The following is a 576,716-nucleotide window of genomic DNA, read 5'->3' as shown; positions in this document are numbered from 1 at the left end:
ACGCGACGAGCGAAGGACTGTCCTTCGCTCGTTGTGTCTGATCAAAGGGGGCGTGCTGTCGATGTTGATTGACAGCACGCCCCCTTTGGTGAGCGTGCCGGGGGCGTGCCTGCCAGACGGAGGCGTTCCCAAGGGAACGCCTACCGTCAGAAGCCGGGCCCCACTGACATCACTAGATAGAGCCAAAATCACTCCTGACCTTGCGGTTGAGAAACTCAACCGCAGGCTTCTGCACGCAGTGGCGATGGTCGCGATGGTCAAGACCATCGCGACCATCATCCTGCACGCTCGTATAGGCTGTGAGTGGTGACCCACAGCTATACGAGCGTCCAGGAGGACGCTCCATATTTATGGAGGTGGGCCCTGATTCAGAGCGAGCGCTCTGGTCAGAGCGTCTGGCTCTGAATCAGGGCCTTGGACCTGTTTTATTCCTATAATATTAGCATTAATAACATTAATTTACGGTCATTTCCAGTCAATTTTGACCAATTTTGGCAACTGAAATTACAAGGGAGAGATTTACATGCAATCAAAAACACGCAAAATCTGTTTTTTTTTAAATCCAAGATCCAATTTGCAGGAAGACCCGAGCAAGGACTTGATTCTACTCAGAACCCAAAAAGTGATCTGAGTTGGGACTTGGGATCTCATTCAGGGTCGGTCTTTGCGGCCTCCCGGTCATAGGGGAAAGGGGCCGAATATGCAAATGAAGCGATCGTAAGTTGCGCCGCTAAGATGGGTTCGTTAGCTGAACGACCGAGGGTAAGAAGCGGTCATAAGACTAAATACACGCCCCCTTCTCGATCGCAACACACGTCATCTCCGGGGATATAAGGATTAATCGAGACCATTGGGACCCATCGGAGCTGATCGCAGAGCTAAAGGCTGACCATACCATCTCTTAAGCACTACGATCTAGTCAGTGTAATAACCACCCATGTCACGTGTGCCATGACACTACTTTGTTAATTATGCACTCCCATTAAACTCCCCTTGCATAGTCAGGCACGTCTGCGTTCGGATCTCCACACCCCCATTCACAAGCACCTTCTCTTGTTATCACCCACAAATGGCTCATTCTGTCAAGGAGAGAGCAATTTCTGATCGTAACAGCTAGTTTGCGCACGTGCATTGCGAATTTTACGCATGCGCAGTTTAGCAAACATTGGTTGCATACAACCGAGCGGCTGCAACGACCGACTCTGAATGAGGTCCTTGGTTCGACTCGGAATACCGATATTCGGGTGTGTTCGGTTTTTAGCAAACCAAACTGCTCATCTCTAACGATTATATGATTTGATTATACTACTCTGTATCTGTGGAGAAACTGCAAGAAACGGGGTCTATATGCCTGGATGAAAAGTTGGTGATGGGTGGCATTGCAAGAAACAATAGAACATGAACTACCCAGTAAAGTACAGTATCAAACACACATTCTTGGCAAAGCCCACCCTTATGTTGTATATTAAAATGGACATGCACAGTTTAAAAAACCAAACACTTCAGCAACAGGGACTGATACATTTGTAGCTGAAGTGCTTAGTTTGTTTGGGCCCCCACAAACCAAAGTAAGCCAATGGGCTTAAGGTGGCTAACAATGTTGTTACTCATCGTCACAGTTGGAAGATGTCATCATCATCATTTTCACCATCATCACTGTTGTTAATATCATCACACAATATTAGCTCATCCCCACTGGAATCCACCATAACAGAACTCTCTGTATTAGGTTTGTATTTGGTGGCAAAGGTCTTCCTCATAGAATTTCTAGTTAATTTTTATGAGCATCAGTTTTTCCACATCCACATTTTTTGGATGTACAGTAGCCTCCTACATCGATTGCTCACAAGGTTCCTGGCTGCGCTCAACACTCTTTCCAAATACACTCTGGAGGGTGGGCAGCTTAAGTAAGCCAAAGCTAGTTTGTACAAGGGGCTCCAAATTGCCTTTCTGTCCTCCCAGTATTCAAAGACCTTGTGTGAGATGCTAATTTGTACTTTGGATCGCAACTGCGTATGCAATAACGATTACGCACTTAGGGCCTGATTCAGATCCGATCGCAAGCGCTGAGCGCTCGTAACCGGGTCGATGGTGGCCCAGAGCGCATGCGCACGACGGAGCTGGCTCCGTCATGCGCATGCGCGAGACCCGGATAGCGGCGGGCAATCCGTCGCTCCGGGTCTCATACCAAAGGGGGCGTGCTGTCGATGTTGAGTGACAGCACGCCCCCTTTGGTGGGCGGGCCGGGGGAGTGGCTGCCCAAGCGGAGGCGTTCCCATGTGAACGCCTCCATTTGGGGCTGGCCCCACTGACAACACGAGTGATGGCAGTGGGAGAGGTTTCGGCTCTGTTTGAGCTGAAATCTCTTTGGGGCTTGCGGCAACGAGACCCTACCACAAGGGTCTCGTCGCAAGCCCGATGGTCGCTATGCTCTTGACCATCGCGACCATCTTCCTGGCCGCTCGCTATAGCTGTGGGTGGTCACCCACAGCTATGCGAGCGACCAGGAGGCCGTTCCAAAAAAAAAATAGCCCGGCCCTGATTCAGAGCGAGCGCTCTATCAGAGCATCCGGCTCTGAATCAGGGCCACAGTTCAACTGCGATAGTATGCTAATCCACTGAGATCGATATGCCGGCGCAGCACTACTCAAGGACGCCCACTTTACCTTACACACATCCGTAATGTTTAGCAAGACTGCAAAACCATCGGTACAATCGAGTACCATCGCAGCCTCACGCACACTTGCTTAAGCTCTGACCTTACTCAGGAATTGCTAACTTCATTGCACACTATGAGTACACAAGCTGTGTAGGGCATTGCAGTGGATAATTTATGCTCGTCCCTGTAACGGCATTCACACGCACTGGCACGCCTGCGTTTCACCAACCACCCCCTCGTCACCTACCACAAACGGCACCTTCTGTCAATCACTCTGTGATGGGTCTGCGTAGACACTGCAATCGCAATCATGATCGCAGGGGCTGGTTCGCATATGCGCACTGCGATACATATGCATGCACAGAACGCAACAATCGGCCAATTGCGTGCGTAATCGCAGTTGCGCATGGTAGTGAATCAGGCCCTTTGTCATTAAAATAATCCTCCACCATTGTATTGATGCATACTGTATCAGATACAGGGGCCTATTCATCATCACTTATTTTTCACTAAAGCACATGAATATTTACATATGTGTCAGGGCTAGTCATCGTGTTCCAAAAAAGCATTTTTTTTTGGAACTTGATGGTGTTACTTAACGCCACGTTCAGATGGCATTCAGCCCCTGATATAATCTTCAGAGGCTGCTGTTTACACGGCAGCCTATGAAGATTAACATGCCAGCTACAGCAGAGGGATCTATACAGATCCCTCCCTGCTATGGCTGCACTGCAGAGCCCTGGGCACTGCAGACATATGAGCCGGACTCACCGAGAGAACACAGGTGAGCCGGGGTGGGTAGAAGATGCAGCGGCTCCGGATTGGATACCTACCAGCGGGGGAGAGGAGAGCTCCTGATCGGACACCCGCAGGGGGAGGAGGGGGCGCATATGACACCTGTGGGGGGAGGCCACATCGGACACCAGTGGGGGGATGGGGGGGCGCTTCGGACAGACACCAGCTAGGGGGAGGTTAGGACAGGATTGGCCTGTGACAGACACGCAGCAGGGTCTGCAGGCAGGGAGAGGAGAGAAAATGAGCAGGGGCTGCGGGCAGGAAATGGGGAGGCACGGAGAAGGGGCTGCGGGCAGGGAGCTTTGAGACTGGCAGAGGCTACGGGCAGGGAGCACAGATGGCTTAGATAAATGAGAAAAGTATCACAATTCCAAAAAGCTGACACCGCAAAGAGAGCAGCTTTTCGGAAGTGATACTTTAGGCAAGGAGGCATGATGAATACCTCCGGACTATTCTTTGAACTCGCAGCGACTTCAAAACATAATTATCTCAAATGATAATTATGTAATGATGAATAGGCCCCTCAGTGATGGTAGAGGTTTCAATAACTGTGGACAATTCTTTTAAGCTTGACCAGATATCATAAGTTTTCACTCTGTTATGCTGAGTTGACTCATCACCATCACCAATGTCTCTCCTGGAAACGGTCAATTTTTTTTCCTAGCAGCAGCATTTGCAGGAGAAACTAAAGCAGGAGACGTCGTCGTGTCATGTGACACTTGAGCCAACAAATTTTTCAGGCCATAGTCTGCATATCCTGCATGCACCTATCAGTTTTAAGAAATTCGGACCCACCGAGTTTATTGTGTGCGCAAAACATGGTATATGTTCAAAAACACCCATGCTCGTGCAATGTTGCTGATGTGAATTGAAATGACAAATCCTGCGGAAGGTCATTAGAGGGGTAAGCCATTTTGCTATTACATTCCTGAGTTTTTCCAACATATTGACACCGATATGCCTCTTAGTATAGCCGGTGATACAGAAAGTAACCTGCCTGAGAATGGGCTGATGTTGAGTGTTAGATACTGCTGAAGGAAATACACTCACCCAGCGGGCTGTCACAGTCATGTAATCTTTAGTTTGACCAGTCTTTTCTATAATCTTTAGTTTGACCAGTACCGGTGCTACAGTCCACGTACCTGTTGTTAAGTAAGGATAGTCATTACAAATTACATTATCTAGACCAAGAATATTTTTTTTTTTTAACGTCCAGGCACAGGCGAGGAATTGCTGTTCTGGTAAAATGGAATCAAGATTGGATTTGACATGACCTCAACTAATTGTCTGAGAACAGAGGCATTGACGGCGGACATTAGACGCAGATCTAATGCTAACATAGCCATCATACAGTTGTTGGAGTTTGCTAAATACAAAAAAAGCCTCTGGAGCTTAGATGTACTTAGATTAAAAACATGCAAAAGTAAGTGACAATACAGCAAGTAATATAGAAGCATTTACCTATAAATAATGAATATCTTTGTTATAGCTAATAAAATGTAACTCTCTCCCCTTTCTATATATATATATAAAATATAACTGGCCGGCCATGCCTTCTTCTTTTTTTTAGATCAAGTGTATTTTATTGTTTTTTTTATTTAATAAATAAGAATACTTAGAAACATCATATACAAGAACATGACTGACATATGTACGATTAAGCAGCAGTATACACATACATATAGATATACAGTACATACATACATACACAGACATGTATATGCAAAACAAATCATTAGCAAAATATTAGTAAAGCAGTGTGGCAGCAAATAAAACAATACAAGAACAAGTGCTGGCAGCCTCCCTCCCCCAAATCAGCCAGTGTCAGATGATAAGAAGGTGCCCCCCCCCCCTTCGACCATAGACAGATGTGTACCATGTAGCGATGTGCGCCGGACCATTTTTGCTGGATTTGGATTTGGTTCTGATTCGTCGTCCGGCTTTGGATTTGGATTTGCCAAACCTGTCGTGATTGGTTTTGGATTTTTTACAAAAATTTACACAAAAAAGCTAAAATCACATAATTTTTTGTTCCTAGAGTATTATTAACCCCAATAACATTAATTTCCAGTAATTTAGAGTCAATTTAGACCACTTCACAGCTCACAATATTGTTTTCACCATTATTGGCCAAAGGCTGCAGTGAGCTGGCTGGTTACTAAAGATCAGAGCAGTGGCACAGACACTGCAGTTTAAAGCACATCTATGAAACATTGCCACTCACTACTGAGTCACAGTACTTGTGTGTTAGGGACACACAAAGGGCTAAGGCCCAAGGAGTCACAGTGCTTGTATATGCAGAGGGCTACGGCCCAAGGAGTCACGGTGCTTATACACACAGAGGGCTATTGCCCAAGAAGTCACAGTGCTTATACACACAGAGAGCTATTGCCCAAGGAGTCACAGTGCTTATTCACACAGAAGGCTATTGCCCAAGGAGTCACGGTGCTTATACACACAGAGGGCTATTGCCCAAGACATCACGGTGCTTATACACACAGAGGGCTATTGCACAAGGAGTCACAGTGCTTATACACACAGAGGGCTATTGTCCAAGGAGTCACAGTGCTTAGACACACAGAGGGCTATTGCCCAAGGAGTCACGGTGCATGTATACAGTAACAGTACACAAAAAAAATATTATATATATATATTTTACACTGGAGCAGATGGGCAGTACTTTAATCAGCAGCCTACATCAGCACAGCCAATGAAGTCTGGAGTCTGGACACAGGCTACTACAGCCACTATAATTAGCAGAGTAGTGCAGCATACATCAGTGTACAGTCTTTCCCCTACCCTACAGTCACTTAACAGCACAGCCACTGGAGTCTATGGAGTCTTTTGACAACTTTGCAGAGCTCTGCGCAGCGTGCATGCTGACTAACAAATGGCGCCAAGTCCCAGGCGCAGCGCCTTATATAGAGGCCGAACGTCATCCAAGTCTAGTGAGAATCCAACGTCGGGAGGATGACATTCGGCCTAGAAGTGGGATCCGAGTCCGACGGGAACACCCAAGCAGCGGCTCGGGTGGACTCGGATCCTTGCTGTTCGGAGCGGTTCGGATTCCACAGAATCTGAACCGCTCATCCCTATTACCATGGTGACCATATTTTGTGAAATTGGTGGAAAGATCCTCTAGCTGTATACATAACTCTCTTGTGATTAAGAGTATCATTGACCAGGGAGATCCAGCTCTGAAAAGAAGGAGGAACCACTCCCAGCCTCGCTCATGCTATAATAACCTTGGCCAGAGATAACAGTTTAAAAACATACTGATAGATTATAATATTAAACGATTCTTCAAGGTTAAAACCAAAAAGACAAATAAGTGGGTCAAGGGGTGGCAAAGCAGGTAAAGTAATATGGACACAGTCCCACATCTGGTTCCAAAAAAGGTGCACAGCCTGGCATTCCCAAAAGAGATGCCAGAAAATCGCCTCATTCACGCCACATCTACAGAATGAGGAATCTTTCTCGAAGTCCCATATTAAAGAGACTACTCAGCGTATATTATATTCTATGAAACATAAAAAAAATTATCTGCTGGTCCACTTTTCATCCGATAGGGTCCCCAAATCAGCCTCCCATCTAGGCCTCAGAGACTTCTCGAGGGCAGTAAAGGAAGAACGTGCATTTAATGTAGAGTAAAGAGCAGACACCAATCTACGGTTGCCTATGGAGAGCAATCATTTTTTAACAGAAGAATCAAGAATGGAGGGAGGGGAGTCTCCAAACTGGGCACCCAAAGGATGATGTAAGGCCATGCCTTCTTCAAACATTTGGAAACCCCCTTCCAGAAATTCTGCGTGGCCTGTTACATGAAACTAGTGTTTCTGCTTGTGTAACAGGTCCATAAGTGATCAACAATAGACCCCTGACATTGCAACCCACAATCCCCATTTTTATCAGTGAGAACTGCTGTCTGGGACAGTTTAATAAGTTCTAAAAAGCTTTGTTCTTTTAGGGCCTGATTCAGACCCGGTTTAAGGCTGCGTTCGCACGCACCCGTCAGCAGCCAAGTTATGCAAATCACGCGATCGCTAGCAAGACATTAGTACGCCCACTTTGTTTTGCCGTGCGATCGCGGTATGTAATTAGACGCCCACCAGCCTGACACAAGACGCCCACTTTCCCTTAGTAACACACGTCATCTCCAGGAAGTGCATTAAACAATTGGTAACATCGGCTGACATCGGACCCATACGCAGCACTTGTGGCTGACCATACCCTACCACAAGCACTGCGAGGGCTGCTGTGTGTAATTCAGCCACGTGACGTGTACGCTGACGATGCGTCTTAATTATGCACGCCCCTGAAATGGCATTGAGAAGCACAGATATGCCTGCGTTCGCACCACCACACCCCCGTTACCACCGACTACCCCCTGTCACCAACCATTTGCTAACACAATCTTGAGAAGGTGTTAGATGAATTTGTCTTTATGGAGGGATTATTGCTGGAGAGGGATCAGAAGGTCCCTCTTCGGCAGCCTCCGTACTCCTTCCTGGCCAGTTATGCTATTCGTGCTCCATGTATAAAGTGATAGTGAGCAGCCGTCCTGGAAAGGTTATTTGTTAAGTAGCCCCTAACTATCATTCCCTATTCACTGCAATATGCAATGATAAGGAATGACACTTTTTGGTGCACCCAAACACAAATAGGCCTCTTAGTTGCTCACTTTAGTTAGTGTAATCCATCTGCAACTCTTACAAAGTCTAGTCACTAGAAACATTAATATCTCCCCTGGTTCTGACTTCCTGAAAGTTTGCCCATCTCTTTTGGGAGGAGCCTATAAACTTTGAAAATAAAATTTGAAGAGGCAATAGACTTATCATTTAGGCCGCCTGGGCTGAATTAACCATTAAGCAAAATAAGCACATGCTTAGGGCATCAAGGGAGGATGGACACCACAGAAATTTTCCTTTGCCGGATTTACCATGGACCATATGGTGCAAAACTACAAATGGTGCAGCTTAACCAGATGCCACAAAAAGTGGCTATATAGTAATAATAATAAAATAGTAATAAATAATAGAGGTTAATGATATACATTAATCTTGGGAATGCAACAAAATTAGTATCTGGTAACTGGTAAGCTGCCACACAGGCCACGGAGACTCGTGTGATCGTTCTCGTCTTGGTCATATTGCTTCCCTGGGTTAATAGCACATTGGATCACCTGGCTCACAGCATGTGTGATGTATGAACAAGTTGCTACACTGGCATACATTAAACTTCCAATTGTGAATGGATAAGGTATATCCCTCATGTCCTCTAACTCTGTTTCACTTGTGGGTGACATGGCTTTGCTTAGTTTAGTGCTCTTGCCAATGGGAGTACACATTAGTTTCACATCTAACAGCTTATACTTCTCAAGTATTGCTTCAATATATGTTAGTGATTGTTCCTGTCTCTAAGTTTTGTAAAATTAGTATGCCTAACAGGTCATTTTCAGGTCTTACGTAATCTTAAACATCTTCTTGACACTCATCATTAGAAGCGGGCTGGGCCAGGGGGCAGGGTGCCATGTACCCCCCGGGCCGCAGCGCCATATACTGTCCCGGGCCGGGGGCAGTGTGTATCTCTGTGACAATGCTGCTGCACTGCGCGTGTAGTGCTGACTGGACAGAGTTTGGTCAGCACTACACAGTGAGTGACAAACCCACTGCCACCAGCGCCGGCAGCAGTGTGTTTGTTTTAATTAGCAGCCAATGAGAGTCTTTTAGACTCTCATAGACTGTTGCACCCACTGCCGGAGCCGGGCTGGAGCTCACTCATGAGCTCCATCTTCCGGCTCCCATAGTGGGTAATACAAGAGACATCATGATGTCTCTCCCATAATGCAGAGCGGGCGGGCCCGGGAGGACGGACGAAGGAGCGGATGGCGGTGGCGGGAGCAGGAGTGGGGATTCAGGTAAGTGTTTTTTTTATTTTTATTACATGTGTGTCTACTGGGGGGGGCACTACTGGGGGTGTACCATGACTGGGGGCACTACAAAGGGTGGACCACTACTTGGGGCACTACAAGGGGGGGACTACTACTAGAGGCACTACAAGAGGGGACTACTACTTGGGGCACTACAAGGGGGGGGACTAGTAGGGGAACTACAAGGGGGGACAACTACAAGGGGCACTGCATTGGGGAACTACTGGGGGCACTGCATGGGGGGAACCTCCACTGGGGAACTACAAGGGGGGACTACTACTAGGGGCACTACAAGGGGGGGACTACTACTAGAGGCACTACAAGTGGAGGGGACTACTACTAGGGGCACTGCATAGGGGGGGACTACCACTGGGAGCACTGCATCGGGGGACAACTACTGGGGGCTCTATATAAAGGGCAATACTGGGGGTACTGCATAGGGGGGACTACAACTAGGGACACTATTTAAAGGGCACTGCATAAGTGGTACCACTATTGGGGGCACTGCATGGGGGAACTACTACTGGGGGCACTATATAAGGGGCACTGCATAGGGGGTACCACTACTGGGGGCACTGCATAGAAGGGACTACTACTGGGGGCACTATATAAGGGGCTTACTACTGGGGGCACAGGGGGCACTGCACAGGGGGGACCACTACTGGGTGCACTGCATAGGGGGGATCACTACGGGGGGCAATACTGGTGGCCTGCATAAGGGGGACTACAACTGGGGCCACTATTTAAAGGGCACTGCATAAGGGGTACCACTATTGGGGGCACTGCATGGGGGAACTACTACTGGGGGCACTATATAAGGGGCACTGCATAGGGGGTACCACTACTGGGGGCACTGCATAGAAGGGACTACTACTGGGGGCACTATATAAGGGGCTTACTACTGAGTGCACAAGGGGCACTGCACAGGGGGGACCACTACTGGGTGCACTGCATAGGGGGGCTATACTGGAGGCCTGCATAAGAGTATTAGCAGAGGGCCTGATTCATAGTTGTACGCAATACCAAATGTTTACGGAGTGGAGTGATTATTGGTAAATCAGGGCCCCTGTCTAGTAACAGATCATCCAAATATACTACAATGATGAACAATTTATGTTCTATGTACTGTATTTGTGGTAGAGACAATGATCAGTCTTTGAACAAACAAAGTTAATTTTTATTAGTACTGCATCTAATCTTAATGTACCAACAATGGCCCTCATTCAGACCCACTCGCGAGCAGCTGTCCGCTCGCAAGTGGGTCGATGGTCTGCACTGCGCATGCGCACGACGGAGGGAGCTCCGTCGTGCGCATGCGCGAGACGTGACGAGCGAAGGACTTTCCTTCGCTCAGAGTGTCTCACCCTTTGGTGGGCATGCCGGGGGCGTGCCTGCCAGACGGAGGCGTTCCCAAGGGAACGCCTACCGTCTCAAGCCGGCCCCACTGACATCACTAGTGATGTCAGTGGGAGTGATTTTGGCTCTGATAGAGCCAAAATCACTCCTGGCCTTGCGGTTGAAAAACCCAACCGCAGGCTTTTACTCGCAGTTCCGATGGTCGCGATGGTCAAGACCATCGCGACCATCATCCTGCACGCTCGTATATGCTGTGGGTGGTGACCCACAGCTATACGAGCGTCCAGGAGGACGCACCATATTAATGGAGGTGGGCCCTGATTCAGAGCGAGTGCTCTGGTCAGAGCCTCCGGCTCTGAATCAGGGCCAATGACCACTGTTCTTTAAGCCATACAAAGCTTATTTCAGTAAACACTGCTCTTTGGTTCATCTCCTCACATTAGTGTACAGTGTATAAATTTCTTTTAGCAATTTTCCATTTAAGAAATCTTAGTCAATGTCTAATTGGTATAGCAATAAGTCATACATGACAGATATGGCAGTGACTAAACATTACATAACATACTGTACCTCACCACAGGAGACTAGGGGGCCTATTCATCATACCTAAAAATTCTCTGGAGGTAATTAGATTTAGAACTCGCATGGAGTTCTACCTAATTACCGGAGGAATTCATCATTCCTCCTCTCCATAACTGTCTATTTCAAATAGCTGCCATTTTTGCAATGACAGCTTTTCGGGAAATAGATAATTTTCCCTCTCTACACTAATTTACCGCAGCTGGAATCCGTGCTGCGCATGTGCTGTTACATCTGTAAAGCCAGCGCATATGCAGCACTGCCTACAGCTGCAATAATTTTGTGTCCCACTCACCCCCCCTACCCCCTCCGCATACCTCCCCCCCCATCCCCGCACTTACCTGCCCACTGCAGTGTCTCTGGCTCCTTCCTGCTGGTCTGACACGTGGTCTCCCAGCGGCACACTGTACAGTTTAGAATAAAAATATATATATTTTTTATTTTAAACTTTATTCTGTTCTGCTGAGAGAACAAGTCTCAGAACAGCCACTGGAGCCAGAGGAGGGACCAGAGCGCCGAAGGAAGTCACCGGGGGACCTCACCAGCTGGAAGCAGGTAAGTCTCACCTGCTATTAGCCACCTCACAGTGGCGGATAGTAACTCCATCAATTCCGAAAATACATAATTTTCAGAATTTGATGAATACCATAATTTCCATATCCCCATACTAATGTATGAGGAGTGTGGAAATTAACGCAGGGGGACTTAACCAGGAGATATCAGTGATATCTCCTGTGTTAAGTCTCTTCATGAATACTAAAATAACGTTAATTAAGGAAAATGTCCTTAAAACGTTATTTTAGTGTTGATGAATAGGCCCCTAGATCTCACCGTAATCAAAGATTTCTGTGTATATCCCTTCATGACCAGACAGGCTTTATAACGGGCAATGTTTCTTTCTGCTTCAGTTTTTTTTTTTTACAGAAGATCCATTTATCATTGACTATGGCTTGGCTTGTTGGCTACAGTTCATGTGCCGTTGTCATTTAAGGATGCCATTTCTTTGTCTATTGCTGATTTCCATTCTTCCCAATCGTTGGAGAATGTGATGTTTGCAAACTCTTCAGAATATTGCTTCAGTGGTTTCCCATTGTTGTTTCTCATATACTTTCTACTTTGTTGTTGAGTGAGGATTTCTGTACTATCAGCTTCTAGTTCAGACTCTCTTTCTGCTGCTGGCATATCCAATGTAACAAACTCGTCATTCTGCAACTCTTCATAGGCAAACCCAGGGGGGTTTCCGGTTGTCTGCAAACCCCCTTCCCCAGCCCACACCATAACCACAATAGAAATAGTGTTATAATAGAATTTTACTAGTGCTGCATATACTTGTAAGTATCACAAATGAAATAATCAGCAACCCCTGTGGAACTTTTAACATGTGTCAGCCAGTAATAAAGACATTTGTGCAGCAACTAGGAGATCTGGAAAACATGCACTGTTATGGGTGCACTGCTATAGACCATTAATAGGGTTAATTATTAATACCATATAATAATACACTAGCCAGTGCATAACGAGACCAATATGTACATATATGTCCAGGGCAGTGCTAGGTTCTTCTGTTGCTCCCACAGACTCCCGGACTTGCTCCATTACTCTGGAATGGTGCCCACATCTGAAATAAAAACATTCAGCTCAGGCAGGATGGCCCTACTGCTGCATCTAATGGCTTACTGTGATCACTGGTCCTGTATATGCTGGAATTTGACACTCAAGAGTTCAAAACACTTTGTAAGATGCATATTAAAGCTTGATAATGCTAATTATGCCCTCTTCATGGACTGGCCAGACTTGCTCTAAAATCAAACATTTGGAAACCCCCATCTAGAAATCCTACATTTGCCACTGCTCTTGGTTCAGCTTTATTTTAGGTAGTGCTGTTTCTATGGAACATAACATTTATTGACTTTATGAGCTGTTTCTTTATGGTATTCCAAAGTCTGCATCCTTTGCTTTCTTGGCAATATCCAAGCACGATACACTCCACCGATTTGGGATCCAGCTTATGTTTTTCTCTTAGGTATGTGATCATATGCTCTGCATCCAAATACACTGAGATGAACGATGCTTGGCTTAGTTCCAGACCATGATTCCATGGGCGTAACTACAACATTTGCAAGGGGTCCAGCTGCGATGTCGCCCAGAGTTGAGGGGGCCAATCTTCCTTGTCAAAGTTACATGTGCTATATACAGTTTTCACCATTGGTTGGTACATAGGGGCTCTTACAAACTTTTGCTATGGGGCTTTCAAATACCTAGTTACGCCCCTGCAGTCTCTAATGGTGTTTTGATTTGTACTGCAACTAAAATTCTTTAGACCGCTGTAGACACTACTGTAGACACTGCTTCTGCCCAAAAGCATTTCTCTATGTTGGTGTCATGCAGCATAGACCCTGCATTTTCCACAATTATCTGGTTGGCATGCTAAATTACACCTCTTGTTCTGGTATGTATGCAATTGTTAGTTGATACTCAATTCCATACTTTTTTAGAGAGGTTTTTATGCTCCTATTCTCTTATTCTCCACTATTGTCAGATCTCAAGAGTTTTATCTTCCGACCAGTTTGAGCTTCTACTGATCTTTGGTAAGCTGCAATCTTATCCATTACTTTGCTCTTTGCTTTCATGAAGTAAATGTGTGTCATTCTTGTCATTGATGAACGTCATAAAGTATCTGTAGCTATTTATTGAACCACAGATATCACTATGTACTAGTTCTAAAGTTGCTTCAGCTCTGATTGCTGATTTAGGAAAGTGATAATGGGTTTGTTTACTCACAAGAAACCTTTAAATGTCGGTTTGTGTCACTCACAGTCATTCCTGTCACCATCTCATCAATGAGCTTTTGGATGTTATCATACCTCAGGTCTCTTAACCGCCTGTGCCAGAGTTCCATAGTTTGATTTGAATTAAAGGCTATCATTGCATAACATTCTTCTTTATCTAGGATGTGTAGTTGTTGGCATTGGGTTGCTGTTGCTATTGCAGTACCTCTTTTATTCTGCACAACACATTTGCCCACCCACTGCACTCGACCTTGAAATCTTTGTGTTCTAGGCCACTTATGGCAGTGAGGTTTGTCCCCATATTTGGTACAAATAACACATCTTTAATATCATTGACTATGGCCTCACCTCTTGTCTTTAGGCGAATCATGATTGTCCCAACTTTTGTGGCTATTAGGACATTGTCCCCAATTCATCTGATCGTTATAGGGTCACACGTGGTCAGTGATGTGAACCACTCTTGGTTACAACTGAAGTGCCTCGTGAGCACTTCAGTTGGTATATAGACTCAGGAGCACTGAGTCTATATACCAACAGTCTTTTCTGTGACCATCTGTGACACAGTTTTGTCCACACAATCTCTGTTATAGCTTCGTTGTGTTAGATTCTAAAGCTGCTACTAGGAATTCAAATTCAGATGTCAGGCTCTGTAGCACAGCCATTGCGGCCTCCTCATTGTTGACTTGGACATCATTTTATCAATATAATCATTCATGTCTCTGGATTCCCTCTATTTGGTACCATACAGTGTACACCTCAATGTATCTTCCTCAAGAGACCTCTGTCATTATATGCTGTCTGCAGGGCAACCCACATGTCATATACTGATACTTTCCCATTAATTATGGAGCAAATGTGTTGCTCCACACTTAAGCCAAACTAGGTGCCAATGTGTAGTTGTGTCCAACCTCAACAAAAACAGAATACTGACCAACAGCTGCTGCTCATCTCAAAAGTAGGGTGCAGACCCCCACAAAATAAAGGCGGGAAAGAGAGATCGCTGCTGTAGGACAATGTATTTTACTACAAAATAAACATATACAACAGTAAAAAATACAATAATATGATACAAAAATGAACCCTGCTGCACGCTGATCCAAATACAGGGCTTACTGTATGCTGCACACCTGCACACACAGAATCCTTCCATATCTGTGGTGTCTGGACCCATTACCTGTTGATATGTCCTATTGGTATAGAACAATAGCCACCAGCGAAATGGGAAATGGAGTTTAGGCCACACTGTTTATCTTTAAGCAGATTGGAGATGTATTCAGGATAACGCCTGTTGTCATGTGTTACACATTATAATTATATACATATGTGATTACACACATCGATATATAGATATATATATATATATAGAAAGAGAGAGAAAGAGAGAGAATAATGTGCACCATTGGGTTTGCAACAGCCATTTTTTTTACATTCCAAAAGAATCAGTCTGCAAAGTCAACACTCATTTTCAGATGTTCGCTATTGTCACATCACATAGCCAACTGCTATTTGTGAAGAAAATTTAATGCCTAATTGTTAACAGCTTTACAATTAAAAATTTATTTAGGATAAACCCTTTATTCCAGAAGTGCAACAGTGCCATCTAGTGGCTGTAAATTTGAAAATTATAATACAGTACGTACCAGTACTTTATATTAGAGATGTGTGCCGACCCTCATGTTTTGGTTTGGATCTGGATCAACCCTGGTTTTGGATTTGGATTGGTTTGGCAAAACCTCACCTCCGTGTTTTGTTTTCGGTTTTGGTTTTGATCTGGATTTTTTCTTAAAAATTCACAAAAACAGCTAAAATCACATAAAATGGGCCTGTTTTTGTTCCTACAGAATTAACCTCAATAACATTTATTTCCAATCGTTTCCAGTTAATTTTGACCACTTCACAGCTCACTATATTGTTTTCATCCAGTTTTGGCCCAAAATTTGCACCAAGCTATCTGACTGACTAAGCTAAGCGGCAGCAGTGGGCGGCACAAACACCTGGAAGTTCAACTGTTAACATGGTACATCAGGACACAAATGTTTTTATTATTCAAGAGAGTTGGAGTATGTATGTAGTTGAAGGCAGGGCAGGGACAGGAAGGGTTGATTGGTAGTAAATGTAATTAAATTTCTTGATTCTGAAGAAAATTTATGAGGGAGAAGGGGAGGAGAGGAGGCATTTACAAAAAAAATATTTGACACATTCATATCAGTCCTTGCCCCAGAAGATTCCTTGAGGGCCATGCCTGCTGCTGCTGTTGGGAGTGGATTTTCTCATCCCAGAAGGGGACCATTAAGACTTCTAGTAATGCTTTCCACATGAAAAAGCATTTCACAACCTGTATAGAGGCATTAAAAAAACATAGTTAGTTAGTGGCCTCCAAACTGCCACTTAACCAGCACAAAGATATTAAGGGGTAAATTTAATTTTCTAAAGTGAGAGTTTTTACAAGTGCGTTTTGAAGTGATGTTGCCCATAGCAACCAATCAGATTCTACTTAACAAGTCATTTTCTAGAAGATAATAGCTAGAAACTGATTATTTTCTATGGGCAAGCAACATCACTTCTAAAACTCACTTCTAAAACCTCTTTAGAAAATTAAATTTACCCCTTAAGGTCTTACTTTGTCTTTCTTGAGAATCATGCACCAACTTCTGCTGCTAGGAGTGGATTTTCATCCCAGAAGGGGACCAGGAAGACTGCTTTCCAAAACAATTAACTGTAAAATAATCCTTTGAAAAGCTTCCACATTGAACATTTCCCAACCTGTACAGGGACATTAAAAAAAACATAGTTAGTGGCCTCAAAGTGCCACTTAATCAGCACAGATATGTGGACAGGCATAAGATCTATGATTTAAGGCAGGGGTAGCCAACCCTGGTCCTCGAGAGCTACCAACAGTGCATGTTTTCCAGGTCTCCTCATAGAATCACAACTGTAATAATTAACTCCAACTGTGGATCTTTTCAAATGTGGTGCTGAGTAATGAATACAACTGTGCACCTGCTAGGTGGTCTGGAAAACGTGAACTGTTAGTAGCTCTCGAGGACCGAGTTTGGCTACCCTTGATTTAAGGCCTTACAGTGTGTCTTTCTTGAGAATCCTACGCCTGCTTCTGCGGCTAGGAGTGGATTTTCATCCCAGAAGGGGACCAGGAAGAGTGCTTTCCAAAAACAATTGACTGTTAAATAATCCTTTGCAAACCTTCCGAAAAAGCATTTCCCAACCTGTACAGGGACAAAAAAAGCATAGTTAGTTATTGGCCTTCAGTTCAACTGCCATTGTACCCACTGTCCACTTAACTGGAGCAGATATTGTGGACAAGCGGAACAGAGTAGCAAATGCAACATTTAATATTTAAGGTTTAAGTCTTACGTTGTGTCTTGAGCACCATGCCTGCTGCTGGGAGTGGATTTTCATCCCAGAAGGGGACCAGGAAGACTGTTTTCCAAAACAATTAACTGTAAAATAATCCTTTGAAAAGCTTCCACATTGAACATTTCCCAACCTGTACAGGGACATTAAAAAAAACATAGTTAGTGGCCTCAAAGTGCCACTTAATCAGCACAGATATGTGGACAGGCATAAGATCTATGATTTCAGGCAGGGGTAGCCAACCCTGGTCCTCGAGAGCTACCAACAGTGCATGTTTTCCAGGTCTCCTCATAGAATCACAACTGTAATAATTAACTCCAACTCTGGATCTTTGCAAAGGTGTTGCTGAATAATGAATACAACTGTGTACCTGCTAGGTGGTCTGGAAAACGTGAACTGTTAGTAGCTCTCGAGGACCGAGGTTGGCTACCCTTGATTTAAGGCCTTACAGTGTGTCTTTCTTGAGAATCCTATGCCTGCTTCTGCGGCTAGGAGTGGATTTTCATCCCAGAAGGGGACCAGGAAGAGTGCTTTCCAAAAACAATTGACTGTTAAATAATCCTTTACAAACCTTCCGAAAAAGCATTTCCCAACCTGTACAGGGACAAAACAAGCATAGTTAGTTATTGGCCTTCAGCTCAACTGCCATTGTACCCACTGTCCATTTAACTGGAGCAGATATTGTGGACAAGCGGAACAGAGTAGCAAATGCAACATTTAAGATTTAAAGTTTAAGTCTTACGGTGTGTCTTGAGCACCATGCCTGCTGCTGGGAGTGGATTTTCATCCCAAAAGGGATGAAGACATTGTTTTTTCTTCCCAATGGACACAGATCTGAAGAGATGTAAATAACTACTGACAGGAAAAAGAGGCAATTTGGAGGCCCTTACACAAAACTGCCTTTGCTTTACTTGAGCTGCCCACCTTCCAGTGTGTACTCAAAGAGTTTTCAGCACAGCCGGGAACCTTGTCAGGTATCGGCCTGAGACTACTTCCCCAAAATGTGGAAAAGATGATGCCCATCAAAATGAACTACAAATTCTACAAGAAAGACCTTTGCCATCAATTACGTGCAAATATTACAGAGGCACCTGTAATGGTGGATTCCAGCCGGGACTAATTAATATTGTGTGAAGAGGATGATGTATACATCACCCCAGATTATATCATCACCCAAGCCTATATCGTCATCCCATCCTGTGTTGTGTATAAATTACAGCTGCGCTCCCTGTTAGTTTGGGGACTCATTGTCCACTTTAGTGGATCTGAGCTCAATTTTAGTCTATATCATCCCCACACCCCCTACACATCTTCTGACCTGGAGTACACGAGGAGCAGCTGCACTCTGGAATACAGTTGCATGGAGTTGCCCCTCTGACTCTCTAAAAGTCAGGTAGAGGGACCATGGGTAGGGAGTAGGAACACTATAATCAGAGAACACAGTTTTAGCTGCTTTATTCAATTTTTTAAACCATATCCTCTATTTTCACCTTTGAAAATGTTTATGCAAATCTCAGCAGAGGCGTTTGTGATGTCATGGTTAACGCGCACACACACACACACACGCAGAAAAAAAACCACATTGATTGATTGATCTAATTCATTTTTTGGGGGGCACCAGGGAGGGAGAGCACCCTCTTGATAAACGACACAGGCAGCACCGCACCCCTGCGCAGCTACGTTGCTGACAAGTGTGGCTAACACGCACAGAAATTTATATATTTTTTTTTTAAATTCACACTGGGGGTGAAGAGCACCCCTGAGAGAGGCAGCAGCCCTTTGACAGACAGCAGCACAGCACCCCTGCACACCTACATTGCTGACAAGTGTGGCTAACACGCACAGAATTTTTTTTTCTTTCACACTGGGGGTAAAGAGCACCCCTTATGGACAGAGCACCCCCTGGAAAACACAGCAGAACAGCCAGCCCCTATGAACAACAGCCAGCCAGCCCCTATGGAATACAGCCAGCCAGCCCCTATGGACAGGACAACAGCCAGCCAGCCAGGGGCATCTTAAGAGAGAAGGGGGCCTGTGTGCACTCACCGTGCGGGGCCCCCTCCTCTCTCTCTGGTGGCTGGCAGCCGACTGACGCGGCTGACCAGCCACCGGAGCCTTAGTAGATTCCGGGCACTAGAGTGTGCCCGGAGTCTACTGCGCATGCGCAGAACGCCGGAAAATACCGCGGCGGCCATTTTCCGGTGTTCTGCGCAGCGCTGACACCCAACGTGGGACCACGGACAGGTAAGTTTAAAAAAAAATGGGTGCAGTGTGTCCGGTGCGGGGCCCTCCTGGTCCCTGGGGGCCTGTGTGCCCCGCACACACTGCACCCATTATAGATACGCCACTGCAGCCATCCCCTATAAATGGACAACAGACAGCCAGCCCCTATGGATGGACAGGACAATCTCAGTCACAACAACAGCCAGCCAGCCCCTATATGGACAACAGCCAGCCCTTAAGCAACACAACTGTAGCCAGCCCCTATGCACAGCAGCACAGCACAGCTCACAGCTCCCTCCCTCTTCACTCTCCACAGTCGGAATGAAAAATGGCGCCGTTTGCGGGACCTGATGATGACGTTTTGCCTCGTTTTCAGATCCGAGTCAGGCGGGAAAACCCTAAGTTCGGGTGGGTTCGGTTCTCAGGGTACCGAACCCGCTCATCCCTACTTTATATGTGGTATACAGTAGTTACCAAAGGTCTATTTTAAACTATTTCGATTCATTTTATCAAAATTGATTAAAATAAACCTTTAATAAATATACCCTTAAGAGCCTGATGCTGAACTGTACGCAGGTTTATGGAGTGTATCTTGCCAGGGGTGTTTTAAGAGAGAGGAGGGGGCCCATGTGCAGACTCAGGGCTCAATTCAGAGCCGCTCACTAGATGCGTTCGCTCACACCCAGCGTATGCAAATCCAGCGCATGCCCAGCAAGGCAGACGCCCACTTGCGCGCGTCATCTCCTGGAAGTACTTGAAAACATTGGTACATTGGTAGATCGAGCACCATCGGATGCGATTGCAGCGCTTGAGGTTGACTATACCCTGCCGCAAGCACTGCGATCACCTCAGTGATTCTTTATTTTATGCAGACTATACCAGTAAGAATTCCTAGCAAGGTTTTGAGTCGGGTACAAGGGGCAATAATTAAATTTGTCTGGTTAGGTAAACCGCCCAGAGAGAAATTCTCTACTCTTATAAGGAGCTCCCTAGAAGGTGGATGTGGTCTCCCTGATATACGAAAATATTATTTTGCTACTCATTTAGGCCAGGCACTCACATGGTTTACACCTACAAGCAATTTACAGTGGGTACAAATTGAAACTTCTGAATCCTCATTGTGGGCCTGATTCAGAGCCGGACGCTCTGACCAGAGCGCTCGCTCTGAATCAGGGCCCTCCTACCTAAAATTGGAGCGGCCTCCTGGCCGCTCGCATAGCTGTGGGTGGCCACAAAGATGGTCGCGATGGTCAAGACCATCGCGACCATCGGGCTTGCGACGAGACCCTGCGGTAGGGTCTCGCTGCCGCAAGCCCAGGAGTGCTTTTGGCTCTATCAGAGCCAAAAGCACTCCCACTGACATCACTAGTGATGTCAGTGGGGCCGGCCCCAGATGGTAGGCGTTCCCATGGGAACGCCTCCTTCTGGGCAGCAACGCCCCCGGCACGCCCACCAAAGGGGGCGTTCTGTCACTCACCATCGACAGCACGCCCCCTTTGGTGCGAGACCCATAGCGACGGCTTGGCCGTCGCTATTCGGGTCTCGTGCTTGCGCACGACGGAGCTCCCTCCGTCGTGTGCATGCGCACTAGGGCACCATGGACCCGCTTTCGAGCGCTCGCGAGCGGGTCTGAATTAGGCCCTGTATTCACTGCCCTCCATTCTCACTCCCTCTATTCCTAAACAGAGAGCACTGGGACTTGGACTGACTACTAAACTGACTCGTTCTATATGGCTTTTATGCACTAGGTGATTTGACCTTACATCCTATCCATCCCCCCTGACTCCCATTTGGGATAACCTGGATTTTCTTCCTGGTTTATATACCAATCGGTCAAATTCGTGGCAGTGGCAGATCCAGGGGGGAAGAGCGGTCCGTTTCCCAAAAGCCACAACACAGGGTTTAGCTGGTCAGTGTGGCACAAGCGCAGTGCAAGCGGCCGTAGCGCAGCACAAGCGCAATGTGCATGTGACAGACTCTCTGCAGAGAGAATTTTTCACATGCACATTGCGCTGGTGCTGGGCTTGATGAGTTACCGGCTAGTAGTAGATAACTGCCTTCCGGCAGACACATGCTGTCCTCTGCTCCGCCCCCTTCCTTATGGTGTGTCAGCGCCAGGGTCGGCGCTACCTTTAGTTAAAGTTATACTATAACTGTATAACTGAAGGATGTCTCTGTATGAGACATCTTTCTTTTATAATGCACTGGCTGCTGCGGCTGCTGATATCAGGCTGTGTTACATACTGCCGCGGCCTCAGGACTTCCTTCACACTTGTACCTAGGGGCCCGGAGGGGGTCGCCATGGCCGCCACTCATAACGATGCACCTCTTCCAGGCGCCTGGATTCCGGCACCCTGGGGCAGATTGGGCCATCTCGAATGTGCAAAACACCACTCTGCCAGGTCCCATTTCCCCCACTGCAGGGCCGGCCGGCTCACACTGCCTGCCTGGACTGTCTGCAGCGCCGGTCAGGACCCGGAGCTTCTGCACATGACATGACTGAGGATCGTGCAGATTTTATTCTTAAATGGCTGTTTGAGGGCTGCTGCATATCCCCCAGCCGCAGCAGCAGCACCTCCTATGGGCCTTTTGATATGGGGCATGTGTCCTGACTCTGGGCAGAAGAGCCGCTGCTGCTGACCAGAGGAGATCCAGAGGGGCTTTTGCAGCAATCAGCATCATCCTCTCCCCCCGTCAGACATGGCAGGTGCGATTTGATCTCAATCGTGTGTACTAAAAAGTACAAGTACCGACAGCCCTGCCCCCTGCTGCCTGGGATGAGAGACTACATGCCAGGCCAGCCACGGGTGATTTGTTTACATACTGGGCTGGAGATGCCGTGCTGTGTGATCTGTGTGATTTATAGACACAGCGTCCAGGACCAGATCTCTCCCACATAATGTGCAACAACGTCAGCTTACAGTGCATGACCTGCAGGAGAAGTAAGGGCACTCTGGACCTCATTCAGAGTCGGTCGAAGCAGCCGCACGGTCGTACGGGAAAAGGGGCCAGATATTCAAATGATTCCCTTGCAAGTTCCGTCCCTAAGTTCGGATCGGTAGCTGGCCGACCAAGGGGAGGAAGCGGTCGGAATTCAAAAAAATACGCCCCCTTCTCGTACGCATTGTACGTCATCTCCGGGCACATAAGGATTAATCGAGACCATTGGGAACCATCGAAACTGGTCGTAGAGCTTAAGGTTGACCATACCCTCTCTTAAGCTCTACGATCATGTCAGTGTAAAAACCTCCCATGTCACATGTGCCATGACGCTACTTTGTTAATTATACACTCCCATAAACCGTATGCACTCCCATAAAACGCCATTCGCTTAATTAGCCACGCCTGCGTTTGGATCTCCACTCCCCCGTTTTCATGCACCTTCCCTTGTTACCACCCACAAACGCCTCATTCTGTCACTCAAACTACCGACCTGGCTGTGTTCAAGGAGAGAGAAATTTCTGATCGTAGCGGCTAGTTTGCGCACGCGCATTGCGAACTTTACGCATGCGCAGTATACCGAACATCGGTGGCGTACGACCGTGCGGCCGCAACAACCGACTCTGAATGAGGTCCTCTGTGTGTTTGGGGAAACAGTGAAACTGTTTTGTTAGATAGATAAACATATTTTTAGTTACTCTATCTATCCCATATCTATCTATCCCATATCTATCTATCTTTCTATCTATCTATCTATCCCATATCTATCTATCTATCTATCTATCTATCCCATATCTATCTATCTATCTAATATATCTCTATCTATCTATCTATATATCTATCTCATACCTAATCATATATCTATCTGTATCTATCTATCTTTCTGTCTATCGATCTATCTAATATATCTCTATCTGTCTCATATAGGAAGTTATCGATACATACAAGTGATGTGTGGATGGCACCCAGGCAAGTTGATTGGATCTGACTCCTGAGTGCCGGACCCCTACAAGATGGTTTTATTTATATATATATATATATATATATATATATACAAAACAATTACTTCAAGGGCGCTACAACACACTTAATAATACAGACAATTCTTATATTCTTCGTAAATAACAATCCCTTCAGGGTTTATAGGCTCCAGTTACTTCTGTTTTGTGAATGTAGATAACAACTTTCGTGCTCGCTTTTCAGAGCTGATCGGAGAGTTCATATGACAAAACTTGTTTTAACGTCCTTCTTGAGGTTCTATAAGATACCCTCATACCAGAAAAACACCCAAGATAGGCCCAAAGGCCAACATTAATACAATGTAAAACAATCTTTATTAAAAAATTTGCAAATTCAGATAGATAAATGTATAAATATGTTAATACATCAACATCTTTTATACAGATAAAAATAGATTTTCCACACCTTACAAATGAATGAAGGTTTATAACATAATGTCCACCATTAGTGTAAACCCTACGCGTTCCGTCTTACGTCGAGACTTCATCAGGGGTAGATCTATAAAATACATATTTATACGAATACATTGGGTGTTTCTGGTACAAAAAAACTAAATACACATAAAAAGTTCATATCACAGGAAACGTACCTCGAAATACATATATTTAAGGATATAGTATGACAGTGATCAGAACGGCTCTTGGAATCAATAATTAACCTATTTGGAATTAAAATATAGATTCCATCAGTTCATTATTGTAACTTAACAACATATTCATCTTTCATCAATTTTAAACTTGAATTACATACCTCACACTCGTTGTACATATTGAGATAAATCAGATCTTTAGATCATCAACATTAGGTTATACAACACCTGTAGATATTAAACGGTATAAATTCTTAATTATATGTCTCAATAACCTTAAACTTTCTCATTATTATCACTAAATAAAAATAGCCCTCTAATAATTACTTATTTTCAAACTTTACACAAATAACATCAGTTGTTTGGATACTTTGATCTATATCATACATTAATCAAAGCTCCCATAATTTAAATAATTATTACTAAGTGCAAATAAGCATAATTAAATCACATAAACTCACTTATAGGGCCTGATTCAGACCCACTCGCGAGCGGCTGTCCGCTCGCAAGTGGGTCGATGGTCTGCACTGAGCATGCGCACAACGGAGGGAGCTCCGTCGTGCGCATGCGCCAGACACGACGAGCAAAGGACTTTCCTTCGCTCGTTGTGTCCGATCAAAGGGGGCGTGCTGTCAATGTTGATTGACAGCATGCCCCCTTTGGTGGGCGTGCCGGGGGCGTGCCTCCCTGACGGGGGCGTTCCCACGGGAACGCCTCCCGTCAGAAGCCGGCCCACTGACATCACTAGTGATGTCAGTGGGAGTGATTTTGGCTCTGATAGAGCCAAAATCACTCCGGAGCTTGCGGTTGAAAACCTCAACCGCAGGCTCCGGCTCGCAATTTCGATGGTCGCGATGGTCACGACCATCGCGGCCATCAAAATGCACGCTCGTATAGCCTGTGGGTGGTGACCCACATCTATACGAGCGTCCAGGAGGACGCTCCATGAAAATGGAGCCCGGCCCTCATTCAGAGCGTGCGCTCTGCTCAGAGCGTACGGCTCTGAATGAGGGCCATAGTGTTTCTCTTACATTTATCTTAAACAATAAGGCTATATAAATTCTATCACAAAAATAAAATAAAATTCCAACCCAGAACATAACTGGAACATTCCTTTAGTTAATCAATGCACCACTTACTTTTTAGGTCCTTCTTCCTCTCAATCCCACTGCCACAATGAACAACCCTTCACTGTTCATCCTTATAAACCCTTAAAGATGTGACATCACTTCCTCCCAAATCTTATTGGAGTATGGAACATATATAGAAAACCTCTTTTAAATATGATTCTAATAAACCCAATTCCCCAAACTAAATAACAAAACATTTCTACTAGTAGAGCGCTTATCCATTTATAATCTTATTATACTAATATGGATGTAATAAAGTAATTGACAAATCAATCCCAGCTTCCCTTTCGTTTATGTAGTTCTCTCATAATTGGTTAAACAGAGCTCATGTGATCGTTCATAGCTCTATGTCCGGCTAATATCACCATAGTAACGGAAATAAACAAAGTCTCGTGTGTGTCCCAAAAATCACTACCCGGCTCGTGGCGATCGGCGTTCTTGCCTGCCTTAGGGCTATCTCACCCCAATCTATATCCCTACTCCATTGAAGTGGGGAGAACACTTACTCATTACATAGATTGTGTTTAAATCGCTTCTGCAGTGACTGAACACTTGGCGTCCGTTACCCTGGAAACCGGCGCCATTTTAAATGTCAATATGGTGTTGTATTTTGCGCATAACATCCATTACCCTAGAAACCGGTACCATTTTCAATGTTAATCACCTGTTGTTTTTGCATATAGTAACCTTAGCAACGGGATTGATCACATAACTCTTGTATAGACTAAGCTTCTTATCATATGGTATAGATCACTAACCTTATGGAACGATATAATCCTCCATATTAATGTATATTCTTACATATTTTTTCATATTTTTCTACTTATAAAAAGGAAACTATGTCCTATTTTTTTATTATTTATTCAATTATAATAGCCACTATATTTAATGATGTGTATATCATAAACTAAACTCCCGCTCACATTAACTACTATTAATGACCCCTATATATTAAGTTAAACCTTACACCTTTAGACAATCATATATAAACAATAAACAAATTACAAATATTAAGTGATTATATACCTTATTGATAAATATGTGAAACCTCTATATTATATATTATATTATATAGGGTCAATATATTTACTAGATACTAAAACACCCACCCCATGAATAATACTCCCCATATTAATATTATAACCCATTTAATTATTATTATTTTAACAATGATTTAATAACTATTATTAATATTTAATTTAATTATAATTCCACCATTTTAAATAAACCCCCATATCAAACCCTTATATCAATATTATTATAAACTTAATTATCCAAAAAAATATTCCAGTTTTACATTAAATAATCTACATACCATATAATATACATTATATAGCTTACATTAAATGATTTACATACCATACAATATACATTACATAGCTAAATCACCAAATTCATATAAATATACCTTATAGAAACCAATAACTTTATAAAAAAGAAACTATGTCGATCCCTTCATTCAAACCCTTCGGAACGAGGGTATTTAATGTATATATCCAATATGTCTCTCTTTTGGATAATTTTTATTCTCTATTACCCCCTCTTGGGTCATCCTCTATATGTTCTAAAACCGTGAAGGTTAACCCTTTTGTTTCTGATTTATGTATTTCAGAAAAATGTCTAGGCAGACTATGATTCTTAACATTATTTTTGATGTTACGTAGGTGTTCCTGTATACGTAGTTTCAAACACCTTTTAGTCTTCCCTATATATGCTAACCCGCATTCACAAGTGATTCTATAGACTACAAAATTAGTTAAGCAGGTGACTACTCCTTGCAATGTATATTTCTTCCCATTCTCACTTAAATGTGTAAAGTTAATTTTTTCCATAAATTTACAGCATATACATTTATTACAGGGGTAACATCCAGGTTTCTTGACCAGAAAATGTCCCTCACTCCTATTTAGATTACAATCAGCTATATTTTTTATGGATCTCATTCTACTAGGGGCTAATATATTCTTCATATTCGTAGCTCTCCTGAACACTACATTAGGCCTATTTGGAAGATGTGGACCCAATATAGGATCCTTAAGAAGTAAATGCCAATGCCGATCTAAGATCTTTTTTATTTTAACATTCTCATTATTATATTGAGTGATGAAAGGTCTATAATTATCATAATTCTTATTAGTCATAACTTCTTTTCTCCTAATAAGGTCTCCTCTATCTTTAACTGAAGCTTTATACATAGCCTTATCTATTAAATCAACTCCATAGCCTCTATCAATGAACATCTTTTTCAAAATTTCCGATTGTGACCAATAAATATCCAAACTGCTGCAATTTTTTCTCAATCTAAGGAACTGTGCATAGGGAACATTATTCTTCCAAGCTGTTAGATGGCAACTATTAGAAGGGATAAAACTATTAGCATCCGTTTCTTTGAAAAAAGTTGTAGTAACTATATTATCCATCTTAATTTCTAAACTAAGATCCAAATAGTCGATAGATACGGGATCAGATTTAAACGTAAACTTCAAATTGTAAGAGTTGATGTGTATTTGTGTTTTTGGTAACATTACCTTCAAAAATTTTTCCTGTTGAATCTAAGGGGAGTCATTTAGAAATTTTTTATGAATCAGTTAATGACGATTTAAAAAAAATTAAAATAAAAAATGATCAACATAGTAGTAATCTTACTCCTCTAGAAAGGCAGGCAATGAAACAATGAAAAAGTGATGATGGGCTAATTATCAAAATAGCCGATAAGGGAGGCGCTGTAGTGATACAGGATCAGAAAGCTTATTTGGACGAAGCAATTAAAATTATTGGAGATGTAGAAACTTATAAAAAATTAAGTTCTGACCCCACAGCAAAGTTTAGAGAGGATTTACATGAGTTATTGATTAAGGCCAATAGAGATGGCATTATTTGTAGGGAGGAGTTGGAATTTTTGGATGTTAAACATCCAAGAATTCCAATTCTATATCATATTCCCAAAATACATAAAAATAAAGAATGCCCTCCTGGACGGCCTATTGTTGCAGGGGTCGATTCGCTCACTGCCAACTTGTCTCACTATATTGACTTGAAATTGCAACCATTTGTCAGTAAACAAAAATCGTATCTAAAAGACTCAACATGTCTCCTAAAGGAGATTGAACTGTTTAAGTGGTCCCCCACATTCTATTGGGTTACTATTGATGTACAATCTTTGTACACCTCAATCCCCCATGATAAGGGTATAGAAGCAGTAGATCACATTTTAAAAACAGATTGTAATATCAAAGAAGATGAGAGAATTTTTTTGTTAAAAAGTATTCGTTTTATTTTAGAACATAATTATTTTGAATTTAACGATGTATTTTATCTTCAAAAAAACGGAACGGCGATGGGGACTAAATTCGCCCCATCGTACGCTAATATTTTTATGGCGAAGTGGGAGGAGGAACATATATATGGTAACGAAAATTTTAGTGACAATATTATGTTTTATCGTAGGTATATTGACGATCTTATTTTAGTGTGGGAGGGAGATTATACTAGTATAGAAACCTTTATAGCACAAATACACATCAACTCTTACAATTTGAAGTTTACGTTTAAATCTGATCCCGTATCTATCGACTATTTGGATCTTAGTTTAGAAATTAAGATGGATAATATAGTTACTACAACTTTTTTCAAAGAAACGGATGCTAATAGTTTTATCCCTTCTAATAGTTGCCATCTAACAGCTTGGAAGAATAATGTTCCCTATGCACAGTTCCTTAGATTGAGAAAAAATTGCAGCAGTTTGGATATTTATTGGTCACAATCGGAAATTTTGAAAAAGATGTTCATTGATAGAGGCTATGGAGTTGATTTAATAGGTAAGGCTATGTATAAAGCTTCAGTTAAAGATAGAGGAGAACTTATTAGGAGAAAAGAAGTTATGACTAATAAGAATTATGATAATTATAGACCTTTCATCACTCAATATAATAATGAGAATGTTAAAATAAAAAAGATCTTAGATCGGCATTGGCATTTACTTCTTAAGGATCCTATATTGGGTCCACATCTTCCAAATAGGCCTAATGTAGTGTTCAGGAGAGCTACGAATATGAAGAATATATTAGCCCCTAGTAGAATGAGATCCATAAAATATATAGCTGATTGTAATCTAAATAGGAGTGAGGGACATTTTCTGGTCAAGAAACCTGGATGTTACCCCTGTAATAAATGTATATGCTGTAAATTTATGGAAAAAATTAACTTTACACATTTAAGTGAGAATGGGAAGAAATATACATTGCAAGGAGTAGTCACCTGCTTAACTAATTTTGTAGTCTATAGAATCACTTGTGAATGCGGGTTAGCATATATAGGGAAGACTAAAAGGTGTTTGAAACTACGTATACAGGAACACCTACGTAACATCAAAAATAATGTTAAGAATCATAGTCTGCCTAGACATTTTTCTGAAATACATAAATCAGAAACAAAAGGGTTAACCTTCACGGTTTTAGAACATATCGAGGATGACCCAAGAGGGGGTAATAGAGAATTAACATTATCCAAAAGAGAGACATATTGGATATATACATTAAATACCCTCGTTCCGAAGGGTTTGAATGAAGGGATCGACATAGTTTCTTTTTTATAAAGTTATTGGTTTCTATAAGGTATATTTATATGAATCTGGTGATTTAGCTATGTAATGTATATTGTATGGTATGTAAATCATTTAATGTAAGCTATGTAATGTATATTATATGGTATGTAGATTATTTAATGTAAAACTGGAATATTTTTTTGGATAATTAAGTTTATAATAATATTGATATAAGGGTTTGATATGGGGGTTTATTTAAAATGGTGGAATTATAATTAAATTAAATATTAATAATAGTTATTAAATCATTGTTAAAATAATAATAATTAAATGGGTTATAATATTAATATGGGGAGTATTATTCATGGGGTGGGTGTTTTAGTATCTAGTAAATATATTGACCCTATATAATATAATATATAATATAGAGGTTTCACATATTTATCAATGAGGTATATAATCACTTAATATTTGTAATTTGTTTATTGTTTATATATAATTGTCTAAAGGTGTAAGGTTTAACTTAATATATAGGGGTCATTAATAGTAGTTAATGTGAGCGGGAGTTTAGTTTATGATATACACATCATTAAATATAGTGGCTATTATAATTGAATAAATAATAAAAAAATAGGACATAGTTTCCTTTTTATAAGTAGAAAAATATGAAAAAATATGTAAGAATATACATTAATATGGAGGATTATATCGTTCCATAAGGTTAGTGATCTATACCATATGATAAGAAGCTTAGTCTATACAAGAGTTATGTGATCAATCCCGTTGCTAAGGTTACTATATGCAAAAACAACAGGTGATTAACATTGAAAATGGTGCCGGTTTCTAGGGTAATGGACGTTATGCGCAAAATACAACACCATATTGACATTTAAAATGGCGCTGGTTTCCAGGGTAACGGACGCCAAGTGTTCAGTCACCGCAGAAGTGATTTAAACACAATCTATGTAATGAGTAAGTGTTCTCCCCACTTCAATGGAGTAGGGATATAGATTGGGGTGAGATAGCCCTAAGGCAGGCAAGAACGCCGATCACCACGAGCCGGGTAGTGATTTTTGGGACACACACGAGACTTTGTTTATTTCCGTTACTATGGTGATATTAGCCGGACATAGAGCTATGAACGATCACATGAGCTCTGTTTAACCAATTATGAGAGAACTACATAAACGAAGGGGAAGCTGGGATTGATTTGTCAATTACTTTATTACATCCATATTAGTACAATAAGATTATAAATGGATAAGCGCTCTACTAGTAGAAATGTTTTGTTATTTAGTTTGGGGAATTGGGTTTATTAGAATCATATTTAAAAGAGGTTTTCTATATATGTTCCATACTCCAATAAGATTTGGGAGGAAGTGATGTCACATCTTTAAGGGTTTATAAGGATGAACAGTGAAGGGTTGTTCATTGTGGCAGTGGGATTGAGAGGAAGAAGGACCTAAAAAGTAAGTGGTGCATTGATTAACTAAAGGAATGTTCCAGTTATGTTCTGGGTTGGAATTTTATTTTATTTTTGTGATAGAATTTATATAGCCTTATTGTTTAAGATAAATGTAAGACAAACACTATAAGTGAGTTTATGTGATTTAATTATGCTTATTTGCACTTAGTAATAATTATTTAAATTATGGGAGCTTTGATTAATGTATGATATAGATCAAAGTATCCAAACAACTGATGTTATTTGTGTAAAGTTTGAAAATAAGTAATTATTAGAGGGCTATTATTTATTTAGTGATAATAATGAGAAAGTATAAGGTTATTGAGACATATAATTAAGAATTTATACCGTTTAATATCTACAGGTGTTGTATAACCTAATGTTGATGATCTAAAGATCTGATTTATCTCAATATGTACAACGAGTGTGAGGTATGTAATTCAAGTTTAAAATTGATGAAAGATGAATATGTTGTTAAGTTACAATAATGAACTGATGGAATCTATATTTTAATTCCAAATAGGTTAATTATTGATTCCAAGAGCCGTTCTGATCACTGTCATACTATATCCTTAAATATATGTATTTCGAGGTACGTTTCCTGTAATATGAACTTTTTATGTGTATTTAGTTTTTTTTGTACCAGAAACATCCAATGTATTCGTATAAATATGTATTTTATAGATCTACCCCTGATGAAGTCTTGACGTAAGACGAAACGCGTAGGGTTTACACTAATGGTGGACATTATGTTATAAACCTTCATTCATTTGTAAGGTGTGGAAAATCTATTTTTATCTGTATAAAAGATGTTGATGTATTAACATATTTATACATTTATCTATCTGAATTTGCGAATTTTTTTAATAAAGATTGTTTTACATTGTATTAATGTTGGCCTTTGGGCCTATCTTAAGTGTTTTTCTGGTATGAGGGTATCTTATAGAACCTCAAGAAGGACGTTAAAACAAGTTTTGTCATATGAACTCTCCGATCAGCTCTGAAAAGTGAGCACGAAAGTTGTTATCTACATTCACAAAACAGAAATAACTGGAGCCTATAAACCCTGAAGCGATTGTTATTTACGAAGAATATAAGAATTGTCTGTATTATTAAGTGTGTTGTAGCGCCCTTGAAGTAATTGTTTTGTATTTATGTGTTGGTCCTACTAACAGAGGACTTACTGAAAGGAGCGGCTGTTTTTAATATAGCGCAGGTTGGTTTTGGTTGTATATATATATATATATATATATACACAGTCAGGTGCATAAATATTGGGGCATTGACAGAGTTTTCATATTTTGGCCTCTATTCACCACCACAATGGATTTGAAATGAAACAAACAAGATGTGCTATAACTGCAGACTTTCAGATTTAATTTGAGGGTAATTACATCCAAATCAGGTGAACGGTGTAGGAATTACATCGGTTTCTATATGTGCCTCCCACTTTTTAAGGGGCCAAAAGTAATGGGACTATCAACTCAAAAGCTATTTCATGGACAAGTGTGGGCTATTCCCTCGTTATTTCATTATCAATTAAGCAGGTAAAAGGTCTGGAGTTGATTCTAGGTGTGACATTTGCATTTGGAATCAGTTGCTGTCGACTCTCAATATGAGATCCAAAAAGCTGTCACTATCAGTGAAGCAAGCCATCATTAGGCTGCAAAATCAAAACAAACCCATCAGAGAGATAGCAAAAACATTAGGTGTGGCCAAATCAACTGTTTGGAACATTCTTAAAAAGAAAGAACGCATCGGAGAGCTCAGCAACACCAAAAGACCTGGAAGACCACGGAAAACAACTGTGGAGGATGACAGAAGAATTATTTCCCTGATGAAGAAAAACCCTTTCACAACAGTTGGCCAAATCAAGAACACTCTCCAGGAGGTAGGTTTATATGTCTCAAAGTCAACAATCAAGAGAAGACTTCACAAGAGTGAATATAGAGGGTTCACCACAAGATGTAAACCATTGGTGAGCCTCAAAAACAGGAAGACCAGATTAGAGTTTGCCAAACAACATCTAAAAAAGCCATTACAGTTCTGGAACAACATCCTATGGACAGATGAGACAAAGATCAACTTGTACCAGAGTGAAGGGAAGAGAAGAGTATGGAGAAGGAAAGGAACTGCTCATGATCCAAAACATACCACCTCATCAGTGAAGCATGGTGGTGGTAGTGTCATGGCGTGGGCATGTGTGGCTGCCAATGGAACTGGTTCCCTTGTATTTATTGATGATGTTACTGATGACAAAAGTAGCAGAATGAATTCAAAAGTATTTCGGGCAATATTATATGCTCATATTCAGTCAAATGCTTCAGAACTCATTGGACGGCGCTTCACAGTGCAGATGGACAATGACCCGAAGCATACTGCAATAGCAACCAAAGAGGTTTTTTTAAGGCTAAAAAGTGGAATGTTATGCAATGGCCAAGTCAATCCCCTGACCTGAATCCGATTGAGCATGCATTTCACTTGATGAAGACAAAACTGAAGGGAAAATGCCCCAAGAACAAGCAGGAACTGAAGACATTTGCAGTAGAGGCCTGGCAGAGCATCACCAGGGATGAAACCCAGCATCTGGTGATGTCTATGCGTTCCAGACTTCAGGCTGTAATTGCCTGCAAAGGATTTGCAACAAAGTATTAAAAAGTGAAAGTTAGATTTAGGATTGTTTAGTTTGTCCCATTACTTTTGGCCCCTTAAAAAGTGGGAGGCACATATAGAAACCGTTGTAATTCCTACACCGTTCACCTGATTTGGATGTAATTACCCTCAAATTAAATGTGAAAGTCTGCAGTTAAAGCACATCTTGTTTGTTTCATTTCAAAGCCATTGTGGTGGTGAATAGAGGCCAAAATATGAAAACTCTGTCAATGTCCAATGTTTATGCACCTGACTATATATATATATATATATATATATATATATATATATATCAGGTGTCTAGAGAGTATACTTCAGCGCAATAAAGTCCCAATATGTCCAGACAATATGATACTCTTGTATTCTTACCTTGATGTACGTGAGCTTTGTTCTTAGTAAATATTTTTTAGTAATCTTCTCACGACTGCGCTCTCCATTTCATTCTGCATATATAGATATACATATATATATATCATTCCAGCCCACCTAGTGACCACCTGCACCCCCCCCCCTCTGGGAGTGGGGGCACTGGGCTGAAGCTTTGCCTAGGGTGCCAATAGACCTTGCACAGGCCCTGGTCAGTGCAGCTGCTGCCTGCTGGGTGCCTGCGTCTCCTGTGCTTCAGTGCGTTCTGTCGTGCGTGTATGACGTCACCCGCACTGCACAGAGACAGGAGCCGGGTCGTGCACAGAGGAGGTGGTGTTGAGGTGTATGCTTGTTGTGGACAAGGTGGGTGCTGTTCCTGCCAAGGGCTTTATTGTCTTTTAATTTTGTATCTCACACGGTCAACCTGCATTCATGCTGGGAGGGGGGCGGGGAGCAGTGTTAATAACCACCTGATTCATGGGTGGTGGGGGAGAGCTTGTGGGACACACTGCCTGGGATATATGTGGGCTGCAGGATCCAGCTTGTGGAGCATATTATTATTGTGGGGTTGTCCGGAGGGGTCTGGTTCACTTTTGGGTGGGGGGAACCTGATTGTGGAGCATATTATTATTGTGGGGGGGATCTGGTGGATTTTGGTGCACATGTGGGTCAGTATTATTCTTAAACTGCCCCCCCTATAAGTAAAGTCTAGATCTGCCACTGATTCTTGTTTCATTTACCATCACGTCCTAGATTTCTGTATGATTTTATACAGGGCACTGCCTGGTATTCATTGGAGGATTTGGTACAAAAATATCAAATTTCTCACCCACTTCTCTATGAATACTTCCAAATTAGATCATTTCTTAACTCTCTCCCTATGGATTCTATTTGTAGACCATTTACGCCTTTTGAGAGGCTTTGTTACCATACACCTACGAGACAGGGTATCATTTCTATTTTATATCGCCTACTCTGTTCCTCAGTTTCCGCAAATACACTTTCCCATGAATTGGCGCGGAAATCCGAGTTGGATCCTCCTCCTAGTGAGGATTCATGGGAAATTAGATGTAATGTGGCAAAATCTTCCATTTCCACCCTGATAAAAGAAAACTCTTATAAAATCTATACAAGATGGAACTTGGGGCCTGATTCAGAGCCGCTCGTTCGCTCCGAGCGATGTTCGCACAACTGCGCATGCGTACGGCTCGTAATTAGAGATGAGCGGTTCGGATTTTGTGGAATCCGAACCGCTCCGAACATTGGGGATCCGAGTCCACCCGAACCCTGTTCGGGTGTTCACCGCCTGACTCGGATCCCCGTTCGGGGCCGAACGGCGGCCGCCTGATGTCGGATTCTCACTAGAGAATCCGACATCAGGGCTCCTATTGTGTAGGGCAGAGCGCAGTGATAGCGCTCTGCCCTACACACACACAGACACACAGCCGCCAGCGGCAGCTGTGTGTTTGTCACAGCAGCCAATGAGAGTCACACAGACTCTCATTGGCTGCTGTACGGAGGGAGCCGGCTGGAGCTCACACATGAGCTCTGTCTTCCGGCTCCCTCCGCAGTGTGTGACAGCAGAGCGGACGGCGCGGGAGCGGGGAATCAGGTAAGTTTTATTTTTTTTATTTTTTTACTTGTCAAAGGTCCGGGGGCGCTACTGGGGGGGTCTGCTACTGGGGGGGCTATACTACTGGGGGGGTCTGCTACTGGGGGTCCATACTATTGAGGGGCCTGCTACTGGGGGGGGCTATACTACTGGGGGGGCTGCTACTGGGGGGGTCTGCTACTGGGCGTCCATACTACTGAGGGGCCTGCTACTGGGGGGGCTATACTACTGGGGGGGGTTTGCTACTGAGGGGGTCTGCTACTGGGAGGGCCATACTACTGAGGGGCCTGCTACTGGGGGGGCCATACTACTGGGGGGGGCTTACTACTACTGGGGGGGCATACTACTGGGGGGGCTTACTACTACTGGGGGGGCCATACTACAGGGGGGGCCATACTACAGGGGGGGCTACTACTGGGGCAGCCTACTACTGAGGGGGGCCTGCTACTGGGGGCAGCCTACTACTGGGGGGGGCATACTACTGGGGGGGCCATACTACTGGGGGGGCCATACTACTGGGGGGCCATACTACTGGGGGGGCTGCTAATGGGGGGCATACTACTGGGGGGGCCTGCTAAAGGGGGGCATACTACTGGGTGGCATGCTAATGGGGAGCATACTACTGGGGGGGCCTGCTAATGGGGGGCATACTACTGGGGGGCATTCTACTGGGGGCACTGCATAGGTGACCCTACTACTAAGGGGACTGCATAGGGGGCACCACTGCTGGGGGCATTGTGTAAAGAACACCGCTACTGTGGGCATTGTGTAAAAGGGGCACTACTGTGGGCATTGTGTAAAAGGGTCACTACTGTGGGCATTGTGTAAAAGGGGCACTACTGTGTGTCGTAACATAAATAAGAGACACTACTTTATGGTGTAATGTGAATCAGGCCCTACGTGCGGTGTAATGTGAATAAGATTGTGCACTGTGACTCCTTGGGCCGTAGCCCACTATGTAAACAAGTACTGTGACTCTGCTGGCCGTACCCCACTGGGTGGGTGCACTACTTTTCATTTCTGCCACTGCTGTGTGGCAATGTGTCATAGATGTACTTTATACTGTGGTGTCTGTGTCGTTGTGCCGCTGCTCTGTCGCTTAGGAACCAGTCAGCTCACTGCAACCTTTGGCCAATAATGTTGAAAACAATATTATGAGCTGTTATATGGTCTAAATTGACTGGAAATTAATGTTATTGAGGTTAATAATACTCTAGGAAGAAAAAAAAGACCAATTTATGTGATTTTAGCTTTTTTTGTCAATTTTTGTAAAAAAATCCAAATCCAAATCCAAATCCAAATCCAAATCCAAAGCCAGTCACCGCAGTTTGGCAAATCCAAATCCAAAGCCGGATGACGAATTAGAACCAAATCCAAATCCAAATCCGGCAATAATGGTCCGGCGCACATCCCTACTCGTAATACGCATGCGCGAACCAGTCAGTGCGGTCGAAATTCATGTGCTCGCAAAATAGCGAGTGCCTGCTAAATTGAGTGACAGAATGAGGCGTTTGTGGGTGGTAACAGGGGAAGGTGCTTGAAAACGGGGAGTGGAGATCCGAACGCAGGCGTGCCAAACGGTCAAAACGGGCGTTTTAAGGGTGTGCATAATTAACAAAGCAGCGTCATCGACCACGTCACTTGGTTGTTTCTTAGCCTGAACTGTTCGCATGATTGCGGCAGGAAAATCCAACCACAAGCACTGCGAGCAGTTCATACGCCTTTCGATGTACTCGATTAATCAAATAAATAGCGAAGATGACGTAGGATGCGAGCGGCCAGGGGGCATTTTTTACAAAAAAACGACAGCATGTTTTGTTCGCTCGTTCAGACATAGAGGCGTCAACAGACCGCAAAGAGCGAACGGTCAATTTAAATAGCCAGCCCCTTTATCTGGACGAGCGAGTGCAAATAGCGTCCGGCTCTGAATCAGGCCGTTGGTTCCCACTAGATTGTGTAACATTTCCCATCCTCTTCTCCACTGTGCTGGCGGAATTGTGGTTAACGGGGTGATTTTATACATATTTGGTGGTCGTGCCCCAAAATTATTAATTACTGGTCAGAGATACAATCCTTAATAAACAATATACTTCATGTCTCGGTGTCTTTAGGCCCATGGACTGCCCTATTGGGGCTTCCTGTATCTGAGATGAATTCCCGCTTAAATAAACTGGTTCTTCAAATTTTACATTTACATTGCAAGGTGTACTTTGGCCAAGTCCTGGAAACAACCTTCCGCGCCTGCATTACACTTAGGGCCTGATTCAGACCCGCTTGCAAGCGCTATGGGCTCGCAAGTGGGTCGATGGCCGGGCAATGCGTACGCACGAGCCCCGGAGCGAGCGAGAAATCACTCGCTCCGGGGCTCACAGCAAAACGGGGTGGCTTTCGCTGTTGACTGACAGGGGAGGGGGGGTGGCTGGCCAAACGGAGGCGTTCCCAAAGCTTCCGGCTCTATTGCGGCTTGCGGCAGATGAGACCCTACCACAAGGGTCTCGTCGCAAGCCCGATGGTTGCGACCATCGCGACCATCACCTGGCCGCTCGCAAAAGCTGTGGGTGGTCACCCACAGCTTAGCGAGTGGCCAGGAGACCGGTTTTCAAAAAAAAAGCGGCCGCCCTGTTTCAGAGAGAGCGCTCGCTTTTTGCGAGCGGCTCTGAATCAGGGCCTTAATGCATTCCAAGATTTGGTTTATTGCTAATATGGAGAAAATCACCTTTACTCTTAGGGATCAGTCAGATAAGTTTAATAAGATATGGGATTCATGGTTTAATTACTCAGCTACTTCTGTCCCTAGGATTTGATACCTGGTCTAACTAAATACTATGGCCCTCATTCAGAGCCGTACGCTCTGAGCAGAGCGCACGCTCTGAATGAGGGCTGGCCTCCATGAAAATGGAGCGTCCTCCTGGACGCTCGTATAGCTGTGGGTCACCACCCACAGGCTATACGAGCGTGCAGTTTGATGGCCGCGATGGTCGTGACCATTGCGACCATCGAAACTGCGAGCCGGAGCCTGCGGTTGAGGTTTTCAACCGCAAGCTCCGGAGTGATTTTGGCTCTATCAGAGCCAAAATCACTCCCACTGACATCACTAGTGATGTCAGTGGGCCGGCTTCTGACGGGAGGCGTTCCCGTGGGAACGCCCCCCCGTCAGGGAGGCACGCCCCCGGCACGCCTACCAAAGGGGGCGTGCTGTCAATCAACATCGACAGCACGCCCCCTTTGATCAGACACAACAAGCGAAGGACTTTCCTTCGCTCGTCGCGTCTGGCGCATGCGCACGACGGAGCTCCCTCCGTCGTGCGCATGCTCAGTCCAGAACATCGACCCACTTGCGAGCGGACAGCCGCTCGCGAGTGGGTCTGAATCAGGCCCAATATTTTAGAAATGCTATGGTGGTTCTATATGTATAAGATGGGTTCAAATTCGATATTGTTATATGCAGCCCCCTCCCCCCCCCCCGTTTCTGTTTTTTTTTTTCACTTCTTTTTCTTTTTATCTTTTTCTTTTTATTCATTTAAAACTGATATGAAAATTCAGGGTGAATATCTATGTTGTTTAATTTGTTATGGATATGACCTCAATTTTATCGATGTTCTTTATATCTTTAACAATTTGATGTCGATGTTATTGTCCTTTTTTTTTCTGAATAAAAATTATGGTTAAATAAAAAAATACATAAACCACATTGCTCCCCACAAAAGAGTAAAACAAATGAAAGAAAACAAAACTCCACATTGCTCCCCCCAAAAAACAAATCACTCTGGCTACCACATCAAAAATAAATTTACATTTTTCTAGACCAACCCGTCCCTTGTCGGCTGCGGGTTCCCACAGCGCAGAGCTGTCAGCAGTGGCTGGATGGCTGGCACGGGCAGCTGGAAGGGAAGGACTGGCCACGGGCGGGTGGGAGAGAAGGGCTGGCTGGGTGACTGGCCGCGGGCAGAAGAGAAGGGCTGGCTGGCTGCGGGCAGGTGGGAGAGGGAGGGCTGGCTGAGTGACTGGCAGCGGGCGGGAGGGGCGAGCTTGCTGGCTAGCCACAACCGGGTGGGAGTGAAGGGCTAGCTGAATCTCTGTTGGGCTGTGCAGGGCAGGCAGGCAGGCAACGTGGCGTGCGTGACCTGTGATGTCACGCCGCCGCGTTTAGACAGGTCATGGCCAGGGCTTGCCTGAGCCTTCCAGAGGTGCTCAGCGGCAACGCTGCCCAGTTCTCTGTTCTTTAATGTGACCGACGGCTCTCGCACCACGGCACACTTCCCAACCGCTCAGCAGTTGAAAACCTCTGATATTGAGTATGTGCTGGATTTCATCATACTTGCCTAGTCTCAAGGAACATCCAGGGGACGCCCACATTTTTGTGTAGTCCTAAATCTGGGTACACACTGGAGCGATGTCGGGCCAATATGCTGTGCCGTAACGATATATCGTCTACATCGCTCAGTGTGTACGCATGTTTGCGCGCTCCCGTGGTTGCTAGCGACGATTGACAGGTTTGATGTGCTAAACATCAAACCTAGCGATATCGCTAGCAGCATGTATATTGTTAATGAATGACGTAACTGTTCATTAAAGTCGTACAGTGTGGACGCACAATCGCTGTTGACAGGCATTCGTTCCGTTGTTGGAACAAATGCCCCTCACTCCAGTGTGTACCTAGCTTAAATACTCCCAAAAGAGTAGGTCATCCTCCTGCATCCCACCCACTTAGACTAGTGAAATGGGCGTGGCAGGGTGCGATGACACAGGGATGCATAAGTCACATACAGAAGAGAACACTCTGTAGAGAAGAAAAGGTGAGGTTATAAAAAAAAAAGTACAATAGTAAAGATGAAAAAAAATAGTTATGCTAAGTTACAGCAATATGTATAATAAAATAAAGTCCTGATAAGAAAATCAGACAATATTAGCTTTCAGTGTTTGTTGAATACAAGGTGGCTCCATCTGGACCTAATAACAATAGGGCTTGTTACAAAAAACATTTGGAAACTAGAGTTTCCGCATATGTAATGGGCCCATTAAGGATGATGAACAGGCCCCTAAGTGTTTGTGCTAGAAAAGCAAGCTATATTGTGGGAGCAAGCCAGAGACGGAGAGCGAGCATGTGAGTATAATAGCAGTAATATATAAGGGGAGATATATCAAACCTAATAGAGAGATAAAGTGGCAAAGTTCCCCATAGTAACTATCATTTATCCTGCACAGTCTATAAAATGACAGAAGCTGATTGGTTGCTATGGGCAACTTTTCCACTTTATCTCTCTTGAAGGTTAATTACATTAGAGAAATACTATTGCTGCATTGAGTAGTTATATACAGGCAGAGCCGTAACTGGGCACATCAGCACCCTGTGCCAGCGCCGCCCACGAAGTGTGCGACGTTATGATGTTGCGCATGTGACATCATGACATTGCGCAAAGGGGTGTGACCGGCAGCCCCATCTGTGTCACCCCTGTCTACCCCATCTGTGCCACCCCTGTCTGTCTACTCCTCCCCTTTAGAATGTAAGCTCTCACAAGCAGGCCCGCCAAGAGCCGTGGCGGGCCCCGGTAATAGGGGTCGTGGCCTAATCGGGAAGGTGTGGCTATGCCCCCTAGCCGAGAAAAAACAACAACTTGCAGAGCCGCTTTGCGGCGCTGCGCACTGAGGAGGGGGCGCTCAGATCAGTGTGAACGATCCCCCGCACAGGGATAGGAGACTGCTGTGGCTGCTGCTCATCAGCCACGAGCAGTCTCCAACTGTGTGCTGGGCTGCTGTGAGGAGGGGAGCGGCGCCGGATCTGGGCCCCCGCTGGGCCCCTCTGGAAGCCCGGGCCCGCGTAATCTGTACCCGCTCCCCCCCCCTCTCGGCGCCCCTGCTCACAAGCAGGGCCCTCTTCCCATATGTGCTTATCCTTCCCTTACTCATACCATCGTCTACTCCTTACTCCCCACAAGGGGACCTAACATTTGGCTGCAGACCCCCTGCTGCTTTTTTAAGTGTTATGATCGCTATTGTAGCAATGTCCTGCATTGTTTTGTACTGTAGGTTTCTGTTTTCTTGTTTGCTAATTTGTTTATGTACAGTGGGCCTGATCCAGAGCCGCTCAATCTGAATCAGGGACGGGCTTTTTTTTTTTTTGGAGCGGCCTCTTGGCCGCTCGCATAGCTGTGGGTGACCACCCACAGCTATTGCGAGCGGCCAGGATGATGGTCGCGATGGTTAAGACCATCGCGACCATCGGGCTTGCCACGAGACCCTTGTGGTAGTGTCTCGCCCATCGCAAGCCCCAGAGAGCTTTCGGCTCTAACAGAGCCGGAAGCTCTCCACTGACATAACTTGTGATGTCAGTGGGGCCGCCCCCAAATGACAGGCGTTCTCATGGGAACGCCTCCGTTTGGGCAGCCACCCCCCCGGCCCGCCCACCAAATGGGACGAGCTGTCACTCAACATCGACAGCTCGCACCCTTTGGTGCGAGACCCGGAGCAACGGAGTGCCCGTCGCTAGCCGGGTCTCGCGCATGTGCACGACGGAGCCGTGATGTGAGATGTGGGCCACCATCGACCCGGTTGCAAGCGCTCAGGTCTGATTCAGGCCCAGTGTGAGGCGCTGTGGAACCCTTATGGCACCATATAAATAAAGGATAACAATAATAATAAGTGCAGCGCTGACCGGGCGTCCTCAGGACACTCCGCTCGTGCTGCAGCAGCAATCCCGGCTGCAGGGTGCCGTACTGTTGCTGGGTTAAGTTAGGGTTGATAAATTGCAGAGTTAAATATAAACGGTAAGAGACTGCAGTAAGAAACTTAGTGTTATAAAACTGTATTGTATGGTTATGTCAAAATATTTATTACAGGGCTAAATATTGTAGCCATTAATTGTTAAATTGTTGTAGATATTGCAAGATTTTTATCCAAGAAATGTTATTATGTATAATAGAAAATAAACCATTTATACAGTATATTGACACTAAGAGGTTTATTTACTAAGGATCAGGCTTATTTTGCATGTACAGTATTACTATTGGCCTTTTAAATCCAGCACTCAAAGTCGCAGAGAATTGGCAGGTTTGAAAAACTGATCTTTAGTAAATAGACCCCAAAATTAGCCTACCCCCAATCCAAACTAATTTAGTCATAGTTTAGCATTTACCAATAGTGACATATATTGATATTATAAAGTATGTCATTTGTACTAATACCATTAACCTACAACTGATACATTACAAAAAAAGAGAGACAGAGGTCATCCTATTTGTAGTGCACTCTATCAGAAATTAACTGTTAAAGCAGGAACCTCTACTCATTAAAAATTTTAATTTATTGCTGAAGGAAGCCTGAGAAATTTACATGGAGGGGGTGGATAAAATATGATCTGGTGTCAGCTAGATAATAATGGCAAAACTTTTTGAAGGCTTTGAACAAGATACAGATTGCCAGCACTTTCCCTCATCAAAGATGGCGCCATGCGCGCTACAGCACAGACCCAGAAGTCCCTGTCACTCATATAGCGGAAGTCCTGCCTTAGTTCCGGTCTCTATCGTACGGGCCGCTGGGCAAGATGGTGAGTGTCATGGCTTCTCGGCGAGCTCTATCCGGCTTCATCTGTCTCCATCCACCCATCGCGGGGTAATCAGGAGCCGGCAGCGGCGGGGGACGGATTCCGGGGTGACCCGTGCGCCGATATCGGCGGAGGGTGAATGTTATTGGGGTTTTGGTGCAAGTTAGAGTGCAGGCCTCTGATGCCGGGTGGGTGTATGAGATGTAGCTGAGTGGCTGTGGCCGGTGAGTTTCAGGGGAGCCCGTGGTGACCCTGTTCATAGTTCATACATATATGTATCTCCAGAGTTATACCCTCTATGGCAGGGGTCTTCAACCTTGGCCCCCAAGCTGCTGTGGAACTACACATCCCAGCATGCACTGCCGCTTTTATTATATAACAGCATGCTAAAACTATGACAGTGCATGCTGGGATGTGTAGTTCCACAGCAGCTGGAGGGCAAAGGACCCCTGCTCTATGGTGTTTATCCAAGATGATTGTGTATGTATATATAGATGTGTATATACAGTATGTTTTCTAGTGATAGTCTTTGCTGAAGTCACCAAAGTAATATCAGTGACAGCAGATCTTGTGTAGTGTTGTATTACCAGTATTTATAGCTCCATGGCTTGTGGTCTCTCTTATTTTCCATTCCTTTGCATTTATCAGTGATGTCCTCAATTAAATGTCTGAACATATGATAACCTGTGATTCCCACTTGTTGCTGAGATAAGTGCTGCGCTTCCAGTCGGAGCTAGGCAATGTGTGGTTCCCCCATTCTAAGACCGCCTGTCTCTCTCTTGCGTTTACTTTAGACGAAGGGAACATCGTCATTTGGAAAGCGCCGCAACAAGACGCACACTCTGTGCCGTCGCTGCGGCTCCAAGGCCTACCATCTGCAGAAGTCAACGTGCGGCAAGTGCGGGTACCCGGCAAAGCGCAAGAGAAAGTGTGAGTACTGAGTGTCTTTAAGGGGGGAAAGAGATGGTTAGGTCTGTTCTGTTTAGGACAGGCATGTCATACTGAAAATACCACCTGGACCAAATAGTTAAGTGTGTGTGGGCTGCACGAAAATAAAAAAAGTTAATTTACTTACTAAGGGGACACCATAGCAAAATTTCCTCGGGTTTATTTAGGCAGTGCCCCCTGTAGTTGTGCCCCTTCCCAGTGTAGTACAAGCCCCACACTTCATGCTGGGCACTGTTCCAGTCCAGGCCGCCAGCACTCCCATATAGATGCTGCCGCTGACTGAATCTAACTAGGTCCAGACCAGCAGACGCAGTTTCCTTTATCGCAGGTGACATCACGAAGTCACCCGCACACTGCATCACTGGGAACGCTGGCCTCTGAAGTGATCAGAGACCAGCGTTCCCAGTTTTAAATACAGTAAACACTGCAGGGGTGCGGGCCGCATCATATATGTATTAGGGCCCACACTATCAGGCCGCGTAAAATGTTTATTTGGGCCGCAAGTTTGACATTCCTGTTTTAGAATATAAGTTGCATGTTCAGCAGTCTGGTCAGGTTATTAATGACTTGCTGAGTAACTTGATGATATATCCTCTCAATTCAACAGTGCATTAGACATGGGGGAGGGGGGGGGGAAATCAGTTTAGCGCGATGGATGTGTTTTGCTGTTGTAGAGCAGCTAATTGTATCTATCTGCATCACAAATTTTGCTTTGCACCCCATAGAGTTGCGCAGGACATCCTGCATTGTAAGGGTCACCATCTGATATGTGCAGCTGCCTAACTGCACATCACCTGTTATTGAATTCAACCCATAGAATAGCTGCCACTGCCATCAGAACAATGAGTCTTTGTGGCTTTCTTTGATTTATTTATTTTTTTAGACAACTGGAGTGCTAAGGCCAAGAGACGTAACACCACTGGCACTGGCCGTATGAGACATCTGAAGGTCGTGTACCGTAGGTTCAGGTAAGACTATTAAGTTATTTATACAGTGCACACGTATTCCAGAACGCATTACATAGAATATTTATTATTATTATTATTATTATCCTTTATTTATATGGCGCCACAAGTGTTCCGCAGCGCCTTACATAGTACATAGAACTAATAAGTGAACAAGAAACAAGTAACTTACAGTACATTACAGTGCAGGACAGGGACACAACTTATATACATTGCTGAAATAGTGATTAAAGCACTCACAATAAGCTGCCGGGAGTTGGCGGTCCCGTGTTAGGTGCCCTAATGGGGAGTAGAGAGTAGAAGAAAATGTAAAGAGAAGCACATGAGGGAAGAGGTCCCTGCTCATGAGAGCTTACATTCTAAGGGGAGGGGCAGACAGACAGGCGTGACACAGAAGGGGAAGATAGGAAGGAAAGAGCATGAGGTGGGTTAGGAGGAGTGCTGGAAGGCCTTGATGAAGTAGTGGGTCTTGAGAGCCCGTTTGAAGATTTGTAGAGAGGTGGAGAGTCTGATAGGGAGAGGGAGAGCATTCCAAAGGTAGGGAGCAGCACGGGCAAAATCTCGGATGCGGGAGTGGGAGGAAGTAATCAGTTGGCAATTTGCCCATTCACATCAGTTCTTGCCATAGTGGAGCTTACAGTCTCAGCTCAATTTAATTAGTTACGAGTTGGGTCCTGCGAGTTGTTCTCACTGCGATCTTGCAGCACTAGTTGTATTTCCATTCCAAACTCTCATTGATTTTTCAGTGTAAATTTGCGGCTTTTGTGCACACCCCCTTGAGCAGATTATATTCTAAGCTAAAAATGTTGGGACATAGTACAGGACCTCTGGTACACCCCTTCCAATGAGAAATCGTGCAGCTTTCAGGTGACTTTCCCTAGAAAGCGCAAAGACTTAAATGATGGGTGGCAGGTAGGTTGAGGTGTAAATGATGGGTGGAGGATTGGTAGGTGGAGGTGTAAATGATGGGGAGGTTGACAGGTGGTGTAAATGATGGGGGGGGGGGGGACAGGTAGGTAGAGGTGTAAATGATGGGTGGGGGATTGGTAGGTGGAGGTGTAAATGATGGGGAGGGTGACAGGTGGTGTAAATGATGGGGGGGCGCCAGGTAGGTGTGTAAATGATGGGGGGTCAGGTAGGTGGAGGTGTAAATGATGGGGAGGGTGACAGGAGGTGTAAATGATGGGGAGGGTGACAGGTAGGTGGAGGTGTAAATGATGGGGGAGGTGTTCTAGAACTTGCAGATGAGCTGTAAGTGTTCCATCTTTTTTACAAACTTGTATGTAAACGCTGAAAAATCACTGTATAGAATTGGTCTGTACCCAAAAATGCTGGAAAGACTTTAATTTGCTGAAAAACGCTTGCTATAATTTTCCAACAATTAATAAGTGCAAAATTGGGCATTTGACACCTTTTTAAGAACCTACAGTACTTTCCTTCTGGCCTCTAACAATGTTCTATATGGTCCTGGTATCTCAGTTGCCACTTTTTTGGATCCAGGATGGTTTCCCTACTTTTTCGTGCATTCTCCTAGGTCGCTTCCTGTAGAAGGAACGCACAACCTCGCCGTGGGTACCACAATTTGGCATTTCTAATTGGGTCTCTCATTTCTCAGTTGCACATTCACACGATGTGAGTTTCATGAAACTATTTTGCATTTGTAAACTCACTGCTGATTAAATTGACCCCTATATTCCCTGACACCTATAATGGACATCTGTCAAAAATAAAACCCTAGTGTAACTTACTAGTGTGTTTTTTGCATTGTGGGTGAAAACCCATGGGGAGAACATAAATTTCACAGATTGGATATTGGCGGGAATTAAACCCAGGTCCTCAGTGCTGTGAGGCAGCAAGCTAATCATTTTACCCTCTTGCTACCTATAGTACAAGCACAGCTGCTACACATTTAGGGGAAAGTAAATTGTTAATTTTCGGCGCTATGTAAAGTTTGCTGAAGTCCCCCATGAGTTATACTGCATCACTGTTGCGTTTAGTCACCTGGTGTTAGTGTTCAGCAGGCAGGGCGCCGGACCTAGAGCAAGGGCACTTCTGCGTGCGCCCCCAAAAGTGGTGTGGCCAATGAAAAGGGGGCGTGTCTTTGTGTTGCATTCCCTTTTGGTCACTCTTGGGGGCTGCCCGGCGTTTACGGACATGCCGGGCAGCCCCCAAATGCTGCGGTCACTGTAAATGGCGCCCGGCATTATTCACCGGCGGTGACCGCTGCTATGCTGTTCTCCCCACCCGTGGGACACTGTGGCCCATGGGTGGAGGACAGAACCCGCAGGCTGTTTCAGCGGGGGGCCGCGCTGGAAGGCAGGGTGCTTTCTGCCCTTCAGAAGCAGCCTAGCGGGAACGCTGCAGTGTGATGGGTGTCTTCTGGCTCTGTGAAAGCTGGAACAGCGCACAATTTGGAGAAATTTCAGGCACCTTGAGTCTACTTTCTAATAATCTGGTATTAAACATTTATTCACACTATTAAATACTTCATGTTTGTGCTCGGCCACTTTGTGCCTTGAATGTGAATCATTAGTCATCTGATTGGAGCCTTTATAAAGATTGGCTGCGATGGATTACGCCGGATGAACGCTTTCATTTTTCTAGTGTCATAAAAAAATCATCCTTGTGATGCTGCAGAGTTCCTCAATTTTCATGTTCCCAATTTTAGATTGCAATGAATATACAGTTGGGGGTCAGTTTAGTTGGGTCCTACGAGCTGTTTTCCCGGCAAATTTGCAGATTAAATTACATTTACAAATTCCAAACTCATTGCATTTTCCTGTCAAACTCACTTTTTTGTGTGCACCCCCAGTGTAGGGAAAAATCTGCATTTTATAGTAAATATGTTGGGATACGGTGCAGAACTTCTGCTACACCCCCTTCCAATGAAGAATCATGTGCTTGGAGGGGTATAAGTAGTATAATTTGGCCAATTAAAGGTGTAATTTTTCTGCCTTTTCACAATATTGTATAAAATCCCTGGATAATCACGTCATGGACTTGTTTCCTGTACCCCAACACTCTCTGACTATAACTTTTCCACCATTCTTTTAAAACATTATAAAAAAAAAAAGACACCACCTTTAAAAACCTCCATTGCTTTCCTTATGGCTACGTACATCCTACTATATAGTCCTGCTATCGGTTGACACTTCTTGGCGACATTTTAATGCACTTCTTCCAGGTCGTTTTTGCAGAGAAATCATGCGACCTCGCCGCGGGTGATGTGAATCGCCATTTCTAAATTAATTTTGCGTTTCTCGGATACGTGGGTTGCTCTCAGTTTTAAAATGCTAGTTGGCCTTCGCAAACGCTCTTGTAATTGACCTATTGGTATCGCACTGATTTCAAATATTCTACTTGATATATTGATATTTTAAAACCTATGCCAGGTCAGGCATCCTAGCTAGTGATGTGTGTTGGCTGCTATGGAATGCATCTTCATGTATTTCTGTGCGGAGGTACTTGGTGAAGATGGCATTATCATCAGGAAGGGCTGTAACCTAAAATGCTTTATTTACATAGAGGTTGTCATTAGCACAGTTGGATGATGTGAGGATGTATAGGTGGGCAGAGCCATTGCGTGCATGTTGTCCGGTCACTGACCCATCAGATAGTTTTGTAAACCATAACATTATACGGTATATTAACAATTTGTAATACATTCCATTGTTGGAGGATGGCCCTGCATTGTAAGCTAGTTTCTCCATTACATTTAATGTACCATGCAATGTCTTTATATTTCAATGCATGCTCATATTACAATAAGTAATGACACTTTAATGTAGCTGAAAATAATGAAAAGGATATTTTTTCTTTAAAATTTCCACCCTCGCACTTATGCCTGTTCTCTTGCAACTTTTACCAAACACAGCAAGTGTATTCCCATAAAACCTGTACTGATGACAGTAGTTTGTTTTTTTCCTGTTAATAAGAGACAGAACTGCACTGTGGATAGTTATAACCAGTGAGCTGATTTGATATGAAAGTGAATTGTGTGTAGCTACCATGGAAAACCTGCTGACATGAGTATAGCTATTAAGCGGCAGTGCGTGTAATACCCCTTTTCCACTGGCCAAAATACCCGGGTTATTACAGTGTCAACCCGGGTAAGCGGCTCAGTGGAAAAGGCTCCTAGGAAAAAAATCCTGAGTCGGTTGACGCAGGATTTTTTCCCAGGTCTCAAGCAGAGTTTTACGCAGGTAAAACACTGGTCAGGCTCACTGGGAACGGGTAACCCGGGTCTTTCTGGACCATTCATAGACCAGCATTTTAGGTGTCTGCTATGAGCAGTTGCAAATAACTGCATTGGTGCTAAAGCGTGATTTATACCTACTGATCATGAGGCTTTAGAGACCGGTATTATCACACTCGCTACGATTTGCAGAGATTATGTTCTGGGTGCCTATGCCTGTTCTTATGGGTTTCCAGGATTAAGTACTTGCATTGTAAGGATGATGGGGGGGAAAAATAGCTTGTGTGCCATTTAGCATCGTAATAGGTCATATTTGCATAATTATATATCCTGTCCATCACTCGCATAATATATAGCCTGTCCATCACTCGCATAATATATAGCCTGTCCACGCGCATAATATATATCCTGTCCATCACTCGCATAATATATATATCCTGTCCATCACTCGCATAATATATATATCCTGTCCATCACTCGCATAATATATATATCCTGTCCATCACTCGCATAATATATATATCCTGTCCATCACTCGCATAATATATATATCCTGTCCATCACTCGCATAATATATATATCCTGTCCATCACTCGCATAATATATATATCCTGTCCGTCACTCTTGAGCTCCTTTTAACATGTGAAGCAATGTGATCTGTTGCAGCTTATCAATGATGTCAAAATATAAATGTCTGAACATATGAGTTCTCTAGTGATTTTACCTCTGTAACTGAGATAAGCTGCCACAAGTACTCTCTCTCCATTCTGTGTGGTGTCACTGCCTAATGATCCTTTTCTCTCCCTACAGAAATGGATTCCGTGAAGGCACAACGCCCAAACCCAAGAGAGCCGCGGTGGCAGCCTCCAGCTCATCTTAAGGACCGATATTTGTAAAAATAAATGTGGCTAAAAGTGTTTCTTGTATCTGTTTTGTGCAGTGTTTGTTTCCTGTGTCTAAGTTCTCGTAGCTGTGACAGAAGCTGTTTTGTTCATGAAAGGGTTAATGATTTAAAGGGAAAACTAGGCTCACAGTTGAATGCAGGCCGGATGTAACAGAATGGAGTGACAGTGGATTTATGATGTGAATGTAGGTGGACGGTTTTATTCTTGGCAAATAAAACTTTACCATTTACAGATTGGCTCCCGAGCTTAACAACTCACAATATAGATGGCCCAATGTCTGCAGACCTCGCTCTTATCCAGTATGAAGTATGCAAATAATGTACTTGGGAGGATGGAATTCTGGGTTATGGCAGTCCTATAAGTCAGTTCCTTATCCCCTAGGTTTATGGAGCAGAACTTGGGCTGGCTTTGCAGTAGCACTTTTAATTTATAATCCAATTCAGCCTAAAGGCCCCCCCATACATCAGAAATCTGAAAACCACAATTGAACAATTTGAAGATTTATTGCCCGATCTCAGAATTTCCCAATGGAGCAATCTGCGCCGATACACTACAGATCTTTTTCAGAGATTTGCAGATCGATTGCAGCAAACACATCTTCCAATCTTGAAAGGCCCATCATTTTACTACTAACGGTCTGCAAATCTGCTGATCATGTCCATACACTAGCAATCTACAGCCCCAATCCATCTGTGACATCCAACATGTTGGATAATCTGATTTAACAATTCCAATCACTTTTTGGTTGCAATCTGAGATCTGTGAAGCCCATACATTGCAGATTTTTATACATAATCGATTGCAAATTGCAGAATTGCCACAATCGATTGCTGATGTATGTGGGCCTTTATTCATGCAGGATAGGTTAGGAGTGTTATAGGAACAGCACCTTCATTGGTGCAGCTAGTAGGGGGCAATACGGTCTAAGCTCCCTGCTTACATTCATGTTGGCCTCACTCCCTGCAAAGGCCCAAGCTGTGTTTTTTTTTTTTTTTTTTTTTTTTTTTTAACAAATTGTTTAAATCAAACATTTAACAAACTTGTCTGACGGCCATTTTCATCTGTTTTCTGGCATTTAGGAGCAAATTGCTGATCATCAGTTACTCCCATACGTTACCAGATTTTCATTCCAACCAATCTACTAGTTAGATGGTTGGACAGAAATCTTTACGTGTGTGTGTGCAGCTTTAGATATAGAATCCACATTGGTCTTTTAATTCAGTTTGGACAGACAGTCTTCCTGGATTATAGTAAATAGGGCTGCTCTGTAAATTTATAATTTTATAATTAAGCAATTGGCTTGATGTCTATAAAAAGTTACTTTTCCTATAAATGAATTTAAGCTTTTTCATCTGCAGCCAGTCTATGCTGATTTTTATATAATTTTGTTTTTTTTTATAGTTGGTCAGGATTACTATTTCACAACAGTAAAGTCTATAGTTTATTTTTTACTATACATACACTGACTTTTTGCGATAACGAGCAGTCAGGGCAGAACAAGAAAAGACGTCTGGGACAGCAGAGGAGGCTGTAGCCTCACCATTCTGGTGCAATTAGACTGCAGTGGCATAAGAATGTGTGTAGGGTGCAAGCCTCATAAGTTATTACTAGCTGTTGGACATTGAGTGATTGAGATGCAAGGAAATAATATATAATGACTTGAAACAAGGTAATAGCGTCCCTGACCAAACAAGCTTGCAATCTGAGGGGTGTGGGAAACGCTGAGAGCAGAAAAGCGCCTGTAAATCAGAGATACGTGGCTGCAGTCACTACTTCTGGCTCTGCAGATGGATAACCACAGGTGCAGCACCTGTTCCCGGCAGTGATTAATTGCAGACACTTTGCTAGTTCCTGGCTCTGATGATTGGCAATTACAGGCACTGTGGGTAGTTCCTGGCTCTGATGATTGGCAATTACAGGCACTGGGGGTAGTTCCTGGCTTTGGGTAGTTGGTAATTGGAAGCACTATGCCGACGAAAGGTGACGTGATGGGGAACTTGTACAGCACATTATATTACTGTTGTCGGATTCTAGAGGGGGTTCTTTACTTTGTCCTTGTAACACCCTCTACAGAGCTGAGGGTAGAAGCATAGGAAAGTTTCCTTTTTTCTACAAAAGCATTTAAAATGGATGTGCTATATTAGTGCGGTTTACATATGCCATTGCTGAAGTGTTAAAGTAGGATGCAATTATCACAAAGCATTCAGTGCGCCATGTGTTGAAGGGCCAATGTCCCTGAGATGTATTCCAGCTACACTGTAATAAACTCCTCCACTTACCTTTCTGGCTGCAGGTTTGAGTATTCTCTGCATTGAATTTGGTATCATTAGGTGGCTGTACCTTAAAACTAGCAGCTGAAAATACAGTTGCAAACATCTTGAATCATTTTCTCAGACAGCATTAAGGGCCCCCCATACATCTGATTCCTGGTGCGACTGGAATGCTGGTTGATGGTGATCCGTTGGCAAAATTCTTCGTCTTAGAAAAAAAAAAAAAAAAAATCCCCGATTTGCTGATCGCAATCATATTTTGGTCTGGATAGGCAGATTGGGGAAATCTAACTTTGGCTTTCACCAATGCCAGAACTCTGGGGATCGGGGAATTGCACCAATCCATTGCAGATATATGGGGGCCTTAACTTCCATTGTCGGCCACATATTGCACAGAGATAGGCCTATTGCTGGTCATAAATAGACATACACTTCATTGTCTGGTGAATAGTACAAGTTATCATAACATAGAGGAGCTCCTAAATTTACAGCTAACTAGTGAATGATTACGCCAAATTATCATAAATTGCATTGAATAAACCTCTCAGTTGCCAACCGTATACTGCACAGAAGCCCCCACATAAAAAAAAAATCTAAGAAATGATGACAGTCACAACTATGAATTTGTCTAGTACAGGTTCTACAAACCAAACATTCGCAGAATGGAGCGAGGGGCCTCTGACAGTTACAGGTTTCTGAAAAGTTAATTTTATGGTGCACTTGGGACTTGAATCTTTAAAATGTGGTACAAGGATCTTCTGTAAAGCTAAATATTCCTTAAAAGCAGTATAGAAAAGAAATAGTAAATGTGATGGCATTTATTTTTTTTGGGGAAAAAAAATAAAATGTTGATTACCTCCTGTGCAGTTATAGTGAGGAAACAGACACCACTTATTTTAATTCTGCCAAATTTAAAGAAACCAGAAGAGAAGAAATGTTCCTCATCACTAAAAAAAAATATACCTGGTGTGTAAAATGAGGGTTCAGTAGAAGTTGCTGTGTTACCCAGTGTGCAAACTCCACCCGACGGTCTGGGTCATTCTCAGTCAGGTGTTGCAACAGCTGACTCTTGTGGGGTGCCATTTAGGTGTAGACAAAACTTTAAATGGCCGTACGACTAACCCCACATTCACAAGACAGGCAACGAGTGCTATGTTGTGGGCTGGATGCTAGCACAGCAGTTGTTGTTTGCTTCATCTGTAACAGTTTTTGGTCGTCCACTTTTTGTTTTATCTGCAACTGATCCGGTTTCAGTTTGCCAACGAGTCTGGCAACTGCACTGTGAGTAATGGGTGGCCTATGTGGGTGACTGATGAAATCATTTGCAGTAACACATGTGCAGCGTTCTCCGTATATCAAGACAAGCTCACCGTGTTCTGTTTGTGTCAGTGCCATTGTCATTAATGTCACTACCTGCGAAAGGAAACACTGTTAAAACTCGAGAATGAATACAGATCTGTTAAAGCAATGAACACCATTGAAATTCTGCATCTGTTTGATAAATTATGTCACATGACTACCTTCCCATTTTTAAGAAAATTAATTGCAACCAAGATGGCCACATAAAACGTTACCTCCACTCCCATATATGTGTAGAAACTAGATTAATATTTCTTACTCCTTTCCTTTTTATAAGGGTGTTTCAAAACTTATGGACTACCCTACATAATAGACTAGCAGCCCGGCTTTGTATAGGAGCAATGTGATCTCATGACCTACGCCATGTCACCACAACCTCTTGCTTCTCACTCCTGCCTATGTCGCCACATCCCCCCGGTTGCTGTCCTGCAGCTGGCTAGGTTCGGCCACTGGGAAGGGTAGGAGGATCATGGAAGAGAGATTTATATTGCAGCTACTGTAAGCATTATCAGCAAGATATCCCCATGGCTGGGGCACCTGTGCATGTTTCCGCAGCTTCCTTGCGCACCACTCCCCAGCTGTCGAACATGGCGATGAACAATGTCCTCTGCACAATGTACCCTGTATTTCCTGGGCTTCCTGTTGAGCTTCCTCGCCGTGGTGCCCCTGTCTGAGAACAGCGCCGACTTCCATGGGACATGCCGCCTGTTCACTGAGGGTGTGTGGCTGAACGGGAACATCAAGCTGGAGAGGGAGCGCTTCACCATAGAAGAGTGGTGGCTGGAAATTGGAATCCGATGGTTACTAACCATCAATGTTTTTGTTCTGAAGATAGTGCTTTTAATACTTCATGGTGGCGGTCTGATGTTTGCCACCATCAAATGGAAATCATTTAAGAAAAAAATTGGATCACCATCGAATGGAAATCCACACATGGGAGGGATCTAAAGCCCACCTCCCACCATATTTGCGTCCAGCCAAGAATCAGCCCATTATGTCAACTAAAAAGAACTCCCCTCATTTAAAAACGGTAGGCTTTCCTGGACTGCGATATTGCTACGCATGGCTAGAGTTTAAATCAAGATGGCGATACTTGAATTACCATTTTCAAGTGCATATATTTTTCTGTAAGACTAATTATCGAATCCTGACCAGTTGCAATTTTGGAACAGTGAATTAATGCCGAAGTAAGAACCAGAAAGTATTTCTTTGTGGTATATATAATAATAACTCATGTTGCCTTTTGGTTAATTTTTAATGTCAATTAAACAAAAAAAAACAAATGCTTTTTTTGGAAATGTTGGTTAAATTATATTTGATGAGTTGGAACAAGCAAAAAGACTAAATTATTTAATAAAAATACAAAGTTTCTGGGGAAAAAAAAATGCCTACTTTGTGTGTGGGTATTACACTAACAAATTTGTGCTATTTATGTTGGAATGTGATGAGCGCCTTTGCCGAAAATGACCTCAGCACAGGGATGAGAAAACCCCCAGCAGTGAAGTGGTTAAGTACGATGGCTGTTTTTAAAGTAATGAGACTCATTTTTTTATTCAGAATCAGATGACCACAGGATCTGAACATTTTTATTTTTCAAAGTAGCGTCCTTCACATTCAATATTTTTTTTGCAGCGTTTCAACAACTATTCAGTACGTGAAGTAGACTGTTTTGTGTAGCATTTTTCACTTCATCATCTATTGAGAACGGAATCGTTATGTAATGCCACCGGATGTGTTCCCGGCAGACTTAATACCGACGCCGGAAGCCCGAACAGTGGAGATCCTGTCGAAGTTGAATAATTGCATGGGACCGCAATTCAACTGTTGTCGAACTATTTAGTCATCCGCTGTCCGATTTATGTTGGTACAATCCATGACGCACCATTGCGTGCGCACGTATCCACACTTTTGCACAACACTAAATAGCAAATAATATACAACACTCACTGACACAATATTCATGCAGGGTTTAGTTAGTAATGAGAAACAGCTTCTGTATACTTGTCTGAGAAAAGTAATTAAAAAATATATACACCAGGATACTGTGAGTGTTTTACATATAAATTAAGAAGCCCCGCATACAGACAAGTATGGCTGTGGCAATTGAAATATAACCCAGACACTGATATGTACAATTGAATTTGTCTGAATGAGAGGTTAGGAACAATGGTCGGAGGTTTGCTTAAGAAGTACTGACAAGTGTATTCTAAATAGCTAATTCAAAGGTTTTCCTCTGCCTATCAGACGAAGTGGCAATGGCAATCAGCTGGGGGTCTCCACCCTGCTTGAAAGTGAACCTCACTGCTTGTAACACCTTGTACTGTAGTTTTAAAATATGTTAGAAAGGGATAAAAAAAAATATATATTAATCCATCATAAATACACTGAATTGCATAACACACACATAGACTGACATGCATAAACATCGCACAGTTGCGCTGTTTATCATAAGCACAAAACAAACGCACCACACATATTAGCGAAACTACGCAACATTCTTACACTTACACATTGTACACTTACATAAAAAGGTTCCCTAGCATTAAGGTTAATAATATTCAAGGTTTATTATTAATTATGTAATGAAGCGACTGTATTTAAGATCTCAGCTTTAGTACATGATAAGCAGACCGTGTTTGGTGCTATTCTAAACCACTGTTTATTTGCAGACTTCTGGTTCCATCAGCAAGGAGATCGCAGCAGGCATTCACAAGATATGAATTATAGGTTAGAATGTATCTCTGTATGTAGTGTCTATTGATTAGTTAAAATGGACACAAAGAAGCTGTTTGAGGCTGAACTAGTACAATACAAACTGACCTATGAACTGCAACGTAACAGGAGAACCAGGAAGAAGAACCAATGGGATTATGCCAACTTGTTCTATTGTATTGCCTAACCCTGCAAGGGTTTATATGCAAGCTCCCTGAACCTGCTAGTCAGTCATCATATTCTTTCTGTTGACGGAGGCCTTCACCTTTGATGCCGGAAATCTGGATCCAGAGCGCCTGTGTAATGTATTGACTGTACCTTGTTTATGTATAATCTTTTGCGCTAATTGTATTTAGATCACAGCGTGTAACTATCTGCTTTTTGGTGAATAATATCTTTTTGTGCTTCGGAACCACAATCCAAGTCTGGAAAGCAATTATTTCTTGTGCGGCCTATAACGCTAGTTATCGACATTTATAGGGGTATTCAATATGGGTGCGATAACATCGTTTTTTGCGTTAATATCACTGGTTTTAGTTTTACACCGTATTCAATTTGAAAGACTTATTACAGTTTTGAAAAGTCTTTGCTAAAGTTTTCACCATTGAATAGGTGTCGAAAAAAAGTGCAGAATTGGGGTTTAGGGGTGCAGGCTTAAAAAAAATAGCTTGCACCCCTGGGAATGACATTTAAAAAAGAACTGTGTCAAAAAAAGTTAAAAAAAAAAAAATCGGGACACCCCAAAAAATGAATTTAAAAATTGGGGTGAAAAAAAAAAATGGGAAAAAATTGTTTAAGAATAGGGAAATAGGTTCAGGGTTATTCTGCATGTATGCGGCAGATGTTTTCTAGAATAGAATTACAGCGGCAGGTGCACAAATGCAGAATTTAAAAAAACTTACTTTAGGGACTTAAAAATATGCTAGTACCCATTTTCATGTACCCCAAATTTGATGGGACCACTTAAAAAAACGAAAAAAATAACCTAAGTGCTCTTCTGTATCACTTCTTCAATGTCGGAAAAAAAACACCTGCTGCGGCTATTTAAAACTCCGACTTACAATTAAAGGCTAAAACAGGGGGTACCCATAGTGATCCCCCATGTTTTTACAACTTTAGGGGGGTCTTACAATTATTTTAAGGAAAAATTCGTAACTTTACGCAAATCCAACTTCGGAGTTTCCCGTTTTCGTTAATTTTATATTGAATACGGGGATAAGCGGGAGCGCGCACCATACCTTAACGCAGAAAAAAACTCCGATATGAAACATTAACTTCGACAGTGAAGTTAACGTTTCATATTGAATACCCCTCTTAGAGTGTATAGATAGGTAGGAATCAATAATCCTGACTGGGGCTGGTAAGTACCCTGCCCCTCCACCTTTTCCCCCCTAACCCTCCCTTAGTGATGACTAACCCTAACCTCCCCCCAGTGGTGCCTAATCCTATCCCACCCTTCCCCTAGCCCAGTGGTTCTCAAACTCTGTCCTCAGGACCCCACACAGGCCACGTTTTCCAGATCACCCAGCAGGTGCACAGGTGTAATCATTACTCACTGACACATTTTAAAAGATCCACAGGTGGAGCTAATTATTTCTCTTGTGATTCTGTGGGGAGACCTGGAAAACATGCAGTTTGAGGTCCTGAGGACCGAGCTTGAGAACCTCTGCCCTAGCCTAACCATCCCCAGGGGTTGCCTAACCCTGTCCCCCAGAGGTGCCTAAAACTAACCCTCTCCCCTGTGGCTAACAGCTTTCAGTCCCCGCTTACCTTCGTCCGGGATGCCGGCTGTCGGGATTTCCACATCTGGCTAAAGATTGTCATCAGGATTTAGACGCCTATCTTTAGTATAAGGTTGGACTTCCAGCATCGGGATTCCAACGGCTGGCATTCCGGGCAGCGGCAAGTTAACCGCATCCCTTGAGAACTTCGTTCCGCGCAGTTGTTTGTTCAGGGTTGTGAATGCCCAGAAATCATAGGACGCTAAGGCCGGCCTATATGGAGGGTGTACCAGTGCTGTCCCATTAATTTCAGCCACTGCTGCCAATACAACAGCAGCAAAATGTGGTCAGGCATTATCTTGCAAAAACCACTGTTTCTTCAGAAAATGTGGTCTTTTCCCCATGGCTCCATGCAAATGGGTTTTCAGCAAGTTTGCATAGTATTCACCATTAATTGTCCACGGCGAACCCAGAGCTGTAGGATCTTAGCATGCACATCAAAGAACAACAGAAGCGTGACTTTACACGCTGAAGGAATCACAGAATTTTTAGGCAGAGGCGAATTTGCGTGTTTCCATACATTGGACTGTTGTTTGGATTCTGGTTCATAATGACGAATCCACGATTTGTCACACGTCACAATCGATGTCAGCAAATGGGGCATCCTCTCCGACATTCGAGCGGTGTTCTTGCACGATTCAACTCGTCGTCCCATCTGCTTTTCTGTTAGATTACCTGGCGCACACGCGAGGCATTTTCAGTTCTTTTGTCACAATATGCTGAACCCGGTCGAATGAGCCGAAAGTTTACGTAAAGTTAATCATCTGTCATTTACCAACATCTCCGCAGCTTTGGCAATGTTCACATCTGTAAACGCGGTGGATGGTCTCCCAGAACGCGCTTTGTCAGTCACTTGCGTATTACCCCCTATCAAGTGCTTCATCACCGAAATACTGCAGCACGGCTAATTGTTTCTCCACCGTATGCTTGTCGTATCATTTCATGGGTTTTATTTCCTCGTTTTCCAAGTTTAACACAAAATTCAATCACACATCTCTGAGGTAATCTCACAGACACGTTTTCCTCATCCACCATGATGAAACGTACGAAGATCTTCCACTCGCTGTGACCAAACAAAGAAGCCTACGGCAGTCCAGCCGCAGGTTCAGACACATCGATGTCTGAGCTTCACAATAACCAGCATCGCGTTGTCACGCGTCTACCTATGGGATAGAAGAACACTGACAGTCTCTTTACATTTCAGTCAGCCCTCGTAGTTTGCCCAACTTTTAATTCATTTATCTAATTCCATTTTATTAGTTCATTCAATTTATCGCCTGTCATTATTTGACATATTTTTATACTTGTATATTCAAGAGGCGGTGAACCTCTGCACTGGTTGATAGGATGATATCAGCCTGAGGGCCTGATTCAGAGCCGCTCGTAAGTGGCCGCTCGCTCCGAGCGATGTTCGCACATCTGCGCATGCGTATGGGTCGTAATGCGCATTCGCCAACCAGTCATTGCGGTCGGAAATCATGTGCTCGCAAAACAGCGAGGGCCTGCTAATTTGAGTGACAGAATGAGGCGTTTGTGGGTGGTAACAGGGGAAGGTGCTTGAAAACGCGGAGTGGAGATCTGAATGCAAGCGTGCCAAACGGTCAAATCGGGCGTTTAATGGGTGTGCATAATTAACAAAGCAGCGTCATCGACCACGTCACTTGGTTGTCTTTTAGCCTGAACTGCTCGCAGTGATTGCGGGAAGTAAAACCTACCACAAGCATTGCGAGCAGTTCAGACGCCTTTGGATGTACTCGATTAATCTAATAAATAGCGGAGATGACGTATGATGCGAATGGCCAGGGGGCGTCTTTACAAAATAGCGAGCGCATGTTTCGTTCGCTCGCTCAGACATAGAGGCGTCAACAGACCGCAAAGAGCGAGCGCTCAATTTAAATAGCCAGCCCCTTTTTCTGACCGACCGTTCGCAAATAGTGTCTGGCTCTGAATCAGGCCCTGAATCTCATATAGATTTTGACTTAATTTTTATATATAAATTCAGGGGTGCTGCCTATGACAGCTATTGGGCGTATTAATAAAAACTGATGTAAAGAAAAAAGTTGTTTCAAAGTTGAACACTTTTTAAAACATAACTTTAATGTATATAATTCAATAAAAAATGTCTAACATTACAGAAATTGTTTATAACCAATAAACACAAATAATTGTATGGATAGTTTGCAATTAAAAATAAAAAGATGAAAAGAGACCTGCTTTACCTGTGTCAATGCTTCCTTCCTATTTATTCTGAATGTGTGCGTTTCTTGACATGTTAGTTGTTCTTGTTTGTATTAGTATAGATAAATCGTAATTAATCTGCAAGCAAATAACCTTTCAAATGGATAACAATTGTGGGAGAGAACAGGGAGTGAAATGTACAAATATGGGGAGAACATACAAACTCCACATAGATAATGTCCTGGATAGGAATCAACTCAAGACCCCAGCGCTATGAGGTAGCAAGGCTAACTGTACTACCCTATCCAAATGTGATTACAGTCTAATGCTGGGTACCCAGCATGATGTCATCTGTGGCAGGTCCCAGCATCGGCAAGTGCGTACACACCTGCCGATGCCGGGAGCGATGTCGCTGCAGCATGGCCCGCTCTGACTATATTGCCTGTCCCAATGGGCGATGAACCCATCGACGCGCGACAAAGACATAGAGGGTACACACTGCCTGATGTGGACGATATGTCGTCTGATCCGCCGGATCGGAAGACATATCGTTTAGTGTGTATGACCAAAAAGAGGTTTGGGGAAAATTTTAATTAAAAAAAGATAGAATAACATTTGTAGCTGCTAATGGGGAAAATTTTAATTAAAAAAAGATAGAATAAGATTTGTAGCTGCTAGTGGATCTTTCTAAATGATTTGGTGAGTAATGAGTACACCTATGCACCAGCTAGGTCGTCTGGAAATCGTGAGCTCTCGAAGACCAGAGTTGGCTACCCCTGATTTAAGGCCTTACATTGTGTCTTTCTTGAGAATCCTTCGCTGCTTCTGCAGCTAGGAGAGGATTTTCATCGCAGAAGGGGACCAGGAAGAGTGCTTCCAAAAACAATTGACTTAAATAATCCTTTGCAAACCTTCTGTAAAGGCATTTCCCAACCTGTACATGGACATTAAAAAAAACAGAGTTAGTTAGTGGCCTTCAAACTGCCGTTGTTCCCACTTTCCACTTAACCATATCAGATATGTGAACAAGCGGAACAGAGCATTAAATGCAACATTTCAGACTTAAGGTTTAAGTCTTACGTTGTGTCTTTCTTGGGAATTCTTTCTTGAGTGCCATGCCTGCTTGCTGGGAGTGGATTTTTTTTCATCCTAGAAGGGGACCAGGAAGCATGCTTTCCAAAAAGAAATAAACAATTGACTTAAATAATCCTTTGCAAACCTTCTGTAAAAGAATTTCCCAACCCGTACAGGGACATTAAAAAAAAACACAGTTAGTGGCCTTCAAATTGCCGTTGTTCCCACTGTCCACTTAACCATATTACTTAGATATGTGAACAAGCGGAACAGAGCATTAAATGCAACATTTCAGTTTAAGTTTTACGTTTTGTCTGAAGATCATTGAAATAGCAGAAAAAGAGTTCCACCACCAGCGACAGATGACTAAACTCACACACAAAGGTTTAATAGAAATAGATACAACACCAGATCAGATATTTAACCTGGAGGATCTGTCTGATTCATCATGGTGCCCCCAAGATTGTGCAAATTCTGCCAAAAGAGAGACTAACACCACGGCTAAACATAAGAGTTACCTTCTGTATGTGAATTGTCTCATTTGCATGGGGAAAACCCAACCCTTAGATGAGATGGATCTGAGCCAGTGGACAACATTTAAATCACCATTAAAAGTCACAATGGAAGACTACAGTGTGGAGAATCTTTCTTCACAGTCAGGAGAGGCCTCAAGGGATTTCTCCATCATGTTCTGCAGTGTGGAAAGGTTTCATGTTTTCTATAAAGTTGTTCAAAGTTACAGTCTTCAAAGTGTCTGGCTATAACACCCACCTTTGCCAGGAATTACCAAAGATTATCATAATCAAAAGATTCATCTGTCCGGAATCTGTCTGGGAATTCATGGATCGTATCTGGCCTGAATGCAGTAAGACATGCAGTGATTCTGTGTTCTGTAGCCGACTTTATTCCTACCTGAATCGCAAACTGAAATACAGAATAGTGAGCACAGACAACATGAAGACCTTTGTTATTCCGCTGCCTGCATGCCAACCAATACAGAAAGAGGAGCTAGATGTCCCCGATGACATTATCTTTTCATCTATAATAGATGATGTGGAAAAAGAAGTGCTTCAGATGTTGGAACAGGGGCTCCCATCTATTTGGCTTCCCTCCAGAGAGCAGAGCTTTTTTCCTCAGAAAGTGTCCATGCCTGAGCTGATAGGTAGAGTTTGTCTGTTGGTAAACACCCTTCAGGAGATGGCAACCCAAAATAACAACAACTATAATAATGTGTCCACTGATAACCAACCTGATCCCTTAACAGCAACATACCCCATATGGCCAACTCATAACATGACACCTAGTTTGCAGCCTCCTCTTCCTTATGACACTAATCCAGTCGCCATGGTTGATCAATCAGCCATGTGCGGTCCACCCAATTTTTGGCCTTCTACATTCTAGCATCATAATAACACACTATAACAGACTAGACTTATAATATTTGCTTTTGTTTATGTTTTTGAATAGAACAGTTTTAGAATTTAGGATGTCCACTCTATATAGGTTTGTGAATAAATATAGGCTTTAGTTTTGTAGAGCATATAACTTTATAAGCTGTTAGGATAACATTTCTGCTATGTTTAAGATTTAAAAAAAAACTTTTTGTAACCCAATTCCTTAAAAAAAAAAAAAAGTTTTCATTGCAATATTCATGTTTTTTTTTTTTTTTTAAATAGATCTTTTATTACTGGTTTTGTTTACAAAATGCAATAAAAATATTTATCAAAATAAAAAAAAGTTTTTATTTTTTCACTGATAAACACGCACACAGAAAAAAAATGTGTTTTTTTTTACACTGGGGGTGAACCCCTGAAAGAGGCAGCAGCCCTTTGAGAGACAGCAGCACAGCACCCCTGCGCAGCTACGCCGATGACATGTGTGGCTAACATGCACACAAAAAAAATTGTTTATTAATTTTTTGGGCAGCAGCCCTCAACAGACAGCAGCACAACACCCCTGCGCATATACGCCGATGACAGTGAGAGCCAGGTGTGGCTGACACGAACACAAAAAAAATTGTTTATTTATTTTTTGGCCAGCAGCCCTCGACAGACAGCAGCACAGCCCCCCTGCGCAGCTACGCCAATATGATAGTCCCGACTGTCATATCCCAGCAAGGTACTATTGATGGGTGTCGAAATCCCGACGCCTATCATTAGCATTACGCTGCGAACCTGACGCCCGGCATACCGAACGAAGTTAAGCCGGGCGGCGGCAGCGGACAGCTGCGGGGGGGAGGGTTAGATTAGGGTCTCCCTGGGGGGGACTTAGGGTTAGGCACCCCCCCAGGAGGGTTAGGCTAGGGGAAGGGGTGGTTAGGGTTAGGCACCCCTGGGGGGAGGTTAGGTTTAGGCACCCCTGTGGGGAGGTTAGGGTTAGGCACCCCTAACGGGAAAAGGTTAGAGATAGATTAGATACTTACCGTGTCGGGATCTAGTCCCGTCGAGTGTCCGGCGTCGGTATTACATCTGCCGGGCTGACGTCTGGCAGGATATCATACCGATCCCGTACAGATGCCCCCTATGCACACATTATGGACGAATTATGCCTCTATATGGGACTGGACAGCATGCAGCGAATTGTGCAGGGGGATGGATACGATCCCGCTGTCCCACCCAGCAAGCTGTGCCTTGCAGTGTGCAGTCACACATGTTTGCCTAGGTGTTCCATCCTCAGTGGCACCAATGAGGAGCAGATGGCGACCATGTGGCCAGCTGGGTAGTTAGAGATCATCATGGTGATGAGCCAAGTTTTCTGTGGAGGCCTGGGCTGTAGACCCATCCAATTGTTCTGGGCCGGTGAGAAGTCACATCATTTTTGCAGCCATTATCACTATCACCTACTTACCACCGGGAGGATGTCTTTCACCATTTACGCTATTCCAATCAGCAAGCAGCATATTCTAACAGGCGGAACCCAGTTTACTAGGAAACAAAGTTATCACTCTCTTGAGACCAGATGCTTGTGGGTTACACACAGTGGCGGATGTACACTTTTGTGGCCCTGAAGTTTGACCTATTATGGGGGCCCCATTGCAACCAGCAACAATAGGGCAACATCCAACAAGGTCCAAAGGGCATTGCAAGGACCTCGAGGCCCAAATGGCGGAGATGTAGAAACCCCCCAGAGAGTGAGAGAATGTAGATAGATAGATGTAGAAACCCCCCCAGAGAATAAGCACTGTGGATAGAGAGATGTAGAACCCCCCCCCCCCCCCCCCAGAGGGAGGGAGAGACTGGATATATAGATAGATAAATAGATAGATGTAGAAATCCCCAGAGAAAGAAAGAGATAGATATAGATAGATGTAGAAACCCCTCAGAAAGAAACACTGTAGATAAATAGATGTAGAAACCTCCCAGAGAGTGAGAGACTGTAGATAGATAGATGTAGAAACCCCCAGAGAGAGAGACTGTAGATAGATAGATAGATAGATAGATGTAGAAACCTCCCAGAGAGTGAGAGACTGTAGATAGATAATTAGATAGATGTAGAACACCCCCAGAGAGTGAGACACTGTAGATAGATAGATGTAGAAACCCCCCAGAGAGAGAGACTGTAGATAGATAGATAAATAGATAGATGTAGAAACCCCCCAGAGAGAGATGATAGATAGATAGATAGATATGATTTGGTATAAGATAGATAGATAGATGTAGAAACCCCTCAGAGAGAGAGACTGTAGATAGATTTAGAAACCCCCCAGAGAAAGAGACTGGATATATAGATAGATAAATAGATAGATGTAGAAATCCCCAGAGAAAGAAAGAGATAGATAGATGTAGAAACCCCTCAGAAAGAAATACTGTAGATAAATAGATGTAGAAACCTCCCAGAGAGTGAGAGACTGTAGATAGATAATTAGATAGATAGATGTAGAACACCCCCAGAGAGTGAGACACTGTAGATAGATAGATGTAGAAACCCCCCAGAGAGAGACGATAGATAGATAGATAGATAGATAGATAGATAGATAGATAGATAGATATGATTTGGTATAAGATAGATAGATGTAGAAACCCCTCAGAGAGAGAGACTGTAGATTTAGAAACCCCCCCAGAGAAAGAGACTGTAGATAGATCATATACAAAACCAAAACTTACTCGCTTCCTCTGTAGGATCCCAGCTATTGATCCTCCTGAGTGGGATCTCTGGAATCACTCTGAGTCATGTATCTCCCCTTGCTGCGTGCTCCCGCCTCTAAGCTGCATGCCATCCCTCAGTCAGCTCAGCTTTCAGTTTGTGGACAGTACTGCAGGGCCGACTTCTGGCAGATAGGACAGCACAAATGAAGATGGGAGCATCTAGTGGCACCTGGCAGTACTGCACCTAGCAGTGACACTGACAGATGCTCTCTATTCTGCGCCCACTGTAGATAGAGTGTCTGTTAGCCAGTACTGATTAGGGATGGGGGAGTTTCAGAGTACTCAGCACCCCCCCCCCCCTTACATGCACCACTGTAGAGCATATTCTAAGGTCATTATTAGGTACTTCAACCCATTTGCTTATGATCCTATCACTAAAATAACCTTATTTTAATAACACACACTTAAAAAAACAAAAACTAATTTTGTTGAAAAATTCACTCATTAAAAACAAAAATTGCTTCAGGGCTCCCCTACATGGTTAGAGGCCCTGATGCTTAAGCTTCATTAGTTTTGCAGCAGATACACCACTTACACACACTTTAGAGAGAGGGAATGTGACGCATTCAACAGGACTCCTGTATGCCTTGAATCAGTGGATTTAGGACATTGCAAATTGTGATTCTATTATTGCTATCTCATCTTAATAGCACTAAAACAATACAAATAACCACTATCTATCATTAACCAAATATCATGTGGGGCTCTTTAAAAATAACTCAGTGTTGCAGGTTCCCTAAACGATCAGAGAGTTTGGTATTCATATCTTGATGTGTGGTTATATATAAGTTGAATACTTTCTTACAGGATTGCTGTAGGAAGGTGTGCAGTGGGGGCCTCAGTCTGATGCATGACTAGGTGCAGAGGGGAAGGCAGCCCCCAGTGGCAGTGCAGGCCTCGGGAGCAAACGCACCCCCAGCACCCACAATACCAATGATGGGAAAAAAATTAGGTGTAAAATCAAATTAAAGATATTTATTTAATTGACATTAACATGGACACTACCTCATGGCTACTGTAGGCACTCTGAAGTAGGATTATCACTAAATGTACACTGAAGTCTCTTCTATGGCAGCCAGGAGTCAGTCTGAGCCTGGTCTGAGTATAATGTGTAGGAGGAAAAAATAGTGAACTGGGGGGGGAGGACGGAGCCACACGATGCACAGTCATTCACACAGCATGAAGTGTAGACTCTTCCTGTTCAGTGACTGTAAATGGGCGGAGCGTGCGACTCATTAGACCACCCGCCCATGGCATAGAGTGAACTCTTCAATGTGGAAAGTGAGGTTGGCAAGTTGGAAATGCATGTGTACAGGTGCGGTGGCATTTTAACCCTGCTGCCCATTTTACAGCTTCATCGGCTCTGTTGTTGCCCAGTGACACCGGATCATCCTCACATGTATGGGCTTTACATTTAATTACTGCCACCACTTTGGGCAGTTGGATTGCTTCTAAAAGATGTTTTGTGTGTCGGGAATGTGCAACTGGTGTGCCTGCTGCTGTCATAAAATTTCTCAGACGCCATAGAGCCCCAAAATCGTGCACCACCCCGAACACGTACCTCGAGTCAGTGTAAATGTTAGCAGATTTGCCTGCTGCCAGTTCACAGGCTCTAGTTAGTGCTACTATGCCACCTGGGCTGAGTGAGGAAGACCAAGAGGTTTAGCTTCTATGATGTCTGTGTCATTTACAACAGCATAACATGTACATAATTCACCTGTGTCTGTTTGTCTATGACAACTCCCATCCGTATAAAAAGTCACATCCACATTCTCTAAAGGTGTGTCATGTATGTCAGGTCTAGCAGTAAAGGTCTGATTTAGATATGCCATACAATCGTGCGTATCATTATGTCTGCTGAACTCACCTCCCACCAGAAACTCCTCTCCTTCCACCCTTTGTACATAATGTTGTACATATGGTCGATATGTTGCTGGATTCAGCGTACTGCAATGTTTAACAGTAATATTTGCAGGTGCGATTAGGGCTAGTTCCCATTTGGTGAACCTAGCCGAGGAGACGTGTCTGGTTTGAGCTGAGTTCAACAGAGCAGATACAGCATGGGGAGTGTAGACAATCATATCATGACCCAATACTACGTCCTCACTTTTACTCACCAATAGAGCGGTAGCTGCTACACTTCTCAAACAGGGGGGGAGTGATCTTGCCACAGTGTCCAATTGGGCACTGTAGTATGCTATGGGCCTACTGGTATCACCATGTTTTTGTGTAAGGACACCTGCAGCACAACCATCGGCTTCCGTACAATACAAAGCAAAAGGTTTTCATCAGGTATTACCAATGCAGGAGCTTTTGTCAGACTATCCTTAAGATTAAGGAAAGCCTGCTCTGATTCCTCTGTGTGTACGACACGATCGGGCTTTGAGGAAGAGACTAATCCCTGTAAAGGTAAGGCCAAAATAGAAAAACCTGGGATCCACATTCTACAGTATCCACACATTCCCAAAAAGGTACGAATTTGCTGTTGATTCTGCGGCAGTGTCATGTTTTGTATGGCCTGGATTCTATCCGTTGTGAGATGTCGTAAACCCTGGGTTAGGCAGTGTCCCAAATATTTTACTCTGGATTGGCACGGCTGTAGTTTGTCCTTAGCCACCTTGTGTCCTGTATGCGAGAGATGAAGTAACAAAAGTTTAGTATCATTCAAACATGACATAAACGATTCAGAACATAGCAATAAATCGTTCATATTTGAATTAGAACAGATCCATTGGCAGGTTGAAAAGATTGTAAACAGTCGTGCAATGCCTGGGAGTATATACTGGGGCTGTCTATGAAACCTTGGGGTAACCGTATCCATGTGTATTGTTAACCTCTGTATGTAAATGCGAATAGATACTGACAGTCAGGATGGAGAGGCACAGAGAAGAAAGCAGAACAGAGGTCAATGACAGTGAAATGGGTTGCATTTGGTGGGATCTGCACCAGAATGACAGCTGGATTTGGCACTACAGGGAATTGGCTCTCTACTACCTTATTAACACCACTAAGGTCTTGTACCAGCCTATAACCCCTCCCACCACTCTTCTTCACTGGAAAGATGGGACTGTTGGCTACACTAGCTGTACAAACTAAAATTCCCTGTTGCAATAATCGCTCAATTATTGGAAAAAACCCTAATTCTACCTCCTGTCTAAGTGGGTACTGGGAAATTTTTGGAGCTTGCCATTACGGGGCTTACGTTTGCCATTAATCCAGTGTCCTGTCCATCTTTAGTTCAAAGGGAATCTGGAATTAGGGACAACATTTCATTTATCTGAGATGGATTTTCATTTAAACTTGTAGAGTGATACATTATCCTTTGGGGAGTGTCCAACATATCCCGCACCTCGTGTGCAACTCTCTCTGGGATGTCTAAAAATACACCATCAGGGGTGCAATATATAACACATCCCATCTTACATAACAAGTCTCTACCCAGAAGGTTAGTAGGAGCCGCAGCAGCCAGGAGAAAAGAATGCCTAGTATGCAACGGCCCAATAGTAACCTCTGTGGACTTAGTTAAAGGATAATGTTCCACTTTACCTGTTACACCCATGGTTGGTACTGTCTCGTTGGTCACCTGTACATTGACGGGAGATTTTATCACTGACCTGGTCGCCCCTGTGTCTACAAGAAAAGGATATTCAGTAATAGCTACATCAACCATCATGACCGGTTCTTCCCTAGTAGTTCCCGTTAACCTGACTATCTGTAGACTACAGGTATGACCTGACCCCTAGCGTTGGCTACCATTCTCCAATAAAGCATTTACGGCCGCAATTGGAGCTGGTGCCTGCTGGACATTTGCTGGCCTCTGTGCATATCCCTTATGGGGATATCCAGGTCTTCCCTGATTTGGGGTTCCTACTCTTTTTACTGTACAGTTTCTACTTAAGTGTCCTGGTTGTTTACAGTTAAAACATGTTCGTGGATCGGAGAGGGTAAAGGTGGTGGATATGGGTAAGGATAGGGAGGGTAAGGGTATTGTGGGGGATAAGAGGTTGGTGGATAGCCTGGGACCTGTGGTTGTATCGGGTTGGTGGGATAGAGTTGTGTTTGTTGTTGCGTGAGGTTAGTGAGGGCACATGCTTGTTCAGATGTGAGTGTATGTGCAAGTGCAAGTGTGTCGGCTGGCTGTGATGTTACCGTCATTCCCTCCAGAGCTTGTATACTGACAGCCATTAGTTTCTCACTCTGGGCTTCTCTCTTCTTTGAGATGTTTTTATCATGTTCGATGAGGGTATCTATTTTGAGTCCCCGCCAGCCAGGCTGTGAGGTCTGAACCCGGGTTTTTAAACTCTCCTTCAGACCGTCCACGAGTATCATGACTATCATTCCCCTGTGGTGAGTGCTATCTTTAATATCCTCTATCCCAGTGTACTGGGTGATAGCCTGCAGAGCCCGATTGCAATAATCTTCTGCAGTTTCACTCTCCTTTTGCTTAATGGTGAAAATTTTATTCCAGTTAATTACTACCGGAAAATATATACCCAATTCGGAAAATATATACCCAATTGAGTTACAATGCGGGAAATGTTACCTTGGTTTACTTGGTCTGTTAAGGGAACGTCACCATCCAATACACAATCCGTGATAAATTTTGTCTCGCCGGTATTGCGTGGTAGACAGGCCCTTAACACCACACGCCAATCTTTATTAGTGGGCTCATGTGAACTACCCAAATTTCTCAAAAATCTTTGACATTTGGCTAGGTCCTTTTTGGGATCGGGGAAATCATTTATGATGGAATTTAGTTCCGCTCTTGTCCAAGGACAATGCATTACTACTTCCCTCGTGGGTACTATACCGTTCGCATTTGCATTTCCATTTGGAATGGTTATTGTCCGAATGGGATGCAGACCGGTAGCGCTGCTACCTTTGACCTGATTACCTGGCTGGGGGTTTAGTCTGCTGCTGCTACGTATGGTATGAACAACTTCCTCTACAGGTGCAGAGGGCATTAACACTTCCCTTGCTGTTATCTATGGAGATGGCGGCACCACTCGTGATTGTGGTGATGCAGCATCTATCATCTACACAGCATGGGAAATGGCAGACATTACAATAGGCTCATCATCCACATCATGAACATTTTCTTTATAGTTGCTTAAGAGAGGGTACAATTTGCTTGTTACATTTTTATGGGTATTTTTGGTAACTGTACTTGCACCTCCATCCACATAAGGTGGGGGAGGTGAGCGTGAACTGCTGACAATACTCTCCACAACGCTACCTTGCTGCACGTGCGAGCCATTTTTCTCTCGGGAGTGCATCAGACTGATGTGATCCCGGACATCTTTATCAAAACTACCAATTCTGGGAAACGGTCTAACACTCTTCTCCGTCATATTAAACCATACATCACAATACCTTATCGCATAAGTACCGTACTTAGTATGCATAATACGACGAGCCGATCCGATCGGCGCCTTCATTAGCAGCACATCATTGTCTAACATCTCTACTGTTTGCGCGGCTCCCATTCTGAGACAAAATCCTACGATTTTCAATAAAGATTTAAACTGGTGAAAGACAATCAAGATACTTTCACTTACCTGTGGACGATTTAAGTCAGCGGTGCCCACACACCTGGATAAGATTTGAAAAAGGCAACTTCCACACCCGGATAAGATTTAGTAAGGCAACTTCGACACCTATGGAAGTTTATATGTCGGCCACTTCCACGCACCTCTCTACAACAAAGACAACATGTACACCTGCTACTGTGTATAGAATGGTAAAGCTGCTTACCGTGCGACTAGCACTTAGCCCTTAAAGGTCATACGGTACCTTTAACTAGGGAACAAGTTACCCCTACTAACAAAACACTCACTGTTACACACTTTTTCCTGCGCAGAAAAATACACGTTAACTCAGATATTGGTAATAATTGAAAAATGTAACCCTCAACGGCTTTATCTAAAACACATGGCAGCACAACCAGAAGTACGTATAAGCTATTGTGCGACCAGTCGCATACACAATAATGTGACTACCACACAACCGTATGACAACCTTTAGCTGCGTACACAAAAGTGCGTCTTTGCTGTGCGCAAACCTGCGACTTAGCCACGAACTCAGTACTGCGGCACCCCTTTAAACGTTAGGTTTTATCAACAGAGGAAAACAAACTTTTTCCTCTCTTGTCCCTGGATTCTAGTCAGCTTCCTTAATTCACACGGAGACGGATAGCGATCTTTCAGCACAAAGCGGTTGCAGGAAAACCCTGCATGTGGCCACTCCACCCTTTGCTGGAATATCGATAGCCGTATGTACCGTGTGAGCAGGTAAGTGACTTCACTATGAGCCCCCACCTAACGATACTGGATCAGAACCTCTATACACACCTTCCTATACCTTTTAATATCCTGCCTATACCTTCTAATATCCTGCCTATACCTTCTAAGGATGACGCTAATTTGCGTACGCAGTCATACAGTAAATAAAGACTTAGACCTGGAATCTGTGGTTTATTATTCAAGTAAAAGTACAGTCAGTTACACGCAATTGATCCAGACACAATTTAGGCACAAAGGAATTATATAGACCCAAGTACAGTATACATACGCAGCGCTTCCGGTACCAGGTCTTAGGCATCAGCAAGAAACCCCTCGTCTATCAGCATTCAGCACGAAGACCAAAAACCCAGTGTTAGAGCACACATATTTATACCCCCCCAGGGATAGACAAAACAATAGAGAAGTTTGTTGCTGATGCTATTGGCTCCCAAGGGGGATCCATCTGTTACGGAGCATTTAACAGGCTGATTCAAATAGACTCTCCCAGCCTCTGCCCTCCCACCCCATGCAATCATCCTAACAGTTGTTCATATTATATACATTTTGTTGCTTGAAGTCTCTGCGGTCCATAAGTTGAGAATGCTTGATGCGATCTCCCCACCGATAACACCGGAATACTGTGGAAAGAGTACGCATCAGTACGAAACCAAACACGACTTCCTTAGCATGTATAAAACCTTAGTTACCAAATATCTTTATTTCAAAGCATTTATACTAACTGAACACACTTAAATCTTATACCTTAAAGCTAATGGAACCTTGCAAGTGAATATGTAATGTGTGAGTGTACGGGGTTTGATATGAAGACGCTAGTTAACTGGGGACAGATGCGTGCGCATTTAGCTACTAAACAGTGTTTTTCTTATGCATTCGCTAATATGCGACTAGTTAACAGCGCTATTATGCGTATTATTGTGTACATGAGAAATGATGGAAGATGCAATCGCATGGTGCTAATAGTAATCTCGCCATATGCACTTAATTGTGAGTTTATCTAAAATGGCGCTTGGGCGGTCATTCGCAAAATGGCGTCTTGCGATCTCATTTCCAAGATGGCGTCTTGCGGCCAGTCGCAAGATGGCATCGCCGCGATTCAATTTTAAACTGAACTTGTCTCAGCCAATTACTCAGCTTCCACAGAATGTACCTTCCAACTTCTCTAGGAATCAGGAGAAAAGTGCCTACTGGCTGGGTTGTCCCCTTAAATTGGCACTTTCTGCGAGCTCACAGTGGGTGCAGACCATTTTTGCATTTTATACCAAGGGAGAAAGTGTGTGTGCAGTGGGGGATACCTGTCACTGCGTAGGTATTTTTGGGGGCGATAAACTAAACCTTGGAGAGAGATAAAGTACCAATCAATCAGCTCCTATCATTATTTCAAATAGTCTGTAAAGTGACAGTTAGGAGCTGATTGGTTGGTACTTTATCTCTCTCCACTTTATTTCTCTCCAAGGGGTCTATTGAGCATCACTTAATTAAGATTTACACCTATTTTTGTAGAAATTAAGTGCCAGGGTATTTTATTATTATCATTATTGTAACGCAGGAGATATCACTCATACTGTATCTCCTGGTTACAATTCTCCCCCGATAATTTCCACTGTCCCCATTGTATAGTATGGGGATGTGGAAATTCTGAAATTCATCAGGTCCAAAAAAGCAATTTTCCAGAACTTGACAGTGATACTGTACGCCACCCTGATATGGCGTACAGAACCCCCAGGGGCGTTTTTAGAGAGGAGGGGGCTGGTGTGCAGTCTCCATCACGGGCCCCCTCCTTTCAGTCCGGCGGCCGGCAGCGCACTGAACTAGAGTGTGCCCAGAGTCTAAAGCGCATGCGCAGGTCACTGGGCAAATCGCTGCGGCGGCCATTTTCCAGACGTGTTTACAGCGCTGACACCGGCACCGTCGTGGGACTCTGGAGAGGTAAGTATAATCTAGGTGGAAGGTGTGCGGTGCGGACCCCCCCTGGACCCAGGGGCCGGTGTGTTCCGCACACCCTGCACCCATTATAAATGTGCCCCTGAGCATCCCATACAGCAGGTGACAGTACCTGTCACTGCGTAGGTATTTTTGGGGAAGATGAACTAAACCCTGCTGTGTCCTCTTATCTTTCAAGCACACAAGAAAAAGAATGAAATGTCATAGGTGGTGCACTAGTTATTAAAACGTAACGTTTATTGTTATAAAGTTAATACTCAATATACAAAGAAGACAAGCGAAAATTTGTTAAAAATATATAGATGTGTCACAAAGAAAAAGAAAATAGTGATTAAAAACTGATTGCGGCACATGTGTCTGTCTCTATTACGTCTCTGAAAAAAACTGATATAATATTTATATTCACACCTGTTTGGTATTATCAAAATTCAGCTAAGTAATTAGTGTGTTTATGCAACTGTATAGAAATTAATACAAACTTAAAGATCTCTGTCTGTTTGTGAGATCAGCTATTAAAGACCCTATATAGTCTTCTAAGTTTCTGCTTATCTAGCAGACCATGGGTTGACTTACAATAGATATATTTATACAGTTTCTCACAGTATATATTGATCTTTTCATATCCAGTAGTGATAATTTCTCAGGGAGTAGTATTAACAATGTGCTAAGACAATTAAGGTGAATCATATCATATCACCAAAAAGATATTTTAATGACACATGTTTTTCTTTATTTGTTTGTGGAAATATTTTGAAATGATAATTCACAATGATAATAATGCATTAGCAAATTCTCCCACAGCTTGTTAAAATGGGTGCTTCTATCATGGCATGTATGCTGGGGGATATGCAAATAAGTCACTCTATGTATGAGTGACGTTACTGTTCAGGATCAATCATACAGCAATCCAGGTACAGTGATCCCTGCCCTAAATTGGAATCCACATGCACAAACACCGCATATAGATCGAATGTATTAATAGCGACCGTTTGGGCACATAAATTTCTGCCGTAAAATGGAATGCACATGCACAAACAACACATATAAGTCGTATTTTCTATATTAGGACATGAGGTCAGATCACATGTGCCGCTACCGACGCGGCGTTTCGCTACACTGGCTTTGTCAAGGCAAGCCGAATCCCACATCGGGGTGTCCTGATATACCCGGATGTATAGTCCTCAACCTATCCGGAGATGTCCTCAATACGTGTGGCCAATCGCGCTAAACCGCGTCATAGCGGCACCGCCCACCACCATTCAACTAATGACTATGGTTAGTTATACATAGTGTGTATTCAGGATACCTTAATCGAGTCTAGAATACATGGATCTGGATAAGACTCAATCAATGGATTGCCTATCTGCGTATTTTTTATTATTCTAAAAAGTGTTGTGCTATCTATGTTTTATGGATTTTGCATTTATCGTATTGATTTTTTAAGAAAAGGAAAGGGGACAGGGGGATTGTCAAAACCGCACAGGACTAAAGTGTCAATTAATAGAAGTATTCAGTATAATAGTCAAAAACCAGCATATTATAAAGAATAAAAATAGGATGTATTTCCTTAATAGTTCTCATAGAGTTGCTGGTGGTGCACCATTGGAAAAGTACAGATAGTACTTATATAGTGGGTATTGTCATAATAGAAAATGACTCAGAAAAAAGAAATTTCCTTTTTTGATGCACTCTTGTTACCTAATAATTAGTACATTGAATATCAGTACAGTATAAAACTTAACTTTTAATTATTGGACAAACAAACACAACAAAAGACATACATACAAAAAATCTGCTCGCAATCCAAGCATATAATGCTGCAGATAACTTGCTCAGCTTATAATGCTGCAAATAATTTACTCCCTTAAGGAGTGTTAATTGTTAAACTGGCTCAAAACAATTAATATAATCCATATAGGTCTATTATTACTCCAATCAATTGTGCTATATCAGCTAGTTTACTAAATACATAATTGGTTATTTCATCAATGTTAATAGACCTTATATTGAACAAGAAAAATTATGAAAAGTGAAATATATCAGTCAAAGGACCAATTTGTATTATCGTTCCTTGAAATTTTGATAACAGTCCCGTTACAGGTATAAATTAAACATAGCAGGGTTACTCACATCCTCATAATTAACCCCTGTCAGAATATTTGCATATGGTATAAGTAAAGATATCAAAAATAAATGTACATACAGAACCAGGTAGTTGATAGTATATATCATTCCATTCATATATCTATTCTTATTTGTGTATAGCAATAATGTTTAAATCCACATGATTAACCCCTGCTCAGAAAGCCACAATCAACAATGTCCAATATTAGATCAATTAAAGAATATAATACTTGATGGCATTTGTATCCACATTAAATACACTGTAGATCGTAGTCTGGAGGTAGTTAAAAGTATAGGGTATTTGTAGATAATAATATATGGGACCAATCCAGGTAAATTATATTATGAAAAGACCCCCACCCTGTTGGGGGAAGACCACTCACCCCTGTCTCCGTTTACCCTAATGGGTATTGAACGGATCAGAGGGAGATGGAGACCTCCTGGGTGTAGGGTAAAACAATAGAACACAAAAAGAGTCGTCGGTTCCTACTTTCCCAGTTGACACCGGTATCCCCCTGTTGCAGATATTGCAGCGCAGGGCGGTATAACCGGTGACAGCGGGATGAGGGGGCCGACGATATTACCTGGTAGCCTGGTATACAAGTCTGGCAGGGGAGGGATGATCGGTAGCAGCGTCCCGCTGGGTAACCTTGCCGCCGTCGGAAGCCGGGTCACATGGGCGCCCTGTGAAGCCCGGAGTCCTGGCGCTGGCTGATGACGCGCGTTTCACATAGAGAGCTTGTTCACATCGTATTGAGGCTGATACTAGGACTTCCGTTCTCCCCTTCTTCAATTCCTTAATAAGTATCAATATAAGTTTCAGATTTATTAATACTGATCACATGATCTTCATATTATATCAAGTATATGGACTCCTTAAGGCTAGAGCAATGGCTATATGAGCCATAGATTCTAGTATAACATGCATTAAAGACTTCAATGATTCATACCATAATTACTTAAATGTTGATATAAAAAAAGAAAAGAGAGAAGTAATCCATTCTATCCATACATCAGTGTATTATCCAATTATCAGATTATTATAAGAGTTAAAAATTAAATCTTTTTCTTGTGTGCTTGAGTATTATATAGATGTCTGTGGTAGCACCCCTCAATTATATTATTTGATCCTTATGATATAGAATATGAGGGTTTACAATTTTTCTCTTTTTTAAGAGGAAATATAGTTTTTTCTTGTGCGACTGTAATTACACAATTCCTCTTATCTTTCAGCAGCTCCCTCCCGGCTTCCCGAGCTCTCCTCCTGTGAGCCAGGGCTAAGGGAGATGGCACAGCAGCGGCGGAGGGGGACCTAAAAGGCGAGGCTGCATGATCTCAGCGGAAGTAAGACTCCCGCAGCAGCTGCAGCCCTGCGGCGGCGGGGGTCAGGTGACAGTGGGGATAGCCGGGGAGGGGGGGGGGGTGAGGAGGCAAGCGGTCGGGGGAGGGGGGCTGGACTCCTCCGGCTTCCTGCCTATCTCTTCGCGGCCTGTCTTCAAGCTGTGCATGCGCGGCTTCAAGACAGGCTGCGAAGAGTGAAGGCAGCATGAAAAAAATACCCTTATTCCGAAGAGCCATCTCCGCAGAAGGGGCAGCTATTCGGAAGTGATAATGAAGTATAGAAGGCGTGATGAATGCCTCCAATACTTGAAGTGAACTTGCAGCGAGTTCAATTCTTAATTATCACTAGGGAAATTGTTCTCTTCATGAATAGGGTCCCAAATCTTAGTACATAGACTCCTAAGTAAGAAGCACAATACATATAACTAGTATTCTTCATCAGTCAATTCGCCAGGTCTTCAGCAGATAGGATATAATTTGAATTGTTAATAAAATAGGTGCTTGTTATAGAATAAATACTGTGAATAATTGAGAAGCCCGCCTATCTTGTGTCTGTCACGCTGTTGTGGCGTGCATAATACAGAATCCCAAGTTTGGCCTGGATGACGGGGAAAAGTACCCCACACTGTATGTTCATATGGTAGGTGGGTGGGAGAGCAGGTGTTGAATGTTATGGCTCAGAGAGCCCCGGGCTTTTGCGGGAGCAGGCATGCACGTCTCCCTTTAACTCTGATTCCCATGCATGCACCACTAGAGGGCATCCGCGTGTATGGCGCCCACTGCACTTGTGATAAACCAGTGGTCGCAGGGCTGTCTTAACAGCAGTGTGGGCACTGGGCAAAGCAATGCACTGGGGCCCCTACCCACCCATTCACGGGAAAAAATTTAAATGGTCAATAAAATGAAACATTTAGATTTAGTAGTACTTTTAACAAAATCAGTCAGACATTAGATAAAAAAATAGAAAGGTTTGGCTGACCCTGGCGCTCACTATGTATACTGTGTCTGGGTAATTGATAGGCTGCAGCTGCCCAAAAAATAAAAGTTGTGCAATCTTTCCAAAATGAATTATATATAGAGCATAGGTGCTGGAGCGCTCCTGGTAACCAGTGCAGTGGCAAACGCAGGATTTCTAGAGGGGGGTTTACAAATGCTTGATTTTACAGTGAGTGTGGCCAGTCCATGAAGAGGGTAGAATTAGCACTTAACCAGTTTTAATATGCGTCATACAAAGTGTATTGTGCGTATTAATTCCAGCACATACAGGACCAGTGATCACAATAAGCCATTAGATGCAGCAGTAGGTCCATCCTGCCTGAGCTGAATGGTTTTATTTTAGATGTGGGCACCATTCCAGGGAGAGCAGCAGATAACCTAGCACTGCCCTGGACATACGTATATATATATGTACATATTGGGCTGTATAGCACCACGTCCCTAACAGTGCATGTTTTCCAGATCTCCTAGTTGGTGCACAGGTTATTTATTACTGACTGATACATGTTAAAAGATCCACAGGTGGTACTAATGATTTCATTTGTGATACTGAGAAGAACATTCAGCACTAGTAAAATTCTATTACATTACTATTTCTATTGTGGGCTGGGGAGGGGGGTTTCCAGGCAGATGGAAATCCCCCCTGCGTTTGCCTATGAGAGGAGTGGAGTTGGAACTGAGAAGCCGTCCCTTGCAGTACCTGCAATTTTTTTGTCACCACAAGTATATAAATATCCCACAGCAGCACTGGAGATAGGTTGCTGTGTCTCTCACACTGCCCCGCTGGGGCTCATTGCTCAACTGCAGCGCAGCCCTTACCTTTGCAGTGCAGGTGGGTGCATGCGCATCAACAGCACACACCCTATTGCCTCTCGCTATCCAGGTCTCGCACATGCGCACTGGGCCACCATCAACCCGCTTGCAAGCGCATAGCGCTCGCGAGCGGGTGTCAATCAGGCCCTATATTCCCTACCACATGTACACACACATACACACTAGGGGTAACTTACCAGTATATTTTTGGAGTGTGGGAGGAAACCAGAGCACCCGGAGGACACCCACACAAGCACAGGGAGAATATACAAACTCCACACAGTTAGGGCCGTAGTGGGTATCGAACCCCCAACCTCAGTGCTGTGAGGCAGTCATGCTAACCATTACACCATCTGAAATCACACAGCAGCCTTGCCTATATCTTTGCTCCTCTACTGCACTTACCTTCTTGGAGTCGGTAATTAAAAGTGAAATGTGCACACTGTATTAAATTCATTCTTGTTTTCTATGAAACATTTTTTTTCATTTTCATTAAATGATCTTCATGAGCCAGATTTAAAAAAAAAGTTTTTTTAGTTACTCTTCAGGAGGTTTAATTTTTCTTGAGTAGCTCACACCCCAATTAAGGTTGGCGACCACTGTGCTAAAAGGTCACCATACACGATTATATAATAGATTTGGCAGATTTACAAAAGTCGCAACCTATGGGGCCTGCCGAAATGGTCTCCTGATTTTCAACAGAATTTTCAGTCAGAAATGTAGCAAAGTAAGGGCCGGATTCTATTAGCCGGGAAAAGCCAAGATCGGTGAAAAGCGCAATGTTTTTGCTTCATTTGAGTGTTTTGAGGCAAAGTTTTTGCCTGCTTACTCAATGCGCACAGCTGCTTTTCGCCCTATTCAATTGTGAAACAGGCAAAAACGCATATGAGCGAATGCAGCAAATAGTCAGTTTCTTTTGGTGGAAATCAGTCTGTAACCCCAATAAAGCCAAACTCACCTGGGGAATCAATATAGAAGGGTATTATTAACCATAATAACAGTAATTAGGGATCTTATTTTGAGTCAAAGTGCTGTTATATGCATATTTGCATAAATGTGGAAAAATTATATTAAGCAATGTCTTTTATGAAAAATAATTGCTGTAGTTAAATTGGGGGTACATGTAAATGGATCAGTGCTCGAAGTGTGCCGGTATACAACGGTATGGTATACCAGCACTTCAAGAACTGAACATTTTTATTTTTTTTTAAGCAGCTGAGCTGAGGGCCTGATTCAGAGCTGAACGCTCTGACCAGAGCGCTCGCTCTGAATCAGGGCCCTCCTACCTGTTTTAGGAGCGTCCTCATGGACGCTCGCATAGCTGTGGGTTACCACCCACAGCTTATGCGAGCGTCCATGATGATGGTCGCGATGGTCAAGACCATCGCGACCATCGGGTTTGCGATGGAGACCCTGCGGTAGGGTCTCGCTGCCGCAAGCCCTGGAGTGATTTTGTCTCTATCAGAGCCAAAATCACTCCCACTGACATCACTAGTGATGTCAGTGGGGCTGGCTTCAGACGCCGGGTCTCGCGCATGCGCACGACGGAGCTCCCTCCGTCGTGCGCATGCGCAGTGGGGGAACATCGACCCGCTTGCGAGCGTACTGCCGCTCACGAGCGTGTCTGAATGACCCCCTGAGTGCGGAGGCGTGGCCTCCACCTCTACCCTGACACTGTCTATGAGCCAGACGGCAGCATCATACTTCCCTCCCTTCTCCCAGAGCAGCTAAGGGCCGTCACCTCCTCCTCACTACCTTCACACACCAGAGTGAATGTGGAGGCTCCGTGGTCCCTCTCTGACAGACAGTCCGACTCCAATTGAAAGTCCAACAGGAACTTGTGTTCGGTGTGGTGGGTAGGCACCTGTTGAGACTGTTTTGTATTCTTTTCTTGCCCCAGTGACTGACAGCACGGCTTGGTGTGCATGCTGATCTCCCCTCCCTCCAAAGCTGTGCTCCTGTGGTACCCCCATAGTTATAGGGTTACCCCTTTAACTAGTTAGGAGATATAGTTAACCCACAAGCCCACAAGATCATATAGCACCATTGGCAGGGCTGCCATCAGAAATTGTGGGGCCCGGGACTGACAAAATAGGCAGGGCCCTCCCCACCACCCCATGTTTCTGCAACTCTTGCCATGCAGTGTTTTTCCAATTCCAGTGAGCCCCCCTACTGTCTCCCCAGCCTGGCCCCCTTTTGCTGTGTCTCATGCGAGTCCACCTTCTGTCTCCAGGCAGCCTCCACACTTACCTTGTTCTTGTTGCTCAGAGACCTACTCCTTATGTGACACACCCCTCCCTTTCAGAGGCACGGTGTGACGGGCAGGGATGTGGGCGGGCAGTGGGATTGCAGGATTTGTTGCAAGAGGGGGTTTACTATATATATATATATATATATATATATATATATACATATAGACATAATATATATACACATATATATATGCATATACATAAGCAATAACTTGGCAGTATGTATATATATATTATATATTATACAGTATTGGACAAACGCCGTCGCTCATGGGTACTACTTGAAGGGAATTCAAACAGTGTCTTTACCCAAAGTTTCAGTTCATCTGGACTTTTAGCAAGAATATTCTTAATAAAAGCCTGGATGGACTGAAATGGTGGCACAGACTGAGGGCCTGATTCAAACCCGGACGCTATTTGCGGACGGTCGTTCAAAAAAAGGGGCCGGCTATTTAAATTGTGCGCTCGCTCATTGCTGTTTGTTGACGCCTCTATGTCTGAGTGAGCGAACGAAAAATGCGCTCGCTATTTTGTAAAGACGCCACTTTGCCGTTCGCATCACACGTCATCTCCGGTATTTATTTGATTAATCGTGTACATCGAAAGGCATCTGAACTGCTCGCAGTGCTTGTGGTAGGTTTTTCCTACCGCAATCACTGCGAGCAGTTCAGGCTAAAAGACAACCAAGTGACGTGGTCGATGACGCTCCTTTACTAATTATGCACTCCCTTTAAACGCCCTTTTTACCGTTAGGCACGCCTGCGTTTGGATCTCCACTCCCCCGTTTTCAAGCACCTTCCCCTGTTACCACCCCTAAAACGGTACATTCTGTCAATCAAATTAGCAGGCCCTTGCTGTTTTGCGAGCGCTCGATTTCCGACCGCAATGACTGGTTTGCGCATGCGCATTATGACCCATATGCATGCGCAGTTGTGCGAACATCGCTCAGAGCGAACGAGCGGCCGCTTACGAGCGGCTCTGAATCTGGCCCTCTGTTTGTTGTGTGAAGTCTTACATGATAGTACCTGAGTGTCGCCATTTCTCTAATACTGTATTGATGGTGGTATGGTATTACCGGGAGAGATATATATATGTGTGTGTACATATACACACACACACATACTGCCCACACTGTCAGGATATTGCATATATATATATATATATATATATATATACACACACTGTGTGCATATAAATACTATATATATACATACTGCATGCAATACATACATACACATGCTGCCCACAGTGCCCAACTATTTATTCTGATGATTCCCCCCAACATGTGACAACTCACAGCCCAATCCCCCAATGTATAAAGGTGTCCCATAGGATAATATAGTGAACTTTTGCTGACCTTTCTCCCTCGGACCTTACTGAGCATGTGCAGACAGGGAGGTAGAAAGTGCCCCTTGGTCAGCAACCCATTTTTGGAGGGAAAATCCTGCCCCATTGATTGGTAGCCTAGGTGTCCAGGCAGAGATCCCTGTAGGCGGCCTGTTGCTAGATCCCCCTGTCCACTCACAGATGCCAGACTGACAGGGAGGAGAAATGGGAGAGCTTATAAAATACCATCCCCAGGGCTGTCAGTGCTGAGTCTGGGAGGAATTTCTGAAAAAAGGAGTCTGGGAGGTGTTTCTGTGGAGTGTCCCTGGATCTGTATAAATATAGGGGAGCAGTAACCCCTCTCATTTACCCTGCATTACAAATACTGCAACTGGTGCTGTCTGTAATGAGTTGCTGTGGAGTGCCCTTGGAGCTGTAAAAATAAGGATACTATAACTTTTATGTTTGCCCTGGATTACAATTACCAGACTTCACATTAACCCGGAAGGCTACCTATCTATTCTGCCAGGGAGGTGCTCTGATACTGAATGTGAGTCCCTGGAGGAAGCCTGCCTCGGGACTTGCATAGAGGACCCTGCTTGGAAGAAGCCCCCTCTGAATAAAGGACTGCCTTCCTAAGTGCCTGTTATCAGGAGTCACTGCATATGGTAGTCTGCGCATGCTGGGAGAGAAGAGGAGCTGCCTGGGAAGGAGGTCTCATCGCTCCATCATCGCAGATGAAGCCCCCGGTGAGGAAAAGGTCCCGCCAGTGACAAAAACCCTGCTGGCACCCGCACGGGCAGAAGAAGAGACAGCCCTGGAGGAAGAGTGCCTCAGGACCCCTCCTGCTGCTGTGTTTGTTTGTTTGCTGGACAGAGCCCCTGTGGAAAGGGATTTTGCACCTATTGCTCCTTGTAAAATACCTGCCGGAGGTCTGCAGCTGGGAGCTCTGGTGCGGTGCTGTGCATCCCGGAGCTGCCCTGGACATCGGAGGAGGCTGAATAGCCACTGCCAGGGGTGAGATCATACCAGAACCTCCCTATACTCTGTCCCTCCACAGCTCCTATCTTCCCTGCATTAAGGCCCTGCCCCTCTGTACACCTATCCTATCTGGGTCCCCTGGGTCTATTACATTATCCTTTACCTTGTGGCTAACCATGAGTAGGCTGGGAGACTAGGTTTTGTGTAAAAGCTGGGACCAGGGGTAAGTCTCCCACACAACTGGGTGTAGAAAGGAGTAATAGTGTCTTAAATTAGGTAAAGTGTGTGTGTAGTGATGAAATAGGGGGGAAGTAAAAGACAGGTCACCCCCTCTTTTTCCCAAGTATTGTATTGGTGGTCATTTTCTTTCCTGTGAACCTCTGGCTCATGTCCAGGAGGGGACGTCATCTATGGGTGTTGGCTCATGTCCGATGCCACTGTGGGTTGTCCAATATTTATTTTTAAACCAAATGCAATGCTATTGATGTGTATTTGCCTCTGTTTAGTGTTGACCATTTGTGTCAATTAAGTGGTTGATAGTGGACCTCCGTGGCCCTTTATCTGTTATAACACTCTGTAAAGCTGTTCACTGCTTGCTGTGTTATTATTGTCAATGCTGATTAAAATTTTGCTTGCATGAAATGTTTGAATATTTACTGGTACTGGTGTTAATGTAAATTGTCTCTTATACACTGTTTGGCCCAGTAACCATTTCAAAGTCCATTCATGCTGATGTAATATACATTACTTGTTTATTTAGCCCTGTGTAACCCTGGCTCGCAATTCTGGTGATAGTAATTTGTGGCATAGGCGTTTAGGAAAACTGCGTTACATTATAGCTGCCGGTGAACTACTGCTATCAGCATAGCCTCAGTGTTGTCCTTATTTTTCTCAAGGCCCAAAAACTGTGTTACATTATTGCTGCCGGTGAACTACTGCTATCAGCATAGCCTCAGTGTTGTCCTTATTTTTCTCAAGGCCCAAAGACTGTGTTACATTATTGCTGCCGGTAAACTACTGCTATCAGTATAGCCTCAGTGTTGTCCTTATTACTCTCAAGGCCCAAAGACTGTGTAAATTACTGCAAGTTGCCGGGAAACTACTGCTATCAGCACAGCCTGTGTTTCAAAGCTATAGGCTGCTGGTGCACTACTGATACAAGCCTAACCTACATGTGTTTTTCCCACGTTTTTCTCAGCAAAAGGAAGCGTTAACACAGACTGTATTTCAAAGCTATAGGTTGTTGGTGCACTACTGATCCAAGCCTAACCTGCATGTGTTTTCCCACATTTTTCTTAGCAAAAAGAAGCGTAGCACATACTGTATTTTAAAGATATAAGTTGTCGGTGCATTATTAATACAAGCTCAACCAGCAGGTTTCATGTTTAGGTCTCTCATTTGTTTTAGATAAATTAAAAGTTCTGTAGGAATTGTGGTTCTTGTTGGTGTCACTTGCTTGCCAGCTGGGGTCACCGGCAGAGGACGGGGAGGTAATAAATAAATACCTTGACATTGAAAAGTGTAATTTATTTAATTCAATCTGTGAATGGTAAACATTTCCTATGTTAATTGTTAATCTTTGTTTGGTTACAATAAAATTGCGTTGCACCGTTCCCTCCTGACTGGTCACTGTGTCTGCAAAAGGGGAATACAGGCTTGCCTCTCTGTCACGGTGTGTCCTATCTTAGCGAAGGGGAAATCGGCCACCGAAGCAATCCGAACACACCTGAACCTGGTGCTAGTGGTGCAGCACTGTACAAACTTTCAGAGCATCACACTCCTTCCTCTCACCGACTTGCAATCTTTACCCAGGCTTGCCTACCCTCCCGATTTGGCCGGGAGCCTCCCGATTTTCGGGTGCCGCTCCCGGCCCCCCGGAAAGGCAGGCAAGCCTCCCGGAAGTCTGACACCCTCCCCACCTCCCCCCTGAAAAAAAACAGAAATCCACGCAGCGGGGGGCCCGGTGACGCGATTCGCGCAGAATCGCGTCATCGTGGCCCCGCCCCCTGATTCACAATGCCGAAAATCACGGCATTGTGAAGAGGGGGCGGAGTCACTATGATGCGATCGTGCGGCTCCGCCCCCAGTGTGACCCAAAATGGCCACCCCCGCCCCCGGCTCCGCCCCCAATGGTTGGCCCCGCCCCCGCTATTAGCCGACAATCAGCTCCCTCCCGGAAGGCTGGAGCTGATTGTCGGCAAGTATGTCTTTACCTCCACTTCCCCCGTGTCTGCTGCCTTGCCAGGCTGAGGATCTAGCCTTGATGGAGAGGAGGTCTGCATGAGAGAGACTGGAGACTAGAAAAAGAAAACTCCAGACATATTGTAATGAATGAAAGGGGCGGGGCTAAGCGGGGAAAGGGGTGGGGCTTCACGGGGAAAGGGGGCGGGGTATTGGTCAGGAGAGGTGAGAGTAAAAACTTCCTCACTGTGCAGGCAGACCACATTCAAAGAGTAAAATTCGGCAGCACACTGCAGCAGTGCTGTGACTAGCCCCATGATGGCAACAATGCAGCTGCTAGATTGTGGTATCAACAGAATATTTCCTACAGGTCCAGGGGGGCCGCATGTGAGGAGGGGGGGCCGGGGTTACTTGCCATCCCCCCCTTAATCCGGCTTTGTCTGGACCACAGCCTACAGGTGGGGGACAGACCGGGAGCCTGCCTTAGCCATGCCACATCCCTGGGCGCATAACAGCGGAGACTATGCGGACTCCTCCCAGAGACCTCCAGGTAACTGTTCTCCCAGGCACCTCATACTCTCATTCTCCTGCTGAGGGTATAGCAGGTATATGATTATAACCTGCACTGTTTTGCATTTCTGGATCTTATTTTTCTGTAGCTCTGGGTGTACCAGTCCTCGTTAGGATACTGTAGATTGCTATAATCATACTGGTTTGGGAAAGGAGGTAGTGAGAGGTGCAAAGGGTGAGAGATGGATGCATGCCACACCCCTCATAACACATAGCCACGCCCTCGTGACATGTGGCCACGCCCTTCAGCGTGCTCACTAAATACATTTCCATACCCCTTCAAAATTCCCACTTCGACCTCTGAAATGGATACTAGTATATTTTGATATTTGTAAAGTGCTGAATAAAATTTTTTTAAAAATATACCTGCCACAGCAGGGCCGGATTATAGGGGGGCGAACGGGGCGGTCGTCCAGGGGCCCCCACACATTGGGGGCCCCACACTGCCCTAAAACATTGTCCCCTGCCCATTTCCACTGGGCAGTTGCCAGCAAAAGTGGCTTGCGGCACCAGTGGCTACTACACCACTGTGACAGGCTGCCAGCGGCTCTAAACATTATCTGCACCCGCCGGCTAAAACAACGTCAAGAGTAGCCGCTCTGTCAGTGCCGGCGGGTTTACAGCAGCTGCAGCCGCAAGATCCCATCAGCACACTTACCGCAGTGCGTAGCCACGTTGGAACAGGTCAGCTAGTAGCATCTACAGCGCTGCGCTTCTAGGTTGATTGGAAGCAGTCATCACAGCCTACGCTGCCGGTAAGGGATATAATAGTAGCGGTGACTGCAGGTGTGTGTGTGTGTGGGGGGGATTGTGGAGGGGGTTTGGGTCTGTTTTAATATTATTGGGGGGGTCAATATTATTGGTGGGGGCCCCCACAAGTCTTAATCCGGCCCTGTGCTGCAGCCTCCTGCAATCCTAAAAACACGTCCCATCCATACAGCACCCCAAAATACCTATCCCAGTACTTTAACACAATTTTCAAACACTTTGTGCATTTTCACCCCAAAAATGCCGTCTTTTTTTTTTTTTTTCGAATTAAGATAATTTTTTTTTGCCCAATTAGTCATTAGGGGGTGTCCAAAGGGTTCTGAACCAAGGCCCTGATTCATAGCCGGACGCTCTGAATCAGGGCGTTTTTTTTTTTTTTGGAGCGGCTTCCTGGCCGCACGCATAGCTGTGGGTGACCACCCACAGCTATTGCGAGTGGCCAGGATGATGGTCGCGATGGTCAAGACCATCGTGACCATCGGACTTGCGACGAGACCCTTGTGATAGTGTCTCGTGGCCGCAAGCCCCAGAGAGCTTCTGGCTCTAATAGAGCCGGAAGCTCTCCCACTGACATCACTGGTGATGTCAGTGGGGCCGCCCACAAACGGCAGGCGTTTGCTTGGGAACGCCTACGTTTGTGAAGCCACCCCCGGCCACGCCTCCAAAACCGTGCGAGCTGTCGTTCAAAATCGTCAGCCGCTCCCTTTTGTTGCGAGACCCGGAGCGACGGAGCGCCCGTCGCTAGCCGAGTCTCGCACAAGTGCACGTCGGAGCCGGCTCCGGCGTGCGCAGTGGCCAAATATAGACCCGCTGCGCTCGCGAGCGGTTTTGAATCAGGCCCCAAGTCCCAACATTTTTATCACAAAATATGGATTTTGCACTTCTTTACTCCTGTCTTTGGATGGAGAAACTTTCTCGCCTGCTTTTGCCCATACCTCCCAACTTTTCTTCTTCATGAAGAGGGACGCTGCGCGTGCTGGAAAATGGGGCGGGGCTTCACTTGAAGGGGCGTAGCCTCTTGGATGCGCACGGCATCTGTTCACCTTCTGTACACCCGCTGCTCTGCAGAGCAGCAGTATGTGCTCTCCCCAACTTCCCCCCCACCGCGGGGCACTGCGGCCCGCGGGTGGGACAGCTGGACAGTCCCAGAAAATCGGGACTGTCCCGCTGAATGCGCAACACTTGGGAGGTATGTTTTGCCTGGCGTTTTCGCGTGGGCGAAAACGTCCTGGAATTGAATAGGGCGATATTTTGGAAACAGGCGTAAACCGCTCATCGGCTAAATCTTTTTTCGCGGATTGCAGCTTTTTGCCTGTGATTGAATACCGGCCCTTATATGGGCAATGTGAATGTGATTATATACAGCTGCATGGAGGGAGGACTGGCATAGAAGTGGTATGACATAACTGAGGCCATTAGCCTCTTGCCCCAGCATCATGGTCGGTGACAGTGACAGACAGACCCCTCATCCCGCCTGCTGCATGCACTGACTCACTCGCACTGTGACCGGGATTGTTTACTTGTGTCAAGAGGACAATAGTGTAACCACGCCCACTGGGTGCCACAAGCCAATCAGCTTCTCTCCGAGGCTGATAAATGACGTGCGCGCTCCAGGACCCCGCCCGCCCGCCTCCTTCTCCTCTTGTGCGCGCTCCCGGCAGTCTGACACTCAGCGTGCGCGCCCCCTGCCTCATTAGTCGCCGCCTGTGGAGCGCGCAATGCGCAGCCTCAGTTCCTTGTTGAAGATGGCGGCTGATAAACAGAAGCATCATGACGGGAGGATGAAGATCGGCCACTACATCCTGGGGGACACGCTTGGGGTGGGCACCTTCGGCAAAGTAAAGAGTAAGTGGCGGCTCTGGACGGGGCAGTGTCGGGCCGCCCCCCTCCTGAGTGGTATGGGGGCGGCGAGCCGGGGTATGAGGATGTCACTAGTGGGTATGAGGGTGTGTGGGCACATGAGGTCACTGGTGTGTGGCGCAGTCCGGTCTGGCAGCCTTGTACTTGCAGTTCCACAATGGCTGCAGAGTTTTCTTGGGGTGAGGACCTTTAATGGGGTGTGTCGTAATGGGGCAGGGGTGCAATTATTGGTATGTATAAGGGGAGGGGGTGGGGGGGATAATGGCATGGGTAATGGCACAACGTGGGCATAGTGGGGTGTTTTATTTGGTGGTTCTGGTAGGTTTAATTGGCTCCTGGCAAATGAAAACTAGTGTGGCTGCATGTGATAGGGAATGTAGATTACAAGCTCCACTTGGGCAATGGAGCTTGCAATCTATATTTACTGAGACTGATTTATTGACTATTCTCTGTAAAGCGCTGCAGAATGTGTCTGCGCTATATAAAAACATGTGGATGGGTTTCCTTGAGATCCATCTGTAGATAAGCACCGGAAGGGTTTGGTTTATTGGGGTGTAGTGTTGTATTTAGGGGTGATTTGGATCTATAGTGTGACTTGGAGGGGTTACGTTTTTAAAGCTGTTTGAAGGAATACTGATTAGTGCCGAGTTTTCCTGATATGTTCAGGTATGGATGAGTAAACAGCAGAGCTCTTATTGCAGTTGGGTCATTTGGATGGATGCATGCCACATGCCTCATAACACATAGCCACGCCCTCATGACATGTGGCCACACCCTGTTTTAAAGTGCCTTCGTCGCGCTCACTAAATAAATTTCCATATCCCTTCAAAATTCCCACTTTGACCTCTGAAATGGATACTAGTATATTTTGATATTTGTAAAGTGCTGAATTAATTTTTTTAAAAAATATACCTGCTGCAGCAGGGCTGCATTTTAGGGGGGCGAACGGGGCGGTCATCCAGGGGCCCCCACACGGAATGGGTATGAAATACCGCCGTCCGATTCCCGTCAGCGGCAGCCCGATAGGGGCAGAGTGCGACGCAGCGGAAGCCCGACAGCGCTGGAAATCCCGATCGTGGGTAGGTAAGTATCCACTAACCTAACCCCCCTAACCCTCCTTAGGGGTGCCTAACCCTAACTTCCCCCCCAAGTGCCTAACCCTAACCACCCCCTTCCCCGCTACCTACTCCTAAGTCCCCCGGGGGGGTGCCTAAACCTAAGTCCCCCCCGGGGGTGCCTAACCCTCCCTCCCTCTAGCCAAACCCTAAGTCCCCCTCGGGAGCCCTAAACACACGCGGCTGTCCGCTCACGGCGCCCGGCATCACTACGATCGTGGCAAATGCGGGCGTCTACACCTAGACGCCCGGCATTGCACCCTTGCCGGTATATAGGCAGTCGGCTTCCCGATTGCTTCCCCCCCACACTGCCCTAAAACATTGTCCCCTGCCCATTTCCACTGGGCAGTTGCCAGCACCAGTGGCTTGCGGTACCAGTGGCTACTACACTGGCAGGCTGCCAGCGGCTCTGACCATTATCTGCACCCGCCGACTAAAACAACATCAAGAGTAGCCGCTCTGTCAGTGCCTGCGGGTTTACAGCAGCTGCAGCCGCAAGATCCCATCAGCAGCCACGTTGGAACAGGTCAGCTAGTAGCATCTACAGCGCTGCACTTCTAGGTTGATTGGAAGCAGTCATCACAGCCTACACTGCCGGTAAGGGGTATAATAGTAGCGATGATTGCAGGTGTGTGTGTGTGTGGGGGGATTGTGGAGGGGGTTTGGGTCTGTGGCAGCCTTTGGTTCTATAGTGTGACTTGGAGGGGTTAAGTTTTTAAAGCTGTTTGAAGGAATACTGATTAGTGCAGAGTTCTTCTATCTGTTGTTTTATTATTCAGGTATGAGTAAACAGCAGAACTCTATTGCAGTTGGGTCATTTTGGGTATTGGTGTCTCATTCGCCTAGTGTGATTTAAGCTAGGTACACATTGTACGTCCACACTGGGCGGCTTTAATAAACGATCATGGTACATCATTCATTAACAGTGCACTGGCCGCTAGCGATATCGCTAGGTTTGATGTGCAGCGAATCAAACCTGGTGACTGTGCCGGTGACCGCGGGAGCGTGCAAACATGCGTGCACACTGAGTGATGTAGGCGATATGTCTGTACGAAGCGGCATATCGGCCGGACATCGTTCCAGTGTGTGCCCATCTTTACAGAAATTGATTCAAATGATGTGACTCTCTGGTTTGATAGGTGACTAGTTGTGGATTGGTTGTCACATATATTGCCATGTACACCAAGAACTGAGCCTGTCACAGTAACGTAAGTACAGCGCAACACTGATGTTGGCCATCAGACCCCTGGAGCAGGATAGCGCCAGGTGGCATGTAAGAAAAGCTGAATGGAGCACCTGTTTGATCCTGGGGAGAACGCAATCGTCTGCGCTGGCTCCATTTTGTCCCCGGGGAGATTGGGGGCTCACACAAGCTTGCCACGTGCTAAATTGTTTGTTTGAAATGCTTATGTATGTTCAGTTATTTTTGGATTGCTCACTTGGGGGCTTTGAAAATATAAAACCATTACTGTACTTTAATATTTAGCCTATTCTGGGGGTATTAAGATGCTAAATAATTTTTGACCATCTGATGCGAAATCTAAGAAATGCAAAATTGCATTAATGTCACAGTATATCTCATCCAAGCCTAAAAAAGTTATCCCAATAATTGCCAGTCCACCTGCTGCTCTTTATCCCCCTGCGACTAGAGGATTTCTGCTCACCTCCTGAGGTGCAAGCAGAAAGCCGACTAAACTTGTGCCGCGATGCTAGTTGCGGGCCTACTGCGTTTCCCAACAGCCCCGTACAGTGATTACCTCCATTGCCCAGGGCGCCCCCTGCTGGCTGGCACCACCGCACTATGCAAGCTTGGCGATGTAATAAAAATCCTGGGCTCTCCCATCATGAAAACACTGCAGAGTGATTTAGGGTGAGCTACCTTCTAAAGAATGGAGAGGTTGCTTATAGCAACCAATCAGCTTTTTGCTATGATTTAATAGACTGTACTTGATAAATGCTTGCCAGAAACTAATTGGTTGCTTTGTGTATTTATTGGTTTTGATATTGGTGTACTTATTGGCTTTTATGTTGTGGTTTACATCTTGTGGCACCTAACAAATACGATAAGTAGACATGAATATTTTATACTAGCTTTCTTTTGTTGAGGTTTAAAATTGGGTTTGTACTAGAAATATTACGTGTTACATGCCAGACTTCTAAATACTATAGGTAATATTATCTTGGTAATAAACTCTTGTATGTTACATATTAACTCCAAATAATGGCCTTACGTGCCTTCAAAGCTGCAAACGCCTGTTCTACATCTAACCTGTAAGCTTAAGCTTCAAACATTTTATTCAGAATTGTGCGTCAGGAAAACCACATTTAAAGTTTGTGCTGTGCACACTGTAGCTGGTTTGCAACAATTTACACAGTTTAAAGAATAAACACTTTGTCAGCCCAAGCTCGTCATTAATCACTGCTTAGTGTAATAACATTTTATGGCAGATTCACAGTCAAACCAGTCATTAATCAGTGTGTGGTTCACCTTGAGCCCGCTCCCCTTAGAGGACACAACACACGTTACTGACAAGGTGGTTCTGAATGAATAAGTAAAGCAGTGTTCCTGTACATTTTTAAAAAAAAAAACCCATAACATTACTTTAGCTACCTCTTAAACACCTACTTGGCAACTTTTCAAACTCATAAGGGCTGCAGACATAGTGTTCCTGCTAGGCCGTTTTAGTGGGGCGCCGCACCCTGCCCAATTTCAAAAGGGCAGAATGCGCTCTGCCCATTTGGCATCGCCCAGTTAAAACAACCTGCCTTTGCCACCCGTGGGCCGCAGTGTTTCCCGAGGGTGGGATAAACAGCAGTGCAGCGATCACTCATCTATTCAGAGACAGGAGAACTTGGGGGCAGTCTGGCATGTCTGTAAGTTCCGGGGTTGCCCCCAAGAGTGATGAAAAGGGGGTGTGTCTTAAAGACACAACCCCCTTTTCTCGTGGCCATGCCACCTGGTTGTGCACAGAAGTGCCACTTTCTAGGTCCGGCGCTGGACCTAGAGTGAACACTACATTACTAAATTTTCTGTTCAGTCCTTAAATAGTCTTGATGCCTGTGATATATCTGTTGCAATAAAATTTAGATTTTAAAAATCTAACATTAATAGTACGATCTGACTATGATCTTTATTGTAGTGTTTAGCGGCCCATACACGGTGCGATAGGCACCGCTCGACGCAGCGTCCGACATATCGGGTGGTCCCCCCACACGATGAGATCGGGTGGCCGACCGCCCAATATGCCGGCTCCCCCCTCTGCACACATAGCGCTGCATGGGATCGCACATCGCATCCCCTTATCGCCTGAACCTGCAGTAAGATCTGGGGGTGCAATGTACGACACCACGGATGCGTGCTTGGTCCGACATCATGCCCATACACTGTGCGATATAGCAGCCAGATCGTACCAATCTGTCGGATCGGCTGATTTATCGCACTGTGTATGGGCCGCTTTTGACCAGGAAGGAATTGCATTCTTGGAGACGGGCGCGTTTTGACATTCTGGCATTGCAAACCGCATCCATCTACATGGAATGTTTGCCTCACCTCGTGGAGGTGTGCAGGAAAACTTGCAGTGCCATGACCATTGTAATTGTCCAATACGTTCACATCCAGGCACCGTGGCATGGCCTAAAACAGTACTTATTACCATTGTTGAAAATGCCCCAGCCTTTATTTAAATAAGATGCTGGTGTCATTTTGACTTCATTTATATTGGAGATTGGTATATTTTCTTCATGGATACATTGCTTTAAATGTGGCTGCCACGGATCAATAAAATAAGGTTTGAAATGTTGGCACTCTAGCCAGTGTACAGTAATCTTCTATCATGATAGAATTGGGTTGTGGAAGAGCACTCTTAATGGCTGGTAGGATTTTAAAAATTGATTTTTATTTTTTTTTCACACTCAACTGAGATATAGGGAATTAAAGGCTTTGGCCTTGATTCAGAGACGCTCGCTCTGAATCAGGGCGGGACGTTTTTTTTTTTTTTTCACCGGCCTCCAGGCCGCTTGCTAAGCTGTAGGTGACCACCCACAGCCTTAGCGGGCGGCCTGGCAATGGTTGCGATTATGGTGACCCTCGGGCTTGTGGTAGGGTCTTGTTCACCGCAAACCCCATTGAACTTCCTGCACAGTAGGGCCACCCACAAACGGCAGGCGTTCCTTCAGGAACGCCTCCGTTTGTCCAGCCACCCCCCAGCACGCCTACAAAACGGGGTGAGCTGTCGATCACAATCGACAGCCGCCCCGTCTTGTAGTGAGGCCCGTAGCAAGTGAAAATTCACTCGCTACGGGGCACGCGCAGTGCACACTGCCCGGCCATAGTCCCGCTTGCGAGCGCGTCTGAATCAGGCCCTTTGTCCGCTCTTGTGGACTTTTAAGAGGTTAAATCTGCATTTACCCCACTTACGTACGGCCTCTGGAGTTCTGAAAGTCTCCCTCCCAAGTGCCAAGTACTATTGCAGTTTATTGGAAACCATTTGTCTGCTATATCTCTCCCTGTGCATCCTAGAAATTGCAAGCATGAACTTTGCTGTTATTGAATAGGAATATCTAGCGTTCCCGCTAGGCTGTTTTAGCGGGGCGCGGCGCCCTGCCCTCCTTCTGGAGGGCAAAAAGCACCCTGCCCTCCAGGAGGAGGGCTAAAAGCGCCCTGCCCTCACAGCCTGCGGGAGCCGTTCTCACCCGCGGGACGCAGTGTCCCGCGGGTGGAGAAACATGCGGTGACCCAGTCACCGTCGGAGAATAGACGCCGGGCGCATGCGCCCGGCATCTATTCTCCCTGTCCGCAGGGCTTGGGGGCTGCCCAGCGTGCCCGTAAGTGCCGGGCACGCCCCCAAGAGTGACGAAAAGGGGACGCGTCTTATAGACACGCCCCCTTTTTCGATGGCCAAGCCCCCTTCTCGGAGGCACGCGCCTTCGGCGCGCGCACAGGGATGCCCTCTCTAGCTCCGGCGCCCTGCCTTCCGCCGGAGCTAGAGGGAACACTAAATATCTGAGTTGTATATTTATCTGAGCAGCAAAAGAACGTGTTCATGGTGAATTGGTTGGACAGATTAATTGTCTTATATTAAGACTAATCCAATTTGTGGGGTTACTCCACTAAGCCTAAAGATTTCACAAACTTCTGAACCTTAAAATAGAATCTTTTGATTTTATTTTGAGTGTGACGTTGAACGACAGTGGAAGTGCGTTTTACAGTCAGATTTCATGTTTAAGTTGGGTTTCCAAGTCTATAATAATCACCACTGTATAATGCATTGGTGAGGCTGGTTTGTTGGGAAAGATTGTTATTGCATAATTATATATAATATTGTATCTGCAAATATTGTTGACAGACTTTTAAAGCAATAACTTGGTCTCATTGATGTCTGTATAGTATATAACTGGGGGGGGAGGGGGGGGGATGTATGATGTGGCCTTACCAGTAACTTTGGTAACTGCGCATGTTAAGCAGTGTTCACTGTAGGTGTTAGACCTAGAGATGGGGCATTTCTGCGCACACCAAATGCCTGTGTGCCTTAAAAGGGGATGTGGCCAAGGAAAGTGGCAAGTCTTTAGGACCCCTTTTCGTCACTCTTGGGGGCGTGTTTGGCACTTACGGACATGCCAGGTAGCCTCCAAGCGCTGTGGTCACTGAATGGATGCCGGACGGCAGCCATTCACAGGCGCTGACCACTAGCTGTTTTCCCCACCCACGAGACACCGCGGTTCACGGTGAGGGGACAGAACCCGCAGGCTGTTTCAGTGGGGCGCTGTGCTGGAGGGCAGGGTGCTTTCTGCCCTTTAGAAATAGGGCAGGGCGCGGTGTCCCGCTGAAACAGCTTAAGGGGCCTATCCATTAGCAGATGAAAGATAAGATATCCCTTGAAAATTCAGGTGGCTGTGCCGAACGATATCGGTCATGTACATGACAGATATTTGGCGAACGATGAACGATATCACATGACACCTTTCAGGGAGTGGATTTTTTTTCTCTGCAGCTGCTGCTGATATCTTTTGTCGTTTACCGCATATAAACTGCACGATATTGCTAATATCGTACAGCTATATGTGATAATTGACCAACATGTTGTAGAGATGATAGATGCGATTTAACGGCCGCGGGAGTGCGCAACTGTCATCGTTCAGGGCCTATCCATTAGCAGATATAATTATCGTTTATTTATATGGCGCCACAAGTGTTCCGCAGTGCCTTACAAAGTACATAAACAGATTGATTTACAGTGACTTACAGTACAATACATTACAGGACATGGATAATATACATTGCTACATTCGCGACCATAACAGCCAGATAAGCAACAATGCAAAGCAACCAAGTGTTAGGTGCCCTGGTAGAGAGTAAGACGTAGATGAAGGTAGAGTAAGGAGAAGCACAAGAGGGTAGAGTGGCAGCCAGGGATTGTGCATACAAAAAAACTTTTTTTTTTTTTTTAACAAAGCACTGGGTGCTGTTGGGAGAAAATGACCGGCGCATTTGCAGAATGTATGTAAGTATCGGTCACATAACAGAGGTAGAGTACAATTCGCCAGACAGGTGAATTAACACACACTTTCTTTGGCAAAATAATTTTTAATACATGCAGGCAGTTTATGGATCTGCTTCACCAGGAAAATGGGTGAAGTGGGTACAGATCGTTGCCACCCCTTCATACATCTCCTCTTTTATATGTGGTTTCTGTGTTTCTTAAGTTAATGCTTGGGAGCTATATGGATAAATGTTTTGTGAGGTCGGTTTACCTATATAATAAGCGAAAAAGCGTGTCTGTCCGTCTTTTTGTCCTTTATGCGTGGCCAGAGGTTTGGACATGGCTCCGCCAAATTTGGCATGGCGGAGCCAAGGATTAGGTTTTTGCCTAGGTTTGAACTTAGTCAGGGCCACACACTGTTACATAATCACTAAAAATGGGGACACTCTTAAATGACACAGGTTCCAGGGCTGGCTCCAGTGGAAATTGACAGTTTGCCAAAGACCTGTGAAAAAACTACAAAAGGATCAGTTTAACCTCAGTCTGAACAAACTTGATGACTCATGCAAGTTCATATTAAATCCAAAACAGTGAGGTCCTTTTTATGATCAATGGAATGGGGTTATAGGTGAGGGCAATGTAAACAAATAAAGGCTGCAAGTGTACTTCGGGGTCCAGTCTTTAACCTGGGCAGCGCTGAGTATCCCAGCTAGTATGCTATAACTGACACTTCAGGCACCGGCTGCTTCAGTTTTGTGACGGCATTTGAATGCTGGCAATGTCACCCTACATCGTTCCATGTTACCACGCAGCCCCGTATAGTTGTGCAGGAAGATTTGCGTGCACGGCACATGGTCCGTACATTGTGCTGGAACATGCAACATAAGATTGCTTCTAACTGAATTAACCTAGTCTTGAGTCTTGTAAGATATTGATGCCTTTTATGCTGGGTACACACCTGAGCAACCATCAGCCAGCTCGACCTATTTGGTAAGCATAAACACCAATCTGCTTCTTGATATGTCTGACCAGACATCACAACTGGGCGGGCATTTATATTTGCCCAACATGTTGTGATGTTGGTGTCAGCGGTTCCTGCGGCCAGTGTAACAGAAATAATTTGTTGGTTGCATTTTTTTGATTCCTAAAGTTCTGAAAGTTAGGACCCTTATTTTGGACATTGATTTAGTTGACTTAAACTGTTCAGATCACTGATATCGAGTAGTGCAGAATGTGGGCATGGCTATTGACCAGCAGGTGTATCACTAGAAATACTGAGGCTCCACTAGCTCTGCCATAGGACAGCACTGTTTTTCTCTAAGATGTGCACTATAGCCCAATACTAAAATAGGTGTATTCTTCCCATAAGTATCTCGTCAGGACCATTGTGAAGCTGTGCACTCTGAACAGATTAACCAAGACTTAAAAGGCCTTCTAATCCATGGTGGCAGAAGGTTTGGAAGACGTTCTTGCTGTAGTGCCAGGCTTGCAGGATAATGCTGTTTGTTATTTTATTCCTCATTCCCGGAATCTCATTCCTCTTTACAGTGCAAATAGATTTTGTTTTCAGGACAAGTTCCCTTTTTAATTTGTCATGCTTGTGCTGCAATTGTCATCTGAGTGTAAGTTAATTACCTTGATTTGAGTTATCTGATGGATTGTATTTTTTAGATACATATTAGTTACTTATCTTTAATTACTGACTGGCAACTTAATAATTATATTGTTATAACGTATCAAATTATCACTTCTATTTGTGATGTTTTGAATGTATTTGCGGTCATTCATTGTTTTTTTTATTATGTATTGGTTTATGAATTACAGCCTTTGGGATATAATTGTGTTGATCTAAACGCAGACACAAACTAGTGTATTTGTCTGTTTTTAAGGGTGTTAGGACATCCTTTGTCAGCTGCTATCTACACAGGATAGCATACACATAAGCACACTGGAATTTTGCTTTTGTTTCATACTAGGCTACAGGAATATTTTTGGCAGGCTATGGGCCTGATTCATCATGGATCGCAAGTGCAACCGTGTACGCAGATCGACCAATGGTGCGTACTGCATATGCGTTGCAGTGTGCGTGAGTTAGCATTGCCATTGCCCTGCGATCACACGCACAGAAAGAAAGCCATCGCAGAGTGAGTGATGGGAGGTCAGCGTTTGGGGGTGGTGATGGGGGAGTGGTTGGAGAAAAGCAGGCGTGCCTTTCAGTTTGAATGCCGTTGCATGAGCGTGCATAAATTATCCACAGTGACGGCATACGCAGCTTGTGTACTCACTGTAAGGTAGACCTGCTGTAATTCTGCGTGAGGGACCAATGTTCAGAATTGCGATTGCAGTCATTGGCATATTTTCGTGGCAGACCTCTGTGCGTATTCGCAATAGCGATTTGTTGTGAATCGGGTCTTATGTACTTGTGAGCCGTCAGCACGTAAACAGTTACACTGTCGGCACTTATAATGTTGGTTATGATTAAATGTCGACATTAGGGATAGGGACATATACCCGCAACCACAGTTTTGCAGCGTTAGCCGAAGCTGCCAGATTAAGAATAGGGACATAACGCCGGAACAGCCACACCGCCAATTATTGACTTTGTTAGCATGTGGACATTTCATCGACATGCTGATTGTCAACAAAATGTACCTTACCCGCAAGATGCGTATCCACTACAAGACGGAGAAACAAGAGCACGATTACGACAAATACGATTATGGGCACGCGCATCGCTGGTCGTTTCCGACCTAAATGTGCCCAATACATGCGCGATTTTCAAGCGATTGAACGATGACGACGTTATCATACAATCGCCTGTTAAAATCGCTATGTGGATATGCACCTTTATTGGTCAGTACCTGTATTTAGTTTTACTTCAGTGTTTATGCTTTGTACTCCTGTGATTTACTTTGTGCATTGTATTGTGCTTTAATGTGTTTGCTTTTATTACCACTTCTTGTCGCGTTCATCTTGTGGCACCTACAACCCATATTAAAAATGTTTGCGTCTGAGCATCCCACCCAAATACTAGATTAAAACCTATTCTAAGCCTGCGCCGCGAAAAGGCCAAAGGTCACGAGCTGTGGCGGCGATCTGGTAGCAGTGGAGGGGGTCCCATTTACTTCCTCCTTCAACGTTTTAGATTGATACCTGCTTTTGAGAAAATTGTAATCTATATAGTTATTTATATGTATGTGATGTGTCTGTACGTGCCTTTTATCCTGCCCTAAGGAGCTGTGGCTGAAAACGTGTAAATCACATTGGGCTCGATTCAATTGCCCGCGGTGTATATAGCGCCGGGAGATAGCTCCCGGAGCTATTCAATTGTGCACGGTGTTTAGTCGGAGAATACCCGTTCTTGCGACTAAACACCCTGTTTAAGGAGCGGGAACGGGCATTCCCTGACCTAACTTCCCGGCTGCTGTTTCCCAGGCGCGATGGGCAGAACACAGCCTCGTGCCGGGACTTTTGTCGGATTTCTGCTCGGAGGGGTGTGAGAGAAACCCTTAGTCGGGGTTAGCTGCACGGTGTATTGAATAGTTCCGGGAGCTGTTTCCCGGCGCTATTCACTTTGCGCAGAATAGAATCGAGCCCTTTGATGGATAAAACGCTGATTTCCTGTATCACAATGTGTACCGATACTGTATTAATTACAGTACTTATAAGTTTCCAGCGCTACTTTAAAGGGACTGGTTTAGCAAAGACTGTGGGTTTTAAATGTAATTTTTTCATATTTTGGTCATGATGCTCCTTAGCTGAAACAACTCTGTTCTAAGTCATTGATCCTGTGTGTGTATATCTATCTCCTGTGTAGTGTTCCACTTAACACTGATTAAACAGATTAGTGTAACCAATAACTTGCTAATTAACTCTGTGGCTTATACATTGAAGACTTGTCTGATTAGCAGGGCTTATCTACAGCGTCCAAGCTAAAGGCTTATTATATCTGCACAGATTGCAGCCTGGAAATCTGTGCAATGTGCTTGCTGTCTGCTTTGTGTGATGCAGTTTGCTTTATCAGATAATGTTATGACATACATTCTTGCTGGTTTTTATCTATGTTTATATACGTTCTAGCATACGTGATCAAGTACATGCAAGCTCACATCTCATGTTCTTCCGAAGGGTTTGATTTATTTAATATAGATGTGTATATATATCTTTGTCATTTTATAGTTGGCAAGCATGAACTAACCGGGCACAAGGTTGCTGTGAAGATACTGAACAGACAGAAGATTCGAAGCCTTGATGTGGTGGGGAAGATTCGCAGGGAGATTCAGAATCTGAAACTCTTCAGACATCCTCATATAATTAAGTTGTAAGCATTTGCATATGTTTCGCCATGGGAATTGTAGTCTTTAAAGACTTTCATCGCCTAGTAAGTATCTGTATGGCTTTAGCGGATCGGGCCGACCTATCGTCCACATCCGCTAATGTGTACCCACTATGGACGACCCTGCGTGCTCCCGCAGACGTCCATCGGGGTCATTCCATTGGCCTGCATGTAGGGCCAACAGAACGACCCAGCTGCTGACGCCAGGCAAATGAATGGAGCCGGTGCCAGACAGATTGGACGACCGGGCATCGGATGGTGTAATGTGTACCGGACAGTCGTCACATTGCAGGGTACACCAGTCTGTAAGTGTGTACCCAGCTTTAGAATCTACATGAACTGTATAGACAGGCTGTGAGTAAATTCAAATGTAAAAGTAGCTTGGCTGCAAGCATTCTAAGCAGTTTGTCCCCAAATACTTTCTGGTTGATCAAAGTGACTTGATTGTCAGAATGACTATTGCTCAATATAATGGCTAATCTAGCACAAACCACTGCTGGCTATTGCTCCACAGTCTGTTGTAACAGTGATTGCAGGGGGTTTGCATCACTACCTTGTGTGATCAGTCTTCAGTCTCTGCGGGATGTTCTATAAAGCTCTATGGAAATGGCAGAAAAGCAGCGGTGCAGAAAGAGTTCATGTCAGCCTTGCAGTCTTTTACTATAACGAGCACAATGACCATGATCTGTTACGCTGGAAGGCGATGAGATTATTGGGGGGAAACGGTAATTTGACTTGAATTTTTGATAAAAATCTACAACTTGCTGCATGTTGGTTGCCGTGCATGGTCTGGGTAAATACTGTGCATGGTCTGGGTAAATACTGTGCATGGTCTGGGTAAATACTGTGCATGGTCTGGGTAAATACTGTGCATGGTCTGGGGAAATACTGTGCATGGTCTGGGTAAATACTGTGCATGGTCTGGGGAAATACTGTGCATGGTCTGGGGAAATACTGTGCATGGTCTGGGGAAATACTGTGCATGGTCTGGGGAAATACTGTGCATGGTCTGGGGAAATACTGTGCATGGTCTGGGGAAATACTGTGCATGGTCTGGGGAAATACTGTGCATGGTCTGGGGAAATACTGTGCATGGTCTGGGGAAATACTGTGCATGGTCTGGGGAAATACTGTGCATGGTCTGGGGAAATACTGTGCATGGTCTGGGGAAATACTGTGCATGGTCTGGGGAAATACTGTGCATGGTCTGGGGAAATACTGTGCATGGTCTGGGGAAATACTGTGCATGGTCTGGGGAAATACTGTGCATGGTCTGGGGAAATACTGTGCATGGTCTGGGGAAATACTGTGCATGGTCTGGGGAAATACTGTGCATGGTCTGGGGAAATGCTGTGCTTGGTCTGGGGAAATGCTGTGCTTGGTCTGGGGAAATACTGTGCTTGGTCTGGGGAAATACTGTGCTTGGTCTGGGGAAATACTGTGCTTGGTCTGGGGAAATTAAATGACTGGTCCTTAAGGTGGTGAAGCATATGCTGATTGAGAAGAGCCTACGTGCCAAACCGGAACAATGTGCCCTATGTAGGGCCGGGCACCCAGATGCGTCAGGCTCTTTTAGCTCAGTCGGATGGTGGCAACATACATAGTTGGAGTCTGTCATCATTTAACCGGATTTATTGTCTGTCTGGACTAAGGTCGGATGAATCCGTATCCAATGTTTCGGGTTTGCGCACTGTTGGGGCCTTAATACACTGAATTTAAGCTAATTGGATAAAATGGACTGATGATGATTTTACAACTGAGCTGATTATTGGAAATGATCCCTTTTTGCTTTTATAGTAAATATATTGGGTCATACGAGTCTTGGAGACTTGGGGCCAAATTCATTATCCTCTCTGAGGATTATCCACCTTGCTGTTCCTGGAGCTATTTAGTTGCAAGCTGCAATGAACGCGGGTCCCTGTTCACCGGAGGCTCGAAAAGAAATCTGAATTGCAGGGCTTTTTGCCATTATTGCAGCTGCTGTGAACAAATTAACCCATAGTTTGTTTATTACCGTTATATAGCGCACACACGTTCCGCAGCGCTTTACAGAGAATATTTGGCCATTCACATCAGTGCTCCATAACCTTCCACCACATAATCAAGTTACCAGGTCTCTGTCCGTCCCACCTCAACCATCTCTACCTTGCTTGCTTCCTGCACTATAGACACTCATGCCTCATGCCATCTGTCCGTCTCCCCTAGATTGTAAGCTCCTAGGAGCAGGGTCCAGCTCCCCAGTGCTCAAGCACTTCTATGACAGCCTTCACCTTCAGAGCTTTACTGTGTATGGACAATTGTTGCTACTTGTGTTCTGTTTATATGTTGGTTATTGTAATGTAATGTTCTGTGTGCCCTTTACTGTATGTACGGCGCTGCGGACCACTTGTGGCGCCCTATAAATAGAATTTAATAATAGTGAATTGTTCAGGGCATCTATGGGTTAATTCACATTAGTCACAGTAATTGAATAGCTGCTGGTGTAAAAACCCAAGGCTACAACCCTTTTCCTCGTGCGGTAAGAGCGTGGCTGATTAAATCCTGACCTTAACAGCAATTTTTTTTTTTAACTGTTATGTATTATTCAAGATAGAAATTAAAATTAGTGAATTTTTCACAAAACTACAGATTTTTGCTTTTAATAAAAATAAATTGCTTACACATGGAGCAGCATGAGCACAGTTATCGCATCCACTTCCTATTCTAGAAATGGTAAGGAGGGAGCCTTAGATCCATGAAATGTTATCAGCTGCTTGTATTAATAGAAATAAGGTGTACTTGTGTAGTAGTCTTACACACCTATCCTCCTCAGGTACCAGGTGATCAGCACACCCACGGACATCTTCATGGTAATGGAGCATGTCGCTGGCGGGGAACTCTTCGATTACATATGTAAAAATGGAAAGGTAAGCACTTGGCTTTACTTGGTACATTTTAGCTTTGTTGGGATACATTTCTTTTTAGGCTGCTAAAATTGACCATATCCTCTTTCCCAGGAGTAGGCATCATTTTTCTCTACGGTCACCAGACTTTCAGCATTAGAAGGCAAAATAAATTCTGGCGTACCTACCGCCATTGCAACACATACCAACCTTTACAAACGTAACTGATATGGGTACTGAGAATGGTAGTGTCTTCCCTGTCCTTTCTGGTTTTTTTTTATTAAGTTGGATTCTGTTAGATTTGTAGTCTTGAGATGAAGACCTGCTTCAGAGCTTTGTAGTGTCATTTCACACTGAGCAGGATTAACTGTGGCAGAGTTCATTCACCAGAGGCCCAGGCTTCGCTGGGTATGTAGGCCACGCTTGGTTTCTCAAGTTTGGAGAGGGTATAGAAGAGATCTCTGTGGGAAGGAAGTGGAGTAGCAGAGTGAGGAGGTATTGAGCAAGCAGGTGCCACTCTAAACATCCTCCAGTGCCAGCTTGTGGCACTAGTGCCTAATCCAGCTCTCTATCCTGTGTGTTACCATATTCTGTATATACTCTTGTACAGTGTGCAAAGCACTTATCTCTCCTTTAAGATTCTGCCATCTGTGTTGGAGGCCATTTACTTTGTACAGATTCTTCACCTAGCCCACCTGCTTTGTAATAATGCGGAAATGCTTAGGGATAGGAGTTGAAATTGTGGCACCATATGCTTTCATGTAAAACAGACTGTATGGTCCCTTTAATGTCCTAAAATAAGCTTGATCTTTGTATGGTCAAAGTACTATTCTTTAAAACAGATCAATGGTGCTGACACAAGATGAAACGTTCCACAAGTCTGTTCTGCCTTCCTAATGCTGTAGGCTTATTTCATCGTAGTGTTCTCTCCTGCAACAATCTTAAATAAGTGTTTCAGATTTTCACCATCTGGCATACGATTCTTGGTAATGTGTTGGTTTGACTGACTTCCCTCTGTCATTGTACATACTGATTTTTATTTCAGTTGGATGAAAAGGAATCCCGGCGATTATTCCAACAAATCCTTTCTGGCGTGGACTATTGCCACAGGCACATGGTGGTGCACAGAGACTTGAAACCAGAAAATGTTCTTCTTGATGCACATATGAATGCGAAGATAGCGGATTTTGGTAAGTTTGGGTTTCTGGTTCTTTTTATAGAGTTCCTAATGAGCACATGGTCTTGGAGATCGCTTTAACTAGATGTGTGAAATAATTCACTACCTCAGGAGTCCATTAGTGGATACAGTTTTGACCCCTGATCTTGTATTCGTCTCCTAAGGGAGTACTTGATGACATGATGGTGGAGGTAGAACTATAGGATATAGCAGATTCCCTCTCGCTTTACGTCTTGTGGGCAGTGACAGCCCCTCTGTCCAATACAATAAACTCAATGGCCTCTATCAGTTACACCTTTCCAGCACTGGTTAGGATCCCCCCACCTCCCTCTTTGCACACTGGAGAGCCTGAATTTTTTTGTGGCTTGAATTCAAATTACTGGAAAGGTTCCTTAGATTCTGACCCATGAGAACATATATGTTGCTGCAGATTTGTTAGGGGCACATTCATGTTGCAATCTCCTGTTCCACCACATCCTTATTGTGCTCTATTCTATTGAGGCTATTGAACTCATTGTAACGTTTGTGGAACCAGTTTGATGTGTGCTTGGTGACGCACCTTGTTCTCTTGCTGGAAGTAACCATTGGAAGATGGGTAGACTATGGCTATAAAGGGGAATGCACATGGTCAGCAACAATACGCTGGTATGCTGTGGCATTTAACTGATGGTCAGTAGGTATAAAGGGGTCTAATGTGTGCAAATAAACCATTCCATACTTATAACCAGCCTGATACGTTGACGCAAGGCAAGTTGGGAGCCATGGATTCAGGTTTACACCAAATTCTGACCCTACCAACTGCATGTTGCAGCCGATATGGACATCTAGTCAGATCAAGGGAAGGTTTCCAGGTTTGCCTGCCCAGTTTTGGTGAGCCTGTGTACATTGTAGCATCAGATTGTAATTGTGTAGCATCACCCATTGTGATTTGCTGCTGCTGTAGCCCATCCACATGAAGGTTGGTCTTGCTGTGCATTCATAGATCTTCTGCATATCACCTTCCGTCTGCTTGAGCTAGTCTGGCCAATCTACTGACCTCACTTTCATCCACAGAACTGCCGCTCACTAAATGCTTAGTTTTGCACACAATTCTCTGTACAACTTCTATACAGTTGTGTGTGAAAGTACCAAGAAATCAGCAGTTTGAGATGCTGAAACCACCACGTCTGCACCAACAATCCTTCCACTCTGTAATCTGGATCACATTCCGTACCCATTCTTGTGTTTGGTCAAAACAAATGAACTTCGCCATGTTTGAATGCTTTTATGCATTGAGTTGCTGTCTCTTGATTGGCTGATTTGTTTGCATTAGCAAGAAGGTGCTTAAACAGGCAAAGGGATTACAACCATTATAGGATTCTAATTCTGATAAACCATGTAAGTATACCTCCCTGTGCCTGGGGCTTGTCCCCTGCAAAGCTTCTGCAAGTGAAAACCCGTCTTCTACAGAAGAGCTAATGAGACCCAATGAGAAAGCTCTAAGGAGGTGGCCATGAAAACAAAGTTTTTTTTTTTTTTTTCTTCTTAAATTTGCTAATCACCATTTTAATATGAACATGAATCACTGAGACTTCTTGGTTTGGTTCTGCGTTGATTCCATTGTAGCACTTCTGTATCAGCAGGAGTATTGTGTTCTTGGACAAGTGGTTCCTAAAATTTCTTGAATCACTGCTCCCTTAGGCCAAATGTTTCTTACTGAGATATTTTGCAAGAATAAATAATTTTACCTGTTTTGCTTACCTTGGTTCCGTTATGTGGAGTTGGACTGGTTTGTGCTTCTGTTTACCACATTTTTTGCTGGGTAAAACCAGTGCTACCAATCACATTGGCCATAAATAATTTGATGTGATCTTGAACCACCAACCTATGGCACCCATGCATGTGCCCTGCGGCACCCAGTTGGGAAACCACTGTCTTGGGCAATGATAGCTTTTGAAAACCTATAATTGGATGATATTGGTGCTGACAGACCTGCTCTATTGTGCAACATTTGGATCAAACTTTCAGAAGTTTAATTTGGTTGTTTTGTTTTTCAGTGAGATGTAGTTTTGCAGCCTGAAGGAAATACACATTTGTAGTGTCTTTGTCACACCCTAATGTTGTATTGTGAGCTGCCTGTTCTCCTTTTGTAGGATCAGAAAAGGGTAATGTTTGAGCACTGTCATTTCTAACACCTTCCTTTTTCCTCCAGGTCTATCAAACATGATGGCTGACGGAGAGTTTTTACGGACGAGCTGCGGGTCTCCCAATTATGCTGCACCAGAAGTAATATCGGGACGGTACGTAAATCTGCCTTTTCCTCCTTTGGTTGATTTGCCCTCAAACTGTGTTTTTCTACACTTTACCTCCGGGTAATGTAGCAATGGATGACATTGTATGTCTTATCACAGTGTGAAAATAAACCGCCTAATGCATAGGTTCTCAAACTCTATCCTCAGGATACCAAACAGGTCACCCAGCAGGTGCACAGGTGTACTCATTACTCACTGACACATTGAAAAAGATCCACAGGTGGAGCTAATTATTTCACTTGTAAAGGCCCCCATACATCAGCAATTGATTGCAGCAATCGTGCAATTTGCAATCGATTGTGTATATATATCTTTCCCTTTCTCAATCGATTGTGGCAATTCTGCAATCGATTGTGTATAAAAATCTTTCCCTTTTTCAATCGATTGCAAATTGCACGATTGCTGCAATCAATTGCTGATATATGGGGGCCTTAATTCTGTGAGGACACCTGGAAAACATTAACTGTTTGGGGTCCTGAGGACAGTGTTTAAGAACCCATGGCCTCATGCAGAGGTTCCCGAGCTCTTTTCTCAAGGCACCCTAAAGGCCAGGTTTTAAGGATATCCATGCTTGACCACAGGTGACTTAATACTTCAGTCAATTTGATTTAACCACCTGTGCTCAACTGTGGATGTCTCTAAAACCTGAACTGTTGGGGTGTCTTTTAGGACCACGTTTGGAAACCTAAGCTCTAATGGAATAAAAAAAAAACTAAAGTATTGTAGAAACCCAGAAGTAAAACACAAATGTTAAACACTGCTAAACAAATCACTAGTATAATATTTAAATCTGTATTTTATACTGGTTCTGAAGGTGTGGTTTAATTTAGAGACCAAGGACTAGATATATGAAGTGGCAGCTTGGCACTTAATATAATGTAAGCTTTCCGGGTCAAATCTGCTGGGAAGCAGCGACATACAAAAGCCGTCGCTAAGTAAATCAAGCCCCAGTCCTGGATGGAAATAACCATAGTGGGTGGGGGACCCCAAACCTCGATGAGTGCTTTTAAAGGGTTGTGTTCCAGACTTGAAGATTTCAATATGTAATTGATCTTTAATATCCTGACCTAATCTAGCTCACTGCAATCTTTTGTCATTAGTGATTTTAGGATTAAAAATTGTCCTTGAGTAGGTTTACTGATAGGAAGTGTGTTTCACATTAAGTAACCTGTTTTAGTTGTTCCATCTGTTGTGACGTCTATTATGGAAGTTCTTGAGCAGGTCATACTATTGGCTAATCATGTAACATGCTGTAACTGTTATGAATTTAAGGCTATATGCTGGCCCAGAAGTGGACATATGGAGCAGCGGTGTGATCCTCTATGCGTTACTGTGCGGGACTCTTCCATTTGACGATGACCACGTGCCAACCCTGTTCAAGAAGATCTGTGATGGCATTTTCTACACACCTCAGTATTTGAACCCCTCTGTCATCAGCCTTCTCAAGCACATGCTGCTCGTAGACCCCATGAAGAGGGCAACCATCAAAGATATTCGGTAATGTGTCCCTGCTGGACATAAAGAAATGTACCATACGTTTTTACGTTTTGTGTTGATATGGCAATATAAATAGGACATAATGGGGTTATATTTTTAAACCATAATTCAAAGCAACCTGTGACTGCAACTACTGTCCACACTCTGGAAGACCACCCCATTACAATACATATACAATGAATCAGTGGTCCAAGAAAAGCTGTCTTTGTAGAAAGTAAATATAACTCTAATTCTGGTGCCCCTCCTGATCGACAATCATAGTTCTCAGGGAATAAGGAGAAAAACAGAAGTAGTCTATTGCAATGTACACTTTCAATCAATGCAATAGTATTCCATCCAAGAGCTCACCTAACAAAGTTAAGATGCGTTCACATAAAGGGATCTCTAGTTATTCAGCTGCACTGTTGATGGACCTCGGAGCGCTGCACACCAGAACATTTCTCTTCCCACCCCACAAAAGAAAAACTCACCTGGGAACCGCTATAGCCGTTCCTCACAAGGTATCTCACTGGTCACAACTCCAACCTTGGTATAGCCCTTCAGCAATGAATACGCATATGGAGCATCCCATAGGTCAATGTCTTCCAAAGTATTTTTCTCTTTCATTCCATAGGGGACACTTAAGACCATGGGTATAGGTGGAGCTGTCATGCAGGGGGTTGTCTTTGATGCCCAACTGAGCTGGACACATTTTTTCGTCAGCTGGATAGGTATTTATTATTTTACTTTATTTTTATTTTTTAATTGAACTGAGCTGCTGCAGCACTCACGCCAGCCTCTCCATCCCCCTGCTCCGGTGGCCGATGTACTGGCTTCTCTGTCAGTGACACTGGCCGGTCCCAGTACGCACAGCAGCAGGTACACAGCCGCCGCCGGAGCAACAGGGCAGGTAAGAGGCTACCCTGCGGGGAACACAGCGGCAATCCCCTTCTGGTGGGGGAAGCCACCGGAGGGGGTGGCAGTGGGGGCTCTGTTTTCTCCGCCCCCACCCACTAGACCACCAGGGAATCTGTTGTAACGGGACAGTTACAAATGGCGGGAAGTCCACGGGGGTCGGCCATGGAGGAGGGAGACATCCCCTGTTTATCTCCTTCCCCACCCCTTTTTGGCACGCTCCCTTCCATAGGGCAGGGCAGCTCCAGAGGGTCCCTCCACTCTTCATACAAGTAGCTACTGCCCATTCTACTAAGTAGCAGACGGCTCAATAGGACAGTGTACGTTTATTTAATGAGGTACTATAGTGTATGTGGCCACAGGTTCTGTTTGGACTTGGTTATATCTGGTTAAGTCCCAAGCTACCTGACAAGACGATTATTTCTGCTTAGTCCCGTGCCTGACAAGAGACTTAAGGCTGTTACACTCTAGACGATGTCTAGTGTGTACCGACCTCATAAGCGGCACCACCCGGCATACACACTTGCCGACGATGCGAGGGTGGGGGCTGCATGGCCTTCGCTAACTGTTACCCATCGGACCTGCATGCAGGTTTGACTGGTAATGTCGCTGACGACGCGCTGGAGCACGCATAGACTGTGACATTGAGGGTATTCACTAGATGAGCCCGAGAACTCGTCCGATATGGCCAGATCGGACAAGTTATCGTTTGGTGTGTACCCGGCATTACAGTTTTGTCAAGTCCCAGGCCAGACCATATTTTTTTATGGAGAGTACAATTCCTCCCAGGTACTATACCTCACTAATACCCCTTTCAGACATACTGAGATTCCCGGGATTTTGACCTGCCTTGGCCAAATTCCCGGGATCTCACATATGTCTGAAAGGTACCTACCCCGGAACACGTTCCCGGGTAACCGACCCTGCAATTGACCAGGGAAGTCCCGGGAAATTACCCTGCTCGTGTGGTGCTACCGGAGAATTTTCTCCCGGGTTGCACCAAGCTGCTTCTGATTGGCTGGCTGACGGTCACTCCTGTCATGACTGACAGACACTGCCTCATTGGAATTGCAGTCCGGCAGGTACTTGTGAGTCAGCAGCTCTTCTTCTTCACCGGCATCTTAGAAATGGCGAGGGGAGGCTGGAAGAGGCAGCTCCGCTGCTCCGAGTCACTGGGGAGGGGGGTTCCCGGGGTCACCGAGCTCTGCTCTAGCGCAGCGCCGTCATCTCTGCTCAAAGTGTGGGACCACTAACAGATGGTGGTACCGGCTCTAGCCTGGCTAGTCCCCCGCTGTCCCCTAGCATATTGCAAGGGCCCTCTTACCTCTATGTCTGTCTGTTATTACCCTGTTTTGTTCTATCAATGTTTCCAATTGTAAAGCGCAACGGAATATGCTGCGCTATATAAGAAACTGTTAATAAATAAAATAAATAAATCAGAGAGGAAGCGAGAGGTGAGGAAGCTGCAGGAGCAGAGGATCCTGAAACATTCACACTGCAGTCTCTGCCATCTCCCTTTCTATAAGCACCTACAACACCAGCTATTATCAGACATCCAGTGTAAAGAAAAACCCTGAAAAACCCGGCTTATGTCTGAAAGGGGTCTACCTGGGAGTTTCCCCAGTAAAAGCTGTAATGTGGAAGGGGGGTCTTGACCAAATACCCGGGATTTTGCACAGGAGAAATTCCTGGGTCTGAGGAGGAAATGTGAAAGGGGTATAACTGGTGCTTTGGTATAGTCTGTCCCCACCTCACCTGTATAGATGTTGGCTGGTTATGTGCAGTCTGAGCTTTCCCTGTAACAAAATGCAGACGGCTGCTGCTGTGTTTTATGCTAAATATTGTGGTTTCATTGTGTAAACCGCTTAGAGCTCAGGTTTCAGTGGCAAAAGGTCACAAGTTCACAATCCTGTGTCATAGAATTACATAATGTAATGTATACATTACTATGTCCTATGAATGGGACTTCCCATGGTCTCTAGTGTCCCTCATTGCATGAAAGAGAAAACAGTATTTTTGGATTTGCCTCAAATAGCCTTTTCTCTTGAATCCATGAGGGACACTGGATGCCCGCCCTTACGCTCCTGTCTGACTAGGGGTTGGTTTTGGCACACATTTAGGTCAGAGGATTGAACCTCTTTTTGTGACTGGTTCTGTGGGCCTCGTCCTTTCCTCCTACTCCATTCTGGGGCTTTGTTAGTATTGACTGGCTGCTTGTGCTTCCGCTCAAACTTATCTCTTTGATGCCTAAGCTCTTCCATCTCCACCTATACCCATGGTGTCCAGTGTCCCCCATTGACTAGGAGAAGTCACTTTCATCGAATTTGGAAGGTTTACGTGGGATGGTGTGAAAGGCAGGGTTTTCATAAATAGTCTCTGGGCTGTCGAGTTTTCTTCAGGTTTGAATGCTGGCCTTCGCTTGGCATCTTTTGAAAGTCCAGGTCTCGGCCCTGTCCATTTTCTTTCAACTTAAGTTGACCTCTCTTCCTGATATACAGACTTTATTTTTTGCGGGGGGTTCTCAGTCTTCAACCTCCCTCTGTTACCCCCTCAACCTAGTACTCCCTTTTCTTCAGTTATCTGTTTGTTTTTGAACTGTTGGAGACTGTGGATTTGAAGTATCTTTCCTGGAAGACTTGGCTAATGTTGGTCCTTGCTTTGGCTAGGAGAGTTACTTGACCCTTTATCGTGTAGCTCTCATCTGGTTTCTCATGAGGATTATGCAGAGCTTCGTATTCTCTCTGCCTTCTTGTCTAAGGTGGTTTCCGCCTTTCATATTACCCAACCTATTGTACGAGTAGTACCAGTTTTGGGGGGGGGACCAGCCGTCCTCACGTTCCTTGGATGTGGTTCGCGCCTCTTGGATCAGACTGCTCAATTGCGCAAGTCCAATTCTTAGTTCGTTCTTTAGGATGTGGTGAAACAAGGGTGGCCTGCTTCCAAACAGATTCTGGCGCGTTGGATACGTCTATTTTTCAGGCCTATTTGGCTGGGAATTGGTATGAAATACCGCCGGCCGCATGCCGCAGCGGCAGCCCGACATCAGCAGAGATCCCGGCAGCGGAAGCCCGACAGCGCTGGAAATCCCGATCGTGGATAGGTAAGTATTGTCTAACCTAACCCCCCTAACCCTCCTTAGGGGTGCCTAACCCTAACCACCCCCTTCCCCGCTGCCTAAACCTAAGTCCCCTGCAGGGGTGCCTAACCCTTAGAACATCTAGACATCTAGACGCCCGGCATGTCACCCTTGCCGGGATATGACAGTCGGGAAGCCGGCTGCCGGTATTTAGGCAGTCGGCTTCCCGATTGCATACCTTTGGCTGCATCCCGGTCTCCGCCAATATAAATTTCCGCGCATTCAACGCGCTCTGTTGGCCCATTCTGGGCAGCTGCCAGAGGGGCTTCTGTTTCCCAACTCTGCCGTGCACCCAGTTGACTCACTTTTTATAGTTTATACAGTTTTGACACCTTTTGCGGCTTCTGATTCCCAGCCGCTCTGTTACAGCTGTCAGTGTCCCCTGTGGATAAAGGAGAAACAGGATTTCTGTATTCGCCGTTAAAATCTGTTTCTCGGATTCCACAGGGGACACTGGACTCCCACCTTGCCCTGCTTTCTGGTTCTAGTTGTTGCTGTGTGACTGCCTGTTCTTGCAGATGGTTGTAGCTGTAGTACTATGTTCCTGTTTGTTCTGTTCTTTCTCCTTCTCTAGTTTTTTCCTGTCTCCTCTTGGCTCAGCTTCTATAACTGGGGAGGTGAGGGGCATAGGAGGCAGGAGCCAGTAACACTTGTACATTTCTTCGTCCTGGCTCCACTCTACACCTGTCTATACCCCACAGTCTTGATTTGTGTACTCTGTGGAATCAGATTTAACGGTGAGTACCAAAATCCTGTTTCTCTTTATTCCCTGAGAACTATGAATGTCTATCAGGAGGGACACCAGAATTAGAGAAGTGATATTTACTTTCTACAAAGACAGTGCTTTTTTTGGACCACTCATTCCTTGTATAATGGGGTTATATAACTGTGTAAATGATGCTAGTGTAGAAGCATTTACAGATGTGTCTTTATACATCTTTGCTGCAGTTGTGCTAAAAAAAAAAAAAAACTTGATGTGCCTTGTCCTGTGAGACTTCATTAGCGCCTGGCAACTCTATTTTTTTTTTGCTGAAAATGCATCTATGCAGCAATGCTATGTGACTAGGACGCACCAGCATACTGTGCTAATTAATTTGATATACGACACTGTTCTATGCATATTCCATGTACGGTGCTGTGGACACTACAATAGCTCCCTAAAAGTTACCAGCTATCCGTGTGCTTGCTGTTAGGACCAGCTACAAGCGTAGTAATAGGGTTCCCTGGAAACTTATTTGTAAAGGTGCATACAAACAACGATTTTTTTTGAACGATTATCGATAACGTTGAACAAATCGTTCACTTTCTGAGTTAAAACGATGAACGATTATCATTCATGCGCGTTCACATTTGTAGATCAGTCAGACTGACCAACTCAACGATTTTCAGTAAGGGAATATGCAAAAATCATTTGTAATTCCAAAAAATCGTTCATTACATTTAGGAAATGAACAATTTTAGTAAACTATTGTCCATTTTTCCATTGAAAAAAATGAACAAAAATCGTTTATTAAAATCGTTAATTTACTAAATCGTATGTATGCACCTTAATTACTTTATTTAATCTTTATATGTATTGTGATTGAATCTCTACTAGCTCAGTCTATATGAAGATACTAATTTCTTTGACTTTTATATGGCAATGAAACTGCTCGATGCTCAATCTTGTCATTTGCAGTAAAACGTTCTGCTTTAACGTTAATCCCAAAACATTACTTTGATCACAGCGCTCAAAGGCTGTTGTCTCCTTTCATACAGAGAACACGAGTGGTTTAAACAGGATCTCCCAAAGTACCTGTTTCCGGAAGACCCCACGTACAGTACAAACATGATAGACGATGAAGCCTTAAAAGAAGTGTGTGATAAGTGCGAGTGCACGGAGGAGGAAGTGCTGAGCTGCCTGTACAGCCGCAACCACCAGGACCCATTAGCCGTTGCCTATCATCTGATCATAGACAACCGACGAATAATGAATGAGGCTAAAGATTTTTATTTAGCCACGAGCCCCCCGGATTCCTTTGTTGACGAGCCTCACCCCGCCCGCCCGCACCCAGAGAGAGTGCCGTTTTTGGTGGCAGAGTCCCCGCGCCAGAGACACACTCTTGACGAGTTAAACCCACAAAAATCTAAGCACCAAGTCGGAGTGAGAAGAGCCAAATGGCACCTAGGAATCCGGAGTCAGAGCCGACCGAACGACATCATGGCTGAGGTCTGCCGAGCAATGAAACAGTTGGGCTATGAGTGGAAGGTAAGGACGGAGATGGTGCTGATCCCTCTACCTAAACTTTCTCCTCTTCCATATGCATCACAAGTCCTCCCTGGTATAGAACAACATGGACCTATGGATTTAATGTTCTCCATTGGACCATATTGGCGTGCCACTTTTTGTATAGATGTCTGCTTACTATTGGTAGCACTGCCCTGTTATACAGCCAACAGAAATGGGAGAAATAGATTTGCAGATACCAGTCCATCGTGCCATCAACAGGCTGTAGGTATTTAGTTTTGTGTAGGTGATGGACCCCTATAAGCCTGTTTAATCATTATACTTGGTTGCCTATAGTAGAAAAGGGACTGGCACACAGTAACCGAGCCGTGTTCTTCCATTTCTGATTTGCTTCTGTGTTTATAGGTGCAAACTTTAGTCACACTGATGGTAGCCGGGTTAATTTGGACTTACTATGTATGATTGATGCGACATTTGTTTTTGCTCAGTTATGTATCATTGTGCCTCTTTCCCCACAAATATGCAGAGATATAGTTTATTTCAGATTTTATTTTTCGTTAAATTTGTATCACGTCCTTGACCAATTTCAGTTTAAGGAACAGTTCTGGTGTTTTTATGCAATTTGACAATATTTACTGGTTTTAAATTGACTTGTATCTAGATAAATGGAATCTAGACAAATGTATACACTGATCTTAATGTGGTTGGTTAACTTGGTGTTCTAGGATTACTTATCTTAAAAATTGCTTTGGCCCAAAATGGTCACTTAGACTGTAACATCCAGTGTTTCAGGATGTGTATAATACCGGCGATGACTGCAGACCACCAGTGATTTGTCTAATTGTACAGTTAATGCCATTCTGCATTCAGAAATCACCAATCATGACTACATGTGACCCCTGTGAATTAGTTTGTGTATGTTCCAGCCTTGTTTCTTTTTGTCCTCCAGATCATATAGAGCTGTGAAATATGTTGGTGGTATGATAAACGTGTAAGGCCTGTTTTTAACATGGTTTCCTATACTTGAATCTGCAGATAGTGAATCCATACTATCTACGTGTCAGGAGAAAAAATCCAGTAACCAGTATGTACACTAAAATGAGCCTGCAGTTGTACCAAGTGGACAGCAGAACGTACCTGCTCGACTTCCGCAGTATTGATGGTAAGAAGCGCAACCATTGCACAGCGTATGCGGCAACTCTTGTAGGATCCATGGAGTGAAGTTCCACAAAAATCAGGCAAACACTAAACGTGTGTTATTTGGCACAGCTCTTCAGTGTCTGGCCCCGCAGGGCAGCTGGCATCGGCAAGTGCATACACACTTGCCGATGCTGGCAGTGACTGCGTGGCCCATGCTGTATTCGGTAGCATGGCCCTTGCTTAACTATATTCCCCATCGGACCTGCATGCAGGACCGACTGAGGATGTCGCTGGCGACACATCGGTGCGGGCATAGTCAGTGACATAGCGGGTACACACTAGATGATGAGCCCGATATATCTGTCCGATCCACCGAATCAGATAACCTATCGTCTAGTGCGTACCCAGCATAAGACTCCGGGATCTCTCTACTAGACTCATCGGTATTTGTAGTGCACCGCTTCATGTCACATGGTGCTTTGTGGAGGTAGCCAATGTGTGACTTGTATAGCAGTATCCCCTAATACAAGTTCCAGTTTATGGGAAGAAGTGAGATAGTTACTAAGCATTGTAGTACTTTAAAGCTATAGAGTTGTGTCCTCATACACCTATCCTCCTGACGCTCTTCCACGGGTAGTGATTCGTACTTTTCTAAATTTAGCACCTTATTTGAGTATTAGGCACAGCAGGTTAGTACTTTTGTAGTAATGTAATTGGAGTACGGTCACAGTTTAAACATAACTATACGTGGCAGCTCACTCGTATCAGGCCTCTGTATTTTGCCTTTTTGCAAAAGACACCCCTAAATGGCAGGCTGTAGCTTAGGAGACGCTGCGTGTGATTCGCAGTCCACCCTCCATCAGGCTTGTACGCAAGTTATCTAGTTTGCATACAAGTCTGAATCTGGCCCTGTGTCAGCTGATGAGCGTCTCTTAAATGGTAATTCAACTGATTGTAGCTCCAATACCTCGTGTCTAAAGTGCACGAGGAGCTATTAAATTGTTTGCGAGACCAGCCCCAAGCCTGCACTTATTGCCGACATCTGCTCTCACCCTCCTGAAATCCACGCCGTAGGGCTTTGGGGCTGGTCACTAGTGCCGGGTGTGCCAACTACAGCGTGCCTGGCACCTAGCCCGGGAGAAGCTGCTTAATGTGGCTGATCTCGTGCATTTTTGTGCGAGAGGGACTGGTCACACAAACAATTGAATGGCTCCCGTGCAGTTTACACGGCAGCTACTAAATCGCCCTCTAAGTGTTCCTTTAGCTTTGTGTGTAAAGTGATTATTAAATGCCATTGAAAGGTAAATATTATGAGCAATTTTTTGTGATTTCACACGTTCAGTCTACTGGTGGAGAACTCTGGACTGGAATTTTCAATCCCATAATTCCCGGCCCCCTCCCCTCTCAAAGCCATCGTTGTGTGTCTGTCTTTTAATGTGTAATGTCAGTATACAATGGCTTGTGTGGCAGGGAAAGGATATTTGTAGGGATAGTTGCTGAAATAATAATTTTTTCTAGGACGGGTATGGCTCTCTGCTGATAACATTGTCGTCCAATTTATGAGCACTATAAAAAAGGAAAAAGTTATATTATCTATTTAAATGGAAACCAAATGCGTTCTTCCACAATTTTTGTTTTTTCTTTGTGGGGCCATAATACAATACATATATTAAATGTTTGATGGGGAGCAGGCGCTAAGTGACTTACAAGGTAACTTACTGGCTGCCAAAGTGTGGGGCATGATTTCAGGAGAACAAATTCTTTAAAATATTGATCCACACAACAAAATGGCAGCCTCCGTTGTGTAGACAAGCAGTGTATATAATGCACTGGTAATGTAGGTATGTTTAATAGTACAACCTGGCTATAAGCTGCTTAGCGGTGTAGAGTTCCTTGTTCTTAAAGATACATCATTTGAAACTACTTGGGTGTTGCGCTTGTTAGCTGCCGGTCTGTGCACCTGTTCATGTGACGCTGGCTCTGACTGTGAGTAGGAGACCCATGTACTAAGAGCTGGAAGTTTCAGGAGCACATTGTACATGCTTCTGCCAGTGCTCAGTATGGTCACTCTCTGTAATACTCATGAATATTTAGAGCTGCCCAGAAGATGGCTGACTGCTTCATGTTGGCATGCTCAAAAGTTAATGTAGTGTAAAACTATACAGCTGCAATCCTGTAAATGTAGGAGGTCTAGTAATACTGCTTTATGTGGTCACCCATGCACACATACATTTGCAGTGAGAGGATGTATTTTTGCTGTTTTAAAGGGTGTTCATAAGTGACCGACTTACTGTGTTACCAATCAAATCACGTATATTAAGTAGCGTTAGCATTGGTTAAAGTTTACTAGCGTTTGATTGGTTGCGCCAAAGATTGATTACTCCAGAGAGGTCAAACCTGTTTTATTTTGATCAGTATCCGTAACAATTATTTGATGCAATTTTCTAAGCAATGTTTGGATATACAAAGTGATTTCTCACTTCTTTTTAAAACGTGAAGCTGATAGAAAGAGGAGCAGCTACAGAAGCGGAGCCCTGATTTCTGCTACGCTTCTGTGCAAAAGCAACAGTCCTCCTTCGTATCAGGAGTAATGGAGCATACACACGGTCAGAGGTTTTTTCAGATTTGAATAACGATTTAAAAAATCGTTCAATAGTTCATATCTGAAGGAAAATCTGACATATCTGTCAGATGAACGATTTGAACGATGCGCGTTCCCGATGGTCAGATAACGATTCCATTCATTTTAATGCAGTCAAAAATCGTTCAAATCGTTCATCTGACAAATCTGACCGTGTATGCTCCATAAACCTGATGTTCCTGAATGCATGTCCTCTTCGTTGTGTTGGAATGATATACGTATTGGAAGATAAATACTTTTGTATCTTTATTTTTTGTTTTTTTTAAATAGATGAAGTCACTGAAACCAAATCTGAAAGTGCCACCCCCAGACGTTCGGGTTCTCTGAGCAATTACCGGCCGCCCCAGAAAAGCGACTCTGACGCCGAAGGCCAGACCAAGTCATCTGATGGTTCTGTCCCTTCATCTCTGACCTCATCTGTAGATTCCTCCAACGCTGACTTGGTCCCCCGGCCAGGAAGCCATACTATAGAGTTCTTTGAAATGTGTGCTAATTTAATAAAGATCCTTGCGCGGTAGGCAAGGCTGTGCAGAGTTCATATTGAGCAATAAGCATGCAGTAACTTGTAGCCAAATGCTTCCAGTTTTAATCCAGTCATACTATAAGAGCTGAAAGTAACATCAGTAATGCAATTTGCACATAGATCCGGGAGACTGTTTTGTTAGCTCTAAAACCGTAAAGCTTAATGTGTGATTGTTATTTTTTAATAGATATATATATACATGTGAACAAAGGTATAAAAATTTGTATATAATTGTTTGTTTTTTTTTTTTTCTTTTTTTTTGTAAAAGTTGACAAACTTTTAATTGCACATTTTATTCGACACTGGGTTTTATCGCTTCACAATGGTTTGGGTTTTTTTTTCTTTTTACTCATGTATAATTTCACGTTCAATCTGGCTTAAACCTATATATATGTATCTAATGATGGCTGCTGAAAGATTTGTCTGGGACATATCAGTGTCTGGAAATTAAAGTATAATGAATGTGCGAAGAAAATTTGTATAAATGTAATAAACAAGTGTATTTGTTTTTTTTTTTCCTTCCTTTTTGGTTTTTAACAAAGTTGAACATTTTTGTTAAAAGGGGTTTTAAATGTGGGATATGCGAGGGCTAAATAAACACTGATTTTTATTCTTGGTAATGGCGAAAACTTCTTTCCCGCCCATAAGTGCTCCGTTGGCATTCACTTGGTAATTTTTTTTAATTGAAATTGCATTTAAAGGAATTTAAAGCATATTGGCTAATGCATGCCCGCTCCTACCCTAAAGGAGTTAGATAATTGAACATATTACAGGAAAGAAAAGTCATTCACGTAGGTTGTCCACCTGACACTGAACCATAGGTATGCCTGTTGAATGTGTATGGGGACTGTTCTGGTGTTAACCAACTGCCATACAATCGTAGGCACCTCACTTCACTTATGATCCCGGCCCTAATGTGTGCCTTGCTGGATGGTAGGTGGCACCTTAATGTTCCTCAACCCCTCTTCCCTTAGTTTGGAGACTAGTCCAAGTAATCGCTCAGTAAGACCTGGAGTTTGAAGTACAGATTGACGACCTGCTCCAAAGACAAGTAATTTCCATGAATTATTGGAGAGCCATAGTTTCACCATAGACTACCCGCAGGAAAGCCACTTCAGGTGACACTGTGCCTCTTGCTCCTTAGTGAGGTGGTTAAGCCCATAGAATTGCCGCGTCCACTGTGTAGGAGACTTACAACTCTAGCCTTTTGTTTTTTTTTGTGACATTCCTTTATATATGGACTGTAACTTGTTGACATTACTGTGCTATGGTTGCCAGGCACTCATTTATAGGAGAAATTTAGACCAATAGGAAGGTTGAGTTGAACCACACATTTTGTGTTTCTTTGGTCATGTCAGCCAGTCTGACTAGTGTCTAACACTATTATATGATCTCTGGCAGATATGACTGGCGTAGATGCCCCTCATTGGCTCTCCCAATTTGATTCTGATGTGAACGTGTGAGTGGCGGGCACTAACGTGCGCAGCAGGCCTTGGCAAACCAGTTAGACAAATGTGTTGACCTACTGTTGGGCATCTAACATTTGTTGCTCTGATCTGGATCCTTTGCAAAGATAGCGTGGTCCAAGGGCTTTTGTGAGGCCCCAGATAATTCACATTCCCCATTGTTACTTCATTTGTTCTAGAGCTAGAATGTTGCAATGGTACAATTTGTAATGGGAAACATTCCAGTCTCTCTAGTATCTGTAGTCTCTCTGCGAGTCGGATGATGAATGGTCAGGAGAGTTTGTGGAGGGTGTATGAATTTAGAAGTCTCTTCATTCCTGGAACCAGTAGTTGATATTTTAGGTAACTAGTTCCAAAGTGGTTGTGCAGTGTAACTGTGGCACTACATGTGATCTGATTTTTCTGAAAACCAGTGATTTAGTAAACTGCAATACTGGCATTAATTCCTGAAAACTAGATCTCCAATGCTTGGCTCAGAATGAAGAGACTAGCCATATACATCCTGTAAAGAATTTGCATTCCCAGGGTAACACGTTTCCCAGGAAAAAGCCAAACCAGTTAGCTGGATGATATAAAGCCATAGTTGAGGGACCCAGCAGGATGCCAGAAAGATAAAGCAATGTGTTTAGTAAAAAATGTTGAAGAACAGACACAAGTCAATACATTAATCATGTGAAAGTGGACAACACTGAAGTGGTAGGAAACTGCTAAATACTCTAGGCACTGAGTTCTTACTGTAACCGCTTCTCATCTTCTCTCTATAGGAAGGCATAATACTTTAGAGAAGTAATGCATTCCTTATTACTATAGAGCTGTGAAACTTGAATATTGCAATACACAGGTGCCTACGCCCTGTCCTTAGGAATGGTTTACATTTTAAGATGATCATGTTAAATGAGTTAGTGACCTTTAAATCAAACCTTTCCATTTAATCCATTGATGGGAAAAAGTCACAGGCTGACAACCATGGGTAGTAGCAGCATAGGCTGTAACTTATAGACCTAGTAGCATGTGTGATGAAACATAGTGCTTAGTACATAAACCTAGTATTTGTTTATATAGAGATCAGTTAAGATCACCAAATAGCTGTGACCGCAGCCTTCTCGCCAGGATTATCGCGTCCTCAGGTAGTGTCACACGACTACAAAACGTTGGCATTTTTATAGCCGTTTCTCTCCCTGGGACAAATGTAGCTTAAAGTGCTGATATTTTGGCCATTTACATGTTATCTTTAACGCAGCAATTGTTTTAAAGGCAACCGGTTTGCCTCAAACAATTGGAGGGGGTAATTCAATTGTTTCGGGTGCCTTAACTAATGGGCGCCCGATGGAACAATTAAATTTCTGCTCCGTTTGGGCAAGAGAGCCGCCAGGGCCAACATTTGTGGATGGCAAGCAGAAATGTGCCAAAAGGCAAATGTTTGGCTACCTTAACCATGACTTTAGACAGGTTTAGCCACTTTACGTGGCTAAACCCAGTACTTTTGGGCGTGATAATTCTGACCCAAAACCATTTGAATTACTGTCGGGTGCTTATCACCGACCACACAAAATTGATTTCCCACCTTGGGGCGGAATTCAATTGTTTCCAGCCCCCTTCACGCCTGACGGAGCTATTCAATTGTTGCTCCTGTCGAGCGCGATCAGCTGCCAGCGCTCCATTGCAGCTCGCAGCCCCAGGGGATTGCGAGCTGAAATGGGCAAAAAGTGACTTGTTTTCGCGATCGCGCCCAGCACTTTGGTCGGGGGAAGCCAATTTACGCGGCTAAACCTGACCACTTTGGGCGCGAAAAGCAGTAACCATTGAATAGCGCCCCGCAAACTCCCTTCACTTTAGACGGGAGATCCGGACCGCAAAAACAATTGAATACCGCCCTTGGTGTCTTAAATCTTGCGTCTAAATCGCTTTAATTTTTAGAACTGTACGCAACCTGCAGGCTTTTCATGTTTGTATCTGCAAAGTGCTGAGGTGGAGCTGAATCTATTTAGATTACAATGGAAGAGACCCTTCAGTAATTTAAGGTTAAACTTCATTAGCTATTAAATTATATTGGCTATTCATATTGGTGTTTTTTTTTTTTTTTTTATATATAGCCCTGGGTGGTGATATTCTTAGTATCACTAGTTGGTAATGAGTTCATATGCTGCAGTCTCATGAAGATCTATTAAAACCACAAAAGATTAGGCTCCACTGGGCACATTTACAGTAGCTTTTAGAAAGAACAATGAATATTGTATTGGAGGATTTCTGTTAATGGATTACATGGAAAAGTTGAAGCCATTCTTGAACCAAGGAAATAGGAATTTAATGCACAACTTTTTTTTTTTTTTTGTATTTACATTCTGTATTCTATAGTCTCTTATCCTATGTTTAGACTGATGACATTGCAAGGTGTTTGCCCTGTGCAGCTGCGGTGACTGGCAATGTAACACAATGCAGCAGGGTCTTGATGCAAAGCATTGACTGACAGGTCTGGTAACTGACAGAACAGCACGTGCTTTGCATAGGTCATGTCTGCCATTGTCGCCCACTGAATATCATTGGTTTTGTGTCATTCTGTACATACGGATGTCGGTGTGATCTGAAAGGGAAGGTTAATTATGAAAATTGAATGATTTGGTGCAATACAGCAGAGTAATTGTAGACATGGGCGATTTTCACATACTTGTCTGCATTTATGTATGAACTTTGAATAAAATATGTACTTTATCATCACATCTGCCTGAGCCTCTGATTAAGATGTGTCAATTTTAAGATTGTGCAGCCTTTGTGTTAAACTATTTAAGATTGTTTAAATATACATATAGGTCATGTCCAATTAGGTGCAAGTCTGGCTGTATGGCGCACTTATGGTACGGTCGGACTCACAGGGCTGCTAAGCAAAACTTGAGTCCTGTGAGAGATTGGGCCACCAGGGGGGCGAATTGTGGTGCAACTTGCCCCCTTCATGATTAATTGGATAAAGCCCATAGTATGTGTAAAAAAGCATTTAACCTTGTCATAGAATCTAAATTTGACGGAAATTCCTACCACTGGGTGTGGTATAAAAATCGACAATGTGAAGGACGGCAGTCAATGGGTGGACAGTGCAGAAGGTCGACAGGATCAAATGGTCGACGTGGTGTTTTTGTTTTGTTTTTTGCAATTTAATCCTAACCATCCCCTCCAGCAGCCTGACCCTTCAAGTGCCTAACCCTAACCGTCCCCTCCAGCAGCCTGACCCTTCAAGTGCCAAACCGTCCCCTCCAGCAGCCTGACCCTTCAAGTGCCTAACCCTAACCGTCCCCTCCAGCAGCCTGACCCTTCAAGTGCCTAACCCTAACCGTCCCCTCCAGCAGCCTGACCCTTCAAGTGCCAAACCGTCCCCTCCAGCAGCCTGACCCTTCAAGTGCCTAACCCTAACCGTCCCCTCCAGCAGCCTGACCCTTCAAGTGCCTAACCCTAACCGTCCCCTCCAGCAGCCTGACCCTTCAAGTGCTTAACCCTAAACATTTTGAAAAATCATTAAAAAACAAAACAAACTTGTTTTACCATTTGAGCCTTTTGCACTGTAAACCTTGTGTACCTGTTGACCTATTACATATCGTCCATTTTATGTCAACCCACTGACTGTCGACCTTTACATTTGTGTCTTTTCTATTTGGATACCCTACTACTGGTCAGCACAAAATACTGCATAATAAATGGCTTTTACCTTTTATTTGACATACACAATGCATGATAACTGGGACAAATCGGTTATCAGTTGATGAGTCTGCATCAAACCAAAGCCTTTGTCCTGCTGTATTCTAAAGCTACGTACACATGCAGTGATAATACTTAACGATATCGTTCATGTCCAAATTGTTCAGTAATTGTTTTGACACCTGCCAACCCCTGAACATTCAGCGATGCTCGGGCACGTATGGGCGACAGCGATATCGTCCATCGGCCATACATGCTGTTCAATATCGAGCAGGTGGTTACAATAAGGACCTGTGATCGCTATAGTAGTTCGGCAGTTGATGGCGCGTTGGATGATCTATATAGATCACCAAAAACACCACGCGCAGGGCGATCAGCCAACGATATCGCATCGCACTAGCTGATCGCTTCGTGTATACAGAGCATAAACCTTCTGTAATGTCAAGCGGCATACACCAATTAGCCATTACCTTGACCACTGACAGGTGAAGTGAATAACATTGATTATCTCCTTACAATGGCTTCTGTCAACAGTGGGATAATGTATATTAGGCAGCAAGTGAACAGTGGCACAGATGTGTTCGAGAGGGGATAGGACTATGAGCTGCTGACAGGCAGGTATAAGTACGGCAGTTTGTGTTCCTAGCTCTTCAATAAGGTTGAGGTGGTTACATAGATAGTGAATACCCAAGCGGGATTGTCTATTACGCATCGGAGGGACTCCACTGCCGTCCAAGGAAGACTATGCTACAGCATTAAAATCTACTACAAATATATTACTATCCAGGAAGGCATATAAATGGCTAACCACTGAGTGGAAAAAATGGTCTACCACATGTATTTAGAATATATAGAGAACAGAGTGTAAAATGGTTATTGAACCAGGCATCTAATATCACATAGCAGCCATTGCAATGGATGACCCATTCAAACGGAGTTGCTGGCCAATATTGCCACTTCTCTAGATTTAGAATTAAATGATGAATAAGAATTTGTTATAACGAAGTTTAGACAACTTATCATTCTCAGCATCTGTATATAATGTGATGCCCTGAAGCAGCCCATCCAAAGCAATCCAGGGGACCCATGCCCCAAAAATCAACCCAGTATAAACATTTTTAGGACTTGCCTAGATTGTGCCTCTTGTTAAAGTGCTGTCAAAATGCCAGATCCCCATTTCCACATATTCTATTTAGTGTGTTCTTATGCACACTTGAAGGTATGAGACGCCTTCAGCCTAGGCTAGCACCCCTTCCCACCTGTCCCTAATTGGTTTTAAGCAGGGATCTGGCATTTTGACTGCACTTTAACAAGAGGCTCAATCTAGGTAAGTCCTAAAAATGTTTATACTGTAGTGCAGCTAAGGGTTGATTTTTGGAGCGTGGGTCCCCTGGATTGCTTTGGTTGGGCTGCTTCAGGGCATTGCATTATATACACATTTTTTTTCTTTCTTTCACTTTTAGCACTTCTATTGTTTGTTTAATATATATGTATTATTTTCACATCTTTATTTCTCCCCTCCCTACATGCAGCAGCAGCTGCTCTTATCTATCCTACACCTTTTTACACTTGCCCCTAAAGGCAATCTGAGCTCTAGGGGCCTAGTGATATAATTAGTGGTGTAACTAGGGTATTTGGAGCTCAGGGCAAGATTAAAAACAGAGCCCCCTTACTATGTGCACATGCTCTGAAGTGGGCGTGGCTACTGAAGAATGGGGGTGTGTTGACATGACACCACCATTTCTCATCACTCTGGGAACATTCATATGCACCTTAATATGCAATGCCCCCTGTTGTAGTGTACATTATGCAGTGCCGCTTATGCAATGCCCCCTGCTGTAGTGACCCTTATGCAGTGCCCTCAGTAGTAGTGCCTCTTACACATAAAAAAAAACAGACAAAATTATACTTACCAGAATCCCCGCTCCTCCCATCCTGCTCCACACTATGGGAGAGACGTCCTGACGTCTCTCACTTCACCCACTGCGAGAGCCGGAAGGCAGAGATCATGAGTGAGCTCCAGCCCAGCTCCGGCCCTGGGCGCAGCAGCCAATAAGAGCAAGCCCAAAGGGTATGTAGAAGGGTACCAACCTAACCACAATTTTCCTAGGTGCTTTGCAACAGGTGTGCTTGGTGACTGTCTCACGTTTAAAAGCAAAGTTGCTGTGAGCTTTAAACCTTGATAGCCATCACATTCGTGTTAAACTCAGGGTATGCTATGTCCATGTTATAATTCTGAGCAATAGAGTAGGGACTTGCAGTAAAGTGGGGTCCAGTGATGGGGGCAGCAAGCTTAAATGCTTTGATCAATTCATGAACCAAAAGCCCACTGTTTATTATGTGTATTATTGTTAGTTATTATGGTGAGTGCAGAGCCCCTGTGATTTCTATTTAAACAATGTGGTCACATACCATGTTGCACCCCAAATCTAGGAATGATGAGTGCCGTGGATTAGTGCTTATATATATATATATATATATATATATATATAATGTCACACATACATTACACGTACACACACTTACCATGCTGCAGGTTGGTGATGGATACGGGACCAGGCACCATGTCAATAAGCCCGCCCCCTTGTGGCAAAATGCTGTGATTCGTGGTTCAATTTGGAGGGGCCAAATGATGCAATTCTAATTCTATTACATCATTTTGGCTTTGCCTCCTCCCCAATGACCCATGAATCGCGGCATTTTGCCGTGAGGAGCGGGGCTTATTAACATGGTGGTGCTTGCTCTCCCCTCTGTCAGGGGGGTTTCTGGCTACTCAGAAGCCCCCATTTCGTGCGCTACTGCAAGGGTCTCCATATCATAACTCTTTTGTACATAAGCAACAATTTTAGAAAGGGCTGGGGGATCAGTATTTCCCCAATATTGGGCAATAACCGATCTGGTCGCAATAAAGATGTGGCTTGTTATATATCTACAATGTGATTGGAGGGAGGAAGGGTAATGGTGGAGCAAAGCCATCTCAGGACGCAGCGGAAGCGTAATACCTGTAACTTTAGAAATAAGACTCAAAACTTAAATCCAAAGAACCTGAAGTTTTGGGCAAGCCCAAAAGATATGTAAAAGGGTACCAACCTCACCACGATTTCTTTAACAGAGCCGAGAGGCATTGTGCCAGAACATGCTGGAGTGAGAGACAGTATATTCTATGTATCAGCTTAACAAGCATTTCCGAATGATTAATGCATTTAGACATTTTAAACAAATTCTGGAATATCTTCTCCCACTCTTCATCTGAAAAAGAAATGTGTAGATCCTCTTCCCATTGAGATTGAACAGATAATTTGTCTTTTTCATTAGGGGTCAAAAGATATCTATACCTTGTTGAGATAGAACCTTTTAAAGAAATAGAGGAAGGGACCTGTTTGTATGTATATATATATATATATATATATATATATATAGATAGCCCCCCTATGCAGTGCCCTCAGTAATAGTCGCCTGTATGCAGTGCTCCCAGTAGTGCCCCTTATATAGTCCCCCTATGCAGTGCCCTCAGTATTAGTCCCCCGTATGCAGTGCTCCCAGTAGTAGTCCCCCTTTATATAGTCCCGGTTATATAGTGCTCCCAGTAGTAGTCCCCCCAGTAGTGGCCCTCTTATGCAGTGCCCCTTATATACCGGTAATGCCCTTAATAGTAGTCCCCCCTATGCAGTGCCCCCAGTAGTGGTCCCCCCTATGTAGTGCCCCTTTTATAGTGCCATTTGGCCATTCACGTCAGTCCCCGCCCCAGTGGAGCTTACAATCTTTTCCCTATCACATGTACACTAGCGTTGATTTTTTATTTTTTTTGTCAGAAGTCAATTACTTTGTCAATATGTTTCTGGGGTGACGGTGGAAACTGGAGCACCCATAGGAAACCCATGCAAACACAGGGAGAACATTCAAACTCCACACAGTGCCTTGGTCAGGAATTGAACCTAAGACCACAGGCCTGTGAGGTAGTAATACTAACCATGACACTAACCATGCTGCCCATGTGACTTTCTGTACTGTACTCTGATATTAAGGGTGAGATATATCAAACTTTGGAGAGAGATAAAGAGAGAGACAGGCTGTGTTTGAAAAATGACAGAAGCTGATTGGTTGGTACTTTATCGCTCTAAAATGTTTGATACATCTCCCCCCTAAGAGAGAAAGAGTGTCGGTTAGTTGCACAGATTCTATCGATACCCTCAATACAAAATGTAGCAAAAATGTGACTATTAATGGAGGGCTGCTACCAACTACAAACATATACAGAAAATCACAGAACAGGGTAATATTCAAGGTGCACTGATTGATTACACAAAGAACCAATGAAAAAAATAATATAATTTTATTGGTCACATGAAAATGATCAGAAGTGACCACAAAGTGCCTGCAGTACCAGGGACAGCCTGCAGGGAAATAGATCTTGAAGTCCCGTTGATGAAACTACAAAGTGTAATGGGAGAACTGCTAGACTGAGTGCGCATTACAGGACAGCACAGATGACCTTTGCTTGTGATGAAGGTGGGCTGAATAAATGCAGGATTTTCTTATATGCAGGTAGCCGCAGAAGTTCTTGATATAACACATGATCAGATTCAGGGGTACTTTGTTAATGCAGGTCGCTGGAGCCAGAATTAGATGACACTCTGCACCTGATGGATAAGTTGTTGGGCTGCTGCAGGGTGACTCCAGCAAAGGTCTTGCTCGCACCATCAGCGTCAGATATTAATATAACAAGTTTATATACCCCTTCAGTGGGTTCGGGATCTCCAGGTCTGATATTCCCTCTGGCAGATGTTCTGTCTGCAGCAGTTGTTTCCTTATCTGTAACATACACAGATGAGCCAGCTTGTATGGAATCCTGCTACTGGCTGGTAGGATGTAATCTCGCCAGTTGAGAACGGTGGGAACAGCAGAACGCATTATTGCCTGGACATTTATAAGAAAAAAAAATATTATTTTATATTGTATCAAGACTTATTTTATTACAGAACATTATACTCTATCACTGCATATACAAACACGGGCTTTGTCAGTATAGAAAAGTGATCAGATCATTTCTGTATTGGAGCATACACACGGTCAGACTTTTCTTCAGATCTGAACGATAACGATTTAAAAAATCATTCAATCGTTCATATCTGAAGGAAAATCTGACATGTCTGAACGATGAACGATGCGCGTTCCCGATGGTCAGATAACGATATCTGACATCTGATGTGTTTGCAGTCAGACTTGGACGATTCCATTCATTTTAATGCAGTCAAAAATCGTTCAAATCGTTCAAATCTTTGGTAAAATCGTTCATCTGACAGATCTGACCGTGTGTATGCTCCATAAGATAGAATTATTCTGGCATGGGTATAATATGTTATCTGGGCTGTGGACAAGCAAAGTGACATTGGAGGAACTGATGGAGGTACAGCATGACGGAGGAAGCTGTAATTACATTACTAGTAAAATGATCAGTAACTAGGTAATAGTAATAATTATACAAGGTATGAACAGACCTGATCTGGATCAGCGTGTGGTATGAGAGACAGCCACCTTCCGGAGCTGCCAATGAGAAATGTGGCTCCATGTACGTATGTACACTGTGCTGTGCGCCCGCCTTTACAGACTTTCATTCCTTACCTTTATTCTCATTACTTGTCTGCTAAATGCTTGTCTGAAGGACTCCCTTCTCCTCCTACCGTGTTTCCGTCTCGGCCGCCCTCGCTCTTCGTCTTCGCGGCTCGGTCGATCTCTCTCGCCCTCTGATGTGTATGTTGTGTATTATGTAATGGTTCCGTGCACAAGAGCCTGATTCAGAGGTGGTTGTTTTACTTATGCGCATGTGTCTAATACCCCTTTTACACCTAGGATTTGGAACATGGGCCCTGATTCAAAGCCGCTCGTCAAAAAGCTCGTTCTGAATCAGGGAGGCCGCTTTTTTTTTTATAAACCGGCCTCCTGGCCGCTCGCTAAGCTGTGGGTGACCACCCACATATTTTGCGAGCGGCCAGGTGATGGTCGCGATCATCGGGCTTGCGACGAGACCCTTGTGGTAGGGTCTCGTCTGCCGCGAGCCCCAGTGAGCTTCCTGCTCTAATAGAGCAGGAGGCACACTACTGACATCACGAGTGATGTGGGTAGGGCCGCCCTCCGTTTGGCCAGCCACCCCCCCTCCCCGCCTACAAAACGGGGCGAGCTGTTGATCAACTTCGACAGCCGCCGTTTGTAGTGAGCCCCGGAGCGAGTGAATTTCCCGCTCCGGGGCTCGCGCACGCGCTGTGCCCCACTATCGACCCACTTGCGAGTGCATAGCTCTTGCGAGCGGAACTGAATGAGGCCCATGGTTCCAAACTGGGTCAGACCAGGGACAAACCCCTTTCACACTATGGCACCGGCCTGGATTATTCCTGGATTGATACCGTACATACTGCACCCGTGTGCAGCGGAACTCTTCTGACCTAGGAATCCAACCCTGGCATCTTTTACACTGAGCAGCTACCAGGGTTAACCTGGCAATAACCCAGCTGCAGTGTAAAAGGGGCATTTGATGGAGATCCATGCAGTACGGGCAAGTGCTCCTGGGTGGCTTGAGTCGGATGGTGTGTTGGTGTCAGGGACTGCGCACTTCCACTGACAATGGCAGTACAATACCGCTATATATCATAGTGTTGCTAAGAAGTATGGTGCACCATTAGAACCACAGACGGTGGAGTCACAGTAGGATACCTGTTGGCTGCGGCTACTGTTTAGCGTCCAGCTCTGAATCAGGCCCAGGTTGTACCGCTGTATCTTTAATACTCATTTTCAATAAGGAGCTTACAGTAAGCTGGTTGAATGCATGAACCCCTGACATTCTATCACTATGCCCATATGGCTCTATAATCACCCAGTAACATGTAGTATAAGTAGGCTTGCCATATCATCGCTTTCATTCTAGGCACTTATAAATTACACAGATTCTGGGGCTGGCTGACTTCAAGGATCCATTTCACCTGGTATTGATCAGTCACAGAACCTGTATAATTCACGTGTCCCAAATAAAAAGGTATGATATGGAAAGCCTAAGTATAAGTTGCTGTATAGGTGTACTTACCTCTAGTTGGGAGACAGGCATAGATGGGAGCACCCTGGCACACAGCTGGAGGCAGATCTCTGCTTCATCAGACACTTGTATTACTGACCCATCTGGTCTGAGTCTGTCCATTGATGGATGGGTGAGGATCCTAGTGAGAATTCCAAGTGGATTGTTCTCCTCCTCCAGGACCCCATACTGCAGCAGTAACCTGAATGCCTCAACTTTCTTAGACAGAGCCGTAGATTGTAGAGGAGTCCCTTCTGCCCAGCTGGGTGACCCGAATTGTTCTTTAAAGGGTCTATAAATGAAACACCAGCTTATATTAATATTGATGTAACAAGTACCATGCATACAAACAGGATGATAGTTTAATACACGTCTCCCGTTCCGTCCCCAATGCCAGGTAATATCCCCGTCCGCCCCCTATGCTGCCCCATGCCCCCCAGCCATGCCGACCTGGCTGCCCCCTCCTGGAGGGGACAGCCAGAATGTCTTCAAGCATGTTTTTAGTGCCAAACCCTGAACACACAACACAGTGCCTCACATTGCTGCAGCTCAGTCTACAGTGCTGCAGCTCAGTCTACAGTGCCTCACAGTGCTGCAGCTCAGTCCACAGTGCCTCACAGTGCTGCAGCTCACAGTCCACAGTGCCTCACAGTGCTGCAGCTCACAGTCCACAGTGCCTCACAGTGCTGCAGCTCACAGTCCACAGTGCCTCACAGTGCTCCTATGACTATTGTTTTTTTAATGTCACAGTGCCCCTTAGGCTTTAGCACAGTGCTCCAGTCCTAATGGGTTTTTTTTAGTGCCTGGCCCTGAACACAGACACAACACAGTGCATCACAGTGCTGCAGCCCAAAGTCCATACCCTCTCCCTCCGATCTCCCGTGTGAAATGACGCCCAATCACGAGGAAGGGACATTAATATGCAATCCAAAACACGTGAGATCCACCGCCGGGAAGATGTTTTGCCAGGTTTTGGGATCCGAGCTTGGCCATGGCTCTGTTCAACTCGGAACCCCTAAATTTGGGTGTGTTTATTATCCATGAAAACCGAACCGCTCATCCCTATTATATATATATATATACATGTTAATTGCTCTCAGTTGATACAATACTTTAGGTATTTTTAGTGCTGCCTTATGGATGAAATGATCTTGTATAAATGCTGTTTTCAGCATAAGTGCATTCAGCAGTAGAGACCGCTGTGTACATGGAAGCAGTCACCCTCTCATACATGATACTACTATGTCCTCTGCTGACGGTAGTTATAACAACTGGCTGCCTCCACACATCTAATGTATGAGACTACTTGTGCTATTTTCCTTCATGCACAGTTCTGTAGATCTATACACAGAGCCCATAAATTCTGTATTGTGAGGTCAGAAGTAATGGCATTTGCAGGTCCCAGGCACTGTGTGCATGGCATGGTAAGCAGCATCACATTACGGTATAGGAGAAATAGAATTAGAATAATGAATTGTTGAGTTTAATCAAATAGGGGTTTTTTTGTTATTTTTTTTAGCAGGATGTTTAAGCTTCAGCCTAACTTCTGGCCAGCTTATCTATGACATGTAGTTTAGTTTGTATTGTGCTAGGGCAGTATTCAAGTATACAGTTCAAGTATTACATGTATGTGGACATTATTTACAATCTAAGGACAAATTATCACATCAGCTGCATACACATGGGGGAGGTCACCACTAAATGTGGGTGTTTATGGATCTTTCCTTCCCTCCATTCCTAACCCTATCCTCTTCCCCTGCTGAATAACCAGGTATGTTTTAAGTCAAAAGGTAACAGATGAGGTCCTGCCCATTAGGACTTGCATTTGTCCTGTGATATGTCCCCCTTATACTGTATATACTTATATTACTACTAGATGGGATTTATCAAAGCTTAGAGAAAGAGGAGATAGATACCAACCAATCAACTCCTGTCATTTTTCTAGCACAGCCTATAAAAGGACAGCTAGATGCTGATTGGTTGGTAGTTCTCTCTCCAAGCTTTGATGAATCTCCCCCTAAATCTTTTACATATGGAACCCCCCTCTTGGAAATCCTTGTGTCCGTCTGTAGGAAAAGAATAAACAGGCCCCTCCCACCTGTGTTGCATCAGTCTAGATGGCCGGGACGTTACACCTACCTGTAGGCAAAGGCCAGGGGGCTGCTTTTGTCTTTCATGTAATGCCTGGTCTTCTGCAGCAGCAATCTCACCAATTCAGGGTCATCTTTCCCCTCGAAAATCCAATAAGATATAGCATTTACACATATATCTACGAACTCCTTCTTCAACCGCTGGAAACGGGCTGATCCTGATTTCCCCACAAAGGAGATCAGGTCCGTGAGGAGGACATCCAGCTCCTCTGGGGTGATGTTGAGGAGCTTTTCCTCCAGAATCTTATTAATTCTACGCTTGAAGTGTGGTTCAGCGAAGGGTTTTACAAACTTCGTCTCCATGAAATGCATGAAGAGGTTAAATTTGTTAAAACAGCGAAACGAGCGCTTCGAACAAAAGAAGAACGCCATAGCTGCAAATGCACTATGGAGAATGGGCAGTAATGCTAGGGCACCTCTATTTATAGGGTACTGTACAGTTCTATGATGTCATCATGTCTCTTACATCAGAGTACTCTTAGTGTCAGGACAGTGGTCACTTACAGGTGGGATTTTTTTTTAATTTACAGTTAAATTGGATTCTGATTAAGATAAAATTTTCCTTGAAATTGAGCAAAATTAAATTTTTCAGCTTTTTGTTTTCTTTTCAGCAGCAGAATAAGGGACCAGATGAATACATTTGAGAGACTTTCTATATTCATTATAGATTGTAGTTATTGTATTAAGGTTGGGAACAATGTATGAAAGGCCTACTGAAAACCCTACTACCAACAGTAATAAAGGATTACCGCCAGCATCAGCAATACTATCGCATGACGGTAAACTTGGATACTTTGCGTAGGGAGCCCAAGTATTGTGCAGATAGATACATGTTGAAGTATTTTAAAAAAAAGGTTGTTTATACTTTTTGTGGGGCAGCACAGACGGTGTAATGGTTAGCATTACTGCCTCACAGCACTGAGGTTGTGGGTTCAATACCCACTACGACCCTAACTGTGTGGAGTTTGTATATTCTCCATGTGCTTGCGTGGGTTTCCTCCGAGTGCTCCGGTTTTCTCCCACATTCCAAAAATATACTGGTAGGTTAATTGGCTCCTAACAAAATTACCCCTAGGGGTAAATTTACTAAAGGTCGATTTGCAGGTCGATTTGAGGAGTGATTTAGCAAATCTCAATAATGGGAGCCGCAGGATAAACTTTAGTAACCCTGCAGTTCCCACCATTGAGTACAATGGAGGAGCCGTTCATTGGCTGAGAGGCGGGGCCTGACCTCTCTCAGCCAATGAACGCACAGACACGGGGCTTCAAAGGATGAAGCCGCGTCTGTGGGCATCATTTGGGAAGGAATAATCAGTCTGCTTAGACTGATTATTCCTTAAAGCGATGGTCGGGTTTCTCGCTTTTTTATTTTAACCCCTGGATGTCTACTGGAGAAGGTGACCACTGGAGGTAATATAGGTGAGTATTGTGTGAGTGTATGTATGTATTAAAGTTATACTTTGTAAGGTGTGTGTGTTTTATCGGACAATTCTTTACAGGTGAACTACAAGTCCCAGTGGGCCCTTAATGCCCCGCATGCTGGTACTTGTGGTTCTCCAAGTACCAGCATGCGGGGGAGGCTTGCTGGGACCTGCAGTTCTACAGGAAAGACAATGTTTATTGATATCTATTTTTACACCACACTTTCACAATCAACCCGCCACCCACCGCCGGATAGCCCCGAGCTATCAGCCCAGGCTAGGGGTACCCTGGAGAGACCCCTTTATTTGAAGGGGTCTCCAACTCCCCAGGGATCCCTGGCCTGGGCTGACTAACGGTCAGGGCTGATGCTGCGGCTGGGGGGCCTGGTGATTGGGCTCCCCTGGCTGTGGCATCAGCCCCCCATTAGAAAGGGTCCAGGGCTGGTTCTGGATTTTACAGGGTGACCCTACGCAAATTTTTCCCTGTAAATCCAGAATCAGCTCTGCTTCCCATAGCCCTGTGCTGGTTGTACTGAGCACAGGGAGACCCTACGTAATTTTTTCCCTATACTTAGTCAACCAGAACAGGGTTGCCAAAGTCCGGGCTGGTTCTGATTAAGGGGGGGACCTCACGTTTTTTTTTTTAATTTAACACTTTAAGTGCTATTCCCAGCCAGATACATGCAGGCATCTCACTGACCTGCTCATGGTCAAATCGAAAGCATGAAGCATGTCTATTGTATTGGGGATTTGAAGAGTGATTTGAAGTCCGATTTTGAGGTCGATTTCAAATCGAATGATAGTAGATAAGGGTTTTGTGCGTTAGCCTATGTAAAAGTTCCAATGTTTTTCCGATGGTCGATTTGAGTCCAAAGCCGATTTCAAGTCCGATTTTACATGCGATTTGGCCTTTAGTAAACACTCAAAACCAAAATCGAATACAAATCGAATGAAAATCGCACATCAAATCACTCAAAATGCCAAATCGACCTAAAATTACCACTAGTGTGTATGTGTGTGCGTGTACATGTGGTAGGGAATATAGGGTGTCATTCAGACCCGCTCGCGAGCACTGTACGCTCGCAAGCGGGTCGATGGTGCCCAAGTGTGCATGCGCACGACGGAGGGAGCTCCGTCGTGCGCATGCGCGAGACCCGGCGAGCGACGGGGAGGCCGTCGCTCCAGGTCTCGCACCAAAGGGGGCGTGCTGTCGATGGTGAGTGACAGCACGCCCCCTTTGGTGGGCGTGGCTGCCCAGACGGAGGCGTTCCCATGGGAACGCCTACCGTCTGGGTTCGGCCCCACTGACATCACTAGTGATGTCAGTGGGAGTGATTTTGGCTCTGATAGAGCCAAAATCACTCCAGGGCTTGCGGCAGACGAGACCCTACCGCAAGGGTCTCGTCGCAAGCCCGATGGTCGCGATGGTCTTGACAGAATTTGCAAAGGGGCAAAAGCTAGAAAAAGACAAATAAGTCTTTTTGGGGCACTCTTGAAACAAATATCGATGAAGTATTAGAAGTGTTAAAACTGTACTTTTATTAATTACCTTGGCTAAAATAGACTTCAATTCACAAAAATGAAAAAACGAGATTAAAGACAAACATATAAAACGAGTATGTAACACACAAATGCACACAATAAATAAATCGTAATCAGGATCGTATGACCTGTGGTAGCATGCACCTGAAATTAATATATCCAATTAAATTGCATACATCATTGTAATCAATCTATCACTTTGTAATTATAAATATCAGCAACATAAATAGTTTTATTAGGTACTGATAGTTATTTGATTGAAGAAAAAGATTAATGTAGGCGAACATATAACGATGTAACGGGTCCTATTAGGTTACCCACTAGATAAATTTCTGTCGGGTAAAGAGAAAAATACCACACACAGTGAATTGAAAAAAGTGACCAATATGTCAATTAATATTGTATTATTATCAAAATTTTAAGGTCACACTGATAGACATAATAGAAAAACTGTTACTCATGCAGCATAACCTGATATCATCAATTTATAATAAACAAGTATATCTGATTTGTTCTGGTCAGATGAAATACTGATTATAATGGCAAGGTAAAATGGTCTATTTACAAGTCAAAATAGAATTTCATGCAATAGTAATACCATTGTTTGTGCAGTATATATCCATGATCTTGAATTGATAAAGGTATGAGGTTACATTAATAATGCACATAATCCTGAATTCAATTTATTCATAAATTGTATCTTGGCATCATCAATAATTAATAAATCGACCTTGTATTGCAAATATAAGTCAAGTAATAAATTCCTGTAATTTGCACAGAGAACAATAATCCCCTTAATATAAATGCCAATATAAGCTCACAATGATGTTGTATCTAATCTAAAAAATGGTTGTGGATACAGCATATAACAGATTCAGGATAATATCTATTGCTGAAGATCTAACATCACATAGGAATTGTACAAATGTATATGCCAGAGGATAACACAATTCTGTTGGATCACTAATGAAGAAAGTAAGATCTGTGGTACTGGGAACGCAGACCCACTTCTGCTTTCCCTTGTCTGATTCTGACAAGGGATGAGAGAGTGGGACAGCGTGACACACAGATGAAATAAAAGTTGTGCACTTCTGCTGTTTGAGGAAGAGCTGTGTCTCTCCCCTGTTACCTAAAAGGCATTGCAGGGCGAGTCACATGCAGGGAACTCAAATGAGAGAGTGCGTTGAAAAGATAGTAAAGTACCTTGCCAGGAAATGAAAGGACCAGAGCTGCATGCGCTGTGTGCGGAAGCCCTAATGCTGATGCATCGTTCAGTACGCGCGTTTCGCCGGTATGGCTTGATCACCTGATCGTGAAGCTGTGTTCTTGCTTCCTGGTTGTTAAAGGGCGAGTGCCCAATCAGCGTTAGCTGTATTAAAGATTAACTGTTGCTACAGCCAATCATGGTATGACGGGTTCTGAGCCTATCAACGTAGTTAGGAAGGTCGATGGGTGTAGCGAATATGAGAATTAGCATAAGTAAACAGAGAAGCAATGATAGAAAAATCAAGCATCCAGAATATGGTCAGAATTGTCAGAAAAGTGATTTATGAATAAAAAGATCAAATTAAAATGTACTGATAAACGGAAAAACAAGGTAAATGGTGAAAAATAAAATATACAAATGGTAATTTTATTCTTTCACCCTTCTTCTTTCACTTTTTTATCCCAATCCCCTCACTTCGTTATTACCACCTTTTTCTCCATTCATTCTTTCCAACTATTTCTGTTTTCTTTTTTTTCTTCTTTCACCCAGCAGTCTTTTCCTAATTTTTATCACTAATTCTTTCCTTTTCTTTTTATCTTTCCTGTTTCCTCCCATTATTACACGTTCCACTTTTTCACCTTCAATATTCACTAATTAAGCTATCTATAACGGCTTTTATTCACTTATAGTACTCCTTCTATTTTATTTTATCCACTACCACGATATTGACCCTGTCCCTTTATGCATTAGTTATATAATCTACCACACTTTTCCTCTTTCTCCTTGTTTCTATTCTTTCTATTCCCATGATCCTGTTTTTTTATCCCCACTCTCTATCCCTGCCAGATTCACTCATGCTAATTATTCCATTATTACACCTTCTCTACTCACTGTTTTTTTTACTCCCCACCACTTAATATCATTTCCTTACATTAGTACATTATTTTTAATGTACCCATTCTCACATTACCTCACGGGAGTATATTCTGATCATTTCCTCTACTTATCTTTTTACCACTGCTTCATAGTTCTTGCCTTGTTTATTTATAAAATTATTACACTCTGATACCCGTCTAACGATGTTTAAAGGCTTGAACCACGCCTCATTCGATCCCTTACATGTTTTAATTACTTTCTTTTTTTCTTTTTTCTTTCAGTTTGTCACCTAATTATTTATTTTACACTTCCCCTTTAATTATTTCATACTCTTTTTTAATAAATTGTCCCACCTTCACCATATATAATCTGTCATACTTTTCTCTCACTCTAATTGTCCCTAATCCGGAGCTCTTGCTGATTCACTACCAATTTTATATCCCTGTCACTTTCACTTATATTATTTAAATCGTGTATTTGTATATTTTATTTTTCACCATTTACCTTATTTTTCCGTTTATCAGTACATTTTAATTTGATCTATTTATTCATATATCACTTTTCTGACAATTCTGACCATATTCTGGATGCTTGATTTTTCTATCATTGCTTCTCTGCTTTTTCTCTGTTTACTTATGCTAATCCTCATATTCGCTACACCCATCGACCTTCCTAACTACGTTGATAGGCTCAGAACCCGTCATACCATGATTGGCTGTAGCAACAGTCAATCTTTAATACAGCTAACGCTGATTGGGCACTCGCCCTTTAACAACCAGGAAGGAAGAACACAGCTTCACGATCAGGTGATCAAACAGTACTGGTGAAACGCGCGTACTGAACGGTGCATCAGCATTAGGGCTCCCGCACACAGCGCATGCAGCTCTGGTCCTTTCATTTTCCTGGCAAGGTACTTTACTATCTTTTCAACGCACTCTCTCATTTGAGTTCCCTGCATGTGACTCGTCCTGCAATGCCTTTTAGGTAACAGGGAAGAGACACAGCTCTTCCTCAAACAGCAGAAGTGCACAACTTTTATTTCATCTGTGTGTCACGCTGTCCCACTCTCTCATCCCTTGTCAGAATCAGACAAGGGAAAGCAGAAGTGGGTCTGCGTTCCCAGTACCACAGATCTTACTTTCTTCATTAGTGATCCAACAGAATTGTGTTATCCTCTGGCATATACATTTGTACAATTCCTATGTGATGTTAGATCTTCAGCAATAGATATTGTCCTGAATCTGTTATATGCTGTATCCACAAACATTTTTTAGATTAGATACAACATCATTGTGAGCTTATATTGGCATTTATATTAAGGGGATTATTGTTCTCTGTGCAAATTACTAGAACTTATTACTTGACTTATATTTGCAATACAAGGTCGATTTATTAATTATTGATGATGCCAAGATACAATTTATGAATAAATTGAATTCAGGATAATGTGCATTATTAATGTAACCTCATACCTTTATCAATTCAAGATCATGGATATATACTGCACAAACAATGGTATTACTATTGCATGAAATTCTATTTTGACTTGTAAAAATATGAGATATGGTAAGAACTTACCCTTGTTATCTCTATCTCTACGAAGTCCATAGGGTTCCACAGGATACCTTGGGGTATAGGTGTGACGTCAGTCACAGGGCACCAAAGAGTTAAGCTTTCAGCCTCCCAGGATGCACTAGGTCCCCCTCCTATACCCCGCCCCCGGGCCAAGGCACCTCAGTTAGTTACCAAGCCATAGGCCGGAGGAGGAGAAGGAAGAGAGAGAACAAAGATCTGGACACATACAAGAATCACATTCTCACCAGAGGGAGACGGAAAACCGGTGACCAGAGCAAAGCCCATCTGCAGCACAGGTGCAACAGGGCGGGAGTCCTGTGGAACCCTATGGACTTTGTAGAAATAGAGATAACAAGGGTAAGTTCTTACCATATCTCATATTTTCTACTTCAGGGTCCATAGGGTATCCACAGGATACCTTGGGGATGTCCCAAAGCAGTATCCTTTAAGGGTGGGGACGCTCCTGTGCAGAAAGGAGAATCCGCCGCCCGAAGGAAGCATCCTGAGAGGCGAAGGTGTCAAACCTGTAATACCTCACGAAGGTATGGACAGAAGACCACGTAGCAGCCTTGCAGATCTGAACTGCCGAGGCACCACGTCGAGCTGCCCACGAAGGACCCACAGACCTAGTGGAATGAGCCTTCAGAGAAGGAGGGACCGGTAGGCCTTCATGAAGATAAGCTTCAGAAATAGCCATACGGATCCAGGCTGCCAAAGTTTGCTTTGAAGCAGGCCAACCCTTTTTACGGAAGCCATAGAGGACAAACAAAGCGTCCGACTTCCTAAACGAAGAAGTGCGGTCAACATAAGTCCTTAAGGCCCGCACAACATCCAAAGAGGCCTCACCCACGGAAAGACCCGGTGAGTTAAAGGCCGGAACAACTATTTCCTCGTTAATATGAAACTGGGAAACAACTTTGGGAAGAAACTCGGGCCGAGTGCGGAGCACTGCCCTGTTCCCATGAAAAACCAAGAAAGGGGGTCTACAAGAAAGAGCCCCTAACTCAGAAACACGTCTGGCCGAAGCAATGGCCAGAAGGAAAACAGTCTTAGCTGTTAGCCATTTAATATCCACTGAGCCCAGTGGTTCAAACGGCGGTCCTTGGAGAGCCCTCAGGACCACAGCCAAATCCCAAGGCGCCACAGGTGGAACAAAGGGCGGCTGAATACGGAGAACACCTTGCATAAAGGTGCGCACATCCGGGATTGTAGCAATCCTACGGTGAAACTAGACAGATAGGGCCGAAACCTGTACCTTCAAAGAAGCAAGGCGAAGCTCATGATCTAGTCCCGCTTGCAGGAAGGCGAGAATCCGAGACAGACGAAACTCCCGCAGTGCATAACCTCTCGGTCGACACCACTGGAAGAACGTATGCCACACGCGATGGTATATCCTCGCGGAAGAAGGTTTCCGAGCTCGTAACATGGTACGCACCACAGAGCTGGAAAACCCCCGGGACCTCAGCATGGCCGTCTCAACAGCCACGCCGTCAAAGACAGCCGAGTCAGGTCCGGGTGAAGACAAGGACCCTGAGACAGAAGGTCCGGTCGTAGCGGCAACCGCAGAGGACTGTCCACGGACAGACCCTGAAGGTCTGAGAACCAGTGCCGTCTGGGCCACGCGGGAGCTATCAACAGGAGCGTCCCTCCTTCCTGTTTGAATTTCCGGATTACCCGTGGAAGAAGGGAGACCGGAGGGAACAGGTATGCGAACCGGAACGTCCACCGGACGGACAGAGCATCCACCAGAGACGCCCCTTCGTCTCTTGTGCGAGACCCGTACACCGGCAACTTGTTGTTGTGCCGGGACGCCATGAGGTCGATTTCTGGAAGACCCCACCTGTCCACCAGTAGTTGAAAAACGTCCGGGTGCAGGGACCATTCCCCTGGATGAACGTCCTGGCGACTTAGAAAGTCCGCCTCCCAATTTAGCACTCCCGGGATGAAGACCGCTGATATGGCCGGAAGATTGCGCTCCGCCCAAACCAGGATCCGAGAGACCTCTACGAGAGCCGCCCGACTGCGAGTTCCTCCTTGCCTGTTTATGTAGGCCACGGTGGTAGCGTTGTCCGACTGGACCTGCACCGGGTGACCCTGGAGAAACCGCTGTGCCTGCAGGAGAGCATTGAAGACCGCACGGAGTTGCAAGATATTTATTGAAAGCTCCGCTTCTGTCGGCGTCCACCTGCCCTGGAACAAGTGTGGACCCGAAACTGCTCCCCAGCCCCGAAGACTGGCGTCCGTTGTCAACAGGACCCAATTTGGAACCCAGAACGGACGTCCCTTGTTGAGGTGGGTCATCTTTAACCACCACGCAAGGGACAGGCGAACCTCCGGGGTGAGCACAATCGTCTGGAACTTCAGAGACTGAGGCAGCCCGTTCCACTTGGACAGGATCAGGTGCTGCAGAGGTCTGGAGTGAAACTGGGCGTATTCCACCATGTCGAACACCGACACCATGGAGCCCAGTAACCTCATCGCCGAGTGTAAGGACACCCGGCGGCTGTGCAGACAACTGCGCACCCTTGACTGTAAAGCAGAGATCTTGTCCTCCGTCACGAAGATCCTTTGCTGTCCCGAGTCCAATAAGGCTCCAAGATGCAGAATCCTCCGAGACGGGATTAGAGTGGACTTCTGCCAGTTGATTAGCCAGCCGTGCCGTTGCAGCAGTGCAATGGTCAGGTCCAAATGGTGGAACAGGAGCTCTGGAGACTTGTTGAGTGCTTTGAGGTTGAGAATCGGACGATATGACCCATTGGGTTTCTGTACCAAAAATAGATTTGAATAGAAACCCTGGCCCCTCTGGGAGAATGGAACAGGCACTATAACTCCAGCCTGGAGCATAGTGTGCAATACCTTCCGCAGCTCCGTAGCCTTGTTCCGGTCTGATGGTAGACCCGTGGTGAAGAATCGAGCCGGGGGTCTGTGCCGGAAGGAGAGGGCGTACCCGTGGGAGACCACCTCCAGAACCCAAGTGTCTGTCGTAGTGAACGACCAACACCGGGAGAAATGCAGCAGGCGGCCTCCCACCCTGGGATCCCCCAAGGGGAGACCCGGACCGTCAGGTCGCAGGCTTGTCATCTGGCTTGGGGGCCGGACGTCTGGTACTCCATGCCTGTTTCCGGGGCTTGACCGATTTCTTAGGGCCAGCCTGTCGAGGAAATGACTGTGGTTTGGGCCTGCCCTGGGCCCTAGATGACCGAAAGGACGATGGTCCAGAACCAGAAGGAGCAGCGGCCGACGGGAGACAAGCAGATTTGGCTGCCGCCAGCGTGGCCACAATCTTATCCAGATCCGGACCGAAGAGAACTTCTCCGGTAAACGGCAACGCTTCCAGACCTTTCTTGGAATCTGCGTCCGCCTTCCAGGATCGCAGCCACAAGGTGCGACGAGCAGCTACCGCTGCTGAAGAAATTCTAGACACCAGAGTACTAATGTCTAGAGCCGCCTCGTTGATGTAGGTGGCCGAATCACGGAGATTGCCAATCAACTCCGCCTGTTCGGCCGGACAGTCGGATTCAAAAGAAGCCTCTAATGAATCCGCCCAGCGCTCCATCGCTCTGGCAACCCAGCAAATGGCCATAGCCGGCCGTGCTGCCCCCCCTGCAAGGGAATAAGCGGACTTCAGGCAGATTTCTACCTTGCGGTCCGTAGCATCCTTAAGGGAGGACATGGATGGCATCGGCAATGTGGCACTACGGACAAGACGGGTCACGTGAGAATCCACCTGTGAAGGGGATTCCCACTTAGCAAAATAATTATCCACGAACGGATAAGCCACCGCCAGGCGTCTCTGCGGCTGGTATCTTTTGCCAGGTTGTTTCCACGCCTCCTCTAAATGGTCCACCAACTGACCCGAAAGAGGAAAGACTGTGGCATCGCCCTTCACATCTTTGAAAAAGGCATACTTAGATTTAGCCGCTGGGGGAACTTCGTCCTCAATCACCAAGGCTGTGCGGACCGCCCGAATAAGTCCAGGAATATATACTTTGGACTTAGCATCAGCGTCCTTAGTATGGAGAGGTTCCTGATCGTAAGGATCCAGAATCTCCCCATCATCAGACGTCCCTTCGTCATCCTCATAAGGAGCGGACAGAGACGCCACCGGCCTTTTATGAGGCCGCATCACAGACTCCCCTTGCAACACATCCGACAAGTGCTGTACAGAACTCGTCAGGGAGTTAACCCACGCTGGCTCCTGAGAACCCGGGAGCGGGGAAATAGGGATACTGTGGGGTACCACCAATTGTCGTGGGAACCCCTGCATGGGTGACGACACCACAGACTGCTGGGACAAACCCATCGGAGTAAACGCGGGCTGCGGAGCTAACTGGCCCACTAAAGCTGTTAACGCCTGAGCGAAACAAGCCCAGGGCGGCTCCTGTACCGGTGCTGTAACCGTAATAGGCCGCGCCATGGACAAACACTGCCGGCAAAGGCCCTCCGCGCTACCCTCCCCCTCCGCTAACGGTACTTTGCACATGGTACACTGTAGCCGGAGGGGAAAATCACTTTCAGACATGATGGCACCACGTATGTGACCTCTCTCACCAATTAAGTATTAAATAGGCGAGAGACCACCCTGCAGCACCGCACCGCAAGGGCTTTAGCAGAAAGAACAGGGACAGTAATAAAGCTGACAGTTTAGAGAAGAAAAGTTACAGGCAGCGCTAGCACAGTCACATACAATGCAGAGAAATAACAATTCCTGCACTAACAGCGCTGATCACTCAACTACACAGACACAGGGCCTGGTAGGACACAGCGCTGCATACACAGACCTGAGCCACAGCGGAGGAGAGGTATGCGGGGGGACCCAGACCACGATGCTTCCTTCCAGACTTCCAGCAGCGTTCACCATGCGTTGCAGAGAAGATGGCCGCCGAGGAGCAGAGAGAAGCTGGCCTGGGGGAGGAGCGCTGACACAGGACCAGTCAGCACAGTGCAGAGAGGGCTGTGTGCAGCGGGGGAGGCGCCGGCTGTGAGACAGGGAAGGCGCGCTCCCCTGGCATGCATTTAACCCCTGGGACGCCGCAGCGCTACCGCTCTGCTGCGGTCCGCTGTCCCAGGGGGTAGTGGAAAGCGCAGGTTCAGTACCTGGCTCCACGCTGCAGCCAGTCCCCAGGGAGCCCCCTGCCTGGGGACTTAGGACCATGTGACCAGCGGGGACCCACCGCGGGACCCCGCTGCTTACCTTTGTCCCCCTTGGATCCGGCCATGGTCCGGAACATCTGGGGTCACCGCTAGCTGTGACCCCAGATGCTCACCAGCATCCCCGGATCGGTACCGGTGTTCTGGTACCGGCGGGGGTGTAGGGAAGACAGCATGGACGTCAGGACTGACTGTCCATGCTGTACATCCAGATGTGCAGCCACAGCTGCACTGATGAAAGCTTCAGGGGCTCTTCTAGCCCCCACTCCGACAGGTGCACCCGACGCCGGCCGGGCACCAAACTAAACTGAGGTGCCTTGGCCCGGGGGCGGGGTATAGGAGGGGGACCTAGTGCATCCTGGGAGGCTGAAAGCTTAACTCTTTGGTGCCCTGCGACTGACGTCACACCTATACCCCAAGGTATCCTGTGGATACCCTATGGACCCTGAAGTAGAAAAGACCATTTTACCTTGCCATTATAATCAGTATTTCATCTGACCAGAACAAATCAGATATACTTGTTTATTATAAGTTGATGATATCAGGTTATGCTGCATGAGTAACAGTTTTTCTATTATGTCTATCAGTGTTACCTTAAAATTTTGATAATAATACAATATTAATTGACATATTGGTCACTTTTTTCAATTCACTGTGTGTGGTATTTTTCTCTTTACCCGACAGAAATTTATCTAGTGGGTAACCTAATAGGACCCGTTACATCGTTATATGTTCGCCTACTTTTTCTCTTTCTTCAATCAAATAACTATCAGTACCTAATAAAACTATTTATGTTGCTGATATTTATAATTACAAAGTGGTAGATTGATTACAATGATGTATGCAATTTAATTGGATATATTAATTTCAGGTGCATGCTACCACAGGTCATACGATCCTGATTCCGATTTATTTATTGTGTGCATTTGTGTGTTACATACTCGTTTTATGTGTTTGTCTTTAATCTCGTTTTCTCATTTTGATTAATTGAAGTCTTTTTTAGCCAAGGTAATTAATAAAAGTACAGTTTTAACACTTCTAATACATCATCGATATTTGTTTCAAGAGTGCCCCAAAAAGACTTATTTGTCTTTTTCTAGTTTTTGCCCCTTTGCAAATACTGCCTTTTTGTTATATGTGTATAGCACAAATTTTTTTGGGTGCACCACCAATAATAAGTCATCCAGAGTAAAGTTTTCTCAATATATATTATTTATATAACCTTTTGCGATAGACTTGGATTTGGTCTTCTAATTGATATACTATCAACATTGATTTATTGTAACACCAGTGCGGACTCTATTCCTTTTTTTTCGTATAGTTGCGCCACTGACAGTAGCATCAATAGGAGAAAAACCAAACACATAGGTTTCACATGAAAAAAACCAAACACATTGTTCCAACCACCATGCCCCCCCCAATTTATGCAACTTTATTCTGCTTACCTGCTTCCGTAGCACCCATGGCCTGTTCAGTGTCTCCTTCCCTGGTCTGTGGAGCTTCTGTTACTACGTGGATTGTGGCTCGGTCCCAGCAAACTGCTGGCACAGGAGAGACCCTGCATTTGGAGCAGTGCATCAACATCTCCCAGCCAAACGTCACTACATGCTACAAACTAGACATGTCCCCACCCGCGGGTACATGTGAACATCCAACCACTCCCCATCAGGGCCGCCGAGAGCTGAATGGGGCCTGGGCACTAGGAAGGGGGTGGGGCATGGCCAACCCAGGGATGTGTGGCCACGTCCCTATGTAAGAAAAAGAAAAATAGCATGCATAGCGCTGCCAAGCTGTCTGGGCCCTCCAACAAGCCCGAGCCTGGGTAAAGAGTACCTGCCCAGAGATCTGTATCTTCACCTCAAATCAGTGGTGTAACTAGGGGATTTGCACCCCAGGGCAAGATGAAATATGGAGCCCCCCTATGTGTGCGTGACAAAAAAGTGGGCATGGTCACATGCTACAAGGGGCGTGGCCACTGAAAAAATGGGGGCGTGTCAACATGACACACCACTGTTTCTCGTTACTCTGGGAACATTGCTTTCCATATGCACCTTACTGCCCCCAGTAGTAGTGCCCCTTATGCAATATCCCCAGTAGCAGTGCTCCCAGTAGTGCACCCTTATACAGTGCCCCCAGTAGTGGTTCCCCCTATGCAGTGCCCCAAGTAGTGCACCCTTATACAGTGCCCCCAGTAATGCCACTTATACAGAGCCCCCAGTAGTGGTCCCCTTTATGCAGTTATTGTAGCAAGCGCTACTATACCCAGTTTGCATTTTTTGGGCTCTCTACAGTCTAAAATAAAAACAAAAAGACTTGACAGAATTGAAGAAGCATTATTAATCATGTATCAGAGTGAAAAGAATCACGAACAAGCCAAAGTCCTTGCAGGTAGAAGTGTAGAATATTTAAGCAAACTGAAGTCAGAACACTGGTAATCTAGGTTTAGAATCCATATAACTATAGCAGTAGTATTAATAGGAAACCATAAAATGCTTATTGGCTGCTGTCTTAGAATATCACAACTGTTTTTCTCACTAAAGGGCCATTTATAGAAAACCACATACTGCAATGTGATCTGGGCATGATATTAGTGCCCATAATCGCATTGCAGTATGCAATAACAGCGCACAAATGCTCCGAGTGAAGTGACCACATCAGCGGCCCCTTCACTCATCTTTCGGGACACCTGTGCAGTCTACTGGTCACGCATGTGCTGCATCCATTGCTCCCCCGGTAATTTTTGTGACGTGTACCCTATTAGTTACAACTGCTAACGTCATCATCAGATGGTGTAAGCTGCGGGGGCATCTGTCAGCTTCGCAAACCCGCATAGAAACAGGATGTAGTCGGCATGCGGGATGCCGACGGTCTGAATACTGGCGCTGAAATCCCGACAGGGCGGGATCCCGGCACCGGTATCCCGACCGACGGCATCCTGAAGGTATCGGGATGTTAGCGGGAGGTTAGTGTTAGGTAGCAGTGGAAGGCATTAGGGGGAGGGTCAGGCACCGGGTAGGGAGTGTTAGGATTAGGGTGCGGGGAGGTTAGGTTTAGGCACCGGGGAGGGAGTGTTAGGTTTAGGGTGCGGGGAGGGGGTGGTTAGGTTTAGGCACTAGGGGGAGGTTAGGGTTAGGCACTGGGCAGGGTGGGTTAGAGTAGGGGTTAGAAAAATACTTACCGTGACTTCCTATGGGTGTCGGGATTCTGGCTATCGGGATGCCGCTGTCTGTGTTCTGACCAGCGGCATCCTGACAGCCGGGATTTCAAACCCAACCCATAGAAACCTATGGGGACTGCCGCTGCTGTAGGGACCACAGCAGATATGGTACATTTAGGGGGTACTTAATATTAGTGGACATCCTCCGAGAATGGGTGTTTTGGGGGAATATGCCGCAAATATTTAATGATAAATACGCCCCTACATGTGGTAAATTTCCTGTTTGATATCTGTTTCTGCAGCTTGGTGAGAACAACCTGTTTAATCCTTGGCAGCTCTACGTTCTCAGTAGCATTGAGTTCTCTGATTAATTCCAATCTTCTCCAGTAGACTCTGAGCACATCGGAGGTAAGTGAGGGTTGAGATCAAAATGGGTTGCCCAGGAGGCAATTGCAACAAGCAGACTTGCATTGGCTGTATTACCACACTCTTCAGTCAGTGATACAGGGGCCCATTTATTAATGATAGCATTTCCTATGTGATCTGGGCATGACATTACCGCCCACGATCGCATTGCAGGATGTGATCATAGCACCGGAATGTATAATCCGGTATCCGCAGGGACAGTGGTTCCGAAAGGAGGAGGAGGATTCTGGAGGAACACTCTCCCGGCTAATTACGCGAAGTGTTGCCGATAGGCTGCAACAGGCGCTGCAGGGGCCAATCTGAAGTTGGTTAATCTGCCAGCATTGCATCCCCCATAGAAACTTATGGGGGCTGTGGCTGCCAGCGGCAATGGAGGGATTGCAGCAGGTATCGGAGATATCTGCTGTGGTCCCTCCTTCACACATGGGGGTGATACTAAATATTTGCGGTTACCCCTGAAAACATGTGTTTTCCAGGAATTATTTAATGATAAATTGGCCCAATAAAGCAATTAACTTTTCTTTGTTATCTGAATACAGATTTCTAGTGCAACACCATCTCTGTAGCGTGGCCATAGAGAAACCTCTTACATGTATTTACTATCATCATTTATACAGTATATATCTGATATGGAACTGGATAAGTCCTAAATGATTCAGCATTACAGACTCACTGGGTGCAATGGGAGCGCTCCCAAGTCTTCTGCCCAGCCACATACTAATGTTTGTACATGTAAATATATGTATCCATATACTGCATATAATACATAATCATTTTTAATACCCCTCTGCTTGGATATCTAAACTAATATTTTGAGTCATTTTCTGAAAATGGTTTATGCACAAAATAACTAAGTAAGGGAAATTGAGTTACATTGCATGTTATTTTCCCAGTGTGGTTCCAATAAAATAAAGCTATTTTCAAACGTTACTAGAAGAAAGCTATATCACACTGGTATGCAATCGAGAAGCCGACCGCCTAGATACCGGCAGCCGGCTTCCCGATTGTCATATCCCGGCAAGGGTGAAATACCGGGCGTCTATATGTAAACGCCCGGCATTTCCCCGATGCCGGGAGACCGGCAACCGGCATCCCGATCGTAAAGATACGGGGGCCGCGAGCAGACAGTCGCGGGGGGGGAGGGTTAGGTTTAGGGCTCCCGGGGGGGGACTTAGGGTTAGGCACCCCCCCCGGGAAGGTTAGGGTTAGGCTAGCGGGAGGGAGGGTAGGGTTAGGCACCCCCGGGGGGGACTTAGGGTTAGGCACCCCCCCCGGGGGACTTAGGTTTAGGCAGTGGGGAAGGGGGTCTTTAGGGTTAGGCACTTAGAGGGGGGATTAGGGTTAGGCACTTGGGGGGGAGGTTAGGGTTAGGCACCCCTAAGGAGGGTTAGGGGGGTTAGGTTAGGTTAGTAGATACTGACCTATCCACGATCAGGATTTCCAGCGCTGTCAGGCTTCTGCTGCCGGGATCTCTGCTGAAGTCGGGCTGCCGCTGCCGGGAATCGAACCGCCGGCGGTATTTCATACCAATTCCCTCACACTCACCCGTCAACACGCAATAAGGGGACGATTAATTTGTGGGTAGCTCCTGTCTAAACCGCACAAGAGCTGATCAATTGTTTGGGCGACCAGCCCCGAGGCTGCACCTATCGCAGATATCTGCTTGCTCCCTCCTGAGGTGTAAGTGGAAAGTAAAGTAGGTCTTTGGGGCAGGTCGTGAGTGCCGGGCACTCCGTAACAGCAGTTAGTAAGGGAAAAGCAGCATAATTTGGCTAATCCCATGTTGGTTGCACTAACAACTGAATAGCTCCTATGCATTTTAGGCAGGAGCTACAAACAGTTGAGTCGCCCCTAACAGTCCAGGTTTTAAGGATATCCATGCTTGAGCACATATGGTTAAATCAAAATGACTGAGGTACTAATTAAGTTACCTGTGCTCAAGTATGGGTATCCTTAAATCCTGAACTGTTAGGGTGCACTGAGGACTGAGTTTGGTAACCAGTGCTGTAATCTGCTGCGTGGTGTACAGGTCACAGCTCATAGTATAAAGGTCAGCAGTCACCGCTCTACATGGTATACAGGTCACCAGTGACTGCTCTGCATGGTATACAGGTCATTGCACTGTATGGTAAACAGGTCACCCGTCGCTGCGCTGCATGATACCCATTGCTGCTCTGCATGGTATACAGCTCACCTGTCACTGAGCTGCATGGTATACAGCTCACCTGTCACAGGGCTGCATTGTATACAGCTCACCTATCACAGGGCTGCATGGTATTCAGGTCACCTATTACTGCTCTGCAAGGTATACAGCTCACCTGTCACAGGGCTGCATGGTATACAGGTCACCTATTACTGCTCTGCAAGGTATACAGCTCACCTGTCACAGGGCTGCATGGTATACAGGTCACCTATTACTGCTCTGCAAAGTATACAGCTCACTTGTCACAGGGCTGCATGGTATACAGGTCACCTATTACTGCTCTGCAAGGTATACAGGTCACTGAGCTGCATGGTATACAGGTCACCTATCACTGCTCTGCATGATACACAGGTCACTATGCTGCATGGTATACAGCTCACCTGTCACAGGGCTGCATGCTATACAGGTCACATCGCTGTTACATGCTATACAGGTCATCCATCGCTGCGCTGCACGGTATTCAGGTCACTCATCTCTGTTCTGCATTATATACAGGTCACCCATCGCTGCACTCCACGGTATACAGGTCACCCGTCGCTGCGCTGCATTATATACAGGTCACCCATCGCTGCACTCATTGTATACAACTGTAGAAAACAATATAATAGAGCAATTGGGAAATAGCCATTCTCTAGTCTGGGTTATCATCCCTAAACACAATAGTAGGAAGTATCATATTATAAGATGTTCTCCACACTCTGATGAAATTCCTGATGGATCAAATCACTATAACACAGGTAATGAGTGACAGAAGGACCTTTTTAAGCTGGACAGCCATGACAGAGGCAGCTGAGCTCGAGGTGCCGGAGCCTCCAACTCTATGGGGCCCAGTTATTAATAATCGCTTTTGCAATGCGATCGGGGCATGACAGTACCGCCCATGATTGCATTGCAAAATGGTATACATTATGTATACACAGAAACAAGCAGTCTAGCGCTGAAATTAATGTAAAATGAAACACACAGTTGTTTTATAAAAAGACCACAAGACTGCAAGACTGCAGCTTCAAATATCACGACAGGCTGTACTCTACCTGTCAATATGATCAACAACCAATACTAATAGAACAATGAAGCGCAATCAAATGTTTATTGATAATCATATAAAATTGTATGATAAAAATATCACAATGGGAAAAAATGCCTCCCCTAGACAAATGCTAACTTTAAATCAAAATATGGATATTGGTTAGACAAAAAAAATATATCTTTTAAAAATATAGCATTCCCGCTAGGCTGTTTTAGCGGGGCGCGGCGCCCTGCCCTCCTTCTGGAGGGCAAAAAGCACCCTGCCCTGAGGGCAGGGCAAAAAGCGCCCTGCCCTCACAGCCTGCGGGAGCCGTTCTCACCCGCGGGACGCAATGTCCCGCGGGAGGAGAAACATGCGGTGACCCGGTCACCGCCGGAGAATAGACGCCGGGCGCATACTGGGGTAAGATATTTGATAATATCTGTAGATGCGGATAATGAATAGACCAGAATATCCGAAGTATAAACACCTTGGATAGTTTGTTGCAATGAACTGTAAGATAGTGAATATCTGTGAATTGTTTCAATGTAGCTAGCTCTTATTTACGCTATCTTTGCTTCAGTCCCATAATAAGTCAATACATATATATTATAAGTATAATCCTCCAGGAAGGTAGGATACTGCACAATCAGTCCATATATAAAAAGGCAAACTGTTTACCAACACGTGGTGCACTCACGTTTGTAACGAATACCGGATTTTCCTCTTTCTGTTATCCGGAGGTATGTATACTTGTATTTTTTTGCAGCAGCAATAGCCGATGAAAGTGTCAGGTGGAATGAACCTGCATATAGTGCTGGGTCTATCTCCTCTATCCTCCGGAGGCCTGCACACCTGTAATCTCCACGGCGGCAATGTATCAGACACCTGTATGTCTGTATTCTCCGCAGCGGCAATGTGCAATACGGAAGTCAGGTTGAATGTCGGGTTGAATGAGCCGACACATCAACGGACAGTGTGATCACACGGGCAGTATGTAGCTTACTGCCGTCTATTCTTCTACGCGTTTCTCTGCCTGTATAGAGATCAGCGGCTTCATCAGGAAGTGAATGCTGTGGATTTTTCTGTTATTAAATTGTATTTTATTACACTATGTTGCATTATTAAGCTTTGTTTTACATATATGGAGAACATATGCATATAATTTGATACTTCCCATCAAGCTAAGGATGAGATCACCAGATTATGGGAAGTGCTCATTGATTTATTTTGTTTTTGTGACATAGCCCGTATTCACTTAGAAGCGAAAAGCCGAGATCCGCGAAAAAGTATCTCCGATCGCGACTTTTCGTCAGTCGGAAACTTATCTCCGTATTCAACTGCAAACACTTTTCGCGTACGCGAAAACGCAATGCAATGTAAGAGGCGAAAAAGATTTGTCTCTGAATAGGTGGAGAAAAAAAGTGCAAAATCACTATTTTGGGGTGCAGAGGTGGGGAATCCACTCAGCACCCTTGGGATAGCCCCCCAAAGGATAACTGCGTCACAAAAGTGAGAAACACCCTGAAAATACACTTTGAAAAAGGGGGCAAAAAAGTGCAAAGTGGGGGTACAAACTTGCAGACCGCCCAAAAGTCTATTTCACTACTTTCTAATGGTATGGGTGAGGTGTTTTTTTATTGCAGGTGTTTGCTTAAGGTGCGTTTTTTTAAGTTTCTTATAACTTCACTTTAGCGACTTTTAAATATGCTGCACCCATTTTCAAGTACCCCAAATTTGTCAGGACTAATTTTCACCTAAAAATACTGCTAGATGCCATTCTTCACCACTTGTGCAAAGACGCTAATTAGTGGCAATTGTACGAACTTAAGTACCCCAAACTGTTTCATTAGGGCTAATCGGGCACTACATTGATCCCCAATGTTTCCGCATCTTTTTGGTGGGTTCAGGCTGATTTCCCCGATACAGACACCACTTTTCGCTAGTTCTTACTTTGCGTGTCTCCGTTTTTGCATCTTTGTAATTGAATAGGGCTGATCGCGGATACGCGCACGATAAGTTTCCGCGGCTAAAATACATGATATAGGCGAAAACTCCGGCAGGCAAAACTTTATCGCGTACGCGAAACTAATTGAATACGGGCCATAGAGTGAATTTTTATTAGTGGGATTAGCAATAGAATTCTAGACACTATGTGGTTACTACTCCGTTATATACAGGTCATCTATCGCTGCACTGCATGGTATACAGGTCATCTATCGCTGCACTGCATGGTATACAGGTCATCTATCACTGCACTGCATGGTATACAGGTCACCTATCGCTGCACTGCATGGTATACAGGTCACCTATGGCTGCACTGCATGGTATACAGGTCATCTATCGTTACACTGCATGGTATACAGGTCACCTATCGCTGCACTGCATGGTATACAGGTCACCTATGGCTGCACTGCATGGTATACAGGTCACCTATCGCCGCACTGCATGGTATACAGGTCACCTATCGCCGCACTGCATGGTATACAGGTCATCTATCGCTGCACTGCATGGTATACAGGTCATCTATGGCTGCACTGCATGGTATACAGGTCACTATCGCTGAACTGCATGGTATACAGGTCACCTATCGCTGCACTGCATGGTATACAGGTCACCTATGGCTGCACTGCATGGTATACAGGTCACCTATCGTTGCACTGCATGGTATACAGGTCACCTATGGCTGCACTGCATGGTATACACGGCACCTATGGCTGCACTGCATGGTATACAGGTCACCTATGGCTGCACTGCATGGTATACAGGCCATCTATCGTTGCACTGCATGGTATACACGGCACCTATGGCTGCACTGCATGGTATACAGGTCACCTATCGTTGCACTGCATGGTATACAGGTCACCTATGGCTGCACTGCATGGTATACACGGCACCTATGGCTGCACTGCATGGTATACAGGTCACCTATGGCTGCACTGCATGGTATACAGGTCACCTATCGTTGCACTGCATGGTATACAGGTCACCTATGGCTGCACTGCATGGTATACACGGCACCTATGGCTGCACTGCATGGTATACAGGTCACCTATGGCTGCACTGCATGGTATACAGGCCATCTATCGTTGCACTGCATGGTATACACGGCACCTATGGCTGCACTGCATGGTATACAGGTCACCTATCGTTGCACTGCATGGTATACAGGTCACCTATCGTTGCACTGCATGGTATACAGGTCACCTATCGTTGCACTGCATGGTATACAGGTCACCTATGGCTGCACTGCATGGTATACAGGTCATCTATCGCTGCACTGCATGGTATACAGGCCATCTATCGTTGCACTGCATGGTATACAGGTCACCTATGGCTGCACTGCATGGTATACAGGTCATCTATCACTGTGCATGGTATACAGGTCACTGGCATGTGCTGCAGGCTACATTATGTACATTGGGAAGTAATACAGGCTCTGTATGTTATTTATTCTGTAATGGAGAAGTTACAATGCACAGAGCTAGAACTATACATCCCTGTGTGTACCATCTGCCGGGACCCCTGGTCTGTGTGAGGCGCCCGCTACGGTCTGACACAGATCACACAGCCGGGAACTGCGCTCACTCTGCCCGGGGAGACCTGGCTGCGGTCACCGAGTACTGAGCCCGGATAGACCCGGGACGGCTCCTGTCACCTCACCGAGCACTGAGCAGCGATTAGTACCCGGAGGAGATACACAGAGAGCAGCAGACTAGTGGCCGAGTATGAGATAACCCGGAGACAGCTGCGCACAGCACCCGCAGCGCCCGTTACTGCTACTTCTCTCTCCGCACCGCGGGTGACTTGTCTTTGTCCCCAGCCAGCAGCTCCGCCCACTCCCTGCTCTGTGCACACAGGAAGAGTCTGATCTCAGGACGCACAGCTTCTACAGGTAACATGCATGGAGTGTGTGTGCCCTATGCAAGAGGCAGGGACAGGAGAGTGTGTGCCCTATGCAAGAGGCAGGGGCAGGAGAGAGAGTGTTCCCTGTGCTCCAGGCAGGGACAGGAGTGAGTGTGCCCTGTGCTGGAGGCAGGGGGACAGGAGAGTGAGTGTGCCCTATGCAAGAGGCAGGGGCAGGAGAGTGTGTGTGCCCTGTGCAAGAGGCAGGGACAGGAGAGTGAGTGTGCCCTGTGCAAGAGGCAGGGACAGGAGAGTGAGTGTGCCCTGTACAAGAGGCAGGGACAGGAGAGTGAGTGTGCCCTGTGCAAGAGGCAGGGACAGGAGAGTGAGTGTGCCCTGTGCAAGAGGCAGGGACAGGAGAGTGAGTGTGCCCTATGGAAGAGGCAGGGACAGGAGAGTGAGTGTGCCTTATGCAAGAGGCAGGGACAGGAGAGTGAGTGTGCCCTGTGCAAGAGGCAGGGACAGGAGAGTGAGTGTGCCCTATGCAAGAGGCAGGGACAGGAGAGTGAGTGTGCCCTGTGCAAGAGGCAGGGACAGGAGAGTGAGTGTGCCCTGTGCTGGAGGCAGGGACAGGAGAGTGAGTGTGCCCTGTGCTGGAGGCAGGGACAGGAGAGTGAGTGTGCCCTGTGCTGGAGGCAGGGACAGGAGAGTGTGTGTGCCCTTTGCTGGGGGCAGGATCAGGTGAGTGTGCCCTGTGCTGGAGTCAGGGGGTGCAAGTGTGTTCTCTGCTGGAGTCAGGGGGTGCGAGTGTGTTCTCTGCTGGAGTCAGGGGGTGTGAGTATGCCCTGTGCTGGAGTCGGGGGGTGTGAGTGTGTTCTCTGCTGGAGTCAGGGGGTGCGAGTGTGCCCTCTGCTGGAGACAGGGAGTGCGAATGAGCCCTGTGCTGGAGACAGGGTTGGAGTGTGCCCTGTGCTGCAGTCAGGGGGTGGGAGTGTGCCTTGTGCTTGATTCAGGGGGTGGGGAGTGTGCCCTGTGCTGGAGTCAGGGAGTGCCAGTGTGTCCCCTGTGCTAGAGGCGAGGAGAGCCAGTGCGCCCTGTGCTAGAGGCGAGGAGTGCCAATGCGCCCTGTGCTAGAGGCGAGGAGTGCCAATGCGCCCTGTGCTAGAGGCGAGGAGTGCCAATGCGCCCTGTGCTAGGGGCGAGGAGTGCCAGTGCGCCCTGTGCTAGAGGCGAGGAGTGCCAGTGCGCCCTGTGCTAGAGGCGAGGAGTGCCAGTGCGCCCTGTGCTAGAGGCGAGGAGTGCCAGTGCGCCCTGTGCTTGTTGTAGATGTTACTGCATCACATGGATAATGTGAGATCTTGCCCACAAGCAGGGAATTAGTGTGACCTGTGTTACCTATACAGTGCCTGGAATCTGCATTTTCATGCAGAGACTGTGACAGACATTAGCTACATGGACATGACACAAGTGTTGCCTTGGCTGCCTACTGTCCATATATGACTAAGTAACATACACGCACACTGGACAGGTTGTCAAGGGGATATATATACAGATGTGTCCTCTTACATCCTTGCCGATCGCATTACAAATGTGCGCACGCATCGAGCCAATGCGATTACCCGCAGCAGTGCATGCTACGGTACGCTATGGAGCGCACTGCAGTCTAACCATGCATTCTTATGGAGTTGCAGTTGCGAACGCAGTGAGCGTATCTGCCTTGCGCCATGGTGGTACGATTTTCCGCGTACGCAGCAAAGATGTAGCAGGGCACATCTGTATTAAGGCCCCCATACATCAGTAATCAATTGTGGCAATTCTGCAACTTGCAATCTATTGTGTATAAAAATCTGCAATGTATGGACTTCACAGATCGCAGATTGGAATTGTTAAATCAGATTGTCCAACATGTTTGATTTCACAGATGGATTGGGGCCTTAGATTGCTAGTGTATGGAGAAGATCAGCAGATTTGTTGACCGTTACTAGTAAAATGATGGGCCTTTCAAAATCGGAAGATCTGTGCTTGCTGAAAATGATCTGCAAATCACTGAAACAGATCTGTAATGTATGGGTGCAGATTGCTAGATTGGGAAATCCTAACATCGGGCAATAAATCTTCAAATTGTTTACTTGTGGTTTTCAGATTGCTGATGTATCCCGGCCTTTAGATAGAAGCTGATTAGCAGCCTTGATTTCCGGACCATCTGTGAGAGGTTGATGAAGGGTGTGTCAATCTGTGTAGTGAGTTTCTAACTACCTGGGGAACAGGTCAGAGGCCTGTTGAGAGACCCTGATTATTGAATGTAAGTGCTGTGCTAAAGACTTCTCTTTTGTCAGAGGGGAGTTAGGTCCTTCCACTCTGAGAGAGGGAATCTTTTTGTTTACTTATGCTGGGCACACACTATGATGACGGACGATTGTAAGCTATACACACTTACCAATCGGCCGCTCGATATGTCTGGGCTGACAACACAACTGGGCGTAACTTTTAAATTTGCCAGACGTGCCGACATATCTTCAAGATATATTGGCATCGGCTGTGCTGCAGGGCCAACCTGATATGTCTGTGAATGACGTTGTTCACAGACAGATCGGGTTTACACACCTGCCGATCCACTAACGCTATATATATCGCTCGTCGATGGAATGAGCGATATATCATCTAGTGTGTAGCCAGCCGTATATTGGGTACACACTGACAGATACATTGGCTGATCAATTGATCGGCCAATGTATCTGCTGCCCGTCGGGCAGTGTGTACCCGCGATATTTCGGTGAACACCGGCGTTCATCGACATATCGCATTGGCTGTGCTGCACAGCCGATGGACAGATATGTCTGCAGACATATCTGTCCGTACACACACTGCGGGCAGACACAGATGATGGTTGTTCAGTGTGTACAAACAACCATCACCTGCAGATATATCTGTATAGTGTGTACCCAGCCTTAGAGTTGGACAGGCCAGGATTTACTTTTATGTTTTATTTATTTTTGTGCTGCTAATTAAATTAGCTGCGGTTACGTGTACCAAGGCCCTGGACTGGTGTACCATTACTTGGCTGCTGCATGACAAGTGCAGCCGTTTACCCTGGAGGTGGTGACCTTACCCTGATCTTGCAACACATGCTGGAGAATGCAAATATTGCACTTAAATTGCAGCCATAAACATCTATGTGGAAAATTTAAAGTGATATACTTTTTTTTGGGGGGTGGGAAAGACTGTTCTATTGTGAACTTTTTGGTGGTCTCATAATCAGATGCTTAGAGCAGTCAGACTCTGCTCCTCACCTGCACCAAGAGATAACATGGAGGACATAGTTGAGGCTTGCTACAGGCTACATTGGTGCAGCCGGAAGCCACCAGGGTCAGCAATTTACCATTGAGGAGGTTCGGAGGTAACAGCATTTGGATGTTCAGGAGATCCTGGGGCATCCGTTCACAAAGCCTTAATAGAGGTGGTGCAGTATCCAGCAGCCCTGTCTGGAAATGCTTCCACGGATGTCACAAATAGCTCCAGCGTCATACGGACTAGGCACTTTCTGCAGAAGATGACGAAGAGTGATGATGTTGAAGCCTATTTAACAATTTTCGAAAGAACAGTTGCAAGGGAAAGCCTAATATCAGTGGCAGCCCTTTTGGAACTCTTCCTGCCAAGGGAATCGCAAAAGGCATTTGTTTACTTGAGCACTACTGATGCCGAGGACTATAACAAACTAAAAACTGAAATGCTAACTCGCTTGGGTGTCACGATGTCTGTTCGAGCACAAGTTCACCTCTCCCAAATGCATGAACTTAAAAATCCATAGACTGTAGGCTTGGATCCTGGAGACTGACCAGCTGTGGCAGAAGGTTCCCGCCTCATATAAGGCTCCATTAAAATAGGAACAGATGTTTTAGGTGTGGTGGCTTGGGCCATGTTGCTGCAAATTGTCCACTTACCTCTGAACCAATGCAATGTCATACTGCTTATGTAATTTGTAGAGTATGTTGCTTTTCTCAGCAAGCCGGCACTGCAGACTGACAGGCTGACCCAGTAAAACAAATATATATATATATATATATATATATATATATATATATATATCACTGTAGAAGGCAAACGGAAAGAGGCCCAGTTAAAGTTTAGTAGCCTGGTTTCCAGAAGCCGAGTTGGTGAACCCTTCAAAACATCAAGGATAAACCTTTTGCGTAACCTGTATACACTGGGACACTCGGTATTATGTTACTGCTGAAGTGAACATAGAAATACAGTCTGATTCCACTGTAGTCAATATGGGGTGCTATATTGAGGAGAGATTGTTCCCACTTCTGGAAGCTGTGGGAAACCCACTTGGTTACAGTAAATATCCCAAAACCCATGTGATAATGTTAGTGATATAGTGGCAGTGTTCCCCGAGTCTGAAGGGTTCCCTTTTCCACGCATGATTGGAATGTCAGAGAGTGAGGAGAGCAGCAGTGGGGCGCAGTATGATGTACCCCTTACTGAAGTAGGAAATGTTGTTGAACCAGTTGACTGTCTCATCTTGAAGTGAGAAAATATATTCTTGCCTCAGAACAGTTAAAAGACCCTACTCTTGTAATGGCTAGAGAAAAAGTGAAGGTGGTTGATGGAAACAGAGTAGAGCCTCATAGCAGGTTGTCAGACCCTCACATGGCCGTATGTCAGTACTTGTGGCATCAAACGTCCAAAAAGGGACAAGTTATTGTGGAACAATTGATAGATCCTAAGGCATATTGAAGAACGGTGGACCTGGCTCATGGTCCTATAACTGTAGGTCATCTAGGGGTAGAGAGAACCTCTGAGAGAATTTTGCAGTGGTTTTTTCTGGGCAGGAGTCCATGAGTGTCAGTACCATGCTGCACGAGCACATTATAGAAGTCCCATTATTGAGCTCCCATTTGAGAGAATAGCTATGGATTTGGTTGGATCTCTAATAAAGTCTACCCAGGGTCATCAGTAAACTTTAGTGGTAATGGATTACGCTACAAGGTACCTGGAAGCGATAACATTGCGCAATATGTCGACAAAGACAATGTCTAGGGAACCAGTACATGTGTTTAGCAGAGTGGGAATACCTAAGAAAATCCTTACTGATCAGCGTACCCCATTTATGTAAAAAATCATGAGAGTTGTGCCGCCTGTTTAAGGTTACACAGCTAAGGACCTCCATGTATCACCCTCAGGGTCTCATTCAGACCCGCTCGCGAGCTCAGGACGCTCGCAAGCCGGTCGATGGTACCCAAATGCGCATGTGCACGACGGAGGGAGCTCCGCCGTGCGCATGCGCGAGACCCGGCGAGCGACGAGGAAGCCGTCGCTCGGGGTCTCGCACCAAAGGGGGTGTGCTGTTGATGGTGAGTGACAGCACGCCCCCTTTGGTGGGCGTGCCGGGGGCGTGGCTGCCAGACGGAGGCGTTCCCATGGTCCGCCCCACTGACTTCACTAATGACTGATAGAGCCAAAATCACTCCAGGGCTTGCAGCAATGAGACCCTACCGCAGGGTCTCGTCACAAGCCCGATGGTCGGGATGGTCTTGACCATCGCGACCATCATCATGGACGCTCGCATAAGCTGTGGGTGGTAACCCACAGCTATGCGAGCGTCCAAGAGGCCACTCCAAGAAAAGGTAGGAGGGCCCTGATTCAGAGCGTCCGGCTCTGAATCAGGCCCTCAGACTGATAGGTTAGTGAAGTTAAACAAAACTTTAATGAATATACTAAAGAAAGGGTAAAGATGAGAAAGATTGGGATTATTTGTTACCCTATTTATTGCTGGCCATTAGGGATGTTCCACAATCTTCGATGGGGTTCTCACCTTTTGATTTGCTGTATGGGAGACACCTAATGGGATTTTTGGATATTGCAAAAGAGACATGGGATGGGTAACCCAGTCTATAAGACGGTTGTTGAGCATGTTTCTCAGATACAGGAAAGAATAGCTGCAGTGGTGCCGAGAGTGAGAGAGCACTTGGAACAGGCCCAACAGTCACAACAGGGTGTACAATCGTAATGTTCTCCTTTACATTTGGGGACAGAGAACCTCATTCAGAGTCGGTCGTAAGCGGCCGCTCGGTTGTACGCCTAACGATCGAGAATCAGTAAAAAAAAAAAAAACAATCGCACGGCCGGGCGTTCGCAACCAAAGTGACGCCCATACATGGACAAAGCACCTCCTCTAGCTAACGAGTGATAGCAGCTAGCGATCCAGTCAGTCGTTGTCAGTCGCTGTATGTTAATTTTCTTTTGATGGTTGCGGCCGCTTGTGTTGTGTGCAAATTACACCATAAATAAACAAAAAAACGCATAGAATATGCCAACCTCATGAGATATATTTATTCTTATTATTCGCTAATGCAAATGCAACTGAATCAATTACAAGCCAATTAGCAGTGTTATTAGCAACAACAAGCGATTATTAGCTGCTTGCATTGTGTGGCACAAAATAGAAACATCAAACGTAACATCAGTCACATTCGATAGTATCGATTGTACTCTGGGGCTTGAGAGAGCACATACCCAACCTCAAGCTGTACGATCAGCCAGGCCTCTAACCTGCTCACAGAGTGACGTTTTACTACTTCCGGCCTTCTATGTCGGTCGGAGCAGGTCATTTATGTACGCCCCTAAAACGCCCTGAAAACGGTGAGGAACGCCTGCCTTTCATGTCAATCAACTCTCGGAAGCCACTTCCTGCTTGTAAGCCGTACGATCGACAGCATTCTGGATCGCAAAGCCTCGTACGCACATGCGCACAACTAACCGTACGCATGCGTGGTTTGGAAACATCGGATGCGTACGACCGAGCGGCCGCTTATGACCAGAGTGCTTATTTTGATTTCCTGGGTTAGAAAGTCAGTTTTTGGACAAGAGGCAAGGACCGTTTGAAATCGTATAAAAAGTGGGTGAGTTTAAGGTGTTCTAGTCTGGGGAATGAAAGCCAGAACAGAGCTACCATGTAAATCTTCTAAAACTTTTAAAGGCTAGCGTAGCTCTGTCAGCCACCCTGGTCCATTTGGTAACCATCGTACCTTTGGGTCAGGAAGTAACAATAGTGAAAATCCTCTTAACTTTTTAACACTATGAGGCTAAAGAATTTCTTGTAAGAAATTGAGATTTGTTTTCTGACATACCTGGTAAAGCAACATGCATTAAACATGACATAATCAGTGATCGCGCTGGGCAACCCGCCGAGGGCCCGGAATTGGGGTGATACTCGGAAGTAAGAAATGAAATACTGCACCCTACTGGTCATTAGTATTAGAACATCCCAGTTTTTACATGCTGCCGCCATATAGTAAATAAACCACAGACACTGGGAGCCATCCTTTTGCCTACTTGCCGAACCCTGCGCGGGGGACCAAAGATTTAAACATTTTAATTTTATCTGTCCAGAAGACCCTTTTCCAGTCTTCAGGAGTCCTTGACGGCGCTTCATAACCCAAAAGTCACTTTTTCATTGCTACAGAACAGATATAAGTTCTTACTTGTCTCTTCAAAAAAGGGACCTTTTTTTTTTATAACCCTGAAATGTACAAAACTTTTATTTTCTTTTTTTCTAACCTAAACTTTTCTTTTCAACCTCTAGCGGAGATGTGCAGTTTGGTTGTTGCTCGGATCTTCCCGCCATGATTGGATCTCAGAATAAGGAAGAACAAGGCAAAACATCATCTTCTAAGGGCAAAATGTCTTTTTCTTGGACATCTATGCTGAAATAACCGTGAGAGATAACGTTTTGCCTCGTTCAGAGATCTGGACTTGGCGGGAAAATCAGAGCCAAAACTGAACGTCACAAATTTTAGGTTATTCACTGGAATGGCTTCAATTTCAATAAAAACTGGAAAACTAAGGGTTGCGCTAAAACTTTTACTGTAGTGTATGCATAGAAGGAATAGACAAGGGCTGGGGCATGAGATGTAAGGGATTCAGGGTCTCATTTAGACCCGCTCGCGAGCGCAGGACGCTCGCAAGCGGGTCGATGGTACCCAAATGCGCATGACGGAGGGAGCTCCGTCGTGCGCATGCGCGAGACCTGGCGAGCGACGGGGTAGCCATCGCTCGGGGTCTCGCACCAAAGGGGGCGTGCTGTCGATGGTGAGTGACAGCACGCCCCCTTTGGTGGGCGTGCCAGGGGCGTGGCTGCCAGACGGAGGCATTCCCATGGGAATGCCTACCGTCTGGGTCCGGCCCCACTGACATCACTAGTGATGTCAGTGAGAGTGATTTTGGCTCTGACAGAGCCAAAACCACTCCAGGGCTTGCGGCAGCGAGGCCCTAACGCAGGGTCTCGTCGCAAGCCTGATGGTCGCGATGGTCTTGACCATCGCGACCATCATCATGGACGCTCGCATAAGCTGTGGGTGGTAACCCACAGCTATGCGAGCGTCCAAGAGGCCGTTCCAAGTTTAGGTAGGAGGGCCCTGATTCAGAGCGAGCGCTCTGGTCAGAGTGTCCGGCTCTGAATCAGGCCCTCCGACACATGCAGTGCACTCCGGTTATAATGATGAAAGGTGGGAAGGCAAGTACTGTAGAGGATGCTGTAGTCATTGAAAGCAGCTGCTGGCTCCTGTTTCTTTTGAGTATAAATTCACATAGTAAAGCGCAGTAACATTACCAGAAATCCTCTAGTTCAGCGATTTATGTAGCACATCTTATAGTGATGTTAGGACAAATCTAATGGGCACTTTCTCGAAGTGCGTTGGGGACTTTCTGGGAATTCCGTTAGGGCCCTGGTTCCAAATACATTGGATGTAAGACAATGAACAATATTGTGTGAGAGTTTGCCATGAGTAACTCTGTATGGGCCTGATTCAAAGATGCACTCAATTTCTGTCGCGACTGCGATTCCGTATGCAAAATATGCTATTGTTTTAGCTGACGTCTTTTACACTGAGATGCCCTCCTTTGGCATCTGACATCCGCCGCTCACGTTCAAAAGGGCAAACATCCGTCGCGCATCGAAACTCTGAGCAAGCCTGTGCTGTGTCAGACAGAACCGCTCTACGAAAATGCCGGGGCCTCTACAGCTGAGAGCTAATTCACAGAGCGTTACTGTAGCACGCCCAGAAAATGGTCCCGACTTGTTGTTTTTCTAACCACCCCTTGTTACTTCTCCCAAACACTAACTACAGAAGTGTCTACATCTGTCCTCCATGGTCTACAAGTCGCGTTACACATAACGCGTGAGTGCTGCGTGACCCGGTAGCGCTGAGAGTCGCTTCGTGCAATTTTTTTACCTTCAAGTGCATCTTGTACACACAGCGATCCAAATAGGATGCACAAGTAGCTTCTGCTGATTAAAATAGAATATACAGTAGGCAACTGAGGATATATTTTCATGCAAATTCATACGTTACAGTGTTGGGCTGTGACACTGTAATGTAGCATTTCTTCGTGGTAGGTTAATAGGATTTGGACAAAAAAGTTGAACCCTAGTGTATATGTGTGACCATGTGGTAGGGAATATAAAGTGTAAGCTCCAATGAGGCAAGGACTGATCTGGATCACTGACATATTCTCAGTAAAGCGCTGCAGAGTATGTGTGCACTGTTAATAAATAAGTAACTAGCACAGTTGCTCTATGACTTAGCTGTCTCTTGGTCCGCAAAGGAGAGTTTGAAGCCAAGCCAAGTCCTCAGGTATCTGAATTTTGTACAAATTCCAGGGATTATCGTAGAAGGGTAGAGCTAAGGGGTAGGTGATGTCGGCTTTGTCTTTTTTTGTATAAAGTATGAGTTTTTTTGCTAAGCAGATGGTATTGAACTATATTGAAGTCAACTTGTAAGTCAATACTCTGAGGCTGCATGACTTAGGTAAATCATAACTGATACTAATGTCTGTGAGCAGATCGTATTTTCACCTCATTGATGAACTTGCCTATATTGATTACTAGCTGAAGTACCCAGTGTTGCCCGGGTTTAAATCTTCAAGTTATTACGTTTTATTATGTGATGTTGTCTAAATCCATTCAGTGGAAGGCCCAGAACAGGCTTCCTAGGTCAGAGTTCTGCCCAGCATACACCAAGGTGAGGTCCGACCGGGGTCCTAACCCCCTTAAAACCTGGCCTGGATCCAACTGGACCACCTCACTTTGGTTTCATACTCCGAATGCATAGCCATACCAAACAAACAGACCAATTAATTTTATATAGAAGAAATAATTAAGCCCAAATCAGAGTGGCCCTAGGATTGGCTTCCCATGGGACTCTTCATATTACCAGATATCAGGGAGAACGTGACCTTGTGGTGCCTGTTGGAGATGTGGAGGAACTCTCTAGGCCACCGAGGCTGTGGTTGACCCTGTGAAGTGTTTTGCTTTGATATACAGATGTATTCTTATACTGTACATCTTTGCCGCAGTCGCGCTAAAAAGCCCCTCTGGGCGCGCCAGGTCCCGTGAGACCCTGCTAGCGCTGGGTGCCTTCTTTGCATCTTTTTTCGATGGAAAATGTATCTAAATAGCTATGTGATTTGATATGCGACACTTGTACTGTATATGTGAGTGCGATTGAGTCTCTGAATATGAAGTGTTACAATGTAGCAGCCGCAGCTTTTTTCATTCCAAGTTCCGTTGTGCTTCATATACAGACTGCACACAGCTATACAAGTGTCATATATCAAATGAATCAACACCGTCTGCTGGTGCGTCCTAGTTACATCACATTGCCACTTACAGTGCCTTGCAAAACTATTCATCCCCCTTTGAATTTTTCATGTTTTGTTCCTCACAACCTGGAATTAAAATGGATTGTTTGAAGGTGTGCATCATTTCATTCACAGAACATGCCTACAACTGTGAAGTTGTTTTTTTTATATTGTGAATCAAACAACATTTAGGACAACATAAAAGAAAACTTCAGCGTGCATAACTATTCACCCCCCCTAAAGTCAGCACTTTGTCGAGCCACCTTTTGCGGCAATTACAGTTGCAAGTCGCTTTGGATAAGTCTCTATGAGGTTGCCACATCTTGCCCCTGGGATTTTTGGCCATTTCTCAAGGCAAAACTGCTCCAGCTCCTTCATGTTGGATGGTTTCCGTTTGTGAACAGCAATCTTCAAGTCTGACCACAGATTCTCAATTGGATTGAGATCTGGGCTTTGACTAGGCCATTCCAACACATTTAAATGTTTCCCCTTAAACCACTCGAGTGTTGCTTTAGCAGTATGCTTCCGGTCATTGTCCTGCTGGAAGGTGAACCTCCGTCTCAGTCTCAAATCACAAGCAGACTGAAACAGGTTTTGCTCAAGAATATCCCTGTATTTAGAACCATCCATCTTTCCCTCAACCCAAATCAGTTTCCCAGTCCCTGCTGCTGAAAAACATCCCCATAGCATGATGCTGCCACCACCATGTTTCACTGTGGGAATGGTGTTCTTGGGGTGACGAGATGTGTTGGGTTTCGCCAGATATAGCGTTTTCCTTGGTGGCCGGATAGTTCAATTTTAGTCTCATGTGACCAGAGCACCTTCCTCCATACATTTTGGGAGTCGCCCACATGCCTTTTGGCAAACTCAAATCGTGTCTTCTTATTTTTATCACTAAGTAATGGTTTTTTTCTGGCCACTCTTCCATAAAGCCCAGGTCTATGGAGTGTACGGCTTATTGTGTTCACATGCACAGATACACCAGTCTCTGCTGTGGAACTCTGCAGCTCCTTCAGGGTTACCCTTGATCTCTGAGCTGCCTCTCTGGTTAATGCCCTCCTTGCCCGGTCTGTGAGTTTTGGTGGGCGGCCCTCTCTTGGCAGGTTTGTTGTGGTACCATGTTCTTTCCATTTGATGATGATGGATCTGATGGTGCTTCGGGGGATCATCAAAGATTTGGATATTTTTTTTTTAGAACCCAACCCAGAATTGTACTTCTCAACAATTTTGTCCCTAACTTGTTTGGAGAGCTCCTTGGTCTTCATGGTGTGATGTCTCTTGCTTAGTGGTGTTGCAGCCTCTGGGGCCTTTCAGAAAAGGTGTGTTTATACTGACAGATCATGTGACACTTAGATTTCACACACGTGGCCTTCATTTCACTAATTATGTGACTTCTGAAGGTAATTGGTTGCACCAGAACTTTTGAGGGGCTTCATAGCAAAGGGGGTGATTACATATGCACATGCCAATTTTCAGAATTTTATTTATAAAGATTCTTATTTTATATATATTTTTCTCATTTCACTTCATCAAATTAGACTATTTTGTGCAGATCCATCACACAAAATTCAGAAAAAAAATAAAATAAATTCCAGGTTGTAATGTAACAAAAATGGTAAAAATCCAAGGGGTGTGAATACTTTTGCAAGGTGCTGTAGATGCATTTTCGGCGAAGAAATGATGCCCGACTCTAGCAGAGTAGCACGGGACCTGGCAGCTCTCTCATGCCAGGCAAGTCGTGCTGCGTGGCATATTTAGGCTAGATGTATGAGGACACATCTGTAGAAAAACAGTGCAGACAAACCTATTGTCCTCCAGCTCCAGCTGCCAGTCGTTTGTCACCTTGGTCAATTACACTATATTCAGTTCTAAATCTAGATAATTCCCTGATGAAGGAAAACATTGATAGCTGAACTGTAGTTATGGCAAAGACATGATGGGCAAATATTTAGATGGTATAGGTCGAAGGGGAATGTACTTTATATGTCGGGATGCCGGTACTCCGAATACCTGCATCGAATCCCTACATTAGTCAGAATCCCGGCATCCTGACTGCAAGTTTTGGTGTCAGGGGGGAGGGTTAGGTTTAGGCTGCAGGGAAGGGGGGGTAGGTTTAGACTGTGAGGGGAGGCTTGGGTGGGTTAGGTTTAGGCTCCATGGAGGTAAGGTTAGGCCTAGGGGGAGGAGTAGGGTTAGGATACTTAACTGCAGGTGTCAAGGATCCAGAGCGCTGGCATCCCGTACACAACCCAATGGAAGGTATCAGCGCCAGCACTTTTATTTTGATGTAGAACCTGAAGAGGAGAGAATAAAGAGATGGCTTTCTCACTTCATTTCCATTGTCCAACCCACCCTCATTATAAGGGCTTTCAACATCCCCCTCCATAATCTGCTAATGCTATAAACCAGGGGTATTCAACATGCTGACGTGGAACTACACAGCATGGCCTGTCACAGTTTTGCTATTAGGGCATGCTAAAACTGTGGCAGGGCATGCTGGGATGTGTAGTTCCCCAGCAGCTGGAGGGCTACATGTTGAATAACCCTGCTATAAACCCTTCAAGCCTTCTTACTTCTTATGTCCATCCAAGTGGACATCATGGGCCTTATGTAGTCGCCTGCATGAAGTAGATGGGTGACAATGCCTCTCCCCACCACTCCTCCTGTCTTCTTCTTTATTCCCCTAGGGTGCCCTTGATAGATTATTTGTACGTTAATTTCTATATCTGGAAGTATCGGTCCTTGCTGTAGATAGTTGGAGAATCAGAAGAGTTCTCTTTATCTCCCCTATCCTCCATGCAAGTGGGTTGGTAGTGAGGGGATAAAGGGGCCGTTACATCCCAAAAGACGTGTAGGATCTGTGGTACATTTGTTACCTTGAGACTAAGGTCCTGGTTCAGAGTTGTACTCTACTCCGATGTGTAAGGAGTTGAGCGATTGTCAGTAAACCGCGCAGTCATCTATATCGCACTACGCATGCGTCAAGGAACATAACCGCAGTCGCTCGCAGCGACTTTGTATTCTCAGTGTGATTGGCAGGGAGCCTTTGGGGGAGGTATCGGTGAGTGGGGGCAGAGAATGCGGGCGGGTCTGGGGTGTTTTGTGCCCTTCGTCTGCGATCCTGTATGCAAGAAGTATGGCTCCGGCATCTCAATTCCCACCCCCATTCTGCAAGACCAAAGGCTCACTTAGGTCTGCAAAAGGGATGGGGTGGGGAAGGAAGGGGTATTAATACCCAGGGGCATATTAATAAATTTTCGGGTTTTAGACCTGATAATTACAATTTCTTAATTCAGCCTATTGCGGCAATAATAAACTAAGTAACACCCAAATGTATTAAAAACCATTCAGGGACAGGAGCTCTGATAGCACTGCGTCCTTGCCATGTGTTAGAAATGAAGTGAAATCAATGTGATCACTTTTCCTTGAGGACCACACATGTGCAAGAGACCATTGCCCCCTGTTTTCCGGGACTGAGGCCGGCCCCACCCTGCCCCCCAAATGGCTGCAATGCGTGCGATGGCGCAGGACCTATTCTGCCCATGCGTAGATAACCCACCATCAGCATACATCTCTGTATAATGACCCTAAAACGAGTATCTCCTATATCTGGCCGGTCCCCGTACCTACATTCAGATAGTGCTAGACCCCTAAGTCTTATTTTATTACTATGTCATTTCCTAATTCTCATATGCTACAGAAATGTATTCTCACGGGTTGTGTATGAAATACCGGCAGTCGGGATTCCAGCTGTCAAAATATCTACAGCAGTATCCCGATGCTTAATATCTCAACAGGGGTCCGGTAAAGTATGCTAACCCTCCCCCTTCTCCCCCTAATCCTCTGTTGCTGCACTAACCCTCCCCAGTAATGCCTAAACCTAACCCTCCCAGCGTAGCCTAACCCTTACCCCCCGTGGTGCATAAACCCCACCGCGGGTAACACCTAACCCGGCACCGTTATACTTACGTTCGGGCTGCCGGTATTCTGGCACCGGCATCTCAACTGGCGCCAAGGTTCTGTCCCTGGTTGGGATTCCGACACCGGGATTTCAACAGCCGGCATCCCGTGCGTCGGCATCTAAACTACATCAAATTCTCATAGGTGCTTTTTGTAATACAGTCACGGTGGGTATGTTTTAACTGGAGGGCTCCTGAGATTGTCTCAGTAGTGCCCTTCTATACTATAACTAATAATGGTTTACGTAGCAATACAAGTTGTTTATATCACAAAGAAATAAAGGTACTTTTCCTATGGGTTTCATTATTCAAATATGAAGTAGGTATCTGTGACACCAGCCAGCATCCCGACCGCTGACATCCTGATGGTAAGTAGCGGGGTTAGGGGGAGGGTTAGGATTAGGCACTAGGGGGTGGTTAGGGTTAGGCAATAGGGGGTGGTTAGGGTTAGGCACTAGGGGAAGGGTTAGGATTAGGCACTAGGGGGAGGGTTAGGATTATGCACTAGGGTAAGGATTAGGATTAGGCACTAGGGGGAGGGATAAGATTAGGCACTAGGGAGAAGGGTTAGGGAGAGGAGTAGGGGTAGGATACTTACCGGCAGGTGTCATATCCTAACCCTGTCGTGATGCCTGCATCGGGATTCTGACCGCTGGGATCCCAAGCATCGGCATCCCGTACCCAACCCCCAGCTACAAGCCCCAGTACACTCTGCTGGCTCAATGCAGCCGAGAGAGGAACACGCTATAGATAAGAGAGTACAAGGGACAGATCTCAGAGTAAGGCAGGGCAGGATTAAATGTACATGGTCAAAATAGTTGTGATGTGGATGTTATTGATGTCGAGGGCACATCTCATACGTCCCTGTGACAGTCCTTTAGCTGTTCCACTGCATTAAAACGAAAAAAGGCAAAAAGTCAGATGTACATAATTAAAAAACAAAAACATTTATTGCTTACATACATACATACTTTTACAACATTAAAATAACTAGCACGCTTGCATAATTATACAGAAACACCATCTTTTGCATCAGTAAAAACTGTTATTCCTCCTGTGAGTTAATAGGGATTTATTAGTATAATCCAATGTTATCCAGACTTAAATATCACCTTTCATGGAAAGATTAAATTACTTTTATAATCCACAATTCCCATATATCATCTGTACTGGGTCTAGCAGGCTGAAAAAAATCACCAGACTGGCAGTCTGTAAACCAGTCCGTGGGCTTGCACTCATTAATAGCCAAATCTGCTTTTAGTGGTATTATACAGCTCCCGCTTACTGAATGCAGACATATGTTACAGTCTCATGGCAATCCTATGCCGCTCTCACCTGCCAGAGGCCAATTATCTTAGTCAACACACAGGGGCGCCAAGAGAGGGGGGGCGTGTACTAATTACCCGGACCCCCTCCCTCTTAAATCACAGCAGCCCAGCACAACTCTGCTGTGGGGCCACGTCTCCCGCAATTAGGCCACGCCCCTTCACACGGGCAGGGCCAGCCTCTCTACGCCCCTGTCAACACATCCAATATATGTTACATCCAGCAGAAGCACACACTATATGCTGAGTTTGTGTTTGCCGAGTCTCCATTTTATCTGGCCGTAGCTCACTTTTGCTGTCAGACAAATTGGTGGCAGCCCGTGTAAGTGTAGTATTCACGGCTGTCACCTGCTACAAACCAGCCTTAGTGTCAGCAGGTCTCTGAGCAGTATATCTGCTGAATGGTCCAAAACTGTAGCCAGTTAGGGTGCTTAGAGGGGATATTTTCTGGAGGTCAGTAATCCAAGCAGCTCACAAGTCCTAACGCATTTTCCGAAGCTGCGCAACGGTTCATCAGAGGGAGTATGTACTGTATGTATGTAAGCAATAAATGTATTTATTTCTTAATTATGTACATCTGACTCCATCAATCTTCCAGTGGCTGGTTTGCTCTACCTGACTTTCTGTCTTTTCGTTTTATCGGTTTATGTGGCGGTGACACGGACACCTCCTGGTCAGGAGTGCTGCAAACCTACCTTTGTACATAGAGCTGATAATTATTTAGAATATTTGTTTGGGATTGGCGCTTGTGGATCTAATTTTTTTTTACTGTTCCACTACATGGATGCTTTAACGCTTGGTGGATTAAATTGGTCCGTGGGAATCAGTTTTTTTTAATTATTATTTATTTTTATTTTTTTTAGCAGAATGGCTTCATTTGGATGGAAGAGGAAGATTGGCGAGAGAGTATCCAAAGTCACCTCTAAAAACTTTGAAAAGGAATCTGCCGATGAGGCCGCTGTGATTGACGACAACGTAGATTGGCTCCATTCGGTTAAGCGGAAGAAAGAAATTCTCCTTGAAGATAATATGGCCAAAAGTAAACGGCTTAAAGAAGAAGGAGCATTGCTGGCCCTAAATGGAAGGTACGCTTTGTCTTTCCAGACTCCTCACCTTGCACAGAAGCTGGCATGAGAAATACGCTAGGCCATGCTTAATGTAGTTTAACATTTTTACTTTATAAATCCAGAAATGATGCTTGATTTCTTATCCTAGTATAGGCATTTAGTATGTCAAATTAAAATACATTAATAGGAATGTTGGTTGAATGGTAATGTTTTGTATGACAATGAGCAGAGGATGGGGTCATCCCAAAAGAGGGGGAAGGTAAGAGAGAGCAAGGTTGGTGGGTGTTGGTTTTTAAAATCAGAATCATGCATTGACCACTTTAGCCACATGGGGGAGCTAGAGATCTTCAGAATGATTTTATGATTATAATTTACGTTCATTGGAATGGACAGAGACAATCTTATAGGCTGACTGTTACTGTTTCAGTTTGTGAAAGATAAAATCTTAAAACCTGTTGTTTTTCTTTGCAACTGCTGTTCAATTTTTTGGGGATCACAAGCTTTGTACTGGTATAAACTAGAAGGCCAAAAGCTATTAGGTCAAACGTATGTTCTTGGGCTATAAGTGGTTGCAACAAGTTATTTCTTTTCTAACCGTTGTTTATTCTGTTCGCTGTTTTTGTTTCTTTTTTATAATGTTCGTGTGTGTGTTAGTGAATTAAAAGCTTTTAATTATTATTTATGATTTTTTATTTTTTTTTTACATATATTTTATCCAAAATGGTACAATTTCATTATAGCAGGAAAATATGCAATATTTATTTGTGAGTTCACATTCCCTATATGCTACTGTTTTTATGTATTACTGAGATATAGTATAAGCAGGCTGGTAGATTGCAGATCTCTACCTGACTATATGCTACTTTCATTGATATGAGCATGAGATGAGAGCAATATGGTGCTTTATGGAAAATGCTTCTAATCACGTATGACTATGACTAAGCACAATATGTTCCACAACTTGTTCGAAAGGAAGGCAGAGAAAATATGTACAATCCTCGAGTTGATGTGTCGTTAACGCTGCATAATCGCTGCAGGAATAAGGTGTAGGTATTCAGTTAGCGGCAAAAACGTTGTTTTTTGCCAAAGTGCGCAATGTCCAAAATATTTTTTTGGATCATTTATTATTAGGGAGGCTGTCCAAAGGGTTCTGAAAGAAATCCCCACATTTTTAACCAAAAATAGGGATTTTGCATTTTTTTTTGCCTGGTCTGGGATGGAGAAAACTTATCTCCAGTTTTTGGCGAAAATATCGCAGTTTTTAGGTGAAAAACGTCAGCTTTCGCTGCTAATTGAATACGGCCCGTAGCCGTAGTTTGAACAGAACAATTGAAATGGATTGTCCATTTTAATACAACCATCCCTCTTTAGTTGCTGTAACAATTTGGGGGGAGAGAGTCCCTGCCTGAGGCCACCTGTGGTACCTAATGATCGGCACCGGTCTGTTCAGGTTACAGATCTGCGGAGAGTCCTGCAGTGCCGGAACACAACTGTGTATCTCCTCCTTCACCTAGACATCTCCATCTGAAGCCTGAAATCTCTGAATCTTGAACATAACGTGTATCAGTTAATGAGGGGTACTAATGGAGGAAGTACCGATTAATTGCTACACAGGAGCAGTAGCGAAACAATTGGTGGCTGCGATTAAACATTGCACTTACAGCGTAACGTGGCGGCTGGATTACTTACAGATCGGTCATATTGACAAAGGGAAGCGTTGAAACCTATACCAGCATCATCTTCTAAACAATGTGCAATGGCAGAATATTAGCTACAGTCCTCAGGGACTGATTCATAAATGGACGTTAATGTGGTCGCAGCTGAGAAAATACGCTAATAGTTCCAAAGCTCACCCTAGCATAAGGATGCCCACCGCTGGCTTCTCAAATGTGTATGACATTGCGTAAATATCGGTAACGTCGACGCACATCAAGCTGCCATCTTGCCCGTATGGCAGGTCTGACCTGCCGCAGACTGGGCAGCTCTCCTGGCACACAGAGGGCTCTCATGCTGCGTAGTAGATCACAAGGGCTAATTTATGTACGCCCATGTAACGGCGTCTGAACGGTCAGGCACGCCTGGGTTTTTCTGACCACCCCCCTGTTACCACCCCCCAAACGGTGACAACCTGTCACTCGCTTTACGATGGATTCCTTTGTGCGTCCGTAATCACAGTGCGATTACTTCGCATGCGCAATGCGGCTATTACGCATGCGCGATGGCAAACAATCGCTCGATCTGCGTATGTACTCGCTTTTGCGTCCATCTCTGAATCAGGCCCTCAGTCTCCAGTGGTACTCGCCATATTGTCCGTGTAATGAGGATGTCTCTAGCAATTACTATCTCATTGGCATGTATTATATTCGCAGATAAGACGGTTGGTAGAAAGACTTTTCTGCGGCCCTTGTGATCTCATCTGCGTTTGTTCCCGCGCTTCACTTCTAATCAGGAGTCTGCACTCGGCATTGTGTATTATTTGAAGACTGGTTTGAGACCTGGCTTGATACAGTTGTATATAGTAAGTCCATGGCTGTCCTGCATTTACCGGCAACAATCCTTATCTAAATTCTCTGCTGCTACTCGGTCTTTTGTCTGTACAGCTTCATTTCATATCTTCCCATCTGCTTTACCCTCAGTTAGTGGAAGCCTTTCCTCGTAGGGAGAAGGGGCTGCTTTCTACTAATTACACCAGGGGTATATATCCAGTAATCTTTCAGTTTTCATTTTTTTGTACAAATCTTCTTTTGGTAACACATTATGGAGCCATAATGCTTTTCAGAAAAAGTTGTTTAATCATAATATAATAAATTATCATCAGTACTATCTATAAGTATCAACAAGCACATTCGGGAAACTTAGAAGACCTATGGCAGAGACCAGCTGCAGTTGGAAGATCTCAGGAGCAACTGTGGAGATGTAGATCCTAACAGCAGCAGGTTAGGCAGAATTGGAGGCAAGAATAGGTCAAAGCATTGTCCATTACAACTAGGGTTGAGCGGGTTCGGATTTCTGAAATCCGAACCCCCCCCGAGCCCCCCCGATCCGAGGCCGATCCGAGTCAGGCTCGACTTTTCCCGCCTGACTCGGATCTGAAATGGAGGCAAAACGTCATCATCCCGCCTTCCGGGTCTCGCGGGTTTTGGATCCTATATAAGGTACCCGCGTCGGCGCCATTTTCTCACTCGGCTGTGGACAGTGAAGAGGGAGGGTGGGAGTTGGGGCAGGCTGGGCTGTGTAGTGTAGTGTAGTGTTGTAGTGTAGTGCAGTGTAGTGTGGTGCTGTGCTGCTGTTGTCCATAGGGGCTGTGTCCACTACTTCAAAGTCCATAGGGGCTGGCTGGACTGTGTTGTGCAGTCAGTTGTCCATAGGGGCTGTGTCCACTAAAAAGTCCTGTGCAGTATCCCAGTCCTAAAGGGGTGCTGTAGTGTTGTCCAGGGGGTGCTCTGTCCGTCAGGGGTGCGCCTCCCAAGTGCTAAGAAAAAAAAAAAAATTTCTGTGTTTGTGAATTGTGTGCACTGTGGCTGCACGTGCATCAACAAAGGAGCAGCGCCAAGCGTGCGCCTGTGTCCCATAAGTAAAAGGCCGGCTGGCTTGTACGTTAAAGGGTGCTGTAATCCCCAAAGGGCACTCCAAACAAAATAAAAAAATATATTTTTTTGTGTGTTTGTGAATTGTGTGCGCAGTAGCCGCACGTGCATCAACAAAGTAGTGCCAAGCGTGCGCCTGTGTCCTATAAATAAAGGGCCGGCTGGATTGACCGCTAAAGGGTGCTGTAACCCCCAAAGGGCACTCCAAACAAAATAAAAAAAAAATGTCTGTGTTTGTGAATTGTGTGCACTGTGGCTGCACGTGCATCAACGAAGGAGCAGCGCCAAGCGTGCGCCTGTGTTCCATAAGTAAAAGGCCGGCTGGCTTGTCCGTTAAAGGGTGCTGTAACCCCCAAAGGGCACTCCAAACAAAATAAAAAAATATATTTTTTGTGTGTTTGTGAATTGTGTGCGCAGTAGCCGCACGTGCATCAACAAAGTAGTGCCAAGCGTGCGCCTGTGTCCCATAAGTAAAGGGCCGGCTGGCTCATTTCTTAAAGGGTGGTGTAACCCACAAAGTGCACTAGTCTCCAACAAAAATAAAAAATTATTTTCTGTGTTTGTGTGCGCCTTAGCCGCACGTATATATCAATATAACATAAATGGAGGACCAAACTTTCTCCGATAAAAATAAAATAGGGAAAGATCAAGAACCACTTCCTCCTAGTGCTGAAGCTTGCTGCCACTAGTCATGACATAGACGATAACATGCCATCAACATCGTCTGCCAAGGCCGATGCCCAATGTCATAGTAGAGGGCACATACAATCCCAAATGACAAAGTTCAGGAAAATGACCTTGAAAAAAACATTTAAATCATCTGAAGAGAAACGTAAACTTGCGATGCCTGACCTTCCCAGCACTGGACAGGAACAGGTGGCGCTTTCCACCATTTGAACGCCCCCTGCAAGTGCTGAAAGGAGCACCCACAGTCCACTTGCTGATATGCAAATTGAAGATGTCACTGTTGAAGTACAACAGGATGAGGATACTGGTGTAGCTGGCGCTGAGGAGGAAGTTGGCGAGGAGGATTCTGATGGTGATGTGGTTTGTTTAAATCAGGCTCCGGGGGAGACAGTTGTTGTCCGTGGGATGAAAAAGCCCATCACGGTCATGCCTGGGCAGAAGACCAAACATTCCACCTCTTTGGTCTGGCAATATTTCTATCCAAATCCGGACAACAACTGTCTTGCCATATGTACCATATGTAAAGGTGGAATAAGTAGGGGTAGGGACGTTAACCACCTAGGAACATCCTCCCTTATACGGCACCTGCAGCGCGTTCATAAAAAGTTACTGTCAAGTTCAGAAACTTTGGCTAAGACCGTAAGCAGTCCAGGGACACCTAAATCCCGTTGTCCTGTTGTATCCAAGCACCTGCAAACCACACCGTCAACTCCCTCCTCGTCAATTTCCTCCTTAGTCAGGATCGGAAGTAGTCCTGCCGGCCATGTCACTGGCATGACTGACTCTCCTATCCGGGATTCCTCCGGAGGATCCTGCATTGCTACGCCTCCTGCTGCCGCTGCTGCTGTTGCTGCTGCTGGGAGTCGTTCATCATCCCAGAGAGGAAGTAGGAACACCACTACTTTTACTAAACAATTGACCCTCCAACAGTCCTTAGCGAGGAGGATGAAGTACGACAGCAGTCATCCTGAAGCAAAACGTATAACTGAGGCCTTGACTGCTATGTTGGTGTTAGACGTGCGTCCGGTATCCGCCATTAGTGCAGTGGGATTTAGACAATTGATGGAGGTAGTGTATCCCCGGTTCCAAATCCCGTCTAGATTCCACTTCACTAGGCAGGCGATACCGAGACTGTACAGAAACGTCAGAAAAAGTGTACTCAGTGTCCTGAAAAATGCCGTTGTACCCAATGTCCACTTAACCACGGACATGTGGACAAGTGGAACAGGGCAGACTAAGGACTATATGACTGTGAAAGCCCACTGGGTAGATGTATCACCTTACGCAGCAACAGCAGCAGCGTCACCAGTAGCAGCATCTCAGAAACGCCAGCTCGTTCCAAGGCAGGCTACGCTGTGTATCACCGGTTTCAGTAAGAGGCACACCGCCGACAACCTCTTAGAGAAACTGAGGGAAATCATCGCCCAGTGGCTTACCCCACTTAGACTCTCCTGGGGATTTGTGATATCTGACAACGCCACCAATATTGTGCGGGCATTACATCTGGACAAATTCCAGCACGTCCCATGTTCTGCTCACACAATCAACTTGGTGGTGCAGAATTTTCTGAAAAGCGACAGGGGCGTGCAGGAGACGCTTTGGGTGGCCCGAAAAATTTCTGGCCACTTTCGCCATTCAGCGACTGCGTGCCGAAAACTGGAGCGCCAGCAAACACTCTTGAACCTGCCCCGCCATCACCTGAAGCAAGAGGTTGTGACGCGGTGGAACTCAACCCTCTATATGCTTCAGAGGATGGAGGAGCAGCAAAAGGCCATTCAAGCCTATACATCCACCTATGACATAGGCAAAGGAGGGGGTATGCACCTGACTCAAGCGCAGTGGAGAATGATTTCCGTGTTGTGCAAGGTTCTCCAGCCCTTCGAACTTGCCACACGTGAAGTCAGTTCAGACACTGCCAGCTTGAGTCAGGTCATTCCCCTCATCAGGCTTTTGCAGAAGCAGCTGGAGAAAGTGAAGGAGGAGCTAAGATGGAGTGATTCCGCTCGGCATGTGGGACTTGTGGATGAAGCCCTTCATTCGCTTTGCCAGGATTCCAGGGTGGTCAATCTGTTGAAATCAGACCACTACATTTTGGCCACCGTGCTCGATCCTAGGTTTAAAGCCTATGTGGTGTCTCTCTTTCCGGCCGACACAAGCCTGCAGAGGTGCAAAGACCTGCTGGTGAACACACTGTCAGCTGAAGCGGAACGTGACACGTCAACAGCTCCTTCTTCATTTTCTCCCGCAACTGGGACTGCCAGGAAAAAACTTAGGTATCCTAAGCAACCCGCTGGCGGTGATGCAGGGCAGGCAGGACCAAGTTTGGACATCTGGTCCGGACTGAAGGACCTGGCAACAATTTCTGACATGTCTACTGTCACTACATATGATACTGTCACCATTGACAGAATGGTGGAGGATTACATCGGTGACAGCATCCAAGTAGGCATGTCAGACAGTCCATACCTGTACTGGCAGGAAAAAGAGGCAATTTGGAGGCCCCTGTACAAACTGGCTCTATTTTACCTGAGTTGCCCCCCCTCCAGTGTGTACTCCGAAAGAGTGTTTAGTGCAGCCGGGAACCTTGTCAGCGAAAGGCGTAGGAGGTTGCTTCCACAAAATGTGGAGAAGATGATGTTCATAAAAATGAATTATCAGCTCTTCCAGGGAGACCAGCCTCCAGAACGTACAGAGGGACCTGTGGTGGTGGATTCCAGTGGGGACGAGTTAATACTCTGTGAGGATGAGGATGTACACAACACTGAAGAGGGTGAGGAATCGGTGAATGAGGAGGATGAGGACGACATCTTGCCTCCGTAGAGCCAGTTTGTGCAGGGACAGATTAATTGCCAGCTTGTTTTGTGGGGGCCCAAACGAACCAATCATTTCAGCCACAGTCGTGTGGCAGACCCTGGCGCTGAAATGATTGGTTTGTTAAAGTGTGCATGTCCTGTTTATACAACATAAGGGTGAGTGGGAGGGCCCAAGGACAATTCCATCTTGCACCTCTTTTTTTTCTTTGCATTATGTTCTGTTTGGGGCCTAGTTTTTCGAACTGCCATCCTGTCTGCCACTGCAGTGTCACTCCTAGATGGGCCACGTGTTTTTGCCGCCCACTCGTATCTCTTAGCATAGTCATCCAGCTACCTCGGTGCAACCTTTTGGACATAAAAACACTATTGTGAGGTGTGAAGTGTTCAGAATAGACTGGAAATGAGTGGAAATTAAGGTTATTGAGGTTAATAATAGCATAGGAGCAGAAAAACACACAAATTATGTGATTTTAGCTGTTTTTATGCTTTTTTAAAAAAAAATACAGATCCAAAACACAAAACCCAGACCCCAAAACACGGAAGGGTGGTTTTGGCAAAACACGAAGAAAAATCCAGATCCAAAACCAAAACACAAAACACGAAAAGTGGCCGGTGCACACCCCTAATATCAACACAATGAATCAGAAAGAGCCAGCGGCGTCCTGTACTCATGGCGACAATGCCACCTTGTGATGGATCCAAGACGGCTTGATCTGACACTAATAGTAAAGGCATATGCCATTATATCTTACCCACATTTGCTGCCAGTGGAAGAGACAGTTCTCCCAGCCCCAAAATTGACTGTTGGCACAAAATAACAGGAGAGGTCTCCACAAATAGGGGTATTCAATATGGGAGCGATAAGTCAGTTTTTGCGTTAATATCGGAGGTATGACGTCATTATCGCAGGTTTTAGTTTTACACCGTATTCAATTTCAGAGACTTTTCGCAGTTTTGAAAAGTCTGTGATAAAAAACGGGGATAACTTTTCACCATTGAATAGGTGTCGAAAAAAAAGTGCAGAATTGAGGTTTAGGGGTGCAGGCTTAAAAAAAATAGCCTACACCCCTGGGAATGACATTTTAAAAAGAACTGTGTCAAAAAAAGTAAAAAAAAAAAATAGAGACACCCCAAAAAATTAATTTAAAAATTGGGGTGAAAAAAAAAAATGGGAAAAAAATGATTAACAATAGAGAAATAGGTTCAGGGCTATTCTGCAAGTATGCGGCAGGTGTTTTCTAGAATAGAATTATAGCGGCAGGTGCACAAATGCAGAATTTTAAAAAACTTACTTTAGGGACTTAAAAATATGCTAGTACCCATTTTCATGTACCCCAAATTTGATGGGACCACTTAGAAAACGAAAAAAATAACCTAAGTGCTCTTCTGCATCACTTCTTCAATGTCGGGAAAAAACACCTGCTGCGGCTATTTAAATCCCCGACTTTCATTTAAAGGCTAAAACGGGGGTACCCATAGTGATCCCCCATGTTTTTACAACTTTAGGGGGGTCTTACAATTTTTTAAGGAAAAATTCGTAACTTGACGCAAATCCAACTTCGGAGGTTCCCGTTTTCGTTAATTTTATATTGAATACGGGGATAAGCGGGAGCGCGCCCGATACTTTAACGCAGGTAAAAACTCCGATATGAAACGTTAACTTCGCCAGTGAAGTTAATGTTTCATATTGAATACCCCTCTTAGTCTCTAGACAAAAATTCAACCAAGTGTTAGGTGCCCTTGTGGAAAGTGAGGAGTAGATGAAAAAAGTATAAGTAAGGAGAAGCAGGAGAGGGCGGAGGGTCCTGCTCGTGAGAGCTTACATTCTACTCATCAAAAAATTAAGTGGCGGTGGGATTTTTTTTTTTTTTTAATTGATCATATGTTATCAAAATACAGAAATATACATCAATACAAGTAAAGAAAAAAAATCATATGTCACGTTAAGTTTCATAAATGTAACATGTTAAGCTTCTACTATACTAATTTCCTAATTCGAAGTGGACACTGGACACACATCAATGTTTGTAAAAGAGTCATTGTAGCTGGCGTTAATTAACTTGCAAAAGGTTATTGAGTATCCACGAAAGGTGTCTGTGCTTGTCTAGCACACTTCAGTGCGGACACTGGGCCCGATTCAGGCTGGTTCGCAAGGCTGCGTTCGCACGCACCCCGCTCGCTGCGAAAATATGCTAATGAATGCAATCGCACAGCAGCCGCAGCTGTATACCAAGACGCCAATCACTGTATAAAGCCGCCCCCTTCCCATGGCATGCATCCGCAAGTCAGCGAAAACACCGGTAACATCGAGTGACATCGGAACCATCCGCACAGTTGTGGTTGACCATGACCTCCCGCACAAGCTGCTAAACTTCCTGTCGCCATCTAGACTTCTGCCAGCGTATCCTATCGCAGGGGCTTAGTTATTCACGCACCTGTAACGGCGTTTAAATGCCCAGGCACCCCTGCGTTTCTCTGACCACACCCCGTCACCACCCTCAAACGGTCACTTCCTGTCAATCACTGTGTGAGGACTCTGCGAGGTGACTGCGATCGCTTCCCGATCGCAGTGGCCGGTTCGTGCACACGCACTGCGTCTTATACACATGCGCAGAATGCAAACATCGGCTGGCTGCGTGCGAACGCAGCCTTGCGATCCAACCTGAATCAGGCCCACTCTTCCTACTGTAAGTGACCTTGTTACTGAAGAACGTGTCTTTGAAGCAGTCTGATCATTTGCACATGCAGGGCCGGCTCCAGGGGTCTGAGCACCCTGTGCCGGCCTGGTACTCAGCGCCCTGTAATCGCGCGTGGCGGAGCTGCGCACATCCGAAATTGGGGGAGTGACCACATTTCCATAGGCCACGCCCCCTGCGTGACATTATTTGGAGGCATGCCCACATGGCACGCCTCCAAATAACGTCAGGCTGGGAGTAACGCCCAGCCCTCTGCCGTCATTGAATGGACGCGCGGCATCCATTCACACTCCGGGGGTCCGTCACAGCTGCGGCAGTGGGGGTCCCCAATCTCCCGATTTCACCCTGCGGGCCACTTCAGCCCACGGGTGGAACAGCAGGACAGTACTGAAATCGGGTTGTTTGGGAGGGGTGCGCCCTCTGTGGGTGGCGCCCCAGCACGACCGCACTGGGTGAACACCCCTAGAGCCGGCCCTGTGCACATGTGTTCAGTGGAATCTTCCTTCTGGGCAGAGGTGGCGGTGACAGACTTATGAATTTGCTCTGCATCCAATCAGCACGTCCAACATAAACACTTTTACAAACATTGTTGTGTGTCCCTTATCCCATTTGAATATGTAATTAGAAATTGAAATTTGTGATATTTATGTGGCACATGTTTTTTCTTTTCCCCTATGAATGCATATTTGTGTATTTTGATTAGATATGATATATTAAAAAATGTTTTTTTTTTAAAAAACATCCTTGACTTTTTTTGACTGGCGTAATTATTGTCCAGAGAGCAGCGCTGTGGAAACCTTCTCCTATTACCAGTTTCAGGTCATTTGTATATACAATACTTTTATATCTAAGTCTTATTTAGCGATCACTCAAATTAAAAACATGTTTCCACAACGAAAATAACAAACTTGTACGCACAGGCTCCATTGTTCCGCCAGAGACTGTGGTTTTATCTGGCAATACATACTGTTTTTCTTCTGGCACCCCTGATGAAATGTAAAAACGAAAAAAAAAGTTTTGTTGCTTGGAAAGGATTTGCCTCGTGTACCACAAAATCCACAAGTATTAAGCTACTCGTTAAAATTGTTTAGCAAATTTGTTTGTACATATTATCCCCAATAATCTTCCAAATGTAAAGGGTGCATAGAGCCTTAATTCAGAAATGGACACAGTAGCACAGCCGTACGCAGCGACTGTGCGATAATTCTAATGCCGCAAGAGGCGTCTTGTGTCCACAGACGCCTCCTGTCGGCGTCAGTGATGCACTGCTGCGTCCGCAGCCATCGGATCCTCTGCTTGAAAATCGCCCGTCTCAGTAGCCACCGGGTTACCCGGGAAGGCAGTGAAATTCACGCAGCTGGGGCCAGTAAAGATGTGTCTGAAGACACAGACACTGCCCTTGGCACGCCTCAAACGCTCCTGTCGCCGCCCCTTCCAAACGGGGGCACCGATTGGCACCTGCTAAGTACAGATTCTGCGCATGCGCCAACCCACAACCATCGGAGTTATTTGCCTACAACTCTGAATTAGGCTCATAGGTCCTCATTCAGAGGCGGTCGGAGGATGCAAGCGGTCGCTCAGAAACTGGGCGGCTGCTTGCATCCTGACCGCCCGCCTCTGTTGCGGTCGTTAGGCTGTGGGTTAACACCCACAGCTCTAACGACCGCTCAGGTGATGGTCACGATGGTCAGAGACCATCGCGACCATCGGGGCTTACGACGAGACCCTAGGGTAGGGTCTCCCTTGTCGTAAGCCCCGGAGAGCTCTACCAGAGCCGGAAGCTCTCCACTGACATCACTAGTGATGTCAGTGGGGCCTCCCCCGAACGGCAGGCGTTCCCATGGGAACGCCTCCGTTTGGGCTGCCACCCCCCCGGCCCGCCTTCCAAAAGGGGCGAGCTGTCGATGTTGATTTGGAAAGAGACCCGCTACGACTGGTGCTGTCGGTCGTAGCAGGTCTCCCTCGTGCGCATGTGCACTGGCAAAACATCGTAGACCGTATGGCCGCCTCTGAATAAGGTCCATACTGTATTAAGTCTGCTTTCAGAAAAATAACTAATAGTTTAGATCAGTGGTTCCCAAACTTGGTGACATGGGACACTTGCAGGGGAATCACGGGTTGGAGGTCCAGGGCCAAATCAAATTATTTATGGTCCATGGTAGCAGGGGTGGATATATAATGGGTGCACACGAGCCCCTGGGTCCATGGGGGGGCCCGCACCGCACACCCTGCACCCATATTTTTACTACATACCACTCCGCCTTTGGAGTCCCACGGTATCAACACTGACAAAATCGCCTGGAAAATGCAGCGTGGACATTTTCCCAACGCTTTGCGCATGCTCAGTAGAGAAAACGCCAGGGATATGGCCACAGCTTCATTTTCCCGTTGACCGGTGGATGCGCTGTGGACTCTGGGCACATTCTAGTGCACAGAGTCTACCGGTGTGGCGCTGCGGGCTGCCGGAGAGAGAGGAGGGGTCCCCGGGCAGAGACTGCACATGGTGCCCCTCTCCTATTTAGAAACGCCCCTGGTCCATGGGATAGGCAAAACCAGGACTGGTGGCTGCCAGTCATAAAATATAGGGACAAACCATGTAACTGAACCTAAGGACAAATTTGACTTAATGTTATAATTTGTTACAGTTTGGGAGCCACTGGGTTACATTTTCTTTGGCATGGCAATCCGTTTTCTATTATTAGCTAGTTCGGGTACATGCTAAGACAGAACTGCTTTATATATAATATAGAAAGTGACATTTTTTTTTTCATTATAATATAGTATATTATTATTACGTAGCAGCTGAATGCATCACTAGCCCCCCCCTGCCTTCCTGTACGGTCCCTTTGCTCTGTCCGTGTTGGTCGCTACACTTACATGTTTGATGTCTCTATATTGTGTGACTTCTACAACCAGCATTTGTCATTGTTGTTGTTTTTTTCTCTCCTGGCCAATAAAAACCAGTTGACCACGTTAACAAAGTGTCTGCGCTGATGCTTCAAAGGGAACTTATTGTATTCAATGAAATAAAAAATCTCGGCAATAAAAAAAAAAAGTTTCTAACAGACCCTGCTAAACTGGAGGAAATTATTGAACGGCCGCACAGGCGTTACGCTCTCGGGTAATAAATCACTGCTGCAGTTATAGGAATTGCCATGAGACAACTTAGTTTTTTAATGTTACAGCATTGCGTAACATGAGGGGTGGGTTTCCAGCCCCCGCTCTGTGTGAAAGTCATTTTGGCAGATGCTTTCGGCTCACCGCGTTACTGTCCAATTTTTGTTTTGCTGATTGCAGTCTCAAGGCTTTTGTCAGTGTTTTGTCTGTTTTATGTTATTATATTGTTTTCCTTTGCCCTGTTCAGCAGCATAGTTTAGACCAGACTTGGGTATTATGTGGATCTCCAGCTGCGGAGCTGCCATATGCGCATGACTTGACCAGCCGCGCTCTAGCCGGAAATTGATCATTTTTATGTTTTGTATTACTTAGGGGGTATTTCAAGTGTGGGTGTGTACATGCATGTACTGTGGCGTAGGAGTCAGCAGCGAGGTCGTATGTTCAGAGGCGTCCCTCCCCCGGATGGCACCCAGTGTAGGCAGATGAGTAGTGCGCACAGCAAAGTCACGTGCCGGCAAAAAGGGCGTGACCTCACGAGTAGGGGACGTTACCTCGCGGCCCGAACCCCGTTTTAGTCACTCAGGGGGTGCCAGAGATGTGGACCTTCCAGGGGACCAGTCTGTTTGTAGTGCCTGCTCCCTCCTGCATGTCATGCTACAGTGCAGCACCCGGCTCCTGTCACTGAGGAGGAAGTCGGCACTTTGGTGTTACCCGTCAGCAGGTGACGCCCATGTACGGCCCGTACCCCCCTTGTGACGCCACTACGTGAGTTCATTTCCAACCAAGGCCCTATATTTGCGGAGTTTGTACACTGAAGTGCCAAAAGTCATGGGATTGCAGTACGTAAAGGTAGGTGGCGTCACCATACTGTGGGCCTGATTCAGAGATTTACGCTAAGCAATCGCAGCTGCATTCTCTCACGGATCGCAGCTGCTGAAATATGCTAATGCCTTCCAAAGCATAGCCGAGCATAGGGACGCCCACTGCTGCCTTCTCATATATGTCCGGCGACGTACAACAGCGTAAACATCGGTAACATTGATGCAGATCGGGCAGCCACGCATCCTATGCGGCAAGTCTGACCAGCTGCAAACACTGCGACTCTAATGACACGTAGAGAGCTCTCATGCTGCGAAGGAGATGGCAATGGCTAAATTATGCACGCTTATTAAATGATCAGACATGACTGCGTTTGCCTAGACACCACCCGTTACCTCCCCCCAAAAATGGTGACCACTTGTCACTCACTTTGTGATTGGATTCTTTATGTGACCGTAATTGCAAACCAATTGCTGCACGTGTGTAGTACGGCTTACATGCGCAATGGCAAACAATCGCTCGTTCTGCATACAAATCAGCATTGCATACATCTCTGAATCAGGCTCTGTGACATCTTGGAACTGCCCAGACCTGCATTAGTTGTAATCTGACATCTTGTGAGTCAGTTTGAACACCGGCTAGGCTGTTCATGGCAAGGCAAAGTGAATTATCGGAGTTCGAATGGGGCATGATAGTGAGTGCCTGACAGATGGGACGTTCCATTTACGGACATTCCTCGATCAACTTTGTCACGTGTTTACTGGGAATACCTCATGGAAGGCATTACCACCCACCGTGGACAGCGCAGTGGCCGACGACAGGTGCTTAATGATGGTTACCAGTGGAGTCTGGCCAGAATTCTCCCTGGTAAAGTGACATTGGCTCAAATCACATCCACATTCAATGTAGGAGGTACAAGGAGGTCAATGCAGCGTTCTTTAGTTTCTATGGGATATGGGAGCAGAAGACCCATCAGAGTGCCTCGCTTAACACTATGACACCAGACACCGCGTCTTACCTGGGGTCGTGACAGCACTAATTGGACCTTGGAGAACTGGGAACATGTGGCATGGTCCGATAAGTCACGGTTCCAGTTGTTTCGAGCTGATGGTAGGGTTCGGGTGTGGTGCAGACCCCATGAGGTCATAAACCCCAGTTGTCAACAAGGTACAGTGCAGGCTGGTGGTGGTTCCATAATGCTGTGGGGTGTGTTGACATGGCATTGGTTGGGTCCGCTGGTTCACCTGAACACGTCATTGACCGGTAACCACTAAGTTGAATTGCTCGATGACCATTTGCAGCCCTTCATGGACTTCATGTACCCCCATAACTATGGAATATTCCAGGTTGTCCAGACTTTGTTCGAGGAGCATTCTGGAGATTTTCAACGAATGGTCACCACGATTGTCCGACATGAACCTCATTAGGCATAGGATGTGGTGGAGAGGTCCATTCGCACCCAAAATCCAGCCACTACAAATATCAGGGAGCTGTGGGAAGCCATCCAGACGACATGGATCAACATCTTTCTAGAGGTCTTTTCTGTCCACTTGTGGAATCAATGCCACATTGAGTTTGCTGCACTTCGCCGGCCTAGAGGGGGGGTCCTCCACGATACTAGGCCTCTATCCCATGACTTTTGGCACGTCGGTGTATATTCTCAACTGTATTTGCGTGGGTTTTCCTCTGCCTTCCTCCCACACTACTGGTAGGTTAATTGGATTTATCTGACATTTTCTCTTTTAGCTTTTCTCTATCTTTTAAGCAAATAATCCAAAGCCTGCATATGTTTTGTAGCCTATATGAATTTATATTTGTGAAAATGCTGAGTTTGGGGTAGGGGCTGTGGGATATTTTTCTACACACAAGAGACATCCATAGGACACTGCAGCCTGCCAGCCACAGCATTATAGAACATTTAATACAATGACAAACTTCTCACAATATGGGTTATTTACTCTACCAGGAACATATATAGATATAACAATTAGGCTATAAGAACGTGGATAGATGTACGAAGCCTTGGAGAGAGATAAAGTGGAGAGAGAAAAGTAAAGTACCAACCAATCAGCTGCTAACTGTCACTTTTCAAACCAAGCCTGTAACGTGACAGGAGCTGATTAGTCAGTACTTTATCCCTCTCCAAGGCTTAGTACATCTACCCCGGTAACTTGAACGGAAAGGGAAGCATTGGATGTGGACAGTGGATGTAATTAATACACAGCGTTCAGTTATGCTTACTTTTATAAAACATGATTATATTTTCTAGTTCCTTCCCCATGAAATGAAAATGGTAATCTTTTAACTGACGAAAATAGTTTTGTTTTTTTAGGGGTGTTTATGATAACTTTTTGTATTTAGGAAAAAAGTTTGCATGTGAGAGCATACTGTCATTGCTACATGAATGTATGATCATTGAATTTCTGTAAAGGATGTTTTAGCCGTTCCAGTTGAATTATGATAAGTATAAGGAGAATGCACACTACACATCCGTATAATTCCATTACCTCTCCTCCAGACGTTTGTAATGATTTCATGGTCACTTTTGTTTCCTTTTGAAAATGCTAAATAGTTGCGTTCTGAAATACTGCTACTTGAATATGTCTTTACATTTGTTAGGGTACAGGACTAAATTGTCATAGCTGCAATTTTTGTTTTTAAAGTAATGTTTACGTGGAATCCATACAATCTTAGATCCACTTTAATTTAGCTGTTATAACAGGATGACGGCAATCGGGGTCCCGGCGGTCAGAATCCCAACATCCCGACAGGATTAGGATATCGACACCTGTCGGTAGTTATCCTAACCCTCCCCCTCTCCCTAACTCTAACCCTCTCTCCCCGGGAACCTAAACCTAACCTCCCCCCTAGTGCCTAAACCTAACCTCCCCCTCCCTGCACCCTAAACCTAACCCTCCCCCATTAGTACCTAACACTAACCCTTCCCTAATCTTGCTACTTACCTTTGGGATGCTTGTGGTCAGGATGCCGGCACCGGGAGTTTGGCGTCGGCATTCTGAGCACCGGAATCCCCGCGGTCGGTATTATGGACAATTGGGTGCATTATGTATTACTGGTTCTCACGTTTTGCAGTTCATAATTAACCCTTAACCCTATTCACTGCAGATGACAAGTCCCACTATTCATCTGCATGTATACTAAAACTGCGGCTGACTAGAGGGACTGATCTCCCCCCAACCTGATATCCTGTCTTGAAAGAGGGGACGATGTGTGATCACCAGACAATAATAATAATTTTCCACCGATGGGGGATCTAAAGCCTATTTCTTCCTTATATTCATATATATTTGCCTACTTTTGAAATAGCATTTTAGGGAGAGTGAAAGCAGCACCTATGGGTGCGGCGGTAAAGTGGGCGTGTACTGCTACATCTGAGAGACGTGTCATAAAATTGATTTACATGCAAATGTAAACGAGCCCCAATACAGTAAGATCTATTTGTTGATAAAAATGTATTGTGTTTACAATATTTGGGCACAGGTGACTTAATTAGTACCTCAGTCTTTTGATTTAACCATCTATGCCAGTGTTGGCTAACCTTGACACTCCAGCTGTTATGGAACTATATAACCCAGCATGCACTGCTACAATTTTGCTATTAGGGCATGCTAAAACTGTGGCAGGGCATGCTGGGATATATAGTTCCACAACAGCTGGAATGTCAAGGTTAGCCAACACTGATCTATGCTCAACCATGGATATCCTTAAAACCCGGACTGTTAGGGTGCCTTGAGGACTGAGTTTGGGCACCTCTGGTCTAGAATCTAGAATGGTAGGCCTTGTTGCGCTACCATATGCTCTCTACACGTAGGAAGTGTTTAAATTAAGACAGTGAAAATATAAAAAGAAAACAAAAAAAAAAAACCTTTTCATTGTGCAGATGTTGTTTGGGTGAAAACCTGCACATAGAATCTTGCTTTTTACTATTTTGGAAAGGTGGATTACTGGCGAAACAAGAGCCACAAAGTATTTCTTTGTGGTGTTTATAAGACCATAAAAAAAAAAAAGAAAAATAACGTTTACTTCTGGTTCCATTTCTTTAAATTGACATATAGAAAAACATTTTTGGCCATGTGGGTTAAAAATTTTTTGACGTGTTAAAAAACGAATGGTATTTTCCGAAAATACAAAGTCTTCTGAAAAAAAAAAAAAAATGTGTAATTTGTGTGGTTTACGCATTAAAAACAAATAAAAATAAAATTGATGTCGGAATGTGAAAAAAATTACCTCAGCAGAAGGGTAAGAAAACCCACAGCAGCGAAGGGGTTAATGAAAGGAAGACACAATACAGTATGTGTCTTTTTCACAATGTCTGATGAAGTAGTATTCCAGCCCCCATTAATAAAAGCAAATATCCAGAGAGACGACTCTTTCTGAAGTCTGATTTATATCCCCGTATTTAATGGAATATTAATAATTAATATCTTGGTAATGTTTTTTTTTTTAATGTTTCTACAGCAAAACAGAGTGGTCTCTCCTGTAATCCTTTGCTGTATATTCTGGCATGCGTATGAGGATGGTCAGCAAAAATGTAAATAAAAGGTTCTTTTTTATTTTTGATATCTCTGACTCGGCTGCATTTTCACCATCTTGTATCCTCCCTAGCAATGATTTGCTCCAGTCCATCTTAGTGCTACGGCCCCAGTGTTGTTAGTGCAGGCTTTCTAATTAGCCCTGCCAGTATTTGTGAAAATCCAATTCCTGCGCCCTGGTTGCACAGTCCTCAAAATGGAATGCTTGGCAGTCTTTCCACACATCTTCAATTTCTCGTCCTTGGGTCGCTAATTGGGTGAATTAGAGGAGTCTAGAAGGAAGCTAAATGTGTTTTGTCTTCTATATTTACTTAACACATGAAATAACATTTCTTAATTCTGATGCTATTACATACTAGAAAATAAAGAAATATTGTGGAGTATATTTACTACTGCCCATCGGTTTGTCAATGCTGCCGATAGTAACTGACAGATAGTAAGTAAATGTACTACCGGGAGGCGTAAATAAGATTGAATTACTGAGATGCGTTTGGCTAGAGCTTTTTGTCCTATCCAAACGGGTTGGATCTCCTACTTGTCAGGGATGTTTCCTAGTTCTGTAGGAGGGGGCGGGGACACAGTGCCTTGTAGCCAATCAGATCATTGTGGAATGTTCACAGCTTCACTGTTAGGATTTGCGGTTAGCAAATCATCTTGGTCCCAGTTCCCAGTCATAGTTGTTACTGGGATACTGCATCATGTCCTGTCCTTGTTCTGGCTTTTTGCAGGTAGCTGGAAATCCTGTGTTGTCTGTGTTTAGATCATAGCCTGTCATTCATGTCTGTCTGTGTGTTTGTATCATGTGCTCCACTAATTACTAGCTGTCTGGGTGTAGAGCTCAGGTGCACACATGCCTTTGATTAGGTAGTGCTCTCTCCAGGAATTGGTTCTGATTGGACCCTGCTTCCTTTAAGTTTCAGCCAGCCCTGCACTCCAGGCCGGTTATATTGTCTGACGTCCGGAATATGTTTGTTCTGTGCTCAGAAGTCTGAGTCCTAACCTAGTTCTGCTGTTCCAGTATCCAGTGTCTGTCTGACTTGGATTTACCTGTGTGTCATCCAGCCTGCATTCCTGCCGTGTCTGGGTGCTCCCATTTGCCATATGGTTCCTGCATCTAAGCCTGCTAGGCCACATAACAGCCTGCATATCCACTGATCATCTGCCATGTCTGTTTATGTTCACCAAATGCTAAGTTTGCAGTGTTCTCATCCACGCTGCTCCCAGTCAGTGTACTTGCCGTGTCTCACTTCAACTCCAGTGTTCCAAGCATTCACTTCTATTCCAGTGTTGAAGCATTCACTTCTACTCCAGTGTTCAAGCATTCACTTCTACTCCAGTGTTCAAGCATTCACTTCAACTCCTGTATTCAAGCATTCCGTTCATCTGTCTTCAAGTCCAGTCTCTAGTTGCACCTCAGTTCTCTAGTAATGTCTTAAGTTGCATTTCAGCCCTTTTGTCCAGTCTTGACTATCTAGTCCTTGTCAGTGTAGTCTTGTCTTGTAATCCTGCTATTAACTACAGTCCTGGTCATTTCTGCCATTAGTCTCAAGACATTATCGGGCCATAGTATCTGCCGCTGCTAACGCCATCTCTCTGCAGCAACCAGTGGTGTAACTAGGGTATTTGGAGCCCAGGGCAAATTTGAAGAGGCCCCCCCCCCCATGTGGGAAAAAAAATGGGCGTGGTCACTTAAAAATGGGGCGTGTCAACATGACACACCCCTTTATTTTCAAACTGAGCATTCCTATCCATATGCACATTAACCCCAGTAGTACCCCTTATACAGTACTCCCAGTATGCAGTTGTGGTCCCTCTTATGCAGGCCCATAATAGTGCCCCTTATATAGTATCCCCGGTAGTGGTCCCCCTTATACAGCCCCCAATTAGTTCCCCTACTCAGTACCCCCAGTAGTGGCCCCCCCAAATGCAGTGCCCCACGTAGTGTTCCCCCTTATGCAGTGTCCCCAGTAGCAGTCCCCACAATGCAGTGCGCCCAGTAGCGGTATCCCCTTATGCAGTGCCCTTTATATGGTGCCCCCAGTAGTAGTCCCCCCCCTATGCAGTGCCCTTTATATAGTGCCCCCAGCAGTAGTCCCCCCCATGCAGTTTTCCCAGTAGTGGTCCCCTTATGCAGGCACCCTGTAGTGATCCCCCCTATCCAGTGCCCCCTGTAGTGGTCCTTCCTATTATTGCCCCCAGTAGTGGTCCCCCGAGTGCAGTGCCTCTAGTAGTAGGCCCCTTTTATAATGCCCCCAGTGGTAGTTCCCCCCAAGTAGTAGTCCCCAGTAGAGTAGCCCCCCCCCGGTAGAGGTCCTCCCAATGGCGCCCCCAGTAGTAGCCATCCCTCCCCCAGTAGAGGTCCCCCCAGTAGTAGCCACCCCCCTCCCCCGTTGTGCAGATAGGTTAAAAAAAAATATATATATATATATATAAAAATATACTTACCTGAATCCCTGCTCCTGCTCCTTTCCGCGACACCGCTCCCGCCCACCAGTCCGCCCGGGCTGGCGCGCTCAGCATTATGGGACAGACGTCATGACGTCAGTCCCATTACCCACTGCAGGAGCCGGACGGAAGTCCGGCTCTTGCTGTGGGTGCTGCAGCAGTCAATGAGAGTCTATCTGACTCTCATTGGCTGCTGTTTAACACACACATCACCGCCAGCGCTGGCGGCAATGCGTGTGTTATGCACAGCCTGAGCCCGCCTCCTAGCGCTATTGGGCAAGCGCTCAGGGGGAGGCAACGGGCTCAGGTGTGAAGCACAGGACCGGCGCTGGAAGCCTAGCGCCGGTCCTGTGTAAATGTGTAGCGCTGACCGCACTCATTGCGGTCGGCGCTACACTGGCTAACTAGGGAGGGCGGGCCGGTACCGTGGCCGGCGGCGCCCCCCCGTGCCACCAGTCCAACGGCGCCCAGGGCACGCACCCCGCTCGCCCTGCCCTAGTTACGCCACTGGCAGCAACACTCCACTAGTCTTCATAGCGATCCCATAATCGTGTGGGAATCGTAACATTCACCTAGAATTGGGGGAGTGGAGTGCGCTGATTGCGGGAGACAGTGATTCGTCCATTCCTGTGATTATTACAGGATGGCATATTATATGGTCGTCACCATCAATGACGTTCAATAGGACTTTTATGACATAAATAGCGACAAAGGTAAAGCTCTTCCGGAATGTGCTAGATCATTGATTTGATGTGTCTTGTGACACATAATTACAAGCTATGGCGACACAGAAACTTGCCCCCATCACACTGGTGGGGAATCACTGACAAAAGTACTCCTATTTTACCCTCTTGCCCATGCCCTTTATATACCTATGCCATGCTGTCTTAATTAAACTCTTCTCTCTTCTCCTGTTATACAATGTCTCTGACAATCTCAGTGTCCTATATTCCTTAACAAGTGAACGGATCATTAGTATCATCTCATAATGCTACAAACTTATGTTTGAATTCATACATACGGTATAATGACACATTACATGACCCATCCTCCAGGAAACTGTCCCCTTGTTAGCGAAAGCAGAGAATTGTTGAATAGAGAGGCCTGAACCAAAATAACTCTTAAAAATAACATTTACAATGAATCATCACAAATAGCATGACATTACTTAGACATGTTACACTAACAATAGTGAGAGTTGGTAAGGTGTGAGCTAAAATGAATGTGGATTTAAGTGAAAGTACAGTACGTGTCCACTTTCAAACATGTTACTCAGTTAGACCCAAACCTATTTGGAATGCAAAATTGTATATCTGAGCCTTAGTTTACAAGTTATAGCATTAATTGCTATAGTGTAGTAATCATGTTTAGCTTGGATGTTGCCCCTTCAAAATTTAAGGGGTCAATTCAATTAGCCGCTAGAGTAACTGTTGCAACGATGTTGAATCGCTGGCAACAACACCTCAACTTCCTCTTCTCGCTGCCACGATCTCGCCCCAGACTTTTCTTTTTGTACACGAACAAAAAGCTATGAGCTCAAAGCTGACGTAAGTGCGGCATATAGCTGGGAACCCTCGTGGCTAATGCAATTGACCCCTAAGTGTTACCTTATCTAGAATTGTTTGTACTGTGCAGGTAGGATTCAAATTGTAGTTGTTGTAGCCAGATCAAGGACAGCTTGGTAATGATAGAGCATATTATTAATATACAACTACAGTAACAAAATTGTCTATTAACAGATACAGTGGTGCACACCTAGGCTGTCCTTCCCACACTATCACGTTTCTAAGTCAGAAAATTGTTACTGTAAAATGTATCACAGAGGTCACAATAATAAATCAGACACAATTCTTTGGCAAATATTTCTGTATTCTTGGGTTTTCATTGTAATTTGTTAAAATAAAAAACAGATGAACATAACAAAAGAGAAAAAAGGAGCTTCAGTAATATAGACAATTCTGTAACTTATTAAGAAATGGGAGGACTTAGGGAGAAAAGAGGATGGAAGGTTGTGATGAGGACCTCTGCTATCACACTTGCATTTCTGAACATATACATAGGAAACATGGTTTAATTATATTTATTTCTAGGAGAGACACATTATATCTACTGTATATATTCTTTTTTGGGGTTTATATTTTCTTACTTTGAGAAGTTGCAAATGTACACAAGCCTGTATTAGTGTTGACAATCAGAGTAAGGTAACAGAAAGCCGGCCTCACAGTGTCTGGTTTTTGTTTTTTTTGTTCAAGATACATTAACCCCTTATTTGCTTACACACAGAGATTCGCTGGACTTCCGACTAACTACAGATATTAGGAGGATAGATCTTGACAACATTAGCGTATTATTTTCACAATTACACTGCTAAGGCAGGACACTGTCTTTTATTAAAAGAGTGACAAGGGAACATGTTTGTGGCAGGACAGGTTCCGCAATCACCCGATAAAACACTTTCTACTTCAGGGTCCATAGGGTATCCACAGGATACCTTGGGTATAGGTGTGACGTCAGTCGCAGGGCACCAAAGAGTTAAGCTTTCAGCCTCCCAGGATGCACTAGGTCCCCCTCCTATACCCCGCCCCCGGGCCAAGGCACCTCAGTTTAGTTTGGTGCCCGGCCGGAGTCGGGTGCACCTGTTGGAGTGGGGGCTAGAAGAGCCCCTGAAGCTTTTTCTTCATGCAGCTGTGGCTGCACATCTGGATGAACAGCATGGACAGTCAGTCCTGACGTCCATGCTGTCTTCCCTACACCCCGCCGGTACCAGAACGCCGGTACTGATCCGGGGATGCTGGTGGGCGTCTGGGGTCACAGCTAGTGGTGACCCCAGATGCTCCGGACCATGGCCGGATTCAAGGGGGACAGAGGTAAGCAGCGGGGTCCCGCGGTGGGTCCCCGCTGATCACATGGTCCTAAGTCCCCAGGCAGGGGGCTCCCTGGGGACTGGCTGCAGCGTGGAGCCAGGCGACCAACCTGCGCTTCCACTACCCCCTGGGACAGCGGACCGCAGCAGAGCGGTAGCGCTGCGGCGTCCCAGGGGTTAAATGCATGCCAGGGGAGCGCGCCTTCCCTGTCTCACAGCCGGCGCCTCCCCCGCTGCACACAGCCCTCTCTGCACTGTGCTGACTGGTCCTGTGTCAGCGCTCCTCCCCCAGGCCAGCTTCTCTCTGCTCCTCGGCGGCCATCTTCTCTGCAACGCATGGTGAACGCTGCTGGAAGTCTGGAAGGAAGCATCGTGGTCTGGGTCCCCCCGCATACCTCTCCTCCGCTGTGGCTCAGGTCTGTGTATGTAGCGCTGTGTCCTACCAGGCCCTGTGTCTGTGTAGTTGAGTGATCAGCGCTGTTAGTGCAGGAATTGTTATTTCTCTGCATTGTATGTGACTGTGCTAGCGCTGCCTGTAACTTTTCTTCTCTAAACTGTCAGCTTTATTACTGTCCCTGTTCTTTCTGCTAAAGCCCTTGCGGTGCGGTGCTGCAGGGTGGTCTCTCGCCTATTTAATACTTAATTGGTGAGAGAGGTCACATACGTGGTGCCATAATGTCTGAAAGTGATTTTCCCCTCCGGCTACAGTGTACCACGTGCAAAGTACCGTTAGCGGAGGGGGAGGGTAGCGCGGAGGGCCTTTGCCGGCAGTGTTTGTCCATGGCGCGGCCTATTACGGTTACAGCACCGGTACAGGAGCCGCCCTGGGCTTGTTTCGCTCAGGCGTTAACAGCTTTAGTGGGCCAGTTAGCTCCGCAGCCCGCGTTTACTCCGATGGGTTTGTCCCAGCAGTCTGTGGTGTCGTCACCCATGCAGGGGTTCCCACGACAATTGGTGGTACCCCACAGTCTCCCTATTTCCCCGCTCCCGGGTTCTCAGGAGCCAGCGTGGGTTAACTCCCTGACGAGTTCTGTACAGCACTTGTCGGATGTGTTGCAAGGGGAGTCTGTGATGCGGCCTCATAAAAGGCCGGTGGCGTCTCTGTCCGCTCCTTATGAGGATGACGAAGGGACGTCTGATGATGGGGAGATTCTGGATCCTTACGATCAGGAACCTTTCCATACTAAGGACGCTGATGCTAAGTCCAAAGTATATATTCCTGGACTTATTCGGGCGGTCCGCACAGCCTTGGTGATTGAGGACGAAGTTCCCCCAGCGGCTAAATCTAAGTATGCCTTTTTCAAAGATGTGAAGGGCGATGCCACAGTCTTTCCTCTTTCGGGTCAGTTGGTGGACCATTTAGAGGAGGCGTGGAAACAACCTGGCAAAAGATACCAGCCGCAGAGACGCCTGGCGGTGGCTTATCCGTTCGCGGATAATTATTTTGCTAAGTGTGAATCCCCTCCACAGGTGGATTCTCACGTGACCCGTCTTGTCCGTAGTGCCACATTGCCGATGCCATCCATGTCCTCCCTTAAGGATGCTACGGACCGCAAGGTAGAAATCTGCCTGAAGTCCGCTTATTCCCTTGCAGGGGGGGCAGCACGGCCGGCTATGGCCATTTGCTGGGTTGCCAGAGCGATGGAGCGCTGGGCGGATTCATTAGAGGCTTCTTTTGAATCCGACTGTCCGGCCGAACAGGCGGAGTTGATTGGCAATCTCCGTGATTCGGCCACCTACATCAACGAGGCGGCTCTAGACATTAGTACTCTGGTGTCTAGAATTTCTTCAGCAGCGGTAGCTGCTCGTCGCACCTTGTGGCTGCGATCCTGGAAGGCGGACGCAGATCCAAGAAAGGTCTGGAAGCGTTGCCGTTTACCGGAGAAGTTCTCTTCGGTCCGGATCTGGATAAGATTGTGGCCACGCTGGCGGCAGCCAAATCTGCTTGTCTCCCGTCGGCCGCTGCTCCTTCTGGTTCTGGACCATCGTCCTTTCGGTCATCTAGGGCCCAGGGCAGGCCCAAACCACAGTCGTTTCCTCGACAGGCTGGCCCTAAGAAATCGGTCAAGCCCCGGAAACAGGCATGGAGTACCAGACGTCCGGCCCCCAAGCCAGATGACAAGCCTGCGGCCTGACGGTCCGGGTCTCCCCTTGGGGGATCCCAGGGTGGGAGGCCGCCTGCTGCAGTTCTCCCGGTGTTGGTCGTTCACTACGACAGACACTTGGGTTCTGGAGGTGGTCTCTCACGGGTACGCCCTCTCCTTCCGGCACAGACCCCCGGCTCGATTCTTCACCACGGGTCTACCATCAGACCGGAACAAGGCTACGGAGCTGCGGAAGGTATTGCACACTATGCTCCAGGCTGGAGTTATAGTGCCTGTTCCATTCTCCCAGAGGGGCCAGGGTTTCTATTCAAATCTATTTTTGGTACAGAAACCCAATGGGTCATATCGTCCGATTCTCAACCTCAAAGCACTCAACAAGTCTTTGCGGGTCCCGAAGTTTCGGATGGAGACCCTACGGTCCATCATTCTGGCGCTGGAACCTGGGGACTACATGGTGTCATTGGACATACAGGACGCTATGGCGGTCATGGCGGCTTCTCTGCGGCTGCAAGGAGTCCGCATGTTGCCGTACTTGGACGACCTGTTATTGGTGGCAGGATCTCCAGAGCTCCTGTTACACCACTTGGACCTGACCATTGCACTGCTGCAACGGCACGGCTGGCTAATCAACTGGCAGAAGTCCACTCTAATCCCATCTCGGAGGATTCTGCATCTTGGAGCCTTATTGGACTCGGGACAGCAAAGGATCTTCGTGACGGAGGACAAGATCTCTGCTTTACAGTCAAGGGTGCGCAGTTGTCTGCACAGCCGCCGGGTGTCCTTACACTCGGCGATGAGGTTACTGGGCTCCATGGTGTCGGTGTTCGACATGGTGGAATACGCCCAGTTTCACTCCAGACCTCTGCAGCACCTGATCCTGTCCAAGTGGAACGGGCTGCCTCAGTCTCTGAAGTTCCAGACGATTGTGCTCACCCCGGAGGTTCGCCTGTCCCTTGCGTGGTGGTTAAAGACGACCCACCTCAACAAGGGACGTCCGTTCTGGGTTCCAAATTGGGTCCTGTTGACAACGGACGCCAGTCTTCGGGGCTGGGGAGCAGTTTCGGGTCCACACTTGTTCCAGGGCAGGTGGACACCGACAGAAGCGGAGCTTCCAATAAATATCTTGGAACTCCGTGCGGTCTTCAATGCTCTCCTGCAGGCACAGCGGTTTCTCCAGGGTCACCCGGTGCAGGTCCAGTCGGACAATGCTACCACCGTGGCCTACATAAACAGGCAAGGAGGAACTCGCAGTCGGGCGGCTCTCGTAGAGGTCTCTCGGATCCTGGTTTGGGCGGAGCGCAATCTTCCGGCCATATCAGCGGTCTTCATCCCGGGAGTGCTAAATTGGGAGGCGGACTTTCTAAGTCGCCAGGACGTTCATCCAGGGGAATGGTCCCTGCACCCGGACGTTTTTCAACTACTGGTGGACAGGTGGGGTCTTCCAGAAATCGACCTCATGGCGTCCCGGCACAACAACAAGTTGCCGGTGTACGGGTCTCGCACAAGAGACGAAGGGGCGTCTCTGGTGGATGCTCTGTCCGTCCGGTGGACGTTCAGGTTCGCATACCTGTTCCCTCCGGTCTCCCTTCTTCCACGGGTAATCCGGAAATTCAAACAGGAAGGAGGGACGCTCCTGTTGATAGCTCCCGCGTGGCCCAGACGGCACTGGTTCTCAGACCTTCAGGGTCTGTCCGTGGACAGTCCTCTGCGGTTGCCGCTACGACCGGACCTTCTGTCTCAGGGTCCTTGTCTTCACCCGGACCTGACTCGGCTGTCTTTGGCGGCGTGGCTGTTGAGACGGCCATGCTGAGGTCCTGGGGGTTTTCCAGCTCTGTGGTGCGTACCATGTTACGAGCTCGGAAACCGTCTTCCGCGAGGATATACCATCGCGTGTGGCATACGTTATTCCAGTGGTGTCGACCGAGAGGTTATGCACCGCGGGAGTTTCGTCTGTCTCGGATTCTCGCCTTCCTGCAAGCGGGACTAGATCATGGGCTTCGCCTTGCTTCTTTGAAGGTACAGGTTTCGGCCCTATCTGTCTGGTTTCACCGTAGGATTGCTACAATCCCGGATGTGCGCACCTTTATGCAAGGTGTTCTCCGTATTCAGCCGCCCTTTGTTCCACCTGTGGCGCCTTGGGATTTGGCTGTGGTCCTGAGGGCTCTCCAAGGACCGCCGTTTGAACCACTGGGCTCAGTGGATATTAAATGGCTAACAGCTAAGACTGTTTTCCTTCTGGCCGTTGCTTCAGCCAGACGTGTTTCTGAGTTAGGGGCTCTTTCTTGTAGACCCCCTTTCTTGGTTTTTCATGGGAACAGGGCAGTGCTCCGCACTCGGCCCGAGTTTCTTCCCAAAGTTGTTTCCCAGTTTCATGTTAACGAGGAAATAGTTGTTCCGGCCTTTAACTCACCGGGTCTTTCCGTGGGTGAGGCCTCTTTGGATGTTGTGCGGGCCTTAAGGACTTATGTTGACCGCACTTCTTTGTTTAGGAAGTCGGACGCTTTGTTGTCCTCTATGGCTTCTGTAAAAAGGGTTGGCCTGCTTCAAAGCAAACTTTGGCAGCCTGGATCCGTATGGCTATTTCTGAAGCTTATCTTCATGAAGGCCTACCGGTCCCTCCTTCTCTGAAGGCTCATTCCACTAGGTCTGTGGGTCCTTCGTGGGCAGCTCGACGTGGTGCCTCGGCAGTTCAGATCTGCAAGGCTGCTACGTGGTCTTCTGTCCATACCTTCGTGAGGTATTACAGGTTTGACACCTTCGCCTCTCAGGATGCTTCCTTCGGGCGGCGGATTCTCCTTTCTGCACAGGAGCGTCCCCACCCTTAAAGGATACTGCTTTGGGACATCCCCAAGGTATCCTGTGGATACCCTATGGACCCTGAAGTAGAAAATATGAGATATGGTAAGAACTTACCCTTGTTATCTCTATTTCTACGAAGTCCATAGGGTTCCACAGGACTCCCGCCCTGTCGCACCTGTGCTGCAGATGGGCTTTGCTCTGGTCACCGGTTTTCCGTCTCCCTCTGGTGAGAATGTGATTCTTGTATGTGTCCAGATCTTTGTTCTCTCTCTTCCTTCTCCTCCTCCGGCCTATGGCTTGGTAACTAACTGAGGTGCCTTGGCCCGGGGGCGGGGTATAGGAGGGGGACCTAGTGCATCCTGGGAGGCTGAAAGCTTAACTCTTTGGTGCCCTGCGACTGACGTCACACCTATACCCAAGGTATCCTGTGGAACCCTATGGACTTCGTAGAAATAGAGATAACAAGGGTAAGTTCTTACCATATCTCATATTTTTGCTATCTTGACATAACCCATTAGCCTCACTGCAATTTTTGTGCTGTACGGAAAAAAAAAATTTACTTAGTGGCGCTACACCGGAATAACTACACAAGTAAGAAGATTTGTGTTCCTCCCACCTCCTGCATATTCTTTTCGGGAATGATGTCCTCACAGATGGTCCTGGATGCTCACGGATAAATCCAGCTCATGTGTCACTGTGTCACAATCTCATAGTTGCCCCATCGCACCGTGACTGATTGCTAGTTGTCTTTCTGATTCTTTTGAGGTCCATGTAAACATAGGACAGCTGAGTGAGATCTTAGGGAGGTTTCCATAGAATTGCGGGTTAGGTTTCTCCTTCTCTGCATAGAGGTGGATAATTGTTCAGCCAATCCAGAGTAAGTGTCAGTGGCACTGTACTTCAGGTCTCTGAACATGTAACCCAGGAGCCATAAGCTGCTCACAGTGCAGGGGACGATATCTGTTTTGAGTTTGTATGTTCTCCCGTGTTTGTCTGGGTTTTCGATTGCTCGTTTTTCCTCCCGCTATCCAAAAGCATACTGGTAGATTAATTAGCTTCTGGATTTATGGCAGAGAATTTAGGCTGCACGCTCCAGTAGGACAGGGACTGCTGTGAATGGAAACCCCCGCTTGTTTACTGCCTAATTGCGGCACTATGCAAATAAACAATGATAAATACATAAATAAAGTGAGCACAGGGTTGGACTGGCCCACAGGGGTACAGGGGAATCCCCTGGTTGGCCCCATTGTCTGAGGGCCCACCCCCTCCTTTAGGGATCAGGTTCCTGACTGTGCACTTGAATTATACATTATACATATGTTAAAATATACTGCACAGGACTATGGCGTATTTTATACAAACTATTGCTGTTATTAATCTGGTACATTATCGTGCATGCACTAGCAGTATTTACTACGGCATATACTGTATATATATTTTTAAAGGGGCCCAGACCATGCACTTTCTAATGGTTAGCCAAGCATCTGTGAAGTAGCCACACCCCTTCTGGACGCTGGCCACACCTCTAAGTATGGGCCTCTATCACTGCATTCCCCCGGTGGGCCCTTCATGCCCCAGTCCGCCACTGAGTGGGCAACTGAGAAACTAGAAACAAAAAACTGCAACCCTCTGGCATTAGATGGGTGCAAAAGTGCACTAGCAGAGGGAATGCGAGTTCGCTGTATAAGATGCCTTTATATTTATCCAAAGAGGTATATACATGTATCCATATATGTCATAGGGACAGGAACAGTCAGTAGAGGATACAGTATCCTGGGTAAGGCAATCATTTTGAGAACACTTATCCTTCCATTGCTAAGACAAATGAGTTCTAATTCCATTTGGCCAAGTCCTCTGCTCGTTCTGTCAACAAAGGAGTTTGATTTAATTTAAACAGATCTCTCAGGTTGGATGAAATGTTTACCCCTAGGTATGAGATGTGCTTCATTTGCCAACAGAATTGAAAAGTCTGTTTTACAGAGAGCGACGTCTAGTTAGAAGTGACACACTGAGAGCATCTGTCATATGAATAATTGATTTAAAATTTGGACAGGTACCCAAATGTGGTGAAAATCCCCAATCAGGTAAGGTAAGGAGATGTGAGTGTTGGAAAGAGATACTAGAACATTCTCAGGGATTAGAGAGAGTTTATTCTCACAGACGCCCTCTGTAATACTTTAGTACTGGAGCTTTGCCTGGTTACCATCGTCTTTCTTACATAGAATAAAAAGAGGGGAGAAAAAAAGGGACAGCCTTGTCTGGTGTCGCTGTTTATCTGAATCCTGAGTGCACAGAAGCAAGTCGGATTACGAAGTTTGTGATTTTGCGACCCTGTGTGCAGAAATGGAATGTTGAGGCAATGATTGACAAACGGAATGATGGGTACACACCAGACAATTTCTCGGCCGATATGGCGAATTGTACCGACATATCATCTGGATCGTTTAGTGTGTATGCACTGTGGCCCTGATTCAGATCCGAACGCCAGGATGATGGTCGCGATGGTCAAGTCCATCGTGACCATCGGGGCTTGCGACGAGACCCTTGTCTCTCCCACTCTCCCACTGACATCACTGGTGATGTCAGTGGGGGCCACCCACAAACGGCAGGCGTTCGCATGGGAAAGCCTCCGTTTGTGAAGCCACCCCCCGCCACACCTACAAAACGGGGCGAACTGTCGATCAACATTGACAGCCGCCCCTTTTGTAGTGAGCCACGGAGCGAGAGAATTTCTCTCTCGCTCCGGGGCTTGCGCACGGGCAGTGGGGCCGCTGCGCATGCGCAGATCACACCATCGACCCTCTCGCGAGCGCTCAAGCGCTTGTGAGTGGGTCTGAATCAGGCCCTGTGCACACTCCCGTGCAGCGACATCGTGGTTGTTCTGTCAGCCGTGCATGCTTGGCAGATGGAGAGACCCAGCTGACGCCAGGAGGGTGAATGGTGCAGGTGAACGATGTATCGGGCGGGCAGACACCAGATTGTGCAGTGTGTACTGACCGCCTGATATATCCTTCCCATCAGACCATCGGGTGTCGGATTGGCAGGTCGAGTAGTGTGTTCCCGGCTTACATTTAATAACCCCTCTGGTCTATGATCTTAGGACAGTGGTTCTCAACCTCAGCCCGCAAGTTTGCCCAACAGATTATGCTTTGAGGGTTTCTGTCAGTAGAAGCAGGTTGGGATAATTACTGACCCAGCAACATAGATTAACGCACCCGTGCGTGATTAAAGACATCCACAAAGCATGACCTGTTGGTGGCACTTGAGGACTGCAGTTGAGAAGCCCTGATCTAGGACGTGCACTTCACAGTAAAACAAATCACAGACACAGTTTTAATTCACAGAAGATAATTGTTTTAGCCTTAATATGCATTTGAAGTAATTCTCGCTATTACAGACCATGGCGCGACCGCTGTGATTTGCAGCAGACTAATTTCCTGACCTGGTCACAATTGCCTCAGTGACATTTTTGTAATCACGAGTTACATTAGACATCTGCTGTGCACAGAGGCAGGAGAATTACTTGCGTGGAACCAAGTTTTACTGTAGCAGGAAATAGATTTTTAAATGTTTCAAACGCATATGAGTACAACAGAGTAAAACGTGTCTATACCACCATAGGTACAAATATATAGATTATTTTACTATAGTTATGTTCATTATAGATCAGTTTTACCCCAAGTAGTCTATATTATATTAGTTTCACACTAGTTTACAGTTCATAGGGATGCACAAATTCCTAAATATATTTAGATGTATTTTTTTTCGTTCAGTGTTGAGACATCCACAGGCTGATATCCAATTCAGCTAATAAGCATTTTGGCTTCAAGCCCAGGTGATCCCTCTGTCTGGCAGCGGATATCGCTCTCCAGCCGCGATATCCGCTGCCAATATCCTGACCTCTGCCCAGCGGTGCCCACTATACCTGGCTTGTGGGGGAAGTTGTGCTGCCTCTTGCGGGAGCAGTTTGAGCCGCCTCCCATCTCTTCCTGTCCGTCCGCGTGGCTCTGCAGTGTGAGTCCTCCTGCCCTGACACGTGGCTCCGTCTCCTGCAGCGGCTTCCTTCCTGCCGCTGAGCTCCCTGGCTCTGACACTTGCAGCGTCTGCTGTTGGAGGTCCCTGCGGCCGCCGGAGCTGTCTGCGGGACACGTGCTCCCTCCTCCTGCCCTTCTGTTGCCGGGTGCTTCCTGAGATTGACGTGAGGTGGTCCTGGGTCCTGCAACCTGCCGGAGCTGGTTGTGGAGCTGCTGTGGGTGAGTGCCTGACACCCCTCTCCACATCCTTGGATCTCCTGAACAGCGGTGCTGAGCTACCCTTTACATTGCTGCACAGCACTGGTCTTCTCACTTCTCTGGGGTTGTGAGACTCTGTGCTGCTTAGTGCTGGTCTATGGGGCAGTGAAGCTGTATCCTAATTTCCTGGTAGCGGCCATTTTCCCTTCTCTGTTAACCCATTGACTCTCTGCCTGCAGTAGCTCTGTATATTATTAGTCTGTGTTGCCCTTCAGCTATGGGGAAAACAAACCACACATCTGCTGCTGCTAAACTGGAGCGCTTCTCTCGTAACCCTGTGTCTAACACTAGCGTTCCCGCTAGGCTGTTTTAGCGGGGCGCGGCGCCCTGCCCTCCTTCTGGAGGGCAAAAAGCGCCCTGCCCTCACAGCCTGCGGGAGCATGCGGTGACCCGGTCACCGCCGGAGAATAGATGCCGGGCGCATGCGCATGCGCCCGGCATCTATTCTCCCTGTCTGCAGGGCTTGGGGGCTGCCCGGCGTGTCCGTGAGTGCCGGGCACGCCCCCAAGAGTGACGAAAAGGGGACGCGTCTTATAGACACGCCCCCTTTTTCGATGACCACGCCCCCTTCTCGGTCGCGCGCGCCTCAGGCGCGCGCACGGGCATGCCCTCTCTAGCTCCGGCGCCCTGCCTCCCGCCGGAGCTAGAGGGAACACTATAATACTACACAGAAGGAAGATCCTGTGGAAACGCCCGATGAATCACCTCCTTTAACTACAGCTCCTCCTGCTACGCGGGCCCCGGAGATCACCTTACAGCAGGTGTTGGATGCTGTAACTACCAGTGAGAAGCGCTTAGCTGACCAGATTGGCTATGTACAGTCCGATCTGACTGTTATTCATCAAGATTTACCGCGTGTTCGCGAGAGGGTTGGCGAGGCTGAAACACGTATTTCCACCTTGGAAGACTCGTTCTCCCCGCTTAAAGTACCCTGGATTCTCAAATGTCGGCTGTGCAACGCAAGTTGTCAGATATGGAGGGGCGATTACGTCGCAACAATGTTCGCATCGTAGGTTTGCCAGAAAAGGAGGAGGGGAATAATCCTGAAGAATTTCTAGAAAAATGGCTCCTGGAAGTTTTTGGTCGCGATGCTTTTACTTCTCACTTTGCGGTGGAACGGGCTCATCGCGTCCCTACTACGGCACCGCCACCTGGAGCACCTGCCCGCACGTTTATAGCCAAATTCTTACACTACCAGGATCGTGACTCAGTACTCAGACTAGTTCGTGTCAAAGGTCCTATGGAAAGGAATGGCTGCCGTGTCTCAGTATTTCCTGATTTTTCTATTGATGTGCAAAAGGAGAGAGCTCAATTTATGCCAATTAAGAGACGCCTGCGTGAACTGAATCTCCCATATGCAATGTTATTCCCAACCAAGCTAAGAGTCATTGCTGACGGGGAAACAAAGTTCTTTATGTCTCCAAAAGAGGCTGCTCTATGGCTAGATCGTTATAGGCCCGGTTGCAGACAGGTGGCTGAATACTAATTCAGATGGACCATAACTTGCCTTGAACTCACGTAACTATGCTTAATTTCTGGTTACTGACTGTTGTTCTCATATAGGCTGGGCGCTTATGGCTTGCTGTGATGTTCAAGTTATTATTTATTTGTTGACAATAAGCCTGATAGCATTACGAGATCACTATATTCATATCATTACTGATTGCAAATAACGACTATTTTTTATCTGTCGGTTTATTGCATTGTACTCTGATTGCGCTATATAAGTCTATGTCACCTTTCTACTGTATGTATTATGTTTGGGTTTATGCACCTTCCCCTGCTATTGTATGTTTTTTTTGCAGGGGCACCGAGGGCATTATTGTCTGGAGAGCTCCCTCATGTCTAGGGGTCATCTAAATTCTTTGCTCCGTACTCTGTAGCGGGGTTGCTATATTGGGATAGTTGGTAGGAATTATAGTTAGGGATTTAGGTATGCCGAAGTTGGGGTTAGGCATACGGGGAGGGAATAAGGGTTGGGGTTTTCCTTTCGGTTTTTTTGTGTTTTTCAATGGATGTTCCCATAGAGATGTCATGTCAATTTTTTTTGTATCGCAATTTTTTTTTGCTTTCTTCTATGCATATACCATTGTATATTTAATTTGTCTATTTGTTTGTCTCGCACACTCTAATGCTATTTTGCAAGTTATCCGCTGTCTATTGTTGCTAGTATCTGGTACTAATCTGGGATGATGGCTTCTCCGTTGAGAATTGTATCTTGGAATGTCCGAGGGCTTAACGATAAAATTAAAAGATCCTTAGTCCTCCGGCAGCTCCGACAATATGGCTCTGACATTGCATGCCTCACTGAAACACATTTGCTGGGGGGTAGGTTACTGTCACTCAAAAAAACGTGGGTTGGGTGGGCTTATCATACCTCGCACACTTCATCATCCAGGAGTGTTTCAATCCTTATACGCAGATCGCTTGGTTTTGAGTTGGTTTCCCTGCAAAGTGACACTTGGGAACGGTATGTTTTTTTTACAATGTCGAATAAATGCTGCCCCCATTCTTTTATTGGCTATATATATCCCACCCCCGAACTCATCTGAAGTTATGAAAAAAGCAGCAGAATTTATGGCTAGATTTCCAGATACACCTGTAATCTGTGTGGGAACTTTAACAACATAATGGATCCTGTTCTTGACAGGCAGAGCAATGCCTCTGGTTCCTCTTTCTCCAGTAGTGGTCATTTCGGGGCCCTTGTGGCAGAGCTGGGCTTGGTGGATGCTTGGAAGACGAGACATCCTACGGAGAAACAATATTCCTGTTTTTCACGTAGCTATCATTCGTTTTCCAGGATTGACCTTGCCCTGATCTCCCCCAATCTGTTGCCTAAACTTCTGTCAGTTGTTTACGAAGCAAGAGGGATTTCAGATCACTCCCCATTAGTACTTGGGTTGGACCTGATTGGTCAATGCGGGCATTCCTTCTGGAAGCTCAATTCCTTTTGGTTAACTCGTATGGGAGCGGGGTCGGAACTAGAGGCTACCTGGGGTGAATTCTTCTCTAATAATCATGGCTCGGCTTTGACTACGGTAGTTTGGGATGCCTTTAAATCCTTCTTAAGGGGTACCCTGATTAGACGTGTGTCTGAATTAAAATCTTCCTACAAGCACCATGAGAAAGAGTTGGAATCCTCCTGCAGGGCTTTGGAAGCAGCGTATCTGTCTGATGGGCAGGACTCTTCCAGACTTGCCTGGCTTGCCACGCAGAAGGAGTGGAGTGACTTACTATTGGCTAAGACTCAGTATAGGCTGCTGTTTGCAGCACATTCCCACTATGCCTTGGCTGACAGGCCGGGAGGTTACCTTGCTAATCTGGCATGTGCAGAGAGGTCCCCTGTAGCTGTGGTTGAAGTTTTTGATTCTGCTGGGGTGGCTCAGATACAGACCCCAGATGTTGCTGCAGTTTTTGTACAATTTTATAAGGCTTTGTATACTTCTAGACTGACCTGCACGTTAGATGATGTACAATCCTATCTCGCAGGTATATTATTGCCCACTTTGACGGCAGAGGACAGGGATTACTTGGACTCTCCCCTGACTCGGGAGGAGGTAGATGAGGCTTTGCGTTCATTCCCTGGCGGTAAGGCACCCGGGTTAGATGGAGTTCCGATAGAGCTGTACAAGAAGCACAGTCAGTTTTATGTCCCTCGTCTCCTTGACTTGTTTAACCAGTTATATGAGGGCACTGCTCTCCCACAATCTATGCCAGAGGCTCTTATTGTGGTCTTGCCTAAGCCGGGGAAGGATCCGAGGCTTTCTGACTCTTACCGACCCATATCCCTTCTCCCTACAGATGTTAAAATTTTAGCTAAATTATTGGCCATTTGATTAGGTAGGGTGATTTTATCTGTTGTCCACCCAGACCAGACGGGGTTTATGCCCGGCAAGTCCACATCCATTAATTTACGTCGCCTTTTCAGTCATTTGCAGGTCTCTCATGGGCAAGGATCCTCCTCAGTTGTTGTCTCGCTAGATGCAGCAAAAGCTTTCGATTCTGTCGAGTGGCCCTTCCTATGGGAGACCATGCGCTGTTTTGGGATTGGCCCTGGGTTTATAAAATGGGTTCAGCTCCTATATTCGGCCCCAACAGCTAGGGTATCAGTTAATGGTTTTATATCCTCTTCCTTTCCTTTATCGCGTGGAACAAGACAGGGATGTCCTTTGTCTCCTGCCCTGTTTGCTATAGCAATTGAGCCTTTGGCTTGTCTCATTCGGGCACATAGGAGTATCAGGGGATTGGAGCTGGGGGCCAGAACAGACAAAGTGGCGTTGTACGTTGACGATATGTTGCTCTTTGTTTCTGACTATTCCAGCTCCATGCCTCATGTTCTTGATCTCATTACTCAGTTTGGTAGTTTCTCGGGACTTACAATAAATTGGGATAAATCTTGTATTCTCCCCCTTAGAGGACCATGCCCTGTAAGTTCGAGTGTTTCACTTCCGCTGAAGTGGGTCAATACCTTTAAATATCTTGGTATTTGGATATCTAATGCTCCCCGGGATTATGTGACCTTAAATGTGCTGCCCCAGGTGGACTATTTACGTGCTCGGGCACAGACATGGAGCAAACTTCCGCTCTCACTCACCGGGCGTGTCAACTTAATTAAAATGGTGCTACAACCTAAACTGTTACTCCATAACTCTCCGATCTATCTTCCCCCAAAAACTTTTCCATCAAATAAACAGTTTGGTCTCCTCTCTGGTCTGGGCGGATCGCAGAGCTCGCATAAAATTGGATGTGCTTACTAAGCCTCGTTCACAAGGGGGTCTGGCACTTCCCCACTTTCGCATGTATTATTTTGCATCTCAACTGGCGCATTTGTGGCATTGGATAAATGACACTGACCCTCAGGCCCTGCATGCTGTTATGGTCTCCCAAGTTACTCCAGGTCATACTCCTCTGCAGGCACTACTTAGTGGTAATATATTTAACACTATGTTACCTATACTTAATCAAGCTGTCAGAATATGGGACTCTGTCTCAAAACTTCTGAAGACACAGGGCTTAGATCCGGCTACTCCATTATGGTGCTCTTGAGCTTTGCCTGAACTTTTGGCTTGCAGACCAGGGGGATTTGGGGCAGGTGGGGAGTGGTCTCCTTGGGACAGCTATATACTGCAGGTGTACTTAAATCCTTTAGTCAGTTACAATTTGAATTTGGCCTCCCACAGTCACATTTCTTTAGATACCTGCAACTTAGACATGCGCTAGCTACCCAATTCCCCGATGCTCCCCCAAACATTCAAGATTCCCCTGTCCAAAAATTCTTGTCTATAGGCGGACCTCGACGTTTTGTTTCTCATGCCTACTCCTTTGTAATGCAGGCTCACCACCATGATGATCTGCCAGCTCTCAGAGCTAAATGGGAGGTTAATCTGGGTGCAATACAGGACGATTAATGGCAGGATGCATTGGGATGTCCACGATTAGCTACCACCTCAATTCGTTTCCAACAAATCCAGCTATTCCTATTGCACCGGGTTTATTTAACCCCTGATCGTCTGTTTAGGTGTGGTGGTTGTTCAGATTCAAATTGCCCTAAATGTAGTGCCCCATCGGCCAACTTTTGGCATTTGCTTTGGGATTGTCCTCAGATTGTGTCATTCTGGGAAAAAATACTCAGGGTAATCTCCTCTACAGGAGTCCCGCAGGCTGTTCTTACTCCTATTGTATGTACGCTAGGAATTATAGAAGATCATTTGCTTGATAGACACACTCGTCAGTATGTACTGAATGTTTGCATGTTGGCCAAAGTTTGCATTGCCCGCTCCTGGATGGCCTCCACAGGGCCGGAGTATTATGATTGGTTATCCTTAGTCTCTGCCACAATTGCACATGAAAAATATACCTATTTGGCTAGAAATGCTGAATCTAAATTTGAACACATATGGGCCAAATGGCATAATTCTGCTCATGCTCAGACCGCACATCACCGGCTTTCTGTCTCCAATTCTTCATTTAGTGCTGCTATGTAATAGTACCAATGGGGGAAATAATGCTACACAATCACTTATTGGTGTGTGCGAGAAGGGAAAGAATATATATATGTTTATGTATATATATGGACAATTGTTGTATATAAGTGTTATATGCTAGTCTGTTTGCTTATTGTAATGTGACATCAGTGATATGCTAGTTCTACATCCTTTCATTTTGTTTTATGTTTGTCTATTTGTTGTTGTTTTCTTTTTTGAAAATCAATAAAAAAGCACTTAATTCAAGAGTAATATACAGTACAGCTAGACAATGGGGTAGATGTATGAAGCCCAGAAGCGGTATCAGTGCTTCTTCCCGATGTATGATCGGGGGTCTGGGCGGTAAATGACAGGGGCGCTATGCGCCCCTGTCATTATCAGCGCTGTTATGTGCAAGATAGCAGCGCCGAGCGGCAAGGCCATGTATGAACGGTCATACCGCATGACCGTTCGGCTGGCTGTAGCTGATGCAATCGACAGCTACAGACTGGCGCTAGCCTATCCCCACAGCAGGGACAGTGCTGTCCCTGCTGGGGCTGCTGCCGGCTCCATGGCTACACGCGGGGATCTCGCGATACTTGCGAGATTCCGCGCATGCTCAGTGGAGCCGGCCGGGACAGAGACACAACGCATCAGCACTAGGCTGATGCGCTGCTGTCTCTAATGGGTAGCGCCGGAGCGGGGAGTTAACGCTCCCCCTCTCTCCGGCCGATGAGATGTTCTTACATCTCAGCGGTAGTGCTTCCTGCTTTGCCTCGGTAAAGAGGCGAAGCAGGAAGTGGTATAGCGGCACGTTAAGTGCCGCTATCATACATCTACCCCAATGTTCCGTGATTTGCTACAGAGCATTGGTGAAGCCCCCCATGCCCAGCTTCAGGAGAGTCCTCAGGTGTATGTAGGCAATTGGTTGTACGAGAGAGGAACACAGTAGGTCTCAGCTTGTTTTGGTGGCATTCTGTGGTAGCAGACCCTCCAACATGACCCCTTCCATCCGGTACAAAATGCTCTGCTCCTGGACTTCCTTCTTAATTGATGATTGCAGCGACCTGTGGTGAAACACCTGTCTCATCTATTACCTAGCTCAACACAGGTGTCTGCAATCATTAATTAGTTGGGAAGTCCAGGAGCAGAGCTATTTGTACCGGGGTCATGTTGGAGGGTAGGCTGTAGTAGTATTGGTACAGTGACATAGAGGGAAGGGCTACAGATCTGCCATTATTATAAGCAGAACATTACTAGATGATGCCAGGCAGTGTTTATTCTGTACTCTTTCTCTAATTGTCTTGTATGCTTTAATCCTTGGGAGCAATCACATATTGTACCTTAGTCTTCCCTGAAGAATGATACATGAATATATTGTCCCCCCAAGCTGCGTACACGCTAGGTGATCTATATTTTGACAAACCGTTCAAATCGTCAAGTGTGTACGCACTATGCTTGTTCCCGCCACATTGTCCCTCGCATCTTCAGGTTGTCCCTACAAGCAGCTCAATCTGACAATCTCTCATTAACGTTTTCCCGCAAATCGGACGACCAGGCGATATGTTACCATTATATTTAGCAATCTAACCACCAAACGATGCAAAATATATCGCTCGGTCGTTTGGAAGATTGCTCAGTGTGTATGCGCTACATCGTTTGTCCAGGAAAGCTAGGCGACCATCGCATTGTTTATAAGTCGTATAGTGTGTACCCAGCTTCACGCATGATGTATGCGGAGCTGAAGATGTATATTAGGCGGGTATGCTACCTTGGCATACAGCCTGTCCAACTAGGCTGACAATAAAATCTGAGCCGAATAGCTGCAGGCTATGTATGCTTCCCAGGTTTGCTATTCTCTGACTGATTTGGAGGCGTCTGTTCGTGACCTTAGCGTATCACCTGTCTGTAGACAGCTTGTGTGTGTGTGTGTGTGTGTGTGTGTGTGTGTGTGTGCCCTCCAATGATACCAGAATAAACTGAAATCGTAAATATAGCAGGCAGGCGGCACTCCCAGTAAAAAAACGATCAACACAGGAACGTGAACCAAATCACCACCGACGTTTCGGGGCCTTTTAATACCCCATTATCAAGGTTATACAAGACAAACATACAAGACATACATTTATACTCACAATACACCTCGTGTTGCTCGTGCTTCCACGGCGTCTGGTTCCGGGTCGCCACATGATGACGTCAATCCGTCGGGCACCACGTGGGCGCAGGTAACAACCGCGTCCACATCAAACCAGCGGACACACCCACATGTTTTGCGTTACCCAGGTAACCAGGCCGCAGCGAGTCTAATAAAAACAAGATGGCAACAATACATCAAAAAAGTTATATAGATACAAAAGTGCAAAAAACATATTCCTGAATATATTTTCCACAATAACCTTCTAAAAAGGATAAAGAGACGTATACACAATTATAGCAAATGAATAAGAAGTTGGAAAACGAACACATACATTATTGTCACACAATATGAACATATTATCAATCATAGAATATGGGTAATAATATTTTAATTAAAGAAAACAATGAAGACCCAGGTGCTCATTAAGCCCTCGGGGGGCCAAGGCATCCAAACGGAAAATCCAGTGTGCCTCACATTGTAGTAATAGTCGAGATCGATCACCCCCTCTGGGAGGTGTCGGAATATGATCAATAATCATGTAACGTAGCATAGCCAGATTATGACCAAATTTAACAAAATGGCGAGCCACTGGTTGGTGGCTGTTACCTGAAGCTAAAGCAGATCTAATGGCAGACCTGTGTACTGCCATCCTCTCTCTGAGGGTTCTATCAGTCTTACCCACATAGATAAGAGAGCAAGGACAAATGATCATATAAATAATATAATTGGTGGTGCACGTTACTCGATGACGGATGGTGAATTTACGTCCACTATAGGGGTGACTAAAAGTCTTTCCCACTATCAGTGAGCGGCAAGTCAAACAATTTAAACACTTGAAACAGCCCAACTTAGGGCGCAGAAAACATAGAGATTGTGCCCTATCAATTTACAGCTACTCAATCATTACAAATCTTTATCATGATTGGCTCAAGTTAAAACAAAAGGATTTGGATTTCCATTAGCATGGATTGACTTTAAGCAATTATTTTAAACAAAAACGCATACCGCGTGGATTTCGCATTAAGAACTGTCCTACCATTGGTCGTCACAATACCAATTTCTGTAAGAGATGGATAGCTATTCTTAATAAGTGTAGCTACGACTTGATCCTTCTCGTTATTGAAGAAGCCTCCCGTGAACTGACCATTATACGTGACAAAATTGCCACATTTGAAAAAGAATATAAATCCAAATTTGAGTCAGATACAGATACAGCATGGCTCGATAAATTGAATAGTCAGGTTACTACCTACAAACATGAACTTATTCAATTTAAGAGAAATAAGATGACAAAAGTGGCGTTGGATTATGACCAGAATAGGGTCTACCATTGGATCAATAATGGTCAGAGCGAATATTGACGGCCCACTAGGCGTGGCCTCTGTGTGATACAAGGCAATTCTGACTCATCCCAATTCAATTCAAGTGACTCTGATGCTATTGCTCCTGGGTCCAACCAACATCCTATCCCTTTAGACAGGGGCACCAACATATTAGGACCTGTAAGAGGTGGCGCAGGTGGACACGCAGAGGCAAACAATGGATTCGCCAAGGGACGGAGAAAAGTGGGCAGACCACCCCTTTATCGCAGACGACAGTAATTAATATTTCTTCCAGAATTTTGACCTCTCTGGAGGAGAAAGTCCTGAATCGTGGGCTGTCATATGTTCCGACCTCAAAATTTGACCCCATGCTATGGGAGATCGAAACATATCGACTCAACAGAGAATTGAAACTTCACGAGTTATTTAATGGTACTAAAGCCTCACCTCGACCCCCCCAGGATGATGAAATTCCATATGCCCTTAGAAAAATTACTCCTAGATCTCAGTTCGAACCTATCTCCAATAACGCGGCCATTAAAACTTTTTCCCGTATGTTGGATCATGAAGTACATCAGAGTCTTGGTGACGTGATTAATAACAGAACTTACAGTAATCTCTCTGTGGGTGAATGGAGGGCCCTTCGTGACCTGTCAGGATATGATGATGTAATTTTTCGACCCGCCGATAAAGGCGGGGCAATCGTCATACAAGACACTTCTGATTACTTATTGGAGATTGATCGTTTATTAGCTGATTCCTCTGTGTATAAATTATTGTCTGAAGATCCTACAGATAGGTTTACAAAATTACTTGCAGACAGGTTAGAACTTGCTGTGACCGAGGGTGCTATTACTAGCAAATTGAGTCAATCTTTGGTTCCTAAATTTCCCATTAAAGCATTAATATACACGCTACCCAAGATACACAAACGCCTTGATAATCCCCCTGGTCGACCTATCATTTCGGCCAGGGGTTCATTATTTCAGGCGTTGTCAGTGTATCTGTATAGCGAGATACAGCCTTGTGTTAAGGAGCATCCTAGATTTCTCTTGGATACTACTATGTTCCTGAATAAGGTACATAGCCTGCCTCCAATACCGGATGGTAGCTACTTATGTAGCATTGATATTAACAGTCTCTATACGGTGATTCCTAATTGTCAGGGATTGTCAGCGTTAAGGAAACTTCTTTTTGAAAGTTCTGTCTATAATGGACCTGATGTTGATTTGATTATTGACCTCACGGAGATGATTTTGACTAGGAATTTCTTTATGCATTGTGACAAGTTATTTCTGCAGCTCGTTGGCGTAGCGATGGGGTTGAATGTGGCCCCATCCTACGCCAACTCTTATATGTTCCAGGCTGAGCAGGACATTTTCTTCAATGACGTCTATGTGTCTGGTAGAATATTTTTTTACACCAGATATATAGACGACATATATGTCATTTGGGTTGGCTCTTAGCAGGATTTCATTGAATCACATAATCATTCTGTATCCCCTATCAAGTTTACATATAATATTGATGATTTTTCCGTTAATTATCTAGATGTTAAACTTAGTCTTATGGGAGACAAATTATCCACTGAACTGTTTAGCAAGCTCACGGATAGAAATACTATCCTGCATTTTGGGAGTTGCCACCCCAGGCCATTAAAGTACGGTTTACCGTACTCACAATTTATCCGGGCCCGCAGAATTTGTAGCGATGAGGTTGCTGCCACTAATCACATAAACATCATGTTTGATAAATTCCGAGAGAGAGGCTATCCGCATGAGGTTCTTGTGAAAGCTAAGATCAAGGCTTTGGCATTACCTAGGTCTAAACTGTTACAGTCTAGAGAATCCAGGGGTTCTTCGGTACAGAAGTTACCGTTGATTAATCATTTTCATCCATTTAGCAATCAGATTAGAACGACAGTTCGCTCATTGTGGCCTGTGGTGGGCACCGATACGGATCTCAATTTACATAATACAATGATTATGCCGTCATATACACGAGGACGCAATTTGCACAATTGGTTAGTAAAGACTGACATGAGTAAAATTGATAGGGCACAATCTCAATGTTTTCTGCGCCCTAAGTTGGGCTGTTTCAAGTGTTTAAATTGTTTGACTTGCCGCTCACTGATAGTGGGAAAGACTTTTAGTCACCCCTATAGTGGATGTAAATTCACCATCCGTCATCGAGTAACGTGCACCACCAATTATATTATTTATATGATCATTTGTCCTTGCTCTCTTATCTATGTGGGTAAGACTGATAGAACCCTCAGAGAGAGGATGGCAGTACACAGGTCTGCCATTAGATCTGCTTTAGCTTCAGGTAACAGCCACCAACCAGTGGCTCGCCATTTTGTTAAATTTGGTCATAATCTCGCTATGCTACGTTACATGATTATTGATCATATTCCGACACCTCCCAGAGGGGGTGATCGATCTCGACTATTACTACAATGTGAGGCACACTGGATTTTCCGTTTGGATGCCTTGGCCCCCCGAGGGCTTAATGAGCACCTGGGTCTTCATTGTTTTCTTTAATTAAAATATTATTACCCATATTCTATGATTGATAATATTTTCATATTGTGTGACAATAATGTATGTGTTAGTTTTCCAACTTCTTATTCATTTGCTATAATTGTGTATACGTCTCTTTATCCTTTTTAGAAGGTTATTGTGTAAAATATATTCAGGAATATGTTTTTTGCACTTTTGTATCTATATAACTTTTTTGATGTATTGTTGCCATCTTGTTTTTATTAGACTCGCTGCGGCCTGGTTACCTGGGTAACGGGGACGCAAAACATGTGGGTGTGTCCGCTGGTTTGACGTGGACGCGGTTGTTACCTGCGCCCACGTGATGCCCGACGGATTGACGTCATCATGTGGCGACCCGGAACCAGACGCCGTGGAAGCACGAGCAACACGAGGTGTATTGTGAGTATAAATGTATGTCTTGTATGTTTGTCTTGTATAACCTTGATAATGGGGTATTAAAAGGCCCCGAAACGTCGGTGGTGATATGGTTCACGTTCCTGTGTTGATCGTTTTTTTTTACTGGGAGTGCCGCCTGCCTGCTATATATATATATATATATATATATATATAAATGATGTCAGCTTTCCTGAAATCAGCCAATTGGGGAGATGTACTTCATGGCTTTCTGGTAATGGGCAGATGGTACCATTTATGCACCGTCAGCACTACCCCCTCTGATGCCCCCTAGCGGGCATCTGTCAGAATACAGTCACTCACCACTGTCAATTTTTACTTATTTCTTCAATGATTTCCAGTAGCCCGTTGCAGCACAGAGATGTTTGTTTTCTGACTGGCCAGTGGAGTTTATTCAGAATAAACAAACAGGGAAACGAATAACAGTACAAATTTATTGTTTTGATTCCCAATCACACCCATCACATGCTGCACATCAGCGGACTAGATGAAGTTGTAATATGTCCGCATTACTTTGCTGATTTCAAGAGGTCGGAAGACGATTGCTAAGAATGGAGAGTGCGTCTTGATTTGCAGAGTGGGCTTTTGAATAGTTTTAAAACTTTCTGAAATTATATATTTAAACTAGGGGTGTGCACCGGCCACTTTTCGTGTTTTGTGTTTTGGTTTTGGATCTGGATCTTTCTTCGTGTTTTGGATCTGGATTGGTTTTGCCAAAACCACCCTTCCGTGTTTTGGGTTCTGGGTTTTGTGTTTTGGATCTGTATTTTTTTTAAAAAAAAGCATAAAAACAGCTAAAATCACAGAATTTGTAGGTTTTTCTGCTCCTATGCTATTATTAACCTCAATAACCTTAATTTCCACTCATTTCCAGTCTATTCTGAACACCTCACACCTCACAATAGTGTTTTATGTCCAAAAGGTTGCACCGAGGTAGCTGGATGACTATGCTAAGCGACACGAGTGGGCGGCACAAACACGTGACCCATCTAGGCGTGAAACTGCAGTGGCAGACAGGATGGCAGTTTGAAAAACTAGGCCCCAAACTGTACATAATGCAAAGAAAAAAAAGAGGTGCAAGATGGAATTGTCCTTGGATTATCCCACCCACCCTTATGTTGTATAAACAGGACATGCACATTTTAACAAACCAATCATTTCAGCGCCAGGGTCTGCCACACAACTGTGGCTGAAATGATTGGTTCGTTTGGGCCCCCACAAAACAAGCTGGCAATTAATGTGTCCCTGCACAAACTGGCTCTATGGAGGCAAGATGTCATCTTCATCCTCCTCATCCACCGATTCCTCACCCTCTTCAGTGTGTACATCCTCATCCTCACAAAGTATTAACTCGTCCCCACTTGAATCCACCACCACAGGTCCCTCTGTACCTTCTGGAGGCTGGTCTCCCTGGAAGAGCTGATAATTCATTTTGATGAACATCATCTTCTCCACATTCTGTGGAAGCAACCTCCTACGCCTTTCGCTGACAAGGTTCCCGGCTGCACTAAACACTCTTTCGGAGTACACACTGGAGGGGGGGCAACTCAGGTAAAATAGAGCCAGTTTGTACAGGGGCCTCCAAATTGCCTCTTTTTCCTGCCAGTACAGGTATGGACTGTCTGCCATGCCTACTTGGATGCTGTCACCGATGTAATCCTCCACCATTCTGTCAATGGTGACAGTATCATATGCAGTGACAGTAGACATGTCAGAAATTGTTGCCAGGTCCTTCAGTCCGGACCAGATGTCCAAACTTAGTCCTGCCTGCCCTGCATCACCGCCAGCGGGTTGCTTAGGATACCTAAGTTTTTTCCTGGCAGCCCCAGTTGCAGGAGAAAATGAAGAAGGAGCCGTTGACGTGTCACGTTCCGCTTCAGCTGACAGTGTGTTCACCAGCAGGTCTTTGCACCTCTGCAGGCTTGTGTCGGCCGGAAAGAGAGACACCACATAGGCTTTAAACCTAGGATCGAGCACGGTGGCCAAAACGTAGTGGTCTGATTTCAACAGATTGACCACCCTGGAATCCTGGCAAAGCGAATGAAGGGCTTCATCCACAAGTCCCACATGCCGAGCGGAATCGCTCCGTCTTAGCTCCTCCTTCACTTTCTCCAGCTGCTTCTGCAAAAGCCTGATGAGGGGAATGACCTGACTCAAGCTGGCAGTGTCTGAACTGACTTCACGTGTGGCAAGTTCGAAGGGCTGGAGAACCTTGCACAACACGGAAATCATTCTCCACTGCGCTTGAGTCAGGTGCATACCCCCTCCTTTGCCTATGTCATAGGTGGATGTATAGGCTTGTATGGCCTTTTGCTGCTCCTCCATCCTCTGAAGCATATAGAGGGTTGAGTTCCACCGCGTCACAACCTCTTGCTTCAGGTGATGGCGGGGCAGGTTCAAGAGTGTTTGCTGGCGCTCCAGTCTTCGGCACGCAGTCGCTGAATGGCGAAAGTGGCCAGAAATTTTTCGGGCCACCCAAAGCGTCTCCTGCACGCCCCTGTCGCTTTTCAGAAAATTCTGCACCACCAAGTTTATTGTGTGAGCAAAACATGGGACGTGCTGGAATTTGCCCAGATGTAATGCCCGCACAATATTGGTGGCGTTGTCAGATATCACAAATCCCCAGGAGAGTCTAAGTGGGGTAAGCCACTGGGCGATGATTTCCCTCAGTTTCTCTAAGAGGTTGTCGGCGGTGTGCCTCTTACTGAAACCGGTGATACACAGCGTAGCCTGCCTTGTAACGAGCTGGCATTTCTGAGATGCTGCTACTGGTGACGCTGCTGCTGTTGCTGCGTAAGGTGATACATCTACCCAGTGGGCTGTCACAGTCATATAGTCCTTAGTCTGCCCTGTTCCACTTGTCCACATGTCCGTGGTTAAGTGGACATTGTGTACAACGGCATTTTTCAGGACACTGAGGACACTTTTTCTGACGTTTCTGTACAGTCTCGGTATCGCCTGCCTAGTGAAGTGGAATCTAGACGGGATTTGGAACCGGGGACACACTACCTCCATCAATTGTCTAAATCCCACTGCACTAATGGCGGATACCGGACGCACGTCTAACACCAACATAGCAGTCAAGGCCTCAGTTATACGTTTTGCTTCAGGATGACTGCTGTCGTACTTCATCCTCCTCGCTAAGGACTGTTGGAGGGTCAATTGTTTAGTAAAAGTAGTGGTGTTCCTACTTCCTCTCTGGGATGATGAACGACTCCCAGCAGCAGCAACAGCAGCAGCGGCAGCAGTAGGCGTAGCAATGCAGGATCCTCCAGAGGAATCCCGGATAGGAGAGTCAGTCATGCCAGTGACATGGCCTGCAGGACTACTTCCGATCCTGACTAAGGAGGAAATTGACGAGGAGGGAGTTGACGGTGTGGTTTGCAGGCGCTTGGATACAACAGGACAACGGGATTTAGGTGTCCCTGGACTGCTTACGGTCTTAGCCAAAGTTTCTGAACTTGACAGTAACTTTTTATGAACGCGCTGCAGGTGCCGTATAAGGGAGGATGTTCCTAGGTGGTTGACGTCCCTACCCCTACTTATTTCACCTTTACATATGGTACATATGGCAAGACAGTTGTTGTCCGGATTTGGATAGAAATATTGCCAGACCAAAGAGGTGGAATGTTTGGTCTTCTGCCCAGGCATGACCGTGATGGGCTTTTTCATCCCACGGACAACAACTGTCTCCCCCGGAGCCTGATTTAAACAAACCACATCACCATCAGAATCCTCCTCGCCAACTTCCTCCTCAGCGCCAGCTACACCAGTATCCTCATCCTGTTGTACTTCAACAGTGACATCTTCACTTTGCATATCAGCAAGTGGACTGTGGGTGCTCCTTTCAGCACTTGCAGGGGGCGTGCAAATGGTGGAAAGAGCCACCTCTTCCCGTCCAGTGCTGGGAAGGTCAGGCATCGCAACCACCACCACACTTGGACTCTCCTTGGGGATTTGTGATATCTTCTTAGAAAGCACAGTTCTTCGCTGTGCTTTTGCCAGCTTAACTCTTTTGATTTTTTTAGTGGGAGGAGGGCTTCCATCGTCATGTGAAGCTGAACCACTAGTCATGAACATACTAGGGATCGACCTTAGCCGTTCCTTGCCACTCCGTGTCGTAAATGGCATATTGGCAAGTTTACGTTTCTCTTCAGCTGATTTAAATGTCTTTTTCAAGGTCATTTTCCTGAACTTTGCCATTTGGGATTGTATGTCCCCTCTACTATGACATTGGGCATCGGTCTTGGCAGACGACGTTGATGGCATGTTATCGTCTATGTCATGACTAGTGGCAGCAGCTTCAGCACTAGGAGGAAGTGGTTCTTGATCTTTCTCTATTTTATTTTTATCGGAGAAAGTTTGGTCCTCCATTTATGTTATTTCGATTTGATATATACGTGCGGCTAAACACAGAAAATAATTTTTTTTTTGGTTTGGACTGGAGTGTACTTTGTGGGTTACAGCACCCTTTAACGGTCAAGCCAGCCGGCCCTTTACTTATGACACAGGCGCACGCTTGGCACTACTTTGTTGATGCACGTGCGGCTACTGCGCACACAATTCACAAACACAGAAAATAATTTTTTTTTGTTTTGGACTGGAGTGTACTTTCGGGGGTTACAGCACCCTTTAACGGTCAAGCCAGCCGGCCCTTTACTTATGACACAGGCGCACGCTTGGCACTACTTTGTTGATGCACGTGCGGCTACTGCGCACACAATTCACAAACACAGAAAATAATTTTTTTTTGGTTTGGACTGGAGTGTACTTTCGGGGGTTACAGCACCCTTAACGGTCAAGCCAGCCGGCCCTTTACTTATGACACAGGCGCACGCTTGGCACTACTTTGTTGATGCACGTGCGGCTACTGCGCACACAATTCACAAACACAGAAAATAATTTTTTTTTGGTTTGGACTGGAGTGTACTTTCGGGGGTTACAGCACCCTTTAACGGTCAAGCCAGCCGGCCCTTTACTTATGACACAGGCGCACGCTTGGCACTACTTTGTTGATGCACGTGCGGCTACTGCGCACACAATTCACAAACACAGAAAATAATTTTTTTTTGGTTTGGACTGGAGTGTACTTTCGGGGGTTATAGCACCCTTTAACGGTCAAGCCAGCCGGCCCTTTACTTATGACACAGGCGCACGCTTGGCACTACTTTGTTGATGCACGTGCGGCTACTGCGCACACAATTCACAAACACAGAAAATAATTTTTTTTTGGTTTGGACTGGAGTGTACTTTCGGGGGTTACAGCACCCTTTAACGGTCAAGCCAGCCGGCCCTTTACTTATGACACAGGCGCACGCTTGGCACTACTTTGTTGATGCACGTGCGGCTACTGCGCACACAATTCACAAACACAGAAAATAATTTTTTTTTGGTTTGGACTGGAGTGTACTTTCGGGGGTTACAGCACCCTTTAACGGTCAAGCCAGCCGGCCCTTTACTTATGACACAGGCGCACGCTTGGCACTACTTTGTTGATGCACGTGCGGCTACTGCGCACACAATTCACAAACACAGAAAAAAATTTTTTTTTTGGTTTGGACTGGAGTGTACTTTGGGGGTTACAGCACCCTTTAACGGTCAAGCCAGCCGGCCCTTTACTTATGACACAGGCGCACGCTTGGCACTACTTTGTTGATGCACGTGCGGCTACTGCGCACACAATTCACAAACACAGAAAATAATTTTTTTTTTGGTTTGGACTGGAGTGTACTTTCGGGGGTTACAGCACCCTTAACGGTCAAGCCAGCCGGCCCTTTACTTATGACACAGGTGCACGCTTGGCACTACTTTGTTGATGCACGTGCGGCTACTGCGCACACAATTCACAAACACAGAAAATAATTTTTTTTTGGTTTGGACTGGAGTGTACTTTCGGGGGTTACAGCACCCTTTAACGGTCAAGCCAGCCGGCCCTTTACTTATGACACAGGCGCACGCTTGGCACTACTTTGTTGATGCACGTGCGGCTACTGCGCACACAATTCACAAACACAGAAAATAATTTTTTTTTTGGTTTGGACTGGAGTGTACTTTGGGGGTTACAGCACCCTTTAACGGTCAAGCCAGCCGGCCCTTTACTTATGACACAGGCGCACGCTTGGCACTACTTTGTTGATGCACGTGCGGCTACTGCGCACACAATTCACAAACACAGAAAATAATTTTTTTTTTGGTTTGGACTGGAGTGTACTTTCGGGGGTTACAGCACCCTTAACGGTCAAGCCAGCCGGCCCTTTACTTATGACACAGGTGCACGCTTGGCACTACTTTGTTGATGCACGTGCGGCTACTGCGCACACAATTCACAAACACAGAAAATAATTTTTTTTTTGGTTTGGACTGGAGTGTACTTTGGGGGTTACAGCACCCTTTAACGGTCAAGCCAGCCGGCCCTTTACTTATGACACAGGCGCACGCTTGGCACTACTTTGTTGATGCACGTGCGGCTACTGTGCACACAATTCACAAACACAGAAAATAATTTTTTTTTTGGTTTGGACTGGAGTGTACTTTCGGGGGTTACAGCACCCTTAACGGTCAAGCCAGCCGGCCCTTTACTTATGACACAGGTGCACGCTTGGCACTACTTTGTTGATGCACGTGCGGCTACTGCGCACACAATTCACAAACACAGAAAATAATTTTTTTTTTGGTTTGGACTGGAGTGTACTTTCGGGGGTTACAGCACCCTTTAACGGTCAAGCCAGCCGGCCCTTTACTTATGACACAGGCGCACGCTTGGCACTACTTTGTTGATGCACGTGCGGCTACTGCGCACACAATTCACAAACACAGAAAATAATTTTTTTTTTGGTTTGGACTGGAGTGTACTTTCGGGGGTTACAGCACCCTTAACGGTCAAGCCAGCCGGCCCTTTACTTATGACACAGGCGCACGCTTGGCACTACTTTGTTGATGCACGTGCGGCTACTGCGCACACAATTCACAAACACAGAAAATATTTTTTTTTTGGTTTGGACTGGAGTGTACTTTCGGGGGTTACAGCACCCTTTAACGGTCAAGCCAGCCGGCCCTTTACTTATGACACAGGCGCACGCTTGGCACTACTTTGTTGATGCACGTGTGGCTACTGCGCACACAATTCACAAACACAGAAAATAATTTTTTTTTTGGTTTGGACTGGAGTGTACTTTGGGGGTTACAGCACCCTTTAACGGTCAAGCCAGCCGGCCCTTTACTTATGACACAGGCGCACGCTTGGCACTACTTTGTTGATGCACGTGCGGCTACTGCGCACACAATTCACAAACACAGAAAATAATTTTTTTTTTGGTTTGGACTGGAGTGTACTTTCGGGGGTTACAGCACCCTTAACGGTCAAGCCAGCCGGCCCTTTACTTATGACACAGGTGCACGCTTGGCACTACTTTGTTGATGCACGTGCGGCTACTGCGCACACAATTCACAAACACAGAAAATAATTTTTTTTTTGGTTTGGACTGGAGTGTACTTTCGGGGGTTACAGCACCCTTTAACGGTCAAGCCAGCCGGCCCTTTACTTATGACACAGGCGCACGCTTGGCACTACTTTGTTGATGCACGTGCGGCTACTGCGCACACAATTCACAAACACAGAAAATAATTTTTTTTTTGGTTTGGACTGGAGTGTACTTTCGGGGGTTACAGCACCCTTAACGGTCAAGCCAGCCGGCCCTTTACTTATGACACAGGCGCACGCTTGGCACTACTTTGTTGATGCACGTGCGGCTACTGCGCACACAATTCACAAACACAGAAAATAATTTTTTTTTGGTTTGGACTGGAGTGTACTTTCGGGGGTTACAGCACCCTTTAACGGTCAAGCCAGCCGGCCCTTTACTTATGACACAGGCGCACGCTTGGCACTACTTTGTTGATGCACGTGCGGCTACTGCGCACACAATTCACAAACACAGAAAATATATTATTTTTTTAGCACTTGGGGGGAGCACCCCTGATGGACAGAGCACCCCCTGGACAACACTACAGCACTCCTTTAGGACTGGGACACTGCACAGGACTTTGGAGTGGACACAGCCCCTATGGAGAACTGACTGCACAACACAGTCCAGCCAGCCCCTATGGACTTTGAAGTAGTGGACACAGCCCCTATTAACAACAGCAGCACAGCACAACACAGCCAGCCCCTATGGACTTTGAAGTAGTGGACAACAGCAGCACTACACTACACTACACTACACTACACAGCCCTAACTCCCACCCTCCCTCTTCACTGTCCACAGCCGAGTGAGAAAATGGCGCCGACGCGGGTACCTTATATAGGATCCAAAACCCGCGAGACTCGGAAGGCGGGATGATGACGTTTTGCCTCGATTTCAGAATCCGAGTCAGGCGGGAAAAGTCGAGCCTGACTCGGATCGGACTCGGATCGGGGGGGCTCGGGGGGGTTCGGATTTCAGAAATCCGAACCCGCTCACCCCTAATTTAAACCCATTATTGGTTCAGCATCTATGAGTGCTATTATGTTGTATACTAGCTTTTAGTTACAAAGATCAACAACGCGTTCCTTTGCTGATTGGTGCTTTGTCTTCAGGGAAGAGCTTTTTACCACCCTACGGATGAATCTTTAATTCGGACCATTGCCTACGTCGTTTTAAAGTAAGGCGCTATGTAATGTGTACAGCGTTATACTATATCTTCCAGTTAGGGTAATGTGTCATTATTATTAGTTTGTCAGGGGTGACTACACCAGCAAGAATGCACAGGAAAAACACAGCCCTGCCTAGTGAGAAAGTTCTATGTTATGTATAAATGGATTAAGATGTTCAGCTTTAATGATCTGTTTCCCAAACTGAAAGTCACCACGTCACTTTCTCTTTCATGAATATTCTCTGTAATACTTCTGATATTGATGTTTGTCATTTAAGATTAAGCACCATCACCTTATGCGTTGTGCCTATAAGTATGAACTCATCACTCAATAGACGTCATTAATGTCACAGCTATGATTTATACTTTTACTATCATTATGTCCTGTAATTTATCTGCCTTGCTGTGATATATAGGCGGTGGAGAAACAACGGAAAGATCTAGGTAAATTAAGGGCACCAAGCATATTGAGAGGAAGGAAGGGCTACCATATAATTGTGGTTCATGCGTTAATAATTTAAGTCAATAATGTTCCTAGCAAAGTTAGGTCATCAATGAAAATTCTGGATTGCCCTCGTCATTAATTATATAATTATGGCGATCGTGTCGGCAAGAGGAGAACCACTTGGTCCATCTAATCTACCATTTTTTTTTACCTTTTGGTAACCTCAGCCATTTGTGAGCCTCATTTCTTTGTAAGGATATCCTTATGTCTATCCCATGCATGTTTAAATTGCTCTACTGTCTTAGCCTCTACCACCTCCGATGGGAGGCTGTTCCACTTATCCACGACCCTTTCTGTGAAGTAATTTTTTTCTAAGATTTCCTTTGGGGGAACATTTATTCAATTTAATATAGGTGCTTCCATGTCTTATACCCTATCAGTACTAATCCAGTATATTAATGTATAAACTAAAACTCCTATTTTCATCTCTTCATAACTTTTTTTAAAAATGTAGCATTCATATTATAGACCTGCTATGAGTGCACTAGCAGAATGGGCACAACATTGTCTACTTATCACATCATGGGCTCTATGGTGCCACCAGGTTGGTGTCTCTTTGAATACTGGGCACCAGTTTAGAGTTAGCTTTGGACATTGATTACCAAACAATAGTGTTCATTTTAGCTTCTTGAATGGGCAGGGCGCTGATCAACAAAGAGGGCACAGATTCCCCCAAAAAGGGGGAGTTACCCAGCACTCAAGGAGATGTTGGGCCGCCCCCAAGCTCTCCCAGCACAGGGAACAGATGCTGCGTATGACATCTATTCACCCTCTGCTGGGGGGAGGCAGCAGGGGAAGGGAGAGTGGCAGTGACCCAGCGAGAGGTGGGGAGCCACAGGCCCTCTGGCCTTAGGCTGTGATCAGCCGGGTGCTGGAACGCCTCTATAGGGCAGGGTGCATTTTACCATTTTGAAATTGGGCAGGGCGCGGTGCCCCGCTGGAACAGCCTGGCGGGATCGCTACAGATAAGTTGTGTCTATACAGTAAGCCCCTGATAGAGTCTGCTTTGTATACTAGCTACCAGCTAGGTTAGACTTTGTATACTAGTCCTAAGATAGAGTGAAGTGAAATGTACACTGTGAAGTTTGGTAAAGTGTGCCTAAGAGTGTGGGCTCCTGGTCGTCTAGTTACCCCACTGCTTAGTCTCCTGGGTGCTCTCCATCACTAAGTAATATGTGTAAGAGGCCAGTGTCCTGGTTACCATGAGAAGCAGCATACTGTAGCGCTACATGGTGGATAATATAAAAGTATTTTCTGTTTGAAGGTATTTTGGGTCTTAGCAGTAAAGGTACCTGCTGAAGATCATCCTGTGTTCTGGAATATCATGCAGGCGGCAATCTTGTTATAGCAGTGCTGGAGGAAAACCATAAATCAGGCAGCAAATGCTCCTAAAACACACACACATATACACGCATTCACACACACACCTGACCTAATCGCAGTGGCGGATCTTACATAGGGGCTGCGAGGTTGCAGCCCCCCCCCCCAGTAAAAGTCTGTGACTGCACTGGCTTCACTGTGACTGGAGATGGCTTCCTATTGGAAGCGCCACCTGCCAGCCACGCTGAAGACAGGCAGCCAGGGGAGGTGGCTCCTCCCCCTGGGACTGCCAGTCCAGGCTGCGATCAGCAGAGAGCGACTTCCAGTGGAAGCCGGTGCTCTGCCTTTCGGGCAGCCCTACAGGACTTCTCTCGGGGCTGCGAGAAAATGCAGTCTTGAGAAGCTGGTGTTAGGCGTGCGTATGCCGGCACCACCACTGCTCATACGCATGCGCAGGTACCGACGCCTGCCAGATTCATTGAGCAGGCGCCGGGACCCAGGCCAGCAGCAGCAGCGGCAGCCCCCCGCTGGTAAGAGGGCAGGAGTCGCTGCAGGTGATAACCCCTATGCCATTGTACTGCCTTAATGAGGTCAATAGACATCTTCACTGGTTTTATAAAAAATTATGCTCACTATTCACTATGCTCACGATGCTCATTATTAGCTCCTGAGTTTTTGTCCAGGAGGAGGGAGCTGAATGTCGGCAAGTATGACTCATTAGGGGCAAAATCTCCACTTCTAAAAACTCTCACTTTAGTAAATATACCCCTCAGAGAGGGGAGCTCTAGTCGTGGTGAAACTTCCAAAACCTACAAGTGACAGGTTCTATCAATCTGCACATACATCTTATAAAAATGTTAATAAAAAACACTTAAAGCGCTAATATAAGCAAAAGTGAAAATATGTGCGAATATAAACTTTAAAAAAAACAATAGGTTAACCAAAAATGGTTGCCGTGTTGGAGACCTATAGTGTCAAAGGTAATGTAAAAGGCCTAGGTAGCGTGGCATGTGACCGGAAGTGATGCGTTTCGGCAGCACCATCTTTAAAGAGTCTATAAAGCATAAGGAGGTGGCCATTTTGGGAGAGTCTAAATTCAATAATGAATAGCTAATGCTTCTAATATCAATATATTCCAGCTAAATAAACTATTAATAATTGCAAAAGGCCTTTTTTCTTTATAAATGATCGATTGACCTACCCACTTAACACAATGTGAAAATTACCAGTGACTCTAATAGGACTACAAACAAATTGCCGATAATTATTCATCTAAAGCGCTGATGACCTACAAGTGACAGTTTTTTATCATTCTGCACATTCATTTTATGAAAAAAACAATCTTTATAATAGAGATGTGCAGGCTCGGATTAGTTCGGATTTTCCCGCCAAATTGGGATTTTTCCCACCAAAAATCAGGTCTCAGAAAGAGGCAAAACGTCATCTTTCATGGACAAACATCATCATTCCTTGACAAAAGTCCATGAAAGATAATGTTTGTCCATGAAAGATGACATTTTGCCACTTTCTGAGAACCGATTTTTGGCGTGAAAAATCCGAATTTGACGGGAAAATCCGAACTAATCCGAGCCTGCACATCCCAACTTTATACCAATATGTTCCAGCTAAATAAACTATAAACGCAAAGGTTCCTTTTTCCTTATAAGTGATCGATAGACCCACAATTACCCAGTGCCCACATTTTACAAATCTATAATGGCACAGCCATATCCCAAAACATTAAGGGAACATTAAAGTTCTTAATAACCACCGTATTGGTGATCTATAAAATCTATGAAGAGTAAGCACTAACCTAGTAAGAAAAAGACTTTCTATAAAATTAACATTTAAGACTCAATTATTCAGCGCCATTTTTTAAAACTCAAATATTCAGCGCCATTTTTTAAAAGCCCATGAGGTAGCAACCATAAGGGACCAACCCTATTAGGAAAGAAAAATAATAATAAAGGGATTGAATATGTATTTATTTTAACTTTAATCATTAGGATAATTTTCACAATACATCTATATAACATCATATAGGTAAATTATGTCATATCTTGCATATAGATAATGTTATACAGCCAATGTACATTTACAGGCAAGTAACATTCAATGACATACATACCTCATTGCACATGTCTCATGGTTGTAAATATATCATGGCATATACTGGCAAAGGTATTCATCAATACAGATATCTTAGTATTATACAGTTTACAAACAGGAGATAGTGATACAAAATAACAGTCGGCATATAGTATATATACAGTATACATTATAAGTGTTTATTAGACCAATAAACTCAAAAGTTAATATAAAAAAAAAAAAGAAAATGTTTACAGGTAACTAGGCTTTTAAGTAAAACATTTTTTTTTTACCAATAGCTAGTTGGAAAGAAAATGGTTTCTTAGCCATAAATTTGCAAACATTACAAGTACATGGTATACAACCCTTATTTATTCAATATTAACCAATCTCCCTTTTTTATAGAAGTATGTTTTTTTTATATTACTCTCTTGGGGCCTGATCCAGCAGTGCAGTTGCGATTATCGGGAATCTGCGCGAGCGCAGAACCCATTCTGCGAGTGTGCAGAATGGATCCTGCTTAGTCGCACGCAGACCCTTCTGTGTCTGATTGACAGGCAGAGGCTTTTAAGGGGCAGGACAGGGGCGGCCGGCGATCCCGGATACGGGGGCGTGTCCATTCAGTTTTCCGAGAGTGACAAGCCCAGGGACTGCGTCGACCAACGCAGTGTCCTGGGCTAGCAAGCCGACCAGCCTGAGTAAGCTGAGGCTTACTCAGCTGACTGGCGGCCCAGCGCCGTCCATCATCGCGACCATTGACCACCGCTGGTCACCATGGTGATCCCAGCCTGAGACCTCCGTTGCAGTGCTGGTAACGCAAATGCAGCAGGTGGTGTCATACACCTCCTGATGCATTTGCAAAAGAGCAAGGACGAAATTGCAAAGCTGCCTGTGTGCAACTGCAATCTTTACCGAATCACCCCCGGTGGTGGACAGCGCCAGGACGCCAGCCAGCTGAGTAAGCCTCCGCTTACTCACTATTGCTGGCCGGCTTGCGAGCCCAGGACACTGCGTCGGTCGATCTAGCTTTTCTGTAAATTATTGGAGGTTTAGAAGGGAGGTGTGGGCCTAAAATCGAATGGAAAATATTCGTATGGCGCTTGAGTATTTTTTCAATATTTTTTCAATTCAACATTATAATGAAGGGTCTGTTTTATTTTTTTCAAACTTGACCGAAGGATGATTGCTTTTTTTTCTTTTAATAAATCAGCTCTGTTCTTTGATTTAGCTCTGATTCTGGTGTCTTCCAATTTTTCTTCTCGATAACCTCTGTCTAATAAACAAATCTCTATTTAATAAAAAAGAGGGATTGACTTTCAAAAACTGGTAATCTATATGGTAAATATATACCTGCTACTCGTGCCCCCTTGTTAGATGGCTAACACGCCCTGTAGTCCTCCCATACACACTTATAATACCCACAGTTAGGAGACAAACAGCTTTACGGAAAACTTTGTAAGTATTATCTTGACTTCACCCAGCAGAAGAGGGATTAATGCGGCAACATAGCATGAGACATCCATTATTCTCCTATAGCCAGAACAGTCTCCCCCAATCACCTCCCCTCCCCCCCTGCTGCAAGGCCTGTTCGGAATTAATGTATTAACAAGTGAAAATTCGACTGTTTTCTTTCTACAATCGCTATTGCAATTTTAAATTAAATCTTTGTTAGTTGGTGATGTCACCTTTTACTGTTTACTTCCGTATTTATATAACTAAAATAACTAAAAAAACCCAGAAGTGCAGATAACCAGGCGCGAAGAACACTGTGTATTAATATGTGACTAGAGAGTAATGTTCTTTCTTCTCTATTTCCTTATTATCAGCATCCCACCTGCCATATAACACACCTTTGTGCAGTACATCCTGCCGACGTGTTATGACGACTATATGGAATAGTCCTATCTGTCTGGCCCATACAATTCAAGTAAATGTATTTTTTAAATCTCTTCCTTCTCACTGTGAATAGTCCCCTGATTGACTTTACCTTGAGATGCAAATGTGTAGGTAAAATCCTCTCATTGCATATTTGTTACCTGACTGTTATTTATTTAGCTTAGAGATTGAGCAATACTATACTATATTGCTGCAACTTTTTATTGATGTCTATAAATGACAGCCTGCAATGTGCCTTTAGTACAAAACAAAGAGGATAAAGTAAGAAATGAAACATTAATGAAGTTGTAGCACAGTTTCGCAGTGACCTCCTGCACCGTTTGTTCTCATGAGGCTATGCTCTAATTTCTGTTACGTAATCTGCTAATTAGAATTCCAATAGAAATCAATAAACAAAAGAGAAATATGGAGGCAAGAAGCACGGCACTACAGACAAGTAATATATCATATATATTGTTGGTGTTTTTATTTTGTATTTTTTTGTTATTTTTAAACCCTATTTTATTTATTTTTGTAGCTGCCTAAATCTGGGCTTTAGTTCCACTACACATGCAAGAGCCGGTAGCCCGGCTAACGCATCCACACAACTATGAAGACTGGCCAGGCATAGTGGTAAGTTGACTTACTACCCATTAAAGCTCATCTGCTTTGTCAATCTACAGTATTTTCCGATAATTGCAGGAAATAAGTGACTTTTAGTGTATAATTTGACACAACACGTCTGTCGACATTACACACTGTTTTATTATTCTGTATTGCTAGATTCTTACAGAAAGAAAGGCTTAAGTACAGGTGGTTCGACACCAAAAAAACGAAATATTTAACATGAAAAAATGTATCGTCTTTCTATGACAAAGTGTGCATTCGGTGAATCGGTTGCATCAGTTTTAGAAATTGCTAAATTACTACTTGTCTGCAGATCCTCACCATCGGTGATTCATCCTTTATGACTGCTAATACAAGTAATGTGTGAGAACTCATTCCCAGTTGGTTTGTTGGGATTGCTGCTGTACAGCTGGATCTCCTATTTCTGGACACTGTATCATCTCTGCCTGGAGAGAGGTTATGGGATAAGCCAAAGTTTAGCCAATACCCATACATAAGGGAGACAGCCATTTTGGGAACTCACACTTTCTGCCAGTGCAGATTGCCAGTTAGCTAGTAGCTAAATGACATCAACGAGGTACTGTGCCCAATTCCTAGTTCATTCATATGTTCAACTCCAAAATGTGGGTACCTCAATGATGTCACCACTTTAGACCGAATAGATATATACCTCATTTTCATGAATATTGGCTTAGCTCACAAAATGGCTGCCTCCATTGGTGGTAATTTGCAAAGCACAAGACCTCTCTATACCTTGATTTATGAAAGTGTTCCTAGATTTCCACTGAGGCGCATGGAATTACAGAGCAAAATGGCGGTGAGGCGTTTGCACAGGTTGAGGGGAGAAGTTAAGTGGAGTTAGGAATTCCATATAAAGTACAGGGTATGCGCACCTTGCAGAAACAAGTAGTTTATTTCATTGTGAGGGACAGTACTAAAGTGATTAGATGTTGTTCTGTGAATTAATGGTTACTTTTTTTAAAAATTTTTCTGCCTTTCTACTCACCAAAGTGCACCTGTAAGTTGCATGGCTGTGACCTGAGGGCAGATCTGTACCATGATATGCATTGGGCAAGTAATCAAGGCACACCGTTGGTTTGTGGTGCTCATTGGGGAAGGATGGGGGGGGCTGATGATAAGTTGCTCGCCAGCCTGAAAGTCCATTTTTCATTCCGACGTTACGATTTCACACCCTGCGCATACTCTGTATCCAAGCGTTGCATCTACTGTCGATTCCAATTCCTTCAAAAGTCTTCTTGCGACTCAATGAGCGCAACAGAGTGGTAACTGGGGGCACACACTTAGGCTAAGTGAGGGCTGACACAGGGACGAGTAGTCGGCTATGGCGAGTTGAGCGGACGCAGAGATCTGTCTGATTTTTGGATGCAAAAAGGGCCAGTGGTGATAGGCATGAAGGCCATTTCCGCTAGGTGCAGTGACATAGATGTGTACAACTCAGTATATGGGCCGATATCGCCATTTAGGTCTGTGCATTAAGCGTAAGTGCACTTGCGACCGGCTGGCGTGCAACTCTGAACCGTACCTGGGTGTGCTTCATAAATTACTTTCACCATGTGTAAGGATGGGTGCAAATATAATGTTATATCTCCATGATATCTATATGCTGGAAAGTAATACATTGGCAATTGTAAATTGTTCCTGTGCACATGCCAGCTTCTATAATTGTCCCAAATATAATTTCTTTTTTTTGTTTTTATTTATTTCGATACTAGGTTCTCCATTCCTAAGAAATACCACAAATGATAATAAATTACCAAATAGGAGCGCTACAATGGGTGAATTTCAGTTAATTGAGAGCAGCTGGAAAATAGGGATCGTTAGTCCCTTAAACAAGGAAAAAAAGTGCAAATAATACCAGCGCTCAAATATAATGACATAAAATAGTAAATCGTTATTTAATCAAAAAATAATAAAATGTACACATAAAATACAAATATAAAACCAATACACTATAGGAAATTGATAGAAGAAAAGTTGGTATGCTGAGCAATAAATGGACTAGGAGTGTGTCCACCACAAGGCTGTAAATATTCCGTAAGGTGAGTATAATTAGCAATATGATTTGCCACAATGTCTCACTGCAGCCATGTTGTTAAAGTCTGGTGCCGCAATAGTCTTGGAATAACGTGAAGTCCCAAATGTTGGTATGGTGAGAAAAGGTGTGTAGTCTCCTTAGGAGATATATTTACCAGTATCAATGTCCTCAATGAAACGGGGTCTTGATTTTTAGCAATGCTCTCAGAGCTCTCGCAGATAAATGATCCCCCTGGGCATGAATCCTGGTGCAAAATCTGGAATCTCCAATATAGGGTAATCCCACCAAAGTTGAGGGAAACGAGTGAATGTCAAGCGGTATGGGTGGACTCCTGTAGGTCAAATCCTAGTCCAAAACTGACGCGTTTCGCTGCGTAAAGCCGCAGCTTTATCAAAGGTGATGTTGCTCTAGCATGCCTCCCTTTTTATTTCAGTTAACCAAGATGTCAGCTGATTACCAGCTGATGTGTATTGGTTTCGTTCAGTATCAAATACAGCAAATCAATATAAAAATTGCTAATTATACTCACCTTACGGAATATTTACAGTGTGTGGACACACTCCTAGTCCATTTATTGCTCAGCATACCAATTTTTCTTCTATCAATTTCCTATAGTGTATTGGTTTTATATTTGTATTTTATGTGTACATTTTATTATTTTTTGATTAAATAACGATTTACTATTTTATGTCATCATATTTGAGCGCTGGTATTATTTGCACTTTTTCTCCATTCCTAAGCCTCCTTGAAGAAAACAGAGTTGTATGTTTTCTGATTCCTTTTTTAAAGCTGTGTTTATAAACTGAGATTAAGGAAAAATGGAAACTATTGTTAGAGTAATATGGTAGAAATTGGCATGGTGACCCTGCTCACTTGAAAATACATTTACTGTTGTCCTCCAGCATCAATAAGTGGTCATGGAAATTGATTTTTTTATAAACACTGCGTACTGTGTCAGTCACATTCTGTGCACGCTTGTAAAGTTAGATTTTAGTTAAAGGGGAACAGAGGCACCAGTCTGACCAATGTAGCGTGTAATATCATACCAAAAATTCTGTATTTTGGGGCATTCTCAAAGGAGACCCTTACATCCCCCCTGATTTAGGATCATTTGGACTTTGTCTTCCACCGAACATCACAATGGGCTGTTTTTTGACATGCGTTTGCATGTTTGAGCTGATCATATGTATCCTTAACATTCTGATTTGTAATGTACTGAGATTGTCTAGGGGGAGCGAGGTTCCCAAATAAACATGATGCAGCTGCTGTCCTAAGTCTTCCTAATACTGCATGTTCTTATCTAGAACTGCGGGAACAGTGTGTTACATGCAGAAAAGATATTACCTACTGTACTGTTAAAAATCTATCCACTGAGTGTCCAAATTATTAGGACCACCGTGTTAGTACCCTGCCACCTTTTGCCCTTGATATGGCTTGAATTATTCTAGGCGTGGATTCTACTGACTGTCCACACAAATCAAAGGACCCCGACACTCCCATGAAAACATGCCCCATGCGATAACATCAGCGGCGGATTGGGTCAAAAAACCAGCACGGGAAATTTCTGGAAGCAGCCCTAATGGAGGTGGAGTCTGTTGAGGGGCGGGGTCTGGCGACGGGTCAGGATGCTGTCCTCTCAGAATCAAGAGCTTTGCCAGAAAAGTAACTGATATTGTTTGCTATATGTATTACATATACTGTGTGTGTGTGTGTGTGTATGTATATATATATATATATATATATATATATATATAAGCAGTAGTAAGGTGCGGCACTCTGCTCAATTACAGGAATAGACAAACGGATATGATCAATGTTTCGGTGTTGGTAACACTATCGTCAGAATGCTGACGATAGTGTTACTACCACTTAAACGTCGGTCATATCCGTTTGTCAATTCCTGTAATTACGCCGAGTGTCGCACCTTACACTGGCCAAGGCTTCATTGAGAATTGAGGTGCCTCACCATGAACATTCATATATATATATATATATATATATATATATATATATAACACTGTACTGTATATATTAAATTATATAAAGTCAATATGTGCATATAAAGTAAATAAACATAGTTACCATATACATAAAATATATAAATATATATATGAAAACTAATATATATATATATCTATCTCATATATACCTCACATATGTATCATATATATATATATATATATATATATCAAATATATATATATATATATATATATCAAATATATATATATATATATATATATATATATATGTCACTGAACTGCTGGCTGGGCGGCCACCAGACACCAAAGGGACTGGCCCATACTACATATATAGGCTAACTCACACAATTGGCTGGTCTTGGCAGAATGGTAGCATAGCAGGTCAGCGCCGTGTCCTGTGTGTGCAGGGCAGGTGCCGGAGAGGCAGTGGGCCGCGGACAAGCTGTAGGCGGAGCCATCTGTGGTAACCGACAGGGTCCAAAAAGGCTTATGGGAGGAGCTGCTGCTGGGCATGTGCAGCAGCACCTGCGTCGCCCATTTTTTTTTGTTATACATCAGTGAGCTGCCCGACCGGAGCTGTACTCCGATTGCGGCAGCCCAGCCAGCTGTAGTAGAGTAGGTGTGAATGAAGGGTGGCAGGCCCTAAAGAGAACAACGTGGCCGGCCCAGTGGGAACCGGCCCGGCGGTCCAATCCGCCACTGGATAACATTACCGCCGCCAGCATGAATAGTCGTGATGATGCAAGAAGAATCCATGCTATCCTGCTGTTGTCTCTATAGCCTCACCCTACATTCTGCATGGTGTCATATATAGGAGATTTTTTTCAGGCCACATGACCCGTATTCTCCAATTCCTGTGTTCCTGAGCAACCTGGAGATTGCCAGATCGCAATAGCTCACGGACATGCCTCCAGCTTCTGTATCACATGCGGTGTAATGTGCGGAGTACTGTTCATTTAGAGGTCATCCGAATTGGTCCCTGATTGAGATTACCCATAGTTTGACTCCCTGTCGCCACTCTCCATTCTGCTCTAGCATCCAGTAACTGTTTACGACCACAGACCTTGCTCTCAGACCCAGTTTTTTGGCTACTGGTCCAGTCTATGTACACTGTAACAACAGCCGCCCTCGAGCAATTCACCAGTGCAGCCGTGTTGCTAATGGTTGCTCCGCTGCTGCGAGCGCCCACAATCATTCCACGTTCAAAGTTTGTCAGATCGCGTCTTATACCCATTATATTATATCATGAGTGATACACTTCATTAGTCTCTGCTTACCGTCACCTATCCGTCCTTATGCAGATTCAGAAACCGTCGGCATTATCTGCGGAATAGTCTCTGTACATAAAATAGGGTCAGAATAATTTGGCCACTCGGTATATATGAGTTTTGTCATTAATGAAGACTGAGTCTCTACAAGTTTGCAGGCTTCAGATGTAAAGCTACTTGGTTGTTTTTATTGTTTTAACAAAAGTCCTACTACAGTGGGTATAATTGCCAGGGATAGCTGCTACTGCGGTGGGCTCCACACGATTGCTAACCATGCTGCTTTGGGGCACATACCCATCAGCAGCATCTGAGGACACCGGAGACCTATATGAGCTGCCCGCTTGTGCGAGATTTGAATACACAGGTTGCCATGGAATTTGTCACAGAGTGGAAGTGGGCACTCAGCTAGTAAAGAAACAAGTGGAGGAAAGGGCTTTCCTTTGAAACTTTTGTGGGCCCCATCAAAATCTTGCTGTGGGTTCCTAGTTATGGCCTTGTGCAGGAATGCACAGTTAAAGTGTCAGCCTGCTCAGTCACTGTATATGATGGCGGTCACTCTTTCTGCTTCTCATGGCGCCTGACAGCAAACTACCAAGTGTGAGCAGGAGCTTGCAGAGGTGATACGTATGCGCAACACATTGGGGATCTGCTGAATCTCATGAGTACCAGGCCCAAAGTAAATAAAATTTAGGGAATTTAGGGAATTTTGATATTATGTAAATCCAGTTACCCTATTACCTGCTTTATAATTATCCTGGTGAGATTGCACTTCATGCACAGTGCACTTCAGAGCGATATGTGAATAATCCCCTAACATTGTGATTTTCAGATAGCAGAAACAATGATCAATGTTTACGGTATGCAGTCGGGAAGCCGGCGGACCTAATCCCGACGGCCGGCTTTCCGACTGCTTTATCCCGGCGAGGGTTAAATGACAGGTGTCTAAATCTAGACGCCTGTCATTTTACCGACGCCAGGAGACCGGCGCCCGGCATCCCGATCGAAATAATGCCGGGCGCCGCTGCAGACCGCCGCGGAGGGGGGAGGGTTAGATTTAGGGCTCCCGGGGGGGACTTAGGGTTAGGCACCCCCCGGGAGGTTAGGGTTAGGCTAGGGAAAGGGGGGGTTAGGGTTAGGCACCCCCGGGGGGGACTTAGGAGAAGGCATCCCCCTGGGGGACTTAGGTTTAGGCGGCGGGGAAGGGGGGGTTAGGTTTAGGCACTTAGAGGGGGGATTATGGTTAGGCACCCCTAAGGAGGGTTAGGGTTAGGGGGGGAGGTTAGGTTAGTAAATACTTACCTGGGGACGATTGGGATTTTCCCCCATGTTGGGCAGCCGCTGTTGGGACTTGCGTCCAGCGGTAATTCATACCGATTCCATGTTTACAAATCACCTTAATATCAAATGGGAGCTTTCAGAATGGACATTTCTTTTAAAGACATCCATCTGTATGAGGGGTTGGCAGATAATGTTTACAGAAATAAATCATGGCTCTTTTCTATTACATGATCATAGCAAGAATGTAATTTATATACATATTAAATGACATAATAAAATAATGACAATAGAAAGGAGAAAAAGACCTACTCATCTCCCATTTTATGACGTCCTGTTGTCTTTTTTTCTTTGTGATGCCATTGGAAAAAAAAGTAAAATCGCGCTTCCGCATATATACGTTTGTTTTGATTTTTTTCCCTTCAAAAAGCAAGTCACATACATTTTAAGCATGCACCTGAAAGTCCTGTTCTCTTATAAATAATTATCTTCTTTCAAAAGACTCTCTGGAGGGATAACCGATATGGTTACCATTCATACATACAGACTCTCAGCATGTCATATGATGTGAGGGGGGGAGGGGGATTTTACAGTAAACAGAGCTCAGACAGATAGTCAAAAGATTCTTTGCTCAATACAGTTTGTGCTGTATGACTGTGTTTGCACATAACACTATGGAAACTCTACAGAATTCTAAACCATTCATAGCAGCCTGAAGAAACTAATCAAGGAAAATGTGTGTCACAAAGCTATAGCCTGCCACAGTGATTTGTGTTAAAAAAAAAAAAAAAACACAAGTATTTTATTTTAGTAATGTTATTGCTTTAAAAGATTGATGTATTCAATTTTAAAAATAGGGTTATTGGAAATACAACTGGCCTCTAAGGATCACTTATGACGTTTCTGTGAACACCAGAATCTTCAAGCGTAACAACGCATGTTACAAATGAAGTTAATTGGCCACAAAGCTGTTGATCAAATCAGCAAACTCACTTTGCAATTAGACACAACAACAATTTTAACCTTTTTTCTTTGCGCTGCCTTCATAACATGACGACTGTTATATAGATATATTTTTTTCAAGTCGTTTTTTTTTATGTGTGACGCACAAGACTTTTTTATTCCTTGGATTTTTTAAAATAGTGGCTTCATTTTTAAGATTATGTTGACTACATTCCACGAAAACTGCCCAAACAAGAAACTATCATGATTGTAGCCCCAGATATTATAATGAATTTTGTATAATATACACTGTTCCCCTGTTCCTCACAATTTAAAGCCTAATTGAATTTTTTATTACCGTCTGGAGTTTTAAAAACCAGTCTGGGGCTTCTTACGCCCACTAGTTCTCATTCCTGTCATTAGCTGGGTCTCACTCATACAGGAGGAATGCCTCTGTTATATGCGGTTACATTGAACTGTGGGCCTTATTCAGCAAGCATCGCAACTGCAATTACGCACACAGTCGGACAATTGTTGCGTTCTGCACATGCGCAAACCAGCCACTGCGATCGGGAATGCACAGTCCCATCGCAGAGTGATTGACAGGAAGGGCCGATTGTGGGCGGTGATGTGGGGTGGTCGGCAAAACGCAGGCGTGCCAGTGCGTTTGAACTCTGTTGCAGGGGCGTGCATAAATTATCCACTGTGATGCCATACGCAGCTTGGCTTTTCACTGCGTGCAATGAGGTTAGCAATTTCAAAGTCTGGCCTTGTGCAAGTGTACGTGAGGCTTCGATGTTACCGATGGTTTCGCAGTCTTGCGGATTACGGTTATGTGTAAGGTAAGGTGAGCATCCTTATGTTGTGCTGTGACGGCATAGGGTTCGCAATGGATTAGCATATCATTACAGTGAAACAGCGTGCGTCATCGCTATTGCAATCGCAGTTGCGATCCTTACTGAATTAGTGTGTCCTTATTCTGCATTTCTGGTGAATCCATATTATATACAACTGCTACTGTATTATGGTCATGACTCGAGCCATTGGCCGGGCTTGGAAAGGGGTGTTTCCAGGCAACTGGAAACCCCTCCTGGGTTTTCCTCTGTAAAGAGCAGCAAAATTACAACTGTTTCTATATCTCCTACCTAGAATAGGGACTGGTGTGGGGACTCGTGTGCAGACCCCCTCCTCTCTGCAGCTCATATGCAAATCTCCGGGAAAATGGCCCCTGACTCATTTTCCCCGATATTTGTGCTCCTGCAGAGCCTGGGACTCCGGAGAGGTAAGTATTAAACAAGGGTGCAGGGAGTGCAGTGTGAGCCCCCCTGTTCCCAGGAGCCTTTGTGCACTGCACACCCTGTACCCATTATAGATACGCCAGTGATGTAGCTTAAGGGTCAGACAGAGTGACATGAACAGTCACATGGCTGTGAGTATAAAGTCCCTCAGAAGCCACCTCCTGCCCCTATACGAGAGAGCAGGGATGCTGAACAACACGCACACACGTGGAGAGTAGGAACTTACTTTGAAAGGCGCTGTAACACCCTTGTGGCACCATATAAATAAAGCATATTAATAACTTCAAAGCATCAGCAGCCGCATGAATCGGGAGCATCAGACCCGGTAAGTATCCACCGAGTTCCGGTGCTACCGTATCATTTATTATGTTAACAGCAAATAGAGATACAGTATGTTGGAGTTATTTCCATACAACAATGCTTTCTTTTCATTCTACCTATTATGCTAGCTCTATGTCAAGATTAGACCTGGAATTTTGTTTGATTCTAATCATTTAGCTCTAATCCTTAAAAACAGATAGTAATGACAGAATGTGGGAGTTTAGCAGAAAAAGATGTAAAGTGCTATACATTTCAGGAAGCCTTAGTGAAAACAAATCAAACTATTTTCCTATTAAATATTACTGAAATCTCTATGACTTGGTATACGTCTGCGGCCCATTTCCAGGCGCGTACGATATAGTACTGATGTCTACGCATCGCAGGAATTGCTGACTCAGGGGAACAAAAGCTGTAAAGAAGAAAAGAGAAATATTTATATAACATCTCCATCTGATGAAGCATACTGTGACTTGACTTAAGAAAGTTCATCCGAAATGGCCCAGCACCTCTCAGCATGTATTTGAACTTGACAAAAAAAAGCAAGAAAGCTTCTGGCTATGTTTGCTAAAGGTCTGTGTGTTGTATACAAAATCCTAGAACTGGCAATAAGTTTTTTACTCAACACCATATTATAAATCAGTTATTGTCTCACGGGGGGGAATTCAATTAGCCCCGATAATTTAACAGGGGTAGAAAAGGTGGTAGCCTTGGGCTTTAAGCACTTGCCTGTCGTTGTTGCATCAGATGCGTCCACACCAGACTGGGCACTCCCTGACATGGTCTCATCTGATGCGACCAGTCAGAAAAGCCCACAAGGAGGCTGCGGGAAGCTAATCTTCCCGCAGCTGCCTATGTCAGAGGGATATGACATAGGCTGGTGCCTCTACACCCTCTGCTCCCCCTCCTTTATGTCCTGATCACTACTGGCCACAATGATCGGCCACCCGGCTGCACCCCCCGCCCTTCCATAGAAGCAGCAGCCGCAGCTCCTGTAGCCAGCAGTGATCGGGTAGCCAGTATCTCCCCTTTACTAAAAGCAATTGCTGCGACTCCTGCTGTGTCCTCGGGCAGCCGGCAGGACGCCCTCCCGCTGCGGCTGCTGAGTAGCTGCGATCACACTAGTGACTAGAAACAGTAGCTGCAGCTTCTGATAGCTGCAGCTGCTGCTATGTATCCAGCGAGCGCGCCCACTCCTTCCGGCCTTTGTCCCCCATGTGTCTCGATCACTGCTGGCCACAGAGATCGGGCTCTCTGTTCAGTGTGACCATGTGTGTATATATAATATAGCAGCAGCATGTAGAAGGGCACTCTTTAATAAATTGATGAATGCCGGGGTGCCTTCCTATTAGGGATAATAAAAGATGCAGCAACTACCACATATATTATATATTATACAGGTTTACAGGTTTTTTTAACCACTTAACTGGCGTGGTTGAATGTGATACGACCGGAGCCAGAAGTGCTTCATCTGGCAAGGTCACATCACATGTGACCACTCCGGCCTGTTCTGTCCCCCGGCTTTAGCAGGGAAAATCCATTCTGCCCAAGTGCAGAACGGATCTCCTCTGTCTTCCCTGACCCCTGCAGTGATACGGCAGTCTGTGACCACCGACATCACTGCCAGAATCGCGCCCAGAATGCTGTGCGAACATTGCTCTGGGGGGGGGCGAATTTGCTTATAGTAAAAGTGCGAGGACATAGTTCCCCCCGGGTACCAGTCTCCTGATCTTGGGTGTGCAGAGATTAGCTGCAGCAGGGGGAATTATGATCGTCCCTCACTGCACTCTGCAAATGTGAGGTGGCGGGGCTAGATCAGGGTGGGCTGGGGGGTAGCGGGGGGTGGGTGTGGCTTCTTTTGGACCTTGGGGTGGGTTATGCAGGGCAGTAAAAAATATTTTAGCTGGGCAGGGTGGGGTTATCTAGATGTAAAATAAATATATATTTATATATATATATATATATATATATATATATATATATGGTGACACATGGGGAGGGTGGGGGGGCTAAATTGGGCACCCATTGTCCCTGAGGGTGAGGCTGTGCCACAGGTACCAATTATAACTAGGGGATGGGGGTTGTTATTGCTGGGGATATTTTGACACTGGGGGGACTATTTTTAATGGGGGTGGTAGGGCGTTAAATTACAATGGGGTCCTATGGACAGGGGAGTTGGGGGGTGGGGATGCAAAACATACTCTAATGTAAGTATTTTTTTAAATAAAATATTTAAATCTATTTAAAAAAATACTTTTTAAACTTAATTAAATAAAAAAAATGGTCTTTTTTTCTCCCACAATAAATTATCTGTTTTTGGACATTAACCATACTTGCCTACCTTTTGTGTGTTCTCCCCGGGAGAATCCTGGGGAGGACAAGAAGGTGGGCTGTAATGGGGCGGGGCCTGACGAGTCACGTCATTAATCCCCACCCCATGCACGGGGACCCACGATCCGCGTGCAAATTCTCCCCATTCTACCCACTTCACTAGGAAGTGGGCAGAATGCGGGAGAAATGCCTACCCTTCCAGGGGTGCGGGGGGTTACCTGAGAAAATCGTGAGCCTCCGGCGAAAACCGGGAGGGTAGACATGTATGGCATTAATACATAGGGGGAAATTTACTAATGGAGCATACACACGGTCAGATTTGTCAGATCTGTCAGATGAACGATCTTACCAAAGATTTGAATGATTTGAACGATTGAACGATTTTTGACTGCATTAACATGAATGGAATCGTCCAAGTCTGACTGCAAACACATCAGATGTCAGATATCGTTATCTGACCATCGGGAACGCGCATCGTTCATCGTCCATAGTTCAGGCATGTCAGATATGTCAGATTTTCCTTCAGATATGAACGATTGAACGATTTTTTAAATCGTTATCGTTCAGATCTGAAGAAAAATCTGACCGTGTGTATGCACCATAAGATGGGAGTTTTATTAAGAAGTGATGTTGCCCATAGCAACCAATCAGATTCCAGGTATTATCTTCTAGAAGGTGTTAGATAATTGAGATGTAGAATCTGCTTGCTATGGGCAACATCACTTCTTAAATTGAACTTCCATCTTAGTAAATTTATCCCATAGAATCAGTGTCTAGGGGTGTGCACCGGCCACTTTTCGTGTTTTGGATCTGGATCTTTCTTCGTGTTTTGGATCTGGATTGGTTTTGCCAAAACCACCCTTCCGTGTTTTGGGTTCTTGGTTTTGTGTTTTGGATCTGTATTTTTTTTTAAAAAAAGCATAAAAACAGCTAAAATCACAGAATTTGTGGGTTTTTCTGCTCCTATGCTATTATTAACCTCAATAACCTTAATTTCCACTCATTTCCTGTCTATTCTGAACCGGGGTAGCTGGATGACTATGCTAAGCGACACGAGTGGGCGGCACAAACACGTGGCCCATCTAGGAGTGATACTGCAGTGGCAGAAAGGATGGCAGTTTAAAAAACTAGGCCCCAAACAGTACATAATGCAAAGAAAAAAAAAGAGGTGCAAGATGGAATTGTCCTTGGGCCCTCCCACGCACCCTTATGTTGTATAAACAGGGCATGCACGCTTTAACAAACCAATCATTTCAGCGCCAGGGTCTGCCACATGACTGTGGCTGAAATGATTGGTTCATTTGGGCCCCCACAAAACAAGCTGGCAATTAATCTGTCCCTGCACAAACTGGCTCTACGGAGACAAGATGTCGTCCTCATCCATAGATTCCTCACCCTCTTCAGTGTTGTGTACATCCTCATCCTCACAGATTATTAATTTGTCCCCGCTGGAATCCACCACCACAGTTCCCTCTGTACGTTCTGGAGGCTGGTCTCCCTGGAAGAGTTGATAATTCATTTTTATGAACATCATCTTCTCCACATTTTGTGGAAGCAACCTCCTACGCCTTTGGCTGACAAGGTTCCCGGCTGCACTAAACACTCTTTCGGAGTACACACTGGAGGGGGGGCAACTCAGGTAAAATAGAGCCAGTTTGTACAGGGGCCTCCAAATTGCCTCTTTTTCCTGCCAGTACAGGTACGGACTGTCTGACATGCCTACTTGGATGCTGTCAGCGATATGATCCTCCACCATTCTGTCAATGGTGACCGTATCATATGCAGTGACAGTAGACATGTCAGAAATTGTTGCCAGGTCCTTCAGTCCGGACCAGGTGTCCAAACTTGGTCCTGCCTGCCCTGCATCACCGCCAGCGGGTTGCTTAGAATACCTATGTTTTTTCCTGGCAGCCCCAGTTACGGGAGAAAATGAAGAAGGAGCTGTTGACGTGTCACGTTCCGCTTCAGCTGACAGTGTTTTCACCAGCAGGTCTTTGCACCTCTGCAGGCTTGTGTCAGCCGGAAAGAGAGACACCACATAGGCTTTAAAAATAGGATCGAGCACGGTGGCCAAAATGTAGTGGTCTGATTTCAACAGATTGACCATCCTGGAATCCTGGCAAAGCGAATGAAGGGCTTCATCCACAAGTCCCACATGCCGAGCGGAATAGCTCCGTCTTAGCTCCTCCTTCACTTTCTCCAGCTGCTTCTGCAAAAGCCTGATGAGGGGAATGACGTGACTCAAGCTGGCAGTGTCTGAACTGAGGGCCTGATTCAGACCCGCTCGCAAGCGGGTCGATGTTGCCCAAGTGTGCATGAGCATGATGGAGGCGGCTCCGTCATGCTCGTGCGCGAGACCCGAATAACGACGGCCAAGCCGTCGTTATCGGTCTCGCACCAAAGGGGGCATGGCTTCCCAGACGGAGGCATTCCCATGGGAACGCCTACCGTCTGGGGCTGGCCCCACTGACATCACTAGTGATGTCAGTGGGAGTGCTTTTGGCTCTGATAGAGTCAAAAGCACTCCAGGGCTTGCGGCAGACGAGACCCTACCGCAGGGTCTCGTCGCAAGCCCGATGGTCGTGATGGTCTTGACCATCGCGACCGTCATTTTGGCCGCTCGCTATAGTTGTGGGTGGTCGCTCCAAAAAGGATAAGGGACGGCCCTGATTCAGAGCGAGCGCTCTGTCAGAGCGTCCGGCTCTGAATCATGGCCAGACTTCACGTGTGGCAGGTTCGAAGGGCTGGAGAACCTTGCACAACACGGAAATCATTCTCCACTGTGCTTGAGTCTGGTGCATACCCCCTCCTTTGCCTATGTCATAGGTGGATGTATAGGCTTCAATGGCCTTTTGCTGCTCCTCCATCCTCTGAAGCATATAGAGGGTTGAGTTCCACCGCGTCACAACCTCTTGCTTCAGGTGATGGTGGGCCAGGTTTAAGAGTGTTTGCTGGCACTCTCCAGTCTTCGGCACACAGTTACTGAATGGCGAAAGTGGCCTGAAATTTTTCGGGCCACCCAAAGTATCTCCTGCATGCCCCTGTTGCTTTTCAGAAAATTCTGCACCACCAAATTTATTGTGTGAGCAAAACATGGGACGTGCTGGAATTTGCCCAGATGTAATGCCCGCACAATATTGGTGGCGTTGTCAGATATCACAAATCCCCAGGAGAGTATAAGTGGGGTAAGCCACTGAGAGATGATTTCCCTCAGTTTCTCTAAGAGGTTGTCGGCGGTGTGCCTCTTACTGAAACCGGTTATACACAGCGTAGCCTGCCTTGGAACGAGCTGGCGTTTCTGAGATGCTGCTACTGGTGACGCTGCTGTTGTTGCTGCATAAGGTGATACATCTACCCAGTTGGCTGTCACAGTCATACAGTCCTTAATATGCCCTGTTCCACCTGTCCACATGTCCGTGGTTAAGTGGACATTGGGTACAACCGCATTTTTCAGGACACTGAGGACACTTTCTGACGTTTCTGTACAGTCTCGGTATCGCCTGCCTAGTGAAGTGGAATCTAGACGGGATTTGGAACCGGGGACACACTACCTCCATCAATTGTCTAAATCCCACTGCACTAATGGTGGATACCGGATGCACGTCTAACACCAACATAGCAGTCAAGGCCTCAGTTATACGTTTTGCTTCAGGATGACTGCTGTTGTACTTCATCCTCCTCGCTAAGGACTGTTGGAGGGTCAATTGTTTAGTAAAAGTAGTGGTGTTCCTACTTCCTCTCTGGGATGATGAACGACTCCCAGCAGCAGCAGCGGCAGCAGTAGGCGTAGCAATGCAGGATCCTCCGGAGGAATCCCGGATAGGAGAGTCAGTCATGCCAGTGACATGGCCTGCAGGACTACTTCCGATCCTGACTAAGGAGGAAATTGACGAGGAGGGAGTTGACGGTGTGGTTTGCAGGTGCTTGGATACAACAGGACGAAGGGATTTAGGTGTCCCTGGACTGCTTACGGTCTTAGCCAAAGTTTCTGAACTTGACAGTAACTTTTAATGAATGCGCTGCAGGTGACGTATAAGGGAGGATGTTCCTAGGTGGTTAACGTCTCTACCCCTACTTATTTCACCTTTACATATGCTACATATGGCAAGATAGTTGTTGTCCGGATTTGGAGAGAAATATTGCCAGACCAAAGAGGTGGAATGTTTGGTCTTCTGCCCAGGCATGACCGTGATGGGCTTTTTCATCCCACGGACAACAACTGTCTCCCCCCAGAGCCTGATTTAAACAAACCACATCATCATCAGAATCCTCCTCGCCAACTTCCTCCTCAGCGCCAGCTACACCAGCATCCTCATCCTGTTGTACTTCAACAGTGACATCTTCAATTTGCATATCAGCAAGTGGACTGTGGGTGCTCCTTTCAGCACTTGCAGGGGGCGTGCAAATGGTGGGAAGAGCCACCTCTTCCCGTCCAGTGCTGGGAAGGTCAGGCATCGCAACTGCCACCACACTTGGACTCTCCTTGGGGATTTGTGATATCTTCTTAGAACGCACAGTTCTTCGCTGTGCTTTTGCCAGCTTAACTCGTTTGATTGTTTTAGCGGGATGAGGGCTTCCATCGTCATGTGAAGCTGAACCACTAGTCATGAACATAGGGAAAGACCTTAGCCGTTCCTTGCCACTCCGTGTTGTAAATGGCATATTGGCAAGTTTACGTTTCTCCTCAGATGATTTAAATGTTTTTTTTAAGGTCATTTTCCTGAACTTTGTCATTTGGGATTGTATGTGCCCTCTACTATGACATTGGGCATCGGCCTTGGCAGACGACGTTGATGGCATGTTATCGTCTATGTCATGACTAGTGGAAACAGCTTCAGCACTAGGAGGAAGTGGTTCTTGATCTTTCCCTATTTTATTTTTATCGGAGAAAGTTTGGTCCTCCATTTATGTTATATTGATATATACGTGCGACTATGTCTCACACAAAGACAGAAAATATTTTTTTATTATTGTTGGAGACTAGTGCACTTTGTGGGTTACACCACCCTTTAAGAAATGAGCCTGCCAGCTCTTTACTTATGGGACACAGGCGCACGCTTGGCGCTGCTCCTTTGTTGATGCACGTGCAGCTACAATGCACACAATTCAGAAAGACAGAAAAAAAAGAATTTTTTATTTTTTGTGGAGCGCACTTTGAGGGTTACACCACCCTTTAACAGACAGACGCACGCTTGGCACTGCTGCTTTGAGGATGCACGTACAGTGCAGACAATTCACAAACACAGAAGAAATTATTTTATTTTTGTTGGAGTGCACTTTGGTGGTTACACCACCCTTTACCAGACGAGCCAGCAGGCCCTTTACTTATGACACAGGCGCACGCTTGGCGCTATTTTGTTGATGCACGTGCGGCTACTGTGCACACAATTCACAAACACAAAAAAATATACTTTTTAATTTTATTTGGAGTGCACTTTGGGGGTTACAGCACCCTTTAACGGACAAGCCAGCCGGCCCTTTACTTATTGGACACAGGCGCACGCTTGGCGCTGTTCCTTTGTTGATGCACGTGCAGCCACAGTGCACACAATTCACAAACAGAAAATAATTTTTTATTTTGTTTGGGGGGCACTTTGGGGGTTACACCACCCTTTAACAGACGAGCCAGCCGGCCCTTTACTTATGACACAGGCGCACGCTTGGCGCAACTTTGATGAACGTGCGGCCACAGTGCACGCAATTTACAAAGACAGAAAAAAAAGAAGAATTGTTTATTTTTTGTGGAGCGCACTTTGGGGGTTACACCACCCTTTAACATACAGACGCACGCTTAGCGCTGCAGCTTTGACGATGCAGGTGCGGCCACTGCGCATACATTTAACAACAGACACAGAAAAAAAGGATTATTTTATTTTTGCTGGAGCGCGCTTTCAGGGTTATACCACCCTTTAACAGACAGACGCACGCTTGGCGCTACTACTTTGAGGATGCGCATACATTGCACACAATTCACAAACACAGAAAAAAATTATATTTTTTGGAGTGCACTTTGGGGGTTACAGCACCCTTTAACGGATGAGCCAGCCAGCCCTTTACTTATAACACTGAAGCACGCTTGGCGCTGCTACTTTGTTGAAGCACGTGCGGCTACTGCGCACACAATTCACAAACACAGAAAAAATATATATTTTTTTTGCACTTGGGGGGAGCACCCCTGATGGACAGAGCACCCCCTGGACAACACTACAGCACCCCTTTAGTACTGGGACACTGCACAGAACTTTGGAGTTGGCACAGCCCCTATGGACAACTGACTGCACAACACAGCCCAGCCAGCCCCTATGGACTTTGGAGGAGTGGACACAGGCCCTGATTCAGAGCCGGACGCTCTGACCAGAGCGCTCGCACTGAATCAGGGCCGTCCTATTTAAATGTGGAGCGGCCTTTTGGATGTTCGTATAGCTGTGGGTTACCACCCACAGCTTATGCGAGCGTCCATGATGATGGTCGCTATGGTCAAGACCATCGCGACCATCGGGCTTGTGACGAGACCCTGCGGTAGGGTCTCGTGGCCGCAAGCCCTGGAGTGATTTTGGCTCTATCAGAGCCAAAATCACTCCCATTGACATCACTAGTGATGTCAGTGGGTCCGAACCCAGACGGTAGGCGTTCCCATGGGAACGCCTCCGTCTGGCAGCCACGCCCCCAGCACGCCCACCAAAGGGGGCGTGCTGTCAGTCACCATCGACAGCACGCCCCCCTTGGTGCGAGACCCGGAGCGACAGCTTGGCTGTCGCTGTCCGGGTCTCACGCATGCGCACGACGGAGCTCCCTCCGTCGTGTGCATGCGCATTGGGGTAACATCGACCCGCTTGCGAGCGTCCTGCACTCGCGAGCGGGTCTGAATGAGACCCACAGCCCCTATGGACAACAGCAGCACTGCACAACACAGCCAGCCCCTATGGACTTTGGAGGAGTGGACACAGCCCCTATGGACAACAGCAGCACAGCGCAGTACAGCACAACACTACACTACACAGCCCAGCCAGCCCTAACTCCCACCCTCCTTCTTCACTGTCCACAGCCGAGTGAGAAAATGGCGCCGACGCGGGTACCTTATATAGAATTCAAAACCCGCGAGACCCGGAAGGCGGGATGATGACGTTTTGCTTCGATTTCAAATCCGAGTCAGGCGGGAAAAGTCGAGTCTTACTCGGATCGGCCTCGGATCGGGGGGGTTAGGATTTCAGAAATCCGAACCCGCTCACCCCTAGTGTTAACCCACTGTTTGCGCCCGATAACAGGCTTATTACTGCATATATCTTGTCGGGTCTGCTCAGACCCGAAAAGAGAAATACGCATTAAGTGCAGCCTGCGGGCGCACTCCATATATCGACAACATGTATGACATCAGCCTATGATATTGCCTGTATACCTGTAATTGTTAGAACATAACATAGCTTTACAAAATACTATGAAAGCAGTTTTGAACTATAGTCTTTTTGTTAATTTAATTTTTTCACAGTGCAATATGTGAGAAATATATATGTACAATTTATTCCATTCTTGTGTGTTTTATTTATTTTACAACTCTTGCTTATACCACATTTAATGCTTTTATATATAGCGGCACCAAAACATTTGGTCTAATAGCAATTGTATTCATTATGAATGTACTGCTTTGCAAAGCTTGGAATACAGATAATGTAAATGCACTTACAGGGGGTACCCAGGTGGAAAATGATTAAGAACCACTGTGCTAGAGGAAATTAAACAGGCTATATAGTGGTCCTAAGTCGCCAGGCACTGATGGATCTACAACGGAGTGATAATAGTCCTAATTATTTGTGTGGCCATCCCCAGTCGCTGAAACTGTATGAAGCGGTTTCTGAGAGAAATTTATTGCCACCTGCAATGCAAAAAATGTAGCCAATTAATCCTCCTAAAGGATTATGCGAGTGGAAATTGGATACAAAAAAAAGAAAAATTATTCAAGTACACTGTAGTAAGAATGATGAATGTTGTCTTATTTTTTTAAACTAATTTGCTTTGTGCTGCTATATTATTCCTACACATTGTATGTGTTTAAGACAGTGAAAACTAGCAAAAACAAAATACATTATCATTTTCCAGTGTAGATTGCATTATGAAAATGTATAGAATCCCACTTTTTTGCTATTTTGGAAAGGTGGATTAATGTCAAAGCAAAAATATTTCCTTGCGTTTATATAAAATAAATAACCTCAATCACTTCTGGTTAAATTTCAGTAAAACAAAACAAAACATAGAAACCCACTTTTTGTGCCATTTTGGGTAGACTTAGATTTTTTATTTTTTTGCCATGTTAGAAGGAGCAAAAAGTGTAATTATATTTTCTGGAAATAACAAGTCTTCTAAAAAAAAAACCCAAGGTATAATTTTTGTGGTTACGGCATAAAAATATTACTGATGTTAGGAACTGAGTAGCGACAAACAGTATTAGCACAGTTGTGGTAAAACCCTCAGTGGCAAAGGGGGTTAAAAGGTACTTAACTTGCTATTTAAAGGGAAAAATAACACCACAGTATGTGGATATCAGCTATAGTCGTGTTTTTACTTATTGACCTGCCTTTCGTTTTCTGCCTGAGGCTGCCTATGTCAGGTATAGCTAGTGCATCCCCTGTTGCAGTATTATTTGGACGACACTTAGGGGTAAATTTACTAAAGTGAGAGTTTGTAGAAGTGCAGATCTCTACCTCTAAAAACTCTCACTTTAGTACATTTACCCCTTAGTTTAAAATGATGCAACAAATAATATCTGTCAGACAGAAGCTGGATAATTGCTCAGGCAGTTACAAGAGAGAATGTAAATGACAGGAATGGAATTGGGTTGAAGCAGTTAAATATTACAGTTAGGCTATAGCAGAGATATTGAATTATTATTTCATTTTATTTAATTACCAGTTATTTATATAGCGCACACATATTCCACAGCGCTTTACAGAGAATGTTTGGCCATTCACATCAGTCCCTGCCCCAGTGGAGCTTACAATCAATATTCCCTACGTACCATACATAACTATCCTTCCAGAACCCGCGGGAGGCTCCCAATTTTTCGGGTAAGCCCCCGCACCCCCGGAAGAGTAGGCACTTCTCCCACATGCCGGCCACTTCCTAGTGTAGTGGGCGGACTGGGGAGAATTTTCTCAGAGATCGGTGGTCCGCGAGTAATTACGGAGCATAATGGCGTGATGCTATAATAATGGCATCATTTGACGCCGCCCCCTATTTAAATATGATGTATTTACAGCGATTTATCGTGTGTGGACGTGGCTTAATGACCTGGGAAAAAATGGCCCCCATCACCGCCCTACTGCCTCTCTTCCTCGGGCTTCTCCCATGGAGGAAGACCAAAGAGTAGGTAAGTATGATTCTCTACCAAATGCGCGCACACATACTAGGGTTAATTTTCAGTTGGGAGCCAATTAACCTATCCGTATATATTTGGGTTGTGGGAGAAAACCAGTATACCCAGAGGAAACCCACGCAGGAGCAGGAATCGAACCCACGACCTCAGTGCTGTTAAGCAGTAATGCTAACCATTACACCATCTGTGCTGCCCTATTCAACATGCTGCCTTCCATTTGCTGTGGAACTACACATCCCAGCATGCCCTGACACTGTTTTAGCATGCCCTAATAGCAAGCTGTGGCAGGGTTTGCTGTGATGTTTAGTTCCACAGCTGCTGGAGGACTGCATTTTGAGTAGCCCTCGGCTATAATCATACATGCCTACTCTCCCTGATTGTCAGGGAGACCCCCTGAAATAGTAGCAATCTCCCAGACGAGTCCAGCAATCTCCATGATTGCCCCTTTTTATGAAGCTGTTATGCACAAAGAAAACAGAGATTTATACATTCAAATGGGATCATTAGTATAATTTCCCTGCATTGGTTATAAGGCACAACGATCCCTATGGCTACAGGCATTTTCTGTACAGTATCAGAATGTTTTCATCTACAATTCGATCTTACTAATTGCTTTGGGGCTCATTTACATTTGTATATAAATCAGATTTATGACACGCCTCTCAGATGTAGTAGTATACGCGCACTCATAGGTGTTGGTTTCACAATCTCCCTGAAATGCTTTTTCAAAGGTAGACAAGTATGGCTAATAGTATGTCAGAAAAAGTGGTCTTACATTATTCTTCTAGCCAGTATAGTGTGTAATAACCAGCGTTATATCTTTGGACTCTAGCAGAAATGTATACTTTGCCCTTTTGTTTGCCGATAAGTGGTGAATAAGGGCTTTTAGGAGTGTACATATATTAGCACTAATGGACGGTATTGTTTCAATAAAAGGGAAAATCCTCCATTCTGCCGGCTCATTTTCACATCATTTGCTTCTTGTAAACACTTTCAGATTTACTCTATTACTTTAACTATACCATCTGGAAACTTTTAAATCTCCTTACAGTGTGATTATCTCATTGGAGATGTTCTCAGCTTCTGTTTAAACCTCATTTGCTTACTTAGGTCATTATCAAGTATACTTCAACATCTTGCTGTCCGTTCCGATTTGTCCTGTGAATTTCCATATTCTGCTCTCCATGTTGGGAAGGTGGGAAAAATCATTATTAGAAGCAACATTTCATGCATCTGCCAACATAGTCACATAGTACGGCAGGGCCCACTATGGTCATAATAATGGGTATAGAGTCGAACTTTCATTCAGTTTTTAAAGATCGATATGCACCTAGCGATGCGATTCACGATCCGACGGCCGTCATATCAGACGATCACCACACACGGAGCGATCTGGTGCCCAACAGCCGGATATGCCGCCCCCTTCCCCCATAGACCTGCACGGGACCGTTCATCGCTTCTCCAGATCAATTGAACGTGCAGAAAGGTCTGGAGGAGCAACGGACGACCTCACGGGAGCGCGCAGTGGCCAATATCATGCCCACACGCGGAATGATATAGCAGCGATATCGTTCCAATCCGTCGGATCGCCCACTATATCGCTCCGTGTGTGGGAGTCTTAAGGGGGCATTTAATTTAGCTGCTATGACTGTTAGGTACCTGAGTTCTGACTGGTCTTCAGGCACCTTGTGGCCACCAAGTCTGATGATTTATCTTTGCACTCCATAGAGGCGCGCAGGAAAATGAGCGAAGATCCCTTTCCCTAATAAGTGGTAATATGTGGGGGGCGACATTGCGGAGAATGGAATTACCCCCTAACAATCTTACAAACCAGTAATTGTTGTAAATGTTGTGTACAGCTCTTAGCTCATATGATTCTTTAGATAAGTCTGTGACGCTGACCTCAAGTGATCATTCAGGAGCACATTGAGCCAAATATATATAAATATTTCATTCCTGTCCAGAGGGTGGCTAACCTCAGGCTGGCATATACAATGGTGTCAGGAAAGCTGATCAATTTCCTATTGAATCAGCATTTTATTCGTATTTGAATTCATAGTAGCAGAACTATTTGAACTTTTAGCTATACTAGGAACTTTTTTGGTTTTGCAAAGCATTACGGGTGACATAGAAAATTCCTGACATGAAACCTTCGGTTGGAGCAGCAGGAATGTCCATCATTATCTAGGTGAAAGACTTCAAATTCACCACAAGGACTGGTTCTTTTCATCTCGCACAGACGTGACTAAGGGCCTGAACGCAGTTGCTAATACGCACACAATCGGCTGGTTGTTGCGCTCTGGCCACTGCGATCTATACTACAGTGACTACGCAGACCCATCGCAGAGTGATTGACAAGAAGCGCCGTTTGTGGGTGGTGCCGGGTGGGGGGGGGGGTTGGTCGGCGAAACGCAGATGGTCCAGTGCGTTTGAACGCCGTAGCTTGGGCGTGCAGAAATTATCCACTGCGATGCTCTACGCAGCCTGAGGGCTGATAGCGTGCAATGAAGTTAGCAATTCCTGAGTAAGGTCAGACTTTGTGCAAGTGTGCATGAGGCTGCGATGGTCCTCGATGTTACCGATGGTTCGGCAGTCTTGCTAAGGATTGCTAAGGATTACTGATGTGTGTAAGGTAAAGTGGGCGTCCTTACGTTGTGCTGCGGCGGCATAGCGATCGCAATGGTTTAGCATACTATCGCAGTGAGACTGTGTGCGTAATCGCTCTTGCAACCGTAGTTGCGATCCGTACTGAATCAGGCCCTAAGAGCCTGATTCAGAGTTGTACGCAATGCCGATGTTTTAGCAAATTAAGCGATTTTTTTATTGCCACTGCGCATGCGTCAAGGCACATTACCGTAGTCACATGCAGCGAGTATTCAATTGCAGTGTGGTTGACAGGCATGGGGCGTTTATGGGTGGCAACTGGCAGTGTCGGCTAAAACCCAAGCGTCTCGACCATTTCGGGGGCACAGCCTGCGATCCAGTACACAGTAAACATGAGCATAGACTCACTCAAGGAGTCGATGTTTGCCTGATCTGCGTCCAATGCTGCATTTGTGTACCCAGTTGCGGACATGGCACCGGTGGGCGTCTCAGTACAAGTTCTGGCTGCTGTTGCATTAGCAGGTTTTTGTACATTCACAGCAACATTAATCGCAGCTGTGGTAGCAATACGGCACAACTCTCATCAGGCCACAAGTTAATGATTTCCCCAAATTGCTTAGGAAGGCTTCTGTAATACAGTTTACAGAAATGTGACAAATACTCAGCTATACTGTATGTGACTAAGGGCCGTATTCAAGTTGGAGCGAAAAGCCGTAATCGTCGAAAATGTATCGCTGTATTCAATTTGAAAGACCTTCCGCCTAGGCGGAAAGTCAATGCAATGTATTCGGCGAAAAAGTTTCGCTTATGACTAGCAGGCGGAAAAAAGTTCGGAGTTGGAGTCCAATTAAGCTGTAGGAACATCTCAAGGATGATAAGTGGAAACAGGATGCACCTAAGCTCAATTTTGAGCTTCATGGCAAAGGCTGTGAATACTTAAGTATATGTGATTTCTTAGTTGTTTTTTGTAATTAAATTTGCAAAAATCTCAAAAAATCTTATTACACGTTGTCTTTATGGGGTAGTGTGTGTAGAATTTTGTGGACAAAAATTAATTTATTCCACTTTGGAATATGGCTGTAACATAACAAAATGTGGAAAAAGTGAAGCGCTGTGAATACTTTCCGGATGCACTGTATATATACATTACACACACACACCCTTACCTGGCAGGCTAGCACCATTTAATTATTCTCCCCCCACTAGCATGAAACTGCCCTGATTCCTGGGTCAATAGGGAGTGGGTGGAGCCAAATGACACTATTCTAATGGAATATTGTCATATTGGCTCCACCTCCTCCCGATTGATCCTGCATTTTGCCATGAGGTGGCGGGGCTTAAGAGCATGATGCCTGCTCTCGAGTCTGTCAAGGGGGGTTTCTGGGTACTCCGAAACCCCCTCTGCCTGTGCTACTGAAGAGATTTATACTGTAGTTGGGAGGGGGCGTGTCCTAGCTGTATTCTAAATGTCAATGCAAAAACAAAGCCGCCCAGTATTTGTTCACTACTTGCAAAAGTTGCTACTCTTTTCTCTGCATGCAATAAATACACGCATGTGCACCCTAGGAGTATGACAATGTTCTGCAAACTATTAGTTTCCTCTCCTTGAGTAACATGGTAATGTAGAGTACAGCACTGATCAGTGTCCAGATTAGAGTTAGGAAGCGTACGTAGTGTTCATTCTAGCACCCTGCACCTGTGACAACCGTGCATTTCCTCTTTCCTGCCTGGGGTGTCGCTCTCTGCTCTGGTGCTTCTAGCACACTCAGCTGATGCAACAAACTGTTGGGATACAGACCAGAGTGTGCTTGAAGCACAAGAGCAGAGAGCAACATTCCAGGTAGGAAAGAGGAACTGCATGGGTTGTGACAGGTGCAGGGTGCTAGAATGTACAATAATATTGGGGTGGGGGGTTATGTATTTGTTATCACGAAGAGCTAGACTGAAACATGGATGATTTAATAATGTAAAACTGCTAAGAAGTTGTTTGTGAACATAAAGGATATTTTATAATGTACGTTTTATTCTATGCATACAGTAATTAGTAAAGCGCTGTCAGGTTTTAGAAGTTGATAAGTTTGCTATAATCTGTCGTCTATTCGCGGCGTTGCTCATCTAGCAATGCTGTCACTCAATATTGTCTTCTTTTTTTTCAATTATTTTAACCAAGACAGGCCTTGTACTGCAATCTAACAATAGTATTAAATGTAATAGCGGAGATTAAATATATTTAATTTGCTTCTCTAACTCTTAGAGGAAAGGCAATCGTTTCCTGCGCCGTGAAAATTAATGGACACTTTACGGAGCAATTCAATTGTTGCTCCGTTTGGACACGATTGCTGTGGATAGACACATTGCTGCTTGCACCCCCTGAGGACTTTAGACAGGTTTAGCCATTTTACGCAGGTAAACCTGGTCTACTTGGGCACAACATGCGCAATAATTAATGGACGCTCAGAACAATTGAATTGTTTTGTTGCGTGCCCATCAATTATCGTGGTGCAGAAAACAATGGAATCCCCCCCTTTGTTTGTGAAGTCCTCCCATTCTGTAACAACTCATCCATTCCCCTTCTGCCAGGACTCCAATCTCTTCTATACATCACGGTAGTAATACTTACCTACTTTCCCTGAATGTCCAGGAGACTCCCCAAACTTGGAGGTCTCTCAGACTCTCGGGAGAGTGGGCTAGACACCGCATGCTGCCAACTTCCCTGGTGAAGCGGGCAGTCCAGGGGCACGATGATGTTTTTTGCGTTGAATCATGTCTTTGTAACCCCTCCCCTGATGTACAGTTCCTCTTATAGCTCAAATAGCGGTATTGTAAAGTGAGGGGCAGTGCCGCGATGACGCAAAGGTGATGCCTTACCCACAGACCACCAACCTGGACGCCTACTCTCCTATACACTACCTAAACGCAAAGCCCTGAAGTCTGCAAGTATGCTGTAGGTCGGCATGGAAGAGTCATACAGTTTTAGATGCTCCTCTATCACCTACAGTAATGTGTAGATGCCAACGGTTATAATTTATTTCCAGGAACTCTTTATCTTCTGTCGGTAATTTAAAGCACACCACACGTACTTCTGCCTGGCCTAACCTTGGTGCGTTGCAATCCCCATCACGCCATGCTTAGTGAATTAACATACTTTATCCACTTTAAATAACACTAACTCAATATAGATATACATAATAAACGTATGGCAACATCCGACATTGAGGAAAGATATATTTTATTATGCAGTTGGTTAAGATTGAAATAGTAAAGATGTTTCTGGGGAGAAAAAATGAAAACTGTCCATGGAAATTAATGGCACCTGGCAGCTATGGTAATGTTTCTGTTCGAAATCAATGCAGAATTTTCTTTCTTTTAACATACCCCACTGGATGGTCACCACACTGACGCTAAACCCACAAAATTCTTATGGTATTGACCCAGAAAGTTATTCCTGGCATTGGGTCAAAGCTTGCTCAATGTCTCTGCTCCCCCATATAGGATCTTTAACACATGCTGACTGCTGTAAGCAAACTCAGTGTCAACGCAATCCACAGTGAACAGAGGGCCTGATTCAGAGCTGGACGCTCTTTCAGAGCGCTCGCTCTGAATCAGGGCGGCATTTTTTTTGAACTGGTGTCCTGGCCGCTCGTTAAGCTGTGGGTGACCACCCACAGCTTTTGCGAGCGGCCAGGTGGTGGTCGCGATCATCGGGCTTGTGACGAGACCCTTGTGGTAGGGTCTCGTCCATCGCAAGCCCCAGTGAGCTAATAGAGCCGGAAGCTCACTACTGAGGCCGCCCCCAAATGGCAGGCATTCCTTCGGGAACGCCTCCGTTTGGCCAGCCACCCCCCCTGCCCGCCTCCAAAACGGGGCGAGCTGTCAATCACAATCGACAGCCGCCCCGTTCTGGTGCGTGACCAGTAGCGACGGAGCGCCCGCCGCTGGCCGGGTCTCGCGCATGCGCACGTCGGAGCCAGCTCCGGCGTGCGCCTGCGCAGTGGGGGACCATCGACCAGCTTGTGAGCGCTATGCGCTCGTGAGTGGGTCTGAATCAGGCCCAGAGTTACTTGTCACACCTGCGATGGTCCGTGCTGTATTGAAAAGGGAGTTTTAAGGGAGGGGAAAGGCACAGACGTTCCAGAGCGTAGGGAGTGGTGATACCCCTGTGACGTGTGTCCACTAGCCCACACATTTGTTTGTTTTTGCGATTCCCCAACTTGTAAATTTTGGAGGTACTTTTTGTCATAGTGTTATGCAAGAGACACTATATTATTATGTTATACTAATAAGTTCCTACCCACATAAAAAGGTAAAAAAATAAACTCTTAACTGCCTCCAGTGTGACAGTATTCCATCTCCCTGTAACTGGATCCGATGGCAAAAATAATCGTTTCAGGATGCCAGTCTCTCTGTGCTGATTCGGAATTCGGCAAAAGAGATCATTATGCTTTTTCCTCCATGTCTGACATTGGGTAGAACAATCCTTATACCTACTCATCGTCGCACGAAAGCCCATAGGTTTCATACTTGATTCATTGGTCCATAAGACCTTTTTCCAGTCTTCAGTATTCCACTGGTGGTGCTTCATTGCCCGGACGGGCCTCTTTTACTTATTTTTGTCAACTTAGCAATGGCTTTCTTGCTGCCACTTGGCCTGTCAAACCTGCAGCTCAAAGTCGTCTCTTCACAGTTGAAACTGAGACCTGCTTACATTTACCACTGTTAAGCTGTTGCCTGGCAGCCGCCTATCACACAAGCTGTGGATTCTGCTGTGGCTTTGGGCCAGCCTTTCTTTGCAATTTTTTTTAAAGGAAAGATCCTCATTTTTAAGGTTTATAATGGTCTTTCTGCCTTCCTACGTTAATTTCCTTTTTATCGTCATTATGATAGCACTTTTGTCCAGGGCAATATTGTCCAAATAACACTTCAGAGGGTGTAATAACATTCTGTTCCAAAACTAAAGGCCCCCATACATCAGAAATTGATTGTGGCAATTCTACAATTTGCAGATGATTGTGTTTAAAAATCTGCAATGTATGGGCTTCACAGTTCGCAACGGAAAAGTGATTGGAATTGTTAAATCAGATTGTCCAACATGTTGGATTTCACAGATCGATTGGGGCTGTGTATGGACATGATCAGCAGTTCAGCAGACCATTACAAGTAAAAGGATGGGCCTTTCAAGATTGAAAGATCTGTGTTTGCTGCAATCGATTTGCAAATCACTGAAAAAGATCAGTAATGTACGGGCGCAGATTGCTAGATTGGGAAATCCTAACATCGGGCAATAAAACTTCAAATTGTCCAATTGTGGTTTTCAGATTGCTGATGTATGGGGGCCTATATACAGACAGTGGGTTTGTAATCAACAAAAGTCGGGTCACCTGTAGGAATTGTTTACATAAACTTTTAAGGCTTAATTTACTTCCATTGCTGCAGACCAACTGTACGTTCTACACTACGCTGTACTAGTTCCCTGAAAGAGGCTATTTATTTTATAACTGAAATGTGTGTGTGCATATATAATCATTTATTTTTGAAGAAAGAAAACATTTGTGAAAATACCTAGTTTTCTGCTATTTCCTTTTGAGAAGATTTAAAACAAAGAAAAGGGGAAACAATTAGGTTTTTTGGGCCTCACCTGACCCTTTCATATTCCTGCAAAACTGTATTACTGGAAAGTGAAATTACGCTGCGTGTGAAATGATTGTTCAATTTGTGGTCTAGTTGGACCTCTGCCTGCCTTTTACAATAAGAAAAAGAAGACAGATGTTTATTCATTTGACTTAATGGCATATCCAGCTCTCAGCTTTCCTTCTCTTCAAAATATGATTTTTTCTCCCCTGTACAAAATATATTTAAGAAGAAAATGTATTAAATGAAAAGCAATTATAAATCTGCGCTCTACCTGGGCCTCTAATGACATCGTCACCTTTAACAATATATTTGCAAAGACAAAGTACCCACCTACTGTGCCTGAATAAGTGGGGAGTTACATCCTTGTTAGCTTACGCTATGTCCTTTCCTACTGATGGAACCAGGCCCCCATTAAAAAGGAGCCAGTAAAACAGGTTCAGCTCGTATGGCGTCTCTTCAGTGACTCATTTTAACATTTGAAAGTCTCAGTACATTAACATTTTAGTAACATAAAAATGTAAGTACCGTATATACTCGAGTATAAGCCGAGTTTTTCAAAACTAAAAATGTGCTGAAAAAGTACCCCCTCGGCTTATACTCGAGTCAAGTGTAGCGCTGACCGGACGGAGTTCGGTCAGCGCTACACACTGCCAAACACATAGCCGCCGGAGCCGGCAGCTGTGTGTTTGGTGTAATCAGCAGCCGCTGAGAGTCTGTCAGACTCTCAGCGGCTGCTGCTGCTCCCACTGCGGGAGCCATCTTCTGGCTCCCGCAGTGGGGGATGGGAGACACGTCGTCATGACGACGTCTCTCCCATGCAAAGCGGCCGGAGGAGCGGACAGCAGCGGGACCAGGAGCGGGAGTTTCAGGTAAGTGATTTTTTTTTTTAATTCTTGTCACGTCTCTCTCTACTGGGGGAGGGGACTACAGGGGGCACTACCAGGGGACACTAACAGGGGGCGATTACTACAGGGGGCATTATCAGGGGGCGATTACTACAGGGGGCACTAAAAGGGGGGATTACCACTGGGGGAACTACCAGGGGAGGATTACTACAGGGGGCACTACCAGTGGGGGATTACTACAGGGGGCACTAAAAGGGGGGATTACCACTGGGGGTACTACCAGGGGGGGATTACTACTGGAGGCACTGAAAGGGGGGATTACCACTGGGGGCACTACCAGGAGGGATAACTACTGGGGGCACAACCAGGGGGAATTACTACTGGGGGCACTACCAGCTGCTGCCATTTCCCACACTAGGCTTATACTCGAGTCAATAAATTTTCCCAGTTTTTTGTGGTAAAAGTAGGTACCTCGGCTTATATTCGGGTCGGCTTATACTCGAGTATATACGGTAACTAAAAAAAGCAAGCATTTATAGTGCTAATGGCTGGTATAACAAATAGGCAACAGTGACTTAGGGGTATATTTACTAAGCAGTGTTAGGAGACAGAGTGAAAAGTGATAAGGCGCCAGCCAATCAGCTCCCAATTGCCATCTTACAGGCTGTGTTTGAAAAATGACAGTTGGGAGCTGATTGGCTAGTACCTTTATCACTTTTCACTCTATCAGCTCCCAACTGTCATTTTTCAAACACAGCCTGTGAGATGACAGTTGGGAGCTGATTGACTGGTACCTTATCACCCCTTAATAATAATGGTCGGAGAACCTATGGATTTCTTGTTCATTATATAGGAACCCTACGGGTTGCACAGTTGTCTCGTTTGGGCCCCCGCTTCCTTTATAACCTGAGCCTCTACAGCCTAATCAGGCAGAAAGTTCACCCATACTTGCCGACATTTTGACTGCCTTCCGGGAGGGAGCAGCCAGGTTGGCGATGCAGGGAGTGTAGTGCAGCTAAGTGGGCAGCATGGGGGGGGGGGCGTAATAGCACATTTGCATCATTGTGGCCCTGCCCCTGCTATACAGTGGCATGATTACCGGCATTGTGAAGCTGGGGGCAGGGCCACAATGACCATGTCATCAGTCGCCTGGTCCACCCACTTCGGCACCTGATGGGTGTCCTCTGGGTGACTTGCCCACTCTTCTGAATGTCTGGGAAAGCCACCCTGAGATTTGGGAGAGTGGATAAGTATGAGGGCACCTGAGCTTCCCAATGACATGTTCTGTACCATGCCCTATGCTGACTTGGCCCAAATGTGGGTATCACAAACTCCCGATAATCTTCATCTGTGCATGCGTCCAGGGCACAATGTGCATGCATCCTGATGGTTACCATCGGAGATTGCAGATGGGAATTGCATGGTGATCCATACTATATAATAAAACATCATACAACCAAAGTAGGTGGGAGGGGGGGGGGGCTTGAGGAGCCACGGGAAGGATCCAGTCGACTTGAAGGGAGGTTATTAGGAGTGGCAGGCCACGGTGTCAAAAGCCTTATGAGGCTCAACAACATATTCCTCATTTTAGAATTTTGAGCGGGCGCCACACTCGCCACGGACAAAACCCATATGATGGAGGGGTGAGCAAATCACAAAAATAAGTTGTAATCTATTGGTCTTGGTTTTCAGAAATATATATATTTTAAAATTGTGCTTATTTATGGGTTTTAAGATTTATACCCACAGAATAATAATGAATAAAGTAAGCAGGAGATATGTAAATGTGTAGCATTACAAGGAAGAATATAGAGCAAACCATCACTGAGACACCTGACTGACCCGGGGACTGACCCGGATACAGTGCATTCTGAAATTGGGAACCTGAGTTACTCGACCTGGGTCTAAGTGTAAAAGCTGCTGATTGGCTGTGGATGCAGAGGCCCGCCTCAAGGAAGTGATATGCAGGGAAAACACAGGTGCAGTGTGAACGGGGATGACCCAGGAATAACCCAGGTCCAATATGCAGTGTGAAAGGGGTCTGAGTAGCTGTGGCACGGGTTGAAGCCATGTTCAATAACCTGGGTCAGACCTGGGATTTTGGTCTGAAAGTGGTAATAGATACAGGAGAGTAAAAACGGAACAGATAATATGAAATCCAACAGAAACACAGTAAACGAGCAGCTCAGCTGTAGTCAGGGTCTCAGTAACCAATAGAACTGACAGGTATTGCAGCAGAAGGAGCAGTAAGGTAGAAAAAGACTGGGGTAATAAAGTGCACAAGGAAACAGAGGCAAGCGAGCAATAATACAGAAAAGCTACATACAAAAACAACCATATATAGCATTAGAATAGGGAAGCGGGTACCCGAAGGCATCAATCAGGACCACGCAACAAAAACACTAGGGGAATAGTAACAGTAAGACTCAGTGTAACACATAGAGAAGTAGCTCTGTAAAGAGAATCAGTACATTGCTCCATAATAATACATACGCAATCCACATAAGTTATACCTCAGCACCCAACACCAGACCGGGAACTCTGAGGCCAAGCCGCCTGCATGAGGCAGACATGTAGAAAACAAATATCAAAAGTATATACACTACAGTAAATAAGACTAAACAAGTACACACAAACCATAATCTCTAAAACATGGACAATAACGCATAATAATAAACAACCTCCCCCCAAGTACCCCCCAGCCTGTATACCAAACCCCCACATGGCACACCTGGATCACAGGACAACGCCGACCCCCCTCCCCATCTTACCCCCAACAGCAAAAAAATGACGGCAACTACACCCGTGGGCCCCACGGACATGGCGCGTCCAGCCATGATTAAAAGACAAAGAACAAACAGAAAAAATCAAGATAATGAGATTCAGTGTCCAGGACACCTGTGTATTGTCATTTTATTGCATGAGCGATGAGAATAAGACCCATAATTTGTGGAAAAGTCTGTGGCGAGACACATGGCGTGGCTTAGTCATAAATTCTGGTACGCCAAATGGGGCTATTTGTGCTTCTAATGCACAGAAGGTATACAGAAAGCTAAAGCAGCTTGTTTAATAATATTGGTAAGTCTGTGTCTACAAGCCAATAAATGAAATCTTCATTTACCCATAGTAATCTCATCAGGCCATTTATTAGCAAGACAGCAGAGACCAAAGTTTTGATCCAACATTGCCCACAGTCATCTTTTACATTGAGATTCTCCAGCAAATACAATTTGCAGTTAAAAGTCCACAAGTGGCCAGTTTGTACATTATTAGTTGACTCCTTCAGGCAGTTATTCCTGGACATGACAGCTGGCCAATGCTGGAGAATGTTCCTGTGACGTTCTCCAGAGCTGATTCTGATTCTTCCTAATGAGCTTCCTAATGAAATTGTGTAGATACGGTGGTCGGCAGCCTTTCTGACACGGCCAAATGTATTCACAGGCGGCCAGTGTTACGGAATGAATCAGGGTGTGTATGTATTTGCTTGTACGTGTCAGTGATTTCGCAGGCCTTGATCCTCAGAGCAATGTGCATGATGCTTCTGTCAGTAGAACTTTCTATGTGAATCTCTAGAGATGGCTTTCTCAAACTTTTCAAATATCACTTGTACTTGTTAGAGAAAGGGCTAAATTCTCCCAACACGCTTATTACTTAGACTTTAATGTCACAAACGCAGGAAGCAGAATGTGTATTATCTGTGTGTATTATGGAGCTAATTGATCAAGTGAAAAAACACAAACTCTTCCAGAGCGTCCAGGAGACTTTCTGGACATCCGACAGAGGGGCTGATGGAAAGCTGAACGCATTCCGATGATAATTGCTTGTGCATTACGTGCATGAAACGATTGCCTGTTTTCATCGTATGCAGCGATTATCTGTGAGTGAAGATTGTTTTATTTTAAAAAATAAGATAGGGGGACACTCAAACTTTTGGGGAGCCTTACGGGACTCCTGGAAGAGTAGGCCATCCGCCGGCATCCTGACAGCTTCCTAGTGTAATTCTCAGAGAATCACGTCATCATGAAGCAGCCACCTTGTCACAGACCAACAATTCGCAGCATATGCTGTAAGGGGGCAGGGCCTAATGACAAGGAGACCCCCACAGCTACCAGCTGGATCTCCCATCCAGGAACTCTCCCGGAGGGCAAGACTTCAAAGTTGGCAAGTATTAATAAGATTCATGAAAAGGGCCCTAGACTGCACACCCTGAATATATATAATGGGAGGTGCTACCTGTTGAGCCTAATGTTGCAGACACAAAAGGAAAAGTGACAAGTGCACAGCTCCAACATTACTAATGACATATAATACATTTTGAAATAACATTTGGCAATAAATAGAGGTGTTAGCATAATCATGGCCAAGGTTATGGGCCTACCCACCACGTCCAGGTAACCTCTTAGGGTAGATCCCTAACATACTGGGGTTAAAGTCCAGAGCGCAGGACACCCCCAAACCAGCCCAGCTGAGCCACCGCAGGGCATCACTCTAGTGTGAAAGGTAAAGTAAAAGAGTGTTATGGTGCATACAAATGGTCCAACCTAAAAAAAACGATAGCGATATTGTTTATATCCTTCTTTTTTTCAACCCCTCTAATGACCAAACGATGGTCGATGCACGGGCATGGATGGTCTATACCGATATCGACCATCGCTTGTGCATGCAGGCCAACCTGGTCGATATCGACCAGGTTAGCCTGTTTGTTCTAGAGACCATTGATCGCATGATATTTAAGTCGTTAGGTGGTTGGTGCATGTTGCTCGAGGAAAGCAATCGGGGAGCCGACTGCTTAAATACCGGCAGCCGGCTTCCCGACTGTCATATCCCGGCAAGGGTGAAATGCCGGGCGTCTAGATGTAGACGCCCGCATTTCCCCGACGCCGGGAGACTGGCGCCCGGCATCCCGATCGTAGTGATGCCGGGCGCCGCGAGCGGACAGCCGCCGGGGGGAGGGTTAGGTTTAGGGCTCCCGGGGGGACTTAGGGTTAGGCACCCCCCCGGGAGGGTTAGGGTTAGGCTAGGGGGAGGGAGGGTTAGGGTTAGGCACCCCCGGGGGGGACTTAGGGTTAGGCAGCGGGGAAGGGGGTGGTTAGGGTTAGGTACTTAGAGGGGGGATTAGGGTTAGGCACTTGGGGGGGGAGTTAGGGTTAGGCACCCCTAAGGAGGGTTAGAGTTAGGGGGTTTAGGTTAGTAGATACTCACCTATCCACGATCGGGATTTCCAGCGCTGTCGGGCTTCCGCTGCTCGGAACTCTGCTGATGTCGGCCTTCCGCTGACGGGAATCGAACCGCCGGCCATGCGGCCAGCGGTATTTCATACCCATTCCTTGCTGGATGTTCGATATCGAACATCCAGCACATGCAGGACGATCAGACAACGATATCTGATCGTCCTGTGTGTACGGGCCATAAGATAGATAGGAGCAGCTACTGCATATGTTGGAAGAGAGGTGAAAAATAGAGGTGTGAAAATGTTACATATATAATAAACAAACAATAAAGGTTCAAAAAAGGAAAAATGTGTTATAATGTGATGCCCTGAAGCAGCCCAACCAAAGCAATCCAGGGAACCCATGCCCCAAAAATACAAGAGTGATGCCCTGGGGTGGCTCAGCTGGGCTGGTTTGGGGGTGTCCTGCGCTCTGAACTTTTTGCCCCAGTATGTTAGGGACCTATCCTAAGAGGTTACCTGGACGTGGTGGGTAGGCACATAACCTTGGCCAAGATTATGTTAAAACCTCTATTTATTGCAAAATGTTATTGCAAATATATTATATGTAATTAGTAATGTTAGAGTTGTGTACTCATTAATATGATTAAGTTTGCAGATGTTTGATGTATATATCCCATTCAATTTGTCAGTATTTAATTTTAAATAAGTTTGATAACAACAGTTAAACATAAAAGGAAAACCCACATGTAAGAAAGCTTTGTGATACTATAGATAGATACTATAGATATCAGTGTAAATAATATTTATGCATAGTTAGCCCATTAGAAAGCAGAATTTGTGAGTCACAGCGGTGGGCCTGATTCAGTCATGTACGCTAAATCGATGGTTATCGCACATCTCCGATGTTGTCTACTCTGCGCATGTGCAGAACGGGTCCTGCGATACTGCACAGAGTTCCCCCAAGCCTCTGCCTGATTGACAGGCAGAAGCATTTGTGGGGCGGTGTGGGGACACAGACAGCCTGCGTTCCCAGAAATGGTGCAGTGTCACCCCCATTTTCCGGGTAGGGAAAGGGCCAGTCTCTGCATCGGTGGACACGGACTTCCTGGCCTCGCATGCCTCCAGGACCCGGCCAGGCTGCGGTAAGCTTCAGCTGCCATAGCCTCGCCAGATGGACAATAATCACGACCTCGGTCGCAGTGCTGGGATCACGCAGATGCAGTAAGGAGTTCTCTGTTACCTACAGACACCTCCTGCTGCATTTGCATTTGAGAGGGACGGAATTGCACAGCGGCTTGTGTGAGGCTCTGCAATTCCGTCCATCTCTGAATCACGCCCCGTGACAATAAATGTCCACATTAAACTGTATTAACAAATAAGTGATAAGCCACAGGCTCTTTGAAAACAATTTTGTGTTACCTGCTAGCCGAATAGAATTACCACATGCCCAGTAGTAAATTGTGTTAGTAACGAGACAGGTCTAGCTCAACTATCGATAAAGCCGTTCATAGTCAGGTGAAATGACGATCATTACTCTCTATGTTCTGAAAGTAACGCAGGCTGGGGAATTTCAAAGTGTGACTAAATATATACCTAGACTATGTCAGAGGACAAGGATTGACAGTGTGCAAGTCCCATAAAATTCTGGACCTGATTCAGACCCGCTCGCTTGCAAGCGACCGCTTGTTGCAGACGATGTTTCGCTAATGTGCGCATGCGTGTAGTTCGCAGTGCGCATGGGCAAACTAGTACTAGAGTTCCCACTAGGCTGTTTTAGCGGGGCGCGGCGCCCTGCCCTCCTTCTAGAGGGCAAAAAGCACCCTGCCCTCCAGGAGGAGGGCAAAAAGCGCCCTGCCCTCACAGCCTGCGGGTGCCATCCTCACCCGCGGGACACAGTGTCCCGCGGGTGGAGAAACGTGCGGTGACCCGGTCACCGCCGGAGAATAGACGCCGGGCGCATGCGCCCGGTATCTATCCTCTCTTTCTGCAGTGCTTGGGGGCTGCCAGGCGTGTCCGTAAGTGCCAGGCACGCCCCCAAGTATGACGAAAGGGGACGCGTCTTATAGACACGCCCCCTTTTCATGACCATGCCCCCTTTTCGGAGCACGCACAAGGTTGCCCTCTCTAGCTCCGGTGCCCTGCCTGCTGCCGGAGCTAGAGTGGACACTATAGTACGATTGATCGGAATGTGCTCGCTCGCCTTGCCATGACAGCCCAATGGAATGAGTGACAGGAGAGGCCGTTTGTGGGTGGTAACAGGGGTAGGGCAGAAGTAACTGGGGAGTGGAGTTGCGGACGCAGGCGTGCCAGAGTGTTTCAACTCCGTTTCTGGGGCGTGTATAATTATCAGGCAGTGTCATAGTACACGTCACCTGGTTGATTCTTACACTGAACTGCTCGCAGTGCTTGCCGTAGGGTAGGGTACAGTCAACCACAAGTGCTGCGGATTGATCCGATGGTTCCCGATGTACCGATGGTGGTTTATACTTCCTGGAGATGACGTGCGCTAGTGGGCGGCTAAAGACAGGCTGGTGGGCGTTTATAAACACAAAGTGATCACTCGCCAAGACATAGTGGGCGTGCTTATACCTTGCCGTCCCAGCGGCTGCCTTGACGTCACTTAGCTGAATTACCATACGCAGGGAGCGTGCGGCCGCATCTAGCGAGTGGGTCTGAATCAGGCCCACTGTCTCATGACCAAGTGATTTCATTGAGTTCCGTATACACGCTATAGTTTTATTAGGCACGGCAATATGTTGTGAAATACAGGAATTGCGAGTAGTCTGCGTTCTTTCTAACTTTAGACAAGAGAGGGAAAATGCCTTTGTTAATAAGGTTTGCCATAGATAGAATTGCGCCTTGCTTTGTTACTCTGATTTATCATTCTGGGTATTGTGTTTCCTGTGTGTTTTTAATGATTGCATTGTATATTTTTAATGTCTTATTATTTTGTTCATCGTGTAGTTGTCGTGTACTGTATAGCGTCAGACCTAAGGGTAGCTTCCATTAAAAATCTGACCGTGCTACTTCCACTAAAGATACTTACAAATTAAATTATGTTAAAAGCATGTATCATAGACCATAATCACCATTCCCTTACGTCCGTCTGTATTATGGTGCTTATTGATGTGTATGTAAATGGGAGTTGTTATTGTAGTGCTTATGTAATTGGTAGGAGATCTGAGCTGGGTGCTGTAGTGCACTTAGGAGTCCTTGTACTAATATTGCCCTTTTATCTTAGCTAAGAAACATCCCCCCATTGCCGCTTACCACAAATCTGCAGGATGTCATAGCACTGAGATGTATTATAAAGAGGTTGCCAGAGGAGTGTTACAGTAACTCACCCCTCTGGTGAACTCTGTCCTTTCCTGAATCGCATCAGCCTTGTGTGGCTGTGATACGGAATGGACCCGTTTGCCCGAGATCACCTCAAGATCTCATTAGAATAGAAGGTGCGTGTGCAAAGATGTCCAGCGGCTGGACTTGTAAGTAACACATAGCGTCACCCTCTAGTGGTTCTATGTGTTAGTGGGCAAACAATGAAAAGTTCAGCTCTTCGTTGCTTAGTTGGTGCCTGTAACACCCAGAAAATGTGGCGGTGTCAGTGTGATGTCACAGAAGGAGCAGCAGATACACCGTTTTCCATGCAGAGCAGGGACAAACAGCCAGTGGAATGGGAAGGACAGTCAGGGTAGAATGGGTTAATATTATGGTTAGTGTGAGGCAGGACGGTGGAGCTGATTAATGGAAAAAGTGTCAAAAACATAAGGGAAAGCTGGTTTTGAGGTTTAAAAAGTTAAAGATACTGAGAGGGGTATTCAATATGAAAGGTTAACGTTTCATATCGGAGTTTTTTTCTGCGTAAAGGTATGGTGCGCGCTTAACAATTTTTTCCCAATTTTTTTTGTGCACCCCAATTTTTAAATACATTTTTTGGGGTGTCCCTATTTTTTTTTTTTTTACTTTTTTGACACAGTTCTTTTTTAAATGTCAATCTCAGAGGTGCAGGCTATTTTTTTTTTAAGCCTGCACCCCTAAACCCCAATTCTGCACTTTTTTTCGACACCTATTCAATGGTGAAAAGTTATCACCGTTTTTTATCAAAGACTTTTCAAAACTGCGATAACTCTTTGAAATTGCATACGGTGTAAAACTAACGCAAAAAAGTTCAAAAGTGCGATATTAACGCAAAAAACGATGTTATCGCACCCATATTGAATACCCCTATGAAAGAGCTAAGTAAGTGGTGAAGACAGCACAGCAGAAGGGAGCAGTTGGGTATAATGTTATATGGATCTGCCCATAAGGAGAACGACTGTGGCTTGTTGAGGAAAGACTGCTTTATTTTGAAAATGTATATTTCCAGATATTTTCTTTAATCTAAGTAAAAAAATCTCTGAAGAATATTGTGGTGCCCGCATGTACAATGTGGCGTAGTCGGCAGAATTTAAAAGCTGCCCCTTGCCATTGTTGATGGCGTGACTATTCTGATGGAAAGAATATATTGCAGGGAGTGATTGCAGGAATAGTTTGTTCATACCACGTTCCTAGGGACTTTGATGACAGAATTGTCGCTGAATGCCCTCAAGAAATGTGTTGTGCAGAATTGCTAATCTCTGAATACAACTAGGATGACATATGTCAATTCTGCGATGTGTTGTGGTATAGATAGGACTGGGTACACTGAAACCAACATTCCACCAGCAAAACTGTAAAACACATAGTCGAATGCAGGAGGTGAATATATTTCTTAATTCTTTTTTCATATCTACCATCTATTGTATTATCTTTCTACTGACTGCAAATTCTCATCACTGTATTTTCTCTAGTCTTCCCTTTACTGTCTCGTTGTTCCAGTCATTTTATTTTCTCTACCTCTCTCTTAGTTTCCGTTTATTAAGCAATTGCTGTAATTAAAGGTGCTTACACACTTGGCGATGTGCTCACGATCTGACAATGTGTCCGATCTCCCCCTGAACTCTCCCCAGCAGCTCTCTGCAGTCGTGGGCACGATTTGGTGTTAAAAACTGTCCAATGTGACAAATGATCTATCGTGCCTCCTAACGATTCCAGTGCATCGTGTCCCTGATTGGCAAATCTGCCCTACAGCACGGCAGACCTGAAGATGCGATGTACGACCAGCGGGGTACGCACATCGGCATCGTGAGTGGAAACTCACATTTTAGCCATATTGTACACGATTCGTCGGAATCGGGCAAATCATGTAAAAAAAATCGCCAAGGGTGTAGGCACCATTAGACCGGCTGTATTGCCAACTCACACAATGCCTCAATAAGTGTGAACTGCAAAATTGTGGCTGTTCTTCTAAAGCTTCATAGTGACGTCCATGTTTACTGAAATCCAAGACTATGATGTGGCAAACTAATTATAACACAATAGGAAGAAATGTCATTGTAAGAAATAGACATATATGGATGAAATGAAGCAGATCCTTCAGCTGGGATTGAAATAAATCAGCAGCAGCCAGATTTATATGTGCTGGGAATGTTTAGCTGTCATGCTGTTAGCGCACAGCTGACGGGCACCTGCTGCAGAACGCGGATCTCATGCAGTGAGTCTCGTTATGACAAGAATGATTACATAAAGATGTGTTCATCACATTTTCGCTAATAGTTTTCCTTTTCTCAGTACTAACAGATGAATGCAGAACTAAGAACATTTGTCTAACAAAGGAGTGCATTCAGTCATTTTTGGGCGCCCTTAGCTCCCGTTTAACGTGACGGAGCTATTCAGTTGTTCATTTGTTTTTGCCACAGGCGCCCATTACTTATCCCTCCTAAGGTGCGAGCAAAAATCAGTTTAAATTAGGACTTTTAGGCACCTTACATGCTGTTTGGGTGCCTTAACTGCAGCGCGGACAATATTTTTGCATGGGGAAACCCACTTTACGTGGCTGTAGTGTTCATTCTAGCACCCTGCACCTGCCACAACCCATTCAGTTCCTCTTTCCTGCCAGGGGTGTTGCTCTCTGCTCTGGTGCTACTAGCTCACTCAGCTAATGACCATAATGTGCTAGAAGAACCAGAGCAGAGAGCAACACCCCAGGCAAGAAAGGGGGACTGCACGGGTTGTGACAGGTGCAGGGTGCCAGAATGAACACTTACGTCTAATCCCGGTGCATCTGGCCGCCAGAAAGCGGCACTACAGCCCAGCGGCACAAACCATTGAACAGCTCCCGTCACTTCAGACAGGAGCTACGGGCCCCCAGAAACAATTGAATTCCCCCAGAAAGTCCCATAGTAGTTTGTAGGACATAAGAAATGCAAACAGAGCTCAGACATTTCCATTGTACATAGCATATGCTTTTAGTTTTTCTTTTCTGAACAAGTTGTTTAAATGTCATAATTGGGATCTTGGGTTAATCACCAGCTCTTGGGGTGAAGTTGCACTTTGCTATTTGGTGCACTGAATTGCTGCAGGTATTTCTTTCTTATCTGGTTGGAGGAAGATAGAACTTGTGTTATCGGTCTCTCCAGAATAGAGAATTTGCTGTTGTGTAGCTGTGATTAAAGTATTGAGGGCCCTCAAGGCAAGCTTGTCTTTTTTTCTGGCTGAGATTGTTATTACAGTGTGGGGCTAGCAGATAGGCATTGTACATGTTTTAGTAATTTAATTTCATGATGGGATGATCTGGCATTTTTCTGCAAGTGGAAATTAAGCTTATCCTGGTACTTAACATGTCCGATCGATCCTGACCCTTCATGTCTCAAGCTTTCTGGCTAGCGTCTGTTTTACTGGGAATTCCTTTTTAATGGTTAAGCAATGCTTGTATTGTCTGTTTAGGCTACAAAGGGTTGATTTTAAGAACATGTGGATACACTTTATTTCCCATCTACTCTATTTTTGCTACAGATAAATCCAATGCAGATCTATTATGCCCCTTTTACACCGACCTAAAAATCCTGGGTTGATGCACGTCAAAGCGCATCAAGCCGGGATTTTCGTCAGTGTAAATGGATCCAACTGGGTGCAGAGACCCGGGAATTCAACTCGGGTATCTTGCAGAGTTGACCACGGTTCGTTCCCGTGTCACCCTACAGTGTAAACAGCGCGCGGGTCACGAAGACCCTGATTGTGCCGCATGCCGCCTAATTGGCCGGCTTCACTGGCGCTTGAAGATGACAATATCTCCAAGGGTCCACTGCAAGGGCCGGGCCGACCAGCATGGAGTAGCGCACCCCACCCGCCCTCCCTGCCTCTGGACTGCTGGGGAGGGAGGGGATGAAACGCTGCTCACCTGCACCTGCTGACTCGGCTCTGGTGCCCGCGCTGCGGTGTAAAACGGGGTCTGTCCTGGGTCAGATTCGGGTTGGAAACGTATTCCAAATCCCGGGTCAGACCCGGGACTTTGGTGTAAAAGAGATATTAGTAACCTCATAGTGCTTCATACTTGTCTCCTGTGGTATAGGGGTTTATGTATTAAGCAGTAAAAATCATGGAGAAGTGAACCTGTGGAGAAGTTGCCCATAGCAACCAATCAGCTCCTACTTATTATTTTATAGACTGTACTGATTGGTTGCTTTGGGCAACTTACTGGTCCCCTTTTCACCGATTGATACAAAAATCCGATAGTCTACAAGAGTGGTCCTCATGTGTGCATTTTAATGCTGTCATAGAAAACCATTTGGTAAGATTTACAGTGCAGTCCTGCTAATGTTACCTACAATCAGGAAACGAGCAGGGTGTTTTTGTGACTTGTATATAAACACTTGGCCTGCGTTCAAGGCAACATGACACAGCGCCACCTAACTGCACCACCAGGGACTAACAGACTTAAAGACCAAGTTGCAATAATGAATTTAGTTGTGATTTTTATCCCTGTGCAGATCACTAAATTAACTAGTATCTTGAGAAGCCAGGCTCTCACAAGTATCCTAAGAAGTAGGTGGCTCACCGGCAGGAGCCGCCTGCTAGTGGAACTTCTATTGGATGCCTATAAAGGACGCAGGGTCCCCAGTAGTGGACTGTTGATTTATTTGTGCCATAGTGGGCAGTGTGGTGAAGGACAGCACAAATTGGAGAAGAAAATAGCAATGCAGGCAATAAGAATTGGTGTTCTAGAACCCTTCAGTCAGCAGGAAAATTACAACATTGGACAGGGTGGGTTGGAGTCCATTTAAAATGTGCAATGGCTAATATAGGACTAAGGTAAACAGAGGACTCCAACTCCCAAACTTCCTATACTATTATCCATTTACATAGGGTCACCAGTTGGTCCAAATTTAACTCTGATAAGCTATATGTTTTGGCTGAGGAATGTTCCAGCCCTATCACGTTAGAAACCCTACCCTAGACTCAGGTTATACCATTGAATGACCATCCCACTATCACCCCTACTTTGCAAATCTGGAAGAAGTTGAGGATTCAAACCTTGATCTCTTCTGTCCCTTCTTCCTTGACCTCCCTTTTACATAACCATGAATTCCCCCCGGATATAGTGGACCTTACTTTGTCTCTGAAATTCTCTCTGGATTTTGAGGTTAGGTCACTTGGTTCACTCGGGAGGGGTTCGTTCTTTGAGGACCCAACTGGGCCTTCCTTAGTCAGAGTACTGGTCCTATATTCAACTGATGTACTATGTTAGGGAGATTAATACACGTTGAGTCTTGATTAGAGATTTGACCCCCTTTGAAATGCTATGTTCCCAAAAGGAACCTATGCACACCTCCATCTCTATCATTATAAGATGATCATAATTAATGCTTTTGTCTCTTTACCTATATTTACAAGTGCCTGGCACAATGATCTGAACATGAAGAACACCAAACAACAATGGTTTAAGGTTTTTCAATACTCTCATGTTTCATCCCAGAGTGTATCAGTTATTGAAAAACACTATAAGGTTATTACCAGATGGTATTGATGTCCTAGTCTATTAAACAAAATGTTCCCACGTGTTTCCCTTCTATGTTGGAGGTGCAATGGGAGTTTGAGCTCTCTTCTCCATATATGGTGGCTTTGCCCTTCAATGACCTCTTATTGGAAACAAGTCATCCAATTTACTAAGGATATTGTTGGAAAAGGTGTTCCTGATGAACCGGAATTCTTGATTTTGAATGTAATATTCTGGCCTATCTCCAAGTACAAAAAGTCTCTTTTCCGACATATAAATATTACCACTAAAGCAGTTATACCAGCTAAATGGAGATCAGTGTCACCCCAACTATCAAAGATTGTTTGATCCGATTAGATATGTATATAATTATGGAAGAAATGTCTCTGTCGGCAACGGATCGCCTTTGTAATTTTTCAGCCACATGTTTTTTTTGGCTAGAATTTAAAGACTGCCCAATATAAAGCCTTAATGGTCTAATCTGGTTTCTAAAGTTTGCCTCTCCGTTATATCTGTTGGAGATCTATAGTGTGCCTCGCCGCTATATCTGTTGGAGACCTATAGTGTGCCTCTCCATTATATCTGTTGGAGACCTATAGTGTGCCTCTCCGTTATATCTGTTGGAGACCTATAGTTTGCCTCTCCCTTATATCTGTTGGAGATCTATTGTGTGCCTGTCCGTTATATCTGTTGGAGACCTATAGAGTACCTCTCCGCTATCTCTGTTGGAGACCTACAGTGTGCCTCTCCGTTATATCTGTTGGAGACCTATAGTGTGCCTCTCCGCTATATTGGTTGGAGACCTATAGTGTGCCTCTCCGCTATATCTGTTGGAGACCTATAGTGTGCCTCTCCATTATTTCTGTTGGAGACCTATAGAGTACCTCTCCGCTTTCTCTGTTGGAGACCTACAGTGTGCCTCTCCGCTATCTATGTTGGAGACCTACAGTGTGCCTCTCCGTTATATCTTTTGGAGACCTGTAGTGTGCCTCTCCATTATATCTGTTGGAGACCTACAGTGTGCCTCTCCATTATATCTGTTGGAGACCTATAGTGTGCCTCTCCATTATTTCTGTTGGAGACCTATAGTGTGCCTCTCCGCTAAATCTATTGCAGACCTATAGTGTGCCTCTCTGTTATATCTGTTGGACACCTATAGAGTGCCTCTCTGCTATATCTGTTAGAGACCTATATTGTGCCTCTCCGTTATATCTGTTGGAGACCTATAGTGTGCCTCTCCGTTATATCTGTTGGAGACCTATAGTGTTCCTCTCCGTTTATCTGTTGGAGACCTATAGTGTGCCTCTCCGTTTATCTGTTGGAGATCTATCGTGTGCCTCTCCGCTATATCTGTTGGAGACCTCTATAGTGTGCCTCTCCATTATATCTGTTGGAAACCTATAGTATGCCTCTCCGCTATATCTGTTGGAGACCTATAGTGTGCCTCTCCGTTATATCTGTTGGAGACCTATAGTGTGCCTCTCCATTTATCTGTTGGAGACCTATAGTGTGCCTCTCCGTTATATCTGTTGGATACCTATAGTGTTCCTCTCCGTTTATCTATTGGAGACCTATAGTGTTCCTCTCCGTTTATCTGTTGGAGACCTCTATAGTGTGCCTCTCCGTTATATCTGTTGGAAACCTATAGTGTGCCTCTCCGTTATATCTGTTGGAGACCTATAGTGTGCCTCTCCGCTATATCTGTTGGAGACCTATAGTGTGCCTCTCCGTTATATCTGTTGGAGACCTATAGTGTGCCTCTCCGTTATATCTGTTGGAGACCTATAGTTTGCCTCTCCGTTATATCTGTTGGAGACCTATAGTGTGCCTCTCCGTTATATCTGTTGGAGACCTATAGAGTGCATCTCCGTTATATCTGTTGGAGACCTATAGTGTGCCTCTCCGTTATGTCTGTTGGAGACCTATAGTGTGCCTCTCCGTTATATCTGTTGGAGACCTAAGTGTGCCTCTCCGTTATATCTGTTGAAGGCCTATAGTGTGCCTCTCCGCTATATCTGTTGGAGACCTATAGTGTGCCTCTCCGTTATATCTGTTGGAGACCTATAGTGAGCCTCTCCGTTATATCTGTTGGAGACCTATAGTGTGCCTCTCCGTTATATCTATAGTGTGCCTCTCCGTTATATCTATAGTGTGCCTCTCCGTTATATCTATAGTGTGCCTCTCCGTTATATCTGTTGGAGACCTATAGTGTGCCTCTCTGTTATATTTGTCGGAGACCTATAGTGTGCCTCTCCGTTATATCTGTTGGAGACCTAAGTGTGCCTCTCCGTTATATCTGTTGAAGGCCTATAGTGTGCCTCTCCGCTATATCTGTTGGAGACCTATAGTGTGCCTCTCCGTTATATCTGTTGGAGACCTATAGTGAGCCTCTCCGTTATATCTGTTGGAGACCTATAGTGTGCCTCTCCGTTATATCTATAGTGTGCCTCTCCGTTATATCTATAGTGTGCCTCTCCGTTATATCTATAGTGTGCCTCTCCGTTATATCTGTTGGAGACCTATAGTGTGCCTCTCTGTTATATTTGTTGGAGACCTATAGTGTCCCTCTCTGTTATATCTGTTGGAGACCTATAGTGTGCCTCTCTGTTATATTTGTTGGAGACCTATAGTGTGCCTCTCTGTTATATCTGTTGGAGACCTATAGTGTGCCTCTCCGTTATATCTGTTGGAGACCTATAGTGAGCCTCTCCGTTATATCTGTTGGAGACCTATAGTGTGCCTCTCCGTTATATCTATAGTGTGCCTCTCCGTTATATCTATAGTGTGCCTCTCCGTTATATCTATAGTGTGCCTCTCCGTTATATCTGTTGGAGACCTATAGTGTGCCTCTCTGTTATATTTGTTGGAGACCTATAGTGTGCCTCTCCGTTATATCTGTTGGAGACCTATAGTGTGCCTCTCTGCTATATTTGTCGGAGACCTATAGTGTGCCTCTCCGTTATATCTGTTGGAGACCTAAGTGTGCCTCTCCGTTATATCTGTTGAAGGCCTATAGTGTGCCTCTCCGCTATATCTGTTGGAGACCTATAGTGTGCCTCTCCGTTATATCTGTTGGAGACCTATAGTGAGCCTCTCCGTTATATCTGTTGGAGACCTATAGTGTGCCTCTCCGTTATATCTATAGTGTGCCTCTCCGTTATATCTATAGTGTGCCTCTCCGTTATATCTATAGTGTGCCTCTCCGTTATATCTATAGTGTGCCTCTCCGTTATATCTGTTGGAGACCTATAGTGTGCCTCTCTGTTATATTTGTTGGAGACCTATAGTGTGCCTCTCCGTTATATCTGTTGGAGACCTAAGTGTGCCTCTCCGTTATATCTGTTGAAGGCCTATAGTGTGCCTCTCCGCTATATCTGTTGGAGACCTATAGTGTGCCTCTCCGTTATATCTGTTGGAGACCTATAGTGAGCCTCTCCGTTATATCTGTTGGAGACCTATAGTGTGCCTCTCCGTTATATCTATAGTGTGCCTCTCCGTTATATCTATAGTGTGCCTCTCCGTTATATCTGTTGGAGACCTATAGTGTGCCTCTCCGTTATATCTGTTGGAGACCTATAGTGTTTATCTCCGTTATATCTGTTGGAGACCTATAGTGTTTATCTCCGTTATATCTGTTGGAGACCTATAGTGTGCCTCTCCGTTATATCTGTTGGAGACCTATAGTGTGCCTCTCCGTTATATCTGTTGGAGACCTATAGTGTTTCTCTCCGTTATATCTGTTGGAGACCTATAGTGTGCTTCTCTGTTATATTTGTTGGAGACCTATATTGTGCCTTTCCGTTATATCTGTTGTATTTTGTATTGATTGGTTTATAATAATTTTAATTTTAAAACTGGATGTATTTTAGTCAAATGCCCATTGTTTATATTTGACATACTTGTGACTGTTTTTGATATGTACGTCTTTAAGTAAAAGAATATATAAAAATATGTGTAATTGCTACCTGTCCCTGTAAAGGATGGAGGGAGTGTGGCTCCCCCCATGGAGACTGCAGGCAATGTGGAGGGGAAGGCAGTAGTAGCAGGAGGAAGTATAAACCAAAGCACTGATGCACAGCAGAGAGGAATGATGGCGCCATTGCAGTAAGGGGGGGTGCACAGTTCTGATGGTAGATCCAAATGGCTGCAATGGATCAGATTGGAAGAGCCCAAGAAGGAAATGTGAAGACGACCAGTGTAAGGGGGTAAATAATTAATTTAGTGGGGGCTGCAGAGTGCTGCAATAATTAGCTTTCTGCCTCCTAGCACTGCGGTCCAGGGTTTGATTGCTACCAAAGCTAAAAATGTGTGGAGTTTATATGTCCTCTCCGTGTTTGTGTTTCCTCCGGGTACTTTGGATTGCTCCCACAATCCCCAAAAATCTGGTTAATTGCCTTCTAACAAAACAAATTAACTAGTGTTCATTCTGGCACCCTGCACCTGTCACAACCTGAGCAGTCCTCCTTTCTGCCTGAGGTGTCACTCTCTGCTCTGGTGCTTCTGGAACACTCAACTGATGTGACAAACTGCTGAGATACAGACAAGAGTGTGCTAGAAGCACCAATAATTTGTTGAATCAGCTGAGTGCGCTAGAAGCACCAGAGCAGATAGCGACACCCCAGGCAGGAATGAGGAACTGTATGGGTCGTGACAGGTGCAGGGTGCTAGAATGAACACTATTATCCCTTGTGTGTGCCTGTCTATGCGATACGGAATACAGGACCTGATTTAGAGTTGTACGCTGTTGGTATAGCTAATTGCATTTTTGGATGCAGACGTAGTAACATTTGCTAATGACACAGGAGGCGTCTTGCGTAAATAGGCGCCCCCTGCCGGGTTCTGTGATCCGCTGCTGCTTTCGAGGATGATAATAACTGTAAATGAACAGTTTTAGAAGGAAGACCTCTTTTATTACTAATTCTCAGTGGCGCATTTCTAAGGGGCCCATCCATTATTAGGGGCAGCTTAATATTCATTTAGAATCAACGCCTTCTTCTGACCTGCAGCCGTGCATATGCGTGATCTGTGGTTACGCAAGCGCACCAGGAAAAACCCAGCTGGTAAGTATCACAGCTACTGAAGTAGCAGTGTTACTGTTCATGGAGACAGCTGCACCTGAGCAATGCTGATTTCCTCCGGTAATTAATAGTATCCACCGCTGCAACTCGGCCCCCGATGATAAATTGGTCCCAGAGTGAGGAACATTCATGTGACGATGGGCCATGATCAGGGGCGTTTCTAGAGAGGAGGGGACCCATGTGTAGTCTCCATTACGGGCCCCCTCTTCTCCGTCGGGAGGCCGGCAGCGCACACTGAGCGGTGCGTGGCCAGCGGCGCACTTATAGACACTGGGCACTAGAGTTTGCCCAGAGTCTATAGCGCATGTGCAGGTCAACGGGAAAATGCCCACGGTGGCCATTTTCCCTGTACTGCGCATGCGCAAGCGATGGGAAAATGGCCGCGGCAGCCATTTTCTAGCCATTTCTTACAGCGCAGACACCGGCACTGACGTGGGACTCTGGAGAGGCATAATATGGGTGCAGGGTGTGCGGTGCGGCCCCCCTTGGACCTAGGGGCCCGTGTGCCCCGCATACCCTGCACCCATTATAAATACGCCACCCTGGCCATGATCATTTTTGGTCTATTCACAACATCCTATTACCCTTATGGAGAAAGTAAAACATTTTTCACATTATAACTATTAACCACCATCTGATATATTCCCCGTCTAGAGGCCGCTGACTAAGTGCGTTGGGAGTGGGAGCTTGGGGAAATGGGGCGTTTTATGCAAGGCTCCTACATTTTTTACATTCCTGTCCACAACTGTAGTCAGAAATTGTGCTGCCGGTCTTAGACGCAAGTCTATAATATAAGCATATAAATTTCCATCAAATTACTTTATGCTCTCATGACTTGGCCATTAAAATAATAATAATAACCAAAAACACAGTTACAGTGTGCTGCACCGGGAGCCTCTAACAGCTGCATCACAAGACGTTCCGTGACATCAGGCATCTTTATACAATGGGCAGTTTGAGTTCTCCAAGGCAGCTCTGCAATTCTGAAAGTGATTAAGCATTATTATATGTAGGGATTATGCATGAATAAAAGAAAAGATGAAGAATGAGAAGCCAGACGTTCAAAATTCCATTTCAGGTTGCTATAGTGATTCCGTATTCATTCATCTTCAAATACTGGTCTCATTTTTTAATCAGAAGTTCAGTTTTTTTTTTTTTTTTTTACCATCCACCCCCACCACTACTGTCTGCCGTTTTATGCCCTCTGAATTTTCACACCTGTAGGTTTTAATCTCCCCATAATTTGCAGGAAACCTAAAATCCCTGTCGTAAACAATTACTTTGACAACTGGAGAGCATGCACAACCACAGGGCGGTTAGGAGACTGGATGACTTTTTCCAGTAAATATAACTTTCCCAAGCATAGGCACCACCGTTGCAAGATGGTTACACTCTCCACAATGTAATGATTGACAGAAAGTGGCGAGAAGTGAAGTTTGTATACATTTGGTAAAAGCGCTAATAGTGAGAATTTTCTCTGTATGTGCATTTTGAGATAGAGAAATTGAATTACCAAGATCTTACTGGAACACAGCAATAATGGTATCAGTACAAAGATAAACAGGAAGTAATTACGCGATGTGTATAAAAGCCAGTGTATACGTATGAACTATGGTGCGTGAAATTAGAAAAAGTGTTTGTTAACTGAGTCGACCCAGCATAATATCTGTATTATACGTTATTGCAGTGAAATAGAAGGGGGCTGTTATGCAATCCTGGGGGAGGGGGGTGTGATTGGTTTGTGGTTTAGTATGCACCGAATTATACATGCTCCTCCTGTGAGAGAAAAAGTATTAACCAATCCGTTCCTAACTGTCATTTTTCAAACACAACCTATAAAATGTAAGTTAGAAGCTGATTGGTTGGTGATTTATATCTCACAATTTTATCTCTCATCAAGCTTAGATACATAGGCCCCAATGTGTTGATTAAATCAAGTCGAAACGTAAATTCTTTTTCAAGTGAGTAGAGCAAGAAGAAGAAATAGAAAATGCAAATAGTGTAATATGTTCCAATATAGTGAATAATTGGGGTAAGGTAGTTGTAGATTAATACATTAAGTCCAATAATAAAGGCTTTCAATCAACCATTTCCATCAGCATTTTCTCAATATTAAACCACACCTCCATAGCATTTTCACATAATTCATGTAGCCCCTATGCAGACAGTACAATACTGTATCATCCGATTTATTTTTACAATATTGCACACCTGTTTACGCTACTACTACACCTGCTGGTTGTATTCCCCAGTTTGGGGCATCTCTTGTGACCGCCCAGCAATAATCTGCAACAGTTCCATTTGCATATGTCCTGATGGCGCCTCCCACCATGCTCGTCATTTACTGCACCACAGTTGTTCTGTAAAAATTCCAGATAAAAGTTTTTTTTTTATAGTTGTCTGCTCTGTTATTCCCTTATTTGCTAAACAGTGGTAAGTCACAGAGGCACTACCTCAGTCATCATAAGAGTGCAGTCTGTTGATTCCCAACACTTGAGTCCTGCGTTCTCATCAGCATTGGTTCAGCTCACAAAATGGCCACCTTTATTGTGCTGAGACGACAGTTGGACAAAGCAGAACAGGAGACAATACAGAGCCATGTATACACTGTTATAAATATAATATAGGAAAACCTATTATTTTGGATGTACTGTATGTAATACATTTCCTAGTGTGCAAAACAGAATCTCCATGCCTGTTGTGTGTCAGTCTAAAGCTACCTCTTCATATTGCAGCATTACAGATTAACCGCTAATTCTGACCTTCATATTATTTTACTTCATTGCTAAACCTTGAATTACAGACCTCTTGACTTGTCATAGGAGATGCAAACCAGACATCTTTGTTCTCTTCCTACCTCCAGTACGTTCAATAACCACAACAGAAGCGGCCTTACCCAAGATTTATTGAGCGGCATGACAGACATTAATATTTTCCTTTTGTACAGGGAAGGCTAAACAAGGTTCTTGATGTTGAGGTTCAGACATGCAAAACAACTTTGCTACAGTACATCTGCTTGCAGTTTGGTAATGGATATATTACTGTAAAATAGGATTGCTCCGTGCAACTTAACAAAAGTGCTTTTCAGGAAATACTGTAGGTCTACAGAGGCATATTAATTTAATGTTACATAGAATATAGGCTCAATTACCATTAATAAATGTGTAGCTGACTTATATTTATATGTATGACTAACAGGTGGGTTAATACTGAAAAAAATAAAAAAGTTGATATTGGTATATAGTCTCTGAGAGTAGGAGCCGCTCTTCGGGAAACACATGCTAGTATTACAAACAGGAGCTATAAATACCTCCAGCAGCACTTGATGGACAGAGATCTCTGTCTTTGTGCCCGGAAATGGTCAGACACTCGGTCACTTTATATACAGTTTGTGAGCTGGGTTTCTCCTGACTTGTCAAAGCTCTAAGGGGTCTATTTACTAAGCAGTGTTAGGAGACAGAGTGAAAAGTGATAAGGTGCCAGCCAATCAGCTCCCAACTGTCATTTTTCAAACGCAGCCTGTGAGATGGCAGTTAGGAGCTGATTGGCGGGCACCTTATCACTGTTCACTCTGTCTCCTAACACTGCTTAGTAAATAGACCCCTAAATCTTGGCCTTAAAAAGTTACACTAAAGACCAGCAGCGCCTGGTCCCAGCGCCTGCGCAATAGATCTGGCAGGCTCTGGGACCGTTGCATGAGCGGCAGTGGCACCGTGCATGCACATGACACCAGCTTCTAGGGACTGCATTCACTGCAGCCCTGAGAAGCTGTGTAGGGCTGCCTGAAAGGCAGATCGGCCACTGGAAGCCGCTCTCTGCAAATCGCAGCCCGGACTGGCATTCCGAGGGGGAGGAGACACCTACCCTTGGGGCTGCCTGTCCTGTGCGTGACTTGCAGGTGGCGCCTCCAATGGGAAGCCACTACCAGTCACAGTGTAGCCAATGCAGGCACAGACTGCACTGGGTCACTGAAATGGAGGATTTTACTGGGGGCGGGGGGGGGTAGGCTGCAGCCCCCTGGTAAAATCCACCACTGCTAAAGACCATCTTGTAGGTTGCAGAGCTAAATTTTACACCTGTGATGTTTAGACGGTAGCAGAATAGACCACCCTCCCGTATCCAGCTCTCCCTGCCTGTGACGTGGATGTGGTTATGGTTTGTGCTTGATGAATCATCAATGTCATCATGGGCACCATGGGGGGGGGGGGAGCGGGTACAGTTTACCTTGCTAGAGGAGCCCAGCATCGCCCCTCCCTCCTTCACAGCAGTTCAGGCCAGCTTGTGCTGGGCTGCAGTGCGAGACTGCTCGTGGCTGCTGCAGCAGCCGGAGCAGTCTCCAATGGCTGTGGGGGGGAGCGATCACACTGATTGCGCCCCCCCCCCCGTTAGCCCCGGGCTGGGGGTCTTACAGCACCCCCCTCCCCAGCGCACGGCAAAAGTGATTTATTTAGTTGGGGCATGGCCACACCTCCCGTGATTAAACCACGCCCCCTCCCCTGCACACAGTAGCAGACTTTTTGTGTATTTGTTTTCTATTCATATCTTCTACACCAGTGGTGCCCAAACTCCCTCCTCAAGGGACACTAACATTCCAGGTTTTAATGATGTCTATGCTTGAGCACAGGTGACTTCATTAGTATCTCATTCGACCGAGAATGTCCTTAAACCCTGAGCTATTAGGGGCCTTGAGGCCTTGGAAACCACTGTTAAATATGTATATATAAAAAAGCATAGTTAATATTGTCATTAGTTCCATATTAAAGGAAATGAATGTTGTCTTTTGAAGTCTGGAATGCTACACACAAGCTTTAGGATGGAACAGGCATTGACCTGGCTTTACTGTTCTGGCTAGAGATGAAGCAGTGCGGTTTTACTTGGTGATGTTCGGATCTCAAAAACGGCATCTTATTGGCTATCCGGCCCTCGCGTATTTTGTATAGCCAATACGATAAATCTGAACTTGCGCTAATTTGGCGAAAAAGAACAAAGTGAAAAACGAACCTCTCATCTCTAATTATGGCACAATGACAAATATACTGAACCGGTTAAAATGTTGGGAGAAAAGTCACAAGTTTATAATTGGACATTTATATATTAACAGTCACTTAAAAAATTTGAAACAATTAAAATCAGAATTTGGCAAATACAGATATCTACAGTGTGTACGGCATTGAGGGCTCAGTTTAGGAATGAGGTTTCCCCAGTTAGTAATAATCTGCTAAAGAGTTTTCTTTACAGTATAGGTTCTAGCAAAGTAATTCCGCTGTTGTATGCACATCTCTTGCCATGTGTAATGCCGGATGAGTTCCTCGCTGATTGGTACCAAAGATGCTACATTTCAACAAATACCCCTGTACGTCTTGCAGAGAGATTATCTTTCTCTTCTTAGGTTATTTAATATAGGAAGAATGAAGCTGATCATCTTCCCACCCTCTTCCGCTACATCACTTCCCACAATTTCATTATCTATTGATGGCACAACTATCTCCTCTAGCCCCAAAGTGCGCTGTCTTGGAGTTATCCTAGACTCCTCCCTTTCCTTTAAACCGCACATTCAGCACCTCTCGCAGTCCTGCCGTTTTCACCTAAAAAATATCTCCAGGATTAGACCCTTCCTCACCCAGGATGCCACTAAAACCCTCATCCACTCACTGGTCATCTCCAGATTGGACTACTGTAACCTTCTCCTAGCTGGCCTCCCAGTCTCTCATCTCTCTCCACTACTATCAGTTCTCAATGCTGCTGCTCGGCTCATCTTCCTCTCCAGACAATCTACATCTGCTTCCCCTCTCCTTCAAGCCCTACACTGGCTCCCCTTCCCCTTCAGATGCCAATTCAAGGTTCTTACATTCGCCTACAAAGCCCTCACCAAATCCTCTCCCGCATACATTTCTGACCTTCTCTCCCTTCACACTCCCGCCCGCCACTTCGCTCAACTAATGCACGCCGCCTCTCTTGCCAACTGATTACTTCCTCCCACTCCCACATCCGAGATTTTGCCCATGCTGCTCCCTACCTTTGGAATGCTCTCCCTCTCCCTATCAGACTCTCCTTTCAGCACTCATCCTAACCCACCTCATGCTCTTTCCTTCCTATCTTCCCCTTCTGTGTCACGCTTGTCTGTCCGCCCCTCCCCTTAGAATGTAAGCTCTCACGAGCAGGGACTTCTTCCCTCATGTGCTTCTCTTTACATTTTCTTCTACTCTCTACTCCCCATTAGGGCACCTAACACGGGACTGCCAACTCCCGGCAATTTATTGTGAGTGCTTTAATCACTATTTCAGTATATAAGTCGTGTCCTTGTCCTGCACGGTAATGTACTGTAAGTTACTTGTTTCTTGTTCACCTATTAGTTCTGTGTACTATGTAAGGCGCTGCGGAACACTTGTGGCGCCATATAAATAAAGGATAATAATAATAATGAATTACTCTGATTTCCCGAAGTAGGATTTTTTAGGTTATTTCGGCATATGTTGTGAGACTGCTGTGGGGTGCATAGACTCTGGTTATTTGTGTGGGATCGCTTTTAGTGAATTGGAATTCATTCCCTTAATTGAATCCCAAGGTGTGTTTCCTTGGGATCTCATTGGAGGAGAGTCTGGGTTAACATTTATTTAAATATGTTGGTGGGACGACCCACAAATTTTCACAGTCGGGTGGTCCTGGTTATTGACACGGAGTCTCAAGCCGTTAACCTACATCAGTATAAAAACCATTAATAAATATTATAATATCTAGAAGCAATGGGGACGATTCAGTTAGCACCGCGGGAATGTAGCTCACGGGTTAAAAGCCTGGCCCGTAACTCGGGAGATGCACAGGGCTTAGTCGCAGTAAGATGCATCTGCCGGGTTAAATGCCAGGCACTATGCAGTTACCGCACGCTGTAAGCACAAGACTAGCCCGAGGCACTAGTTACCATGGATTTCAGCCTGCACACTCAGGAGAGTGCGAGCAGAAATCCGCATTAATGGGTAGTGACGTGTTTAGCACCAGAGTAAATGAACAGCTCCAGGCACTTAACGTGGGAGCTACATCCCTGTGGGCTGATTGAATCGATCCCATTGATTCAGGTTCAGCTACGCATTGGAATCCTGGGGTGCAGATGATCTACAATAAAGTACTTATTATTTATTAACAGTTATTTATATAGCTCACAGCGCTTTTACAGAGAATATTTCGCATTATTCCCTACTCCAGTGGCGTTTACAATCCATATTACATGGACACACACACACTAGGGTTAATTTTTTTGTTGTCAGAATCCAATTAACCTGGTGGGATCTGGACGTGATACCTCGGTGCTGTGAGCCAGTGATAAATAAATAATAAAAATGTGCCTGATTAAGAGATGTACACTAATGCCACCTAATATGCAAATCTTGCCATTGCCAGGATTTATTTAGAGGAGCCCGCAGGTGGCATCTCAAATCCAACGCAGCATCAAGATCGCAGTCACAGGCAGAACACGTCCTGAAAACAGTCGCAGCACGCCTGCATTTTAGTCGTCACCTCCCCATTGCCGCCCGCAAATTGTCCCTGCCTGTTAATCACACTGTGGGTAAAACATTGCTGCGAGTGACGATGGTAATTTACCCTGACGCATGTGCAAGTGTGACTTAGATGCATGCGCAGTTTACCAATAATCTGTATACTGCATAATTATCCGCTTTGCATACATCTCTGAATTAGGCCCAATATGCATTATTCCCATACTTGCCTACTTCCCCGAAAGTCCCGGGAGGCTCTCCGATTTTTATGGTAACCCGCCGCACCCCCGGAAGAATAGGCAGATCTCCTGCATCCTTCCCAGTGAAGTGGGCAGGATAGGGAGATGTTATGTGGAATTTGCGGGTCCGTAGGGAGGGGGCGGCCTCTACTAGCATACCAGCAAATCACGGACATTTGCCCTGAAGGCGCGAGGCTTAATTACATTTACAGTCCGTCTGCAGCATCTTCTCTTCGGTCTTGCTCTCGGAAAGGAGAATTGTAAAGTCGATTGTATTTTGAAGTACAGTATGATTATTCCTATTCATGCTTGCTCAAGGCAAAAACACATATATTGTGCTTATCTGTTCCCTCTAAGAATTCACTTTGAATCTACTTGAATTTCCCCGATTGAAAATGTTTTATATGATGGACTTTATAACAGAACAGAAAGATGGTACATGAACAAGATACAAGGACAACCGCACATCAGTGACGCGTTTCGCTTCCTCCTCTTGTGCGGTCAGGTGATCATCTAGAAAACTTGGACATCTTTGTTAAAGTTATGTTACACAATAACTAATCGTAAAACAAATGTTAAATGCCAGGTGCTAAGTGATTAAGTATTTCCCATGCTTTATGACACCAATATATTTTAATGTGCATGGTTTACCTTGGAAAGGTCAGAAGTGTATTTTTAACCCACTGAGCTACAACTCTAACTCAATTAACACGGCATGTCTGACGCACATCTCCAAAAAGTTGATTTTTCCGCATTGTTTAATTGCATTCCAGTTTTGCAATACTAATCATTTGTTAGTTCCCCTTTGTAATTGGCATACTATTTTGTATTTATACAGCCTCACAAATTACACTGGATAACAAGTGATGTGGTCTATGGGAATTGTCTCAGATAAAAAACAGATATCTTCTTGTTTGGCACAATCTCCCCAGGGAACCAGAGATACAATGTAAATGAGACCTGATATACGCCAGGCCGGTTGTGTAAAACTAGTTGTATGATTGTTGCAAAAGATGAAGACAGCACTTTAGAAATGGATTTGTTTCTTTTTTTTTTTTTTTTAACTCCCATATTCCAGTAACTTAAATCTATAGGGATTCACCAATTATGAATAAAGCTTAGCATGCACTTGTGCTGGAATCTTCGGACTTGGATTTTAAACTATTAAAAAAATATTTTTAGCACAAGAGAAAATTTAGATCGATATATCTGATTCCTCAATCTGTTTATTGTTCACTGGGAAAGGAGTACATTCATGCTTGCCTGTAATGCTGAGGAGATGCCCAAATTTTGGGGAGGGCCTGCAACAGAAATCTTGGGGCCGACGCAGTCATGTTTTTGGGGCAACTATCCCCTCCCAGTAGGTACATGCAGGTCAACTATTGGCTTATCCCCTGTGCCTCTCTCCAGCTTCATCCTTAACTGTGTCTATCAGCCTTATCCTCACATGTGTTGCACCAGCATCAACCCTTCTCTCTCCAGCCTCATCTTCACCGGTGTCGCTCCAGCACCATCCCTGTCTCCAGCCTCATCCCCCTGTGTCTCTCCAGCATAATTTCCAACTGTGTCTCTCAGCCATATCCTCACCTGTCTTGCACTAGCCTCCACCCTTGTCTCTCGAGCCTCATCCTCGACAGCCTCCAGCCTCATTCCCCTGTGCCTCTCCATCTCCAGCTATCTACTCATCCCTGTATCTCTCAGCATCATTATCCCCCCACCCGTCTCTAAGCTTCATCACCTCCCCACTCTTGTCTCTCAGCTTCATCTGGTCTACTGTGTCTCTGCTTCATTCTCCACCCTATGACTCAGCTTCATTCCCCAGGTCCCGTGTCTCAAAGCTTCAATCCCCAACCCCTGTGTCTCTCAGCTACATTCCCCAGCTCCTATGTCTCCCTAGCCCTGTGTCTTTAGCTTCAACCACCCCCCCCCCACTTAATTTGCTGGAGCCCACTGCCCGACCCATTTCTCTCTAGCTCAGGCCAGCTAACGCTTACCTGCGGTTAGTTGTTCCTCTTCCCTGGCAGCTCAGGGTCTTCCCTGGCAGCTCAGGGTCTTCCCTGGCAGCTCCCAGCTCCTCACTGATCCAGCGGTGCAATGTCATGACATCACACATGCTGTTCTGGTATGCTGGCTTCCCTCCCTCTGCTTGTATCATCGGCAGAGGCAAGGGGACACATGATCACTAGATTCCTGAGGAGCTGGGGTCCTTTAGAATCTAAGGGCCTGGTACAAGTGTCCACTTTGTACCCGCTATCACCGAGCCTGCACCCGCTCAAATCCTACTGACGTCCCTAGAAAAGTGGGCTTTGTCATAATGATTTACATTTGTTGCGAGTCGCATCAAAATGGTTCATCTTGAGTAGGAATGCAACCTCCAAAAAACGCTTCTGCATCCCGGCCTCTACCAACAACAGGTGCAAGAGGAAGTGATTATGGGGTCATTGGAGCTAAAACCATCTGCCTTTACATGTATTCAATAAGCACTAGTACCTTAACGATTTTTCATGCCAGTGGGCATGTGGATCTTAAAATTATAGTTACATTTATTAAATAATAAAGTATAAATATAAGTGTCAGTGGCGGAGATTAATGTGGTGGTGACTATTATTATGACAACCAGGACGTCCTTGGAATGTGGGAGGAAGTCAACTACCACTTTTCACTAGCTGAAGTACCTGGGTTTAAATCTTCAAGCTATTAAGTTTTATTATGTGATGTCGTCCAAATTCATTGTGGGGAAGGCTGAGAACAGGCTCCCTAGGTCAAAGTTCTGCCCGACGCACTCTGCCATGAGGTCCGACCAGGACCCCAACCACTCCATTAGGCATCCCAGAACAATTGCCACCCCTCTGCAAAGTTTTCATCCAAATCCATCCAGTGGAAGGCCCAGAACAGGCTCCCCGGGTGAAATCTCTGTCCAGTGTCCTCGGGTCAAAATTCTGCCCAGTGTACACCAACGGGAAGTCCAACCAGGACCTCAGCCCCCTAGTATGTCTTCTGAGATCCAATGTTACCACTCTGAAGTTTTTGTCCAAATCCATCCAGTGGAAGGCTGAGAACAGGCTCTCCGGGTCAAAGTTCTGCCCAGCTTACACCAACGGGAGGTCGGACCGGGACCCTAACTCTCCTAAAACCTGGCCAGGATCCAACTGGGCCACCTCGCGTTGGTTTCATCTCAGTTGGTGCAGGGGTTTCCAAATGCATAACCGGATAAACAAACAGACAGACCAATGAGTTTTATATCTAAGATTTACGGAAACATAAAGCACTTGTTGTTAGATATTTAGGGTGGTGCCATGTGTGCTGCTTTCAATCATCGGGTAAATAGCCAGGGGGGAAGGGAAGAACCCCTTCAATAGATTATTTCTTTCTTGCTGACGTAGGACCTGGTTCAGCATCTCCATTTGCTGCTAAATGGGCATAACTGAGAAGTGCTACAGGCGCCATTCGCACGTCAGCTATATTTGAATGTTGCCGGAGCTGCGGGCGAAGCAGAGTTCCAGGTACGCAGGGATTCCTCTGTTTTTCGGAGGATGTATGTGATCCTGACAGAGGGAACAATTACACTGTGTGATACATAGCACCAGATATTCGTGCATACATTGGAGTTTTCTCATTCTAAACAGACGGCATAATAACTAATACATCAGATAGAAGATGTGTATGAATTTGGACTGTCTATCTTATTAATGTTTATAGATAGACAGTCACTCTGTGCAATAACCAGTGCCGGATATGCGCACAGCTGCACTGTTATATTAAATCTTCAGGACGGAAGAAAGGCGCAGAGAAATAAATACTGCAGGGTATATACATAAACCATCTATGTGATGAATGCAGGGTATACATACGTACGATCTATCTGATAAATGCTGTTTAGAATTGAACCATCACAGAGTGTAATATTATGTGCATGATGCACGTGAACCTCTGAAGCACTATATGAATTCAGACAGATGGGGCAGACATAGAGGGGTAAATTTACTAAAGGGAGAGTTTTTAGAAGAGATGATGCCCTTAGCAACCAATCAGATTCTAAATATTTTCTAGAAGGTGCTAGTTAAATGTTAAGTAGAATCTGATTTTTTGCTATGGGCAACATCTCTTCTAAAACTCATTTATGTAAACTCTCACTTTAGTAAATTTACCCCATAGTGCAGTACGAAGTCTAGAATATATATATATATAATATATATATACCGGACTTGATCTGTGATCTTTATCAACTACACTTGGTTCATTATACCACTCTAACTAAATAATAAAGAATAAGTGCACGTTTATTCATGTCACAGTAGGCAGAACTATATAAGAGATACAATATCTATTTAAGAATTCCAAAAAGAGATACTTTGTACAATAAGGCTACATTTGGAAACATGTATCTATGATATGTGAAAGAATCAAGTGGTCTAGAGATCAATGATGAATACAGCGGGTAAAATAAGTATTGAACACATCAACATTTTTCTCAGTAAATATATTTGTAATGGGGCTATTGTAATGAAATTTTCACCAAATGTCAGCAACAACCCATGCAATCCACACATGCAAAGGAATCAAACCATAGATGTCCATAAATTAAGTTACATGTAATAGTGTGAAATGACACAGGGAAAAAGTATTGAACACGCTTACTGAAATGTATTTAATATTTCATACAAAAGCCTTTGTTGGCAATGACAGCTACAAGAAGCCTCCTGTATGGAGAAACTAGTCGCAGCATTGCTCAGGTGTGATTTTGGCCCATTCTTCCACACCAATAAATCATGAAGGTTCCGTGGCCTCTTATATGAACTCTGATCTTTAGTTCTTTGAATAGATTTTCATTTGGATTCAAGTCAGGTGATTGGCTGGGCCATTCTAGCAGCTTTATTTTCTATCTCTGAAACCAATTGATAGTGTCCTTGGCTGTGTGTTTGGGATCATTGGCTTGCTGAAATGTCCATCCTCGTTTCATGTTCAGCATCCTGGTAGATGGCAGCAGATTTTTATCAAGAATGTCTCGGTGCATTTTTCAATTAATCCTTCCTTCAACCGCATGAAGTATACCAGTACCGTATGCTGAAAACAGCCCCACACCATGATGTTCCCACCTCCAAACTTTACTGTTGGTATGGTGTTTTTGGGGTGATGTGCAGTGCCATTTCTCCTCCAAACATGGTGTGTATTATGACATCCAAAGAGTTCAATTTTGGTCTCATCTGACTATATTCTCCCAGTATTTCACAGGCTTGTCCAAGTAGTGCAGCACACTTTACACGAGCTTCAACATGCTTTTTCTTCAGCAATGGAGTCTTGCGTGGTGAGCGTGCATACAGGCCATGGCGATTGAGTGCATTACTTATTGTTTTCTTTGACACAATTGTACCTGCTAATTCCAGGTCTTTCTTATGCTCTCCACAAGTGGTCCTTGGCTCCGGGACAACTCTATTTTACCTGCTGTATATATAAAAAAGTAAGACACTAACTAGTGACAGTAAAACTTTTAAAATAAAAACGCTGGCCAGTATCAGGAGAGTTGAAACAATATTTATTGAACTCATTGATGCATAATTAAGTGAAATAGACAATATACAGTATATGAAATATGTGACCACATTCCTCTTTTATCAGTTGTATCTCTTATGCCCAGTATTGGGCTAGTGTAAGTGCACACTAGTAATAATGACGGCTTTTAAGCCATGGGGTATATTTACTAAAGTGCCCACAGCAACCAAACAGATTCTACTTTTATCTAGCACCTTCTAGAAGATATTAGTTAGGATCTGATTGGTTTCTATGGGCAACATCTTTACTTCTAAAAACCTGCACTTTAGTAAATATACCCCCAAGAGTGCGGGCAGGGCCAGGGGGGCTGCATAGATGTGTACAACTCCTCATTGCATCTAATATCTATATTTAGCTTGGTGCATGCGATTTGAATACAATTGCGGCCACCTCGCGTGCATCTCCCGCGCCCCCTCCCTCCCAGTCATTAAGGAGACAGATGAAGATTGCCGCCACCCAGTGTCATAATTAAACCTCCCTAGTGGCTGGCAGGAGATTCTGAGGGGGTGATAAATAATTTATATTGCTTTCTGTTTTAAATTAAACAAAAATTGATGTACAAACACATTTTATATACATACATACAGATTGACAGACAGGTATAGATGTATGTATGCTGGAATACAGACTGCAGGCAGGTCAAAGGATCGATCACGTGTAACAGTTGCAGGGGAATTAGCAGGCTTTGATGTGTGTATTTGTTTCAGATGTTTTCCTACTGACTATTTAAACTTTGCAGCATTCAGCTCGAGCTATCTGTTTCCCTGTCACCATCATGTATCCTGTCACGCCAGCTCTAGGGATTTGATGTGCGCTGTAATGTTAAGGAGCGCATACATCTATCCTGCATCGGGGCAATTCCCCATTCTGCTGATGCCAGGGTCGTTGGATCAGAGAAATCCAACATGATGGACAATCTCGTTTCCCCGATTCCAACCTGAAAATGGTTGGAATTGGCGAATTAGGATCTTTAACATGTTGAATTTCCCCCATGGATCGCCGATGATCAATGTTCGCCGTTCAGCATTTTTTTGTGATCGCCAATCATATCGGCGTCAGCAGAACGGGGATTCGGGCCGTCGATGTATGGGCCTCATTAGTTTTCCCTGCAGTGAGTGCATGGTAGGCTGTCCATAGCGCTACAGTAGTTGACCTTTCAACTTGACCCCTTCCACCTGGAGCAAAATCTTATTCCCCTGAACATACAACTCATTTTCCTTGCAGTTAACTTTTCTTGGTTTGTTAATTGACAATTAAAAAAAAACCCTATCATCCGTTAGGGGACTGGGTGTATCTACTATGGGTGTGGTGACACATGGGACCCTGTGCCCATCGAGTCTACTTACCCTGCAGCTTCTTCCTATGATATCACTGGGAAAATGGCGCCCGTACAAAGCACTTGTACCGTTGCATAGGCAAACACAGAGGGGGGTTTCCAGTTGCCTGAAAACCCCCCTCCCCATCCCACACTATGATGACCACAATAGAAATAGCATATAATACTAAAGCTGCATGTTTTTAAGATCCCTTCAGTCTGACAAATGAAATAATTAGCACCACCTGTTGATCTTTTAACATGGGTGAGCTAGTAATGAATACACTTGTGCACCAGCTAGGAGATCTGGAAAACATGCACTGTTAGTGCACTGATATAGACAATCTATAGAGTCAATTATTAATACTGTATAACAATACACTATCCAGTACATAAGGAGACCAATGTGTGTATATATGTCCAGGGCAGTGCAAAGTTATTTTGCTGCCCCTCCCCCCCAGATTCCCAAAATTGCTTAATTATCTGGAATGGAGCCCACATCTAAAATAAAAACATTCAGCTCAGGCAGGATGGCCCTACTGCCACATATAATTGCTTACTGTGATTGCTGGTCCTATATATGTCTGAATTCTTCCATACGCTATACTTTGCATTACGTATATATTATAACGGGATAAGTGCTAATTATGCCCCCGTGGACTGGCCGCACTTGCTTTAAAATCCAGCATTTGGAAAAAACCCCTCTAGAATTCCTGCTTTTGCCACTGTGTTGCAATCCTTTATAGCTATCATCATCCCATAATGGAGATAGCAGGGGCAGGCAGCAGAAAATTTTTATTATTTCATTAATAGTGGGGCAGAGAGGAGCATCTGCAATAAAGGGTAGAGGTCTAGTATATGCTCTGGACTGCATTAATGGGCAATGGGGGAGGGCGTGTAGGGGTAATCTTTGGGAAAAGGTTTAATAAGAAGAAGACAGGTTGAGCAATAAATGTAAACTCTTTATAAAGATAATTTCACCCAAATCTAAACCTCCAATTTGGGGACAGTGCTCCTGTTTGCACGTGGATAGCAGCGCTGTAGTCATCTCACACATATTATAGCGGTCTGGAACTGCGGGGCTACATTAGTACCATATATAATATTCCCTGCCAATGCTATATTTACATTCTGCAGGACTACAGCCTTCTTGGAGATGATTGGACTTCTCTCTTCTATCATGTGTTATGTGATGACACCATCGTACCTGTGAGAGAATATGAAATTCCCCCACTCTGCAGATGTAACAGAACTGAACCCCCAACTCCACCCCACCCACAGCAGGTGTCAGGCTGCATAGTAACATGGGGTGCATAACTGGGCCCACCACCCCCAGATCTGAGCCCTATAGCAGCTGCTCTCCCAGCTGCCATGGAAGTGCCACCTTTTTATGTACAATACAGTAAAGGGAATATATTAGTACACTAATTAAGGTGAAGTTAGTGTAAAATAAGATTATGTTAATCTATGTTTTAGCGGTGTACCAACACTTAATGATATACACTAAATAAGCATCTTCATGAGTCTTGGGGGTTACTATGGGCAACATCTCCACTTCTAAAAACCCAGACTTTAGTAAATATACCCCTTGGAGTTTGCCATTCATTTCCAGTTTCTATCGCAACCTATATATACGTGCAGTATATAGATCATTGCCACCCGGAGCTTGCTTTCAAGCAGACGAGCTCTGCCGTTGTACTACATGTAACAGAGTACATAGGTGTTGTGCAGCCTGACTCATCATCCTGTTTGCTGTATTAAATCAATCTTTTAAGACTTAAGTTAACACCATGATCCAGCCACAGTGTATGCCTCCACCTCTTCAGCTCTGATAAGAGCAAAAAGTGATGGCTGTAAATGTAACTAACCTTGACAAATTTCCGCTTGTCACAAACACACACACACTGCGCAATGTAGAAATATTGACTTGTTTGGGGAAAAAAAAAAAAGCTTCTTCCTGGGGTTATTAGTACATAAGCCCTGCACTGTGTTCCTGGCTCCGTTCTCCAGCTTGTGTGGGAGCTCAGTGATGTTCATACCTGTCACAGCCAGGTGTGTGGTTCCTGTGTATCATTAGTTAATATGTTTGTCCAGCTGCTCACAAGGAACTGTAGCAATAATCAGACTTTTACTTTTGAATAAAATGCCTCCGTAGTCTGATATGTGTGATGCAATGATATATTTGCTTGAAGAGCAGTGTACAGTCTGGTCTGAGAATAATGCTTGGGTAATAGTTATGATACCAGTCATTGGTTCTAGTTATTTTGTGCACAGTCTTAATTACAAATGTGCTTTATAGACAGTTGCAAAGAAAACGATGAGGGCGCAATGAGGCGAAGTACGCTATTTTGGCGTGCACTTTTTTTTTTAAGCAATTTAGGGTCGTTTTGTTTGCAACTCTGCAGCAATCTATTTGTGTTCCGCTGCGTCAGCGACGCCTGTTAATACAGTATGTTCATGAGCTGAATAACATGATACCAGGGCAGTCTGACACGGTGGCTGTTCTAATGCTCCTGCTGGATGTAGACTGGAGTAGACCTGGGAACTTATTGATCCTTTCAATAATTTAACAAAAGCGCAGATAAGAGAATAATCTTGTGTTAGAACTCTGTTGGTGCATGAAAAACAAAGTGTTCACGTGAAAGTCATTAAAATCAGCAAAATAAAATCATTGATTCCTTGTTGTGCAATTTTCGTCTATCTTAAGCTGCCCACACACATACCGACTTGCTCCCAATCAGCCAATGTACACGATTTCCCCTGAACTCTCCCTGAACTCTCCCCAGGCAGTCGTGGTCACGATTTGGAGTTAAAAATGTCCAATCTGACTTAAGATCTATCTTGCAGCCAGTGCTGTATCCCAGATTGGCTAATCTGCCCTACAGCACGGCAGATCTGAAGATGCGATGTACGACGAGCGGGGACGCGCATCGGCATTGTGATCAAGTGTAGAAACTCACGATTTGGCCATTTTTTACATGATCGGTCGTCACGATTCGTCGAAATCGGCCAAATTGGATGAAAAGTCGGTATGTGTGTGGGCACCTTTACAGTTCTATCTCCTTATTTTTTATTCACAGTTGCAGCAGTTTACTTGCATTAATGGTTATGTCTTAGACACACCTAACGACTACGGCCAACATCATCACACACAGGTTTCAGTAGCTGCAACTTCTGTCCCTCCAAAGAGGTGCACATGAGACTGGCCGGAATTTGCGTCAACACGACCTAACTACACTATGGACATGTCTACATGCCCCCTCTAACTCCCGTCCCAGCCCCCTTTGCGTTTTCGTCCAACTATAAAAGTGCATATTGGTCCAGCCATTTTGCAATGGGGAGAAGTACTTAGTCGGTTCTGTGTATATCCCTAAGTGTTACCAGGGCACTGAGAGGGTGTGGGACAGGAACTGATTGCCCCAAGCCTGTGTCAGCTGCTGAGGGAAACAAATGTTCCCTTTTGCAATGCGGCTGTGAGGGGACATCTATTTTGTGTGTTTTTCTTTTTTTTTTCCTCCTCCAGAGGGGGGGGGTTTGGCCACACCTCTCAGATCTGGCCCCCCACCCACCCGGGCCCCGTTCAGCTCTCTGCGGCCCTGTATGTACCTCACTAACAAGAAAGAAATGTCCATGAGGATTGGGATTTGGAAGCCTCCCTGGCTAAGAGTTGGCAAATTTTTGGATTTATGGGAAGTAATTCCTATCGCGAACACATCAACTACTTCAGAAATGCTTTTATCTTCCACATTGTGGTACGGATTAGGAATTTTGATAATAATCCTCCTATACTGGTGGTAGTGGTGATGGGTGGGGGAATTATTAGCCAGCACAGCTATTTATCTATGTACTCTGTTTATTTTTTTATTACAAATGCCTGCGTTTCATTTGATATGTCTTTTCTTTGTGACAATAATCTGTATTATTGTTGTATTATGCACTGCTACCCATACTTGTTACATTGTCTGATACGCTTCAGAATCAATAAAAACATAAATGAAAAAAAATGAACAAGAGGGCGGCTCGGGAATTTGATAGGCTGGCTTGAAGAAATGAGTTCCCAGGGCAACCTTGAAGATTAGGAGGCAGTGCCGGATTACCAAATAGGCAAAGCAGGAACCGGCCTATGGGCCTCCCAACAACGGATCAAAATAATATTGATTTGATATTAAAAGAAAATGACAATAATGCTTTCAATTGTTTCCAAAAGAGAGAAAAAAATTAATCCACTCAAAGAAACGAAAACGTTACATAGAGAAAATACTGTACAGTATTAATGATATGTACCCATTAACAATATAAAGTACATAAACCATAGACATCAGATTCACATTACAGTTTGTCTCTGAAAAGCTCATCTTCTGTCAGCTGTCAGTTTGTAAAACATTTCGGTGCACCCTAAGTGGAATCGGTATGATATCCCGGCGGCCGCATGGCCGGGATTTCGAATCCCGGCAGCGGCAGCCCGACAAAACAGCAGAGGCCGGCAGTGGAAGCCCGAGAGCGCTGGAAATCCTGATCGTCCTAAGGTAAGTATCTACTAACCTAACCCCCAAGTGCCTAACCCTAATCCCCCCTCTAAGTGCCTAACCCTAATCTCCCCTCTAAGTGCCTAACCCCCCCCTTCCCTGCTGCCTAAACCGGGGGGATGCCTAACCCTCCCTCCCCCTAGCCTAACCCTCCCGGAGGGGTACCTAACCCTAAGACCCCCCCGGGAGCCCTAAACCTAACCCTCCCCCCCCCCCCGCGGCTGTCCGCTGGCGGCGCCCGGCATCCCTTCGATCGGGATGCCGGGCGCCGGTCTCCCCGCGTCAGAAAAATGACAGGCGTCTAGATTTAGACGCCTGTCATTTAACCCTCGCCGGGATAATGCAGTTGGGATGCCGGCTGTCGGGCTTACGTCAGCCGGCTTCCCGATTGCATCCCCCCTAAGTATGTGTAGTGTACAGTAATGATGGTAAAATGAAAAACGTATTAGGAGATCATTTGCCAGGGGGGGCCATGAGATTTCGACTGTGTAGGGACTTCCACAGGGTTTAATCCTGCACTGTTTGGAGGCGTCATTCACGTTTAGCATTGTAGACTACCTTTTCTAATTACACAAACTGTAAAACTCAGTTACATTTAATTGAAAATCCAATTAATTGTATCTCATTGACTTTTTATGTAAGGTGCATATTCAGCAAATCCCTTCTAAATGACTAGGTATGTGGGTGTTAGTAGAGATAATATGGTACATTTATGAAGGCATTTAGTAATGCTTAGCAGAGTGCTGTATTATAAAGCATGGTGTGCCGAACATTTTTTTTCATGTGGCCAATTGCAAAAAGGGAATTGGTATGTAATGCCGCCGGATCTATTCCCGGCGGATGAAATACCGACGCCGGAAGGCCGAAGTATGAAGATCCCGACTGGGGCAGGTAAGCACCCTAACCCTCCCCCTCACTAACCCTTCCTTAGTGGTGCTTAACCCTAAAATTCCCAGGGTGGTGCCTAACCTCAAGACACCCTGGGGGTGCTTAAACCTAACCCCCCCTCCCCGCACCCTAAACCTAACCCTCCCGGGGAGTGCCTAACCCTAACCTCCTGCCGGTGGTGTCTAACCCTAACCCCCCTCCCCGTACCCTAACCCTCCCCGGAGGGTGCCTAACCCTGAGTCCCCCCGGGGGCGCCTATACCTACTGCGGCCGAATGGTACGATTCCCCACTTACCTTTGTTTGGGATGCCGGCCATCAGGATTTCGGGATCTGGCTAAAGATAGGCTTCAGGATTTAGACGCCTATCTTTAGTACCAGGTCGGGCTTCCAGTGTCGGGATTCCATCAGCCGGCTTTCCGGATGTCGGTAATTGAACTGCATCCCGCAAAGAGTGCTGGGCTTTAGTTAAACGAGCAGAGCTTATTGGTGGGATGACGTTACCAGGGGCGCAGGAATGAAAGGCCAAGTACTACTATAGGGCCTGGAGACCCTTTTTCTGGCGTTTGCTATCTCATTTCACAACAGTTGTAACAGTGACTGTAGATCTACAAACCCTCCCAATCCTATGTTCATTTCCATCAGTGTTTCCACCGCCCAGATTCATTGTTTATTTTACTATAAAAAATTCTTTTACATTTTTTACATTATTAAATAAATATTATTATTAATATCAACTACCAACAATAGCTGTTAGAAATATAAATTGAACAACGAGACTGCTGCTAAAGTTTTAAACCGTCCGCAGGCCGCAGTCATTCGCGCTCTCTGTTCCATTGTCGTACAATTTACAAGAACAGTCAGTGTGAAGTACAGCTATCCGGTCCCGTGTGTCTGCTTATGGTCACTGCAAATTGTGATGGCAACATGACTGGGGCTTCTAAGAAAGAAAAAAAAAAGCATCTGCAAGAAGAGAAATGTACACAGAACAAACATGACGGTAACTTTTTGATAAACAGAAACAGTTGGCAAGTTCAAGTAAAGCTATTATCGCTTCATCCCCATTTTCATTTCACTCATCCCCATTCGCTTTGTGTCGAAGTTCATGGGGAAGGGAGGGGGGCAAAACACAGTCTGTGCCCATCCAAGAGAAATCACGGGGGGTGGGCGACTCCCCCACCTGCCCCCACCCCCACCCCCCGGTTCCTACGCCCCTTGGCGTTGCAACATGTAATAAAGGTCTGTAGCACTGTGACTGTGTCTCTTCTCTGCAGAGGCTGATATTTATTGAGAACAGTGTAACATATTCTTCAGTACTCTGCAGAGAATGTTTCAACCATTCACATCTGCCCTGCCCCAGAGGAGTTAACGCTCTGAATTACTTACCACATGGACACACATACACTAGAGTTGTTATGTCCGTGGTTAAGTAACCTAAAAGTATATCTTCAAAGTGAGGGAGGGTGTAGGAGCACCCGGAGGAAACCCAAAGCAAACACATACAAACTCCACACAGAGTGCCTTGGTGCAAAATTATTATTGTGGGGTGCAAACGTGGGGAAAACACTCAGAACCCTTGGGACAGCCCCCCAAAGGACAACTGTGTAAAAAAAATCCAGGGAAAAAACTTACTTTCATTTTGGGGGCGAAAAAGTAGAAAGAGGGAGGACAAGCATAAAAACTATCAAAATAGCCTTCTTAGGGGTCTGCAAGGATGGGCCGCTGCTTTTTAGGATTGCAGGTGCATTTTTCAAGTTTTTTTTAAACTTCACTTTAGAGATTTTAAAATATGCTAGCACCCATTTTCAAGTACCGTATATACTCGAGTATAAGCCGAGTTTTTCAGCACGTTTTTTTTTTTTACATTTCTTTCTACTGGGGGGGGGGGGGTACTACCAGGGGGGGATATCGCTACTGGGGGCACTACCAGAGGGGGGGGATTAATAATGGGGGAACTACCAGGGGGGGATGTTGCTACTGGGGGCACTACCAGGGGGGATTAATACTGGGGGCACTACCAGGGGGGGATATTGCTACTGGGGGCAGTACCAGGGGGGGATATTACTACTGGGGGCAGTACCAGGGGGGGATTACTACTGGGGGCACTACCAGGGGGGGATTACTACTGGGGACAGTACCAGAGGGGGGATTACTACCAGTAGCTGCTGCATTTCCCACCCTAGGCTTATACTCGAGTCAATAAGTTTTCCCAGTTTTTTGTGGTAAAATTAGGTACCTCGGCTTATATTCGGGTCGACTTATACTCGAGTATATACGGTACCCCAAATTTGACTGGGCTACTTATTTTCACCAAAAAATACTGCTTTATGCCATTCTTCACCACTTTTACAATGACACTAATAACAAGGAATTTAAACAACTTCAGTACCCCAATTTGTTTTATTAGGGCTATTTGGACACATTTACATTGATCCCCAATGTTATTTCATCTTTTTGGGGGGTACAGACTGATTTCCCCAATTCTGACAGTACTTTTCGCCTTTTTTACAATCACGGCTTGCCGTTTTGGTCTTGTTAGTAATTGAATAGGGCGAATAGCGGGGATGCGCACGATAAGTTTTCACGTCCAAAACACGCAATGTAGGCAAAAAGTCGGGTAGGCAGAACTTTTTCGCGGAGTCACAACTAATTGAATATGGCCCTTAGTTACTTGAAAAGTGCGGAGATGTCCACAACTCCTATTCCCGTATAGACATGATCCTGCTCAGCCACGTCCTAGCCCTACAACTTGAGGATGTTCGTGTCCATCCTTTGATATGGTCTGATCACGCTCCTGTTTCAGCTGACCTCTCTTGTATCACTGAACACCCTCGTCCACTGACATGGCGCTTAAATGACACTATCCTTCATTCCCGTGATACGATCACCCGTGTCAATACCCTACTTACGGATTATTTTCAATTAAATGCTCTTCCAGACACTTCTCCCTTCACTCTCTGGTTAGCCCATAAAGCTGTTCTACGGGGACATCTGATTAGTATAGCTTCCAAAGCTAAGAAAGATTTCCAAACCCGTACCAACTCCCTCTCCATCCGCCTTCAACATCTAGAGTCACAATATAAACAGTTCCCTAGCCCTTCCCTCCATCAAGAGCTTCTTGCTGTTCGACACTCCCTCGCTCTCCTTTTTTCCCAACACACAGCTAAAAGTCTAAAATGGTTGTGCCAAACCTTTTATGAAAAAGGAGATAAGGCTGATAAGATTTTAGCATCTAGGCTCCGTATGGCACGAACCCATAAAAATATCCTTATGATTAAAAATTCCAATAATCACCCTATCCACAACCTGGCAGCTATTCGTTCTGAATTTCAGAACTTCTACAGTAATTTGTACAACCTACACTCTTCCTCACCCCCTACTTCTATCCCACCTACTGAGATGGCAATTCAAGAATTTCTTTCCACTGTCAATCTTCCTCAGCTGTCTCATGAAGCACTCCGGGGCTTGAGTGAGGAGATCTCAGAAGAGGAAATCATAATTTCCATTAAACAACAGAAGTCTGGCAAGTCCCCTGGACCTGACGGCTTTACAGCTGCATACTATAAAAAATTCATGGAGCATCTGGTTCCCCACCTGCACTCCCTTTTTAATGCTGTTTTACAGGGGGGCTCCTTCTATGGATATGTTAGAAGCCAGAATTGTCATGATACCTAAGAAGGACCCGCACAACTGTGCTAGTTATAGGCCTATCTCCCTCCTCAACCCCTCAACCTCCCTCCTCAACCTAGATGTTAAAATATATGCCAACAGGCTTAACCAGGTCCTTCCCTCCTTGGTACATTATGATCAGGTCGGCTTTGTTCCGGGGCGTCAAGCTCGGGATAATACCCGTAGGACCATAGATTTAATTCATACCATAAATTCTAGGAAGTCCCCGGCTGTTGTCCTCTCTCTCGATGCTGAAAAAGCTTTCGACAGGATCTCCTGGACCTTTATGTCCCAAACCCTACGGTCGTTTGGGATATCGGGGGACTTCCTGACTGGTGTCATGGCCCTCTATACCACTCCCTCTGCTACTGTTTCCATCAATGGAATCCCCTCCAACCGTTTCCTTATCTCAAATGACACTAGGCAGGGATGCCCTCTGTCCCCTCTGATCTTCGCCCTAGTGATAGAGACCCTGGCCTCCCTCGTCCGACTAAACCCTAACATTCACGGAGTGCAGGTTGGGAATTCATCTTCCAAAATCGCCCTCTTTGCCGACGACATTCTACTTACCCTCACTCAGCCCCGGATATCTTTACCCAACCTTTACAAATTATTAGACCATTATGGTGTCCTCTCTGGATATAAAATACATTTTTCAAAATCTGAGGCCATGCCCCTCCATATCCCCCACCAGCATGTTGAGGCCCTTAAATCCTCCTACAGTTTTAAGTGGCAACATAAAAAAATTAAATACCTTGGGGTCTTTCTGACATCCCGTTATGATCTTTTATATCAGGAACATTTTCCCCAACTTTTTACGAAATTACAAGCGGATCTGACTTCCTGAAAGAGGCTTATACTCTCGTGGCTGGGTAGGATCAACGCAGTGAAAATTAATATTCTCCCCAAATGGCTCTATCTTTTCCAAACCCTCCCAGTGGCGGTTACCCTTACCCTCCTTCAAAACCTTCAGAAATCAGTCAACCATTTTATTTGGAATGTAAAACCCCTCGGCTGTCTTCGTCCATCCTTAAAAAACCTATTTCCAAAGGGGGTAGAGGTCTCCCGGATTTTAAGCTCTACTATTTAACCTCATACTTTTCCCAAATAGTGTCCTCCTACTCCCCCCACGGAACCTCCTCCTGGCTTGATATTGAATTCCCCAGACCTATCTTCCCTATGGGGCCAACAGAAGAAACACCATCCTCCTCCCTCTAATCTTCCTCCAACACTCAAATTTCTCCTACACATATGGGTCTTATACTCACTTAAATTTAATATTACCACTCTTTTATCTCTTCTTACTCCCATATGGGGTAACCTCAACTTCCCCCCAGGTTTACATGCGGCCCGTATGAAATCGTGGAAAACAGCATCTCTCAAATTTCCTGTTGATTTTTGTTCACAAGGGCTCTGGCTCTCCCTATCAGATCTACAGCTGCAATATCCAAACCAATCCCTAAATCCCTTTGAATACTTCCAAATACAAAATTTTTTAGGCTCCCTACCACAGACCCCACTTCTCCGCGACCTCATTCCTTTTGAAAGACTCTGTAAATATTGCCCTATGTCCAAAGGGACGATCTCTCAAATATACGGCATCCTCATTGATGCTGTTCTGCCTACTAATAATCCCCATGAATCCTCGTGGGAGATAGATCTTGGCCCTCCACCTGATGAAGAGGCTTGGGACAGCATGAGACTGGCAATTGCTAAAACTTCTATCTCTACCCGCCTTAAAGAAACCTCTTACAAATTGTATTACCGTTGGTATTATACCCCAGTTCGGCTTTCCCATATGTTCCCTTCTGCTTCACCCCTCTGCTGGAGAAATTGTGGCTTCCGAGGTACCTTAACTCATATCTGGTGGACCTGCCCGACTCTTGAGCCTTTTTGGACCTCGGTTCATGCTCTTCTGAACACGGTCTTTGGAGACCCGATCCCAAAAGACACATGGACCTTCCTTTTAAGTTACCCCCCTCCTGATCTGAGCAAACACTCTGTTAAGTTGTTGTCCCACATTTTAGTTGCAGCTAGAAGTTTGATTGCCCGTAATTGGAAAAACCCTCTCCCACCGACCCTCTCTGCCCTAAATTCACAAATCCGACATATAGCGGAAATGGAAAATATTACCTACTATCTTCATGATAGAGGCCATATATATTCTCAAGTTTGGGCTCCGTGGCTCTCATACGACAACACCTCATTACCTCTGCCCCCTGCGCTCACTACCCATGTGTGATTCATGCGCGATGGTTGAGTCTGATCCCCCTAATCCGACTTCCCTATGCAAACCTCCCTAACTGACTGAATATTCTTCTCTCCTGTTCTCCAATTGGCACGTTTTTCTTTCTACCTTATAACACTTCTTGCCCAGCATATGGATTTTTCTATAATGTTCTGTTTCTCTTGATAGTCTTGTTCCCATCCTCCCCAACACCCTCCCACCCCCTCTCCTTACCCCTTTCCCCCCACATGCTTATTGCTATTTATTTTATGTTAAATAAATGGCTCATGTACACTATTCATTGTATTTGTGTTTTTCTATGTTATTTTTTTATGAGCTTTCTAAATAAAGAATTTAAAAAAAAAAAAAAAAAGTGCGGAGATATCACCTATTTCTCTGCTTTTTCATTTCTCCATTCTGATCCTGCATCCCCCATAGGTTTTAGCAGGGGCTGTGCAGGAACAATATTTATATAGATGAGAGGAACATAACGCCATCTCTAGGTTGCATTATGTTTCTTCTTATTAGCCAATTAAGTGGTCAAATAGACCCCAAAATCCGGCGCTAATAAGAACTTTGTCCTATGACAGGTCAGACCTGACGCAGAGCATTGAGTAAAGTGCTGGCTTAGAAATACTGTGTCATTGCACTTATGCCCATTTATTTCCTATTTCTCATTTTTCCAAATGTCCAACAATTTATCCTACAATGATGGGAGTACAGTCTCACTGCACCATTCGCTGCCAATGTATTTTCTGTGCTTGCGTTAGCATTGATATCAACGACCGAACACACAATAGCTCTTTTGTCACGTAATCTGTCAGTAATTCCGCTGATGTAGTCACTCAAAGAGATATCTAATTACCTGTATATCGATCTGATAATGGTCTTCCACCTCTTATATGACTGTATCACTGTTCCTCTTGCTGTTCCGCATCGATTTGTACAAGGAAGATGGAAGTTGCATCCCGCATTGTTTGCTCGCTATTCAGTGGCATCGGGAACACGCTTATTAATCCCAGGCTGACATTTAGTTAATAACTTTCCGCACTAGTAAATGCAAGCAGGGCCTTAGGGCAACGTCATTTATTTTGAGTGGAATAAGATTAGAATCTGCTAAAAAAGTTAGGTATTTTTTTTTTGTATTGCAGCAGACTTAAAGGACAATATACCGTTTTGTAACATTGACAATGATAAACATATACATAGAATGCTCATTCTGATGTGGAGGAGCAATGCAAGAGTCCCCCGCAGATTGTGACTATTCACCGCCCGCCAGCGCTGCACATGATCCCATACTTTCATTGGCTACAGCAAGTAGAGAAGTTTCTAACATAGGTGCTGTTTGCACAGGGATGAGGCTCTGGCCAGCCAGTGCCTGTATGAGAAATATAGACCGCACTTTTCAGTGTGATCACTCCCCTCCACAGGCTTGCCCTCATCCTAGCCAGGTTTGCATAACGGGGTGGCCTGGCCGGCATAGGGGGGTGCGGCCAGGGATATTACCCGGCATTGGGGGTGTGGCCACACGATCGCATAATTTTTGGCCCTGCCCCCCCCCACCGGCTACACAATGCCGTAATCCAGCGCGAATCTCGTCAACCTCCCCCCCAGCTGCGGGGGTTTGGGTTGTAATTGTAGGTGGGTACGGTGGCCAGCCGGGAGGCTTGTCTGCCTTTGGGTTGAGGGGCTGGGAGCGCCACCCGATTTTCGGGAGGCTCCTGGCCAAATAGGGAAAGTAGGCAAGTATGACTTTTCCTCACACCCCCATAGTGTTGTGGTGAAGTAGCATCACCTGGAATTAAATTACCCGCTATAAATTTGACTTTTAAATTCAAAAACAATATCTGCATGTATAGACAGAGAGTAATAAAGTTACCATTTAAATCGCTGCAAATAAATGAATATATGTATGCCTATCACACCCATTAAAATAAGTTTAGTGGTAGGCATGTCATTACTGTATGCATACTGGCTGCTGTGATGTGCATCAGAAGGGTGGAAAGTTGCCCACAGAGGGGTCTTTTCACCAAGCCTTGGAGGGAGATAAAGTGGAGAGCGATAAAGTACCAACCAATCAGTTCCTAGCTGTCATGTCACAGGCTGTGTTTGAAAAATGACAGGAGCTGATTGGTTGGTACTTACGTTCTCCACTTTATCTCTCTCCAAGGCTTAGTGAACAGACCTCAGTGTGAGAAAGTGCGCAGCAGCAGTAACGCCGGTATTTGTCTCCGGAACCACTGCTAGTAACTTTAGTAAACTGTGTATAGGGATTTTGTGCTTCACACAGATTCAGTCAGGATAGGATATAAATCTCTGCAGCTAATCTGGCTTCACAGCGTGCGCTTGGGTTAACTTTCACAATCCTGGCAGAGAAACGGAGGCTAATCCTGAGAGCGAGCTGTGTGATGCACAGAAATAGCTGTCACCTAATCATACAATTAGCCTCTTCTCCAGGCCATGAAACTGCAGCCGTCAAGATGGAGAGATTGAAAAATGTAAACAAAAGCACATTTAGTGCTATAGCAATGGCCAAGTCAATCCCCTGACCTGAATCTGATTGAGCATGCATTTCACTTGATGAAGACAAAACTGAAGGGAAAATGCCCCAAGAACAAGCAGGAACTGAAGACATTTGCAGTAGAGGCCTGGCAGATTATCACCAGGGATGAAACCCAGCGTCTGGTGATGTCTATGCGTTCCAGACTTCAGGCTGTAATTGCCTGCAAAGGATTTGCAACAAAGTATTAAAAAGTGAAAGTTAGATTTAGGATTGTTTGGTTTGTCCCATTACTTTTGGCCCCTTAAAAAGTGGGAGGCACATATAGAAACCGTTGTAATTCCTACACCGTTCACCTGATTTGGATGTAATTACCCTCAAATTAAATCTGAAAGTCTGCAGGTAAATCACATCTTGTTTGTTTCATTTCTAAGCCATTGTGGTGGTGAATAGAGGACAAAATATGAAATTCTGTCAATATCCCAATATTTATGCACCTGACTGTATAGGTCCAGTAACACAACTATAGATACTATTTCATTTTATTTGGTCACATTTTTTTTTTTTTACACCCCAAAGACATACGAGCAAAAACAATTGAGGTTCCCCTCCCGTAATTACCCACAATGGGGCTGATTTATGAGTGGAGCGGATCCCGCAGATATCTCCAAATTGTGGATGTGCTGCAGAAAGCAGTCACAGATCGCGCATCCTTCGCACCATGTGATACGCACACAGATTAAAAATTGAAAGAGTGGCCGCGCGTTCACGCAGAACTGATACTTCTCGTGGGAGAGTCATGGGCGCGTAGTCCGACATCCGTGCTTGCTTTGTGGTGTTGGAATGGAGACGCTTGTTTCTCATAGATCTCTTGCACAAGTCTCAATACCAGTGTTGACTGCCGCGGCTGAAGACGAAAAAGCAGGGCGGCGCGGCCTCCCACAAGAAGACGGATGAATACTCGACATAGAGGATGGTTAATTGCATTAGCATAAAGTAGCAAACAGGCACAATGCGCCCTAGTCAGAATGAGGTCCAGTGTCTGCAACCCGCTCTCTGCATTGTGATTCAGTAAAATTGCTGGTAGTACAGATGTGTCCTCATACTGCACAAGCAGGGCCGGATTGAGGGCCACATGGGCCTGGAGCTGAAAATGATGAAGGGCCTATTATAAGAAGTAGATGATGTATGGCCAGAGCCACATGGGCATATACACCCTCTATAATCTCAGCCCCAATGTCTCCGTAAATATGTAAAAGAAAAAAAATGCCTTATTTTTGTGAGGTAAATAGAAATACAATTTTACTACTTATGATTTATGGCTGACCGTGTGGACAGCAGATGGTCAGTCAACATCATGCTGTCATGATGATGGGCCTATTTTTATTTGGAGGCCTGGAGCTGTAGCTCCATCCACCCCATTGTTAATTTGGCCCTGAGCACAAGACACCTGGCAGGACTGAGATGCTCCTAGAGGTGCCGTGTACCATCTTTTGCTTTCAATTTTGCGTCTTATTCGTAATGCAGACGCAGCAAAACTCTACTCAGAGCGTACTACAGATGCTGGGCTGCGACCGTAACCACAAAAATGTTATATACATACACAGAGCCGTATTCAATTTGAGCGGACCCGCCAGACTTTTCGCCTGCTTCCCCTGTTTTGTAAGCGGAAAAGTATCGCACGCGTACCCATGTACCGCCGTATTCAGTTTGAAAGTACGCGAAAACGGGACCCGGCAAAACTTAAACAAGTGTAAAGTACTGTCAGATTTGGGGAAATCAGCCTGACACCTCCCATAAGATGCTCTGACATGGGGGTTCACTATGGTACCCCCTGATTTGGCTTGCTGAAGGTATTTGGTGTTTTTAAACGGGCTCAATAGCTGCTAAATAACGTTTTTGTATAAGTGGTGAAGAATAGTATTCAGGAGGTTTTTTTTGCAGAAAATTACTTATCCCAGCAAATTCGGGGTACTTGAAAATGGGGGTTAGCATATTTAAAAGTTGCTATAGTTAAGTTTAAAAAATCATGAAAAATCCACCTGCTGCAAGCACCTGCAATGAAAAAAAAACACATGGGGCATACTTGGGGACCCCCCCAGAGTCTAGTTCACTAGTTTTTAACTTTGTCCCCAAACTTTTTTTTTTTTTCGCCCCCAAATTCAAAGTGATTTTTTTGGGGTGTTCTTAAGTCTTTTTTTTTTTTAAATTGACAAAGTTTACCTTTGGGGGACTGTCTGAAGGCTGCACGGGGGTTCCTGCAACGTTGCACCCCAAGACTCCAATTCTGCACTTTTTAACGCCTGCTATTCATAGGCGAAACTTTTCCGCCTATTACGTTGCATTGACTTTCCGCCTAGGCGAAAAGCCTTCCAAAGTGAATATGGAGTAAAGTCAAAACAGCGAAAATGACATCATTGCCGAACAATTTCCACCAAAAACACGCGAAAACGGCTTTTCGTCTCCAATTGAATATGGACCACAGTCGCAGATGAAGCAGAACACATCTAGGTGTGAGTGAAAAGTCATGGCCGCTGCATCGTAGCCCTTCGTATACAGACTGAGACTCATTCACACACAGATGTACAAATGTCGCACATCACATGGATCAGTGTAATCTAGCACAGTAGTTCTGTCACTCCCAGTTGTTTTATTTATGCAAATAAGGGGCACTTTTTCAGCGACACAGACGTTCGGTGTGGCTGAAGCCATACTGTACGAGGACACGTCTGTACATACTGTAGGAATGAACTGTCCGTACTCCCATGAGCAAACCCTTTGGGCAGTCATCATTAGTACTAAGCACCTCTGGAATGTTTTACATTGAAATATGATGGTATCGCAGGGTTTCCATATGGAATAACTGGTGCGTTCGGCTCTTACCAGCAGACCTTATTTTGACCTGCTTTCCAGTTACACATACAGTATGAGCTGTCCTCCAGCATCTGTCACTTGTTTTATATATGTCTAAGATTTGGGGTTAGTTTACAGAAATAAGTTCAGCTGAGATTTGTTTTTGCTCCATAGACATGTAAACAACTGTCCATTAGATGAGACACCAGCCCTGGAAGGGGATACTTATTTGCCTTAGTCATTGCTGTTTATTTCGTGACCAATCAGAATCCTTCTATATAAACTCTCTTCCCGATGGAAATAATAGCCGAGGAAGTAGCATAAACACTTCTGCCTCTCTGGTAGGTTGTAATGGATTGTTCTATGACACTGAAATATAATGTCACAATGTAACTCCCGCTGTTTCCTTAGAACAGGATATAAATCTGTATGTGGTTATGTCTTCTTGTATCATTATATTCATATTCATCACCAAAGTCCAGATGTGTCCTCATACACTATTGCTGAGTCACGCCAAATATCCCCTCTCCGTGTGCCAGGACTCTGCTGGCGCTGAGTGACTTTTGCCATCTTTTTCACCCGAAAAAGCGTCTTAGTCGCAAAGCGATGCGACTAAAGCCATCCGACGGCCGACCTATCGGGCGGTCCTCACAAAATATGAAAATATAATATTGCAAGTACAATAAATGTTGAGAATAATTTCCACATTGTTGTGTATATAGACATCCGAATAAAGTACAGCATATTAGAAGTCTGTAAACAGCAAAAATTGCATGTAAAATGGTAGAAAACGGTTGTATTATATATAGGATAGTAGAAAATACTGCCGTACTGAAGTTGACACCTTCAACATAATAACATCATCAGAATTAGAAATACAATACAATCACAATATAGATCATGTATCATTGTATATCCATAACTACAATATATATATATAGGAGCAGTATGATTCACCGACGTTGGAAGATAGGCCGTGAAGATCCCGACAAGGTAAGCAACTTAACTATATCTAACCCTGTCCCCCCACCAACCCTCCTTTAGGGATGCCTAACCCTAACCTCCCCCCAGTGCCTAACCCTAACCTCCCCCCTGTAAGTGCCTAAACCTAACCCCTCCTCCTTGCAGCCTAAATCTAACTCTCCCAGGGTGGTGCCTAACCCTAACCTCCCCCCGGGGGGTGCCTAACCCTAACCTCCCCCCGGGGGGTGCCTAACTCTAACCTCCCCCCGGGGGGTGCCTAACTCTAACCTCCCCCCATGGGGTGCCTAACCCTAACCCCCCCCCCTTCCCCTAGCCTAACCCTCCTGGGGGGGTGCCTAACCCCCCTTCCCCTAGCCTATCCCTAACCTTCACGGGGGGCGCCTAACCCTAAGTCCCCCCTGGGAGCCCCTAACCCTCCCCCCTGCAGCTGTCCGCGCCCGCCGCCCGACATGCTTTCGTTCGGTATGCCGGGCGTCGGGCTCCCGGCGTAGAGATAATGATAGGCGTCGGGATTTTGACACTTATCGTTAGACCCCTGCCAGGATTTGACAGTCGGGAAGCCGGCGGTCGGCATTTCGACCGTCGGCTTCCTAACTACATCCCATATATACAGTATTTATACATATAAGAAGAGAATATCAATAAGCAATTTGCATGTGGTAGTTATAGTGCTGTCTATTAAGATTTTTGGTAACCTCATATTACAACTTAAATTGCATTATTAAAGTGCTACGTAGAAACTAGATCAAAGACAAAAAGAAGCAAATGAAGAAAAGAGAGAAAATAAAAAAGTGTGTGTGGGGGGAAGGGGATAAAGAATAAGTCGCGTGTGTCCGGAACGAGACTTCATTCACATCAACCAGTCAAGGTAACGGGGGATCCCGGAGTAACAATCTCATCTCATACCATAATGTTGATTTAAAGCAGAATTGTATTTGTTTTTTCAGGTCATCACTTAGGGTGTCAATAAAACTTTCCCAAACAGAGAAGAAGTCTTCCGTTTTATCAGTTTTGTAAAGAGATGATTCAACCCAGTCCATTCTAAAGACAAAAAATAACTTGTCTTTGAACATTGGCCCTGATTCAGAGCCGGAGGCTCTGACACTGCGCTCGCTCTGAATCAGGGTGTCTTATTTTCTTTTTTTTTATAGAGCGGCCTCCTGGCCGCTTGCATTGCTGTGGGTTGCCACCCACAGCTAATGCGAGCAGCCAGGATGATGGTCGCGATGGTCAAGACCATCGCGACCATCAGGCTTGTGATGAGACCCTTGTGGTAGGGTCTCGTGGCCGCAAGCCTCAGAGAGCTTTCGGCTCAAACAGAGCCGAAAGCTCTCCCACTGACATCACTTGTGATGTCAGTGGGGCCGCCCCCAAACGGAAGGCGTTCCCATGGGAACGCCTCCTTCTGGGCAGCCACCCCCCCTGATCCGCCCACCAAAGGGGGTGTGCTGTCACTCAACATCAACAGCACGCCCCCTTTGGTGCGAGACCCGGAGCGACGGATTGCCCGTCGCTATCCGGGTCTAGCGCATGCGCATGACAGAGCCGGCTCTGTCGTGCGCATGCGCTCTGGGCCACCATCGACCTGGTTGCGAGCGCTCAGCGCTTGCGACCGGGTCTGAATCAGGCCCATGGAGAGAGAGGGTGGAGTGGGCTGAATCCATTGTTGCAGTATTATGCATTTTCTAGCTACTGCAGAAAGAATCAGCAACAGCTTTTTACAGCCTACAGAGACCCTAGAATTTACTGTGAGGTGTCCCAATATTACCCATTCAGGGGTCAATGGAAGAAAATTTACTAAATTGTCCAGTGCAAATTGTTTAATCGCTATCCCAAATTGCAATCCCAAAGACAATGGAATAATGTTGCTCCAGGAAGTGAGTATTTCGGGCATATCGAAGAGCTTGTCATTTAATCATGTGACATCGGTTAGGGGAAGTGAATTGATTTTTTGAATGTTCTTAAAATATGGATGGAGGCCCCCTATTTATTTATTTATTTTATATATTAACAATTACTTGTATAGCGCAAGCATATTCCGTTGTGGTTTACAGTTGGGAACAAAAGCGTAATAAAATAAGACTGGGTAATAACATGCAAAGAGGTAAGAGGTTATGCTTACAATCAATAGGGAAATAGGCATTAATACACAAGGGTAAGTGCTACATATTGCTCCAGCCAGATTGCAGCGGTTCCTGGTGGGCTGTGTGATCCAGTCACACAGTAATGTTGCCCATGGGTCGAAAGTGAAGGAAGAGAAAATATGTAAAGTTATGTGTGGACAGTATAGTGGTGATGTAATTGGGTAGGATACCTTATGGAGGTTATGAGGTTGGCTCTGGAATTTGATAAGCTGTCTGAAGAGATGAGTTTTCAGGGAATGCTTGAAGGCTTGGAGACTAGAGGAAAGTCTTATTGGTTGCGAAGGTATTCCACAGAGTGGATGCAGCTTGATAAAAGTCCTGTAACCGTAAATGAGAACAGGTAATGAGTGTGGTTGAGAATCACAGATTTTATGCAGAGCGGAGAGGTCGAGCTGGGAGATATTTTGAGATAAGCAAAGAGATGTATATTGGTGTAGTTTGGTTAATAGCTTTATGTGTAACTAGATGTTTTTATATTGAATACTGTAAAACGCAGGTAACCAATGGAGGGACTGACAGAGCAGAGCAGCAGATGGGTGGCCATTTTCCCAGAGATATGCAAATGCGCAGTAGTGGTGTCCCCAGTACCAAGGTGTGGGTGCCATGTTGCCGGTGACCTGCGCATGTAGATTCTGGCACAATGCCAGAGTACTGCACCTCAGAGAGGAGGGGTGCGCATGGAGTAGTCTAAACACAGCCCCCTCCTCTCTTAAACCGCCCCTGATATGGATATACTTTTGTTTATATGATAAACGTGTCAACTGATAATAAATAAAAAAAATCACAATTTTTTTTTTGCAGAGTTTACGGTTTAGGAGTTAAAAGCCCGGTCTAGTTTCTGTACCAATTTTGTTGCCAAAGTTTGAATAGAATCTCAGTTTCAAAAGCAGCATTGATAAATGCATTGTGTGAGGTGCGACTTGCAAACAACTTATCACTGTGTGGGTATGAATAGTAAGATGGAATAAAGTGCTTGGAGATCATAGTTAGAATAGCAAGCATTTTCTGCTCAGTGTGCGGTGACTGTACTGTTCGGAAAGGTAGCTTTGCAATGTTTTTGGACTTGTTTTTAGAGAATTATTAACCTCTAAAATTGAATTTTTCCATATGGATAAAATCACAAAATCTATGTTGTGTAATACAGAGGCCTAGATACAGAGGTGTCCTCACACATCTAGGGATAAATTTACTAAGATGGGAGTTCTATTAAGAAGTGATGTTGCCCATATCAACCAATCAGATTCTACTTCTCATTTATCTAGCACCTTCTAGAAGATAATACCTGGAAACTGACCGGTTGCTATGGGCAACATCACTTCTTAATAGAAATCCCATCTTAGTAAATATACCCCCTAGCCTCAATACGGTATGCAGTCGGGAAGCCGGCGGACTTAACCCCGACAGCCGGCTTCCCGACTGTCATATCCGGGCAAGGGGCTAAAGACAGGCGTCGACATGCCGACACCTGTCATTAGACATACACCGGGAGCCCGACGCCCGGCATCCTGATCGAAGGGGCGCTGAGCACGGATAGCCACGGGGGGGTTAGGTTTAGGGTTCCCGGGGGGACTTAGGGTTAGGCTGTCCCCCGGGAGGTTAGGGGATTAGGGTTAGGCACTGGGGGGAAGGTTAGGCACCCGTAAGGGAGGGTTAGGGTTAGGGGGTAGAAATAGGTTAGTATATACTTACCTTTGACGATTGGGATTTCCTCCTCTGTCGGAATGCCGGTTCGGCGGTATATCATACCGATTCCCTCAATACACCAGGCAGCGCGACTAGCCTGGCGCGAGTGAGCCACCAGGTCCCGAGTTACTCTGCTAGTGTCGGGCATGTTTTTTTCACCGGAAATTTATCTAAATCGCAGTGTGATGCGACTAGGAGGCACCAGCAGACGCTGCGGATTAATTTGCTATGTGACACTTGTATATCTGTGTGCGACTGAGTCTGTATATGAGGCACAACGGAACTTGGAATGAAAAAAGCTGCGGCCGCTACAATGTAGCACTTCGTATACAGATTCAGAGACTCAGTCGCAGAGATATACAAGTGTCACATATCAAATTAATCAGCACAGACTGCTGGTGCATCCTAGCCACATCACAGTGGGACTTAGAAGCATTTTCTGCCAAAAAAGACTCCCGGCGTAAGTCTCACGGGACTTGGCGCGCCAAGAGGGGCTTTTCACCACAACTGCTGCAGAGATGTATGAAGTCACATATTTATATGTGCAGGGCCGTAACTAGGGCAGTGTGACCAGTGCCATGGCACAGGGCACCGCAGGGCAGGGTGCGCTGTTTGGGCCTGTCAATTTTCCTGTTTATTATCATTCTCACTTGTAGCTTCCTCTTCTTTTATCGCCAGCATCTCCTGACCTCCCCTATCTCAAGTCAAGTTATAGCCCTGTATATGTGTATATAGTATACGGAATAGTGCATACTTTTTTTTTTTTTAATTTGAACAGGTTAAGAGTAAACTTTCCTCTAAAACATTTCAGACGTTTTGTTAATAAGTTTGGTATATTACATATTCATGCTTATTTACATACACTTTCCATGGAAAGCTGCTGTGCAGACACATCTGTACACGTGTGGACCAATCTTTGTGGACTTTTTATTTCTCAGTATGACATGACCACTAGGCATTATTAATATACAGTTATGTTGTATCTCACATACCTCCGATACAGTACGTGTTCGCTTATAAAGCCTAAACAATAATTTAGGCTTTATATTGCGTCCTCAATGCTGTGCAGTTACAGGATGTTTGTTCGTTTACAGCCCCTGCCCCAAGCAATATTCCTGACAAGCACACAAATGCGCAGATTTAATGGTACATGGGTACATCCTCCTTTAAATAATGTTTATACACAATTGCCCCTGCTCTTTACAATCGTAGAGGTGGGGGTCTCTGCTCCAGTGACCTCCATTACCTGCAATACCCCCCTTGCTCAGCACATTGTGCTCATTTGGTGTTATGAAAGACTCTTTATCCATGGATGGAGCTCTGTAACCTGTGAAGATCATCAGGCTGTTTTCCAGGGCTACAATCAGTATTTTTTATATTATAACTGCTTTCCCGTAACACTTTTGCTGTTTGGGATGATCCCTAAATCGCCAGTTTTACCTTTGCTGAAATCTTTTGCCTTTGGGAAACTTGTGTCCTGCTTCTGACCTCATGGCTGTGGACTCTGTGGAGGGGGTGAGTGTGCTGCAGGCTGTGTGTCACTACACGGACCAGTAACAAATGGTGATAATATATTCAGTCAGGAAAATAAATGACAGGGCTATAATATATATGTGATAATCTTCTGTTCTGTGTTTATACATCAGGCACATTTCATTTGGTTCCGTGTACTACCTGTGAGATATTTACCTGTCCTGCTGCCCTTTACTTTGTTAGGGTACTGTAGATTTGTTTATTAGTCAGATGATTGAATAATTCCTTGAATAATGCCAGATACGCACATATATATATATATATATATATATGTATATAAAACAAAAACAAAAAAACATAACCCAAACCTTTATTTTTTTCATGTAATAAATCCCCCCAACCACAACTAACGGTGCCTATTCTCCTGGAATGTTTGGGAAACTCTCAAATTTTGTAGAGGTCTCCCAAGAATCCCAAAACAGAGCAGCCCAGCCTCCCGCATCGACCTATTGTAGTGAGTGGCCCAGGGACGTGATGATGTGATTTGCGGTGAAATGCGTAGTTGTGGCCGAATGCTTAATGCCGCAAATGATATCACTGAGCAGCGGGGGGCAGGGTTGTGATGATGGGATCCGCCACACCTCCCACCTGGGTCTGCTCTCTGGGAGATCTGCTAGCAGCAGATGGCAAGGTCATAATCTCTGAACTCTTAATTCTATTATAGTATAAACTAATTTAGATTACAAAAAAAAAAAATGTCTGCTGTGGGTTAGAGCACTGAGTTTGTGCTTTATGCACGGTCTTAGTAAATAAGCCTTTTAATGATAAGAATGCTCGAACCCTCTTCTTTGGAGTCACCTGCACTAACACTGAGACAAGTTTCTCCGGAACCCTGTCCTGCTTCCATCTCCGCTCTTGTGTGTAAAATCAGCTCAGTGTTGCTCATCACTGCCAATGCAATAATTGATATGCTGCATAATGTGTATTAGTGTTAAATAATTAATGTTGTGAATGTAATATAAGCAGGAGGTAATGCTTAAATAACCGCATTAGATAAGACATTTACTGGAACAGTCTGCATATTTCTGTTTTATTTGCTGTTGAAGAAGTATTACATTTAGCTATTATTTGTATAATTAACAAATTGGATGAAGGGGTCATCTGGACCCAATGGTTTGGATGTATATTTGCAGTGGTTTAAATGAGTCTCCTACAAACAAAAGCATTACATAAAATGATTAATATATAATGTTTTGCAGCCGTATTCTTTCCCAACAGTATTACTTTAGAACACAAGCCTGACTGATAAATAGGTTCTACGCCAATGTGTGCTATTCACGTATGTCACTTGCCCTAACTTCAAACCTTTTAACCTTTTCGTCCTCAGTCCGTAACTTTCCTACTCTCACACAACATCCCTGGGACTCACACATTTTTTGGGGGACCCCCATGGACTCCCAAAAGAGTAGTTCACCCTCTAATATCCCACCTACTTCGTGGTGATATGAGCAAGATGGATGCGCGATGACGTAATTTTCATTTACCAACCTGCGATTTGATGCATTATGCCTGGGCCTGTCCCCCGCAGTGTTTTGCTGCATTTCTACTTTGGGAACTCACCCAGGGGGGAACATTTTCAAATTGACAAGTCTGGTCCATCAACTCTATTTCTTCGCCCCAACTACCCAATAGTATTAGTAACCCTCTTCCTTCAATCACCATTTCCCACTTTGGTATTCTCTACCATGTCTCTCCATCACCTTCCCACCTCATCCCGTGTCCTTTGACCTCTCTGCTCCTCCCTCTTTCCCTGCAGCCTTTGTATTTGCTTTATCATGGTTCTCCACATCCCCACAAACTACTAAGCTCCTCCATTGCTTCCTCCCCTTCCCCCTCAGTCACATATTTTTCTACATCTCCAACTTTGTCAAGATATCCTTGCCTCTCCTCCCCACCTATCACCATCTGACACTTTAGCCCACAGGATTTTGCCTGTGCTGTTCCTCATCTATGAAAATCCCTGCCCGTCTGACCATAGTCTCACAACTACCAATTAAACAAGTGCTCGCCTCTTAAAACTCGAGTCGTTTGCCTACAATGCACCATCGTAACTTAACTTCATGATGGTGATAAGGGAAAATGGAGGCCAAGAGGGCACAAGTGCTTCTGTGTTTGTTGCAAATGTCTTTGTTGGGAAACTGTGGGGATGCCGAAACCGCAACGATCAGATTCACCTCACCATGATCCTGCACGTCCAACATGGCAGAGAGAGTAGGTAAGTTTGACCCATTTAACAAATTGGATGTATGAAGTTGTTTTCTTTGCATTACATTAGACCGCACCACAGGGGCGTATCTATAATGGGTGCAGGGTGTGCGGTGCACACGGGCCCCTGGGTTCAGGGGGGCCAACACCGCACATATAGTGTGCACCCATTATAGTCCTTATACTACTTAGTAGTCTGTTGTCTCCAGAGTGCTGCTCAGCAGCAAAAACCACTGGGAATATGGTGGTGGACATTTTCCTGGTGACTCGCGCATGCGCAGTACTGCTTTCCCTGGAAACACGTCGCAGTCGCCATTTTCCCAGAGACCCGTGCATGCGCAGTAGATTCTGGCACTTAGCCAGAATATACTGTACCCGCAGCCGCCGCGGCACTGCCGGAAAGAGGAGGGTGCCTGCACTTAGTCTGCACATGGACCCCCTCCTCTCTTAAAACACCCCTGCAGCACCATCTTCCTGCATCAGTGTGACGGGAGCCTAACATTACTACTGTGTGCTCCTGGGGACTCTGCTACAGATAAGTCCACATACATCTATCCTCCGTGCGCTACACTTATCGCGGGAGCTCCATGTGAACCGGTAGCGCCGAGTGTCTCTTCCTGCGACTTTTTTCCTTCAAAGCAGTTTTATTCACACAGCGATGCGAATAGGATGCACAAGCAGCTTCTGCTGCTTAAAATGATATGCGGCATGTCTATATTCTGTGAGCGACTGCGGGTGTATCTGCATGCGAAACGCTATGTTACAGTCTCACTAACTCTGTAACGTAGCATTTCACATACAGATACAGGCACAGTCACACACAGAGAACACAGGCATGCTGCATGTCATTTTAATCAGCAGAAGCTGCTTGTGGATCGTATTCACATCTCTGTGCGAATAAGATTCATTTGAAGGTAAAAAGTCGCATGAAAAGATGCTTTGCACTCCACAACATGGCGTGACTAGAAGGGCTATTTAACGCACAAGGAGGCTATATGCACTTCTTTATATGTATGAGGACACATCTGTACTCTCTGCAGCTGTGCCCTTGATAACACAATCACACAAGTGCACTGGTTGCCGCTCCCCACATCAAATTAATCGAGTGTCACTATTCCAACCATCTGATGGGCTAAGATTTAATAAAGTAACACACTCAGACCATAGTCTAATGCACCTTAGAAATTACTATTGTCTCATTACAGTACCTACAGGGCCAATGGTAGATGACTTTTATTATTATTATCCTTTATATGGCGCCACATGGGGTCCACAGCGCCTTACAATATACATAAATAGTGTGAACAAAAACAGAAAATAGAGACTTACAGTACAAAACATTGCAGAACATGGACTAAAAGGTTTATAAACAGTGCTGCATCAGCAGTCATAATGCCCAAATAAGCAACCCAAAGATTTGGTACTACTATTGTTGGCAGTGGAGGAGATGATAATATAAGTGAAGGAGGAAAAGCACATGAAAGAAGAGGGCCCTGCTCGTGAGAACTTACAGTCTAAATGGAAGTGGCAGACAAGGGTGGCACAGAGGGTATAGACAGTGAGCAAGGAGCAGGTAGCAGTGGGTTAGGATGAAAGCTAGAAGACTAATAACAAAGTGAGTATTGAGAGTCCATATGAAGCTTTGCAGGGAGGGAATGGAACTCAAGACCTCTGTGCTGTGAGGCAGTAATGCTAGCAAGTTATGCTTGTAACCACTTCTGCCGGGAGATCTGACAGGGTCCGTTAGTGATGTAGGAGTTCTCATTACATGCTGCTTGGGGCATGGACCCATAATATTGGAGGCATGGGTCTGGGATCATAGATGGCCAGAGGCCCTCTGGTTAGTACAGGCCTCAGACACAGGTACCTTCTGGATGGCAGCCCTGCTTGTAACAACCTACCTTCTAATGGTTCTGATTTCAGTGGGACACTCCTGTGTGTGCTGGGAAAAGTAAAAACGCCGAAGGAGTGATACGATGTGTTTTAGTTATCCAAAACCTGCTTGCGCCCTTGGTGACCACTCTTAGTTGTATAGTGGTAGCAACGGCTTGGTTATCATATGATAGCACATTAACGATATCGTTCAATCGTTGAAAAAATCGTTAACTTTCTGAGTTAAAACGATGAACGATTATCGTTCATGCGTGATCACGTTTGTAGTTCAGTCAGACTGACCAACTGAACGATTTTCATTAAGGGAATATGCAAAAATCGTTTGTAGTTCAAAAAAATCGTTCATTACACTTTAAAAAATCTGACAGATAATCGTTCATAAAATCGTTGGTAGCAAAATCATTGTGTGTGTATGCAGCTTTATGCTGCCCATCCACTAGGCGATTATACCTAGCGATGGAGCGATAACGACAGTCGTTATTGCTCCATCGCTTGGTAATCGCCCGCAAATCAGGCAGTAAAAGGTTAAAAACGACCAGCGATGCGCGCGCCCGCTGGTCATTTTTAAAATCAATCATCGCCCGAACATGATGGTCAACCTGAAGACCGCCGTCAGGTTGCCATGTTCGGAGATGATTGATCTGCATACACTGAACGTCTGAACGTTCAGTGTATGCAGTTCATCCCACGGGAGACGACAGCGTCGTAAATGGATGTGCAGCATTAGGCTGGAGCCTGCAGCATTAATAATAATAAAAATATTATTATTATTATTAACTTTTATTTATAAGGCGCCACAAAGTGTACGGTGCGCCGTACCAGGTATACATAGAAATATCAGTATCAATCAGCACTGGTTGATTGTTTCTGATATGGTTAGACATTAGACTTTATTCGAAACAATAAGAAAGTACAACTTTAATCGAATCATTTTTAAATGAGGACAAATTACATTTGCATTAGTCCCCTTCCAGTATAAAATCTGCTTTTTGTAAAAAAAAAAAAAAAGTACTTAAGACAAGGTTACACTGCTCCCGAAACACTCTAAGCTCCTACTCATCCGGTCTCGTTACATTCACCACCTCACAGCCCCGCGTTCCAGGTATTGTAAACTCATTATACATAATGTCTTGTTCCAGCTATCACACCGCTGTCGAGAGCTCATCTTCGTTCAGATACATGTTCTTTTTATTCATCAATTCGAACACTTGGTTACGCTGACTTTGAAGAATGATTTGCTGGGCTTACCCATGAAGACTTTTATATAGTGTAACATTAGCTCCCTGTACTGCCCGGCCTCTCAGCAGCCTGTAACCTTACAAATGACGCATGAATCATTCATAGAAGATTTATTACAGTATTACATTTTGCTCTCAATTCATCCTGGATGTCTCAGCTCTGCTTTTGAGGACAGCAATAAATAATATGAAAAACAGATTGAAGCGAACTGTGCGGGGACTTCATAGTATGACAGAGTGGGTTTTGAGGAAAGTAAGAACTGAGGGAGAGTTGCATAGAAGTCACTGACACATCTGAATTGAAGTGGTTATAACAATTCAGTCCTTCTTGTCTTGTAAATTAATATAGTAACCAAGGACCTGGCCTAGAAAGTCATTCTAAGGACGAATTCTGGGCGTGGGGTAAGAAGAGCATTATGTGTCTTACAGATGTGTCTTCATAAAGTGGCGTAATGCCTGAGGGCTATGGCAGTGTTGGCCTCTGGGTGCCAGCTGTCAGGGGGGGCGCCGAGTAGTGAGGATGGAGGGACAGCTGTATCTTTAAACAGTGCAGCCTATGTAATTGCAGCCTATGTAAATGATTGTGCTGTACAGGCAGTGCGTTTACACAGCCTGCACCGCGTCAATGTCTCTGCCCCCCTCCTGGACTTCACTTCTAAGCTCTCGGTACAGGATGACGGTGGGGTGGCGCCTCCAGATGCCCATTCGGAAGTTCTGCCGCTGTCTTCGCACACATAGCATTAATACGCAATATGGCACAAGCTGCCTGGCACGGCTGAGATGCTCTGAGAGGTGTAGCATATCGTATATATATCTCTTTAACCTTTGAGTATTATACGCATCGCAGATTCAGCAACCAGCCGCACAGAAGGCCTGATTCAGTCCCGAACGCTCTTTGTGAGCGCTCGCTCTGAATCAGGACGGCCTTTATTTTTTTTTCGGCCCGGCCTCCAGGCCGCTCGCTAAGCTGTGGGTGACCACCCACAGCTTTAGCAGGCGGCCAGGTGATGGTCGCGACCATCTGCGACGAGACCCTTGTGGTAGGGTCTCGGTCCCGCAAGCCCTTGTGAGCAGGAGCAGGAAGCTCAACTACTGACATCACGAGTGATGTCAGTAGGGCCGCCCTCAAATGACAGGCGTTCCTTCGGGAACGCCTCCATTTGGCCAGCCACCCCCCCTCCCCGCCTACAAAACAGGGCAAGCTGTCGATCAACATCGACAGCCGCCCCGTTTTGTTGCAAGCCCCGGAGCGGGTGATTTCTCGCTCGCTCCGGGGCTCGTGCACGCGGCGCATGAGCACTGCCCGGCCATCGACCCGCTTGCGAGCGGGTCTGAATCAGGCCCAGAGTGTAATAGAGACACTAGGCTGTGACTTTAACCGCACAGGAATAGGTTTTACAAAGCTGCACCACGACAGAACTCTGCGAGAGGAAGCTGCAGCTATTCTCACAGATTGAGCGGCCTCTGTACACTAGCAAAATAGTTTTGTCACTTCCAGTAGTTTTATTTTGAGCGATAAGTTGTTTGGCGCAGACGAGATGCCTGGCTATGGCGCTCCGAAAGGGACTATATGGAGCGACTAGAGCAACAGTGTATGAGGACACAGCTGTAGGTTACCAGTGTTTTTCAGTTCTAGCGACAACGTGTTTAACAGGTAGGCCAATAGAATTCTCCCCGTAACCACTAGCATTTGCAGCTGGGAGCATTTGTGTTTCTGACACTTCCTGCTCCGTTCAGTGGCACTTACCCGCAGCCCAAATGGGTAAAGGTCATAAAAGGGGTTTGAGTCTATGGTTGCCAATTCATCAAAGTGACTGGCACCCATTTGAATTACACAAGTTGTGGCTGCAGGGATTATGCCACTTGTAAATGTTACTGGCTACTTTGGAACACAGGGCAATGTTTAGTAAAGAAACCTGCAGGAGGCTCGGAGGTATATTCACTAAACAGTGGGTTTTCAAAGCTGTTGATTATCGACTTCGACCGGCAAATTTAAAACGGCAATTGTAATAGGGGCTTTTTTTTGCATTTATTGCTATTGCCATTTTAGATTCAGTGATCAGCTGGGAATCGGTGTCTCCACAAGTCTGCAACTTCTAAAAGGTTCTACCAGGAAGCAAAGCACCAAATCACAAGACAAAATACAAGATACAGTAAAGGTTAGGGCAGAGAAGCAATGACGGGTATCCCATGATCGGGGCAGATGGGCAGGGAGGGTTACATACGACCTGGAACAATAGTCAAATTAATGCTTTACAAAGGGATTAAGGGCCTGATTCAGAGCCGCTCGTAAGCGGCCGCTCGTTCGCTCCGAGTGATGTTCGCACATCTGCACATGCGTATGGGTTGTAATGCGCATGCGCCAACCAGTCAGTGCGGTCGGAAATCGTGTGCTTGCAAAATAGCGAATGCCTGCTAATTTGAGTGACAGGATGAGGCGTTTGTGGGTGGCAACAGGGGAAGGTGCTTGAAAACGGGGAGTGGAGATCCGAACGCTGGCGTGCCAAACGGTCAAAACGGGCGTTTTAAGGGTGTGCATAATTAACAAAGCAGCGTCATCGACCACGTCACTTGGTTGTCTTTTAGCCTGAACTGCTCGCATGATTGCGGTAGGAAAATGCTACCACAAGCACTGCGAGCAGTTCATACGCCTTTCGATGTACTCGATTAATCAAATAAATAGCGGAGATGACGTATGATGCGAGCGGCCAAGGGGCGTCTTTACAAAATAGCGAGCACATGTTTCGGACGCTCGCTCAGACATAGAGGCGTCAACAGACCGCAAAGAGCGAGCGCTCAATTTAAATAGCCAGCCCCTTTTTCTGAACGAGCGTCCGCAAATAGCGTCCGGCTCTGAATCAGGCCCTAAATCTATCGGGGATTTACTATTACAGTCTCTGTACTCATAATATGAAAATAATGAAATAATAGAATAGAAATGCCACATATCATAGATCAGCCAAGTGCTGAGAGCTTTGTGCTGACTCAACTAGAGGTCCCTTTTATCCACACTTAATCCTATACAAATGACTCCTATGCATGACCTCTGTGTATGGAGCTGGATATGTTTTTGTACACTGAGATTGCCGATTAACCCCTTCTGTGCTGTATAAAGTAGTGGGACTTGCAGGAACGTGAAGGAGTCTTGCGTCTTACAGCCAGGGCGACACAAGACACCTTGGATTATCGCTTCAGACATGATTTGCATTTCCCGGATACAGTGGGACATCACTGCATGCACGCTACCAGCAAATCTTTCAAGCATCTATAAAAAAAAATATAGAAATTCTCTCCCGCTTGCACTTTAAAGCCATCAGGAAACTCTGCCTTCAACTTCGGGTCATTTAAACCCGTCAAATGAGCTGAATTTTCTCACATTAATCCTTTAAGGTCCGCATAGCTCTGACCTCACACTCTGATAACCACCTGCATGAGTGAAAATGAACCATTGATAAATGCTGTGGTGCTGTTTACATGTCTCTAATTGGCCTCTTAGCAGATCAACTTATGATCAGAATCCAGTTCTGTCAAAACATTCCTTATACCAGCTGTGGTTATGAGAAGCCTAGTAGAACCTGTACAGCTGTTTACCACTTCCTAGTGATTTCATGTAGTTGGTGATGGAATAATAATTATTGTTTTGATTTTTTTTTCCTAAGGCTTTAATCTCTCGTAATGGCTGTTTCTGAGTTGCAGGCAAAGTGTCTGTAATTGCGGGCAGCCACGGAAGCCTGTATTACCACTTTATTCTAATGCCATAGGCAAACACAGGGGGGGGGGTTCCAGTTGTCTGGAAACCCCCCTCACCAGCCCACACCATGATGACCACAATGTAAGTAGCAAATAATATTAGTTGTATGTTTTTCAGATCCCCTCAGTGTCACAAATTAAATAATTAGCGCCACCTGTTGATCTTTTAAAATGTGTCAGCCAGTCATGAATACACCTGTGCACCAACTAGGAGATCTAGAAAACATGCACTGTTAGGGGTGCACTGCTATAGACCATCTATAGGGTTTATTATTAATACTGTTATCCAGTGTATAAGGAGACCAATATGTACATATATGTTCAGGGCAGTGCTAGGTTCTCTTGCTGTTCCCCCAGACTCCCAGTCTTGCCTCAATGCTCTGGAATGGTGCCCATATCTGAAATAAAACCATTCAGCTAAGGCAGGATGATCCTACTGATGCATCTAATGGCTTACTGTGATCACTGGTCCTGTATATGCTGAGATTATTGCACACACTATACTTCTTATGACGTATATATACCTGGTTAAGTGCTAATTATGCCATCTTCATGGAGTGGCCGCACTTGATTTAAAATCAAAGAAACCCCCCTCTAGAAATTCTGCGTGTGCCCCAGAATGCGGGTATCCACAGTCAACTAATATGGGGGATCATGTGTGTGCAAGTGTAAACCAGTTGGCAGGTTGCCACATCTGTCACAATTAGTATCAGAGCTTGCACCAGCCCCATGCCAGGTGCAAGAGATGCGTCAGAGACAGGGTTCCCTACCCAGTACTCTCGACTCAGAATCGCGCAGAGCTTTTGGTTTACTCCCATGACACTCACAGGGCAGAATGTTTCTGTGCGATCGATTTGCCCCCGTAGAAGTTCCAGCCCCTATACGCACTAGATCTGGCCAAGTCGCGTCCCACTCTGAATTGGACGGCCATACACAAAGATGGTTACACCTGCTTTGGCGCGTTCCCTTTATGCAAAACTTGCCATTTGTGTCCGTAAAAACGAGAGATCTGTGCAACTCACCACCATCCCCAATTTGTTTTTTTTGTTTTTTTTTTCGTTTTTATTTCAATGTCATCCTGTTTTAATGCTTTTTTTTTTAAATCTAGGATGTCCTCCTATGTAACTTAAGCCGGCCATATACTGCATTATTAGTGCAGACGACCCGGCGCGACGACCTAAAAATCGGAGCGCCTCCATACACTGCATGTTTGTATGGAGGCAAATTCCATTCACAGTGTGGAATTGGCTGAACAGTGATCGGGAGGATGGGATAGGTGTGATAATGAAGCCAAATGGTCCAGACATAGTTTTCATCTGTTTTCAAGATGTGAACCATAATTGTTCATGTCCATACCTTGATTGCTAATCGTTTCGTACAGTTGTTTCATCGGCTGATCTGAATGATCATCGTTCAGTGTATGGCCATCTTAAGTATTATCTTTTCCAAATCTCTCTTGGGGATAACTTATATGACTGTCACTAAAAGGTGTCCTAATGTGAGCTCAGGGAGGACAGAAACCTCCCGCGGAGCAACGATATCTTGACGATCTTCACGATTTGTCATATTGGAATGACAAATCATGAAATAGTTTAGTGTGTACCCACTATTGCGAATTGTGAATTCATGCTAATGCTGCAGCCGGTGGCCTTCCTTCTGAAGCGGTGCGTTGAAAGTCGCACCATCGAGTGGACATAGGCCACACCATCAGACATTAGAACTACCCTATGGTTGCTCTGAATGTCTGACGGTACGTGACCACCGGTGACAATGGAACTGCATCTTTCAACACAGTCCCAGAGACTGGCATGCCGACACGCCCCCTGATGAAAGACACACCCCACTGTCGCTGGCCAGTAATGCCTATCGAAATTGCATGGATCCTCCATGCAATTCCAATATGTTTCCGCCGGCAGTATCCATCAGGACGAAATAGAAATATCATGAAAAAATATAATTTTAATACAAATTTAAATAAATAAATACTTTATTTTAATAATAGAGCATTTTTTCTTATTTACTGGATCCACTATTGTCTTCTTGAGATGGCGATAGCATAGGAGGACAGCCGACAGTACAGGTACAGGTATTCTTGGTAAAAATGTAGTAAATAGCTTTCACACATGAGCCCCAGCAATGGCCACCACTGGCAATACTTGGTAATGGCCACCATTGGCAATACTTGGTAATAGCCACCACTGGCAATATTTGGTAATGGCCACCGCTGGAGATACTTGGTAATGGCGACCGCTGGAGATACTTGGTAGTAATTGCCACCGCTGGAGATACCTGGTAATGGTCACCACTGGAGATACTTGGTAATGGCCACCGCTGGAGATACATGGTAATGGCCACTGCTGGCAATACTTGGTAATGGCCACCGCTGGAAATACTCGGCAATGGCCACTGCTGGAGATACTCGGCAATGGCCACCACTGGCGATACCTTGTAATGGCCACCCCTGCCGATACCTGGTAATGGCCACCGCTGGCAATACCTGGTAATGGCCACCCCATGACGATACCTGGCAATGGCCACCACTGGAGATACTTGGTAATGGCCACCGCTGGAGATACATGGTAATGGCCACCGCTGGCAATACCTGGTAATGGCCACCTCATGACGATACCTGGCAATGGCCACCGCTGGCAATACTTGGTAATGGCCAGTGCTGGAGATACCTGGCAATGGCCACCGTTGGCGATACCTGGTAATGGCCACCCTTGCCGATACCTGGTAATGGCCACCGCTGGCAATACCTGGTAATGGCCACCTCTGCTGATACCTGGTAATGGCCACCCCTGCCGATACCTGGCAATGGCCACTGCTGTTGATACCTGGTCATGGCCACCGCTGGAGATACCTGGCAATGGCCACCGCTGGCGATACCTGTCAATGGCCACTGCTGGAGATACATGGTAATGGCCACCGCTGGCGATACCTGGCAATGGCCACTCCTGGCTGCAGGACTTCATAAATTGGCAGAAGCTTTAAACCCTGCAATTTAGGGCTAATTGACTTTGATAAGTAGACTCCTAGATTCAGAAAAAGAAACAATTAGTCCTTCTAGATTTTTATTAAGATATTTATTGCATTTTTGTTTACGGGACTATAATGAGTTTCTGTCTAATTGATTAATCCTTTTTTAGAATAATTTATGTTTACATTTTAAAAATTTTTTTCCATTTCAAATAATGTTTTGTCTAAATACAAAACTTCTTTATCTTACACTAATGGCATGTACATGTAGCACCCTCCCTACCCTCACTTGCCTTGTATGCCCCTGTTTTCATACGTGGGGAGAGCAAGCAGTCAGGCTTGTTCAGAGATACTGTGATGTACTACTTCATATGTCTATGTCTATGTTTGTGGTGTGGGCATTAGGCCCTACCACTTTTAGAGAGGGAATTTATTGTTTAGTTAGTGCCCAGACGGACTAGGATTTATTTTATGTTCACCATTTTAACTGCACAATAAACACTAGCTGCGGCTAGCTTGCCCGAAAACCCTGGACTGGTGTGCTGTTTCCGGGCTGCCTGGTTTGGAGGTGTCCATCTACCCCAGGAGAGGGTAGAAACTGTGTGTGTGTGTATATATATATATATATATATATATATATATATATATACATACAGTCAGGTCCATAAATATTGGGACATTGACAGAATTTTCAGATTTTGGCCTCTATTCACCCCCACAATGGTTTTGAAATTAAACAAACAAGATGTGCTTTAACTGCAGACTTTCAGATTTAATTTGAGGGTAATTACATCCAAATGGGGTGAACGGTGTAGGAATTACAACAGTTTCAATATGTGCCTCCCACTTTTTAAGGGGCCAAAAGTAATGGGACTATCAACTCAAAAGCTATTTCATGGACAGGTGTGGGCTATTCCCTCGTTATTTCACTATCAATTAAGCAGGTAAAAGGTCTGGATTTGATTCTAGGTGTGACATTTGCATTTCGAATCAGTTGCTGTCAACTCTCAATATGAGATCCAAAGAGCTGTCACTATCAGTGAAGCAAGCCATCATTAGGCTGAAAAATCAAAACAAACAGAGAGATAGCAAAAACATTAGTTGTGGCCAAATCAACTGTTTGGAACATTCTTAAAAAGAAAGAACGCATCGGAGAGCTCAGCAACACCAAAAGACCCGGAAGGCCACGGAAAACAACTGTGGTGGATGATAAAAGAATTATTTCCCTGGTGAAGAAAAACCCCTTCACAACAGTTGGCCAAATCAAGAACACTCTCCAGGTGGTAGATGTATATGTGTCAAAGTCAACAATCAAGAGAAGACTTCACAAGAGTGAATATAGAGGGTTCACCACAAGATGTAAACCATTGGTGAGCCACAAAAACAGGAAGACCAGATTAGAGTTTGCCAAACAACATCTAAAAAAGCCATTACAGTTCTGGAACAACATCCTATTGACAGTTGAGACAAAGATCAACTTGTACCAGAGTGATGGGAATAGAAGAGAAGGAAAGGAACTGCTCATGATCCAAAACATACCACCTCATCAGTGAAGCATGGTGGTGGTAGTGTCATGGCGTGGGCATGTATGGCTGCCAATGGAACTGGTTCCCTTGTATTTATTGATGATATGACTGCTGACAAAAGCAGCAGAATGAATTCTGAAGTGTTTCGGGCAATATTATATGCTCATATTCAGTCAAATGCTTCAGAACTCATTGGACAGCGCTTCACAGTGCAGATGGACAATGACCCGAAGCATACTGCAAAAGCAACCAAAGAGTTTTTTAAGGCTAAAAAGTGGAATGTTATGCAATGGCCAAGTCAATCCCCTGATCTGAATCTGATTGAGCATGCATTTCACTTGATGAAGACAAAACTGAAGGGAAAATGCCCGAAGAACAAGCAGGAACTGAAGACATTTGCAGTAGAGGCCTGGCAGAGCATCACCAGGGATGAAACCCAGCGTCTGGTGATGTCTATGCGTTCCAGACTTCAGGCTGTAATTGCCTGCAAAGGATTTGCAACAAAGTATTAAAAAGTGAAAGTTAGATTTAGGATTGTTTAGTTTGACCCATTACTTTTGGCCCCTTAAAAAGTGGGAGGCACATATAGAAACCGTTGTAATTCCTACACCGTTCACCTGATTTGGATGTAATTACCCTCAAATTAAATCTGAAAGTCTGCAGTTAAATCACATCTTGTTTGTTTTATTTCAAAGCCATTGTGGTGGTGAACAGAGGACAAAATATGAAAATTCTGTCAATGTCCCAATATTTATGGACCTGACTGTATATATATAAGTATAACAATAATTTATCCTGATGAAAAAACAAATACAAGTTCTGAAACAATAGATCTAGATATATAACATTATACTGTAAGTGGCATAATTCTATACATTGTGCAAAATGTGCATACTCTATCCACCACCGGATGTAATAGTCATGTATTTGCTTTCGCTATGCTGGCCAAGCATGGACTGATAAACATGCATAACATGTTAGTCTGTTAATGTAAGTGTCAGGTGATTGCAGTAGCTCAGACCAACATACATCATCTGTTCTTGGGCCTGTTCGGTAATGATCCAGCTAATGTTAGAAGGACATCCACTCACTAGTGTTGATTGTGGGCAGGTTTAACCCACTGTACCATGAATTACGTTTGTTTAAAGATAATATTTTAATTGGCTGTTATGGGAATTTGCTTTATTACTTTGTGTGTATGTAATTGTATTTACATAGCCAGAACACAGCTATTTACTACCTGAGAAATCATCCATCTAATTGAGTATGTTTATTTAGTGCTTATGTTTTATGGGATATTTCCATTAACAGGGGGAAACCTCTCTCCATCTGGCTGGCTATCAAAGCAGGATCATCTCCTGTAGGAAAAATGTGCATCTTGCCATTTAAAAGAGATTACTCATGGGGTGGTTGGATTGGGAGTATTGGGAATAAAATGTGCATGGTCAAACTGAAGATGTTCTACCAAACAGATAGACCTATAGCTTTGTCTGACCAGCTTTCAATGAAAAGACTAATAACATAATATAAAGAGCATTCTAATGACCCGTTATTCATTAGAAAACCCTGTGACCGTTCCTACTATAGAGACTGGGAATTATGTGGATAAACATCAGTTATACTGAAATATACATCATTCTCTCCAGCAGCTGTATTGCTTTGGCTATGGCAGTTATCTACAGATATATCGTAGTGAGTCAGACTCTTCCACCTCCTTCTGTTACAATAAAACCTTTTCACACATTCTCTCAGTAAAAGAAGCCTAAAGGGGCACATCCACTAGACCAGGGGTTCTCAAACGTTTTTGCTCTGGGACCCCGTCTAACAATAAAAATTATTACAGGACCCCAGCATGTCACTGCAGAATGACTGCCACACGTGTGGTCAGCAGACCGCTCATGCACAGTAACACTAGGGAGACACAAAACTGTAAGGTGTCCGATAATGCAATCATTACATTTTTTACACATTGCAGGGACGAGCTCTTTTCGAAGCCCCTGTCCATGCAAAACTGAGGAGACAGTGGGTTACTGGTGAGGCAAAGGGTGACGTAGGAGGAGAAGCTGTGGGTGACAGGGAGAAACAGAGGGTGACAGGGATGAGGAAGAGGGTGGCATGGAAAGGCAGAGGGTGACTGGGGAGGCAACAGGTGATGTAGGAGGCAGTGAGTAATATGGAGAAGCTGTGGGTAATGGAGAGGCAGAGGTGCCGGAAGGTGATGGAGAGGCAGGGAGTGGCAGTGGCTGGCAAGGAGCAGCATAGGGTGGCAGGGGAGACAGTGGGTGACTGGGGAGGTGGTGGGAGGCAAAGGGTGACATAGGAGGCAGTGGGTAACAGGGAGAACCAGAGGGTGACGAGGGAGGCAGATAGTGGCAGAGGGTGAAGCAGAGGGTGGCATGGAAAGGGGGTAACTGTGGAGGCAATAGGTGATGTAGGAGGCAGAGGGTAATAGGGAAGAACAGGGGGAGGCAGAGGGTGTCTGTGGGTGACAGAGAGGCAGTGGGTGGCAGGGAGAAGCAGTGGATGACAGGAAAAGGGAGTGGATTGCAGGAGGAGGCAGTGGAAGGCAGCAAGAAGAAGTGGGTGACAGGGGAGGAAGTGGTGACAGAGAGAGGCAGTGGCTAGCAAGAAGCAGCAAAGGGTGGCAGAGAGAGCCAGAGGGTGGCAGGAAAGACAGTGGGTGACTGGGGAGGCAAAGAGGGACATAGGAGGCAGTGGGTAAGAGGGTGAACCAGTGGATGGCAGGGGGTGAAAGGAAGAGACAGAGGGTGACAGGGAGGCAGGGAGAGGCAGAGGGTGACAGGGGGAGACTGTAAGTGAGAAAGACAGAGGGGGCAGTGCGTTTCAGGGGGGAGGCAGTGGGTTTTTAATAAATTAATTTATTACTGTTCCCCCCTCCAGTTCCCACACTATGTGCTCCCCTGTTTCCCCATGCGGTCTGTGCTCAGCACTCCCCTCATTCCTCATGCTCCCCTGCTGATGTTTCTTCCCCCTCCACAGTAATCATCACACATTCTGTGTCCCCCCACCCTGGCAGCAACGGTCCCCTAGGCTGCACTTACTTAAGAACATCTGCACAGACTGCAGAGAGAGTCCGGCAGATGGCTCCTCTGAGTCTGTCTGCTGCTGATGCTTGCTGCCTGTGTGTCAGTTTCTGCTGCTGGGCAGGAGGACAGAAGACACTAAGCACTGGGGTGGGGGCGGGGCTGCCTTTTGACTCCTCGGATCTCTCAGCCAGTCATCCGAGGAGTCTGAAATAACAGACAGTTCAACTGGTTTCACTCTCCTCAGATCACTGGCTGAGAGATCAGAGGAGTCATCAACCTGACCCCATGTGAGTTGCGACCCCAAGCTGGGATGGCCACGACCCACTTTGGGGTCAAGACCCACAGTTTGAGAACTGCTGCACTAGACGATCTACTCCCTGTCCAATCTCTAAACGATTTTCCCTTGATTTTTTTCCCATGAAACTTTATCTTTCAGTCTGAACGATTTGCAAACGATTTACAAACGATTTGCAAACTATCTTTAATAGATCAAGTGAAATTGACCTGCATGTTCAGTCGACTGACGAGACGATCAAACGATCAGCGCTCCCGCTGATCCCGCGCATCGTTGATCGTTAACGACCAAACACTGCACGATTTATAAATGATTTTTCAACGATTTAACGATAACGACGTCGTTATTGTTTAATCGCCTGCTAAAATCGTGTAGTGGATGCCCCCCTTAATAAGAAATAGGGCTCTGAAAAATACTTTGTAACATTTTCTTCACTTGTGTTTCACCGTACATAGAGTTCTGCAAGTGCCCAGGCTGCTTTCTATTGTGTGATACATTGTGATGTATAACCTAGACATACAGCATACATACTCTATGTTACAGAGCGGCTCCTCGGCTTGCTCTGGTGAGCGCTGAATGAGCTCAGTAAGTGCTTTCACTAGACCACAGGTTCTCAAACTCGGTCCTCGGGACCCCAAACGGTGCATGTTTTGCAGGTCTCCTCACATAATTACTAGTGGCATAATTAGCTGCACCTGTTGATCTTTTAAAACATGTCAGTGAGTAATGAATACACCTGTGCACCTTCTGGGTGACCTGGAAAAAGTGAACTGTGTGGGGTCCTGAGGACCGAGTTTGAGAACCACTGCACTAGACAATCCCTGTGTGCTGTACATTGTGGGCAGAGAATAGAACTTATACAAATGTATTAGTATGGCACCACAATAGCGGTTTCAGCATATACAGTATACTAAATCGGTCCAGGCGAACAGTAGCTTCAGACATGAAATATATTACAAAAGCAATCATTGCCCTAAAGAGCTTACAATCTAATTAACACGTTTCTATAGTCAGCTCATAATAATCATGCAATTAATAGAGATTGTCCTCTCACACAGCATTTTGGTGTCTCTGCCAGGTAATAGTGTTACATTTACTGTATATCTGCATTATGTCTCAGTTTATTGCTGTTCTCTGTTTGAATTACTCAGCCTGTCAGTATAATAGAATTACCATGTCTATACTTCCACTTTCACCCTTCACATAATGTCCAGCCAATGTGGCAGTTACTAGGACCCTGCTATCGTGCACATTACAGTTGTAATCCATGGACAAGTGTAGGTTTTTGAAGGGTTGATGGCAAATGTAAAAAATATACTAGAATGGAAACCGACCGTGGGGTGGGGGTGCAGTGTATGTATGTAGGGGGGTACATGGTCAATGGGCACCATAATGCCCTTAATTTTTGCCAAATACCAAGCTACATATTTCTTAATTTATTTAAATGTAATTAAATTTCCTCAAGAATAATCTAGGTTAGGGAGCAGTAGAGAAAATAGGGGAGGGGGGGGCAGGAAGTACAGCGCAAATAACAATGAAATGGTCATTACATTATTTAAGCCTATATTATAATTTAGTAAAGCTAAAATATATGATACCAGGCAGGTAGTGGGATTGAAAACAAGAAGACTGAATATACGATAGCTGCTTGCACCAAGGAAGTAGGGCCACCTATAAGATCCCATTCATCAGACGCCCGGAGAAGTGAATACAGTGGTAGGCCTACATGTATTGGGGTACCAGTGTTTCAGCTCAGGAGAATCACTGGGCTTGGTTAAACTGGAGTAGAATGCCATTTACCCAACAACCATTGCTGTTATCTGACTCCAGGCAGTGTGCTAAATTACTGGCCTGGAGTGACATTTTTCCTGACTGTAATAACTCGTTAAGTATAATTCAACAGCTGGCACTCTCTAAGGACGGATTATCTGCACTAAAATATCAAGATTATGTGTAGAAAAATTGGTACAGCTGATTAGTCTTTATAGTCTGTCATCATACTCCGATCAGCTATAACGTTAAAACCCCCAACCTAATATAGTGTAGGTCCACAAAACATCTCTGACCCCTGGAGGCATGAACTCTACAAGACATCTGAAGGTGGCCTGTGGTGTCTGGCACCAAAATGATAGCAACAAATCCTTTAAGTCCTGTAAGTTGCGAGGTGGGGCCTCCATGGCTCAGACTTATTTTTTTCGGCACGTCCCACAGATGCTTGATCGGATTGAGCTCTGGGGAATTTGGAGACCAAGTCAACACCTTGGTCTCTTTGTCATGTTCCTCAAACCATTCTTGAACGATGCTTGCAGTGTGGCAGGGAGCATTATCCTGCTGAAAGAGGCCATTGCCATCAGGGAATACCGTTGCCATGAAGGGGTGCACTTGGTCCGCAACAGTGTTTAGGTAGGTGGTAAGTGTCAAAGTAACGTCCACATGAATGCCAGGACCCAAGGTTTCCCAGCAAATCATTGCCCAGGGCATCACACTGCCTCTGCCAGCTTGCCTTCGTACTATAGTGCTTCCTTGTGTCATCTTTTCCCCAGGTAAATGATGCACACACACCAAAATGTCCACATGATGTAAAATAAAACGTGATTCATCAGACCAGGCCACCTTCTTCCATTGCTCCATGGTCCAGTTCTGATTGCTCACGTGCCCATTGTAGGCGCTTTCAGTGGTGGACAGGGGTCAGCATGGGCACTGTGACTTGTCTGCAGCTACGCAGCACCATACGCAGCAAGCTGTGATGTAATGTGTGTTCTGACACCTTTCTATCATATCTAGCATTAACTTTTTCAGCAATTTATGCTACAGCAGCTCTTCTGCGAGATAGGACCAGACAGGCTAGCCTTCATTCTCCACTCACCTCAATGAGCCTGTCGCTGATTCACCGAATGTCCTTCCTTGGACCACTTATGGTAGGCACTAACCACTGCATTCCGGGAACACCCCGCGAGACCTGCCGTCTTTATAGATGTTGTGACCATCAATTCGTCTAGCCATCACAACCTTGCTCAGATCCTTGCGCTTGCCCATTTTTCCTGCTTCCAGCACATCAACTTCGCTTGCTGCCTAATATATTCCACCCCTTGACAGGTACCATTGTAATGAGATAATCAATGTTTTTAGTTTCACGTGTCAGTGATTTGAATGTTTTGGCTGATGGGTGTATACTACAGAACAACACAGAAGGTAACAGTAAAGACGGTTGAGCCCAACAGCTGAACATCGATGGTGGTCCAGTAGATCCTTTGAACAACCTTGGTAGGATGACACGCCTCAGCACTACATTGCAATTACCCACTGTTTTGACAATTTAATAACTGTTATTATGTTTGTGAGAGGACGTGACACATAGGGCACAAATGCTGAAAATGGGAATGGAGTTAGTCTACACCAGTGTTTCCCAACCACGGTCCTCAAAGCACACTAACAGTCCAGGTTTTAGTGATATCCATTCTTGAGCACAGATGGTTAAATCAAAATACCAAAATATAACACAATTCTGCACGACTTTAAAAAATTATTCAGAAATGCATTTATTTAATTTTACATTTCTCATAAACAAATAAAAAATACAAATACATAAAAGCCAACTTGTGTGCAAAGGATGCTCATTCATTTACATCTAAATCAACATGTAGCAGTTATAATAGGATGCCGACATATTAAATAATAACATCAGAATTGTACGCAATCCTATATTGATAAATTGTTACTATAACAGCCTGAATTCAGTTAATGCTTTTCCTTTTTAGTGCTTAATCAGTTGCTAATGTTGTTGTAAGCAAACTCAATTGCACTCATTATGCTTGGAAATGTAAAGCTTTAATTCTGTTATATCTTTAGCTGGGCTGTTAGAAACGGGATGTAGTCAGCATCCAAGCGTGCGGGATGCCGACAGGCGAAAATACCGGCGCCAAAATCCCGACCGTTGGCATCCCAAAGGTAAGTATCGGGTGTTAGGGGGAGGGTGCGGGTTAGGCGCTAGGGGAGAGGTTTAGGGTGCGGGGAGGGCGAGGTTAGGTTTAGGCACTGTGGGGGGAGGTTAGGTTTAGGCATCGGGGAGGGAGTGTTAGATTTAGGGTGCGGGAAGGGGGAGTTTAGGGTTAGGCACTAGGGGGCGAGTTTAGGGTTAGGCATCGGGGTTAGACGTACCTTCTGTCCTTATGGGTGTCGGGATTGTGACTATCAGGATACCACTGTCTGTATTTTGACCAGCGGCATCCTGACCACCGGGATCTCATACCCAACCCGTTAGAAACAATAATTACCTCCGGTGTGTAAGCTGTTTGTTTGCCCGAAGCGCAGATGCTGAGAGTACCCAGTGTTCGATGGAGGGTCTCTATGGACATTTAGATGTCCTCATTTGAGGACCATATGCCGGTGGATTTGTATACACAGAAGTTGTGGTGTGCCTATCCGCATCACCCGGCTCAAATCTTTAATGAGCGGGTATTAGTGCAGTGTCACCACTAGGTCCGGAACATCTGGGGTTGCATAGATGTATATGGGTGAGCAACCTTTGTACACAAGTTGGCTTTTATGTTTATGTATTTGTATTTATTTGTTTATGAGATATGTATAATTAAATAAATGCATTTCTGAATGATGTTTTTGTACTCCAGCACAGAATTGTATAAAATTTTGGTATTTTTTTGTGAAGTGGGCAATACCTTTGCAGCAGGTGTGTAAGAGGTTTACCTCAGCTAAGGTGCAAAAACAGGCGCTAAGATTTTTTTGACTTTTGGTTAAATCAAAATAACTGAGGTACTAATTAAGTCACCTGTGCTCAAATATGGATATTCTTAAAACATGGACTGTTAGTTTTCCTTGAGGACCGTGTGGTTGGGAAACACTGGTCTACACTAACAAGGAGTGTGGGAGCTATAACTGAACCCAAGCAGAGGTTTTGTCCATCTTTTACAACCCCTTTTAGTAGTTGCTCTTACCTTCTCATCTTCACAGAGGGACTGGTTCTGAGTCGGATTTATCTCTGTACACATTTTTGCGCATCCCTGTTCTGAGTCGTACAGACCTGTCTAAACTAGGGATGTGCAGGCTCGGATAGGTTCGAGCTTGCACGCCGAGTTCGGATTTTCCCTCCAAAAATCTTGTCCATGAAAGGAGGACGTTTTGCCTCTTTCTGAGACCTGATTTTTGGAGGGAAAAATCCGAACTTGGCGTGCAAACTCGAACCTATCCAAGCCTGCACATTGCTCGTCTAAACATGAATTTGTGTGTTTTGGGGAGGCGACAATGCGAGTGCCCGAAACCGCCCTGTCTTGTGGGCGTGTACTGAAAGGTCTGTACGATTCTGAGTCATGCGTACGGGGGAGGGGAAGCCTGTTTCTGACGGAGCTCTTGCACCCAGCATGGGGTTGCTGCAAGTGCCGATACTGATGATGACGTTTTCGTTTTGCATTAGCCCTACAGAGTCTCGCATTAGCATAAGGTAGTAAATCCATGGAGATGGTAGGAAGAAAAAGGTTGTAGAACACTGTTAATGTGATTAACCGCTTTCTTGATACTGGATCACCTGCATTCTCAACATTAGCCAATATATTTGCTATCTACTGTAATTGTATTAATATACTGGGTGCTAGAATTATAATTTGCTATAAGTAGTCCTGCAGCAGATGATGTCACTCAGTGCTCCGGAGGGATGTCTATAGATGAATAAACAGCACAGACATGCACGCACGTAATGATACATTGCATATATTGTAAGATACTGATATCACGGCAGCACACTGCTCACTCACACTCTGGAAGGGATACGTGTCTATAATATAAGGACAGTCATCTTCCTTATGGTAAAATAGTGATTCAGAAGAATCCTCTTGGGTCAGGAAGTCATTTATTTTCCTTGTGACTAACTTTAATAAAGGGACTTATTGGATAAACAGCGTGGAGTTGGCTGCTGTCCTCCTAAACTCCTGGGCATGATAACGATTGTGCTGTCTTCTCAGTAATATTTAGCATTGAGGTCAGTGTTTTGATGAGCAATGCTGAATGGTGATAAGGGACAGGCTTCATATTTGGAAAGGGCAAGTTTTAGTGGTTCACCTGTCACCACATTATTCTTATGAGTAGTTCCAGTTGCTCAGTGACAATCATTGAATTGCAGTAGCCTTACATTTACCTTATAAGAGATTCCATAAGGAGTGTGGTACACCCAGTCTTGAGGGGCTCTTCTGTGGTGTGATGGTCAATTTAGCTTTATCCTGGTTATCAAATAACCAGCTTTCTCCCCTATAGCACGGTGTGGTAAGACCAGTGCAGTGTGATAAATACTCTCCCCTGCCATCAAGTCCAGGTGACCTCAACCAGGTTGCCGGACAGAAGTTAATTAGAGAAGCCACAACTCCGTCCCAGATTATCTGTCAGGTAATTCAGCAAAGTGCTGGGGTTCTCCTCATTTTCCAGAGTGTAACATTTCTCTTTTGATACGTTCTCCAAACCTAAACCTACAGTATATAGTTACGTATTACCCATAAACAACCTTTACACGTAAGTTTGAAACACACAGCAACCATATGAAAATGACGGCAGCTATCTCAGATGGTGGTCTACAGGCAGTTTACTCCAGGCACACATCATAGACACTTACATCTCATTTGTGCCAATGTTTTAAACCTTTTATTTTATGTGCAACAAACGTAGTCTCTATGATGCATCAAGAAGAAATCAGCATCAGCGGCGCATTCGCCAAACAGCCGATCACAGGCATTCTGCTAGTCCTGGAGACTGTATCCTCTATTGCCGCTTGCCCCTGGCACCCCCAGCAAACAATACTGTACCGTATGTCTTTCTCAGGTGCCGATGAGTCTTTTTTTTTTTTTTCCCGCTCTGCGTCTGTTTGCAAACACAAATTTAGGATTCAAATAAGCGCGGAGTCCGAGCAACCAGTTCTAGTGGCTGCCACACCATAATAGCCAGAAAAATGCTAAAGGCGGGTTCCCACCATTGAATGGAATCTGCCGCTTAGTGTATTTGGCTTATGATAGAACGCTCACACCCTATTCCACCTATACAGATGTAAGTTACAGGGTCGTGCAAATCTGCATGGGTTCATATGTGTAGGCCTACTGTTCCAGGCATGTGCAGAGCAATTCACACAAGTTACGTTACTCTAAGGGGCGTAGTACTCGTTTGGCATCAGTCCAGGGCCAGATTAACAATGGGGCAGATGGAGCCACAGCTCCAGGCCTCCACATAAAAATAGGCCCATTGTCATGACAACATGATGTTGACTGGCCATCTGCTCTCCACACGGTCAGCCATAAATCATAAGTAGTAAAATTGTATTTCTATTTACCTCACAAAATTAAGCATTTTTTTCTTTTACATATTTAGGGAAACATTGGGTATAGGGGTGTACACGCCCACATGGCACTGGCCACACCTATACAGCACTGGTCACACCTCCTCTGCTTCTCATAATAGGCCCTTGGTCATTTTCAGCTCCAGGCCCATGTGGCCCTCAATCCGGCCCTGCATCAGTCCCTCAGTGTCTGGAGTGTATGTACCGTGGTTTAAACATATTTCAGCTCTGCTAATAGGCTGAAGGCAGTGACAACTAACATCTAACTTTACCAGGCAACTACGATTATGAACGGGATGGGTACAGGATGCCGGCACTCGGGATCCCGGAGGTCAGATTCCTGATGCCGGCATCCCGCCTAAACCCTTACCCTCCCCGCTACTTACCTTCGGGATTCCGACGGTCAAGATGCAGGATTCTGACAAGTGGCATTCTGAGTGCCGGAATTCCCGCGATCGAGATATTGAACGCATCCCATTATAAACAGGACAATTAGGACCCACACGGCCAATACTTACAATGAAATAATTTATCCTATCTCGGCAACACATGCTTTCTGCTATATGTGTTATGCGTTTTTATTGTTGTAACAAACAGTGTTTTTGGTTTTAATCTGCTTTTAAACGCGTGCAGATTTCCGTCAGCCTAGAATTTCATGTACATTTTATTTTTTTTTCCAATATAAGTAACGTGATGTACTAACAGCTATATCTTATCTGCTGCTTCCATCTAATGTACAGGGTAAACCCGCAAGTTAACACATTAGTTATGGTAACATTCCATTAAAAGCAGGAAGCTTTGTCACTAATGTTTGGATATGCTGAATATGCATAGTCACAAAGAGATCCACACCACTTAAAGCGATTTTACATTTTCCATAGACGGCATTTTATGTGTAGACCGTGTCACTTGCATCTCTAATGTAGGAAAAATGACGCTCCTACCGCCCAGACAATAATTCCGTCTGTTATTGTGTGCACTTAGCTGTGGAGCTGGCTCATGACATCTCCTCTCTCTGTGTTTGATGTGCATTTGATGTACACCCACGTTTTCTGCCTCTAATTATGGTTCATGATCTTAGTGGACTGTGATGGTGATATTTAAATATTTACATACGTTACGCATGTTTGAAGTATTATAGATTTTGATGTCATACATGGAATGGTCAGTACAGTATGTACAAAAATACAAATTGATATCTTTTTACTACCAGTCTGCCATTGTATTTGTTCATGCTGTGTAGCTGTTATCAAATCAGTCTCTACTTTGAGGACATTGCCTTAAAAATAATTATAAATAACAGACCAGTAGGGTCTGATTATCAAATAGAGCAGCTTGCCCAGCCTAGAGTTATTGGACCGAGGGTATATTTACAATGCTGCAGTCTGTCAAAGCTGCCGTCCATCGACCCAGTTTTAAAATGACAATAGGTGATAACCAGGCTTGTTTATCATTAATTCCTGATTCCATTTTAAAACCGTTGGTTAAAGCTGCAGATGATCGGCAGCTTAGTAACTATGACCCTTGGGGATAAATTAACTAAAAGTCGATTTTGGTTCCATTTGAAATCGACAAAACTAGAACCAACATCCCCACAAAATCGATCACAGTGTTTCTGTTCAAAGTAGATATTTTACTTAGAGTCAATTTTGGGATCCATTCTGATTTCGTTGGTGCAGTTTCTATTTAAAGTTCTATTTGAAATTCTAAATGTGTTCTATTAACGCTCAATAGGACCCAAAATCGACCTAAAATCATACAAAAGCATTCTTATTGGCCAAAACATGTCACATGCACTGTATTACATTTATTACCCACAAACACTTTAATCCCAGTGCTAATTTGCTTTTTAAAAAGTAATTGCTATGTCTTTAAGTGCCTGATTTATACAGCCAGAGTGCCCCGCATGTTTTTTACCATCATATTGAGTTTTCAGACAATTATACATGATTTAAAATCAAATAGAGCTATTTCTCATGGTTCTATTGATAATGGCGATTTTGGGTAGATTTTCAAATCGACTGTTAGTAAATAAGCTTTTTCTACTGATGGCTATGGGGAAGTACCGTTGGTCTATTTGAAGTTCTATTTTTGTTTGTGAAGTTGAATTTTTGGAGATTTTGTGTCGGTTTTGCCTTTAGTAAATACCTTATTGTCAAAATCACCACTAATTCACCTTAAAATCACCACGGAATAGAATGGAACTGAAAATCAACCCTAAGTAAATTGACCCCTTGGGGCCGTATTCAATTAGGTGTGCGAAAAATTAGGTGCGAAAACTTTTCGCCTGCTGGACTTTTCACCGTCATCGCTGGTTTTCCATGCGGAAAAGTATCTGGCGCGTCCCTGCTTTTCGCTGTATTCAATTAGAAATCTGTGAAAACGGCACCCGGCGAATTCTCCTGGCGAAAAGTACTGTCAGAAATGGGGAAAACACCCTGTACCCCCCGAAAAGCTGCACTAACATAGGGGATCACTATAGGTGAGTCCTAGCACCCTTAATAAAACTATTCTGGGTACTTTAGTTCTCTCAATTGCTTGCTATTAACGTCTTTGCTTAAGTGGTGAAGAATGGCATTAAGCAATATTTTTTTAACAAAATAACTAGTCCCTGCCAATTTGGGGTACATGAAAATGGGTGCTAGCATATTTAAAAGTTACTAATGTGACGTTTTAAAATCCACCTGCCACAAGCACCTGCAATCCTAAAAACACCTGGGGCATACTTGGGAACCCCCCTGGAGTCTATTTCGCTAGTTTTTAAGATTTTCCCCCAACTTTGGTCTTTTTTACCCACAAAATTAAAGTGCTTTTTTGTGGTGTTCTTAAGTATTTTTTTTACCTTTGGGGGGCTGCCCCAAGGTTGCTGAGTGGTTTTCCGGACGTCTGCACCCCAAAACCCCAATTCTGCACTTTTTTTCGACTGCTATTCTTCGTCGGGTTCATTGCATTAAGTTTCGGCGAAAAGTCTCCACAATTGAATATGGGGATAAGTTTCTGCTGGCGAAATTACGTCATGGGCAAAACTTTTTTACCGCTAATTGAATTTGGCCCTTGGAGTGTAATGCAGGAGATTTCACAGAAATCTCCAGCAGAGTGCTAATTAGCACTGCAGAGCAGACCGCATTACTATCTACGATCTGACTCCTATGTACCAAACACCGAAAAGCTGTGGCCCCATCAGTTTACACTATGCTCAGATGGTGTAAACAGCTTTAAGCCTTTACTTGCAGTAGAGAGATTTTCATATCCCTCTCCTGCATCCTCCTACTCCCGGCAGTGAAAACTGACACTGTGCGCACGCCAGAGTCCGATCCCCCATGGAAGAGGAGTCTTTCACAAAGACTTCGGCAGAGGTTGTCTAGATGAATCTACAGCATATTGAATAGTAATGTTCCTGATATCCGTCTCTCGATGTTAGGACCAATAGTGGTTAAAATGAGTCTGAAGGTATATATGTATTCCAAGATATCTTCCAAAAATATGTATTTGTTTCAAAATGAAGGTATTATGAGCAGGTAACATCTCCTAGGCTTTTGTCAATTTCAGTTTCCAAAGTATTACGCTTTTCACGTGTTGCTGTCGGCTTGTTCAGATAAGGAAATGTGCTGACGCTAATAGTGACGGGGCTTGTTGTACAGTATGGCAGCCACCAGTCTTCTATTTGTTGCAGTGTAACAGCATGTGTCCTCTCCGCCCGCACTGTCCCAAGTGAGTATATAGCCAGCCTGCACCCAAGAGTTACTTCCTGTTTTACAGTCTAATGATTGTAAATCCCAGACTTGATGTCAAGTGCTTATGGAATTAAGAACCTCTGCTAGTCTGGAATGGAAATTATATCAGATATATCTCAAGCTGACATGTTTCAGAGGCACCATGTCTCCATTCATCAAGTCCATTGCAGTTTTTCTGCTCATTGGAAACTATGAGGTACTAATATTAGCAGAGTGATGGCACCAGTGACCTGGGCGCTGGGGACCTGGGCTAGATGCGCAGTAGATGTGCGAGTGGCAGTTAGTCCACACAACAAGTAACTTAACCAGGTGGAAGGTTTATTAACCAAATAGAAACAGGAGGGAATACAGTCAGGGTTCATCCCAGGTACAGGTTCCAGATAAATTGCCAGATACAGCCTGGAGCACACATGGTATGCTGGGCGTTGTAGTGCACCAGTTAGTACTAGCGTATGCCCTGGTGGTGTGTAGCGGTACACTCCCTATGGTAAGCAGTGGTGGCGCAGGATATTGAGGCACACTGTAGGGTTTTCTATGGCTCCTTGGGGTGGAAAGTCTCAGGGCTGCATCCATACAGCATGGACGCCAATGACACGAGATAAAGGCACACATCTGCAGTTACCCCTGTCGGAGGTCAGCACTTTGGGCCTGATTCAGCAAGGATCACTGATGTGATCATGGCTGCAATCGCGCACGCAGGTCTGCTGTGAAAGTATCTAATGCTTGCAATCGCAAAGAGCTCGAACGGACAACATGCAGACCCCCACTTCCCCTCCCTCACATCCGTAATACCTTTAAAAACCTCCTCAAACATCGAGTACCATCGACCCCTCGCGCAGAGTTACAGCAGTCCTGACCTTACCTCGTTGCACGCATTGAGTACTCCAGCTGCGTATTCAATCGCAGAGGCTAATTTATGCACGTCCATGCGACAGGTTTCGGAGAGGCACGCCCTGCGTTTCTCTGACCACTCCCCCTATCCCCACCCCCAAACGCTCACTGCCTGTCAATCATTCTGCGATGGCACTGCGTGGTCTCAGTGATCGCAGAGCGATCACAGTGGTGCCTTTGCGCACTGCGATGCGTACGCAACAATAATTTAATAAGTAACAATATTAGAAATGAACCTCTATATACCCCTGCCTATATCTTCTGAAAACCTTCCTATAAACCTCTAAACACAACGCTAATTGCATACGCAGTATGACCGCAAATAAAGACAGGAGTGGAATCTGTGGTTCCAACGCACAAGTATTATTCAGGTAAAAGTACAGTCAGTTACACGCAATCTATACATACATAATTTAGGCGTAAAAAGGAAATAATACAGACCCAAGTACAGTATACATACGCTTGCGCCTCCGGACCCAGAGATAGACCTCAGACTAGAGACCCCTAGTACATACAACCTTCAGCATGGACTCCTAAACCAGTATATGGGCACATGTATTTATTCCCCCCAGACTAAAGCAGGACAAAGGGGAAATTTGGTTCCCAGAGGAGAAGCATATGTTACGGCACATTTAACAGGTTGTTTCAAATAGACTTTCCCTGCCACTAACAGCCGGAGTCTTTCTGGTAACGCCTCCTGTAACATTTCATCAGCTAAACATTTTGTTGCTTGTAAGTTCTGCGATCCGTAACTTGAGTTTGCATGATGCGATCTCTCCACCGATAACACCGAGATGCTGTGAAAAGCGTATGCATCAGAACGAGACCAGACACACCTTGCTTATCATGTATAATACCTTAGTTATCAAAAACCTTTATTTCTTAGCATTTAAACTAACTTAACCAACTTGAATCATACATTTTGATGCTTATGGAACCTTATGTGTGAATCTGAAATGTGTGAGTATTCGGGGTTTGATATAAAGACATATTTAATGTGTGTGTGAGGATAAGTGCCTTGTCTCTAACATTTTAGCATGCTGGGCCAGATAGGTCTACATCTCCTGTCAGCAGGCCCTCCCACCTTTCCTGTGTCATTGCAGGAAGCTTGCTTATTTATTCTAGCCAGACCACCCTTAGTGAACAAACACTATGCAGGAAACTTATCTACCCAAGCCAGTTGTCACCTGGAAACTTGCTTCATATGATAATGGTCACAGATGCCTTCGCATGATGCTAATGGTATTATCGCCACATGTACTAAAATGTGAGTTTATCTAAAATGGCGCTTAGGCGGCCATTCGCAAAATGGCGTCTTGCGATCACATTTCTAAAATTAATCGGGAACATCGAAAGGCATCTGTACTGCTCGCAGTGCTTGTGGTAGGATTTACTTCCCACTATCACTGCGAGCAGTTCAGGCTAAAAGACAACCAAGTGACGTGGTCGATGACGCTCCTTTACTAATTATGCACTCCCATTAAACGCCGTTTTGACCGTTAGGCACGCCTGCGTTCGGATCTCCACTCCCGGTTTTCAAGCACCTTCCCCTGTTACCACCCACAAACGGTACAATTTGTCAATCAAATTAGCAGCCCCTCGTTGTTTTACGAGCGTACGATTTCCGACCGCAATGACTGGTTTGCGCATGCGCATTGCGAACCATACGCGTGTGCAGTTGTGCGAACATCGCTGAAAGCGAACGAGCGGCCGCTTACGAGCGGCTCTGAATCAGGCCCAGAGTTTATAACCTGTAAACTGCATGTATCAAGTTAGTGTCCCTTATACAGTGCCCCCTGTAGTTGTGCCCCATATGCAATGCCTCTGTACTAGTGCCCTTATGCAATGCCCCCTGTATTGGTGCCCCATATGCAATGCCCCCTGTAGTAGTGCCCATTATGCAGGGCCCCCTGTAGTTGTGCCCATTAAAGGAAGTACACCCTGTAGTTGTGCCCATATGCAGTGCCCCGTGTAGCTGTGGCCATATGCAGTGTGCCCCCTCAAGTAGTGCCCCCTGTAGTTGTGCTCCTTCAAGTAGTGCCCCCTGTAGTTGTTCCCCCTGTAGTTGTGCTCCTTCAAATAGTGCCCCCTGTCGTTGTGCCCCTTCAAGTAGTGCCCCCTGTAGTTGTGCCCCCTGTAGTTGTGCTCCTTCAAATACTGCCCCTGTAGTTGTGCCCCTTCAAGTAGTAACCCCTGTAGTTGTGGTCTCTCATGTAGTTCTGTCCCCCCCAAACCTCTCCCCCCCATCCCCCGTACTTACCTGACTCCGCACAGCTATCATCCGGGCTGTCTCTCCTGCTGCCACGCTGACTGGATCTAAATTGATCCAGCCGGCGCGGCTGCTCAGGTTCCTCATAGTGCGAGTAACGTTATGACGTCACCCGCGCACTGCATCACTGGGAACGATGGCCTCTGAAGAGTTCGGAGGCCTCTGATCACTTCAGAGGCCAGCGCTCACAGTTGCAGTGGCGAAGCTACTGCCCTCGGCACCCCCACGCCACCCGGCGCCTCCAAGCCACCGCAGGGGCAGTAGTTACGCCACTGAATATGCTGCTTATTATCATAGAGAACAATACGTTTTTCCTATTTAGCAGGGGTAGGAAACGTCTTTCCATACTTGCCGGCTTTGTAATGCTCCTCTCGGGGAGAAGCCTGGAGAGCAGAGGCAGCTGACAGCTTTGGAGCCTGGGCAGATTCTCATGTCATTAGGCCACTGATTTGTGTCATTTTAGAACCTTCCCCCTCCCCACGTACTCGCAATTCCTGGTAATTATCTCTCCATCCTGCCCACTGCACTCTTTTAGGGGTGCGGGTAGGTAGTATGCATTTCTCACTTTTGGTGCCAGACATTTAACATTACAAAAAAAGTCAGGGGCAGATTAACAATGGAGTGGATGGGGCTATAACCCACTACAAAACCTCCTCGAGTGCCACCTTGTGGCATTAGTGGCAGGAGTTGCCTTCCTCTGCTATATACTGTAACATGCTAATGTGTATATATATTTTGTGCAGATTATAATTGGGTAACATGTTACTAGGACTCAAATGGGGGTTGGGTATGGGATCCCAGCGGTCGGGATACCGCTGGTCAGAATACTGACAGCGGCTTCCCGACGGTGAGAATCCCGACAGCACTAGGTAAGGAACCTAACCCTAACCCCTAACCCTCCGTCTCTGGTGCCTAACCTCCCCGCACCCTAAACCTAACCCCCCCATTAGTGCCTAACCCTCCCCCTAACCCCCGATACTTACCTTCGGGGTGCCGGCTCCAGTATTGTGACCATCGGCATCCCGATGCTGACTACATCGCCTCAAGTGGTACCTAAGTATTGATCAGATAAAGCAATTGATAACATTTTATATTTAGGATTGCAAATACTGTGTAGCAGTTGCAGGAACCTATACCCGCTTGTCCTGTTACTTGGAGCACAGGAGTGTGAGGTATGGAGTAGAGGAAAAGGTCACTCTTCTGGTAAAATCCCAGAGAATATGGCACGTAAGCTATTCTGTACATCACTGAAGGTTGCTGCTGCAGGTGTCCATTTTTACAATATTCTATACAGTATGTTTAGGTTTAGAAACTATATAATGACTGAGAGTTCCTTAAATGTTTACATATATTACTTAGTTTTGTTCCATTGTGCTTGAACAGGCAAAACACTTGTAACTGACTTATTATAGAGAAAAGGTGAAAGGAGTTTGAACATTGTGGTTTCTTTAAAAAAAAGAACAACTTATATTTCTCTACCCCTCTGGAATATGTATCTCCTCCACAGGAGCCCCTCATTTTCATTTTTCACATTCTGATTTATGACTCTAAGAGGGTCTGTAAGCCCCTGCAGATCTGCGTCATGCATGAACCTAAAATATACATCAAACCCCTCTCCAGAAAACATATCCTATAACGTACGATAAGCGAAACACGTCAGAAGCTGCAGTCTAGACCCAAATAGCTCAATATATCATACAATTTGTTTTAATGTTCTTTACAAACTAGATTTATGTAGGCATTACTGTCTACTTTGGTAGAGCTTAACGTGAATTGTACACGTATGTGAATATACAGTATATGGAGAGCTTTTGTTACGTGACTGATAGTGTAATACTCAGCATGTTTCTGCAAGGATAAGCCACGGTAAATAGTTTGTGACATCATTTATGCTACTATGTACTGGGGTCATGGTCAGCCAGGGCCTTATCTGCGTGTATTTACTATGTTTACTGCATTTTCCTGCAGGGCAATAAAAAAGAACAAAAACAGAGTTAGGTTACTGTTATTGTGTGTTGTAAGGAATATAGATTGTAAGCTTCCCTGGGCAGGGAGTGATGAAACATTCTCTGTAAAGCACTGCGCTGTATAAGGTTATTAATAATCAATATAATAATTCTGCAAGGTCTGACATCTCCAATTTGCATGCGCAGTGGAAGCATGGGTGCACGCCCCAACGGCTCCCACTGCTAGAGAGACGGAACAGGCCCTAGCCAGGGGCGTTTTTAGAGAGGAGGGGGCCTGTGTGCAGTCTCCGACACAGGCCCCCTCCTCTCTGTCCGGCAGCCAGCAGCGCACTGAGCTGTGCGCGGCCAGCGCCGGAGTTATAGACTCTGGGCACTAGAGTGCGCCCAGAGTCTATAGAGTATGCGCAGGTCACCAGGAAAATGGCCACAGTGGCTATTTTCCCTGTACTGCGCATGCGCAAACGACGGGAACATGGCCGCGGTGACCATTTTCCAGTCGTTTTCACAGCGCAGAACCCCCGTGCCGACGTGGGACTCCGGAGAGGTAAGTGATACTATGGAGGCAGGGTGTGTGGTGCAGGGCCCATGTGCCCCGCACACCCTGCACCCATTATAGATATGCCCCTGGCCCTAGTCTAGCAGGAGGTCCTGGTCGGCTGCTGGTAACAGAGTAAGTATGAAGAGAGGGGGGCGGGGCAAGAGCGGAAAAGAGCAGCAGAGAAGTAGGCGGAGCAGTGAATATAGAGGGGGCAGGGCAGAGCCAGAGAAAGACTAAAGCTATCCATACACGGTGCAATATGCACCGTGCAACGCAACAGGGGATCCGACGTCCGACATATCGGGCGGTCCCCACACACGGAGCGACCGGGTGGCCGACCGCCCGATATGCCGGCTCCCCCCTCTCCCACCCGCATCGCACTTCGCATCCCCAGATTAACTGAACCTGCAGTAAGATCTGGGGGTGCGATGTACGACCCCACGGGTGCGCGTTCTGTCCGATATCATGCCCACACACATGATAGAGCAGCCAAATCGTACCAATACGTCGGATCGGCTGCTTTATCGCACCGTCTATGGGCACCTTTAGTTGACCCGGCATCTGCTGGGTCCATTTACTTTTAATTATAATTATAATACCATTATTACAATACATTTAGTGTTTTCGTGTTCATTTTTTTTTTTTTTTTTTTTTAATTTTTAGCAAATTGCTGTTTTGCTTCAGTTCTCTTGTGAATTGTTTTTCTTCAGCATTCTGTTGAAACTAAAATGTACTCCCCAAGAAACCCTTAATCAAATTTCATCTCACAAGAAGCAGAAATATAAATCTTTTTTGCAAATACTTTTGGAATTGGCTAGGAAGCAGGTAGTGTAGACAAAACAAAAATGGTTGGAAAATATGCGCTAGAAAATTTTTTAGGGTAGATTTCAAACTCAAAATTTCATGACATGCCAAAACTTACGTAAATATGTTTTTCTTTTTTTTATTGGATAACCAAAATGGTTAGGTTGGTAGGGTACAGTATAACTGCACTTGTGGATGAAGAGGTATTTGGTGATGGTATACCGACATTGGCATAGGAAGGAGAATAAGATGGCCGCTTACTGTGGGATAGAATGTTTGTCAGATCAGCCTGCAATGTATGTGGAGATCAGTGTATGGGAATAGTAAGTTATAAAAATGATGCTGGGGATAAAAGAAGGTTTTTATTGAAACTAGTTAAAATGTAATGGGTACAAGAGATTGTCCAGTGAGTCTTAAAAATAGTTCTATTATATTTCTGCTATTTAACCTCCCCTCCCTTGTTTTAGTAGGAGACATGTGACATATTTTATAACCCACGGGCCAGAACTGACCACTGTAGTCCCTGTACTGCCCACTATCCTAATTATAAATTGATACCCTCAGCCTTTGTCAGAGTTCTGAGATTCCGGTCCTACAGTATACCCTGCCACCTATGCTGGTCCCTGTTTATGAGGTAAATAATAAGTGCCTATTTAAGCTACTCCTATAAGTGCCTATTTAAGAGCCTCCCCTGTTATACTCCTGAGATTTGAATAAACCAAAGAAGATAATTATAACCAGTGGTGGCTCCAGAGGTGGGGCTGCAGCACAGCCCAAAATTCAAATAGGGGAGTCACACCGACTGCCAGTAAGTCATGGTCGGCAGGGGCGCCGAGAGGGAGGGGGGGCAGGTACAAATTACCTGGGCCCAGGCTTCCTGAGGGGCTCAGCGGGGGCCCGTGTCCGACGCCGCCACCCCCCTCCCTCACAGCAGCCCAGCACACAGCGTGTGCTGAGCTGCAGTTGGAGACTGCTCGTGGCTGCTGAGCAGCAGCCATGAGCAGTCTCCTATGCCTGTGGGGGGGAGCGATCACACTGATCGCGTCCCCCCTGGCTTTGCGCCGGGCTGAGGGGGCTCAGAGCGCACCCCTTCGCCAGCGCGCAGCGCTGAAATTTGTTTTTTCCCGAAGGGGCGTGGCCACGCCTCCCGCAATTAGGCCATGCCCCCTGTTACCCGGGCCCACTGCGGCTCTTCGCGGCCCTGATGGTCGGTACTGTTTGGCAACATTTAAGGTGGCAGTTGGTGTGGTTCCCCTATTTGAATTTTATACTGCGCTGTAGCCCCACCTCTGGAGCCGCCACTGATTATAGCTTGTAAACATTCTTCTGTATATTCAGACACTGCTTGCAGAGCTGGGGGCGGGGCAACACAACGGGCGGTAAGCTGCACAGAAAGAGTGCTAATAGAGGCATACCTCTGAGTATGGGGAGGCGTGTCTTGAGCACTGATGGACACCTTGGATGTGTCATGTGACCAGGAAGTGCACTACAGTGTTTAGAGATCAGAGCTCAGTCAGCAGCAGCAAGAGAAGACACAGTGATGCAGGCAGGAGAATCAATGGACACTGAAGCTTAGTGTAGTGAGGGGAGTGTTACAGTGAGTAGGGAATGAGACAGGCTCCCAGCACTCAGACCCATCTTCATGTGTGCCTCCCCAGCCATTCACCTCACCGCACGTCACTGGGACTTGTTTCAATAGTAACTGAATTTACATTACAAAGATCTTAAACTTGTTATGATTCGAGGACAATTACTAGTATGTTGCTGTTATTAAAAAAGTGAGCTTCACAAGCTGATATTCACTGCATTTCATGTTTATTTTTCAAGAAAAAAAGTTTTCAGCCTAAAGTACAGTATATGTTCCCAGCTGCTGGTGCACATGCTCTTACGTAGTCGGGATGTTCATCTTGTGTGTCATTTAGGGCATGTTTGCCTAGTTCTGTGATCTCCCATACGGGAGATCGTGGAGGGGATGTCCAAGAGGACAGTGCAGGTGGGTGGTGATGCAATTTGGCTAATCTTGACCATACCCCCCACTGAGCAATTATATGATTTGCTGCTATAATTATGCAATTTGCTGTAATTTGCATCATCGTGTACCGCGACTCCGGGAGAATTGCTCGATTTCGGGAGTCTCCTGGACATTTCAGGAGAGTAGGCAATTATGGTATGGTATAAGGGTCTTTAATTAAAGTTCGAAACTCATCCTATACTTCTAATGGGATTCATTTTGAACCCTCCACTTGCATCTCTGTTTGAGGGTGCACTTTTACAAATGTAATAAAAGCATCCAAGTAAGTCCTGATGTCCCCTCATTCTCTGTATTAATTTGAAAGACAAATGAGTACATACCGGGTAAGATTTTAGAGGAAAACCTGCCCTACAGTAAAGTTTCAGTCTGTTCTGTTATACCTGCAAACTTAGTGTAGACTTCAAGGCTGCAGATCAAGGAACGAGAAGTATGTGAGTACTTTTAAAGTGGGCTATATGCAGGATAGGAAGCATTGCAGGACCACCGTTTCTGTAGTTCGTATATGGCCCTTTTGTGTCTGATTATTAGTGTCCGCCATTCCTTTGTGTAACAGCTAAGGAGTTAGGGGTGCACTTTACCTGCATCCTTTTGTCTGTACGGCACTGCTGGCTCATGTAGTAGTTCATATATTCATATGTGCCAAATAACTTGTGTATATTATGTACTAGCGTATTGTACTCGCTTAGATTATCACTGACTTGGGAAAAAGTTTATAGTATGGAAATGGAATGCGGAGTGTTCTCACCAGGGAATACGCTTACATTGATAAGTCCACAAAAATAGTATACTGGTGTAGAATTAGGGGGAGATGAAATTGAAATTGGCAGCCAGGGGATTATAAATCGCTTGTACACACAGGAGTTGGAAGCAATGCTCGTAAAGGCCCCCATACATCAGAGATTGATTGCAGCAATCGTGCAATTTGCAATCAATTGTGTATAAAAATCTTTCCCTTTTTCAATCGATTGCAGATTGCAGAATTGCCACAATCGATTGAAAAAGGGAAAGATTTTTATACACAATCGATTGCAAATTGCACAATTGCTGCAATCAATCTCTGATGTATGGGGACCTTAACACACAGGAGATGGAAGCAATGCTCGTTACACACAGGAGTTGGAAGCAATGCTCGTTACACGCAGGAGTTGGAAGCAATGCTCGTTACACACAGGAGTTGAAAGCAATGCTCGCTACACACAGGAGTTGGAAGCAATGCTCGTTACACACAGGAGTTGGAAGCAATGCTCGTTACACACAGGAGATGGAAGAAATGCTAGTTACACACAGGAGATGGAAGAAATGCTAGTTACACACAGGAGTTGGAAGCAATGCTTGTTACACACAGGAGTTGAAAGCAATGCTCGTTACACACAGGAGTTGGAAGCAATGCTCGTTACACACAGGAGTTGGAGGCAGTGCTCGTTACACACAGGAGTTGGAAGCAATGCTCGTTACACACAGGAGTTGGAAGCAATGCTCGTTACACACAGGAGTTGGAAGCAATGCTCGTTACACACAGGAGTTGGAGGCAGTGCTCGTTACACACAGGAGTTGGAAGCAATGCTCGTTACATACAGGAGTTGGAGACAGTGCTCGTTACACACAGGAGTTGGAAGCAATGCTAGTTACACACAGGAGTTGAAAGCAATGCTAGTTACACACAGGAGTTGGAAGCAATGCTAGTTACACACAGGAGTTGAAAGCAATGCTCGTTACACACAGGAGTTGGAAGCAATGCTCGTTACACACAGGAGTTGGAAGCAATGCTCGTTACACACAGGAGTTGGAAGCAACCTAATCCCCCCCTCCCTGCAGCCTAATCCTAAATCTCCCTGGGGGGCCTAACCCTAACCTCCCCCCGTAAGTGCCTAACCCTAACACCCCCTTCCCCTAGCCTAGCCCTAATCCTCCCGGGGGGGCTGCCTAACCTAACCCTCCCCCCCCCCGGCTTACCTTCGATCGAAATGCCGGGTGCTGGGCTCCCGGTGTAGGTAAAATGACAGGCGTCGGGATTTCGACGCCTGTCATTAGACCCTTGTCGGGATTAGATTGTCGGGATGCCGACGGTCGGCATTTAGACCGTCGGCATACCGACTGCATACCACTCAGAGGTCTGCCCAGTTTCTAAGGAAATAAAACCCTGGTCATTATTCTGTGAATACTGCAATAATGATTGCAGAAGTAGGAGTGGACATGCATGGTTTGCAAACATAGATTTTTGTGGTCGATGTTCAGTGGATTATTTTTCCCCCCATTAATGTTTTCCAGCCATCAATGTTTTCTCCCACCAATATTTGCTTGTGATTGGCCCTCAGAGAACAAATTGCCTTTGTCTGTTCACATTCACAGTATACTCAGTGAACGTATGGTTGCGGTGGTGGTTGTAGTTGAGCCTGAGGTGGAACGTGTGGTCGGGAGTTTTGGAGTGTTATATTTATATATGTATTTAGACTTTCTTTTTAGTTTTGTGTTTGATCATAGATTAGTGATATTTATACTGTGGTTTTACAAAAAAATGCCACCAAAAAATAATTTATGGAAATATCTTGATGCAAGTTCAAGCAAAACAGCCACTTGCAGATTCTGTGGTAAACAATTAGAATCAAGAGGAAACACTTCAAATCTAAAGTGCCATTTTGGAAGCAAAACATCCCCATGTGATACTGACTCCTGTTCCTGGTTCAGCTGGAGGCAAAATGAAACTTGTGAGCACAGAGCGGCCTCCTGCGTTTGTCACACGGGTTGCAGAGACTGATGTTTTCATCTTAAAACATTGATGTTTTTTTAGCCAAAACCATTATTGTTTGGTAGCCGGTGTTTTTATTTATTTATTTTCATGAAATCGATGGTCAAGTGTTGATGGTAACATCGATGTTAAGCCAGTATTGTCCCATGCCTGGATTATTTTGCAACCGCAGAATCCACTGAGGATAAAATGTACAGTAGATTGAAATTAAAAAATTAATCCCATTTACTTTTTCAGTTGCTAAACTATATGCTCAGATTGACTCCTAGAGTACATGGCACTATTACCTAAAAAAAAATGTTGGTAGTTATATTTCTATACAGTATTATCAGTATATAATTTATACTTGCCAATTTCCTGGACTGGAGTGATGACTGTGAGGGTTTGGATCACGTGGTTTGCAACAATAGGTGCCGCCCCCACACAAAGTACGGGTTCATTAAGAGGGGGTGGTTCCACCGTCCCACCCATGTCACTAGGTACTTGAAGTGGGCAGGATGTAGAACAGTGAGTAGTCTGTGGAGGCTGGCCTAAATTACAGACCCCCCCTGAACATTCAGGAGGGAGTGCAGATTAGATATCATTATATCAAGTATTTCAGATTAAACAATCCAGTCAAGAAACCAGTCTGAATGTGTAATCGCCAGGAAGTGTCCCGTTTCTTGTGCATGCAGATGTTTTTCCTGGAAAGGTAAAGGCACTCTCTCTGCACACTGTAACTTGTCTCTATGATATGGCAATGGATGCCAATGCTGTTTGTTGACAAATTATACAAATCTGTGTGTCAGTGGGACATTATGGTGCCTTACATTTTTTGCTCTGGCTAGCATATGGCATTGTGATTGACTACAGCTTGTCCCGGTGTTGTTAATAACATTTGTGATGTGGCATTGTAAAAGTAGGACTTATTTTTTTTTTTAGATTGTGTTAGATCAGCGGTGTTGATTATAAAAGTGAATGACATACTCTCTTGGCGTAATTACTAATCTTTAAACGCAGTATCCCGCGGCTACTAGTACTGTTGCAAAGAATATTATGTCAGTTATTGAATTTTTATTCACTTGTGACAATAAACTGATCCTCATTAAAGTGAGCCACCACGAAGGAAGCCATTTTCTGGGTGACCATTGGTCAGATACTTACCGAGTTTTTTATGCTCCACTCAGGCAGATCCCAAAGGGAAGTCGTGGTGAGAGGTTCGGGGGAACTGTGCTATGGATCAAGTCATTGATGCAACTTGCCGCATTGTGCTCTGGAGAATAAGGCCATGGTAATGCAATCCCACGGGAAATGCATCATCAGTCCCCTGGACCACCCAATTTGCTGGGGAAGTTGAAGTGATCTGAGACAATGGCATATCTATAATGGGTACAGGGTGTGCGGTGCACACGGGCCCTTGGGTCTAGGGGGGCCCACACCCTGCACCCATATATAGTTCTACTTACCTCTCCACAGTCTTCGTAGTCCTGCGTCTTTGGCGGCCCGGAGCTACAGAGCAGCAAATATTACAGGGCAAATAGTGCAGCGCCATTTTCCTGGTGATTTGTGCATACGCACTAGAGGTGTCCCCAGGAATAAGGCACAAGCGCCATTTTCCTGTAGACCTGTGCATGCGCAGTAGACTTTGGCACCTAGCCAAAGTCTACATTGCTCCCAGAGAGGACTGGACCCACAGAGAGGCTGCACACGTGCCCTCTACTTTCTTTAACCTCCCCTGATCTGGGAGTTAGGTCTACTCTCCCAAAAGTACCGAAATTGGGTTGTTTCCTTGACATTCCGGGAAGAGTAGGTAAGTACAGTATGTAGTTCCTAGCAGATTTAGTGGACAGCAGGATTTCATATTATTTTGCAGTTGGCCTATACAAAATTGAGGGACACTCCCAGAGACAGAAGTTGCCAACAGAGCCGGCCCTAGCCAATGTGGTGCCCTAGGGCTTAGGGCAAGCAGCAGTTGAGGAACAGTTGGAGGTAAAGGCAGGGAAAAGTTGGGGGCAGAGGCGGTAAGGGCAAGCATTGCTAGGGCTAGGAAGGGGGTTAGGGGCAGGCAGAACTGGGGGTAGGGAGGGGTAAGGGTAGATAGCAGAGGAGGGGCATGTAATGCGCAGTCGGTGTAGGGACAGGAGCTGGAGGCGGGTCTTGGGATGACACAGTACAGCGCTGGTGATGAGGAAAGCCCCTGGCTGAGGGATGTAAAGCACGAAATGAGTCCATATCCCTCTGGGTTACAGCAGTGCTGTAGTGTGAGGAGCCTCTGCCAGTAATACTACCAGCTACACAACCAGAAATAGCAGTGTGAGGAGCTGCAGAGAGCAGACATACATCCATTTAGAGTCACTGCCCTTACCTGCTACACTAATAGCCTGTGGTCGCCCCCAAAGCATAGAGGAGGCTGGGATAAGGGTCGCCAGACACTGCAGGGCTCATTACAAGCAGCTGCAGGTCACACAGGCTGAGATTCCCTCACAGAGCTGAGTCCTTCACTGTCTTATTCTGTGATCACTGCTGAACCGTCATATTAAACAGATTTTATGTCAGACTTGTTTAGAGAGTCCTAGTCTTTTTCTTAGCTAATTTGGAAACAAGTTTATACAGTATATAATTTTCTTAGAACGCAGGAAGTCATATTCCCTGTAAACAATAAAAAAGTGTGTACATACTGAGGAACATGGCGATCATCATAAAGAAAGGCAGCCACGGGTCACACAGGCTGAGCTGAGATCCCCTCACAGAGCTGGCTCAATAGATAGAAGCAGCGCAGAAACAATGGCTGCTCTCATTCAATCACCAGCGATAGACTGCCCCGCGGTAATATTCAAGCGGCAGCCGCCGAGGGGTAGGAGACTGGAGGAGAGGTGTTGGGAGGGCTCGAGCAGAGATTGGACAAGGAGATTCTCCCCGCCGGTGATTGGTTGGGGAGACCTCACATCGCATCCTGTAGTTGCCGCCGCATCTTCCTCGTCTCCTCCGACCTGGCTGTCAGTGATATCACAGTCACCTGACCAGCCGGGCTGACCTCTGTGCTGCCGGATTGATCGCGGCAGCAGCGCATGGGGGTGGACGCAGAGCCGTGGAATGCCCCTAAGCATTCCAGATGCCCTAGGCATTTGGTTAGAATGCCTATGCCTAGGGCCGGCTCTGGTTGCCAAGTATGCAAGACTGAAGTTTACACGTCATTTAAAGTTATTTATTAAAAACACATTTTTTCTACTTCAGGGTCCATAGGGTATCCACAGGATACCTTGGGGTATAGGTGTGACGTCAGTCGCAGGGCACCAAAGAGTTAAGCTTTCAGCCTCCCAGGATGCACTAGGTCCCCCTCCTATACCCCGCCCCCGGGCCAAGGCACCTCAGTTTAGTTTGGTGCCCGGCCGGAGTCGGGTGCACCTGTTGGAGTGGGGGCTAGAAGAGCCCCTGAAGCTTATTCTTCATGCAGCTGTGGCTGCACATCTGGATGAACAGCAGGGACAGTCAGTCCTGACGTCCATGCTGTCTTCCCTACACCCCGCCGGTACCAGAACGCCGGTACTGATCCGGGGATGCTGGTGGGCGTCTGGGGTCACAGCTAGCGGTGACCCCAGATGCTCCGGACCATGGCCGGATTCAAGGGGGACAGAGGTAAGCAGCGGGGTCCCGCGGTGGGTCCCCGCTGATCACATGGTCCTAAGTCCCCAGGCAGGGGGCTCCCTGGGGACTGGCTGCAGCGTGGAGCCAGGCGACCAACCTGCGCTTCCACTACCCCCTGGGACAGCGGACCGCAGCAGAGCGGTAGCGCTGCGGCGTCCCAGGGGTTAAATGCATGCCAGGGGAGCGCGCCTTCCCTGTCTCACAGCCGGCGCCTCCCCCGCTGCACACAGCCCTCTCTGCATGCTGCCGACTGGTCCTGTGGCAGCGCTCCTCCCCCTGGCCAGCCTCGTCTCTGCTCCTCGGCGGCCATCTTCTCCAGAACGCATGGTGAACGCTGCTGGAAGCGCTGGACGGAAGCATCGTGGTCTGGGTCCCCCCGCATACCTCTCCTCCGCTGTGGTCAGGTCTGTGTATGCAGCGCTGTGTCCTACCAGGCCCTGTGTCTGTGTAGTTGAGTGATCAGCGCTGTTAGTGCAGGAATTGTTATTTTTCTACATTGTATGTGACTGTGCTAGCGCTGCTGCCTGTAATCTTTTCTTCTCTAAACTGTCAGCTTTATTACTGTCCCTGTTCTTTCTGCTAAAGCCCTTGCGGTGCGGTGCTGCAGGGTGGTCTCTCGCCTATTTAATACTTAATTGGTGAGAGAGGTCACATACGTGGTGCCATCATGTCTGAAAGTGATTTTCCCCTCCGGCTACAGTGTACCATGTGCAAAGTACCGTTAGCGGAGGGGGAGGGTAGCGCGGAGGGCCTTTGCCGGCAGTGTTTGTCCATGGCGCGGCCTATTACGGTTACAGCACCGGTACAGGAGCCGCCCTGGGCTTGTTTCGCTCAGGCGTTAACAGCTTTAGTGGGCCAGTTAGCTCCGCAGCCCGCGTTTACTCCGATGGGTTTGTCCCAGCAGTCTGTGGTGTCGTCACCCATGCAGGGGTTCCCACGACAATTGGTGGTACCCCACAGTCTCCCTATTTCCCCGCTCCCGGGTTCTCAGGAGCCAGCGTGGGTTAACTCCCTGACAAGTTCTGTACAGCACTTGTCGGATGTGTTGCAAGGGGAGTCTGTGATGCGGTCTCATAAAAGGCCGGTGGCGTCTCTGTCCGCTCCTTATGAGGATGACGAAGGGACGTCTGATGATGGGGAGATTCTAGATCCTTACGATCAGGAACCTCTCCATTCTAAGGACGCTGATGCTAAGTCCAAAGTATATATTCCTGGACTTATTCGGGCGGTCCGCACAGCCTTGGTGATTGAGGACGAAGTTCCCCCAGCGGCTAAATCTAAGTATGCCTTTTTCAAAGATGTGAAGGGCGATGCCACAGTCTTTCCTCTTTCGGGTCAGTTGGTGGACCATTTAGAGGAGGCGTGGAAACAACCTGGCAAAAGATACCAGCCGCAGAGACGCCTGGCGGTGGCTTATCCGTTCGCGGATAATTATTTTGCTAAGTGGGAATCCCCTCCACAGGTGGATTCTCACGTGACCCGTCTTGTCCGTAGTGCCACATTGCCGATGCCATCCATGTCCTCCCTTAAGGATGCTACGGACCGCAAGGTAGAAATCTGCCTGAAGTCCGCTTATTCCCTTGCAGGGGGGGCAGCACGGCCGGCTATGGCCATTTGCTGGGTTGCCAGAGCGATGGAGCGCTGGGCGGATTCATTAGAGGCTTCTTTTGAATCCGACTGTCCGGCCGATCAGGCGGAGTTGATTGGCAATCTCCGTGATTCGGCCACCTACATCAACGAGGCGGCTCTAGACATTAGTACTCTGGTGTCTAGAATTTCTTCAGCAGCGGTAGCTGCTCGTCGCACCTTGTGGCTGCGATCCTGGAAGGCGGACGCAGATTCCAAGAAAGGTCTGGAAGCGTTGCCGTTTACCGGAGAAGTTCTCTTCGGTCCGGATCTGGATAAGATTGTGGCCACGCTGGCGGCAGCCAAATCTGCCTGTCTCCCGTCGGCCGCTGCTCCTTCTGGTTCGGGACCATTGTCCTTTCGGTCATCTAGGGCCCAGGGCAGGCCCAAACAACAGTCGTTTCCTCGACAGGCTGGCCCTAAGAAATCGGTCAAGCCCCGGAAGCAGGCATGGAGTACCAGACGTCCGGCCCCCAAGCCAGATGACAAGCCTGCGGCCTGACGGTCCGGGCCTCCCTTTGGGGGATCCCAGGGTGGGAGGCCGCCTGCTACAGTTCGCCCAGTGTTGGTCGACCACTACGACAGACACTTGGGTTCTGGAGGTGGTTTCCCACGGATACGCCCTCTCCTTCCGGCACAGACCCCCGGCTCGCTTCTTCACCACGGGTCTCCCATCAGACCGGAACAAGGCTACGGAGCTGCGGAAGGTATTGCACACTATGCTCCAGGCTGGAGTTATAGTGGCGGTTCCATTCTCCCAGAGGGGCCAGGGTTTCTATTCAAATCTATTTTTGGTACAGAAACCCAATGGGTCATATCGTCCGATACTCAACCTCAAAGCACTCAACAAGTCTTTGCGGGTCCCGAAGTTTCGGATGGAGACCCTACGGTCCATCATTCTGGCGCTGGAACCTGGGGACTACTTGGTGTCATTGGACATACAGGACGCTTACCTGCATGTCCCTATTCTTTGGCGCCATCAACAGTTCCTCAGGTTTGCAATCAGCAGCGACCACTTCCAGTTTCGGGCGTTACCTTTTGGCCTGGCAACAGCACCACGTGTTTTCACCAAGGTGATGGCGGTCATGGCGGCTTCTCTGCGGCTGCAGGGAGTCCGCATGTTGCCGTATTTGGACGACCTGTTATTGGTGGCAGGATCTCCAGAGCTCCTGTTACGCCACTTGGACCTGACCATTGCACTGCTGCAACGGCACGGCTGGCTAATCAACTGGCAGAAGTCCACTCTAATCCCGTCTCGGAGGATTCTGCATCTTGGAGCCTTATTGGACTTGGGACAGCAAAGGATCTTCGTGACGGAGGACAAGATCTCTGCTTTACAGTCAAGGGTGCGCAGTTGTCTGCACAGCCGCCGGGTGTCCTTACACTCGGCGATGAGGTTACTGGGCTCCATGGTGTCGGTGTTCGACATGGTGGAATACGCCCAGTTTCACTCCAGACCTCTGCAGCACCTGATCCTGTCCAAGTGGAACGGGCTGACTCAGTCTCTGAAGTCCCAGACGATTGTGCTCACCCAGGAGGTTCGCCTGTCCCTTACGTGGTGGTTACAGACGACCCACCTCAACAAGGGACGTCCGTTCTGGGTTCCAAATTGGGTCCTGTTGACAACGGACGCCAGTCTTCGGGGCTGGGGAGCAGTTTCGGGTCCACACTTGTTCCAGGGCAGGTGGACGCCGACAGAAGCGGAGCTTCCAATAAATATCTTGGAACTCCGTGCGGTCTTCAATGCTCTCCAGCAGGCACAGCGGTTTCTCCAGGGTCGCCCGGTGCAGGTCCAGTCGGACAACGCTACCACCGTGGCCTACATAAACAGGCAAGGAGGAACTCGCAGTCGGGCGGCTCTCGTAGAGGTCTCTCGGATCCTGGTTTGGGCGGAGCGCAATCTTCCGGCCATATCAGCGGTCTTCATCCCGGGAGTGCTCAATTGGGAGGCGGACTTTCTAAGTCGCCAGGACGTTCATCCGGGGGAATGGTCCCTGCACCCGGACGTTTTTCAACTACTGGTGGACAGGTGGGGTCTTCCAGAAATCGACCTCATGGCGTCCCGGCACAACAACAAGTTGCCGGTGTACGGGTCTCGCACAAGAGACGAAGGGGCGTCTCTGGTGGATGCTCTGTCCGTCCGGTGGATGTTCCGGTTCGCGTACCTGTTCCCTCCGGTCTCCCTTCTTCCACGGGTAATCCGGAAATTCAAACAGGAAGGAGGGACGCTCCTGTTGATAGCTCCCGCGTGGCCCAGACGGCACTGGTTCTCAGACCTTCAGGGTCTGTCCGTGGACATTCCTCTGCGGTTGCCGCTACGACCGGACCTTCTGTCTCAGGGTCCTTGCCTTCACCCGGACCTGACTCGGCTGTCTTTGACGGCGTGGCTGTTGAGACGGCCATGCTGAGGTCCCGGGGGTTTTCCAGCTCTGTGGTGCGTACCATGTTACGAGCTCGGAAACCGTCTTCCGCGAGGATATACCATCGCGTGTGGCATACGTTCTTCCAGTGGTGTCGACCGAGAGGTTATGCACCGCGGGAGTTTCGTCTGTCTCGGATTCTCGCCTTCCTGCACGCGGGACTAGATCATGGGCTTCGCCTTGCTTCTTTGAAGGTACAGGTTTCGGCCCTATCTGTCTGGTTTCACCGTAGGATTGCTACAATCCCGGATGTGCGCACCTTTATGCAGGGTGTTCTCCGCATTCAGCCGCCCTTTGTTCCACCTGTGGCGCCTTGGGATTTGGCTGTGGTCCTGAGGGCTCTCCAAGGACCGCCGTTTGAACCACTGGGCTCAGTGGATCTTAAATGGCTAACAGCTAAGACTGTTTTCCTTCTGGCCATTGCTTCGGCCAGACGTGTTTCTGAGTTAGGGGCTCTTTCTTGTAGACCCCCTTTCTTGGTTTTTTATGGGAACAGGGCAGTGCTCCGCACTCGGCCCGAGTTTCTTCCCAAAGTTATTTCCCAGTTTCATATTAACGAGGAAATAGTTGTTCCGGCCTTTAACTCACCGGGTCTTTCCGTGGGTGAGGCCTCTTTGGATGTTGTGCGGGCCTTAAGGACTTATGTTGACCGCACTTCTTCGTTTAGGAAGTCGGACGCTTTGTTTGTCCTCTTTGGCTTCCGTAAAAAGGGTTAGCCTGCTTCAAAGCAAACTTTGGCAGCCTGGATCCGTATGGCTATTTCTGAAGCTTATCTTCATGAAGGCCTACCGGTCCCTCCTTCTCTGAAGGCTCATTCCACTAGGTCTGTGGGTCCTTCGTGGGCAGCTCGACGTGGTGCCTCGGCAGTTCAGATCTGCAAGGCTGCTACGTGGTCTTCTGTCCATACCTTCGTGAGGTATTACAGGTTTGACACCTTCGCCTCTCAGGATGCTTCCTTCGGGCGGCGGATTCTCCTTTCTGCACAGGAGCGTCCCCACCCTTAAAGGATACTGCTTTGGGACATCCCCAAGGTATCCTGTGGATACCCTATGGACCCTGAAGTAGAAAATATGAGATATGGTAAGAACTTACCCTTGTTATCTCTATTTCTACGAAGTCCATAGGGTTCCACAGGACTCCCGCCCTGTCGCACCTGTGCTGCAGATGGGCTTTGCTCTGGTCACCGGTTTTCCGTCTCCCTCTGGTGAGAATGTGATTCTTGTATGTGTCCAGATCTTTGTTCTCTCTCTTCCTTCTCCTCCTCCGGCCTATGGCTTGGTAACTAACTGAGGTGCCTTGGCCCGGGGGCGGGGTATAGGAGGGGGACCTAGTGCATCCTGGGAGGCTGAAAGCTTAACTCTTTGGTGCCCTGCGACTGACGTCACACCTATACCCCAAGGTATCCTGTGGAACCCTATGGACTTCGTAGAAATAGAGATAACAAGGGTAAGTTCTTACCATATCTCATATTATTCTTTTGATCCTTTCCCCCATTTATTTTATGTATTATATTTATATCCCCTTTTTTTTCTACTGTAGCTGGTACTTTCATTATTGTTTTGTCTTTGTCCTTTGTAAACCCACACAAAACCATCAAATATTTTTGCTTCTTCCAATTATTTCGACTTCACTGTAGTTTCTCCCTATGTGAGTCATAAACGCCCTCAGTGGGGCCTGTGCAGATACCCTGGAGTCAGTGGTGTAACTAGGGTATTTGGAGCCCAGGGCAAATTTGAAAAGGAAGCCCCCTCCCCCCAATGTACGCGCGCCTTCGGCGCGCGCGACAAAAAAATGGGCATGGTCACTTAAAAATGGAACGTGTCAACATGACACACCCCTTTATTTTCAAACTGAACATTCCTATCCATATGCACCTTAACCCCAGTAGTACCCCTTATACAGTACCCCCAGTATGCAGTTGTGGTCCCTCTCATGCAGGCCCATAGTAGTTCCCCTTATACAGTATCCCCAGTAGTGGTCCTTCTTATACAGCCCCCAATTAGTTGCCCTTACTCAGTACCCCCAGTAGTGGCCCCCCCAAATGCAGTGCCCCACGTAGTGTTCCCCCTTATGCAGTGCCCCCAGTAGCAGTCCCCACAATGCAGTGCGCCCAGTAGCGGTATCCCCTTATGCAGTGCCCTTTATATAGTGCCCCCAGTAGTAGTCCCCCCCCCCTATGCAGTGCCCTTTATATAGTGCCCCCATCAGTAGTCCCCCCCCCATGCAGTTTTCCCAGTATTGGTCCCCTTATGCAGGCACCCTGTAGTGATCCCCCCTATCTAGTGCCCCCTGTAGTGGTCCCCGCAGTGCCCCTAACAGTAAGCCCCTTATATAGTGCCCCCAGCAGTATTCCCCCCCCTGCCATGCAGTGCCCCCAGTAGTGGTCCCCCTGATGCAGTAGTGACCCCCCCTATCCAGTGCCCCCTGTAGTGGTCCTTCCTATTATAGCCCCCAGTAGTGGTCCCCCGAGTGCAGTACCTCTAGTAATAGGCCCCTTTTAGAATGCCCCCAGTGGTAGTATCCCCCCCCAAGTAGTCCCCAGTAGAGTAGCCCCCCCCAGTATAGGTCCTCCCAATGGCGCCCCCAGTAGTAGCCACATCTCCCCCAGTAGAGGTCCCCCCAGTAGTAGCCACCCCCCTCCCCCGTTGTGCAGATAGGTTAAAAAAAAATATATATATATATATAAAAATATACTTACCTGATTCCACGCTGCTCCTGCTCCTGTCCGCGATGCCGCTCCCGCCCGCCAGTCCGCCCGGGCTGGCGCGCTCAGCATTATGGGACAGACGTCATGACGTCAGTCCCATTACCCATTGCAGCAGGGTGCTGCAGCAGTCAATGAGAGTCTATCTGACTCTCATTGGCTGCTGTTTAACACACGCTGGAAGCCTAGCGCCGGTCCTGTGCAAATGTGTAGCGCTGACCGCACTCATTGCGGTCGGCGCTATACCGGCTAACTAGGGCGGGCGGGCCGGTACCATGGCCGGCTGCGCCCCCCCGCGCCGCCGGTCCAACGGCACCCAGGACACGAACCCCGCTCGCCCTGCCCTAGTTACGCCACTGCCTGGAGTTGAAGAAGGGCCCGTCCTGTTTTGTTTGTTAAAGGGAACAGAGCATAGCATTTGCTTGCCTCATATACAAGATACAGTACATAAAAGCTGTTTCTGGTAGTGCCAAGCAGGCGTTCTGCTGTTTCTCTTCATGACATGCCCACTGGGGATACTGTTTTACTGGAATGTATTAATCAGGCAGCATTTTTCTTTTAGTCATGTAATTAATATGAAAGCTTTCACTGACAATTGAAAGTTCTATAATCCCATGCAAACTTTTATATTCCTGTTTGGATGGCTGATCCCCTATGTGCTCCCGTTGATTCTTGCTGCCCCTAGACGTTCTGCCTTCTCATGTGAACCGCACTGTCTGAAGTCAGGGGCCTCTTGGGAGTTTTCTGACATCCGTTGTCCTCCCTCTCGGGACATCTACGAGATGTCAGAGACGAAAGGCATGGCTCCAGCAGTTTGCTACTTCTGTATTTATTATTGATGCCCTTTTTATGTCTAGAATTACTCACATGTGTCCTAATATTTTAAATGAGCTTTTTTTGTGTTTTCAGGCACTCGGAAGCTGTAAAGAAATGGGATGAAGGAATCCAGTTAACACCAACAGATGCCACCTTGTATGAGATGAAATCGCAGGTAACGAGATGGCAATTTTTTTATTTCCACTTTATTTTTGTTGTGGCACTTCATTATGATTAATAAATGAGTATCCTTCTCTATATATCTTATATTGCTTTCACTGCCCTCATAGAGTATAGGGCCTGATTCGGAGTTGGGAATAGAGAGAGAGATCTCTCTGAACTGATCATCTTGGTGAAACCATGCTGCACTGCAGGTGGGGCCGATTTATAATGTGCAGAGAGATTTAGATTTGGGAGGGAGGTGTCCAAACTGTCATCTAAATTGTAGAGTAATAATAAAGCTGTGCAGTATTTGTGAGCTACATGTAAAAGCAGCCAGTATTTACACCACATGCAAAAAAAATAATTATGTATTTACACCCCTTGCATTGCAACATGGTTTGTCCAGGTACACAGTTAAGTGCTATCTCTCTCTCTATTCCCAACTCTGAATCAGGCCCATAGTTTTCTACATTTTAAAAAGCATTTCATGAAGATTGTGAATGCAATAGCTATGTGCGTAGCACTTATGGGAGCATGTACCGCTCCATCAAAAAATAGACTTTCGTCCGACTTCAGAAGAGCCCCAAAGCAACTACATAGCTTGTTTGTTGTTCAGAACTTAACCACATCCAAAGCAACTTATCAGAGATTAAGGGGCATATTCAAATAGGTGCGAAAAGTCCCGTACTTTTCGCATGCCGGACTTTTTGCCGACATAGCTGGTTTTCCATGCAAAAAAGTATCACGCGCGTCCCCGCTTATCCCTGTATTCAATTAGAAATCGGTGAAAACGTCACTCGGCAAAACGCAAACAGGCGAAAAGTGCTGTCAGATTTAGGGAAATCAGCCTGACACCCCCCAAAAGATGCACTAACATTGGGGATCACTATAGATACCCCCGAATAGGCCTGCTGAAGGTATTTGGGGTGCTTAAATGGTCTCAGTAGCTGCTAATTAGCGTCTTTGCACAAATGATGAAGAATAGCATTTAGCAGGTTTTTTTGGTGAAAATAACTAGTCCCAGCAAATTTGGGGTACATGAAAATGGGTGCAAGCATGGTTAAAAATCGCAAAAGTGAGGTTTTAAAACTTGAAAAACGCACCTTCAATAAAAGAAAAACCCTCCCCCATACTTGCAGACCCCCCAAAAAAGTCTATTTCGCTAGTTTTTAAGTTTGTACCCCTACTTTGTACTTTTTTGCCCCCTTTTTCAAAGTCAAAGTTTACCTTTGGTGGCCTGTTCTAAGGGTGCAGGGTGATTTCCCCACCTTTGCACCCCAAAACCGCAATTCTGCACTTTTTTCCGACAGCTATTCATAGGCGAAATTTTTCACCGAAAACGGCTTTTCGCCGCTAATTGAATACGGCCCTAAATCTCTTTCTTCAGGACAGCAGTAACAAACATAAAGACATACCTTATATTTGTGCATCACCCATGGCGCACAATCACGCTGCCACAGCACCCCTTGTAGTCATGATGACCCACTGGAGTAGCAATGTGCAAAATATAACATTAATCAGCCAGGGAATAAGCGAAAGCATCATAGTATCAATCGTCGATGGTAAATAACAATGAATCAAGATTCAAAGTGGGAATCCTAGGGATTCAAATAAAGATGTTTGGGCAGTATACCAAGATGAGCATAACGCACAGGCATTAGAGAAAACTATCATGTAGGAGCTTTTCATTCAATTCCAGCCATTGTACGGTTTGCAAAGTATGAATCCATTTAGTTTCTCTCTGGAGGAGAGATTTGCCTCTGCCACTACCACTGTGATCAGGAAGAATCTAGCCTATCATCTTGTAGCGTAGTGACGCCAGACTGTTCTGTTTTTGCTCCCGATAATGTCTGGCGACAGGCTGTTCACTTGACTTGCTCTCAAGTGCTTGTCTTGTATGGGACCTTTGAAGGGCCATCTGTTCTTTTTTAAAAAAGACCACAGGGTCATTTGATGCAGTATTCTACGAACCATCCGGAACAGGTAAGTGGATATTTAGGGCGGGATACATGATGCATCCCCGCCACCCTTCACATGCATGCCGGCGTTAGCAACGCTGGTATGCACGACGAACACTGCAAAGGACTCTCTCTGTAAGAGCGGCCCTTTGCAATGGAGGGACTTCTGGGTCTATGCATGCGCAGAAAGACGCACGTGCCATGGGGGGGTGCTGAGAGGGATCTGATTGGATCTCCCTCCTGGGGGTGCCTAAACATAACCCCCCATCCCCGGGGAAACTGCAATACTTACCGGGCCCGGAGGTTCAGGATTCAGACGTTCGGGATGCCGGCGCCGGTATCCTGATCTCCTTCGGGAAATCAGCGTCTGCATTTTGCTGAACGGCGAGATCCCGGCGTCTGTATTTCGACGGCTGGGAGAATACTGTCTGCGTTAACTGTTGGCAACAATTTTTTAACCGATTTGATGATACTTGTTGAATTACTGATGTAATGCTTCACCCAGATGATCTCATTGGTACACTGCTTTTTTTTCACTGCCAGCTGGAGTATTTTTACTCTAGGGAGTGGCGATTTTAAGGTTTTCGGGTGGTAGCCTCGTGTAATAAATTTCATCAGCTTGATGTCTGTCTGATTGATGGCATCACGGCAGTCACTACGAATCCTGTAGATCCCGAGGAACTGCGAATATGGTAGACCACGTTTGAGGGCTGGAGCATGATGGTTGGCTGCATGGAGGAAATTGTTTCTGTCTACAGTTGTATTATGTACCGATGTCTGAATCTTGATTTGATTCAGTGTAACAGCCACCGATGCAAGGGCTGCAATGGAAAAAATCAGCGTAAGCTGAAACCTGTACATATTAGCGTAAGTGCAGATAACGGTTCTAGGTCGTCTGAAGAAACAAATACAAAGGAGGAATGGGGGGCAGAGAGCCCAAGGTGGAGGTGTAGAGTGTAGCTGGTGTGTAAGAGAAGTAGGTAATGCTAACAGGAGGGAGGAGGGCCCTGCTCATGGAGCTTACAGTCTAAATGGAAGGGGGAGACAAACGGAAGATTTAAGGAGTGGGCCAGCGTAAGGGGAACTAAGGGCAGAAATCGGGAGTGAGAGAATTGGAGTGTGCAAGAGGTAGACTACGTAGTGACATGGTTAAATGGTAGACATATATGCTTTTATGAATAGGAGGGTTTTCAGCAAATATATGTGCACGCACCCCATATTTTTGTTATGGTAAAACTGCCCTCAAATGTTATGATTTTGGGTTTGGCAATTCAGATTTGATTTTTTTATTCAAATTGATAAAAACAGCTAAAATCATGTAATTTGGACCGATTTACAAGCAATCCAAAACCCGAGATCCGGTTTTTAGATCCGAGTTCCAAACCTACCGTAAGATACGAGCCAGGACTCGAAACAGTTCGGTTTTACAGAGTATAATGCACTGATCTCTCTTTCAAAGTCTCTTTTTTTTGGTACTCGGTTGCAGAAAAAAAAAAACACATCCAGGTTTACAAATGATATGAAGGATCAGAAGCCAAAAACTGTATTGTAGAAATCTTGGTGTTAATCTCTCATTTTCAGGATCTTCATCCGTGTGAGGAAATGAAAGCGTTTTAGATGAAAGGCAGTAACAGCCGCACTATTTGCGAGCACTACATGATCAGCTGTGCCGCGCCATCTAATAATGCCAATTCCCTTCATCTCGCCTCTACTTGGTGCTTGATATTTCAATAGAAGAAATATGCACAGCGAGATTAGTGTTTGAACTTGAAGAACTGTAGTTATTCTGTCTGCTTTTGTACGCGGATGGTCCCCAGTCAGAGCATTTTCTAATATAAGCCGAGGGCAGATGCACACAGTGGTAAAAAAGTGAGTAAAGTCTCAGGTGTTATGTTAGAAAACATAATTTTACTGAAAGGGTACTAGATGCCTGAAACACGCTGGGGATAAAGCAGGGCATGGCTGAGGGAACTGAGGCAAGGGCGTATCTATAATGGGTGCAGGGTGTGCGGTGCACACCGGCCCCCGGGTTCAGGCACACCCTGCACCTATATTATGTTAAACTTACCTCTCCGATGTCCCGCGTCGGGTCTCCCAGCTCTGCTCAAACGCCGGAAAATGGACGCCGCAGCCATTTTTCCGGCATTTTGCACATGCGCTGTGAGAAAATCACCGGGAAAATGGCAGCCGCGCCATTTTTCGGGTGATCTGCGCATGCGCAGTAAACTCCGGGCACACTCTAGTGCCCAGAGTCTATTGATTCTGCAGTGGCCGGCCAGCCACCGGAGTGAGAGAAGGGGGCTCGTGACTGGTATAGCACACAGGCCCCCTCCTCTCTAAAGACGCCCCTGAATTGAGGGGTCTATTTACAAAGCCTTGGATTGAGATAAAGTGAACGGAGATAAGGTTCCAGCCAATCAGCTCCTAACTTCCATGTCACAGGCTGTGTTTTAAAAATGACAGTTAGGAGCTGATTGGCTGGTACCTTATCTCCGTCCACTTTATCTCCATCCAAGGCTAAGTAAATAGACCCGTGAGGCACTGCGTACGGAATCGCAGTAGTACGCTGATATTTGCTGCCTTGCCCCTATACAGTCCCTGAATGTCAATCACTTTGTAAAGAAATCCTCGCTGCAAAAGGCCTGGCTATGGTATCTACAACCGCGATGCATGCGCAGTCGGCCGATAACCGTTGAACTACGTAAATATCGGCATTGCGTCCAGATCTGAATCATGCCTAAGGTGTTATTAGATAAAATGCTGGGAAACGATAGACTGATTGTTTTTTTTCTGCTGCCAGTATTTTTATTGTTACTCTTTATTACAGCATTGCTGTACATCCAGCGATATGAATTTGAACATACAATATGGGGGATTCAGTGAAACAATGTGAGAGGGCCTTGCTTGCAGGAGCTTACAATCTACACACATTCGGTAATGACACTTAAGCTGAGTAAGATATATCTGCAGATGATGGTCGTTCATACACACTGAACGACCATCATCTGTCTCTTTCACAGCGGGTCCGCTGGCCAGGGACGGCCTCTGCTGCATGTGTACGGGCGGGTACACACTGGCACCCGATATTTTGGCCGATCAACCAATATATCTGCCAGTGTGTAAACAGCTTAAGACACAAACACTTATCTGTACATAAGGGTAGCCACAAGTATTCCTGTGCTTTACTAAAGTGCGGATTTTTAGAAGTGGCAACCAATCAGATTCTAGCTATTATCTTTCTATAAGGTGCTAAATAAATGTTAAGTAGATTCTGATTGGTTGCTATGGGCAACATCTCCACTTCTAAATACCCGCACATTACCTCTAATACTTTAGTAGTACTCAAATCTAGTCCTTGGGACACACTAACAGCATTGGAGTCACAAGGGGGGTGCGGATCGCACTCGGGTGTCACCCACCAAGGGGTGACACCAAAGTGGGAGGGACGCCATTAACTAACAGTGCATGTTTTCCTTATCTCCTTGCAGGAGCACCAGTGTATTCATTGCTGACTGACACATTTTAAAAGATCCACAGGTGGTTCTAATTTTACTTGTTATTCTGTCAGGAGTCCTGGAGAACATGCACTGTTAGTGAGTCCCGAGAATGGATTTGATAAGCACTGTACTAGAGCACAATAAGTGCAGCAAGGAAAACATTTGTTTTATTGCTTATTTCATTACTTAAAGAGTATCTGGCCAGGATGTACTAAGGTTGCGGTGACTGGCGGAATGGTTACTACTAACAAATGCGATTAGTATCGCAAAGGACAGCTCTTGCAATAAAAGCTGCTCTTTGCGAAGCAGCCGACGCCGGGTGACGGGGTCTCTGTGGGACCCTGCCCCCTCCGAGCCCCGGGAGCTTCCTGCTGGTCACCTGTACAGCCTCCTCCCTGCACCCGGAAGAAGGCTAGGAGGAGGATGAGGCGGAGGACCCAGGAGGAGCACGGGCCGGCGACCATATCAGTTATCATATGCATCATGCAATCATGATGCACCGATAAAAGTTCGCCCGGGGCTTAGTACATATGGAAATGCTATAAAACCCCCGAAAAACGGGTTTTTACCGCATTTTTCCTTTAGTACATCACGGCCTCTGAGTGTTATTGAGTCTCCCATATCCAAATATTCCGAAATACGGAATATTTTTAGCATGCCTGAGATAGTAAAACCTTTGTTTTTTGATGGATCAATGTACACAAACTTTGTTTAAAGCACAAAATTATTAAAAATATTGAATAAAATGACCTATAGGCCGTGTGTATAAGGTGTATATAACACACAAATGCATTCTGTGTTTAGATTTGGGTCCTATTCCCAAGATATTTCCTTATGGTATGCATATATTCCAAAATACGGAATATTCCAATTATCAAAATGCCCCTGGTCCCAAGCATTTTGGATATGGGAGACTCAACCTGTATAGTCATCGCCAGCCTCCTCCTTGTTCATTTATTGAATGTAGAGAACTAAACAATACAAGTTTGTTTCAACTAGTTTCATTTATTTGGTCCCTCGACTTGTCTCAGTGCACATAACCCATCATTTTGTAGCAGTTACCGGATCTCGCTGCTCCTCCAGTGGCACCCTCTGCGATTTCCATATATCGTTCCCCCTGACTTCACCTGTCAAATGTTATTTTCAGCTACAAGATTCTGGCCTCTTGCTTTCATGTGCCATCAAGCTTGACTTTGCATAATTCAGTCTATTGCAGAACATCATAATAATGATCATTTTTAATGCGGTTTGTATATAAGGAACTAGAAAACTAGCATTGCATTTCAGTGTAACATTAACACTAAGGGGGAATTCAATCAGCCGTGATAAAGCGATAACTTGTCGCACGTTCAGTTATCATATGCATCATGCAATCATTTTCTTATCACGTCTATGCACGCTCCTGTTTATCTAGCAATTCATTTGCAAAAATTGCATTGTAGCATTTGTGAGATCATTTTACCCCCCCCCCCCCCCCGCGATAAGTGTTAGTGAAATTGTGGAAATCTTCCTGTACCCAAAAAAAGGCAAAATTATATACTATAAGATAACAGCATAGAAGTGTATTAGTGACCCTAATGAAAGTTTTAAGGGTTCTTAAATTGTGCTAAATGACTGTTATATGCATTTTTCTAAAACAATCAATTAATTATAGAAAACAGTTTTTTTTTGTCAAAATAAATGTTCAACTTAAATTGGGGGTACGTAAAATTGCCTAAAAGTATATATTTGTGTTATTTTCAGCCACTTTTTTGAAAAAAACCTCTTCAAAATACAATGCTTAGGCCGGCACCACACTTGTACGCATGGCAATCATGCCGATGGACGGGGCGATTTCACTTCATCTCGCTCCAAAGGAGATTGCCGGTACACACTTAAAAGATTTAATGAACAATGGAACTATCACTGTTCTGTCCTTCATTAATATATACATTGCATGCGATATCGTGTGATTGGTTGTGCAGCACGGCTAGTCACACAACATCGCAGGTTACCCGCGGGAACGCGCAGTCGGGCCTACACACTGCACGATATGCCTGATTTGACGTTCTGATTTGCCCAAATCGGGCTAATAAAGTACTAGTGTTTACCTACCCTAACACCCAGCTGCAATCTTAAAAACACCTGTCCCATTCATATAGCACCCCCATTTAGCTGTTCCAAACCATTTTCCTGCACTTTGCACATTTTCACCCCAAAAATGACATATCATTATTGGCCCAAAAAAATCTTTTTGCCTAATTGGTCATCAAGGAGGGTGCCCCAGTGGTTTTGAACCAAGGGCCTGATTCAGACCCGTTCGCTAGGTTGTGTTCACACGCAGCCGTCAGCAGCCAAAGTATGCAAATCCCGCGATCGCTAGCAAGACATTAGCATGCCCAATATGTCTTGCCGTGCGATCGTGTTATGTATTTAGACGCCCACCAGCCTGACACAAGACGCCTACTTTCCCTTAGTAACATACGTCATCTCCAGGAGCATCGAGAAACATCGGACCCATACGCAGCACTTGTGGCTGACCATACCCTACCGCACGCACTGCGAGTGCTGCTGTGTGTAATTCAGCCATGTGACGTGTACGCTGACGATGCATCTTAATTATGCACGCCCCTGAAACGGTGTTCAGACACACAGACGCGCCTGCGTTCGCACCATCACACCCCCGTTGCCATTGATCACCCCCCGTCACCACACAAAACGTCACATCCTGTCACTCATGCTTGCGGTTCATCCTTGTACAGGGTGCAAATGCTTCCCGATCGCATGGACTAGTTTGCGCACGCGCACTGCATCTTGTACGCATGCGCAGATTGCAAACATCTGCAGGCTATGTGAGAACGCAGCCTAGCGAGCGGGTCTGAATCAGAACGTCCCAACATTGTTTCAATTTAAAATTGGGATTTTCCACAACTTTGCACCTGCTGGAGCGGCGATAACTAATTAACGAAACATGCTATGGAGAATTCACACCCAGTAGGATTGCGCGATAAGTATTTAGTCGCATGATAAGCCATTTTTTACAAAGAATCTGCTTATTGCAGCAAATTGAATTCCCCCCTAAGCCATAGCAAGCATTGGGACACTTGTTGTACGTGCATATCCAGTACACGACAACATTGTAATCGTACAATCGTTCATCACCCTGTGCAGTGGATAATGTGCCCACACTGAACGATATGTTGCTCAGTGCAGACACCCTCCCTCATCCTCGAACATGCACAACCTGTCGATATCGGCAGGTTGGGCAGCACGTTCAGGCGATGACAGATGCCGACAACGACCAGCGGGAGCGCGCATTGCTGGTCATTTTCAACATTTTACTGCACGATTTATGAGCGATTGAACGATAACGATATCGTAATCGTTTAATCGCTCATTTTAATTGTCTAGTGGATACGCGCCTTTACACTAGACAGATAAATGCAAATTGTTGATTGGTTGCTGTGGCTCCGTTCAAATTTTGCACCGAAATGTAATGTTAATAAATAAGCTGCAGTGTTTTCTCTTTTTAAATACAATGCCCACTAGAGGGTTACTGTAACATGGCGGGATATACATGATAGATGTGCCACTCCACCCATGGTGTGCGTATTTCAGAGTGCGACTGCACACCCAGGAGTGGTATATCTATCTTATAAAATGGCCCTTGTTGTGACAAAATAGTTCTACGTGGAGCTGATGTAGGTGAAACAGATACAGAATAGGAGATTAAAATAGTTCAGAATTGGCTGTTTCATTTGAATTATTTTTAATGCATAAACATTTAACTGGAACAGTGGAAGTGAATAAAAGACTTGAACATTCAGAATATGCTGTTTAAACAGTTGAACATTAATGACTACTAACAATTTAAGACTTGTTCATTATTTAAAGAAAACGTGTTGAACAGTGAATTGTAATGGCAGGAAGCGCTTGTCTACTCCACTGTTTGCTCTGCTGGATTCTGAAGTGTTCAATTTCTTGAATAGATCATCTTTTGTACAAGTCAATCTTTGGTGAGGATTGGTGGCAGTAATTTTAGTTTTTCTTGATTTTTTTCTGCCAGAAATGTGTATTTCAGTGAGACAGTGATTTGCTGCTAATCTATGAGCAGTGTCTCTGTGAGAGATGTTATTGTTTACACTTGTGGATTGATACAGCTGTGGCTTTGAGATGAGGTTTTGATAAAAGTGGGAAGTAGATCAGTAGATCAGGCGTTAGGTGTATGGTCGTTGGGAAATACTACATGGTCATGTGATCTAGTGTGTCCAGTTATGTTGGTGGGATCTGTCTGAATATACTACACCATTTTATAACTGGGAATAAACTATGCTATTCTGCTCCTTTGCGCTCCCAAACCACCTTTATGCTAATGATACTGAAATCTACGTCTCCTCCCTTTACCTTCCCCCCTCCACACACTCTCTCATCTCAAAATCTCTCTCTTCCATGTTTTACTAGTTAAACTCTATATGTCTGAGACTGAGCTTATTGTACCCCTTCCCCATGCTCCAGGACCCCTTTTCCGTCCTACCTCTCACTTACTGTTTCTAACACCATCCTCTCTCCTGTCCCTCAGGTCCTCAGCATGGGGGCCATTCTTGACTCCTCTCTCTCCACCATGGCAGTAACAGTCACATGATGTAGTGAGCAGAGAGGCTTTGGAATGTGCATCTGAGCTGTTTTATTGTGATTTCATCCTACTCCTCTCACACACACACACACACACACACTGCCTTCCCATGACATGCTCATACTCCCAACTGTCCCAATCTTGTTGGGATAGTCATGTTTGGGCACTGTCCTACCCGAGATCTGTAGTGTTGGGGACACTGTCAACGCTGCTCTGCATAGCTTAGCAGAGCATTGGGTTAATAGGTGCCTTGCACATGCGCTCGACATCTAAACTGTGACAGGAGAGGCTGGGTACAGCCCAGCAGTTTGTGGAGCACTGGGCTCACCCCCAGAGTGATGGATAATTGAGGGGGCGTGAGGGAAAGCCACGCCCCATGACTTGCGGTCATGCCCACTCACCACTCGCGCCCATATTTCATTTGTGTGTGTGCACCGGTCTCTACATCTGAACCCCAAATGTTGGGAGGTATGCATGGTGTGATGAGAGGTGTGTGTAAAGGTGGCCATACATCTGTGACGGATCGTCGCAATGCAGGGATGCGATCGGAAATTTCCGATTGCCCATCGGAAACTTCTGATCTCCCACCATCGATGTTCTGCGATCCGTCGCCTGATCGCAGACATTTGTCGTGTCAAATGTCGTCGATTTGACAATTGTGATTATTTTTTGATCGCGATCGTCAAATCGCCGAAATCCAACATGTTGTCAATCTCCGTAAATATCGGCATTGCGGGAATCTCGGAATCAGGCCCAACAGCTGTAATATTATATGTGTAATGTAAACTTTGTTCTGAGTTTGCTAAGGGTCTCCTTATGTAAACACCCCCAAGTGGTTGCCATAGTTGTGATCACTTATGCAACCACTATAACACATGTCGGGGATGATGTACGACAGCCTGTTCAATTCAACGTCAGGCGTGGACAGTGCTCGCTGCTTTGTATACAGAAAGCGTTGCTGCATTCTGTCACGGTGGGTGCAGGTTAAAAGCATTCCTTTGGTAATATATTGGGAACAGTTTTACTCCACACAAGGGTTAGAAGCCCAATGTGAAATTGGAGAAGTTTAACATTCTTTTTTTTTTAACGGCAAATATCAGGCTGACTGGATGGTAGAGTCAATGACAACATGACTCAGATTCCAGTAACTAATTTGTAGCTCATAACCCCCTTGTGCGGGAAAACAGACAACTGCATTTGTTTTCTGGATTTATAAAATGATGGTAAGTTATATTCATTTCAATAACGTTCCCAAAAAAAAAGTCAAGAGTTAAAAAAAATATTAAAATATGAAACTCTGGGGAATAGTATGAACCACACAGCTTGGAATACATGGTCATAATTGGTTGGGTAGAGTATCGTAAAACCCAGTTTTTGGCTCCTGCTCGCAGTGATCAGGAAACGTTTAAGGCAAAGACTTGGAGACGGCAGGGAGCCAGCACGTGGCTGTTATGAGTAAGCTGCACTGGCAGACATTTACTTTACGGTGAACTTATAGTCCAACTCTGGTGCCGTACAAGTGCTCCCCTATAATATTGTATGTGGTTGACAATAATAAAGGAACAATTGAAGACAGGATATAATAAATAAGAAACATTAATCATTGAAGCATAATAAAGTAATCTACAATCCTATCTAGTGCCATGTAAAATAAGATATGGAAAAGCAAGAAATATAGGGGCAAGGAGGGAGAAAGGAAAATGGGGAAGGAGACAAAAGGTGGTGGTGGGGGGGAACATGGTCGGTGCCATCATTGCTTAGATTGTATCCATAAACTGGTGGAACTATATGGTGGTTTGAGAGGGTTCAGCCTCAAAGTGGGCGGTCCACGGAGTCCTAAGCTTTTTGTTTTTTAAATGTAGATATTGCACCCTCAAAAATGTACCCCAAAAGCTGGGTCTGCAAGTATATCAGTACCAAATATGTTTATTATTAAACAAGGATGGACTCAGAGGTGCCATCACTATCTTTAGAACATTCTAATAGATGTATCTGATGAGCCTTTCAGGCACATACAGTGAAGACAGCCATCGTGTGTCATTGCTAGTGACCTGATAAGGTGCATTTTTATGAATAGCTTCAGCTCACAAAATGACCATCTCCTCTTTGTCTAAGGAACAGATAAACTTCAATGGCTGAAGCTGTATTGGTCTTCTTTCTACTTTGCAGAACTTAGGGATGGCAATCGACCAGGCCCGACGTCCTATGGCAGAGATGCAGCCATGTTTTTTTTTTTTATGGGAGTCAGTGACGTGCGGTGAGTTAAATGGCTGGGGAGGCACTGACTAGTATCAGAGCCAGATTTACAGATACATATATGAACCCGAGGGTTCATGTGGGCATTATACAAAGGTGTAGCAGTATAAAGTGCTGGATATGTGGTGAGTTTTGATCAGGGATGTGCAGAAAAGGTAGACAGGGGAGGCAGAGCCTCACCTGCCATACACTTTTTACTCCAGGGTTTTGACTATAAAAATGATTAGAATAATACAAAGAAGATATTTATAATATTTTCTTTACATTTTCTTATAAATTTTATAGTCAAAACTCTGGAGTATACCTAAGTATGACAGGTGAGGCTTAGCCTCACCTCACCGCACATCACTGATGAGAGTGTTGCGGGCGTTTCGGGGGAAAGTGATTGCTTAAACCGGCGCTCGACCTAAGGCACTAAGGAGGCCAAACTCGGACAGACAAACTGCATCTGCCATAGGACTGGTGAAAGTTCTGATGGTGCAGCTGATGGTGGAGTCTATGGACACAGCATTCAGTATTACTGGGTGTACGTACGCTGAAGGTGCACATTTGGGAACGGAAGAACTTTGCAGCTGCATTTGCATAAAGTCGCAGATTGGGTGACCTCCAATAGGCACAAGCACAGATGCTTCTGTGTCCACCTCTGTCTGGTAATAGAACAATGAGCAGGGAGAATTTAGATGCAATATGCAGTGCTGCAGTAGATGCTTTAGGTCATATACAATACAACACATGTGCGTGTGTGTTCTGTTAGTAGCCACCATAAGTCCTGCAAATGACCAGCCGCAGGGATCAGCAAGCATGAGAAATGCAGAAGTGTACTCCAATACGTGATCTGGTACACCACAAGTGTCACTGTGTATTATCAACAGGAAGCGATACTTCAGGTGGTCAGTTTTGTACATCTCAATGATGGAGCAAGTAGCAGAATCACAGCTTCTGAAAATGTAACACAAAACAACCTATGACATGGATGTCACTGCTTATGTGGTTAGATCCTGTACATTGTGCAAAGCAATCCAAATATCAAACTGTGAAGCTGTGACCCTACCGAGCATCGTTATAAAGTATTAATGTAGGAACTAAATAAGACAGACCTGGTTTTATGCAATGTGCTAAGTGTACTGGACAAAACAATTATTTGTGCTGAAGAATCTGAAAAGTCTCAGGAAATTAATAATGGAAGCCGTGTCGGTAAAAACGATTAGAATGCTAAATAACTGTAAATAGGATTATGGTCCATAGTCTAATTAGTGTTTTGGAGAAGTGATAAAGTCAAAAACTGTCTGCATCTCCGCTCATTAATAGTAATGTTTCCTTTTATGTTCTCCAAATGTATTTATTGCCCGTTTAGTTCTCAATCTGTGTCATGTAACTGAGGGAAATAAAACGGCATAAAAGTTTCATTTTTCATAGTTTTTTTAAGAGGAGTTTCTATATTGGCTTTGTGCATGCTTGTTTATACGGGATGTAGTCGGCATCCCGGCGTGCGGTATGCTGACAGTCTGAATACTGGCGCCAAAATCCTGACAGGTCGGGATCCCGGCACTAGTATCCCGACCAGCGGCATCCTGATGGTAAGTATCGGGGTGGTTAGGGTTAGTTAGTGGGGTTAGGTTTAGGCATTAGGGGGTGGGTTAGGCACCAGGGAGGGAGGGTTAGGATTAGGGTGCGGGGAGGGGGAGGTTAGGTTTAGGCACCAGGGAGGGAGTGTTAGGATTAGGGTGCGGGGAGGGGGAGGGTTAGGTTTAGGCACCAGGGAGGGAGTGTTAGGATTAGGGTGCGGGGAGGGGGAGGTTAGATTTAGGCACTCTTGATGTGCTCCAATTAACAGGACAAGTGGGTATAGGTTCCTGCAACTGCTCTACCATATTTGCAATCCTAAAATCTATAGATTGTAAGCTTACGAGCAGGGCCTTCCTACCTATATATCTGTGTGTTATTACCCAGTTATGTTCTATTTATGATTCCAATTGTAAAGTGCAACGGAATATGCTGCGCCATATTAGAAACTGTTAATAAATAAATAAAAAATGTGATCATTGCATTACCTTATCAATACTTAGGTACCATTTGAGGGGATATAGTCAGCATCCCGGCATGCGGGTTGCTGATGTTCACAATACCGGCGCAAGAATCCTGACAGCGCCGGGATCCGGCTTCATAATCCCAACCGCCGGCATCCTGAAGGTAAGTATCGAGGGTTAGGCACCCTGGGGGGAGGTTAGGTTTAGGCACCGAGGAGGGAGGGTAAGGGTAGGAGTTACAAAAATACTCACCGCTGTTCTCTATGGGTGTCAGGATTCTGGCTGTCGGATGCCACTGTCGGTATTCTGACCAGCGGCATCCCGACAGCCGGGATTTCATACCCACCCCTTTTATACTTCTAGATGGGGGGTTTCTTAGCTAGCGGGTTGTCATACTGCTAAGAATGGTCACTACAATACAGGGCCTGATTCTGAGTTGCACGCTGCAGCGTCCGCCTGCATGTGCGCCGCTGTTGCTGGTCTTATCTATACGACATTATGCCAATACTGCTACAAGCACCTCCTTGGTCTACAGCCGTGTGTCTGCATGTGGAAGGACAGAGACACCCAGTTTGAGCGTCTTTAGACTCTGTAATACCACCTGGTGCATCTTTACACACAGCTATCGGTCGCACCATCAAATCTGGGTGCAGAGAGTGGCCGCCAGTGTAAGCGATTAAGCCTCTGAGTTCGTATCAGTTCAGCGCCACACGCCCATAAGACAAGACCATCTTTGTGCATCTGAATAACCAGTCACCATCTGGGAACGGCCAGCACATTTCCAAGACACTTTGGACACGGTTCGTCTCAATAGCTACTGCGTCTCTCTGCGTACACACCGTGGGGCGCATGCTCTGTGTGACTTTTTAGCCTCATATACGGGCATGCGCCATTGAAAAATATAGAGCATTTCCACGAATATCAGCACTGTATCCAACCCAAAATCAGGCCCATAGCGTACGGCTAACTAATAAACTGATGGTTATAAATCAGGTTTTTATATTTTATTGTACAAATCCCCAATGTCATAGTCATTGCATTCTGTAAGGATATTATAAATCATTTGCAGTCATTAGAGCAAGTTCATTATTAAAAACGTGCTCCTGGAACAGCTAGAATGCTTCCGAAAATCGGGTGGTGCTCCCCAGCCTACCAGAACAGTGGAGAAGTCTCCTGACCGGCCGCCGCATGACCCCTGACCACCCCGCCCCCAAAAGCCAATGACGCGTTCCGTGCTGAATTGCATCATGATGGCCCCGCCCCCTGCTTCACATTGCCTGTAATCTCTGCATTGTGTAGCGGGGGCGGGGCCACAATGAAACGGTCACGCCCCTACTCTGCCCCCAATTTCGTGTCATGTCCCCCACCACGCCCCTCCCCCCGCTATTCCGATCTGGCTGCCCCCAGGCAAGTATGGGTTTACTTTGGCCACAGAAGCAGTAGCTAGTAGCAGAGCCGTAAATAGACTTTTTGGTGCCCTGTGTCAGAGAGAGCATTGGCGCACCTCCCCTATTTTTTAAATAGGGACATAAAATAGTACACCTAAGAAAGGGCCATGGCCTCATGGGGAAGGGTCAGGACAAAGATAGGGGAGGTCAGGAGATGCTGGGGATAAAAGAAGAGGAAGCTACAAGTGAGAATGATAATTAACAGGAAAATTGACAGTTCCAAACAGCGCCCCCTGCCCTGCGGTGCCCTGTGCCATGGCACTGGTCGCACTACCCTAGTTACGGCCCTGGCTAGTAGCTGCTATAGCTGCTTGGGCCGTCCTGGTAATATATGAGCGACAGCACCGGCAGAATGAACAGTGGGAGTGTAGGCATTTTTGGTGAGATGGGAATCCTCCATAGTTGTGATGAACATTTTCTGTTTTTAGTTTTTCTGTGATATTCCCAATTGTCAAGTGCAACGGAATATGCTGTGCTGTATTACAGGTTGAGTCTCCCATATCCAAAATGCTTGGGACCAGGGGTATTTTGGATATCGGAATAGTCCGTATTTTGGAATAATTGCATATCATAATGAAATATCTTGGGAATGGGACCCCAATATACACACAGAATGCATTTATGTGTTATATACACCTTATACACACAGCCTGCAGCTCATTTTATACAATATTTTCTATAATTTTGTGGCTCAAGCAAAGTTTGTGTACATACATGGAATTCATTTACGGTATGTTTCATATACACCTTATACACACAGCCTGAAGGTAATTTTATACAATATTTTCAATAATTTGTGCCTTAGACAAAGTTTGTGTACATTGAACCATCAAAAATCAAAGGTTTAATTATCTCAGTCATGCCAAAATAATTCCGTATTTCGGAATATTCCGTATTTCGGAATATTTGGATTTGGGAGACTGAACCTGTACTAACTGTTAATAATAATATATTAAAACTGACCTTGCCCATTTTTTCCATATACTGTTGCTTTATCTGGAGGTTTCCGGTGGAGAAGAACGGAAACAAATGGAGGCACTTAGAATTTGAGTCTTGGTATTAAACAATGGTGGGCTTGTCGGCTCGTACCTGCAGTTCTCCAGTGCATGTTGGGGACACTGTGAAAGGAGCATGGTGTAAGCCTATGCCATGTGTCACAGCGCCAGGGCTGGCAGATCTGTTGTGAGGAAAGGCAGATAAGTTAGGATTTGGGAAGCCGATGACACTGAGATCGCAGAAATAGAGCAAATAAAGAAGAGATCCTCGGGAACATTTTCTAAAAGAGCTGCCAAAAACCCAACATAGCCCGACATGAGGGAGTCACTGCAAAGTACAAGCACTCCCAAGGGACAGCGCAGTAAGACGATGTGAAGTGGACGAGGAGGAGGATGAAATCGCAGGAGGAAAGTACGTAAATACATTTGGAGTTCACTCTTGACTGATTAATTCACGTCTGGACATTCGCCATTTGGATGGTGAATATGTGAAAGCAACAAGGTCAGCGAAAGTCCCAGCTGTTTTTCAAACTAGTATGCAAAGTATGCAATGCCATCCTTAACTGATCCTCTGGTACATATGCGTAACGTTTATTTTCATTCACTTAAGTATTGCACCCTGTAGGAAGCCTGTGACTCCCGAGCAGTCGGACTACAATTCTCAGCATGCTTTCGGACGGTGTAGGAGCTGTAACCTGGGCTGTCAAGTGCTGATGATCCAGTTCCGACACTTTACTGAGAGTTTTTGCCTTCAGTCACCAATTGTACCATCAGTTTGTCACCAATTCTGAAGCCATAGCGGCTGAGTTACTTACAAAAGTCTTAGTGCATCTATGGCCTCCATAAAAATGGCTGCCACTTGTACAACTCATTCAGTGATAGAAAAACACTTGAATGTGGATGTTAATTCACCTGACTGGAACTGATATGCTCAAGATCTTACTTTATCTGCAGAATAAACAGACCAGGAGTTCTACTTATATGTGACAGGCAGGTACTTTACATTCCATGTGTGTCATTGGACAGTTTGAGGACACATAGGGGGTTAGAGTGGTCTTGCGGGTTTTCCTTGTACTTGACCGTACGCAGGGACGTTTTAAGAGAGGAAGGGGCCTGTGTGCAGCCTCCGTTTGGGGCCCCTACTCTCTGATGGCGACTCTGCAACACTGAGAGCTGTAGATTCTCGCTCCATGCCAGAATCTACAGAACATGCGCGGGTTTCCAGGAAAATGGCGCCCGTGCCTACTTTCCCGGGGACATCTTTTCTGCACATGCGCAGATCACTGGGAAAATGGCCGCCGCCATTTTCCCAGTGAGAGTTTGCTGCAGAGCAGCACTTCGGGAATCGTTGGAGAGGTAAGTATAATTATCTATGGGTGCATGAAGTATGGTGTGGGCACCCCTGGAACCGGGGGCCCATGTGCCCCGCACACCTTGCACCCATTATAGATACGCCCCTGACCGTACGATTTCTGATGGGTGCCAGGCTGGTAGGTCTCTAAGACCCGCACTGAATTTTTTTTTTAGATTTAATCAGTAGACTATATTTTCGGTGGTCTCTTCTCTTAATGCCATCCTTAACAGAACAGGGGTTGCATGCCAAAACAGAATTAACTATGCAAGTACTAAATATATCTATTAAGGGGCATATGTATCAAAGCTTGATGTGAGATACAATTGTGAGATATACTGTATTTCACCAACCATTCAGCTCCTAACTATCATTTTTTAAACACAGCCTGCAAAATGAAAGTTAGAAGCTGATTGGTTGGTCATATATATCGCACAAATTTATCTCACATCAAGCTTTGATACATAGGCGCCTAAATCAACAAAGTGCTGAGCTCTGCAATAACTTAGTGCTGCGGTTTAAATGACCATGCAGGAAGAGAGTGAATGGAATACATTGGCAGAAAGCAGTTTTAAGTAGGGATGTGCAGGCTCGGATAGGTTCGAGTTTGCACGTGGAGTTCGGATTTTTCCCTCCAAAAAAACGGAACTCAGAACGAGGCAAAACGTCATCTTACATGGACGAACATCATCATTCCTGGTCTTTTGTCCAGGAATGATGATGTTCGTCCATGTAAGATGACGTTTTGCCTCGTTCTGAGTTCCGTTTTTTTTGGAGGGAAAAATCCGAACTCCACGTGCAAACTCGAACCTATCCGAGCCTGCACATCCCTAGTTTTAAGGGTACAGTACAATGTGTTTTTAAACCAAAGAAACTTGTAAAACAATTGGTTAGAAACACATTAGTCTATGGTACAGGCAACACAATTTCTACAGTGCTTTGGTCTATATTTTAGCATTTTCAATGCTGTTCTTTTAAAGAGGACATTATTGCTAAAAATACAAAACCTCAATAATGCACTCTTTCCTGTACAGAACGTAATCTGCAGTCTCGTTGTTCTGTTTTACTACTCTGCAAAGTGTTTTTTTAAAATGAATTATTTTCCCTCAATGTCACTCATTCTGGTCATTTCTGGATGATAGAAATATTCTCCTGTTGTTAGGAGTTATATGCTGCTGTCACTCAGTAGGCAGGACGGCTATCCTCCCTATATGCAGAGATTCATGTGCTACCTTTGGTGTTTACATTGATTACTTATGGGATTTATATTTGCAGATTAAACCCTGAGAAAAATACAGCATTTATAGGTGCATTACGTACTGTAGAACGGTCACTGCAGGGAAGTATAATCACTGTAATGACGCTATTTTGTAAGAGTCTCAGGGACATTAACCAAGGGGTAAGTTTACCAAGAATCACGTTTGGCTTCTAAACCAAATTGCCAGCAGTTTAGAAGGATCAATTCACGGATTTACTAAGCATCGTGTTTGAGTGTCTATTGTCTTTCAATGGCGTTACCCGCTGTTTATTTTTCTGCCCCCTTTAAGATAGACACCACTGTTATATAGAAGCATGAATCCGATGTCAATGTGCGGCAAACTGAGGGCCTGATTCACTACCGTACGCAACTGCGAATGCAATAGCGATTGCGCATGTTGTTTAACTGCGATAGTATGCTAATCCATTGCGATCGCAATGTCCCTCGCAGCGTAACATAAGGACGCCCACTTTACTTACCACACATCCGTAATGTTTAGCAAGACTGCGAAGCCATTGGTGCAGTTGGGTACCATCGCAGCCTCACGCCCACTTGCACAAGCCCTGACCTTACTCAGCTAACAACCTCGCACGCTGTCAGGCCTCAGGTTGGGTAGGCCATCGCAGTGGATAATTTATGCACACCCCTGCAATGGCGATGGTACGCACCGGAACGCCTGCATACTCCCGACCCCCCCCCCCCCGTTACCACCTACAAACGCCACTTCCTGTCAATCACTCTGCGATGGGTCCGTGCAGTCATTGCGATCGCAGTTCCGATCGTAATGGGTAGTTGGCCCACTGCGATCTATACGCATGCGCAGTACACAACAAACGACCGATTGCGTGCGTAATCGGAGTTGCGTACGGTAGTGGATCAGGCCTTGAAGACATTGCACAGAGCAGTATGATCTATGTATGCTTGGTGCTTAAAGCCAACAGAGAATAGCGCCAAATCTGAATATGCATCTACGATATCAAGATTAAAACAAGGTGAAGTTTTCATTTAGATATAGACTGGTCTTTTCACTTTCTTGTGCTGTCTTTTCTGTATAGTATTACAATGTTGAGGAGTATGGCTTATGAGTAACGATTTTCCTCTTGTAGCAAATTCTACACGTGTTACATATTTAAGTTCTACCTCTTTATATGCAGCCCACGGACCAGAAATGTGTGTGCACCCTGCACTAAAGCCAATTAATTGTCAGATATTGTAATCCTTTGGAAGAAAACTTTTGACCTGGGGAGAACATACAAACTCCACAAAGATGGAACCCTGGTTGGATTTGAATCCATGACAGCTGTGCTGTACTTACCACTCCTGAAATGCCGCTAATCCTTTTAATACAAGACAGCAAGGTTCTGTGGGTGTAACATGACATTATCCGCAGTCCCATGTTGGATGGAGTACATGACAAGCAGCTGCTATAATAAGTGTATGTGTGATTTATCTAATGGTGATGAGCTATATTTACACTGGATGAATATCCCAGAGGCGCTAGAAACACAGCCTGCCTGCCATTGCTACTCATTTATCTCGTGTATCCATGACATTTTTAATACATAAACAGAAAGAAGAATGAGTGGAATGACAAGAGACTTAAGCAGCGTTTCGATCATTTATTTATGAGGCGCCACAACAGCCAGCAGCGCCATGCAAACAGCATACAGCAAAAAAGTACATTAATTGCAATATAGAACTTGAAACAATAACCAAAACTTATAAGCAGCAAAACAAGCAGCAATTAGGTACAAGACATAGCATTTCACTACGGGCGATATATCATTTATCGCAATTTAAATGTGATAATATATACGGGGCCGACTAGCTTTTTTGTCTGCCAGCAGGTAATAGGACCCTCTCGTCAGGGACAGCTGTACGATAATCAGTAGTCCTGGCGATACCTTGATTTCTCTTGATGTCCAGATTTGGAAACTGAGGTTCCGCTGTAAAGGCTTCATTATGGTTACTCCAGCCTCGCTCCTAAGCCCCCACAGCAATTTTCTTTTTCATACTCTGCTCCAGACTAGAGCCCTTTTCTTTAATCATACACAAAAGCCCCTGCACCGGCAGGGCACGTCAACTAAACTGAAGTGTTAACGGCAGGCATAGGGTTATAATAAGCAAACTTGCCGATATTCTGGCTGACTCATCCGGGAGGGGCAGCCAGGTTGGTAATGCAGGGATAGCGTGGTGCGGGCAAGTGGGTGGCGCAGGGGAGGTTTGATGAATCATTTTGAAGCAGGGACGGCCTCTTGTAGACTTGCGCACTCTTCTGGGGCGTCTTGGAGAGCCAATCAAGATTTGAGAGTCTCCCGGACATTTCGGGAGAGTAGACAAGCATGGTTGTAAGGGGAGGGATCACAGACACATGGTTAAGATTTAAAGTTTCTGAGCTCCTTGCATCGGCCATAGCCAATGTATTTCCAGTGTTCACCAATGGAGGACTACGAATACTGATATACTGTACTCCCTTCAAAATGTGCTATATCCTGGCAATGTTTCAACAGAGGAGGCGACAAAACAGGGCAGGGGGCTTGGATATGTGGAGTAAAACGGGCCGTGAGTCGAGGATTATGCCAAGACAGCGGCTTGGAAAATGCACATTCCCGTGAACTGGAGAATGCTGTTTTGTCAACCCGAGGGGCGAGAGTAGATGTCAGTGTCGGCTGTCTGTTCTCCACGGCTTCTGCACTGTACAGTGGAGTGAACTCAAACAGGTGCGAAAGGGCAGGCTGTTTGAAGGTACTTAAGGGTTCTTCACCTAACATTAAATCTCAGACGTCTTCCCATAGACGTTTCCCTCCTTAAGCTAGGTACACACTATACAATTATTGGGCGATTTGCCAATAATCGGTTGATCGGCCTGTTTTTTTTGTGTAGTGTATAGGCATGAGTGTTTAGGCCATTCGCTGATAACACTCTAAAAAAAAAAAAAGTCCACAAACGCTCTCCTTTGATTATCGAAACGGTCAGACTTACCAGGAGATATAGCACAAAAGATCCCAATATCGTGTAGTGTGTGGGCTTTCTCGATAATCTGACCATGGGCCTGATTCAGACCCACTCGCGAGCGGCTGTCCGCTCGCAAGTGGGTCGATGTTATGGACTGAGCATGCACACGACGGAGGGAGCTCCGTCGTGCGCATGCGCCAGACGCGACGAGCGAAGGAAAGTCCTTCGCTCGTTGTGTCCGATCAAAGGGGGCGTGCTGTCAATGTTGATTGACAGCACGCCCCCTTTGGTGGGCGTGCCGGGGGCGTGCCTCCCTGACAGGGGCGTTCCCACGGGAACGCCTCCCGTCAGAAGCCGGCCCACTGACATCACTAGTGATGTCAGTGGGAGTGATTTTGGCTCTGATAGAGCCAAAATCACTCCGGAGCTTGCGGTTGAAAACCTCAACCGCAGGCTCCGGCTCGCAATTTCGATGGTCGCGATGGTCTCGACCATCGCGGCCATCACAAAGCACGCTTGTATAGCCTGTGGGTGGTGACCCACAGCTATACGAGCGTCCAGGAGGACGCTCCATGAAAATGGAGCCCGGCCCTCATTCAGAGCGTGCGCTCTGCTCAGAGCGTACGGCTCTGAATGAGGGCCCATATTTCCTATGATTTTTCCAGAATCTCTTATCATCCTTGTGGGCATACATATGCAAATTCACTGTGAAATTCGCCAGGTAGTTTATTTAAATTGTATAGTATGTACCGCAGATATGGTGACCTTCCACTTGCTGAAATATTGTGTGCGATTGTCAGTTTGACCGAAGAATCACATAGGGGTCTATTTACTAAACTTTGTTAGGAGATAAAGTGAACGGTGATAAGGTACCAGCCAATCAGCTCCTACCTGCCATTTTTCAAACACAGCCTGTGACATGGCAGTTAGGAGCTGATTGGCTGGTACCTTATCACCGTTCACTTTATCTCCTAACACTGCTTTGTAAATAGACCCCATAGTGAGTAAGTTAATAAACTCCTATGCCTGTCAGCAGTGCTAATGCCTGAATACCCGTCAGGGTCGGCTCCAGGTGGAGCAGCGCCCTGTGCCAGGATTGATTGGCGGCCTTTACCCTTACACAATTGTTGTTACCTAATTTCCATAGACCACACCCCCTAGATGACGTTATGGGACTCCAACCATTTTACGTCATGCTGGGGGCGAGCCCAGCACTCAGTCAGCTGCGTGTCCCCAACGTTCCTGACTGCCCGCGGAACACTTCGGCCCCTGGGTGGAACAGCGTGACTGTGCCCGAAAAATGGGACTGTCCCACTGAAATCAGGACGGTTGGGAGGACTGCACCCTCTAGGGGGTGGGGGGGGGACCGAACTGGTCAAACTCCCCAAGAGCCAGTCATGATACCCGTTAGCAGACCTCGGATTGAACCTGATCTACCTTTGTTTCTGCCCATTAATTCTTGGATACTCATTGTAGGACAATGTATTTTATCTGACCTGCCCCTGTGTTGTCCATTATTATATGATACCTATTACCAGACCTTGCATTATATCTAACCTGCTATCTGTCTGAGAGCTCAGTGTACATCTGCTGTTTGGAACTACCCTGCATTTGCTTTGTCTGAATTGACCTTATGTTGCTGTGGACAGAAATCCTTGTGTGCAGGTGAATTACTAAAGTACAAGTTTAGTTGCTGTCTATTTGTAACTTACTATTAAACCTTTCTGCCATGCGAATCCAGTATTTGTGAATACATAATATAATCCATATGACAGTAGAGGGTTCTCGTAGTGACGCTAGGAGAAGGGAAGACGATCTCCGTTTTGCACTTGTTGAGCGTTCGGCAGAGGTGGGATTCCTGGCTGTCAGCGCACTTGTGTATAGTGTACCCGTGCGAACAAATCCTTAAGGCGAATGAGGCTTTAGATACAGTAGGACCAGGACCGGGGGGGCAAATGTCTCGGTGCTGAACACCATTTGGGGAATTTTGGAATGACATTTATGTCTGAGTGTCACACTCAATGACTAAAGTTTATTCAGTTGCGGAGGGTTAAGCATTGTTTGTCTTTGGTTATTATTGTTTTTCTTTTCTAAAGTTTTCTCAAGATATATCATTATTACATTTATGCCGGAGTTAAAGTGGTCCGGAACGGGATGGAACTGCGTTCCGTCACTTCTATTTGGAGACGGAACCAGTACCGCCTCCTCCGACCCACCACAGCCCGCCGCCGCATGGAGGATCCATTTGCTGGGCGACCACTGAGATTTTGCTATCAGCGGGCGCCCGGCTCCCTCCCCGCAGCACCAGTGGCAGCCTGGAGCTCACATCTGAGTTGCAGTGCACTATGGGAGAGGCGTCATGACGTCTCTTCCATAGTTCAGAGGAGCAGCCAGGTGGACCAGAGGCAGCGGACGCAGGAGCGGGGCTTAAGGTAAGTATTGTTTTTTTTTTGAGTAAGCGGCTTCACTATAGGGGACATTACTTCTGGGGGCAGAACTCACGGGGCACTACTACTAGGGGCATTATTACAGGGGGCATTATTACAGGGGGCACTGCGTAAGGGACACCACTCCAGGGGGAACTGCATAAGGGGCACCACTACTGAGGACACTAACATTGTGGACACTGCATAAGAGGCACTACCACTGCTGGGGGAACAGCAGAAGAGGCACCACTACTGGGGGGCACTGCATAAGGGACACTACCATTGTGGGCACTGCATAAGGGGCACTACCACTACTGGGGGCACTGCATAAGGGGCACCACTACTGGGGACACTGCATAAGAGGTACCACTACAATGGGCATTGCATAAGGGGCACTACTGCTGTGGGCATTATGTGTACTACTGGCACTACTACTGTGGGCATTGTGTAAAAGGGGCACTGCTGTGTGTCATACATGCTTAAGGGACACTACTATGCGGTGTAATGTGAATCGGGTGAATCAAGATTGTGCTACTGTGTGGCGTAATTTGATTGGGAATACTGTGTGACCACGCCCCTTTCTTTTGAGACCATGTCCCTTTTTTCGACGCGCACCTAAAAAAAGCACCGAGGGGTGTGGTGAGTTCCACCACTTCTCTAGGACCACTTTAAGCACTGCATTTATGGAAACTTCTGCACAGGTAACCATGAAAACCAAGTGATGGGACTAATAGCAACCACTCAGATGTTTTTATTCACTCTGTAGACTGTACTAGAGAGAAGGTTACCCTATGATTAAGGCGTTGGACCGAAACGCGTGTCAGGAGACACGCGGCGCATGCTACATAGCGTACCTATGCATTACTGTATTGTGCTGTAAACCACATAAGCATATTGTATATGGAGGGTGTCTGGTAGACGATCGGATCCGGCAAGCGGGCACATGTGACCCATGTATTCATTGCACAGTACTGGACACACTGTCAATATATTTGTAGCACAAAGCTGCATGATACATGCTGCTGGGCCACCTGTATAGCCTGTGAATTTACAAAGGGTGATTACCACTGTTTGGCAACTATATACAACTTGTAGCCTGTTACTAGCCATTCACATATGTTCTGATATAAGATACTAGTGATGAGTTAAGCCCCAATAGACCAACACAATAATATATCCGAGTTGGTTAATTAAAATACTCCGGACAAAGCACTGGAATTAATACAGTGCATGTAATACACAGTTCCCATGTAGCTTGCTACTGGGATCTATACACATTCCCGATATAACTGTATACTATAAACGGACCGTTATAAATGATCCACAATTATGCGATTTGGAAACATGGCATACTATAACTGTCATAGATTCAGTGAACACTATCACATATGGACATTGCCATAGTAATGTGATCTATACAATTGGGTTTGGCAACAATTCCAAAGCAGTTATGAATGTGGATATATGGAATTACTGTTATAATTGTAAAATCAACCGTATTATACACAGAAGACAGCTATATCAGTATTAGGGGCCTGTGTGGCTGAATCTTATAATATGGTGGGTGATTCCATTACTTGTGTCCTATTTGGACACTGAATGGCAACAGTTCATAGCCTCATTCATTTGTGAATAGGGGTCACAGTGGAGGTCAGACTATTAGGACTTCATTCAGAGTCGGTCGTTGCGGCCGCACGGTCGTAGGGGAAAGGGGCCGGATATGCAAATGAAGCGATCACAAGTTGCGGTCCTAAGATGAGATCGTTAGCTGAACGACCGAGGGTAAGAAGCAGTCGTAAGACTAAATCACGCCCCCTTCTCGATCACAACACACGTCATCTCCTGGGATATAAGGATTAATCGCGACCGTCGGGAACCATCGGAGCTGGTCGTAGAGCTTAAGGTTGACCATAGCCTCTCTTAAGCACTACGATCAAGTCAGTGTACAAACCACCCATGTCACGTGTGCCATGACACTACTTTGTTAATTATGCACTCCCATTAAACGCCGTTCGCATAACTAGGCACGCCTGCGTTCGGATCACTCCCCCGTTTTCAAGCACCTTCCTCTGTTACCACCCACAAACGCCTCATTCTGTCACTCAAACTAACGACCTGGCTGTGTTCAAGGAGAGAGAAATTTCTGATCGTAACAGCTAGTTTGCGCATGCGCATTGCGAACTTTACGCATGCGCAGTTCAGCGAACATCGGCTGCGTACGACCGTGCGGCCGCAACGACCGACTCTGAATGAGGTCCTTAGACCCTTGAGAAATAGAGACGATTTAGTTTTACCGTCACAAGTATGTTATGTCCCTAGTCTACTGAGACAGGTAAGTCGGGGGGGGGAAGGTGAGTGGAGGGGGTGGGGGGGGGGTCGGGGGGGGGTACAAAACTTAACGCATCTGTAGGCAGTGCTGCGCATGCGCTGGTTTTACAGATGTAACAGCGCATGCGCAGCACTGTTTCCAGATGCGATAAGGTAGTTTAGGCAGGGAAAAGTATCTATTTCCCGAAAAGCTGTCATCGCAAAAATGACAGCTTTTCGGAATAGATACTTATGGAGAGGTGGAATGATGAATTCCACCTATAATTAGCTAGAACTCCATGACAGTTCTAAAGCTAATTATCTCCATTGAATTTTTACATTTAATGAATAGGCCCCTGAATATTATGATGAAGATTGATAGACAAATATAACAAACAAGGAATTTGAAGTGGTAACACAATTTTTATTTGATTTCGTTAGGATTATTTTTTTTACTTATTTTCACATTATTGCACATTTTGCGGACATTTTTTATGCCCAAACTAATAAAGGTTATATTTTAACTTATCCAATTATTCCCCAACTCAGTTGACAACATATTGTCAAATTGTATAGGATTTGGTCCGTGAGTGCCCCATTAATGGAATACTTCTTCTTTTGGTGCTATTTATACTAGAGAAAAGGTTGGCAGGATTTGATCGGTTGCTATGGCTAGAAGCACTTAATTTGATTTTTTTGCACCAGTTTTAATACATGTTCCCCATAAAATTCTACGAGGCTATAAAGTGTTGGTGTTAGCAATGTTCTCAAACCTGGTATAACACTATACTTCATATCCCGAGAAAGATATTACACTACGGATGATCTTTTATTGCCAGTTTATAATTTCCTCTAGTGTCTTGTTACAGTGTCACGGATTCTATTTATCATTTGCATAACTCAAATTAATTTAAATAACTTCCTCTTCTTTAATTACACTGTCGTTACAATGCTTTATATAAAAAGTTAAAATTATTAGATAAGTACCGCTTGACCCAAGTAGAAGGACAGTTAATGTCATTCTCAACAAATTATTTTTAACGCTTGGAAATATAGTGAAATTATTTAGCTGCACAGATGCAAATCACTTGGAAGGAGGTAATGAAAGTCACCATTTCATCAGCGGTACAGGGAATATATGAATGCACGCTACTGACCTCAATGAAACAAGAGTTGAGGAAGCAGAGACCGACTCAAAACAAACTTTATGTTGTTAAATAATTTACAAAGGACTTGTCACATTAAATGAATCCCTGTTTGTGAAAGAAATGGAAGCTTTTCACCATAGTAATTGAGGTACCATATATCCTATTGTCAGTGGTGCTTTAAGTAAAATAGGGGCCCATGTGTAGCACCCCCCACACCTTCACCACCTTGCAGTGGACCCATCCTTATAACTGTTTGCGGCAATGGTGATATATATCCGGAAACGGGTTGGGTACGGGACCCTTACCCTAATCCTAACTCACCTTTTCTGCAGCCTAACCCCAACCCTCCCCTTCCGCAGCCTATCCCTACCAAACCCCCCCTCCCCCACAGCCTTACCCTAACCCCTTCCGCAGTCTATCCTTCCAAACCCCCCCCACAGCCTTACCCTAACACCTTCTGCAGTCTATCCTTCCAAACCCCCCCCCACAGCCTTACCCTAACACCTTCCGCAGCCTAACCCTAAATCTAACCCTTATGCTGGGTACAAAATAGGCGATATTATGAATGATTTGGCTGATTCTGACACATTGGAACGTTCCGATGCATCGGAACGACAAATCGTTCATATCGTTAAGTGTATATGCACTATGTTACTGACTGTGCGCGCTCCCGCATTTCATCAGTGACATTGTCAGTCGGACCTGCATGCAGGTACAGCGGGCGATATCATCAATGGGGGCCATGCTCCCCCCCCCATCATTCCGTCGCTACATATCCTTTTAGTGTGTACCTAGTTTACTACTCACTGTCAGGATGTCGACGGTCGGAACTCCGACTGCTGTCTGAATTCTGGCTCCGGGATTCTGACCGCCCGCATCCTGTCCTTCGGGATGCCGACTGCATGCCTTCAAATGAAGCACCCTTGGGTCCATGGGCCTGTGTGCCCCGCCTACCTAGCACTCAGTATAGATACACCAATGCTGATTGGTTAGATTTCATAGTATTTGTTGTCATTGTGCACAGTACCAGTCCTCTTGTCCTATATGCTGACTCGAAGGATGATTGGTTGTTCTTTAAGTTTAAACAATTGCATAGTATTATTTGTGTTGCTGCTGTATTTATGTATTGAGACAAACACTTTTCATATTCTGCATGCAAATATTAGTATGTTTTTTTTATGTATGTACTGAGAACTGTACAGCTCTATTTTTACATGTGATTCTTCCTTTCTGTTGATGCGTGAACGGTATTACTCAGGCACTACCATGGGGGCCAAGTTTACACCCAGAGATGTAACATTTAGTCATGGCGCCCGGAGCAAGTGCATTCTATTATGCTAATTATTTTGCAGTTTATCTGTTATGATTGTAAATTATTTCATGTTTGCACTATCTGCCTGCTTTGTTGACATACAGGTTTAAATAAGTGGTGATTAGCATATAGTAAGAATTATAGAAAAAAATTAGACAATCTCCCTAATCCTAATTGTGAATAATATATAGGGGGCCTATTCATTATCACTTAATTTTTACAAAATCAGGTGAAAATGCATATATTCACCTGCAATTGTAAAATTAAGTTTTCGGGCCATTCATCAGAAGGTAAAAAAAAGATATATGACAGATATCTCCTACTTACCTTTCTCACGCGGAATGGGCCGCTATCCCCATACACTAGTATCACAGATATCTCCTACTTATCTTACTGTGGCGGAATGGCCCGCTGTGCCCATACACTATATCACAGATATATCCTACTTACCTAACTGGCGGAATGGCCCTCTGTCCCCATACACTATATCACGGATATCTCCTACTTACCTTACTGTGGCGGAATGGCCCTCTGTCCCCATACACTAGTATCACAGATATCTCCTGCTTACCTTACTGTGGCGGAATGGCCCTCTGTCCCCATACACTAGTATCACAGATATCTCCTGCTTACCTTACTGTGGCGGAATGGCCCTCTGTCCCCATACACTAGTATCACAGATATCTCCTACTTACCTTCCTCTGCTGGAATGGCTCGCTTTCCCCATACACTAGTATCATAGATATCTCCTACTTACCTTCCTCTGCCGGAATGGCCCGCTGTCCCCATACACTAGTATCACAGATATCTCCTACTTACCTTACTGTGTCAGAATGGCCCGCTGTCCCCATACACTAGTATCACAGATATCTCCTACTTAACTTCCTCTGCCGGAATGGCCCGCTGCCACCATACACTAGTATCACAGATATCTCCTACTTACCTTACTGTGGCGGAATGGCCCTCTGTCCCCATACACTAGTATCACAGATATTTCCTACTTACCTTACTGTGGTGGAATGGCCCGCTGTCCCCATACACTATATCTCAGATATCTCATATTTACCTTACTGTGGCGGAATGGCCCACTGTCCCCATACACTAGTATCACAGATATCTCCTGCTTACCTTACTGTGGCAGAATGGCCCACTGTCCCCATACACTAGTATCACAGATATCTCCTACTTACCTTACTGTGGTGGAATGGCCCGCTGTCCCCATACACTATTTCACAGAGAGCTCATATTTACCTTACTGTGGCGGAATGGCCCACTGTCCCCATACACTAGTATCACAGATATCTCCTACTTACCTTACTGTGGTGGAATGGCCTGCTGTCCCCATACACTAGTATCATAGATATCTCCTACTTACCTTACTGTGGTGGAATGGCCCGCTGTCCCCATACACTATATCACAGATAGCTCATATTTACCTTACTGTGGCGGAATGGCCCACTGTCCCCATACACTAGTATCACAGATATCTCCTGCTTACCTTACTGTGGCGGAATGGCCCGCTGTCCCCATACACTAGTATCACAGATATCTCCTGCTTACCTTACTGTGGCGGAATGGCTCGCTGTCCCCATACACTAGTATCACAGATATCTCCTACTTACCTTACTGTGGCGGAATGGCCCGCTGTCCCCATACACTAGTATCGGTACAGTATTCATCAAGCTCCAAAAATTTAATATTTTCAGAGTTTGAGTGCGGGAGCATTCGCCATCTTCAGATGACGATCCGGAGTCCCGGATTGCGAAGAGGGATCCTTTCGGATCCCTCCACCCCTTTCCGGCTCCTTCTGTCGGATGTCGGGGCTCTTGTGTGCATGCGTGACTTGTAGGTTGCGCATGCGCACTCCCGTCACTGCTCTGAAAGGATCAGTGAAAAGATTCACTGCTCCGAAAAGGAGCAGTGAAGCCACTTGCGGGGACAGCTGATTTTGCATCAGCTGTCACCGTGCCGTAACAATGATGAATTGTTCCGGAATCCGCGGTGAGTTAGAATGTTAATTATCTCGGTCCGAACGGATCCTGATAATTAGCATCATGAATAGGCCCCATAATGGTATTTAAGAAGGCTGTGATTAACTAATAAATCAGTATAGTATTATGCTCCTTGCAGGAGACATGGGTGAATGAGTAAAACTTACAGTCAGACTGTCGTTTAGTTTAGCTGACTGTGTGTATGTGGCGGCTGGTCGCAGCTCACCCCCTGCCAGGACAGGATAGAGCAGATGGGAGGAGGAGAAAGGTTTCTTGTGTCGTTTATCCTTATCTGGGATTGGAGGATCCCTGTACCCGTTATTGCAGGCTAAACTAACATTTGCGATTGGTTGAAAAGGAGTGTGGCTGCAGTCTTTATTAATTATCTCAGTGTCTCGTCTGCAGGTTTGTTACATGCTTGCTGCCACTGGCTCATCATAACCTGTTCCTGTAACAGTAGATGAATGTTAGAGTCAATAACAGACCAAGGGGGCAAGTCAATTGTTTTTTAAGCCGTGATAAGTAATGAGCGCCCAGTTTTGCTATTCAATTGTTCTGGGTGCTCATTAATTATAGCCCTCTTCACCCCCTATTATACCGGGTTTAGCCGTGTAAAACGGCTAAACCCGTCTAAAGTTCTGGTTAGCGCGCCCTCATCAAGGGGTTTCTCACACATTTCTGCTCGCACCCTCCTGAGGGTGCGAGCAGAAAAGCTGGCGCCGGCAGCTATCGCGCCCTGACGGAGCAACAATTGAATTGCTCCGTTGAGCGTCTTAAAAAAAAGCACCCGGCAAAACATTTGAATCGCCCCCCTCAAGTGTCGCGGCACAAAACTAGTTAATTAGGCTTTCCCATGGAAAGCCATGGGGAAGCGTTCGTTGGTAATAGACAGTGAATCTTACCACCGCTGAATGTTACTGACTCCGAGAGTCGTCTTATCGCCGGCAGAAACCCTGTGGCGTATCCATTATAACAACAATAAAAGCCTCATTCCAGGGGGAAAACTTGCATTTTGGATGGCAATAATCCCTTTGATAAAGCAGTTTAGACTGTAAATTCCACTAGTGCTCTGATGGATATAAATGATTAAACAGTCTCTATAAAGTAAAGTACAATTTTGGTACGTTGGGAGAAAATTCTTCCCAACCCTTAAAGCTGTTAAGACCGATATGGACCTACTGTTTGGACACCGGATGGACAATGTACTGTTTTTGTGTTGTGTCTTTAATCTATATCTTCAATGGAAATTCTCAGGTAGATGAAATATACATTTCCCTACATCCTGCTCCTTTATATTGACCTCTGCCTTCTATCTTACTGGAAGTCCACTGGGGTCAGGTTTATGTTGCTCAGAATCAGCTCTTATAAGATACTCCAGTTACCAGCCATGACCCCGATCAAATATCTCTACAGCCCATTTAAACCTGTGAGACCCAGATCATACAGTATTTGATGGCTTTAGAAAAGAAGAATGGGATGAGGGGTAATAGCAGTATTGTGTAGCAAAAACAAAGCAATGCTTATGTAGTTATGGCTGAGATAAGGGCCAATGCTATGTAAAAGATTAGCTGGTGATAGACATATACAGGTTGAGTCTCCCATATCCAAAATGCTTGGGAAAAGGGGTATTTTGGATATCGGATTATTCCGTATTTTGGAATATTTGCATACTATAATGAAATATCTTGGGTATAGGACCCAAAACTAAACACAGAATGCATTTATGTTCTATATACACCTTATACACACAGCCTGCAGCTCATTTTATACAATATTTCACATTCTCAGTCATACTAAAAATATTCCGTAATTCGGAATATTCCGTATTTTGGAATATTTGGATATGGGAGACTCAACCTGTACTATATTCTTCAACATGTTAATCGAGTTTGTGAGATTATTGACATGGCTGCTGGTTTCCTCCCACAATCCAAAAACATACTGGTAGTGTAATTAGTCTCATAAAAAAATGCAACCCTAGTGTGTGTATCCATGCGACAGGGAATATAGATTGTAAGCTCCCCTGGGGCAGGGACTGATGTGAATGGGCAAATATTCTCTGTAAAGCGCTGCGGAATATGTGTGCATTATATAAATAACTGGTAATAAATAAATACTCTTGCCTCCCAACCGTCCTGATTTTGGAAGCACAATTCCGCTTTTTGGGCACTGGCCCATCGTCCCACCCGCAGGCCGTAGTGTCCCGCGAGGGGTGGGGGGGGATAAGTTTGGGAGATTTCCACGCCATCTGCAGCTGCACTTAGTGCCGGATTTCCGACAGGGCGGCAAAGGGCAGTTGCCCGGAGGCCCCCATGCATAGCTATATGACCAGTGTGAGGGGGTACTATGGCATATCTGAACTGGGGTTTCTGTGTGTCATGATGTGATCTGGGGGGCACTACAATGTGGAGCTGGGAGAATATACACAACTCTTATAATAACAAAATACAAATGGGAACTCAATGAAACAAAAATGCAACAAATTAGTTTAGAAAAAAAAAGAAAAGAAAAACATAAAATGAATGTTAGATATTCATGGGACCATGGATTATCCCTTTGTGAAACACACAACGTGGCTTCATGCAAAAAATCCTGACATGCATAAAAAGGACATAAGTGACAGAGGTGAGTTATACAGATGAGTCTCTAACCACATACAGTATATGAAATAAAATTCCAACTTACATTTTACTTGGAAGAAATTATTACATGTATAAACAAACACTATGGGCCAAATGTAATAGGGTGAGAGTTTAGAAAATGTGAGAGTTTAGCAGTTATCTCTCACAGTTGAGTTTTATCTTCAAAATGGGAAAACATCTGAATGAGATTTGAAATCGTGAGAGTTTTTTAAGTCTAAAAAAACATGCAAGTTCGCTCTGTTACTTTGTTTTTGGACTCTCTTACATTGGCAAAGTTTAAAAAGTGTCAGAAACTCTCACTTTTCTAAACTCTCACCCTATTACATTTGGCCCTATGTAGTGTGATACTGTGATGTAATAAATATGTGCAATTGATGTGAAATGCACTCACCCTTTTTAATACTATAAAATAGCACAACTGCTAATAATTCTACAATATAGCCACAGTTTTCTAATACTACAATATGGCCCCACTACTGCTAATACTACAATATAGCCGCACCACTGCTAATAGTACAATATAGCCACAGTACTGCTAATACTACAATATAGCCACAGTACTGCTAATACTACAATATAGCCCATTACTGCTAATACTACAATATAGCCCCACTACTGCTAATACTACAATATAGCCCAACCACTGCTAATACTGCAATATAGCCCCACTACTGCTAATACTACAATATAGCCCCACCACTGCTAATACTACAATATAGCCCAACCACTGCTAATACTACAATATAGCCACACTACTGCTAATACTACAATATAGTCCCACTACTGCTAATACTACAATATAGCCCCACTACTGCTAATACTACAATATAGCCACAGTACTGCTAATACTACAATATAGCCCCACTACTGCTAATACTACAATACAGCCCCATGGAATCGGTATGGAATCCCGGCTGCTGCATGCCCGGCAGTTCGATTCCCGGCAGCCTGACAGATCAGCTGAGCCCGGCAGCAGAAGTCCGACAGCGCTGGAAATCCTGATCGTCCCTAAGGTAAGTATAAACTAACCTAACCCTAACCCTCCTTAGGGGTGCCTAACCCTAACCTCCCCCCCAAGTGCCTAACCCTAATCCCCCCTTCCTCGCCTAGACCTAAGTCCCCCTGGGGGGTGCCTAACCCTAACCTCCCCCCGGGGGTGCCTAATCCTAACCCTAAGTCCCTCCCGGGTGCCCTAAACCTAACCCTCCCTCTCCCCGCGGCTGTCCACTCGCGGTGCCCGGCATCCCTTCGATTGGCATCGGGTAAATGACAAGCGTCTAGATGTACTGCTAATACTACAATATAGCCCCACCACTGCTAATATAATATAGCCCCACCACTGCTAATACTACAATATAGCCCCACTACTGCTAATACTACAATATAGCCCCACTACTGCTAATACTACAATATAGCCACAGTACTGCTAATACTACAATATAGCCCCACCACTGCTAATATAATATAGCCCCACCACTGCTAATACTACAATATAGCCCCACCACTGCTAATACTACAATATAGCCCCACTACTGCTAATACTACAATATAGCCACAGTACTGCTAATACTACAATATAGCCCCACTACTGCTAATACTACAATATAGCCCATTACTGCTAATACTACAATATAGCCCCACTACTGCTAGTACTACAATATAGCCCCACCACTGCTAATACTACAATATAGCCCCACTACTGCTAATACTACAATATAGCCACAGTACTGCTAATACTACAATATAGCCCCACTACTGCTAATACTACAATATAGCCCCACTACTGCTAATACTACAATATAGCCCCACTACTGCTAATACTACAATATAGCCCCACTACTGCTAATACTACAATATAGCCACACTACTGCTAATACTACAATATAGCCCCACTACTGCTAATACTACAATATAGCCACAGTACTGCTAATACTACAATATAGCCACAGTACTGCTAATACTACAATATAGTCCCACTACTGCTAATACTACAATATAGCCACAGTACTGCTAATACTACAATATAGCCCCACTACTGCTAATACTACAATACAGCCCCATGGAATCGGTATGGAATCCCGGCTGCTGCATGGCCGGCAGTTCGATTCCCGGTAGCCTGACAGATCAGCAGAGCCCGGCAGCGGAAGTCCGACAGCGCTGGAAATCCTGATCATCCCTAAGGTAAGTATAAACTAACCTAACCCTAACCCTCCTTAGGGGTGCCTAACCCTAACTTCCCCCCCAAGTGCCTAACCCTAATCCCCCCTTCCTCGCCTAGACCTAAGTCCACCAGGGGGGTGCCTAATCCTAACCTCCCCCCGGGGGTGCCTAATCCAAACCCTAAGTCCCTCCCGGGTGCCCTAAACCTAACCCTCCCTCTCCCCGCGGCTGTCCGCTCGCGGTGCCCGGCATCCCTTCGATTGGGATGCCGGGCGCCGGTCTCCCGGCGTCGGGTAAATGACAAGCGTCTAGATGTACTGCTAATACTACAATATAGCCCCACCACTGCTAATACTACAATATAGCCCCACCACTGCTAATATAATATAGCCCCACCACTGCTAATACTACAATATAGCCCCACCACTGCTAATACTACAATATAGCCCCACCACTGCTAATACAATATAGACCCACCACTGCTAATACTACAATATAGCCCCACCACTGCTAATAATATAATATAGCCCCACCACTGCTAATACAATATAGCCCCACCACTGCTAATACTACAATATAGCCACAGTACTGCTAATACTACAATATAGCCCCACTACTGCTAATACTACAATATAGCCCATTACTGCTAATACTACAATATAGCCCCACTACTGCTAATACTACAATATAGCCCATTACTGCTAATACTACAATATAGCCCCACTACTGCTAATACTACAATATAGCCGCACCACTGCTAATACAATATAGCCCCACCACTGCTAATACTACAATATAGCCCCACCACTGCTAATATAATATAGCCCCACCACTGCTAATACTACAATATAGCCCCACCACTGCTAATACTACAATATAGCCCCACCACTGCTAATACAATATAGCCCCACCACTGCTAATACTACAGTATAGCCCCACCACTGCTAATAATACAATATAGCCCCACCACTGCTAATATAATATAGCCCCACCACTGCTAATACAATATAGCCCCACCACTGCTAATACAACAATATAGCCCCAATACTGCTAATACTACAATATAGCCACAGTACTGCTAATACTACAATATAGCCACAGTACTGCTAATACTACAATATAGCCCCACTACTGCTAATACTACAATATAGCCCATTACTGCTAATACTACAATATAGCCCCACTACTGCTAATAGTACAATATAGCCCCACCACTGCTAATACTACAATATAGCCCCACCACTGCTAATACTACAATATAGCCACACTACTGCTAATACTACAATATAGCCCCACTACTACTAATACAATATAGCCCCACTACTACTAATACAATATAGCCCCACCACTGCTAATATAATATAGACCCACTACTGCTAATACTACAATATAGCCCCACTACTGCTAATACATTATACCCCACCACTGCTAATACAATATAGCCCCACCATTGCTAACAGTGGCAAACGCAGGATTTCTACAGGGGGGTTTCCAAATGCTTGATTTTAGAGTGAGTGTGGCCAGTCCATGAAGAGGGAAGAATTAGCACTTAACCAGCTTTAATATGCATCATACAAAGTGTGTTGTGTGACATAATTCTAGCTTATAGAGGACCAGTGATCACAGTAACCCATTATAAGTGTCATACATAGTGTATTGTGTGTCATATATCCAGCATATACAGTACCAGCGATCACAGTAAGCCATTAGATGCGGCAGTACGGCCATCCTGCCTGAGCGGAATGTTTTTATTTTAGATGTGAGCACCACTCCAGAGTATTAGAGCAATTCTGGGAGTCTGGAGGAGCAGCAGAAGAACCTAGCACTGCCCCGGACATACTGTATATGTACATATTGGGCTCTATAGCAGCACATCCCTAACAGTGAATGTTTTCCAGATCTCCTAGTTGGTGCACAGGTTATTTATTACTGACTGATACATGTTAAAAGATCCACAGGTGGTGCTAATTATTTCATTTGTGATACTGAGAAGAACATGCAGCACTAGTAAAATTCTATTATATTACTATTTCTATTGTGGTCATGGTGTGGACTATGGAAGGGGGTTTCCAGACAGACAGAAACCCCCCCTGCGTTTGACTTTGGCTAATACAATATAGCCCCACCACTGCTAATACAATATAGCTCCACCACTGCTAATACAAGATAACCCCTCCACTGCTAATACAATATAGCTCCACCACTGCTAATACAATATAGCCCCACCACTGCTAATACAATATAGCCCCACCACTGCTAATAATACAATATAGCCCCACTACTGCTAATGCATTATAGCCCCACCACTGCTAGTACAATATAGCCCCACCACTGCTAATACAATATAGCCCCTCCACTGCTAATACAATATAGCCCCACCACTGCTAATACTACAATATAGCCCCTCCACTGCTAATACAATATAGCCCCACCACTGCTAATACTACAATATAGCCCCACCACTGCTAATACTACAATATAGCCCCACCACTGCTAATACAATATAGCCCCTCCACTGCTAATACAATATAGCCCCTCCACTGCTAATACAATACAGGCCCTCCACTGCTAATACAATACAGGCCCTCCACTGCTAATACAATATTTCCCCACCACTGCTAAAACTACAATATAGCCCCACCACTGCTAATACTACAATATAGCCCCACCACTGCTAATACTACAATATAGCCCCACCACTGCTAATACAATATAGCCCCACCACTGCTAATACAATATAGCCCCTCCACTGCTAATACAATATAGCCCCACCACTGCTAATACTACAATATAGCCCCTCCACTGTTAATACTACAATATAGCCCCACCACTGCTAATACTACAATATAGCCCCACCACTGCTAATACTACAATATAGCCCCACCACTGCTAATACAATATAGCCCCTCCACTGCTAATACAATATAGCCCCTCCACTGCTAATACAATACAGGCCCTCCACTGCTAATACAATACAGGCCCTCCACTGCTAATACTACAATATAGCCCCACCACTGCTAATACAATATAGCCCCTCCACTGCTAATACAATATAGCCCCTCCACTGCTAATACAATACAGGCCCTCCACTGCTAATACAATACAGGCCCTCCACTGCTAATACAATATTGCCCCACCATTGCTAATACTACAATATAGCCCCACCACTGCTAATACTACAATATAGCCCCACCACTGCTAATACAATACAGGCCCTCCACTGCTAATACAATATTGCCCCACCACTGTTAATACAGGATGAGCATCCCTAATCCGAAAACCTGAAATCTCAAAACTTTTTGAGCACCATCCCCACCTTTACTTTCTGATATTTCAATGTACACAAAATTTGTTTCATGCACAAAATTATAAAAATATGATATAATATTACCTTCAGGCTACGTGTATAAAGTGTATAGGAAGGAATCACAAATTAATTTTGTGTTTAGACTTGGGTCCTATCCCCAAGATATCTCTGTGTGTACATATTCTAAAATCTGAAATCCGATACACTTCTGGTCCCAATAATTTTGGTTAGGAATACTCAACCTGTAGTACAATATAGCCCCATTACTGCTACTACTACAATATAGATTTATTACTGCTAATAGCACTTGATAATTTTATACACCGTAGTAGTTTCCTAGTGTATTTTATACCCCATAGTCGTGCCCTAGTTTATCGTATACACCATAGTAGAGCTCTGGTTCATTTTATGCTCTATAATAATGCCCTAGTTCATTTTATGGATCAAAGTAGTTCCCTTGTATTCACCCTAGAGTGAACAGCGGGCAGGGCGTGTCCGGGAGAAGGGGCATGCTCACGAAAAAGGGGGCATGGCCACTCCAGAAGGGGGTGTGGCCTCATGTCACGCCCATTGTTCGTCACTCTAGGGTGCTCTACGGAGATGCTGGGCTTCCCCAAGCTCTACCCTCACTGGGAATAGATGCAGTGCACATGGCTTCTATTCACCAGCTGTGATTGCTAAACTGGAATTTTTCTCACCTGCAGGACATGGGGGGGGGGGGGAGCTGAGGGCAGGCTGCTTCAGCAGGGCTCCACCATAAGGGCAGGGTGCATTTTGTCATTTTAAAATCGGGCAGGGCACGGCACTCTGCTAAAACAGTTTAGCGGTAACACTAGTGCCCTAGTTTATTTTATGCCCCACAGTGGTGCCCTAGTTCACATTATACCGCATAGTGACCCTAGTTCATATTACGTCACATTGTCATGCTGCCAGTACATATGCCACACTGTCGTGCTGCCAGTACAGATTATGCCACACAGTGACCACAGTTCAGAATATGTTATAGTGTCAACAGTACATATTATCCCACACAGAACTGCCCCCTGTTTGTATTTATACTAGTGCCCCCATTTATTATGCCACATTGTAGTGCCCTAGTTAATGTTATGCCCCATTATAGTGCCCCCAGTTAATATATCATATTGTAGTGCCCTAGTTATTATAGCACATTGTCGTGCTCTAGTTATTATATCACATTGTCGTGCCCCCAGTTATCATGCCACACTGCAGTGCCCCAGTTAAAATTGTGCAACATTAAAGTGCCCCCAGTTCATAGTAGACCACATTACAGTGCCCTCTAGTTTCTATTATGCCACATTACAGTGCCCTCTAGTTCCTATTATGCCACATTACAGTGCCCTCTAATTCCTATAATGCCACATTACAGTGCCCTCTAGTTCCTATTATGCCACATTACAGTGCCCTCTAATTCCTATAATGTCACATTACAGTGCCCTCTAGTTCCTATAATGTCACATTACAGTGCCCTCTAATTCCTATAATGCCACATTACAGTGCCCTCTAGTTCTTATAATGTCACATTACAGTGCCCTCTAATTCCTATAATGCCACATTACAGTGCCCTCTAGTTCCTATTATGCCACATTACAGTGCCCTCTAGTTCCTATAATGTCACATTACAGTGCCCTCTAGTTCCTATTATGCCACATTACAGTGCCCTCTAGTTCCTATTATGCCACATTACAGTGCCCTCTAGTTCCTATTATGCCACATTACAGTGCCCTCTAGTTCCTATTATGCCACATTACAGTGCCCTCTAGTTCCTATTATGCCACATTACAGTGACCCCCCCAGTACATATTATGCTCAATCCCCGCCTCCCTAGTAGCTCAATCCTGCTCCCTTCACTTTTCAAAATGTCCAAAAGTGACAGACACCCTGATCAGCTCAGCTGTGCCTGTGAGGGTGACACAGGAGTGCGAGAGATGGGTCATTTCAAGGTGGAGCTCTACTGAGAGCGAGAGACAGAGATCGCCACCTATATCAGTGCTGATAAGTTCCTCTGTTCATGTCGGGCAACGTGCCAGACCCAGTTGCTAAGCGGGCTATCCTAGGAAATTGGTAGACAACTGTATGACCTAGGTCAGGGGCCCCATAGCAGCGGCACCTCCTGCACCTACTATAGCTACGCCCATGCTCACACACCCACTTTCCACCCTGTAACCTCATTCAGGGCCAGTTCTCAGTAAGAGTAAATTAGTCAAATGTAACAATATGTAAACGTAGCGATGCGGCATTGCGCAACTTTAAACTGGCTAAACGGGAATTAGAGAGTGAGATTCTGTGTGAGACCGGAAACAATCTAAATTCTGCACAGTATAGACTTTTGTCATCTCGTTACCTTCAGAATCACAGTGGAACTATCCCCTAATCTCCACACACAGGGGCTGATTCATTACCGATAGCAACTGCGAATACGCCCGCAATCCGCCAATTGTTGCTTTCTGCGCATGCATCACAGTGCGCGTGTGCGAACTAGCTATTGCGATCGGGATTGCAATCATAGAGGATACGCAGACCCATGGCAGAATGATTGACAGGAAGTGCCGTTTGTGGGTAGTGATGGGGGGTGAGGTCGGGCAAATGCAGGTGTCCCATTGCGTTTCAACGCCGTCGCAGGGGCGTGCATAAATTATTCACTGTGATGCCCTGCGCAGCCTGAGGCCTCATAGCGTGCATGGAAGTTAGCGATTTCTGAGTAAGGTCAGGGCTTGTGCAACTGTGCGTGAGGCTGCGATGGTACTCGATTGTACCAATGGTTTTGCAGTCTTGCTGGATGTGTGCTAAGTAAAGTGGGCGTCCTTATGTTATGCTGCAATCGCATTGCGATCGCAATGGATTAGCATACTATCGCAGTTGAGCTGCGTGCGTAATCGCAGCTGTGATTGCAATAGCGATCTGTAGTGAATCAGGCCCACAGTACAGTATATAATACCACAGACCTTGGAACAAAAATTCAGTTTGGCACATAATGGCTCCTCACATTTCAGCCAATGACGGTAGTGCCAACATGACAAGCTTTCCCTGGCCACTCTACGGAATGAGAAGGAACGCTTGTGATGCTGGCAGGGCGCGATGTGCCGTTGCGGAACAGAAGATCTCATTGATGTCGGGAATTGCATCCCCCTCATTAAGGGTTTACTCATAAGCCAGTCTGTATTATTAATATAATGTTGTAGGTTGATATCAAGGTTCTGTGAAAAGCCTGTGGCTGCAAACTTGGCCTCTCTGCCTTCCGAATATCATTTCTAGACCACCAGAGGTGGACGAGTTCATAATAGTTATTTTAATGTTTCCAGCGATAATGGATCCTCTGCTTCAAGTTCATCTTACATCTACCCAAAGCTGTTTGTGCTGACAGAAGCCATTTAAATGGCCATCGACAAACCTGTTTGTTTAGTGGAAGTGATCGTATTTATTACAGTGGTAATCCCGAAACAAATACTATTTGTTGTGTTAATGTCAGAGGAGACGGCTCTCGCGTTTCCAAATTTCCAAATCTCATAATCCGCCGATAGGATTAATTTACGTATGGATGTAGCCCAGCTGTTATTGTTGTACTCTGAGCTGTTTTGCTTCCGTGTTTGTTTTCTTCAATTATATCTGACAATGCTCCCAATATGTGGGGCGTGTTTTATTTGCATTTGCTTTTGGATTTATTGATCACCTGCCGTCCTTGTTTTGTACACTGCGATTTTTCATTCCACATAGTGCCGGATCAACAATAGGGCGACCGATGGAATCGTACCAGGGCCCCCCACATGTGACAGGGCCCCCCACACATAGCTACATCATTAGCATGGGGGAACTGTGGTACATGTGAATTGGGTTCCTGCTGTGTGGTATAATGTGTACTATGGGAACTGCAGCTCAAACCCATTTTTAATAACATCACCAATATATCAAATTGCCAATTGTATTGGTAGGGGCTCCCACAAGTTAGTTGCCCTGGGACGCCCGGAAACCTTAATTCGGGCCATGATTCCACACTTGGGGCCTTATTTAGAGATTTACGCAAAGCCGATATTTTAGCGTATAGAGCGATTGTTTGCTATTGCGCATGCACAAAAGTCGCACTGCGCACGCTCAGCGATTGCATTGCGGTTACTCTCGCACATAGGAACCACTTGCAAAGTGAGGGACAGGTAGTCAGCGCTCGGGTGGTAACGGGGTGGTGGTTTGAAAAGCGCAGGTGTGACTACTTAAACGCTATTTCATGGGCGTGCATAAATTAGCCATCGTGATCTCCTTCGCAGCAGGAGAGCTCTCTGTGTCAGGAGAGCTGCAGTGTTTGTGGCTGGTCAGACATGACTTACACACTGCGTGACTGGCCTATGTGCATCGATGTTACCGATGTTTATGCTTTTGCGCGTTGTCGGATTTCAGAGAAAGCAGCAGTGGGCGTCCCTATGCTCGGCTGAGCTTTGGAAGGCATTAGCATATTTTAGCAACTGCGATCCGTAAGAGATCGCAGTTGCCAATGCATTAGCGTATATTTCGGAATCAGGTCCTCAGAGCACATTTAGAAAACAGTTAAAAGGGGCACTTGCTGTGATATTCAGAGGTACCGAGTCACAGGGGTCACACAGACGGCATGTAAGTCACACTAATTTTGGGAACATTTTAGTTCACACTATGCAATAGTAGCAAAACACCCAGCCCAACTGTTGAGAACCATAGTTTTGCTACTATTGCATATTGGGCCTGATTCAGACCCACTCGCAAGCGAGTCGATGTTTGCCCCCTGCGCATGCGCCGCCTCCGCTGCCGATGGTGAGTGACAGCTTGCCCCGTTTTGTAGGCAGGAGGGGGGGTGGTTAGGCAAACGCAGGTGTTCCCTTAGGATAGCCTGGTGTTTGTGGGCGGCCCTACTAGCATCACCAGTGATATCAGTAGTGAACTTCCTGCTGTATTAGAGCAGGAAGTCCACTCGGACTTGCGGGAGCCTAGACCCTACCACAGGGTCTCGTCGCAAGCTCGATGGTCACGATAATCGTGACTATCTACAGGCCGCTCGCACAAGCTGTGGGGGGTCACCCACAGCTTTGCGAGCGGGCTGGAGGAAAAAAAAATACACGCCCATTAGACCTGCGAGCTACCTCCGGCAGCGAGCGGGTCTGAATCAGGCCCATTGTGTACTAAAATTTGGTGGGGTTAATCTTCAAAATTGGTCCACTGGACATGGAATGACCCTACTGGAAACATTTTCTGTAATGGCGGGGTGGGACATCCAGGTTATAATCAAGCACATAGGGAAAGCAGTATTTTTGATAACAAAATGAAAAAGTGCATCCCTGTAAAAACAAGCAAATGTGGTCTTTAGTTTTGTTTTCAACTAACTGGTGCCTGCATCTTCGGCCACATTGAAGTTGCTTGTGCCAACAAGCCTCGCGCACACAGATTGTCGCCAGCCACAACTGCACCCCAACAATCTCCCCGAGGCCACGTGGCCCTGTGCACAGTTATTTATTTTTGTTTTCTACTTACATCCCTTGAGTACAGCTGCGATGATATATCGCCTATATATATAGGGACTGTTGCCCTTCTGCTCGACGTGAGGTTTCTGTCCTCCCTGAGCTCGCCTTAAGGAGGACAGAAACGCGGTCCTCAAGGCACCCCGACAGTTCAGGTTTTAGAGATATCCATGGTTCAGCTCAGGTGGTTAAATCAAATTGACTGAGGTACTAATTAAATCACCTATGGTCAAGCATGGATATTCCTAAAACCAGGACTGTTAGAGTGCCTTGAGGACCGAGGGCCTGATTCTATAAGGATCGTAATTGCGAAGCTGCACTCAAGCAGATATGGTAATGCACAGGAGACATCACGCCCTCCTGTGCATTACTTAACCGAGCTGCGTTGTTCAACGCAGCATCGATTAATCTGCGTACCGCAGCAGTTTACAGGAAAAGGCCAGGAAATCTCCGTCACCCTACGGAGACCCTGGCCTCTTTCCTCCACAACCAACGGCGGCAACACACCTCCGTTTCGTGTAACGGAGGCTGTCGCCGACCCCTCCCCGCCCCCAAACGGCAGCAGAGTATCAATCACTGACAGTCTGCTGCCAGTTTGCAAGCGAACTGGCATGTGCTGAATTATCTGGCTCCTGCGCAGATTCCCAAACATGGGGAGTCTGAATCAGTCCCCAAGGTTGGGAACCTCTGGCCTATACTATTCCCTAATATATAGCAAATAAAACAATGAAGGTTTTATGAAAATTGTTTCAGTAATTTTCGAATTACAGTAACATTGAAAACAACAAACAGACTGGCAAAATTTCTACAAATGGCTAATTCGATCCAGGTACCCTATACATTTTACGTCTCATTTGAAATCTAATCTTAAAAATGTTACAATTACAGATAACAATCTTATAAGTATTCATTTAGACTTTTATTTTATACATTGTAATGTGTGAGAGATATACCTGTACAATCATTCTATTCCTGTGTCATTATATACTGTATATAGGAAGATATATAGATATATATATTAATCAATAGTCAATTAGGCGTACCTTGGAATCCTTGGTAAAGTCCAGATCATAGATAAACAATCATATAGTGCAGCTCAATCCAGAAACTCCTTGCCACCAGAGTAGAATGATTCTAAAATAAATGGATACAGGAGAGCGCAATCAATGGCCTGTTTCAGCAAGCAACGCAAGTGAGAGAACGTACGCACTCGGCTGATGTTTTCGCACGGCGTATGCACCGCATACTACCAACTGCTACCAACTAGTATGTATGTGTGTGAGCGTGTTGTAGGGAATATAGATTGTAAGCTCCACTGGGGCAGGGACAGCTGTGAATGGCCGAATATTCTCTGTAAAGCTCTGCGGAATATGTGTGCGCTATTTAAATATCTGGTAATAATAATAATAACTGCAATGGAAACTGCGTGTGCAGAAGCCACGCAGACCTAAAGCAGAGTGATTGACAAGAAGTGCCGTTTGTGGGTGGTGACGGGGGAGTGGTCGTGCGAATGCAGGCGTGCCAGTGCATTGCAATGCCGTTGCAGATGCATGCATAAATTAGCCACTGCTGTGACGCAAGCTACCGGGCATCTCTCTGCATGCAGGAATCTCTCAACTCCTGCGGCAGGGTCTGGTCAACCACTAGTGTGCGTATGGGTTCGATGGTTCGCGAGGTGACCGATGCTTCCGTTAACATGCGGACTATTCAGCCTGTACGTGGGCGGAATTGACTTTTCATGGGTGTATCTAGCTTTGTGCTGCGATTACCATGCGTATGCATGATTAGCATATACACGCACGCACCGGGTGCGTGCGAACGCAACATTGCGTTGCTTGCTGAATCAGGCCCTGAGTAATAAGGTAAAACACACTCTTTACTTGTGTAAATATCCACATACAGTACATTTAAAATTAAAACCGCAAGCATGACATTTCAGCGGTCCCCCAGTCCCTGGCAGATAGCATCAGCAGCTCCAGGAATGAGACCTCTTCCACAAGTAACATCGGCTCTGGACACAGGCAGATCTCGTTACAGCGTCCACATCACAAGCCACACCTCAACATGTTTTGTCACTCAATGACTTCATCACCTCCTCAGGACTTCATCACCTCCTGATGAAGTCATTAAGTTTTTAAGCTTTAAATGTATGTAGATATTTATACAAGTAAATGTATATATACATATAACAACATGAAATGTTACACACAGGACAAAATTACACAGTATGGCAGGTGAAACACGTTGAGTACATAACAATTTCAGTAACATTGTTTACAATCAAACAAATATAACAAAAAAAAATAACTAAAAACTATACATGAGGTAGTAGCCATGGTGAGTGTGTAATTTATTTATTTAAAATCTTGTTTATAATACGGTTATTGCTTTTATATATAGCACCACCTTATCAAATAGCAATTATATATAATTATTGCTTTTCAAATGTTGGGGGTAAGGAATCTATATTTGAACCTCTATACACTCCTTCCTATACCTTCTAATATCCTGCCTATAATTTCTAATGTCCTGCCTATACCTTCTAAGGATGACGCTAATTTGCGTACGCAGTCATACAGTAAATAAAGACTTCAGACCTCTGGTCCAGATGTTAGGCATCAGCAAGAAACCCCTCGACAGTCAGCATTCAGCAAGAAGACTAAGACCCAGTGTTGGAGCCCCAGAAATAGACAACACAATAGGGAAGTTTGTTGCTGATGCCATTGGTCCTCAAGGGGAATGTATCTGTTACAGAGCATTTAACAGGCTGATTCAAATAGACACAACCCAGCCTCCAACAACTGAGGGTCTCTGGTTTCCCGTCCCATGCAACATCCTAACAGTTGTTCATATAATATACATTTTGTTGCTTGAAGTCTCTGCGGTCCATAAGTTGAGAATGCATGATGCAATCTCCACACCGATAATACCGGAATTCTGTTGAAAGAGTACGCATCAATACGAAACCAAACACGGCTTACTTAGCATGTATAAAACCTTAGTTACCAAATAATCTTTATTTCACAGCATTTATACTAAATGAACAAACTTAAATCTTATACCTTAAAACTTATGGAACCTTGTATGTGAATATGTAATGTGTGAGTACGCAGGGTTTGATATAAAGACGCTAGTTAACTTGGAGCAGATGCATGTGCATAAAGCTAATGAACAGCGTTTTCATATAGGATCTTATGCATTCGCTAATATGCGATTAGTTACCAGCGCAATTGTGCGTATTAATGTGTGTATGAGAAATGGTGCACTTAAATCTCACTTAAACTAAGTGAACACCTAGCAGTGTGGAATGCTGAGCCTTATAGTTCCACACGCTCCCCTCTCTCAGCAGCCCCCACCCTTCCCAGGCTCAAAAGTAAAGTCCTTTGTTCTCCCAGGCTCTTGTGTAAATGCAAATTAGCACAGCTACAAGACCCAAACCTAAGATAACACTCTTGGCTTTGAAGGTGTTTTATTGCAGGAAGCCTGCTAATGTAAGGTGTGTATTCGAGCAGGGCCACTGGAGTGAGAGCAGACGTTATATCCAGGAAGCTTGTCTACACAGGCTAGTTGTCACGTGGCCATTTGCTCTGTTTAGCTAATGCAATATATCCTTTAGGGGAATTATAATAATATACACTTTATCCAGAGCACCCAAACTACGTAAAGTCATGAAATGGGCTTTTGATGAATCGCCGTAACTTATGGCGATGGTCACAGATGCAATCGCATGATGCTAATAGTAATATCGCCACATGTACTAAAGAGTGAGTTTATCTAAAATGGCGCTTAGGCGGCCATTCGCAAAATGGCGTCTTGCGGCAAGTCACAAGATGGTGTCGCTGCGATTCAATTTTAAACTGATCTTGTCTCAGCCAATAATCCAGCTTCGACAGGGGTAAAAATAATGCTATTGGACTCCAAGGGGTACTCATGTTGAAAATGATTGAGAGCTGCGAGTGGGTAAGTAAGCATTACTTACCCACTCGCAGCTCTCAATCATTTTCCACCTGAGTACCCCTTGGCGTCTAATTGCATTATTTTTACCCCCAACATTTGAAAAGCAATAATATATAATTGTTATTCGATAAGGTGGTGCTTAAAGGACTGTTCCACCTTCATTTTGAAAATATTAGTCTAACCATCATCCCACTTTTTCTTTCTTATCCGACTGCTAACAGAACCTTCTATCTTCCCACCATGCCTTATACAGGATACTTGGATATCATATGATGAATGCATTAAAAAAAAATTTATGTATATATTTGTTACTGATATTTTAAGTCCCGCCACACAAAAATAACCGCAACATTTTTTAGTTGTTTCTGAAAGCAAGTTTTGCTATCCATTGAACGTATTTATGTTCTTACATTGCTTCAGTCAGTTATAATGGATCCAATATTATAAACACAAAATACAGATATTTAAATGAAAATGTAAACGCCCCCAGGTCTCGCAAGAAGTGTTTTTCCTTTTACTCATAAAAAAAAAAAAAAGTTTGTCTTTCATTTATGTTGCTTTGTAAGTAATGATAACAATCAAATCAAGAAATGTGTAAAGCGGGAGCAGGCAGAAAAGGTCTAAACACTTCATGCATAGTAGACAATCAAGGAGACTTGTGTGAGGGGCAAACCCTAAAGCTGATCCTGACTGACGCAATAGATTTTAACTTATTTCCAGCGAACCTCGGAGATGTATATGTGATGATACTTATGTTAATATTATTTATTGCACTTATATATATTTTTTCTAGTGCATTGTAGAAAATGAATGTTAACCCATATCTGCCAATGTTTCCAACTGGAAATTTGGGACAACCACTTCCTAAATCATGCCCATTTCCAGCAGGACCTTCTCCCTTTTGGCCACCGAAATTCAGGACCATTGACTGTTGTGCAAATATCTGACTGGTTGTCATACATAGTACCATGGGTCTGATTCGCAGATGGGTGCAGTCGCTGATGTTTACGCAGTTGAGCAATTATCGGTAATATATGCACGCCCCTCAGTAGCACTGCGCATGTGTCAAGTTTCGTTTTCGTTGTCGCTTCCAGTGAGAAGGACGGGGGGCAGGCAGAGCTGTGGATAATGAGGGTGGAGCTGCATTGGGTGTGGGGCATCAATTGGTGCATAAACCAGTTTAAAACTGTAAAAGTTTGTGCTGCGGTGGTGGGTGTTGTTATATCTAAAGCAAAGCCAGATCCATAAAAAAAATACATTGAAATAGCTGGAGCCACATAAAATACACTGAAATAGCCGGATACACATAAAGTACACTGAAATAGCAAAATCCACATAAAGTACACTGAAAAAGCAAAATCCACATAAAATACACTGAAATAGCCGAAACCACATAAAATACACTGAAATAGCCGAAACCACATAAAATACACTGAAATAGCCGGATACATATAAAGTACAATGAAATGGCCGGATACACATAAAGTACACTGAAATAGCAAAATCCACATAAAATACACTGAAATAGCCGAAAACCACATAAAATACACTGAAATAGCCGGATACATGTAAAGTACACTGAAATAGCCGAATCCACATAAAATACACTGAAATAGCCGGATACACATAAAACACATTGAAATAGCTTGATACACATAAAACACATTAAAATAGCCGTATCCATATAAAATAAACTGAAAAAGCAAAAGCCACATAACAAAAATATTGAACAAGCCAGATCCGCATAAAGTACCACCATAACACTTCTGCAGTTCATATGGGGAAGCCTTCACTGATGAAAACTGGCAAATTTTACTGCCGTCAGGGTTTTCACCAGCGCTAGCGTTAGAGGGAAAAAAAAATATATAAATCAGAAGATTGTGCTTACCTGCCATGCATCAGGTTTCTCCACATCCCTTCTGATAGTAATGTCTGGATATGGGATGGCTGCAACTGGAGGACCATTGGACCTGGTGGATGCAGGGCAGGGAGGGCTGGACCTGGGGGGAGCACAGGGCAGGGAGAGCTAGGCTAAGGGGGAAGTGCAAAACAGAGAGGGCTGGACCTATTGGGGACACAGGAATGTGCAGACATGGAGGGGGCACAGGGCAGGGAAAGCTGGACCTGGGGTGGTACAGTGCAGGGAAGGCTGGACCTGTCCCCTATCACCATCAGTAGAATTTTTGGTGGTGAGGTTACTGATGTAGGAGCAGAGCTTTCCTGGTTGGGGCTTGGGACGTTTCATGTGTTTTCTGGGTGGTTTTCCAATCAGGAATTTTGTTTTGAACCTTTATCAGAAAATTATTCACTCTGTAATGAAGCTCACCATGTTTTATCTTGTCAGTTACAGACTCCAGGCACCTTACTTGTTTAATTAGTGGTGCAAAGGATTCACGCCTTTATTTGCAGGTGAATAGCCTACAAATAGCCAACCATCATTACACATACCATAACAGTTCAAAAATAAAATAAAAATTGGCATGCTATTGGCCACGTCCTAGGCTTATCCAGGAACAGTCCTCCACCAAAATGACTAAACTCACATACTAAGGGGTCAATGCCATTTTGCCCAGACAAATGGGCAAAATGGCATTTGAACTGTGGTATTAAGGGAACTGTTGGGAAACTCATGTGTACCACACTTGCCATTATGAATACCGTTTAGTCGCTAATGAAAAATAATTGCTTTCCAGTCTAATCGTGTGGTTCCAAAGCACAAAAAGGTTATTTTATGTAAAAAAAAAAAGTAACAAGATTGTTTAACAATTAGAGTAAAAAGCAAGAAATATACAATAAGTACAGCCAGTATACAGTCATTCAGTCCTGAAGTCTGCGGTCGCAAAGAAGATGTCCATATACTGCAGCCAGTGCAGAAGCCTATATACGGTACAGGTTACAGAGATACCAAAGAAGACAAGTTGCTTCTGGTCATTGGTCAGTTCATACGGTGTCATCAGGGGTATGAATCAGTCTTCCAAGGGTCACATTGTGTATCTTCCTGCCGAAGAACTGGTTAAAAATGGCTACAACACTGCATACAGGAAATAGCATTCTACTCAATAACTCCCTATCATCCATAACTAGCAGACGCATGATGCGACTTCTTTGCTGATAGAAACAGATATCTGCAAATAAAGAGCGATTAATTATGATACCAAACATGACATGTCCACTGTATTCTGATCCTTAGATCTCTTTTACATGCATCTTACATCATATTTATTAACACATAATACCTTTAATAATTCTAGTTATTATCTAACGTGTGGGAACCATTTTATATGTATGCGTTCGCATTTGTGCGTCTGTGTATGTGTGTGTGTGGAATTCGCCCCGGCAGGCAGTAGCAGGCCAGTCACATTGCATCGATAGATATTAATTGTTATACTGATCTCATCCAATCATCAAGCGGGGACTGTGCAAGGACTTCTGTAGTTTTGGAAATACAATAAGATTATCGCTTAACTTTGTTCCCTCTTTTCAGATATGGTATAGAATTTAGCCACAGTGGTGTTACCGTGTTACAGTGAACCTTTTACCCTCTTTAGGTATATATTGATTGGTGCAAGAGAATATTTATGTTAAATCAAACTTTTTTTTTTCAAAAGACTGGGATGCTTCCAGTGAAATAGCTTACTGAGTGTTTAGAAAGTCCTGAAAATATGGCCTTCTGGTTGTACTTGAGGATCAGATATGAAAACTCAATAAGGGGTAAATGGAAGATTTATCATCGCCCTCTGCTCTGTTATTCTTCTTGAAAAGTGAATTACAAATGTTTGGCTAAAACGTTTGCTCTTTGCTATTACTTGAATCGTGTTGCGTGGATGCAGAGGCCCCTGGGGGCGCACTTATAACTTTATTCCTCTCCTCCTTCTGTTATACTTCTCTCAACTTTCTCTTCTCCGCTGCACCTTATTACCCCCTCTCCTCCTCATTTCCCCTAGTACTCCTCGTTCCTCTCTCTCTTAATTTTTTAATTGTAAAATTCTCATTATTTACACAGCCAGATCTCCATTCTAATACTCATTACATTTCTTTCCCTTACACGGGGGACAATTTATTTCCTTCAAATTTTTTCCATCAAACATTTCTAATTTCATATGTTTCCAGTGTTCTTTCTAATTATGTAATCTGATGTGAGACTTTGTCAATTTATACTGTAGTCTACTTAGCTTCTTATATTGTCTTTCTGTCAATTTAGCATCAAATTCACATAATAATAATATTATTAGTGTTGTTTAAAAAAAACTATATATATTATATTTTCATGTCCTGATGAAAATTCTTTGAATGGAATTGAAACGTTGACTTGACTTATTCTACGGAGCTTCCGTGTCATTTCTTATGATATATGGTTTGAGTGCCGCCTGCTACTTCTCCTGAATACATTTGTTATATTGAGGAAGGCACCTTACAACGATTAAGGATTTAGGTGTTAGTGCCGAGCATGTGGAATTGACTATATATATATATATATATATATATATATATATATAAATATGCAAAAAATGGGGTGCACTCACCAGTCTTCCAATAAAATCCTTTATTTAAATGTTACATAGCAGCAGGTATCATAGTATGTCGACGTTTCGGTCCCAAGTGTGGACCTTTGTCAATTTTTGTTCTTTATGGGTGGTTTTTGGACTTCCTTTTGGGTAAGCTACCCCAGCAATTTAACTATGAGGACGTGAGTGTGGACCAACCCGAACTATATATATATAAATTGCTCAAAACTACAAATTGTGTTACTAGGTTACATAGGAGAATATGTTTCCAGCGTTCTTTATAATTATGTACTCTTATTGTGAGACTTTATCAATTTATAGTCTACTTAGCTTCTTATATTGTATTTCTGTCAATTCAGCATCAAATTCATAATAATAATAATAATAATAATACTTAAAAATGTATATATATATATAAATTGCTCAAAACTAACAATTGTGTTACCAGGTTACAGAGGAAGATGGGATAATGTGTTTCCAGTGAATGTGTCTTTTGAGTAACTCATGTAATGTACTGTTCTAGGGAATCATCCAGTGTTCAGTAATATAACTTGTGTACACACATTAAAATGCTACATTTTTTATGTGAAATCTCCCGGGCTGTAAGCGTGTCGTTCCTCTACGCAGGCATATCGCATGTTTTTATAAGTTTAGTTGGGGGCTCATGAAGTCAAAGTCATTTCTCTAAAAGGTTATCGCACGGTCACAGCCCAAATCATCATTTTTATGACTCTTCAATTTTTTTTTCCCAGTCTCTTCTGTGTCTTCATGAAATATTCCCAGCAGTACAATCTGCTGAGACGGCTGTGAAAAGAAACCCACACTTTGTCGAGGCCTGGCAGGCTCTGGGGCGAGCACAGCTGGGATTAGGGGAGATTGCAATGGTGAGTCGAAATTTTTGTATTTTCTGCCCTTGGAATAGGTAATCCCCCTGTGAAAGTCACACTGGAAACTTTATCTGGTGATCATATGTTCTTTCTTTCCACTCCCTGCCCCACATATAACCCCCTAATGTTATTATTAACATGTATTAATATTTCTGAAATTGGAATGTTTTTATTATTTGTTAAATCCCAATAAAACAGATATTAAAAAAAATAAACAGTAAAAACATGTATTATATTTATTTGTATAGCACCAGCTTACTAAGGGAAGTAACTAGGGGTGTACGACGTGTACCGTCCTCAGGACACTCAGGCCAGCACTGCATTTCCCGGTGCTGGCGGCCAAGCCACCCCCCTGCATGATGTCAGGGGGTGGAGCCACACAGTTATATAACAAGTCTGGTTATTACAGTAACAGACAGAGAAAGTGGCAAGAGGGCCCTGCTCACATTACAATCTGTAGTGCAATAGGCATTTGGTCAAGCTCCACTTACTGCATGTTTTTGCCACCAGATGACAATGGCCCTCTTTCAGACCCACTCGCGAGTGGCTGTCCGCTCGCAAGTGGGTCGATGGTCTGCACTGCGCATGCGCACGACGGAGGGAGCTCCGTCGTGCGCGAGACGCGACGAGCGAAGGACTTTCCTTCGCTCGGAGTGTCTCATCAAAGGGGGCGTGCTGTCGATGTTGACTGACAGCACGCCCCCTTTGGTGGGCGTGCCGGGGGCGTGCCTGCCAGACGGAGGCGTTCCCAAGGGAACGCCTACCGTCTGAAGCCGGCCCCACTGACATCACTAGTGATGTCAGTGGGAGTGATTTTGGCTCTGATAGAGCCAAAATCACTACTGGCCTTGTGGTTGAAAAACTCAACCGCAGGCTTTTGCTCGCAGTTTCAATGGTCGCGATGGTCAAGACCATCGCGACCATCATCCTGCACGCTCGTATATGCTGTGGGTGGCCCGCTGTTCCCATACACTAATATAACAGATATCTCCTGCTTACCTTCCTCTGGCGGAATGGCCCGCTGCCCCCATACACTAATATCACAGATAGCTCCTGCTTACCTTCCTCTCCCGATGTGGCCCGCTGTTCCCATACACTAATATAACAGATATCTCCTGCTTACCTTCCTCTGGCGGAATGGCCCGCTGTCCCCATACACTAATATCACAGATAGCTCCTGCTTACCTTCCTCTCCCGATGTGGCCCGCTGTTCAGATACACTAATATAACAGATATCTCCTGCTTACCTTCCTCTGGCGGAATGGCCCGCTGTCCCCATACACTAATATCACAGATAGCTCCTGCTTACCTTCCTCTCCCGATGTGGCCCGCTGTTCCCATACACTACTATAACAGATATCTCCTGCTTACCTTCCTCTGGCGGAATGGCCCGCTGTCCCCATACACTAATATCACAGATAGCTCCTGCTTACCTTCCTCTCCCGATGTGGCCCGCTGTTCAGATACACTAATATAACAGATATCTCCTGCTTACCTTCCTCTGGCGGAATGGCCCGCTGTCCCCATACACTAATATCACAGATAGCTCCTGCTTACATTCCTCTCCCGAGTGGCCCGCTGTCCCTATACACTAGTATCACAGATATCTCCTGCTTACATTTCTCTCCCGAGTGGCCCGCTGTCCCTATACACTAGTATCACAGATATCTCCTGCTTACCTTCCTCTCCCGATGTGGCCCGCTGTTCCCATACACTAATATAACAGATATCTCCTGCTTACCTTCCTCTGGCGGAATGGCCCGCTGTCCCCATACACTAATATCACAGATAGCTCCTGCTTACCTTCCTCTCCCGATGTGGCCCGCTGTTCCCATACACTAATATAACAGATATCTCCTGCTTACCTTCCTCTGGCGGAATGGCCCGCTGTCCCCATACACTAGTATCACAGATATCTCCTACTTACCTTCCTCTGGCGGAATGGCCCGCTGTCCCCATACACTAGTATCACAGATATCTCCTACTTACCTTCCACTGGCGGAATAGCCAGCTGTCCCCATACACTAGTATCACAAATATCTTCTGCTTACCTTTCTCTCACTCGATGTGGCCCGCTGTCCCTATACACTAGTATCACAGATATCTCCTGCTTACCTTCCTCTCCCGATGTGGCCCGCTGTTCCCATACACTAATATCACAGATATCTCCTGCTTACCTTCCTCTGGCGATATGGCCCCCTGTCCCCATACACTAGTATCACAGATATCTCCTGCTAACCTTTCTCTCACTCGATGTGGCCCGCTGTCCCCATACACTAGTATCACAGATAGCTCCTACTTACCTTCCTCTCACTCGATGTGGCCCGCTGTCCCCATACACTAGTATCACAGATATCTCCTGCTTACCTTCCTCTCCCGATGTTGCCCGCTGTCCCCATACACTAATATCACAGATATCTCCTGCTTACCTTCCTCTGGCGGAATGGCCCGCTGTCCCCATACACTAGTATCACAGATATCTCCTGCTTACCTTCCTCTGGCGGAATGGCCCGCTGTCCCCATACACTAATATCACAGATAGCTCCTACTTACCTTTCTCTCACTCGATGTGGCCCGCTGTCCCCATACACTAGTATCACAGATATCTCCTGCTTACCTTCCTCTCCCGATGTGGCCCGCTGTCCCCATACACTAGTATCACAGATATCTCCTGCTTACCTTCCTCCCGCTGTTCCCATACACTAATATCACAGATATCTCCTGCTTACCTTCCTCTGGCGGAATGGCCCGCTGTCCCCATACACTAATATGAGGACCTAAATTTATCAAGTTACGAAAATACAATATTTTCGGAGCATGACTGCGGGAGCATTCACCTTCTTCAGATGGCGGTTTCACCCACACACCCGCTCGTTCCATATGACAAGGAGTCCCGGATTGCGGAGGATCCCTTCTTTTCTATTTTTCTGGAAAATTTGCACTGTGAAAACTTATATTTTCACAGGAATTTGCAAACAAGCCTTTGCCAGGAGATGGGCTCCGATAAGTTATAGATTATACTGCGCGTGCGCGGTCGTCAGCCGATGCATGCGTCAGCGAGGGGACACAGTGACTGCAGTCGGAAATGGAGGGACCTCAGCAGATAACAGAGTTATCTACTGCGGACCCTCCAGGGTACATCTGGTGGATACTGGGGAACAATGTCAATAATAATATAAGATTTTCAGGAGACAAGGATCTGGCACATAGTCCAAAATCATCCAGGAGCCAGTAGCGATTTTCATCTGTAGTTTTGGTCTATCTGTTCTGATGCTGTGGAGGAGATGTACTAAGCTGTGGAGGGAGATAAAGTACAAACCAGTCAGCTCCTAACTGTCGCATTAGAGGCTGTGGGGGAGATGTATTATAGCGGCATGCATAACTCCTCCTGCTTCGCCTCTTTACCGCTGTGTATCACCGCGTGGCCGGCTCCACTGGGCATGTGCAAGATCTCTCAAGCATCGCAAGATCTCATGTGCCACCCGTAGCCAGTGCTGTCCCTGCTGTGGTGTCGGGGCAACGACAGCTGCAGCTGACCGTTCATACATTGCCTAGCATATTGGTGCGCCATCTTATGGATAGCAGCACCAATAATGACAGAGGCGCATAGCACCCCGGTCATTCTGCTTGTTTCCCTGCATTACTACTTGCGATAACTGCAGCACTTAATGCGCCCAGTTACCGGTTTCCCACCTACTGCCCCTTCACACAGCCCCCCCTCAGTTTGAAAAATGACAGTTAAGAGCTGATTGGTAGGTACTTTATAACTCTCCAAGGATCTGTTTTTGGAGGTTCCCAGTTACAGTGAAGCTGGCCATACATGCTAATGGTCTAATCCGGCCCCATGCACAACAGTTTTGAAAGATTATCATGCAGTGTATGAACGATAATCATCCAACAATGGAAAACGGATGAAAAATGGTCGCGACTGTTGGTTTTGTTTTTCCAACATATTCGATCTCTCAGGTCGTCTATGTACTGATTTACTTCACTACACGTAATATTGTGCCGATACATCATTCAGTGTAAATTGCTCAGCGCCTTTGGTGGGATCGTCCCCTGCATCGCTCAGTGTATGTAGGACCCTACCACCAGCAATGACGTGTGTAAAGGTATAAAAATGTAATACTGTAAATTAGTACATGAAAGTTAAAAAAAATGGCCTGTTTTCAAGTGTCATTTGTCATTGCCGCCTTGCCTTCAGTCGCTCATCTCTCAAACCCCAATGTCCGTATAATTTAGGGGTCTATGTACTAAGCCTTGGAGAAAGAGAAAGTGGGTGGAGATAAAGCACCAACCAGTCAGCTCCTAACTGTCACGTTGCAGGCTGTGTTTGAAAAATGACAGCTGATTGGTTTCTCTCCATAACTTAGTATATAAAACCCTTGGTTACTCTCTTGTGCTGACAATCCTTGCTGAGAATATATTTTGTGCACCCTCCACCTGCTTTCTGCTGAAAATAATAATTCCATCATGCATGGAGCACATATAAGGCTGCTTCAGGTCATGTGAATAATCTAACAAAAAACAACTACTGTTCAATAAATAATATTAATCCTTTTATATTACACTGTCCAGTTTATTCATGCTATCCAATTCTACTTTATGGTGTCCTGTGGTAATGCTAAACTTTCATTCTGTCGAGTTCTGCAAGTAAAGATGCACTTTGTAAATGTACTCCACTAATTCTGAAAACGGTCCATTAAATGCTAAAAAAACTATAATGGCCGGTAATAAAACTGACCTAACATATTTATCTCTCACGGGAGAGAGAAACAACAATATAACCGATGTATTCGATGAGACTTTCAGCCAACTAGAAATAAATAAAATAGGCTAAATTTAGGTGTATGGCTTAATGATGTCATCTACAGTATTTAATTGTTACATTCAGCTGAGGTAATGAAGCATTCTGCATTCTCTCCTGTGTATGAATATGAATATTAATACTTCTTATACGTTATGTCATAATTAGGAAATACATTTTTCTGTCATTTTCTTGCAGCTGTTACAAACACCGTCGTGATTGTATTGCCTTGTCTCTAATGGCGCACAGCGCAGCTTGTTAGATTGTCTCCATTGCTACAAGAACATAATGTATAGTGAATGTGAAGCACATCTTCTGGCATGTCGATTATCTTGCATTAACTTTCCTCAATGAGAGCAATTGGCTTCACGACCTTTATATATTTAGCCATTTATGAAGGGATTTTTTTTAGAGAGGATCGTGACTGTCTGCTCTCTCAAATGCTTTAGGAGACACGTAACACAAGCCTTTAACCACCTCATGTCTGGGTGTTTTTACCATTTTGATATTGAACAAGGTTTTGGCACATTGTAACATGTCTGTTTTGTTGAGAACAAGTTTTTACAGGTTTATTGTTACACAAATATATATAAGAGAACTTCTACCACCTTGTCTTTCCAAATGCCATATTATTTTGTCCGGTGTGTTTTATATATATATAATATAATGTGTATATTAGCATATTATATGCGTATATACAGCTTAAAGGGCGGCACTCGTAGTTTAGCTATTTCTTTACTTTATGGCATTACAGTTTTTCTGTTTGTTTTATTTTTATATACATTTTTTATTGGAAATGGAGAAAAAAAAACATGAAAAAAAAGAGGACAAATATACATTGGCATGAAAATATAAGTTAAACAAAAGTATGGTAATAATATGTAATAAAAACAACAAACAAAAAGTATGGAGTATGTAATAACTGGGCATGTTACCAATCAACAAATAATTTGGAGGATATTGAAAACTTGAGATCAGAAAGAACTTAAAAACATCCAGAGTAAGCATGGTCGGCTTAAGGTGGGCACACACCTGACAGATATATCTGCAGATCGAGTGATCTGCAGATGTATCTGTAGAAGATGGTCGTTCATAAACACTGAACGACCATCATCTATCCATCAGCCGCCGGTCCCGCTGGCGGGGGGTGCTGGTCTGCCCCCCTCACCGTGGCTGCCGCTGCATGTGTACGGGCGTACTGCAGACCACCCGTACACACTTGCCAATGGACAGATATGTCTGCAGATATATCTGTCCATCGGCTGTGCAGCGCAACCAATGCGTCATGTCTGTGAAAGACGTCGTTCACAGACATAACGTCTGTACACACTGGCCGACGGTCAGCTGATATATTGGCCGATCAATTGATCAGCCAATATATCGGCCAGCGTTAGGCTGAAAATAATTAGTTAACAGGAGACAGATAAATCGGAGCATCGTCCAATGTTATTGTCTGAGCAGAGTGAAAACACTTATGCAATTGTGTTTTCAGAGCAGCTGATAATGAATCGATATATCTCTCCCAAACTTTCCTGTGCTTGTGTCTTTATGTAAGGGAGCTTCCAACCAATCCATAAGGAACACGTAATAAAGACTGGCTGGAAATAGGGACATTGGCCCTGATTCAGAGCCGCTCATAAGCGGCCGCTCGTTCGTTCTGACCGATGTTCGCACATCTGCGCATGCGTACGGATTTTAATACGCATGCGCGAACCAGTCAGTGCGGCCTAAAATCGTTTGTTCGCTATATAGCGAATGCCTGCTATTTTGAGTGACAGAAGGAGGCGTATGTGGGTGGTAACAGGGGAAGGTGCTTGAAAACGGGGGTGTGGAATTAGAACGCAGGCGTGCTTAAAGGTCAAAACGGGCGTTTTAAGGGAGTGCATAATTAATACAGCAGCGTCATTGACCACGTCACTTGTTTTTTTTTTACTCAGAACTGCTCGCAAAATAGCGGTTGAAAAAAACAGCCACAAGAATAGCGAGCAGTTCATACGCTGTTCGATGTACTCGATTAATCTAATAAATAGCAGACATGACGTATGGTGCGAGCGGCAAGGGGGCGTATTTTTCAAAATTACAACCGCAAGTTTTGCTCGCTCGTTCAGACTTAGAGGCGTGAACAGACCGCAATTAGCAAACGGTTCATTTGAATAGCCACCCCTTGTTTTAGAACGAACGACTGCAAATAGCGAGCGGCTCTGAATCAGGGCCATAGTGTGTGTTTGTGTGTGTGTTTTTTTTGGGGGGGGGCGGAGGAGAGGAAGTCGCCTTGGAACCAATACATTTACGTCCTACTGCACATTTAATAAGTAACAGTTTCTTATTACCATATAACAGTCTGGTTGATGAGGGTGGAATCCCCTGAACTGCCAACTCCGCTGATAACTGCAAATAACTTAACAAGTGACAGCAAATCGGCGAACTTGCTGCCAAAAATATTGTTAGAAGGGGACAGTCCCACATGCAGTGCAAGGACTGCATTACAGTTTTTTAAAGTTTTTATTTTCTATATATATATTGCCAGTGACCATAACCAGTCACATGCTCCCTTTATATGCCTCTAATATTGCCCATACTATATTCTGACCTCTTCGCTCTGAACTTCAGTAGGGAATTCTCAGTGACATCACAGAATTATCCTTCCTGATGGAGAAGCATCTGGTGCATCTAAATTTGCCTTTACCCATTGATCAGGAACCTGGATGTGAATACGGTTGGGACCTCTCAACAGTTAATGGCCGATGGCACCACAGTGTATCTACTGTAACAAAGCAGACACTGGATTAAATATGCAAAGTATAGTTCTGGTGCAAATATACGAGACCATCTTTTGCCCTTAGACGTCACTTAGTAAGTGACACCGTTGCATTTTGGTTGGTTTATAGTTTAATTTTCAGACCAGTGAGTAGTGTCCTCCAAACAGGGAACATTGCCAGGGAGCAGTTATTTCACAGGTTACAAAGACTTTTTTTTAAATACAGGAGACACATTTTTTGTCTATTACAATGGAAAAATAAAACTTGCAGTGTTCCGTAGATTTTGTTAGGCATTGCAGGGTGATAGGGTCATAGATATTTTGATATGTATCTATTTGCTTTAACCCAAATTCATTATGAGCGAGCCTGAAGTGTGCACAGCAATTAAATACAGTATACAGTACAATGTACAATTATACGGCATCGGATGTCATGAACCTTCATTCATTCTGATGATATCCTCCATCAAACTGTATTCTTAAATAGACACTATTTTCATTGTGACAGTCATTGGTGCAGAGCTACTTATTTTGTAGCTGGATATGATTGAGCCGTGTTGTCAAGCCTGCAGTCAGCCCGCACCTTTCCTGACAGATGAGGTGTCCACCTGTGACATCACACAACAGGCAGCATTTACTTTTCCCAGACCCAAGCAATTTATTTTCTACCTCTGCACTCGCAGGTGTACTTTGCGGAGCACAGGATAGGTAATGCTCTGCATGTTTGCAAACCAAATACTATTAGGTAGGCTCTGACAGATACAGCGTCTTCAAGACAAATAGTGGGTTTTACTTACGAAAATAATGATCCTTAGGGACTCCTAAATGTTTTTAAATGAACAAAAATGCACGAAGGAGCTGATTCTGCATAGCACGTGCTGCGGCCACATTAGCGTCTTTTGCTGTGGTTGCGCCTGCGACATTATGCTATTGCTGGTATCATCAGCCCTTCCCCTGGTGTACATCCGCGTGTCTGACTGTGCAAGGACTGAGGCACCCACTTTGTGTGCCCTTAGACGCTGTAATACAGCTTGGTACAATTCTGAGACTGCGCATTTAGGGATTGTCGCGCATGCACAGTAGCGAGAAATCGCTCAGCACCGTGAACACCGACATTGCGTGCAACTCGGAAGGAAGCCGAAAGTTGGATATTTCCTATTGTGATTCCCTTAATGCTTTTCATGGTTTTAGTGGGGCCATCACATGCTATTTAAAAAATCCTATGGGAACTGAAGAGTCCCAAGAAGGGTGAAACAGTCTGTCTTTAGGTGTCAGTACAAGTCAGTTCCAATACCTGGTGGGCAGGGGCAGAACTATGGGAGTCAAGTGCCGGGGTCCAGCTCTGAAGGGGCACCTCCTCCATTGTTCACAACATATTCACCCCACTTAGGGCTGTAACCATGTACCCGGAGTGTACCACCACGGCCACTCAATACATGGCACCCCTTCCCGGCACCTGAGAAGCCACCATACACTAGTGGAGAGCTCCAAGTCAGACCATCAGCTGCTGCCTTTGTCTATCTATAGCCTGTCTGTAGGCGAATTGCTACATTACAGTGTCGGCGGCTGTGACGGAGGGGGGCATCAAGTTATACCTTGCCTCCGGGCATTTGGGATGAATTTACGCCTCTGCTGGTGGGTACAGTATTGACTCAATGGACTGGCATATAAACACAATTACCCATCAGTCCCTTCTCCTGGAATAATGTTGGTTTATTTGTATACGCCCCATCGGCTAAGATATGCTTTGGGATTATTTGACACTTTTTAATGACCTTTTGATTTTGTTTTTCGCTAGGAGAGTTCTAGAACTTACATTAAGGGGTAAATATACTAAAGTGAGCGTTTGTAGAAGTGGAGATGTTGCCCATAGCAAGCAATCAAATTCTAGCTATTAGCTTCTAGAAGGTGCTAGTTACATGTTAAGTAGAATCTGATTGGTTGCTATGGGCAACATCTCCACTTCTAAAATCTCACACCTTATTAAATTTACCCCTAAGTCAGCGGTTTCCAATCTTTCTTCAATCACGGCACCCTACAGTATCAGCATTTTGTGTCACCCATTAGGCCAAAAGTTTCTTATTGTCAAATTCCACAAAAATTGTTACATTAAGTAAGTTGTGCTTACCTGTCATCCTTATGCTGGGTACACACTTGGCGATATATTGCTTGTTCTATTGACAATGCGCCAGGTGTGTACACCAGATATGTCTGCGAAAGATGTCGTTCACAGACATATCAGGTCGGCCCTGCAGCACAGCTGATGCCGATATATTGGTACATCTTCATATGTGTACGGGCGACCAGCTGACCCACCCATACTCTTGCTGCAGGGACCACCGACACTGACGTATCAACTGGGTGGGCCCAGTTGTGATGTCAGCCCAGATAAATCGAGCGGCAGATTGGTAAGTGTGTATAGCTTACCAATCATCCGCTAGGATGGCAGATCGGTCTGCTCTGTACCAAGCAGTGTAGTTTGTCCCCAGGCTTAGTTTCAGTTATGTAGAGGTGTACAGGGTTACATTTCTGTTTGTCCACATATTTTATGATTGGCAGCAAGCAGCACTGCTTTTGCCAATCACATTGACCATAAATAATTTGATTTGGTCCTGGGCGTCCAACCCTTGGCACCCCTGCACGTGCCCTGCTACACCCCAGCACCCAGTTGGGGAACCCACTAAGTCATTCTCCTTTAAATATTTATGTGCCTGTGCCCTACTGTGTCCAATAGCATAGCACACTACTGTCGTGCCTGAACTCCTTTATCATGGGGTTATGTTTGCTTTAGTTGAGTTAAACTTTAATGGGCAAAGCTACACCTTATATTTATAGATCAGCCACACAGTGTGTTAAAGAGCATTCCTTTGTTCCTGACAGCTGTTCCACGAACACTATAGAATGGAGTTACCGATTAACTTATCATCAGGTTCATGCACTCTGTATATTAAGTGAGTTCTGAAGCTATTTATGTTCTGTGTGCAAATATGTGCGTAGCAGGCTTGTGTGACTTTATTGCTAGGTTTGTGACCAAGAGCCTTGGAGCAATTTGGAAATACCCCACACTTGAGCACTTTGTAATATATTGAATGATATTTAGGGGATGATGTAAAAAAATAGAGTATTTGCAGCCTCAAGCTGAGTTTGAGGCCTCTGCGCCAGCAGCATATGCGCCAGGTGTCATACACCCAGATACATTTACTCCCAAACAGGTCATAAGCACAAGAATAGTTTAACATTGATTTTGATAGCAAACATTGCATTTTGTATTTACAAACAAACCCCTATATAATACAGCAGGTATAATGTTACTACTCTTGTATGATGGAAAGTAGCAGAGAATGTATTCCACAAACATTGGAGAAATATGTAGATATCGAATTTACATACAGTACATCTTTGATATCTCTGAATTAGGCCCTTTAGCCATCACTTTCTTTATCATATTTTTGAACGTTTTGTTAAACCTCTCCGCTAAACCGTCAGTCTGAGGGTGATACACGAAGGTCCTTAGCTGAGTAACCTTAAACAGGCGGCACAACTCTTTCACGTTTCTTGACATAAATGGGGTTCCCTCATCAGTTAGGATTTCCTTAGTTATTCCTATGCAAGTATATGCAAATGTCGCAGTTGCCGTGAGATGTATTGAGACGCTCATCTGCTGCTTTTTAAATCCAAGCATCTGCGTCGCATGTAGTTCAACATCAGCAGAAGACGTTTGCAAGAAATCTATGAATGTGTCCCTTCTAAAATTAAATATTGGAGCATTTCACAATGGAGCCAGCACTGATCTGATATTTTCCGTTTGTGGCTACTGTAGTTTCAAAGAGGAAGCATTAATCTTTCAATAGAGAGAGCTTTATAAAAGTCCAGATTCCCCTACTGATCTCATGGGAGATGTATTGTTCTAATTAGCTGGTGTTGTCTGGGCTAATTAATGTCAGATGAAAAGCTGCACATTTCAGGTTTCTCTGTCCAAAATACCCCTCTAAAATAACGTTTATTTGGAAACTAATGTTAAATAGTTATAGGCATTTTGTACTAATATGTGTGCATAAAATTGTCTAGCACATATTTGCAATCTATATGTAATTTATTAATACATACAATCACTAATTTATTTGTTCACAAAAGTGTTTGGTGATGGTCTATTTGTAAAGACCGAGGCACAAATGTAATCGCCTGCGAGATGCGGGGCAAGATCGAGATTGAGGCAAAGTAATCATTACATTTCAAGCGGAAATTGATTTTAAAGCATAACCAACCTGGTTTTGCCTTTAAATCTGTTGAGCGCATTGATGAAATCTCAGGTTCCTTGGTTCTCGCAGGTTATTACATAGGTATTCAGACTTTAGTTTAAGTCCTGGTGAAACCCAAGTATATGTACAGTGACCCAGTCAAGGGTTTTATCATAACTATACCACCCAACATCCTCAGGTTTCACAGGACTTGAACACAAACCCCATGTGACTTAGGGGCCTATTCCTCATCACTTAATTTTCACAAAATGTCAAAATGCACATTTTCACCTGCAATTGTAAAAATTAAGTTATCGGGCCATTCATCTAGAAGGTAAAGCAGGAGATATCACAGATATCTATTTACTTTCCTTTTGTGGAATGGCCCGCTGTCCCCATACACTAGTATGGGAACAGAATTCACCAAGCTCCGAAAATATCATATTTTTAGAGCTTGACTGCAGGAGCATTCGCCATCTTCAGATGGCGAATGCTCCTGCGTCTGGCTTGCAACTCGCTCCTTCCCTAAGGGAAGTAGGTCTGGGTTGCGTAGAGGGATCCTTTTGGATCCCTCCGCCCCTGTCCGGCTCCTTCCGGAGGACCTTGGGGCTCTTGTGCGCATGCGTGACCTGTAGGTCACGCATGCGCAGTCCCATCACTGCTACGAAAGCTGTCCCCGCGAGCGGCTTCACTGCTCCGAAAAGGAGCAGTGAATCTTTTCACTGCTCCGAAAAGGAGCAGTGAAGCCGCTAGCGGGGACAGCTCATTTCGCATCAGCTGTAACCGTTCCGGAGTATTTATGAATTGCTCTTGTAGCCGCAGCGAGTTAGAATGTTAATTATCGGAGTCCGAACGGACCCCGATAGTTAACATCATGAATAGGCCCCTCAGACAGACAGCCAGGAAAGGCGGACTGCAAGATTAAAAGGCAATAAAACTAGACTTGGGTTTTTAACAAAACCTGGTACAAATAGAAGATCCATATATCATAGTCAGGTAAATTATTTGAGGTGGAATTAGCCAGCATAGCAGCAGAGTGGTTAGCAATGTTCCTTCACAGGAAGCAATGGGATAAAATTATCATGGCTTTCTTCTGGTTTGTCACAATGATAGGTCAGCAGATGTAAATGGCAGTCACACCTCATGAAATAACTTTCAATATTAGATAAGTGTTGAGCCCAGGTTATAATATACCAAGATTTATTCTATAGTAATATTCAGGGTAATTGATAACTTTTTACACAAGTGGTTAAATTACATTCACACGTTGTTTCAATTAATCGTTTTTGCATTTGTCTAACTCAGTTTATAAGTAAGCTTGAACCAATAAATAATAGCAATTAAAAATGTTCTATTTCATCCCATAAAATGAGCACAATAAGCAACAGAACATTGTACACAGAGGAGGAAATGTGTTTTTATTTATTGTGTGATTATCATCCAAAACATATGAATGTCGGATAGGAGCCACACCTTAACATTGGGAAAACCCTTTCCACCGTTATTTTATAGGTTTTTATTTTTTTACTTTTGATGCTTTTAATTATTTATTTATTTTTTATACAATTTTATGGATATAAGTTCAATTTAGCAGCAGATATGGTTAGCTAGTTGTGAAGTGAACGTGGGGGCGAAAATGTATGTAATAGTTTTCTTTAATATACTGAGATGTATCCATGGATTTGTTCATTTTTGGTCCTTTACTTCTCTGCAGACTATTTTTTAAATGAAAGATGCCCATACAGTTTGTTATTTGGTCAGAGGGCATGTGTATGGCTTAATTTGAAAGATCTAGTGTTGGGGTCAAAATTTTACCAACAAATACATGCTAATTACAATCAGCATAGCTTTTTGGGCCCATGCGATTGGTGGCCCGTAAAATCTAAATTGGTATAAATGGCAGTTATAATCGCAGAATATATGTCTATCTCAATTCTTTAAAGGTACATCATTCTTACCGTTGTCTCCTGAAAGGGTAATAGCTTTGAAAAGATGAATGGAATATATATAGGTACAGATATTTCTTGTCCGATGTTCTAAATCTACGCTTTCCTAAAATGTGCCTGTTCTTGTGTCATTAATTTTTTGTTTTTCACTACTGCAGAGCAGCCGTGCAATGAGACATGTATTGCATATGGACACCACAGAATAACAGACAAATGTTTTGATCCCCATTCAAGCCCTTTATCAGGGTGATGCAATGCAGAGGAGCCCCACGCACATACATAAATTGTGTAAGTGGTCCTAGAAGGAGTCAGCTATGCGGCTGAAATATCCTTGGTGTCTGGCGGGAATGTGTATCGCTAGGCAACAGGGTGTAGACAAAAAACACTGGCATAGAAAAATAAAGCTTCTTCTCAAGCAGCGTTGTGGAATGGCAGTCATTGGTAGTAGGTACAATACATCTGTGACTTGTAAACAAATATATATATATTTTTTTAATATATCATATTATTATTTGTAATTGTGCATTTCGAGAAAATATCAAGAATAAAAGCATAGATGCATTATGAGCTAACGGATAAGACCTCATTTTTGTTTTCCCTGAAGTGCTTATCTGCAGGGTCACCGAGAGGGGGGTGGAGGAACTAATTACCCAGACCCAGGCTTCTTGGAGGGGCCCAGGTCTGGCGCTGTCCTCCTTCCCTCTTGTAGGCAGTGGCTGCAGCGGGACCAGGGACTCCTCTGCCTGTGGGAGGGGGGGGAGGGCCCGATAACACAGATTACAGCCACACCTGGATTTTCACCTGGCTGAGGTGCTCACACCGCTCCCTTCCTCACTGCAAATAAGGTTTTTTCTTTTTCTTAGGGGACATGGCCACACCTCCCGGTTTTAGTCCACGCCTCCGATAGTAATGGCGCCGGCTCTCTATGGACTTGCGTATCTGTAATTGTTGGTTAGCAGTACTCTCTTGCTGGTACTGTTAGATCGTAAAGTAGTCGGACATCACTGCACACATGCTGACCTCCGTGTATGTTTAATGGAGCAGGACATGGTTCTCCAGAGTAGATGGACAGTATCGTTGGGCCATCTTTGCTGCCAGGCTGCATAGAGGCTACGTTTGGCTGCTCCGTCGGCAGTTACACTGCTGCTATGAGTCACCGGAGACCCCTTTAGCAGTGGCGTAACTAGGGTATTTGGAGCCCAGGGCAAATTTGAAAATGGAGAAAAAAATCAAAAAAACATGTGCCGAAAAATGGGCGTGGCCACTGAAAAATGGGGCGTGTCAACATGACACACACTCCTTTCTTGTTACTGGGAACATTTCTTTCCATTTGCACCTTAATGCAGTGCCCCTTATACAGTCCCCCCCTTATGCAGGCCCCGATTAGTTCCCCTTATACAGTCCCCCAGTAGTGGTCCCCCATATGCAGCCCCCCATTAGTTCCCCTTATACAGTGCCCCCAGTAGTGATCCCTCATATGCAGGCCCCCAGTAGTGATCCCCCATATACAGTGCCCCTTATACAGTGCCCCCAGTAGTTGTCCCCCTTATGCAGTGCCCCCTGTAGTGGTTCTCTCTTTTCAGTGCCCCCTGTAGTGGATCCCCCTGTGCAGTGCCCCCAGTAGTGAGCCCCTTATATAGTGCCCCCAGTAGTAGTCCCTCCTATACAGTGCCCTTTATATAGTTCCCCCAGTAGGAGTCCCCCTTGATGCAGTGCCCCCTGTAGTAGTCCCCAGTAGTGGTCCCCCATGATGCAGTGCCCACAGTAGTATCCCCCCAGTGGTAGTCCCCAGTAGTGGTCCCCCATGATGCAGTGCCCACAGTAGTATCCCCCCCAGTAGTGGGCCCCCCCTGAAGCAGTGCCCCCAGTAGTATCCCCCCAGTAGTGGTCCCCCCCGAGGCAGTGCCCCAGTAGTATCCCCCCCCAGTAGTTGTCCCCAGTAGTGGTCCCCCCCCCAAAGCAGTGCCCCAGTAGTATCCCCCCCCCAGTAGTAGTCCCCAGTACTGGTCCCCCCCCACCTGAAGCAGTGCCCACAGTAGTATCGCCCCCCAGTAGTAGTCCCCTTCTTTGTAATAGAGCGCGCCCCCCCGAAATACACACTAAAATGAAACTAAAGAAAAATACTTACCTGTATCCACGCTCCTGCTCTTGCCGCCGTCCGCACGTCCATCCTCTCGGGCCGGGCCGTTCTGCATTATGGGAGAGACGTCATGACATCATGACGTTTCTTCCATTACCACTGCAGGAGCTGGACGGAAGCCCGGCTCTTGCAGTGGGCGCGCAGCAGTCAATGAGAGTCTATCTGACTCTCATTGGCTGCTGATTCACACACACATCGCTGCCGCTCGGCGGTGATGTGTGTGCAGCAGCAGCAGCCAATGAGAGTCTGTCTGACTCTCTTTGGCTGCTGATTAACACACACATCACCACCAGTGCTGGCGGCGATGTGTGTGTTATGCACAGTGTGAGCCCGCCTGCCACCCTCCTCCTGGCGCTATTGGGCAAGCGCTCAGGGGGAGGGAAGGGGCTCAGCTGTGCAGCACAGGACCGGCGCTGGAAGCCTAGCGCCAATCCTGTGTAAATGTGTAGCGCTGACCGCACTCACTGCGGCGCTACACTGGCTACTCAGGGCGGGCCGGTACCGTGGCCGGCGGCGCCGCCGGTCCCAGGGCATACACCCCGCTCGCCCTGCCCTAGTTACGCCACTGCCCTTTAGTTATGGAAGTAACTCTTTTCTAACACTGCAGCAGAGCAGTGTAAGAGTATGATGAACATATATGCCTTACCATATAATCCCTTTAATTTTGGACATGTGCATTACACAGGTTATTTGACTGGGATGTAGTTGGCATGCCAATGGTCGGGATGCCAGCAGTCGGAATCCCGGCGCCGGAATCCTGGCTCCAGAATCCCGTCCGCTGACATCCCGACGGTAAGCAGGCAAGGCGACAGGGGGGGACTAGGGGCACAACCGTACCGGGCCCTGAGATTTTAGGGGCCCCAGAGGAACCCACAGACAATACTGAGTCAGACTAACAACTCATACAACTCAGTGAAGTGTGCAGAATGGGGAGAATTTCTGCGGCGATCGCGGGTCCCATGTCGGGGGACGCCCCTTATTTAAATTTAAGCCAATCGTGGCAATTTACCGTGATGGGGTGGGGCTTAATGGCTCAACCCATCAGACCCCACCCCGTACCAGCCCATCTGCTTCTCCTACCAAGGCTTCTCCCGGGGAGGAGAAGCCAAAGGTAGGCAACTATGCATTAAATGCTGTAGTAGAATTAGGGGTGCATAAAATGCCTGTCAGTTTATTTTTGTGTCATTTTAAGCCACTTTTTAAAAAGTGTTAAAAGCACCTGAAACTGCCACCTGCAATGTTTAAAACACCTGCCCCATCCATACAGCACCCCCATATACCTGTCCCATCCATACATCACCACCATTTACCTGTCCCATCCATACAGCACCCCCATATACCTGTCCCACTCAATCAGCTCCCCCATATACCTGTCCCATCCATACATCACCCCCATATACGTGTCCCATCCATACATCACCCCCATATACCTGTCCCATCCATACAGCACCCCCATATACCTGTCCCACTCATACAGCACCCCATATACCTGTCCCATCCATACATCACCCCCATATACCTGTCCCATCCATACATCACCCCCATATACCTGTCCCATCCATACATCACCCCCATATACCTGTCCCATCCATACATCACCCCTATATACCTCTCCCATCCACACAGCACCCCCATATACCTGTCCCATCCATACATCACCCCCATATATCTGTCCCATCCATACATCACCCCCATATACCTGTCCCAGCCATACATCACCCCCATATACCCGTCTCATCCATACAGCACCCCCATATACCTGTCCCACTCATACAGCACCCCATATACCTGTCCCATCCATACATCACCTCATATACCTGTCCCATCCATACAGCACCCCCATATACCTGTCCCATCCATACAGCACCCCCATATACCTGTCCCATCCATACATCACCCCCATATACCTGTCCCATCCATACATCACCCCCATATACCTGTCCCATCCATACATCACCCCCATATACCTGTCCCAGCCATACATCACCCCCATATACCCGTCTCATCCATACAGCACCCCCATATACCTGTCCCACTCATACAGCACCCCATATACCTGTCCCATCCATACATCACCTCATATACCTGTCCCATCCATACAGCACCCCCATATACCTGTCCCATCCATACAGCACCCCCATATACCTGTCCCATCCATACATCACCCCCATATACCTGTCCCAGCCATACATCACCCCATATACCTCTCTCATCCATACATCACCCCCATATACCTGTCCCACTCATACATCACCCCCATATACCTGTCCCACTCAATCCGCACCCCCATATACCTGTCCCATCCATACATCACCCCCATATACCTGTCCCATCCATACATCACCCCCATATACCTGTCCCATCCATACAGCACCCCCATATACCTGTCCCACTCATACAGCACCCCATATACCTGTCCCATCCATACATCACCCCCATATACCTGTCCCATCCATACATCACCCCCATATACCTGTCCCATCCACACAGCACCCCCATATACCTGTCCCATCCATACATCACCCCCATATACCTGTCCCATCCATACATCACCCCCATATACTTGTCTCATTCATACAGCACCCCCATATACCTGTCTCATTCATACAGCACCCCCATATACCTGTCCCACTCATACAGCACCCCATATACCTGTCTCATCCATACATCACCTCATATACCTGTCCCATCCATACAGCACCCCCATATACCTGTCCCATCCATTCATCACCCTCATATACCTGTCCCATCCATACATCACCCCCATATACCTGTCCCAGCCATACATCACCCCATATACCTCTCTCATCCATATATCACCCCCATATACCTGTCCCACTCATACATCACCCCCATATACCTGTTCCATCCACACAGCACCCCCATATACCTGTCCCATCCATACAGCACCCCCATATACCTGTCCCATCCATACATCACCCCATATACCTGTCCCATCCATACATCATCTCCATATACCTGTCCCAGCCATACATCGCCCCCATATACCTGTCTCATCCATACAGCACCCCCATATACCTGTCCCACTCATACAGCACCCCATATACCTGTCCCATCCATACATCACCCCCATATACCTGTCCCATCCATACATCACCTCATATACCTGTCCCATCCATTCAGGACCCCCATATACCTGTTCCATCCATACAACACCCCCATATACCTGTCCCAGCCATACATCACCCCCATATATCTGTCTCATCCATACAGCACCCCCATATACCTGTCCCACTGATACAGCACCCCCATATACCTGTCCCATCCATACATCACCCCCATATACCTGTCCCATCCATACAGCACCCCCATATACCTGTCCCACTCATACAGCACCCCCATATACCTGTCCCATCCATACATCACCCCCATATACCTGTCCCTCATCTGTTATGCCATTATTCTGCACTTTGCCCCCATGCAGAAATATTGCTCGTTAACTGGGTGGCTAATTAAATAGGACGAAAAAAATTCACCTGAAATTCACTTTTACGAGATGGGTTATCGTGGCTAATTGAATTTCCCCCATAGAATTTTTATGAAGAGTTATATACTTAAGACGGTCTGTCTTTGTATGGACATTGTTACTAATAAATATTAAGTTACATTTACCGTGTAAAATGCAATAAAATCCAAACACAAATGCAACATAAATGTACTAATGAAGTTCAATTCAATATAAATATACATTATTTTAAATTTAAAAACTAAAATGGCGATCTGCTTTTATGCCGTGCATTAGGGACGGCCATCGATGGCATAACAGTTGATGGTTTAAAGCCATTGTGGGAAAACCATTTATGGTTGAACCATGGTTGGTCACCGATTTGTACATGCACAGACCGTGGCTGCCATCAGATTCCTGAAACCGATTGTGCACGACTATCGATGGTCAATGTCTAGTAGGAGGGAGTTAATTCGAAGTGACTACCGATCATCATCAGTATATAATTTACATCCGGAGTCTTTGCCGCCGGACAGTCACATATTCGTGGTTGTTGAAGTCTACCTAAACAACCTTTTCGTGTTCACACTCTTTACTGTACTCGGCCAACGCTTTCACTCCCACTTTCTTCCTCGTTCCGCCTCTCTAAGCGTAAGCAGCCATAATGCAACAGTGTCTACATATGAAAGGATGCTTATGACTTTCTTGTGCAGCTATGGGCAATAATTGTGTCTACCTCTACATCAGGTCTATAATGCGTGCAGTCGAATCAAGGTTAGTGCTCATGTGGCTTGCAAACGTTATCCCTTGTTAGCAATCACTGTCACCAGCAATGGCCAGACCTGTTCCCTGTAGAGTAATCACAATACAAAGAACCAACCAATAGCGTGGTATTGCAAGAGATCTTTTAATGTATAAAATATAAGACACTCATACTGTATAGCAGCAGGCTTATCTGCAGTCACGGCCAGCATGGGACTACTGTCCTCCTCCTGCTGCCCTCTGAGATCAGAGCAACTGGAAGAGTCTCCTGGATGGACTTCACGTCACTACTACGCAAACTCTAGCTGTCATAAACCACAATTAGCTATTGCACTATCTAGATATATCCATCGTGCTCTATTTCACTCCTCTGCTATATTAGAAGGGAGGTGTTTCTTTAAATGTACAGGCAGACAAATGACTGACAGCTTTGCAGACTTGTTTTGCATAGATAACACTGTGTGGATTGGTTGAATGACACACAGGGGCAGCCATGTCACAGAAAGTCCGATGCCAGCAGAATCAGACTTATGGTCTGTGTCATATCCCATCAGCACACCGGTTCATATCTGCAAATGATAAATATTGGGGTTTAGTGATCCTTTACTGTCAAAACACAAAGAGCGTGTCTGTGCTATAACCTTTAGCAACCAGTCAGATATTTGCTTTCATCAGTTTAACTTGTGCCAGACAGATGAAAGCTGATCACTGCTCTTTGGCGATGGTTTACAGCACATCAATGTCATCTCCATCCTGCTATTAAACAAACCTTGCAGTCTCTTGTACTTCATTTTGAAAGGTCAGACTTGTCAATTAAAACCTAATACGTAACCAATAGTTTTTTTTTATATAGCAATTTTCAAAGATTTTAATTAACTGATAGCGTTTCAGAGCTGCAATTGCAGCTTTAATTGATTAGTGGTATTGATCTTTATAGCATTAGAAAGTTATCTTATGTTCGTTCAGATGCACAAAAGTGTCATACAGTCTGTTCCTTTGCTTTCAAATCCAGAAATACAAAAAGTCCAAACACAGCACTAGAACATTTTATTCTCTTTGATGTCTAAATGGAAAAAAAAAAAAAGAACGTAACAAAGAAAGCAAAGTTAAAATTAAATAAAAAAAATGTTTAAACGCAATGCATAAGAGTGCAAGCCAATGCTCATAAATTGCGGCTTTCTAGACCAGCCAGATGAGTACTTTAGAGCATACGTATAAGCCTTCAGTAGTCGTATCCTTTTATAGAGCAATATGTACTTACTAACTTTTACATTTTCCCCTCCGGGACAGTGGCCCTGATTCAGAGCCGGACGCTCTGACAGAGCGCTCGCTCTGAATCAGGGCCGGCCTTCTTGTTTTTTAGAGTGGCCTCCTGGCCGCTCGCATAGCTGTGGGTGACCACAGGAAGATGGTCGCAATGGTCAAGACCATCGGGCTTGCGACGAGATCCTTGTGTTAGGGTCTCTTTGCCGCAAACCCCAGAGAGATTTCGGCTCTCACAGAGGCTAAATATAGGGGACACTCGTATTCTGCGCAACCAGCACTGGTTTCTGAGCCGGTTCTGGTAAAAAATGCGTAGGGTCCCCCTGTATTATCCAGAGCTAGCACTGGACTTTTTTTAATGGGGGGCTAAAGCCACAGCCAGGGGAGCCCTTTCACTGGGTACCCCAGCCGAAGCATCAACCCTGACTGCTAGTCAGGCCAGGCCCGGGGATTCCTGGGGAGCTGGGGGCCCCCCCAATAAAGAGGTCCCCCTCTCCAGGGCATCCCAGGCCCAGGCTGAAAATCCATACTCACCACCCGGGAGGCAGCAGAGAAGAGCTGTAGAAGACGCCAAGGAAGTCCTGGATTTGGTGCGCCCTCCAGGTGAAGACGCCGTGGAAGTCCTGGGGGAGGCGGCAGCCATGTAAAAGAGCTGCAGTGTAAAAGAGCTTAAAGGCTGCCGCCCCCCAGGTGAAGGTGCAGGAAAATAAAATATTAAAACAATCTGTGTTTCATTTTTATTTTAATATTTCCTTTACAGGGGTACTATAGGTACCAGCGGGCCCTTAATCACCTGCTTGCTGGTACTTGTGGTTCGGAGGGAGCTCTGTCGTGCTCATGCGCGAGACCCGGCAAGCGACGAGGAATACGTCGCTCGGGGTCTCGCACCAAAGGGGGCGTGCGGTCGATGGTGAGTGACAGCACGCCCCCTTTGGTGGGCGTGCCGGGGGCGTGGCTGCCAGACGGAGGCGTTCCGATGGGAACACCTACCACCTGAAGCCGGCCCCATTGACATCAGTAATGATGTCAGTGGGAGTGATTTTGGCTCTGATAGAGCCAAAATCACTCCTGGGCTTGCGGCAGCGAGACCCTACCGCAGGGTCGTCGCAAGCCCGATGGTCGCGATGGTCTTGACCATCGCGACCATCTTTTTGGCCGCTCGCATATGCTGTGGGTGGTCACATTTTCAGGTAGGAGGGCACTGATTCAGAGCAAGCGCTCTGGTCAGAGCGTTCGGCTCTGAATCAGGCCCAGAGACTTAGAGTTTATATTGTATATATGTAGATATTTGGGGTCTCTATTGCATAATCTCATTCATTGGTCGCTGGAATGCTCTCTATATTGTCTACAAGAGTGGTGAGAGGTGGGGTGGGTACTGATTACCAGGGACCCGGCTGTGCAGGGGGAGGAATGCCTACATCCTCGGCACATGACGCTGCGCATAGTAGTTTTCATTCATTTCAGATGAGTTTGGCTGGTATGGCCACACACACATGATTTGGCCATGCCTACCCCAGTGCCCAGGCCCGTCTTTGCTGTCTGATTGAATGTCTGTTGGTCTGTAGAATGCCCTCTATATTGTGCACGAGTTACTAGAATAGAGTCTCTGTTGATTGCTGATCACTATCCTCCTCCTACAGCTGGCGACACATTTCTTACTCTTTATTATATTTACTTTTCCTGAACTTGAGCGATGTTTCGTGATTAGATTTGCTGCAGTTTTTCAACTTCAGTCTTGGGTAATGTGATTTCCTTTTACATATACATCCTTAGTAAATTTCTAGAATTATTTCCAATCTATTCTAGCTGTGACAATTTAAACGCCCCAATACATTCTTATTTAACCGCATTTGCTGACTTCGTTCCTGGAAATGTATTTGCTATATATTATACGGTATGTAAACAGTATTTATGTAAACAAAACGTTTTAAAAAAATGTTTTTCCCATTTGGTCTTTGTGCTATTATTTCACAGAATGTTCCCCGTCTGCAGCCTTCAGTGCCTCTCTGAGCCCATTTAAACGTTGCTCTTCTAAAATCCAGGTTTTCTTTCACTCACTTATGTACCTGCAGTCAAATATTACCACTACTCCCAAATAACCCCTAATCTTTTATTCACATCATACAGGTGCATTTTAGATATAGTGCCTGTTCTGTTTAGAGTCCAGGAAATATTCACTTCTAGTTGGTTCTTCTGTGAAAGGTAGTTAGCAAGTTTATTCTCCCTATTTATATCTGAATAGGGGGTGTAGTAGGTATTACAGCCGTCTGGCGGTTCAAATCCCGACAGCGGCAGCCGGCAAGGGTGAAAATCCCAATCGTCCCTAAGGTAACTATCGCTAACCTAATTCCCCCCCCCCCTAACCCTCCCTTAGGGGTGCCTAACCCTAATCCCCCCTCCAAGTGCCTAACCCTAATCCCCCTCTAAGTGCCTAAACCTAACCCCCCCTTCCTCTAGCCTAAACCTAGGTCCCCCGGGGGGGGTGCCTAACCCTAACCTCCCCCCCGGGAGTGCCTAACCCTAACCCCCCCTTCCCCTAGCCTAAACCTAACCCTCCCGGGGGGGGTGCCTAACCCTAAGTCCCCCCGGGAGCCCTAAACCTAACCCTTCCCACCGCGGCTGTCCGCGCCCAGCTTACCTTCGTTCGGTATGCCGAGTGTCGGTTTCCCGGCGTCTGGTCAATGACAGGCGTCGAGTTTTCGACGCCTGTCATTAGTACCACACCGGGATTAGAAAGTCTGGAAGCCGGTGGTCGGGATGTAGACTGTCGGCTTCCAAACTACATCCCCTGAATAGGTAATAAGAACCCTAAGAAGGATTACATCATACTTGCTGGCTCAGCAGGGGAGCGTGTTGCGGTGGGCGTGACCACCGGCATCGCGAAGTGAGGGGGTGGGGCCACGACTCTATTTAGCTCATACTTGCCTACTTTTGAAAAAGCATTTCAGGGAGATTGTGAAAGCAGCACCTATGAGTGTGGCGGTAAAGTGGTCGTGTACTGCTACATCTGAGGGATGTGTCATAATCCTGACTTACATCCAAATGTAAATGAGTCCCAAAGCAGTTAGGGCTAAGGAGTCAGTAAGCCAAACCTTTGGATCGGACTCCTCTGTTAGTAAAGCAGCTTGGTATTTACATTTTCTTCCTTTTCTTTCTTGGTTTGTTTCTTCAGGCAGCTATTAGTGATTGATAGTACTGCATTATTATCCACAGTGTCATGATACCATTATGGTAATCACTGGTCACATGGCATATGATGTACTGAGCAGAGTGACTTTGGTGTTCCCCTCTGAGGATGAGAGCTGTGAGTCTGTGTGTCCATACCTGCAAGCCATACTTGCTTTCCTTCCAGAGAGATTTTGAAAAGGAATCTAAGAAGAATAGTTAAGAAAACATGACTATTAGATGCATGCTTAAAAGGTAACAATGCCTTGGAAGTACTTTCTTGAAGTTTACAGACTGAATTTGATTTAGATTAACATCAAACTAATTGTGATGCGGGTGCCTGGCCCGCAATGTGCAGACAGTGCACGCGTCACCCTTACATACCGTATCCCCGAAGATTGTGCAGCTTCCTTCTCAGCACTATGGGGCTGCAAATTAAAATGTGTGATTTTTGTGCAAAATCTGGGCGATTTAGTGGAGATGTAGATTGCCGTTACAGCACATTGCAGGCATCACTCGTACATCACCCCTAATTGAATTAGGGGTCTATTTACTAAGCAGTGTTAGGAGACAGAGTGAAAAGTGATAAGGTGCCAGCCAATTAGCTCCCAGCTGTCATTTTTCAAGCACAGCTTGTGAGATGAGAGTTGGGAGCTGATTGGCTGGCACTTTATCACTTTCTTATCACTTTTCACTCTTGTCTCCTAACACTGCTTAGTAAATAGACGCCTTAATCCCTAACTGTCATTGGTACTGATGTGACGTGTGTGACCTTGACCATTTTGTCTTCCCCAGCCCATACCAGCAATCGTCTTAACTACAGTACAAAAGTATTGCTACACAATGAGTCCCAGAGTCTTGCTTGCTGTATAGGTCAGAGCTACTGGACTCCTCTCCATTTTCCTTAGTTAAGTTCTAAATGTTCGATTCTTTTACCAAATCACTGCCGGTGTCTGAATTGCTTGTTCCAAAATGACCAATTCAGCAACGTCTTTTACCTCCTTACAGGCATACCTCCCAACATGACCCTCTCCAGGAGGGACACAATGCTCTGGTCCTGGACTTTCCTGGTATTTATGATTGGTGGAGGCTCCAGAGGTGGGGCTGCAGCACAGTCCAAAATTCACATAGGGGAGTCACACCAACTGCCAGTGAGTCCCAGCCAGTGATGTTTGGCAGTGTGTGAAATGACAGTTGGTGTGACTCCCCTATTTGAATTTTGAACTATGCTGCAGCCCCGCCTCTTACCAGGGAAGTCCAGGACCAGAGCATTGTGTCCCTCCTGGAGAGGGTCATGTTGGGAGGTATGTAACAGGTGCCTCGTTGGTTTTTGTTGTTTTTTTAGTAATATAGGTTAGATAATATAATGGAAGTTAAACCTGTTTTCTAGCATTTGCAACATAAAATAAGTAAAAAAAAAATGCAGAATAGATCATTGTCTAGTGCGGGGTTAAGTTAATGGGCCAGGGTGGTCACCTGTGGTCTTTTTACCACCCTCAACATTCCTGCCAACTTTCATAGGTTTACTAAAGTGAGAGTTTTTATAAGTGGAGATGTTGCCCATAGCAACCAATCAGATTCTAGCTATTATCTGGAAGGTGCTAGTTAAATGTTAAGTAGTATCTGATTGGTTGCTATGGGCAACATCTCCTTTTCTAAAAACTCCCACTTTAGTAACTATACCCCTAAGACCTAATTTTTTTCCCCTTCAAAATATGTGTGAACAGATGGGCTTTCTCCACCAGCCCTGGGGTTACTTCTCCATTTCTGGGGTATAGGCATAGGCAAACGCAGGAGGGGTTTCCGTCTGCCTGGAAACCCCCCTCCCCAGCCCACACTATGACCACAGTAGAAATAGTTATATAATAGAATGTTACTAGTGCTGCATGTTCTTCTCAGTATCACAATGAAATAATCAGCACCACCTGTGGATCTTTTAACATGTATCAGCCAGTAATAAATACACCTGTGCACCAACTAGAAGATCTGGAAAACAAGCCCTGTTAGAGATGCACTGCTATAGAGCCCAGTATGTACATATATGTCCAGGGCAGTGCTAGGTCCTTCTGCTGCTCCTCCAGGATCCCGGACTTGCTCCAATAGTCTTGGATGGTGCCCACATCTAAAATAAATACGTTCAGCTCAGGCAGGATGGCCCTACTGCTGCATACGGTATAATGGCTTACTGTGATCACTGGTCCTCTATATGCTGGAATTAATACACACAATACACTTTGTATGATGCTTATTAAAGCTGGTTAAGTACTAACTCTCCCTCTTCATTGACAGGCCGCACTCGTTCTAAACTTAAGCATTTGGAAACCCCTCTCTGGAAATCCTGTGTTTGCCACTGATAGGGATTTCCAGTCCCCTTTATAGGCTTTCCCACTCATCGTCAGTAACCTGCCTGATACTGACTCCTCCTACTGCGCACATGTTACAGAACTGCGGCACGGGACTTAAATGCAGTGTGAAGCAGAAAACAGCTTTATACAATTCTTATTACAGAGCAATGCCGCAGCCGCAGCCGCTAACCCCGGCCTGGTGCTGCGGTGCACGACATACTCACACATAAAATCGCACCCTTTACATTTGCCCATAATGGCAGCGCAGCGCTGGAGGTTAACCCTGTCAGTGCCACGACCTCCATTTCAAACACGGTGAGCGGGTCGCTGGCCACATTATGTTTTATTGAGAATTTGCAATATTATACAACAAAGCATATAACAAGATAGCCAGGGTAACATTGTACACAGCGAGCGCTGACCACCCGTAAAGAAGAAATGCAGAACAGGTACAAACGTGTCTTTTTAAAAACACAAATCTTTAAGAGTGATTGATTTACAGGTTAGGATACGAGATTGTGTAGAAAACGTTACCTGACTAAAGTATTATAAGTGCTCAGACAATTCAAAGTGACAAGGTAGAGTGCACCTGGCGCAAGGCACAGGGAATGTTACCTTTCTTTTGTTGTGAGATGGATTGGGGATGAAAGAAACCTGTGTGAGGAGCAATACAGTCAGTATACAACCTGTCCAAACAGCCAGTATTAGTTATCAGTACCTAGTTGTATCCTAGTGCACTAATAATAATCGGAATCGGTATGAAATACCGCCGGCTGCATGGTTCAATTCCCGGCAGCCTGACACTGGAACAGATCCCGGCAGCGGCAGCCCGACAGCGCTGGAAATCCTGATTGTCCCTAGGTAAGTATTAACTAACCTAACCTACCCGCCTAACCCTCCGTTAGGGGTGCCTAACCCTAACCTCGCCCCCAAGTGCCTAACCCTAATCCCCCCCCTAAGTGCCTAAACCTAACCCCCCCCCTTCCCCACTGCCTAAACCTAAGTCCCCCCGGGGGGGTGCCTAACCCTAACCTCCCCCTGGGGTGCCTAACCCCACCCCTCCCTCCCCCTAGACTAACCCTAACCTCCCAGGGGGGTGCCTAACCCTAAGTCCCCCCCTGGGAGCCCTAAACCTAACCCTCCCCCCCCGCGGCTGTCCGCTCACGGCAACCGGTATCCCTTCGATCGGGAAATGAACGGCGTCTACATCTAGACACCGGGCATTTCACCCTCGCCGGTATATGACAGTCGGGAAGCCGGCTTCCAGATTGCATCCCTAATAATCTCTGTCAGCAGTTACTGTGAAGATTCCCCCATTCAAATATATATGGAAAGCAATCTGTTTATAATACCATTCTGCACATCAGGCCTGATTCAGAGCTGAACGTCACGCAGCTGAGCAATTGTCAGTGGTCTGCGCACGCTCCACAGCCGCATTGCGCACGTGCTGCGAATTGCGATCGAGCTCACTAAGAGGATTCGCTCGCAATTGGAAGAGACCTTTTGCGGGTGGTAACAGGGAGTTCCGTCCAAAATGCAGGCATGTCAGGCCGTCTCCTGGCCGTGTACTAGCCAGTTTCCGCGATCGCGCACACAGAGAACAAAACTCCAGCGTCTCATTTACTGGGGCCAATCTGAGTGACCATAGATTGGCTCACTCGAGGAGTCGATGTTTTCAAGTTATGTGTCCATTGCTGTGTATGTGTTGGGGGCAGCTGCGAGGGCTCCGGCGGTCCTCTCAATACAAATTCTGACGGCTGATGCATTAGCATATTTTAGTAATTGCTAAGCGGCAAAATTCGCTCAAGCGTTCGCATTAGCGTTCCAAATCTGAATCAGGCCCTATCCTATGCTACATACAGTAGGTACCCATTTAGCGTAACAGTATCTTCCAAGCTTCATACGTATCAGACTGGAGTAAATGTTTATATATTTCCATAATATTATACTGTTTTTAAGAAAATGATCAAACTTGTCATCAGTGCATACATAGGATGCAGACACAGCAAGGGATATTAGACGAGACGGGAGCAGGACTGCTCTTTGGTACTCAGATATATCCCCAGGTTGTGCATTACACGGAAAGTTTTAGAAGTACAGCATAGCAACCTTGGGGGGAGAGAGGGTGGGCCGAGAAAGGGGGGGAGGCTGCTGGGACAAAGAAACAGGGAAGTAACAACCATAACTGGTCCAGCAGATACAGGCTAAACAATGTGACAAGATAACAAGTTACACAAGTCAGACAGGGCAGATAATACAGAGAATGGATAAACAAAGCAACAGACTAATACAAATAAACAAAGTGCTCAAAAACAGAGGCAAAAAGACATGCAGTCGGTAACACAGATTAGTAGCCTAGCCTAGAGGCTCAGGGGCAGGCACTGGAGCACAGTGGTCTTAGGGTCAGACCCTCACAGAACATTATAGCTGAATGTTTTTTGTTTTTTTTAATTCAATACATTTTTATTGATTTTTATAAACAATACAAACATAAACTTAAAATTAAACTGACATTACTGAATTCTTGTAAATACAATATATTGTATTAAATTGACAGTTTTTAATTCACAATAAAGTTATATAATCTTTTACATAGATAACATGGACGTGGCCTCTTATTTTGTTATATTTAAACATCAACATAAAATATATAGAACGAGGGAAAAAGGAGGACCAATCCTGATCAATTGCAGTTAGCTCGATCTAGCAAGCCTCAAATACCTGTGTTTTTTAATTTTTGGAATCACAGTAAAACATTAGACATAGAAAAAATTATTATATCAGAAAAATAATTATCAGCAAGATTCATTAACCAGTTACTAATTACCGACAGACTATTAATTGGTATGACGGGCATGTGTCGATTCAAGCCACCTAGACCATATTTTAAGGTATTTCTTTTCTGACTTCCTGGCTATAAATACATATTTTTCGTGTGAAACTACCTTGTTTACCAGTGAAAGCCATGTGTTAATATTCGGGCCACTAGGTGCCATCCATTCCCTCGCTATGCACACTTTAGCAAGCATGCACATGTTGTTTACAAATATTTTAGGGTATTTACCAATAGAATCATCCTCAGTGTTAGCCAGAACGTATGATACCGTGATGAGGACATCTTGTGGTATACCTGTATCTGATATAATGCAACATACTTTTTGCCAAAAAGTGTTTATCTGTGGACATTGCCACATAAGGTGCCAGAAATTTCCCTCCATTGAGTTACATTTGGGGCATTGCGTGTTTGCCCTACCCCCAATTGCGTATAGCCTGGCAGGTGTCATATACACTCTATGAAGTATAAATAACTATCTGTTGAAATCGAGCAGATACTGTGGCAGTGCGCGGACTGGCCAAGGCTATTTGCCACGCCTCGTCAGTAATTGCACCAACATCATTAACCCAGTTTTGTCTAATATGAGCTAGATCAGATGAGTGATGCCCATCCAATAATTTATTATATAAAATAGAGATCAGGCGGTGAGAACCTATAGACGTCATCAGTATTTTAAGCGGTGAGAAGCAGAGGGCCCCTCTGAATTGTGCATTAAGTGCGTGCCTACGTTGAAGGAATCTGTAAAGATACTCCCCAGGGACTTTAAACTCATCTTGAATTTGCTGAAAAGATTTCAGATATCCCTCTCGATATAACTGACCAACAGATGTCACTCCCCATTTTCCCCACACTTCCCCAACTTGTAGCTCAGAAAGCCCAGTAAATGTCCTTGAGTGAGCCAACGGAGTATCCGGATCTAATCCCTCCACCTTTAAAATCCGCGAGGTCAATCTCCAAATCATGACAGCTTGTTTAAACAGGGGAATTTTGACAACTACCAAACTATCGCTAAGGAGTAGTTGAACCGGAGACAAACCCGTGCCGCTCCCAGCCATAATGTAGTTTAGCATTGAATCTGCCTGTATTACTTGAAACCACTCCCATAAGTGTGCCAGTTGCGTGGCATAGTAGTATAATTTAAATGAGGGCAATGCCAGACCACCTGATTCTCTTCGTCTAGTCAGTGTGTCCGTTTTAATTCGAACTCTCCCACTAGACCAAATTAAAGAGGAAAGCAGGCCATCAATCTGTTTAAATATTCGCTGTGGAATATATATTGGGGAATGGTGTAGAACATACAATAGTTTGGGCTGTACGACCATTTTAACTATGTTTACCCGGCCTGTCATAGTGAGTGGTAGTTTGCCCCAAGCAGAGACTCGAGTTTTAATAAACTCCAGCTGGGGATTATAGCTGAATATTTTAATGAAGTGACCCTAAATATATATATTTCTGATGGAATTTCTCACTCCCAATATGTACTCTATACTGTGCTAGATGCATGAATACCATATACAACCTGGAGTATGTACATGTGTGTGCAGTCAAAATAAAACCAAATTAGTTTATCAGCCATCTGGGGGATGCCATTACCTCTGCGTTATGCGTAGTGAGGGAATCAGTATGTAATGTTGTCGGCTCATTAGCCGCCGGCTGAAATACCGACGCTGGAAGCCCGAACGATCTACATCCCGACTGGGTATGGTAAGTACTCTAACCCTCCCCTGCCCCCCCCCTAACCCTCCCCTGGTGGTGCCTAACCCTAACCTCCCCTGGTGGTGCCTAACCCTGACCTCCCCCCGGTCATGCCTAACCCCCTCTTCCCACACCCTAAACCTAAGGGGGTGCCTTACCCTACCTCCCCTAGTGGTGCCTAACCCTAACCCCCCTTTCCCCTAGCCTAACCCTAGCCCTCCCCGGGGGGTACCTAATCCCAAGTCCCCCCATGGGTGCCTAAACCTAACCCCCCTCCCCGATGCTAACAGCTAGAAGGCCCAGTTTGCCTTTGTTCGGGATGCCGGCTGCCGAGATTTCTGCGTGTGCTAAAGATAGGCGTTGGGATTTCGATGCCTATCTTTAGTCCCAGGTTAAGCTTCCATTGTCAGGAATCTGACTGCATTCCGTAGGGAGGTATGGAGTCGGACAGATTAATTGAAAACTGGCTCCCACCCCCTATATAACCCCTCCATTTCCACCCTAAACTCAGTCTTTTTTTTAGTGCCTTGGAGTAAGGCACTGGCTATAGATAGGTCCTAGCTTCTTAGTTTGGTTTTATTTATTTATTTTTATGTTTGATTTGGGTGCTTAGTTCCTGGCAATAGGCGACAAGCACTAACAGAGTGGGCGTTAGTTAGATAGAGGTTTGTGTGAATCCTGTGTCCCACTCTAAAGACAGCCCCTGAGAGAGTCACCAAACTACATAGCCCCTAGGTCTCTCTCCATGCCAGACACACATCTGAGAGGGCTGCAGGCAAAGAAAAGGTAAGCTTTTACAAGATGTATAAAATACCTGGTTACCTATGTGTACTGCTTCCCAGCACACTGCTTGTGAGTAGATTGGCCGGGGTTTGGTAAGACTGTAGAGCCGGCATGTCTCACACCTCCTCAGGGCTTTAGCAGCACCACGCCACTTTCAGTTTCCGACAGTACACTGGAGGGAATTACAGAGCAGCAACATTCTGCTGGCTTTTGAAGAGAGAGGGACTTGATGGGCTCCAGGACGCGGTGTGCTGCACATGTTGGTACGCCGCGTGTGACGTCATCATTGCGGACCATGGTAGTCTCCGGGGAACATTGTAAACAGGTGTCCTGAATGAAGCAGGATGCCGCGACCTGCCACACCTCCCTCTAGTATTTATATGGCAGCTGATCAGTACAGCCGCAAAGCCAACAGCATCCACAGTGTCTATGTGGAGGAGTTCAGCAAACAAGGGGATGGCTGAGTATTAAGCTGTTTACTAGGATTATACTCATGTGTGTTAACCTAGTGGTTTCTGGGCTTATAGTGCATGTGTATATATATATTTATATATATATCTACCCTACAACATTATCCGTTCCATTAGGTACAAAACACTCTGCTCCTGGACTACCCACCTAATGTATGAGACAGGTGTTTCAGCAAAGGTGTCTGCAAGAATAAATTAAGAGGGAAGTCCAGGATAGAGCATTTTGTACCTAATAGAATGGGTCATGTTGGGGGGTCTGTATGTACATATGTATGTGTGTGTATATATATATATATATATATATATATATATATATATATATATGATAGGATCACTGGTAAAATGGTCTGTGGCAGGGATATTTATCCCAGATTCCTGTCCTATGTGTTTAAAATCCCCAGGAGAAAGTCTGCAGTGTAGCAGGCTTGAGTTTCGGCTTTTTGAAAAGCCGGTTTGGGACCTGGGGGTTGTGGGTGAGAGGAGAGGGAGGGCTCCACCCACGGCCACTCCAGGTTTTGGTTCTCGCAGCCTGGTAACAGGCTTGTTAGTTTTCCACCTGAGAGTGGCCAATATAAGCCTAGTGTGTTGAGGGCTGATTGTCTCACCTGGGAGAGCAGACAGGGAGTTTGCTCAGAGACACTTGAAAACCTAACTGTGAGTGTTGTGCTGTGCCTCTTGTTGCTGGTGAGGGCATTAGGCCCTGCCAGGTTCTGGTAGTGAGGGAACTACCTGTGAAGTTAGTGCCCCGACAGGGCTAGGATTTATATTTTCTTTATATTTCTGACATTGTACAATAAAGACTGGCGCCGACCAGCTTGTACTTGCATCCAGACTGGTGTGCTGCTTCCCTGCTGCTGTGTGTGTGTGTAAGCAAGGAGTCCTCTACCCAGGAGAGGGACCCGCTAACCTAACTGTGTCACAATATGGTGGAGAATGCGGGCAACCACACACACTAAAGTTGCAGCAAGAGGAAAACTTTCCATTTAAAAATTAAAGGGACAGACACCCAATTTGTGAGTGTGGAAGTAACACTGTGTCCTTGGAGTCCCATAGACGAGGCGTCAGCCAATGCTCAGAGAGGCAAGGTTCAGCTTCCAACCTACACCCCAGGACAAAATGGAGGACATTATTAAGGCCTTGCTCCAAGCTACAGCAGCTCAGCAGGAGACAAACAAACTTCAGCAGGAATCTACCAGAGCTCAGCAGGAGACGAACAAACTTCAGCAGGAAGCTACCTGGGCTCAGCAGGAATCTACCAGGGCTCAGCAGGAATCACACCAGGGTGCAACTGTTGGCCTTGGAGACAGCCCAGAGGTAACAACAGGTCGCCATCGAGGAAACCCACCAGGCCTTAGCGGAAAACAGCCAGGCCATAAAAGAGGTGGTACAGCACCTGGTCGCCCGGCCCAGAGATGTTAATACTGGTCCTCCCACCACCACTCACTCCGTACGAGCCAGTCACTTCTTCCAAAAGATGACTTCGGGCGATGATGTGGAGGCCTATCTCGCCGCATTTGAAAGAACGGCCGAAAGGGAGAGTTGGCCCCAGGAGCAGTGGGCAAGTCTGGTGGCACCTTTTTTGTCTGGGGAGCCACAAAAGGCCTATTTCGACTTATGCCTGGCTGATGCCAAGGACTATAAAAAACTAAAACAGGAGATCCTAACTCGCTTGGGAGTCACCACCTTTGTTCGTGCCCAACGGGTCCACCGCTGGGAGTTCCATATGGACAAGCCTCCACGTTCACAGATGCATGACCTCGTCCATCTATCCTCAAAATGGCTACAGCCCGAGACGCTGACGGGACCACAGATCGTGGAAAGGGTCGTGATGGACCGGTACCTGCGATCGTTACCTGCGACTCTGCGCAAGTGGGTGAGCCATGCAGACCCTAAGACCGCGGACCAGTTGGTCGAGCTAGTGGAGAGGTACGTGGCAGCTGAGGAGCTGAGGAGTATGCCCCACCAAGCCCCGATGGCGCACCGGCGAACTCCCACAGACACTGGTAAGACTGTTCCAGGGGAGAAGGGTGCTGGGCGGTGGGATGTACCTAAGACTGAGGGTGTAGAACCTGGAGACAGGCCTGCCAGGCCAGGAAGGTTCTTGCCCCGTAAACGACTAGACATTAATATGATTCAGTGTTTCCGGTAGGTGACTTCGGCCATATTTCCGCTAATTGTTCACTTACAACTGAACCTATGCAATGTGATACTGCTAATGTCTACCGCAGGGGGTCTTTCTTTGCACAAACAGCCTGTACGGCTGACCGGCAGGCTGAGACTGATAAGCACATGTGTGTACTTACTGTAGATAGCAACCGAGTAGAGGCACTGTTAGACTCTGGTAGCTTGGTGACACTTATAAAAGCTGAGCTGGTGAACCCCTTGAGGCATAAGGGGAAAACTGTTGGTGTGACCTGCATACATGGGGATACTCGATATTATGTTACTGCCAAGGTGAACATCGAGACACCCTGTGGCTCTGCTATAGTTTCTGTGGGTTTGGTGCCTGGTCTGATGTACGATGCAATATTGGGGAGAGACTTTGCTCACTTCTGGAAGTTGTGGGAAAGCCATTTTGTTCCAGAAGTGAACAACCCCGATCCATTTGAGAAGGTTGTCGATGTAATGGAGGAGGGAGTTTCTTCTGAGTCAGAGTTATTCCCTTTTTCTACTATGATGGGCGAATTAGAGAATGCGGAGCATGACGGTGGCCCGCCAACTGATGTGCCTCCCATTGAGGTGGGAAGTGTTGTTGGGCCAGTTGATCGTCTGCCTGATTTAGAGGTCAGAAGAGAGGTCTTTGCCGTGGAGCAGTTGAAAGACCCTACTTTGGTAAAAGCCAGGAAGAATGTAAAGGTAGTTGATGGTAAACCCGTAGACCCTGATAGTCCTTTGTACTATCCCCACATGGCAATGTGTCAGGATTTATCCTGCCCTGAGTGTCAGTATCATGCTCCCAGACCACGTTTTAAGGGACCACTAGTTCCATCGCCTATTATAGAGGTGCCGATAGTGAGAGAGCACCTGAAACAGGCTCAACAGGCACAGCAGAGGGTATACAACCGCAATGCTCGGTTACGCAGCTTTGCTCCTGGGGACAGAGTGTTAGTGTTGGTTCCCACTGTGGAAAATAAACTTTTGGCTAAATGGCAAGGGCCCTTTGAAATCGTAGAAAGAGTGGGACAGGTCAATTACAAAGTTTACCAGCCGGGGAAAAGAAAGCCGGAACAGATATACCATATAAATCTGTTAAAGCCCTGGAAAGATAGAACGGTACTGTCGGCCGTCCGAGCCCCTCCAGTAAGTCCAGGGCCCTTAGTTCCCGAAGTGACAGTGGCAAAAACCTTGTCGGCAATTCAACAACGAGAGGTCAAGGAGTTTCTGGTTAGAAATAGGGTGCTGTTCTCTGACGTACCTGGGAAAACCTCGGTCGTTAAACATGACATCATCACTGACCCAGGGGTTAAAGTTAATCTAAAGCCCTATAGGTTACCAGAAGCACCAAGAGCATCGGTGTAGAAAGAAATTAAAAATGTGCTAGAGTTAGGGGTTATTGAAGTATCACATAGTGAATGGTCAAGTCCCATTGTGTTGATTCCAAAGCCCGACGGGAGTGTGCGTTTCTGCAATGACTTCCAAAAGTTGAACAGTGTTTCAAAATTCGATGCCTACCCGGTGCCACAGTGGAGAAGGAGGCGTTGGCCATAAAGTGGGCGTTACAAACTTTTACATTTTCGGTGGAACACAGGCCAGGGGGCCTGTTGTCTAAAGCAGACGCGTTGTCACGCGTTCATTGTTTGGGGGCTTCAGTTGTTCCGCCCCATAGGTCGAAACAAAGGGGGGGGGATATGTGATAGGATCACTGGTAAAATGGTCTGTGGCAGGGACATTTATCCCAGATTCCTGTCCTATGTGTTTAAAATCCCCAGGAGAAAGTCTGCAGTGTAGCAGGCTTGAGTTTCGGCTTTTTGAAAAGCCGGTTTGGGACCTGGGGGTTGTGGGTGAGAGGAGAGGGAGGGCTCCACCCACGGCCACTCCAGGTTTTGGTTCTCGCAGCCTGGTAACAGGCTTGTTAGTTTTCCACCTGAGAGTGGCCAATATAAGCCTAGTGTGTTGAGGGCTGATTGTCTCACCTGGGAGAGCAGACAGGGAGTTTGCTCAGAGACACTTGAAAACCTAACTGTGAGTGTTGTGCTGTGCCTCTTGTTGCTGGTGAGGGCATTAGGCCCTGCCAGGTTCTGGTAGTGAGGGAACTACCTGTGAAGTTAGTGCCCCGACAGGGCTAGGATTTATATTTATGTTTTCTTTATATTTCTGACATTGTACAATAAAGACTGGCGCCGACCAGCTTGTACTTGCATCCAGACTGGTGTGCTGCTTCCCCGCTGCTGTGTGTGTGTGTAAGGAAGGAGTCCTCTACCCAGGAGAGGGACCCCCTAACCTAACTGTGTCACAATATATATATATATATATATATATATATATTTTTTTTTTTATATTATTTATATATATATATATATATATATATATATATATATATATAAAAGCTTTTGTTTTACTGCACTGTTCTCAGGAATTTAGGCAGTGACATACAGGGGTATATAAGATTGTTTACCTTTGGTTGTGCAAATAAAGTCTTGGGCTTTTTCTGCAGTCAACAGATGGGTAAATTAGAGTCTTAATTAACCTCTTCTTGGTCTTCACTATTCAATCAGTGCTACACTTTTCATAAGGATTAGGTAGCTATCTGTATTGGTTGGATTGTCTTGTCTTTCTTTCTCAGTATGGATAAGCCAGACAAGGGGGCCAAGAAACAGGGATCAGTCACTGTTTATACTTGTATAAGATGTGATAAAAAGCTGCCAAAAGGTACGGACCCAGGGTCGCTCTGTGCTGGTTGCTCACAGGAGGTTCGGCGGAACAGCCGGTGATGCCTGATTGGGCCAGGTCTATGGTTGAGGCCATAAGTGAATTACGTCACTCTCAGGCAAATTATGATACCCTTTGCTAAAACTCCTCCTTTATCTGATCCCTCGTTAGAGCCCAGATGGACCCAGAATATGGGATGTTTGCTAACTCAGATGGCAAAGTCCCTGACTAAAATGGCAGCAGGGGCCCTAGCCACTAAGAAATGGTCAGGCCATTCCTCTGTGGATTTTCCTGGTGAATAGGTTGCAGCTACCTCTTCCCAGGAAAAAGGGGAATTGGATTCTGACTGTGAGGAGTTTGAGGTGTCTTTTCATTCTTATTCATGAGTTTCTATGTTGATAGATGCAGTCATGAAGAATTTGTATATACAGGAAACAGCTATTCCAGAGACTAGTTCAGTTTCTTTCTTTAAACGTAAGAAGAAACATGTATCTATTTTCCCAGAATTTTCAAGTTTTGAGCAAATATTAAAAGAAGACTGGTTAAAACCTGATTCCAAATTTTATATTCCGAAAAAATGTAAGCGTCTATATCCTTTTTCAGAAGAGGATACCAAACTTTGGGAAATTCCACCCATGGTGGATTCTCCTATTGCTAGGTTGGTTAGGAATACTGTTATTCCCACTACACAGTCTGTACTTAAATCTTTATTCATTTTGTCAGGAGTGTCGCTGTGTCCAGTGTTGGCCTGCTCCTGGGTGATAAAGGCTATCAGTCCCTGAATGAATCAGATGATTACAGGGTTTCAATCAGGGTATTTGTCTGAAGCTAGTTCCATAGCTGATCAGAGTTTGGAAGCTTTAATATATGTAGGTGATGCTTTAATAGCTACTATTCAGGTACAGTCTCATAATTCTGCTTTGGCCATTTCCGTCAGGCGTTCGCTATGACTTAACTCATGGAAGACAGATGTAGAATCAAAGCATGCTTTAAAGGCATTGCCTTTTGAAGGAGGTGCTTTGTTTGGTCCAGAATTAACTGTGGCAGGGAGGCCATGGCGCCACAAGACAGAGGCAATACTCGCCACTTGACTACCTGGGTGTAGGCTGGTTGTCAGGTCCAGTCCAGGTTTTGCAGTGTGCTGGGATTCCGAACCAAGCAATCAGCACCACCTGTGAGCTGGGCTTAAGGCTTTGCTGGAAGTAAAGCACAGTGCTCCTGATGCCGGACAAGCTGGTCAGACAATAGGCCGGGGGTGGTGGTTAGCATGAGGGTGCCAGGACCTGGAAGGTCTGCTGATATTGTCCATCTGTTTGTAAGCCAGAGTGGCAAACCTGACTTGTTGGCTGTGTAGTGTCTGCTAAGCTGCAGTGAATAAACAGTCCACTGTTTTACCGTACTACTGAATTTGTTTCGTCCTGTCTTGTGACATTTAGTAGCCCGTACGGGTAACACACTTGCCGGACGCATCTTGCGCGGTGATGATCTGCCAACGAATACAGTACCAGTGACCCAGGGGAGCTGTGGCGGCCGGCTGTTTTTCGACACTTACTGTGCTGCTAGGTGGAAGCCTGAGCCACACAGCAGCTGGATGGGTGAATAGGGTGAACCGACCTGAGGAAAAATCTGTTTTAAAACATTTCATTCTGTGCTCTTTTCTGCATTTGCACGAGCAGGGAGAATGTTAAGTTATTTGCTTGTTGGAATGAAATCCTAATTGGTTTGTGTGCTTGGTTAAAGCTGGGACGGGCAGTCCAGCAAAAATTTAAGAGATTGTAAATTGCAATTAAAGAGGAAGTTTTTTGTTTGTTTTTTATTCCCTGAACCACACATACAGGAGTGTTCCTGCTATAAGTGATTGTGTAACTTAAGAGAGGAGTAGTTTCCATTTAATTTTCCCATATTAGTTAGCATTAGCTAACTGTGGCTTATGATAAGGGGAGCTAAGTTTCAATTTACTACACTACACAAACTGAAAACAGTATGGAAGAAATTCTCAGGACTATCACAAATGATTAGACGGGCTGTTAATCAAGACAGTCGAGATTGGGATTTACTATTGCCCTATTTGATGTTTGCAATACGGGAAGTGCCACAGGCTTCTACAGGCTTTAGCCCATTTGAACTCCTGTATGGGAGACAACCACGAGGAGTGTTAGACCGAATAAAATAAGGGTGGGAACAACAACCCGTTCAAGAACCTAATGTGGTACAGTTTGTGTCACAACTGTACAGCCAGTTAAGACAACCAGGACCCTTAGTTAAACAACATATGGACCAAGCCCAACAGCGACAAAAAAGCAACTATGACGTAACTGCCGTAGTTCGGTCCTTCAACCCTGGGGACAAGGTGTTGGTTCTAGTTCCCACTGCTGAGAGCAAACTGTATGCCCATTGGCAGGTACCATATGAGGTTATCGAAAAAGTAGGGCCGGTTAATTATAAGGTCCGACAGAAGGGGAGACGAGAGGCTGAACAGATCTAACATATTAACCTGTTGAAACAATGGCAAGAGAGTATTATGCAAACCTCAGTTGTTGCTATTAAAACTCAGGAATGTACAGTACCTATTAGAGAGGTTAAATGCCGACCAAAAACAGCAAGTTATAAAAATGGTAGGTCAAAATCAGGATGTGTTTTCTCCCATTCCAGGCAGAAGCCAATCATAAAACATGACATTGTCACCTCACCTGGGGTTATTGTGAATCAAAGGCCTTATCGCATCCCTGAAGCCAGACGAGAAGCCGTAAAACGGGAGGTAGAATAAATGCTCCGGTTGGAAGTATTTGGAGAGTCCAATAGTGAATGGAACAATCCTATTGTATTAGTGCCAGAACCCTCAGGGGCTTTGATGTTTTGCAACGACTTTAGAAAGTTGAATAAGGTCTCTAAATTTGACTCTTATCCCATGCCACGAGTCGACGAATTAGTTGAGAATTTGGCCAAAAGCCAATACCTGACTACCTTAGATCTAACAAAGGGTTTTTGGCAAATTCCCTTAACAGAGTCAGCTAAGGTTAAAACAGCATTTTCAATGCCAGAAGGATTATTCCAATACAGGATGCTACCTTTTGGCTTACATGGGGCCCCTGCAACCTTTCAAAGAGCCATGAATAAGCTGTTAAGACCACATCAAGAGTGTACAGCTGCATACTTGGACAATATCATGATCTTTAGTCCATACTGGGAGTCACACCTCTCAAAAATAGATGCTTAGCTCCTGACAGGTTCATGGGTTTACTGCCAATCCCAAGAAATGTGCCATTGATATGACATTGGCCAAGTACCATGAGTATGTAGTTGGCCAGAGGCAGATAAAGCCTCAGATGAATAAAGTGGATGCTGTATCTTCATGGCCCAAACCAGAGAGGAAAACGCAGCTGAGGACCTTTTTGGGGTTAGTGGGCTACTATCGTAAATGTATTCGTGACTTTGCGACCAGAGCAGCCCCACTAATCGACTGTTTGAGAAAAAAAAAGTCCATATAAGATAGTCTGGACTGATGTTGCTGATGCAAATTGGAAAGATTTAAAAGGAGCCTTGGTTTCCGCTCCAGTGCTGCAGACTCCAGACTTTAAAAAAAATAGTTTATCCTTCAGGTTGATGCCTCCAGAACAGGGTTGGGAGCAGTACTGTCCCAGGAGATAGAAGGAGAGGAGAGACCAATATAGTTCTTGAGCCGTAAAATGTTACCATGAGAAAAGAGGTAGAGCAGGAGTGTCTAGCAACTATGTGGGTCGTCGAGTCCCTGCGATACTACCTGTTGGGCAGGGAATTCCTGCTTGTAACAGATCATGCACCTCTTCAATGGATGCATACCAGCAAGTAAGTAAATGCTAGGGTGACTCGTTTTCTGGCATTACAACCATTTCAGTTTACAATACAACATAGATCTGCAAGGTAAGGCTGACTCCCTGTCTCAAAAGTACACTCCTCAGATTCTCCCAGAAATCCCCATGGTGAAGCTAGGGGAGGAGGAGAGCAGGAAAAGGAGAGGAGGTTCACAAATACCGCCCCAAAGTGGGATTGGCGAACAGGTGAGTTCGCTTGGAAAATTGCTAGCTTCACCAAGGGGGTTGAAGCTTAGGGGGAGGGTATGTGGCAGGAAGGCCACGGTGCCACAAGACAGTGGCAATACTCACCACTTGATTACCTGGGTGTAGGGTGGTTGTTAGGTTCAGTCCAGGTTTTGCAGTGTGCTGGGATTCCCGACCAAGCAATCAGCACCACCTGTGAGGTGGGCTTAAGGCTTTGATGGAAGCAAAGCACAGTGCTCCTGATGCCGGACAAGTTGGCCAGGCGATAGGCATGGGGTGGTGGTTAGCATATTAGGGTGACAGGATTTGGAAGGTCCACAGATCTTGAACATGCTGTCTATAAGCCAGAGTGGCAAACCTGACATGTTGGCTGTGTAGTGACTGCTAAGCTGCAGTGAATAAACAGTCCACTGTTATACTATACTACTGGAAGTGTTTCTTCCTGTCTTGTGACATAACTAAAATAATTTCTCAGGTCACAGGAGGAAAAAGTCTGTATCTTCCTGTAACTGCTACAAAAGTAAAAACTCCTAGGTTTCGTTCCTTTCAGACTCAAGGTAGAGGAAACCTTCAGGACTTCCGGTGCACCTAGGGGTTCATGAAGAGGGACTTTTAGGGGACATATGGTCACTGGCACCAGTCGGCCTGCTGCTAAGCCAGCAGGTCAATACACATGACTGTCATGGCTCTGGGACCTGTCCTCTGGTGGGAAGTCGCTTACTCAGATTCCGGAAAAATTGGATTCAATCCAATCCGGATATTGGTGTAAATCGAATACTCACAAGGGGTTACGTGCTGGATTTGGAGGGTCCTGTTCCAAGAAGATTCTATTCCACCCCTCTCCCTGTGGATGGTTGCAGAAAGGCGGCTCTTATGCAAGCAATTTCTGCGCTTTCCGACTCCTGAGTAATTATTCCGGTTCCGGTGCTACAGGAAGGCCTGGGGTTTTACACCAGTCTTTTCTTGGTAGACAAACCAGATGGGTCATTTCGTCCAATTCTCGACCTCAGGGGGTTAAATGCTTCATTTGGAAAAATTCAAGATGGAGTCAATAAGGTCAGTCATTGGTTCCATGGAGGAAAAGGAATTTCCAGCCTCCATAAATATCAAGGATGCCAACCTCCATATTCTTATATGGAGAGGTCATCAGCATCTTTTGCGGTTTGCAATAGGGCATCAGCATTTTCAGTTTCAGGCTCTACCATTCGGATTGGCCACCGCTCCCAGAGTCTTTACAAAAGTTATGGTACAAATGATCTCTCTACTCAGGAGTGGGGGGATAAACATGTTGGTTTATCCGGACGACCACAACGTCTTCAGATTATCTTAAGCATGCTCCAGAGATTCGGCTGGATCATCAATTTTCCCAAGTCAAATTTAATTCCATCTCAGAGGACGGTATTTTTGGGTCTTCTCTTTCGACACTCAGTGTCACAGATTGTTTCTTCCGCAAAGATTCAGGATCTGCAATCCAGAATAAGGACCATTTTACAGATGCTTTATATCTCAGTCCTCATGGCTATGCAGATACTGGGGAAAATGTTGGCTTAATTCAAAGCTGCTCTTTTCGCCAGATTTCACGTCCGACCTCTACAAAACCAATTGCTTTATCAATGAGTAAAATCAGACCCTTGATTGAACAGGCAGATGTTCAGATTATCTCTACAGACCCGGCAGTCTCTCCGGTGGTGGTTATGGGATGCAAATCTCAACAAGGGGTGCCAATTGTCAGTAAAAGACTGGACCTTTGTCGCCACAGAGGCCAGCCTTACAGACCGGGTGGCGGTGATTCTAGACAGCCACTTACAGGGTCTTTCGTCTGTCAAGGAAGCCGCTCTCCATCAATATACTGGAATTAAGGGCAATTATATATGCATTGATTCAGGTTCAATGCTATCTAAAAAATTTACCAATCAGACAATGCCACAGCAGTTACTTACATAAACAAGCAGGGTGCCACACACAGCTGGCAAACAATGAGGGAGGATTTTCACATCCTTCATTGGGCAGAAAATTGGATTCCAGCTATTTCAGCATTTTACATTCCAGCAGTGGACAACTGGAAGGCGGACTTCTTATGTTGCCACAGTGTGCACCCAGGGGAATGGGAATTACAATAGGTGGTGTTTACAGACACAGTTGCCAGATGGGGATCTCCAGACATAGATCTTATGGCTTCTCATCTCAACAAGACACTTCCAAGGTACCGATCTCGATCCCAGGATCCTCAGGCATCTCTGGTGGATGCCATGACAGCACCTTGGGTGTTCCAGCTGAGATACATTTTTCCTCCTCTGGTAATGTTACCAAAGGTAATTCAGCAGATTCGATCAATGGCACGGCCGGTCATTCTGGTGGCTCCAGATTTCCTGCGCCATCATTGGTAAACAGTTCTTCAGAGCATATTGGCAGATGTTCCAAACCGTCTGCCCCTGCGTCCAGATCTCTTACTTCAGGGTTCATGCCGTCACCCTGATTTGCCTCACTTGGCTTTGATGGCATGGTTCTTGAATCCAATATTCTGAGGGTATCGATTCCTACCTATCTATACCTTCTAACAATCGATTCCTGCCTATACCTTCTAAAATTGTCGCTGTTCAGCGTAATGAGTCGCACAAGAAATAAATGCTTTCAGACTTTGAATGTGGTTCCAAAGCACAAAAACAGATGGTTACATGCTGTGATCTAAATACAATTAGCGCAAATAAATCATAGAGACCCAAGGTACAGTTGTTACATATGCACGCGCTCTGGGCCCAGATACATCAGCATTAGAAACCTCCATCAACAGCGCAGCAAGAAGACTCAAGACTGGGGTCAAAGAGTGCACATATATACTCTTGCAGAGATAGGCAATACAATAGACAAGTTTGACATGATTCCATTGGTTCTTCTTAAAGGTGCTTTTGTTACAGGATAGTTCATAGGTCAATTCAAATAGACACAAACAGCCTCCAACCGCCCTTTGTGTCCTTTTTCCCGCTGCATGCTAATCTAAGCTGCTAACATTACAGAGTACATTTTAATGTTTTAACTCTCTATAGTCCATAGTTTGCAGACGCATATTACGATCTTCTCACCGATGATACCGGAAATCTGTGGAGACACAGTGGATCAGTACAACACCAAACACGGTCTGCTTACCATGCACTAAACCTTAGATATCAAATAACCTTTATTACACAACATTAATAATTACTGCATAAACCTTGAATATTACACTTTAATGCTAGGGAACCTTTTATGCAAGTGTGCAGTGTGTAAGTATTGGGGAATTGGGAAAAGACGCTAGTTAGCGCTGTGCGACTATGTGTTTTGTGGAATACACTATGGTACGTGTTTTGCAGGGATAATCATTTTATATGTTTTAATGGCTGTCTCTATTTGTATGGTGAGGACCTTTAACTTCTTTCTATTGCGTGGGAATCGCACAACGCTAAATAATAGCATGTACTTATACTGGCGAGTTTAACTAAAATGGCGCTGGGCGGCCAGTCGCAAAATGGCGTCTCATTGCCATTCGCAAAAAGGCGTCGCCTCGATCTAATTTTAAACCAATCCTGTCTCAGCCAATTATCTGGCTTCGACAAGGGCCAAAGGGATCTCAGAGTCTGTGGTGAAACCATGATACAGGCTCGCAAACCAGTTGCTTTTCAGATTTATCATCGGATATGGAAGATATATATTTCTTGGTGTGAACAACACTAGTTCAAACATGAAAGGTTCCGAGTATATCGCGTCTTGTTTTTTCTGCAAGAGAGGTTGGATTAGGGTGACCCTAAACCAACCTCTCTTGCAGAAAAAGCAAGAGACGATATACTCGGACGGAAACTTCCGGTCTTAGATTGTCCTCTCTTACAGGAAAGATTTTGGCCCTATCGATCCTGTTTCAAAGGAAATTGGCCACCATTCCAGAAGTTTAGACCTTCTAGCAGGGGGTTCTTTGCATACAGCCTCCTTATGTCCCACCGTTTCCTCCTTGGGACTTGAATTAAGTTTTGGAGGCACTTCAAAATGCACCATTTGAGCCTTTGGAATCTGTAGAATTGTGATATCTCACTTTGAAGGTTGTTTTACTTTTGGCCATTGCCTCGGCCAGAAGGGTATCTGAGTTAGCGGCTCTTTCCTGTAAATCTCCGCTTCTTATCATGAGGATAGGCTAGGGTTACACACTAAACCTTCCTTTCGGCCAAAGGTGATATTGTCCTTCCAGCTTTTTGCCAGAATTCTGTGACTAGTGAAGCTTCTTCCTTAGGACTATTGGATGTGGTTCATGCGTGACGCATTTACTTGGACCATACTGCATCTTTGAGGCGTACGGATTCCCTGTTGGTGTTGATCAATGCACCAAAAAGAGGCTGGCCTACCTCAAAAGGTCCATCGCTAGATTGGTCACATCTGCCATTCGTCAGGCATGTTTATCCTCGAATGTGACGGTTCCGGCCTCAATTCGGACCCACTCAACTCGTGCTGTCGGAGCATCTTGGGTTGTACAGCATGGTGCCTCGAAGCTGCGCAAAGCCAGCTACCTGGTCATCCGTACACACTTTTACCTCTTCCATCCTTTTGGCGCACGGGATGACAGTGTTGGGTGGAAACTTATTAGAGTGGTCGGTTCCGACGCTCCCCTCCCTTAATTGGCTTACTTGGGTATGTCACAGAAGTTATGACATTCCCCTGATGGATGATAAAGGAAATACGATTTTTACTCACCGTAAAATCTCTTCCTCTGAGTTCATTTGGGGGATGCAGCAATCCCTCCCTTGTTTGGTTTCATACTAGTACCTCTTGGTATATAATTTCTCAGTTCTTTCCATGGGTCTTTCTCCAGCTTTGTTAAACATAGACTGAGCTTAGGGTGGAAGGGGAGGGGTTATATAGGGGGTGGGAGCAAGTTTTCAATTAAGTTAGTGTCTGACTCCTCACCTCACTACACATAACCCAGAAGTAATGGCATCCCCCAGAAGGACTCAAATCTTCCCTGATTGCTCCCTCCATAGCGGTCTCATGTTACCCCTCCCCCTACCTTGGCTCTCTCACTGCCAGTTCCTTCCATATAACACTGAGCCCCTTGCAGCACACACTGACCTCCTCACCCCCTCACAGCTCACTCACTGCACACACTGTCCCCCCTAACAGCTATCACTGTCCACCTCCAGAGCACTCACTGACCCCCTCATAGCACTCACTGCCCCTTTCCTTGTTCACCTTACAGCACTCACCCATCTCTTCAATGTCCACCTCACATCACCCCCCCACCTTCAAAGTTTACCTCAAAGCAGTCCCCTTCCCTGTCCACCTCATAGCACCCCGGCCCCTTCACTGTCCACCTCTCAGTACCCCCACAGTCCCTTCAGTGTCCACCTCGCAGAACTCCCCTTATCCCCTTCACTGTCCACCTCTCAGCACCCCATCAGTCCCTTTACTGTCACCTCACATCACCCCCTTCACTGTCCACCTTACAGCACTCCCCCCTTTACTGTCCTCTTCACAGCATTCCCATGCTTCACTGTCCGCACTAACGATACTGCCTTTGAACCTCTATAAACCCCTGCCTATACCTTCTGATATCCTGCCTATAAACCTCTAAGGATGACGTTTGATTTGCGTAAAAGTTATACAGTAAATAAAGACTCCAGACCTAGAACCTGTGGTTCCAAAGCACAAAGTATTATTCAAGTAAAAGTACAGTCAGTTACACGCTAGTTATAAGTACAATTTGGCGCAAAGGAATTATACAGACCCAAGTACAGTTATACATACGCAGCACTCTGGACCAGATGTAGGCATCAGCAAGAAACCCTCGTCAATCAGCATTCAGCATGAAGACCAGGCACCCAGGGTCAGAGCACACATATTTATACCCCCCAGAAATAAACAACACAATAGAGAAGTTTGTTGCTAATACCATTGGTCCTAAAGGAGAGGGCATATGTTACAAGGCATTTAACAGATTGGTTCAAATAGACACAGTTCAGCCTCTAACAACTGGTTGTCTCTGGTTTCCCACCTCATGCAAATCCTAACAGTTGGTCATATAATGTACATTTTGTTGCTTGAAGTCTCTGCGGTCCATAAGTTGAGAATGCATGTTGCGATCTCTCCATCGATATTACCGGAATACTGTTGAGAGAGTACGCATCAGTACAATACCAAACATGGCTTACTTATCACGTATAAAACCTTAGTTACAAAATAATCTTTGTTTCCTAGCAATTATAATAAATGTGCATACTTGAATCTTATACCTTAAAGCTTATGGAACCTTGTATGTGAATATATAATGTGTGAGTATGTGTGGGTTTGATGTAAAGACGCTAGTTAACTTGGGGCAGATGCGTGTGCATGAAGCTAATATTCAGCGTTTTCATACAGGATCTTATGCATTCGCTAATATGCAGCGCAGTTGTGCGTATTAATGTGTGTATGAGAAATGGTGAAAGAAGTAATCGCATGATGCTAATAGTAATATCGCCACATGTACTAAAGTGTGAGTTTATCTAAAATGGCGCTTGGGCAGCCATTCACAAAAAGGCGTCTTGCGATCTCATTTCCAAGATGGCGTCTTGCGGCCAATCACAAGATGGCGTCGCTGCTATCCAATTTTAAACTGATCTTGTCTCAGCCAATTATCCAGCTTCGACAGTCCACCCTTTGATAGCGAACAACATGCTATCACAATCTGATTTTAAAATATAATTTAGGCTTACATTTATATACTATTTAGTGTTATTATGGGATGGCACAAGGTGGTTCTTAATCCATCAATAATGTGTCTCTGAGTGGGGACATAAAACTACTATTATACGCACACCGCGGATCTTGGAAGATCATGTGAAAGGTGTGGGGATACACAAGTCCTATAAAGGCAGTCTTGAAGGGGAATTTGAGACTTTACATTATCTGAGGTGTTTTAAAAATAAAATTTCAATAATACATTCTATGCAGGTCTAAATATAATACATTAAATGATGGTATTTCCTAGTTCAGGATTGTAATGCAGTTCTGTATTTACCTCGGTATTCATACTGACCATCATCATGATTTCGTTCTTTCGTTTTACTCTTATTTTTAAATTTTCCACACTTCAACACAATAGGAACACACCGGACACATATGCCAATTATTATGATGACAATCAGTATAAGGATTAAGAATTTGCCGATGCTGGCGATCACTTCCTGGACCCATTCCCCTAGACCTGAGAACCATTTCACTGGGTTCAGCTATGAAACCCATCCTTCTATCTTCTCCCCTACTTCAGCCACTAAAGCATTATGGTTCTTACGAAATTCCCATTTTAGCTGCAGAATTTCATCCATCTTCCGGTCTATCACTTCCTTAGGGTCGCTGGTATCATTGGTGACATAGGTGCAACATTTTACTCCAAATTGGGTGGCCAACATTATGCAATACCCTCCAGTAACAGCAGTTAAATAATTCAACACCAGTCTGTGTTGCACCAGTTCTTTCTTGTACGCTTGCAATGCTCTCCCTGTATACCTGAATGTGTCATTGTTCATCTCGGTGATATTATCTATCAATTTAGTAAGTTCCTGAATATATCTAAAATTTAATGTACCCTGAGCGATCCTGGTGGGATCCAGTGCGACTAACATTTGAAAGCCAGTTGTCTCACTAATTAACTGAGTGGCTTTGTGCACGTCACCAGGTATCATATTTCATTTGCCTCTGTGTTCATATTGCGTGTGAAGATATGGTGATGGTGTGTTTTTATGTATACCAAGCATTTCAACATGTGTGAGGGTTATAACTTCTGGGACTACTCTTCCCAGGTAACACAAACCTTCGGAACTCGGGGAGAGCCACTTATAAGCTTTTCTTCCACATATAAAATATATATTAGGGAGAACATAAGGAATGGTATGCATCATTATCATTAAGCACATTTCCCTTGCAAACAATCCTATTTCTGGGTCTTCCATCTGGTACATGCAAGTCTCTGGCTGTATTATTTTAGCGCCATAACCATCTGGCACCTTACCAATAATTTATTTGGTGGAACTCAATGCATACCGGTCCCTAAAATGTCTCCCACTAGATTTAATTGAGCGTAACAGATCATGCTTTATGGACTCATTTTCAGCTCTTTGTGAGAAGGTCATCATCTTATTATTCCCTGTCACTTCCCAACTCCCGGGTTTATTGGGGTTGGTTATGTTTAAACACAAAAGTGATCTATCTTTGGAATTGATAGAGTTTGAAATGAGGTGGTTTGGATGAGAGGAATTTTCCGTCCAATGTCTTCCCTTTCTGTAATTCTAAAATTTCCGTGATATTCAGCGGAAATGGTACCAACCCTACATTATGCTGTCCCTGTGGCACATGTGAACACACCCAGCAATCAGTTTGATTTAACACTTTGCCTACCATGCTATGATAATTCTCTAAAGGATACCCACCCTAGTACGGGTTAAAATTAGGCTGGCACCGTTGGATACAATTCTCATCAACTAGGGACCCACAAAGCTCACAAATACAGGAATCTTCAGATGATAAACCTCCACACCGTCCCCGAGTATCCGGGATATCAGCTCTCTTAACAATAACAGTACTAAGATTGGTCAGACACTCCCCTGATTGGCATTGCACTCCTTCTGACTCCACTCCATCAGCACTGCCATCAACTCTCATCTCCTCTATCGGTCCTCCATCACAGAAACTGGGTATCCCCAAACAGATCATCACTACAGAAACTCTGTGTGTGAGAGATAAAGCACAACAGTTTATTATCATTTAAAAATGACCTAAATACAACAATAAATCGTCCACATTTTACATTAGAACAGATCCATTGGCAGGTTGAAAAGATTGTAAACCGTCATATAAGGCCTGGGAGAAGATACTGGGGTTGCCTATGAACCCATGGGAATCCCGTGTTCATGTGTGGTGTTCTTCACTTTGCAGTACTTACTTATGTGTCCCACTTGGTGACAGTTAAAACATCTTTTTGAACGGGGTGGATGAAAGGATTGTTGTGGGAGTTGAGCAAGAGGGAAAGATGGTGGGTATGGGTAGGAATATGGAGGATAAGGGTATGGTGGGAGGTATGAAGTTTGTGGGTAGCATGGGACCTGTGGTTGTGTATGATATGTAGGGTAAGCAGGTGTTTTCTGTGGTGTGGGGTTGGTGAGGACGTGTAACTGTTCAGGTGCAAGTGTGTGTATAGGTGCAGGTGTGTCTACTGGCTGTGATGTTACAGTCATTCCTTCCAGAGCTTGGATACTGACAGCCATTAGTTTTTCGCTCTGGGTCTCTCTCTTCTTTGAGATGTTTTTTATCATGTTCTATGGCAGATTCTATGAGGATATCTATTGTGACTTCCCTCCAACCAGGCTGTGAGGTCTGAACCTGGGTCTTTAAGTCTTCTTTAAGGCCATCCATGAGTATGGTGACAATCATTCCCCTGTGGTGAGTGCTATCTTTAATATCTTCTAACCCAGTGTACTGGGTGATAGTCTGCAGAGCCCGGTCACAATAATCTTCTGCAGATTCACTCTCCTTTTGCTTTATGGTGAAAATTTTGTTCCAGTTAACTACTACTGGAAAATATATACCCAATTGAGTTATGATGCGGGAAATATTATCTTGGTTTACTTGGTCTGTTAAGGGAACCCCCTGGCTGGGGGTTTAGTCTGTTGCTGCTACGTATGGTATTAACAACTTCCTCTACGGGTGCAGAGGGTGTTAGCAGTTCCCTTGCTGTTACTGATGGAGATGACGGCACCACTCGTGATTGTCGTGGTGCAGCATCTATCATCTGTACAGCATGGGAAATGGCAGACATTACAATAGGCTCATCATCCACATCATGAACATTTTCTTTATGGTTGCTTAAGAGTGGGTACAAATTGCTTGTTACATTTTTATGGGTATTTTTGATAACTGGTACTTGCACCTCCCTCCACATAAGGTGGAGGTGGTGTGCGTGAACTGCTGGCAACACCTTCTACAATGCTACCTTGCCGCACGTGCACGCCATTTTGCGCCTCGCTCGTATTGCAATTTAGCGTCGCGGATGCATTCTCTGGCAATGTGCTCACAACGCTAGTTTGCGTTGCTTGCGCATTTTTAAGCCACGCATCCCCTTCATGCTGCCACAACTTTAAACATTCATAATATTTTAAGTTTTTACCTCGAGAGCGCATCAGACTGGTGTGGTCTCGGACATTATTCAATACATCTTTATCAAAACTACCAATTCTAGGAAAGGGTTTAACACTCTTCCCTGTCATATTAAACCATAAATCACAATACCTGGTTGCATTGGCACTGTACCTAATATGCATAATATGCAGCGCCGACCCAAGTGGCGCTTCCAACAGCAGCAAATCATTTAACATCTCTACCGTTTGCTTGGCCCTCATCCTGGGAGAACCCTAAGTTTTTCAATAAAGATTTAAATTGGTGAAAGACAGTCTAGATACTCTCACTTACCTATGGACGAAATTTCCAGATGCCCCCGCTCACCTACGGAAGAAATTTCTAGATGCCCCCACTCACGTACGGAAGAAATTTCTAGATGCCCCCGCTCACCTACGGAAGAAACGTCTAGATGCCCCCGCTCACCTATTATCTCTCAGCTCACAATCACAAGTTTCCTAGTGTGGCTCAACTACAATGCTCAAATAACCCAACCTAATTATTGAACACTGCAATCACACTGAGAGCCGGTCCCTACAACAAATACAACATGTACACCTGCTGATGTGTATAGAACGGTAAGCTACTTACCGAGCTACTAGGCCAACTCCTGCGCCTAGTACTTAAGGGTCATACAATACCCTTAACCTTTAGGTCCCGTGTTACACTCTAAACAAATACTCACAATCACACACTCTTTTCCTGCGCAGAAAACTACACGTTAACCCAATTATTGGCTACAATTGATAATGTAAACTCAAAGGCTTTGTTTAAACATGTGGCAGCACAACCGGAAGAGCGTATACGCTATTGTGCGACCAGTCGCATACACAATAATGCGACTACCACGCAATCGTATGACAATCTTTAGCTGCGTACACAAAAGTGCGTCTTTACTGTGCGCAAAACTGCGACTCAGCCGCGTGTTCAATACTGCGGCACCCCTTTAAATGTTAGGTTCTATCAACAAAGGAAAACAAACTTTTTCCTCTCTTGTCCCTGGATTCTAGTCAGCGTCCCCGGCTCACACGAAAATGGGTAGCGATCTCTCAGCACCGAGCGGTTGCAGGTAAACCCTGCATGTGGCCACTCCACCCTTTGGTGAGATATCGATAACCGTATGTGCCGTGTGAGTGGGTAAGTGACTTCACTACGAGCCCCCAACTAACGATACTGCCTTTGAACCTCTATATACCCCTGCCTATACCTTCTGATATCCTGCCTATTAATCTCTAAGGATGACGTTTGATTTTCGTACGCAGTTATACAGTAAATAAAGACTCCAGACCTAGAACCTGTGGTTCCAAAGCACAAGGTATTATTCAAGTAAAAGTACAGTCAGTTACACGCTAGTTATAAGTACAATTTGGCGCAAAGGAATTATACAGACCCAAGTACAGTTATACATATGCAGCGCTCTGGACCCGATGTAGGCATCAGCAAGAAACCCCTCGTCAATCAGCATTCAGCACGAAGACCAGGCACCCAGGGTCAGAGCACACATATTTATACCCCCCAGAAATAAACAACACAATAGAGAAGTTTGTTGCTAATATCATTGGTCCTAAAGGAGAGGGCATATGTTACAAGGCATTTAACAGGTTGGTTCAAATAGACACAGTCCAGCCTCTAACAACTGGTTGTCTCTGGTTTCCTGTATCATGCAAATCCTAACAGTTGGTCATATAATGTACATTTTGCTGCTTGAAGTCTCTGCGGTCCATAAGTTGAGAATGCATGTTGCGATCTCTCCATCGATATTACCAGAATACTGTTGAGAGAGTACGCATCAGTACAATACCAAACATGGCTTACTTATCACATATAAAACCTTAGTTACGAAATAATCTTTATTTCCTAGCAATTATAATAAATGTGCATACTTGAATCTTATACCTTAAAGCTTATGGAACCTTGTATGTGAATATGTAATGTGTGAGTATGTGGGGTTTGATGTAAAGACGCTAGTTAACTTGGGGCAGATGCGTGTGCATGAACCTAATATTCAGCGTTTTCATACAGGATCTTATGCATTCGCTAATATGCAACTAGTTAACAGCGCAATTGTGCGTATTAATGTGTGTATAAGAAATGGTGAAAGATGCAATCGCATGATGCTAATAGTAATTTCGCCACATGTAGTAAAGTGTGAGTTTATCTAAAATGGCGCTTGGGCGGCCATTCACAAAAAGGCGTCTTGCGATCTCATTTCCAAGATGGCGTCTTGCGGCCAGTCGCAAGATGGCGTCACTGCAATCCAATTTTAAACTGATCTTGTCTCAGCCAATTATCCAGCTTCGACAGCACTCACTGCCCCTTTCATTGTCTTCCTTACAGCACTCCCCCCTCTCTTCAATATTCACCTCACAGCACCCCCCCTCCAAAGTCTACCTCACAGCATTCCCCGGCCCCTTTAATGTCCTCCTCACAGCACTTTCCCCATATTCAGTGTCCTCCCCTATCACTCACCCCCCCAATAACCACCTCCCCCCCTCCTTTCAATAACCATTAGACAGCATCCCCGGCCGCCCAACCCCCACAGTACTCCCCCCAGCCCCTTCAATAATCACCTCACAACACTCCCCCTAGCCCCTTCAATGTCCATCTCACAGTCCCCCCCCCTTCAATAATCATCTCACAGCACCCTCCCCTGGCAGCGGCAGCAAGCTTACCCGCTGTACCATCTGTGGCTGTTCCAAGTCAGCTCTTGCATCTTGACTGTGACTTCCTCCCCTGCAGGAGCTCCGATTGTGTTACAGCACAGAATGGCCGGGGAGCATCCAATGCTGGCCTCCCGCAGCCAGTCATGTACATGCAGAGCAGGGCTGCGGGCGGCCCTTGATCACTAAAATTGTACCAGCTTGGGGGGGCAGATGGTGCCCTGACCCACGGCCCAGGTCATCCCTGAACTTACTCTTATAGTAATTTCATTTATACTCTCGTATGTAATCATATTACCTTCTTGCAGAAATAAAAGTAATCAGTAGACTTCATCAGACCCTGTTACATTTACAAACTCTATTATTTGACCTGTTAATGCTTTTGGCCGGTTTTCCCAATGGGAACACTTAGAGAATGCATTGTAGCCTCATAGCTACTCGTCATGACTGCAAGCCCACAATCAGGCTCTTAGTTTCCCAGAAGCTTTTGAGGTTACTTTAAGTGATCCAACCACAAAAGAAGAGTTTCAAATGCAGCTATGAAAATCTTGGCATCTGTGTAACACTTCATTTATCTAATAATGAAAGAGCAGTACGAGAGCAGGAGAGTAATAAGAGACGTTTCCACAGATGGGATGATCTGCTGTAGCTAGCGTTAGTACACTTCATCTATTGTACTGTATATGTGCAAACCAGGCTCTATGGATAGATGCATTCTCAAGTTAGTCCGCCGTGTTCGTTTACAGTGATTATAAATCATTCTAAGGGCATGTAGAGTAAGCAGAAACTGAGGCTCCCTTTGTTTGGATATTGCCAGTTTGCATAGTAATGGTGGTTTAGTGTGGCAAGCACTAGGGCAGCGAGTACATGTCTGCAGGGGCAGAACTATGGGAGACAATGGAGGCGCCAGCCGCCGGGCTCCAGCACTGAATGGGCACCTCCTCCATTGCTCACAATATATTCACCCCACTTAGGGCTGTAACTATGTACCTGGAGTGCACCGTCACGGCCGCCCAATACATGGCACCCCTTCCCGGCACCTGAGAAGCCACCATACACTAGTGGAGAGCTCCATATCAGACCATCAGCTGCCGCCTCCGTCTATGTATAGCCCTGTCCCTACTCATTGGTGTCACTGCTCCTCAGCAGCTTCTTATGTCAGTGTGACACATCCGGCTCCCTCCTCACACACACTCTCAGTGGTCTATTTATCAAGCAGTGAAAAGAGTGGAGAAGTGGACCAGTGGAGAAGTTGTCCATAGCAACCAATCAGCTTTCAAGTAGCATTTATCTAGTACAGTCTATAAAATAATAGGTAGGAGCTGATTGGTTACTGTGGGCAACTTCTCCACACTTTTCACTGCTTAATAAATAGACTCCTCTGTCTCACTCCTCCCTGGGGGGTGTATCTGCATGCAAAATGCTAAATTACAGTGTCAGCGGCTGTGACGGGGGGCACCAAATTATAACTTGCCTCTGGGCACCTGTGATGAACTTACGCCACTGCGTGTGCATCTGGGTTGGCATACAATATTTTGGGGGTTTTATTACTTTTTTGATACATATTTTGTTATTTTCACTGTTTTATGCTCGGTTTTAGGAACTTTGAAATGTCTTCTCGACTTCAGAATAGTTTTGTTTTTTGTTTTCTTTTTTTAAATGATTAAAGAGTTTATTCCCTTTTTATTATTTTGTTTTATTGTTATACCTTAAGGGACAAGACTGTTATGACAGTCAAAATGACTGTAGTACTAAATGAGTATACTCATGGTGAAGTATAGCATGGGGTATGAGATACCCCACATAATTAACCATGTTGATTTTTTCCACCCGGTTCACGGAAGGTTAAAATGTGTCAGCCAGTGATGAATACATCTGTGCACCAACTAGGAAAAATGGAAATCATGCACTTAGTTCAGTGATTTTCAACCTTTTTCAACTTGAGGCCTAGTACACGGCATGCGTGAGCAATGAAAAAACACACATATTGGCCTCCACAGGAATAAAACTCACTATATTGGCCTCCTTAGGAGTAAAACACACTACTTTGGCCTTCACATGAATAAAACACACTATGGCCCTCATTCAGACCCGGACGCAAGTGGCCGTTCGTACGTTCGGCGTACGTAAAAAAACATGTAAATTCAAGCACTCGCTCGTATTTTCGAACGCAGCCAAACATCCTCCCCAAACTCAACCGACCCCTCCTCTAACTAACGAGCGTGCCAAATAGCGAGCGTACATCCCCGAAATGGCTTGAAGGGAACGCGCGCACAAGTACAAACCGGAAGTGGGACTGTCAAATTTCGATTAACTGCTTGTTTATTCTGCCTACCTCCCTCAATCGTATCATGCCAATCAATATATCAATTAGCTTAATTGTTTTTTTTTTTTTTTTTTAACACAATGCAATAAACTTTAATCTTGTCCGTGTTTGTGTTTACCCGCAGAATACGTACGGCTTAAACATTCGCTTTTATTTGTCAAAATACATGTTAGCCCCAATTAAACAATTGTTTTATTTGTTTTTATCCCCACATATTTTCCGGGGTTCATTTCTTTATTTAAATTTGCTTACGCATGTCACTGCATCAAGCCTATCATAACTCTCCAGAGATTTCTGGCCCTGTCGAACACATGACTCATACACTAACCAATAGAATTGGTCCTGTTAATTACCCAAATACATTAGCCAATCAAAATTATTTTCGGGTCTTTATTAAAAATGATTTTTAACAAATACACCATTGCCATCATGAGAGCCTCGGCATTCACCAGGCGCGAGCTGCTGGTGCTAACCGAGGTGATGGATAGGCGGATCACCAGCCAGCCTCCACCCATCACAAATCGCGAGAAGCGTTCCGCATATGCGGAGGTACGTGGCCGCCTGCGTTCCTTCGGCTCACGCCGCCAGATCGGCCAGCTGGAGCGCAGGTGGTCGGACCTGCAACGGCGGACGCCCCGCTTGCTGGCATGCTTTTGCATGCAGATCGCTGAAAGTAAGTTTTTGGGACTGTGGTTTTCATGTTTATCTTTGTGGCCCTAACTGCGTGTGCATGTTTTCATGTATGTCCTATTTATTCATTGTACTCATATCTGCGTGGCCATGTTTTCATGTATGTCCTATTTATTCATTGTACTCATATCTGCATGGCCATGTTTTCATGTATGTCCTATTTATTCATTGTACTCATATCTGCATGGCCATGTTTTCATGTATGTCCTATTCATTGTACTCATATCTGCATGGCCATGTTTTCATGTATGTCCTATTCATTGTACTCATATCTGCATGGCCATGTTTTCATGTATGTCCTATTTATTAATTGTACTCATATCTGCATGGCCATGTTTTCATGTATGTCCTATTTATTCATTGTACTCATATCTGCATGGCCATGTTTTCATGTATGTCCTATTTATTCATTGTACTCATATCTGCATGGCCATGTTTTCCGATTTGTGTTGTCATAAATTAGTGTTTTTCTCGGATTTGGTTGAAACTAACCACAATTTGTTTCACATCTTTTAGGGGCACAGCGAAGACTACGGCGTCATCGCCATCCAAGACGGCGCGCTCGCCCACTCTCCCCAACCCCAAGCCAACCCTCCACAACCCCAAATTCCCCTATTTCCCCCTCCTCCCCAGACCCTGTGGCGGATATTTCGGGGCTCCTTCCCCTCCATCCCAATTCCCCCTCTCCTCCAACTACCCCTCTTCGAACTACCCCCTCCCCGGAATCACAAATCACCCCGCCAAGATCTTTGGGGAATGGAGGCATCTCCGAGGAGGACGAGGGAGTGGCTTCTGGAGCGGCCGTTTTTTCGAACGGTATGTTTTTTATTTTGGTTTTTTTGCGCCACAAACTGTTTGTATGTAATCATGTGTCGTTCCCTTTTTTTGTGTTTTTTGGTCGACTTTTTGGGATTTTTCGGGTTGTCTTTACCTGTTACTGCTGATTTCACCATACACATATCACACCTGTCTGAATCTGATTTTTGGACTTGTAATTTTGGCCTAGACCATTTTGGGGGGCTTGGTTTTATCGGTGTAATTCTGCTTTGTGCCACAATATTTATATTTTTGGTTAGCTTGTTTTGGCTTGTTTTTTAATGTGATTTCATTATTGATGTATTAATCCCCACACTTTTCTAACCCACAGAGGAACAGAGGCGTATGGCTGAATTAGCCGGCTGTGTGGGCCGTATGCGGGAACACATCATCGGTCTGCTGGTGGTCCTTGACCATATGTCGGTCCTCCTTAGGAACTAGTTTTTTTTTTTTTTTATTGTCAAAATTTAAATAAATTAATATTTTCTACTCAACGTTCTGTCTCATTCCTTGTTTCAAAATCAGAGATTGTTTACACTGACATAAGTAGACTCTTCCAGCAAGGATTTGCAATTATTGTCACTAAGATTGTGTGTTGTATTTTTAAGGAAAACAGGCACAAGAAACACCTAACAGTAACAATCTCATTTCCCTTTTTTGGTGTTGTCCAAATTATATATTACTACATTTTACAGGTTCCTATTTGGGGGGCAAGCTGCTTAGGCCGATATTACGAAGCCAACTGATTGTACAGGATTCCTTTGGGTGTTGGTTTGGACCCAGAAAACATATTACATTTTAGCTCAACTTGCGTCATTACTGGATTACCCCTTAGGCAAATGTAACGTGTGTGAACCTGGTTACACTTGCTTGTAACAGGCAAAAAAAGGAACAAAATTACACTCTCAAGACATTTATTCACAACATAACTAAAAAAACAAAGTGGTCACTCACAAACAAAACACACAGTGATAATCATAAATACAACACATACCAAAAACTAAAAAAAACCACACAACAAATCAAGAACTGGTTGACGAAGGACCATGCCAACATGATTCCACAAATATGGCGTTGCAATATGGGTTCCATAATATATTCCCAAAGTTTCCACATGAAGGTTTTTTAAGGGTAGCAGGAAGTAGTCATCGTTGGAGTGCCAAAGATTATGCAAACAAACAGAAGATGGAGAAAAAAAAACAATTAGATGTTCTCAAACAAACCGTACCACATTGGGTATAAACACTGTTGTTTTGACAATAATTACCTAAAATATCTGGCCACCACATCATCGCGTATGGCCCCCCCACATACTGACCTCCGACCAACCTCGGGGGGGCCATCCTCATGTAAGGCATCCTCTGGCTGCACTGGGACACCACTCCTTATGGCGATGTTGTGAAATATCCCACACAGGACCACAATTTTCGAAACCATATCCGGCAAATACATGAGCTCGCCACCAGAGCGGTGGAGGCATCTGAATCGGCCTTTTAAAAGGCCGATACAGCGCTCCACCACTTGCCTGGTGGCTGTAAGTGCGGCATTAAAATCACTTTGTGGCCCTGGTGTGGGAGCCAAATAAGGAGTGAGCAGCCAGGGCGTGCAAGGGTAGCCACTGTCTCCTGTGAAAAAGAAGAGACAACATCAGGATCACTGTGTATCAAGATTAACATTGTTATGTACTAAAGGTCTCCACTTACCCAGAAGCCACGCATCACCAGCTTGTAGGTTGGTTAATTTGGGCCATATCCCTGATTGCCGGATGACGAATGAGTCATGTGCACTTCCTGGTAATTTTGCATTCAGGGACAGGATCTGGAGGGAGGCATCACATACCACCATTACATTCAGGGAGTGATAGTGTTTCCGATTGCGAAATATGGCCTCCAGCCGTGCTGGAGGCTGAAGTGGTATGTGAGTACCATCTACAACCCCTATGATGTGTGGGAAGCCAGCTATTTGGTAAAAATTGGCCTTGGCCACACTAAGGGCACCCATATCCAAAGGCATTTGAATAAAATGATGGAGGTGCTTGAAAAGTGCCTCCATCACTGCCCTCAGGATCCGGGAAAAGGAGGATTGTGAGATGCCCGCCACTATTCCCACCATTGTTTGAAATGATCCTGAGGCACAGAAATGTAACACCGCCATAAATTGCGTAAGTGGTGGTATTGCTGTAGGACTGTCAATTTGCCGCTCAAGATCACTCTCTATTAATGAGAGAGTGTCTATGATGATTTTGGGAGGAAGACGGTAGCGTCTTAATACCTCATCATCGGGCATTCCAAAAAGGGTGACACGTGTTCGAAATATCTGGGGCCTTGCACACCTACGATGCCTACGCCTGGGACGAGATTGAGGTTGGTCGGCTTCCGGGAGCGTGGCCAGAACAATCCGACCAGATCAACCTGAAATGGCAAGATTTGAATGTAAGGCTTTTTAACCCCCCCAAAAAAACGAATTTAACTTAGCTTGATGATACCATCCATTGCTGCTTACATGCCGGGGTATTGTCATGATACGTGCAAACTGTAAAGAATCACAATATAAAAATACATCAATTTATGCTGGCCATTTCTGTTTCAAAATTTGGTGCAAGACAAAACATAAAAGGGGAGAAACACACATTTGCCCAAAGAGCAAAACGACATTGCGCACACTACGTCAAATTGGGGCCAAATGTAAGCAACAAATGCTAAAGGGAAAACTCAAACAATTTAACGGGTCTGAATAAGCAGTTAAAAATGCGCTAATTAGTTCGCAAATACAAGTCACAATAGAAACAGATAAAAATGCGCTAATTAGTTCGCAAATACAAGTCACAATAGAAACTGATAAAAATGCGCTAATTAGTTCGCAAATACAAGTCACAATAGAAACAGATAAAAATGCGCTAATTAGTTCGCAAATACAAGTCACAATAGAAACATAAAAATGCGCTAATTAGTTCGCAAATACAAGTTAAAAAATACGCAGCTAGAAAAACACAACATTTTAGAAACATTTCTGACTAAGAAAAACAAAGGTTACAAGTGTAAGGTCCAACAAAGTTGCGTAAATACAAACATGAACATTTACTAAACAAGTGAAAAAATGAACTTACCAATAGATAATATATAAGATTCCGGGTCAAAAGGTCTTTGGGGCAGAGCCAAAAAAAAACCTAACAAAGATGAAATTACGATAAAATAACGTTAAAAAAATCAGAAAAAGAAGGAGACACAAATTGAACAAAAGTTAGACTGCCAAAAACTTACCAAATAAAGAAACGCCAAAAACAAAACCAACAGAAAAAATGCGAACGGAAAAACACAAACCAAATTTAGCAAACAAAAACTACTCCCACCAACGCCAACTCCAAAACCTGCCAACAATCAACTCCGACCAACGTAACCTCCAACAATCAACAAACGCCACCTCAACTCGAGACGCCCCAAGCCATAAATAGTGTTTAGTTTCCCGCACAAATTAAGGAGGGATCATAGGAACGCACAATCAATGATGCGGCCGAAAAATAAGGATGCATGTATAAATACGTCACGAGCCAAACCAAAAATTCTGGTGTATTTCTTGTTTTGAGCTAAGACATGGCTATAGACCAGGGAAACAATGGGCAACAGTCTGGCGGTAAGTCAGGCATTTGGAAACAATGATTAATTTGAAACATAATATAGTGCAAGTTGTGAAGTTTACAATTCTCAACATTTAAACAAATAGGTGAGGAGGATGACATGGAAGAGGCTGCTGGGCCCAGTATTCCGGCCAAAGCTGGCAAAAAGAAAAGGCAGCCACAATTCACAAGAAAGGAGATGGAGGTTTTGGTTCAGAAGTGTGTGGACATCCTGCCACAGGCAGACAGGAATATGAGTGCAAGCCAGAAGTGGAGAATGTGGGAGGAGGTAGCCGTTGCGGTCAATAGGGTGGGTGATTTTGTCCGTCTAGCCCGGGATGTCAAACGGCGGTAAGTTAAAACTTGACCACCCACAAAAACTGGGGGAAAGAATGCATTAATAATGGCTACTTTTTCACCAACAGATGGCAAGACTTCAAATGTCGCCAGAAAACAAAAAATGGCTGACAGGGCTAGGCATGCAAGGGGGACAGGTGGGGGTCCCACCCCTGTGTCATTGGAGTTGAATGATTTAGAAGAGCTGGCACAGGGGTGTGTGCAGGCTGTGGAGGTGTTTGGCGTGTCCAACATGGATACGGACATGCCAGACTTTGCGGCTCCTCATGTTGTGGAAGGTAAATATTGTGATGTCACCAACTCTGAAATGTTATTGGGCCAATATGTAGATTCTAATGTGAGTCTTTTCTCATTTTTCCAACAGAGACACAGGCGAATGAGTCTGCTCCAGAGGGGAGCCTTGGCCGCAGAATTTCTGCTGGATCTGCAGGGGAGGAACCAGTACATCCGGCTGAGGACCCTGCAGAAGCCAGTCCAGGGCAATCCCCCTCGCAGGCAGTGTCCCTCCTCACAGAACTCAATTTTAAATCGGATTTCCATACGGAGATTCTGTAGAGGATGGACGCCAGTCTGGTACGGGTGGCTGAGGCCCTGGAGCAAAATGCTGCGGCCAACGTGACCATTGGTCAGGCCCTGGCGGAAAATACCAGGGCCAACATCCGCATCGCCAATGCCCTGGAGCAGCTCGTTCGCCAGCACATGGTGGAGCCGACCTCCCTTCCTGCCGGAACATCAGGATCCTCCACCTCTGGCACAACATCAGCCAATCCTCCAAATGTGCCTAGTCCAGAGGCCACAACATCTGCCTCTGGACAGGCCAGCCCGATGACATCCCGGACCCGGTCTGGCGCCCTCCCTCCCCCAGCCAAACGGGGGAAAAAACGTTGACAGCACTGGCTACTTTTCCCACACTCCTTCTGTGCTTGCCTCATATTCCTTTCTGGCCAAAACTTCCCTCTCCTTTCTTGTGAATTGTTTTTAATTTTTAGCTTTACGTTTCCAAAAACTTTTATGTTTGCACAATTATTAAATATTTTGGAATGAACACTGCAAAAAATGTTTGTGTAAAATATGTGCATGAAATTGTTTTTTTATAGCAATAAATTTGCAAAAAATGTACGACTTTGTATTCTGACATTATTGTAAAAATGGTTTACATTTAATCCTGGCCCACAAGGCAAAAACGTGCAACAACAACATTTTACATGAAAAAAAAAAAGGGCTCTTTAAGGAACGTTTAAAAATTTACATAAGGATGCAAATTCACCAGGCAAAAGCAAAATGGCCAAAAAAACACAAACATGATGACATTATTGTTACAATAGGCCAAAAACCAAAAATTGAGCCCAAAATAAACCCCCACAAATGTACGCAAATTGATTGTGTAATCCTGACATTAGCAGCTATGATTTCCACCTGCGTACGGTTTTGTGCTAACCCAGAAAACTGATTTCCAAACACATACCAAGCCGGTTTTCAATCCAACACTAATTGATTTTCTGACAAGCCGTGATTAATCCATGCTACATCGTGGAGTGCCGGGACGGAGGAGAAGGCCATCGCCGATGTGGTCGAGTAATCCAGACCCTAAGCTGTGCGAGCATTTTGAAGGGAAAGAGGATCATCCAGTGACGTATGAGTTGGTACGAACACATTTGACGTTCGCATCTGATAATGTATGTACGCCCCAAAAACGCCTCGCCACGCCTGCGTTTTCCCATCTCCACCCCCGTCAACACCCAAAAACGCCCTGTTCTGTCAATCACATTTGACATGTCACTTCCTGTACGCTATTTGACGAACGAGACAAAAAAAGCTCGCAATCTGCCGTACGCACATGCGCAGTGTTACACCGACGCATGCGCGGTTAGTCAACATCGGAACGCAACGAGCGTACTGCTGTTAACGAACGGCTCTGAATGAGGGCCTATATTGTCCTCCACAGGAATAAAACACACTACAGTAGAAGTGTGCTGAGCTGACTGCTGCGGCACACTTGATAACTTCTCGCGGCACAGTGGTTGAAAAATACTGACTTAGGGCCTGACTCGTCAAGGAACGCAGTTGCTAATACGCATGCAGTCGGTCGATTAATTCGCACAGCGCATGCATCGCAGTCAGTGGTGTAACTATGGTCTTTGGAGCCCAGGGTAAGTTTAAGAATGGCGCTCAGCCCACCACCACCACACACACAAAAAAATGGGCGTGGTCACATACCGAATGGGCGTGGTCACTGAAAATGGGGTGTGCCAACATGACACACCACCCTGTTCTCGTCATTCTGGGAACATTCCTTTCCATTCCATATGCACCTTACCTATATGGTGGTTTCTCACAATGTGGAACCTCTGAAGAAATGTATCCTCCCTGGGAAGATGGCGTCTTCAATCAGTAATCACTATTCATGTAGGTCACATCATCCGGAAGATGCCTGTTTGTGTAAGAATATTAACAAGGTCATCATCATACAACAGCGGTTCAACAAGACTCCTTCCCCCTTTGTAACTTCCTTCCCCCTGCGTCTCTCAGCCACACAATCTCCCCCTATGTCGTCTCTCAGCACACCATCACCTCCCTCCCTGCGTCGTCTCTCAGCCACACTATTGCCTCTCCCCTTCCATCGTCTCAGCACACCATCACCTCCCTCCCTGTGTCATCTCTCAGCCACACTATTGCCTCTCCCCTTGCGTCGTCTCTCAGCATACCATCACCTCCCCCTGCATCGTCTCTCAGCCACACCACCGCCTACTCCCCTGCGTTGTCTCTCAGCACACCATCATCTCCTCTCCCTACGTCGTCTGTCAGTACATCATCACCCCCCCTGCGTCAACTCTCAGCCACACCACTGCCTACCCCCCTGCGTCGTCTCAGCACACCATTATCTATGCCACTACGTCGTCTCTCAGCACATAATCACCTCCCTCCCTCCCTGCGTCATCTCTCTCAGCCACACTATCGCCTCCCCCCCTGCATTGACTCTCAGCCACACCACCGCCTACCCCCTGCGTCGTCTCTCAGCACACCATTTTCTTCCCCACTGCGTCGTCTCTCAGCACACCATCATCTCTCCCCCGCAATATCTCAAAGCCACACCATCGCCTCCTCCCTCTGTGTCTTCTCTCAGCCACACCATCGCCTCCCCTCCATGTCATCTCTCAACACACCATCACAGATACACAGTGACACACATACACACACACACTAACACAGATACAAGCTCACAGTGGCACATGCACACTGACACAGATACACACAGTGACACAGATACACACACAGTGACACACATACACACACACTGACACAGATACACATACACACACTAGCACACATACACACACACACACCTTTCACACAAATGCAGCTAGCCAAGTAAAAATATGGCTGACATCAATTGAATGTCACCTCCCCCCCATCCCCCTAGGCAGTCTGACCCCTCCTGCCCCCACCGACAGTCCGACCCCCCTTACCCCTAGCAGCGAAAAAAAAATAATACTTACCTGGCTGCAGTGGCTAGACCGGAAGAGAGACAGTGCTGGGGAAGGAGAATCATCCTGGCCTCTGGCGGCAGCTCTATGATTGGCAACACTGCCTGGGAGGGGGTGCGCACTTCTGCTGCAGCTCCCCCTACAGTCCCCAGCAGCACCTGCAGGCACACTTGCCTGCTCATTCAGTAGTCTAGTCTTCACACAGTACGGATCGGGTGCAATGATGGTGGTGCGGGTACGATGTCCTGGATGGTGGCGCCCCCCTCTGCTGGGCCTGCCATGGCGCCCAGGGCATGTGCCCCGCTTGCCCTGCCCTAGTTACACCACTGATCGCAGTGCATGTGCGTGAGCCAGACACTGCGGTCAGAACTGCATAAGCAGACTTATGACAGAGTGATTGACAGGAAGTGCCGTTTGTGGGTGGTGACGGGGAGGGTGGCTATGCGAACGCAGGCGTGCCAGTGCGTTTCAACGCTGTTACGTGGGCGTGCTTAATTTAGCCACTGCAATACCAGATGCCTCCTGAGGTCTAATAGCGTGCGCAGAAGTTAGCAATTCCTGAGTGAGGTCTGACCTGCCTTAACTGTGTATATGGGTCCGATGTTACTGATTGTTTTGCTATGTTGCCCTAGTATACAGATGTGAGTTAGGGGAAGTAGGCGTCCTTATGTCTGGCTGTGTACGCAATGTGAATGCAAACATTGAAATAGCACCGCTGATATCAGCAACTGCGCTACGTGCGTATAAGCAGAATTGTGTTCCGTAGTGAATCAGGCCCTTCGTTCGTGCTCCCTGAGGAATGTGTTTGGGAAACACTGGTGTGGAGTATGCATGGGAATGATTACATATTCTCTATAAAGCATTTAGTAATGTGTAGGTACAATATACTGAAATGTGAAATGTTTATACACACACAAGTATAGTCCAGATCATCCAGCTAACAACCTAACACACACAATACATAACTATTATATAGCTATGGATGTCCAGAACCTGATCTGTAGACTCAACCAAGTGGCAACAGATCGAAGAAGCAAATTACTGGTTCATTTACTATCAGAACTGACAACTCTAGCCTCAATTTGGATATTTCAGCTGGGAGGGGGGGCACTTATTTCCCACCCCTATATTAAACTGTAATTGATGGTCTCTGAATATTAAGGTTTCAGTTACAGGGAAAAGTTACTGGAAATAATTCCCCAGATTGCTCCTGCCGCTGCGATTATCTTACCTGCTCTCATTATTGTGCAGGGAGGGGTTTCCTGCTTTATGCTAGTATTTCATTTCCCCCAGTCTGGGATGTGCACATTTCCCCCCACAGAACACTTACAGTATTTTTTAGCTGTTTTTCTTTCTTTGAGAGTGTTACTTTTCTATGCTGCCAGCCGACATTAAATACACCTGAAATACACCTCGCGGTAAGCAATTTTAATGTAGAGTGTGCGCCCCACAGTCCAGATGTCCAAAGGAATTTATCCATAGCAAAAAATGGGTGTGAACGAGCAGTTTTTAGGGATGTCATATGGATTACATGTCTATATTTATGTATGGGTTGATTAAACAGCTGATTTGTTAGAGTAAAGTGGCAAAGTAAATATTTTTGCCTGCTCTGTATTCAGGGCCGTAATTATTATTATTATTATCAGTTTCTTATATAGCGCAGCATATTCCGTTGTGCTTTACAAATAGAAATAACATTAATTGAACCAAACTGGGTAATAACAGAACTCTAGGGGCGGAACCGATGCTGCCCCATGGCTCTTGCTTCTGGCTAGCCGCTGCCAGGATCCCTGTTGCAGTGCCGCCTGCACCCTGCTAGGAACAAATAAGTAAAAATAAAAAAACAGGGGCTTCTACAAAATTGAATCCCACTCCTTCTCCCTCGGTTGTGGGTTGCTGTCCTGATGACAAAAAAAAAGTACAAATAAATAGCAAGAAGTTTGAGGCCAAGGGAATGAATATAGAGTATTTATTAATATTAAATTATATATAAATATTATCAAATAAAATATGAACGGTCTCTATTGTTTAGACACATGAATATACATATTCTATAAAGAAACAAATTCCATGCAATTGCAATCGATATAAAATCACAAATATTTAAAAAATATAAATTCATGAAGTCTCAAATGACCCTATATACAACCTTGAGTATTGCAGCTGGCCAGTCCAAACATGCATAAGAAAATTAAACTCACATTGATCTAGTACAGATAAGCTCTTATAAATAATACGATGTATCCTTCACAGAGATGATAAATTATTTATGGTGGAATAATAGCCAGTAAATCCCTGTGGCTGTATCGTACTCAGTGCTGTTCAATTTGTCCTCACAGCCTTGTAGTGTGGCTGAATGTGTTCTGCTGCCTAGGAAAAGCCACAGGCAGCTGTGTCCTACTGACACTTAGGTGGTTCAGTGGCGCCCTCCAGGGGCCAGCGCTCCAGACAGCTGCCTAATGGTAGTGCCGACCCTGGTAGGGAGATCGGCAGATTGCTGTAGTTATCTCAGCTCTTGTGGCCGTTGTGGCTGACGGAACTGACCGCAGTGGCTGCAGGGATTTATGCGAGTTTATGCGATTTATGCAAATCTCGCCATATTTTTACAGTGACAATCCTTTTATAGGCTAAACCGAGCTGGTTTAGCCTATAAAAGAATTGCCATACTCACCATGATTATGCTAAAACCGGATCGGAGCATCCTCAGGGCACTCCAACCACCAGTGCTGCACTTCCTGGTGCTGTCGTCCCAACCCCTGTAGACGCCGGAACAGGGGGGGCAAGGGGGCCCCAAAACATTTCATTGGAGCGGTAGCTGCAGACTGACAGGGCTGTGCAGCTTTATAGTAATCGGCTGCACAGCCCCTGTACTTCATGGACGAGGAGGTGTAATGTGCGGTCTTTAAGTTAACACATCGCACATTACACTTCCTCCTCCGTGCGGTGCAGGGGCTGCGCAGCCTATTACTATAAAGCACAGCCCAGACCATCCACAGCTGCCTCATAGGTAAGAGGGAGGGGAGGGAAAGAGAGAGGAGAGGGGAGGAGGCGGCGCCAGAACGATTTAATGTTGCCCCCAACATAAAATTGTTCCGAAGCTACTGCCCACCCCCTCTTCATGACGGCCTGCTACAGCTAGGGGGAGGGGCACATTACTATAGTGTTTTCTGTAGCTGGCAATGCAAATTTAATCCCTGAGATGAACCTAAAAACATCAAACCCTGGGTCTCATTCAGACCCGCTCGCGAGCGCAGGACGCTCACAAGCGGGTCGATGTTACCCCAATGCGCATGCGCATGACGGAGGGAGCTCCGTCGTGCGCATGCGCGAGACCCGGACAGCAACAGCCAAGCTGTCGCTCCGGGTCTCGCACCAAAGGGGGCGTGCTGTCGATGGTGACTGACAGCACGCCCCCTTTGGTGGGCGTGCCGGGGGCGTGGCTGCCAGACGGAGGCGTTCCCATGGGAATGCCTACCGTCTGGGTCCGGCCCCACTGACATCACTAGTGATGTCAGCGGGAGTGATTTTGGCTCTGATAGAGCCAAAATCACTCCAGGGCTTGCGGTCACGAGACCCTACCGCAGGGTCTCGTCACAAGCCCGATGGTCGCGATGGTCTTGACCATCGCGACCATCATCATGGACGCTCGCATAAGCTGTGGGTGGTAACCCACAGCTATGCGAGCGTCCAAAAGGCCGCTCCACATTTAAATAGGACGACCCTGATTCAGAGCGAGCGCTCTGGTCAGAGCGTTCGGCTCTGAATCAGGGCCCCTGACAGTTCCCTGATATGAGCATAGAGGCCCATATGTAGCAGCCTGCGAGTTGCAGGAACCTTCACGATTCCTGAAATTTAACCAGTAAATTTAAAGGGGATTGCTACTTGTACTGGGGAGCAGATTTGACCAGTCCTTTCTAATCCCTCAATTGTTATGCCCATTTGCCCTTTCTGTTTTGTATTGCTTTTCGTATATCTCTAAATTGGGCTTGTGTGTGTGATATGTGTATTGCTTGACGGGATAATGGCACACTTCATTGTATTTTATTTCCAGCCCGTTTGTTATACGTTTGTATTTTTTTCTTTTTCTTATTTTTCTTTATTTCTTGTAAAAACAATAAAAAGACACTTGATTAAAAGGCAAAACCATCTTGGGTTTGCCTTTTCAACTATTGCTGCTTTAAATCGACAGCTTACAAAACAAGAACAGTTCACACAAAACTTACATGTGTTCACTTTGTATACTCAACCCAACATTGCTGTGTAACTGGATCACAGAGCCCACCAAACACTTCTTATGTATAATATGCCTGTTATCCAGTAGATTGTCAGCTTGTAGGCAGGGCCCTCTCACCTCTCTGTATGTCTATTAATATCCTGTTCTTTATTAGCCAAATTCATTTTTCCAAGTCTAAATTTAGCATTGCCCCAATGTAAAAATAGTTATTAAAAAAAGAAAAGTAGGATATTACCCAGCACGTTTGATCAAAGCTTTCTCCGGCATCAGTTGTTTCTCTGAGCGGGAGCAGTGATATAGAACCTACATTCTTTGATACTAACCATCTGTAGATGATTTCTAATGACAATGTGAAAATGATTAATCTACTGAGAGCTTCATGAAACCTCATTTGTGGCTTTCAGTTGCTTAGCATTTATTTTCCTTTCCGGGAATATTTACACACAGTATCATAGCTCTAAATGGGAAGTCTTTTTGTTTGGCTAACCTTTCATTTTAGGTATGACTGTTTTCCATGTGTTTATTGTGCTGATCAGTCTTATTTGGAGGCAAGGTTATATCACTGTCAACACATTTATAAATGTCCTATCGTGTCAGCAGGCATATTATTTAAGTAGCTTTTGTTTCATTAATTTTGTATGTTCTGGTGTATTACACTCACACTTGGGGCTAGATGGAGAGTTGTAAGTAAAGCAGGCGTACTCTGCTCCAAAGGAGCGTGCACGGAAACAGTGCATATATATTCGCCCATATGCTGAGTATGGTGCATCCCGGGATGTGTACGTACCTGTGCTCTTAACTTGTTTACTGCCTGGTTTACTACTAATCATCACCACCAGGTGGGACTTGCTGGGTCCCTTGGTCCCCTGCTAAGCACCTTTGACAAGCCTGGGTAATTAGTACCTGCTCCCTAACTCTTGGCACCCCTGCGGACTTGCACCTGCCCTATACTAGGTGCAAAAGCTATGCCCAGCTCTGCATAGCCTGCATTTGCATCATCACTGCAGTTTGCCTGCATGAGAACGTCTAGTAATGCTGCTGCTGCTGCCCGTGCTGCACTTGTCCCCCGGAGAGGAAGAGATTGTCCTGGGCCAACCAGGTCCCAGCGCCTGCGCAATGGGTATAGCATACATACAAGCGGCAGTGGTGCAGCACTTGCGCAAAACACCGGCTTCTAGGTACTGCATCGGATGCAGCCCCTAGAAGCCAGGTAGGGCTGCCTGAAAGACGGGAGTGGCTTCCCAATGGAAGCATGCTCTATGCTAATCGCAACTCAGAGGGATTGCAGTACCTGCTCTTGGACTGCCTATCCTGTCTGTGATTGGTAGGTAGCGCTTCCAATGAGAAGCCACTACCAGTCACAGTGCAGTCACGGACTGCAACTGGCTCATTGAGGTGGTGGATAAAAGTTGCCACTGGTAATAACCCATTTCCACAGCTTCTGTAGTCAGGGAAGCTGACAAGGGGAGGGGGTTGGTTCTATTTTCACGAATTGTAGTGCCCTATTCTTTTTTTTTTGTAATGGGGGCGTGGCCATGCCACCCTGATTTAGACACTCCCTCTGTATCACCCGGGCTCACAGTGTGACTCGATGGTCCTGTTGGTCGTAAGTATAGATGAAAGCAAATGGTGCATGTCCCTGCATTGACAGTACTTGTGATTGCCCATTACTGGAGCAATTTCACGCAAGATACGGAGATATAGGTTTTGTGGTGGAACAGGCAAACTCCCAGTCTAATTTTGCATCACATTCAATTTAGTTGTAAATTCTGCATTTTGCAGAACTTATAGTGTATAAATAGAGCTGTAAATGTACAGTCAGGTGCATAAATATTGGGACATTGACAAAATTTTCATATTTTGGCCTCTATTCACCACCACAATGGCTTTGAAATGAAACAAACAAGATGTGCTTTAACTGCAGACTTTCAGATTTAATTTGAGGGTTATTACATCCAAATCAGATGAACGGTGTAGGAATTACAACGGTTTCTATATGTGCCTCCCACTTTTTAAGGGGCCAAAAGTAATGGGACTATCAACTCAAAAGCTATTTCATGGACAGGTGTGGGCTATTCCCTCGTTATTTCATTATCAATTAAGCAGGTAAAAGGTCTGGAGTTGGTTCTAGGTGTGACATTTGCATTTGGAATCAGTTGCTGTCGACTCTCAATATGAGATCCAAAGAGCTGTCACTATCAGTGAAGCAAGCAATCAAAACAAACCCATCAGAGAGATAGCAAAAACATTAGGTGTGGCCAAATCAACTGTTTGGAACATTCTTAAAAAGAAAGAACGCATCGGAGAGCTCAGCAACACCAAAAGACCCAGAAGACCACGGAAAACAACTGTGGTGGATGACAGAAGAATTATTTCCCTGGTGAAGAAAAACCCCTTCACAACAGTTGGCCAAATCAAGAACACTCTCCAGGAGTTAGGTGTATATGTGTCAAAGTCAACAATCAACAGAAGACTTCACAAGAGTGAATAATAGAGGGTTCACCACAAGATATAAGCCATTGGTGAGCCACAAAAACAGGAAGACCAGATTAGAGTTTGCCAAACAACATCTAAAAAAGCCATTACAGTTCTGGAACAACATCCTATGGACAGATGACACAAAGATCAACTTGTACCAGAGTGATGGGAAGAGAAGAGTATGGAGAAGGAAAGGAACTGCTCATCATCCAAAACATACCACCTCATCAGTGAAGCGTGGTGGTGGTAGTGTCATGGCGTGGGCCTGTATGGCTGCCAATGGAACTGGTTTCCTTGTATTTATTGATGATGTGACTGCTGACAAAAGCAGCAGAATTAATTCTGAAGTGTTTCGGGCAATATTATATGCTCATATTCAGTCAAATGCTTCAGATCTCCATGGACGGCGCTTCACAGTGCAGATGGACAATGACCCGAAGCATACTGCAAAAGCAACCAAAGAGTTTTTTAAGGCTAAAAAGTGGAATGTTATGCAATGGCCAAGTCAATCCCCTGACCTGAATCTGATTGAGCATGCATTTCACTTGATGAAGATAAAACTGAAGGAAAAATGCCCCAAGAACAAGCAGGAACTGAAGACATTTGCAGTAGAGGCCTGGCAGAGCATCACCAGGGATGAAACCCAGCATCTGGTGATGTCTATTCGTTCCAGACTTCAGGCTGTCATTTCCTGCAAAGGATTTGCAACAAAGTATTAAAAAGTGAAAGTTAGATTTAGGATTGTTTAGTTTGTCCCATTACTTTTGGCCCCTTAAAGTGGGAGGCACATATAGAAACCGTTGTAATTCCTACACCGTTCACCTGATTTGGATGTAATTACCCTCAAATTAAATCTGAAAGTCTGCAGTTAAAGCACATCTTGTTTGTTTCATTTCAAAGCCATTGTGGTGGTGAATAGAGGCCAAAATATGAAAATTCTGTCAATGTCCCAATATTTATGCAGCTGACTGTATTTCTGTTTTCAAATGAAATAAATGCATTAATAGAAAAATAATAAATACTGTAAGGTCCTTTTTGCCAGTCTTAAATCTGACACACAATGCTGAAATTGGACATGTTCTGTATCTCATTGTTTACCCACTGCAAATAGAAAAGGTGACATATGAGGCCATTAGTACTAAACCAGAATGTGAAAAATGATGGGACAAGGCAGTGGTGTGCAGTTCCGTGTCTTAGATAAGGAGGGAAAGTCTCCGGTAGGGATGGCTATCAAACATCGATGATTCCTAATAATCGATGGTTAATGGCCGATGTTGAATGCTTTTCCCATTGATGGGGGGAACCAGATGGAACATAACTGAATATTTTTTTCTTTTTACATGGTGTAGGACACGGAGCATAGCTCCATCTCCACGAAGGCACGCCCCCGGTTCTGATTTGCCCACGGGCCAGTCAGTCATAGAACAGGCATGACCATCGCTGGGTGAAACCATCGATGGTTATCCATTGTATAGCTGGTTACCATCGATGACCACTGGCTATTTTTCCATCTATGGTAACTGTTGACGGTAACCATACCGATGGCCATCCCTAGTCTCCGATCTTTAATTGGGATTAGACCTGGTAAGGTAATGACCTGGCGAGATCTGTGCAGGCAGTGTTCCTATCAGATCTTCTAAATGCCGAGGTTAAATATCCAGTCTCTGTTTCTGACACTTGAAAGTCCCTTAAGCTGGTTACACACCTGAAAGATATATCTGCAGATGATGGTTGTTCATACACACTGAAGGACCATCATCTGTCTTCTGGCCGGGGATCCCGCTGGCCGGGGGTCGTGTCCAGCTCACGCTCCCCAGCGGCCTGTGCAGCAAGTGTATGGGCGGTCAGACGATATATATATATATATATATGCCATCGGCTGTGCTGCACAGCCGTCGCGATATGTCTGTGAACGACATCGTTCACAAACATCGTCTGTGCACACAGGCCAGGGTCTGCGTCAACGGACGCAGATTCCCTGCCCTCGCAAGCTGCCAGAACCTGGTCAGGCTGTGGTAAGCTTCAGCTACTGCATCGCGACCGATGGTTGCGGATGGTGATCCCAGGCTACGACCGCAGATGCAGCAAGGAGGTGTCTGTTTCCTACAGACATCTCCTGCTTTACCACTTTAGATGGACGGAATTGCACAGCTGCTTGTGTGCGGCTCTGCAGTTCCGTTCATTTCTCATCCAGGCACTAAGATGCAAAATTGAGGCAAGTACAGAGCACATTAATCGCGCCAGGCATGTCGCGCCATATGAAAAGTTATAGATGTATGAGAACGCAACTGTAGGTTAATTACATTCGTTCTAAAGCTGGTGATGTCCATAACGGGCTGATTTTTGTGCAGCGCATTCTCAGGGATCCTGCAGAGTTAATGCATTGAGTAGAGTCCTGTTCAACAATAATAAAGAAAAGGGCACCAAGGGTCATATACACCTTTGTCATGAATCTTACATGCAGTATTATTGGGTTCAGTAGGATCCTATTCGATCACAATGGTGGCTAATACATTTGGGGCCCCTACAAGAGATAATTGGGAGATCTGGGAATATATCCTATAGGTGATTGTCTTTGTAAAAACTTTGTAAAAACCAGGCTATTCTCCTTATGGTGCGTACACACGGTCATACCGCGGGACGATCAGATAACGATAACGATGGGTATCTGATCATCCTGCATGTGTTGGATGATCATTATCGAACATCCAACACATGCATGTTTGGCACCAATGACTATCTCGGGTCCCTATAGTAAACAGGCTAACCTGGTCGATATCGACCAGGTATGCCTGCTTGCACGGACTACGGACGATGGTCGATAATGGCCATATGTGGCCGCGCATCAACCATCGTGGATCGTTTGCAGGGGCCAGAAGATGCCAGATTTTAACGATAGGATCTTTATCGTTAAAATCTGACAGTGTGTACGCACCATTAGTCCTTTCAAAGTTTATCAGAGATTCCGAATTGTCCTCTGGCTGTTTTTTTCTGTGTGTTAGAGACATTAGGGGTATAAGTGGAGTTATTGCCCATAGCAACCAATCCGATTCTACTTAACATTTATCTAGAACCTTCTAGATGATAATAGCTAGAATCTGATTGATTGCTATGGGCAACATCTCCACTTCTAAAAACTCTCACTTAAATATACCCCAGAGAGTTGTTTTGGGGTATCTTTGTGGCTGTTGACAGTGATATATATTTATAGAATGATGGCCTTCATAAAAAAAACATCCTCCTAATAAGATCAGTACATTAAAAGCTTGCAGTAATAAATATGCAATAACAAATAAATATAAGGTTTCTTTAGAATGTAATTAGCAAATGCAATAGCTAGGCTACAAATCAGTTGAAACAATTTGCAACATGCTCATGAAATTGGGAAATTAATGTTTAGCCAGATGTGATTGCAGTAATGAGAACCCAGTTACTAATTAAATAAACACACAAGGAAGTATTTATGTTAAATGCATGTAAAGAAAGTCGTTAGCTCGATCCCAACCGCAATATAAGAATAGTCCAGGCCAGACATCAATTATCGGTAATTGCTAAAAAAAAAAAAATTCAAAAGGAGATTAATCAGACCTATAAAGTCTGAGCAGTGGCACAACTGTTGTGGGAAAGGCTGAGAGTAATAGATAGGTTTTCAAAAAGGAATAGAGGGACTTGATTGACACATGAAAGCTATTTTAAAATAAATTGTCATAGAATTCAGAAAACTCTATTTCTCGCTGGGCGTCAGAATAGACCGATAGAACCTGCGATGATGATCATGGAAAGCTTTCCAAGCTAAAGAACAGATATAATTGTGCAAGATGTAAAAGTCTAAACGCTTGTCTGATTGTTAGCCTTGTGTTCCACACATGGGATCAACATGTCAGGACCAATTCAGAGTGGCATGCAGCTCTGTTTTACAGATGGATCTGGTGACTTTTAGTACTGCCCAGGGGCGGATTAAGAGAGGAGGGGGCCCGTGGGCAGCCTCCGTGAGGGCCCCCCTCTCTCCCCGCAGCGAAGATGCGAGTAGTTACTGCACATGCGTTGGTCTTTGGTAACATGGCGCCTCTGACATGTTCCCGGTGATTTCTCTACTGCGCATGCGTAAATCTCCAGAAAATGGCAGATGCACCATGTCCCAGTGATTTGTGTTGCGTCGACGTGGGACTCCAGAGCGGTAAATATACTAAATGGGTGGGTGCAGGGTATACAGTGAGGGCCTCCCTGAACCCAGGACCCTGCACCCATTATAGATACGCCACTGGTACTGCCCATGCTCCATAGCCAAGCATACGCAACTTTGAGCAACTACTGTCGATTCCGAGTCATACACATCTCAACTTGCAGATGGATGGACACTGCTGGGTGCCAACGAGGTATTCATACGTGGGCTAAGTGTGTTGCGGTAGCGCGGGCGGAATTGCGGCCTATGCAGAGTTAAGCATACGCAGGGATGTCTGGTTACAGATGAATCTCTAGCGCCAGGTATAGGGCTGGTGCTAGTGAGTGCGGATAGCAATGATGGCGTCTTCAGCAGTGCGCTTGGTGCGTCTTTAGTCACAACCATCGGACGCATCATCAAAACTTGCACCAGACCAATGCGAAGGGCAGAACCTTTATCAAAGTATGGCATCCAACGTGAGCCGCATACACCGCGGTGCACATGCGCTGTGCGACTTAAACGCAAAATAAACACTGGAAACCATGAACATGAACATTGCTTGTGACCTAGGGGTTTATGTATCAAGCAGTGGAGAAGTTGCCCATAGCAACCATTCAGTTCCTACCTATTATTTTATAGACTGTACTTGATAAATGCTACTTCAAAGCTGATTGGTTGGTATGGGCAACTTCTACACTGGTCCACTTCTCCACTCTTTTCACTGCCTGATACATAAACCCCACGGTTTTTTTTAGTGCCTCATCCTCTAAAGCAGTGATTCCCAACCCCAGTCCTCAAGGCACACTAACAGTCCAGGTTTTAGTGATATCCATGCTTGAACACAGATGGTTAAATCAAAATAACTAAGGTACTAATTAAGACAACTGTGCTCAAGTATGGCTATCATTAAAACCTGGACTGTTAGTGTGCCGTGAGGACCATGGTTGGGAACCCCTGCTCTTGTGATGGCTGTTTAGGTTCTACCAAAATTTCAGCTTACCCTAGGGGGAATGTTTCATCACATTGTATTTGTCTCAGGATAGTCATTGTTAGAACCTCTTCATCGTGGATTGAATTTTTTATTTTTTCTACAGTACGATACACTTGTTTAAGCAGGGGCTTTTCTCCCCCCTCCCATCATTGTCTCTATTTGTCCCTGGATGTGTGTTTGTGCTTCTGTCTATCCTGGGATAGGTATTGGATCATCTTTTTTTTACTTCCGTTTGACAAATGTTTAGTGGCCTTCAGTGCCTGTTTTTGTCCTGAGATGAATAATCAGTCCTTAGAGGAGCTGAAGGACACCGAATGACGATCCCTGATGAGTAGAAGGCTGATAATTAAATAAGCACCCAAACGTTTTCATACTGCGCTTATTTGCAATGATGTTCTTTATCTTATTGATTTAAATTAACTTAAATGAGTTCTTCTATACAACATGTTTCGACCATTAGGTAAGCTAATGCCAATAAAGCTTGGAAAAGGGAACGAAAATATTTTTACATATATAGGGGGAGATGTGTCAATCCTTGGAGAGAGATAAAGTACCAGCCAATCAGCTCCTAGCTGTCGTTTTTTCAGACACTGTCTGTAAAATGACAGGAGCTGATTGGTTGGTACTTTGTCTCTCCGCTTTATCTCTCTCCAAGGCTTAGTACATCTCCCCCTGTATTTGAGAAATGACAGGAGCTGATTGGTTGGTACTTTGGGGTCTATGCCTTTGAGAGAGAGAGAAAGGGGTTTATGTATCAAGCAATGGGGACGATTCAATTCAACGCGAATTGAATAGCGCCAGGAGCGAGCTCCTGGAGCTATTCATTTCAGTGCGCTGTTTGGGTGGGCTAACAATTTTTTCTCGCACCCCCCTGGGGATGTGAGGAAAAATCCGACCAAAGTGCCGGGCGCGCAGCTGTTTTTCTGCTTAGCGCGGTGCTAACACGCACGCCCGGCACTTTGGTCAGAGAATACCAGTTAACGCGCCTTAACACCCTTGCATCTCCGACCACACAGCGCACTGAATTGAATAGCTCCGAGAGCTCGCTCCTGGCGCTATTCAATTTGCGTTGAATTGAATCACCACCCAGTGAAAAGCGTGGAGAAGTGGACCAGAGGAGAAGTTGCCCATAGCAACCAATCAGCTTTGAAGTAGCATTTTTCATGTACAGTCTATAAAATAATAGGTAGGAGCTGATTGGTTGCTATGGGCAACTTCTCTACTGGTCCACTTCTCCACACGTTTCACTGCTTGATACATAAACCCCAAAGTCACTTTGCAGGCTGTGTTTGAAAAATGACAGTTAGGAGCTGATTGGTTGGTACTTTACCTCCGTACAGTTTCTCTCTCACCAAAGCTTAGTACATAGACCCCTTTGTCTCTCTCCACTTTATCTCTCTCTAAGCTTAATTGCTTAATTGATATTAATGTTCAGGCTTTCTTCTGGTGAAAACACTAGGCATATATACAGTAGTATATTAATTGTTTCTAACATCTCTACTTTCAAGATGGCGATTTTATCTGACCTGTATCAATTGACTTTGAATATATACAATGGCATCACTATGGGTGGTGACACACGGTCAAGCCCTCTGATAAGTGGTGTTTTGGGGGCGTGACTGTGTGTACGCCCCCATTCTCATCACACTGGGGGCTTGCCCAGCTCTCCTGACACAGGTGGAGTGGATGACATGCGTGACCCCACTATTGATGCCACTGTATAGCATTTTGAGTTCTTATCTCTCTTTAAAATGGAAGATATATCAAACCTTCTAAAGGGGACTGGTGGTGAAGTTGCCTATAGCACCCAATCAGCTTCCAGCTATCATTTTATAGAATGTACTTGAGAAATGGAAGCTAGAAGCTGATTGGTTGGGAATGTATTCATTATGTTGACATTTGCAATGTGTTTTAATCCCTGTGGGGGACAATGTTTGTGCTTTTGATAATACGTAATAATAATAATAGTATCAAATATAGATATAGTTGGATTGGAGGAAGAGGGGGTGCTCCAAAATTTCTTGCACAGAGGGCCTGATTCAGATCCGGATGCTCTGAAAGAGCGCTCGCTCTGAATCGGGGCATTTTTTATTTTTTTTGGTGCTGCCTCCGGGCCGCTCGCATAGCTGTGGGTAACCACCCACAGCTATTGCGAGCGGCCAAGTGAGGGTCACGATGGTCTCTACCAACGGGGTTTGCGACGAGACCCTTGCGGTAGGATCTCGTTCCCGCAAGCCCCAGTGAGCTTCTGGCTCTTAATAGAGCCGGAAGCTCACCACTGACATCACTCATGATATCAGTGGGGCCGCCCCCAAACGGCAGGTGTTCCATCGGGAACTCCTCCGTTTGGCCAGCCACCCCCCTGCCCGCCTCCAAAACGGTACGAGCTCTCGATCGAAATCGACAGCCGCCCCCATTTGGTGCGAGACCCTGAGCGACAGAGCGCCCGTCGCTAGCCGGGTCTCGTGCATGCGCACGTCGGAGCCGGCTCCGGCGTGCGCATGCGCAGTGGCCAAACATTGACCCGCTCGCGAGCGGGTCTGAATCAGGCCCAGAATGCTAGTAGACCTGGGGCTCCAGCTGTGTGTGGCGCCATGTTACTTGTCTTTCATTGACCTGACTGGTTTCCTCTCACAGTAACTAGACAGTGTGTTGCCACTTCAAATAAATGACATATGTTTTCTGTATTCCCAAGTGCTGTCTTTTCTTGCAGTAATTTATTATTTGAGTCATGGGAGCAGATCCTGACTGATAAAACAGGGATAACAGATTAGTAAGGGATGTGCCAATTTCATATGGCTCTATGGCCTGCTGTAAATTATGTTGCACCATGTTTATTATGCTCAACCACAATATCATTTATGACTTCTGTGCTCTTAGCTGCCGCCCATACTGTTTATAATACCCGTGGGTCTTCCTCCCACACGTCCATTATCTTTAGTGGTTTCCAATTCTCCAGCAATAATATTGTTACTTCCCCAATGCATCCAGACATTACCTGTCCAAGGTCCTGACCTCTAGTTACAGTTTACCCCAAACCACGACTCCCCCATGTTCTCTGATCCTGAAGGCTTCAGCAGTCCTTCTTACATGCTGTACGGTCTATTCACCTAGGTAGGAGGAACAAAGGGAAAAGATCCCAGCGCTGGTCTATATTAAATAGAGAAAGGGAACCAGTATAAAGAAAGTAGTAGTATAAATGCCTCTTAAATACATACTTGCCTACTCTAAGTTACGGGACCCCCAGAACACTAAACTTGTGCTGGGCTGCTGACAGGAAGCTGGCAGCCTCCGGGCAGGTGAACAAAACACCCGATAAGTGCGTTTTTTTCACGGCCACGATCGCGAAAACACATGGATCTAGGAACTTATCCCGGATCCTATGTGTTTTCGGACGAAAATGGAATTTTTTTTTTCGTGCGGTAAAAACGAAGGGTAATTGAATTGCCCAGAAAAAAATTGAGGTAAAGTCACGTTTTTACAGCACAAAAAATTATCATGGGCAATTGAATTCCCCCCTGAGTGTTTGCATTGTTGCTATTTGCTGCTATATTTTTTAGATTTAGAAAAATGAAGTTTTATTTCAAGGCGCCTCACAAAAGAAGTTTCCTTTTTTATTCCTGTGTTCTCGATACACTGTACGGTGGATTTGTTTACAGATCCAGCTGCTGCGTGGTCCATGAACATACATACAGATGTGTCCTAATACATCTAGCCTCCTTGCACGCTAAACAGCCCTTCTAATCGCGCCATGCCGTGGCGTGACCCGGTAGCACTGAGCGTCTTTCGTGCAACTTTTTATTTTCAAATGAGTCTTATTTACACAGTGATGCGAATGGATAGCGCAAGCAGCTTCTGCTGATTAAAATGATATGCGGTATGCCTATGTTCTCTGTACGTCTGCCGGTGTATCTGCATGAGAAATGCTACGTTACAGTGTTACAGCCGCTGACACTATAACGTAGCGTTTCACATGCAGATACACCTGCAGACGCACAGAGAACATTGACATGTCATTTTAATCAGCAGAAGCTCCTTGTGCTAGCTATTCACATCACTGTGTGAATAAGAGTCATTTGAAGGTAAAAAGTTACACGAAAGACGCTCAACGCTACCGATTCAAACGGAGCTCCCGTGTTATGTGTGGCTCGACTTGTAGCGCATGGAGGCTAGATGTATGTGGACACATCTGTATTTTGCCAAAGTTATTACAGGGCTCCACTGTAATTACTTTTGAAAAGTAAGCGAATCTGCAATGTTTTTATAGTCATTTATTCATATAGAGCCTGTATGATCTTAGTATGACCAGGTGTGCTGCTTCTTCCAATATTGTATTTTATAAAGTCATTGACTGCAGTATAGTCAGTTTTATGCTTACATGACATTATCATGTACATAGAGCCTGATTGGGTTGTACCCTATTACGATATATATGCAGTTGCCCAATGTTTTTATTACAGCGCATGAGTCTAAGTCACACGGCGCATGTGTCGGATCCAGCGACCGAATATTTGTACGCAGGTTCCCTAGGTTTATTAAGAAGGCCGATGATCGACTGATCTGCGAGCGATGCTGAGACATTTTACGCAGATGCTGCGACTTTTTGGGCAGATGCTTTAACAAGTTTAACATGGATTGGCTATATTTTGCTTTGGTACTGTGCTTGGTCACATGTTAGCAGAGCTCCCGCCGTTAAGCACGGTGATCTCTTTGTGGGAACCACATAAGCGTCAAACAATGGTTTATTAGATGTTTGCCTAGCAATTCCGTGACCTGTCAGAAATGTGAAGTCTGTACTTGTCCAAACTGCTCCAACAGTAACTCACAGCCGCCAACCATTGTTCTGCAAATGTCATTTCCCTGAGTCTGCTTCTTAGCTTAATATTAACTGCTTGTAGAAGCATCGGATAGCTCTAGGCCATAATTTGTTAAAGTTATGACTTACACGGTAAAGATTGATATAAATGTATTTTAGCCCCTTAATTAACGTAATGACATAATTCACTAGATGGTAAGGCCTGTAATAATGTCACTATCAGGGCTAAAATGACTGATCTTTAAGGAAGAGAATGACCCCTTTGTTTGGACTAGTTCTCAGCCCATCTCACTGTTAAAAGTTGGCTTAAAGATCTTCAACAGAATCCTGCCTAATAGACTAATAGGCGTGTTTATTCATTATCGGGTTTTAAATCCAATGATTTCTTAGCGCCGTTTATTGTGGCAATAAAATATTAAGGTTCGCCCAGGATATTTTAAAAAACATATGCAGGGACGCGATGTGTTCCTGATCCAGTGGTCAGCTGGGCTACTGTGCATGTGCTGTGGTCATTGCTGGGGACAGCTCCAACAGATCCCTCTAACAGTAAATTCTGCAATCTTTAGCCTATAGGCTACAACGGTTACTTACCGGGGCCAAGCGATGCCCGCCGTTACTGTGTATCCCGCCATATTCTTTGATAAATATGCCCCTTAACAAGTTGGTTTTGGCTAATCATAGGTATGAAATACCACATTAAATGAGTGTAGAGAGTCATCTACAGATGTGTCCTCACTCGTCTTTGCTGCAGTCGCACCAAACAGCCCCTCTCGGCTCACGTGGGCGCTGGGCACAATGTGATGCGACTAGGACGCACCAGCAGACTGTGCTGATTAATGTGATATGTGACACTTGTATATCTGTGTCAGGATCCCAGCAACAGTATCCCGAAGGTTACTCAGATGTTAACCTGAAGGTTACCAGATGATCCAATGCTGTGTCCTCGGGTGCAGCAGCGAGTCACAGAAGCCGGCAGGAGGAGTCTATTTACACTAAACGCCTCATCTTTATACTGAAAATAGTGCTCTTATGCAGCGCCAGGCTAGCAAAAATTACAGCAAAAATTGTGACCATTTTCCCAAAGATTTGCGCATGCGCAGAAAAGTTATCCCCGGGAATAAGACGCAGGCGCCATTTTCCCAGAGACCAGTGTATGCAAAGTAGATTCTGGCATTAAGCCAGAATCTACTGCGCTGCCAGAGAGGAGGGGGGCCCAAACGGAGACTGCACACGGGACCCCTACTCTCTTAAAACTGCCCTGCTCTCCCGGACGCCTGGAAGTGTAGTTGAGTCTCCTTAAGGCTGCCGCCCACTTCCCGAGTGAAGTGGGCTTTCCAGGGGGCTTGATAACGCATTTCGAGCTGAATCACCTCATCGTGGTCCCGCCCCTCACTTTACAACGCTGGTATAGTGCATTGCATAGCGGGGGGACGAGCCATGATGCTGAGATCATAATATCACTGTTACCCATACCACCCACTCGGTTGCCAAAGGCCCTCTCTATCACCGGATAGTCTGCATGTATGGTTTTAATGATTTGGAATATCCAACTTTGATGGTCTTGTGGTTTTTATAAGTGACCCTCCTCTCCTTTGCCTCTATTCTAAGTCCAGTGTTTTTTTTTCCTCAGGCCATCCGGAGCTTCCAGATTGGACTTCACATCTGTCCTGCCAATGCCGATCTGTGGGAAGAAGACCTGAACTGGGCTCGGCAGCTCCTCCAGCAGAAGAAAGAGAACGAAGCTGCGGAGGCTCTGAAGAGGGGCCACGGAGATCTCAGCATTGAACAATATTTAATTCCGGACTATGACTTTGAGAGCGACGAGGTGGTGGCTGCCTGTGATGCTATATCGCAGAGACAGAAAATGGCTGCCATGAGTAATAAACCCATCGTTGTCTCCTCATCATCAGGGGCAGCGACAAACCAGCAGAGCCAGAGAGACGACGCCTCCACGTCTGCTGCTGACTTGCCATTTATCAAAGCACGATAATGAAGCATTAATTAACTTGTCTTCTCATATGTGTTCTCAATTTGACCTTCTTTAGGGTAGGGCTTCAGAAGGAGATGGGGACTAAGGGGTATATTTACTACAGTGCGGGTTTTTATAACAGTGGATGTGTTGCCCATAGCAACCAATCAGATACTAGCTATTATCTTTTAGAAGGTGCTAGATGAATGATACGTAGAATCTGATTGGTTGATACAGGCAACACCTCCACTTCTATAAACCCGCACTTTAGTAAATATACCCCTTACAGTGTAAAAGAAAGTTATTCTTCTGTGGAGATATTTGATGAGGGTAGCGTAGGGCTTGTGCTTGCATTATGATACTATATTTATCCATCTACAGTATGAACATTTCCACCTATCATTCACCTCAGAAGGGGGTCACCTAAAGTGGTTACTCCCAGTACTGTTTTTCTGGTGAGTTTTGTTACACATTTTTTGGAAGCACAAGCATTGAGTGTCTCTTCTTATATTAATTTGTGCCCAGCTTAAGACCCAAGAGAATATATATTATTTTTAAATAAAGCTTTGTGTCTATATATCCCTGAACTTTTTTCTTGCCTGCAAATGATGTTTTTGCAAATATTCTGAATTCTTACAGACTTTATCTGTTGTGAAATGTTACATAAGCACCGGCCAGGACGTATTCTGAGCAGAATGTTCATTAGGTTCCGTGATTGAATACACCCTAAATTAGCAGCCTGGGTGCCTCTAACCACCCTCCCACCTCCGTTAGGGGCCAATTTATTAAGCCGAAAAATGTAGTGAATCTTCTGAATTCACCCATACGCTGCATTTTTGGGGGGTATTTACCAAATGGGCCCCTCTCTTTACAATCATAAATGCAGTCCCCATTGGAAAACGATCCATGTACTAAGCTCCGAAAATCTAGAGCTTGGACCCAAATAGTGGGCCTACTTCAGGGATTTACGTAAAGTCGTTATGTATGTAAATCTCTGGCGTTCTTTGATCTGCGCCAGTGCAGGAGCCGCTCTGTGCCTGTGCAGATCTGGTCCTGCCATGTCGGTCATAGTGACCCCAAAAGCTGCACCATGATTGACATGCTGCTGGCGTTTGAGGGTGTGACAAAGGGGAGCGTTCCAGAAAACAGGGAGTGTCGGCCCCATTTTTTCTGGGCGCGTCAAAGCCAGTGGCTGCGTCCTTAGATGTGAATTTGCATAATTTTGCGCAGTTGCTGCGTACAAAGGCCAAGCGCCGGCGAAATTGGAATCTGTATCTGAATGGGGCCCACTGCCGCCATCTTTAGATGCCGTTAGTCCATTGTAGCCTATGGGCTTCATCTCACAATTTTGAATTTTTTTGGGGGGGAGAGAGATCCGAACCTGAAAGTCACGTAATCACATAAACATTCACTTTACTTTTTTAACCTTCCCCGCAAAGGCTTTTTTCGGAGCCCGAGTCTGGGCGGAAATCTCTCTTGATAGTTTGCCCTGATTAAATATTTCTTATTGCTGCGATAAGATGTGAAACATATCGGGGCATTATTGAATACATTGTTAAATCGGCCCCTAAGTGTGAAGAAATAGTTTAACAGAAAAGAAAGTCAATAGAATGGATATTTTAATTATACCCATAAAGCAGAGATTCCCAAAACTCAGCCATTACAGTCCAGGGTTTAAGTATATCCTTGCTTGAGCACAGGTGACTTAATTAGTACCTCAATTTAATTTAACCATCTGGAGTCAAGCATGGATGTCTGGAATGTAATCTTGGAGATTGGGAAACAATGTAAAGCATTGAAATGCTTCCCCATAACCAATACATGGAATTGCCTCCTGGTATAAAGAGTATTATACAACAACGTATATCCTGGGTGGCGCGGGTGGTGCTATCCTGAGGGCAGTAGGCGCGCTTTCCATAACTTCTTTTTGGAAGAGTGGAACATGAATGTTCTGGGTGCACAAATTGCTAATACAATGTGTGTTTCTTCAGATGACCTCAAATCAGCCAGCGGTCATATACATCTTCATAGTCTTCTACCTTTCATTGGGATTTTCCTTCTATGGCATTTGCTCCTGACAATGTAGGAGAACGGAATCCATCCAATTGTTTAAAATGAATGTGCGCATCCAATTAACATTATTTTCCCTCATGCAGATAGATATCTGGATATGAACAGACAAAGGTGCTGACGCACTGTTTGATGTCAGTGAGCTATAAGACGTATGTATGCAGCAAAACAGGATAACTCTACGATCGAGAGCCATATAAACATCCATAGGCATGACATAAATTATACACTTCCAGCGCTGTTCTGGTTCTACGTCTCATGTATGGGTGATGATGAATCTATATTTACATAGCAAAAATCTTGGCTGTGTTGGTTGCTGGAAGTACCTGCTACTCCGGTTCCCTGCATGCTTTGTAGTTAGCAGATATCCCACAGACTGTCAGACTGTGCCCTGATGGGATATGTAATCTCACAGCTTCATCAGGGAAGAAGACAGATAAACAAAGGAGGCAGCATGTATTTATTTCCATAGTTCTCCTTCCCACTCAAATGGTTCTGTCAAGTTAAAACTAAAGGGTAAAACATTACAAAAATGCATTTTGTAATGTTTCCTCCTCCATGATATATAGTATTACTGCTGATGGGTTGGGTATGGGATGTCGGCGTTCGGTAACATGGTGGTTAGAATACCGACAGCGGCATCCAGAGGAGGTCACAGTCCCAACAGAAGGAGGTAAGTATATTCCCCTACCCCTCCCTCCCCGTAGCCTAAACCTAATCCTCCCTCCCCATAGCCTAAACCTAACCTCTTTCCCCCCCAGCCTAAACCTAACTCCCCCCAAGTGCCTAACCCTCCCCCTAACCCAAATACTTACTGTTGGGATGGCCTAGGTCGAGATGCCGACTTCGGGATTTGACTTGTCGGGATTCCGAAGCCGGAATTCTGAGTGCCGGATCCCGACAGCTGACATAATAACTACATCCCCTGCTGACATAGTATATACTGTAACCTTGTATGGCCCTATAGCCAGTGGCCAAACGTCACTCTAAAATGTCTGAGTTGTACTGTACAGAATACCAGCATCCGGTGTCACCCAGAACCTTTTCTCTTCACTTCAATACCAGATTAGATTGATAACGAAATGCACCCAAGGTCCCCGGTTCTGGCTAGCAGGCTGCCCGGTAACGGCACTGGAGCTCTTACAGCCCCCTGGAGAATGCACTAATCAGTGCTGGAAATCCTGCCACTGCTGGCCCCACCCCTCTGTATTACATCATGCGCTCAGGGCGCATGGCAGGCATAGGGCACATAAAGGCCTGTTATTATGCTGGTGCACCCCTTGTACTGCAACATAGTTTGTCCCGGTGTAAAGTTACTTGTTTAGTTTTTGGTTTTTTTTGCTTTGCTCTCAACTCAGAGCCAGCTCCTATAACTATTACTCCTTTAATATAAAAGCTACTTTTAATAAAACTGTTATAATAAAGATTTATATTTTGGGAACTCTCAATGTGAAATCTTGGCGGAGAGTTATAATGTGTCTGTAATAAATCTCTAGTGTTTTATTATCCAGTTGGTACACAACGTTAAGACATTGTATTACTTTATAGCAGCGGTTCTCAAATCGGTCCTCAAGGCACCCTCACAGTCCAGGTTTTAAGGATATCCATGGCTGAGCACAGATGGTTAAATCAAACTGACTGATGTACTAATTAAGTCACCAGGCATAGTTACCCTTAAAACCTGGGCCGTTAGGGTGCCTTGAGGACCTCTGCTTTATAGTAATGTGTGGATCATTTCTATGTTGTAGGAAGCATCAGTGTTCTTGATTGGTTATTTTTTACCCTGTATGTTCTGTTATTTTAATTAGCGACTAGAAGCGAAGTTTAAGTGTCTTAGTTTCAGAATTTGTAAAATGTGTTCATTTCTGTTCACAATGTCACAGTATCAGTACAGCATCGTCTATGTTTTGTGTTTGATTGCTGTTATTAAAGGTGTGCGTTTGCATTTTACTTGGTATTATTTTGCTTGTTCCGAAGTGAATGATGACACATTCTTTGTGTATCGCTGCGGAAATAACTATAATATTCAGGGGCCGATTCAACCCAGTACGAGGTTCCATGGAAACCTGTCCCGATCTGCAGCTCTGCAGAGTTCTGCACAATACGGTACAGAAACTTTGATCTTTTTTTTTTTTTGCTTGCGCCTCTATGGGTCGCGGTATAGCAAGCTAGATTGTCCTTCTCGGAGATCCCGAGCTGTATTAACTTTCAAGGTTCAGACTAATTGAATAACACCCCTTAGTAATGGGTTAGAAATGAGATCCTACGCACTCCGGAGGTGTCAGATGTCTGGGGTCTATTCAGCAATAGTGACGATGTTGCCTAGAATATTATTGGGCAATATCGTCTCGATTTTTTATCAGTTATAAATATTTATAGGAAGCTACTCAGCAATATTTTGAGCAGGGACAGAGGTTGCGATAACACGCTGTCCCTGCGATGTTACAGAAGGCATGGCTTTCAGTTTCTGAAAACAATACCTCGTGTTACAGCTACTGCGCATGCTCAGTAATGCGCTTCCGAACAGTCTCCGTCCCGGCTTTGAGATGGCCGCGGAGGGGTAAGTGCATCTCCAGCCTGTCCAAAGTGATTGACATGTGCACACAGGCTTTATATTAGCCTGTATACATGTATATGTATGTGCTTTTATAATTAACATTTATATATAAATAACAAAATACAAACAAAGGGGGTCATTCAGACCCACTAGCGAGCGGCAGTACGCTCGCTAGTGGGTCGATGTTCCCCACTGCGCATGCGCACGACGGAGGAAGCTCCGTCGTGCGCATGCGCGAGTCCCGGCGAGCGACGGACTTTCCATCGCTCCGGGTCTCGCACCAAAGGGGGCGTGCTGTCGATGTTGATTGACAGCACGCCCCCTTTGGTGGGCGTGCCGGGGGCGTGCCTGCCAGATGGAGGCGTTCCTATGGGAACGCCTACCGTCTGAAAGCCCCACTGACATCACTAGTGATGTCAGTGGGAGTGATTTTGGCTCTGATAGAGCCAAAATCACTCCGGAGCTTGCGGTTGAGAAACCCGACCACAGGGTTTCACTCGCAAGTCCGATGGTCGCGACGATCAAGACCATCGCGACCATCTTGTTGGACGCTCGTATATGCTGTGGGTGGTGACCCACAGCTATACGAGTGTCCAGGAGGACGCTCCATTTTAATGGAGGTGGGCCTTATTCAGAGCGAGTGCTCTGGTCAGAGCGTCCGGCTCTGAATCAGGGCCAAAGTCTGAAGCGCTCCAAGTATCAGGGATTGTACCAGTATTATGTGGCCAATAGTAGTTAACATATATAATATATAATCCGTCTCAATAGACAAAAATAAAAAATGTTCAGTCTCTATGGAATGGTAATGATCCCAGGATAGTTCTCTTTTTTCACAAAGGTAACTGTATGAAAGTTCCAAAAATACTCAGTCTTTATGGATAGTGGTACTCCAAATGCTGTATTCTTCAAAAGTGTCTGGTTATTTCACTTCTCACTGTAGTGGTTCCTTGCTATGGCTCTCCTTCCCTTCATATAGGTTCTCAGTCCCAATATATAGAAGATATAAAAGAAGGGATTCCAACATAGCATAAAACCATAAACATTCATTTAAAATAATACAGATAAAACAGACTGCTGACTGATAAGTACCTGCATTGGGAAAGGTAGTGCTCTATAGGGGGAGCCAAATACCCCTATATGTTCTACATTGTACATTTCTTAAAAGGTCTATAACGGTACGCAGCCATCTGTTATCTGTATTATTTTAAATAAATGTTTATGGTTTTATGCTATGTTGGAATCCCTTCTTTTATATCTTCTATATATTGGGACTGAGAAACTATATGAAGGGAAGGAGAGCCATAGCGAGGAACCACTACAGTGAGAAGTGAAATAACCAGACACTTTTGAAGAATACAGCATTTGGAGTACCACACATAGGCAAACGCAGGGGGGGTTTCTGTCTGCCTGGAAACCCCCTTCCCCAGCCCACACCATGACCACAATAGAAATAGTGATATAATAGATTGTTACTAGTGCTGCATGTTCTTCTCAGTATCACAAATGAAATAATTAGCACCACCTATGGATCTTTTAACATGTATCAGCCAGTAATAAATAACCTGTGCAGCAACTAGAAGATCTGGAAAACAAGCCCTGTTAGAGATGCACTGCTATAGAGCCCAATATGTACATATATGTCCAGGGCAGTGCTAGGTCCTTCTGCTGCTCCTACAGGATCCCAGACTTGCTCCAATAGTCTTGGATGGTGCCACATCTAAAATAAATACGTTCAGCCCAGGCAGGATGGCCCTACTGCTGCATACGGTATAATGGCTTACTGTGATCACTGGTCCTCTATATGCTGGAATTAATACACACAATACACTTTGTATGATGCTTATTAAAGCTGGTTATGTACTAATTCTGCCCTCTTCATTGACAGGCCGCACTCGTTCTAAACTTAATCATTTGGAAACTCCCCTCTGGAAATCCTGTGTTTGCCACTATCCATAAAGACTGAGTATTTTTGGAACTTTCATACAGTTACCTTTGTGAAAAAAGAGAACTATACTGGGATCATTACCATTCCATAGAGACTGAACATTTTTTATTTTTGGCTATTGAGACGGATTATATATTATATATGTTAACTACTATTGGCCACATAATACTGGTACAATCCCTGATACTTGGAGCGCTTGAGACTTTGTTTGTATTTTGTTATTTGTAAGTAATTCGTGAAGATTACCATTCTGTCTTGAGCTGCCCGGGGTGGCGTGGATCGCATTTGTTTTTTATCTGCTCTATTTATATATAAATGTTTAAATATAATAGCACATAAATATAAATGTGTACAGACTAATATAAAGCCTGTATACACATGTCAATCAATTTCGGCAGGTTTAAAAGGCTCTAGAGTGACTTGCGGTAACTGCAAACCAGGGACGGAAACTGGGCGGAGTTACACGATGCTGCAGGGACTTATGGGAAAATTTCCCTCTGCTCCTGCAGTTTTCGGTGAATTGAATATCATTTCTTCATATAACGCCATTCTGAGATGGTGTTATATAAATTAAGGATTTTTCGAGTAATTTAACGCTTTTTGCTTTGCTGAATAGCAAAAAGCGATAATGCACTGTAGGGATCAATGGCTGATCCCTACAGTGCGGTACTCTGCCAGATGGGAATTAATGGAAAGATAATTGCGTTATCTTCTCCATTATCCCATTGCTGAATAGGGGATTTACATAAGAAAAGTGGAAATTATGATTTTGTGTAAAAAAATCATTGCTGAATAGACCCCTCTGTCTTAGTTGGTACTCAGGGGTACTGAGTATCGACACATTTTTAAGCCAAAACAGAAAGTTATATTGGTATACGTTTAAGAAGCCGGAGGTCACTATGCCGACCACCGACATCTAGACTACAGAATCCCGGCGTGGGTTAACTAACCTACGCCGGGTGCCGAGCGCGGACAGCCGCGGGGGGGGGGGGGGGGAGGGTTAGGTTTATGGTTCCCGGGGGGACTTAGAGTTAGGCACCCCTCCCGGGAGGTTAAGGTTAGGCTAGGGGGAGGGAGGGTTAGGGTTAGGCACCCCCAGGGGAAGGTTAGGGTTAGGCACCCCCTCGGGGGACTTAGGTTTAGGCAGCGGGGAAAGGGGTGGGGTCAGGTTTAGGCACTTAGAGGGGATATTAGGGTTAGGCACGGGGGGAGGTTAGGGTTAGGCACCCTAAAGGAGGGTTAGGCTTAGGGGGTACAGTTAGGTTAGTTCATACTTACCTTTCAGATGATCAGAATTTCCTTCCACATTGGCTTGGCGCTGCCGGGATTTGCGGCCGGCGGTCTTTCATACCGAATGCGTTATGTTACTGTCCTCGCTGGTATGTTTACAAACTCCTGCTTGGGTCATATCACCAGACTCGTTAGTTAAAGCTACTTTATAGGACCGCAGGACAGCAAGCATGGGGGGAGTTTATGTAAGTACCCACTACCCATGGGTTAGGCAGGAGAGGGCCCGTGTGCAGGCTCCTTGTGGGACCCCTAATCTCCGGCAGCACAGTAGACTCGCCATGTTCCTGGAATCTACTGAGCATGCGCAGGTCTACAGGAACATGGCATCCGCGCAATTTTCCAGGTGACTTCTCGACTACCACATGCGTAACTCACCGTAAAAATGTCCGCTGCGCCTTTTCCCCAGTGATTTCTGGTGCCCTGCAACGCCAGCCGACGTGGGACACCGGGGAGTGGGGGGTAAGTATAATACATACTGTATGGGTGTACACCCTGCAACCATTAGATATGCCATTACCAGTACCAATCTTCATAGTAGCGATACCTTTATGTGTAGAATGAAAGCTCTGCTTAGGGTTATCTGTGTACTGGATCAGCAAGGATACGTGGCAGAGATAAAATAAATAAAACAATATAATTTTCCGGAATAAATAACATAAGTATTTTGTATACACTATACGGCTCCACTGTAAATAGTTTAGAATTAGAACATAAATACAGGGAAAGAGTGGAATCCAGGCATTCTATACAGTCTGGACTGGCTTTAATGAATGATGTACACAATATGGATTTTTTTATGTATACATTGTGGCAATGACTTCCTTGGTCCGCTGCTGACACGCACCCGCACAGTAATTATGTACATTGTTATCCCAAATGTATTTGTTTGTGCAGGGAGATCATTGATTTAGTAAATACGAAGATTGTTGTGTTCATTCCAAATGGCCAAATTATATTTGTTTAAGAGGAAATTATTCACTCAGCATTTTTGTTTGTCCCCTTTAAGATCAATGAAGCTGTGAGTCCTATTGTATGAGCCAACAGATAATACTGTAGCTTGTAATATCCTTTTAACGCTATCACTGCTGTCTTGGAACTCTGATGCGTCTATTCCCATATGTGATACAGTACAAGCTTTACCCCCTCCTCCCCCACACACCTCATCCCACTTTCAATTGATGCTGTTTGTTTATTATTATTTACCAGTCATTATATAACACACACATATTCCGCGGCGCTTTACAGAGAATATTTAGTCATTCACATCCATTAGAATCCAGTTAATCTGCTTTTGGTTTGTGGATTTGTGGGAGGAGACTGGAGCACCCATGCGGGTATGGTATAATAAGGTCGACAGTCAACAGGTGGACACCATATGGTCGACTTACAATAGGTTAATATGGACAAAAGGTCGACAGGTTCATATTGAAAACACAAAAATGGGCAACAGAAAAATGGTTGATGCATTTTTTTTTAATCTAATCCTAAACCTCCCCCTAGTGCCTAACCCTGACTCTCCCCCTTATGCCTAACCCTCTCCCCTGTGCCTAACCCTCACCCTAACCCTGAGGGTCCTTAAGGCACCAGTTCAGGCTTTAGAGATATCCATGGTTGAGCACAGGTGGCCAAATCAACTTAACTGAGGCACTAATTAAGTCACCTGTGGTCACGCATGGATATCCTTAAAACCTGGACTGTTAGGGTGCCTTGAGGACTGAGGCCCTGATTCAGAGCCGGACGCACTGACAGAGCGCTCGCTCTGAATCAGGGCCGTCCCTCCTACCTTTTGGAGCGGCCTCCTGGCCGCTCGCATAGCTGTGGGTGACCACCCACAGCTATAGCGAGTGGCCAAAATGATGGTCGCGATGATCAAGACCATCACGACCATCGGGCATGCGACGAGACCCTTGCGGTAGGGTCTCGCTGCCGCAAGCCCTGGAGTGCTTTTGGCTCTATCAGCCAAAAGCACTCTCACTGACATCACTAGTGATGTCAGTGGGGCCGGCCCCAGACGGTAGGCGTTCCCATGGGAACGCCTCCCTCTGGGCAGCCACGCCCACCAAAGGGGGCGTGCTGTCAATCACCATCGACAGCACGCCCCCTTTGGTGCGAGACCCATAACGACGGCTTGGCCATCGTCATTCGGGTCTCGCGCATGTGCACGATGGAGCCACCTCCGTCGTGCGCATTCGCACGACGGAGCCGTCTCCGTCGTGCGCATGCGCACTTGGGCAACATCGACCCGCTTGCGAGCGCTCAGCGCTCGCGAGCGGGTCTGAATCAGGCCCTGAGTTTGGCAACCTCTGCCCTAACCTTAAAAATGTTGAAAAAACTAAAAACAATAAAAATTATTGACCAATTTTATGTCCATTTGTGTGTGTCAACCTTTTGTCTCTGTCAACCTATCGCATGTCGACCTATTAATTGTCGATCTTTCATCCAGATACCGACCCATGCAAATACGGAGATAACATACAAACTCCACACAGATAGGGCATTGGTGAGGATTGAACCCAAGACCTCAGTGCTGTGCGGTAGCAATGCTAACCACTATGTCAAAACATTATTTTTTATGATAAAGCAATACAGTACCTGATGTTTTGTTAGAATTTCTGATTAATCAGCATGTACAGCAACATAGCAATGTTATGAAAAGTAGCACCAATTTGTGTTTCTCTGATGGGAATATCACCCCTTCCCCCAAAAAATAATCTATTACACAACGTGGGCTTTATGATTCTACAGGTTCTATTGTAATTCTACATTAAAATTTGTATATGAAGTCTATAGACCACCTGACCACACCTATTGTGTGGGACTAGAGAGCTTTAGTCATTGGGATAGGAACACGGAAGCTTTGGGGTCGATTCAGACCCGTTCACTATGATGCGATCACTTGTAGCTGGCCGATAATCGCTATCTGCGCACGCGTACGCGCATGCGTGAACCAATACGAGAGAACGTAATGCATTCGCTCGCTGCGCATAAACTGCCCAATAGAGTGAGTGACAGGAGAGGGGTGTTTGGTGGGTGGTGACAGGGGCTGATCACTGGAAACGGGGGAGTGGAGGTGCGAACGCAGGCATGCCTGAGTGTCACAACACCGTTTCAATGGCGTGCATAATTAAAAGGCAGCATCATAGTACACGTCACTTGGTGGGATTTCACTCTGAAGTGCTTGCGGCAGGTTATAGTCAACCAAAAGCGCTGCGTTCGCTGCCGATGTACCATTGCTTGCATACACTTCCTGGAGATGACGTGCGCTAGTGGGCGTCTTAAGACAGGCTGGTGGGTGTCTACATACACAAAGCGATCGGACGCCAAGACATAGTGGGTGTGCTTATGCCTTGCCGTGCGATCGCCTGCCATGCTGTCACTTAGCCGAATTTGCATACGCTGGGAGTAAGCGTACGCATCATAGCGAGCGGGTCTGAACGAGCTCCTTTGCTCCAAGTTCTGCAGGGTGAAGACCTTTCGTCTTTAGAGCCTCAGAACTTGATGGTGGCCTGGACTGTGCTACACAGACTATGGGATAGGCATACTCAGTTGAAACAACACATGGCAAAAACTTTCCATTGTTTAACTCCCCCTCCCCAAATTGTACTTCCAACATTTGCAATATCACAATAGTGTCGGAGAGCTCAACTTCAGCCAAGAGTTCACAATAGTTTTCTGTTCTGGAAGCACAAATCATTTTTTTTTTTGTGGTATATATTTAGTTCATAGTTTTAACCCCTAGAGGTAAGATACCTGCAAAAACAAAGATATCAGTGTTCATACAATATATTGTACTGTGATCAGAGGTGCAGTTGTTTAAATGACATTTGGGCATTTAGCCTCAGCTGATGTCCTTAGATGAACTGAGACTTGCACCAGGTTTGTTCAGAGCATAGAAATATACCTGCACTCACTTTCTGAAATGTAGATCGTTGCCTCTTACGTTGAAGCTGTCCAAGTTCTGGATCACGATGAGGATATTGGGCAAAATTTAGTAAGCGGCGGGTTCTAAACCCCGGCGGTTTGGTCGCAATTTGATAGCGGGTTCTAAACCCTGACGGTTTGGTGGAGGCAGTTTCTAAATGACACCAAAACCGCTGCCTAGGCATTTTAGCCCTAGCCCTGTTCTATTCTATTCTAAAATGTGTTTTGATGGCGGTTTTGGTCTTAGTAAATCTGCGGATAGCCAAAGCGCCACCAAACAGCCGGGGTTTAGACCCTGCCGCTTAGTAAATTTTGCTCATTGAATCAAAAGTCAGAAGCCCAAAGGGCCTTTATAATTTTCAGAGCAGTAATATAAAATATCGTCTGCTCAGGTTAACCTCATGGCCTTTCACAGGTGCATGAAAGGGAGGGGTTTATAATATAGCGTTAGGGACAACTATACAGAGACGCCATGACGCGGCATGGTGCTTTAACATATCTTTGCAAATATATGCAACAAAGATCTATGTATTTCTATCATGTAGTACTCTAATTATTGCTGGTGTTTTGTAGTGAGCTGGGAGAACATTTTTTCCCTTAGAATTTTCATTTTGTTTTCCCTGATTTGTTGGTCAAGATCATGTCCAATCAAAACCTGCGCCAGTCGGATATCAAGTAATTGGATAGATGGTGTTTGGAACCGTTGAAGCTCCGACAACCTTACCAGAGCTAGTTATTAGGAGTGCCAAATAAACAGATGCAGTGACCAGAACATGATCCCTTCCCCTGTGGCAGTTTCCACATTTTATATTCTTACATTATGGATATGGGTTTATTCTGCAATTCTTAACACTAATCAGCACCAAATACTATATAATATGAAATAAAATCAGTACTTTATGCCAATGGTTCTTAACCCTAACCTTAACATTTTCTCAACAGGTCATGCTTTGAGGATTTCTGTCTGTGGAAGCAGGTGGGATACCTACCCTGCAAAATAGATTAACTCATCTGTGCATGATTAAAGACATCCACAAAACATGACCTGTTGGTGATACTTGAGAACTGGAGTTTAGAATCCTGGCTTTATGCAGTTACAGCTAAAGCTGCATACACACACAACGATTTTTTGAACGATTATCGTTAAACAATATCGTTTAACGATAATCGTTTGAAAACAATCGTTCGCTTTCTGAGTCAAACGATGAACGATCATAATTCATGCACGTTCACGTTTGTAGTTTGTAGTTCAGTCAGACTTGTCAACTCAACGATTTTCAGGGAATATGCAAAAATCGTTTGTAGTTCAAAAAAATCGTTCATTACACTTTAGATAATCTGACAGAAAATCGTTTAGAAAATCGTTGTGTGTGTATGCAGCTTTAGGGTCTATTTCGGGAAGTCTCTTCCAGCTTTACACATGTGTGCAGACATTTTTATTAGCAATAGGTTGGATGGGGTCTGCTGGTGAACAGCAAATTTCAAATCATTCCACAGATTCAAGATAAGAATGGGGCCTGAGCTTTGACAGCTGGAATATGGCTTCTCCTAAGCCAGGAGTCTTCAACCCATGGCCCGCCGATGGTTACTGTAGTGCAGACCGCAGTAAGTGCAGTCTGCATTACACACAGAAACAAGCACACCGCCGCCGCCGGCAATGTGTTTGCTTTGGCAGCCAGCCAATGAGAGTCAGACAGACTCTCACTGGCTGCTGCGCCCACTGCAGGAGCCAGGCTGGAGCTCACTCGTTAGCTCCGCCTTCCGGCTCCCGCAGTGGATGATGGGAGAGACGTCATGACGTCTCTCCCATAATGCAGAGCGGTCTGGCCCGGGAGGACGGAGGAGCGGACAGCGGTGGGAGCCGGAGCCGGAGCAGGGATTCAGGTAAGTGTTTTATTTTTTTTCTGTATGTGTCTTTGTCTGCACTGCACTGGGGAGGACTACTACTGTGGGCACTACATAGGGGGGACCACTACTGGGGGAACTGCATAGGGGGGACCACTACTGGGGGCACTACATAGCGGGGACCACTACTGTGGGAACTGCATAGGGGGGGACCACTACAGTGGGCACTACATAGCGGGGACCACTACTGGGGGAACTGCATAGGGGGGACCACTACTGGGGGCACTACATAGCGGGGACCACTACTGGGGGCACTACATAGCGGGGACTACTACTGGGGGAACTGCATAGGGGGGGACCACTACTGTGGGCACTACATAGCGGGGACCACTACTGTGGGCACTACATAGGGGGGACCACTACTGCGGGAACTGCATAGGGGGGGACCACTACTGGGGGCACTGCATAAGGTGCACTACTGAGGGCACTGCAGAGGGGGGCAGTTAAGGGACATAATTAAAATTATGGAAGGGGGCAGTTGTGGGTCATAATTGTGTGAGGAGGGGGCACAGTCTAAATATTGCAGTATAGCTTAGTTGCCCTCGGCTTCGTCAAATTTTTTAATGTGGCCCACACTGCCTTAAAGGTTGAAGACCCCTGTCCTAAGCTCTAGTTCTCTTGCCCGCTACCACAGGACCTCTCTATGTCTGGCTACTTAGCATCCATTTTGCCTTCTGTTTTAAAAATGTTCCCAGTCTTTGAAGCAGTGAGATATCCACATATCACTATGCTCCTGCAGCAGTGCTTAACATTAGGGACAGTGGGTCTGATTTAGCAAGGAACGCATGGATTCAGACGCACGCACCCGGCAGCTGCAAGAATATGCTAATGAATGCATATGCACGGCAATCGCAGCACAAGATGCAGATGCCCAGCACTACATAATACGCCCCTTTACAGTCCGCTAACGTCCATACTGATGCGCAAGGCTGAGAAAACATCGGGAACATCGAGTAACATCGGAGCAGCACGCTGACTAAAGGTAGAGGGGCTCCAGGCTGCGTCCATCATCTCAGTGGCTAATTTATGCACGCCCCTGTAACGGGGCTGCAAACGCACTGGCCCGCCTGCGTTCGACCGACCACTACCCGTATCCACCCACAAACGGCACTTGCTGTCAATCACTTTTCCCTGGGTCTGCGTATTCACCGCGCCCGCTTTTGCGGATACAGAGAGCGGTTAGCGCACGCGCACTGCAACCCAGGCGCAGGCGCAGACTGCGAACATTGGCCGGTTGCGTGCGTCTGCATCCGTGTGTTCCTTGCTGAATCAGGCCCAGTGTTCTTGGGAAGATGCATTGTGTTAGGCTTGTGCCAAATATAGCATTTAGGTTTGATGCCAACAAATTTGATCTTGGCCTCATCAGACCATAGAACCTTCCTCCACAGTGTTCCTCCTTTATATAAAAGCCTCCTCACATGTTTCTTGGCAAACACTAGATAAGATGTCATGCCAGTTTTCTTCAACAATGGTTGTCTTGATGCCATCTTCCCATAAAGTACAGATTTGTGAAGTGCCCAGAGAATTTACGATGGGCACCCTAATAAGTGCCCCTTTTGTACGGATTCTCCGTTTTGAAGCACAGACCATTCTAGATACATTCACAGTTGTGTCATACTGTATTTCCCTATTTCTTTATGATGGAGATATTGACCCACCAGGGGATAGTAACAGTCTTTGAATAATTAACCAATAAAGATATTATAAAGCTTTGGTCCGAGTATAGACCCCTGAGGTAGTCCACTGGTCACCTTTCCCTCCTGTGACTGCACTCCATTTACTACCACTCTCTGGGCCTGATTCAGACCCGGTCGCAAGCGCTGAGCGCTCGCAACCGGGTCGATGGTGACCCAGAGCGCATGCGCACGACGGAGCCGGCTCCGTCGTGTGCATGTGCGAGACCCGGCTAGTGACGGCCAATCTGTTGCTCCGTGTCTCGCACCAAACGGGGCGAGCTGTCGATGTTGAGTGACAGCTCGCCCCATTTGGTGGGCGGGCCGGGGGGGTGGCTGCCCAAACGGAGGCGTTCCCGAGAGAATGCTTGCCATTTGGGGGCGGCCCCACTCACATCACTCGGCTAGAGATGAGCGGTTTGGATTTCTTGGCATCCGAACACACCCGAACTTTCGGGATCCGAAGTGATCTGAGCCGCAGCTTGGCTGTCCCTTCCTAGCCTTATCCCAGCCAAAACCTCGAGATCCCATTGTCGGTTCTCGTGGTTTTGGCTCGGGTGCCAATATCAAAAGTCTCATTGAAAACAATGGGTTGACTGTTGATTAGCTGACAGAGCCATCTGTCATGGCTCTCAGCCAATCAGTGCTTTCCCATAGACTTCAATGGGGTGAGCTGATGCAAGATGGGTGGCCCCTACCGCACCGAGGACACCGCCACCCCCAGTGCCAACACCGTTGTACTCCAGCACTGCCGACACCTCCATCAATCCCGCACTGATGACATCGCCGGCACCCTGCACTGCCAACACCACTGGCACTTCCACACTCAGAACACAGCCGGCATTGCTGGCACCCCTGCACTGAGAACACTGCTGGCACAGCCAGCACTCCCGCACTGCTGATACCCCTGTACTGACGACACCGCCAGCAACCCCACACCGAAGATACTGCCGGCACCGCACCCCCACACTGAGAACATTGCAGACACTCCTACACTACCAGCACATCGGCACTCAGCACACAGCCGGCACCCCTGCACTGGCGACCATGCTCGCAACACTGCCAACACTCCCAAACTGAGAACACTGCCGGCACCTCCCCCCCCTCCCGCACACCACCATAGGCCACGCCCCCTAAGCGATGTTATTAACGTCAAGCTGGGGATAAACCCAGCACTCTGTCACTAGCTGGGCTTCCCCGCGCAGCATCTATTCAGCTACTCCAGGGTCCGGCACACGCTTCACCATTTTTTTACTCATGGGCTGGCCGCTGGCACTGACATGCAGGCTGCACACACGCAGCCTGCCTGCCAGTGTCAGCAGCCAGCCCATGATGAGCGGCGCATTCACTTACCGAGTGATTCTCTCTGACGCTGTCCATCTCCTCCACACAGCCACCCTTGTCGGTTGATGATGTCTCCTCTACGGGCCTCCGCATCCCCCAGGGTGCAGATATGCTGCCGCTGAGCGCCACGAATTGGTCCGGTGGCCATCCGTCCGCCCGTGCTAGCACTGAAGCAGGAGCCAGTGCCCACTGCCCAGGCATTCACATCATCCACCGCCATCGGAGACTGAGTGGTCAGGGTGGGATGGCGTGTGACGTCACACCCGGCCTGCCCAGCTCAATCTTGGAGGAGGGACTGGCAGCGGCTGGTGGTGTTATATAGCGGCCGCGGCACCATGGGGTGTCCAACGCGATAGCGCAGCAGCGAGGTGGGTGGGCAACCCGGCATGACAGCACACAACCAGACAGTGACAGGGCAAATGGAAAATGTCGGCAGAAAATCGGCGCGCCCACTGTAGGTAGCTCAGGTGGAACATGCCTAGAGCCAGCCCTGACTTTAGACCCGGGCACTGTAATTCCCCTTTTACACCGACCTAAAAATCCCGTAATTTTTGTTGGTGTAAATGGATCCACCCGGATCCAGGGACCCGGGGATCCAACTCTGGTACTTTGCAGGGTTGGCGATGGGTCGATCCCGTGCCACCCTGCAGTCTAAACAGCGTGATCCGGGTCACAATGACTTGGACTGTGCCGCATGCCGCCCGTTTGGCCGGCTTCAGTGGCTCATGGAGATGACATCATCTCCAAGCGTCCACTGCAACACTGAAGAGCCGGGTTACTGCAGACCCAGCTCCGATGTGAACACTACCAATTTGGGAATATCCTGGGTCGGCCTGATAGGGGAAAGTTCCGGGTTTAATCCGGATTGGAATTCTGTGTCAGACCAGGAACTTTGGTATAAAAAAGGTATAAGTGACAAACCCGCGTCTGCCCAGCCACCCCCCTCCCCTGTTATCCCCCAGGAGCACCCACTAAAATCACACTCCCTGCGTCCAAATTCGTTGTGCATCTCGATGCGGTAACAATCGTGGCGCTTGCGCAGTGTGACAGGTGCATGTGCAGTACTTAAAACAAAAGGCCAACTGTACTCATATCGGCACAGCGTCCCACTCTGTATCAGGCCCATGGGGTGGTATTGGGGTGGGGTGATCACCAGACAATAACTACTATACTAAGTGGTGTTTGAGACAAAAAAATGCTAATGCAACAGGAGGCACCTGAAGGCTAAAGACGCCTACTGTCGGCATTGCAGACTGTGATGTGTCTGAAGATGCTGCATCGGATCACCATCAGGCAGCCATCAGACATCAGAGCAAGCCTAAGCTTAATCAGAATTACCTCCTCCTCTGCCGGGGCCAGGAAATCTGTATTGCAAGACACAAACCCTGGCCTCAGCAAGCCTACAAAATGGCGGCCCCCGCGTTTGCTAAAACACCTCACTGTCACTGCCCCCACTCTGTCTCCAAACTGTGTGGTAAACAGTGGATCACAGGTAACTATCAGTCTCCATTTTGTCTCCATAAACTACATGTTACTGTATCTCAGTTACCGGTGAATTCCCTCTTTAAGGTTTCACGAATAGTGACCCTGTAAGGTGTGCTGCTCCATAAGGCTTTTATGCAGAACTTCTGCCTCTATCTTTGTTGTTCTCATCTAAAATTAAAATATTTAGGCAAATTACCAAACTGGATAATTGAGATGTTTAATATGTCCTCTTTTTCAGAATAAAACACATTTTACTAAGCACTTTTAAAAGAAATAAAGTAAAATATAACCTATGTTTCTCTACTGAACACCGATCTGCCAGCATGCAGTATTTCGTTAATATGTTAAATACATAATCTAATAATACTGCTGAACCAGGGTTTCCCAAATGTTATGCTCAAGGCATCCTAACAGTTCAGGTTTTAAGGATATCCATAATTTGGATAAATCGACCTGACTGAATCCATAACACATAGGGGTTGTTTCAGACACAAATACAAATGCGGACAGCTCCCAAGGATGTCTGCTGACTGCACGTGCGCTGTAGAAAGCAATGGCTGACACTGCCTGCGCTGGACAAAGTGCCTGCACATGGGCGGAGTTGAAGTGCAGATGGTCTGACATGTCGCTTTCTGTGAAATGGGCGTTTCTGAGTGACTGCCATGTGAGCGCACAGAACAGATCCATCCTGTGAGATTGTCACGGGGATGTTTTGGGAATATGGGCTGACTTTCATGCTCTCTTGGAGCGTGCGGACGGGGACTGGGCGCCTGTTTCAGTAGGATCTTTTGCACCCAGCATGAGGTGGGTGTAAGTCACTATACTAATGGTGACGGCTGCAGGTGTAAAATAATTGGGCAGTCCAGCCTTCCACATAAGGACAGACGTATACTCTGCCTAGGCAGGCAGATAGTCGCTTTATCATAAGTTAGTAATCAGAAAAAAGCATATCTGTCCAAATTAGAACCATTATGCACAGGCTTTTACACAGTTGTGCATTTGTAAAGGTCCTTGTGCTTGTGTTTGGATACTTACCAGACAATTGCACTTTTGCTATCTATGTAATGAACTTTTCTAGGAATAATCATAGGTAGTCAGAGCCATAGAGAGCAGGCCGGGCCCCAGGACTATCGGGAGATGTGGCCTAATTGTGGGAGGCATGGCGCCGTGCATGCCCCTTAGAAAAAAAACAACCCCTATTTGCAGCACCACGAAGTAGCGCTGCGTGCTGAGGAGGGGGGTGCTGTGAGCCCCCCTGCCAGGCGTAAATCCAGGAGGGCTGTGATCAGTGTGATCGCTCCCCCCCACAGACAGGGGAGAGGAAACAGCTGCTTCTGCTCAGCAGCAGCAGACTCTGTGGTCCCACTGCAGCACAGAACACAGCAGCGTGTGCTGGGCTGCTGACTGGTAAGAGGGAGGGTGGGTGGCACCGGGTCCCTCCAATAAGCCTGGGCTCGCGTAATTAGTACCCACTCCCCCACCCTCTTGACGCCCCTGGATGGAGTTCATAAGTATCCACATAAGTCAGGGCCGTAGCAAGGGTAGTGTGGCCGGTGCCATCGCACAGGGCACCACAGGCCAGGGGGAGCTGTTTGGGCCTGTCAAATTTCTGTTTATTATCATTCTTGCTTGTAGCTTCCTCTTATTTCATCCCCAGCATCTCCTGGCCTCTCCTATCTCTTCCCTGGCCTTTCCCCATGAAGCTATGGCCCTTTTTTGGGTGCATTATGTCCCTTTGAAAAATTAGGGGGGTGCCAATGCTCTTTCTGGCACAGAGCACCAAAAAGTCTAGTTACAGCTCTGACATAAGTACACTGTTGGCGTATGAACTCGCCAACAGTGTACTTATGTGGATACTTCTCAGACTATTTAGCACTGAATCACACTGACCATTTAGGGGGCAGGGATTATCATTTCAGTTTATTGTAGCACCTGGTGTTGGGTGGAGCATCCAGGTGTGGAACACTCCATCTTCCGGCCCCATCTGTGAAATTCATGGAGTTACCGAGTATTGCAATCTAATCTGTCTCTAGGAGCAGTAGACTGCCAGAGATCTATTATGTCTATATTATCTCTATATGATGTCACCACCACACGTTGACTGGAGAAAACCACAAGAAAATGATGCTGACCGATTTTCTCCCAAACCCTTGAATGCATTTAAGGGGCGGTGCAGGGGTGGCCGCCATTCCTGGAAACAGGGGCATGTTTGCCCCATTTTCTGGGAGTGATCAACGCAGTGTCCCGTCTCGCAAGCCGGAGAGCCTGAGTAAGCTTAGGCCCAGCGTCGTCCACCATCGACCCCCGATGGGCACGATGGTGATCCCAGCCTGCGACCTTGGTCGCAGTGCTTGGTTCGCAAATGTAGCAGGAGGAGTCATACACCTACTGCTGCATTTGCATTATTGCAAGGATTCCAAAGCTACCTGCGTGCACTACACACTACAGTATATGCCTGCGTGCAGCTTTGCAATTGGGATACTTGCTGAATCAGGCCCCAAGACAACACTTGTGGGGACAAGCCCTGACATTGGGCCTGATTTAGTACGGATTGCAATAGTGATTACGCTGACTGCGATGATAATCCTCTGCGATGATCGCTATGCCGTCGCTGCACTACATGGAGTACCATCGCAGCCTCACGCACACTTACACAAGCTCTGACCTTACTCTGGAATTGCTAACCCTGTCGCACGCAATGAGTAAACAAGCTGCGTAGGACATCACAGTAGATCATTTATGCACACCCCTGTAACAGCGTTTGAACGCACTGGCACGCCTGCGTTTCGCCAACCCCCCCCCCGTCACCAGCCCCCAAATGGTACTTCCTGTCAATCACTCTGATATGGATCTGCGTTGACACTGCGATCGCAGTGGAGTGTTTGTGCTCTGCGACGCTTACGCAGAACGCAACAATCGTCCGATTGCGTGCGTAATCGCAGTTGCGATCCTTTCTGAATCAGCACCATTGTCCAGTGTTACAGCCATCCCAGACTGAGGCAGTCTCCAGCATTTGGGATGAATTCCTCTTCAGCAACCTCTATTGTTTCTAGACCGTCTGCAGTTATTATAAAAATAAATATTTTTTTTTACGTCCATCCGCATAAGTATACATCTGGCAATCACTCAGAAAGGTTGTGAACATAAAATTATCAGCATGCTTGTCAATTAGCTGATGGCGATTGCTCTTTATATCATTTTTAACGTCATTTCTTTATGGTGACTGTTGGAGGTAATTGCAGGGAGACGTTGCCAACAACACTTGGCGAGGACGGTGTGAATCCTACAGACTACAGAGTAATTAAAAACTGTGTTGTGTTTGTAGTTGAGATTGTAAACATTACTGACAGGTAGGCCCTCTGTTCCCTACACAATGGAGCTACTGACCGAATTCTGCATGTTGAAATGTCTGCGTCTTCTTCTACAAACCGACTGTTCTCCGGACTTATGGAAATTTCTAGGCTTAATTTGCTTTGTGTCGATAAGTGAGCGGCGCATGAAATACTCCCATAGAAAATCTGTCATGAATAAGCAGGTGGCCTGTTCTCACCGTTACCTGCTATATTATTTAAACACGTCTTTTATCCCATCAATCCGCTCTGTAGACGCAGCAGAAACAAAAAAAAACAGAGAAAAGAGGATAATAAAGTCAAGAAGATAGAAAAGCCTATTTTCCATGGTTTGGGTGCTTTCCACAGAAACTTCAGGCCTGCCCGAAGGGTTATAACCAGGGCATGCTCTTGTGCAAAGAGCGAGTTTTCTGTACAGGCCCACAACTGACAGACGTGTCCCAGCCATCACACTGAATCCAGCTAGGGTTTTTTAGAAACGGCATCAGAGGCTGAAGGACAGGGCACAAGCTAAGGCAACTCCACCTCTGCTTCTATCCCAGCTGGTTTGTTCTATTTATGGAGCTTGGCAGTCTTACAATTATCAGTAACATTGGAAGTCTTCTGAGTTTTAACCCCCAACATTCTTGATTAACCGCAGTCAAAGTTTTGGGGGTCACCCTTTTGGGGGTCTGTGTACTTAAGCCTTATAGAGAGATAAAATGGATAAAGTATCCAACCAATCAGCTCCTAACTGTCATGTTTCAAACACAGCCAGTAATATGACAGATGCTGATTGCTTGGTCGATTATCTCTCTCTGCTTTCTCTCTCTCCAAGGCTGGATACATCTCCCCTTAAGTTTTCTAAGCATTTACATTCAATGGACTAGGACTATGGGCATTTATATCACCGTCAGGTAGCTGGTTTCTAATACACTTTCTATTGAGTATCCAAGTAACCCAACAATTAATATACTAATGTGGCCATTGTTGTATTTCTGACATTTTGCACTATATGAAAGAAATAATAAGTTTTACTAATTTTATATACAGGTTGAGTCTCCCATATCCAAACTGCTTGGGACCAGGGGAATTTTGGATATCGGAATATTCCGTATTTTGGAATAATTGCATACTATATTGAAACGTCTTAGGAATAGGGCCAAAATCTAAACACAGAATGCATTTATGTTCTATATACACCTTATACACACAGCCTGAAGGTAATATTATACAATATTTTCAATAATTTTGTGGCTCAAACAAAGTTTGTGTACATATATGAAATTCATTTATGTGTCATATACACCTTATACACACAGCCTATAGGTCATTTTATACTTTACTTTTAATAATTTTGTGCCTTAAACAAAGTTTGCGTACATTGAGCCATCAAAAATCAAAGTTTTCACTTTTCAGTCTTGCTAAAAATGTTCTGTATTTCGGAATATTCCGTATTTTGGAATAGTTGGATATGGGAAACTCAACCTGTATATATATTTCTATATTTTCAGAAGGTCAACATTGTAATGTTTTTCAAATATTATTAATCTGTCTGTTTATCTATTTCCTTTCGTTTATTCCAGTTACATTGATAAAAATGTAACTGGAATAATTATTTAAGACAATGACGTAGCTACCTAAGCTATATTCTACATTTGTGTCTTTTTGTATTAATAATTACCATTAATTGAGAGATTAACTTGCTTAGCGGTTAAAGGTAATATCTGTACAATACAATATATACAGACCACGGATGCCTAAACTTGTTGTAAATAGGGGTCGTCGACCCCAACTGGGAATGGGCTGAAAACCACAACCTCCCAAAAGCGTTCTTCTCTGGCGTGTACTTCTACATAAGACTTGAGTAAAAGTGGGAGCATGCACCGAAAATACAATAGCCAGGTGGAAAGAGTGGGGGTGTGGTTTATGCAAATTCAGGCATGGTTAATGCTTAGGTGGGTGCGGCTTTACTCTGGCAAATTCCATGTATTCACTTGGATTTGTTAGCCGACACTGAAATGGTGAGGGAACTCACTGCTCCGGATTACCTAGTTGGTAAAGCGTCAACTAGGTAATCAGGAGTCATAAGACAATTGATCTTCTGACCCTCTAAAGAAAGGGAAATGTTATTTATTTAAATGTACCTGTTGCCTCCGCCCAGTAGAGTCAGCCATTTTGTGTTGAACCAATAATTCAACTCATCACTCCGTTAAGAACCAGCGACACCACTAAAGGTATGAGACAACTTCTGTATTCAACAATGTCATTTTATTGTGATCCCTCCAAAATTCCTCATAAAACAACCTGTTGGGCGATAAAACGTTTTGACGAATACAGGTTCAGAATGCAATCACAGTAAAGAAATTCACATGGCCACAGAAAGCAACAGGACATGCTTGTTTGATGATATATTCCTTCAAACTTTCTCCACAGGATCATTACAACAAATCAACCACGACCCATCAAGTCATTTGTTCAGTTGATCTATCCATGAATCCAGTCTGGGACACATCATTTGTCATGGCAGGCTAGGGGTTGCAGAGGTAGCGAGGCAGATTATATTTATTGTTTGGATGTGGTAAACTGAGATTCAGGAATGTTAATACGTTGGATGGGACGTCATCTACCCATGGACGGACTGAAATGTGATGGGCAGTGTTACTATTTAATGTTCTGCAAGAAGATTGCAGAATGGTCTGTATGAGGTGTGGACACTGGAACGGGTGTGACTTAGGTAGCCAAGGGGTCTGTGTCTGTAGACTCGATGAACGTAAATCTAGCATTGCCTCAATGCGCAAAAGCAAAGCTGTTTGTTCTTTTCCATGGCTACGATTAGAAAATCCGGAAGCCAGTGGAGCACTTAATGTACAGTAATCTAATTCAATACACCAAGGACAAAGTTGGAGAGTCAATTCTTCTAAGATCTTAATAATATCACCTGTCAATGACCCTAGAAGCAAACAACCGTGATAAGTAAATTAATCTGAACCTTCAGCTGGGTCACGTTTTTCAAAACCCTATTTTACAACTTTGGGAAATAGGTTCTGTCTTACACCAATAACCAGTCTACAATGCGCCAACAGATTTAAAACTCAGACAGACAAAAGAGCCACCAATGAGCATAGCTGAATGATTTAATTTGTTTTAGGTGGACTGTTAATATTTTTTCACTTATATCAAGTTAAAGTACGCTGTGGTGGACTGCAGACAATGGAGGTAGCCATTTTGTGAACTGCATTCCTGGGAGCAATATTATAAACCTGCAAGATGGCTGCCTTCATAGTGTACAGATGACATATGGACTGTAAGCCACTGCCTAATACTTTGAATATTTTATATATTATACCAGGACATATTCAGTCTATTCTCAATATGAAAATGATATAGTATTAAGCAATATAATGATCATTAACCACAGAGGCCTATGAATTTTGTGTACAAGTAATCTATGTCCATCGATGTAATAAACACATTTTCACGTACATTGTACAAAAGATAATCCATTACTGAAGATTCTCAAATGCTTATTTTGTATTTATCAATTTGCATATTTGCTAACAGGAGTTCCCTAGTGTCAGTAGCATTATATGCAAATAAGGGCAGATATATACCTAGAATCATTCTGGTAGTTTAAAATGAGAGCCTCCCCCTCCACTGTAATTTAATGAGGGATGTGTGATTTTTTTTGTAAACTATACTTCCTTGTGTGGGTATAAAGACACAAATCTAGTTTGGATGACAGGTACATTCTAAGTATGTAGTATGGAAGGATTGTTATAGTTGTGCTGCTTATATGATTGTTACCAAAATTAGATTATTTTTTTTTGTGTTGAATTGGTTATTTCATTGCCCCTGCTTGTAACTAATACTTTGGTGAGGTTCCCGGCCCCTGGGTTTTTCTGCTGGCTAAATTCCATTACCACCATCCTCATCTGGCCTCTCCTGGTAAACAGCAGTTGTTAGAGAGGCTGGCCTGCCAACACCCATGTAGGTCTTGGGTCTCCACTGATCTGAGCAAACAACAGGTGGCCCCACAAATAAATAGTAGTGAGGGGAACTGGTGACTTGACTTGAGCTGGAACACCTTCCCCCCCAAGGTGAACCAAGTTTATTTTAGAGTGGGGCGGCAGGCAAAGCTGGGCTTACATTCATCTTATCCTATTCCCAATGCCTACTTATTTTAGATACTGTGCCCCCGGAATATCAAAATCGTATTACAGTGTTTGTCTGCACAAACTCTACAACTGGCCATAACAATTCATGTATAGGTTGATGGTAAGTGTCAATTTAGTGCAAAACTGTATTAGAATATTTAATAAAAGCTCTCCAGCAATATTCTTGAAAAAAGAGGATATTGCATTTTAATTCTTTAAACTAGACATTTTAATCTGAAAACCTTCTCATAGAGAAGACAATAAATACATTTAAGATCCCATATACACACAGATATTCATCCATAAAAATTCACATTTTTAAAGCTTAGCTAAAAACATTGACAACAGACAAACTGGACTTGCCCGGTAAAGTGTCAACTAGGTAATCGGGAGTCATAAAACAATTGATCTTCTGACCCTCTAAAAACAGCTGCCCTTTAAATAAAGCTGTACAGTCTTCAAAAGTGCCAGTGGAATATGCAATAGTGTCAGGAGAAACAAAAAACACACACAAAAATTATGTTTTTCCAATAAACTGAACACTTTTTGCATCTATCAGTTCTCTGGTCTCCAATTCTATCAGGAACCCTCAGATGTCTTAATGGAGTTCTTGTAACAAGACCGTGTCCTTGTTAGGAGTATGTAGAACATTACTAGAAGCTAGTTCCTGAAGTCTCTATATACATTTTTCCGATACATTCAATGTTTCGTCTGGAAAAGTGACATGAAGTGGATTCCCCTTGGGTGAGGCGCCGTTTTGACTGACCCTTGTTGGCCGAGTCTCGTTTACTAGCAGTACCTGCTCAGATTCTGCACCATGAGAAGAAACTGACTGGTCAGAACCACGTAACGTCCGGTCTGGTGCCCCGGGAAGATTAATGGCCATGGTAGCCCCCGGTAAAACTGTGCTACCCCTAAAACTACCATCACTTAGTTCGAGAGGGTAAAGTAAAGTCTGTGACGTTGAAACTTCTCGTAACTCTCTGGAAACGAAGGAGGGGGAATGACTTGAAAGAGCTGAAGATGCCCTTCTGCCCTCGGTGCAGTTGAAACTTCCTGCAGAGTGTGGTCTTCTGCCACCGCCAATCCTACAGAAGAGGCATTTGATCTTTTCTATAACTTTGCTCAGTACAGTCTTCCGAAGGAGGATATAAATCCAAGGGTCCAAGATGGGATTCACCGAGGCAATTCGGATAGCCTTCAAGTCTAGGTTGCTTGATATATCTGTCACCAGTGGTGGCTGATAGAGTTGGTTGATGAAAACTCGTACCTGGGGGGAGAAAGAGAGAGGACAACTTAATTATTGATGTAGAGGAAGATAAAACATTCTTAATTCCGACAATCAAATGGAGATGGGATGGAATTTGAAAGACCAATTAATATAATACATACTTTTATATTTGTTTATGGGGCGTGAAGCCTCTTTATCTCTAGAGCGTAGACCATACACCTAGACATCCACAGCAAATGATCACATCCCTATAAAATGTACACATCTCGGCTATTTTTTTGTGGATGATTTTAACTTTACAATACTGACTGGCATGACGCATGACCATCTGCTTGGCTGAGTCTATTTGCCATAGACGAAACATGCCGTTTAATTCTTAAGAGCTGAAACAATATCACCTTTTCATCAAAGTAGAAACTATGTCTGTAATCTAAATATAAATATGTACAGGAACGGAAAGGGCTGTAGGCATTTCTTTTAAGTACATTTCTTTTAAGTACTAACAAATGCCAGACAGAGATTTATGCACCAATCCCACTACAAATTAAGGTTGTGGTTAAACCCAGTAGAATAGAAGAACTTTGTATATCTCAAAGAGAACAGGAGCATAATTTTGTACAGAATGTAAAACATCAAGGGCACCTATTGTCTGCACACTTTGGAAGCTGCCATTTTGTGGCCTGAATCAATATTCAAGAGAATGCAGTCTAGCCATTAGGAGACAAGGGCGCCTCCAGTGAACACAGAGGGGTCCAGATGACTCTTATTTGTGGTATGGAGGACAAGAAGAATGCCCAAACCTTTATTTTGTCTAGGACCCGACGGGGCCTTAATCAGGCACTGATGCTTCTCAGTCCAGTAGGACCAGTGCCTCATGAATATTGGTTAGGATGTACTTCAGAAATATCCTTGGTTCCAGCTGAATTAGCTACATTAGTAAGGACAAATTTAGTTGTCCATCCATACCTCTTACAGTATATTATATAATATACTGTATGTGTGCTGCAAGTCATGTTTTGCAATTAACGTGCGTGTCGCTTCTCGACTATAATTGCCTACAACTGCATAATATTGGATTAAACAGCAGATGAACACTCGGGACGGGCCAGACTCTTCACGGCAAAATGCGGCGAAATGCAGGTCCGCGGGGAGATCAAATGACATATCTTCATATCGGCCGCGCCCCCTACCTATGGACCCGCGATTCCCGTTATTACGCTCCCCATCCTGCCAACTTCACTAAGACATAGTCGAGATGCAGGAGATCCATCCACTCGTCAGAATAATCGGTAGCCTCCCAGACCCTTCCGGGAGAGTAGGTAAATATGATTTAGAAGGCACCAACATAAGGGCTGAGGCAGAGCTAAATTTAAGCTGCCCATACTTACACCAGCGCACAGACCAAAATGCGGATATTGATCCATATTCTTGGCTCAAAAGTCGTCATCGTTAACACAGCTCACTCGCTCCAGCCCTAAGTGCCTAAACCTAACCACCCCATCCTCGCAGCCGAAACCTAAGTCTCTGGGGGGGGGGGAGCCCTGACACCTAACCATCACCCCCCGCGCGGCTGTCCGCGCCCACCTCCCGGCTTACCTTTGTTCGGTATGCCAGGCCGAATGACAGGCGTAGGGATTTCGACACCTGTCTTTAGTACCCAGCCGGAATTTGACAGTCGGGAAGCCGCGTGTCGGCATTTTGACCGTCGGCTTCCTGACTGCATCCCCCGCGACAGAGGTACATGGGGCCTGATTCAGAGCCGCTCGTAAGCGGCCGCTTGTTCGTTCTGACCGATGTTCGCACAACTGCGCATGCGTACGGATTGTAATACGCATGCGCGAACCGAAAATCGTTTGTTCGCTATATAGCGAATGCCTGCTATTTTGAGTGACAGGAGGAGGCGTATGTGGGTGGTAACAGGGGAAGGTGCTTGAAAACGGGGAGTGGAGATCAGAACGCAGGCGTGCTTAAAGGTTAAAACGGGCGTTTTATGGGTGTGCATAATTAATCCAGCAGCATCATTGACCACGTCACTTGGTTTTTTTTAACTCAGAACTGCTCGCAAAATAGCGGTTGAAAAACCAACCACAAGAATAGCGAGCAGTTCATACGCTGTTCGATGTACTCGATTAATCTAATAAATAGCGGACATGACGTATGGTGCGAGCGGCAAGGGGGCGTATTTTACAAAATTACAACCGCAAGTTTTGCTCGCTCGTTCAGACTTAGAGGCGTGAACAGACCGCAAAGTGCGAACGGTTCATTTGAATAGCCACCCCTTTTTATAAAACGAACGACCGCAAATAGCGAGCGGCTCTGAATCAGGCCCATAGTCTAATGTGTATCCGTGGTATGCACATTAGCGACATCCCCCATCAGCCCTACTGCAGGGCCGACAGGAGATATCACTAATGATGTCATGCTGCAGCATGGCGCATTCCTCCCCCCATCGGACCTGGCATCGGCAAATGTGTATGCACATGCCGGGTGACGGCGGGCTGGGTATACATCGTCTGAAGTGTAGCCCGCTCGTCTGCTCAAGGGGGGGGGGGGGGGAGAGAGAGAGAGAGAGATAGATTTTTTAGAAGTGAGGTTTAAAAATGCAGATCAGCCAATTCTTGTACGGAGATGCAATCCTTCCATCTCAGAAATAGCTTCCTCAGCGTTTTTGAGCTATTAGTGTATACAGGGTGATGTTAATTCCTTCAAAGAGAACTAGCTTGTCGAAACTTGTTGGACTAGAAGGTTTCTTAGAACTAGAGCAGTTCCTAATCACCTGCTTAGACTGATCAATGCTATTATTGCTTAAATCAACAGAGCTGTCACAATCTTGAACCGTCAACCCAATTGTGTACAGGGCCATAATCGGACATCATAAATACTGTTCCGTAAAATATACACGTTTTACTGAACAATAATGGCGAAATAAAATGATAATGTGTAAATAGAAGACTTTATCGCATAATTTCATTATTATTATTAGTCGTCTGTGGCTAAAATGTCTGTTATTGTGACTTCTGCTACACAGGACCAGCATAGTATGGGTTCTAGAGCGCAGAAAGCCGACTTCTCCAAGTAACCTCTATTACAGAACGCTGGCTGCCCCTCGCCTGGGGTTAATGCAAAGCTGAAGTAAATGGGAGTTTAGAGAAAGCAGCCTACAACCCCCACTCTAATAAATACTGACAAAGGACAGATCACATTACAGAGGGGTAATCAGTGGCAATGTTGGGGCTTTTTCATTAAAATGGTGCTAGTGGCATAAGGGTCTGTTTAGAAAACGGATAACACCGTGGAGAAGAGAATTACTAACATTTATCTACGTTTGCTTACAGGACACCTAACCCACAGGGCAAAGATAAGCAATTTTATTTATATCATGTCAAGTGCTTCTATCTTCTACTAAACAAGAGACTTTCTGAAATGCCCCTATGTAGCCCTGGTGACTAAAACACAACAGCTTAAGTGCCATCATCAGTGCACACAGCCTACCTGTCACCTAAACACAAATCTTGTGACCTAATCACTTATTCATGAAGAATGCATCCAATCAGTTTTTCGAGGAAGACATTACTAAAGCATGACGCACAATACACTACATTAAGCCTTCTTGGTGCTAAATTTTATTTACTGTGTACTGTTATATAGGTACTTCTAAAAAAAATAAAAACAGATCTATTATTTGTTTGTCTACACAGGGCAAAGATGGGATAAAATAATCCCTGTCCTGATCCGCCAAGCCCCGTCCTCTGTTTGTCCAAAACCCACCCTGATCTGCCGGGTTAGGTACGCGATCACTTTCCTGATAACCCCCCTCTTTTGGGGTCTGTGAATCTGGGTGATCCCAGCGAATTTGGGACTATTGGTTTTCAGCACTGAAGCCATAGTGTAGGATCTCCATAAACACCTTCTGCTCAGCACACAATTAGCTCTAGTTTGATTTTTTAAATGAATCTGAAGCTACATTCTGCGGTGCCAACATTGATCCTGTGATGTCACTTTGTACGTCAAGGGCCTGAGTAAGAGATAGACGCCGCTGCTGCGCCTGGCCGTGCGTCTATTGCCGGAGTGGCGGCTGTGATAATAGGCAAGTTCTAATATCAGCCCTCCCCTGGTGTAGTAGCCTGCGTGTGAGTGTGCAAGGACTGACATGCTTACTCTCAGTGTCTCTGCGCGCTGTAACACCGCCGGTGATTCTTGACACACCACCATTGCGTGCGCCATTGACACGTGCACCAGCTCTATGGCTTCTCCGCTTCTGCTTTTAGACAATTATATATTTGTGTCCTGCGCAATAAATTGCATTGAAATTAGGACCTGATTCAGACCCGCTCGCTCTGAGCGATTTTCTCCCATCTGAGCATGCATATAAATCACAGTGCGCGTGTGTAAGCCATTCGTTGCGATCTGCTTTTGGTTGCTCGTAAGCCACTATCAGGTCGCTACTTTGAGTGACAGATAGCGCCGTTTGTGGGTGGTAACAGGGGAAGGTGCTTGTGAACGGGGGAGTGGTGTTGCAAACGCAAGCGTGTCTGCCCGGCAAAACACTATTTAAAGGGCGTGCATAATTAGCAAAGTAGCGTCATTGTACACGTCACCTGCATGTATTTCAGCACGCACTGATCGCTGTGCTTGTGGCGGGGAAAGGCAACCCCAAGGGCTGCAAGCAGCTCCGATGGCTCACAATGGTCCCGATTAATCCTTCATTTCCCGGAGATGACGTGTGTTGCGAGTGGCAAGGGGGCATCTTCAGACACTTGCGAATGCACTTTGCCGTAGCTCGCTAACACACAGTGGGCGTCCGACTCCTTACGCGACGCACTGCGAGCGCTTAATTTACAAATCCGGCCCCTTTCTGCAAGCGAGCGATCGCATCTTTCGAGCAGGTCTGAATCCGGTCCTTAATCTTAATTCCACTGGACAAAACCCTATTGTTCTGTAATCATGATCCTTACTAACGGTCCTCAATACTCAACGTAATCCTGGATTCAATGCATTATTAGTTTTGTTGTGTAGTTTTGGGTAAATGTCATTTGCCGCAGTGACCAATAGGTGGCAGCACCTGCAAATCTTTCCCTGTCCTCACCGTTTACAAACATGATTTGTGCAATAACATGCCTTTTACAGTGGGCACTGCAAGAACTGATATCGGAGCCAGACCGCACTGTACTCCTCATTATACTTTGTGTCCAATGCCTTTGACAAACAGAAATAAAAAAAGAAAAAAAATACCTAGCATATCACTTATCACACTCCACCCTTCTCTATATTGTTTGTTTCCAGATAAGTAATCTACCGCCTGTGGAAGCCTAGCAGGCTGTACTATATTATATTATGTGTAATTACATGTTCCGGCTGTCTTTCCTTGTAATTCCATGTTCTGGGGTTTTTACTGTCTGAGTGTTGTTCTGAGTTTAAAAGGGATTTCCAATATCAGGTTATTTTAATGTATTGGCTTGTATGCATCCTGTGGTATTCTCTATTGTCTAAACGTAATGACTTTGCCTGATGATACAGAGATATGACTGGAATGCACAGAATTATACATGTTTACACTGAACTGGTCTGCAAGCATTGGATAAATGGTCAAATGATGACCCCCACCCCTCAAATCCAAATCAAGTTTGTTGAGCCTACAGCTTACCTGACTCATCCAATTTGGACCATATAGGCCGTTTTCATTTGTAACAGATCATTGTTAGGTTGCAAGTGTTCAACACTACATACAGTACAGTATGTCTCCGTATTCAAAATGCCTGACAGAAATCTAGAAACTTATAAGACTCCAATATATATATATTCTCAGTAGGCCAATAAAAGGTATCCATTAAACTCCCCTATTCCAAAATAATACTCTGTTCCTATTTTTCTATGGGGTTAAACTCTGTCATTTGCACTTACAGTTCAGTAACCTACCTTTAATAAAAGCTTGCAGTAGTGTTTTGGACGCAGTGATTTACATTGAAGGTAGTGTACTATAATTGTAGGGTATCTGTACGTTTATAGCTCAGCAGCCAGGCAACAGATGAGGGTCCATCCTTGAAATTCCAACAGGCATCAAAGGTTCGCAGTTCAAGAACCTGTCAACAAACTTCAAGGGTTTGTTTTATGACCTCTCTGTAAGAGCCCTGACACAGACATCTCCTTATCAGCACGACAGCAACTAGCATGTACTATAGTGTCTGATTCAGAGGGGGACATTACTGCATGTGCAGCCGCGTTTCTGTACGCAGCGCTTGTGCAAATCGAACGCCCACTATATCGCGAGCACCTCGGCAGGTGTGTACGCCCTATATGTTTGTGAACAACGTCGTTCACAGACATATCGGATCGTCCCTGCAGCGCAGCAGATGCCCGATTTATCTGCAGGTATATGGGTGCATTTGCTGGTGTGTGCGGGCAACCCGCCAATCGCCCGTACACATGCTGCAGGGGCCCGGCGGTGATTGACATCTCAACCTGACAGCGCAGACACATCGCCCGAATAATTGGCAAGTGTGCTTGCACTTACCAATTGTTAGATAGGTCGGAGGGTCGGCCTAGTGTGTACCCAGCTTTTAGACTGGAGGCTCAAATAAAAAAAACACTTGAAATAAGAGTTCAGTAATTTACGGAACAAAGCAAATACAAACTCTATGGTATGTAATGTAGTGGAGCACTAAAGTGTAGTGATGACATTTACATGTTGCATATTAGCTACAAACAAAATCATCAAAGTATTTTTATTTTATCCACTAATGTATCACCGGACATTGAACTTTCAATAAAAGATATTTTGTAGCGAAATATTAACAAAACAAACAAAAAAAAAGCAGATAAAGAAATTAGAATAACAGACACATCAGAGACAAATCCAATTATACTCCCAGATGCCAAGGATTCATTTCCAGAGGACACGGTAAATACAGGAAATGTATACTCCCAATCTGCTTTTCTGTCTGCCATTAAATACAGTGAGCACCCTCTGCACACCCCTGTGTGACAGCGCGCTGAACCCGGCACACAGTGTGTATAGTAAATCTTTTCTCCTATACTTTTTTGATAAGTTGCTTTTAGTGTAACTCCTGTGGGATTGTGCATTCGTGCCACTAGCCTGCCTGTGCATGAATGGTAATCGGATAATATAATTAGTGTTGTATACTTGCTAGATGTTACTTTCAATATTTATTAACAACGCAGTTAAAAAAACTCCTGTTCAGACTTGTTAGGACTATTTGGAGAAAGATATACCCACTTCTCCCAGTAATATTACATGTCTGCCTGCTTATGCATTAACTGCTCCATGGTCTAGCTTTCAATCATGAAAACCCGATGGTTTACAGTATGTACAACTCTGATGTTTGCCGATCGGCACATGCGCAGGATTTTTACTGTGCGTGTGCTGATCTGTGTCTGCGAGGGTGGTCGCAGGGCCCCCTAAGCTGCAGCATAATTGATTGCGGCTGTTTTGGGACATCGTCAAGGTGCTTTCTTGAAAACGGGGGGGGGGGGGAGGGGGGGCATGCTGGCCCCGATTTTAAGGTGTGCCGAGGACAGGGTCTGCGTCTTGTAACCTGTGGGTTACTCAGATGTTCCATGATCCCACAAGTGATCCAATGCTGCATTTCCGGACGCAGCAGAGGATCACAGATATTTAAGCAAGACGCCTCCTGTGGCTTTTGCATAATGTAGCACAAAGACGTAGCTGCTATGCTATTGCGTACAACTCTGAATGAGGCCCAATACCAGGGGGCATCTTTTCTTTCTAGATTACCATGTTAGCAGACGGAATCAGTATGAATGACTGCCGGACGTTAGGCCGGCGGTTCAAATCCCGACGCTAGCAGCCCGATGGGTGAAAATCCCGACAGCACAGGTAAGTATACTAACCCTGCCCCTCTTCCCCCCCAACCCTCCCTTAGGGGGGCCTAACCCTAACCTCCCCCTTTTAGTCCCTAAACCTAACCCCCCCATCCCCGGCTTAGTGTATACTCACTATACTCAGAGGATGGTCGGTCCAGCGTCCTCTCGGCTTTCCTGCGCCGGGATTAACATTGGCGTCGGTATTTCGATGCCTATGTTAAATCCCTTGCCGGGACTACAGTGTCGGGATTGAGACCTGCGGTTATGCGGCTGCCGGTCTCATAGCTATATCCCTTAGCAGATTGGTATCTTTGTTAATTGTACAGTATTAAGCTGGGTACACACTTTTTCGGCTGCAGGCTTATCGGGTAAAACTGTCCCGATCAGCCGTGCAGTCTGTCCCCCAGTGTGACCCCCTGTCAGCCGCGTACACACTGTGCAGACATAGCACAGTGTGTACGGGCTTCTATGGGATCGGGAGGTCGACCTGATGAATATTAAACAGCACATAAGATGCGACCTCCCGATCCCGCCCGTTGCAGGGGCGTTAAAAGCCGTTTATCAGCTAACGTTCCTGCATCGGGAGAGCGTACACACACCTATACATTCCAACGGCCGTTCTCTCGATATTGGATGAACGGCTCGATGATTGTATAGGTGTATAGCTTAAGTCAGTGATCTGCATGTTTGCCTAATTATCTTTGCCTGACAATCTAACCTATTTAGGGTTTTTTTTTGTTTTGTTTTATTGAGCTATTTGTTCAAGTTTACACTAGCAACACACTGACCCATACGCCCTGAAGGCAGGGCCATTTATACTAACAAGTCTATTTTTTTTTTACTTAACAACTGCAACAAGTAGTGCCACCTTTTACCTAGGAAACAAGTGTCGCAAGATTTCTAAGTATAATTTTGTAATTAGCTACAACGTATTTACTTGGGTAGCTTAGCACACTTTAAAAGTGGAGCCAATGGAGATAGAAACTGAATTTGTTTATTTCGCAAAATTAAACCAAATTATATGGTGCGCGGTGAACTTCATATACAGTTATTACACATGATGACGGCCAACTGTATAACTTTAATTAAATTGCCGTAACTCTTGTTTTTGCATCTGTTCCAAACTCAATTAAGTAGGTGCTGTTTCTATTATCTATATATACAGAATCATGGGCGCAGCTTCTGTGGGTACAGGGAGTGCCATTACTATGGGACCCAGAGGCTTAAGGGGCACACCTCTGGGGGTTGACTCAACTCACCCAGGTCATAAAGTTGTCAGCTAGTTTCCTGGAATTGCCTGCTAAACACTCTGTGGAATAATGTGGGGGGCACTGTGTGGCATGTGTACTGGTGTCAGTGGCATGTGTACTGGTGTCAGTACAATGTGGCATATTGATAACTTGGGGCACTATAATATGGTATAATATGAACTGGGTGCAGGTGCACTGTATGGTATAATGTGAGCTAGGGCACTACTAGGGTGCATGTCATGAACTAAGGCACCACTTTCAGTCATAAAATGAACTACTGTAGGGCACTACTATGGGACATAAAATGAACTACTGTAGGGCACTACTATGGGACATAAAATGAACTACTGTAGGGCACTACTATGGGACATAAAATTAACTACTGTAGGGTTACTACTATGGGACATAAAATGAACTACTGTAGGGCACTACTATCGGACATAAAATGAACTACTGTAAGGCACTACTATGGGACATAAAATTAACTACTGTAGGGCACTACTATGGGACATAAAATGAGAAACTACTGTAGGGCACTACTATGGGACATAAAATGAACTACTGTAGGGCACTACTATGGGACATAAAATGAACTACTGTAGGGCACTACTATGGGACATAAAATTAACTACTGTAGGGCACTACTATGGGACATAAAATGAGCAACTACTGTAAGGCACTACTATGGGACATAAAATGAGCAACTACTGTGGAGAATTGTCTCTCTAGCAGGGAGTAGTGGACCCTTCAAAATGTTTCTATGAGGCCCACAAAGTTTTGTGATTACATTTTAAAGAGGCTGTTACTTTATGCTGCTTAATAACTCAATTATTCTCTCTAAAATCTCATTATACAGGTCAAAATAGCATTTCCCAGCCTGAGCCCTCGGGCCCCAATCGCTCATTTACTCAACAGTCAAGGGATGCAAGAAGATGTTTGAAGCAACATATTTAAATGTGTAACTGCGCAGTTGAAGGCGATAGTTCTGCTACACAGCAAATAACAATTACTTACATAGACCTCAACATAGAAAATAAGCTGCTATAAATCGCTGGTAAGTAACTGACCAAAAACAACCAAGGTGCTGAAAGTCGTTGCTGTAATTGAATTTCTTTAGGTCTCTACCCAATTGTAAAATAGTTACTATGACAGCTGCTAACTGTAAACGTGCGCAATCATCGCCCAGCCACTTCGCTGTCTGTCTCTGCATACCCAGTCTCTGTGTTTGTACCCAATTGCAAAGTGCAACAAAATATGCTGACACTATATAAATACATGTTAATAAATAAATTGTGATCTACTGTATCTGTTTTGCTGAAATGCTTTATAGATGTCCAATTTGTCCACACGCATATTGGATGCAGGTATCGTTCTGTCTTGCCTGAGCCAAGCGGGCGACCTACAGTATCTGTTAGTAATGTGGCCGCACCCTTTAATGACAGGATGACGGAATGTTGGTGATGGTCGCAAGCTTCCCCAAGTTCTTTCCTACTTTGTCACATACAGTATGTTTGGTATAACTTTTAATAATGGTTTATAATGCCTCTTGTAGTTATTACAGATGGACGTCTCTGACTTTTATTAACTGCGTTGTTTTAACGAATTACTGAGACTCAGGGCAGTGCGCTGCCCTGTTGAAGAATAGGCAGCCCTTGAAGTGTATCAGGTTGCCTATGACTGTCCTGTCACTGTAACCTAAACACACTTGGGTAGCTCTAATCACTGTGGCCCCAGGCACAACTGTATACTTGCTGAACTAAAGAACCAGTCATCGCTTAGCACTGCGGTGAAGAGACGTGCTGCTGAGCGCACTTTGGTGCCACTGGCTGTGTGATGCATTACTTTGCAGTTGATGTTAAGGTTTCCATTCAGGTGTCCAAGGCTAAAAGTGTAATCAGCAAGTGGGAATATTTCTTCTGGCTAATAAGTTAAAAGAGAGCACATTTAGCAGTTTTAGAAAAGAACAAATTGACACAGCTGCCGTCGCTTGCCGGTCGTGTTACTGAGTAAACAAAACAACATGTGCGACGGCTATCATAAACTCAGCCAGGGTGCAACAAACAGTGCAGGATAAAGATTTGGCAGCCCTGTGTGTGTGTACCATACCAGCCACTAATAGATACAGGAGACACTGGAGATAATGTGATAGCCTTTACTGGCTAGCTCAGAAGATAGTAGATGAAGAAACCTGAAGCTGGCCACACGTGTCTTTTTGTGGTCTGGACTGACCGCCTATTGGTCAGATCTGTAGGCAGTTTGTGCAGACAGGCGGTTGGCTGTACATTACAGATCCATCTGGCCCAGATGCAGAGTGGGACATAAAAGTGCCACTTTGGCGTATAAGAAAAGAGGCCTTTGCACGCTTGCGTTTCGCCATTTTAATCTGCTCACATCTTGAATAATTGCAACTTTAAGTTAAGCAATATAGATATTTCTGAAGCAAAGAGACCACAATCATCATCGTTATTTTGTACCTGGTTTATATGGGTGCAACATTTATGTTTCAACACTAACGCGTTTCGTGGGTTGCGTAACTCAAATAAGACATCTCTAACGGGCAGGTTTAGCTTGCCTTTGCACATTAACACAGTAGTAAAGCAAGCCTGGGTATTAAATTACATAAAGACAAAAGGGTCCTGTCTGCAATCTTATGCTGGGTACACACTGGCAGATATATAGGCCGATCAATTGATCGCCCAATATATCATGTGTACGTCGACCAGTGTGTACCAGCGATATGTCTGTGAACTCCATCGTTCACAGACATATGGTGGCGGCTGTGCTGCACAGATGTATGGCAGATATATCTGCACATCATGCCGTGTGTACGGGCGGTCAGCCATCTGCCCGTACACTTGAAGCATAGCCCGCGGTTAGGGGGGCGCGATGCGACTCCTGGTCAGCAGGACACGTGGCCAGATAACATGATGGTTGTTCAGTGTGTATGAACAACCGCCATCTGCAGATATATCTTTTAGGTGTGCACCCAGATTTACACAAGGACATATAAGATAAAATGACTTAGTTGACCGTACTTTTCACATGCGTTGTAAGGTCCCAAAGTCTTATTATTTTCTATTATATTAAGATTGGTAACTATATAGATAACTAAACGCTAAACGAAAAGTTTAGTTTGGCTGAAGTTTGATTAAATAAACTTTATAAGGTTGGGGGGGAGGGGTTGATCTCTTTGAAATTAACTAAATGACAATACGAGTATGCAATGTGCCTGATATATGCGCAGTTATGTGGTTAATGGTGAATGGACAAAAATGTGGTCAATACTGTTAAGGGGCCTATCCATTAGGCGACCTGAAAAACTGAACGACTAGCGTTCAGTCCCTCAGGTCGCCTAGGTGTGGTGCCCGCACTGAACGGCAATCACTGGACGTCATTCAGTGCAGGAGACTGACCTCCTATCTGCTAACACATGGAACCTGACGGTCGTCGTCAGGTTGACGAGCATGTTCCAGTTAGTCGGCGTCGGCAAGGACCCAGCGTGCACACGCATCGCTGGTCCTTGCCGGCTATCCATTAGACGATTTTATGAACGTTACGACCAAAACTGGTTTTGGTTGAATCATTCAAAAAGTCGTCTAATGGATTATTATTATTGTTTATTTATATGGCGCCACAAGTGTTCCGCAGTGCCTTACAAAGTACATAAAAAAATAGGTTGATTTACAGTGACTCACAATACAATACAGTACAATACAATACAGGACATGGATAATATATTTTGCTACATTCGCGACCATAACACCCAGATAAGCAACAATGCAAAGCAATCAAGTGTTAGGTACCCTGGTAGAGAGGAAGAAGTAGATGAAGGTGGAGTAAGGAGAAGCACACGAGGGTAGAGGGTCCTGCTCATAGGAGCTTACATTCTAAGGGGGAGGGACAGACAAACAGAGGTGACACAGATGGGGTAGGCAGGGAGAGTGGAGAATGTAGCAGCAAGTTAAGAGGAGAGCTGGATTGGCCCCTTTACGGAAGGAGGTGGGGGTCATTTGCTTGTACCTACTTCTGTAACTGCTAAAGGTGCGTACACACTAGACGATTCGCTTCATGAGCGACATTGTCTAGTGTGTCCCCGGCAGGGATGTGCTCAGTGTCATTAACGACATTGAGCACAAACACTGAACGATATCATGAACAATGTTGTTCAGTGCCGGGCTCCCTCCCTCATTCCCGAACATGCAACAACCTGACTATATCGTCAGATTGGCCTGCATGTTCGGGCGATGAACGACAAAGACCAACGACCTGCGGGAGCCCGCATCGTCGGTCGTTATCGTCTGTGCATACAAATTGGCCGATATAGTGAACGACTGAACGATATCGTTCACTCGTCCAGAATATCGGCAAGTGTGTACGCACCTTTAAAGTGACTGTGATGTTAAATAACAGTGAATGAATAGCGCTAGGCTTGCTTACTGGCATGCTCCAACAGGCTGTCTATATACAGCGCTACATCATAGAACAGGATAAAAGAGTTTAGAGCTAATGACTCCAGGTTCATGTAGTGTATGTAATGACTCGCTTCAAGTACAGTTACTTCATGGCACTAAGATTTCTGTCTCTCTTGGTTGCTATGGAGCTTGAATATTTGGTTTATTTCTAAGATACATAATACTACACCGGCAGAATGAAGTAAATTGACTCAACGGTTTCTAAAGCAGCTCAATGGGCCATTAAAGACTACTAATACATTTGCAATTAGTCCAAAATTCCTGTGCCACTTTTATTCCTACCCAAATCTCTGTACTGCCTGACAATAAATGCGTTTTGCAGTGCTGTGACTAATTTAAAGGATTAATTCATCTTGGCAGAATTTCCGTGAATGTCATATTAGGAACGCCCGGGCAACAGCCGCGGCTGCTGGCGCAAAGATAAACACACAAGATTTTGGCACCGATCTGAATGTTATGGTGCCCAAAAAGAAAAAGTGCATTACAATGGAATACAGACAACCAAAATAGTCTAAAGACATGTATGAATGAAGGGCAGGCACATGATGGGGAACTGCAGGGCTGAGAGTGTCTTATCTTACAAACCATTTTTATCACCATAATTCCTATTCATAACTGTGATATGAATAAGATTATAGAAGGGATGGCTGAATATGTCATTTATTGAGAAGTTCTGAATTCAGATAGAGAGTTCTTGAGGGCAAAGGTTAGCCGTGTATAATCTGTGTGCAATATAGGTTTTAGGTAAGCATATATGCTCACTCTGTATTTGGTACTACTATTGAAATATATAATAAATATAATTATATATATATATATATATATATATATATATACAGCTATGAAATCACAGTAAGCATGCAGCTATGAAATCACAGTAAGCATGGAGTTTAGTGTCAGCGCCCAGTGTGAAAGCCAAACACACAAAAAAAGTTTTTGCTTCAAGAAACTGATTCAGTTTCTTGTGACTCGTGCCCACAAAACTGAATTTAGATCAGATGAGTATTTGTGCCTTTAAGTGCACTACATACGTCTTCCTAACACATCTGTCACAGCGCTCACATGTAAATGATGTTCATTTCACTAGTTAAGCGACACTTGGTTACATCACTTTCCTGATCTCTACCTACTCATTTTTTATCTCTCATTTTAAATCAATTCTCCTTACCAAGTGCTGCCAACTCCAGAGTTGCACCTCCACTGGTTTATATAGGGTGGAGAGCATTCTGTGTTAATTACGTTGGCAAACTGGCAGAACAAGGAAATCAGTTCTAGAATCAGATAAACACAATAGGCTACTGTTTTAACAACCGAAGAAGCCAGATCCACTTCTCTACTGAGGGAATCTACTGTGGTTGTGCACAAATCACTGCCTTTTGGCTAATGCTCATTTCTAGCAGCATTTCAGCAGAAATACTTAATGCCGAACAAAATAAAATCGTTTTTGTGGCTAAAAGGTAGAGGGTTATGAAAAGTTTAATTAAACTCACAGCTAGCAATCTATCCTGTAAACTGTACTGTTGCACTGTGTAAAGTAGACAGAGTTAACCCTTTTGATCGATCTAAACAGACTTAAATTTGCAACCATATATTTAGAAGCAGTAACGATAGATAGATAAATAGATAGATAGATAGATAGATAGATAGATAGATAGATAGATAGATCTCATCATCCTGCAATAAATAGTGTATTTTCAATGAATGAATCTGTGATTACAAATACAGTATAATGACTGATTGTCTTGTAGTATTGGTTAACCACAAAATGTTAAAACTTCTGTATGATGACTGTTTTCATGGTGGACGCAATAATAACTTTTCTCAGCAATGGATTTGCAATTAGTCACGCTGACCATCATAAATCTACTCAGTGGTTATAAAATGTGACCTTACAATGGAAAAGAAATAGGGAATCTTTGTGGTGGGTAAATAAGTGTCATTCCAAAGGTCAAAATATTACTCTGGCTTTGCCCCGTTTAGTCAAGCACCATGTGCAGACATATAGCTGAATTCAAATGATCTTGCAATTAGCGTTTATCTGCTAGATTGATACTATAGGGAAATGCTTTAGAACTGGTATTACTGGAAGCTCAGAAGCAGAGCACACTCATCTCATTGCTGTAAGGGGCTGGCAGTTACAGTGACGTTTATAGGTGTTTGGTGTGAATGTTTGTAGTATATGTGAGACCATTGATTCCACATACCAGGTGTGTGACCAACGTACATGGCTGCGCCCAGGTGAAACCTGCAATGCCAAGCTTCACTAACAGTCTGTTTTCATTGTATACATTATGTATTTGCCTTTTGCTTCAATTAAAAAATGTAAAGGGTTTAATTAAATGAAATCCCTCCAACATGCATCAAGCACAGAACTTTGCATGTTACTCAAACATTTCATTAATTCTCTTTAGTTTCTTAAAAAAAACAATACTACCCAAATTATTAGCCCTTTTTTTCTGTAGTCTGTACTATTTTTTATTGTATCATGTGTAAAGCACTATGAGTTATATTGGGAGCAAGTGCCTTATAAATAACGTTACTATTATTATTATTAATAATAATAATAATAATATATGATTACAGTCACCTGTGGCACAGTACCTTTGTCATCAATTAAACAGATCAGTGGTTCTCAACCTCAACGCTAAACTAGGTCATGTTTTCAGGATTTCTGTCAGTGGAAGCAGGTTGGAAAATTACAGACAAAGCACAATAGATAAACTTACCTGTGCATGATAAAAGTAAATCCGGAAAACATGACCTTTTGCGGGTGCCTGAGGTTTGGAGTTGAGAACCACTGGAATAGATCACTTGACTACAATCGTTTAAATGGGAAGTATAGAAGCAGAGCTTATTGTACCTGATGGAAGAAGGTCATGTTGGTGGATGACCAAGGACTCCCCAGATGTTGTGGAACGAAAAGCCTCAGCATGCCATGGCAGCATGCTGGGACTTTTAGTTCCTAAAACGTTTAGAGAGACCCCTCTGCTTTCCTAAGGTCAATGTGAGTGATATAAAGAGCATAGACTGAGCGCAAAAGCGCAGGAGCCAGCATTACGCACGAGAATTGCGCAGCGCGCCGGACTCACCACAAGGGGGATGGAACAGATCAGCACCACCACGGAGGTGGCTATCAGCAGGATGACCATCTGGATCTCGGCCCCGGCCATCCTCCGGAAGCTCCTGCGCCTCCTGAAGTCGGAGATGCGGTTGTCGGTGCCCAGGGAGGTCCGGCGCACGAACTGCCGGTGCATGCGGATGAGCGCCACGCACACCAGCACGTTGCACAGCACCGTCACCAGTATCAGGAAGGAGCTGAAGCCGGCGTACATATAGGAGTAGGCGGCGTGGGTGGACACGTTGGTCCTCCAGTCTATGAAGCACCAGGTGTTGGGGTACTGGAAGGTGGTCTTGCCCAGCCCCATGCTGGGCATGGCGCAGAAGAGCACATTGGAGACGTAGATGGCGCAGAGGGTGAGCCCGGCCAGCCGCTTGTCCACGTAGTGGTTGTAGAAGTACGCGTGGTTGATGGCCAGGTAGCGCTCGATGGACATGGCGCAGATGATGCTGAGCCCGGACAGGCCGAAGAAAAGCAGGATGAAGGAGCTGTACTCGCACAGGGCATGGCCCCCCGGCCAGCGGTTCTGCACGTAGGTGGCGATGGTCACCGGGCTCACCAGGCAGGTGCCCAGCAGGTCGGTCAGCGCCAGCCCGCACACCAGCGTGTAGAAGGTGGTCTCCTTCTGCTCCTTGCGGGACTTGCACAGGACGATGACGGCGATCGTGTTCCCCACCACCCCAAAGATGAACATCACCGCCGGGATGGTGGGGGGCCGGCTGCCACCCAGGCTGCCCAGTGCGCTGGTGCTGGGGGTCGTCATGTTTTGCTCAACATACATGTTTGTTTGTCTTCAGGTCAGATCCAGCCGGGCATCATTCAGTGCCCCCCTCTCTGTGCCAAGGGTCCCTTCTGCACTTTACGCAGCGCTGGTGTCAAGTCTGTGTTTTATTCCCAATCAATGCAATGGGCACCCTACAGCTTCAGCAGAGCCAGGTGAGTGCCAGGTGTAACTCCCCCACTGGTGCTGGGCTTCTCAGTCTGGCAGAACGTCCATCGAATGTGTGATTGTCAGCTCTGCAGTCAGGGAAATGTCCAGGTCAGCACTGTTGCTGCTCGCTGTCATGCTGCTGCTGAGTGCCCCTGGCTGGCAGCATGCTGCTTCCTCTCTTACAGCAGACACTTTTGTTCTGAGCCTCTCTGTGCTAATAAGTTTCTTCTTTGGTGAAGTTTGTGATGAGGGGGTGAGGTCTCAGCTCTCCTCCCCTGCCCGGTGTGATTGGTTGGGGTGGTGTCACTGATGTGGGCTACTGTCAGCTGTATGAACCCTCCCGTAAACCAGCTCCAGCCTCACACCTCCTCTCTGTAACTTTCATTAAAGTTCACGCCTATGGGACAGCCACAGCGGCTCCCAATGCTCACAATCCATCCCTCCTCTCCCTGTAGAGTATCCTACAACATAATAGCTTTAGTACAACATTGTATTAGTCTTCTATTTGTAATAACTGTTGTACCGTTCCCAAGAGCTTGCAATCGTCCAGAGCATAAGCATCTCCCACACACACACTATATACAAATATTTTGCCAAACACCCTCACTGAAATAAATAGTGTAAAATGTAAACAAACAAAAAAAAAGCCTTTTGCCATTTTTTACACTATAAGTATGATTAACTTAACTTACCCCTACTTGATTGTAAGCTCTGTGGGTAAGGGATTACTCCTGAAACAGATTTATAAATGATTGGGACATGAAAGAAAATCAAATTTCCCGTTACTTGAAGTGAGAAGAGATACAGTGAATGTATGTGTGTATAATACATATACGTATATATATATGTGTGTGTGCGTATATATAATATAAAATATGTGTGTGTGTAACCCGATAGCACTTGGTAGCACAATCATGACAGGGAAGTTACTGTTCTGTAAGTGTCAAGGCCGCGATGGAAAGTTGTAAAAATGCAGAACACGCCTCGAGAAACAGCTTGGGGTGAGGGCTAAATGTGAGGGCTTGATTGTGTGTTATCTGATTATCTATAATAGTCTCAGTAGTAATAAGTGTATTTCCATGATCAGAGAGATATTGAGAATAATCTCCGTATGGGGAAGTACACATGGTCACACTCTGAGGGTGGCTTGGGGCTTTCTCATGTCACGGTATATTAGGTTCGGTCTGATAAACATCATTCAACAGGAAAACGTACTTTTACAATGTCGTTAAACTAAGCAGTGTTATACAAATGATAGATACTGTTACACATGCGGCTACACAGAACAGCAGCACTACATGTTCCAGCATGCCTTTATTGGACATGTTGGCACTTGCTGCTCCAGGACAGCAAGAGTAACGCAAGCTTCCCATATCTTTTCTATAGGGAAGGGAAAAAGGATGACAGGGCATGATTGGACTTGTAGTTCCACCACAGCTGGAAAGCCACAGGTGTGTCTACACCTGACACTGTGGGGGAGATGTACTAAGCCTTGGAGAGAGACAAAATTAGGAGCTGATTGGTTGGTACTTTATCTCCATCCACTTTATCACTGCCCAAGGCTAAAGCTGGCCACACACATGGCGATTTTTTTACCCGATTTGTCCGATTTCGACGAATCGTGACGACAAATCGTGTAAAATATGGCCAAATCGTGAAGTTCTACTCCTGATCCCGATGCCGATGCGCGTCCCCGCTCGTCGTACCTCGCATCTTCAGATCTGGCGTGCTGTAAGGCAGATTTGCCAATCTGGGACACGGTTTGATCCAAATCGTGAGGGTTTTTTGCTCACGATTCAACGTACATTGGGGAATTTGATGGACAGGACCCTGTACACGCCCAATCGCCATCTTGTGCAGCATCGTGGTTAGTGGAAGAAGGAAAGCACGATAGAGCCTGCAGGATTACAGCAGTTTGCTGAGTATTGGTACTGTATTTAATGCCACCCCACTGACCACCAATGTGTGCCAGCCACTTCTAAATGCATGACCCAGCCACCGCCCGCTGTAACTAGGCGGGCGTTGGCTGGGCCATGCATTCACCTCCCACTGCCCACCAATGTGTGCCACCAACCTACCCACCAATGTGTGCCAGACATTTATAAATGCATGACCCAGCCACCGCCCGCTGGAATGAGGCGGGCGGTGGCTGGGCCATGCATTAACCTCCAACTGCTCACCAATGTGTGCCACCCACCAATGTGTGCCACCCACCTACTCACCAAGGTGTGCCACCCACCTACCCACCAATGTGTACATCTACCCGACATAATGACATACATTACTAAATTATATTAACAAGCATTAATGTAATGTATGAAGTGTCTGTGCCATTTCTGGCTGCTCCTCTGTTCTCCGATGGGGTAATAATGTCATGCTGTTGGAAAGGTTAGGGTTAAATCTCCCTGTGATAGGGACTCCTACGAATAACATTTGTAAGGGTTTGAGATATCACTAAAAGAAATGAGTTGCATTTAGATCAGTGACTATAGAGATGTCTGCAATGACGTCTGCCTGCGTCATACTGCCAATGTCACCATCAGGGGTGTCTCTCGCGGGCTTGCCACTAAGGACTGTCACTGGATGGAGGCTCGGAAGCAGCGCACATGGGTCCGTCACATAACATTCATTTATTGTTAGAGCCATATAGAAACTGGCTACAAACATATGGAATCATTCACTGTCTGACAGCTTAATGAGATTGTAGTGCTGGTGATTTATACTGTGTGACAACACATATTACACTGGTGTATGGTCAGGATGTTATTATCTCCATGCCCTAATGAGATAGAAACTTTCACTATTTAATGAGAGTCTGGGAACCGCTGTCAGGATATTCCTCTGACTGGTTTCTCTTCTGTCCTCCAAGATGAATCAATGACATTTTTTGGTGATGATGTACAGTAGTAAGTGCAGCGGCAGCCTCGGATGTGCTGTGCTTGTGTATAGCAGAGGGAGGCAGCATGTGTCTGTACATTATTATTATTACTACTACCAGTTATTTATATATTATTACCAGTTATTTATATAGCGCACACATATTCCGCAGCGCTTTACAGAGAATATCTTACCATTCACATCAGTCCCTGCCCCAGTGGAGCTTACAATCTATGGCCCTGATTCAGACCCGGTCGCTCTGACAGAGCGCTCGCTCTGAATCAGGGCCGGGCTTTTTTTTTTTAGAACGGCCTCCTGGCCGCTTGCATAGCTGTGGGTGACCACCCACAGCTACAGCGTGCAGCCATGATGATGGTCGTGATGGTCAAGGCCATCGCGACCATCGGGCTTGCGACGAGACCCTTGTGGTAGGGTCTTGTAGCCGCAAGCCCCAGAGAGCTCTACCAGCAGCGGAAGCTCTCCACTGACATCACTTGTTTTGTCAGTGGGGCCGCCCCCAAACGACAGGCGTTCTCATGGGAACGCCTCCGTTTGGGCAGTCACCCCCCGGCTCGCCCACCAATGGAGGCGACCTGTCACTCAACATCGACAGCTCGCCCCTTTGTTGCGAGACCCGGAGCGACGGAGAACTGTTGCTATCTGGGTTTCGTGCATGTGCACGATGGAGCCGGCTCCGTCGTGCGCATGCGCTCTGGGCCATCATTCACCCGGTCGCGAGTACTCAGCGCTTGCGACCAAGTCTGAATCAGGCCCGATGTTCCCTATCACATGATAACACACATACACACTAGGGACATTTTTGTTGGGAGCCAATTAACCTATCAGTATATTTTGGGAGTGTTGGAGGAAACCCATGCAAGCACAGGGAGAATATACAAACTCCACACAGTTACGGCCGTAGTGGGAATCAAACCCACGACTTCAGTGCTGTGTACTGCAGTCTGGGTGACAGTAGAATTTACCACAGTACAGGAGGTGCAGCTGCTCTGGGTCCAGAGACTGGGGGAGGGGGGGGTTGTGTTCACTACTGATGAGTGTGTGAGTGGTTGATCACTACCGATGAGTGTGAGAGTGGCTGATCACTACCAATGACATGTGAGTGGCTGTTCACTACCGATGAGCATGTGTTTTAGTGGCTGGTCACTACCAATGAGCTTGTGAGTGGCTGTTCACTACCGATGGGGCGTGTGAGTGGCTGTTCACTACCGATGGGGCGAGTGAGTGGCTATTCACTACCGATGAGTGTGCGTAGCTGTGCACTATCGATGGGGAGTGTGAGTGGCTGTTCACTACCAATGGGGAGTGTGAGTGGCTGTTCTCTACCAATTATCTGGCAGTCCACGACTGGTAGGCATATCAGTGACGTAATTATTAATGGGCATCTAAGCTGCAAATAATCACTGCTGTGACTTTTCCTTGGTTTTAGTATTATTGATATACAGTACATGCTGAATGGTGTACTGGTGACATATTAGTGCTGTACACATGAATATTAAGGGTTGCGGGGTTCTGGAAGATTAGGCAAGTCTGCCTTAGTGGCATAGTATAATTTATGGGCATAATACTGGGTAATACTATCATTATTACTGATTGACATATTACTGGCACATTAATAATGCTGATTTGCATATCAGTAGCATATTGTGACTGATGGGTATATTATTGGCCAGAGATCTTCCCCTGTGGGAATTACACATTACTACTGCTGCCAATTCGCACTACCTTAGCGTAAGAATATCCTCTGAACAAGTGGGATATTGTGGCTTTGTAATGGTAACGTTCATGGTTATAAAACCGGTGGTGTTGTCGCTGCATAATTTAGGGACTGTTGTGAGTCTAAAATATAGGGACTATTGTGGCTCTATGATATGTGGTGTTTTGTGGCTGTATATTATACTTCATGGTCTATTGAATAACATGTGGCTCGATGTGAATTGATAGTGCATCCGGAAAGTATTCACAGCGCTTCACTTTTTCCACATTTTGTTATGTTATAGCCTTATTCCAAAATGAAATAAATTAATTTTTGTCCTCAAAGTTCTACACACAATACCCCATAATGACAACGTGTAAAAAGTTTTTTTGAGATTTTTGCAAATTTAATAAAAAAAAAACAATACTAAGAAATCACATGTACATAAGTATTCACAGCCGTTGCTCAATACTTTGTTGATGCACCTTTGGCAGCAATTACAGCCTCAAGTCTTTTTGAATATGATGCCACAAGCTTGGCAGACCTATCTTTGGGCAGTTTTGACCATTCCTCTTTGCAGCAGCTCTCAAGCTCCATCAGGTTGGATGGGAAGCGTCGGTGCAAAGCCTTTTTCAGATCTCTCCAGAGATGTTCAATCGGATTCAAGTCTGGGCTCTGGTTGGGCCACTCAAGGACATTCACAGAGTTGTCCTGAAGCCACTCCTTTGATATCTTGGCTGTGTGCTTAGGGTCATTGTCCTGCTGAAAGATGAACTGTCACCCCAGTCTGAGGTCAAGAGCGCTCTGGAGCAGGTTTTCATCCAGGATGTCTCTGTACATTGCTGCATTCATCTTTCCCTCTATCCTGAATAGTCTCCCAGTTCCTGCCACTGAAAAACATCCCCACAGCATGATGCTGCCACCACCATGCATCACTGTAGGGATGGTATTGGCCTGGTGATGAGCGGTGCCTGGTTTCCTCCAAACATAACGCCTGGCATTCACGCCAAAGAGTTCAATCTTTGTCTCATCAGACCAGGGGCGGGATGTATTAATGTTTACCGCCGCGGTCTAGGCTCTGAATTTGCAGCGGTGACTTCATCGGGTAGCTTTAAATAAAGTAATCGTGAGAATTGTTTTTTTAAGAGCGCCATTGAACTCCCGCGATGCTACCGTAGTGTTTACATACACAGCTGATGGGACAAGCTGCTGCGTGTATGTAACAAGTGAGGCAACGGGAGTGCGGAAGTACATAAATTAGGGGGAAAAAAATTTGTTTCTCATGGTCTGAGAGTCCTTCAGGTGCATTTTGGCAAACTCCAGGTGGGCTACCATGTGCTTTTTACTAAGGAGTGGCTTCCGTCTGGCCACTCTACCATACAGGCCTGATTGGTGGATTGCTGCAGAGATGTTGTCTTTCTGGAAGGTTCTCCTCTCTCCACAGAGGAATGCTGTAGCTCTGACAGAGTCACCATCGGGTTCTTGGTCACCTCCCTGACTAGGGCCCTTCTCCCCCCATCGCTCAGTTTAGACCCTGTGCTTTCACTGCCGCCCCTCTCTCTCATCCTCCCCCTCCCACTGAGCGCATACCATTACCACCAGGGGGTGGGTGGACGGCGGGGTTCTTCATCAGCATTACTCTGTGAGCGCCGAGCAGCAGTGCAGGTGGTATCTTTATGCAGACCTCTGGAGCCGGGCAGTTTGCGGCCTGTACGGAGGCACCGGCCGCACCGCGATCCCTCCGGTCCTGCTGGGGAGCCCATATATGTATATACTGGGTCTTCTTAGTACATTGCCAGCTGCATAACTATGCATCCACAGTACTCTGACTGCAGGAACATTACACAGACACAAATGCATATAGACCCTTATCAGCAACATTACTGACCCTATTAGTAGTAACATTCCCCAGATTCCACTGTGCAGGAGGAGTCGGGTCCAGCACTGCTGTCAGAGGAGGTAACTGATGTGGGTCTCTGCACTGGAGGAGAGGTTAGCAGCTGCTGAGTGAGGACTATAAGGATCTTGCTGGGGCGTGTATCTGGCTGTAGGAGATTTATGGCCTGACTGTGGGTGAAGCTTATACAATGCAAACGCACATTTGCAGACAACTGGCCTGGCATTTTGCTGTTGGCAAGTCACTTAGGAGACAAAGACGAGTCTCGGGCTGTTCATCTCCATCTGTGAAATCAGCTTTTCTGAGGGTCTTCCGGGCACACGAGAGAACCGACTTGTGCGAGTGTCTTGGGCATATGTACGGGGCCTATTCATGAAGATCTGCAGTATAGAATTGTTACTTATCACTATAGGTCGCTTCACTTCGATGCAATCTATAGTTTTGGTAAGTAGCACTTCATGTACACTTACCTGCTTTGTGAAGAGAAGCGGTGTATCCAGGTTCGGCGTCCGGTCCGGTCTTATTTATTTTCTCTGTATATTTTTCTTCAAAATACTGTGCATGCGCTGGCATCTGTGTAGATAGAGGGTGGACTTTGTGCACATGCACTGGTCATCTCTGCGGCTGCTGCAGCGGCGGTGGGGAGGGGGGATAGGTAGGGGCAGAGCGGAGGGGCACTGGGCAGTAGTGCGGAGGTGTATGCCAGGTCACCTTACAATAGTGACAGTAGGGGTAGGAACAGGAGGGGCACTGGATCACAGGGGGCAGCCAGCAGTCAGCAGGAAGTGACCCGGGATATGTATATACATATACCCTGGGCTCTTCTGATTGACAGGTGGCACGGAAGGGGCTGAGAGAACAGGGAGAAGAAAGGAAGTCAGCGGTCTACTCTTTTCCCCTAACAACGCTGCTTATGCCACCCTGAAATGGCGAATGCGGTACTGGCAGAGGAACAGATAGCTGAGCTTTCTGTTCCTTTATCGCACTCACCATACAAATGTATGTTGATGTGATACATACAGGACCGGGCGCCCCACTGGAGAAGTACTAAGCATCTATAATCGGTGCCCTGCTCTATGAATCACACAGAGCTGGGAAGTGCCCGGCTTTTACATACACAGGACACTTCTCTGCTTCATGAATAGACCCCATAATATATTCTGAGTCGTGAGTTCCCCGAGGGGACGTCTGTTTAATGACATATATCTTACACCAAGCATTGCGTAGGTCTGAGTGCTGGGGGCGGTGCCGTCGTAGAGATCTATGTGACAGAATAGGCGCAGATACTCGCATCTTAATTGCATTAGGGCCTCATTTATCAACGAGTTTTATCATTCATGAGTGATAAAACTTGTTACATATGATAATAGTGCTCCAGCCAATCAGCTCCCAATTGTCATCTGTTTGAAAAATGACAGTTGGGAGCTGATTGGCTGGAGCACCATTTATCATACACAACAAGTTTTATCACTCCTTGTGAATGATAAAGCTCATTGATATAAGGCCCTTAGGGCGAGATGCATCAAGGGTAAAAATGCGGCCAAACCCCAAAAATGCAGGTTTGACCGCATTTTGCATATGCACCAAACCCTGGAGTTCAATGCACTCCGGGACTTGTCTGCGGTGGGTAACTCCATCTTCTAGATGGCTCTCCGCCGAGTGCTGATAGAGGGATCCAGTCGGATCCCTCCCAGCACCCCCCGCGGCACACGCGTCCTTCTGCACTTGCGCAGAACGACGCCAGAGGGGCTTCTGGGTCTTAGACCCGGAAGTCCCTCACCGCAAAGGGACGTTCTTACCGACAGAGCGGACCTTTTTCGGGGATTGTCATACATCCCGTCCTTAGTGTTTTTATTTTTCCCGGTGCTCTAGCGCTGAGCGCCATCTTCCCTGAGTCCTTAAGTTAGACACACCCAATGCGGGAGAGGTTGTGTTGATTTACTAACCCTGTGTGATGATGTTGGCTGCTGCATTTTTATGCCAGTGACAACGCCAACGCTTGGCTCTGTGATGTCACCACCATGCAGTGCCACACTTGATCTTTGTGTTTCACATGATTTTTTTTTCAATTTTGTGTCACAAATATAGAAATAACATACGGCACTGCATTGCTCCCAGTACACTAACGCTATGTTTGCACAGCTACTACAACATGTATGACCACAGACTTCAGGCAACATTTTCCAAATGCATAATATTCCCCAAACTTCAAGCCCTTTATTCCAGACTGTAAGGTCATACAGCTCCCATGAATAGATGCCCCCTGGCTCCCTCCCACTCCAGAGGCCAGTGCGTTCTCAGCTATTGTCTATGTGCCGATGGAAGTAAAGACAGATCTGTTACCCAGAAAATTGTGCTCTGCCAATGGGGACAGCAGCCGTGCAAAATAGCTCTGAACCACCCCTGTGCCAGTGCACTACTGGGAGCCCCCAACCCGTCTACCGTGATCCCTGACAATGGACTTACTACCACCGATACGGTGGAACGTCCAGCACAGAAAATGATAGAGAGCTATTGTGCATTGCTTAGACGGTAATTACTGGATACATTACGCCCCCACACTGTGTACACAGTGAAACGTTTAGATGTAGCATAAGTGAGAAGCTGTGACACTGCTGTGTGATGAATATAATCGCAGGACATTTCCTCGTCTTGTACTGGTGTATGAGGATGGAACATCTCTAGGAAAGTATCGTATGTTTGTAAAATATACTGAAGGACAGAGGCGCCTCTTGTCCGTTTAAACGTAAAACCACATCAATCTCCTGTGTGAAAACTGTGTTGCAGAAGTGCTGTAACTGTATCATTATGGGATGCGCACCTGCCAACATATAGGTAGAAGTTCCCAAAGGTGGAGTATTGAGAAAAATTGAGCAAAGGATGCCTTTTAAATAGTGGGAGACACATTTGCTTCTATTTCCATAGAGGACAGTCTCACGCGGAGAGGACCAATAATAATGATGTAATCAGGCGCAGATTCGTGAAAAGGCCACAAAGGCCCTGGCTTAGGGGGCTCAGCATTTCAGGAGCAGCACAATATGATTTGTTTATCATTTATTTAATTCCCTTGTTATATTTGTTGTACTTCATATACAGCATCCCTGGGGGACCTGAGAGAGTGCTGTTGGAAGGTGAACCTAAACACGAGCTGATCGCTATCATCTTCCATCTACATTTACCAACATGTCCAATAACTATCCTAGAAATTTTGATAGAACTATTGTCAGACATCATACTTTTTGGGGTAACCAATACGGTGGCAATGGGCCACTGGCACACAGCCTGTACATTTCCATACATCATACAGTACTTCTAGCTTGTCCTATTTTGGAGCATGTGCTGTGCAGGAGAACGAAAACTGATAATAGACATTTTTCTTCCAGGAAAACTGTGATTTTGCTAGAAAAATGCTTGTGGGCACTTAGGAGCAATTTTATTTTAGGTTCAATAAAAGTTGATGGGAAACCAGTTTAGAATCATTTCAGATGCTTGCTACTGACCTCTAAAGTTGCACGGCAGGAGAAAGCGGTTTCAGAATAAGCCATAAGCACCACAGCGCGGTTTATTACCTGCACTATGTCTCTGTCTGCTTTCTTATTATAATCCATGTTTATAGAACAGTAACAATGGGCAGATACAGTAAGGCATGAAGCTTGTGCAAGTGATAAAAGCCACTCCTTCATTTATTTTCAGTGCTGTACATAATAACACAGTTGTAAATCAACAGTCACACTCATTGTAGTAATCTGTACTACTGTGTGTGCATGTGGCATCTGATTTTAAGTTAGAGATAAGGTTGTGTGTATGTATGTATTGTAATAAGATCAGGGTAGGAGGTCCCTCTCCTGGGGTAGTTGGACACCTCCTAACACACAGCAGCCAGGAAAACAGCACACCAGTCCAGGGTTTTCGTGCAAGCTAGCCGGAGCTAGTTTTTATTGTGCAGAAATAAAATGAAAGTTATAAACATACATCCTAGACCGTCTGGGCACTAACTAGACAGTAACTTCCCTCTCTCAAACAGTGGTAGGGCCTACTGTCCTCACCACAAACATAGACATATGCACATTACTTACAATAAGTATATCATAGTGTCTCTGAACAAGCTGTCTGCTTGTTCTACCCAGGTGTGAAACCCTGAGCCAAACCCTGATACAGCTTATATGAGCCTCTTCCAGGTGCAATCACTAATCAGCCTGCTCTCAGGCTGAAAGGCCCAACAACTGACACGGCCCTGTGGATGGAGCCCTCCCATCTCTTCTCACATCCACACTCCCAGGACCCATTATCCGGCTTTTACTTAAAGCCCATATCTCCACTAAAGCAGATACAGACTTTTCATGGGGGTTTTAAAATACATAGGTCAGAAACCTTCGACAAAAGTCAAACAGATGACGTCTGTAGAAAGGTTTCAACGTTTCAGTTCTTTTAACTGTCATCAGGAAATACAAGATAAATAAGAAACATACCTTTTATACCTGTTGCTCCACCACGTGCAAGCCATTTCTCCGGTGCTGGGACCGCTCACCTGCCCAGCGGCACTAATGGATGACGTCATCACACTGCGAGCGTGTATGGACAAAAGTATTTGGCCACACCTGTTAAATCTTGAATTGAGGTGTTTCAATCAACTAGCCATGCAGTCTCCATTTGCAAACATTTGTGATACAAAATGGTGAAGGGCTCAGTGACTTGAAGAGTGGTACTGTGATAGGATGCCACCTTTGCAATGGGACTGTTCGTGAAATTTTATTCCACGATCAACTGTAAGTAATATTATTAGAAAGTGGTAGTGTTTAGAAACAACAGCAACTCACGAAGCAGAAGACCACGTAAATCACAGAGCTGGATCAATGACTGCTAAGGCGCATGGTGCATAAAAGTCACCAACTGATTCCATAGCTGAAGAGTTCCAAACTTCCACTAGCATTAATGTAAGCACAAAAACTGTACGTCTGGAGCTTAATGGAATGGCCGAGCAGCTGCATGCAGGCCTCACATCACCAAGTCCAATGCCAAGTGTCGGATGGAGTGGTGTAAAGCACACCGACACTGGACTGTGGAGCAGTGGAAACATGTACTGTGGAGTGACTAATCACACTTCTCTGTTTGGCAGTCAGCTGGGCTAGTCTGGGTTTGGCGGATGCCGGGAGAACGTTACCTGCCTGACTGTATTGTGCCAACTGTGAAGTTTGGTGGAGGAGGGATAATGGTATGGGGCTGTTTATCAGGGTTTGGGCTAGGCCCCTTATCTCCAGTGAAGGGCAATCTTAATGCTTCAGCATACCAAGACATTTTGGACAATGCTATGCTTCCAACTTTGTGGCAACAGTTTGAGGAAGGTCTTTTTCTATTCCAACAAGACTGTGCCCCAGTGCACAAAGCAAGGAGTATAAAGACTATAAAGACATGGTTTGATGAGTTCGGTGTGGAAGAACTTGACTGGCCCGCACAGAGCCCTAACCTCAACCCCATCAAGCACCTTTGGGATGAACTGGAACGGAGATTGCGAGCCAGGCCGTCTCGTCCAATATCATTGCCTGACCTCATAAATGCTCTACAGAATATATGGGCACAAATTCCCACAGAAACCCCCCTAAAATCTTGTGGAAAGCCTTCCAAGGAGAGTGGAAGCTGTTATAGCTGCAAAAGGGGGACCAACTCCATATTAAAGTATATGAATACAATGTCATTACAGTCCCTGTTGGTGTAATGGTCAGGCATCTGAATACTTCTGTCTATATAATTTATTTTATTTATTTATTTAATAACAGTTTCTTATATAGCGCAGCATATTCCATTGCGCTTTACAATTGTAAGCATTAATAGAACAAAACTGGGTAATAACAGACAGATATATAGGTAGGAAGGCCCTGCTCGCAAGCTTACAATCTATAGGGAAATAGGCATTGATATACAAGGATAGGTGCTATATATTGCATTTTGGTCCAGCCAGAATGCACAGTGTCTTGGTGGGCTGCATGATCCAGTCACACAGGAATGTCGACCAAATGTCATGAGGATGTGAGAGAAAGACGATGTGTGAGATTGTGTGTGGACTGTAAAAGGGGATGTAATTAGATATGGAAGCTATGAAGGTTATGTGGGAGTTCTGGAATCTGATAAGCTTGCCTGGAGAGGTGTGTTTTCAGGGAACGCTTGAAGGATTGGCGACTAGAGGAAAGTCTTATTGTGCGAGGTAGTGCATTCCATAGAGTGGGTGCAGCGCGAAGAAAGTCCTGTAGCCGTGAATGGGAGCAAGTAATGCATGGGGATGAGAGACGCAGATCTTGTGCTGAGCGGAGAGGTCGGGTTGGGAGATATTTTGAGATGAGTGAAGAGATGTATGTTGGTGTGGTTTGGTTAATAGCCTTATGTGTAAGTGAAAGTATTTTTTATTGAATACTGTAGAAAACCGGCACCCAATGGAGGGACTGACAGAGCGGGGCAGCAGAAGAAGAACATTTCGCAAGGAAGATAAGCCTTGCAGCTGCATTCATAATGGATTGTAATGGTGATAGCCTGTTTTTGGGAAGACCAGTAAGGAGGCTATTGCAATAGTCAATGCGGGAAATAATAAGTGCATGGATTAGAGTTTTTGCAGTGTCTTGTGTGAGATATGGTTGAATTTTGAATATGTTTTTTAAATGTATGTAACATGATTTTGAGACAGATTGAATGTGGGGAACAAAGGACAGTTCAGAGTCAAGGATGACACCAAGGCAGCGAGCTTGTGGGGCGGGGTGGATGGTCGAGGTATCAACAGTGAGAGAGAGATCAGGTTGGTAACTGTTATTGGCCGGTGGAAATATAATTAATTCTGTTTTAGAAATATTAAGTTTCAGGTGGCGAGATGACATCCAAGATGAAATGGCAGAAAGACATTCAGTGACACGTACCAATACAGTGGAGATAGATCTGGAGAGGATAGGTAGATTTGAGTATCATCCGCATACAGATGGTACTGAAATCCAAAAGAGCTTATTAGTTTGCCAAGAGAGGTGGTATGTATTGAGAATAGCAGAGGACCTAAGACAGAGCCTTGCGGTACTCCAACTGATAGAGGTAGCGAAGAGGAGGCAGAATCAGAAAAATGAACTGTAAAAGAGCGATCAGATAGGTAGAAAGAAAACCAAGAAAGCTGTGTCCTTAAGACCTAGGGATTGCAGTGTTTGTATGAGAAGAGAGTCGTCAACAGTGTCAAAAGCAGCAGAGAGATCTAGAAGAATTAGGAGTGAGTAATGGCCTTTAGCCTTGGCAGTGACAAGATCATTTACTACCTTAGTCAGTTCTATCTCTGTGGAGTGTTGGGAATGAAAGCCAGACTGAAGTGGGTCCAATAAGTTGTGTGAGTTAAGAAAGTGTGTGAGGTGGGTATATACAAGTCTCTCAAGTAGCTTGGAGGGGCATGGGAGCTGGGAGATAGGATGGTAATTTGACAATATTAGGGTCAGAATCTTGTTTTTTCAGAGTAATCACTGCGTGCTTGAACAGTGATGGAAAGTTGCCAGTAGAGCGAGAGAGATTACAGATTTTATTATTATTATTATTATCGTTTATTTATATGGCACCACAAGTGTTCCGCAGCGCCTTACAAGGTACATAACCAAAAAGTGACTTACAGTACAATACAATACAATACAGGACAAGGACGTGGATAATATACATTGATACATAGGTGGCCATAACACCCACATAAGCAGCAAAGCATAGGCACCAAGTGTTAGGTGTCCTAGTGGTGAGTAAGAAGTAGATGAACATATAGTAAGGAGAAGCACAAGAGGATAGAGGGCCCTGCTCGCAAGAGCTTACATTCTCAGGGGAGGGGCAGACAGATGGGCATGATACAGATGGGGAAGACAGAGAGGAGGGAACATGTAGTAGCAAGTTAGGATGAGAGCTGGAAAGCATTGATGAAGTAGTGGGTCTTGAGAGCCCGTTTGAAGGATAGTAGAGAGGTGGAGATTCTGATGGGGAGAGGGAGAGAGTTACAGAGGTGGGAAGCGGCACGGGCAAAGTCTTGGAGGCGGGAGTGGGAGGAAGTAATCAGTTGGCATGTGAGGCAGTGTGCATTTGTTGAACGAAGAGGGCGGACAGGAAAGTGAAGGGAGATGAGGTCAGAGATGTAAATGGGAGAGGAGTGTGTGAGGGCTTTGTAAGTGAGTGTGAGAACCTTGAATTGGACTCTGAAGGGGAAGGGGAGCCAGTGGAGGGCTTGTAGGAGAGGGGAGGCAGATGTAGAGCGTTTGGAGAGGAAGATAAGCCGTGCAGCAGCATTAAAGATAGACTGGAGAGGAGCGAGATGGGATTTGGGGAGGCCAGATAGGAGAAGGTTACAGATTTTAGTTAGGGTTGGGATAAGCACAGGAGACAGAGCTTTACTGATTTGTGAGGGTATAGGATCTAGAGGAGAGGTAATAGAGTAGGGGGATGAGAAGAGTGTAGATACTTCATCTTCGTTTGTGAGATCAAATGAAGAGAATGTGCCAGAGGGTTCAGGTAGGGAAATGAGCAGGTCACTAGCTGAGGAAGAGCATACCATTTCATTTCAGATCTTATCAATCTTGTCCCTAAAATAGGAAGCAAGATCTTGTGCACAGATAGTAGATGGTGGTTTGGGTGATGGAGGGGTAAGAAGCAGTTTAAATGTATTAAAAAGTCGCTTGGGGTTAGAAGCTTGAGCACAGATTAGAGATTGGAAATATGTTTGTTTAGCAGTGTCCAGAGCAGTACGATAAGAGTTGTAGATAGTCTTATATGTGAGGAAGTCACTTGGAGTATGAGACTTTCGCCACTGACATATATATATTAGTAAAAGTGTGTGTGTGTCTGTATATATATCTATACTAATATAAAAAGAAGGTTGAGTCTGTGTTTGTTCCATGTTGGCACAAAAACTACTGAACCAATTTTCATGAAATATGCATTATTGTGTAGTGGTAACTCCTAGAAATAACCTGCACTTTGTTTCAGCTCAATCCTTAAACGTAAAGCTGAGCAATAACAAAAACAAATGTACTGACATCATCAATGCAAGAGATAGGTTTGGCACCATGAGCGCGGCTGCTAAGGGGTGGGGGGAGCGGTGCTTTGTGCCAGCGTTCACTAGGATAGGCTACATAGCAGTCTGTGCACAGGGTACACAGTGACATTGGTGTGAGAGGTGGGTGAATAGGATAGGTTACATAGCAGTCTGTGCTCAGGGCACACAGTGACATAGGTGTGAGTGGTGGGTGAATAGGATAGGCTACATAGCAGTCTGTGCACAGGGCACACAGTGACATTGGTGTGAGTGGTGGGTGAATAGGATAAGGCTACATAGCAGTCTGTGCACGGCACACAGTGGCATTGGCGTGAGTTGTGGGTGAATAGGATAAGGCTACATAGCAGTCTGTGCACAGGGCACACAGTGACATTATTGTGAGTGGTGGGTGAATAGGATAAGCTACATAGCAGTCTGTGCCTAGGGCACACAGTGACATTATTGTGAGTGGTGGGTGAATAGGATAAGGCTACATAGCAATCTGTGCACAGGGCACACAGTGACATTGGTGTGAGTGGTGGGTGAATAGGATAAGGCTACATAGCAGTCTGTGCACAGGGCACAAAGTGACATTAGTGTGAGTGGTGGGTGAATAGGATAGGGTACATAGGAGTCTGTGCACAGGGCACACAGTGACATTGGTGTGAGCGGTGGGTGAATAGGATAGGCTACATAGGAGTCTGTGCACAGGGCACACAGTGACATTGGTGTGAGTGGTGGGTGAATAGGATAAGGCTACATAGCAGTCTGTGCACAGGGCACACAGTGACATTGGTGTGAGTGGTGGGTGAATAGGAGAGGCTACATAGCAGTCTGTGCACAGGGCACACAGTGACATTATTGTGAGTGGTGGGTGAATAGGATAAGGCTACATAACAGTCTGCACAGGGCACACAGTGACATTGGTGTGAGTGGTGGGTGAATAGGATAGGCTGCATAGCAGTCTGTGCACAGGGCACACAGTGACATTGGTGTGAGTGGTGGGTGAATAGGATAAGGCTACATAGCAGTCTGTGCACAGGGCACACAGTGACATTATTGTGAGTGGTGGGTGAATAGGATAAGGCTACATAGCAGTCTGTGCACAGGGCACACAGTGACATTATTGTGAGTGGTGGGTGAATAGGATAGTCTACATAGCAGTCTGTGCACAGGGCACACAGTGACATTGGTGTGAGTGGTGGCTGAATAGGATAGGCTGCATAGCAGTCTGTGCACAGGGCACACAGTGACATTGGTGTGAGTGGTGGGTGAATAGGATAGGCTACATAGCAGTCTGTGCACAGGGCACACAGTGACATTGGTGTGAGTGGTGGGTGAATAGGAGAGGCTCCATAGCAGTCTGTGCACAGGGCACACAGTGACATTGGTGTGAGTGGTGGGTGAATAGGATAGGCTACATAGCAGTCTGTGCACAGGGCACACAGTGACATTGGTGTGAGTGGTGGGTGAATAGGAGAGGCTCCATAGCAGTCTGTGCACAGGGCACACAGTGACATTATTGTGAGTGGTGGGTGAATAGGATAAGGCTACATAGCAGTCTGTGCACAGGGCACACAGTGACATTATTGTGAGTGGTGGGTGAATAGGATAAGCTACATAGCAGTCTGTGCCTAGGGCACACAGTGACATTATTGTGAGTGGTGGGTGAATAGGATAAGGCTACATAGCAATCTGTGCACAGGGCACACAGTGACATTGGTGTGAGTGGTGGGTGAATAGGATAAGGCTACATAGCAGTCTGTGCACAAGGCACAAAGTGACATTGGTGTGAGTGGTGGGTGAATAGGATAGGCTGCATAGCAGTCTGTGCACAGGGCACACAGTGACATTGGTGTGAGTGGTGGGTTAATAGAAGAGGCTACATAGCAGTCTGTGCACAGGGCACACAGTGGCATTGGTGTGAGTGGTGGGTGAATAGGATAGGCTACATAGCAGTCTGTGCACAGGGCACACAGTGACATTGGTGTGAGTGGTGGGTGAATAGGAGAGGCTCCATAGCAGTCTGTGCACAGGGCACACAGTGACATTATTGTGAGTGGTGGGTGAATAGGATAAGGCTACATAGCAGTCTGTGCACAGGGCACACAGTGACATTATTGTGAGTGGTGGGTGAATAGGATAAGCTACATAGCAGTCTGTGCCTAGGGCACACAGTGACATTATTGTGAGTGGTGGGTGAATAGGATAAGGCTACATAGCAATCTGTGCACAGGGCACACAGTGACATTGGTGTGAGTGGTGGGTGAATAGGATAAGGCTACATAGCAGTCTGTGCACAAGGCACAAAGTGACATTGGTGTGAGTGGTGGGTGAATAGGATAGGCTGCATAGCAGTCTGTGCACAGGGCACACAGTGACATTGGTGTGAGTGGTGGGTTAATAGAAGAGGCTACATAGCAGTCTGTGCACAGGGCACACAGTGACATTCTTGTGAGTGGTGGGTGAATAGGATAAGGCTACATAGCAGTCTGTGCACAGGGCACACAGTGACATTATTGTGAGTGGTGGGTGAATAGGATAAGCTACATAGCAGCCTGTGCACAGGGCACACAGTGACATTGGTGTGAGTGGTGCGTGAATAGGATAGGCTACATAGCAGTCTGTGCACAGGGCACACAGTGACATTATTGTGAGTGGTGGGTGAATAGGAGAGGCTACATAGCAGTCTGTGCACAGGGCACACAGTGACATTATTGTGAGTGGTGGGTGAATAGGATAAGGCTACATAGCAGTCTGTGCACAGGGCACACAGTGACATTATTGTGAGTGGTGGGTGAATAGGATAAGCTACATAGCAGCCTGTGCACAGGGCACACAGTGACATTGGTGTGAGTGGTGGGTGAATAGGATAGGCTACATAGCAGTCTGTGCACAGGGCACACAGTGACATTGGTGTGAGTGGTGGGTGAATAGGATAAGGCTAGATAGCAGTCTGCACAGGGAACACAGTGACATTGGTGTGAGTGGTGGGTGAATAGGATAAGGTTACATAGCAGTCTGTGCACAGGGCACACAGTGACATTGGTGTGTGGTGGGTGAATAGGATAGGCTACATAGCAGTCTGTGCACAGGGCACACAGTGGCATTGGTGTGAGTGGTGGGTGAATAGGATAGGCTACATATCAGTCTGCACAGGGCACACAGTCGCATTGGTGTGAGTGGAGGGTGAATAGGATAAGGCCACATAGCAGTCTGTGCACAGGGCACACGGTGACATTGGTGTGAGTGGTGAGTGAATAGGATAAGGCTACATAGCAGTCTGTGCACAGGGCACACAGTGACATTGTTGTGAGTGGTGGGTGAATAGGATAGGCTACATATCAGTCTGTTCACAGGGCACACAGTGACATTGGTGTGAGTGGAGGGTGAATAGGACAGGCTACATAGCAGTCTGTGCCCAGGGCACACAGTGACATTGGTATGTGATGGGTGAAGGCGCTGCTGCCACCGGTCTGTATAGCGCAGCTGGTTACGTGGGCCTCTGACGAAGCCGTGGGAGGAAAGGCGTCAGACACTGCCACTCTTGTTTGAACTCTGCTGGAGCTCTCTTCTACACTGAACCAGCTACTTGATGTTTCTCTCCTACTGTAGACAGCTTTCTGTCAACCTACTAGCTGCATCATTGGAAGCAAGCCATAGCCGCATCTGCCAGCCACGTCGGGAGCGGGACCTCACATGGTGGTATCACTTTGCCAGACTGTCTCACATATTACGGCTCTCTGTCCACCCGGGAGCCGCATCATTGAAGGCAGGTCGCGGCCGCATCTGCCAGTCAAATCCGGAACGGACTTAGGCCCCCATTTATTAACGAGTTTTATCACCAAAACGAATGATAAATTTCACTGTGTATGATAAATGGTGCTCCAGCCAATCAGCCCCCAACAGTTGACAGTTGGGAGCTGATTGGCTGAAGCACCATTATCATACACAGTGACATTTATCACTCGTTTTGGTGATAAAACTCGTTAGTAAATGAGGCCCTTAGTGACATAGTGATCTCATCCCACCAGACTGTTCAGCAGTCTGTGCACAGGGCACACAGTGACATTATTGTGAGTGGTGGGTGAATAGGAGAGGCTACATAGCAGTCTGTGCACAGGGCACACAGTGACATTATTGTGAGTGGTGGGTGAATAGGATAAGGCTACATAGCAGTCTGTGCACAGGGCACACAGTGACATTATTGTGAGTGGTGGGTGAATAGGATAAGCTACATAGCAGCCTGTGCACAGGGCACACAGTGACATTGGTGTGAGTGGTGGGTGAATAGGATAGGCTACATAGCAGTCTGTGCACAGGGCACACAGTGACATTGGTGTGAGTGGTGGGTGAATAGGATAAGGCTAGATAGCAGTCTGCACAGGGAACACAGTGACATTGGTGTGAGTGGTGGGTGAATAGGATAAGGTTACATAGCAGTCTGTGCACAGGGCACACAGTGACATTGGTGTGTGGTGGGTGAATAGGATAGGCTACATAGCAGTCTGTGCACAGGGCACACAGTGGCATTGGTGTGAGTGGTGGGTGAATAGGATAGGCTACATATCAGTCTGCACAGGGCACACAGTCACATTGGTGTGAGTGGAGGGTGAATAGGATAAGGCCACATAGCAGTCTGTGCACAGGGCACACAGTGACATTGTTGTGAGTGGTGGGTGAATAGGATAGGCTACATATCAGTCTGTTCACAGGGCACACAGTGACATTGGTGTGAGTGGAGGGTGAATAGGACAGGCTACATAGCAGTCTGTGCCCAGGGCACACAGTGACATTGGTATGTGATGGGTGAAGGCGCTGCTGCCACCGGTCTGTATAGCGCAGCTGGTTACGTGGGCCTCTGACGAAGCCGTGGGAGGAAAGGCGTCAGACACTGCCACTCTTGTTTGAACTCTGCTGGAGCTCTCTTCTACACTGAACCAGCTATTTGATGTTTCTCTCCTACTGTAGACAGCTTTCTGTCAACCTACTAGCTGCATCATTGGAAGCAAGCCATAGCCGCATCTGCCAGCCACGTCGGGAGCGGGACCTCACATGGTGGTATCACTTTGCCAGACTGTCTCACATATTACGGCTCTCTGTCCACCCGGGAGCCGCATCATTGAAGGCAGGTCGCGGCCGCATCTGCCAGTCAAATCCGGAACGGACTTAGGCCCCCATTTATTAACGAGTTTTATCACCAAAACGAATGATAAATTTCACTGTGTATGATAAATGGTGCTCCAGCCAATCAGCCCCCAACAGTTGACAGTTGGGAGCTGATTGGCTGAAGCACCATTATCATACACAGTGACATTTATCACTCGTTTTGGTGATAAAACTCGTTAGTAAATGAGGCCCTTAGTGACATAGTGATCTCATCCCACCAGACTGTTCAGCATGCGGTGAGCATTTATAATGAACAAACAGCTTATAGTCTCATAGACTTTCAGCTCACAGGGTAACACGGCACATAGGCTTGCACACTGAACCAGCATATGTACATTGGGATCTCTTCCTACAATTGGTTAAGCTTTATAGGAGACCTTCAGTACGGAGGGTCGAACATAAGGACTCCAGCCTTCATGTACTTATCCCCTACTGGTTATATTATTGAGTTTATAAAGGCAATGATTTTTTATGGTTATGATATTATCTAAAATGCTGGAATCAGTATAATATTGCATCTCCTACTTTTATACAGTAAGGTGCATAAATATTGGGACATTGACAGAATTTTCATATTTTGGCCTCTATTCACCACCACAATGGCTTTTAAATGAAACAAACAAGATGTGCTTTAACTGCAGACTTTCAGATTTAATTTGAGGGTAATTACATCCAAATCAGGTGAACGGTGTAGGAATTACAACGGTTTCAATATGTGCCTCCCACTTTTTAAGGGGCCAAAAGTAATGGGACTATCAACTCAAAAGCTATTTCATGGACAGGTGTGGGCTATTCCCTTGTTATTTCATTATCAATTAAGCAGGTAAAAGGTCTGGAGTTGATTCTAGGTGTGACATTTGCATTTTAATCAGTTGCTGTCGACTCTCAATATGAGATCCAAAGAGCTGTCACTATCAGTGAAGCAAGCCATCATTAGGCTGAAAAATCAAAACAAACCCATCAGAGAGATAGCAAAAACCTTAGGTGTGGCCAAATCAACTGTTCGATGCATTCTTTCTTTTTAAGAATGTTCCAGAGAGCTCAGCAACACCAAAAGACCCGGAAGACCACGGAAAACAACTGTGGTGGATGACAGAAGAATTATTTAAGTTGGCCAATCAAGAACACTCTCCAGGAGATAGGTGTATATGTGTCAAAGTCAACAATCAAGAGAAGGCTTCACAAGAGTGAATATAGAGGGTTCACCACAAGATGTAAACTATTGGTGAGCCACAAAAACTGGAAGACCAAATTAGAGTTTGCCAAACAACATCTAAAAAAGCCATTACAATTCTGGAACAACATCCTATGGACAGATGAGACAAAGATCAACTTGTACCAGAGTGATGGGAAGAGAAGAGTATGGAGAAGGAAAGGAACTGCTCATCATCCAAAACATACCACCTCATCAGTGAAGCATGGTGGTGGTAGTGTCATGGCGTGGGCATGTATGGCTGCCAATGGAACTGGTTCCCTTGTATTTATTGATGATGTGACTGCTGACAAAAGCAGCAGAATGAATTCTGAAGTGTTTCGGGCAATATTATTTGCTCATCTTCAGTCAAGTGCTTCAGAACTCATTGGACGGCGCTTCACAGTGCAGATGGACAAT

At 45.1% G+C, this 576,716-nt stretch overlaps 5 protein-coding genes and 2 non-coding genes across 8 annotated transcripts; 5 read left to right on the top strand and 2 right to left on the bottom strand.

The window, feature by feature from the left end:
* The first annotated feature begins 43,485 nt into the window (after positions 1-43,485).
* Positions 43,486-50,584, top strand: RPL37 (ribosomal protein L37). The gene is made up of 4 exons (XM_088455243.1): positions 43,486-43,562; positions 44,354-44,489; positions 45,391-45,475; positions 50,478-50,584. The coding sequence occupies exons 1-4, from the start codon at positions 43,560-43,562 to the stop codon at positions 50,545-50,547; spliced, it is 294 nt and encodes a 97-aa protein (XP_088311369.1). The 5' UTR covers positions 43,486-43,559; the 3' UTR covers positions 50,548-50,584.
* LOC148478889 (small nucleolar RNA SNORD72) lies at positions 44,198-44,274 on the top strand. Its single transcript, XR_015872020.1, has one exon. It is a non-coding gene; the product is annotated as a small nucleolar RNA SNORD72 (small nucleolar RNA).
* LOC148478888 (small nucleolar RNA SNORD72) lies at positions 50,332-50,411 on the top strand. The gene has a single exon (XR_015872019.1). It is a non-coding gene; the product is annotated as a small nucleolar RNA SNORD72 (small nucleolar RNA).
* A 38,737-nt stretch (positions 50,585-89,321) lies between the features above and the next one.
* Positions 89,322-120,504, top strand: PRKAA1 (protein kinase AMP-activated catalytic subunit alpha 1). Its single transcript, XM_088455242.1, has 9 exons — positions 89,322-89,531; positions 101,320-101,461; positions 104,289-104,382; positions 105,404-105,548; positions 107,727-107,814; positions 109,099-109,323; positions 115,112-115,601; positions 116,616-116,742; positions 119,632-120,504. Exons 1-9 carry the CDS (start codon positions 89,405-89,407, stop codon positions 119,877-119,879), a joined length of 1,686 nt encoding a protein of 561 aa, XP_088311368.1. The 5' UTR covers positions 89,322-89,404; the 3' UTR covers positions 119,880-120,504.
* An 8,844-nt stretch (positions 120,505-129,348) lies between these two features.
* On the bottom strand, positions 129,349-136,854 carry LOC148478885 (ankyrin repeat and SOCS box protein 17-like). The gene is made up of 3 exons (XM_088455259.1): positions 134,237-136,854; positions 132,110-132,389; positions 129,349-129,951 (listed from the first exon to the last, which is right to left on the bottom strand). Exons 1-3 carry the CDS (start codon positions 134,617-134,619, stop codon positions 129,748-129,750), a joined length of 867 nt encoding a protein of 288 aa, XP_088311385.1. The 5' UTR covers positions 134,620-136,854; the 3' UTR covers positions 129,349-129,747.
* A 19,766-nt stretch (positions 136,855-156,620) lies between these two features.
* On the top strand, positions 156,621-513,925 carry TTC33 (tetratricopeptide repeat domain 33). 2 transcript variants are annotated; one of them, XM_088455260.1, is made up of 5 exons: positions 156,621-156,709; positions 173,452-173,673; positions 371,002-371,083; positions 425,430-425,561; positions 509,567-513,925. In XM_088455260.1, exons 2-5 carry the CDS (start codon positions 173,456-173,458, stop codon positions 509,924-509,926), a joined length of 792 nt encoding a protein of 263 aa, XP_088311386.1. In that variant the 5' UTR covers positions 156,621-156,709; positions 173,452-173,455; the 3' UTR covers positions 509,927-513,925. The 2 variants fall into 2 exon arrangements, with proteins under 2 accessions (XP_088311386.1, XP_088311387.1); XM_088455261.1 differs by having other exon boundaries at positions 156,625-156,709; positions 173,455-173,673.
* A 19,770-nt stretch (positions 513,926-533,695) lies between these two features.
* On the bottom strand, positions 533,696-554,630 carry PTGER4 (prostaglandin E receptor 4). Its single transcript, XM_088455253.1, has 2 exons — positions 553,466-554,630; positions 533,696-536,851 (listed from the first exon to the last, which is right to left on the bottom strand). The coding sequence occupies exons 1-2, from the start codon at positions 554,273-554,275 to the stop codon at positions 536,258-536,260; spliced, it is 1,404 nt and encodes a 467-aa protein (XP_088311379.1). The 5' UTR covers positions 554,276-554,630; the 3' UTR covers positions 533,696-536,257.
* Between the last annotated feature and the right edge of the window lie 22,086 nt (positions 554,631-576,716).

The sequence above is a fragment of the Taudactylus pleione genome, unplaced genomic scaffold (genome assembly GCF_031769625.1).
Source record: "Taudactylus pleione unplaced genomic scaffold, aTauple2 ptg000647l, whole genome shotgun sequence".
Classification (NCBI taxonomy): domain Eukaryota; kingdom Metazoa; phylum Chordata; class Amphibia; order Anura; family Myobatrachidae; genus Taudactylus; species Taudactylus pleione.
The sequence above is the reverse complement of the archived record's forward strand: the minus strand, read 5'-3'. Positions and strand labels throughout refer to the sequence as shown.

What these genes read in the sequence shown, in the direction of transcription:
- TTC33 (XM_088455260.1), top strand. Translation starts at nt 173,456, where the DNA reads ATGGCTTCATTTGGATGGAAGAGGAAGATTGGCGAGAGAGTATCCAAA. An exon ending in TTGCTGGCCCTAAATGGAAG is followed by an intron (nt 173,674 to 371,001) that starts GTACGCTTTGTC and finishes TTGTGTTTTCAG; the next exon opens with GCACTCGGAAGCTGTAAAGA. An exon ending in TGTATGAGATGAAATCGCAG is followed by an intron (nt 371,084 to 425,429) that starts GTAACGAGATGG and finishes TTTTTTTCCCAG; the next exon opens with TCTCTTCTGTGTCTTCATGA.
- LOC148478885 (XM_088455259.1), bottom strand. Translation starts at nt 134,619, where the DNA reads ATGGCGTTCTTCTTTTGTTCGAAGCGCTCGTTTCGCTGTTTTAACAAA. An exon ending in CCCCTGGCCTTTGCCTACAG is followed by an intron (nt 132,390 to 134,236) that starts GTAGGTGTAACG and finishes TTTCATTTATAG; the next exon opens with ACCCTTTAAAGAACAATTCG. An exon ending in TGCCTGTCTCCCAACTAGAG is followed by an intron (nt 129,952 to 132,109) that starts GTAAGTACACCT and finishes ATAAATGTCCAG; the next exon opens with GCAATAATGCGTTCTGCTGT.
- RPL37 (XM_088455243.1), top strand. An exon ending in GGCAAAGCGCAAGAGAAAGT is followed by an intron (nt 44,490 to 45,390) that starts GTGAGTACTGAG and finishes TTATTTTTTTAG; the next exon opens with ACAACTGGAGTGCTAAGGCC. An exon ending in GTCGTGTACCGTAGGTTCAG is followed by an intron (nt 45,476 to 50,477) that starts GTAAGACTATTA and finishes CTCTCCCTACAG; the next exon opens with AAATGGATTCCGTGAAGGCA.
- PRKAA1 (XM_088455242.1), top strand. Translation starts at nt 89,405, where the DNA reads ATGCGCAGCCTCAGTTCCTTGTTGAAGATGGCGGCTGATAAACAGAAG. An exon ending in CATCCTCATATAATTAAGTT is followed by an intron (nt 101,462 to 104,288) that starts GTAAGCATTTGC and finishes TATCCTCCTCAG; the next exon opens with GTACCAGGTGATCAGCACAC. An exon ending in AGTTGGGCTATGAGTGGAAG is followed by an intron (nt 115,602 to 116,615) that starts GTAAGGACGGAG and finishes TTGAATCTGCAG; the next exon opens with ATAGTGAATCCATACTATCT.
- PTGER4 (XM_088455253.1), bottom strand. Translation starts at nt 554,275, where the DNA reads ATGTATGTTGAGCAAAACATGACGACCCCCAGCACCAGCGCACTGGGC. An exon ending in TCTGTTCCATCCCCCTTGTG is followed by an intron (nt 536,852 to 553,465) that starts GTGAGTCCGGCG and finishes TTCTCCCCCCAG; the next exon opens with GTACGAGTTTTCATCAACCA.